This window comes from Mesoplodon mirus (genome assembly GCF_964341445.2).
Source record: "Mesoplodon mirus genome assembly, chromosome: 13".
NCBI lineage: Eukaryota > Metazoa > Chordata > Mammalia > Artiodactyla > Ziphiidae > Mesoplodon > Mesoplodon mirus.
This window is the reverse complement of record NC_138989.1, coordinates 8,284,708-8,792,939: the sequence shown is the minus strand read 5'-3', so window position 1 is coordinate 8,792,939 and position 508,232 is coordinate 8,284,708. Positions and strand designations below refer to the sequence as shown.

General features: G+C 42.4%; 8 protein-coding genes and 2 pseudogenes across 25 annotated transcripts; 6 read left to right on the top strand and 4 right to left on the bottom strand.

The window, feature by feature from the left end:
• The first annotated feature begins 12,621 nt into the window (after positions 1-12,621).
• On the top strand, positions 12,622-36,393 carry ANAPC7 (anaphase promoting complex subunit 7). 2 transcript variants are annotated; one of them, XM_082640074.1, is made up of 11 exons: positions 12,622-12,881; positions 17,024-17,210; positions 20,657-20,776; positions 25,895-26,006; positions 26,314-26,467; positions 27,197-27,339; positions 29,238-29,355; positions 30,207-30,403; positions 32,817-33,041; positions 33,702-33,852; positions 35,540-36,393. In XM_082640074.1, exons 1-11 carry the CDS (start codon positions 12,781-12,783, stop codon positions 35,727-35,729), a joined length of 1,698 nt encoding a protein of 565 aa, XP_082496200.1. In that variant the 5' UTR covers positions 12,622-12,780; the 3' UTR covers positions 35,730-36,393. The 2 variants fall into 2 exon arrangements, with proteins under 2 accessions (XP_082496200.1, XP_082496199.1); XM_082640073.1 differs by lacking the exons at positions 29,238-29,355; positions 30,207-30,403 and having other exon boundaries at positions 12,701-12,881.
• On the top strand, positions 22,887-24,082 carry LOC309815148 (cold-inducible RNA-binding protein-like; annotated as a pseudogene). Its single transcript has 2 exons — positions 22,887-22,896; positions 23,161-24,082. The product of its transcript is annotated as a cold-inducible RNA-binding protein-like (transcript).
• An 18,631-nt stretch (positions 36,394-55,024) lies between the features above and the next one.
• LOC309815006 (uncharacterized protein) lies at positions 55,025-73,566 on the top strand. The gene is made up of 4 exons (XM_082641386.1): positions 55,025-55,167; positions 56,297-56,362; positions 56,988-57,058; positions 71,469-73,566. The coding sequence occupies exons 1-4, from the start codon at positions 55,052-55,054 to the stop codon at positions 71,621-71,623; spliced, it is 408 nt and encodes a 135-aa protein (XP_082497512.1). The 5' UTR covers positions 55,025-55,051; the 3' UTR covers positions 71,624-73,566.
• ATP2A2 (ATPase sarcoplasmic/endoplasmic reticulum Ca2+ transporting 2) lies at positions 57,661-120,679 on the bottom strand. Of its 3 annotated transcripts, none has more exons than XM_082641353.1 (21): positions 119,971-120,679; positions 119,258-119,275; positions 119,090-119,172; positions 111,301-111,405; positions 106,961-107,099; positions 86,578-86,658; positions 84,116-84,201; positions 82,757-83,221; positions 76,382-76,470; positions 75,649-75,751; positions 74,674-74,805; positions 68,614-68,736; positions 68,296-68,514; positions 67,265-67,600; positions 65,961-66,181; positions 65,309-65,511; positions 63,794-63,879; positions 63,378-63,511; positions 62,641-62,758; positions 62,436-62,556; positions 57,661-59,601 (listed from the first exon to the last, which is right to left on the bottom strand). In XM_082641353.1, exons 1-21 carry the CDS (start codon positions 120,086-120,088, stop codon positions 59,555-59,557), a joined length of 3,027 nt encoding a protein of 1,008 aa, XP_082497479.1. In that variant the 5' UTR covers positions 120,089-120,679; the 3' UTR covers positions 57,661-59,554. The 3 variants fall into 3 exon arrangements, with proteins under 3 accessions (XP_082497479.1, XP_082497480.1, XP_082497478.1); XM_082641354.1 differs by having other exon boundaries at positions 57,661-58,461; positions 119,971-120,678; XM_082641352.1 differs by having other exon boundaries at positions 57,661-62,556; positions 119,971-120,678.
• A 46,532-nt stretch (positions 120,680-167,211) lies between these two features.
• On the bottom strand, positions 167,212-367,784 carry IFT81 (intraflagellar transport 81). 7 transcript variants are annotated; one of them, XM_082641357.1, is made up of 20 exons: positions 367,681-367,784; positions 366,902-366,990; positions 250,777-250,941; positions 250,148-250,251; positions 249,429-249,609; positions 246,194-246,283; positions 243,860-243,925; positions 243,436-243,546; positions 241,380-241,464; positions 235,498-235,661; positions 234,092-234,187; positions 224,607-224,753; positions 203,052-203,201; positions 192,484-192,612; positions 191,284-191,373; positions 176,252-176,338; positions 175,446-175,517; positions 175,276-175,361; positions 171,079-171,124; positions 167,212-167,962 (listed from the first exon to the last, which is right to left on the bottom strand). In XM_082641357.1, exons 3-20 carry the CDS (start codon positions 250,918-250,920, stop codon positions 167,780-167,782), a joined length of 2,031 nt encoding a protein of 676 aa, XP_082497483.1. In that variant the 5' UTR covers positions 250,921-250,941; positions 366,902-366,990; positions 367,681-367,784; the 3' UTR covers positions 167,212-167,779. The 7 variants fall into 7 exon arrangements, with proteins under 7 accessions (XP_082497483.1, XP_082497481.1, XP_082497485.1 ...); XM_082641355.1 differs by lacking the exons at positions 366,902-366,990; positions 367,681-367,784 and adding an exon at positions 253,474-253,552; XM_082641359.1 differs by lacking the exons at positions 366,902-366,990; positions 367,681-367,784 and adding an exon at positions 253,474-253,552 and having other exon boundaries at positions 203,052-203,102.
• Positions 287,217-342,608, top strand: P2RX7 (purinergic receptor P2X 7). 2 transcript variants are annotated; one of them, XM_082641369.1, is made up of 13 exons: positions 287,217-287,516; positions 308,464-308,584; positions 309,751-309,819; positions 314,815-314,887; positions 315,907-316,003; positions 320,393-320,473; positions 321,101-321,230; positions 324,985-325,121; positions 332,777-332,867; positions 334,147-334,212; positions 334,300-334,449; positions 336,205-336,306; positions 339,630-342,608. In XM_082641369.1, the coding sequence occupies exons 1-13, from the start codon at positions 287,392-287,394 to the stop codon at positions 340,125-340,127; spliced, it is 1,740 nt and encodes a 579-aa protein (XP_082497495.1). In that variant the 5' UTR covers positions 287,217-287,391; the 3' UTR covers positions 340,128-342,608. The 2 variants fall into 2 exon arrangements, with proteins under 2 accessions (XP_082497495.1, XP_082497494.1); XM_082641368.1 differs by having other exon boundaries at positions 308,464-308,632; positions 339,630-342,607.
• LOC309814564 (myelin-associated neurite-outgrowth inhibitor-like) lies at positions 359,840-360,795 on the top strand (annotated as a pseudogene). Its single transcript has one exon. The product of its transcript is annotated as a myelin-associated neurite-outgrowth inhibitor-like (transcript).
• An 82-nt stretch (positions 367,785-367,866) lies between the features above and the next one.
• P2RX4 (purinergic receptor P2X 4) lies at positions 367,867-384,516 on the top strand (the record flags this gene model as incomplete). The annotated part of the gene is made up of 12 exons (XM_082641375.1): positions 367,867-368,000; positions 372,164-372,311; positions 375,301-375,372; positions 375,468-375,540; positions 375,996-376,092; positions 379,747-379,827; positions 379,932-380,073; positions 380,172-380,308; positions 382,724-382,817; positions 382,939-383,004; positions 383,347-383,442; positions 383,943-384,516. 12 exons carry the CDS (start codon positions 367,867-367,869, stop codon positions 383,967-383,969), a joined length of 1,167 nt encoding a protein of 388 aa, XP_082497501.1. The 3' UTR covers positions 383,970-384,516.
• Positions 384,517-386,287: 1,771 nt separating this feature from the next.
• CAMKK2 (calcium/calmodulin dependent protein kinase kinase 2) lies at positions 386,288-442,842 on the bottom strand. 4 transcript variants are annotated; one of them, XM_082641362.1, is made up of 18 exons: positions 442,297-442,842; positions 439,042-439,195; positions 427,404-427,921; positions 422,245-422,292; positions 421,537-421,590; positions 420,775-420,826; positions 417,881-418,014; positions 416,179-416,215; positions 410,242-410,263; positions 410,025-410,113; positions 408,710-408,909; positions 407,906-407,959; positions 405,582-405,655; positions 405,408-405,495; positions 404,148-404,276; positions 399,580-399,680; positions 398,999-399,041; positions 386,288-389,516 (listed from the first exon to the last, which is right to left on the bottom strand). In XM_082641362.1, the coding sequence occupies exons 3-18, from the start codon at positions 427,854-427,856 to the stop codon at positions 389,352-389,354; spliced, it is 1,743 nt and encodes a 580-aa protein (XP_082497488.1). In that variant the 5' UTR covers positions 427,857-427,921; positions 439,042-439,195; positions 442,297-442,842; the 3' UTR covers positions 386,288-389,351. The 4 variants fall into 4 exon arrangements, with proteins under 4 accessions (XP_082497488.1, XP_082497489.1, XP_082497491.1 ...); XM_082641363.1 differs by lacking the exon at positions 398,999-399,041; XM_082641365.1 differs by lacking the exon at positions 439,042-439,195 and having other exon boundaries at positions 442,714-442,745.
• A 6,696-nt stretch (positions 442,843-449,538) lies between these two features.
• On the bottom strand, positions 449,539-490,506 carry ANAPC5 (anaphase promoting complex subunit 5). 3 transcript variants are annotated; one of them, XM_082640623.1, is made up of 17 exons: positions 490,175-490,506; positions 486,949-487,028; positions 486,369-486,478; positions 485,303-485,495; positions 478,183-478,249; positions 470,906-471,007; positions 469,834-470,024; positions 466,125-466,206; positions 465,386-465,475; positions 463,768-463,949; positions 462,575-462,710; positions 459,089-459,163; positions 456,549-456,670; positions 455,977-456,084; positions 455,746-455,893; positions 450,280-450,442; positions 449,539-449,870 (listed from the first exon to the last, which is right to left on the bottom strand). In XM_082640623.1, the coding sequence occupies exons 1-17, from the start codon at positions 490,379-490,381 to the stop codon at positions 449,659-449,661; spliced, it is 2,268 nt and encodes a 755-aa protein (XP_082496749.1). In that variant the 5' UTR covers positions 490,382-490,506; the 3' UTR covers positions 449,539-449,658. The 3 variants fall into 3 exon arrangements, with proteins under 3 accessions (XP_082496749.1, XP_082496750.1, XP_082496751.1); XM_082640624.1 differs by having other exon boundaries at positions 449,539-449,775; XM_082640625.1 differs by lacking the exon at positions 449,539-449,870 and adding an exon at positions 455,271-455,344 and having other exon boundaries at positions 450,286-450,442.
• Positions 490,507-508,232: the final 17,726 nt, after the last annotated feature.

Sequence of the window (508,232 nt, the reverse complement as noted above, 5' to 3'; positions counted from 1 at the left end):
CAGTGCTGCCAAGAACATTCATGTACAAGTTTTTGTGTGGACATAACGTTTCCATTTCTCTTGGTTATATACCTAGAAATGGAATTGCTGAGTCACATGATAGCTATATTTAACTTTCTAAAGAACCGCCAGACTCTTTTTTCCACAGAGGCTGTGCCAGCTGCACCATTTAACGTTCCCACCAGCAGTGTATGAAGCTTCTGATTTCCCCACGTCCTCACCAACACTTGTTATTGGTTTGTAGCCATCCTAGTGGGTGTGAAGTATCTCATTGTGGTTTTCATTTGTATTTCTCCAATGCTAATGATGTTCAACATCTTTTCATGTGGATGTTGACTGTTTGTATAACTTTTTTAAAGAAATGTTTATTCAAATCCTATGCTTATTTTTTATTTGATTTGTCTTTTTGTTGTTGTAGGTTTTTTATATATATTCTGAATACTAGACTCATAGCAGATATATGAGTTGCAGAAATTTTCTACCATTCCATAGGTTTTTTTTTTTTTGCCATGAATGAAATGTTTATTTCCCATGAAGATCTTTTTTTTTATATTGAAGTGTAGTTAATTTACGTTTTGTTAGTTTCACGTGTACAGGAAAGTACACTTTCTCAGATTCTTTTCCATTATAGGTTATTGCAAGACATTGAGTATAGTTCCCTGTGCTATACAGTAGGTCCCTGTTTTTTTTTTTTAACTTTCTTGATTGTGTCTTTTGAAGCACAGAGATATATTTAATTTTAGTTAAATGTCGTTTGTCTGTGTTTTCTTTGGTTGCTTATGCTTTTGGTGTCATATCTAAAAGACCATTACCTATACCAAAGTGTCAGTTTACACCTAAGTTTCCTAAGCATTTTATACTTTTAGCTCTTGCATTTAGGTTTTTTTTTTTTTTTCACGTAACAAGAAATTTAATGTAACAAGAAATTTTAGGTCTTTGATCCATTTTTTTTTTAACATCTTTATCGGAGTATAATTGCTTTACAATGGTGTGTTAGTTTCTGCTGTATAACAAAGTGAATCAGCTATACATATACATATATCCCCATATCCCCTCCCCCTTGCGTCTCCCTCCCACCCTCCCTATCCCACCCCTCTAGGTGGACACAAAGCACCGAGCTGATCTCCCTGTGCTATGTGGCTGCTTCCCACTAGCTATCTATTTTACATTTGGTAGTGTATATGTGTCCATGCCACTCTCTCACTTCATCCCAGCTTACCCTTCTCCCTCCCTGTGTCCTCAGGTCCATTCTATATGATCCCTGAAAGTATAATCTTCTTTGATCCATTTTGAATTAACTTTTGTATGTGAAGTGAGATAGGGGTCTAGCTTTTTTTCTTTTGCATGTGACTATCCATTGGCACCAATACCATCTGTTGAAAAGACTATTCTTTACTCTTTGAATTGTATTGGCTCCCTTGTCAAAACTCAGCTGACCATAAATGTATGGGTTTATTTTTATTTATTTACTTATTTTTTAAACTAAACTTTTCTTTATTTATTTTTAATTTATTTTTGGCTGCATTGGTCTTCATTGCTGCGCGTGGGCTTTCTCTAGTTGTGGTTGAGGGGGGGCTACTCTTCGTTGCGGTGCACGGGCTTCTCATTGTGGTGGCTTCTCTTATTGCGGAGCACGGGCTCTAGGCGCGCGGGCTCAGTAGTTGTAGCACGTGGGCTCAGTAGTTGTGGCTCGCGAGCTCTAGAGCGCAGGCTCAGTAGTTTTGGCGCATGGGCTTAGTTGCTCTGAGGCATGTGGGATCTTCCCGGACCAGGGCTCAAACCCGTGTCCCCTGCATTGGCAGGCGGATTCTTAACCACTGCGCCACCAGGGAAGCCCTGGGTTTATTTTTAGATGTTACTTTCTATCCTTATGTGGCATTCATTTTTATATTTGGCCAGTTTTTAGCATTTAAGAGGTTTTTATTGTTAGACTGACAGAAAGTGTGAGTTATTCCAAAAACTTATGGGACCATATATTTCCAGGTATGTTAAGGTTATAGATTAGATATTTCAGGAGGTGCCTCGAGTCCTTTGGACATAGTTATTGCACTGCCACCTTTATCATACCTTTACGTGGTTGACTTTTACTTTAAGCAGTTGTTTTGGGGCTTCCCTGGTGGCGCACTGGTTAAGAATCCGTCTGCCAATGCAGGGGACACGGATTCGAGCCCCTGTCGGGGAAGATCCCACATGCCGCGGAGCAACTAAACCCGTGCACCACAACTACTGAGCCTGTGCTCTAGAGCCCTCGAGCCTAGAGCCCGTGCTCTGCAACAAGAGAAGCCATCGCAATGAGAAGCCCGCGCACCGCAACAAAGTAGCCCCCACTCACCGCAACTAGAGAAAGCCCATGCACAGCAACGAAGATCCAACACAGCCAAAAAGAAAGAAAGAAAGATGCAGTTGTTTTGGTATCTATGCTGGGATTGTATTTGGCCACAAGTACAGAAAACCCAATTTACGGTGTCTTGGGGGTTTTGTTTGCTTGTTTTTAATTAATTAATTAATTAATGTCTTTATGCCTGTGTTGGGTCTTCGTTGCTGCGCACGGGCTTTCTCTAGTTGCGGTTGAGTGGGGGCTACTCTTCGTTGCTGTGCGCGGGCTTCTCATTGTGGTGGCTTCTCTTGTTGCGGAGCACAGGCTCTAGGTGCGTGGGCTTCAGTAGTTGTGACGTGGGCTGAGGAGTTGTGGCTCACAGGCTCTAGAGCGCAGGCTCAGTAGTTGTGGCACACAGGCTTAGTTGCTCCGCGGCATGTGGAATCTTCTCAGACCAGGGCTCGAACCCGTGTCCCCTGTGTTGGCAGGAGGATTCTTAACCACTGTGCCACCAGGGAAGTCCTTGTTTGTTTGTTTTTAATCTGGAAGTAGTCCCACATGGGGCAGCCATTTAAGGATGTCATGGGGGCCCAGTCTCCTCCTGTCTTCCTGCTCCACTCTCCTTTGCATGTGGCTCTCATCCTCATAGTCTCTAGATGCTCCTGCATCTCTGGGCTTGGCAGAAGGAAGAGGGGAGAGCATGAGGGCCAAAGGAGCATACCAACTGAGTGCCACCTTACCTACCCTTCCCAGAAATCCTGCCCAGACCTACACTTTTGTCTTCTAGGCCTCTAGCTACAAGGGAGCCTGGAAAGAGGAAAGTTTTGAGTGTGTTGTTAGTCAGATTGTTTGTAATGTGCTACTAAGGACAAAGGGAACGCTATATAGGAACAGAACTAAGTTTCAAATTGTATTAAAACTGGAGCTTTGCAGTGATAGCTGATTGACTAGAGAATTTCCATTTTGGCTTTATGGGTTAATATGTAATTTAAATGTATGAGTTAAATACTGTTGAGCATCTGTTCACTGAAGATCTGAATTATGGACTAAGTAAGTACCACATTTCACATACCCAAGAACATGGGTATGTTAAAACATACTCCGTAGATAGGTAAAAGGATAGTCTTGAAGCCAAAAGAGTGCTGTTGTTGGGTTGTTTGTGTTTTTGTTTTATAATTAAAATTCTTATCTAAAATCAGATTCTGGGTGTTTGGGTTGGAACTTCTGTTATAGACTCAGAGACATGTCAAAAAGAAGGAAAGCCACAGTGATTCATATCAAGATTAAAGGTTTGTTTCTAACAGGTGTGTTCTGTTTTTTTTCACTGTGGAACCTTTGTGATAAAAACCAACTCCTGTGGTGCCTGTTCCATTAGTACCAGCAGGGAGAGCACAGACAATAAGCACTAAAAACCTGGCTTCTAAATCATTTCCCATTAGTGCTATATGATGATAAGTGTTTTGTTTTTTAATGTACTAGAGAGAACAGTTTCCAAAGGATTTAGAATAAATTATACATGAAGTATAGTATAATGGGTTCAAAAATACATCTTTAAGCAAAATGTAATGTCAACATTAAAAGAACATTATTACAAGGTACAACTTTTTAGGGAAGGCAGTTTAGTAATAATTATCAGATTTTGTTCTTTTTAAAATTGTATCAGATTTTTGTTTGTTTGCGGTACGCGGGCCTCTCACTGTTGTGGCCTCTCCCGTAGCAGAGCACAGGCTCCAGACGCGCAGGCTCAGCGGCCATGGCTCACGGACCTAGCTGCTCCACGGCATGTAGGATCTTCCCAGACCGGGGCACGAACCCATGGCCCCAGCATCGGCAGGCAGAGACTCAACCACTGCGCCACCAGGGAAGCCCTGTATCCAATTTTTGAATGTTCATTCTTTTTGGTTCAGCAACTCATCCTATTTTTTTGTTTGTTTTTTGGTTTTTGGCTGTGTTGGGTCTTCGTTTCTGTGCGTGGGCTTTCTCTAGTTGCGGCGAGCGGGGGCCACTCTTCATCGCGGTGCGCGGCCCTCTCATTGTCGCGGCCTCTCTTGTTGCGGAGCACAAGCTCCAGACGCACAGGCTCAGTAGTTGTGGCTCACAGGCCTAGTTGCTCCGCGGCATGTGGGATCTTCCCAGACCAGTGCTCGAACCCATGTCCCCTGCATTGGCAGGCAGACTCTTAACCACTGCGCCACCAAGGAAGCCCCCAGCAACTCATCTTGAAGTATTGTTGAATGCTGAAACACACACACACACACACACACACACACACACACACACACACACACATACATACATACATACACGCACACCTGGAAATAATTCAGACATCTTTTAATAGAGAATTGGATAAGTAAATAATCATGGTGTATCCATAAAATGAAATATGCAGCCCTTAAAAATAATAAGGGGCTCTATCTCTTCTCTCATGGAAAGATGCCTTAGGGTATACATCACTGAGTTTAAAAAAAAAAGGTTGAGGGTAGTATTATAATATGAGTCCATCCTTGTTTATTTAATTGTATGTACTCCCCAAAAAAGTAGGGGAATACATACACCGAACTGTTAAGAGTGATTATTTTGCGCCAGGGGCAATTACAAAGACTTGTACATTCTAAGTCATATATACTACAATTCAGTAAGAGATGTGTTACCTTAATAATCAGAAGGGAAAATCTAGTTTTTAAAAAGAACATTGATAGAAAGTCAAATATTAGAAAAAATATATTAGCCAAAAACCAGGCTGAGGACAACAGTCACCTGGTTCTTTTCTTAAGCATCCTGTTTACATTTATTAATTTTTTAAATATGCCACCAATTATTGTCATATGCGTAGAAAAATGACAGTACATGGAAATGCTTGAACAAGATTAATGAGACTTGTTTTATTCTGCATTTTCTTTTCCTCCAAAATTATTAGTACTGAAGATCTTAATAAAAAGTTTGGAGTTGTGTCCAGAAAGGGATGTAATACTATTATACCAAAAGCCATTTGGTTTGTTTTTCCCTTCACTTTGTTTATAGAAGTTTGGAAGGCCATTCCATTAGGAGAGTGTAATTTTAGGGCCACATCTGTTCTGTGTTGATTTTGAGATAAATCACCAATCACAATTTTCCATTTTAACACTGCAGCTCCAGTTTACAGATGATCTAGCAGCTTGCTAAATGCTTTGCCTTTTTAAATCCTGTTTAACCCTTTCAAGAATCTTTATGGCAGATACAGGTACTATCCGCCTTTTCAGATGAAGACGCTGATGCCTACAGGAATTAAATAACTTGCCCAAACTCAAGCACCTGGTAGTTGGCAGAAATGGCAATGAAACCTAAGTCTTTCCAAACCCAGGGCTGGCCCTCTCAGCCATTATAAGATGGTCACTTGGCTACATCACAACTTTTAGTAGAACATTCAGGCAACAAAAGCAGGAGATTGAGGATATACAAGAAATGTAAAGGGCAACTATGCTCTCCAGGACCTTAGCCATCTGATGAGAACTGTGTATATCAAAATAGGAGAGACGAAACACTGAAAGATTGACATGACTGCTCAGTGCTGCCCAGGGAAAGAGCAGGCTGTTATTGCTGAGGTCGTTTGGGGAAGACTTAATGAAGATGGCACTCAAATTAACTGAGCTCAGAACAGGTGAACCAAATTGGGCAGGCTAAATGAGAAAGAAGTATATTGGGCAGCTTTGTGACATGATCAGGCCTGGCATGAAGGAAACGTTAGGGCAAAGAATGTGATGGGGATAAAGCTGCCCTAGCAGGTAATAATGAAGGACCCACGTTTTTGAGAGCCAGGGTCAGGATTAGACCTTTTTTTTTTTTTTTGGCTGCGTTAGGTCTTGGTTGCTGTGCACAGGCTTTCTCTAGTTGCAGAGAGCGGGGGCTACTCTTCATTGTGGCACGCAGGCATCTCATCATGGTGGCTTCTCTTACTGTGGAGCACAGGCTCTAGGCACGCGGGCTTCAGTAGTTGTGGCACGCGGGCTCTAGAGTGCAGGCTCAGTAGTTGTGGCGCATGAGCTTAGTTGTTCCCGTGGCATGTGGGATCTTCTCGGACCAGGGCTCGAACCCGTGTCCCCTGCATTGGCAGGTGGATCCTTAACCACTGTGCCACCAGGGAAGCCCCCAGGGTTGGAACTTTAAACTGTATTCTATTAGTGGGACAAAGGACATGACAGATTCTCCACACAAGGGCACCATTCTGCTTTTACCTACCATTATGAGAACCATTTGCTTGAACATCACTTTTCCTGCCCCATTTTTCCCCAAGCCATTCCAGAGTTTCTGTGCTTAACTCTCAAGAACTTTTTCTTTAAACAGTCTTCTTGAGATGTAATTCACATATCATATAATTCACCCATTTATAGTATACAATTCAATGGTTTGTAGCATATTACATTGTCATTTTTCCATTTTAACCATTTTAAGTGTACAATTCAGTGGCATTAAATTCATAATGTTATGCAACCACCACCCCTATTTCCAAACTTTTTTTATTATCCCAAATAGAAACTTTGTACCCATTAAACTAACTCCTCGTTCCTCTTCCCCCAGCCCCTGGTAACCTCTAATCTACTCTCTGTCTCTGGATTTGCTTATTTATGTGTCTCATATAAGGGGAAATCATACAATATTTGTCCTTTTGTGACTGGTATCTTTTACTTAGTATCATGTTTTGGGGGTTCATCCATGTTGTAACATTCCTTTTTGTGGCTGAATAATATTCCGTTGCATAGATATACTCTATTTTGTTTATCCGTTCATCTGCTGATGGGTTGTTTCTACTTTTTGGCCCTTGTGAATAATGCTTCAATGAACATCAGTGTACAAGTATCTGTTTGAGTTCTTGTTTCTTACAGTGCTTTAAGAAAAAAATCAGTCGTGTGCCATTTCATCACAAGCCCTCTGAAGACTTCCCCCTGAACGAGTCATTATCTTGTCTGTTCTCATATTACTATTTAACTTTTTCTTAACACGGTCATGGGCCATGCCTATCATTATTGTAGCCCCAATGCCTGAAACGAGGTGAGGAGGCATTCAAATATATACTGAATGAAGATTACATTTACATTTTCAAGTGGATGGTGAAAGGATAAAGTCAGGACTTTTATGAAATTTAGTTAATTACAGTGCACCAGATAGATTGGAGGGTAGAGAGATGGGAGGGAGAGACACCAGGGAGTAAGAAGCTCTATTAGTGGTTCCCATGTAAGGGCTTAGTGGGTGTTACTGGGAATGTAAAAATAAGGGGAGATTTGCGGGAGATTCTACTGCATTCGAATTAGCAGCTGAAGGTTAGGTTGAGGTTTTTTTGTTGTTGTTGTTTTGTTTTGTTTTTATTAAATTCACCTGTTTCTTCTACTGCCAGGGAATTCCCCTAGGTTGAGGGTTTTTGTTTTTTGTTGTTGTTGTTTGTTTGTTTTGGTTTTGAATCTGACTTGGACAATAGCAGTTCCTTTGATGAATATAGGTTGGGTGATGACATAATTTGTCATCCAAACTCTTGAGCATAAAAGAGCATGCTATAATTAATTCTGGAACAGCAGACATAAACTGGAATTGTCCCGAGCAAACTTCTAGAAACCAATAATTGGAAGTCCTTTGGAAGGGGCGTGGGTGATCAGTTTAATTCTGAGCACTTTGAGTGTGAGGGGGCAGCTGATGGCCTGGGTGATATCCAGCAGCAAACAAAAATATACGTGAAAGCAATAGAAATAAAGACTTGAGAGACAGGAGGTCTTTAGCGGAATTAGGAGATAGAATTTGACCCCTGAGACAAGTCAGCAGTTAGGAGTCAGGAAGAAGGAAGGACTCAGCAAAGAATCAGTCTAAGAGGTTAATCAGAATAAAGGGTGGATCAATAAAACATGCGAGTCCTAGAGAGGAATTTCTTGGAGGGGGTTGTTAATAGTATTAAAATCTCCAGAAAACTTTATTTTATGGCAGTTGAACTCTAACTCAGCAAGCCTTGTTGGTTTTGCATTTGTGTGTGAATGAGTTAGTTGCTCTATCCTTACTTGTCTGACCATCTCATAAACAAAGTGCCAATCTGGACACCTTAGAACCCTAGAATATATTGCTTTGCCAGCCACTTTTACTGAAAAGAGGGAAAATCATTTGGAAAGATGGCTATATTTATTCCCTCCAGTTGTCCAGGCAAATTCTTTGTCCTAAAGTTACTTTTCCACTGAAAGGAAGGCTATCACTGCCAGGAGACACTTAAGGGATATTAAGTAATGTTTCCCTTAGAGCAATTTACAAGTGTTATGTTTTTCCCCTTGTACAAAAGACAGATCTAAGAAAAATGTCTAATGGAGCTGGGAAAGATTTTCATTCTTAGGAGGCTGTTGGAGATTTAGAAATGAACTTAAGTGGAGCAAAACATTTACATTTATAAATTGTTCCTCTAAATGTATCTGATTCAACACTCCATGGAATTCACACCATTCTGCATCTAAGTGGCTTATCTAAATGTTCATGGCCAGCTGTGTGTCTGAAAAGACCCCTCCAGTTACAAAATTATCATTTTAGAAGATGATTCCATGAGAAAGAGGAGGCTTTGTCCCCTTGGATTTATCTCTTGTGTGTCCCATGTTAGTTTAATATTACATGTGTCCTTTGTATAATATGAAAATCAGTATGATCTGACTTACATGAGGTTAATGGAACTTAACCATGGAATCCATCCTATTTTTGAGTAATTTATTTTAAAGAGGATTACAAAAAAATTTCCAGAGGAGGTGGTCTCTCCTTTGCTTCTTTTTCTCTATAAATATTTTGCTTCATGCGTTCTTTGTGTGGTTTATCAACTCCACAGATGTCTTTTAGCACTATTTCTTTATAGAAATTATCAACGTTTCTCCTGCCATTTAGCTAGTGATATGTTCTCCTTCATTCCCATCAGGATATAAGCATGTTATTTCTTCCATCTTAAAAAAAAATCCTCTCTTTATTCTGTTTCCCCCACCTGCTGTCACTCATTTCCTCCTTCCCTTTATAACAGGCCTTCTCAACCTTGGCACTTGGACATTTTGGACTTGATTGCCTCCTCCAATCTACTCTTAACGCATCAGACAGAACAATCCTCTTAAAAAGCAAGTCAGATCATGTTACTTTTCTGCTCAGGACTCTCCATTGGCATCCATGAACTTGTTTCCTACTCCTCTCCCCTCTTGCTCAGCTCCAGCCCACTTACCTCCTTACTCTTCCTGTAACATGCCAAGCTCACTCCTGCTTCAGACCTGTAAGCTTGCTCTTTCCTTTGCTTGGGATCCTCTCCCTGTAGATTTCTACATGGCTCCCGCTTTCCCTCCCTCAGGTCTTTACTCATATGTTACCTAATCAGTGCAGCCTTCTCTGATTTTGATTAAAAATGGCAGCCCCTGCCCCAACACTCCCTTTCTTTCTTCTTTACCTTTTAAGCACCTTTAAAAAACACTTATGGAAAATTTAAATATACATACAAGTTGAAAGAATAGCATAATGAACTCCCATGTACCTGCCACTTAATTTCAGTTGATATCAACATTTTGCTAATTTTGTTTCATCTATCTCCCTCCACTCCCAGTAATATTTTAAAGTAAACCCTATACATTTTTCTTCCATAAATACTTTAGTATGTTTTATTACCTTCTCATAATACTATTTGTATTACTTAGTTATTGTTTATCTTCCCTCATTATAATGTCAGCTCCATAAAACATGGGCTTTTTTAAAAAAATTAATTTATTTACTTATTATTTGGCTGCGTTGGGTCTTCGTTGCTGCGCGAGAACCCCCTCCAGTTACGCGAGCGGGGGCCACTCCTCGTTGCGGTGTGCGGGCCTCTCCTTGGGGTGGCCCCTCTTGCTGCGGAGCACAGGCTCCAGGTGCGTGAGCTTCAGTAGTTGTGGCGCATGGGCTCCAGAGCGCAGGCCCAGCAGCTGTGGCGCACGGGCTTAGTTGCTCCGCAGCATGTGGGATCTTCCCAGACCAGGGCTCGAACCCGTGTCCCAGCGGACTCCCAACCACTGCGACACCAGGGAAGTCCCAGAACATGGGCTTTTGTTTTTGTTCCCACCCTCGCCACCAAGCAATCACAAATCTTTCTGTTGCTTTCAGTTTATCTTTTCTGGATATTTCATATAAATGGAGTCAGGGATTATGTGATTTTTTTTTCTTCTGGTCTGATTTCTTTCACCTAGCATGACTTTATATTTAGCATAATATTTTTGAGATTCATTCATGTTGTTCTCAGTAGTTTGTTCTTTTCGTTTTTAATTTTTTGCTGAATAGGATTACATTGTATGAATATACCATGTTTGGTTATATAGTCATCAGTTGGTGAACATTTCACTTGTTTCCACTTCTTGCCATTATTAGATGTGGTTTTAATTATGAAATATTTCAAATATAGAAAAAAGTATAATAGCAAGCATTTTTATGTTTACTGTGTGTCAGCCATTGTTGCAAGTGTGTTAGATACAGTGGTGTATCTAGTGTGTTGGACACCCAGAGAAGGTCAATTATGACACACACCCCTTTCTTTCTTCTTTTTTATTAAGTTTAATTTTTACAAGCAGTTTTAGGTTCAGAGCAAAACTGAGGGCAACTAACAGAGAGTTCCCATATACCCCTGCCCTCACACGTGCACAGCCTGCCCCACTATCAGCATCTCACATTCAGGGTGCATTTGTTACAACTGATGAACCTACCATTGTCACCCAAAGTCCATAGTTTACCTTAGATTTCTCTCGGTGATTTTATGAGTTTTGACAAGTGTATGACATGTATCTACCATCATAGTGTCATACAGAATAGTTTCGCTGCCCTAAAAATGCCCTTTGCTCCACCTCTTCTTCCCTCCCCTCTATCCCTGGCAACCACTGATGTTTCTGTCCCCAGTTTTATCTTTTCCAGAATGTCATATAGTTGGAATCATACAGAATGTAACCTTTTCAGATTGGCTTCTTTCACTTAGTAATATGCATTTAAGTTTCCTCCCTGTCTTTTCATGGCTATGCTCCAATAATTGACAAATCTGTTTACACTGTGTATGGAACATGAATACGCAAAGATGATCAGCTTGGCAGTCATTGACAAGTTTTCAGAATTTAAAGATCAAGAACAGAAACTGTATATTATTCATTTCTTTGCTAATCCAACATGTAGGGTAACAGTTTTTAAAAATACATTAATATAATTAAAAAGCATTAATCCATTAACTTTTTGTCTTGTAATATTGGTTTTATTTTTTCATTAAAAATTTTACTGACATCATTATTTAGATGAAGTTTGATAAAATAATATTTTCACTGTTTCTTTTCGGGCCACTATTATTAGTCATTCATTTCAGGACTCTTACTGAAAGTAAAAGCGAGGGATTGGTCAAGAGAATGAGACAAGCCACAGACTTGGAGCAAATATTTGCAAAATATTTTCTGATAAAATCTGATAAAAGGACTGCTATCCGAAATACACAAAGAACCCTTAAAATTGAACAATAAGAACACGAACACCCTGGGAATTCCCTGGCCATCCAACGGTTAGGACTCCGCGCTCTCATTGCGGAGTGCCCAGGTTCGATCCCTGGTCGGGGAACTAAAATACCACGAGCCGCGCCCTGCGGCCAAAAAGAAAGAAAGAAAAAAAAAAAGAACACGAACACCCGGACTAAAAAATGGACAAAAGAACTGCACAGATACCTCACCAAAGAAGATACCCAGATGGCAAATAGGCGTATGAGAAGATGCTCAATTTCATACGTCATTAGGGAATGGCAAATAAAAATCACAAGATAACACTACACTCATATTAGGACGGCTAAAACTCAACCTAGTCTTTATTCACTCTGAGCTAGTGAGTAATTTTTCATGGTAAAAATATGTCCTTTTGCACCCGATGAGTGAAGCCTGACTCCCAAAGGTACACGAAACACCTGAGGGGAGGGGGCGTGGCGCTTTCAGCCTTAGCGCTCGTGCGAGACTAAAAGCAGTTAGGGCTGCCCCTGGCGCCTGATTAAAATATCTAATTCCAGGTGTCGGGGATTCTTTTCCCCCGCATCCTACTAGTATATTAACTTTTATTTATGATAAATGTCAATACATTTTATTAATTTCTGAGAGTCCTCTCAGACTCATTTTAATTGGGCATGCATTCGTCCTGAGTTGCCTTTTGTCCCCAGCCCATTGTAAGCCCTCCATAAAGTTTGCAGCTTAGAATGATGATGTAACTTTTGCTAAAAATAACCCCCCCCCATCCCAAACCAAATCGTACCACCTCACAGGGGGCTTGGCGGAGAAGGAACTGAGGGTTTTGTTTTTGTTTTTGTTTTTCTCAGGCATTTCGGTAGCTGCCTATACCCTGGGGGCGGTGCCGCGTGTAGACCCGATGGACCCTGGCGAGGCGGCCATTTTGGAGTCTTCCCGAAGGAGCTTAAACCTGCGCTTCGAGCTGGTTCCCTGGCTGCCTTGCTTGGCAGGATGAATGTGATAGACCACTTGCGAGACATGGCGGCAGCGGGGCTGCACTCCAACGTGCGGCTCCTCAGCAGCTTGTTACTTACAATGAGTAATAACAACCCGTGAGTTGAGGCGGGGAGCGGCCTGGGGCTGACGAGAAAGCGGCGCCGGTTTGGGAACGGGGGCTGAGGGGACCTGGGGATTGGCGGGAAGGAGCGGCTGCGGGCCCCAGCTGAGGTTCCGAGGTCAGCGAGGGCCTCGTCGGGCGGAGCCGACTTAGGAACGAAGTTGAGTTCACTGGGTCCCCGCGTTGTGCCGGGCGCTGGGATGCGCTCCCTGCGCGGGATGCGGCGAGCGGCTGCTTCGAGAAACGGAAGGCGGGGGCTCTGAGGACCACCCTGGCGAGGGTTTCCCGAAAGTTGGGAGCAGAGGTTTTCCTGAGGAACTTGTCGCCGGGCATAGCGACTGTCACATCGCTGGGCTGACTCATCCCTTCCCAGCTCCTTCCCGAAGAACGTTTTCTCGCTCGCCGGGGCTCAAAGAAGCCCAGTCCCCTGGTTTTAGACCCTTGTCCTGCATTTGAGATTGATTTTTTTCCCTGGGTGTGTCAGTAGGGTTTACTTTGTCGTCCCTGCAAACACCTGAAAACGGGAGACTTCCTTGATGGGTGAGAGTGGCGCCTTTTTAAGGACTCGCAGTGCCCTTTTCACGTTTCCAAAGCTGCCGTTTATGGAGTCTTACTGCGGATGAAGCACAGGGCTATTTCCAGCCTTGAGTGAATGTCTGCCCTGTGCTTAAATTTCTCCCTTTTGGTTAAATTAAAATTCCTTCCCACGGCCTACAAGTCCAAACATCTCTCTCTCACTCTGTGCTCCAGCTTCCCTGGCTATTCTTTCTGTTACTTAAACACACCAAGCTCGTTCTCAACTCAGGGGTTTTGCATTTGCGGTTCTGCTTAGAGTCCTCGCCTCAGAGCTGCCTCCTCATTTAGGTTTCAGCTCAGATATCCCTCCTAGAGAACTTTTTAAAAAAAAAATTTTTATTTTTTTATACAGCAGATTCTTATTAGTTATCTATTTTATACTTATTAGTGTATATATGTCAATCCCAATCTCCCAATTCATCCTACACCCCGCCACTTTCCCCCCTTGGCGTCCATACGTTGGTTCTCTACTTCTGTGTCTCGCTTTCTGCCCTGCAAACCGGTTCATCTGTACCATTTTTCTAGGTTCCACATATATGCGTTAATATACGATATTTTTCTCTTTATGACTTATTTCACTCTGTATGACAGCCTCTCTCCTAGAGAACTCTTGTCTGGCCACCAGAATCGTCCCTTACCCTCACCATTCTATCCCTTTGCCCTGTTTTATATTCTACATCACTTTTTTTTTTTAACCAAGATATAATTGACATACTAGTCTCAGGTGTACAACATAATGATTCGATATTTGTCTGTATTGTGACGTGATCATCATTGTAAGTCTGGCTAACATCTGTCACCTCACATAGTTACAGAAAAATGTTTTTCCTGTGATGGGAACTTTTGAGATCTATGTTCTTCATCACGTAACACCTAATGAAATCAGCACAGTGCCTGTGTGCAGTAAGCACTCAAACGTTTATTGAAGGTGCTAAGGAAATACGTGCAACCTCGGGAAGGTGAAATACCGTGTTCAAGTTCACACATCTAGTAAGTGGAAGAGCCGTAATGTCTGGATTTTGGTCCTTCTGACTCTGAAGTCTCCATTCTGACCCACCACAGTCTACTGCGTCTAAATGGCATTGTAATCTTCTACTCAGGGTGGACCCATTTGCATTTGGCCTGCTCTGGAAGCTGTCTGGGCCACTTAAGGGCGTTGCAGCTGTTGCTACCTATTTCATTTCCATTAGTGCTTTTGGACCTCACTACGGGAGACCCGTCATTTTACCACCATCCACTTAGTGTTGACTGTGAGGAGCCCTGGTCTCTGTCGGCCTTCTTTGTTTATTCTGGAGCCTTTCACCTGGTTCTGAGTGATTTGTCAAAGCATACAGTGTCTACCATTGGGAATTTATGCACCAGTTAGTCATTATTCTTGGTTCTTGAAGATGTTACAGGGTAGTTAGAAGGAGTTTGGTCCTTTGATTAGATTTGGCCCGTTCTTCTTTATATTAGGCTAAACTGGCAGTTTCCTTCCTAGCTTCAGGAGGTGTTTAAATTCTGACCTTTATCATTTATATTTTAATATTTCTTAATTGCCAATGCACACCATAAAAAAAAATCAAACAGTACTGAAGGGTATGCAGATAAGTGTCTGCCCCTGAGTCTTGAACCTCACCCCACTATTTCCCTTCTCCAGAGGCAACAACTTAACAGTTTTTCATGTATCATTTCAGAGATAACTTACGCATGCATAAGTAGGCATGTATGTTACAACATATAAACATCTAAATCCTTTCTCTGAGTGTAGTATTTCTATCAAATCAACTATTTCACATCTTACTTCTCACTAAATATATAGAATCTCAGAGTTGGAAGAGATCTCAACTATCTGGACTGTACCTTTCAGTCCTTGACTTTCCTTTGTTACTTTATATCCAGTGTTTAGCCTCCCTGTCCTTTTTTTTTTTAATTATTTTTTTACTAAGATAAAATTTACATACCATCAGATTCACCCTTTTAAAGAACACATTTCTGTGTTTTTTGTTTTGTTTTGCGGTGCACGGGCTTCTTACTGTTGTGGCCTCTCCCGTTGCGGAGCACAGGCTCCAGACGCGCAGGCTCAGCGGCCATGGCTCACAGGCCCAGCCGCTCCGCGGCATTTGGGATCTTCCTGGACCGGGGCACGAACCTGTGTCCCCTGCATCGGCAGGCGGACTCTCAACCACTGCGCCACCAGGGAAGCCCCCATTTCTGTGGTTTTAAGTACATTCACAGAGTTGTACAACTGTCACCACTGTCTATTCCAAAGCATTTGCATTACCTCCAAAAGAAACCCCAAATGTATTAGTAGTCACTCATCAATTCCACTTGCCCCAGCCCCTGGCAATTACTAATCTATAGTACCTATTCTTGAGTATCCTTCATTTGCTGAGCAGTTGACCGTCTACAGTGTTCTTTGACTCTAACTGTTCTTTCATTTTACGTGGCTGTAGGTTTTCCCTGTCAATGAAAAAATGTAAACTCTAACTGGGGGAAGGATGGGATTGGAGATTAAAAATACGAGTTTCCCATTAAGATTGGTGGCCAGTCCTAGGCACTTATAACACTTGTGAGCAATATTCAAGGTTAAAGAAAAGGTTCTGAAATGCATTGGTTCCATTACGCTGTCCTTAAACCCCTGAGACTCAAGGAAGTAAAAATTCTTGTTAGTGAAGTTTACTTCTGTATGTAAAAAAAAAAAAAAAAAAACCTTTCATCAAATAAGGCTAATCCTCTCTCATTCTGTTCCACTCTGTCCCACTGGCTTATCCTAGTCTATTCCCATACTTAAGTATTTTAGTATTCCCATTTTCTTCAGTATTTGAAGAGTTTTAAGTACCCTCCAAACCTCTTTTTGTTCAGCACTTAGCTAAAAAGGATTCAGAGTGGTGAGTTTCTCTTTTCCAGGTTCTTTAACCCTTCTTTGGTAATATTTAGTAATATTAGTTAAGTCATGATTGCTCTCTTTTGTCTGTATTACCCTAAAAATTGATGTTAATATGAGAGTTATGGATATATATCAGACTCTTCAATTAAGAGGGCTTGGGTTACAGAAGGGGAGGAAAAGATACACAACTTTCAGGGGAGGGGAGGGGGTGCCAACCCTCCCCACAGTCAAACATCCATGTATACGTTATAGTTGGCCCTTGATACGTGTCTTTCCTCCATACCTGCGGTTCTGCTTACACGGATCCAACCAAGGGCGGTGGTGTACTGTAGTGTGTGCTATTAAAGGAAGTCTGTACATATAGGTGGGCTCTTGTGAGTCAAACCTGGTTTGTTCAAGTGTCAACTGTAGTACATTTCTCTTCCTGTATCTCTATTACTGAATTTGATTTGGATGTATCATTGGTTTTATAGTAAAGAGAACAATTTAAGGCAATTTCCTACATGTGTTGACCATATTGACATGACGTATGACTCTTGCCTCTTTTTTGGGGGACTAGCACTTAAGGTAAATTTACTTTTTTGTAAACTGTCAACACAAGGTGTATTAGGCTTATATAGACACTAAGGAGAGCGTTCTTTCTAACATTTCAAAACAATCCATGTAGGGGGTATACTTTCTTTGTTTTCTAGTGAGTTATTCTCCCCATCTCAGAAGTACCAGCTTTTGGTGTATCATGCAGATTCTCTCTTCCACGATAAGGAATATCGGAATGCTGTGAGTAAGTATACTATGGCTTTACAGCAGAAGAAAGCCTTAAGTAAAACTTCAAAAGTGAGGCCTTCAACTGGAAATTCTGCATCCACTCCACAAAGCCAGGTAATTGGAGATAGATGTGTGATGTGTTTTTGGTTGGTTGGGTTGTTTTGGGAGCAAGAGACACTGAAGGAATTTGAAAGACTGCTGATTAGATGTAGAAGAAGTAAAATAAGTAATTTTATTTTATTTTATTTTATTTATTTATTTATTTTTGAAGTACGCGGGCCTCTCACTGTTGCGGCTTCTCCCGTTGCGGAGCACAGGCTCCGGACGCGCAGGCTCAGCGGCCATGGCTCACGGGCCCAGCCGCTCCATGGCATGTGGGATCTTCCCGGACCGGGGCATGAACCCGTGTCCCCTGCATCGGCAGGCGGACTCCCAACCACTGTGCCGCCAGGGAAGCCCAAAATAAGTAATTTTAAAGGGGAGCTGACTGGAGAAAGAGATGAAAAACCACTTAGATGCAATAATGCATCCAACCAAGCACTAAGGGCTAGAAGCAAAGTTCACTCTATGGATGAATCTAAAAATAGAATCAAAATTTAATTAGTTTAAAAGTTAAATAGAATTATCTAGGCTCTAACCAAAGCCATTCATTGTTCCTTCCTTTTATTTTATTATTTATTTATTTATTGGCCGCACCACATGGCATGTGGGATCTTAGTTTCCCAACCAGGGATTGAACCTGCGCCCCTGTGTTAGAAGCGTGGAGTCTTAACCACTGGACCACCAGGAAAGTCCCTGTTCCTCCCTTTTATACAAACAACTCAAAATCTAAAGTGTTTTTAATAATTTTAATGAAAGTACACTCTTAAAATGTAACTCAGTTTTTAGGATAGTGAGCACTTGGGGAAATTTATATAAAATAATCTTACGAATTCCTACTAGTTTTGGTTGCTTGATAATTAGTTAAATAAATGAAGGGTAAAAAATTATAATTTCACCATTCGACAGTCATCCCATTGCTAGAAATTAATCCTAATAGTAGATTGACAAAAGGTTTACAAGGGTATATAACTAAGGCTGCTTATTGTAGTATTGTTTATAATGGTAAGAAACTGGAAGCAAAAGTGTTTATCAGTAGGGTCTAGTTAAATTATAATATAGCCCTAGGATGGAATATGATGGAAATATTGAAGAAATGAAATCTAGAGGTGTATGTGCTGATGTGGAAAACACTGTGTATATTAGTAAAGAAAATAAGGTTTGACACAGTGTGTTCACTACTCTTTTTGTTTAAAGGGGATAGTTTATTTATTTTATTTTTATTTTTTGGCTACACCACAAGGCTTGCGGGACCAGGGATTGGACCCGGGCCCTCCCTGGCCCTGGGCAGTGAAAACACGGAGTTCTAACCACTGAACTGCCAGGGAATTCCCTAAAGGGGATAGTTTATAGTTATATAAGTATATCCTGATGTATGCCTAAAATATATATGGTTAATATACATGAAAAATTTTCTGTGTGCGTGAAGGAAATACATTTAATGGGAAGCTCTAGGGAGAGGGGAACTTTGACTTTTCAGTTTGAATCTGTCTTTAACTTTAAATTATACGTGCAACTTATATTTAAAAGGAATGTCAGTAGAATGAACTGGAAGTGAAATTATGAGTTGTGTTCTGTATTTTTCCACATTAAAAAAAGATACAAAGTAATATTGTTGCTTTTTTTTAAAAAGCCTGTACACCTTCCTCTTGTTTTCTTTCTTTTTATGTAGAACCTTTGTTTTTGGGTTTTTTTTAAACGAAGCTTTTTAAAAAAAATTTATTTAATTTTTATTTATTTTTGGCAGCGTTGGGTCTTCGTTGCTGCGCGTGGGCTCTCTCTAGTTGCAGTGAGCAGGGGCTACTCTTCGTTGCGGTGCGCGGGCTTCTCCTCGGGCTCCAGGTGCACGGGCATCAGCAGTTGTGGCTCGCGGGCTCTAGAGCGAAGGCTCAGTAGTTGTGACGCATGGGCTTAGTTGCTCCACGGCATGTGGGATCTTGCCGGATCAGGGTTCAAATCTGTGTCCCCTGCATTGGCAGGCGGATTCTTAACCACCGGGGCACCAGGGAAGCCCAGAACCTTTGTTCTTGTTATTAAAGAGCTGATTGCCAGGACTTCTGTTTTCTGACACTGAATGGAAGTCATGTGTATTATCCACACAGGATCATTCATAGAAGTAGTTAACTCCTTTTTTTATATTTATTTATTTATTTATTTATGGCTTTGTTGGGTCTTAGTTGCTGTGCGCAGGCTTTCTCTACTTGCGGTGGGTGGGGGCTACTCTTTGTTACGGTGAGCAGGCTTCTCATTGTGGTGGCTTCTCTTGTTGCAGAGCATGGGCCCAAGGCACACGGGCTTCAGTAGTTGTGGCTCGCAGGCTCAGTAGTTGTGGCACACGGGCTTAGTTGCTCTGCGGCATGTGGGATCTTCCTGGACCAGGGCTCGAACCCGTGTCCCCTGCATTGGCAGGCAGATTCTTAACCACCGCGCCACCAGGGAAGGCCAGTAGTTAACTGTTTTTGAGCGCTCTGTATGCTTAGCACCATGCTGAACCTTCCATGTGAATTAAATACATTTAATCTTTAAAGAGTCTTTTAAAAAATTGACATACGATTCACAACATAAAATTCATAATTCAGTGGGTTTTAGTTTATTCACAGAATTGTACAGCCATCAGTACTGTCTAATTCCAGAACATCTTCATCACCCTAGAAAAACCTTGTGCCCTTTATCTCCCCAGCCCCTGGGAATCACTAACCTTTCTGCCTCTGTGGATTTACCTATTCTGGACATTTTATATGAATGGAATTGTGCAATATGTGGCCTTTTGTGGCTGGCTTCTTTTACTTAGCATAATGGTTTCAAGGGTGATCCATGTTACAGCATGGAATAAAGAATCAGTTCTTTATTCCTTTTTATTGCAGAATACTATTCCATTGTATGAATATACCATATTTTAACTATTCATTAGTTGATGGGCATTTGGGTTGCTTCCACTTTTTTAAAAAATTAATTAAATTTTATTTGGTTGCGTTGGGTCTTTGTTGCCACACGTGGGCTTTCTCTAGTTGCGGTGAGCGGGGGCGACTCTTCGTTGCGGTACGTGGGCTTCTTGTTGCGGTGGCTTCTCTTGTTGCAGAGCCTGGGCTCTAGGCACATGGGCTCAGTAGTTGTGGCTCGTGGACTCTAGAGTGCAGGCTCAGTAGTTGTGGCGCACGGGCTTAGTTGCTCTGCAGCATGTGGAATCTCCCTGGACCAGGGCTCAAACCCACATCCCCAGCATTGACAGGTGGATTCTTAACCACTGCGCCACCAGGGAAGCCCTGTTTCCACTTTTTATCTATTATTAATGCTGCTATGAACATTTGTATGCAGGTTTTGTGTGGACATGTTTTCAGTTCTCTTGGCCGTATACATAAAAGCAGAATTGCTGGGACATATGGTAATTATGTTTAACGATTGGAAGAACTGCTATACTGTTGAAGTAATATTTTGAAGAGATGTTTTCATTTCCTCTTAAGTGTCTTCCATCTGAAATTGAAGTGAAGTACAAAATGGCTGAATGTTATACAATGCTAAAACAAGATAAAGATGCCATTGCTATTCTCGATGGGATCCCTTCAAGACAAAGAACTCCCAAAGTAAGTTGAATTAACAACTTGTTACATATTTTTCTCTTCCCCAGTCCTTACAATCCTCTTCTGCCATGTTTTCAGGGACTCCATCTGAACATTTTATCCTTGTCTCTAATCACCACTTTGTTGCCCTGTTCTCCCTGTTTAGAGAGATGGAGGAGTGACTTTCTTATGAGACCCTGAAAATTCAGCTAATGAAAGTGGTAGCTGGAGAATAATATTACATGTGTTTATTTTTTGGTGTTTCTTATTGTAGGAAATATGCTTTGCATTATACTTCCAGGTAGCAATAATACTTTTTAGAACCTCATTTTTTGCATTCTATAGGTGTACCCATTTGATAATGTGTATTCCTTTCATTTTCAGTGTTAAGACTACAAGATCCTTTTGTGCTTATTTGTGTGTAGGATAGTATTTGTGTTTGATTTGTTAACATATTATAGTGTATAGAACACCTTCAACTGAAATAAAAAATTCTGGTGTCTTGTCTGAGTTTAGGGCATTCAAGCTGTGTGCAGTGTGAACTTGGCACAAGTTAAAAATCTGGCTTTACTTTTTTTTTTTTTCCCTTACTGAGGATAATGATACTTTCTCTGGTAATAAGTTCATGTATGTGAGAATACTTTTTAAAAGTACTATTCTGTAAGGAGTATTAGATTGGGCATCTCTGATTACAGGTTTTTTTGAAGTCCAGTTTAGAAAAACAGTGAAAATCTTAGCTCTTAGGAGTAAATTCACATCAGTATTTAATATTCTTCATACTCTCACGTCACCTACCGTCCTCATTTCACTGAAAAACTGTCTGTGCAGTGTGTGCTTAACAATAAGGAATTTTATAGGTATGAAGTCTGTGTACATCTTCCTGCCCTTAAAAGAAAAGGAATCATCACCAGTAGGGACCTGGTGTATTTAGTGTTTTTTCACCCAGGTTGTTACTGAGTTTTAAAAGTAAATAGTCAGACTTTATGAGAACATGTTGAAGCATCTCCTCATGTTGAGAATTTATTTAATATTTTCTGAATTTTCAAAAGTAAGCTATTTCCTCAGTATATTTTATGGTGATAGGCTGTTATTAAAAACATTTGTAAGTATATTATAGATTAACTTGTCTCATAATAAGCTGGACGCTATATACTAAATTATGTTCTGGGGCTTCCCTGGTGGTGCAGTGGTTGAGAATCTGCCTGCTAATGCAGGGGACACGGGTTCGAGCCCTGGTCTGGGAGGATCCCACATGCCGCGGAGCAACTAGGCCCGCATGCCACAACTACTGAGCCTGCACGTCTGGAGCCTGTGCTCCACAACAAGAGAGGCCGCGATAGTGAGAGGCCCGCGCACCGCGATGAAGAGTGGCCCCCGCTTGCCACAACTAGAGAAAGCCCTCGCACAGAAACGAAGACCCAACACAGCCAAAAATAAATAAATTAATAAATTAATAAATTAATAAACTCCTACCCCAACATAAAAAAAAAAAAAAATTATGTTCTGGTACGCTATGAAAGTCTTACTCCAAGAATAATTTTTTTGTATATATAAAGAGTGTCTTCTTTTGGAAAGTGCTGTTTTGATTATAAACTTTGCATGGTACCTATTCCTTATCTTATTGGAAATGTACCATAATTTCTTCCTTGATGACTTGAGGGAGTTCAGGGACATTTTTTTAAATGAATAATGGCAAAGAAGCTGAGCTTTGTATCCAGCACTTTGGTGTTTACATCCATCATTTCAGGAGAGACCAGAGGAGTCCACATATGTTAGGAGTACATATCTTTCATTCTTCATTCTGTAGAGCTGTTGTAGCCAGGAGTAAGCAAAGATGCATGCCTCACACATAAACCTAGAATATTTACAGTTTTTCTTTCTTGTCCGTTAGGGAGTTAACTGGCTTCTCAGTCTGTGTAAAGGACAAGGAAGTGAGTCAAAATGAACGTCTGTTAATGTATGGTAAACACCGCCACACATTCTTTCACAATTTTAAAGGAAAATTCCAGTGTGAAATTATTATATCTTGGAAAATCTTCAACTTTTAAGAGAAGCATAACAACAAACAATTTCTCACTGTTTTTAGAACACGATGACTGCTTGTGTTTATAACTGGTAGAATGTGGCTTTAATGATGCCCCCAAGTAAGGATCTGTTTTAAAAAGAATTGACTTTCCTACTAGGTAGTACTCAAAACTCACTCTTTCAAAGTGTCAGGTAGTTTAAAGGGAATTTTAATATTTGTTGAGACAGATGGTCCGTCCGTCATAGTTTGCTAATAACAAGCAGTCAAGAAAAGATATTAAATTTAATTCTTTTATTTTTTTCAAGTATTGACACCAGTACTGGAGTTTTCCTTTAAGTACCTTCTTCTGCATTTCAACATAGCCTAAAATGGAAAATCTGAGGCCAAATAAAAAATAGTTTTGAGTCACTTTGCGCGTTAGGAGCTCGGGCCGTTGTGCTGTGCCATCTTCCCACCTGCGCCAGGTACCTGCCTGACTCAGTGGCCGCCGTGGCATCACATGAAGGCAAGCTTTTCGTCGGAGGGCTGAGTTTTGACACCAACGAGCAGTCACTGGAGCAGGTCTTCTCAAAATATGGACAGATCTCAGAAGTGGTGGTCGTGAAAGACAGGGAGACCCAGCGATTGAGGGGCTTTGGGTTTGTCACCTTTGAGAACATCGACGATGCCAAGGACGCCATGAGGGCCATGAACGGGAAGTCTGGGTGGGCGGCAGATCTGGGTCGACCAGGCTGGCAAGTCGTCTGATAACCGATCCCGCGGGTACCAAGGTGGCTCTGCCGGGGGCCAGGGCTTCTTCCGCGGGGGCCGAGGCCGGGGCCGTGGGTTCTCCAGAGGAGGAGGGGACCGCAGCTACAGGGGGAGCCGGTTCGAGTCCAGGAGTGGGGGCTATAGAGGCTCCAGAGACTACTACAGCAGCTGGAGTCAGGGTGGCAGCTGCGGTGACCAGAGCTCGGGCGGGTCCTACAGAGACAGCTGCGACAGTTATGCTACGCACAACGAGTAAAAATCCTTCCTGCTCGAGATCGTCCTTCCAATGGCCATATATTTAAAGATTTGGGGAGCTCCGCTGAATTATTAATGTGTAGTGATCACACCTCCTTGTACCCACTTTTGCAGTCTTACTGGTTCTGATCTTGTCAAACACAGCCTGACTGCTTCTGGCCCCCAGATGGCCTTGTTACTGCACTTCGCTTTTTAAGGAAGTACTGTCTGTTTTTAAGAGTCTTAAAAACGTTTTGAAGAGCACTTCCAGTTTTACTTTTACCATTTTACCGTGAGCCAAGAGTTTTTATTTAGAAAATCACTAGGGGTTGTGAGAATTTTGTTTTTTGTTTTTGGTTGTGTTGCTTTTTTTCTTTTTCTTTTCATTGAGGTCGGCCCCGTGAAGTTGGGTGCCCCGAGTCACTTCTCTTTGAGATTGAACAGACTGAATCTGCTCTTTGTCCGACGCTGAGCAGCTTGTAGCTTTTTTCCAACTCGGTGTCACGTTTCTGAGCGTAGAGTGGTAGAACCGTGCGGGTGGCAGCAGAGCACGCGGGCTGCCCTGGCCCGGGCGTCCACCTGTCCTGTGGGACCCACAGTAGACTTGCAGACGTCCCCGAGAGGTTCTTGAAAATGTGTATTTATATTGTCCTTTTTTGCTGGAAGACGTACACATATCCCGTCAATGTTGTATCTGAAGGGGTGAAGGAATTCTTATACGCAGTTTTCTTTGGCTTCATGAAGCCGATTAAAAGACCATCTGAATGAAAAAAAAATAGTTTTATTTCTAGTATCCATTATTTCATTGTTTGATTCAGTATGGATTAATGGCATACTAGATTTTTATATACTGCGAGTTCATAATTGGAACAGATGTTGATGTTCTTCATCTTCAGAGTAATTTTTAGTAAGTGTCTGGCATACCAAGGTACAGATAATTGAGGAGATTGGGGATTGGCTTTTTTTTTTCTTTTGTGCCCTCATGTTGACTGCTTCCTTAGGTTAATGATCTGGCAAACAATGTGTTCTATTTAATATCTGTTAATTTTAAATTGGAAAATTGTGTTTTTGTCTTTATACTGTTAAGAGTATTTATCCCTTCCCTGTAACTTCTATATTCTTTGGAACTTTTAGGTATTCTCAAATTTTCCCTGTTACATTTTTAGGAAGGGTTTTTCTTTTTCTTTTTTTAACTAGAGCTTTTCTGAGTTACATATTTGACTTGTGCTAAAAATGCATTCACTAGATTTAAATAGTGTAGCTGATCTCAGGATCATCATCACCTCTAGAGGTCAGTTAGAGTTTGATTTTTGTAGCATTACTTTGATCAGTCAGACAGTACCTATGGGTCAAAGCTTTAAGCATTAGAAAGGCTAGAGTCTAGCTGCTAGACCAATTGTCAGAGAGAAGCCAAGTATTTTACTTCTGTATCTGTCATTTCCTTTTTGGGGAAAATTCATCTGATCTTTTTTTTTTTTTTTTGCGGTACACGGGCCTCTCACTGTTGTGGCCTCTCCCGTTGCAGAGCACAGGCTCCGGACATGCAGGCTCAGTGGCCATGGCTCTCGGGCCTGGCCGCTCCGATGTGGGATCTTCCTGGACTGGGGCACGAACCTGCGTCCCCTGCATTGGCAGGCGGACTCTCAACCACTGCGCCACCAGGGAAGCCCATCTGGTCTTTTTTAATTAGCTGTGTTAAGAATTCCTCACTTTCTCATGCTGTGATATTAATTGCATTTAGAATATGTAAACTTAAAAAATAAAATATGTAAACAAGCATTTTTAGGGTAGTTCATCTTCTATCTTAAAAATCAAGGTAATTAGAATTCTGTAACATTTCTCAAATGAATGTTACTTCCATTTCCAGAGGCAGCATCTTTGGTCCAGATATTTTTGGACCTTTTGGCTGGGTAAGTGAGAGGAATGTGGGGGGAAATGGGAAGACATAGGAAAAGCAAAGTAGTAATTTCCTCTTTGGTTTGAAGAATGGGGTTGGGCTTTATTTCCATACGGCTTTGGGTAGATTTTCCAGTAAAAAGTAGAAGAGCTGATAATAAAAATCAGGACTTATTGATGGTGAGATTTTGTTTTTAAATATATACTTACCTTATTGTCCTTTCTTTTCATTACAGATAAACATGATGCTGGCAAACCTGTACAAGAAGGCTGGTCAGGAGCGACCTTCAGTCACCAGCTATAAGGAAGTGCTGAGGCAGTGCCCATTAGCCCTTGATGCCATTCTAGGTACAGGTCATTCTCTCCCTATTTTCATGGAGTGTTTACTCTCTAAGATAATCTTGGCTGTACATTAGAATAACTTTATTTTTTTTAAAGTTGCCCATGCCTCACCTCCAGAGAGTGAGTCAATAGGTTACTATTGCCGTGTATTCTTTCACTGATCAAGAAATACTGTAGTTCTCTCATATCCATCTTGCTTGGAATAGGGAAAGGGTTGCCTTATACCCTAGGGAAAGGGTAGCCTATTGCTTTTTGCATTGTAGAAGAAGGATGCTATGCCTCACCTTCTTTCTCCTACTTTCTGTTGGATTAGGTTTGCTGTCCCTTTCTGTAAAAGGTGCAGAGGTGGCATCAATGACGATGAATGTGATCCAGACCTTGCCTAACTTAGATTGGCTTTCTGTGTGGATCAAAGCGTATGCTTTTGTGCACATTGGTGACAACTCGAGAGCAATCAATACCATCTGGTGAGAGCCACAAAGTTAATTCAGTATTCTTGGGGCCCTTATATGGGGGTTTTATGTATATAAATTAGAAAAACAGAAAAATGGATGCTTATCTGTTGGTATTACAGCCAATTGTCCCTAGGCTTTGCTAGTCTGTTAATGTACTGAATGGTCCCGGATGTAATAGTCTGTGTTAAATGTAAATGGACCAAGTTTAGCTCTGTACTTGCAAAAGTAGTAACGCTTGCAAAACAGACAGCCTTAGTGTGTCATACTTGAACCAGAAAGAACATCTTTTTTGATGCCCCAGAAGTATAGATTATTGCAGCATCTGACCTGGGTTGCCTCAGGACTGGGATTTTTCTTTCTAGTCAGGTAAAGTCCAAGGACAACAGAGTGGGGTTTGTGTAAGGCAAAGTCATTTGGTTGAATAATAAGTAGCTGTCACTTTGAATGACATTACATTTAACACCGTATAGTATATGTTATCCTCTGAAAAACTGCAACCAGAAAGTTTCTAGGTAATGAGAGAGATTTCTGCTTTATTCTGTATATTTACTGTCCAATCTTGTATAACTTTAAGTTCAAAGCTCAGAATAAGAAAATCTAGTTACGCTTTTTTTTAGTCTTTCCTTGTGAAAAATCTTGTACATACATAAAGGAAAATAGTGCCCATATACCCATCACCCACATTCAACAACTAAGAGGATTTACAATAGATTTTAAGGTTCAATGTTTAATATCTTAAAGTTCACTAGAGAAAAAGTCCTTATTGAGAGATAACGTGGACCTACTGGGAAGCTTAGCAGATCTGTACTTCAGAGCTGGAGACAATAAGAACTCTGTCCTCAAGTTTGAACAGGCACAGATGTTGGATCCTTATCTGATAAAAGGTAAGTAATTCTTGGGGGAGGATGGAGGTGGCTGTAGAGGGGCAAATCAGAAGATAGAGAGAAGATGTAACATGATCTTCTGATATAGTTTTTTGTAAAAAATATTTTATAAAATTGATTGGAGTAGGCTTTTACCTTTTTTTTTTTTTTTTTTTCCAGGCCTTGACAATGTCTCTGACACTTGGGTAATTCCATTTTGAGCAGTTGTTTTTGCTTGAATTCAAGTGTCATCTCCCCACAGATCATTATTTGGCTTTTTTTCTTTGGGGAGGGATCATAGCCCTTCCTTATGATTTACAGATTTATGATGTGCCTGACTGAGAATTTGGATGGCATCCCCTGAACCGTATATCCCTTTAGGGAATTTAGCTTTACTGTGTCCTTAAATATAGTTAAAAAGGAGTAAGTGAACAGATACTAAGAAAGTGATCAGGTGGTTAAAGGAAGTAATTAGAAGTGAACAACAAAAAAACATTGATTTAAAAGAAGATTGCTGCTGAAGGAGGTAAGCCACAGGGACTTCCAAAGGATGGCTGTTGGGTGAGTGGCAGTGAGTGAAGGGTAATGTGTGCAGGAATAGTAGGAAATAAGGTTGGGTAGATAGGCTGAAGTCTGCTTGTAAAGGCCCAAAAAAGGTCATCAGAAAAACATGGCCTTGTGACAATATAAACAGTTTTGTAGACTCTGTTTTTTTTTTCTTTTGATAAATTTATTTATTTATTTTTGGTCACGTTGGGTCTTTGTTGCTGTTCACAGGCTTTCTCTAGTCGTGGCGAGTGGGGGCTACTCTTCGTTGTAATGCACGGGCTTCTCATTGCAGTGGCTTCTCTTGTGGAGCACGGGCTCTAGGCACGCAGGCTTCAGTAGTTGTGGCACACAGGCTTCAGTAGTTGTGGCACGCAGGCTCAATAGTTGTGGCGCATGGGCTTAGTTGCTCCGCGGCATGTGGGATCTTCCCGGACCAGGGCTCGAACCTGTGTCCCCTGCATTGGCAGGCGGATTCTTAACCACTGTACCACCAGGGAAGTCCCAGTTTTGTAGAGTCGACAGAGCAGGGAGGGGAACTTCACAAGCATGTAGATGGGGAAACAGATCCAGAAAGATGAATTTGTTTGCCCAAGGTCCCCTCCTGCCCATTGTTATTCTTCTTCGAATTGCCTGTGCCCATGATGAAAATGATGTTTTAGAAGTACTAGCCTGGCAGTAGTCAGCATCTTGGAGTTAGAAGCTCAGACCCGAGTCCAGGGGCCAGCAGGGAGAGTTGCAGTAATCTTGGTTTGAGAGGCATTTTCTTCGGAATCTGAAGGAATATTAAGGAATGGAGGGGAATGGTGGTAAGAGATGGGTGACAGCGAGCTTGGGGCCTTTTTTTAATAGAACATGAGGGAAAATAAGGGGGGGTGGGGGGTAGGGCTGGGGGAGGATCTTAAATGAACTAGACTCCAGAAGGAACTAGATGCTTTTTCTAGAATAGGCTAACTTTTTCTGAGACCGTCATATTAAGTGTGTACTCCTGACTGTGTCTAGACCTGTTGGAAGAGAGAACTTAATTTGATGCCTTTTTTGGGCCTTTTCTGGTTATGTGTTAGGATAGCTCTATTTTCATGCCACAGAATATAGGGACAAATAGTTCCTGAAAATAACAGGCTTTCAAATTGTGAGGTAGGTCCTTCTACTCTTTGTCTTTTTTTTTTTTTTTTTTTTTTTTTTACTTTTGGATGTGTTTTGTCTTTTTAATAGTCATTCTGTAGGAAACTGGGAATGCTGGTGGGAGGAGCTCATGATGGTGGAGAGGGCTCAGACCCTGCTGGAGCTGGGGCCTCAGTGTGGACTCTGATGAAGGTTACAGCTCCTTCAGAAAAGACCCCTGCTGCTTTAATGAGCCTCTTCCTCTGTAGGAATGGATGTATATGGCTACCTCCTGGCACGAGAAGGGCGGCTGGAGGATGTGGAGAACCTTGGCTGCCGCCTTTTCAATATTTCTGATCAACATGCAGAACCCTGGGTGGTCTCTGGGTATGTTTATGCATTCCCTTTTCTCCCCAGTTTTAGTAGATTCTTTAGGAAATTGTGGTTCCTCCTCAATAGAATATAGATTTGAAAGTTCTGGTTTAAGGGATAATCAGACTTGGATTCAAATCATGGTCTGCCTGTGACTTTGGATACATCATTTACTTCTCTGAGTCTGTTTTCTCATTTGGAAAATGAGGATAATACCCCTGCTTTATGGGGTAGGTGTTTACTGAGATAGTGAGTGCATCACGCTCAGCACTGCACCTGCACACGGGCAGCCATCAGTGAGCAGGCCAGGAACTGTACTGCTGTTACTAACCTGGCTTTACAAATTCTCTGAATGTCTCTGACCTAATAACATACCCAGATCGTCAGGTTCTTTTTTTTTTTTTTTAATTTTAGTATTATTTGGCTGTGTCGGGTCTTAGTTGCAGCTCATGGGCTCTTCGTTGCAGCTTGTGAGCTTCTCTAGTTGTGGCCTGTGGGCTCAGTAGTTGCGGTGCACGGGCTCTAGAGCGTGCGGGCTTAGTTGTCCCGAGGCACGTGGGATCTTAGTTCCCCAACCAGGGATCGAACCCATGTCCCCTGCATTGGAAGGCTGATTCTTAACCACTGGACCACCAGGGAGGTCCCCATCAGGTTCTTTTTTGTAATTTTTCCCTTCCGTATCAAGATTTCTCCCTTAAAAATAAATATTCAGTAGATTCTTGTTGTTCTGTTTTTTCACTAATATCTTAGGCTAAAGTTGTAAGGGGTTTGTAGTAAGGATCACGTAGAGGGCCTTTTCTTTGATTTTCCTTTTCGAAGAAGTTTCTTTATGGTCTTAGATAACTTTTGGTTGTTTTTTCCTCCAGGTGTCATAGCTTCTATAGCAAACGCTACTCCCGAGCCCTCTATTTAGGAGCCAAGGCCATTCAGCTGAACAGTAATAGTGTTCAAGCTTTGCTACTTAAGGGAGCAGCACTTAGAAACATGGGCAGAGTCCAAGAAGCAATAATCCACTTTCGGGAGGCTATACGTCTTGCACCTTGTCGCTTAGATTGTTATGAAGGTAAGATAAAAAATATAGATGAATGGTGTGGATCTGTAGGTGTGGTGACAGCACTCAGATGGAAGGTTTTGTTGGGCCAGCAGTTTCCAAAGTTTGTTGTACATTGGAGTCCTCTGGGGGAACTTTGAAAAATCCTGATGCTAGGTCACTCCAGTACTGTTTAAGTCAGAATATTTGCTCTTGGGATATAGGCATCAGTACTTTTTTAAGATCACAGGTAATGCCATTGTGCAGACATATTTGGGAACCACTGCATTAGGCATCATAAATTCATTTAGGGCTGGACTTCTCACTCCATACTTGCAATCCATTTTTCTCATTTTTGTTTCTGATTTTTGGTTAGGGTATAGTTGGGTGGGTTTTTTTGTCCTGTTTTGTTTCTCAAACGTGGCCTACTCATTAATGTGAGTTTCTCTGTGCTGGCACTGTGCTGGATTGCTTGGTATGTCTTTAGTCTTTTTTTTTTTCTTTTTTTTAGTATTTATTTATGTATTTGGCTGTGCCAGGTCTTAGTTGCTGGGTGCGGGATCTTTAGGTGCAGCATATGCGGGATCTAGTTCCCTGACCAGGGATCGAACCTGGGCCCCCTGCATTGGGAGCGCACAGTCTTAACCACTGGACCACCAGGGAAGTCCCTGTCTATTCTTTTTTACAGTTGTCTTACCTTGGGCCAGAAATATTATTCATAGGGTAACTCAGTATCCATATGACAGTGTTGGCTGTGGGAACTGGTCAGTTCATTGTGACCTCTAGAGGAGGCATGATCAGGGTCAAACTTTGTTATGTACTATTTTAAGTTCGTGTGAACTACCCCTAGGAGTTCAAAGCTGTGCTAGCTTCAGCAGCATTTGGTGACTCAGTCAGAGACGTTAAAATAGATCTTACAAGATGCAGTTCCTCCAAAGCATATTTTTATAAGAATTTAAAAAGAAACCCAGGAGTCTAGGAGTGATTTGCTCTTAATAGGAAGATGAGTTCAAATTTGAGAAATAAAATTTGGAAGTTGGCGTGAAGAACAAATCTGCTTAGATGGCCAGAGAACTATGCCTGTTGTGGATTTGTTCTTAAGAAACTGTAGCAAACCAGGCTTTTGGTTTCACATTAAATTCTTGATCCTGAAACTATAGCTTCCCTAGCCTCCCAGCTGCTTTTATCACGCTAACTCCTGTCTGCTGTGTGCCTGTTTCACAAGAGCCTAGGAATGCAGCTAACTGCATTACCACAGTGAGTGGTTGGACACAGGATAGTTAGAGTTGTTCTCCAGTTGGCCAGTGAGGCTTTATGGGATGCCTTCACTCAAGCTACAATTTGGAAATTTGGATCAGGGTGACTTGGTTATGCCTTCTGGTGGTTTTTGCAGCCGCCAACCAAGCTTTCTTTACTGGTGGGGGCCCTGGATCAGTGAAGTGCATTCTTCACATTTCCCTCTGAATTTCCAGTGGGGCTTTAGCAGGAAAGTAAAACTATTCAGTAGGTAGTTACAACCAACCACCATATTCTGAATCCACCATGTTGCCCTTAAGAGTTAGGTAATTTCTGGTTAAGTAACCATAGTGTGTGGTAGAATGTGCACATATGTTATAAATGCCACTAGGGTGGAGGAGTATACAGAGAAAATCTGCCAGGGAGTGTGTGGGTTTGGGGTTTAAGCTGTTTTTCTGTTTTGATGAGTGCTTTGGACTAAAAAGTACCTCCTCTGTTCTCTTTGATTTCTTGGCATGAACAGTTGAGAGTTGACTGTACTTGAAATGTCCCTGTGGAGCATCTTGCTGTGGGTATGGAAAGAGGCAGGGGCTGCCGATCTCAGTGTATTTGATCCATCTGATTAAGCCCTTTCCATCCAGTTTAGGGAAACCCCCAGCAAATGCTTCCTGAGATAACGTTTATATTTCAAATGAAAAGGTCTTCCTTTCTCCTGAGGTTGCTCCCTAGGTCTCTTAGTTTTTAGAGCTGGACATTCTCTGTGGACTGTAGGAGCCCTCCCCCTTAAATGTGGGACTAAAGGTGACTGAGCACAGCTGGAAATTAACAGTTTGTTAAGAGGCAGCAAAACCTTTGCTTTTGTTGGAAACCTCATCTTTCACAGTGTCAGTTAATGAGTAGTGTCACATTTGTTCCTCTGACATGCAGCTGGGCTGCCTACATGCTTTGGTTTACTTGTGCATGTTTGTTTCCTTCACTAACTGAAGGTGCCTTTGCGCTACGGGCTTTTTCCACGTCCGTCAAGTGCTCTGGGGAAGAGCGCCTCTTAGCTGTTCCATCAACATACCCTTCAGTCTGATCTCACCATCAGACTTTTCCCTTGGCCTGCCCTTTGTTTGAAACTTTGAAGGTTTGTAATTTGGAAGGCTGTCAGAATGGAAGCATGGCTTGGAATGGTAATGTAGTTGAACTTTGTGTTATATTTTTTCAGGTCTCATCGAATGTTACTTAGCCTCCAACAGTATTCGTGAAGCAATGGTAATGGCTAACAATGTTTACAAAACTCTAGGAGCAAACGCACAGACCCTTACCCTTTTAGCCACCGTTTGTCTTGAAGACCCAGTGACACAGGAGAAAGCCAAAACTTTATTAGATAAAGCCCTGACTCAAAGGCCGGACTACATTAAGGCTGTGGTGAAAAAAGCGGAACTGCTTAGTAAGTGTATCTTGTTTACTTCCCTGTTCATAGTTAATTGTGTAAAACCTGATCTCAGTTGGATTCCCTAGTCCCATTTGGTTACAGATGACCAAACAGGTGTGTGCTTTTGCAGTAGGTCTGAGCCCATATGAATTGGTTTATATTTAGCACAACCAAACGTAATTGGCTTAGACCTGCTTGGATTGGCAGTGAATGACTTCTGTGGAGTGGCTCAAACCAGGTGTACTTGGTTAGTACCTATTCGGCTCACTTTGTCCTGAACTAATTTGGGCCGAATATAACTGGTTTTAACCAACTTGAACTGTTTTGACCCATCTTGATTCTCTTATGACTTCCCTTTTACCCTTGTTTTTTTAAGTCCTGATTTATGATGAACTGAGTTTAGGGTAGTTTGGCAAATAAAATCCATTTTGGCTTTTTATATGAACTTTGGTCGTGAATAAGTTTTTAAAAATCAGAACTCAAACTGCAGCGTTCCTAATGGAATAAGAATTCAAGCGAGCTTCTTCTCACTTCCTGCCACACCACTGTTCTCTTGACATCTATAAATAGATGTTGGATTGTGATCATTGTTGTCGTTTTGTGTATATGACTTGCGATGGGAATATATTTCGAAATGTTGTGTAAGTAGGAAAATGAGGGTCTTTTTCTTTTCAGGCAGAGAACAGAAATATGAAGATGGAATTGCTTTGCTGCGGAACGCACTAGCTAATCAGAGTGACTGTGTCCTGCATCGGATCCTAGGAGATTTCCTTGTAGCTGTCAATGAGTATCAGGAAGCAATGGACCAGTATAGTATAGCACTAAGGTAGGCACTTAGCCTCCCATGGGGGGGAAGGTCATTGAGGGGTAGAGGAAGCAGGGAACAATGTAACAGGAGTTCTGGAAACACACACACTTTGTGCCCACGGTTGAAAACAGTAATAATAGTAATGGTAGAGTTGTTTGTAAATTTATGACTTCTAAAGTCTTTTCCTTAAGTGATATTAACAACATTAAAGAACTGTTTCACTCATAACCAGCCACACCACTATAACATCTGTTTTCATTTGTGTAGATCATCTTCCTGGCCTTGCCAACACATATACGTATTTTTATAGGGTTATACGTAGTATATATTTTATATTCTGCTTTTTCAATCAACGTATTGTAAGTACTTTCCCATGTTTCTACCTACTGTAGTAGTTAAGAACTTAAGCTCTGAAGAATACTACCTTTACCACCTGTTATCTTGGGCAAGTTACTAACAGATTTCCTTGTCTATATCTACCTTATTAGGTATTAAATGATTAAATGAGGATTAAATGATTATTTCATGTAAAGCTCTTAGCACTGTGCCTGGTATATAGTAAATACTAAATAAATAGTGGTATTCTTACTGCTTAATACAGAAGTGATTTCTTTGAGGGTCGTCTGTGTTTCTATAAAGTTATGGTGGAGGCCTGTCTTTAATCGAGTCTGATCACATCCATTTACTTGTTCAGCAGTTAAGCACCACTCATGTGCCTGGCATCTCAGTAAACACTGGGGATGCTGTGATTCCAGGAGGTCTCAGTCTCAGACATGCAGACTGATAGATACCATGTGCTAAGCGCTTTCAAAGCAGTCTCTAGAAGGAAAGGTGGGAGTGCAGAGGGTGGGGAGTGCTGGGTGTGGGTGAGAGCTGTATGGAAGGTTTCAGAGAATAGGAGATGTTACAGTCAAATCTACAGTTATATAAGTAGGAACAGGATTCCAACATGGGTTTCACTTGCTTTTTGGAAACCCAGAAGCAAATGTGAAAATAAAATATAGAGGCGGGATTTGCTAGAGATTGGACACCGGCTGGCCTCAGTGATGGTCACAAAGGCAAGAGGAGAGATTGCTTAGGAACCAAGTAAATAAATGTTCTGGACCCTCTGAACTTTGAGGGTTTTGGCATGCACAATACTCTTAGCTGCTACAGTCAAATGCCCAGGTTGGGTAGCTTTGGGTCCTGGGGTCTAACCTAGGAGTTGACAAATCTGTTCCATGGTAAGCATGATGATTTTGGTTGACTACTGAAGTGCTGATATGTTTAATTATATCATAAGAACATGGAACAATTTTACTCACAGAAAAATAAGTATTTTTTGTAAACTTGTAACTTAAAAACCCAATACTGTTAAATTATATTTGAATTTTTCTGTTAATGGTTGCTACTTTTTCATTTGTGTTATCTAGTATCTTCCTCTGGCAGAATGCTAGGGGTATTAAGTGTGAAAAGGTTTAAGAAATAAATGGAGAAAACTCAAATTGAGAATTCTAAAACTTAGGACAAGATGCCTTTTTTCACTTCTAGTGGTGGACTCCCTCGATCCTCCCTATGGAACTGGAGTTGTTTGGAGAGGCCAGGCATTAGCAGTTTCTCTGTGACTGGGTGGTCATTTCACTGCTGTGCCAGGGAGAGATGACGCATCAGCCAGCAAGAAGCAAGGCAGAGATTCAGGCCTCTCCTTTGTTTTGTTGTCCCCTAGTTTGGACCCCAATGACCAGAAGTCTCTAGAGGGGATGCAGAAGATGGAGAAGGAGGAGAGTCCCACGGATGCCACTCAGGAGGAGGATGTGGACGACATGGAAGGGAGTGGGGAAGAAGGGGACCTGGAGGGCAGCGACAGTGAGGCGGCCCAGTGGGCTGACCAGGAGCAGTGGTTCGGCATGCAGTGAGGCAGGCACAGCTCCGTGGCCACACTGGCCTGCCCCGCTCTGAGCACTTCCATGGACTGAAGGAACCCGTAGGAGCCCGCTCTCTGGGAGGACAATGATTCAGCATGTGATTGCAGCAGGGTCTCTGCCCCTTGCTCCCTATTTCTAGTAGTGACTTCATTTTTAAAACCTGAGCCCGACCAACCTTCCATATATCTCCATCCTCCTCTGCTTCAGTCAGGGAGGACCGAGTGAGCGCTCAGAGGCCCGTGGACGTGTCGGGGCTTCTGGGACAGAGTGCTTTTTATAGAACCAACTTCTAAATCTGAAAGCTCGAGGAATAGACAGTGTTTTGTCTGTAATGTTGCGGATGGGTTTAAAGGAGCGACCTGTTCCCCAGAGCAAGAGTGTCATCTCCCAGCAGCAGCGTGGACTGGCCCTTTCAGAGAGGGTTTCCTGTCCCAGAAATCATTATCCTGGGTTGTCCAAACTTCCCTAGTAACCTTGCTTCCTTCTGCAATGTTAGTAATGCCTTAAGCTGACAGTTGCTGTTTTGCAGAACAGTTTTCCTATTTGCTAATCTGGTAACTTGCCTATGAGCCTGGGCCAAATCTGAGAAACAAGTGTGACCTAGAGCATGAACAGAGGCGCAGTTGAGGTAATTAATAAAACTGTTTTTTGTACAGTAATGGTGTTGGGTTGGTCAGAATGGAAGCCCTTTATAGATTCTTTTTTTGGTCTCTTATTTACAGTGCATTGATTCAGCTCTAGAATTATTTGCCATAAACAGACTCCCTTTTTCCCAAAGTGCTGGGAGCTGGGAGGATTGGGAACCTCAGGTAATAATACTGAGCTGGTTCATCCATTCGCATTTTTGATCGGTAAATTCCTGGGGAGAGTCTTTGGCCAGATTTTAGATTGATTCTGCCTGTCTCTGTCAGGGGCTCTGAGGTCGGTGTCTGGTTTCAGCATTCTATTGTGGGGTCAGCAGGGGGCTCATTCCCTGGGCTCGGGTGCTGGGAGACTACCCACCCTCTCCCCCTTGTTTAATATGTGATGCTTTTGGAGGTGAAGGTAGTGGGGGGCGTCACAGCTAACCCCAAATTCTCATTAAAATAAAATTAATCAAAGGTGGTACAAAATGGGAATTTGACATAAATGGAAAGTTCTGTCTTAATGTGTAAAAACATAGAAGTGTACAATAGTTTAGGAGCTTAGAACATCTGGTAACTGCAATTTAAAGTGGGCAAAAGGTTACTGTTAAAGTATCTTTCAGTATGAGAACCAAAGCTTGGGCAGCATCATTTGATGGAGCAGTTTTTAAAGAGCCCAGCAGGCAGTTGGAGTCACTTCAGGTGAATGTGTGGCCCAGAGAAGACGCTGCTCATTGGTGCTCGCTGCAGGGTGCAGGCTCGCTGCAGGATGCAGGCTCATGTCCTTCCTCAGTTCGCCTCTGAGCATCCATGATCAGTTAGTGCTTTGGGAGAAAAGGTGAAATCTCTCCTCTGGGGAGGAAGCCCAGCCCCACCCTCCTGACCTTGTTTCTGCATGTCAGGCTCATCACCGTGAGCCCTGAGATTCTCTCAGGATCAGTCTGTGCCTTGGAACCCATACCTGTGCACCGCCTTTCATCAGCAGCCTCACGTTCCTCCCCTCTCATCTCTGCTGGGAGCCCCTGGATCAGTCTGGCCTGTCCATCCCAGCAACACCCTGCACTGGATTCCTCAGGCCCCTCACACCTGCAGCTCCAGTATTTCCATCTCGGCAGTGCTGGGGTGACAACTGGGTTGAAGTGACAACTGAAACTATATTTTTAGAGCACCTGACATAGGATTGAAATCACTCTGTTTACTTCAGAGAACCAGAGGAGTTTGAGTTGGTGCTGAAGCTCTTCCCTGCCCGTCACTTGCTCTCATAAACAGAAAACCTCATGAGGGTGAGGAGCCCCAGGAAGCAGGGGCTCAATCAGGCTGACCAGCTCTGTCGCTGTCCCACTGATGCACTTGCAGGAGACCAAGCAACCTTCTAAGGGATGCCCTTCCACATGGCTGCAGTCACCACAGGTACCTTCTGCTGTCTGGATTTTCGCACAGCCAATATGGGGATGTTTTAACTGACGCTTGTCATTCCTCCTGGCTCCTTCCAGGTTGTTCGAAGCATAGGTTTGGAATCAGACTGGGTTGGGTTCTAAAAGTCTCAGCTCACCTGTTAGTGCTATGGGTCAGGGGCCACGTGGTTAGCCTCCACGCTCTGGGCTCCCTCATCCTCCTCTGGACTGAAGACTGAATAATCCTGTGAGGAGTTCAGCATGGTCCCCATTGGAAACATCATCGCCATCACGAGGGTAATGGAGATGCTAGAATGCCAATTCTTTCCTGGGGAACTGGGGACTGGTGGTATCACTCTGAAGCCTTCTTGCTCTTCTCTCCTGGAGGTCCCTCTGCTGAGCAGGGAGGCAGGGTCCTAAGGAAGGGTGTTCCAGGCCCTCCACCTTGGCCCTTCACTCTTCGCTTCTGAACCCATGCTGTGTGCCAGGGACCTGGCAGATGTGACCCCTACAGAGCTTATGTCAGGAGTGCTCCTTGCCAACCTTAGTTTGGAGGCCACACTCCTGCCTCTGAATTCTTTCCCAGAGAATGAGGCCAGCTTTTGCCTGAATCTGTAATTCTGAAACTTGCTTATGCTTCTCAGTGATACAGATCTCTAGGCTGGACACCAAACTTTAATCCAAGTCTGGGCCCTGGGCCCAAGAGTTTGCATCTTTAATCCCATCCCAATTTACTATTCTGATGCAGGTGTCCCCTGGTCCAAATATTGAGAAACCTGGGAGAAGGGTTTGAGGGCCCCAGAAGCTGCAGGCCTGACCTTAGAGGGCCCCTGGGGGCCTCACTCTGTAGTTGCCTGTGGGTGGGGCAACTCCCATGACCAGGCCTCTTGAGCCCATGCCCAGGCCTGCTTGCTGACCCCAAAGCCATGGGCACTGCCTGCTGCATTCTCTCTGCTGACAACAGGCAGTGAGGCCTGACTCAAGAACCTCACTTCAGCGTCCAGGGACAGCAGCCATAACTAGGCCTGCCAGGGATCCCTGGCCCTGGGAGGGCCTGTTGAGGTAAGTACCTTACTAAGGTTTTCCACTTCCCCCAGGAGCTTCCCTGCCCTGGGGCAGCGGAAGGGGGTACCAGTGTTGGGCCACAGAGGGCAGGCTTTTATTGTCTAGATGCTCTGACCTGCCCTGGCTACACCTGGGCCTCCACCATTTGGGGCCAGGGTGTGTGCAAGATGTCAGTTGTTGCCATCACAGAACATGTTACTTACTTCACAAACTACATGGTACCAGCAACACCAGGAAAAGCCAGAAGATCACGTAAGTCTCCTTAGCAGCCATTAGAAGAAAACAGTTTAAAAATAACCAAGTACCCTCATGCATTGCTGGTGGGAAGATAAAATAATATAGCTGCTGTGGAAAACAATCTGGCAGTTCTTCAAAAATTTAAACACCTTATGTACCAGCAATTCCACTTCTGGGTATATACCCAAAAGAATTGAAGCAGGGTCTCAGATGCTTGCACACCTGTGTTCATAGCAACACTATTCACAATGGAAATAACCCAAATGTCCATTGTTGGATGAATGGACAAACAAAATATAGTCTATCCATACCAAGGAATATTATTCAACCTTAAAAAGGAAGGAAATTCTGCCACATGTTAACAATATGGATAAACCTTAAGGACATTACACTAAGTGAAATAAGCTGGTCACTAAAGGACAGTAGAATGATTCTGCTTATATGATACCCCTAGAGGAGTCAGATTCATAGAGACAAAGTAGAATGGTGGTTACCAGGGCCTGGAGGGAGGGGGAATGGGGAGTTTAATGAGTACAAGTTTGGAATGTTGAAAATACTCTGGAGATGGATGGTGGTGATGGTTGTATAACAAACTACTTAAAAATGGTTAAGATGGTTAAAAATGGTTAAGATGGTCAAAAATACATATATCAAAAAAAATGAAAGAAATGGCCTGTAATTCTGCCATTCAGATAACCCTGACAACCCATGTGTTTGTAATATATAGGCGTTATATAAACGTACACATGGTTAAAATTAAGAGAGAAAGGTATAAAATTAAAAATACATCTACTTCCCAATCTCTACTGAATCCCAGTGTCTCCAGAAAATAAATTTGCTGGACTACATTTAGAAAAATAGTCTTGAGCTTTTACCTAATGATAATACATATGAAAGTTACACTAAATTGGTCATGCTGTACACACAGAAATTCCTGCCAGCGGTATCACTGTGCTCTTCCTTGCCTTAACAGTTCCACAGAATCCCATTCTGTGGATGGAACCATTTCTGTAACCCTTCTGCTGTTGGTAGACCCCCGTTTCCAGCTTTGTATATAATTATTACAGTCTGCGCTACCATGAACATGTTTTGGCATGGTATTCCAAAGACAGGTCAAGTTCCTTGTGAAATTTCTGATCTCAGAGTATGTGCATTTAAAGGCTTTGATGGATGTTGTCAGATTGCTCTCCAACAGATGGGAGTGCTTGTTTCCTGAACCTTCAGGAAACACTGGTGTCATCAAGCGTTTTTGTTTTTTGCTGGTCTTCGGTGTGATAAAAGCTCTATCATTTTGATTTGCTATTTCTTGAGCACTCATCTGGCCTGAGCTATAAGGTAAGCCCTGTGCCTGTGTTATCACATTTTAGCCTCACACTCCTGAGGCATCACTGAAATTAGCTGCATTTCATAGATGAGCAAACAGTCAGTCTTCATCTGTCCAAGATTTCTCATCCTAGAGTTTTTGTGTGTTCTTAACTGCGATCTCTGCACAATTTTATAGTCTGTTAAGGAAAAAATGGGCTCTAAGCACCCCTTGCTGTCCATCTTAATCCTCAGTCTTGCTGGATTTAAGGGCTGCCAAACCGTCTGGCAAGGGCAACACCATCACTATGCAGCTTTTTTTTTTTTTTCTTTTTTTTTTTTCGGTATGCGGGCCTCTCACTGTTGTGGCCTCTCCCGTTGCGGAGCACAGGCTCCGGATGCGCAGGCCCAGCGGCCATGGCTCACGGGCCCAGCCGCTCCGCGGCATATGGGATCCTCCCAGACCGGGGCACGAACCCATATCCCCTGCATCGGCAGGCGGACTCTCAACCACTGCGCCACCAGGGAGGCCCCACTATGCAGCTTTTGCTGGCCACTTAAATCTTCCAGTGTCTGTCTCTTTATAAACAACCCTGTGGTGACGTCCGTTGTGCTCACAGCTTTTTCCTTCTTTGGGTAAATTCCCAGGAGGGGGATTTCAGAGTGAAAGGATATAGTGATCTTTTTTGGAACTTTCAAGGGGGCTAACTAGCTGGTCCTGTTTCTGTGAAGCGAATCTGTAAGCTCAGGCCAGCCCTGTGGCCTCCCTGTTTCTGGTCAGTGTGCCCCAGCTGCCCCAGTCTACTTAGGGAGTCCATCCATTGGCTTCAGGTTAGGGATGAACCAGGAGATTCCCAGTCTCTGGAACTCCCATCTCACTTCCTCTTGCTGGAGTGGGAGCTTATGGTGGACTCTGGTGAGGTCTGCTGAGGCCTCTACCTTTGCTTTCTCAGGCCTTTGGGATTTGGTGACCTCCTCCCCCCATGGGACAGCCCTTGCTGGCTCTGGGTTAGAGAGTGTTTCCTGGACTGAAGTCACATCTCTATTTTAGGGCTGAGGGAGACCGTGCTTGACGAGGCTTATCGTGTGTGTGGGGGGGGTGGGCAGTGGTGATTGCGGGCTACTTGTGTCCTCTCTGAGCCTCCATCCTTTCAGTGCCTCCTTGGAGGAATTCCACCCTCCCCACTAGGAGGGCTGAGCCTCTCAAAGGGAGGGCCTGTCCCTATCACCAGGTAGAAGGCTCAGGTCAATGGCCTGTCACTGGCTATGTGGCCCTTAACCTCTCTGTGCCTCCATCTTCTTTTGGAAGAGAACTTAGGGAGTCAGGACCCCTCTCTGGGTCGTCCAGTGTGTGGGGCTTTGTGGCAGGACTGTCAGCATTGTAGCCTTTGGGTGGGTCGTGTGGGAGGGGAGTGGCCTCCCAAGGCTAAACCTTGGTCCTTTTGGGGTCAGCATCCTTGTGGACATGAGCCTTGCCCTCTGGCCCCCTTTGGTGCTGGATGAACAGATTTGCCCTGAGCCCCTCTCAGTGCCAGGTTTAGTCCTACATGGGTCTGTGGCCCAGAGAAATTATTTTTAATTCTTGGGTCATTTCCACTTACGACTTCAGTCCACTCTACCCACCGGCCCATCTCCCTTGTCAGGCCCCTGGGGCAGGGGGATTTTGTCCAGGAATTGAGAGGGAATGGTAGCAAGCAGGAATCATTTCTGAGAGAGGCCTCTGCCCTCCAGCCTGGGTGGTGCCCAGACTGAAGCCCCATCCTTGATGGGCTGAAACAAGCTGATCTCCAAAGCCCCCACAGACCCCTACTGCTCCCCAGTCCCATGCTGCTGCTTTGCTGAGCTTGATGGTGTTTGACGGGAAGGGACAGAGATGACCCCTGTGCACAGTCCCCATCTGGAGCTACTCTAACCAGCTGTGTTGACCAGAAAGACAGCTTCTGTCAGCTTAGGGGAGGCCAGAGGGAGCCACCTCAGAGGACAAGGCCATGTGAAGACCCCTAACCAAATCTAGGAGAACCGCCTCCCATGAAGAATAATTGTGCCAGGGCACTAGGGTCAGAGCCTGCCTAGGGGACAGGTAAGTTTTTCCTTGCTTTTTAAATAAAAATGTAAAATTTGTAAAATATAGCATACATATAGAAGTATATGAAAATATGTAGAAACACATATGTACACTTTATCCAGGATAAGAAATAGAACATTTTCACAATCCCAGAAGATCCCTTGTGCTCAAAACTGATAACACCCCATTCCCTCCCTCCTTCTGCCCGCCTTTCCCCACTACCCCTGCCAGAGGTAACCGCTATTTTGAATCTTGTTTTTATATACTTCCTTTGCTTTCTGACCCTGGAAGTTCAAGTGAACCTTGAACAGATAGCTCATTTTTCTCACCTGTAATATTGTTTTTCCATTTTATTTTCAGTTTTACCATGTTTTTATCCTAAATAACACATTTATTTGCTGTTCTTGAACAATGTAAATAGAGTCATGTTGTCTATATTTTTCCATGATACCCTTACTTAACATTATTTTAAATATTGATTCATATTAATACTCCTATAGCTTCATTTTTAATTGATAGACATTATTTTTAGAACAGTTTTAGATTTATAGAAAAATTGAGTAGATAGTACAGAGAATACCCATATACCTTGCACACAGTTTTCCCTGCTAACGTCTTACATTAGTATGGCATGTTTATTACAGTGAATGAAGACTGATACATTATTATTAACACAAGTCCATAGTTTATTCAAGTTTCCTTTAGTTTTTACCTTATGTCCTTTTTTGGTTCCAGGGTTCCATCCAGGGTAGCACATTACATTTAGACATCATCATGTCTCCTTAGGTTCCTCTTGGCTGTGAAAGTTTCTCAGACTAAACTTTTTTGGGTTTTTTTGATGACTTTCCTTGAAAATTTGGTGAGGAGTGGTCAGGCATTCGTAGGATACTATGTTCATTTTTCATCGCTATATAATATTCCACTGGGTGTATCCATCACCCCCATCTTATTAATTCTGCCAATGATGGACATTTTAGTTGTTTCTAGTTTTTTTTCAAACAGTGCTGCTATGTATGTTTTCATATGTGACTTCTGTGCATAAGCACAGACTTGTGTAGGGTTACACTCAGAGGTGGAACTGATGGGTGTAAGGTATGCGCATGTTCAGTTTTACCAGATATTGTCAAACTGTTTTCCAAAGAAGTTGTACAAATTTACATGCACACCTGCAGTCCTTTGTCCCAATTCCTCACTGGCATTTGGTATTGTCAAACCTTAATTTTCTCCTGGATGTGGGATGACATAGTGATTTTAATTTACAAGTTTCTCTTTTTGTAACAAGATTGAACATCATTTCATATATCTAGGAATTACTTGTGCTTCCTCTTCTGTGAAAAAATTTTTTGCCCATTTTTCTATTGCATTGTTTATTTTTCTTATTAATTCACAGAAATTCTTTATATATTCTGGATGTAATTCAGAATATGAGTTGCAGATACCTTCTTCCAGTTTGTGACTTGCCTTTTCATTCTCTTTTTTAACATTCACCTTTTTGTTTTTTCATCTTTGGAAGTCAGAGCTATGCTACCTCCAGCCTTCTTTATTCATTTTTTGGAAATATTTATTTATTTATTTTTGGCTGCGTTGGGTCTTAGTTGAGGCACACGGGACCTTTTGTTGCAGCGTGCGGGCTTCTATCTAGTTTCAGTGTGCATGCTCTCTAGTTGTGGTGCGTGGGCTCTGTAGTTGTGGTATGTGGGCTTAGTTGCCCCGCAGCACGTGGGATCTTAGTTCCCTGACCAGGGATCAAACCTGTGGCCCCTGCATTGGAAGGTGGATTCTTAACCACTGGACCACCAGGGAAGTCCCCTTCACTCTCTTTAATAGTATATGTCTATATATTTTTAGATTTATTTTATTTATTTTTGGGCTGCATTGGGTCTTCGTTGCTGTGCATGGGCTTTCTCTAGTTGTGGCAAGTGGGGGCTACTCTTCGTTGCAGTGTGAGGCCTTCTCATTGCGGTGGCTTCTCTTGTTGAAGATCACAGTCTAGGTGCGCAGGCTTCAGTAGTTGTGGCACACGGGCTTCTGTAGTTGTGGTTTGCAGGCTCTAGAGCACAGGCTCAGTAGTTGTGGCACACGGGCTTAGTTGCTCCGCGTCATGTGGGATCTTCCCAGACCAGGGCTCGAACCTGTGTCCCCTGCATTGGCAGGCAGATTCTTAACCACTGCGCCACCAGGGAAACCCCAATAGTATCTTTTGATTAACAGAGGGTCTTAATTTTAATGTACTTGAATTTACCAGTCTTTTTCTTTGTGGTTGTATTTCCTTCATTCCTTCCCTCCTCCCTCCCGCCTTCCTTCCTTTCTTCCTTTCCTGTTGTTGTTTTTTGGCCACACCGTGTAGCTTGTGGGATCTCAGTTCCCCAACCAGGGATTGAACCTGGGCCACGGCAGTAAAAGCCCAGAATCCTAACCACTGGGCCACCAGGGAATTCCCTATGGTTGTATTTTTTAATTCTTATGAAATCTTTCCTTATCTCAGAGTCAAGAATTTATTCTCCTATATGTACGGTGTGAGGTAGGGATCCAATTTTATTGATTTTTAAAAATTTAGGTTTAAACATGCATAACCACCAGGTATTAAAAAATTACCTGCTTTTTCCACTGATCTTTAATGCCAGCTGGGTTACAAAATCAGGTGTTCGAAATGAGCAACTCTGTTTCTAAGCTCTCTTTTCCATACCATTGGTCAATTTTTCTGTCCCAGCACCTATATCTCACTATCTTAATTTTACTGTAGCTTTATAAAATTTATTGATATTTGGAAGGGCAAGACCCCTTGATCTCATTCTTAGAAGTGTTCTGGCTATTCTTAGCTCTTTGCACTTCCATTAAATTGTTAGTATCAGATGGTCTAATATATTCTCTTAAGTTAGAGTCACAGTTTTCAAAAGGGCAGAATGTGAAACTTCCCCGTCTTCTTTCTTCTCCTAATTCCCTCCTCAGAAGCAATCATAGTTACTAGTTTTGTGTGTATTTTTTCAGAAATAATTTGAAATTGCATGTTTGTATATATACTGTACCACCCCCCTTTTTGTACCTGCACTGTTCATCGGCAGAGTTTATTTAAAAAGTAAACTTTTCATATTCAGTGAAATCTGTCTTAATAGGTCATGATGTATAAATATCAAAGACATAAAAATGTTAAACTTTGTACACTTTTAGTCCTGAATTAAAACCATTTTGATTTTAAGTAAGTTTAACTTACAAAATGTATTTTATAATTTCTACAAATTTTGATGAAAAAGCAGCCAATTTCAGCTCCTCCAGCACTTCCTAGCTGACTGCTGGACATGTTTGTATCTCTTCCTGCTGCTGGAATCATGTTAGAAGCACGGATTGCTTTTCAAAATAGAAATATCTGGGTCATGCGGAAATCACTCTCAGAGCAACACGAATAACATATTTAGTATGTTCTTATAATGTTACTATTGATTATATTTGGGGTTGGTTCTATCATCTATTATCCTTTCTATTTTTTATATCCTTTTCATTTTTTTAATCCTTTTAGATTTCTTTCATTTTTGTCCTTCTGTTGATTTGTTAGTCTTGCCTCTATTTCTGTCATTTAGTGTTTACCCTGGAAATAGCAACAGACTTACCAGTGTATCTACATCTGGAGCTAGCCAGTGACTTTACCATGCTCCTGGGTGACATCACTTTGATTGCTTACCCCTGCCCCCCATCTAGAGTTTCCCTTAGTGTGAGTCTGCTGGTGAAGAATTCTGTTTTTGTTTGTCTGAAAATATTTGACTTTGATTCTTTAATTACTGTATATTTTCTCCAGGTTTAGAATTCTAGGTTGCCAGTAATTTCGGCACATGAAGCTGTCATCTCACTGTTTTCTGGCCTCCACTAACTGTTGTGAAGTCAGCAGTAGGCTGTCACTCTTTAAAGGTAGTGCCTTTTTTTTTTTTTTTTTTTTGCCCTCTGTTGCTTTTAAGATTTTCTCTGTCTTTGCTTCTCTGCAGTTCACTATACTATTTCTAGGGCTGGATTTCTTGTTATTTACACTTTTTGTGATTTGTTGGGATTCTTACATCTGGATTATCACTTCTAGAAAATTCTCAGCCATTTCCTCTTCAAATAATACTTCTCTCATACTCTCGTCTTCTGAAACTATGATAAAATGTATATTTGACTTTGTCACCTTTCTCAGTCTATCTTCCAGGTATTTTTACCTTTCTTCTGTACTTTCTAGCTTTTTTTTCCTTTCTCTGCTGCATTCTGCTGTATTTTCTTTTCATCTGTCTTCCACTTCATTTGTTATTTTGCAGTGTCCACTTTGATACCACGTCCATCAATCCATTAAGTTTTTAGTTTTGGTTATTGTACTTTTCATTTCTAGGGTTCCATTTAACTTCCCTCTCTGCTATGTTCCGTTTTTTTTTTTTTTTTTGGCTGCGCTGCAGCGTGTGGGATCTTAGTTCCCAGACCAGGGATCGAACCTGTGCCCCCTGCAGTGGAAGCATGGAGTCTTAACCACTGGACCTCCAGGAAAGTCGCTATGTTAACTTCTTTTTTCTTTAAAGATTTCTTTTTATATGGACCATTTTTTAAAGTCTTTATTGAATTTGTTGCAATGTTGCTTCTGTTTTATGTTTTGGTTTTTTGGCCGTGAGTCATGTGGGATCTTAGCTCCCCAACCAGGGATCAAACCTGCACCCCCTGCATTGGAAGGTGGTCTCAACCACTGGACTGCCAGGGAAGTCCCCCTATGTTCACTTTTAATAATTCCTGTGTCCTGCAGATTTTCGTCTATTTTTCTTTAAGCAAAGCGCATGAATGTGTTCTTTTTATTTATTTATTTATTTATTTTTAAAGATTGTATTTATTTATTTATTTTTGGCTGCGTTGGGTCTTAGCTGCGGCACACGGGATCTTTTGTTGCAGTGCACGCTCCTCTCTAATTGTGGTGTACGGGTTTTCTCTTCTCTAGTTGTGGCGCACGGGCTCCAGAGCATGTGGGCTCTGTAGTTGTGGCACTCGGGTTCCAGAGCCCATGGGCTCTGTAGTTTGCACCATGCAGGCTCTCTAGTTGAGGCACAGAAGCTTAGTAGTTGTGGCGTGTAGGCTTAGTTGCCCCGCGGCATGTGGGACCTTAGTTCCCTGACCAGGGATCCAACCCGCGTCCACTGCATTGGAAGGCGGATTCATTAACACTGGACCACCAAGGAAGTCCCAGTATGAATGTTTTATATCTAATACTTCCCATATGTGAAGTCTGTATGGATCTGTAATGTGTGTTTCTGTAGGCTCTCACTCATGGTACCTTGTTTTCTTATGTACTTGTTTGTCTTCTACTGTGTGCTGCTTTGAAAAATAATTGTGTGGTTCTCCTATGACATAAAATGAAGGTGCCTTCCCCCCAGACAGGATTTACATTTATTTCTGCTTGGTGCTTAGGAGTACTGTCAGTGACTTTAAATTCATGCCTTGAGGTTTCATACGTCACCACTAGGATAGAGTTTGGGCTGCAGATATTTTCCTGGTTCTGCTCAGCACCAAGGCAATGCTGCCTACAGTTCTTTGAGTTTTGGGGAAGGTTTGCTTGTACCCTGAGGTGTTAGCCCTTCAGGGGTCACAGCTTAATGTCCTTTGAGACTTCCCACTTTTGGTGGGCCCTGGATTTGACTTTGCCTTTTTTACTCTGTGAGCCCTCAAAACCCCTGCTTGCTTTCACAGCTTAGTTTATTTGGATAGGTAGGTGCTACTAGGAGAGAAGTTGACCTCTCCTAGTGGGTATTCTGATGATCTTTCTTGCTTTCTCTTAGATTTTTGCCTGGAAATTCTGGACCACCTTATAGTTCTTTGATGCTTCTATGAGGATTTTTTAAAAATTTGGTGAGTGGCCGAGATGGTGGAATAAGAAGACCCTGAGCTCATCTCCTTCCATGGGCACACCAAAACTACAACTATTTATACACAGCAACTATTGATGAGAATGACATGAAGACTAGCAGAAGAGATCTTCTGCAACTAAAGATAAAATGAAGGAACCATGAGACAAGTAGGAAGGGTGGAGACGCAGTATAGTCAAGACCTATACCCCCAGGTAGGTGAACCACAAATGGGAGGATAATTACAATTAGAGAGGTTCTCCCCAAGGAGTAAAGGCGTCTGAGCCCCACATTGGGCTCCCTAGCCCAGGGACATCACACTAGGAAAATGAGTCACCAAAACATTTGGCTTCAAAGGTCAGTGGGTGCTTTTAAAGAGCACACACAAAATCATGAAACCAGCTTTACAGTAGAAGAATGAATAAAGGAGATGTGGTAGGTATCCATCCCTGTTGTTGCAAATGGCAAGATTTTATTCTTTTTATGGCTGAGTCATATATATATATAGAATGCTTTTAGACTTATGGAAAAATTAAGCAGATAGTACAGAGGGTTCTCATATACCCCAGACCCAGATTCCCCTGTTATTAACATTTTTTAACAATATGGTACATTTTTAATGATACTTATACGTTATTATTAACTAAAGTCCATAATTTATTCAGATTTCATTAGTTTTTTCCTATTCCAGGATCCCATTCAGGATACCGTATTGCATTTAGTCATTATGTGTTCTTAGGCTTCTCTTGGCTGTGAAAGTTTCTCAGGCTTTCCTTCTTTTTGATGACCTCAACAATTTTAAGGACCATTGGTCAGGGATTTTGCAGAATGTCTTTTGGGATTTGTCAGATGTTTTTCCTTTGATTAGACTGAGGTTATGTGTTTTGGGAGGAAGACCACAGGTAAAATGTCATCTTCTTCACTTCATATCAAGGGTACATGCTCTCAGGATGACATCACTTAGCTGAGGTAGGGTCTGTCAGGTTTCTCCACTCTGAGTCACTTTTCCCCCTGTCTACATTATATGTACTCTTTTTTTTGGGGGGGTGGGGGGCTGCATTGGGCCTTTGCTGCTGCACACGGGGCTTTCTCTAGTTGCAGTGAGTGGGGGGCTGCTCTCCATAGCGATGTGCGGGCTTCTCACTGTGGTGGCTTCTCTTGCGGAGCACGGGCTCTAGATGCTTGGGCTTCAGTAGTTGCAACATGTGGGCTCAGTAGTTGTGGCGCACGGGCTTAGTTGCTCCGCAGCACGTGGCATCTTCCTGGACCAGGGATCGAACGTGCATCCCCTGCATTGGCAGGCGGATTTTTAACCACTGCACCACCAGGGACGTCCCCATATGTACTCTTTGGAAGGAAGTCACTATGTGATTTAAGCTCAGGCTTAAAGAACTTCACCTCTGTAATGGCAGATTGCCTACAGAAATTACTTGGGTTTCTTCTACAAGGGAGATTTCTGTTTTCTCCCATTTATTTATGTCAATATGAACTCATGGATATTTATTTTATACTTTGGATTATAATTCAATACTACTTTATTATATTGCTCTAATTGTTCCAGCTTTGGCCATTCAAAGCTTCTTCACTTGGCTCTTGTGTCCCTTTGACATAACTTCATCTCCTTGATCATTGTTTTTGTGTTTGAGCACTTCCTTACTTTCTGGCACTAGTGTTCTCCAGGCATTTGTACATTTTCTGCCTCACTCCTAGAATCAGCCATTTCTCCAAGGAGACTTGATTCCTTTAATTGGAGAATGGCATCAGAAACCTAAACTGGGAGCTAAGTGTGCTCATCGCCACTGGAGTGTCTGTCTTTGCTTCTTGGCCCACTCAGTTGACAGTGCAGTACATGTGTATATACACATAACTAGAAATATTTCTATATGGAATTGTCTGTATCGATATTAAGTTAAACATAATTTATCCTGGTGTTTCCAACTGTAATTCACTACCACATGGATCATTCTAGCTGTCTTCCCTTGCTTATCTGTAACCTCCTACTCCAACAGTGAGAAAACTGGCTACCACCATCTGCCATCTATATCACAGCATTTTCAGTTATTCTCAGCAACCATCATTAAAAACTTCCTCTTGTTTTTTAAAAGAAATGGTAGAATATTATTTAGCCTCTACGTGTTGTGTGTTTGCAGGGGTTTTTTTTGTTTCTGTTTTTTTTCTTATACTTGATTTCTAGTATCATAGCGTTGTGGTCAGAAAAGATGCTTGCTATGATTTCACTTTTCTTAAATTTACCAACCCCAGTTTATGACTCTATCCTGGAGAATGTTCCATATGTACTTGAAAAGAATGTGTATTCTGCTCCTTTTGGATGGGATGTTTTATATATATATTCCGTTTGTTCTAATGTGTCATTCAAGGCCAGTGTTTTCTGTCTGGATGATATGTCCATCGATCTAAGTGGTGTGTTAAAGTCCCCCTGTCAGTTTCTCCCTTTATGTCTGTTAATATTTGCTTTATGTATTTAGGTGCTCCTGTGTTGGGTGAATATATATATACAGTTATGTCTTCTCTTTGGATTGATCCTTTGATCACTATGTAATGTCCTTTGCCTCCTGTTAAAGTCTTTGTTTCAAAATCTATTTTGTCTGACACAGATATTGCTACTCCAGGTTTCTTTTCATTTCCCTTTGCATAGAATGCCTTTTTCCATCCTCTCACTTTCAGTATGCCTTTTGATCTGAAATGAGTCTCTTGAAGGCAGCATATATATGGGTCTTCTTTTTGTATTCATTCAGTCACTCTATGCCTTGGAGCATTTAGTCCATTTACATTTAAAGTAATTATTGATAGGTATGTACTTATTGCCATTAAAAAAAAATTTATTTATTTATGCAGCCTAATGCAGACATCAGGTCTTTGTTGTTGTGCGGGCTTTCTCTAGTTGCGGTGAGCGGGGCCTACTCTTCATTGTGGCGCGCGGGCTTCTCATTGCGCTGGCTTCTCCTGTTGCGGAGCACAGGTTCTAGGTGCACGGGCTTCAGTAGTTGTGGCTCGTGGGCTCTAGAGCACAGGCTCAGTAGTTGTGGTGCACGGGCTTAGTTGCTCTGTGGCATGTGGGATTTTCCCGGATCAGGGCTCGAACCTGGGTCCCCTGCATTGGCAGGAGGATTCTTAACCACTGCGCCACCAGGGAAGTCCCACTTATTGCCATTTTGTTCATTGTTTTGGGGGTTGTTTTTGTAGTTATTTTTTCTCCCTTTCTTCTTTTGTTCTCTTCCCTTGTGGGGAATATGCTACTAAACAAGCAGTGGGTCACTGAAGAAATCAAAGAAGAAATTTAAAAAATACTTGAAGACAAATAAAAGCAAAAACAGAACGATTCAAAATCTGTGGGATGCAGCAAAAGCAGTTCTAAGAGGGAAATTTATAGTGATCCAAGCCTAGCTCAGGAAACATGAAAAATCTCAAACAACTTAACTTTACATCTAAAAGAACTAGAAAAAGAACAAACAAAACCCAAAGTTAGTAGAAAGAAAGAAATCATAAAGATTAGAGCAGAAATAAAGACTAAGAAAACAATAGGAAGGATCAAAAAAACTAAGAGCTGATTCTTTGAAAAAATAAACAAAATTGATAAACCTTTAGCCAGACTCATCAAGAAAAAGAGAGAGGGCCCAAATCAATAAAATCAGAAATAAAGGGCTTCCCTGGCGGCGCAAGGGTTAAGAATCTGCCTACTAATGCAGGGGACTCGGGTTTGAGCCCTGGTCTGGGAAGGAAGATCCCACATGCTGTGGAGCACCTAAGCCTGTGCGCCACAACTGCTGAACCTGTGATCTAAATCCCGCAAGCCACAACTACTGAGCCCTCGTGCCACAACTACTGAAGCCTGTGCACCTAGAGCCCATGCTCCGCAACAAGAGAAGCCACCACAATGAGAAGCACATGCACCGCAACAAAGAGTAGCCCCTGCTCGCCACAACTAGAGAAAGCCTGCCTGCAGCAACGAAGACCCAATGCTGCCAAAAATAAATTAAAAAAAAAAAAAAAAAAAAAGAGGGCCTCCCTGGTGGCGCAGTGATTGAGAGTCCGCCTGCCGATGCAGGGGATACGGGTTCGTGCCCCGGTCTGGGAGGATCCCATATGCCGCGGAGCGGCTGGGCCCGTGAGCCATGGCCGCTGAGCCTGTGCGTCCGGAGCCTGTGCTCCACAACGGGAGAGGCCACAACAGTGAGAGGCCCGCGTACAGCAAAAAAAAAAAAAAAAAAAAAAAAGAAATGAAAAAGGAGAAGTCACAACCAACACCCCAGAAATACAAAGGATCATAAGAGACTAATACAAATAACTACATGCCAATAAAATGGACAACCTAGAAGAAATGAACAAAGTCCTAGAAATGTAGACTCTCCCAAGACTGAACCAGGAGGAAATAGAACATACATAAACAGACCAGTTACCATTAATGAAGTTCAATCAGCAATAAAACAACTTCCCCAAAACAAAAGTGTAGGACCAGATGGCTTCACAGATGAATTCTGTATATTTAGAGAAGAATTAACACCATCTTTCTCAACTATTTCAAGAAATTACAGAGGAAGGAATGTTTTCAAACTCATTCTACAATGCCAGAATCACTCTGATACCAAAACCAGACAGAGATATCACAGAAAAAGAAAATTAGAGGCTAGTATCACTGCTGAACATAGATGCAAAATCCTCAAGAAAATATTAGCAAACCAAATTCAACAATACATAAAAAGGATCATATGCCATGATCAAGTGGGATTTATCTCAGGGATGCAAGGATAGTTCAATATCTACAAATGAGTATTATATACCACATTAACAAACTGAAGAATAAAAGCCAGATGATCATATAAATAGATGGAGAAAAAGCTTTGGACAAGATTCAATATCCATTTATGATAAAAACTCTCAACAAAGTACATATAGAGGAACATTCTTCAACATAGTACAGACCATATGCTCACCGCAACCAGAGAAAGCCTGCGCACAGCAACAAAGACCCAACACAGCCAAAAATAAAAATAAAAATAATAAATTTATTGTTTACAGGTGACATACTATACATAGAAAATCCACAAGATGCCACCAAAAAATTATTAGAGCTCATCAATGAATTTGGTAATGTTGCAGGATACAAAATTAATATACAGAAACCTGTTGAATTTCTATACACTAACAATGAAGTATCAGAAAAAGAAATTAAGAAAACAATCCCATTTATAATCACATCAAAAAGAGTAAAATACCTAGGAATAAATCTAAGGAGGTAAAAGACCTGTACTCTGAAAACTATAAGACACGCACAAAAGAAGCTGAAGACGACAGAAATGGAAGAAAGATATACTAATGGATTGTAAGAATATTGTTAAAATGACCACACTATCCCAGGCAATCTACAGATTCAGTGCAACCCCTATCAAAATACCAGTGGCATTTTTCACACATCTAGAGCAAATAACTCTAAAATTTGTATGGAAACACAAAAGACCCTAAATAGCCAAAACAATTTTGAGAAAGAAGAACAAAGCTGAAGTATGTTCCCTGATTTCAAACTATACTATAAAGCTACAGTCATCAAAATAGCATGGTACTAGCACAAAAAAAGAGACATATAGATCAATGGAAAAGAATAGAGAGCCCACGGGCCTCCCTGGTGGCGCAGTGGTTGAGAGTCCGCCTGCCGATGCAGGGGACGCGGGTTCGTGCCCCGGTCCGGGAGGATCCCATATGCCGTGGAGCGGCTGGGCCCGTGAGCCATGGCTGCTGAGCCTGCGCGTCCGGAGCCTGTGCTCCACAACGGGAGAGGCCACAGCAGTGAGAGGCCCGCGTACCGCAAAAAAAAAAAAAAAAAAAGAATAGAGAGCCCAAATGAGCCCACGATTATATGTGCAATTAATTATGACAAAGGAGGCAAGAATACACAACGGGGAAAAGACAGTCTCCAGTAAATAGTTTTGGGAAAACTGGACAGCTACATGCAAAAGAATCAAACTGGACTACTCTCACACCATGCACAAAAATAAAAGTCAAAATGGATTAAAGACTTAAATGTAAGACCTGAAACCATAAAACTTCTAGGAGAAAACATAGGCAGCAGCTCTTCGACACTGGTCTTAGTAATATGCTTTTGGATCTGTCTCCTCAAGCAAGGAAAACAAAGCAAAAACAAACAAATGTGACTACATCTAACTAAAAAGCTTTTGCACAGCAAAGGAAACTATCAACAAAATGAAAAGGCCACCTACTAATGGGAGAAGATATTTGCAAATGATACGTATGACAAGGGGTTAATATCCAAAATATACAACTCAGCATCAAAAAACCTGATTAAAAAATGGGCATACGATCTGAATAGTTTTCCAAAGACATACAGATGGCCAACAGGTACATAAAAAGATGCTCAACATCACAGTCGGGGAAATGCAAACCAGAACCACAGTTAGCTGTATTACCTCACACCTGTCAGAATGACTTATCAAAATGACAACATATCTATCACAAGTGTTGGGGAGGGTGTGGAGAAAAGGGAGCCCTCGTGCACTGCTGGTGGGAAAGTGGCATGGCCACTAAACAGTATGGAGGTTCCTCAAAAAAAAAGAGCTACCACGTGATCTAGTAATTCCACTCCTGCGTATTTTAGAAGATACATGCACCCCTATGTTCACTGCAGCATTATTTACAATAGCCAAGCCATGGAAGCAACCCAAGTGCCCATCAGTAGATGAATGGATAAAGATGTGGAACATAGCAATGGAACATTACTCAGCCATGATGAAATTTTGCCTTTTATGACAACATGGATGGACCTGCACTTGAATATTTCACTGGGCAGCAAATGTGTATTGGACGTCATTCCTTGCTGGCTCATAGATCTAACCTTGGGTTTTCTGAAGGCTGCATTAATACTCCATGGTAAGAATGTTCATAGTTTATTTAACAGCTAGCTTGTTTATTGATGGGCATACAGGTTATTTCCAATCTTTTGCTAACAATAGTGCAGCAGGATTGTTTGGCTTTGTAAACGTGGGGAGATTTCACCAAAGTGCTTGATCAAAGGGTATGGATGTTTAAAAATGTCATAGATATTGTCAGATTGCCCTCCAGAGATTGGGCCAATTTAAATTTTCACCATCAGCATGAGCTGTTTCCTAATGCCAGCTGCAAAGGAGAGATCATTAAACTTGTATCTTTGTTAGTGTGTTCAGAGAATATGCTCTTTGTTATATGCATAGCACATCTATTTTACTAACTCCAGAGAGGTGTATGCTATTCCAAAAATTTTACATTTTTATGTAGTCAGTTTATCTCTCCTGGGATTTTGTGTCATGCTTAGAAAGTATTCTCAGCTTCCATATTTTCTCCTAGTACTTTTATGATTTAAAAAAAAAATCTCAGATTTGCAAAAGGCATAATGAACCCCTACATACATGGCACCCAAGTATTACTTACAGAAGTGAAACTCTGCTCTCCCTCCCTCTTGGAACTAACCACTATCCACCTACTCACTTCCTATCCCTGTGGCTGGTGTCTGTGAACTTGTTACTTATCTGTTTGCTCCTAGTCCACAGAGGTGAGGAGGTTGCACTGTGAATCCACCACACGGCTGTTTAGTTTAGCTGACTTTCTGTGAGCTGGACTTTCTCATCAAGGAAGCTAGCGCACATCCCTTAGCACAGACAGGCACTGGCCCTAGGGCCAGGTTAAAGAGTATGATATGGTCATGGAGTTCCCTGGCCGTCCAGTGGTTAAGACTCTACACTTCCACTGCAGGGGGCACACCACAGGTTAGACCCCCTGGTCAGGGAACTAGATCCTGCATGCTGTGCAGTGCAGCCAAGAAAAGAAAAAAAAAAAAAAAAAAAACTATGATATGGTCTTATTTTGTGTATTTTAAACTTGATATACATTGCACTTGGTGGCACTGTGCAGGGAGGTTTATCTGATGATGCCTGGTTTGTTTATTCATTTTCACTGATGCAGAGTGATTTCAACATGCCTTAAATATATATACTTACCCGTTTTCCTGTTGTTGGTCATTTAGGTTGGTGCTTTTCTTTTGCAAACATCCTGGTATGGCTCTTCCAGCACTTGTGAGGGATTCCCTAAGGTAAGGATCTGCCAGGTTGTATGTTAAGAGCATCTGTAAATGTACCAGATGATGATACCCAATTGCTCTGCAATGTAAGGATGGCCCATTGTCCACACATCCTTTGGTATTAGAAGACCCGTTTTTTGGTCAATTGATGGGTATGAAATGGTATCTCATTGTGAATTTAATTTGCTAGTGAGATTGAACATCTTTGTTTACAAATTTTGTTTATATCATTTAGTCATTTTTCTTTTGGGGATATAACTTCATTTTTCAAATCTTCTGATCCATTTGCAGTTGATTGGGTGTGAGGGATACAGCCATATTTTTTTTCAGAATAACCAGTGACATAATGGATAACCAACTTTTACTTACTAAGCTAAAATGCCACCTTTCTCAGATAATACATTTAATGACTATAAGTTTTATCCCTGAGGTTTGTACCCTTCCTTGCTACTCTTGCATTTTCTTTTTATTAGAATCAGTCTGATTAAAACACTTGGTATTTTCATATATTATTAATAATGTATGACGTGTGTATCATTCATACTAAGTGTTAGTCCCCCCTGAATTATTAAACTTTCCTAAAAAGGTGTTCTCATTGATCCAGTAATGACCATTGCTCCTTTCTGTTCACTCCTAGGCATTTTCCCTTCTCTTGTCCGACTATAGTGACTCTCCAGAACAGTGCTAAGTTGTGGGCAATAGTGGACGGTGAGTGTAATTCCGGAATTCAATACTTCTGGCTTATTTTTCATTATGTCAAAAAATGGGAATTATAGGTACTCAAAAGTTTTTTTTTTTCCTTTACAGAATGGATGTTAAAGTTTATCAAATATTTTTCCCATGTATATAGATTTCAGTTCCTTTTGGGGGGGGGCCTCCTTTCTCTTTTTTTTAAATTGGAGTATAGTTGGTTTACTCAGCTCTTTTCTGTATCTATTAACAGTGGGAATGTAAAGTTTTACATTTTGCATCTGAGTAGTATTACAAGTATCTCTCCATCACTATAGTCTCCAAGCTGCTGACAACTTTTAAATCATGTTAATTATTTCTGAAAACCCCACTCATGACACACTCTTTTTCTCATACTTGAGGGAAGACAGTGGAACCAGGGCAGGAATATTTTACAGATCTCATGTCACACAACCAGACCTTCTACCACTCTGCTCTCCTATGCAGAAAGTCAACAGGAACTTTCTGTCCCTTTTATCTATCTACCTAAGGGCACAACTGCTCAGGGTGCAGGGCTGGAGGCCGTCAGTGCACATCACCCACCCCTCCTGCAGGAGAACAGTCAACACCACACTGTGAACTTATCGTAGAATAGATTTATTTACCTGAAACCATGTCTGTGCAATGCCTGTTACCAGCACAGAAACAAACTACTTTCTATTTACAGTCTAAGTCAAACATGCGTTGTGATAAATTGACGTTTAGCATTTTATTGATATAAATGCATCACAATATTCGTATTGCACCAACATCTGTCTACTGCTTCTGATTTCATTAAATAAGTTACATTTAATACAGTGCAAAATAGCTGCACACTCAAAAAATAACCGAAGTCATGAACTGGAAGCCTACATTTTTAACCATTCAACACCTGTAGTGTTTTCAATAAATTTATAAATAAGCAAACTGTACAGGGCCAATTAAAAAGTAGCATGTTTCAATGACACCATAGAGAAATCTGGCTACTTACAACTGAAGGCATGCATTACAACTGAATATTGTACATTTATTTAAGCTATGACATTTTGCACAGAGAAATATGGAGACTTGGCTGATGGCTTCTAAGTTCTTGGATAAGGTTTCAGAACCTCATTCTTCTTGCAGCAAAGAAACCAAATTTCTCTGGAGAGGCTTTCTGATTCATTAAGCTAAACTGTACATTTGTAATTATTTTGATTTAAAAGCTAAAAACCCCACTGGTAATACACGTTTCCTCCACATAACACACAATGAGTTGGGGAGTTTTTTCTAATTTTCTTTTTCCCCCCCAACATCAATCATGCAGAGGGCTGGTAGATGTGTTGCTAAAAAACGCACATGCACGCAACTGAACACCCTTAAATTTCTGCAAAATGGTTTAGGAAGCGGTTACTCCAGTATTGCTGAAAAGGAAAGAGAGAGGAAATCAGCTTTATGAAATATGGGGAGGAAATGTTAGAATAACTAATTTAAGATTAATAGTGACAGATGAAAAGGAATATTTGGTTTGATCTTTCTTTTAAGATTTTAAGACTAGCATTTCTGATCAACTGTCCCTGAGGGGTTGCCCACACAGGGTAGCATCCAGAAGCACTGGCTCAGCAACACAGGCCCCTCATGTCACCTGGCTACAAAGAATCCCACCAGGCAGACACTTAATCGCTTCAGGTATAACAAAAGTTGAGAAGAAGTCCTCGGTTAGCAGTGCAGAGGGTAAGGAAAGCGAAGCAGAGTGAGCAGCGTGGTAATCAGCACCAAGCCCCTCTCCTTCCTTCCCCGGGGGCTAGCCTCTGGGCTGCACCCAGTCCTAGAAGGGGAACTGCTTATCACTGTTCCTTTTCAAGAAAAAAGGCTGCAGATTACCCTCATATGCAGGGTGGTGGTTTTGACACAATTTGGTGCATCTGCACTGCAGACACAACAGGCTTGGCAGACACTGAGCTAATAACGCTTGTGGTCTCGGATATTCCCGAGGTCTGCCCACCACCCAGACATTCAGGGGCCCGAGGCCCCAGTTTGAAGGTAATGTGGCAGCCGCTGCTTGTGAGGGAAGGTGGCAGTTGCCCTGCTCGTCTCTGAGCTCCTACAGCTCTCCCTACCCAACGTGTCACCTGCACTGTGCAGATGCAGAATGAGCTGTTGGCACAGTACCCCACTTAGGAAACGTGTAAGACTGCCATCTCCTGGGCAAAGGGTAAAGCTCTACTCAAGAGGTCAGTCTGGGCATGGGGTGGCCAAAAAAACAGAACACTGATGGGATGGGCCTTCAGCCCACTTGCCCGTTGAGAAAGAACCTGGAGCAAGTTTCAGGCAAGAGCTGCCTGAGAGCACGTAACATGACGGGTCTGAGGATGGTGCCGTCCTATTCCAGCTACTGATGGCGGCAGAAGCAGAGAGGCCAACGGTGCCTTCCTGCGGGTGGGTACTTGGTGAGGATGGAGCTGGGTACCTGCTGCTCCCTATAGGACAGAGGCCAGGGATGTGCCCACAGCAGCACTAACTACTGAGGAGGTGCCAATGCAGACGTTTTTTGGCGGCGAAGCCTGAAACAGAGAAGACAAAAGGACTCTGCACCACTGGGTCTTTCCCACTCCCAGCTGTCTGAATTGAGGGAAATGGGTGCCTAAACCACCTCTGTGGGCTGGACAGGCCTGAAGCTGAGGAAGCACAAGGTAATAGCCTTCCATACCATTCAACTTACTTTGTAAGGGCCAATTAATCAAGGAACTGAGTCAGGAAAAGTTGACCACTGAATGGCACGCCTCCCGACAAGCTCAGACATCCTGGTTTGGTTTGCAGCCGAGACACACTCCTTGCATTTGATCTCAACCTGTTTCTACACCCCATAACACTAAACTGGCAAAATGTATCCCCCCCATTCTCTGCCAAGCAAACCAGCTTCCTCCTCCTCTGAGAGGCCTCCATGAGCCAGGCCAGGACTCTAAGAATCCGCCTCCACGTGCCCTTTCTACCCCCTTACATGGAGACCTCTCAACTTCGCAGCACCTTGTCCTGCTTGATACCTGTTAACCTTTCCCCAGACTCTCAGCATTTACATTATGTCTCCTGGCTGGCCCTGTATCCAGGGCCCAAGTACCTTCAAGTACCCACAAGAACTCCTGGAGCTTCACGTGGAGGGAGCTACCACCCTGAATACGAGCTGCTGCCTAAGCCCTCCTTCACCCTGGCTAATGATGGGGCTGGTTGTTTGCTAGCTGAGCAGAACTATGGCCAGTATTTTTTCTCTCCAGGGTACATTAAAGCACAGTTAAATCTCAGCCGCAGAGAGTATGACCCAGAAGGTGGAAAAAGGTGGCCTATTTAAAATGAACCAGGGAATTCCCTGGCAGCCCAGTGGCTAGGACTCAGTGCTGTCACTGCCGGGGCCCAAGTTCAGTCCCTGGTCAGGGAACTAAGATCCCACAAGCCACACAGCACAGCCATAAAAAGGAAAAAGTCATGCAACAAATGATGCATGAGTTTATTGGTTCAGTTACTTGCTTTCACTCGTTTTTTGCTTTTTAATGAACCAGGTAGCAAGATTCTGGGACAAGTCCTTGCAGCTAACAAAGATCAAAGGAACCATGACAAGTTTTTTGTGAATCCTCATCTTGGCATTTGTGAAGGCACCTGTCAGTGTGACCAAAGCAGAACTACCTTCTCTTCCTCCAGGCCCTCCCCCACTGACATGTGGCTGTGCTGTTGTTATCCTAGGCAGTGGGTGGCATCGAGAACAGCTACCCCAGCCCACAGGTGCATAGGTGCCACATAAAATCGTATGCCCACTGCTCTTAGGGTGCCTGACATAAGGGGCTTACTCATTTTAGTGTCATATAGCCAGCTCATTTAGTGGCAGTAACCTTTAGGCTAAAGCATCCAAATTTCAGGGAATACTCACGTTAGTTGATGGATGTTGGAAGGCATTGGAGGAAAACACCACAGTTAGGACTGTTAATGACTTACACACTGTTGGTTAAGACTGATCTCGAACATGCGCAAACATTTATCATAGTAACGATGGTGGTGGTTAGTGCCACATTCAAATAAAAATAGTTCTATACAATATGTTCATTTGGTCATATGCTATTTACAGATTTTACAAAACACATACACACACACACACACTTGCCCTTATGTCCTCTACACCAGGCTAAAACAGGCCAGCAGAAACTTGCATAAAAATGTATCACAGATAACAATTAGTGCCTATACACTAAAAATAAAATTCCTACAACCACCTATGCAGCAGAACAGGATCCTTCTTCCCCTCAAGCACAGTAAAACTAAAAGTAAAACTAAGAACTTAAGAGAAAGTTGGACATCTGTTAGTTCAAACTAAGCCACTTAAGAGTTAAAAACAAGACAGTTATTTTTCTCTGTCCATTTAAAATGTTTTATTTTTCTTTTTAAACTAGATTGTGAAGTGCCACTGAAATAGGCAATGTTGGCAAAACAATGTCTGTTACAATAAAATACATTAGACATTTAAATAAATAACCTTAAAAGCTATGTGAGGGGACATGAACCTGGTCGATTGAATCTGGAACAATGTTTTCTGCACAAGCGAGAACAAGCATACCTCTTGTTAAGACGGATGTAAACAGAACCATCACAACCCTACAGGAGAAGCAGCCGAGCGGGGTGGGGGTGGAGGTGGGGTGGAGGTGAACGAGGGCCAAGGGGTGAAGGGGTGTGTGTGGGGGGGTGGCAAACCAAAGAACAATACTGACTGAGGTAGCGGTACTCTCTGCTCAGTGCAGAAAACTTGGCTTATGAAGAAAACTGAACTGTGATCTCAGATGAAAGCCAGATGATCATGCCAAAGACACAACACATGCTATTTAGTTTTAGAAAAAAACCACACACACTCATGTCCTAAAATCTGCTGCCAATTAATTTGCTGACAATGTCTGCTGGCTCAACTTTTTTTTTTTATACAAGGATGAGTATTAAACAGAACACTGTACATGCTTTTTCATCTACAAAAAAATATTTGCATAAAATAGTGTTAGTTCTCTGTACATGTCAATGGACACTTTAATTATGTGTATAAAAAAGGAAAATCTTGCCCCACTGGAGTCAGAAAAAGCAAAACAAAATCTAGAGTATGAAACCTCCTTCACCAGCCAGTATGTTCATGTGAAAATTCAGCAGAAATAGACAGTTGCTTTAAACAATAAAAAAATTAATTGATTAAGTTAAACATCACCTTTATGCAAAACTGTCAGTCAAGACCAGAACATATCACTAAAGTTAGTGTCTGTGCTATAGACCCAGATCACCAGGGGCATTATGAGTAGCACAAAGGGCCAGGAGATCCCATCGGTGCATGCTGAGAACGAGCAGGATTTGGTGGCAGGCTGCACACACTCTTTACCAGGTTCTAGGTAGTTGCGGGCCACAAACTTGAGGGTCTCATCCATTAGAATCACAGGCAAGGAGATTTTCAGCACCATCAGCCACTGGGTCAAATTCAGTGGTGTGATCTGGAAGATAAGCTGAAACACAAAGAAACCTCATCAAGCTCCCTGACTTGCTGGACAGGCAGCCAGGCCCCAGCCCAGGCTCACCCCACCGCTTACTGGCAAGGGTTCCACGTAGAGGATTAAGAAATGGAGTGACATGGACAGGCAGATGGAGCCCACAAGCCAAATGTTCTCCCAAGGGGGCATCCTCAGCAGGGACTGGTTTTCGGACAAGCTGCAGAACAAGGAGAAGTAGGTGGGTGAAATGTGCCTGCTGAAAGGGCAAAGGCATGCCATCACCGACAGAGACTGTTCAGAACCACACTTCAATAAGGCGACAGGCTAACTTGGCGTTGCCTATTACCTACTGACCTAATTCTATTAAGTTTCTACAGTGGCAAAGTTAAGGAAGAATGTTCAGATGTAGGACAGACTTCCAATTTAAATCTAGGCTTCAGCACAGCAATCCCATTTCAGTGTGTTCAAACCTGCTCTCAATTGCCCTTGACACTTGGGCTATTTTGAAATTTCCATTTTTGTCACTGGCTTAATTAGGTGATACTGTTTGTCTCAATGCTAAAGGGCAAGAGCTCCTTCCCTGTGGGCACAGGCACACGGGTGCAGAAGTCCCTATTTTTGGCCTCTGCTGTCTCTTGAAGAACATGTGGCTAAGCACTCCCACTACTTCCTGGAGGTGATGATGACTTAAGCTCTTAAAACCCGGTGCTGCTTGTCCTTCCTTTTGGGGAGGGCGGAGCTTTCCTGTGATTCTCAATCAACCATGACACACACACAATCCCCCAGCGCCCTGGCTGTCAGGCCCTTGCCCCAGCATGCTGAGAAGACATACTGACCTGTTGAGGGCGTTGCACATCTCTATGGTTACTAGAACAGAGAGTGCCATTGTCATTGGGTATGGGGATTCAAAGATTGTACAGTCCACTCCTTCAAAGTCCGGGTTGTCCTCTTTACACTGTAGGAAATGGCTCTGCAACAAAAGCCCAATCAAGTTCCTGATCAGCCAAGGACATTTCCAAAGTCCACACACCAATTCCACACCAAGCCCAGAACACAGACCCACACAAAATCTCACCGCATTTCCCAGAGAAGCCCTGGTCCTTCAGAATAACCTTAGATGCAACTGCTTATTGTTAAGAGTATTAAGATTATTTGACTGACATCCAAACCACAGAAAGCTCAAGGACAACTCTGTTTGTGAAGACTTACAACACCTTGCATCTAAGGTACACAAAGAAAGGTGGCTACGTACCAGCTGGTAGAAGGTCACTCTCGGACCACCCTCGGCAGCAATGAACCACCACGCAGCAGCACCCACGGTAGCAGCGCCAACATAACCTGGGAACAAACATCATGACACTCACTCACACGGGGTTTACGGCCTGCAGCGTTAGGGCCAACCCCTAGGACAGAGATCAAAGACATGGTATGTCAATGAGCCTGTGCTACCACTGGCACCTGCTCACTTGCATCAGATAAAGCAGCTAGGCTGACGGTTTCCGTAATGAGAAGGGTGTCTGTGGTACAGAAGAACCCGGCAACTTTTCCTCCAGAATTCGTGAGGAAAAGCACCTACGAGAATTGGTAGGCCCTTTACACTAGCCATGCCCTCTCTAACCAGCGGCCAGTATGTTAAGGCTGCAGGCACGTGTTCTCCATGTAAGGAAGGCCATGCCGTGCTAGAGCACCAGATCACACTCGTCATGACTTTTTGGCAAACTCATGCTACCAGTTATACACTAATTTGCTCCATCAAAGGCCTGGCAGAACCTTTATATGGAAAGGCCATTAGAGCGGTTAGTGCAGAACGCTGAGCACATGGCAGTGCTTGAAGCCAATTCTGGGACCATCCCCTCCCCCACCCCAACAATTACTTTTGAATTCAGCAAGTTTATTATAAAGAAGCAACAAAGGGTAGTGGAGAACACAGGCACTTGAGAATAAGAGACTGTCCCAATGCAGTAGTATTCACTGAAAGGTCCAAGTGCACACCCTCTAACCCAGCAATTCCAACAGAACAGTAGGCAGGTGGTGCACAGCGATGAGGCAGCTATACTGGTACTGATGTAAAACTACCCCAAGAACGGGGAGAAATACAAAAAGACAAGGTTCAGCATACAGGTGTGTACAGCAGGCCATCGCTTGCGAAAACAAACACCTAAGATGGATCTATTTGCTAGAGTATCCCAAGAAGGCGTGCCGCAGGGGAACCAACTGGTTGAGGGCCTTCCTGCTTTATGCCACTGTGTGCTTTTTGAGTGTTAAGTCATGTGAACATATTAAAACAGTTTCCTATGGGACCCGAAGGAAGTCATTTAACCTCTCTGAGCCTCACTTTCCTAACCTATGAAATGAGGAAGAGAGAAGCAGCATCCTGGGTCAGGACGAGGTCTACAAAGAAGACACATGTGGAAGAACCAACCATTGCTGATGAATGCACAGATCCCTTCTCTCACTTAGGCAAAGGGGGACTTCGTTTTACATCTTGGTGATTTAAGGCCTCAGTTGTCCCTGTATTTCCTTTGTCCATAGATTAAATCTGAGAACCTCATTCACAAAGGCCCAAGGAAGAACGAGGATGCTAAAGTAAGGGAATAACTTTACTGTAAACTTGCTATACACAGCTCATTCAACTGCAAGAGGGCAGTCTCCATATTTTGCTACCCTAATATGGAAACAGAAAAAAATGTGCTTTTAAGGGATGCATTTACAAAATTTGGACTCAAACATTCGTTTAAAAATCAATAATATAAAAAACTGTACTCACAGCCAATAGCCAGATAACGGAAAAAGAGCCACCCGCTGATCAGTGGTTCCTTTGGGTTCCGGGGTGGTCTGTTCATAATGTCCAGATCAGGAGGATTAAACCCCAGTGCAGTGGCAGGCAGGCCATCTGTCACCAGATTGACCCAGAGCAGCTGGACAGGAATTAAAGCCTCAGGAAATCCAAGGGCTGCTGTTAGGAAAATACTGTTTCCATCCAAGGAAAGAAGAAAAAGACCCCAAATTATTTTTGGCTACTATTTAAAATAACATCACCACCCCCATCTTCCTCCATAAAAATCAGTGGACAGCAGTGATTGTTTTAACTTTTTCCCTGGGCAATCATAAAACATTTATTATATCCAATTTCAAATTAAGTTAACTTTTACAAGACCCAGAATTTTATGTTACCTTATATAGTTAATTTAAATTCGTTTCTATGTTAAAGTGCATCCTTTGCACACTGGAGCAGCCGTAGACAGCCCTCCTGAGGGCCAGATGAAGTACCTCTACCTTCACAAGGGCCGCCTTCGTCTTGCCCGGCCCTCCCTCTCTCCCGCTACACTAAGAGCAAAGCTGCTGCCACGTGAAGAGCAAATCTGGATAACTGGTCATCACCAGCCAAGGAATACACGTGACCCGTCATAGGGACCCACCAAACAACTTCCCCAACATTGGATGAGATGAGGTAGCGGATAAACTGCTTCATGTTGTTGTATATCGCCCGTCCCTCCTCCACGGCAGCCACGATGGTGGAGAAGTTGTCATCAGCCAGGACCATCTCAGAGGCGGTTTTAGCCACCGCGGTGCCAGAGCCCATGGCAATGCCGATTTCAGATTTCTTCAGAGCGGGAGCATCATTCACACCGTCTCCAGTCTGAAAGGGTTAGAAACCCACCACTGGTTTACACCTGCCACCTAACACGCTGCCAACAAATGCTCAGCCATCCTAAAGCCAGGGAATGAATGGAGCTGTTGGGCCTCTGGACAACAGAATTCTCTGGAAAAGTTTTCATTTTTGTAAGTTGGTGTCATAAAACACGTTTTACCTGGGAAATGTAAAATTGCCAAACGAGCTAATAGGTGACACTTCAGAGGGAAGTAGGACAAAGGGGACTTCAAATTATCTGTATTATTTTTTTTACCAAACAAAACATAATATGGCAGTCAAGACAAAATACTTGTTATCCACATGGATAAATCTCAAGTAGAATAAAGGCAGACTTCAAAAATATGTAAACTATAATATATAATAAAGACCAAAAGGGGCAAAAACACTTAAATATTGTCTACAGATACAAAACCATCATTCCCATGTATGTTTTCTATACTTTTACTAAACACCCAGTACTGAACTCAGAATGGTGCTTTCCTCTGGGAGAGAGAAGGGAAGGGGGAGGAAAGAGGAAGACAATTATAATAACTGGTTTCAATCAACGAAATTAAGTTGTTTTTAAGAATGTGAAGTTTCACAGACAAGCAGCAGAAAGCAAATATCACAATGTTAACATTGTGAAAATGTGAAAAAATCAGATGCGAGGAAGAATATGGGAAATGCTTCATCAACAGGTAGCTCTTAAGAGAACACATCACCAGTACATCTCATCTCAGGTAAGGCTATCCAAAACTGGGTGACAGAGTGTGGATTATGTCCTGAATCAGCTTTTAGAAACGTGAGATACAAACATGTATATTTTAACCACAACAAAGATAAAGATATCACCAAATATTTCCCCTGTGACTGATTTAGACTTCCAAGTCTTAAACTTCTCCAGCATCTTCCATGCATGCAACATACAGCATGCCAACTACTGGTCAATAGAATCCTTGAGAAACAGCCCCAGATCATGACAAAAATAAAGAAGTTCCAAATACGGGAGCTATTACTAAAACTTTAATGGTCAGAATTAGAACCTGCTGTGTGTGCAGTCTGTTACCTGTACATGTCTAAGGCACTCACCATGGCTGTAATCTCATCAAAAGACTGAAGAAACTCTACAATTTTAGACTTGTGGGAAGGTTCAACTCGAGCAAAACAGCGGGCATTCAAGCAGGCTTCTCTTTGGGCTGAAGGACTGAGCTCATCAAACTCCCGACCCGTGAAGGCCTTTGACGTCACATCCTCGTCCTGCCTGAAGATGCCAATGCGCCGGCAGATGGCCACAGCGGTACCCTTGTTGTCACCCGTGATCATGATGACCCGGATGCCTGCCTGCCGACACAGCTTCACAGAGGAGGCCACTTCAATTCTTGGAGGGTCCAGCATGCCCACACAGCCAACAAAAGTCAGATTGGTCTAGAGTTAAAGAATCACCTTATGTCAAAACAGGAAATTCTGGTTTTTCCCCTAGTGTGGACAGCAAAGGTTTCTGCATTTTCTTATGACAGAATTCACACCATTGATATAAATCCAATGAAGAACAGTATTAATTCCAATAAATCAGAAACAATTAAAAATCACTACATTCTTGTTACCAAACTCTTTAGCTTTCATAATAATATTCTGTAATTAGGAAAAAATTATACTGAGGAATAAAAACGTTTTGATAGTGGCCAATTAGTGGCCCATAGTACCCAAATTTGTTCCCTGTTCAAGGCTTCAGGAAGTCACATACCTGATATGAAAGTACGCCGTAAGCAGAAAAGTAGACGGACTCTCTCCACTTGGACAATTTGACCTTCAGTAACTTACGAGTGTTTTTAAAATAGCCTCAATTTTTAAAATATCTTAATTTACATGAGAGCTGCAAAATAGGTTTTTAGCCTTGATGATTCTACTTTGAAAGTAATAGGCCTGTATTAAGTTGTTAACTGTGTATGTTTGAAGCAGCAATCTAAATTATAAAGGTAATACATTTGGCCTGCAGAAAAACAAATAACCGCACCCTTTTCTTGGCAAAAGCAAGACTCATTTGACCTTTTATCGAAGGAGTGCTGTCTGAACACAATGAATGTGCAGGATGTGGGCAAAGAAGCTTTTCATTAGCTAACCTCGTATTTAATAAAGTTGGCAGAGTCCTCCAGGTTCATTTCTTCTCTTCTCAGTGGGTTGTCGTGAGTGGCCAGAGCCAGGCATCGCAGTGTGTCGCTGCCACTGCCCCATTCCCGAATGACAGACATGATCTTCTGTTTGACTCCAGGAGTTATGGGGACTTTAGTACTTCCAATTCGAATGTGGGTACACCTGTCAAGGACACCTTCGGGGGCACCCTGGAAATATTACAGATTTAGATCAACAATTTTATTTATTAGCTCACCCAGGATTCCAATCCTGGTAAGAACATCTCAACTGCAATCTGCTGTACTTGCCTTCACAAACATTTTGCTCATCGATGTCCGGCTTGGTTTGTTTGGTGTACAGTAAACCGACATCGATTTTCTATCGCGTGAAAACTCTAGAGTAAATTCTTTTTTCATCAACTGTTTAATGACCTATAAAGAGAACATATATGGAATATTATTGGATGGCAATTTCTGTACATTTTTGATTTGTTAAAACAAACATTCACTAAGTACCTATTATGTGAAAGGCAATGGGGATACAGCAACAGACAAACCAAGTTCTCACCCTCATAAAACTTACCCTCTAGTTTGGGAAAGACACACTAGAATGTGAAAGTAGATTATAAGTGCTATGGAGAAGAATATTTAAAAATAAGCAGGGAAGAGAGAAAATTATGTATGACTGCGCTTTTACATAAAGATTTGAGAAGGCAGTATTTGAGTAGAAACGTGAAAGATGTGTGAGTGTGGCAGAGAGAACAGATGTGCAGGCTGACGTGACCTGGCGCGTTCAAGGAGCCTCTAGGCCAACATGGCTGGAACAGAGTTTGCAGAAAAGAAGTGAGAGGTTAATGGCAGGAGTGGCAGAAGCAGGTTGTAGTATCTTAAAAGTCAATGTAAGGCATCTGGCTTTTTTAACAGGTGAAACAGGAAGACAATGGAGGGTTTCGAGCTCTAGCAGTTAAGTATTAGCTGAAGCAGGGGCAAGGAACACCACTTAAATATTCTAAATAGCTTTAGATAGCTAGTGGGTACTATATTAGATGTCGGCACATGGACAGTATTTAAAGTCATGAGGTGAGAAGAGTTCAAGGGAGTAACTGCAGACAGAAAAGGCCGAGTACTGGGCCCTGGAACCTCTTCACCTCTGGTGGGATGTGGAAGATGCAGCCATTCACCTCTGGTGGGATGTGGAAGATGCAGCCAAGGAGATGGCAGGGGACAGGGGGCGGGGGAGGGAGGAGAACAAGTGAAGTGAAGGACTTTCAAGGAGGGAGAGACTGACAGGATAAACTGACAGCTCAGGTAAAACGAAGACTGAGAATTAACCTTCAGATTCAGATTTGGACTGTCTATGTATACAATCATGTTACCTACAAAATAAACATACTTTATCCTTCCCTATTTTTATATCTTTGACTTTTCTTGCCTTACTGCATGAACTAGGACTGCCAGTACAACACTGAATAGAAATGTTGAAAGCAGAAATTCTTCTTTTGCCATTAGATATGATGTTAATTTTGTGTAAATACACCATCAACTTGAAGATAAGTTTGTTGAGTTTTTATCATGAACTGAGATTAAATTTCATCAGATGCCTTTTCTGCATCTATTTAAATGATCTTACAGTTTTTTGCCTTTACTCAATTATGTGGTGAATTACATTGATTTCTCCCTAATTCAGACAAGTATTTAGTAATAACTGTAGAAATCCCAAAGAACCTCAGCATCCAATGTAGGCAATTACAAGTGGACTGAAGCCATCCTCTTAGCAAGAGTTGCCCCAAGCAACAAAAAGACAATCACTATGAATTCTAGATTATTTGACTGATACATTACTTATGTATTTAGTTTCCATTAAGCATTTGTACCAATGAATCTAGGAAGACTGAAAGAATGGGTAGTGATTCTGAGTGAGGTGTGGACCTTGGTGCCAGATACATCCTAGGGGGAGAGAACAAAGCCACTGCTTCCAGTATCAGGGCTGTGAAGATCAACAGTCCTATCCAAATGGGCCACTAAGCCTTAAAAAGCTCGTCCTGCTCTATTCACCTCTGTACTATGAAAGGTTCTTGCTTTCGAGGGCGGGAGGAGTGGGCAAAAGTTCATTTCTGGGAATTTTCAGTGAGTGAGCACCATGACAGTCATTTCTGATCCCTTCCCTCAGCTGCTGTGGCAAAAAATGAGGCAAAGGAGGACACAGAGCAAGAAAATACTTAGACCGCAGACTCTTACAGAACGGACACTCCTGCCCTTGTTTGCAGTGGTCATTACAATTAACGTACCACTTTTTTAAGTTCCATGCTGCTACCTGTTTCCCTTTGTTGAGCAGTTACAGGTCTAGAATCATATAATTCTAAACCTCAGTCTCTGTGAAGCTGAATCTTCGGGTTGCTTCTGAAGGGTTCAGTCACACCAACTAATAGTAGAGCTGTCAGACAATGTGGCTTTGCAAGGATTGGCCCCCTACTTAATGACAATTGGGGTGAATTCCCTATAACAAAGGGCCTGGATGTCTGTTTCATGAAAACCACGTAAATCGGGGCAGGATGCCATAGGAGCTGCGTAAGACCCTCATGGCGGTGAGACTGTTAGTTGTGAAGCACAAACAGGGCAACTATACTTCAGCTGAGACATCCTCCATGCCGGTGTGAGTTCTGATTTCTCGGGATAGTATAAAGGAGGCAAAACAATGTAAAGGAAACAGTGCCAGAGCGCAAGTCCAGTTCTGCCTCACACTGTCGCCCACCTCAGGCTGCCTGTGCCGTGTGGTGCCACGCTACTCCCCCAAAACACACTGCCTCCTAATCTGCCCTGGATATCCAGGGAAGGATGAAAGAAAGGAAACGTAGTGACAGCTGACCATTTAGTAGAAATAAGTCTTGCTTTTTTTTTTTGCGGTACGCGGGCCTCTCACTGTTGTGGCCTCTCCCATTGCGGAGCCCAGGCTCCGGACACGCAGGCCCAGCGGCCATGGATCACGGGCCCAGCCGCTCCACGGCATGTGGGATCTTCCCAGACCGGGGCACGAACCCGTGTCCCCTGCATCGGCAGGCAGACTCTCAACCACTACGCCACCAGGGAAGCCCCGAGTCTTGCTTTTGTATAACTAGGAAAGGCTATATTTTTAACTTTCCATTTCTCCTTATTCTATCTACCAGGAAACCCTGACTACAAATCAAAGAAGTGCTACAAAGAGGAGCCTCAAGCACTAACTGGCAGCCATTTGGAGACGACAGGTACTAAGAGATTATGTGTAGCAGAACCCAACTCCAAAGAAATCGAAGCACCAAGGCTGGGAGGCAGCAGGCACTAGGAGTCGGTCTGGAGGACCCACCGTAGGGTCTCCTGGCTACACCACCCTGCACTGCACGAAGATGATGTTCTCCCTGGTGCAGAGGGGCAGGTGTGTTTCCAGGGTGGTGGCTTGTCGGGGTGGCCCAGACGGAGACTTTGGGGCCTGACCTGCTTCCTTCTTGGGTACCTTCTGCTCCTGCTCGGCATCACAGTCCCTCAACCCGTCTTCTCCGGCTTCTGCAGTTCCATTTCTGAGCTTCCTTAGCTCGCTTCTTGGCGCCATGCTTCTTCTCTTCCTCTCGTTCCACGTGTACGTGCCACTGCCTGTTACTCTGACCTTCGTGTGTTATAACATCTTGTTTGCAAACTGCTTGTGCTGCTTCTCATCTAAGCAACCACTCACCACTCTGTCTAGGACAAAGGCTGGGTCTGTCCTGCAGTAAACTGTCAGTGGATTGATTCTGTGTCCTCAAACACTTGGTACAGCTGGACCGGAGTAAAACCACCTGCAACAGAGGCTGGCAGACACTGGCCATCTGGTCAGCCTCCAGCACCTGGGTCTCCTCAACAGACTGGTCCATCCTGCCTGCCACTTTGTTCAGCCCAAGAAACCCAGGCTCTGGGGCTCCGACAGGCAGGGGGAAGGCAGCTGAGGAGCCACAGATTTGTCTAGTGTCTAGGGCAGACACGCCTGCACCCTGCACCACTGCCACCTCACTGAGCTTTGAATGTCAAGCTAGGCTTGTAGTTGTGGTTATTCTGCTCAAATATAACAAGTCAAAGTTTTGATATATTACTAGACTCAATCTGCTCATGTTGTGCTGAGAATCTCTACTTCTACTGACATTATGAAGAATACTAGCTTGTAACTTCCTTTTCTTGTCGCACCCACGTCAGGTTTTGGTATCAGGGTTATGCTGGTCTCATCCAGTGAGTTGATAAGGGTTTCATTTTCTGCCCTTTTCTGTTTTTTGTGGCCCTGCTGCACAGCTTGCAGTGGAAGCACCGAGTCCTAACCACTGGACTGCCAGGGAACTCCCCCAAACTGGCATTTCTTTAGCCTTATACAGAATTGGGCCTGAGGAAGCTTTGTGGGGTAGATTTTTAATTGCAGATTCAATTAATGTAACAGACACAGGGTTATTCCATTTTTCTGTGTCAGCTTAGAAAGCTGTGTTACTAAAAGGACTTGTTGATTTCTTCTACGCCGTCAAAATTGTTCAGAATAGCTTCTTGATCTTGTCTTTGCTATTTCCTTTCTACTTGTATTTAATTTGCTGGCTTTCTACTTTCTTCAGATGGAAGCTTATTTATCTTTTTGTTATCAATTTCTAGTTTAATTCTTTCACGGTCAGCAACCGGCTGTATTTCAATCCTTTGTAGAGTCTTGCTTCATGGACCAGTAATATGGTCTATTCTGGTGAATGTTCCTTATGCATTTGAAAAGCATATTAGAAGTAGCACGATAGGGACTTCCCTGGTGGCACAGTAAGAATCCACCTGCTGGGCTTCCCTGGTGGCGCAGTAGTTGAGAGTCCGCCTGCTGATGCAGGGGACACGGGTTCGTGCCCCGGTCCCGGAGTGGATGGGCCCGTGAGCCATGACCGCTGGGCCTGTGCGTCCAGAGCCTGTGCTCCGCAACGGGAGAGGCCACATCAGTGAGGGGCCCGCGTACCGCAAAAAAAGAAGAAGAAAAAAAAGAATCCACCTGCTAAAGCAGGGGACACGGGTTCGAGCCCTGGTCTGGGAAGATCCCACATGCCATGGAGCAACTAAGCCCGTGCGCCACAACTACTGAGCCCGCGTGCCTAGAGCCCATGCTCTGCAACAAGTGAAGCCACCTCAATGAGCAGCCCACGCACCACAACAAAGAAGAGCCCCCACTCGCTGCAACTAGAGAAAGACCACGCGCAGCAACGATGACCCAACACAGCCAAAATTAGATAGATAAATAAAAATAAATTTAAAAAAAAGAAGTAGCACAATAGAAATAAGGGTTGGATTGAGTATATTTACAGTGTTGTTCCATATCCTGATTTTTCAACTGCTTGTTCTGTCAATTTTTGAGATAGGTGTGTTAAAATCTCCAACTCACTGTGAATTCATCTACTTTCCCTTTTATTTCTGTCAACTTTTGCTTCGTGTACTTTTTAAAATTATTTATTTATCTTATCTTTGGCTGTGTTGGGTCTTTGTTGCTGTGCGCGGGCTTTCTCTAGTTGTGGCGAGCTCTTCATTGCGGTGCATGGGCTTCTCACTGCGGTGGCTTCTCTAGTTGCAGAGCAAGGGCTTTAGGCACACAGGCTTCAGTAGTTGTGGTGCACGGGCTTAGGTGCTCCGCGGCATGTGGGATCTTCCTGGGCCTGGCTCGAACCATGTCCCCTGCATTGGCAGGAGGATTCTTAACCACTGCGCCACCAGGGAAGTCCTTGCTTTGTGTACTTTAAATGTGTTAGTAGTACACATGCATAAACAATTGGACCATTTAGCACAAGGTCATAGGCAACTTGGACATGGGCAACTTGGACAAGAGGTTTTGATAGACTAGAAGGAGGCAAAAGCTTGACTGGAGTGGATTCAAGAAAATGGGAAGAATGAAACAATACAATACATAAAAACAGCTCTTTCGAGAAATTTTACTGTGAAGGAAAAGCAGGGTGCTTAAGGCAAAAGAAAGTTTTTAGATAAAAAACATACTATTATTTCTCTAATGAAGATCCAGTAGAGATAGGAGATTGATAAGCAGGAAAGATGTTAGGGCTCACTAGACAAGGAGCAGCTGGGTTTTGCTGGGAGCAAGAAGAGTCCATTTCACAGCACCAGGGGAGACGGCAGACCTTATGGGCACAGAGGCTGCATGTGGAAATTATCCATTGATTACTTTTATTTTTGTGGTCAAATGGCCAGACCATTTTACCTTATAGTGAGTATGGGGAAGGAGATATTGCAAGTTTGAGGAAATAAGGTATACACTAAGTTATTTAAGAGAGTAAGAGAGTGAGCAGACTAAGAATATATGGTCTGAGTGATGGGCAGCATGAATAAAACACTAAAAGCTCAAATACTGACCGAGTTGCAGGCATTTGCTCGTTCAATTTTAGAAAGACCCTTCAATTCAGTATCAAATACATTCATCTTCTCTACCAGGCAAGTGAGAGCAGTCTCTGTAGCTTCTCCAACTTTTTCATACACACCCTTCGCCTGTAGTAGTTAAAAGCATACAAATTACAAAAAGGGAAAAGTAGTCAATTTTCTTTACTAAAGACTTTTTCCAGGTGGACAATCTCTCGTCCATTGGACCATTATTCTTTGGGCCATTTTTATCCTATTCTGGAGCACATGATCCAGATAATTAAAAATAAACTCAAAGCATAGGTGTGCATTTTATCTTTTTCTAATAATTAGGTCTTTCATTTCCCTTAACCATAAGAAGCCAATAATCACAGTATTAATTCAAACATAGGGAGCTTTCAAACAGTATTTGTAATTCCTTGTCATTATTTATCATTCTACAGAGTTTACATTCTGTTTCTGTTGGGGACTGGCTTGCCTTTAGAAACCAAAGAATTTATCTCACTGTTTATAATTAAAAAGGGAGGAAAAAAGGTTTTCTGTTGGTTAAATTTTATATTATATCATCATCATCATCATCAAAACAACCTTCTAAGCCTCAGCCTGTCCTCTAGGACATAATGTTACCCATCTTAAAAAGCAAGATCAATACCCTATACTTTCAGGAAAAAGTATCCTGGGTTTTAATCATTTATAGTAACTAGGCTATACACAGAAGAGAACATCATGTATGCTACAACTCCTAGTTAAGTAACTGCAATGCTCAGTCACAGAGAATATATGAAAGGCTCCCAGCTTCCTTTGGGTAGGTCATGCTGGCTCTGATAGATAGGCCCTTAATGGAAAGGGAAAATAAAACCAGGAACCCATACTTTCAAAAAGGGAGGAAGGAAGGCTGGATTTTCATTCCACCCACCGCACCCTTGAACTAGGAACAGCCAGGTCTAGTTTCTCATTTGTGAGGAGGCTTACCTCATTGTAATCCAAAGCAGAGTCATTACAGAGAGCACAAATTGTTGCCAATTCCACAAGACCATCATATTGATGACAATTCACTGGTTTATCATCTTTATGTCTGTCAAAATAAAAAGTAACTCTTAGAACACACTGTGGTCATCTCTATTGATTTTTATTTAATTATTTACTAATAAATAGAATTTTGTGGACAACAGACCGGCAAGCTTTTCAAAAGAAATCTGATGCTGGAGACAGAATGTGTCTCTGGTATCAGTAGTCAATCAGTAAAGACCAAGAATTCTTAGTTAATGAAATTCCTCCACCACTGGTATCAATGAAAAGCAAACAGGAATTCCCTGGCGGTCCAGTGGTTAGGACTCGGTGCTCTCACTGCCAGGGCCCTGGGTCCAATTCCTGGTCAGGGAACTAAGATCCCGCAAGCCGTGCAGCGCGACCAAAAAAACCAAACCAAAACCAAACCCAAAACCAAACCAAAGCAAACCAGAAACCCCACTTGAAAATTTAGGCTTCAAAAGATGAAAAAGGGTCACTGGCGTATACAACCTGTAATATCAATTTCAATTTCCAAAGTAGGTATTATCAATTTTGTTTTTAAAGAAAATGAACTACTCTGATAAACATGAGCCACATTAGGAAAACTGTCTGAACATTTTAGAGACACTGCAAGTCTATACAAGCACAAAACTACCAGAGTGGAGCCTTTAAAAGACAAGGAGGGATTACTCACATTTCTCCGATAGGTGCATATGTTGATCCAGTTATGGTAAACTCATTAAGGGAACAAGTATCACTGTCAACTTTGTCCAGAATGAACATCTACAGAAAAAAAAAAAAAGTCTAAGTGTTGAAAAGGTATAAAAAATATGCTAGAAAAAACATATAACATTTGCTAAGACAAAAGGCCTTTCTCACTTAAGTATCAATGTTAACGAAAGTGATTAATTGAAGCTCAGCATGAGGAATATTGTCCCTTATTCCAACTGGACACTATTAAGACTGCCTCCCCGATCCACCTAACAGTCTGAGAAACAGCATCACCGAGGAGCTGAATAAATAATAAGCAGCAACAGCACCAGACACAGAAGAGAACCCACGTGAAATCTGAGTTATGAGGACTCTGGGTCAGTCAATTCCAAAGACTCAGCAGTACTCTTTAGAATGCTCAGAATTCCAAATTTCAAATGGCTGGGCTGAGGAAGTGACATCGGTATTCCTGCCTTAGAGCTAACAGTAAAAGCCTAGGAAGAATAAACTCACATTTCAGAGTTGCATAAACACTCCCCAAGTAAAATAAGACAAATTGCTTCTCTACTTTTTCCTACTTATTTTTATTGCGGCAATAGCTCATTTTCTATGAAGCTGCACAACTACGTGTATACAGTAAGGAGCCCGCAGAGCTGAATGAACTGATGCTACCAAGACAATACAGATGGGGCCTCCCTGGTGGCGCAGTGGTTGAGAGTCTGCCTGCCGATGCAGGGGATACGGGTTCGTGCCCCGGTCTGGGAGGATCCCATATGCCGCGGAGCGGCTGGGCCCGTGAGCCATGGCCGCTGGGCCTGCACATCCGGAGCCTGTGCTCCGCAACGGGGGAGGCCACAACAGTGAGAGGCCCGCATACCGCAAAAAAAAAAAAAAAAAAAAAAAAGACAATACAGATGGAAGCATGCTTAGGAAAGAATTCTTAATTTTACAGAATAATAAAGTGACATAAGCTAGTTTCTTAAAGATGGCTTTTTTTTTCTTGGTTTGTTTTCCAATTATAATTCAGAAGTCCAGTTTGGAATGATCAAACCATTCTACAATAAGGAATTTTTAAAATGTTAAACTAAAGTAAAATAGGGCCATGTAATGCTTTAAAAACATCTTTTCAGAGCATTCTGACTCATATTCAGTAAGAAAATCTGCTCATTTTTATTTTAAAATAACTTCTTTTGCCTCATAAGATTTGCTTATTATACAGCACATACATTTTTCCCCCACATCTTTATTGGAGTATAAATGCTTTACAATGTTGTGTTAGTTTCTGCTGTACAACAAAGTGAATCGGCTATATGCATACATATATCCCCATATCCCCTCCCTCTTGAGCCTCCCTCCCACCCTCCCTTATCCCATCCCTCTAGGTCGTCACAAGGCATGGAGTTGATCTCCTTGTGCTATGCAGCAGCTTCCCACTAGCCATCCATTTTACATTTGATAGTGTATATATGTCAATTATAGCACATATTTTTAAATTCCAAAAGCTTCATTTCAAAAGTACACTCAAAACTAAATCAACCTTGGAACTGAACTAAAGCTATGAATAAGACAAAACGATTTTTTTTAAATTAAAATATACTATGGGATTTAAAACTGTGATGACTCCTGATAAAAAGTGCTAGTTCAAACACATATAACTGGTGTGTCAAATGAGGAAAAGATTCATGTCCAAGGTCACATGCAGCAAGATCACCAATCTCTAAAACTACAACATCTAAAAAAGGAAGCTTGGCACAAAGCTCTTTCCAAAGATGTCTGACATTTACAGAAGAGGAAACAAAGGACTAGAGAGGTTAAAAGATGTGCTCACAGTTACACAATTATTAAGTGGAAGAAAGAGAACCAGGTTTACCAATGTTTCCCATCAGAAAATTCAACTTTACCTTTCTATTAAAAGTTGTGTGACCCTCGGACACGTCACAACTTCTCAGAGCCTAAGTTTTCTAACCTCTTGAGCAGGATTACCATATGATTCAAATAAAGTCACATGTGAAAAATTAACTGCACTAAGCCTTATCAAAGCAAGTTGGCATCATTATTACTATACACCATGCCATTTCTTTAATGACACTGTTTATAAAAGTGAAACTCTTTGGGTCTATACCAGAGTCCAAAATATTCTAAGACATTCAGAATTCTAACCCACACCAACTAAATCTGAATGCACATGGGCATTTTAGACTGCAAGCCAATAAACCATTTAGAAACTGCATGATGAAAGTATCTCGAAGTCAAGGGCAGTTATGCAATCCACTGCAAGAAACCTCCTGTAGCATACTGATTAGCATCAGCTTTCTGTTGCCAAATGTAGAACAGAACAAAGAGCCAAGCTATTTCTTTAATAGAACATTTTAAATCAAATCATTTAAGGGAAAATGTAAGAACAAAAACATTTTTATCACGGACTGTGTTTTAGTCTTAGTTTGAAGTCTGAAGCTGCCACAACCTTACCATTTTTTAAAGATTACAATTTCACACACTGCTCTCTACCTTCATGGATATAAGGACTATTCTGAGGAATTAAAGCTTACAGTCTAAGTTTAAACAATTTCCTGGGGGAAACCAAACAGGTAAAATGAAATTCCCTTTCTCTCCCCCAATCAATCAGCTTTTAGCAGACAACTAGCTTTTAGCAGATTCGTCCAACCGTTTTGGTTCCAAGGAAAGAGAACTTAGGTAGCTCAGTTACACCCCGCATCTACTCAAGAAACTCAAGACAAGCTAGAAGCTTACCACTTGAGAGAACACCCCAGTGTGTTTTAAACACCTGTCCATTCACTCTAAATCTGGGTTTTGGACAACACAAAAAGTTGAGGGTGTGTATATCAAAAAAATACCATGAATATAAATTTGGCAAGAAAAAGATTCAGAGGGTTCAACTGTATTAAAACAAGAACAATTTCCAGTGCTAAAAAAACATTAACTAAAACCTGGAGATAAGGCCAAGGGGAGGATGGCATGTCCTTTCAATGTCATTCAGAAGCATTACTTAACAAGCACACTCAAAGATTTAGTGTTCTGGAAAAATATAACATTCTTTCACTGTGCTATTAATAAGGGCTTATGTTTTATGAAGTTGTGGCTTTTTGTCCTGTATAAAAGATAACCTTAGTTTTACTGCCCTATAGGATATTAACCAGTTTTTGTAATCTAACACACATCAATTCTATTCTAATATTGAGCACTTCCTCACATGGTCCTGTAACCAGTTTTACCATCTTACTGGTTCTCCCTCATTGAATTAATGAGCCAAATAGAATCTTTGACGTGTGTCCACTCAATATTTGTATGAGTTGTGTACCTTTTAGAAAATTACTTTGAACTGTACATCGTAGTAGCAGTTTTTTTGTGTGCGTGTGTCAATTTTGTATTTATCCTTCCAGTTTTATTGAGGTATAAGTGACGTACAGCACTGAATAACCATGAAATGATTATCACAATAAGTTTAATGAACATCATCTAATATATACAAAATAAAAGTTTTCTCCTTGTGATGAGAACTCTTAAGATTTACTCTCTTGACAACTTTCATATATAACGCACAGCAGTGCTAATTATATTTATCATGTTGTACATTACATTCCCTAAGACTTATTTATCCTATAACTTTGTACCTTTTGATCACCTTCATCCAATTCCTCCCCCTCCCACACACACCCTGCCTCTGATAATCACAAATTTGATCTCTTTTTCTATGTTTGTTTTTGAAGTGTAATTGACCTAAAACTTCCTGGTGCATGGATAGTGATGAAATATTTCTATACATTTCAAAATGATCATCATGGTAAGTCTAGTTCTCATCTGTCACCATACAAAGATATTACATTATTATTGACTGTGTTCCCTGCACTCTACATTTCATACCCATGACACACTTATTCTGTAACTGGAAGTTTGTACCTCAATTTCCCTCATCTGTTTCTCTCATCACCCCCCACCTCAAAGTTGTTTAAACAAAACCTAGGGAAACTGAATTACATGAAAGAACTTCATTCAGCTGTACCATTACATTATTTCTTTAGTTCTTATTTTGCTAAGGGAAGGTTTAAAGTTTTTAATTTTATCCCCAAGTGATGGTCAAAACAACCTAAGGAAGGAAGGATGAACACAGAGAATGAAGCAAGTTAAAGGCAATTATTTACTTTTCAAGAAGAAAACATGTCTCATTAAATGTGTTAAGGAAGTACCAATTAGAATTTTATGTAGGCAGGTAACTAGCTGGTTTATAGAACTCTTCCTTTGAAGCTCGTGTTAACATACATACACTTAGAGAACAACAGGGATATAAAGTAAGCATAGTCACCTAACACATTTACAGACTGCTTACAGTTATTTCCCCAGTACAAATGTATCAGCCATGTAGATAACCTTTATTTCATGACACAATTTTGGGAATTAAATGATTAATTCCTCTGAAGTATACGAAATTACCCTTGGGCTCAGGCTACACATACAACCCAATTTGCTTAAAGCACATAAAAAGGTATCAAATTATAAATCAAAGGTTTTAAGATCCAGCAATCCCACTCCTGGGCATAGATCCAAAAATGATGAAAAGATATATGCACCCCCAGTGTTCATAGCAGCACTATTTACAATAGTCAAGACACAGAGGGGGACTTCCCTGGTGGCGCAGTGGTTAAGAATCTGCCTGTCAATGCAGGGGACACGGGTTCGAGCCCTGGTCTGGGAAGATCCCACATGCTGTGGAGCAACTTAACCCGTGTGCTGCAACTACTGAAGCCTGTGCACCTAGAGCCCATGCTCCACAAGAGAAGCCACCACAATAAGAAGCCTGCACACTGCAACAAAGAGTAAGTAGTCCCTGCTCACCGCAACTAGAGAAAGCCCGTGTGCAGCAATGAAGACCCAACGCAGCCAAAAAAAAAAAAAAAAAAGACATAGAGGGACTTCCCTGGTGGTCCAGTGGGTAGGACTCCACGCTCCCAATGCAGGGGGCCCAGGTTCAATCCCTGGTTGGGGAGCTGGATCCAGCATGCATGCCACAACTAAGAGTTCGCATGCTGCAACTAAGAGCCCACATACAAAGAAGTCTGCATGCTGCAACTAGAAAAAGATCCTGCATGCTGCAGCTGAGACCCAGGACAGCAAAGAAAGGGAGGAGGGTAGGGAGGCAGGGAGGGAGGGAGGAAGACATGGGAAGAAACCTAAGTTATCTGTCCATCGATAGATGAATGGATAAGGAGATGTGGTATATAGATATACAATGGAATATTACTCAGCCATAAAAAAGAATGAAAATATTGCCACTTGTTATAGGTGGAATCTAAAAAAAAAAAAGGGTACAAATGAACTTATTTACAAAACAGAAGTAGAGTTATGGATGTAGAAAACAAACTATGGTTACCAGGGGATAAGCAGTGGGAGGGATAACGTGGGAGACTGGGGTTGACATATACATACTTCTATATATAAAATAGATCACTAATAAGAACCTGCTGTATAACACAGGGAACTCTACTCAATACTCTGTAATGGCCTACATGGGAAAAGAATCTTTAAAAAAAAGCAGGTATATGTGTATGTGTAACTGATTCACTTTGCTATACACCTGAAACTAACACAACATTGTAAATCGACTATACTCCAATAAAAATTTAAAAAAAAAGGAAAGAAAATAATGCCACTTGCAGCAACATGGATGGACCTAGAGATTATCATACTAAGTGAAGTAAGTCAGAGAAAGACAAATATAATATTGCTTGTATGTGGAATCGTAAAAAAAAAAAAAGACACAAATGAACTTATTTACAAAACAGAAACAGACCCACAGACATAGAAAACAAACTTATGGTTACCAAAGGAGAAAGGGGGAGGGGGGAGTGGGAGGGGGGAAGGGGGAGGAGGGATAAATTAGGAGTTTGGGATTAACATATACATGCTACTATATATAAAACAGATAACCAACAAGGACTTACTGTATAGCACAGGGAACTATACTCAATATTTTCTAATAACCTCTAAGGGGAAAGAATCTAAAAATTATATATATATATATATATATATATATATATATATATATATATATATATATATATATGTAACTGAATCACTTTGCTGTATACCCGAAACTAACACAGCACTGTAAACCAACTATACTTCAATAAAAATAAAATAAAAAAACAAATCACACAGGGAGCTCTACTTCACTTCGCTGTACAGTAGAAACTAACATAATATCGTGAAACAACTATACACCAATTAAAAAAAATAGTAATTAAAAAAATAATAAATCAAAGGTTTTGATGGCACGAAGGCATATTCTTAGGATGAATCAACAACCATAACCTGCAAAGATTCTGTAACTACTCCCACTTACCCTGCAGACTGACATCTGGTTCGTTGTCAGTGTACCAGTCTTGTCTGAGCAGATAACAGAAGTGCAACCAAGGGTTTCCACGGAAGGGAGACTTCGAACAATGGCATTTTTCTTTGCCATTCTGCGAGTTCCAAGAGCCAGACAGGTGGTGATGACAGCGGGCAGACCTTCAGGAATGGCTGCTACAGCCAAGGCCACAGCAATTTTAAAGTAGTAAATAGCACCTCTGATCCAGGAGCCTCCATGAACTGGGTCATTGAAGTGTCCAATGTTTATGATCCAGACCGCAATGCATATGAGGGAGATGACTTTGGACAGCTGTTCCCCAAACTCATCTAGTTTCTGCTGGAGGGGTGTTCTCTCCTGTTCCGTGGCCACCATTTCATCCCGGATCTTGCCAATTTCAGTGTTAACTCCAGTTGCCACCACCACTCCCATGGCTTTGCCGGCAGCAATGTTTGTACCCTAGGACAGAAGTAGAGAAATGGTTACAAGATTAACACCACACCCAATTTAAATACTGACTAGTAAACTCAGACTTGTGTGGATTTTCAAGAGGGCACCAAGATTCTCTCACCACATTCTACTGGGCCTTCCAGTGGCAACCAGCCATCTAACTTTGATGATGATGCAGGCAGTGTGGTCCATCTCTCCCTGATTTGATTCTCCATCAAATTAGAATGGTACCTACCTGCCCCAGAGACCTCTACACTGGCCCACCTTGAATCTCTATTCACAATACTGAGCCTGGCTTGCAGACTAGCTTTGGGCTGGGACAGCGCTTAACCCCTCTGTGTTCCTGACTTTTCATACTTCATACAGCTCTCAACCCTAAGCATTCTTCACCTCTGGCTCCAACAACTCAACCCCTCCTACTTTTATCACCCATAATAAGGAGGGCAACCAGGACCACGGGCTGTCCTTGAGGACCTCCACTTAAGCACTAGTATTCAAAGATCAATACAATCAAGTGTAAGGTTCCCCCTACCCCATTTTAATTCCTAAATGTTGGAAGAACAGGGCTTCATTATTTTCATTGTAGCTCTACTTTTTTACTTACTATGGGGTGGTTAGATTCCCATGCCAACCCACAAAAGCCCAATACTTGAAATACCACTTTAAGTTCTAAACAAACAAAAACTATAAATTTCCCAACTTTCTATTTCAATAAAATTTAACAGAAAAATTGAAGTAGTACAATGAACATCCATCCATTTTCACCCAGACTCACCAATTATTAATGGTTTGCCACATTTGCTTTCTCTCTAAACACACATTGTGAACTACACACAGTTATCATCCACATCATTTTGAAAACATCCCTTTATAGGCTAAGTCTTTTCCAAACAAAGTACTCACAGAAAAGAGCATGTTCTTCTTATCTTGATTGACGGCCCGTGGGTCAGGGACGGGGTCAGTGTGCTTGATGACAGAGACAGATTCACCTAAGCAGGTTGTGATACAGAAGGTTTGTTTAGATCTGTGCAGTCTGCACCTAGAACCTTGGTACCCTCATCCGCTCATGCCACTACCACTCTCAGGAAAAAGAAAAAAAAGGCCCAATTCATTCAAAAGAACATAAACTAGTAAAATTCAGTAATAGAAACTAATTTCAAAGAAAAAAAATCAAAATAAAGTAATTTAATTTTGAAGTAAAATTCCAGTCAATTACCTTTATTTTCTTGAATAACTATACAAATTTAGTTCATTTTCAGGTATCATTTTATACTCTAATATTATGAATGTAGATTTTTTGTATACTTATATACACATACACTCTGATACTTAAGAAGGTGAAAGTATATTTACTTTTAACAAAATGAACAAACTGTAGGTACAGTATATGAATACTGAGGATCATCCACTGGAAAGCCTGTTTTTGTTTTTGTTCAATAATGCCAAAGATGAGAAATGAAAACATTGTTCTAGAAATATCTGCACGCAGTAATCAGACCATTCTATTTCAAATAAACCAAAATGAAAAACAGCAAGAGACTAAGAAATAAGTCTACTAAGTAAGAAGTCTCTAAGAAGAGACTACTTCTTAGAACTTTCATAATGTCTGAATCTAGTTTCAACTTAACATCACTTATGAAATGCAGTTGATCCTTGAAAACCGCAGGAGTTAGGGGCACCAACCCTCTGCACAGTCATAAATCTGCACAGAACTTATGGTTGGCCCTCCGTATACGCAATTCCTCTATAATTGCGGTTCTGCATCTGAGGATTCAACCAACTAGTATAGTGTAAGTACTGTAGTATTTACTATTGAAAAAAATCCGCAGATAAGTGAACCCACACAATTCAAACCCATGTTGTTCAAGGGTTAACTGTATATAATGAGGGTGAAATATGGCCCTAGTTGTTAGGTCAAATTCCAGGTAGCAAATTTCACTCTCAAAATTTAACAAAAGAATCTGGTTCTTCAATCTAGCCTAAAACTAGAGTATGACTTTAAAACAAAAAAACAACATTCAAGAAACTCTATGGAAAGTTTTAAAATGGAAATTATTTTTGTAGGCACAATATGAGAGTTTCATACATTCAACCCAATCAATTCCCTACCATTTTATGGCTTAATCAGCTTCCAGGTTGTTGCTGCTAATGGGAGTTTTAGTAGATAAGCTATTCATAAAGAAACAATAAAAAACACAGAGCCTAGGTTACTCACATCCCTACTTCTATGACATGAGTTGCTTTTCAAAACTAATAATCAGATAAATCTTTGGATTTTATATTTACTCTCTATTTAGTTCAGGTTAGCATTGTGCTTAATCTTCTGACCACCTTACTTCCAGTTAATATGAACCCTCCACCCTAGACTGTGCCTGTATCAAACAAAAACAGGAAAATGTTCCAAACAATCCCAAATCTAAGTGTGCAAACTTTAGGTAGTAAACATTCACCATTTTGGAGGGTGCTAACTTTTGTTAATTGTACATCTGATTATTGCAAAGTATGTCAGATATGAAATTAGCATTCCTGGAGTCTATATTTTTCCTGCTTGGAAAAAGAACAGTAAGTAATTAATTCACTTTCCACAAAACAGAGAGACAACACTACTGCAACCTTAAGAATATTACCTCTGCTACTGAAGGAATTTGTAACACTTAAAAAAAATTTTTAAAGGTAAGTTTAAATCAAAACTAATTTTTAATAAAATTTAAAGATAAATAGGACTTCTGAGGTGAAAGCCAATTGTTTTTAAATCATAGCTTTACCTCATGTATTGGCAAAAAGCCTAACTGATAAAGCATTAAGAAATAAATATCCTGGAGAGGATTAAGAGACAGTGGGGGGGGCTTCCCTGGTGGCGCAGTGGTTGAGAGTCCGCCTGCCGATGCAGGGGAAACGGGTTCGTGCCCCGGTCCGGGAAGATCCCACATGCCGCGGAGCGGCTGGGCCCGTGAGCCATGGCCGCTGAGCCTGCGCGTCCGGAGCCTGTGCTCTGCAATGGGAGAGGCCACAACAGTGAGAGGCCCGCGTACCGAAAAAAAAAAAAAAAAAAAGAGACAGTGGGGGGCTTCCCTGGTGGCACAGTGGTTGAGAGTCCGCCTGCCGATGCAGGGGACATGGGTTCGTGCCCCGGTCCGGGAAGATCCCACATGCCACGGAGAGGCTGGGCCCGTGAGCCATGGCCGCCGAGCCTGTGCGTCCGGAGCCTGTGCTCCGCAACGGGAGGGGCCACAGCAATGAGAGGCCCACGTACCGCAAAGAAAAAAAAAAAGAGAGACAGTGGGGCAAGCAGTCAACTCAGTTATTAGCATGGAGTCTGAGGGAGCCTTCGGAAATTAAACAACCTTCCAATATATAATACTTACCTGTGAGAATTGACTGGTCAACTCTTAGAGTAGTAGATCTGATGGAAGTTAATCTTATATCAGCAGGAACTTTGTCACCAACTAATTGGGGAGGAAAAAAAGTCAGCTAAAATAAGCAACTTTTGCAATCATGTTACATAAAGAAAAATCTGTCTCCAAATCAAACACAATTTTCAAAGGAAATAAATAGCCTGTATACAGCACAAATATATAAAAATCTGCTACAGGGAATTCCCTGGCAGTCCAGTGGTTAGGACTCCGAGCTCCCACTGCAGGGGGCACGGGTTTGATCCTGGGGAACTAAGATCCCGCAGGCCACATGGCATGGCAGGGAGGAAAAAAAAAAAAAAAACTGCTACAATAAGCAATATAATCAACTTATTCTCAGGGTCATAAAAACTCTTCCTGGATAGATACAAGATTTGAAGTACACAAGAAGAGAATAATGATGCTCGGGCAAACAGCTCTAAGTACACATTATTTGCACACCTACACACACACACAGCATGGTGAAGGGGACTGAATTGTACAAGCCACGATTTATTCCACTAGGAAAGCCAAATTACCATGAACAGGAAACATGCCCCTATAAAAAGATGTTCAATTAATATCACTCATAAAAGAAAGGCAAGATAAAACTACACAGAGAGACCACTTTTAAACTATCAAATTGACAAAGGAGTTGAGAAAAATGCACCAAGTTTGAAAGGATGTATAGAAACAGGGCTTCTTATACAGGGTGACTGTAAGATGTGGCAAGTTTAGTTTTAATAAGCAAAAAAACAAACCAAAACAAAACCAGAGGCACAAATCATTTAGAGGCAAGTGCATGAGCAGATATTAATGAAAACTCGGTGTTAGTGCACTAACAAGGACAAACTGAATATAATGTCACTAAACATACCATGTAATGTTAGTAACCCATTTAGTATTAATTCAACTACGCGTCAGTAACCCATTTAGTATTCTTAATTCAACTACGCGTCCAGACTTTGTGACGACCCTATATATACTGCTGAGTACGAAGAAAAAAACTTACAAAATCTCTGGAGGGCAAACTGGCAATACATATCAAAATTGCAAAGCACAGGAGTTCCCTGGTGGTCCAGTGGTTGGGACTCCACGCTTTGCTTTCACTGCTGAGGGCGTGGGTTCGATTCCTGGTCAGGGACCTGGGATCCCCGCAAGCCGCGTGGCGCGGCCAAAAAAAAAAAAAAAAAATGCAAAGCACAATCTTTTTATCCCATAAATTCCACTACAAAGAATTTATTCTACAGATATGCTTGCTGTATATGGTTAGTTTTTTTTTAATCAGCAGTAGAAAAAAGACAACTCTATTCATACTAAAGTAAAAACTTCCTCTAAGACATACTGTACATTAAGTGAGGGAAACACAAGTGTGAAGCATCATGTACATGGAGCTCCACTGGTATGAGAAAATACCTCTGGGAAGGTGTAACAGACTTGCACCACTAGGGAGCAGGACATGAGTGGCAGGAGACTTTTCACCTTGTACCTTTTGAAGTTTGAATTATCAGATAAATGAATAAACCTCTTGCATAACCTCTAGAAGATCTTTAAGTCAACTGAGTTTTCTTTTCTGGGCCAAAGAGTCCCTTTAACAGCTCTTAAACAGACCATGTCTTAGCCCCTTTCCTTGACATATTTGAAGTAAATGCCACAACACAGACCCAGGAACAGATAAAGCCAATATTTCACCTGCACCTTGAGAACAATGCCCAGGGTACTGTAGGTGTTCAAATATTACCAGATGAGTATGCATCGGTACCAAAGCAACTGGATAGTAAAAAAATAAGTATACAACAGCTTTCCCTGGCTTTCTGAAAGGTACTACGGTGGTTTTAGAAGTCTTACGCAAGGACAGCTAAAAGTCAGAACAAATAAGCACAGTCACCCCTACAACTGCATATGGTATTTTTAAGTTAAATCTTAATTTTCAAGACTTACCCTACTATACCGAACTGTAACTGTCACTGGTTATACATAAACTGGCAAAACAGCCATTCTGTCCAAGAAGTAGATTTATTTCATTTGTTAAACCTTTAATTTAGTTCTAATTTTTCTGTATCTCAGAGCTTTTAAATTCAGGGCGAGTATGGTGTGCTTTCTGAGCTCTAGTTCATGAAACAACCCTATAATCTAAGTAGGAAATGTAGTCACAAGGTGGCACAGAAAGACACTGCCTACATATAATCTCAAGAGGCAAAGATCATCCCAGCATTTGACTGCAGGGACACATTAAGTTAAGGTGAAATTCCTGCTGGAAATGCTTATGCAACAAACAGCAATATTCTGACTGAAGAAATTAGAACCTTTCATTTTAATATAATTCTGCTCATACTACAATAAAGTAACCATACCCTAAACTTTAGTGACCTTCAACACCTAAAATAACCCATGAAGATAAAACTTTAAAATCAATTTAGGGAATTCCCTGGGAGCCCAGTTGTTAGGACTACACACATTCACTGCCAAGGGCGTGGGTTCGATCCCTGGTTGGGGAACTAAGATCCTGCAAGCTGCACAGCATAGCCAAAAAATAAAATAAAATAAACTTTAAAAAAATAAACTTTTTCCGGGCTTCCCTGGTGGCGCAGTGGTTGAGAGAGAGTCCGCCTGCCGATACATGGGACATGGGTTCGTGCCCCGGTCTGGGAAGATTCTGCATGCCGTGGAGTGGCTGGGCCCGTGAGCCATGGCCGCTGAGCCTGCGTGTCTGGAGCCTGTGCTCCGCAACGGGAGAGGCCATAACAGTGAGAGGCCTGCGTACCGCAAAAACAAACAAACAAAAAAAAAAAAACACAAACTTTTTCTGTACTGGTTCTGTTTGTCATAATTAATTTTATCACACATGACCCTGAACATGAAAAGAATGCAAGTTCAATGATGAGCATATGACCCTAAATGGAAAAACTACCTGAAAATGTTCCTTTAACGTCTGAAGCAATTTATGTCATGATCCTACAGGAGCAGAAAACTTCTAACATGGTATAGAGGTCGCCACAATCTATAAGCATGTCTGCACTGTAACAACTGAACATAAACCAGCAATCTAAAAGCACAACGCAGGGAATTTCCTGGCGATCCAGTGGTTAGGACTCCTCACTTCCACTGCAGGGGGCACAGGGTTCGAACCCTGGTTGGGGAACTAAGATCGCACATGCCAAGTGGTGCAGCCAAAAAAGAAAAAAAAGGGGGGGGGGGAGCAGAAGGCATCATTTTATACTGAAAGTTGAATCTCTTACTTCTTTTTAAACAATTTCATATATTAGCACTAGCTCATACTCTCATATACCTGGCCACAATTTAATTAAGGCCAGCAAATCTAATATTCAAATTGAGGACCCAAAAGTTTTATCTTGCCATTTACTTTGCTGTGTTTCAGTGGAAGCTCAGAGGATTAAAAATGAATGAAAAATGTGTTTTTGAGGCAAGAAATACCAAGGATTAAATTTCTTTCCTGGGTAACACAGTCAACATAAACAGTACTAGTTTAAGGTGGGATTGATACTATATATGCAGCATTTAAAATTATATTTAAACTGGCACTACAAAGAAACCAGCTATATTTTCCCCTATATGTTTTTTTTTTTTTTGCGGTATGCGGGCCTCTCACTGTTGTGGCCTCCCCCGTTGCGGAGCACAGGCTCCGGATGCGCAGGCCCAGCGGCCATGGCTCACGGGCCCAGCCGCTCCGCGGCATATGGGATCCTCCCAGACCAGGGCACGAACCCGTATCCCCTGCATCGGCAGGCGGACTCTCAACCACTGCGCCACCAGGGAGGCCCCCCCTATATGTTTTAAATATATGAGGGCTGTCTCTTTGCTGCACAAAAATTATATTCATATACATTTAATTACTGGTTAAATATTCAAGAATGAGTCAAATGTAAAATGCTAATGGAGGGACTTCCCTGGTGGCGCAGTGGTTAAGAATCCGCCTGCCAATGCAGGGGACGTGGGTTAGAGCCCTGGTCCGGGAAGATCCCACATGCCGCGGAGCAACTAAGCCTGTGTGCCACAACTACTGAGCCTGTTCTCTAGAGCCTGTGAACCACAACTACTGAGCCTGCGTGCCACAACTACTAACGCCTGAGCGCCTAGAGCCCGTGCTCCACAACAAGAGAAGCCACCGCAATGAGAAGCCCACGCACCTCAGTGAAGAGTAGCCCCCGCTCACCACAACTAGAGAAAGCCCGCACACGGCAACGAAGACCAGCCAAAAATAAATAAATGAGTTTAAAATACTAGTGGAACAAGTGACTGGGAAGTCCTTAAAAACTGACCTCAAGCTCTTCTTCACTTTTCTTCCATCCTGTAACAGCCATTCTAAAATTAAGAGATGACCTGGGGGCCTTTTATAAACTACAGAATCTCAGGACCTGCTCTTTAAGAGTCTGGGGTCTAGGAATTCATATTTTAAAGAAATTCTCCAAGCACACTAAAAAATTAATATAAGAAAAAAGAAAAAGTTTAGTACCTGGTGTCACAGATCCTGTGAGGGCCCTGTTTAGAATAGCCTTTACTATGTGCTGTTTCTCATGTGCCACGTATGCCACAGCTCTAGACCAAGAAGACCCTAAATCCCCCAACACTTGGGCAATGTACTACCTTAAAGTTTCACATTTAATTTGTTTCCATTATAAACCGATCTCTTTGTGGAAAGGTACTAAATAGCATAAATCCAAACTGGTTTTAAAAATCTGCCAAATTCTAGTATTCTCTTAGCTAGACAGACCCCCCACCCCCACCCCGCCTCACATCATCTTGACCAACCCAACTCATGCCCTCATTTTAGACAGGAAACTAAAGGTAGTAAGTAAAAGGAGTCTTACCTAAAGAGCCTCAATTAATGAAAGACTTCCTTTATCTTACTGTGTGACTCTGTGCTTTTTGTTTGTAGGAGTCAATTTAGGATTAAATCTGTTAGGAAGCTGGTTGTCTAAGGAAGTAAAAAATCCATGAAAGCAAAGATTCAATGAATACTTTCCCACTAAAACATAATTCTCCTTTGTCTGCAGGCTTCTGTGAATTCCACACAGAGAGTTCTGTGCATGAGGAGTAGGCAGCCAACACTGATGATCACATCCAGTGATACTTCCCTGATGGGGAATGTCAGTGCCCTTAGGGCAAGTGGTAGTGGAAAATTCTTACTCTTGCCAAGGGGATGCTCTGCAATATTTTCCTCTGAAAATTTTTTTCTTTGTCTCTTGAGTTCAGGCAGTGTAATAAAAGAATAAACTCTGTTATAAACTACCTTCTATTTGTTTAACATCTGACACTTCAAATTCAGCTCTTGGCTCCTTAAGTCTGTAGCTCTTTAAAACCTGCTATCACAGATTTCTACTCTGAACAAATTCTTCAATGTATACTTTATGCTAGGTTACCAAGAATGCAAGTAAAAGTCATTTAAAGGAAATAATTACTTGGCCACATTTTAGAATCGAATGAACACAAGCTTTCTTTACCTTAAAACCTAGGAAGGAGTTTTATAAAGCCAGGATACTTTAACATTGTTTATATCATTACGTCAAAAAGACTGATGGTTAAAATCAGTACTACTCAGAAAAAGCCTTTTTTGAATTGATTATATATAAGGAAAAAAATCTAGTTTATTGTGGCAAATTCTACCAGTTATTCAAATCTTTTTTTAAGAGAAAACTATACATAAGATCAGAAATTATCTCCTAAATACCACTACTGTTTCTGAGTTTAGATGGCAGAGGAAAAATGACCCACAATAGAATGAATTAACCTAAATTACTTAAACATTTAACTATGACTCAAATACTTTCACTCTTTGCAATTTGAGTCATAAATTTTGTAGTCAGGAAGAACGAATGAAATTCTTCACTTGAGAAGCCCTACTTGCCTACTTAAAGCTACTTCTAGGCCTCAGGGTGAGCATGGAAGGAACATTACAAACTGCCATACTTTATACCATATTTGTTCCCAGTCTGGTTTTTTGGATGTATTATCTAAGATGAAATGAAACTCATCTTTTAAGAATGCAGATATATAATTCTTTTCTTTAAAACCTTTGAACAGCTTCTTCCTACTAGACTTTAAATAAAGCTTAGTATCTTAACCATGGTTTTTAACACCCTCCATGACCCAATTGCTCTTACTTTTTATGACTCTCCCCTTCCCTCTAAGCTTCAAACACAATGCTCTTCAGTTCCTCAAAGTTCTGAGTCTTCACAAAAAGCAAGGCTTTCCTTGAACTTCCAAGATTAAGAGATACCAACCTAACAGAGAGCTGTCCTTTCCTAACACTCACCACATTACATATTTGATGTGTCTTCCTCACTAGACCCAAAAGCTCCAAGAAGGCAGTCACTTAGTCACCACTGATTTCCCAGGTCCTGGTATTGTGCTGGCACATAGTGGCTACCAAGTAAAATATTTGTTAAGGAATGAAGTACCTGCACACACATTATTTTCTTTAAAAAACAAGCGCACACACACACACACACACACACACACACACAAAACAACAACAACCAAGCACCAGAAACATAATTATCAAGTTGAAGAATGTCACAAAGCTGGGAACAACGAAAAAATCAGGATCCAAACAGACCTAAGACTTGGCTGAGCTGAATGAGGTTTAACAGTGATTGCTGCTTAAAATTTAGACTAAAAACAAAATACATGTATGCTAGTAGAGGACTAGATGTAGTGGGGAAAGAGAAGCATGAAAAAGACTCACAGGTTTTAGCTGGTAGGGCAATTAAGATTTCTAAAGAAATGTCCTTATGTGTAAGAGTGGAGGATAAGGTCTAGAATATCAACCAGACTCCATTTACATTAACTGCATTCAAGTCTGGGCACCAAAAAAAGCCATCAAGATGGTAAAGGGTTTAAAAAATAATTACAGGAACAGAAAGAGCCAAGACTAACCTGAAAATAAAAATTTTAGGATACACCACACCATTAATACTCGAGACTCCCAGTTCTACCATGAACTGCCACACACTTCTGGACAAGTTGCACACTCTCAGTTTTAGTTGAGGTCTCCCCCCCAGCTCTAAAAGGGAGACGAATTTATCTTCAACTACGTAACAGGCCACCATAGGAAGAGGAATCAGACTTCTATGTGCTCCAAAGCAAAAAACTAACATATAAAACAGACAAGTATGTTTTAGCTCCTTATAAAGAAACATTTTATAATAAAACTGGCGTTAATATATAACTACCAATAAAAATGGCATGGCGGCTCCTAGGCAGGCAAGTTTCCAGCTACTAGAATGGAAGATAACCGGCTCATTAGATGCTGTGGAGGCAGCCCATCATTAGGCAAATTTAGAGTATACAATATCTGGGATAGCAACATAAATCCCTCTTTGTTACAAAAGTAAAGTCTGCTTCTTACGAGGTGACAACCCATCCCTCGCTCCCTTCATCCAAGTATCTAGCTGTTAACAGTATTTATCAGATACCTTTCTCTATGGATAACACTTATTAAAACTGCATTAAAATAAAAATCACAAACCTCCTTTTACATTAGTATATACTTATCTGTCTCATTCCTTTTTAATGGATACATAATAATAATACCTAAAGCTAAAGCAATAATCTCTAAAGCTAAACTTTGGAGGATGCTTATTCTATACCAAGCACTACTACAAGAGCTTTATGAGTTACTAACTCTTAATCTTCACAATTCTAGGGAAGGTCTGATTATCTTCATTCCCTGTTTACAGATGAGGAAAATGAGGCACAAAAGGCTAACTTGCTCAAGGTCACAGGTATTTCACAGCCATACTGTGCATGGACTAAATGAGTCACCATTTTCATAGCCATCTAGGTGTTTCCAATTTTCCTATTACAATGTTATATAGAGAACATCTTTGTGCACTTAGATTACTTCTGGAGAAAAGATTCACAGAAACAGAATTTTCCTACAAATGTATACTTACACCAAATTTATTTTCTTGCCATTTCCCCATACTCTCAATTTTGTATTTTTCTGACCACTGTTAACACCAAACACTTTATTTTTAAAAATTCTTTTATCACCTTCAAAACAAAAGTTGTTTTATATTTTTACACAGTCAAATCTGGTGATCTTGGTGGTTTTGTGTCACACTTAGGAAATGTGCTCCCTATACCATGTCTTTCTTCTAATTTTCCCCCAATCTTAGTCACACTGGTAAGGATTGGAAAGGTTGGCACTTATTGGTACTGTGACTATCACTGAGTCACACACAGGGAGAGGGGAGAAGGGGAGGAGATGATTACAGGAAATGAGGAAATGCCAGCCCCATGCAATTCAGGTCAGCCTTCAAGATCAACGGTCCATCATGATCTGATGATTGGGGAGATCTTTCCGAGTTCTTCATTTCTCATTGTTCTTAACGTCTTAGCTACTCTCACAGTCATGAATAAAGGGCTCTAGGTCTCAAAACCCTCTGCTTCTAATACATCCACGCTTATTTCTTTCTTTTTTCCCACACTGATTTCTGTTTTAGACTATTTGCTGTTCTGCTTATATACAAGTTCTTAAGATTAAGAACTTATATCTCTACACAAAGAGATATAACTTACGGGAACAACTAAAATAATGATTTCTACTGTTATTTGGTTACAGTTGGCTTAGATCTACATCTCTAACTAGCCTTGTTCTCCCATCCTTCTTGTTGTGAAACAACTGCATATGGGGGAAAAGGCAAAAGACAACAAACCTTATTTGGTCATGTATCTTTGCTTCTATTTCTCTGAGCTATGTTTAATCATTCTAGGAACAGGTGAAAACGGTTTATTCTAACAATATTCCAACACTATGTAAATTGCTTAATCAGACAATATTTTACTAACTACACTGTTTAACTGTAATCGACTTTTCCCATTTTACTGAGATATAAACCAGCTGTAACACTGTAAGTTTAGGGTGTAAAACATCTGATATATACATACAATGTGAAATTACTACAATCAGTTAATATCCATCACCTCACAGTTACAATTTTTTCCTTATGATGACAACTTAAGATCTATTCTTAGCAACTTTCAAATGTGCACTACAGTTTTGTTACCTATAGTCATCATGCTGTACATTACATTCCCAGAACACATTTGTCTTAAAACTGGAATTCGTACCTTCTGACCACCTTCACCCAATTCCCCCACTCCCTGCCCCTGGCAACCACCAATCTGATATACGTTTCTATGAGTTTGCTTTTTTAAAGATTTACATGTAAGTGAGATTACACAGTACTTGCCTTTCTCTGACTTAATTTCACTTAAGATCCATCCATGTTGTTGCAAACAGCAGGATTTCCTTCATTTTTATGGCTGAATAATATTCTAGAGAGTGTGTGTGTGTGTACACACCACATTTTCTTTATCCATTTATCCGTCGATGGATACTTAGGTTTTTACCATGTTTTGCCTATTATACACAAATGCTGCAATGAACATAAGGGTGCAGACCTCTTAAGGAGAGTGAGTTCATGTCTTCTGAATATATACCCCATAAGTGGAATTGCTGGATCATATAGTATATAGCCATACCTTGGGGACACTGTGGGTTCAATTCCAGACAACCACAAAAGCAAATACTGCAATAAAGTGAGCCACATGGAAGATTTTACACTATACTGTAGTCTATTAAGTGTGCAATAGCATTGTCTAAAAAAAAGTACATGTTAATTTAAAAAGACTTAATCACTTAAAAAAGCTAATCACCTGAGCCCTCGGTGCGTCAATCTTTTTGCAACAGTAGCATCAAAGGTCACAGATCATAGAAACATAATAATAAAGAGTTGAAATATTTGCAAAAAATGCAGTATCTGCAAAGCACAATAAAGAGAAGCACAGTAAAACTGGGTATGCTTGTAACTTCATTGTTTAAAGCTGAACATCTAGAATCTTAGGGTGGATTTCTAGGGAGAAGGGCAAAAGAATCCCCTGAAATTGCATACAAGATTTTGAATACGTGTATTTGGGGAAAGAGTCCATAGATTTCATTAATTTTTAGAGGACCTGTGATCTAGAAATGATTAAGAACTACTACTGTAGACTTCCCTGGTGGTGCAGTGGTTAAGAATCTGCCTGCCAATGCAGGCGACACAGGTTCGAGCCCTGGTCCAGGAAGATCCCACATGCCGCAGAGCAACTAAGCCCGTGAGCCGCAACTACTGAGCCTGTGCACCAAAACTACTGAAGCCTGTGCGCCCTAGAGCCCGTGCTCTGCAACAAGAGAAACCACCACAATGAGCAGCCCACACACCACAACAAAGGGTAGCCCCCGCTCACCACAACTAGAGGAAAGCCCGTGCCCAGCAACAAAGACCCAACACAGGCACACACACACACACACACACACAAAAATCATACTAAAAACAGCCCTTGAAGGACTTCCCTGGTGGCAGAGTGGTAAGACTCTGCGCTCCCAATGCAGGAGGCCTGGGTCTGATCAACAGTCAGGGAACTAGATCCCACATGCACGCCACAACTAAGAGTTTGCATACCACAACCAAGGAACCCACCTGTTGCAACTAAGACCTGGCACAACCTAAGTAAAGGACAACAAAAAAATAATAAAAATAAATATAAAAACAGCCCTTGAGCCAAGGATGATTTTCATTTTTAAAGTCTTGTTTAAAAAAATTTTTTTTTTCCCCTACAGAGACTGTTTGGGACCACAAAAGCCAAAACATTTACTAGGTAGCTCCGTCAAAAAGTCTGCCAACCCCTCTACTCTACAGCACAGAATTAACTTTTCTGATATTTGTGTTAGGGATCTCAACAGGTATGGATTAAGGGTTTGCTGACTGTTCAGTCAGGCTTCTCCAATCCTTTTTTCTAAAAGCAAAAGAAAAAAAGGCTCATGGCCCCAGCTAAATAAGAAGCTACATTATCTGAATCATACATCTTTTGAGCCAGAAATCTCCTTAAGAGGCTACTCCAATTTCCCAGTTTTGTAGAGATTAGGTTAATTTACTTTGTCCAGTGTCATATGGAATTAGGATAATAACACAGGTTCTTACATGAATCAGTCATCTTTCTTTTTTACAACTTTATCTTTTCTATTCCTCAAATGCTTGGAAATGCCACTTCATACATGTTACTAAATTTCATTACTGCAAGCTATCAAAAGTGAAACTTTTTTTCCCTTAAATAATTACCAAGTTTAAGAATTATTCTTTTCATTTAAAAAATCCTGAAATTGCTGGCACTACTGCTGAATATTTATTCTTCATTTTAGGAAATATAAAATCAACTTCTCCAGAACCTAAATAAAGCAAATGCAGTTTTTTGTTGAGACTCATTTCTATCACCTACATAATCTTAAAATATGACTTATTCCAGAGTATACTACAGGACAGAAGTCATCTGAGGATATTTATGTCCTTGCGCTATTCATCAATTCTGGGTTACCAAGATACAAGAAGTTTGTTTTAAACAACTCTGAAGGGACTTCCCTGGTGGCACAGTGGTTAAGCATCCACCTGCCAATGCAGGAAACATGGGTTCAAGCCCTTGTCTGGTAAGATCCCACATGCCGCGGAGCAACTAAGCCCGTGCGCCACAACTACTGAGCCTGCACTCTAGAGCCCACAAGCCACAATTACTGAAGCCCGTGCTCCCAGAGCCCATGCTCTGCCACAAGAGAAGCCACCGCAATGAGAAGCCCACACACCACAACGAATAGTAACCCCTGCTCACTGCAACTAGAGAAAGCCCGCGCACAGCAACGAAGACCCAACACACCCAAAAATAAATTAAAAAAAAAATAAATCTGAAAACAGTCGCCTTGAGAATACCCCTCCCGTGCAAATACTGAAACCTCCCCAAATTCTAAAGTTAAAGAGTTTCATGACTATCATAGCTTGATTCACCTTGATAATATTGGCAAATAATACAGAACGCTTAAACACTGATGTTCACATCTCATAAAATTATACCTGATTTTATTACTTTTTTTTTTTTTTTTTTTTTTGCAGTACGCGGGCCTCTCACTGTTGTGGCCTCTCCTATTGCGGAGCACAGGCTCCGGATGCGCAGGCTCAGCGGCCATGGCTCATGGGCCTAGCTGCTCCGTGGCATGTGGGATTTTCCCAGACCAGGGCACGAACCCGTGTCCCCTGCATCGGCAGGAGGACTCCCAACCACTGCACCACCAGGGAAGCCCCTGATTTTATTACTTTTGGTTTCCATCCATCAGAGAAATATTTTCCTCAGGAAAATATTTAGATAAGATAAAACAAAATTAAGATAAAACAAAATTAACCATTAAGATAAAACAAAATTATTGTGGCTTCAGAAGATGAACACATGGGTAACTGTGTCCATATTTTTACTTGCCAAATCAATTTTATTTGGTTCCTGTATTCTAGATAGTCAGAAGTGTATGTATGGTTTTGCTATGCACGCTTACACAACGTCTTCCTGGAAAGGTTATTAGTTGGTATAGCAACATCTAAAATATAACTTCCTTAAACCCCCTCCATCTCCCCCTCAAAAAGCCACCCAGTCTAGTCTTCAGAAAGTTCAGCAGAACCATCCTATCAGATGTCTTCCAGAAGCTAGCAGAAAGAAGTTTATCATCTGAAGTTAGGAGATGATTCTTACATCCAAACAATGACTACAAAAATGTCTCTTTCTTTCGGCAAATATCAAAAAAGCAACTCCATACTCACTTTCATCTTCAAAACAGTTCACAGTATTCTCCAGTTTTTCAATTCACCAGAAAGAACCCTCTCACACTCAATTTCATAATTTAAGTAACAGTATAAAAGTTACCATGTCTAAGAGCACAATTCATGCCATTTATCCCTTCAGGCCATGTAGAGAGTAAGACTTTGACAAGAAATAATTTAAATCAACATTTAGAATTGAAGTTCATTTCTACAGTTTTACAGAACTGAATTATTGGGCTAAATGCCAAACTGCAGGGTCAACTAGATTACTAATCCTAATAAAAGTAGAAGTTAAAAAGCCTCAACGTGTATAGTCTTAAAAGTCTGAATAGGGCTTCCCTGGTGGCGCAGTGGTTGAGAGTCCACCTGCCGATGCAGGGGACACAGGTTCGTGCCCCGGTCCGGGAAGATCCCACATGCTGTGGAGCGGCTGGGCCCGTGAACCATGGCCGCTGAGCCTGCGCGTCCGGAGCCTGTGCTCCGCAACGGGAGAGGCCACAACAGTGAGAGGCCCGCGTACCGCAAAAAAAAAAAAAAAAAGTCTGAATAAAATAAATACCTATTTATCTGGCCCAGGTCAAGCAGTCACAATATGTTTTCCCAAAATGTTCCATATAATTCACTTAAATGCCTTAGGATTACATCTTTCCCAGTTCAGTGACCCACTGGTCCTAGTAATCTAGCAAAACTAACCATTTCTAATTTGGATCTAAATACATAACCACCATGAAACGTCACCAGAACAGACCAAACAAGAGTATACTGACAACCTAAAAATTAAAATTGTGATCAGGCATCCTCGACATGATAAAGGGCATCTATAAAACGCATAGCTAACATCATACTTCATGGTAAAAGACTGAATGCTTTTCCCCTACGATCAGGAACAAGACAAGGATGTCTACTCTTGCCACTTCTTTTCAACATTCTACTGGAGAGTCTAGCCAGGGTAATTAGACAAGAAAAAGAAAAGGCACCCAGGCTGAAAAGACATAAAAATATTTGTTTTCAGATGACATGGTCTTATATAGAAAAAATCTTAAGGAAACCCTGAAAAACTATTAGAATAAAAGAGTCTACCAAGATTGCAAGGTACAATATCAGTACACAAAAATCAACTGTGTTTCTATACACTAGCAAAGAACAATCTCAAAATGAAATTAAGAAAACGATTCCAATTACAAACAGCTCCCCCGCAAATAACAAACAAAAAACGATAAAATACTTAGGAATAAACTTAACAAAAGTAGTACAAGATTTGAACACTGAAAACAGAGTGTTAAAAGAAACGAGACCTAAATAAACATAAAGACACCCCATGGTCATGGATCAGAAGATTTAATATTACTGTGATGTTTATATTCCCCAAACTGAGCTACAGAGTCAACATTATTCTTATCAAAATCTATGCAGGGTTTTGGGGCAGAAATTAACAAGCTAAACTTAAAATGTATATGGAAATGCAAGGGACTCAGAACACCCCAAATAATCTAGAAAAACAACAAAGCCAGGGGACTCAAATTTAGTGATTTCAAAACTTACTACAAAGCTACAGTAATCAAGACAGTGTGGTACTGGCATGAGGACAGACATACAGATCAATGGAATAATAGTCAATCTGCAGTGGAAAATGAAGTCAATTGATTTTTGACGAGGGTCAGGACAATTCAGTGAAGAAGTCTTTTCAACAAATGGTGCTGATACTACTGGATATCCAAATGCAAAAAAATCAAGTTGGACACCTACCTCACACCATATACAAAATCTTGGTGACATGAGATCACAGAATAGCTTCTTAGATATGACACCAAAAGCACAAGCAATGAAAGGAAAAAAAAAGACAAATAGGACTCTATCAAATTAAAAACTTTTATGCTACAAAGGACACCGTCAAGTAAAAAAGAAACCTACAGAACGGGGGAAAAAGAATTTCAAACCCTATCTGATAAACCAGGATATATAAAGAACTCTTACAACTCAACATTAAAAAGACAACCCAACTAAACCCAATGGATTTAGACAGTTCTCAAAGATGACATACTAATTGAAAATAAGCACATGAAAAGATGCTCAATACCATTAGGAAATTAGGGAAGCACAAATTAAAATCACAATGAGATAATACTTCAAGGCTAAAATTAAAAAAGACAAGTGTTGATGAGGATGTGGAGAAAATGGAACCTATATACATTGCTGGTGGAATGTAAAATGATGCAATCACTTTGGAAAACAGTTGGGAAGTTCCTCAAAATGTTAAACTTTGAGTCACCATAAGCTCCAGCAATTCCATGTCTAGGTATATATCTAAGAGAGTGAAAGCATACGTTCACACAAAAATTGTACTTGAATGTTCACAGTAGCATAATAGCCAGAAAGGGGAAAACCACTCAAATACCCATGAACTGATGAATGAATAAACAAAATGTGGCACACCTAAACCATGGAATATTATTGAGCCATAAAGAATACAGTATACACATGAATGAACTATATGATACATGCTACAACATACATGAATCCTGAGAACATACTAAGTGAAAGAAGCCAGTCTAAAAAGGGCATTTATTGTATGATTCCATTTATATGCAATATCCAGAATAAGCAAATCCCTAAAAAAAATTGTGGTTGCCAGGGACTGGGGAAAGACGGGCAGAGGAAGTGATTGCTAATGGGTATAGGGTTTTCTTTTTGGAGGAAGATGTTCTGAAATTAGACAGTGGTAATGACTGTAGAACTCTGAATATACTAAAAACCACTTAATTACACACTTTAAAGGAGTGTATATTATGGCATGTGACTTATATCTCAATAAAGCCATTTTAAAAAAATTGTAAACTAGGCCTCCAACAAAGTGATATATGAAATATGTACACATTCACTAAGGATACTGTATATACTCTAGCAAATTAAATACAGTTGAAGACAGAAGCAATAAACCACAAAGACTCAGTTTCAATTGTAAAATATGACTAACAGTATGCACCCCATAGAGTGGTTGATGGTTAAAAACCAAGCACTAGCAAGTTTATCACTGTAATTGGCACACACTTTAAGCTTCGTTATTATTGAACTTATGCATAGAGACTTCAAATTATCTATTCTGCACAGAAGCTGCACAATAAGCAGGTTTACATTAGCTAAACCTACTCCATACCTCTGATTTCAAGTTTCATTTATTACTCACTGAGAGCTTGTTACATGCTCAGCAAGAAGATTTCAATGATCAGTGTGACACACTCCTGCTCGCTGCCTAGTAGTATGACAATAGTGTTTAATAAAATGTTCATATCTATCTAAAACTAGATGCTCATATCTATCTAAAACTAGTTACCACCTCTGTTCAGCATCCCTCAGAATGGTCAAAATTCAAAAAAGAGTAGTATACAAGAGCCCAATGTCTAAGCATTGCATATGCTTTTAGCAATTAGTACACAGTGGGGGAAGAGTTGGAGGAAAAAAGTGTTAACTATCAGGACCTGTAGACTCCTCACAAAGGATTCAAAACCAGGTGAAATCGGAATAGGGTTGAGTATGTGTACTGCTTAGAACAATTACTATTGGTAATAAGTAGATTCACCTAAGATGAGGGATTTAAACTCATGTTTTAATATATATTTTTTGAATATTAAAAGAAAGGCAGTGGGGCTTCCCTGGTGGCGCAGTGGTTGGGAATCTGCCTGCCAATGCAGGTGACACGGGTTTGGTCCCTGGTCCGGGGGGATCCCACATGCCGCGGAGCAACTAGGCCCGTGCTCCACAACGACTGAGCCTGTGCTCTAGAGCCCGTGAGCCACAACTACTGAAGGCAGTGAGCCACGACTACTGAAGCCCGAGCTCCACGGCGGGAGAAGCCACCACAATGAGAAGGCCGTGTGCAGCAACGAAGACCCAATGCAGCAATCAATCAATCAATTAAAAAAAAAAGGCAGTAGCTGCCAGGATCTAGGGGAAGGGAGGTAAAGAGAAATTACTGTTCAATGGCAACAGAGTTTCAGTCTGGGAAGATGAAAAAGTTCTGGAGATGAATAGTGGTGACAGCTGCACAATGATGTGAATATACTTAACGCCACAGAACTGTATACTCAAGAATGGTTAAAAAGGTAAGCTTTGTATTATGTATATTCTACCACAATATAAAAAAATAAAAATAGGAAAGGGATACTACTCCTGTGTCACACATACTATGGATCAATCATCATCTGTCCTTCCTAAACTATCAAATGCAACATATAAAACACTACATAGGGCTTCCCTGGTGGTGCAGTGGTTAAGAATCCACCTGCCAATGCAGGGGACACAGGTTCGAGCCCTGGTCCAGGAAGACCCCACATGCCGCAGAGCAACTAAGCCCGTGTGCCACAACTACTGAGCCTGCGCTCTAGAGCTGGCGATCCACAACTCCTGAAGCCCGCGTGCCTAGAGCCTGTGCTCTGCAACAAGAGAAGCCACCGCAATGAGGCCCTGTGCACCACAACGAAGAGTAGCCCCCATTCACCACAGCTAGGAAAATCCTGTGCACAGCAATGAAGACCCAATGCAGCCAAACATAAATAAAACAAAAGAAATATTTTTTTTAAAAAATTAAGAAATGCTTAAAAAAACAAACCAAAAAAACACTATATAGGGACTGCCCTGGTGGCGCAGTAGTTAAGAATCCATCTGCCAATGCAGGAGACATGGGTTTGAGCCCTGGTCCGAGAAGATCCCACGAGCCAAAGAGCAACTAAGCCTGTGCGCCACAACTACTGAGCCTGCACTCTAGCACTCTAGAGCCCACGCACCACAACCACTGAAGCCCATGCACCTAGAGCCTGTGCTCCGCAACGAGAAGCCCACGCACTGCAATGAAGAGTAGCCCCCGCTAGCCACAACTAGAGAAAGCCCGGGCGCAGCAACAAAGACCCAACTCAGCAAAAAAAAAAAAAAAAAAAAAAAGAGTCCCGTATGGCTAGAGCATAGGGAGTTGCATAAGATGAAATCACAGAAGCAAGCAGAAGCTATACAATGCAAGGTCATTTAGGGTCAAAGGAAAAAATTTATATTTCTGGTGCAAGAAAGAAGCCACTGAAGTGTTTTAGCAAGTGAATAAACATGACCTTTAGGAAACTCTGGCTTCTGTGTGGAAAGAAAACAGTAAAGGAAGGCAGAGCCTCGTTAGGACACAATGACAATGTCAGTGTGAGGAGATGGTGGGACTGGTGTGGTGACTGAGGAAAAAGTAGTAAACAAATTTGGGTGTGTTTTGGAGACAGAATCAACTGGTCTTAGAGACAGAATAAAAGAGGAAAGAATCAAGATGATTCCCAAGTTTCTCTCAGTTAACTAGGTGGTTAAGAGTGACTTACTGAGATAGGAAAGATAGGAGAGAACCAGAATTCAGAGAAAAGAGAAACCAAAACCACCTCCATTGAAGAGAAGCTGGTTTTAGTTTATTCCTTCAAAAGGGAAGATGATGCTTTGAGGATCAAGGTTACAGCTTCCTCTGACGCTGTAAACCACTGCTATCTACTGATGCAAGCCAAGGATAAACACTTTGGGGGTGATTTCTCTACGTTTTCAGATAGATTGAATATACTGAAATAGCTTAACTAGCACAAAAAATTCTTACAATATCTTAATTTGACAGGCTGAAAGTATATTACCAGACTAAGCTGGAAAACTGGGAAACATACAAAGTCAAAAAGAATCTTGTGCAATATTTAGGTGATCTGCAAGTGCACTGACCACATATATATTTGTGGAAAGACAAACTATCTTCCTCTAATGTTTCCTTCCTCAGTTACTAGCACCATCACCACCTGGGCACCTGAACTAGATATCCTGCCAGTATCTTTGATGCCACACCCTACTTCATCACATCCACCCCAATATCTATTAAGTTATCAAAACCTGTTGCTTGGCACCTAAACCTGAGGCTCACTTTTCAAACTATACATGGCTGTAATTCCTTGCCCAAGGGAGATTCAGAGTTAATACTTTGGGTTGAGACCTGGTAAAAACTTTTAAGGAGGGTCCCCAGATAATTCTGATGTGCACCCTTGCTTTAAAACTCCTACTTATAAACTCAAAATCTTCCCCTCATTATTCTTAATGCTACAGCCTTCATTATTGTTTGCTCTCATTAGCTCTTACCTATCTCCAGCCTTCCCATTTTGACCTACTTCCTACATCACCACCAGAATTCCCTCTCTAAGTCATATTTTTGCTGTAAAATCTATGGTGACAAATGGTTAAATCTAAATAAGGTCTACAGATTTAAAAAATGATATAATACTGTTATCTACTTTCAGTAGTTAACTGGAATCATATTAAAAGAATGCTCTAAATTTTATAAAATAATCACTCAAGTATTTAGGAGTAAAGAGGCATCATTTCTGCAACTTACTCTCAAATAGTTCAGACAAAAATGTGTGACTGTATAGACACAGACTGAAAGAGGATAATGCACATGTGATAACAAACATTTGGAGAATCTGGGTAAAAGCTAAATGGGAACTCTTACTAGTCTTGCAATTTTTATGTCTGAAATTATGTCAAAATTAAGTTTAAAAAATCCACTGGCCAAAACACTTCATTCTGAGTTGTACTTTTGTTAACACTATTAAGCAAGCTGTTAGGTCATTTATACAAACTTTGCTGTCCTAAGTAATCAACGTGTGGGTACACAGGCAACACTATTCTTTTTCTGGAAGACCTATGACAAGGTAATTTACTTTTGTTTTTCTTCTGTTTGTTTTTTCGGCTGCGCCAGGCAGCATGCAAGATCTAGTTTCCCTGACCAGGGATCGAACCCGGGCCCCCTGCATTGGGAGGGCAGAGTCTTAACCACTGGACCACCAGGGAAGTCCTGGTAATTTAGTTTCAAAGGCCAAAACTGTAGAGCACAGGCCAGGAGACTCAGCACTGAATTCTCATTACAATGAGTAAGACAAAGCACACTTTCCCCACAAGTCAGTGTAAAGGTGTTACTATGAGACAATTCACAAAAAGAAAACAAGTATTCTGAGCTCAGAAGGGTGTGAAAAACCACAATGATTTGAATAACCCAACGTAATAATTCCCCAGCAAAAAGATTACACAGTTCTGATTGGCTCCAGGGGCATTCTGGGTTGCTTGAAAACATGGCATTGACCTATAGCAAGGAGGACCGTTTTGAGATCTGTGTAGAGCTCTGGCACTGCAGTGGATTCACTAACTTTTTAAAGCCCAAACCTGGATCCCTGGCTAAGATCCCTAGCTCAGTGTTATGTCAAAGTATTCTTAAGTAGAGCTTTTAAAGTCATGAGATTACCCTTAGCCATCAACTAGGTTTGACGGTTCCAAGTTTGACCTATTTGTGCCAAGAACCAAAAGAGGAAAAACTATGTAGCCATTAACTAGTATTCTACAAACTGCTCACTACAACTAACTGTCAAATCAAGATTAAGTTCATTATCTCACCAGCACTAGTGTTCCACAATGTACTAAAAGTAATAAGCACAATAATTCAAAACACCTTGTTTAAAAAAAAAAAAGAAAAACACTTATCAACATGAAGGGAGGTGCCAAAACACTGAAAATTTTACAGAAAACCTGATTCATTTGGATAGCACTAAAAATCTGTTAACGTAATTGATACACATGAGCCTAACTTTTAAAACTCTTAAGTATGAGCTTTCAGAAAAGGACTGTATTCAGATATACAACCTAAAATAAAAATGACAAACTCAACTCACCAGCAATTTCTACAATATCACCAGGAACTATGTCTTTAGCTTTAATCCGCTGTACACTCTTCCTGTCTTGTCGATACACTTTGCCCATTTCAGGCTCATACTCCTTAAGGGCTTCGATTGCATTTTCAGCATTTCTTTCCTGTAAAAAAGAAAACAAAAGATAACAGTAGTAAATACAGCCTGCCACTGCCAAGTGTTTATAGCCCTAGGAATCAAATTTTAGAGTTGTAAACTAAACTTAAAAAGAAAAAACACAGGAGATGCATATTAATGACATTTGTAATAAATGATTCACATCTGAAGGGAATAACACTAGGCCCTTATGATTTTGTATTAAAAATGAAAAAATAAGCCCCCGAAGAAGGGTAAGGAGATAAAAATCAATGGAAAGAAGCAGTTTTTAGAACCTGCTATCCCTATGCACACTGTGCAACATGGCCCTCACCTTCAGCTTCACACACTCACATCATTAAATCAATCTTGACCCCCATGAAAGGTGATGGTCTGGGGTTGGACTGCCCAGGCTCAACCCAGGCTTTTGCACTCAAAAGCTATGTGACTGTGGATAAGTTACATGACACACAGCTTTATGGCCTACAAAACCAGGACACTAACAGTACCCACCCTCAAGGGTTGTGAGGATTTACAAGCTATGTGTAGAATGCTTAGATTGTGTTTTGGCACACAGTAAATGTGTGTGATGAGTGATGAATTAAGAAAATCCAGTTACGTCTCACAAATTCTAAATCTCTCACCAGTACTAAAGACCAATAAGTGGCCGGAAGCACTGCCAGTCACATACCATATTTACCATAATATTATATATGAACATGTCAAGACTTAGTCACACACAATTTTTATTTCCTAATTTCAAGATGAAAGATGCAGAATTAAAATGAGCCATGCTGAAAAAAAAAGCTAAGGGAAAGTTCCTTTGGGGGGCGGTGGGGGAGTATGTGTGAAATTTGCCTTTTCTCCTTTTAGAAGATAAGCAATTAGGACTTCCCTGGTGGCGCAGTGGTTAAGAATCCGCTTGCCAACGCAGGGGACACAGATTTGAGCCCTGGTCCGGAAAGATCCCACGTGCCGCGGAGCAACTAAGCCCGTGCGCCACAACTAATGAGCCTGCACTCTAGAGCCTGCAAGCCACAACTACTGAGCCCGTGTGCCACAACTATTGAAGCCCTCGCGCCTAGAGCCTGTGCTCTGCAACAAGAGGAGCCACCGCAATGAGAACCCACACTCCACAACGAAGAGCAGCCCCTGCTCACTGCAACTAGAGAAAGTCCGCACAGAGCAACGAAGACCCAACTCAGCTAAAAATAAATATAAAATAAAATAAATAAATTAAAAAAAAAATAAGCAATTAGAAGCAGCAAATCTACAAAGCACACACCCAGTCGAGGTTACTCAGTGGACAAAGGAAATAATTCTTTCATTTCTCTCACATCTTTGCCCTCCAATCTAAAGCCCTTCAGTTTAACCTTTATTTGGATAAAATTTATGCTCGATACCATGCAACCTCATTTTCCACACTGTGGTAAAAATTAAGTCCCCAAACCTGCTCAAAGAGAATTTAGATGACACAAAACTGAAAGCTAATGGCATGTGTCTAACTTTTTATGTATGCATTCCTGAGAAAGTACAGGAAACCTTAAATTTGGAAAGTTCATGATAAAAATAATTTAAATCCCAATCAGATCTGCTTAAAGAATGAGTCTATCTGTATCACCTTATGATTAACAGAAATACCAGCATATCTAACTCTAATTAATGTCACTGCTAAAAGGTCCTTCAGATTAAGTTCAAATGTTACTGATACTGTAGAAAGAATAAATTCTGAGCATTGCTGCTATTCAATTATTCAAATTTGAAAAATTTGAAACTTCTTCCTCAGGATTTTCCCCCCTGAATGTATGAATTGTGGCAGTTTTATTTTTTTCTCTTTCCTTGAGGTCATGTCAGGTAGAGTTTAATTGGACTGACCAAAGTTAAGATGTCCAGGAGCACTGTATTTTGCTTCTATTAAAAATCAGGGAGGGACTTCCCTGGTGGTCCAATGGTTAAGACTTTGCCTTCCAATGCAGGGGGTGCAGGTTCGATCCCTGGTCAGGGAGCTAAGATCCCACATGCCTTGTGGCCAAAAAACCAAAACGCAGAACAGAAGCAATATTGTAACAAATTCAATTAAGACTTAAGATCCCACATACCACGGAGCAACTAAGCCCGTGCACCACAACTACTGGGCCTGTGCTCTAGAGGCTGCGAGCCACAACTACTGAGCCCACCCACCTAGAGCCCGTGCTCCGCAACAAGAGAAGCCACCGCACCTCAACGAAGAGTAGCCCCCACTCACCGCAACTAGAGAAAGCCCACGTGAAGCAACAAAGACCCAACACAGCCAAACATAAATAAATTTATTTAAAAAAACAAAAACAAACAAACAACAAAAAACAGGTCAGCTTGGGGAAAAACAAATATATCTTACTACGAACAAAAACTTAGAAGACCTTCTAAGGTTTCCTTTGTTCTAAAAGTTACAACTCCTACCTCCTCCACTCAAACCTAAATAGGTCTAAATGTCATTCCTCAAACACACTTTGTACCTCTCTGCTCATGCCACCCCCTCTCTGGAATATTCTCCCCAGCTTCAACCCACAAAAGTCCCATTTCTTTATAGTTCCCCCAATTGCTTGTCAGCCTTCCTTGATGACACTGATCAGAAATACATGCCCCACCCCTCCCAAATACTACCTTACACTATAATTATAACTTTCATTACTTCCAGAAAGCAAGAACCCTATAGTATTTATTGCTCATACCCTTCTGTATATTATGTAATAGGATATCCATCAAAAATATTACTCTTTTCTTTAAGCTAAGACATATCTAAAAGTCCTGTGAAAATTGCTGTAGAATTTTACTTTGGAGTTCAGATCAGCCAGGCCCTGGATATAAATCCCAGATGCTCTATGTATGTACTATCTGTATGGCCTTTGATAAGTCAATCACTCTGAACTTCTATGTCACATCTGTCCAATGGGAATATCATCTGCCTTACAAAATCACTCTAAGCACGAAATGGGAATATATATGAGGTATCTACTATGTAACTGATATAAATTAATTTAAAAATGCATATGACTAACTTGAGAAGGACAATCTAATGCTATATATTGTTTCTTTTGCCTAAATTATTCACAAAAAGATTTCTATTTAAATAAAAGCAATTTAAAAAAATCAAATGTGGCACAATTAAAAATTTCTTCTAAGTAGGCTTCCTTCTAAATGAGCTCACCACATAAAGGCCTTCATGTTTATTAATAAGATCAGAAGTTTACAATTCCAATAGGACTAAATATGTTTATAAGATGCTTCCACTTTAAGAATGACAGATGCACTCTATTTTAGTCCTGAGAGAGGTGACTGTATCTATCAAACATCTAAAAGATCAATACTTAAAAGATGAATGAGAGGGACTTCCCCGGTGGCACAGTGATTAAGAATCTGCCTGCCAATGCAGGGGACACGGGTTTGATCCCTGGTCCGGGAAGATCCCACATGCCGCGAAGTAACTAAGCCCATGCGCCACAACTACTGAGCCTGCACTCTAGAGCCCGCGAGCCACAACTACTGAAGCCTGCACTCCGCAACAAGAGAAGCCACCGCACTGCAACGAAGAGTAGCCCCCGCTCACCGCAACTAGAGGAAGCCTGCACACAGCAAAGAAGACCCAACGCAGCCAAAAGTAAAAAGATGAATGTGAAATATTAGTTTGGGTTTGTTAAAATATATCAAAAACAAAAACCTAACATCCACAGTCTTAAAAAAGTTAAATTCGCAAACTAGCTATCTGCAGAACACCAATCATGCAAATATGGGGCAGACGTGTGATCCCGTTACGTTTCTGTAGTAAAATTAGCTTCCATTCTGTGAATAAGAAAGGCCTGGGTACTGGGCAGTTAAGGGAAAATAGCCAGGAATATGCTCTGAAGGTAAAATTATTTAGGATTTAAACAATTTTTATAGCTAAATACACACACACACCCCAAGGAGAATGAAAGTTTTTCATAGGAAGCAGCTAGAAAATATAAAGAGAATACTGGTTGTCAAATTTTCTGGTTTTCCTTAAGTAGCTTCTTTATCCACTGTTCTTAATTCCACGCTACCATGAAGGATGAGCAATTTTAACAGCAAAGTATATATGCATGAGGTCTAAAATTTTGCCATTAAATAAATTAACAGATAAAAAACACATGTAGTCCCACAGATTATTTTAACACAGTTTAAATCACTTACGTAAATTACCAAAATTTTGCACTGCAGGAATTTTTGCTTACCTGCCATACACCCACAATTGCATTGGCTACTAATATAAGTAAAATCACAAAGGGTTCTACAAAAGCTGTAATTGTTTCTTCACCTTCTTCAAACCAAGCCAAAACCTAAAAGAGAAATGGCATGCGTTAGAATTGTAATGTGTTCTTACAACAAAAGTGGCTGGCATTAAAGGAATTATTATGATACATAAAATCTCTTTTCTTACTATCCTTAGAAACAAAAGGTAGCAAAATGTAATGACATAAACAACAAGCTTATATCTTGTTCCCAATAATTCTTAAGACTCAAAACTATAAACTTCTTAATAATACCCTTAAGAACTAATTTATTTTTTCATGTAATAATTGGTTTAAAATCCAAAACAAATACTTTTGGGAACTAAATCCCATTCATTTTCTGTGTATATTTTTCAAAAGAAATAAAACAAATTCCTGATTTTGTTAAAGCAAAAGGCAATCATGAAACTTTGTTAATTTGGTTAATATTCACATCAAACAATACCTATGTGGCACAAATTCATAGTAAAAACAACTTAATCATTGACTCAAAATTAGAGTATAGGGCTTCCCTGGTGGCGCAGTGGTTGAGAGTCCGCCTGCCGATGCAGGGGACACGGGTTCGTGCCCCGGTCTGGGAGGATCCCACATACCGCGGAGCGACTGGGCCCGTGAGCCATGGCCGCTGGGCCTGCGCGTCCGGAGCCTGTGCTCCGCAATGGGAGAGGCCACAGCGGTAAGAGGCCCGCGTACCGCAAAAAAAAAAAAAAAAACAAAATTAGAGTATATAAACTGCTAATGTCCCACATATTTTTAGTGGTGTTGCTGAAGGTCATTACTGCAAGGTTGTTCTGCGATCAGGATGTATTTTGAAGGTTATCCTCCATATGATATCTAGTATAGGAACACAGCACTTCAGAGATGACATAAATCCAAAAATGTTATACCTGGGCACAGAACACTGTCCCAAGAAAAATGAGCAGAGAATTAACTTCTAGCTCACACAAGCCACACTGTACTTTCTAACCGAGCAACCCTAAGAAGAGAGAATCCAACACAATGAATCTTAAAATAAACAACATAGTAAAAGAGGCATCTAAATGGTTAAAAATTTAACAACCAATTTTTGTGGAAAACTGCCAATCCAAAAAGGATGTTAAAGGTATCTTATGATACAGCCTGGGAGGTAAGATTTGCCTTTGCCTTTTAACACTGCTTAAAATGTTTGTATATTCCACAATGAAATCTTTTCTTTAAAAGATCTATTCAGTAAACAATGAAAGCACCATTTCTGATACTTTTTAATATTGTCAGATATGATGTATGGCAATAATGAAACCATCTGACGACTACATTTTTATCTAGTGGAATACTATAAAGTGAGCTTTGACACAAACAGCAAACAACCAGAAAGATTAAGGCAAGACCCAACATGAATTTTGCAAGTAAACGAGGGTAACGATGAATTAACAACAAATATCAATTTGTTAGGCAGCTATGCTCACCACTATACCACCAACAAAAGAAATATCAATTTGAGCAGGAAAAAAACCAGGAGACCCAAGGCCAGGTCCTGAAAGACGCCAATCACCACCGACAGCTAATGAACCAGGGCAAGCAGAACACCAGAATGAATATAAATTGTTCCTGCAAGCTTTCAGCTGGGCATTCCTGGTGTTAAGGCCAGGCCTAATGGAAGGATGAAAACTTCTCTAGGAAGTTATAAATTTTGATAGATGCAAGATCACAGCTGCTTTGATACTAGCCTTTCAAACATTTGCCAAGGAGAGCATATCAGAAATAAGAAACTTAATTAGCTCTTGGGGGAGAAAAATTGCTCAACTTGAAGAGTAACTAGGACCTTTAGAAAAGGTCAGTGAGGCATTAGCAACTCTAAGATAAGCTTCACACCTTGTTAAAGCGGGTATGAATTTCCCTCTTGGCAGCTAGGCCTGAGGAACAAACTTAAAGCAATATCCCACATAAGCTGGAACAAAGGAAAAGACTAAAGCAAGCAAGCAAGCAGTGACAGGACTATCAAAGCAAACCTCTACTTTTCAAGAGATGTGTGGTTCCTTTGCACAAATGGTATTTATCAATAATGCAATAACCCTCATCTGTATTATGTAGTAGCCTTTTCTTCCACTATGTGACTTTAAATGTTTATGTGTAAGAAACACAGGCATTCATAGTTATTTGAGGGTTCTGTACAATGTATAATTACTGCCTGATGAGAAACTAGTGGGCAAATCTCTTAGTGTGGAAGGACAGTGCTGAACCTACTTAACACCGACAACTACCAATTTTCTAATATTTAAAAAAATATTTTGAAACCCACAAATAACCCAAAGAATTAAGTGCTACAACTCAAAATAAAGATGAATCGCATTTCATTTACTGCTAAGAACCAATCCAGTCAATCATGTTCAAACCACATGGTGCAGTCCTTCATGATTTTGTTCTATTGAAAAGAAAACCTCTCTTGTGTAAATGGGAAAATGATGCTGACCGATGGAAGATCCCATGAGATGGGGAAGGGGGTAGTGAAGAGGGGAACTGGATGAGTGACAAATTATTATGTCTTATTAGCATTATAGTACAGTCAGTTCATAATTATGGTTACCAGAAGTTATACAAAATATACAGGAGGCAGAGAGAATGTTTCTAGAAAATCTTTGAGAAAAGGTTGAATATAAAGGATTATCTGTTTGTATTTCCTTTTGTTGACTATTCTATCCCCAGGGGTCTAGAAGACTCTGTTACATAGTTGACGCTCACTATATATTTATTGAATAAATGCATGAATAAACAAAATCTCATACAACGTCTAAGGTACAAGTCCCTACCTGGCAGTCTATGAACTTAAACATTAAGAGAGCAAAAAGGTAACCAACCTCATTAACAATATCAAAGGGAAGTGGAAGGAAAAGCTACTGCAGTATAATTTTAGGCATAGTGTTTCTTCTTTCTTTGCTTTGCACTATTAATACAGTAACAGTACTTCTGGGGCTTACAGTATCCAGCTACAGCAAGTTCAAAAGTTTCAAACCTGTCAATCCTATTCAAAGTAAACACTTGCTAGGTTACTTTATTTATTTAATTTAAAAAATTTTTTTATTTTACTTTATTTATTTAATTCCCTGACCAGGGATCGAACCTGGGTCCTGGCAGTGAAAGCAGAGTCCTAACCACTGGAAATTCCCTTGCTAGGTTACTTTAGACAGGGTAGAGTATCTTCTAATTGTTATATGGAAGACTGATCTGTGTATATCACCATAACTTCTGAGAGTACAGCCGAAAGGTGCCAGACAGCAGGGTTTAATGAATTAAGCAAATTTTAATCCAAGGTAAAAAGGGATGTTCTGGTATAAACCAGGAGACAGTCATGGTACCATGACTCAGTTATCTACACGTTAGGATAATGTGCAGAGCTCTTAACAAGAACATAAGAAGAAAATGAGAGATCATAAGCACATTCTTAAGACTGAGGGTCTTAAAACATGTATCAGGTCTGCATTCCTCCTTGTATCCTTAGAAATTTGCAATGCCTTAGGGCACTCAAACATTTGTTCAATGAAGGAAAAAATTTACATCAAGAAATTTAAAAAGAGGAAACAGAAATAAGAAAGTATCACCAACAAGTGTCACAGCAATTTTCTGAGGTGAGAAACAAAAATTCTTTCAGCCATTATAAAAAGAATAGTATGAATTAGACTATAGATTCTCTTGTGACCCAGACATAAAGCTTATGTGAAAACACTCTTCAATATTTTCAGATTTGAAAATAGTCTTCTTTAAAAGAAAACAAAAAAACCCATACACATTCACCTTTCAAACCATATTTTAAAGACAGGTTCTAAATAAATTACTTAAACCAATCAGTAAACTGCCCATTTTGTCCCTCAAAATAATTAAAAGAAAACACAGGAAAAATTTTAAATCACTATATTATCAAATACTTCTTGAATATATCTTACTGAGAAAACCAAAGTAAACGAATTTCATGTATTTTGAAAATGCTATCAACACAAACTCATCCAAATATTTGTTAAATCAAAAGCACTAACCTGGGACTTCCCTAGTGGTGCAGTGCTTAAGAATCCACCTACCAATGCAGGGGACACAGGTTTGAGCCCTGGTCCGGGAAGATCCCACATGCCGCGGAGCAACTAAGCCCGTGAGCCACAGCTAGTGAGCCACAGCTACTGAGCCTGCACTCTAGAGCCCGCGAGCCACAACTGCTGAGCCTGCGTGCTGCAACTATTGAAGCCCACGCACCTAGAGTCCGTGCCCCGCAACAAGAGAAGCCACCGCAATGGGAAGCCCGCACACCACAACGAAGAGTAGCCCCCGCTCGCTGCAACTAGAGAAAGCCCGCGCGCACAGCCAACGAAGACCCAACGCAGCCAAAAATAAATAAATAAAAAACAAATTAATTAATTAAAGAAGCACTAACCTAGGTTCTAAAAGGCATTAAGAATCCCTTCAAAGGTTCCAGTAGGAAGAAAAGACAAATTATTCAAATGTAAATCAAAGTTGAGAAGTGCCCTGGCCTAAGAAAGTTTTATTAGCATTTTAGGGTCAATCTAAGTAGCTGAGATAGGAAAATGGGGGTGAAGGGTAGAGAAGCTTATGCAAATTGTGTTACCAGAGAGAACTTTATGATTCTGACAGATGAGACAAATATGGCCCTCAAGCTCACTTCCTTCAGGTAACCGTCACCTTAGATGCCTCTCCTGACTGCCCTATTTGAAAACTGCACTCCTCCCACAGGCTCCCCTATTCCGCCACCACCAACCATGTTATTTTTTTCCACAGCACTATCTCCAATACAACAGTTTATTATATATTTTACTTTTATCTGTCTCCACTAGAACATCAGCTCCAGGTAAGAGACCGTGTATTTCGTTCCATGCTGTATCCCCAGTGTTTGTGCCATGTACCTAAGGTGCTCAATTCCTAACAAAGCAGGGAAGAGAGAAAAGAACAGGAATTTCAGTTAAGCAACCATATGATGTGTTATAGGAAGGGCAAAGTTGGTGAACAAGGGGGATGGAAAGAAAAAGTGAAAAGGATAGGAAGGTACTGAATGTCAAGTTAAGGAATTTCTAATGTTACTTCACATACAATGGGAGATATATAGCTCACTTCTTCCAATCCAAGTGACAAGTTAATTAAACTTTATCCCTACAGGTCACAAGTATAAAACATTAATGCTGTTTCCTACCTTCTGCCAACGCAAAATATTAACGATGGTTAACAGTTTACTACTTAGATATTTGAAATATATCACTAAAGCCTAGTATTTCTTAACTTGAGCAGAACCTGATGATGTATCATATACAGATTATAAAAAGTGCCTATCTGCTTCTCCAAAAGAGCATGTATATTTTACCATTCTTCCTTTTAAGCGAATAGGAATGAACCGACTACCACAAAAAACTCGGTGCTCTTTGCAAAGGGAAGGAAATGTGGAACGAAAAGGGTCCAGCACAATGTAGCAGTAGCGCTAACCCCACACGAGGCAAGTCAACAAGTTTGACATCTGCAATTTCCTGACCAAGCACATCAAAGCAAACCAAGTTACAGTGCTTCCTAAACAATGAATGTTCAAACTTTTGTTTAGCAACCCATAAGATAAAAATGTTCACATAGTTCATTTCCTAAGCAATAACTCCATGTAGTTACCAAAAAGGTGACCCAAATTTCAACTCCAAAATATAGCTCTAAAAAGCGATGAAAAGCCAGCATCCTACCGTACAACAAAACTAAAGCTTTTATTTAAAAACCCGTTTGAGGGGGCTCCCTAGCACTCCAGCGGTTAGGATTCGGGGCTTTCACTGCTGTAGCCGAGTTCATTCCCTGATCAGGGAACTACAGACACTGCAAGCTGTGCAGCACAGCCGAAACATAAAATAGAATAAGAATGATAATAATAATAATAAAACCATTTGAAAATGCCCAGAAGATTTAAACTCCTTACTTCAAAGTAAAACTCACGTCATTATTTCAAAATATTAATGTAAAGTCACTCAAACTGGCCACTCAAGAGATCCTATACAACCCAAACAGTCAATAGCTTGCCTACTGGAAATAATGCCACCGATGTTACAACACTGCCTTAAATTACACACACAAAATAACGCAATAAAAATTTATCTTTTCTTGTATATAGCAGCTGATTAACTTCTAAGAGATCCCCGATGACCTTACTGAAGCCCAGTATTAAAACTACTAAGCTTGAGACTATTTTAAAGCTATGTAGCCAGCTTAAACATAAACATTGTACTACCTCAAACACATTATTCGTTTTGTTCCACGACAATGTATTGAAACTAATTAATCAAACAGCTCTATTCCTTTATCTGAATTGGTAAAGCAGCAGCCACTTACTGAAGGGGAATTTTTTTTACCAACCAAGAAAAACAGACACGTATAAGGTATGGAGTGATTAATTCAGGATGCTTAATGATTTGCTATGATACTCTCTTAATTTTATTCAATGAAAACAGTAGAAAACATTCGTGAGGCATTACTTATTAACGGCTACACATCACTTGGCTAACATGGCATGACATATTAAAGTCTCATGGCAGAATCTGCATAGAGAAACTCCAAAAAAGTTCACCTCTTGCCAATTTTTTCCCTTCACCTAAAGTAAAGAAATGCCCACTGCTTCGTGTATTTAGTTCTCAAAATAGCCCTCTAGGGTAAGGTTGTCAATAAAGACAGAGGTAGATCCCTGAGGCGTGCATGCTTACAAACACACAAAAATGAAACCTTGAAGCTGTGTCAAGTTTGCAAAGCCTGAAACAAGTTACCGCACTGAGTGAATTTCACTTCCCATCTTGGTTTTTATAAGAATAAAATACTGTACTTTAAGAACAAAAGGCATCTCATGCTGTTAGGATTAGGAACATCTGTGTCCTATTCATGACCATTTTTAGGAAAACTTCGAAGTCCATTGCCCAAGAAAAAAAATGCAATAATCAATATTGAACACAAAAAAAATGTTAATAATAACCTAGAATTATCCTTTCCAACCCCCATCACCTTTCTTCTGCTGTTCTTTGCATTTCACCAGTTTCTTAGCAACCATACAGGACTCAAGCTGGTAAGCACATAGAAAACATGAAAAAAGTTTTTTGGTTTTTTTTCTTTTAAGATCTAGAACCAATTGTACTAAACCTTGTTCTCTCAACCTAGGAGCCACTCAAGACAGGGGTCCAATTTAGATAAATATACCACCCTAAAGGTCAGTGACCAAATTTGGTCAACAGTGGTGCCATCACTGTCGTCATCATTCTTGTCACTGTCAGAAACAACTGTCACCTTGCCATTACCAGGAAGGGAGAGCAACTGGAATATTCCTTTTGTAAGTTCTATTTACAGACTACAAAGAGCCCAACATCATCTTAGTATGATCTTACACAACGGAAGAACCCGAAACAGAAAAGGCCTTCCAATAAAGAACTTTTTGATATTAAAAGCTGATAAAACACGAGAATTTGTAAGACCCTGCCTGCCGCATTTGCGAACAATTTCTAACTGCACTGCCAATGTCAGACATCCATTTATTTTCTGTACGCGAACGGCTTCAAATGTTTTATTTATAAATTTAAAATACCTAGGGAATCAAAAAAAAAAACACCCCCCCAAAACCCCACACAAAACATAAAGAAACAGCTTAAATCTCCAAATATAATGTTCTCACTCAATAGACATTTGTTTCCTGGTTTTTCATCTATGGTATAGTCTCAACTTTTTGGAAAGTAAATTTCTTTATACTTACAAAAGATATACATGCTGCCAACAATAAAATTCTAACTAGTAAGTCTTCAAACTGCTCAATCACAAGTTCCAGCAAGGTTTTTCCTGTTAGAAACAAACATATCTGTTGTAAATGTCATCTTAAGATCAGCACACAAAGTGGGGGAGGAAACGTGTTAAGATTACTCACCTTCTTCAGCCGGTAACTCTGTAGAATGTAGAAATTCACCAGGCAACGTGTCAAGAGGGGGGAAAAAAAACATTTTAGCACTCTGTCTTTACGGAAAGAATTACTAAATTATCACTGTCTTTGAAAGACGCACCTATAGGAACATTCAACCATATTTAACAGAAATCATACCAAAATGGTACCCCAAGAAAATATGCAGTATTTGTTGATCTACTCCAAAATGTGAAATCTCATCACCACCTAAGCAAGGCTCCTGAAACAAGGAGTCATTTCAGCTCTGACACCACTTCTGCCAGATGTGTAACTCTGAGTAGTACAAGAACGGTCAGAGGCATTCTCAACTACAACGCCTCATAAACCGGGTAGGGACGAGAAAATGTCTCGCAGGGCTCAACCCAGATGCAGGAGGCTCATCCCTCCCTCCGCCGGGGCCAGCTGCTGCTGGTGAGAAGCCGCGGAGCTAGCTGCGTGCGGGGAAGGTCAAGGGCTGGAGCCACGAGGAAGTCGAGAGGAGGCGCAGACCCGACGCCGGCGCCCCCAGCCTGCAACCCCTCTCCCGCGGGGCCGGCGCGCGGGCTCAACCCGCCGCCTGCAGCCCTAGGCAGGCGCGGAGCCGAGACCCACGAGGTGGAGCTCGGTCAGCCATCTTTCCTGGCTCTCGGGCCCGCGCCTAGCCGCGCGGCGCCGCTGCAGCCCCGGCGCCGGGCACCTACCGTTGGAGCCCCATCTCTCCTTGAGCCTCTTGACCTGCTCCAGGCTCAGCCCTGTGCTCTCGTTGACGCCGAAGTAACCCAGCACTTCCTCTACCGTCTTTGTGTGCGCGTTCTCCATGGCTGCGGGGGCCCGGCCGGCCTCGCCTCCAGTCCCCGCGGCCTCCTCGCCTCCGCCTCGCACTCGGGCCGCGGGCTCGTGCCACCCCGGGCGCCCAGGCGCGGACTGGCCTCTTCCCCTCCTTCTCCTACTCCGGCCGCTTCCGCCTCGCCGGGCGCTGAATCACCCCGCGCCCCCTCCCCCAGCAACCGCCCCTCTCGCAGCCCGGCCCTCGCCGGCGACCGCCCCGGGCACAGCTGGACGGTGGGGGGGCTTCCCGACCCTCCCTCCCCTCGTCAGAAGGGAGGGCCTCCTTCACCCTCAACCGCCCGCCGGGAGTGCAGGCCGCGGCCCCTAGGCCCCCTCCCCGTTCTCCTGAGGTGATTCTCGGCCCCGCCCGGGCCGGAGGAAGGGGCGCTCGGCCGACCCCTGAGAGCGGAACGGAGCAACGGAGGAGAGCCGGCGGGGTGATGCGCGGCGCGCTCGCCCTGTCCTCTCAGCTCTGCACCCCCGACAGCAGTGAAGGAAACCGCAGCGGAGGGGAAGGAGGTGGCGTCGGGGACGGCTCCGCGGCGGCTGCTCTAATAGCATTTATCCGCCGCTGCCTCCCCTCTCGCCGCCGCCGCGGCATGTGGACGCCGCTCATTGGCCGAGAGGGCCCAGCGCGGCGCGGGAGGCGCGGCCCCGCCCCCTCCCTCAGGCTCCCTCCCTCCTGCGCGACTTGCGCCCACGCGGCCGCGCAAGCCCCGCCTCCTCCCGCGCACCGCCCCCAGGAACCCGGATCGAAGCCGGCGTGCCCGCGCCCTGCGCGCTCTGACCGGCTGTTCGGCGGAGAACCCTTGGCCTTTCTTTGGCTAATGTGGATCTCGCTTCCCGCCCGGCTCGACCACCTGTAGACGTAGAACCCAGGGAGGTGGAGGGCTCACGTGGGCTCCATGCATTCGCTGCCCCAAGGGAACTGCCTACCCTTCAGAGTCGGCCTCGGGTTGGGGTGGGTGATTGGGAAGGCGAGGCCGAGGAACCTTACGAACTCGGTCGGCGCAGAGCTTCAACGAAGCGCGCTGAGGTTGGTGTCCTTGGCTCGTCCCCTTGCCCTCCACCCCCCAGGGCCGCACTCTGCAACCCAATCTGTGTACTTCAGAGCCCCTCTTAGGAACCGAGGGGAGGAATTCCGCAGTTCACTTCCCACACGGCCAAAATCCCTCATCTGTCGCTTCAGGAACACCGCATTCCATACTGTTTTTAATATCCCACACAGCCTTTGATAACATGTCTGCATGGAAGTCACAGATTGCGCTACTGTAACTGCTAAATAAGCGAGAGTTGTGCTAGAAGGCGCCTCGCTTGGGCATTGATTAAGGCTATTTTCTAGACCGCCCCTTTCCCCAATAGGGGAAAAAAGGACTTGAATCCAAAAATCTATTCTTAAACCACAGATAATTTGCTCTTGAGGTCTGTAGAAAACCTATCTCAACAAGGACCTACAGTATAGCACAAGGAACTCTTCTCAATATTCTGTAATAACCTAAATGGGAAAAGAATCGGAGAAAAAAACACATATATATATATGTATATATATATATAACTAAATCACTTAACTGTACACCTGAAACTAACAACATTGTAAATCAACTATACGCTAATACAAAATAAAAAGTAAATTAAAAAAACAGAAAACCTATGTAACAGCAAGATAAAGGGAATTTTGCCAATATCAAAAAATTAAACAGAGAAAGGGACCTTCGCATTGAATTCTTGAGCAAAAGGTGAACACATTCGCACCACAAAGGGCAGTTTTCTTAAGGGACTATGTTGCAGGATGAAGCATTTAGTCCACTTTTGTGTTTGGCTATGGTGTACCATCCACAGGAGCCAAGGCAGAACAAAAATCACCTCAGTTGTCCCAGATGGCTCAGCTTCAGGACTTAAAGTCCTTTAACAGATGCAAATCACAGTGCATTACCTAGCTGAAAAAATCAGGCACGTCATTTTATTTGTCATTTCGTTTAATTATTTCCAAGGAGTGGAGGCTGGTATACAGTTTTGATTGATACTTGGAAAAGGACCAACAAAACCCTACATGAAATAAACAAAAATTCTAGTGTATGGCAATGCACTAAGAGAAGCAAAGTGGAAACTGGTTAGGTCACAGGACTGGAGCCTCTTCCAGCAGGGACACGTGGCTGCACGGTGGGGGTGGGGGTGGTAATGGAGGACTGGTGGTTCTTTTCCCCCTCAGACCAGGTCTGCACCAGTTCTTACCAACTCTTCTGCCTCACCCCAGCGAGTGTAAAAGCACTCCAGGCAGGAGGATTGTTACCTTTCTCAGCCTGAAAATTATCTTGAGCATTTGACTTTGGATCTCCGTTCTGTGGCTTGGTCTCTGCCTGGGGTTGTAAGTGCTTCTGCTTCTTGAGCTTCTTGAGAGGTTCCTGATCTGTGCTTTTGTACTGAATGCTCTTCCCCAGATCTTCGAGCTCCTTGTTATTGTTCAGATCTCAGCTTACATGTTACCTCCTCAGAGATGTCTTGACTAAAAGGGCTACCCTCCCCAGTCACCCTCGCTATCACATTATTGTTTTATTTTCTTCACAGCACTTATCTCTGATGTTGTATTATTTGCTTAGCTGTTTACTGCCTGTCTCCACCTACTAGGATGTAAGCTCCATGAGAACAGCATGTCTTGTCTAGCTTGTCCATCTCCAGGATATAGGAGTCCCCTGGTATACACTCATCATTTATTGAATGCCTACTATTTGAGTGAATGAAAGAGCCCCACCATCCCTGATCTATCAGTGACTTGCAAAGGGCCTGGCTTTGAGAGGACCTCAGCAAATTTTTGCTGAACTCAAGTTTATTGATTTCCAATGTGTGATGTAAACCAGAAGGCCTCTGAACTACTCACCTCATGTGAATGGCTGTGAAGGTTAGGTTTAAAACAAACAAACAAACAGGGACTTCCCTGGTGGTCCAGTGGCTAAGATTCAGCACTCCCAATGCAGGGGGCCTGGGTTCGATCCCTGGTCAGGGAACTAGATCCCACGTGCTGTAACTAAAGATCCCGCATGCGGCACCGAATTTCCTGCGTGCCGCAACTAAGACCCAGTGCAGACAAATAAGTAAATATTAAAAGCAGACAAACAAAAAACAAAGTGCGGCAGCATTTTAGGTTTCTCAGAGACGAGTAATGTCTAAGTTCACATTGGTTGTGTTACCAGACTGTTCTCTGCAAACCTTCTATTTCCTGGAGGTTGGAATACAGGTATTCCTCAACGTACCATGGGATTACGTCCTGAAAAACCCATCATAAGTTGAAAATATCATAATTCGAAAATGTATGTAAGACACCTAACCTACTGAGCTTCATAGCTTAGTCTAGCCTACCTTCAACGTGCTCAGCACACATTAGCCTACAGTTGGGCAAAATCATCTAACACAAGACCTATTTTATAATAAAGTACTGAATATCTCATGTAATTTATTTAAAGTGAAAAACAGAATGGTTTTAAGTGTATCAGTGTTTACCTTTGTGATCTGCGCAGCTGATTGGGAGCTGCAGCTCGCTGCCGCTGCCCAGTATCTTAAGAGAGGATGGTACTGTGTATTGATAGCCTGGGGAAAGATCAAAATTCAGTTTCTACTGAATGTGTATTGCTTTCGCACCATCTTGAAGTTGAAAAATTGTAGGTCAAACCATCATAAGTCAGGGATGGTCTGTATTCCCTTAAACTGAAACAGTGTGCTTTTCAGCCTGGGGTTGGCCCCTTCTGTATCACATACTAATTATGCCCTTGGTTCCTCAACCCATTGGTGTCTCTGAAACCTGTTGTTTATTTATTTATTTATTTATTTTTATAATGGTCACAGTGGTTTCTTTTTTCTTTTTTAATTGGGGTATAGTTGCTTTACAATGTTCTGTTAGTTTCTGCTGTACAGTGAAGTGAATCAGCTATATTTATACATATATCCCTTCTGTTTTGGATTTGCTTCCCATTTAGGTCACCACAGACCACTGAGTAGAGTTCCCTGTACTATACAGCAGGTTCTCATTAGTTATCTACTTTATACATATTAGTGTATATATGTCAATCCCAATCTCCCAGTTCATCCCACCTTCCTTCCCCCCTTGGTGTCCATATGTTTGTTTTCTACATCTGTGTCTCTATTTTTGCCTTTCAGTGGTTCATCTGTACCATTTTTCTATATTCCACATATATGCAATATACGACATTTGTTTTTCTGACTTACTTCCCTCTGTATGACAGTCTCTAGGTCCACCCACATCTTTACAAATGACCCAATTTCATTCCTTTTTACGGCTGAGTAATATTCCATTGTATATATGTACTACACCTTCTTTATCCATTCATCAGTCGATAGACATTTAGGTTGCTTCCATGACCTGACTATTGTAATAGTGCTGCAATGAACATTGGGGTGAAACCTGTTATTTAGAGGTTGCCATAATTTAGCAAAACATAGCCTCCCAAAGGCAGAAAGATTTACTCTTATGTAGAAATAGACTTATGCTCAATGTATTTTATACACATGCTTCTTGTTAATAAGGTTAAACAAAGTAATAATGGGTTTTAGAAATACAGCTGACCCTTGAACAACACAGGTTTGAACTGTGTGGGTCCACTCACATGCATATTTTTTTCTATAATGAATACTGAAGTACTGTATGATCTGCCTGTGGTTGGTTGAATCCTCAGATTTGGAACTATAGATGTGGAGGAACTGTGTATGTGGGCCAACTCGGACTTTCAACCTCATGGAGCGTGGGCGCCTCTAAGCCCCCTGTTGTTCAAGGGTCAACTGTACTCTATTTTTCACCAAGGACTGTAGCTATTTTCAGTCGGTTGGGGACAGGGAGAGGAAAAAAGAGAAACTGTGATTCAGAAAGATGGATGATTTGATCAAAGAACCTCAGAGGAATTAATAAAGGAGGATATTATCTGGTAATAGGCAGGCTGGTTTAAAAAGCTAGGTAGACAGAAAAGGCCCAGTAGAAAAGAATGACACGCTAACTTCCCAACACTCTACAACCCTCCTGTAAGGCAATGGAGATGGTAAAAGGCAGTCTGTTCCATATTTGGACAGCTCTAATCATTAAAGCCATCTCATTCTGGGCTGAATCCACCTCCCACTAACAACTTCTCCTATACATTGGTTCTTGTTTAGCCCTTTGGAATAACTCTGAATAAGTTTAATCCCTCCTCTGTGTGCACTCTCTTCCAGTACTTCAAGATATTTATTGTGCTTTTTAAGAGTCTCTTTTCTCAGCTAAAAAGAACAGCTCTGTCTCTGAGCTGTGCCTTGTATAGCGGGAGTCTGCAACCCCTCAGCATCCTTGTCGTCCAGCCACGGAGACACCCAACACTGAAGACAGAAGTCTGAGAAGGATCTTGCGGTGGAGTTATCACTGTCCACCTTTGTTTCAGTGCTTTCCCCTGCACATTGTTGATTTGTGTTTTCAATTCAAAAATGAGTCCTGTATATATACACTGCAGTCATTTAATCTTCCCATCATCTATTTGCACTGTTGATTCTTTTTTTTTTTTTTTTTTTTTTGCGGTACACGGGCCTCTCACTGCTGTGGCCTCTCCCGCTGCGGAGCACAGGTTCCGGACGCGCAGGCTCAGCGGCCATGGCTCACGGGCCCAGCCGCTCTGCGGCATGTGGGATCCTCCCAGACCGGGGCACGAACCCGTGTCCCCTGCATCGGCAGGCAGACTCTCAACCACTGCACCACCAGGGAAGCCCCCTGTTGATTCTTTTTAACCCAGGCACTGAACTTTGACTGTAATGGAATGTTCTCCTGTTCACTTTGGCCCATCTTTGCAGTCCGCTGTGGTCTTCTGGAGTCTTCAAGTGATGTTTTAGCCATATGCCCAAACTTGGGTTACACACAAATTTGATAAGCATGACTTCTGTCAACTGCTATGAATCAACCTGACTACAGGTCCCAAAGTCATGAAAGTAAAAATCTTGTAATGCACTCTCTTGCCTCCTTACCTCCCGTAACACATTATTATACAGGTCATTCTTTTGGTTGAGCGCCTGATGTAGTCAGCATGACTTAAGGATCATGATATATGAAAAATACATATTTACGAACTAGACTCAGAACTGGCACAGTAAGGTGTTTACACTGAAAGGTAAGTGGGAATTAAGGCCATCCAACTTAGTCACATCTGCTGTCTTTTACTGACTCCGGAACACATGCTTATTGAGTAGAATGCCGGGCAAAATCACCTGCACTATTTACATTCTTTGTTCTGTAAATTGTTGGGCTGCCCCCTTACAGGCCTACAAGGCCTGCACTTGTCCAGCTTTAAGACCAAAGAAAGAGCCGAGTTTGCAACAGAGACATCAACGGTTTAATGGATAGGGGAGCTTACACGTCTGAAGTGAGGTCCTGGAGCGAGAACCCCACTGCGGGCAGGACATGGTGGCAGTCTTCACTCCTGAGGGGAATGGGAGATTGACGTCAGGTTGGCTCATTAGTTACCAGGGAAACCAGCAGAGGGGCATGCCCCTCACCATCCCTTTGATAAGGTATCACTAGCTGGGGCAAGTACATAGGAAAGTCAGTCATGTGTGTAGGGTATAGGTGAAGCTGGCACTGGTCGGGCAGGAGATGTACAGAGAGCAAGAGAACAGCCATCTTGAGTGGCCTGACCATACATAAATTAAAGTGTCTTAAGGTAATTTTGAGATGTTGGTCCACTGTATTATTATCTAGCCTACTTTTCTCTACTGGTCCATAAGAACTTAACGAGAGGACTCTGTCGAATGTGTTGCTAAGATCTAAGTAAATTGTCTACAGCAGTCCATATTCTAGTGATCTTTTCACAGACATGGGTCCCGTTTGGCATGGCTTGTGTTACTGATCACATTTCAGTGCCTAGTGACCACCACTTTTTCTACATGCCCACAAACTATAACTTTAACATCTGAGAATTTGCCAAACTTAACAGAATGTCTTTTCCAGAATTTGGCCCTCTCCCATTAATAAGCATTCTTCTGATGGCTAAGTGTCAAAAAACCAACTTATTAGCTTATGCTTATAAAAAAAAGGATTTATTGGGGAATAGACTCCAAATTCAGAACAGCTTGATCCAGGTGCTCAAATAAAGTAACTGAGAATCTCAAAGCAAAACTCTGTTTTGCTTTGCTTTTTATGGTCTTATGAATTTTCTCCAGATGGTAACAGATATGACCCCCAGCATCTCCAGTTTACAGTCCACCAAGTTCAGCAATCTCAATGAAAGGAAAGGGCTAATATTTTCTCTGGGTCATGTGTCCACCCCTGGAAGCAGGGATTGTGGTCAGCTCCACCTGAACTTCATGGACAGAGAGTAGGGGGAGAAGTGGGTCCCCAAAGCAGTGGTTTTCAAACTTCGGCATGCATCAACATCACCTGGGTGGCATGTGAAAACAGACTGCGGGATCCCTACCTCCAGAATTCTCATTCAGTAGGTCTGGGATGGAGACCAAGAATTTGCATTTCTAACAAGTTGCCACGTGATGTCGATGCTGCAACTTCAGGACCCACACCCTGAAAAACAATACCCCAGAGGAAGGTCCTGGTGCTGTTACCAGAAGGGGGGGGGAACAGATGTTGGGCTAGCAAAACCAAAGATGTGTACTTCACTGAGAAAAGTCAAAGATCTAACAGACTTGGAGGAAGTGGAGGTAACTAGCATGGAGCACTGGAAACCTTGTTTGGAGATGCCCTAGATTCTTCCCTTGTAGCTTTCAGTTTCATCTGCCCTATATCCACCACAACCTCCCCTCCGATTCTAAGCTCCTGCCACAGTGGATCATTACCTCTTCCTCTGCACCTCTGCTCAGAGGTTCCTGCTTGCATATGCCTGGTGAACGCTTAATTAGCCTTCAAAATGAAGGCTCAAATCCTACCCCATTTGGGAAGCCTTCCCTGATAAGGCCCCGCTCCATCACTTCCTTCCTCACCACCCAGAAAGTTACTTGCTCCTTCTTCTGTGTCCCACGCAGCACTTTGTATATCACTCAGCTCTACTACGGTAACTCAGGTTTACTTCTTACTTCTCTGGCTGATCCTTTTCAGCCTTCTTTTCACACACTTCCCCCTCTCCTACTCAACCTGAAATGTGCAGTGTCCTACCACTGAGGACTTAGCCTTCTTCTCTATCAGGATTTTGCCTTAGGCCCATTGGTTTAAACCACACCAAAATATTGATGACACACCCATTTGTATGTCCCGACTCCTACACCCAGCTCTCTACCTGACTTTGCCATTTGACTGGGGCTTGCTTGGACTCCTGTGAGAATGACGGGGGCGGGGGGCTGGGGCGACCCACCCTCGGAGAAGTGAGCCATGAATAATATACATCCGTTTGCGTATTCAGAGCAGAGACAACAGCATTCGGGTCAGAAGGAAGAGCAAAGGAGACAGACCCAAAGAGTACTCTTTTACCGCACTCATCACTAGCACTTACTCATCTGATTATAAACTCCAGGAGAGCAGGGATCATATGCATTTAGGATATATGCACAGTGATGAATGAACGTGTGATAATTATTTGCTTTAAGGAATTTGAGTGTCCCTTGTGTCCCCAGTGCCTAGCACAGTGTGGCCCATGTGGCAGGTGCTCAGTACATGTCTGTCTACCGCATCAATTAATGAGGCCCTTCGCTTCCTTTGCTATTACTGTTCTGGGGGGAAAAAAGTTGCCATTTAAAAAAAAAATTAAAGAAGAGAAACCCATACAGCACAGTGCCAAACAAAGTACTGTGGAATGGTTTTCAAAACCATAGCTCCCTGATGGGATAATGTAGTTTAAATATAGCAGCTATTTTTTCCCTCCAGTCGGTTTGTTCTTTGATTTTTGTGGAAAGATTTCAAAAGTTCTCCTCCACTGCCCTCCTTCCTCACCCCGCCCCGCCACCAAGGTACTCAGACCTTAAACAGCAAAATGCTTAAAATGCAGAGATGACAGGGCCTCCTGAACCTGGTAGAAAAATGAACAGTGATTAAATGTGATTTTTCATTTTAAACGATGAGTTCCCCCTTCCCTGCCAGGTGCCAGGGCGTTGCTCTAGCAGTAGCGGTATCACAGTGAGCAGGTAATCCAAGGACTGTGAATGCAGTGGATAGAGTTGCAGTGGACAAGTTCCTAGAACAGGATCTTTGTTCCCAAGCTGACCAGCTCACTCCCTGGATGTCCCACAATAGAAAAAAAAAAGGGGGGTGGGGTGGAGGTGGCAGAGGCATGTTTAGGTCTCCGACTGTGATCCCGCTGTAGTTAACCTGATAGTTCACAAAAGATCCCAGGAGGTTGGCTGCCCTCCCAAGTCACCTTGTGATTCTCTCCTGATTTTGGAGAGGGGGAGGGTGGGGGACACTGTGTATCCTGAGGAAAGCATGTCTGACAAGGCTGATCCGTGCCATCTGGGAGGATGCATCATGAGCCCCATCTGGCTCCAGCAGGCTGCCGAGGCTGAGGCAGTGGTCCTCTCCCGGCACACCCCGACCGTTCCTGTCCCTCTCCAGCCCGCTCAGCCTGCATCTTTCCCCTCTTCCTAGCCTTTGCCTTCTTTTCCACAATCCCTTTTGCTCCCTTCTCCCACCCGTGGCTTCTCTCCATCTCCCACCCCTCTGCGAGGTGGGGCTGATTGGGAGCGCTCTCACGCAGGCCCCTTGGGGACGTGCGCTCACGCAGGCCCCTTGGCGACAGCCCTGCTGGCTCACTTAGTCCTCTTGCACCACCCAGATCGTGTCCTGGAGACCAATAAACTCATTGTAAGGTCCTGTCTTGTGTCTCACTTGCTGGAGTCCAGAGGTACAAGACAACTGCCTCTCCTTCTCTTAGCTGCTTTCCACCTCAAAGGGTGGTACAACATAGGGCCTCTGCTTTACTCTTCGAGCTTAACGTTAGAAACTTCTCAGGTGGGTCCAATCTGCATAGATGGGGGATGGGTGGAGTACAAGAAAGCAGAAGCTTGGCCAGAATTGTTTGCAAACATTAGGCGTTTCTCTTCCATGACTCATCAGAGGACAGCAGAGTCCTCCTTCTTCCCGGAATGCCAACCCATAGCCAACTCCTACCCCCATCTTACCCCCAAAATAAAACAACCCACACATAGAGCTTTGTCCTCAAAAATCAGATTTCCCCCGAAGATCTGACATGGCAGCTTGGAGAGGGGGGCATTTTGAGGCCTCAGAAGAACAGCCTCTACGAGGATTCTCCGACTGGGGAGAGAGGTAGCTGCAGAAACAGCCTGGTGACTCAAAAGCAAAGAAAGTGTGTGTGTTGCTAGGATGGGTCTTTTCAAGAAAAGTGCCTTCACCCTCTCCTCACTTCCCCCAACCGTTCTACTTAGTACCTTCCTAATATAAAACCTGGCATAGACAACCTTTGGGTCGGTTAGAAAAAAATAGGCTGGATTTCCCTGGTGCTCCCAATGCAGGGGGCGCTGGTTCTATCCCAGGTCAGGGAACTAAGATCCCACATGAAAAAAAAAAAAAAAAAGCTGATGCAGATAAAAAGTAAGGAAAGGAGACAAAAAGAAAGACATCATTTATTTGACACACATTTGCCAAGCATGTGTTGTCTCACTCCATCCTTAGGACAATCCCATCTGATAGGTTACCATTATCATCTCTATTTTTCCAGACACAGCTAATTCTCAGAGAGGTTAAGTCATCTGCTGAAGTCATACAATTAGAAATCACTATTCAATAAGCAGTGTTGGGAATAGAAGATTATTTGTTTGGAGAAGAATTAGATTGGAGCTATTCCTCACACCATGAAATGCAATCAATTTCTTATGGGAAAGAGAGTTAAACAGTAGAAAAAAATTTGTAAAACAATTAAAAGAAGCAACAAAAGCATACATGTGTGGAAGGGAGATAAATTTCTAAGTACTTCAGATAAAGGAACATTTTAAATTTGCATAACAAAGGGCCATAAAACAAATGGAGGGAATATATGCACACAGTTTTGGAAAGAAACTAGATGATTGCTGAAAAAACTTCATGTTAGGAGTCTGATTCAATGACTGCATAAGTGCACTCAGAGAAAGACACATGCACATAGATCTTGATTGTAGCAAATATCTCTGTGGCTGTTCCCAGATCAGTCCCTACTCCCACTATGGTAGGATCATTCTGAGGCTCACAGAACTACACCCTCCTCAGGGTGGGGAAGGGACAGCTGATTAATTCACTGCACAGGCAGCCGAGAAAGAGGCAAAGCAGAAAGCTACATCCACTGAAAACTGCACAAGGAGGCTGCCGCCAGCAGAATGCAGTGACCTGAGCTGGAATTCTGCCAAGACAGTGGGATTAGATTCCCAAGCGCTGGCCAAAATGGGCCCCGGGATTTTTATTTTTATTCGTTTTCCATTACAACTGCACAGCAACACAAACAAGCCCCAAAACAATGTGAGCCACCGAGAGTCATTTTCCCTTGCGGGTGCCATCCCAATACCACACATGCTACTGACCTTATCTTACCGAAGTTTAGAATTGAGAGTTTGATTACTCACTTCCGTACCAACCATAATGGTAGAAAGGCATTATGATTGCCCAACCAACGCCACGTGCACAGAAAAAGGGATATAAAGCAAGACGTGCACGTGGAGCCCATTGTAACCAAGAATAAAAACTTGTTGGGACTTCCCTGGCAGTCCAGTGGTTGAGACTCCAAGCTTCCACTGCAGGGGGCACGGGTTCCATCCCTGGTGGGGGAACTAAGATTCCACATGTCATGTGGTGCGGCCAAAAAATTAAAAACAAACAAACAAAAAAACTTGAGAAGTCAGTGGAAATCTAAGAAAAGTTAGGTCTGGCTCTCCCAGTCCCCCAAGATCAGGGGCCTGTAGGCACTGGGAGTGAAAGATACCTGACAGCAGGCAAATGAATGTCAATTACAAAAGAGCACTGGGGTGGGGAAGGAAGGGAAGGGGCTTAGTGCATTAGACCCAGATTTAGGCTAATGATACTCTCAGAGGTAACTTTGTAGACGTCAGACATTAGGGATTTTTTTTTTTTTTTTGGCCGAGCCGTGTGGCATGCAGGATCTTAGTTCCCTGACCAGGGATTGAACCCGTGCCGTCTGCAGTGGAAGCTCAGAGTCCCAACCACTGGACTGCCAGGGAAGTCCCCAGGGATGTTTTAACTTGTGATTCGCCCTGTTCTAGCTACATGATTCCATGTTATCACAGGTCTTCAAAATACCACCTTTCACAAGTTGTGGGGAAACAAATTCAGACAACTGCAGCCACCTGGTAAGGAAAGCATGCTCTTAGACAAACTACTTAACCAATGTCCCCAGTTCCTCCCCGGTCAAATGTGGATAACAGAATCTACCTCATGTAGATTTCCTAAGTATAGAGCACAACGCCTGGTACAGCTGGTAGAGAGACACACCTTTGTCTTAGGCTCACCTTAAGATCCAGCCCTTTTAAAACAAAACATTTGGTTTAATCTCATAACAACAAACACATCATTAACATAACTGAGGATACAGGGGCTCCATATCCCCCTCTCCCTTTTAAAGAAACATGCTCGACATATAGAAAAAAGTACAATAATAATATAATATATACCCACCATCCAGTGTAAGAAATACATGATATGTACCATGGGAGTTCTTTGTGAGCTCCTTGAACTCACTCTCCACCTTGCTTTCCCAGTGATAACTTCTACCCTGAACTTGAAGTTTGTCATTCTCATGCATATTTTTATATTTTGACTACAGATATATAGATCCAAAAACAATTTTGCAAACTGTACTGTTTTGCATTTTTCAGATTTTACATAAACCTCACCAATTCTGTGCATGTCCTGCATCTTGCTTTTTTTACTTACCACTAATGAGTTTTTTTTTTTTTTTTGGTTTATCCACAAAGATATATGTAGCTCTGGTTACTTCATTTTTCTTGCTATGTAGTTACTTATATTTTTCAAATAAACAAGTAAAACCACACAGAAAAAGCTGAAATCCTCATTGTTCCCTTTCCCCTACAGTCCATCTTATAAGTAGTTTACAATGTTAGGCTTCCAAGGTAAAATCAAAGATGAGGATTTCACTTTCTCTCTCTTCCCAAAACACTTAGCTCTGTTTGTTTTTTCCTCTGCTTCCAAAATTGATGAGACTTCATTTAAAGCTGCCAAATTTCACACTGCAGGTGCCGGTAAACAGACTGTCTGGCTTGCACTGTAGAGAATTCATCTTCATGTAAGTCAGGTCCCACCCCCAATTTCAGACTGAGAAGGCTGCTCCTACCTGGAAGAAAGCTAAGCCAGCATTGCCATGAGGTCTGGCACTGCAGGGGACTTGGCTGATGACATTTCTCGATTGTCAGGCTTTTGATAGAGCCTTAGTATTAAGAGAGAATCAAGTAAAACCTGCAGGTCAGCAGGAATTTTTCACTCACTCCCACCCCCATCCCCCACTGGGAATATTTCAGTTATCTTAAAGGCAGAATGGTGTGAATGCCCAGACATCTGCTTATACACTTTCCTTTTGGTCTTTCCTCTGAGCTACCCCAATAATTCTTATGCTTTAGTTTGCTTGAGAAATACTGTTTGGGAGAGTTGTTTACATTGTCATATATATTGCACTTTGTTGGCAATTGAAGAGACTTTCCGAGGTGGTTTTGACTATAGTTAATTTTCACCTTGCTCATCATACACAATGTAATTCCTTTGTGTAAGTTTTCAATAAATGCTAGTTATTACTATTGTTATTGAAGTATATAACAAAATTTGCAAAAATATTAGAAGAAAAAACTCAATTTGTGGTATCATGGAAAATGGCCAGTGCGTATGAAGATGTTTTGGGTCTTCCAGATACTGTGCTCTAGGGTGGACCAGGTGGCCTGATGAGATGTGACAGGGGAGCCTGCCATGCCAAATGTGTGGGGTCTGCTACACAGCAGACAGGCTTTCACCTCAATTTTCGTTACTGAGCTAACCTTTGGCACGTGTATAACTGGATTGTACAGTGCCCTCCCTCTTCTTTTTTTTTTTTTTTTTTTTTTTGCCGTACGCGGGCCTCTCACTGTTGTGGCCTCTCCCATTGCGGAGCACAGGCTCTGGACGCGCAGGCTCAGCGGCCATGGCTCACGGGCCCAGCCGCTCCGCGGCATGTGGGATCTTCCCGGACTGGGGCACGAACCCGTGTCCCCTGCATCGGCAGGCGGACTCTCAACTACTGCACCACCAGGGAAGCCCCATCGTAACTATTTTAAAGTGCACAGTCCAGTAGTATTAACTAGGTGCACACTGTCGTACAACAGATCTCTAAACCATTTTCATCCTGCAAGACTGAAATTCTACACCCATTGAACAACACTGTCCCTCTTTCCCTTCCCCCACAGCCCCTGGCCACCACCATTCTGCTTTCTGTTTCTAAGAGTTTGACTACTTTATGTACCTCATATAAGTGGAATCATGCAGTACTTGTCTTTTTATGACTCGCATATCTCACTTAGCATAATGTCCTCAAGGTTCACATACACTGTAGCAGGTATGAGAATTTCCTTATGTTTTTTAAAATACTTTATTTATTTATTTATTTTTGGCTGCGTTGGGTCTTTGTTGTTGCGCGCAGGCTTCTCATTGCAGTGGCTTCTCTTGCTGTGGAGCACGGGCTCTAGGTGCGTGGGCTCAGTAGTTGTGGTGCACAGCTTAGTTGCTCCGCGGCATGTGGGATCTACCTGGACCGGGGCTCGAACCCATGTCCCCTGCATTGGCAGGAAGATTCTTAACCCCTGGACCACCAGGGAAGTCCCCAAAATTTCCTTATGTTTTTTAAAGGCTGAAAAACATTCCACTGTATAGATAGACCACATTTTCTTCACCTGTTCATCTGTTGACAGACATTTAGGTTTCCTCCCCCTCATGGCTATTGTAAATAATGTTGCAATGAACATGGGTGTGCCAATCTCTTCGAGATCCCATTTTCAATTCTTTTGGACATATCCCCAGAAGTAGGATTGCTGGATCATATGGTAGTTCTATTTTTAATTTTTTTAGGAGACTCTATACTGTTTTCCATAGGGGCTGCCCCATTTTACATTCCTATCAACAGTAGAGGTCCACCTCCTTTTGATCCTTGCCATATTGCCCTGCTTTGCCCCACCAGTTTAGTGAGCCCACCTTCCACCTGTTCTATCCTGCTAATTCAACTTGCTACACTATGTGCTCGGGGTTCTGGCTGCTCCACCCTATTCAGCCCCCTTGGTTAAGCCTCCGAGAGTGATTCCAGATAGAGCAGGGCTCAGGCAGAGACCCCAAGTTCCTGGTCACCAAACGATCTCACGTTCCCTATTGGTTACTTTTTACATTCTAGATCTGGGAAGCATTGCCACTTGTTTCTTATTTTCCTCCTCTTTCTTCTAGGAAGGGAGAGGTAACTGTCAGAAGGAGTTTGCTGGCCTGATTCTGTCATTTTTCTGCTCTTAAGGCCACTGAAGTGGGTGAAACTGGCTCTCAGAAGCCCAGGTGCACAGAATCTAAACTTTTAGTAGAAACTTCCTTTCTGTTCTCTTGCTTCTCAGGGTCACCTGTAGCTCTAGGGGTTTGATAGCACTGAGCTCTTAAAGGGAAAAGCCCAGAGTCATGCACAATTCAATTCCCAAGTCACAGAAGGATGGAGTCCTTGCTCAGATCTTTCCCTTAAGCTCCATATCGGACCAAAAAGTTAGAGTTTCTTTTTTTTGTACAACCACCCCATCAATGGGCAAGCTGGCTCACTGCTAATCCTGAGTTTGGGAATCCTGAATCATCTTCTAACCAGGGTAGGTCTAGCACAAGTAACTTCCCACCTATGCTTGATTCATTTGGCTTCAGCTGTAGATTTGACCTGCTGGGGTTCAGAGGTCCACCTTAGACTTGTGAGGAAGGGTGGCAGGTATGGGAGGAGAAATGAAGACCTTCAAACATTATTCTTACCCTCTGGAACCATATCCTCCAGTTCCAGTGATGGATAGAGTTGGAAAGAGAGGAGAGTGAAAAGGTTCAAAACAGTCTTCTCTCTTAGCCTGGAATTCTTGGGCTGAGTACTTATTGATGCTGTCTGCTGGAAACATGGGTAAGCTGGAACCTGTACCAATTAACTAACCTATCTCGATTTAGCCTTAGAAAAATGAGGTTTCATCTCTAAAGGGGGTTCATGATAAACCTAATTTCCCTCTCTGAATCTTAAGTTTCCACTAAAGAGACACCAGTTAGAGAATATGGGAATAGGTAAAGATAATGGGAATCTGATTCCATGGGGAGGTAGTAATAAATTTACTCATGTATGTCAGTCCCATGCCTTGAAAAATCATGTTGACCCAATTCTCTCTTTCCATTTTCATTATGATTGGTAGCTGTGATGGTCAGTTTTATGTGTCACCTTGGCTAGATTACAGTCTCAAGTTATTCAATCAAACATCAATTGTTGCTGTGAAAGTATTTTGTAGATGTGATTAACATTCATAATCAGTTGACTTTACTGGAGACATCACATGTCCTAATTTCAAATTATATTACAAAGCTATAACAATCAAAACAGTATAGTATTGGCATAAAAACTGACACATAGATCAGTGGAACAGAACAGAGAGCCCAGACATAAACCCATGCATAAATGGTCAATTAATTTACAATAAAGTAGTAAAGAATATATGATAGGGAAAGGGTAGTTTGTTCAATAAATGGTATTGGGAAAACTGAACATCCATATGCAAAAAAATGAAACTGGACCCCTATCTTACACCATACACAAAAATCAACTCAAAATGGATTAAAGAATTAAATTTAAGAACTGAAACTGTAAAACTCCTAGAAGAAACCATAGGGGTTATCTCCTTGACATTTTGGTCTTGGCAATGATTTTTTGGACTTGACACCAAAAGCAAAAGCAAAAGCAATAAAAGCAAAAATAGACAAGTGGGACTACATCAAACTAAAAAGCTTCTGCACAGAAAAGCAAACCATCAACAAAATGAAAAGGCAAGCTACAGAATGGGAGAAAATATCTGTAAATCATATATCTGATGCGGTGTAATGTTCAAAATAAATAAAGAACTTACACAACTCGATAGCAAAAAACCAAACAACCCAATTTAAAAATGAACAGAGGAAGTGAATAAACATTTTCCAAAGAAGGGATACAAATGGCCAACACGATATATGAAAAGGCGCTCAAAATCACTCACATCAGGGAAATGTAAATCAAAACCACAATGAGATTTAACCTCACAACTGTCAGAATGGCTGTCATCAAAATGACAAGAGACAACAGGTGTTGGTGAGGGTGTGGAGAAAAGGGGACCCTGGTGCAGTGTTGGTGGGAGTGTAAGTTGGTGCAGCCACTGTGGAAAACAGTACGGAGGCTCCTCAAAAAATTAAAAATAGAATGACTGTATGATCCAGCAACTCCATTTCTGGGTATATATCCAAGGGAAATGAAAACAGGATTTAGACCCTTGCACTCCCATGTTCACTGCAGCATTATTCACAACAGCCAAGATAAAGAAACAACCTAAATGTCTGTCAATGGATAAATGAATAAAGAAGATGTGGTGTGCGCACGTGCGCACGCACACACACACACACACACACACACACACTGGAATGGTATCCAGCCACAAGAAAGAAGGAAATCCTGCAATTTTCAACAATATGGATGGAACTTCAGGGCATTATGCTAAATGAAATAAACCAGATAGGGAAAGACAAATACTGGGTGATATCACTTATATGTGGAATCTAAAAAAAAAGAAAGTCAAACTCAAAGAAACAGGGAGTAGAAAAGTGGTTGCCAGGGTCTGGGGATGCGGGGGTGTGAGATATAGGGAGAGGTTGGTAAAAGAGTATAAACTTTCAGTTATAATATGAGTAAAGTGTGAGGATCTAATGTATAACATGGTAACTATAGATGATAACTATTATATAACTGAAATTTGGAAAGGGAGTAAAACAAGTATTCTCTCACACACCATATATATATAGTGTGTGTGTGTGTGTGTGTGTGTGTGCGCGCGCGCGAGATGGATGTATTAATTAACTACACGGGAAGGAATCCTTTCACAATGCATATAGTAATCAAATCATGATGTACACTTTAAATATCTAATAATTTGTCAATTATACCTCAATAAAGCTGAAAAAAAATCAGCTGACTTTAAGTAAATGAATTTATTCTAGATAATCTGGGTAGGCTTGATCTAATCAGTTGAAAGACCTTAAGAGCAAAGCTGAGGCTTCCTTGAAGAAGAAATTCTGCCCATGGAGAGCAGCTCCACTTCCTGTGTGACAGTTTCCTTCCAATCTGCCCTCCTGATAGCCTGCCCTATGGATTTCAGATTTTCCTGGACAGCCCCCACCATCACAGAAGCCAACTGCTCACAATAAATCTCTTACTATATATCACCTACTGGTTGTTCCTCTGGTGGAACCCTGATGGATACAGTACTCTGCACATGTGTTCTGGAGCAGCTAGAATGATCTCGCAATTCCCAAATGTGCCAACTGCATTTCTACCTCTGTGTTTTAGCTTGTTCCTTATCCCCTGCTGGAATGTCCTCTTCCACGAGTCCACTTTTCAAGTCTTACATCTTGCCTTTAAGGTCCAGCTTGAAGAGCTGCCTCTTCGAAGCCTTCCTGGCTGCGTGGGATCTGGCGGTACTCCCTCCTCTGAATTCATACAGCATTGTAGGTGACCACTTGTTTGGCCTGCAGTCCAACTTTATATTGTTATGACCCCATAAGGGTCAGAAGCAGGACCTCTACACCTTGGTTTCCCAAATCCTAACTGCTACTCTACTCAAAGATGACGCTTCTGAAACCCTACCAGCACAGAGTGCCATTTTTGGCTTTCTGATGCCTTTCATAATTACTGTCCCTTCGTAAGTGCCAACATTTTCACGGTGTGGAACATCCCCACCCATGTACTGGGGCTCAGATAGGCTAGAATAACAGAAGGGAGCCTTCTGTAACTTGACTCCAAGTAGGGAATAGAGTCAAAGACAGGATTTTGATGTAAAAACACAAAGGAGTTACATCAAGAGGCTGAGGAAAGGTCTTATTGGTCTTACTGTCCAGTCCTCAGGCCAAATTTCTGCGTTTTTCCACTTCCCCTGCCTGGAGTGATTCAAAGTCCCCTCTGGCTCCATGCAGGGAACACCTGACAGAGCTGAATGTCCAACAACCTGAGTGGAAGACCTGAGTGGAATATCTAAGTGGAGTGAGGATGGGGGACGCGGGGGCTAAAAGCTGGAGCTTGGCAGAGGAGAGAGAGTCCATAGAAGAGAGATTCCTAAGTTCTCTGATGGCAGCAAGAGGACAACCCAACGTGGAGCCTGGCAGGAAGCGTTTGGTGGTCCAGGAACAGCAGGTAGGACGGGGTGAGTGCGGTGCGGGGTTGAACCCAAAGTGAACACACCTGTCGGACAGCATTTCAGGCTGGAGCCTGAATCGAGGAACTCTTGTGCAAACTCCTCCAGGACTCTGAGGGTGCACGTGACTAACCCGCTGGCACCTGCCTCTCTCAGTGCTGCTGCACCTTCTGTGCTTCTCATGCTCCAGGCAGAAGAGAGGGTTACACAACCCATAGGAAATGACAGTGCATTCCTCCCTAACTCAAGGGATCAAAGGGCTCCTCAAAGACTGGAGGAGGGAGGGGTCCCTGTCACAAAGCTCAGTAGGGGGAACTCAGGCAGCCTCAGCCAAGGGGCTGTGAACACCAGTTTCTTATTCCTGGTCTCATCCCTGTCTCACCTCCCCTGAGAACAAAAGGAACTGAAGTTTCTTGGGAAGAGAAAGCAGCGCTCTAGCTCAGTTACTTCCTGAATAAAACTATATTGTCTCTAGAATGGTCTGAGAAATCTTGAAATCTGACCTTTGTGCTGAGGTGGGGTAATTCTGAGGGAGCTACACAGTGTGGCTGAGGGTGAGAAGAGGGGGCAGGGGGCAAAATGGGGACCCAAATCTTCATTAAGACCCAAGTCCTCCTGGGTATGTTGAATATGAAAAAATTTCTCCTTGCTGATGCACTCCTAAATTATCTGGGTCCAGATTGAAACTCAAAATCAACAGAGACAGTGAGTGAAAGCAAGAGAGAAGTAAGTGCCAGCAGGAAGGACAAGCTGCTCTCTGTGACGCTTACTCACGGATCTACAACTGACTAATGAGTGCGTGAGAGAAGAGTTCAACCTCACTAGTAATCAAGGAAACGTACATCAAATCAAAGAGATACAATTTCCACCTACCAAACTGAATTGTTTTTAAAGAGGGTCTTCTCTTACGCATGCTGGCGGGAGTGCATACTGGCTTTCTGGAAAGTCACTTGGTAATAAGTAACAAGACTTGAAAATGATGACTGAGTAATTCTTCTAGGAAATGACTAAAGAAATAACAAGAGATGTGAACAAAGATGGTCTTATGCAGAGATGATCCCTGCTTCATGATAACAACAAAAAAATAACTGAAATGTCCAACAAAAGAGAATAGTTAATCATGATAAATCCACATTGGAGAATATGATGCAGTTATTAAATATGGTCATTGGTATAGGCAATTTGGTCCAAAAATGTGTGTGAAATCCCATGGGCATTTTAAGTCTTTGCTAGTGGGGCAAGTTCTTTACCTCTCCAAGGCTTCATTCTATTTACCTGTAAAACGAGTTTATCAGTATCTACCCAGGAGAGCTGCTGTGAGAATTAAATGTGATCATGTGATCAGGGTTTCCGGCTGATTACGAGACTCAATCAATGTGGGCAATGATTTTTTCATAATGGACATGCATAATGTTTTAATAAGGAAAAATCCTAATTCACACTATTTTAAAATAATATTTTAGAAGAGTTGATGAAATGGAACACAAAAATAACATATTAAATATAAAAGCAGAATACAAATAACGTGTGTGCATATAATCCCATTTTTCAAACGCACACACATATACACAAATATACGCGTGCATTTCAAAAACACGTAAAGGAGCTACCTCACAATATTACCAGCAGTTAAGTTGTGGATTATGGGTGATTTTTGTTTTCTCCTTTACAAGTTACTGTGTTTTCAAAAATCTCTACAATAAGCACGTTATCATTTTTAAAAAGTAAAAATTTTCCAGAGATTCCAAATCTGATGTGGGGAGAACACAGAAGGGAAAACTGTGACCTCCAGCTGTGAGCGGCCCCTCCGCGGGTGTCGTGCTCCACAGAAAGCCGAGCCACCCCTGTGAGGCCAGGGTGTCCTGTGAAATATGTAGACCAGGGTCAGACCAGCTTGTGAGGCATGATGGCCTCGGCAGACCTTTCCGGGGAGTGGGCACTCTGCCACCTGGGCCTGTATCGTAATGAGATAATGTTTGTGAAAGCACTTTGCCAAAGAGAAAACTCTATCCAGATAGGCGATTCTGGGGCTTATTCTAGAGAAAGGAGGCTCTCAGAGCCCATTCCATTAAGGAATTTCACACTCTGCCTCCTCCTCCAGACTCCCCTGTTCCTCCCTCCCCTGAACAGAAACATATTTAGTAACCCTATCTAAATCCTCTTCTTTCCCTTAATTTAAGAAGCTAGGGGAACAAGGGATGAAGTGGAGGGTGAGGAGAGGGGGAGACTGAGTTGTGGGGAAAGATTAGAGGAGCTCAATGGATATCTCGGCCAAGTGATGCCTGAGTGTGGACAGGACAAGGGCCTCCAGGTACTTAGTACAGAAGCACAGAGCACAGAGGGAGGGACACAGTTGATCACGGAGCAGCCTCTCTGGCAGAACGGGAACCAAATAGGGGAGGGTCATGCTTTAAGGATTAACCAGGGGAATGGGGGACATTTCCTAAAGGAGGCGCTAGCAACTTTCTGCGTCTCTTCTGGATCCTGGAGCTTTAGGGTCTTCAGATACTTAAGAAGTTCCAAGGGGCTAATGTGTTGAACTCCTGCTATGTGTGAGGTACTTTCACATATATCAATTAATTTACTCCAATTAAGTAAATTATCACCCATGAAACTGATGCTCAGAGAGAATAGTTTTTTGCCCGTAAGCATACAGTATCAGTGGGGTGGGGAAACTGGGGTTCAAACACAGCTCTCCCTGCTTTTACCACTCTTCCTGGCAAACATTATCCTCAGGAGGAAAATAGTAACAGCCAGCATTTATTTAGCCCTATGTGCCTTGCAAATAAGTGGTTTCATGTAATCCTCATAATACCTCTACAAGGTAGATATATACTATTAACAAGCCCATTTTACAGATGAGCAACCTGATGCTTAGAGCAAGCAACTGAGCTAAAGTTACAGAGCTGGTAAATGGTGAAAGAGCAGGGCCTTAGAGAACCTGGGAAAGTTAAAGGAACATTGGGTATGAGGCATTTCGAGTGAGAGGGGAGCTCCTGTTTCATGTGTCTCTTCTAATAGCTGGTTGCTCCTCAAGGACAGGGACCTTACCTTGTTTATCCTTTTCCCAGCCCTGAACACAATGCCTGGAACACGGGGAACGTTTGCTGCAAGAACTAGTGGTACTTGTTAAGTTTGGCCAAGTGAGAGTCTCCAGTGTGGTGAGGATTAAGTGAGACATATTTGTCTAGGGATTTCCAAGTCTAAAATGTCACAGTGCTGGGCTTCAGAAAAGGATCAGTTGGCAGTGGGAATCCCTGCAGGAGGCTTTAAAGGTGACCAGGACCTTGACAATGGGCAGGCCCAGGGAGAGGGTTCCAGCTCCCCTTGCAGAATTTGATTCAGACCAAAGTGACAATGGGGGGCGGGTCTGGCACATAGTCCCCACTGGTTCCTTCCACAGGGACGTCTCAAGGACATCTCTAAACCTTGGGAGATAAAACATAGTATGGGAGATGAAGGTGAAGGTGGGAAGAGTGCCATCTGGGCAGCTCAGAAAGACAGGAGAGAGAGGGAAGTGGGGAGCTTAGTGCTTTAATTAACAGGGACCTAAGACTCTTCTAGAAATAGGTTTGAAAGGATAAACTGCAGAAAGTTGGTCTCTTCTGGAGAGGACTAAGAGTCTCCACGAAGGGACCTCAGGCTTCAGCGAGAGTCTCTCATTGACAGATAAATACATCATTGCTTTATGGTCCACTACAGCTTTAGATGAAGCATTCCTGCTTCTCTTCTTTCTATAACCTGTGAGGAAGGCTACCAAAGGGCAGAGAACAGAAACAGCCACCGAGTTCCTGGGCCAAGTCCAGGGCTTCCTGGCCTGTATTCAGAGCCTCAGCTTTTCTCCCCCTCTTGCAATAGTTCTTGGTGTCTTTATGTGAGCTGCTTATTAACCAGCGGATATCAGGGCACTGGGAGGGGAGAGCTGGTGCTGGTTGCCAGTGAGTGTAATTGAGAAGCACAGAATGGGGCAAAGCTGATGTGTGCGGTCTGGGTGACAGAGGATGGAACCAGACTCTGGTCACCACACTGGAGCATCAACTTGGAGGGTCCTGTGACCTGTGGGGGCAGCCGGGAGAGCCAGGGGTTCACTACCAACAGTGCCTATCCATAGAAGAGTTCCATTTGCCAGGACGAAGGATAATGAATGGCTCTGAGGCAGCTGAATGTATGCCCCCCTCCCACAGCAACAAGCGGAGGGAGTTCTTTCAATGCTGTAGGAGCTCCTCTACCACCCCTTTTCCAAAGACACTACTTTTCAATTAAATATGAAAATCCTGGGCATCCTCTCCCCTCTCTTCTGGTAAGCTGCAGCTGACGGTCCTAGTCCACATAAGTATTTCTGATGGGCTTCATCAGCCAGCTGACCTCTTGGGGTCAAACCAAGGAAGCAGGGCCCGCCCTGGGCCCTGAGGTGGTTCTTGATACTAGAGCACAGAATGGCTTCCTGCTGTGTCTAAAGAAATACGGCTTAGCCAGGCTTCAGTTGGGCTGCAGTGTTAAACGTCTTAGGTTTCAAGTTGGTACCAGCTGCACTGAAGGGAAATGGTTGGGGAAATTCTCCCATTTGGCTTCTTTCCACATGGAGGATGGCTAAAGGAAGAGAGAGCTTAGAGCTGCTGTGCTGGTGCTGATGCCTTAAAAATAATGATATAAACACAGCCACAGAGGTTGGCCCGTGGAGTCCCTGATGGGGACCAGAGAAGAAATGTTGTCCTGACTTACCCTTCAACCCATGCTCTGCAAACAGAAGTGGCCCAGCCCTCATCTATCACCTCTGAAGCTAAACAACTTCCCCAGATGGCCCCATGGAGCATCAATCAAGAGGGCCCTAGCTTCCAAGAAACCTGTACACAATTGCAGCCCTCAGAAATACTTGTTCTCATATTCTTTCTTCCTCTCTGTTCAGAATACGGTGCTAGCAAGCCATAATCCCAGATGAATATGGCAGATCATCTTAAGCATGTTACTCAGTTTCTCTGAGCCTGGATCCTCACCTTTAAATGGGGATCATGTCATGTCTGCCTCATGGGTTTGAGGTGGAAATTAAATGAGATAATTCAAGGACAGTGCTTAGTTCAGTGCCTTGATGAATGTTAGCTTCTATACCACCATTATTTCATTAGCTGAAGCCCATTCCTAGGTACAAAGAAAGAAAACGAACAAACAAATAACAGCAATTCTAACTGTAATCCCAAACACGAAGGGCTGTGGGCTACAGCCTCAATGATTTCATAACACACAAAGCTTCTGTCTCCTGCTTACTCTCACGCCCTCTGTGCCAGACCTGGTTATACGTGGTAACCTCAGTGGCCTCTAAGTTGTTTAAATTCTCACAGAGAATCCCAATGGATACTCAGACCTGCTGAAGCCGAGACAAATTCAAACATGCTGGGCTGGCAGTGAAATGTAGGATAAGAAATCATCACAAAGAAAGTCTGTTCACATTCTAAGAGTGCCTGAAGAACCATGGTTTGCACAGAGAGCCCTCCTCTCAGATGGGCAGCTCACGGATTCTTTCCTCTCGTACTTATTCCACAATAGCACATCACACCCCTAACAAACATGTTTTGCTCCCAACTGAACAGGTAAAGACATGACGGCATTTCTGTTTTAAAGCTACTGAATGCCAAAGCCTTTGCTTCTGCTCACGTGTCCTAACCTTCCCTGCCTGGGAATTGGATCTGGGGTAATGGGTGACCCAGCAGGCACAAAGATGACAGATTCCTGCATCATGTAGCAACGCCGGGACAACCTGGGGCATCTGGCCTGGCTGGCAGGCGGGCAGGCTGGGAGCGGCAGCTGTAAGTACACCGACCTTTGTCCCCGTTTGCTCTGGGAGAGGGCGGGCCCTGCCAATGCTGCTCTCTTCTTTCTCTCCGTGTCTGCCTGGGACTCCTGCTAATCAAAATGTTCTCCGGGACCTGAGAAAGCCTGACCCTGGTGGGTGGCAAGCAGAGACCTCTTCTGGCAGCCAAAGGGCGCTCTGAACCTCTGTCCAGACATAGCAGGCACGGGGCTCCTAGGCACGTGTACGTTCCTGCTCCCGAAAGAAATCTCTTCCCTTCTGGCTTTTTTTCAACTAGAAGGCTTATCATTAACTAGCCATCTACTCTTTTAGAAAACTGTCTACTCTGGGCACTCCTTCTACAAACCACTAAGGGATCCAAGGGAATATATTAAAGGACAGTGCCCCTGAATTTGAGCTCAGCAGGGTTGCTCTTCTCTTTGCAGGGCTTGTCCTTTGGGGAGGGAAACACTCCTGTTTCTGCTTTGCTCACTACCAGTTAAGTGGTTGTTCTGAGGAAACTGTGTGTCCTTTCTTCCAGCAAGGTTCTCCAGTCCTCTGGCTCCCCAGCCTGGACACAATGAGGGTGATGGATGCACATGTCCAGTGGGGAGGTAGGGGTAGTCTCTGGCTCTTTCATGGTAAATCCTCCTGCTTTTTCCCCTTTCTTTCTTAGTTTCCCTGAAAGATGCTGCTGGGGCTTAAGGCAGGTTGAGCCAGAAAACCAATTTTTCTTGAGAAAAGGCTGAGAGTTTTCTCTTTTAAGTAAGAAGTTAGGCCCTGGTTGCCTATTCCCTTCACTTTATGGAGGGCACTATGCCTACCAGTTCCCTTCCATCTGGCAGGGGAGCCCACAGTCAGAGAGAAGCATCCTTCTCTTTCACAAATAAACAAATCCAATCCATGTGCTAGAGGACTTAGGGTATATTAATAGACAGATATTTTGTTTTCCTATTCTGGTGCTTATCCCCTTCCACTAGTATGAAAGATAAGAGAACACAAAATGTTCTCCACCAGCCACCCTTCTCCCCTCCCCCAGGGAGAAGCAAGCCAGGGGGCATAAGCTATTCTGTTTAAAGCCATCGCTGATGAACGAACTCTGAGAAAACAGACTTAAAGGTTTATATTCGGTCTCTCTTGGCTACTGTTGCTGTTCAGCAAAGAAACTATAATGTTTAAACCCTCCAGGCAAACTGGTTGCAAGGCAACCTTCAAACAATAGAAAATACCCCAAACTAAAAATACAGGCTTTAAAGGATAGGAAGCATGGTGGTGTCTTGGGGAAATAATTCCAAAATTGGGGTGAAGGAGAAAGGTGTCAGTTAGGTTGCTTTTATGTCACATCAGCCCATTTGCCTGCTTTCACCCTTAACTGAGTTTCTTATAATCCAGGCATATTGGATTTTTATTCCTGGACTCTTAGTTCTTTCCATGGTCATCAATACCTTTATGGGGGAAGGGGCTCAAAAAGGCTATAATATCAGGCTGCCTCCTGTCCTAAGAAAAGTTACAAAGATCCTTATCAATGTACTTCCCCACTAGCTCCCAGCCCTGACAATGACTGCAACTCCTATTCCTGAGAAGTCCTTAGAAGCCTAAGAAAGAAGAGGGCTGGGGCCCAGCTTAATCACAAGGGTCCTGTGCCAGGAAGGCAGAAGGTCAGAGTTAGAGAGGAATGTGACGATGGAAAGAAAGGTTAGAGTGATGCACCTGGAAGACAGTCGAAGGACCACAAGCCAAGGAACGCAGGTGGCCTCCAGAAGCCGGAAAAGACAAGTAGCTGCATTCTCCCCAAGAGTCTCCAGGAGGAATGTACCCTTGCTGACACCTTGATTTTAGCCTCATGAGACTTCTGACCTCTAGAAAGGTAAGAAAATACATTTGCATTGTTTTAAGTTTGTAGTAATTTGTTACAGCAACAATAGGAGACTAATACAGCAACTGAGAACCCAAGGATCTTTTACAAGGACAAGAAGCCTTCTGTTAGTTCTTGGGTCCTCCATACTCTAGTACTGAAGGCAGATGATTGGGAAACCATGGTGTTTCCTTCCTGATGTACTTTACCACAAATGACCAGACCATCAGAGGGCACTGAATCAGGTGGGCTGATTCACTATTATATCTCATGGCTTCCCTTAGACAATCAAATAAACACAAATGAATAAAAAGGCTGCTCTTTTATTTTTACCCACCAACAGGGCAGATCGATCAATCTATTATCCAATAGGCAGACTTGAGTGGCTGGGACATGGTTTTCTCCCATAACTTGTGGCCCCACCCCAACCAGTGTCACTCAGAGGGATCAGACCAGAAAGGGAAACTGGAAGAAAGAAAAATAAACCACTTCTATCTCCCTACTCCAGGTAGCCGGCCAGAAACTATAAGAGAATCTCTTGGACCCCTGTTTGGAAGGAAACACTTAAGAGATTTCAAGGCTCTCTCTTCTTTTGTGAGCAGGTTTGCTTTTTTCCAGACTATTCTCTGATTAAATGTCTTCTAAGGGCTTGCATAGAGAGCCTAGGAAACCCTATCTCAATAAAAAAAGAGAAAAGCACAGGATTCCCCTAGTTCCTTGCCTCCTAGAAGCATAAGCACTGGAAGACCGTAATTTACTCTGTTTCATGACATTTCTAGGAGACAAGAACCATAGGTCTGGTCCCCATTTTATAATTTGGGACCCTGAGTATTACAGAGAGAGCAGCAACATGGACACTCACCCAGCAAGTTAAAACGATTTGCCCAAACCAGAACATAGCTCCCCCGACTCCTAGAACTGGCACTGCCCTCGTGTTCTCATGCTTAGTCTCAGGCCCTGGTGAACCAGGTCAGTAGGGCATAGCCTCTGGGTAGGTGGTCTCAGTGGAATGCAGAGATATCAAACCATTAAGCCTGTCATCACAAGGCAAGCTACTGATGCCCCAGGGGAAAGATTTTTCCAGACCAGAATAGAGCTCTGAATTGCTCTGTATGTCTGGTGTGTGTGTGTGCGTGTGTGTGAGAATTTGGAAGGTAGTCAGGGGTGTGAAACAACTGCCAGGTCAAGGTATCTGTACTCTACCTTACCTTTTTTTTTAAGACATATTTTTTAAAAGATTTATTTATTATTTATTTTTGGTGGCATTAGGTCTTAGTTGCGGAATCTTTGTTGAGGCATGTGGGATCTTTCATTGCGGCACGCAGGCTTCTCTCTAGTTGTGGCGTGCGGGTTTTCTCTTCTCTATTTGTGGCGTGTGGGCTCCAGGGCACGTGGGCTCTGTAGTTGTGGTGCGTGGGTTCTAGAGCACGTGGGCTCTGTAGTTTGCGGTAGGCAGGCTCTCTAGTTGAGGCGTGCGAACTCAACAGTTGTGGCACGCGGGCTTAGTTGCCCCGCGTCATGTGGGATCCTAGTTCCCCAACCAGGGATGGAACCCAGTTTCCCTGCATTGTAAGGCGGATTCTTTACCACTGGACTGCCAGGGAAGTCCCTACCTTACCTCAGTAAACCCATGAAGAGCTTTCATTTTTCTTTCCCTACCATCAAAACAAATCTTTTTCTAGCTTCTCTCTCATTTATCCCTCCTCCTCTCTCTCCCTCTACCATTCTTCTGAGAGCCTGAAATCTGACTTTAGGAGCAAAACTAATAGATTCCCCAAACTCACTGCAAGGGGATCGTGCTGGCTTGTACTGAATAGCAGCTTTGGCTTCAGAGCCAGAACTACCAATGCCCACAGCTCGGCATGAAATGCTGACAAGTTCTGCACATGCTCCACCACTTATACTGCCCTTTCACGCACAGGGGGCTTTGCAGAGCCACCTTCATTTCCTGCCACCTACATTTTGTGACTCTCAAAGACTATGAAAGGGTGCCCCTCTCTTTTCTTTAAGGTATAAAGAAAAGAGAATGGAATGACTTGGTTTAACACTACACTATTTTCAAAGTGCAGCAGACTCCTAATGGGGTTCTCATGTAAAAGTGGACGTAAAAATTAAGCTGATGTTGCCAGCTGCCTTCCCTAAGGGCCCAGAGTGGGCCCACAACATGGATCCTGTGTCATGTGAGGCAGAGGGCAGAAAATGGCAGCTGACATAGGCAAAGTCAATGACCCTCAGTGTCTGAGTGGAGGAAGGTGACAAAACACCATGGGGGGGCCAAAGATGTCAAGACAAGATGAAAGGAAGGACTGGTGGGACATGGCACTTGGTAAGACTGGTAGTGCTTTTTATTTACTTATTTTATTTCATTTCATTTTTTTGGCCACACCACGTGGCTTGTGGGATCCTAGATCCCCAACCAGGGATCAAACCTGAGCCCTCGACAGTGAAAGTGTGTAGTCCTACGACTGGACCACCAGGGAATTCCCTGGTTAGTGATTTTTAAAATCTGAGCTTAGGGCTTCCCTGGTGGCGCAGTGGTTAAGAATCCGCCTGCCGGGCTTCCCTGGTGGTGCAGTGGTTGAGAGTCCACCTGCCGATGCAGGGAACACGGGTTCGTGCCCCGGTCCGGGAAGATCCCACATGCCGCAGAGTGGCTGGGCCCGTGAGCCATGGCCGCTGAGCCTGTGCGTCCGGAGCCTGTGCTCCGCAACGGGAGAGGCCACAACAGTGAGAGGCCCGCGTACCGAAAAAAAAAAAAAAAAAAGAATCCGCCTGCCAATGCAGGCGACACGGGTTCGAGCCCTGGTCCGGGAAGATCCCACATGCTGCGGAGCAACTAAGCCCGTGTGCCACAACTACTGAGTCTGCACTCTAGAGCCTGCGAGCCACAACTACTGAGCCAGCGTGGTGCAACTACTGAAGCCCCACGTCTAGAGCCCGTGCTCCGCAACAGGAGAAGCCACCGCAATGAGAAGCCCGTGCACTGCAATGAAGAGTAGCCCCCACTTGCCACAACTAGAGGAAGCCCATGTGCAGCAACGAAGACCCAATGCAGCCAAAAATAAATAAAATAAAATAAAATAAAAAAGAATCCGCCTGCCAAGGCAGGGGACACGGGTTCAAGCCCTGGTCTGGGAAGATCCCACATGCCTCAGAGCAACTAAGCCCACGAGCCACAACTACTGAGCCTGCGCTCTAGAGCCTGTGCTCTGCAACAAGAGAAGCCACCACAGTGAGAAGCCTGTGCACCACAAAGAAGAGTAGCTCCAGCTCGCTGCAACTAGAGAAAGCCCGTGCACAACAACAAAGACCCAACACAGCCAAAAAAAATAAGATAAATTAAAAAAAAAATCTGAGCTTAAATTAACAGACACAGTTTTGAGTTTGATTGACTAACCCTCAACCTTGTATTAGTCCTAAACTAAAAATAATCGATGCCCCCGAATCTCCTTGCCTTATGCTAGAAATATGCACACACAGGGATGATAGGTGAGGAGAAGTGGGACAGGATGACTGGGACCCAGGGCTAAGGATCAGATGGGAACCAGAACCTCTTTATAAGGTTAACCCTGAGAAGTCCAAAAGTAAACTGTCACAATTATGATCAACTGATTTGCAATAAGGGTGCTAAGACAATTCAATGGGGAAATAATAGTCTTTCAACAAATGGTGCTGGGACAAATGGATATCCACATGCAAAATAATGAAGTTGAATAGGAGAAAATATTTGTAAGTCATATGTCTGGGAAGGGACTTGTATTTAGAATAAAGAACTCCTATAACTCAACAATAAAAAGACAAATAACCCAATTAAAAAATGGATGAAGGATCTGAATAGACATTTTGTCAAAAAAGATACAAATGGCCAATAAATATATGAAAATTAGCTATCAGGGTAATGCTTACAAAACCACAATGAAATACTGTTTCATACTTACTAAGTTGGCTATAATAAAGAAGATGGATGATAACAATATTCTTTTTTCCAGCATCCTTGGTGAGGATGTGTAGAAATTAGTGGAATCTTCATACTTTGCTGGTAGGAATGTAAAATGGTGCAGTGAAAAAGTTTTTGAAAAACTTTTGCAGTTCCACAAAAAGTTAAACATAGACTTACCGTATAACTCAGCAATTCTACTCCAAGGTAAATGCCCAAGAGAGCTGAAAACATGTCTATACAAAAACTTGTATATGAATGTTCATAATACTGTTATTTGTAATAACCAAAAAGTGGAAATAACCTAAATGTTCATCAACTTATGACTGGATAAACAAAATGTGGTATAGCCATATGATGGAGTATTACTCAGTCATAAAAAGTTAATGAAGTAGAAAGGAAATTCTGACAAATGCTATGACATGAATGACAAGGTTATTGAGGATACTATGCTAAGTGGAACAAACCAGTCAAGAAAGGACACTGTATGATTCAACTTATACGAGGTTCCTGAGGAGTCAAATTCATAGAGACAAAATACAATGGTGGTTGCAGAGGCTGGGAGAAGGAAAATGGGGAATTCCTGTTTTATGGGAATAGAGTTCAGTTTTATAAGATGAAGAGAATTCTGGAGATTGGTTGTAGAACCAATATAGACGTATTTAAAATATTGAAATGTACATTTAAAGATGGTTAAGGGAATTCCCTGGTGGTCCAGTGGTTAGGACTTGGTGCTTTTGCTGCCATGGGTCCAGGTTCAATTCCTGGTCGGGGAACTAAGAGCCCGAAAGCTGTGTGGTGCGGCACACCCGCCCCCCCCCACCAGAAAAGGTTAAGATGGTAAATTTTATGTTATATGTATTTTCCCACAACAACAAAAAAAAGTAATGAAGTCTAATGATACATACTATGACATGGATGGCCTTGAAAACGTTATGCTAAAGGAAAGAAGCCAGACACAAAAGACCACATATTGTATGGTTCCATTTATATGAAGTTCCAGAATAGGCAAGCTAAAAGTAGATTAGTGGTTTTCTCAGGCTGGGGGGTCTGGGAGAAATGGGCAGTGACTGCTAATAGGTACATGGTTTCTTTTCAGGGTGGTGAGATGTTCCTAAAGTGAATGTAGAAATGGCTGCACAACTCTGGTAATGTACTGAAAATCACTGAATTTTTGAATGGGTGAATTGTATGGTATGTAAATTATATCTCAATAAAGCTGTTAAAAAATTAAGGTAAGAAGACTGAAAATGAATGAACTGCTTTTTTTTTTTTTTTTTTTGTGGTACGCGGGCCTCTCACCGCCGTGGCCTCTCCCGGGTCCGGACACGCAGGCCCGTGGCCATGGCTCACGGGCCCAGCCACTCCATGGCACGTGGGATCCTCCCGGGCCGGGGCACGAATCCGTGCCCCCTGCATCGGCAGACGGACTCTCAACCACTGCGCCACCAGGGAAGCCCTGAACTGCTTCTTTTTAAAAATTATTGTTAGGTTCTGTGATCTAACAATATCTAGTTGACGACTGCTTTCCCTTAATGAACTGTAGGAACATAAGGCTGTGCTATGACAGAACAGGGGAGGAGTGCTATTCACGAACAGGAATACAGCTAACTCAATTGAAGAAGTGAGAAAAAATGTCTGCAGGCTTGAAAGAAAAAAAATAACCTAGCAGCAGATATTTTTAGAAGATACTTCAAAAAAAGTTGTAATAGGTCAAATACATTTCTAGAAAAACAAAGCAACTAAAAACCTTCAATACAAGGGGCTTGCAAAAGGTCTTTAAGGTTTTTCTCAAACTAAGTCCTGCATTGTTTAATCACTTTATAACTGCTTTTGATTTCTTGACAAGATAATTTGGAAGTTCAAATGTGCATTTCAACTTGCTTCTCATCATTCTGTACTTGATCATGCTCTGGGACGTTAACACAGACAGTACCTGCAAAGATGTTTAAGAGTAGAATAGACTGTACCATAAAAATGACATTAAAAAGGACAGCAGTCTGCCTTAAACAGGAAGGAAACCCTGTCACATGGTACAGCATGGAAGAACCTTTGAGGATATTATGCTAAGTGAAGCAAGCCAGTCATAAAAAGATAAATACTATATGATTCCACTTATATGAGGACCCTAGAGCAGTCAAATTTAGAGACAGAAAGTAGAATGGTGGTTGCCAGGGGCTGGGGAAGGGGGATGGGGAGTTAGTGTTTAATGGGTATAGAGTTTCAGTTTGTTCTGGAGATCTATTGTGCAACAATGTAAATATTCTGAACCATACACTTAAAGATGGTTACAATGGTAAATTTTAGGTTATGTATTTTTCACCATAATTTAAAAAGTTTAAAAAGGACAGTGTTGAGTTACAAGCCTTAATAAAAATTTCATTTTTATTGTATTAAGGTATGACTGACATGGAAAGAATTTTCAAATTTGATAAAGAAACTTGCTGGCTTGTGTTTATCTTTACTTTTTACTCCTGCTGGAGTATAATGAAAACAGATCACTTGGTTTAATTTTGTGATTATTTTTACTTCCTGGTTCCTGCCTGATTATGCAATGCTTTTGGTTACAAATAGAAAAAAAGGAAAGTTTATGTGCTAGTCTATTATTTTTGCCTCTATTATGGCATTACATTAAAGAGGACTGGACTGAGAAATATTTCTACTTATATAAGTTTTTATACAGATTTCTTTCTAAATAAATTGAAATTCTGGGGGCCTTGGCCACTAAGTAAGGCATCTTCCCTAAGGTCTATGAGCTGATGCTACTTTACATTTCCAAGTGTATTCTTATTTTAACTGGTTTTACAATACACTAGCTTCCTTTTTCACCAAACTTAAAAGGTCACAGAATCTATCTTGAGTAATACACAAAATATTTCATAGGGCTTCCCTGGTGGCGCAGTGGTTGAGAGTGCGCCTGTCGGTGCAGGGGACATGGGTTCATGCCCCGGTCTGGGAGGATCCCACGTGCCGCGGAGCGGCTGGGCCCGTGAGCCATGGCCGCTGGGCCTGCGTGTCCGGAGCCTGTGCTCCGCAGTGGGAGAGGCCACAGCAGTGAGAGGCCCACACACCTCAAAAAAAAAAAAAAAAAATCATAGTTTTATTTTATCACATTAACTCTAAAATGTACCCACTGCTTGGAACTGTGACAATTTGATACAAGATAAGCCAAAAAGGACAGATGTTCATTACAATCATGTACAATGGGTCACTCTGAGAACAGCTACTAACTATTCCATACTTATACTATGTGCATTCCTGAGATACCGTCTCTGCTTTTAGACAATAATCATACATATGCATTTTTTTCATACATATGCATTTCTAAGTGCGTTAAAGGCATGACAACGTTCATTTTCTTTTTTTTTAAAATAAATTTATTTTATTTATTTTGACTGCCTTGGGTCTTCGTGGCTGCGCTTGGGCTTTCTCTAGTTCTGGTGAGCGGGGGCTACTCAACGCTGCAGTGCGTGTGCTTCTCATTGCAGTGGCTTCTCCCGTTGCAGAGCACGGGCTCTAGGCGTGCGGGCCTCAACAGTTGTGGCACACGGGCCTAGCCCCTCCGTGGCACGTGGGATCCTCCCGGACCAGGGATCGAACCCGGGTCCCCTGCATTGTCAGGCGGACTCCCAACCACTGTGCCACCAGGGAAATCCCAACATTCATTTTCTATAAACTTTATCCTAAGCCTGATGAGTGTTCTAGTATTAGATTTATATAACATACTTTTGAATAGTGAGAATGAAGAAGTGGTTAAGATGTCAAAGTCTCCAGGACATACTGGCGATTATTTCTAATTACAGAGCTATATTATATTTACTTTATTCTCTATCTGGTTAATCAAGATGATACCTGGGCAGTTGCGACAGTAAGCCCTACCTGAATGGTGACTGTAAGTAGCTCGGTAAAAATAATGAGAAGACAATCAGCTTGGAGAGGGCTCCCAGTCTTACCTACCACCTTCATACATAACCTTATTTGATCCTTTCAACAATTCTTTGAAGTTGTCAGAGAAAGAAACTCAAGTCCAAAGAAATTAAGTGATTTACTCAAGGTCACACTCTATTACTTTCATTCATTCATTATTCATTTAACTAGTATTAACTGATCAAAGTTGCTTATGTGCAATTAGGCACAGGAAATACAACTGTGAACAGAAACCAATTCCGCATTCCATGCTCTTACAGTCCAAAAGGAGAATCAGATAAGGATATGTATGATTACCATACAGGACTTGTGTCTTTAAATGTTAAGCATTATACTGTTCCCCAGGTGTCTACTACACTTTCTGAAGGTTCTTACCCTGGCTCACCAATCTCATCTCCTGTTTTACGGGTGTGTGAGAGAGAACAATGATTATATATACACACATAAACATATATAATACAATATTTATATATATAATATATTCCTTTATAGACATATATTTAAAGAAAATGTGTTTGTTCTTTAAGGTACAGGATTCCTCTAGCTCCTTCTCCTCCACTAAGAGACCTATTGGCTCCTAGGAAATCTCATCCAGTTTGAGCCCTGGTAGTGACAGGACAGTGTCAAGGAAAGAATGCTAATGATTTTTCCACTAGCTGATCCCAAAAGCTTGGCAGAGGGGAGCTCAGTCCACTGAATGTTTATATAGCACCTTGATTAAAAGAGCTCAAAGCAGTAGTCTAAGTAGCTGTATTATAACCTCATTTTGTAAACTGCATATTTTAAATACGAAAATAAGTCCCTTTACCAATAAGCTTTATTATTTATTAAAAATAACCATGAGATAAATTTCACAGAAAGAAGACTAGAAGTAAAATTGTAAATGGTGATAATCCCTGGGTGGTGGGATTACAGGTTATTTTAATTATCTTCTGTATTCAAAATTTCTACAATTAACATTATGGACTTCTCATTTAGAAAAAAAGTTACTTAAAAATTAAAAAAGAGGCCATAAAAACTCAACCTTACATAATTTTAAAAATACGAATTAAAATAATTCTTTAAATCTATCATATTGACAGAGATGTTATGAGGCTAATATACCTAGTGTAGGTAAGGGGACAGTAAACTAGGCACTGTCATTCATGACTGATGGGATTACAAATTGTCACCAGTTTTTTGCAGGGTCATTTGGCAATATCTATTGATCTAAAATATCTATCTAAAATTTTAAATGCACATACTTCTGAATCCAACATTTCTAAGATTTTTTTTCCTTGTAGATATACTCGCATAAGGGTGCAAAGATGTAAGCAAAAGGATGTTCAATACGGAATTTGTTTTTTTTGGTTTTTTTTTTTTGCGGTACGCGGGCCTCTCACTGTTGTGGCCTCTCCCATTGCGGAGCACAGGCTCCAGACATGGAGGCTCAGCGGCCATGGCTCACGGGCCCAGCCGCTCCACGGCATGTGGGATCTTCCCGGACTGGGGCACGAACCCGTGTCCCCTGCATCGGCAGGCGGACTCTCAACCACTGCGCCACCAGGGAAGCCCCAGGAATTTGTTAATTAAACTGTTCTACACCTATGTAGTGGAATATTCTGCAACTATTAAGAGTAGGATAGCTCTATATGTACATATGATTATAATTTACTGTTTAGTGCAAAAAGCAAGTTTCAGAATAGTGAATATAACCTTATCTGTATACAATTTTAAAAGGCTGCAAATACATATATGTGCCTGTGTATGCAATTAAAATGTCTGGAAGAATATTCTAAAACCTAACTGTGGACATACCTCTGAGAAGTGAGAAGACTGAGACAGGTGAGGGTTTATTTTTTTAAACTACTATTCTTTGATATTATCTGAATTTTGTTACACTGATCTTGTATTTTTATTTTTAACAGCTTTATTGGGACATAATTCACATAGCATACAATTCACCAATTTAAAGTGATTTAAATGTATGCACACATTCACTATTTTTTAGTATATTCACAGAGCTGTACAATCATCACCACGGTATTTTTTTAATGAAAAATATTTTGAAAAATGCTCTAAAAGTAAACTTACTAGTGGCAAGAGAATGTGTGTCTGAGATACGAAAAAAGAAAATTTTGAAGAGTAAGGGAATGATACACATTAACAAGGAGAAAAAAATGATGGAGAGGGTCAGAGACAAAAAAAAAATAAAGATGTTAAATTGAGTTTTAACTAGGAACATATTGGATCTGCCTTCATTAAATCAACACATCTGGATTCTGTACCAACAAGATCAAGGTAAGATATTTAGGCATGATAAGAAAAAGAAAACAAAGAAACCCTTGATTTGATTGTACTGCAAATATTTGGACCAGATTCTATATAAATCTGCAGATAGCTGGATATGAATTTAGTTTAGAAAAATATATTTACTTTGTAGTTGCTAGAAATCTCTCGTCTTAGGAAGTTGACAGAGCGATACTACTTCTTAAGCTACAAATACTTACTGAACATCAACAATGCTCTGATTTGCTTAAGGATACCTGAGATGTCTGTAGCCTTATTATGATTTCAGGCAGCCTCTCTGCTAATGGATGGGGCTGTGTTTCTGTCTTGCTAGTTGTTTGGCATAGAGTGTCCAGCACTGTAGCTTGCTGGTCGTTGAGTGAAGCTGGGTCTTGGTGTTGAGATGGAGATCTCTGGGAGATTTTCGCCATTCAATATTACATGGAGCTGGGAGGTCTCTTGTGGGAATAAAGACACAGACCTACTAGAGCATGGACTTGAGGATATGGGGAGGGGGAAGGGTAAGCTGTGACAAAGTGAGAGAGTGGCATGGACATATATACACTACCAAACGAAAAACAGATAGCTAGTGGGAAGCAGCCGCATAGCACAGGGAGATCAACCCAATGGTTTGTGACCACCTAGAGGGGTGGGATAGGGAGGGTGGGAGGGAGGGAGATGCAAGACGGAAGAGATATGGGAACATATGTATATGTATAACGGATTCACTTTGTTATAAAGCAGAAACTAACACGCCATTGTATAGCAATTATACTCCAATGAAGATGTTAAAAAAAAAAATACGTGAGAATAAGGAGAGCTGGGTAGAAAGAAAAGGGCTCCTGAAACATACTGACAAACTTAATAAGCACAAACCATGTAGGAATATTCTCTTTGGCTCAAAGTTTTGTATATGTTTTTAGAAGAAGGATGAGAAAACATACATTTGAAAGATAATATTTTATGAAAACATTCAGCAAAACTCACATTTAATCTCTGTATTACTTAAAATTACCTTTTCTCTGAGACTTTTCCCTCATTAAAATCTTGCTTGAGCACTACAGATCTTAGGAACACTTTGTAAAGTATCACCTTATTTCCTTTTTTTGTAACTTTACTATTTTTTTTAAAGAAGATGTTGGGGGGTAGGAGTTTATTAATTAATTTATTTATTTTTGCTGTGTTGGGTCTTCGTTTCTGTGCGAGGGCTTCCCCTAGTTGTGGCAGGCGGGGACCACTCTTCATCGCGGTGTGCGGGCCTCTCACTATCACAGCCTCTCTTGTTGCGGAGCACAAGCTCCAGACGCGCAGGCTCAGTAGTTGTGGTTCACGGGCCTAGTTGCTCCGCGGCATGTGGGATCTTCCTGGACTGGGGCACGAACCCGTGTCCCCTGCATTGGCAGGCAGATTCTCAACCACTGCGCCACCAGGGAAGCCCCTTTTTTTGTAACTTTAAAAAGCACAGTTCAAAAGTTGTGCAGTTAGAGGAATCTCTGGCACCAGGAAAAGCAAACTTCACCAATCATCCTATAAAATCAATTAGCTTGGGTACTATAAGCTCTTATATACTTAATTAGGGCCCTGTGGTGACTATAGCAATTGATCCGGTTCAACGTCAATAAAATAATGGAAATGTACACAGGATAGCCACACTCATGCAAAACCTGTTTTTATAAAGAAGTAAATATCAGATTAAAAATAAAAGTCACCAGTTTTGAATTAGGAAACTGCAAAGTAATGCTGGTGCAAAAAAAAAAATTTTTTTTTTTTTTTTTTAAGGCCATGCTGTGCAGTGGCTTGCAGGATCTTAGTTCCCCAACCCGTGCCCTCAGCAGTGAAAGCATGGAGTCCTAACCACTGGACCATCAGGGAATTCCCGCTGGTGCAATAATTTATAACAATTAAAAATTTAAGATCAATCTGTTATCTGATGGGATGAATCACCTTTAAAAGTAGCTTAAGTGGTAATAGTTGCAAAAATCACTCACCATGTGGCTAACAGTTGACATAATACTTGATTCAAAATCAAGCAACAAGGAGTCCTCGAGAGCAAGCTATCCTTTGAAGTATTATAATATGTTGTGTTTCCCTATTTCTACATGTGCATGTAAGCGTGTGCACGTGTGTTAACACAACATTTTATTGGGAATTAATGAATTGTGCATGCTGGAGACTATTGCTAACAACATAATCATCTCTATAAATGCTCTGATTGACTGTAACATCTTAGGAAACCATATGAAAATAGAAAACGTTACTATCCCCGGTAATATGCCATGTAGGACAATGATCAGTTGTTATTATTTGCTTAAAAGTAAAATTGCTTTATCAGAAAGGTTACCTAAGTCTTGTCCTGTGACTGTGACAACAAATTAAAAATGGAACTGCTTAAACCTCCAAAATATGCAAAACGGTAACTGAAAGAATATCGCTTTAATGACAGTTAAAACCATCCATCTCCATGGGCTAAATGTAGATACATTTGGAAGCTAACCTTGGCTTTCAGGCTTGAGGTTAGACTAGTAGGGCTTCTATTGTCATCTGGACAGGTGGCAATAACCTTAGACGGGGATGTCAGAGCCTCCAAAGTCTTCTTTTAGATCTTACATCAAGCTACAATGAACCCTGGCTTCCGAACAAATTCTGAATGCCAAAAAGCAAAGGTGAAGGGTTAACTGCTCGTTATTTTTTATTTCTTAAATGCTGAAATATTTTAAAAAGCAAGGACAGCTCAATTTAGATTATAAAAAGGCACTCTGATGAAAAGCAAATGTGTTCCTGTATTTTGAAGTAGATGGTTAGAAAGCTAATATGGAGCTTGTGGTCTAAATATATCATTCTTTTAGAGGCAGAACATATTGCTGGGGGAAAAAATCCTCTATCATACGACTTATGGCATATAGTAACTAAAATGTTTTTCCATTTGTTGAATTTTCAGTGTTGGAGAATATTATTCAGTAGACCCAGAGAGAAGTCCTAAATTGGAAAAGCAGCTGAGTCCAAGGTCATCTCTCTTGTTTCCAAATATATCTTGAAACAAATGCAAGAAGGGCACTTTGCTGAGTGTTATCTGGACATATATAGTTTCAATCAAATTCTTCAAGAAGTGTCAGAATAAAAGTTGAACATTTGTTTGACACTGCCAAGTCACTAGCAAGTGGGTCTCTTCAAGGGCTGAGGCTTTCCTCAGCGACTTGGCAATTATTACAACATAAAAGAGTTCTTTCTCCTACTCTCAAGAAAAAGAAATCAAGCACTGTTAAACACCAGCTCTGAATTTTTTCCTCACATTTTTGGACATATAGGAAATCATATAAACTTATAAAATGTCTCCCAACAAAAATATAACTTTAAAATATTTTTTTCTCACCTAAACTCCTTTGAATTAGCAAATCTTTTCCATATATCTGAAAATGTGACATGAAACAAAAACGTGATTGTATAGATGAGATGATAGAGAGTTGTACACTGAATCGAAGAATAAAATGTTGAATCTCTGAGTTAGTGTAAAAAATATTCCTCCAAAGACAATGAAACAAATAACTGGCTTATTGCCTATACTGCTCTCCTTTGTCATAAAAAACAAATCAAACGTAGTCCATGATAGCAGTCTCTCTTGTAGATGATTAATTTGTGATTCTCTACAATGTATGAATCTCTCATTTCATCAAAGGTCCAAAAGGAAGCAGGGATATTAAGCACAATGCCAACAACTGTACCAACTCAAAACCTTCAGCAATTTGGTTTCCAACTCCTTTTCCAGCTTCAACTCTCTTACTCTCTCCAGCCTTGTCTGGCTTGTACCTCAGGGCATCCCTTTCTTGGGGCTTCCTCTTCCCCATGGAACTCTTGTTCCCTTCCTAAGCCAAATTCTACCCATGTTTCCAGAATGGTTGAAACTTGTACTATCTCCTTCTCTAGTGTGCCTAGACTGTTCCAACCCACGGTGTTTTTTTTTCTTCTTTGAATTCCCATAGGACTATTAACTCTTGATCCCATTCCAAAAAGTTAAATTGAAACTTTTAGAGACCCTAAACTCTAAAAAGAGTGTAAGGAAGTCTGAGTTCTGATTTTTCTAATGAAAACTTCTTTTTTTAAAAAAAATTTATTTTATTTTTTATTTTTGGCTGTGTTGGGTCTTCGTTGCTGTATGTGGGCTTTTCTCTAGTTGTGGCGAGCGGGGGCTACTCTTCGTTGCGGTGCAAAGGCTTCTCATTGTGGTGGCTTCTCTTGTTGCGGAGCACAGGCTCTAGGCACGTGGGCTCAGTAGTTGTGGCTCGCGGGCTCTAGAGCGCAGGCTCAGTAGTTGTGGCGCACGGGCTTAGTTGCTCTGCGGCATGTGGGATCTTCCCGGACCAGGGCTCGAACCCGTGCCCCCTGCATTGGTGGGCGGATTCTTAACCGCTGCGCCACCAGGGAAGCCCTGAAAACTTCTCTGATTTCGGATATATCAAATATCAGGGTACCTCTGTTTGCCTACTGGATAATCCAGTGCTGTAAACCCCTTTGATTACTGGTTCCTATCCAAATTTTACTCATCTTTCCAAGCCCAGGTCGTTCCTCCCTCTTTGATGAAGCCTCCTGGACTCCCCTTTGATCTTTTAGTCTTCCCTAGATCTCTGTTTTGATTGAACTTTGATAGCACACAAAATTGAGCACTTGGTTATTAGGATTAGATATATTTGCTGTTGTTTAATGTATTGTTGTTACTCCTCTTAACGACAGGGGCCATGTCTTATACTTTACTATACCTTTTCATAGAGTCCAGCTGAATGCCCAGCATATCAAATTACAGAGCACAAGAGCTTAGCACATAATAGGAACTCCTTACCATGGCCGCATGCAACTGGGTAACTTACTGAGCCATTCTAGACTTGTCATTTCCTGAAAATGCCATGTCCTTAAATGCCTTTATGTCTTCCACTTTTCTTATACGTATCAAAATCTTAACTCATTCTTACAAATCTAGCTCAAGTCCCACCTCTTCCATTAATCCTTCCTCAAACCCCCCTGTTAGAATTAATTGCTTCTTCCTCTGAGCTCCTTGTTCTATAGATAAAAAAACTTTTCTTTTTGCTGCCTAATATTAGAGTTTTCTAGACTGTAAGCTCTTTGAGAGCAAAAACCAGGTCGTGTTCACTTTCTATTTTAGCACTTAGCACAGTGTCAGGCACACAGAAGATACGCAATAAATATTTGCATAGAAGTAAATGAATGAACTTACAAATTGATTCTCCAATTAATCAAGTAATATCTTGCTAATTTCTTTGGTTTAGCCTTGGCATTTTCATAGATGAAGGCAAGAAATGTCCATAAAACTATTCAGTGGATTCTGGATTTGACCAAATTAAATAAATTTTGTGCTTTTGCTTAATATTTTATTGTATTTCGATCTTTACGTTTCATTGCAGCATTGTTCATAAAGCAAAAAACTGGAATCAATCTAAATGTCCAGCAACAGGAGACACATGATTTTAAGACTTTCACAGAGAAAGTTTTAAATTATAACCTATAAAGCTTCTATTTGCTCTGTATCTAAAACTACTGCTTCTTTTATGTATTTACTTGACAATCATTTTTACTGTAATTCCCTCATCTGGTTGGTAGAACTTATTTTTAATCATTTAGTAAATTAGTAAAGTTTGTTCTTCAGGTACAGTAAGCAAATACATTTTAAAAAAAGCATTATAAGAAGCAATAAAGGGCTTCCCTGGTGGCGCAGTGGTTGAGAGTCTGCCTGCCGATGCAGGGGACACGGGTTCTTGCCCCAATCCGGGAAGATCCCACATGCCGCGGAGAGGCTGGGCCCGTGAGCCATGGCCGCTGAGCCTGCGCGTCCGGAGCCTGTGCTCCGCAACGGGAGAGGCCACAACAGTGGAGGCCCGCGTACCGCAAAAAAAAAAAACCAACAAAAAAAAGAAGCAATAAAAATAGGGACTTCCCTGGTGATTCAGTGGTTAAGAATCCACCTTCCAATGCAGGGAACGCAGGTTCGATCCCTGGTCGGGGACTAAGATCCCACATGCAGCGCGGCAACTAAGCCCTTGTGCCACAACTACAAAGAAGCCCGTGCGCCACAACAAACGATCCTGCATGCCACAACTAAGACCTGATGCAGCCAAAAAAAATAATAATAAAAAATAAATATTAAAAAAAGCAATAAAAATAATTTCACACATATTATAGTTTATAAATGGACATTAACCTATATGGGTATATACAACCAGTATATTCATGGGTCACACTGCAGGACAACACTGTAGTTAACAGCACAGGTCTTGGACTCTGGCTCTGCCACAGTTATTAGCTGTGTAATACTGTGAAAGCCTTTCTGTGCCTTAGTTTCGTCATCTATAAAATGAGAATAATAGTACCTCAGGATTATTTTGAGATTTACATTGATTCATACACATAAAGCACTTAGGACAGTGTCTGGTACACACCAAGTGCTTAATAATGGGTTAGCTGCTAGCATCGTCATCATCATGATTATGATTATTATGATTACAGAGCTTCAGATTACAGGGAATAAAATTTGTTCAATCTCGCTTTGCTGTTGAAAAAAATTTCTCTTCCTCTGTATGTCTGCTTCGCTTCTAGAACCAATAAACCAATCAGGCTGTGCTCTTTAACAATGGAGCAGGCTCCCTCGTGAGGAGTGAGCTGCATTGCGGTTACTCTACCCAGGCTGGAAAGTGATTTGCTGCAAGCGTTAACGTCCTGATTTCTGCACTGTAGAGAGGCTGAAAGAGGTCCCTCAAAGGTCCCAATCTAATAAATGACTACATGACTCATTCTGAGGTTCCTTTCAAGCTCCAAAACTCTACGCCTATTTACCAGCTTCTCACAGGCAGTGTTAAGCAGCAGTCTTGCCAGGAACCTGCCATTAACACTCTGAACTGAGGCGGAAACAAATACTTTCACTGAAAAGCAGAAATCTTTAATTTCCTTCTGTGTTCTGAACAGTGAATTTTGTGTTCTGAAACCAAATTTGGTGACTCAAGTCTCTTAGCAATTCTAGAAAGGAAATTGTGAAATTATCGGTGTTTGCTGAGAAAGTACTTACAGTTTGCCAAAAGAGGGAGCATGGGAGCAGAAAGCATGTTTGTCCAAGTCTTTAAAAAAATACTTGTTTGGATTCTGTGCTTTAGTTTTTGACTTCTTTTGCAAGGATGGGATGAGACTAAATGACAGTTACAGACAATATTCTCTTTTTAAGATTGTCTTCAGACAGAAGGGTCAAAGATTGAAAATATACACATAACTTTAAACGATCCCTCTCCATCCTCCCCAGACAAAAGTCACCTCATGCCTGGCTGCCACACATCAAATAGCTCTAATTAAACTGCTCTCGTTAAAAGGAAAGGGAGGAGGAGCTCAGGCTAGCAGCTTCTCCTGAGTAGGGAAACAATTACATATTTAATAAAAGTACAACTTTATTTCTCTCCTGGCTGCCATGGATTGTTTAAAAAAGAAGGATTCATTGTATATATAAGCTAGATCTCACCTTTACTACAACAATGGAGAAGTTATTGATATAACCAAGTTTAAGGAAAGTTAATCATCAGGGTGGTGCTAACTTACTCACTCCCTAGGGCTAAACACTCCTTCTTGCCAAGAGGAATGATATAAGCGCCTAGAACCCTTTGTAGAAACAAGTCTTTGATTCACACTTATTATTAGTCACTAATGTTGGGTGAATGCCTGTGTAAGACAAGGAGGTTTCTATAAGACTAAGACACACATCTCCATAAGAAGTCATTTTTCAATACAAATTTGATTTTTGCCTTTGTAAAGGCAGCTTTAGCGAGTTACCCATTTGTGCATATTTTCAAATTCAATTCAGAAGAATTCTGCAAATTTATATATTTTTAGTTTGAGCAACATATTCAGTCTCTTCCTTTACTCAAATTACCAAAAAGTTCTTTGTATTACGTTAGCCTAAAAACTTAAGAAACACACTTGGAAAATTCACAGAGCTTAAAATTTTCCCCCAAAATTATATATGTTATATAAACTAATTATTTGATAGTTTAATGAAATGGCTTCTTTTATTACTGCTGTCTGCTGCATTAAAGCAAAATGATAGAAAATATTAATCTAAAGAAGAAAGTTAAATGTTTTACAGTTTCCTGAGGTCTGGTTTAATTTCCATATGCCTTCGAACAATGTTCTAAGACAATTCTGCTACACCTTCTGGACCGGGAAAATACATGATCTTGGATTCAGTTATTAATAGATTTATAACAGAAAAGACATTATCCTATTATAAGATTCTTCTTAAAGGACAACCTTTAAAGTTGGATTACTTCTTTAACTAATACAGGAAGCAAGATAAGGAGTGGCCTTTTGAAATTTACAGTTTAAATAGTCAGCCCCATGCAACAGCTGACAATACTGGGTCCTAGGAGGAGAAGATCTGTGAATACAGAAGCAGATTTCACAGGCTACATTTTTTTCCTTTATTTGGGCCATCATGTGGAAGACAGATTATTTTCCAAAATGATTAAGTACTCTCATCAATTAGCCAGCTAGGGTATCAATCCTGAAGGAAAAATGTAATAAATTCTTCTTCTGTAAGTGCCAGCTGTCAAAAACTGTCAGTTAGTCAAAGCTTTTTAATGTTCCAATCAAACCATAAAATGAGTGGAAAGTCACTGTATAAAACCCATTAAGCTGTGTTACTAAATGTCCAATGTTACATAAAAACTATAAATAACTTTGTACTTTTAGGGCTTTTTTTTTTTTTTCAATTTGCTTTTCTTAAAATAATAATGATGTTCGGCTTCAGTTAATAAGGTAATTTTGGAGCTGCCTTAGCGAGTTTAATCCACATACTCTTTCTGTGTGGAATAAAGAAGGCAAGCAATAATCAAATCAGAATTATAAGCATTCCTTGGAGTATCTGTCGCTAACAATTTTAAAAATTAAGAGAAGAGCATCAAAGACAGTAAAGGCTGAAAAAACTAATCATTAGGCTTAATAATCTTACAAATTGACATAACTTTGGGGACTAAAATGCTGTTTCTGGGAAGGACATCTAGTCTTTTTCAAATATTTGCAAAGGAATTCATACTCTGGCTAAAGGAATATCACTTACTACTGGCTTAAAAATTAACAAGGCAGTAGCCAACACTGAACAAATACATTTACCTCAGTGTTCAAAAACTGATTATTGAGTTAATAAGGGTTTGCTTCCACACAGTGAACATAGCCTTTCCTCTTTTAGTACATCGTTGATCTAACAGTTGATCTACGGGCACAAATGAGAATGCTGGTAACGGATATTTGACCAAATAAGTAGCTAAATAGTAAGCTGAGGACCAGATTCAAACCACTTAATAACATTGAAATGCTTCTTTTTTTCTTAAGATATGTTAAAAGAACTTTGTTTCTATACTTTCCTGGTAAGTTCTTCCATACTCTAATGGATCCCATCTCTTCCAGTAATAGATCATAGAATTATGAATAATTTCCATGCTAATAAGATTCTCTGATTACCAAGAAAGACACTTTCTAACAAAAATCAAGAGTAGAACACATGTGGGAACAAAGACACCCAAAGCCATTAATCCAGTTTGTATACTTTGCACAGGGTAGAAACAACTTTCTTCATTAAAATGTTTTTGTTTTGTTTCCTCCAGGATAGCTAAAAAGAAAGAACCCAAGATGGACATGCCAACAATTTGAAATTTGGGTTTTCAAATCTAAAAGAAATTTTGAAAAGTAAATTGAAACTGAAATGAAGTAAAGGGTGGCATATGAATTTAGTATCTTTCTTTAAGGGAAAACCAAAAAAATCTTCAAATACCTTGTCCAGATGAAGCAGAGACTTGAGGCACTTCGACAATTTTTTATATTTAAAATAATAGTCCCCCAAACCTCAATACTATATTAGACTTTTGGTGAAAATAAGTAATAATCCTTAAATTTAACACAGTACTATAACATGAATACTTACTTAAAAAAGAATAAAAATTTACACTATATAAGTTTTAAATAAATAGCCATGATATGTGCACCAAGTTTTATTTGCCTTTAAACAATACAAATAGAACAAATATGTTATTCAAAATAATAAACCTTCTTGAATTTTACAGAAGAAAAAGAAACTGAAGTGAAACTGTAGGAATTGCTGAACTTCAGATAAATGTTTCTTCAAAACAAGAGATATTAATTCCTAAAAGATTCCTCTAAAGTTAAAAAAAGATTAAGAAAAACATTAAGCCACTGGGTTATTATGTTAAAAAAAACCCTACATGTTTCTTAATGGACATATGTTTACATTTACAGATAGTAAACTCAGTCTCCTGTCTCATAAAACACAGAAGATACCACTATGTCTAAACTAAGCAAAAAAATAAAAGCCTCTTTGTCGTATTAAAAAACTTTAAAACCTAAATCTACCTTAACATTATTTTCCAAGAAAACTTAATAGGGAATGGCCAATCTGAAAGCAAAATGTTATACAAATCATTTTCAAGAAAGGGAATACACCATGGGATTATGCTTATAGCTAGCAGTATCAGCTAAAACCCCAAACAATGACACATGAACTCAGAGTATCAGCCGGTCCTCTCCTCCCTCCTGAATTACCTGACCAATGGAAGTTTGGCTTTGTTGTTTCAGAAAGCACTGTTTCTTACATTCCATCAACTGTTCAAAATCACGCCACATTTTCACTTGTTTCATATTTGGACCATGACTTTCTCGTACAGCTTTTTGTTTTTCCCGGAGTTTCTATTGTTAAAAAAAAATCAAGAATAATTAAATCTCATATAGGGATTTACTTCTATTGTTCTAATCAGAAGAATATGGTATGCTTTGTACATCTGATGAATAATAGCTAAGCCAGGTTCTCCTATGATAGATGAAAACGAAGATGATAAAAGTTAACTAAATTTATGATAGACCTAGGACAACCTGAAATTAAAAAGAACAGAAAAATGTAAAAGAAAGGAAGGGGGAAAAAATAAAGGGAATCTGGAAAGTGGAGCAGTAACATAGTATATAAAAATATGCAGATTTTGGAAGTCAGAAGACTTGAGTTCCAACTCTGGCTCTGTCACTAGCTGCAAGGAAGACAATTTCTCTGGACTGCAGTTTTCTCAATTGTTAATTAAGGCTAATAATAGGGGTAACTATAAAAGTATCTGCTTTATAAGATTATTTTTTCCATATGACAATAGATATGGAAAAAATTATAAACTACCATGTGTTATACATGTTATTATTATTAAATACTGTATTCTTTCCTGAATCAGTATGCTCTAAGGGTATGCTCTATACCCAAATAAATCAAATTGTATGTAAATATTCCTCAGGGAGAAGGTCTAGTGATATTCTAAAAAGGCCCAAATCCTTATCAGAATTGTTTACTACCAGCCTATATAGTTCCACCTGCCAAAATTGTTCTACTTACTGTCTCTAAAATTATAAATACGAATAAGAAAAATTTTCAATACATTGCAAAACTATCCTTTGGTTCTGTATTATGGCAAATTGAGGAGAGTGAGGGAGGCACAAAGTCAGAGACAATGAGAGGAAAGAAAAGAAGGAAGGAAAGAAGAGAAAAACAGAGATGATAGTACACACATAAGGAAACAGTGCGACAGAAATACATACACTGACACAGAGTGTGAGAAATCACAAAGAAGGGCAGAAAAACAAGCAAAGACACAGAAACAGATTACACAGGAACATCTCCATCTTTTCCTCTTTTAGTATACACGGTTGATCTAACAGGTGACCTAAGCACACAAGTGAAAAGGCTGGTCATTGGTACTTGCCCAAGTAAGAGGCTAAACTAAACTGAAGCCAGGTTCAAAACGCTTACTAAAGACTGCCCTCTCCACCTATGGTTAATGAAAAGCAAAGTTAACAGCACATAGCAACAGGAAACAAAACAGAATTAAGAAAATATAATTTAAACATAACCAGCAAATTTTTGACACAATGCCTGGCATGTAAATACATCTATTTAAGTCTATGTTACAAATAAAGTATCTTACAACAAATATTTTTATCCTCATAAACTAAAACAAAAGTAGTAAGTCAGATCAAGAGTTTTAAGAGTACTAAGAGTACTTTAAGATTAAGGTACTACTTAACTGTAACTTTTCTTACATTATTGGAATAATTTCCTTGTCAAAATCCTAACAACCTATAAAAGTTATTTAAAGAGCCAAAGATAGGATGTGGGGACTGTCTGTATCAGAAATATTATGTTACTGTCACTTATTACAGATTTATTTTGTGGATAGTTGCAATGTACAAAAAATACTTGTCACACATTTCATTGTTCTTAAAAGGAAGAGGTGGTACAGGAGGAGGAAAGTTACAACTTTCAGTACAATATTCCATCTTGGTAAGGCAAATTCTAGTATATGATAATGTGAATTGTAGCACTATAGCCTGGTCTAATTTCAGAAGCTCAGTTGTCATGAGGAGGTCTGTGGATGTCCAGTCTTTGCTGGTTTGGAAGGCATACGCTATTGTCAGTTTCAAAGCCTGGGTATGTTCTGTGTTTGCCTTGAAAATTTAGATTCACTCTAGGAATGAGAGGATCAAGAAGCTTTGCTTCTTAAATGATACAGCCTGACAATCTGGGCATGAACTAATAATCAGTGGCTCATTTTGCTGGAACATGCTTGATGTCAGACTGCTGCTACTGCTTTCCCCCAAAATCCTGCAGTAAAACACGACACTGGAAGGGGAAAGAATAATCTTTAATCATATTTAGCAATTAAGTATGGGTCTTTGAAAGGATTCAAGGTTTGACAAATACTTCTCTACACAAAGCATCCATCCAGATACTTTTCAAAACAAATGAAATAGAGGAATATTTTCATATAAAAAATGTATATTACTTAACTTATGAAATACCTGGATGAAAGTTAATTACTGACAATCATACTAAATCCTAAAGCCCTCAAAATCTCTGGTTAAAATACTGTACAAATGAATGTATAACTTGATTTAAATACATATGTTTGAATATGAAAATTATTTTTTCCTTTTGAGTATGGCATGTCATTTCATAAATGGAATAAGGTGTACAGAACTCAATTTCTCTGATGAAATGGAAGAATCAGCTTTAATGTTTCTTTTTATTTTTTACTTAGATTAATATGATGGACATTTATTCACAATTCATACAAAAAGAACAGATGAACACTTTTTTTTTTTTTGTGTGGTACATGGGACTCTCACTGTTGTGGCCTCTCCCATTGCAGAGCACAGGCTCCGGACACACAGGCTCAGCAGCCATGGCTCACGGGCCTAGCCGCTCCACGGCATGTGGGATCTTCCCGGACCGGGGCACGAACCCGTGTCCCCTGCATTGGCAGGCAGACTCTCAACCACTGCGCCACCAGGGAAGCCCGTGCCTTCACTTTTATAAAACTAAATTCCTAAGGAAGAGTCTTCATCTTTGAAAGGGAATAAGAAAGTTCCAATTTCCTCTATAACCTTAAAAAAAATGACAATGGCATAACCATGTACTGAAAGCCTGAACAGACACATTAAAAAAAAAATACATTCTTGGGACTTCCCTGGTGGTGCAGTGGTTAAGAACCCCCCTGCCAATGCAGGGGACACAAGTTCGATCCCTGGTCCGGGAAGCTCCCACATGCCACGGAGCAACTAAGCCCGTGCGCCACAACTACTGAGCCCATGTGCCACAACTACTGAGCCCACGTGCTGCAACTACTGAAACCTGTGTGCCTAGAGCCCATGCTCTGCAACAAGAGAAGCCACAGCAATGAGAAGCCCATGCCCCTGCTCGCTACAACTAGAGAAAGCCTGCGTGCAGCAACGAAGACCCAACGCAGCCAAAAAAAAAAATGCATTCTTACCTTTCCAAGGTTTTCCTGTTCAGCAATACTTTTGGTATACTGTTCCCTGGGGAGTAAACATAATGATTTAGTTTACATTTACTTCAATCGATTTGATCATACAACTAAATTATAAATTAACATATCTATCTAAATATATTAGACAATACAGTTTATAGAGTACTAGAGTCAGAATGAAACCCATTATCAAACACTACCTTTTCCAATCTTTAGTCAGTTCATCTAATAAACAGTAATATAAGGAAAAAACCAAGGCAAAATATCATGTAAGAAGTTAAGTACTATTTCCAGTTAATCTACACTTAAATCAATGGCAATCCATTTGCTTAAATTACACTTTTTTTTTTTTTTTTTTTTTTTTTCTTTTTGCGGTATGCGGGCCTCTCACTGTTGTGGCCTCCTCCGTTGCGGAGCACAGGCTCCGGATGCGCAGGCCCAACGGCCATGGCTCACGGGCCCAGCCGCTCCGCGGCATATGGGATCCTCCCAGACCGGGGCACGAACCCGTATCCCCTGCATCGGCAGGCGGACTCTCAACCACTGCGCCACCAGGGAGGCCCAAATTACACTTTTTTTAAAAGAGGTTTGCAGAAGAGAGAAAGGATACACATTTTTAAAAAACATTAAATGGCATCTAACCCAGCAATCCAACTTCTAGGAAGTCATCCTACAGAAAAACTCTCATAAGTTAATAAAGATGAAAGCAAAGACTATTACTTCACCATTGCTTATAGTAGTGAAAATCTGCAACCAACTAAATGTTGATAGATGGGGAAATGTTTAAATAAATTATGGTACATCCGTTCAAAGGAATAATACAGAGTTGTAAAAAAAGAATGAGGTAGATCTATAAATACTAAAGTGGAAAAAATTCTAGATAAATTATTAAGAAAAAAACTGTATATGTAGTTTATTTATGTATACACACATATACAGACATATTAGCAAAAGCATGGGAAAAGAATATGGGATAATATACAACAAAATATTAACAGTAGACATTTATGAGGTATGGCAGCGTGGACAACATTCAATTTTTGTGTGCTATACTTGATAATGGTTACTTTTTGTTTTTATAAGTATTTTTTTTGTAAGCTAAAAAAGTTACAAATTTTTAATGTAAAAATAGAAACACAAATAACATCATATTATATTTTTAAACAAAGGTATAATTATATTTTAATATTATATAAGACAAAAAGTGAGATTTAAAGTGTTAAGGACAAAGACTGAAGGATGAGGACACGGGATCCAAGGACAAAGGAACCAATGACAAGAAGATAAGAGACTTCAGACCTCAAATTTGTATGGAAAAAGACTATATTTCTGTGTAAAGCTACACAGTAGTACTTAAGAAGAAATTAAACAACACAAAATTGGGAATCTAAGAAATCACAAACCACAAACTCTAGCAGCTTAAGTGAAGAAAGGTTTGCATTTATGTAAAAAGGGAGGTAAACATGATTAGAACAGAGAGAATGGCAATCAAAAGTACCTGAAGTCCTTACAGAGCTGAAGTGAAGGTAGAATTTGTGCACAGGAATAAGAGTGGAAGGGAACAGACACAATCTTTTTTTTTTTTTTTTTTTTTTTTTTGCGGTACGCGGGCCTCTCACTGTTGTGGCCTCTCCCGTTGTGGAGCACAGGCTCCGGACACGCAGACTCAGTGGCCATGGCTCACGGGCCTAGCCGCTCCGCGGCATGTGGGATCCTCCCAGACCGGGGCATGAACCCGTGTCCCCCACATCGGCAGGTGGACTCCCAACCATTGCGCCACCAGGGAAGCCCAATAGACACAATCTTGATGAACCTTCATTTTGCCCTTAAAATTTATGAGACACTAAGTCAAAATTGTTTACCTTTCTAGCTCTCCAATGAAAAAAAGCTGGGAGGAATTAAATGACATATCCCTCAAGAAGAATGTATGGTTATAATTAAGAGAGCTTTAAATAACTCATTTATTACCCTAGGCCTGAGGAATGTCCAAACTGTTTTAGAATTTCCATTTATATTTTATCAAGAAATCAACAGGCACATGCTCTTTCCCCATAACACTAATATGTAATTTTAATTTATTCAATGAACTTATTCAAGAAATAATGACAGAGCACCTGTTATGTACCAAGCATGCCCTGGGATTTCAAAAAGAAAACAGGACAGACAGGGTCCTTGCCTTCTAGGAATTCATACTATATCATTTCTAAAATACTGCTGCTTACATTATATTTAACTTGAGCCTCTGTGGTGTATATTATTCTCCTTATTTTATAGATGAGGAATGATTTGTCCAAGGTCACAAAACTAGGAACTGGAAAAATCAGGTTAGAAACAATTTTATGGTCTCTCTCTAGTACTTTGATATATAATATGCTGCCTCTTTAAATAATATTAAAATTTGCAGATGGTCTTTCAAAACCAAACTAATTTCTTATACCTTTGGCCTTACCAGGAAGTACCATAAAAGTAGAAAATGAAATAACATTAAAAATACTGTGTCTACAATAGTAATAATATTTTAAACATGTATCAGTGAGTTTAGAGTATAATTAACTCCATTTTATTCTTAACATTCTTATGTACTACTCTAGTCAGGGTGCAGTATTTTTCTTTTGGAAAACTGAGGAATGGTAAAGGTTTACAATGATTTTTAAAATGATGAAGAGGAATATCTAGCGAGAAAACTGATAAGAAAACCAATAGTTCAGGAGCTATATTTCCTTTTTTACTATTTATATTGATCACTCTGGAAGAAAAGAAACAATTTCTAAAACTTTTACTTTTCAAGAACAAAATTAACTTCTCACATTTGTGAAATATTAGCATTGACTATATAGATTTAATGTGCAAAGTTTACATTCAGTGAAAGAATTTGAATAAGTACATTCAGTATGTTTTTTTTAATGTAGACTTACTATTTTTTAAAAATATTTATTTATTTATTTAGCTGTGTTGGGTCTTAGTTGTGGCATTTGGGATCTTTCGTTGAGGTGTGCGGACTCTCTAGTTGTGGCGCGCGGGCTCCAGAGCTCACAGACTTCAGTACATGCAGCACGCGGGCTCTCTAGTTGTGGCACGTGGGCTCCGGAGTGCGCAGGCTCAGTAGTTGCAGCATGTGGGCTTAGTTGCTCCGCAGCATGTGGGATCTTAGTTCCCTGACCAGGGATCAAACCTGTGTCCCCCTGCATTGCAGGGGGATTCTTAACCACTGGACCACCAGGGAAGTCCCTGTATGTTTAGTATGTTAGACTATTACAAAATAATATCCTATATATAGGATATTTTTGGTCTGTCCTGCATTATATAAAAAAATTTAGACTTTGCAAAACATTCTATTTCTTAGATTCCTTTTTGTAATATTAATGTATATGCCACTAAAAATCTCAACTGCAGTCTAGAATAAATGTGAATCCTACACTTCATTTGAGTTCTTACCGAATGGTAAAAGCAAAACATTTGAATTATGATAAGGGGCAAAGAAAGCTTATCTTGTTCATTACTGCATTTTATCAAAGCTAGCAATTCAACTATAAACGTATTTTTTAAGACAGCATTTGATTTATTACAATATACTGCAAGCTAGGATTACAAAAAGAAAAAATCACCATATAAGGACTAGTAGTATTTATACACCCTTCTTTGTTTTAAAGGTTGACACACTGCAATCACACACTTTCTAGCTGAAATGCAGTCACTCACACTGCACAATGAGCAGGCCAACAACCAGAGTCCACGCCGTGTAGGACTTGAAAAAATAGACCAACCTTAGTGTTTTTAAAAAAGCAATTATGAAATTATACGTATTCCTGAAGAGGGGGTAATGGGGATTAAATGCTTAATGGTTGTGATGAAAAAGGTGATGAAAAAGTTTTGGTAATATATAGTGGTTATGGTTGCATAGTATTTTTAATGTAATCAATGCAAAACTTTTAATTATACACTTAAAAATGGCAAATTTTATGTTATTTATCTTTTGCCACAATAAAAAAGTAAGCAAGCAAGCAAGAAAAATTATATGTATTCTTACTTAGTCAGCAGGGCTGGACTATCCAGAAGATGTTTAACAAGATTTAATACTAAATAATATCTTACTATATGCTTATTTAAGTACTGTGACTTTGTATAATTCCACCTTATTTATAAAACTTCTATAGATTAAAACATTAAGTAACTCAATATAAAAACAACAAAATTACTTGCCTAATTGCCTTTCTTTTTTCTTGTTGATCAGAAGAGACATATGCCTTCATTTCATCAGTAGCACGACAAAGTTGTACTTCTAGGTTCTAAGTGGAAAGACTAAGCTTTAGGTTAAGTCCTCGATACAGAAAAATCTCAGAAAAGTTTTTGATCCACTTTCTTTGTCTTACCTTAATCATACAATTTGTATAATGGTATCTACTTTCGTCTTGAAGACATTCTTCACGGAGTCCTCTGACTTCCTAATGCATATAATTTTAAATGGGCAACATTATCAAAAGAATAATCAGATACAGAAAGGATGACTAAATTTACAACAAAAGAAATACCATCAGAGTATTTCCTCTTCTGCAACCAAAACTTTATTATAATAGACTAGGTTGTAATCTTTTCTAGAGACCACTCATATCACTCTACAACCTATAAGTTTAGTTATTTATTAAGTACCTACTGTGTGCTCAGCTCTGTGCTAGGTGCTGGGGACAGAGGAGTGAACAAGACAGGTCCCTGCTCTCATTCAAGTAGAGGAAACAGACATAAACAAGGAAACATGTAATGAAGGTAGTTTCAGATGGGAAAAAGTGCTATGAAGAAAATTCTGCAGTAGAATGTGATAGGGTGACTGAGTGGGCAATGTTAGGTGATCAGAGAAGACCTCTAGGAGGATGTGACATTTAGGGTGAGACCTATCTTTAGCTGCTCTATGGAGAATAAACCTTAGGAAGGCAAGCGTGGAAGGGGAGAGTAGGTAGGAGGTTACAGTGCGAGTCTAGGGGGCCTGGGCTCTGGCAGTAGGGGTGCAGATGGAGAATTTAGTATGTACACATCAAGTTTGAAGAAATAAAAATCTCTGCAGCTTAGGAGACAGACTCAGGGGATGAGGGTAAAGATTTGGGAATCTTTTGACATTGGTAGTGAAAATATGCATATACAGGCAGTTTCTGCTAAGTTGTTAAAATAAAAACTGTCTTCTTACCTGTTCTAATTTGGACCGATTGCTTTCAAGGCCTGCTGCACAGCTATCATACTGGGATTTCTTTTCATCACACTCCTGGGTTAATTCCTAGTATGAAAAGGGTAATTAATTGAATAAGTAAAAAACAAAGGCCTAAAATGTGGCTCTGAAACAATACATGCCCTTGTCAGTCTTGTAACTTAACTCTAAGCTTCTTGGCATACTTAGGAGTTATTTATACAACAATCAGACATTTGAGAATTATGACAGATGAAGGTGCTGATAAAAACAATAGCTGCCATGTATTGAGCTGTGTGCCAGGCTCTCTGTTAGAAGCTGGAGATAAAACAGTGAGCAAAACAGCCAACAATCCTTCCCCTCAAGTAATGCTCAGACAAGTAAACAGGCTGAGTGCTATGATGGATGAATGCAAGGTGTTAAAGGAGCACATGGGACGCTCACTGGACCTAACCCAGGCTTGGGGATCAGTGCAGACAGCCTCCTGGAGAAATTGATACCTACGCTGAGGTACGAAGGATTAGTAAGAATAGTTAGAAGGGACAAGAGGAGGAGAATGTTCATAAATAAAGGAACACTATGTATGAAGTCTTGGACTTGGAACTAGAGAGAAGAAGGACAATTTAGGACATATAAGTAGTTTATTATACTGGAGCATGTCTGGGAAGTGTGAGAAGAGGCTGAAGACTTTGGCAGAGGCCTGATCAGAACTTTGTAAACCATGTTAAGGGTGTTTGAGCTTTACCTTTAACAATAACTAAGTCTCAAAACAACCTCTTGAGGTAGGTATTAATATCTCCACATCGTGCAAGGACAAGTATCTTCCAAAAGATTGTGTTGCTGGAAAGACGTGTTAGAATTTGAATTCAGGCTGTTTGAGTAGTTTCACACTTTATTCTAACATAATAGTTTGAAACTGATAATCTGAAAATCTTCTTCTACTGACACCTGGAAATGCTAAAAGTATCAACAAATGCTTGATAAGGCAGGGCAAACATCCTTTCAGATCCAGAGCTAACTGAGCTCTCAAGGAAGTGAAAGGAATTACCAGGACTAGAAACAAAGGATGACAGCCTACAGCTACACTTGGTGAAGGAGCTGGGAGTCAGTCTCGATAACAGAATGGTTATAATGTCCAGGCAGGGCAAAAGGCCTGGAAACCTGAGAATAAAGGGTTAACACCAGGCCTGGACTGATTCAGGCCACCCTGGGAATGACCTTGGTTTCACACAGCACAGTTTCCTTGGGAACTGGAGAGTTAACATAAATGGGTAATATTGTGTGGTGCTTCTGCTGTGTGGGACTGCATCTGGTTTGGGGTGACTAGCACAGTATAAAAGATGGGTGGGAAAAAGGAGCCATGCCTTTTGTGAATCAAAGTGACCTACAGACATCTAAGGCTCTCATGGTTGACAGTCACGTACATCCCAAGTGGGAGAAGGGGCAACAGAGGCTGTGTACTTGGGTACCTGCTGGGTCTGTCAATGAGATGAAGATACTATAGTATATGAAAGCCTTTTTTTGTTTGTGAGTTTGATGGCCAAACTGATCAGTAAATGCAGCTATGCTACTTCAGAGGAGGATGGAAAAAAGGAGTCTGTCCTCAGGCAGGTTTGGGATTTGGATTTACCCTACCTACGTGGTCTAAGAACTCCCAAGCTGAGACATTAACTCAAAATTAGCTCCAAGCTTGTGATATTCCTAAAACACCTGGCAGAACAACAGCGAAACCACTCTGGAGGGACACACCCTCCATCTTAGCTGCCAGGACTCAAGAGACAAAACCCTACTAAAGATAAACTCACAATCCAAAAGTATAAATATATAAGGAACAATCAATCCATTATGAGTGAGAATCAGAAGATATAAAACACACAGCAGGACTATACCTCCAGGAACTTCGAATACGAGAAGAAAGTCTATTAAATAAATATGATTAAAATAATTAAAGTTATAAAGGAGGAACTGAAAATAAAAGACTAAAAAAGGCACAGTGAGTAAAAATAGACAAAAATGAAAAAAAAAGTCACTGAAATTAAAAACTAAGTAGGTGACATAAACATAAGATTGGCTCAGGAGAAAAAGAATGAACTAGAAAACAGAGCTGAAGAAATTACCCAAAATTCATCACAGAGAGAGACAAAGAGATGAAAATATGAAAATGAGGTTAAACAACAGGGAACAGAATAAATACATCTAACATATATCTAACAGGAGTTGCTGAAGAACAGACTAGAAAGACCAGGGGAGAGAATATTTGAAGATATCATGTAGAATTTTTCCAGAATTAATGGGAGACAAAAAAGCACAGATTCCAGCAGAGCAGATAAAACTAAATCTATACTTAGATCATGGCAGTGAAACTGGACAACACCAAAGACACAGATAAAAATATTAAAACCATCTACAGATTTAAGGCAATCCCTATCAAAATACCAATGTTACTTTTCACACAACTAGAACAAATAATTTAAAAACTTGTATGGAAACACAAAAGACCCTGAATAGCCAAAACAATCTTCAGAAAGTAGAATAGAGCTGGAGGTATCATACTCCCTGACTTCAGAATATACTACAAAACTATGGTAATCAAAGCAGTATGGTACTGGCAACAAAAACAGACACATAGATCAATGGAACAGAACAGAGAGCCCAGAAATAAACCCACACACTTATGGCCAACTAATCTATGACAAAGGAGACAAGAATATACAATTGAGAAAAGACAGTCTCTGCAATAAGTGGTGATGGGAAAACTGGACAGCTAAGTGTAAAGGAATGAAATTGGAACATTTCCTCACACCATGTACAAAAATAAACTCAAAATGGAAAAGGGAACCCTCTTGCACTGTTGGCGGGTATGTAAATTGATACAGCCACTATGGAGAACAGTATGGAGGTTCCTTAAAAAACTAAAAATAGAACTACCATATGACCCAGCAATCCCACTACTGGGCATATACCCTGAGAAAACAATAATTCAAAAACAGTCATGTACCACAATGTTCACTGCAGCACTATTTACAATAGCCAGGACGTGGAAGCAACTTAACTGTCCATCGACAGATGAATGGATAAAGAAGATGTGACACATATATATAATGGAATATTACTCAGCCATAAAAAGAAATGAAATTGAGTTATTTGTAATGGACCTAGATGTCTGTCATACAGAGTGAAGTAAGTCAGAAAGAGAAAAACAAATACCGTATGCTAACACATATATACGGAATCTGAAAAAAAAACCCAAAAAGGTTGTGAAGAACCTAGGGGCAGGACAGGAATAAAGACGCAGATGTAGGGAATGGACTTGAGGACATGGGGAGGGGGAAGGGTAAGCTGGGACGAAGTGAGAGAGTAGCATGGACATATATACACGACCAAATGTAAAATAGATAACTAGTGGGAAGCAGCCACATAGCACAGGGAGATCAGCTCGGTGCTTTGTGACCACCTAGAGGGGTGGGATAGGGAGGGTGGGAGGGAGGAGAAATGGGGATATACATATATGTATAGCTGATTTAATTTGTTATACGGCAGAAACTAACACACCGTTGTAAAGCAATTTTACTCCAATAAAGATGTTAAAACAAAAAAAAACTAATAAAAATAAACTCAAAATGGATTAAAAACCTAAATGTAAAAAACCATAAAACTCCCAGAAGAAAACATAGGCAGAACACTCTTTGACCTAAATCACAGCCATATTTTTTGGGTCTGTCTCCTAAAACAAAGGAAACAAAAGCAAAAATAAACCAATGGGACCTAATTAAACTTAAAAACTTTTGCATAGCAGAGGAAACCATGGACAAAACGGAAGATAACCTACTGAATGGCAGAAAACATTTACAAATGATATCATTAATAAGAGGTTAATATCCAAAATATATAAACAGCTCATATAACTCAAAAAAAAAACAGTTAAAAAACGGGCAGAAGACCTGAAAAGACATTTTTCCAAAGAAAATATACAGATGGCCAACAGGAACATGAAAACATGCTCAATATCATTAATCATCAGCAAAATACAAGTCAAACCCTCAGTGAGATATCACCTCACACCTGTCAGAATGGCTATTATCAAAAAAGACCACAAATAACAAATATTGGTAAGGATGTGGAGAAAAGGGAACCTTTGTACATTTTTGATGAGAATGTAAATTGGTGCAGCCACTGTGGAAAACAGTATGGAGGTTCCTCAAAAAAACTAAAAATAGAACTACCATATAATCCAGGAACTCCACTCCTGAGTATATATCCAAAGAAAATGAAAACATTAATTTGAAAAGATATATGCATCCCAATGTTCATAGCAGCATTATTTACAATAGCCAAGACACGGAAGCAACCTAAGTGTCGATCAAGAGATGAATGGAGGGCTTCCCTGGTGGCGCAGTGGTTGAGAGACCGCCTGCCAATGCAGGGGACACAGGTTCGTGCCCCGGTCCGGGAAGATCCCACATGCTGTGGAGCAGCTGGGCCCGTGAGCCATGGCCGCTGAGCCTGTGCGTCCGGAGCCTGTGCCCCGCAACGGGAGAGGCCACAACAGTGAGAGGCCCGCGTACCGCAAAAAAAAAAAAAAAAAAAAAAAAAAAGAGATGAATGGAAAAAGAAGATGTGGTGTGTGTGTGTGTGTGTGTATATATATATATATATATATATATATATATACACATATATATATAGGTGTGTATATATATATATATATATATATATATATATATATATACACAATGGAATACTACTCAGCCATTAAAAAGAATGAAATTTTGCCATTTACAACAACGTGGATGAACTTGGAGGGTACTATGCTGAGTGAAATAAGTCAGAAAGAGAAAGACAAATACTGTATGATATTACTTTTCTGTGGAATCTAAATAATAAAACAAACTAGTGACTATAAAAAAAATTAAAACTAAATATAGGGAAGACATTACCTAAAAAGAAATGAGAATTAAACCGATAGCAGATCCCTCAACACAACAAGAGAAAGCAGAAAGCAATGAAAATAATTTTTTTTTCTGACCAAGTCACTATTTAAGAAGAAAAACAAAGATGGTTTACTTTTGGCAATGATTCTTTACTGAGAGAACTACTAAAAGAAAAAATAATAAAACAAGGAAATTTCATTTCAGGAGGAAGGAAACTGAATCCAGAAGTAAGGAATAAAGTACATGAAGCAATGGTGAGAACTGCTAAATATGTGGGTAAATCTAAACAGGAAATGACTGTATGAAGTAGTAATTATAACAGTAATGACCAACATGACAACCACTTTTAGAAATGAAGAAATAAAATGGAAATAAAATACCACAGGATAACAACACATGTGTAAGGCAGGAGAGGGTGTTAAATTATTCTGAGGTTCCTGTATTGTTCAGGAGATTAATAATTGTTCAGCTGATTAACTTTAGGCAGGAAAAATATGTTAAAAATTTAAGAGTAAACAATATCAGAATAGACGAAGATAGAAAAGGAAATAAAGGGAAAAAAGAATATAAAGAAAACAGGATTGGTGCAACAGAGGGCAGAAAGAGGAAAAGAAACATAGAAAGCACAGTACATAGGATGTACAAAATAGAAATAAATTCCAATGTGTCAATAAGAGTAAATGTAAATGGGACTAAACTCACCAATTAAAAGACAGATTCTCACACTGTAAAGCAACTATACTCAAATAAAAATTTTCTTTAAAAAAGATTCTCAAACTGGATGTAAGAAACTATATCCACACAAAATCCAACTATATGCTATTTATGAGACTTACATAGGACAAAAATAAGGACATAGAAAGCTGAAAGTGAACAAATAAAAAGACATACCAAGCAACACTAATCGTAAGAAAGCTGCCACACTTACGTTAATAGCAGACAAAATAAGGCTCCTAGACAAAAAGCACTGCAAGGAATAAAGAGTCATAAAATAATGAGAAAATGAATAATTTTAAGTGTTTTTTTTAAAAACTAGGAATCTTTAAATTGTGGTAAAATACACACAAAATTTACCATTTTAACCATTTTTAAGGCTACAGTTCAGCTGTATTAAAAACATTCACATTATTGTGCAACCAATCTCCAGAACTCTTTTCACCTTGCAAAACTGAAACTCTATATTCATTACACCACAAGTCCCCATTCACCAGGAAGTTTTGAACAACACATTTAAGAAGCTTGATCTGACAAACACATGGAGAACCCAGCACTCAACAACTGGAAAATACATTCTTTTCCGGATCAAGTCACTAAAAAAATTATGTTGGCCTCAGCTCTCTCCATGGCCACACTTAACTCTCAAAGACTGTGGAGCTACACTTTAAAAATCCTCAAGGAAAGGAAGCATGATGTAAGGGTTTTTATGCTCTATCAGGCAGTTGTTGAAATATTTAAGGCAACAAACTCTAGATTTGCAAGAACTCATCAGGTAATATTGCTCTACTAAGCTTTGAGGACTCTACTAGAAAACAAATGAGAGACAATAAAAAGTAGGAAAATGGACAGTGAGAGCAGTGTTAATGAGCACTGAATCTGACAAGTACAGGTATAATACTAAAGACAAAAGTGGGAACTAGGATAATAGAACAGAACATAAATGTTATATGCCCTGACAATGTAGACACGATACCATAAAACCTGCAGGGAGGGGAACGGGAAAAGAAGGTGGAAGGTAGAATGAATAAACCAGCTCCCTCAATTTTTAATTGCTGGGGATGGATGGGGGAATGTCAAAAGATATCATTTAAACCTGATGAATCAAGTCATAGTATAAGCATATTACAAGTATAAAGGCAAACAGTAAGAAAGACAATACAAATGACCAAAATCAGGTGCTAAAGCAGAGGGAAGGAGAAGTTAGAGGAAAAATACCAATTTCATCACTAGTCATAGTGGGGATTAATACATATTATCAACAGAAATGGATGATTAATGGTGGCATTACAGATATAACCAGTAGAGCAAAACCAGAGCCAGAAAATATGAGAGAGAGAGACACAGACACAGAGATGAACAGAGGAATTTATTTATTTATTAAATTTTTTTTTTTTTTTTTGCTGTATGCGGGCCTCTCACTGTTGTGGCCTCTCCCGTTGTGGAGCACAGGCTCCGGATGCACAAGCTCAGTGGCCATGCCTCACGGGCCCAGCCGCTCTGCGGCATGTGGGATCTTCCCGGACCGGGGCATGAACCCATGTCCCCTGCATCGGCAGGTGGACTCTCAACCACTGCGCCACCAGGGAAGCCCGAGGAATTTATTTTTATAGGCTTTAAAGTCAGAAGCAAAACATAAAATGCACAAAGACCAAATATGTCTGCATACCAATAAATATGAATTGGCTAAACTTATTTATTAAAATAAACCTTTCAGATTATGTCACAACACAAAACACAGTTCAAGATCTATTTAGAGACACACCTAAAACAAGGTAAATTTTTAAAAGCTGAAAGCAAAAGATGGGCAAAAGTATAGCAGGCAAATGCAAACAAAAGGAAGCAAACATTAATATCAGTCAGAGTTGACTTCTGGCACCCCGCCAAAAAAAAAGCCTTTGTTTTTTTTTAGAGAGTAGAACAAAGGTGTGGAGATCAAACTTCAGGTAGCCAATAAATAATTATCCATTCATGAATTTTCAGAAAATTTCTGGAAAATATATAAGGAACTGTTATCAGTTATTATTTCCAGGGAGTATGCTAGGGGTGGGGTGTAGAGAGAGGAATAATTTCTATTCTTTCCCTTAACCAATTCCTTACAGTTTGAATTCTGGCCAAGAGCATGGTTTTACTTCTATAAGAAAAAGCAATCAACAAGAAATATTTCAGTGAAATCAATAATTACCACATTGTATATATACTCCAAAACAAGTATTTTAGCTTTTTCCCATATATTAGCAATTATATGTATTATGTCATTTAATTACATATAATTTATGGAATGGCATCTAAAAAAACAAACATGAAGATTTTCAAGACGCCATCTAATTCTAAATAATTATAAAAGATTTAGATAAATATAAGTTGTGATTTTCAAAGTCTTGAGATTTTTAAACAATTTTCAAAGTTATGAATATTCAAATGTATAACAAAATGCAAATAAAAAGAATGGAAATGTACTAACACTTCACTATAAAATTTCCTAAACATGATAATACATCTGTGTAGGTTTTTTTTTTTTTTTGCAGTACACGGGCCTCCCACTGTTGTGGCCTCTCCCGTAGCAGAGCACAGGCTCCGGACGCGCAGGCTCAGTGGCCATGGCTCACGGGCCTAGCCGCTCCGCGGCATGTGGGATCTTCCCGGACCAGGGCACAAACCCGTGTCCCCTGCATCAGCAGGCGGACTCTCAACCACTGCGCCACCAGGGAAGCCCCATCTGTGTAGTTTTGAGTGTTAAATATACTTACACAAGTTAAAAATAAACACCATTCAAAGCAGAGAACAATTACAAATTTCAGTTAATATTCGGCAACAGCTTAAAGTCAATGAAGCAGCTTGTTTTTTCAGTATACTTTTTATTAGAAAAGTTTCTGGGTAAAAATAGAACTATAGGGACTTCCCTGGTGGTGCAGTGGTTAGGAATCTGCCTGCCAACGCAGGGACATGGGTTCGATCCCTGGTCCGGGAAGATCCCACGTGCCGCGGAGCAACTAAGCCCATGCACCACAACTACCGAGCCTGCGCTCTAGAGCCCGCAAGCCACAACTACTGAGCCCGCGCTCCACAACTACTGAAGCCCGCACGCCTAGAGCCTGTGCTCCCCAACAAGAGAAGCCACTGCAATGAGAAGCCCGTGCACCGCAATGAAGAGTAGCCCCCGCTCGGCGCAACGGGAGAAAGCCCGCGCACAGCAACGAAGACACAAAGCAGCCAAAAAAAACAAAACAAAAGAACTATACATGGATCTGGGAGATTAACACATGGAGCTAAGCAAAATGAGCATCAAGGACTCACCAACTGCACTGAATTCAAACATTTAAAAAAACTGAAAAGTTAATGAAAATGTGGACAAGTTCTGTACTCTCAGATTTTTTAAATTATGGTAAAATATACATAAAATTAAAATTATCACTTAAACCATTTTTAAGTGTACAGTTCAGTGGCATTAAGTACCTTCACACTGCTGTGCAACCATCACCACCATCCATCTCCAGAACTCTCTTCATCTTCTAAAACTGAAACTCAGTACCCATTACTTTTCAACATGGCAGAAGACAGAGATGAAAATGCTTAGAGGACCTAGGTGCCCCTTGACTTGATGAATGTGTTAAGAACTGGAGAGTTGTATTATTTGAGAATAGTAGTGAGACAGCTATATTTCTTTGTAATGGAAGAGGCAAGAAGTACTTGACATACAGAGAAATCTAGTTAAATCGTATAAAAATGAACTTCAGGTTCTGGTTACATTATTACAAGAAATGACTTTTTTTCTAATTTATTTATTTATTTTTAATTTATTTTTGGCTGTGTTGGGTCTTCGTTGCTGCGCACGGGCTTTCTCTAGCTGCAGTGAGCAGGGACTACTCTGTTCTCTGTTGTGGTGCGCAGGCTTCTCATTGCTGTGGCTTCTCTTGTTATGGAGCACGGGCTCTAGGTGTGTGGGCTTCAGTAGTTGTAGCACATGGGCTCAGTAGTTGTGACTCATGGGCTCTAAAGCACTGGCTCAGTAGTTGTGGTGCACAGGCTTAGTTGCTCTGTGGCATGTGGGAATCTCCCCGGACCAGGGCTTGAACCCCTGTCCCCTGCATTGGCAGGCAGATTCCTAATCACTGCACTACCAGGGAAGTTCCTATAATAAATGACTTTACAGAATTAAAGATCTGGTATATGATTTTACTTAGAAAACAATTGAAAAGCAATATAGTATTCCTTCCTTTAAAACCATTTTTAATAGTTATAATGATAAATACCTTTTTAAAAAGTCCTTATGTATTAGTCATTGCTGTTGCAAAGTACCTTATATGTGTTATTTAATTTTACAACCACCCTATTAAGAAGGGACTAGTTTACAGGTGAGGAAACTGAAGTTTATAGAGATGAAGTCATCTACCCAAGGTTATCTAGGGTCTACCTGATTCTCTAGCCCATGTTCTTAAATCATTCTATCTATATTGTCTCCCTATATTTAGCACAATTGGTAGCCTTTGCTTTTCACATGCTGACATTTAGGATAAAGCTTATCCTAAATCTATGTGACATATGCCCTAAATGGCCCAACACTGACAGATGGCACAGTTTAGTTTCATACATTAAATGGTTCTTTTATTGAACTAATAAATTATCAATATATTTCAAAACAATTAACAAGTGTGGAGCAGAATGGCACAGTAGAGAGGAAGAGGGCTTTGAACTCACAGAGACTGCAGTTTGAGTCCTTGTGCCAACACTTAAGTCATCTTAAACAAGTGACTTCTCAGCCTCAATTTCCTTATCTAAGAACAATCTGAAAATATTTTATAGTTGTGAATATTAAATGCATGAATGAGAAAGCATTAAGAGAACACTGTGAGGGCTCAATAATAATTATTTATATAATTCTGTAGAGGTCTGCTTCTAGCTCTAGAAGATTCTTGCCACTTATATTTATACTTGATTTTTAAAATACTTTAAAAAATGTTCTGTTAATGAATTCAACAAATATTTATTGAACAACTACGTTGTTCTAAACGTGGTTCTATAAACCAGACACTCACAACTCTGGTAGATATTACTGTAAGGACCTCAATAGCAAATTTTTTTAACTCCCAAAATAGAGAATTCCCTGGTGGTCCAGTGGTTAGGACTCCGTGCTTTCACTGCTGAGGGTCCACCCAGGGTCGGGGAGCTAAGATTCCACAAGCTGCGTGTTGTGGCAAAAAAAAAAAACCCCAAACACAAAAAACAAAAATAAACTCTAAGTACAGGAAGTAATTTCATTTGTATCATATAGTATTAAACCAAAACCCAAGAGGGTCTTTCCTGAAGTCTTCTCAGACTTCATCTAGTCTTACTCCATGTTCTTTTTGGTAACTGCATCTTCTCCTGAGCTGTGATCAAACATCACATCTAGGCAGATGATTACACACTTCAACTTGAGCCCCGATATCTTCTCCTGAACTCTTGCTGGATACTAACTTTGAAGTGTCTATAAGAAATTCATCATTTCTCCTCTTCTTCGCCCACTGCTACCACCAAAACTAGCTCTTCCTCATCCCTAATGTGTACTGTTAGTGGTTTCAAACCTCAAACTTATTTTGCTATCTCTTGTTCCCTTGTCCGTAATTAGTGTTCTTCCATATACCATTCAGATCTATTCCTTCTTGTCCATTCCTTCCACCAACACTAGTTTGGGACTTCATTCCCTCTAACTTAGGCTATCAAAAGGCACTTGATGTCACTTTTTTTTTTTTTTTTTTTTTTGCGGTACGCGGGCCTCTCACTGTTGTGGCCTCTCCCGTTGCAGAGCACAGGCTCCGGACGCACAGGCTCAGTGGCCATGGCTCACGGGCCCAGCCGCTCCGCGGCATGTGGGATCTTCCCGGACCGGGGCATGAACCCGTGTCCCCTGCATCGGCAGGCGGACTCTCAACCACTGCACCACCAGGGAAGCCCTTGATGTCACTTTTATTTGTTGAAAAGAATAATTATAAAGACTATGGCAAACAAGGGAAATATATTAACTGAATAGAACCATAAAGTAACTAAATGCAATGTATACTGCCATTCCAACCATGTAGAAAAAGTATAAAGAGGACAAGGATAAGATATAAAGATGAACACTGTTCAGCTGTTAATAAAAGGATAATGGGTGGTGTAGTAAAGATGTTAAGCAGCAGTCCCCAACCTTTTTGGCACCAGGGACCAGTTTCAAGGAAGACAATTTTTCCATGGACCAGGGCAGGGTGGGGGATGGTTCAGGTGGTAATGCCAGCGATGGGGAGTGGCAGATGAAGCTTCATTCGCTTGCCTGCTGCTCACCTCCTTCTCTGGGCAGGCCACAGACCAGTAGCAGTCTGCAGCCCGGGGGTTGGGGACCCCTGAAGTAAAGTACCCAAAGTACCCATAGCCTCTCCAGAAGGAAAATTCTCTAGGCAGCCATATTTAGTACCATATCACCCTCCTTTCTTCTGATCCTTACCCACAAGCATAGCGGTTACACTAAGGATGGATCCTCGGTCTGACCTGAGGATAGCCAGTAATCTCTGAGGTAGTCTGGTGTGGAAAACTGCCCCCAAAAGAGAGGAGCTGCACCAGGAGTTTAAATTAGAAAAGGCAGAGAAAACAGGGCAGTTATAGTGAAAACTTCAACATGTATGTAGAGAGAAAGGCTACAGTGTGACATATGAACAATGAGGAGCCCTAAGCGAGCTAAGGTTACAAGCATGCCAATCCAAAGAATGGGGAGAAACTAAAAGATGGAGAAAAGAAACATAGGCAGACACACAGCTGGTGGCAGGCACAGTGAGAAGCCAATACAGAGTGATTCACTGAGTCATGTTATTGGTGTAGTATGAGTATGAAGAACTTGGCTCTGCCATTTACCAGCTGTGTAACCTTGGGCAAGTCCTTTACCCCTCTGTGCCTTTATTTGCTCATTCGTGTAAAGGGTGGTTTATCTAACTGGGTGCTTACGAGGCCTGAATGAGTAATGTAACAGTGCCTGGCACACAGAAAGCACTTGATAAATGCTATTACTATCACATTCATCATCATTATCCATAAGCTCCCACTAAGGTTCCTGAAGCTTCCCTGAGCCAAAATGCTCGGGTAGAGAAGTATAGTACCTCTGCCTGCTCCAGAGAGACTATAGTTCTGATCCTTGGATTTCCAAAACAGCATATTTCCTTTAATGTTCTAAATATCCTTTCAATAAAACTCCTCATTTAAAATGTAAATGGACTTAATAAAAGAACTACAGGCATACCTTAGAGATATTGTGGGTTCTGCCCCAGACCACTGCAAAAAAGTGAATATTGCAATAAAGCGAATCACATGAATTTTTTGGTTTCCCAGTACATATAAAACTTATGTTTACACTACACTGTAATCTATTAAGTGTGTAATAGCATTATGTCTAAAAATGTATATATTTTAAAATACTTTATTGCTAAAAAATGCTAACCACCATCTGAGTCTTCAGCAAGTCAATCTTTTTGCAATAGTAACATCAAAGATCACTGAGCACAGATTACCATAACAAATATATAATAATGAAAAAGTTTGAAATATTGCAAGAGTTACCAAAATGTGACACAGAGACATGAAGTAAGCAAATGTTGTTGGAAAAACGGCACTGATAGACTTACTTGACACAGGGTTGCTACAAACCTTTAATTTGTAAAAAATGTAATAAAGTGAAGTACGTCTGTATTTACAAACAGATTTATTTTACTATATTTTATTTTATTATATATTTTATTTTTACTATTAGGGAGAAATTTTACCATCACCAGAAATACATATAAGTGTTCCCTTTTGTCTGCAAGTTGCTGACTCAAGAAAAGCATTAAGAAAATCAATTCTTTAGAAAGTACCCATGAAAACAGTCCTTGATGTCCTCAATCTGAAAACCTTGCTCAAAAATCTCCTTTCTGAAATCTTCCTTTCCTGACAATCATTTCATTTCCTTACTTCCTTCATTTCCTTCCCTTTTCCTTATCAGTTAAGTATATGATTCTGATTATATTTTTTCTATATTGTTCTTAGGTTGGGTTATCTTTTGTTTTTCCTAATTTCCTCATGTGTTTGTTCCATCTCACCTATGACAGTATGAACCCCAGAGAACAGGGACTTGTCTCTTCCATTTCTTTCGTGGCAGCAGGAGTGTATAATGAAATAAGCAGGAGATTTAAAATAAGATGCTAGAGATGCTAGAGTCAAGCCCCAACTCTCTCACTTCCTACTTCTCTCTTTGGATAAGTCACTCAACCTGTCTCAGACTCCACGGCATTTTCTATAAAAAAGGAAACAATATCCATCTGATTTCAAAGTCCATGTGATTTCTCACTCTGCTTCCCTGACTCTGATGGATGGCATTCATGACGAGTTTTATAGTTCCATCCTTAGGCACATGCAGTACAGCTCATATTCAAACCTAAAATTACTACGTGGAGAATGATAAAATAACAATTGTTAATGACAAACGGCGAAGGCCACCTGATCTGGATTTGTGGGGGGCATTTACCTTCTCACAGTTTATCTTTAAAGCAGTGCCTGGAATTAGCTTCCAAGTAACTGTATTTCATCACTTAATCATAAGCCATCATGGTTTGCCCCCCACCCTGCTCCCCAGCAAAGCAAGTTCATTAATCTAACATTAACTTGTCACCACTCGTTGGCAGACTCTGAACTTTTACCTGGCCACAGAAGAATGTGACTTCATAACTATGACATGAGTATGATTTAAAGCAAAAATCTCATTTGGCTGTACTTGTGATTTTAGCTTAAACTCCTTCCTCTCCTTCTCTCCTCTGCCCCCGCCAAAAATTTATGACAAAACAAACAGCATAAAATAAACAAAAACTGTTGTAGTTCACATTATTATTCTCTTTTGTAGAATCATATAAAAAATAATAATTTATTTCCAGAAATTACCCAAGTAAAATATTTGGGATTCTAACTAATACATCTGAACAAGAGAGAGTATTAAAAGTATCACAAGGGCTTCCCTGGTGGCACAGTGGTTGAGAGTCTGCCTGCTGATGCAGGGGACACAGGTTCGTGCCCTGGTCTGGGAGGATCCCACATGCTGTGGAGCGGCTGGGCCCGTGAACCATGGCCGCTGAGCCTGCACGTCCGGAGCCTGTGCTCCACAACGGGAGAGGCCACAACAGTGAGAGGCCTGCGTACCGCCAAAAAAAAAAAAAAACAAGTGTCACAAAATTACCACCTAGTGGGGTGGGACGGGAGGGTGGGACGGAGATGCAAGAGGGAAGAGATATGGGGATATATGTATATGTATAGCTGATTCACTTTGTTATAAAGTAGAAATGAACACACCATTGTAAAGCAATTATACTCCAATAAAGATGTTAAAAAAAAAAGTATCACAAAATTAAATTCACTTACTTGACATTTCTGACGCAATTGTCGTAGTTCTTTTATAACTGGAGCTAGAGCTGATTTCTTTTCAGATACCAGAGAATTTAGTCTTTTTACCTGTCATTTAAACAAAATATATGACATCTAAGAAAAGAATTCAAAAGAACAAAAATACCATAAAGATATTTATTGAAGTGTTATATATGAGTGAAAAAAACTATAAATTACTTCAATGTCAAACAGTGGGAAAGTCATTTAGTAAGTATTGATTCCTCAATAAGAAGGAATATCACTTAACTGTTCAAAATGTCAATTATTAACACTGCAAACCATTATGGGAAAATATTTACAATCTAGCACTGAATAACTAAAATAAATTACAAAGTTGCCTTTATACAGCTTTGTATTATGTAAAAAGTATATAATTATGTAGGTTATATAAAATACACATAAACATAGACGAAGTGATATTCAAAATACTTAATAACCCAAAAGGCATAAGTAATGACCAATCAGAATGGACATCAGCCACAGAGATGAACAGGGTCTTGGAGGCCTCTGCTGTACTAAATGTTCATCTTTATAGGAGTTAGAATGTGGTGAAATCCAGAGGGTTCTGGGACGAATGTGGACAAGACAGGTGGAGGTGGGTACTCTGAGAGTTTGGGGCAGCAGCTATTTACCAATAAGTAGTGAAAGATTTCAACATTTTAATGCCTGATGAAGCTGTATCCGTGCATTCTGGCTGAACAGCAGTCCTGAATACAGAAAGATACTAAGGACATACACAAAAATGAAATAATTGTATTAATTTAAGTAGCATGATTTGGGAAAACTTGTTTTTTTATATTAAATATTTCTTTAATACCATGTAACTTTTTTTTTTTTTGGCTGAGCTGTGCAGCATGCGGGATCTTAGTTCCCTGACCAGGGACTGACCTCGTGCCTCCTGCAATGGAAGCACAGAGTCCTAATCACTAGACTGCCAGGTAATTCTCAATGCTATGTAACTTTTACACATTTCAAAAACCACAAAATTGAACAACCTCTTTACAACCTCATTAGAATGGAAAATTCAAAAGAGAGTGATAAAGACAGATGAAAGAATGTAAAGAAAACAATGCACAGAAATGAAAATTTGAATGTTTCACTGAAAACAGAACACAAAAATATCTGCCTCAGAGGTAGACAATAAAACAAATAAACAAACAAAGCCTGTGTAATCACCATTTCAGACATGTCATCCAGTGTTCGTCCTTTCACTTCATCAACTTCACTCTTCAGGGCGGATACTCTTTCTAGCTCTTCTTGGGTGTAACTATATCCAGATATACCCTTTTTCTCCTCAATAGTTTGCTAAAAGTAAAGAATAAAATAGGTGTAAAAAATGGGGTCCACAAAATGGGTGTCAAAACCTTGATGATTCCATAAGAAGTATATAGAAGCATAAGAAGTATATAGATTTAATAGGTAACAATAAAGTCGTAAATAAAATAAAGTAGTTTAAATCCTAAAGAACAATCTTTATTGACTTCAACAATAATTACGTTCCTTTATATGTTATAAACTTATACTAAGTTTTACTATGGTATCTTCAGGTGCATAGGAAGTAATTATAATTTTAGACTTTAGAATAATGCTATGCAGTTGGCACAGAATCTAAAACATAGGATGCACTCACTAAATATTTGGTGAATGAATGAATTCTCAAGTGATCAACTGTACATATTTGCTCACTCATCCAATATTTATTATATACCTTAATGTGCCAAGTACAGTTCTAGATATGCTGAACTAGACACCAGATATGCTGCAGTGAACAAAACAGAGCTAACTTCTAGTGAGAGTAAACGGGCAATAGGTAAACAAGTAAAATACATATAGTGTGAGGTAAGAGTGGGGTTGGAATCTTAAAAAACAGGGTGGTTAGAGAAGGTCTTCCTGAGAAGATGACACCTAGTAAAGTCCTAAAGGAAGAGAGGGAGCAAGCCAAAGAGATATGCAGGAGATCAGCAAGTGCAAAAGACATGAGGTAGGAGCATACCTGACTTTTTCAAGAAATAGCTAGATGGGAGGAGCTCAAAATGGAGTGAGAATGAGGTGGAGGTTGGGGAGGGATCATACAGGACTCAGCTGGTTTGCTGCAATAGTCTCAGCTTACATCTATTGTCTTTTTCATTCTCAAAAGTGTCCTAGTTTCGATGATAAATTATATCATTATCTTATGTTTTAGGCTAGTGAAAGAGCTTGGACTTATTTTAAATGAAATGGGAGGCTTGTTGGAAGATTCAGAGTAAAGGAATTTTTTTTTTTTGGCCGCACTGTACGGCATGTGGGATCTTAGTTCCCCAACCAGGGATCGAACCTGTGCTCTCTGCATTGGAAGCATGGAGTCTTAACTACTGGACCACAGGGAAGTCCTCAGAGTAAAGGAATTTTTAAACAAAGACTTTAACATCTGTGCTGAGATCAAACTATAGAGGGGCAAGGGTAGGGGCAGAGAAGCCAGTTAGAAGACGATTCCAATAATTCAAGTTAGAGATGATGGTAGCATGAATCAGGTGGGGGCAGCAGAGGTGATGAGAAGTGGTTCTGTATATATTTTGAAGATAGATCCAACAAGATATTATGACAGGTTAGATGTAGGGTATGAGGGAAAGTGGGTAAAGAATGACTCCAAGGTTTTCAGCCTGAAGAACTGAGAGGATGGAGTGCCCATTTGTTGAGATGAGGAGGACTTGGGAGGAACAGGTGAGGGAGTTGTAAAGATCAGAAGTTTAGTTTTGGACATGTTAAACATCTGAAATCTCTAGTAGAAATCCAAGAGAGTTCAAGATGTTGCACATACAAGACTGGAATTTGAGAAGCAATCTAGGCTGGAGATACAAATTTGTGAGTTGTCTGCATAGACAATATCTTTAAAGCCATAAGAGAATAAGATCACCAAGGGAGTGAGGGTAGAGAAGAGATCCAAGGCCTAAGCCTGGGGAACTCAAACATCTAGGCTTTGGAGAAATGAGAAGAAATCCGCCATGGAGTAGGAACAGGAGTGTTAGTAAGGGAAAAACAAGGAGAGTGCAGTGTGCTAGAAGACAAGTAAAGAAACATTTTACAGGAAGAGGGAGTTATGAACTATGTCTAACACTGCCAATAGGAAGATAACTAAAATGAATCTGTCTGGACTAATCTCAGGATATTTGCAGTGGATGCTGTGGGCGCTCTGCCCTGCTCTGCTTACTGTGTCAGTGTACCATCCCCCAGCTGTTGTGAGAATCGGTATTTTGATGGTTTACAGCTGTCCCTTCTTCAAAGTGTACCCCTGGTTTACCAGGAACTGTATCACACCACTTCTTGGGTGGTAGTAAGAGAGTCCATAGCAAATTACTGACTGACACAGGGGTCCAAAGGGGTAGCCCTCCTGCCTAAAGATGAGACCAACTTTGTGATGCAATTTATGCTCCAGAGCTCCTTATGCAATCAGAATGAAATTGGACTCCAGCTGATTCCACTTTTTCCTCTTGCTTCATCTTTTTTCCTAAGAGCACTCACTGAATTTATCATATGAGGAGGAATAAGAATTCTTGTTTCCGGTTCTGCTTCTAGAGAACCTGACCAAACTACAAGGATGGGCTTCTAAGGTAGGATCACTCACAGGGTGAATGGAACTGAGAGCCCTATCATTGGGGGCAAGCAGAGTATCGTTAGTCCTAGGCATGTTATAGCAGTACAATTGCTAAGGCTGGTGAACTAGGGCAGAATATAGGTGGAAGGGATTATGGTGGGCATGACAATGGAAGGCTTGACTCTCCTTCAAGAGAGTTTGCTGAGAGGAACAAAGCTGACTGACAGCCATAACTGCTGCCCCTCTGGATCCACCATCACGTTCACACCAAGGCCATGCTTCCCCCAGGCTGTTCCCAGCCAGAGGCTGACCCATTCCTGCCTGACTGGGAAATCCTCTAATTGGTGACTGGCTCAGGAACTCCCCATCATCCCAACCAAAACTTCCTTAAAACTGTGCTTACAGTCTAAGGCTCTTCCTCTCCAATCCTCCTTCCTTCTTCTTCCTTCACAGAAGAGCCTAAAGGCATTTAGAGCCTAAAGGCTTTCCCTGCCGCCTGCTGCTCAATTCCCTTTACCCTTCACAAAGGCTTCCTCCGATAAATCTCTTGTACATCTAATCCAATCTGGGCATATGCTTCTTGGAGGACCTCAACTATCACAGGAACATACTAGCTGGTACAGTGTTGCTGGTGTTCGAGAAGCATGAAGAAATAGTAACTATAAGGACTATGAAATTGGGGTGGCTGTTGCTAAGCTCAAATGACAGGCTCAAATCCATTAATCAGTAATTTAAAGCAAAGTGGTAAGTCAGAGAACCTCCTTAGGAGCTTTAAAGAAACCCTCATTTCCTGTGGCTATGGGGCAGAGAGAGCTGAAAACCACGGACAGGACTTAAATTGTGAGACTGGCCAAACTTCAGAGAAGGCTGAACGTATCCTATGTCAAAGTCAGGGCTCTGAGAGGGAAGGGAAAGAGTGCTGAGTCTGAAATGGGGATAACTGGATAGGCTCACTTGAGAACCTTAGCACCCCAGATTATCTTTTATCTTCTGGGCAGTGGCAAATGGCTTAGCTTGTTGGGTCAGGGGCCTGGAGGAAGCAAGATAGCAAGACTGAATGACTGGGGACAAGGAGGTCTCGGGGAGAGGCATTTGGATCGAGCTATAAGAGTTAACACTAAGTGTGAAGATCTCTTCATCACATGTATATGGCCACTGGACAATGTCCACAGCAGAAGAGGCACTCAGCAGCCGAGTGGAAAGGATGATTTGGTCTTTCCAAAAAGGCCAAAAAGGCTGACAGTAGATGTCAGCCAGCCTCTGTCATTGGCCACCCAGAGTGTGGACAATGGGCTCATGAACAGAATGGCTATGTTGGCAGAGGTGGAGGCTAAGTATGGACCAAATAACATGGGCTCTCTCACTAATGCTCATCTAGCTAATGCTACTGCCAAGTGTCTGAGCTAGCAGCAACAGAGACCAATCCTGAGTTCTGGGTATGGAATCATCCCTTGAGGAAACTGATCATCTACTTAGTGGCAATTTGATAACACCAGATTCTTTCTACCTTGAAAAGAACAACACTTCATCCTGAATGAGACTGACCCATATTCTGGGTAAGGGTTTGTTTTTCTTGCCCACAGTGCTTTAGGCAGCACCACTAACCAAAGGCTCAGAATGTCTGGTCTACTGATGTAGAATCCCACATAGTATCACCTGAGACCAAGGGACCTACTTTATGGCAAAGTAGGTATGGCGATGGGAACATGACCACAGGATTCAGTCACTGTACCACACACCATCCAGAAAGCTAATGGGCTGACTGAATAGTGGAAGGGCCCTATGAACGTACAGCTAAGGTGCCAGCTTGGAATTCATGGCCTGTGAAGATAAGTTCTGTTCTTCATGATGGAGTGTATATCTTAAACCAATGCCCATTACATGGTGTTGTGTTCCAAATAGATCCAAAGACCCAAAATTACATGGGTCTTGGAACCATGAGATGAAAGTATGAGTGTTATCACTCACCAGAATTCCCACTCATCCACAGGGAATTATGCTTCCCTTCTTGACAACTTCAGGCTCTGTGGGTATAAATGTTCTGGTTTCCATAAGGCACATGCTTCCACCAGAAGGCACATTGAGAAGCCCTTTAAACTTAATGCTCTGCTTACCATCTTGTCACTTGGGCTCCTCATGCCCACAGACCAGCAGGCAAAGAAAAGAGCGATTTATTGGCAGAACATGTTAAGGATATACAGATGCTGCTATATAATGAGGGACAGATAGGAATAAGTTTGGTATTCAGGTGATCCATTAGGGCATATCTTGGTACTCTCATGCCCAGTTTTAACAGTAAATGGGTAAGTTTAGCAACCACAGCCTGATAAGGGCATTGTACTAGAATCTCATACCTCTTAAGGATGAGGGACTGAGTCATCCCACCAATTGAGTCATCCAGCAGTCCCAACCTTTTTGGCACCAGGGACCAGGTTTGTGGAAGACAATTTTTCCACAGACGGCGGAGGGTGGGGGTCGGGGGGATGGTTCAGGTGATAATGCCAGCGACGGGGAGCGGCAGATGAAGCTTCGCTGGCTCGCCCACCGCTGACCTCCTGCTGTGCGGCCCAGTTCCTAACAGGCTGCAGACCAGTACCAGTCCATGGCCCAGGAGTTGGGGACCCCTGATAGACCACTGGAGGTGCTAGCCAAAGGTGTGGGGAATCTAGGATGGATGGCAGAGGAAGGAGATATTGAGTATCAATTATGTCCTTGGGCCCAAATGAAGCAAAGAGAGTTTTCATTTGTCCTCCTAACCCTCCCATTTTCCTAGAACTTTTGACCAACTGTAATCCTGTATACACTATACCAGGATGGATTGACTTCAATGTGAGAAACAAGTAGATCTCAGTAGGTCAAGGGGTGGCTTAGAGTGGATGTTGTTGGTGCTCTGCTCAAACCTCACCTGCACGCTGCAATGAGCGTTGACTGCTAATGGCTCACAGACGCCCCCTTCTCCAGAACATGCCCTTAACCCAATGGGGGCTGCCTCATCTAGAAGGTGATACCGTGCCATAGCCAATGACTGACTGATATGGGAGGATAAAAGGCCAGCCCCCTTGCCTCAAGGTGGAATCAACTCCATGGTGCAATGTGTGCTCCAAAGTTCCTCATGGGATCAAAATGAAGCTGTTTTCAGTTGGGGATACATCCTTGCTTGGCTTTTTTCTGCTGCTCCATCAGTTTGCCTCATTCCCTTTCTTCTGAAGGTACTCCCCACCTCAGTAAATCACTTGCACCAAGTAGTCCCCTCTCAGGCTCTGCTTCTAAGGAACCCAGCTTAAGAAAAGATGTAAAGCAAAAACTGATGGAACTAAAAGGATAAAGATTATAGCTTTTTTTTTTTTTTTTTTTTGCAGTACGTGGGTCTCTCACTGTTGTGGCCTCTCCCGTTGTGGAGCACAGGCTCCGGATGAGCAGCCTCAGTGGCCATGGCTCACGGGCCTAGCCGCTCCGTGGCATGTGGCATCTTCCCGGACTGGGGCACGAACCCATGTCCCCTGCATCAGCAGGCAGACTCTCAACCACTGCGCCACCAGGGAAGCCCGATCATAGATACTTTAAAACATCTTTTTCAATAACTGATGGAATAAGCAGATGAAAATATAAATAAAAACATGAATACATGGAGGCTAAACAATACACTGCTTAATAACCAAGAGATCACTGAAGAAATCAAAGAGGAAATCAAAAAATACCTAGAAATACATGACAATAAAAACACGACAACCCAAAACCTATGGGATGCAGCAAAAGCAGTTTGAAGAGGGAAGTTTATAGCAATACAATCCTACCTCAAGAAACAAGAAACATCTCAAATAAACAACCTAAACTTACACCTAAAGCAAACAGAGAAAGAAGAACAAAAAAACCCCCAAAGTTAGCAGAAGGAAAGAAATCATAAAGATCAGATCAGAAATAAATGGAAAAGAAATGAAGGAAACAATAGCAAAGATCAATAAAACTAAAAGCTGGTCCTTTGAGAAGATAAACAAAATTGATAAACCATTAACCAGACTCATCAAGAAAAAAAGGGAGAACACTCAAATCAATAGAATTAGAAATGAAAAAGGAGAAGTAACAATTGACACTGCAGAAATACAAAGGATCATGAGAGATTACTACAAGCAACTATATGCCAATAAAATGGACAACCTGGAGGAAATGGACAAATTCTTAGAAAAGCACAACCTTCCAAGACTGAACCAGGAAGAAATAGAAAAAATAAACAGACCAATCACAAGCACTAAAACTTAGACTGTGATTAAAAATCTTCCAACAAACAAAAGCCCAGGACCAGATGGCTTCACAGGAGAATTCTATCAGACATTTAGAGAAGAGCTAACACCTATCCTTCTCAAACTCTTCCAAAATATAGCAGAGAGAGGAACACTCCCAAACTCATTCTATGAGGCCACCATCGCTCTGATACCAAAACTAGACAAAGAAAGAAAACTACAGGCCAGTATCACTGATGAACATAGATGCAAAAATCCTCAGCAAAATACTAGCAAACAGAATCCAACAGCACATTAAAAGGATCATACACCATGATCAAGTGGGGTTTATCCCAGGAATGCAAGGACTCTTTAATATACTCAAATCAATCAATGTGATGCACCATATTAACAAATTGAAGGATAAAAACCATATGATAATCTCAAGAGATGCAGAAAAAGCTTTCAAAAAATTCAACACCCATTTATGATAAAAACCCTCCAGAAAGTAGGCATAGAAGGAAATAAACTCAACATAATAAAGGCCATATATGACAAACCCACAGCCAACATCGTTCTCAATGGTGAAAAACTGAAACCATTTCCACTAAGATCAGGAACAAGACAAGGTTGCCCACTCTCACCACTATTATTCAACATAGTTTTGCAAGTTTTAGCCACAGCAATCAGAGAAGAAAAAGAAATAAAAGGAATCCAAATCGGAAAAGAAGAAGTAAAGCTGTCACTGTTTGCAGATGACATGATACTATACAGAGAGAATCCTAAAGACGCTACCAGAAAACTACTAGAGCTAATCAATGAATTTGGTAAAGTAGTAGGATACAAAATTAATGCACAGGAATCTCTTGCATTCCTATACACTAATGATGAAAAATCTGAAAGAGAAATTAAGGAAACGATCCCATTTACCACTGCAGCAAAAAGAATAAAATATCTAGCAATAAACCTACCTAGGGAGACAAAAGACCTGTATGCAGAAAACTATAAGACACTGATGAAATAAATTAAAGATGATACAAACAGATGGAGAGATATACCATGTTCTTGGATTGGAATAATCAACATTGTGAAAATGACTCTACTACCCAAAGCAATCTACAGATTCAATGCAATCCCTATCAAACTACCAATGGCGTTTTTCACAGAACTAGAACAAAAAAATTTCACAATTTATATAGAAACACAAAAGACCCCGAGTAGCCAACATAATATTGAGAAAGAAAAACGGAGCTGGAGGAATCAGGCTCCCTGACTTCAGACTACACTACAAAGCTACAGTAATCAAGACAGTATGGTACTGGCACAAAAACAGAAATATAGATCAATAGAACAGGATAGAAAGCCCAGAGATAAACCCACACACATATGGTCACCTTATTTTTGATAAAGGAGGCAAGAATATACAATGGAGAAAAGACAGCCTCTTCAATAAGTGGTGCTGGGAGAACTGGACAGCTACATGTAAAAGAATGAAATTAGAACACTCCCTAACACCATACACAAAAATAAACTCAAAATGGATTAAAGACCAAAATATAAGGCCAGACACTATAAAACTCTTAGAGGAAAACACAGGCAGAACATTCTATGACATAAATCACAGCAAGATCCTTTTTGACCCACTTCCTAGAGAAATGAAAATCAAAATAAACAAATGGGACCTAATGAAACTTCAAAGCTTTTGCACAGCAAAGGAAACCATAAACAAGACGAAAAGACAACCCTCAGAAAGGGAGGAAATATTTGCAAATGAAGCAAGTGACAAAGGATTCATCTCCAAAATTTACAAGCAGCTCATGCAGCTCAATATCAAAAAGACAAACAACCCAATCCAAAAATGGGCAGAAGACCTAAATAGACATTTCTCCAAAGAAGATATACAGATAGCCAACAAACACGTGAAAGAATGCTCAACATCACTAATCATTAAAGAAATGCAAATCAAAACTACAATGAGGTATCACCTCACACCAGTCAGAATGGCCATCATCAAAAAATCTACAAACAATAAACGCTGGAGAGGGTGTGGAGAAAAGGGAGCCCTCTTGCACTGTTGGTGGGAATGTAAATTGATACAGCCACTATGGAGAACAGTATGGAGGTTCCTTAAAAAACTAAAAATAGAATTACCATATGACTCAGCAATCCCACTACTGGGCATATACCCTGAGAAAACTATAATTCAAAAAGAGTCATGTACCAGAATGTCCACTGCAGCTTTATTTACAATAGCCAGGACATGGAAGCAACCTAAGTATCCATTGACAGATTAATGGATAAAGATGTGGCACATATATATAATGGAATATTACTCAGCCATAAAGAGAAACGAAATTGAGTTATTTGTAGTGAGGTGGATGGACCTAGAGTCTGTCATACAGAGTGAAGTAAGTCAGAAAGAGACAAACATATATCGTATGCTAACACATATATATGGAATCATTAAAAAAAAAAAAAAGGTCCTGAAGAACCTAGCAGCAGGACAGGAATAAAGATGCAGATGTAGAGAATGGACTTGAGGACACGGGGAGAGGGAAGGGTAAGCTGGGACGAAGTGAGAGAGTGGCATGGACATATATACACTACCAAATGTAAAATCGATAGCTAGTGGGAAGCAGCCGCATAGCACAGGGAGATTAGCTCCGTGCTTTCTGAGCACCTAGAGGGGTGGGATAGGGAGGGTGGGAGGGAGACGCAAGAGGGAGGAGATATGGGGATATATGTATATGTATAGCTGATTCACTCTGTTATAAAGCAGAAACTAACATACCATTGTAAAGCAATTATACTCCAATAAAGATGTTAAAAAAAAAAAAAAGAAACATGGAAGATTTGAGTATCATGGTTAAAGTACTGGACTGAATTGACTTTTATGGAACACCATCCCCCACAACTGCAGAATATATATTCTTCTCAACTGCACATGGAACAATGATCAAAACAGACCACATGCTGGGCCATAATGCAACATTCAAAAATTTCAAAGGACTGAAATCACAGAGTAAGTTTCCTGGTTACAGCGGAAATAAGCTAGAAATCAATAACAGAAAGGTAACTAGAAAATCCCCAAATGTTTGGTTTTAAGCAATAACCATAGGTCAAAGAAATCACAATGAAAATGAGAAAATATTTTAAAGTGAGCAATAATGCAGTTACTACATATCAATTTTAAAAGTTCTGTTACCATCTATGTTTAGTGCTGTTAGAATCTATGTTTGATGCACTGTAAATTTTCAATCTTAAATTCCCTAGAAGCAAACAATATTCAACAGCATGAGACAGAAAAGTTCATATTGCCAGCTAATTACAACTGGTTGAAATTTCATTCACCTCTACCAGATTATTGCTAGCTGGTAAGCCAACATCCTGATGAAATCATTTCCCCACGGGTAAAAGAAAAAAAAAAGCCAAATCAAGAAAACTCAGAAGAACTGGTACCCACGATGAGAACGGCTTTGCTGCTAGAGGGATTTCTCTGGGTTTAACTTTTTTTCTGACAACCAAGGCACAAATATATAAGGAACAAGCCTGCAGGCAAACTTCCATATAGAACCCTCCCTGGATACTTCTTTCCAAAGCTCCTTGGAAGTGGCTGCTTAGATTTCTGCCCAGCAGGCCACGATAAATAAATTATTTTATAGTCAATCTCTTGGTATGATCATTTTGGTCATATTAACTAGCTAACCAAAAGAAAAACCTACTTAATAGAATTCAACTTCTATTAATTACCACAAAGTCAGAACATATAAAAAAGTTAGTGCCTACTGCGACAGTAAAATACAAAAAATCAGCTTTTATGTCATCTCTGTAATTAATCAGAGAAAATGAATAATTTTATGGTTTTTCTAATAAAAACAATGACCTCAGTAAAAAGCTATAACCTATAAACCTCCTGGCATTTGTACTTTTAGAACCCCAAGATAACACTGTATTACCAGTTGATGTTGAATATTTTCATGACGTTGCTTAAGAAGTTCTTCTGTCCTCTGCAAGAGACCAAATTCAGCTTTAAATTCAGCTATTATCTGATGCTTCTTTTTGAAAACTGTACTCTTGCTTCGAAGTTTACTGACATATCGTTTCAACTGTAAAAGAACATAACATGTAGTTTAATAAGTAGAAAAGTAGTTGCTAAATATATATAACCTCAGTGCATTAGAAAAATTTTCTTTTCTACCATCCTACATGTGGGTCACAAGTACATAATAATAACTTAGTTTTATTAGAAAAGTTGGAAAGACTAACTGTTCAGTTAAAATACTTTGTGTATGTTTTTATTTTTTGGACCCATTAAACACTATAAATCATTATACAAAAGCTATTTATTTGGGGCTTTACAAATAAGGATTAGGAAAACAGAAACTTCAACACTATAAAAGTAAAAAGGTTAAAAAGAAGGGACTTCCCTGGTGGTTCGGTGGGTAACACTCCATGCTCCCAATGCAGGGGGCCGGGGTTCAATCTCTGGTCAGGGAACTAGATCCCGCATGCATGCTGCAACTAAGAAGTCTGCATGCCGCAACTAAGATCTGGCGCAGCCAAAGTAAATAACTAAAGAAATATTAAAAATGAAGAAGAAGAAAGTAGAAGACCATTTCTGGCTGTGGTCTTATCACGATATCTCTCATGTACTGCACTATATTGGTGGCACTGGATCTACTGGGGTTAAAATAGCCAACCAGAATAGTCAACACTTGTAGCTACTATTTATCATTTAAGAAAGGTACTGTGACCATATACCCTAAGAAGCATCTGAAGCTCATCCCAAATGTTAAAAAGCTAAAAATATTCCAAATTAGTGGGAACTCATAGTTGCTTAATTCAGCTATTTACCTACTAATGATATTAAAGTTATAACTACTCTAATGGAAAGATCCCATTATTAAATAATACCAAGAAGAGTTTGGAAAAGCAAGTGAAGTGAATATTTAAAGGAATTCATTTGACAAGTACTATTTATTAACTATTATGTACTAGGCACTGTGCCAGATGCAGAGAATACAATGCTAAACAAGATGCTCACATGTCCTGCCCTCATCAGGCTTAAGGAATAGTGGGGGAAATAAACATTGAACTGATGTTCACAACCACGGTGAACATTATGAAGCAGTGAAGGGGCCCTGAGAATAACTAACAGGAGTTTAAACTGGGTTGTGATGAAGGTAGGAAATGTGGGGTCGGATTTTAGGGAGGTGGGTTTTGACAAGTTTCTCAAAAATAATTTAAGCCAAGACTGAAGTAGCAGGAATACATTAGAGGAAGGAGGAAGAAGCAAGGAAGAGCATTCCAAGTAGAGGAAACAGCAGGTGTAAAGGTCCCAAGGCACTGGCTCATTAAAAGTATTGCTTAATATGAGAAGCAAATGTGAAAATTTTCTGGTATTTCTGAAACAGAACATAACACATAAAAAAATCACTTTCTCTTATGTACCATTAGTACTAAGAATTTTTACTACATAAAATAATTTTTTCTGCTCCAACCTTTTATTAACTACATTATTTTAAAAATGTTCATAGTAAGGGGCCTCCCTGGTGGCGCAGTGGTTGAGAGTCTGCCTGCCAATGCAGGGGATACGGGTTCGTGCCCCGGTCTGGGAGGATCCCATATGCCGCGGAGCGGCTGGGCCCGTGAGCCATGGCCGCTGAGCCTGTGCGTCCGGAGCCTGTGCTCCGCAACGGGAGAGGCCACAACAGTGAGAGGCCCGTGTACAGCAAAAAAAAAAAAAAAAAAAAAAAAAAAAATGTTCATAGTAAGAATCTGGCTTATTATACTTAAACGCATCACTTCAAAACAAAAGTAAGCCTCCATATTACCTAATATGAGAAAATTCTTTGGAAATCTTAGCCTTTTAAATGCCCAATTCTTTACAAGGATAATTGGGGGGATTATAAATAATTTTATAAATAATAAAAGTAATGAATGTATTACTGAAATATTAGAAAACAGAAAAAAGGAAAAAATTCACTCAAAGCCACGATCCCAATGCAAGCTCTATTATCATATGGTATTTTACCTCCTAATTTTAAAGGCTAAATCTAAGGTCAGCAATTATAAATTGTAAGGTAGCAAAATAGGAAGGAGAACATTTCTAAAATTTAGGTTTTTTTTTTTCTTAAAGACTTGATTGATTCCTGAATATACAAAGTCCTTAAAAATAGTAAGATTAAGCATTCTTCACATAAAAATAACCCTCTAACTCCTAGTTTAGACATCTTTTTTAAACTTGACTTAAATTTTGAAAGAAATGAGGAATACATTGTGTTTTAGATGAAGGAAGTTCAAAATATTTTTCTATTCATGACTGAGTTAGTTTTAATATTAAAGAATCCAGCCCACAAAAAGCAAATTATCAATGGCTGTATTACAGAAACAGTTTAAAAAATTTAAGTCATACCAATGTACCTAGAATCTAATTACTTGCAATTTTTCCTTTTAAAGAATAAATGTGTAAGCCTGACATAACTACAGATTCAGAATCCCCAGACTAACTATATGTTCTATTAAAAGTGTCCTGGGCAAAGTGCCCAAAATGAAATCAATCCTGTTCATCTGCTATCCTCTGTATTATCTAGGCCAATCTTCCCCTTCTCTATCTTGCTGTGCTCTGCAACTATTTTTAAAAGCTAAAAGCTATAAATGTTTTTGGTGAAAGAACAAACCTACCGATTACTCAATGTGCTCTATGCTAATTGGTTATTATTTGGCATTCACTGGACAAACCACCTAGGGGAAAGGGAGTCAGGGTCAGATTAATGACAGTTCCATAAAATTAAGCAATAGGTGGCCATCAAAGCACTCTAAGGGTTCTATTACCTTAGACTGAATTAGAGGAATTAGAGGGAAAAAATGCATTATCCATGATTTTCTTCCATTGGAAGTTTTTTCTATCATTTGGATTTTAGGTTATTTTTGAACTTTCAGATTATTGAAAAAAAAACCATGATAAAAATATTGGGGCTCCCCTAGTGGCGCAGTGGTTGAGAGTCCACCTGCCGATGCAGGGGACACGGGTTCGTGCCCCGGTCTGGGAAGATCCCACACGCCGCAGAGCGGCTAGGCCCGTGAGCCATGGCCGCTGAGCCTGCACGTCCGGAGCCTGTGCTCCACAATGGGAGAGACCACAACACTGAGAGGCCCACGTACCACACACACACACACACAAAAATATTGAAGCTAAATCTTCAGACACATTCTTAATAATTTCTATAGGCCATACTCCCAAAAATGGTCAGAAGGAAATTTTTTTTTTAACCTTTAACTTAGTTTTATTTTTTTTTGGGTTTTGATACCTTCTGCCAAACTGCCCTTCAAAGGCTATTTATAGTACTGTTTATAATTGTCAATTTAATAAGCAGAATAGTATATTTTATTTGCATTTCTTTATTAGGGAACTTCACTTTTTGCCATGTTAATTGTGTATTTGTGTGGATTTTTTAAAATGATATGCCTGTCTTTGGCTCATTTTTAAATTGGAGCCTTTCTTGTGGATCTGTAACAGTGATTTTCAAACTTTTGGGTCTCAGGAACCTTTTACTGACGATCTCAAAGGGATTTTGTTTATGTACATTGCTGGCATGATAAATCTGAGGAAAAAGAAGAGAATACTCATTAGCAAACCAAATCCAACAAAACGTAAAAAGGATCATACACCATGATCAAGTTGGATTCATTCCAGGGATGCAAGGATGGTTCAACATATGCAAATCAATCAATGTGATAACACCACATCAACAAAAGAAAAGACAAAAACCACATGATCATCTAAATAGATGTAGAAAAAGCATCTGATAAAATTCAATATCCATTCATGATAAAAAATTCTCACCAAAGTGGGTATAGAAGGGGACATATCTCAACATAATAAACCCATTTATGACAAACCCACACCCAGAAGCTGAAAGCCTTCCCACTAAATTCTGGAACAAGTATGCTCACTCTCACCACTTTTATTCAACATAGTATTGGAAGTCTTAGCCACAGCAGTCAGACAAGAAAAAGAAATAAAAGGTATCCAAACTGGAAGGGAGGAGGTAAAATTGTCATTAGATGTAGGTGACATGATACTCTACATAGAAAACCCTAAAGACTTCACACAAAAATTATTAGAACTCATCAATGAATTCAGCAAGGTAGCAGAATACAAGATTAATATACAGAAATCTGTTGTATTTCTTTACACTAACAATGAAATATTAGAAAGAGAAAGTTAAAAAAAAATTCTGTTTAAAATCACGTCAAGGGAATTCCCTGGCAGTCCAGTGGTTAGGACTCCACGCTTTCACTGCCAAGGGGCCAGGTTCAATCCCAGGTCAGGGAACTAAGATCCTACAAGCCATGTGGTATGGCCAAAAAAATAAAATAAAATAAAATAAATAAGAAAATAAAATTAAATCACATCCAAAAACAAACAAACAAACAAACAAACAAAAACCTAGGAATAAACCTAACCAAGGAGGTGAAAGACCTATATGCTGAGAACTATAAAACATTGAAAAAGGAAACTGAAGATGATTCCAAAATATGGAAAGATATCCCATGCTCTTGGATTGGAAGAATCAATATTGTTAAAATGGCCATACTACCCAAAGCAATCTATAGATTCAATGAGATTCCTATTAAATTACCCATGACATTTTTCACAGAACTAGAACAAATAATCCTAAAATTTATAGGGAACTACAAAGGATCCAGAATTGCCAAAGCAATCCTAAGGAAAAAGAACTAAACTGGAGGCATAACCTTCCCAGACTACAGACAATACTACAAAGCTACAGTAATCAAAACAGCATGGTATTGGCACAAAAAAAGACATATGGATCAGCAGAACAGAACAGAGAGTCCAGAAATAAATTCACACACCTATGGTCAATTAATCTTTAACAAAGGAAGCAAGAATATACAACGGAGAAGGGACAATCTCTTCAGGAAGTGGTGCTGGGAAAGCTGGAGAGCTGTATTACCCCAGCCCTCACACAATACACAAAAATAAACTCAGAATGGCTTAAAGACTTAAATATAAGACATGACACCGTAAAACTTCTACAAGAGAACATAAGCAAAACATTCGCTGACGTAAACTGTAGCAATGTTTTCTTAGTTCAGTCTCCCAAGGCAAAAGAAGTAAAAGAAACAAATCAGACCTAACCAAACTTACAAGCTTTTGCACAGCAAAAGAAACCATAAACAAAATGAAAAGACAACCTATGGAATGGGAGAAAATATCTGCAAATGATGTGGCTGACAAGGGCTTAATTTCTAAAATATACAAATAGCTCATACAGCTCAATATTAAAAAAACCAAAAATCCAATCACAAAATGGGCAGAAGACCTAAATAGTCATTTCTCTAAGGAAGACATACAGATGGCCAACAGGCACATGAAAAGATGCTCAATATCGCTAATTATTAGAGAAATGCAAATCAAAACTACAATAAGGTATCACCTCACACCAGTTAGAATGGCCATCATCAAAAACTCTACAAATAATAAATGCTGGAGAGGGTGTGGAGAAAAGGGAACCCTCCTACACTGTTGGTGGGAATGTAAATTGATACAGCCACTATGGAGAACAGTATGGAGGTTCCATAAAAAACTAAAAATAGAGTTACCATATGATCCAGCAATCCCACTCCTGGGTATATATCCAGAGGGAACTCTGATTCAAAAAGACACATGGGGCTTCCCTGGTGGCGCAGTGGTTGAGGGTCCGCCTGCCAGTGCAGGGGACACAGGTTCAAGCCCTGGTCCGGGAGGATCCCGCATGCCACGGGGCAGCTAGGCCCGTGTGCCACAACTACTGAGCCTGTGCGCTAGAGCCCGCAAGCCACAACTGCTGAGCCCACGCGCCTAGAGCCCGTGCTCCACAACAGGAGAGGCCACCGCAGTAAGAGGCCCGTGCACCGCAACGAAGAGTAGCTCCCCCGTTCGCTGCAGCTAGAGGGGGCCCACACACAGCAACGAAGACCCAATGCAGCCAAAAATAAATTAAAATTTTAAAAAAGACACATGCACCCCAATGTTCATAGCACCAGTATTTACAATAGCCAAGACATGGATGCAACCTAAGCATCCATCAACAGATTAATGGATAAAGAAGATGTGGTATATATACATGATGGAATATTACTCAGCCATAGAATGAAATACTATGAATACCAAAGAATGAAATACTACCATTTGCAGCAACATGGATGGACCTAGAGATTATCATACTAAGTGAAGTAAGTCAGACAGAGAAAGACAAATATCATATGATATCACTTACATGTGGAATCTAAAATATGATACAAATGAACTCATTTACAAAATAGAAACAGACTCGTAGACACAGAAAACAAACTTATGGTTACTGAAGGGGGAGGGGGCACGGTAAATTAGGACTATGAAATTAACAGGTACACACCACTATATATAAAATAGATAACATGGATTTACTGTATAGCACAGGGAAATGTATTTAATATCTTGTAATAACCTATAATGGAAAAGAATCTGAAGAATATATATATAACTGAATCACTTTGCTGTACAACTGAAACTAACACTGAGACTAACAACTATACTTCAATTAAAAAAAAGAATAGAATATTCAATTATTGGACCCCTTACTTCATAACACATAAAAATCAATTCCAACTGTATTACAGACTTATATGTGAAAGACAGAACTAAAAATCTAGAATATAGGAAAATATTACTATGATTATTGAGATAGTAAAGGATTTATTAAATAAAACACACAAAAACGCACAAACTGGGCTTCCCTGGTGGCACAGCAGTTGAGAATCTGCCTGCCTATGCAGGGGACATGAGTTCGAGCCCTGGTCTGGGAAGATCCCACATGCCATGGAGCAACTAGGCCAGTGAGCCACAACTACTGAGCCTGCGCGTCTGGAGCCTGTGCTCCGCAACAAGAGAGGCCGCGCCAGTGAGAGGCCCGCGCACCGTGATGAAGAGTGGCCCCCACTCGCTGCAACTGGAGAAAGCCCTCGCACAGAAACGAAGACCGAACACACCCAAAAATAAATAAATAAACTTATAAAAAAAAAAAGCACAAACTGAAAATAGATGTCGATAAACTTGACTTTGCTAAAATTGAGAACTTTTGTTCATCAAAATATATATTAAGGTATTAAGAATTAAGAATATTAAGAATATTAAGTCACAAGTTGGGAGAATATATTTACAACACATTAATCCAATAAAGAATTTGTATCCAAAAATACATGAATTAAACCTACAAATCAATGAGAGAAAGGCAAATAATCCAATAGAAAAATGGATAAAATACTTGAATAGTCACTTCATAGAAAAGAAAATCCAAAATGGCCAATAAGCATACTAAAAGACGTTTGACCTCATCTGTAATCAAATTAGTAATGCAAATTAAAACCACAATAAGATACCATTGTAGGGCTTCCCTGGTGGCACAGTCGTTGAGAGTCCGCCTGCCGATGCAGGGGACACGGGTTCGTGCCCCAGTCTGGGAAGATCCCACATGCCGCGGAGCGGCTAGGCCTGTGAGCCATGGCCGTTGAGCCTGCGCGTCCAGAGCCTGTGCTCCACAACGGGAGAGGCCACAACAGTGAGAGGCCCGCATACCGCAAAAAAAAAAAAAAAAAAAGATACCATTGTAATACCCACCCAATTAGCAAAAATAAAAAGTCCTTCAATACTAAGTGTCGTTGAAGATGTGGAGGAAGTAGAACACCTATACACCACTGAGAGTGAGGGATACATAATTTAGAACAATAGATTGGAAGACAACTCGGCATACGTACTAAAGTTGACCTGTGTTCATCCCATGCCCCATCAACTCCACTCCCACGAACAGCAGGGTTTCTCACACTTAGCTATGGTGATGGACCAGTTTTTTAAAATTTCTAACCATTTGTGGACTGGATACTTTTATAAAATAACAAAAATGTTTATACAATATCAAATTACTATAAATGTTTCTAAATGCTTCCTCTTAATTTATATGGTTGTGGATTAGTAACTTAACAGCCGGTAGACTAGAACTGGTCTTCAGACCACACTCTGAGAAGCACTGTTCCAGAGCAGATCATCCTGAATGGGGTATGCTCCAGTATACTCATGTGGCACAAATATTATGGGTGTGCCAAGACGTGCAAGATATTATAAAGAACTCCAAAGCCAGTCATCCTCAGCTATAAGCAGCCTTATCCTTTTACCTCAGTATGCTAAACAATCATTTTCTTTAAGTGTCATATTGTGAAAAAAGGTAAGAAACGGAACACTACCCTGGAAAAACCCTTGCTCATAGTCACTGGGAGACATACATAAGAATATTGATACCGTTTTACTATTTTTTTCATAAATTTATTTATTTTATTTATTTATTTTTGGCTGCGTTGGGTCTTCGTTGCTATGCACGGGGTTTCTCTAGTTGCAGCAAGCGGGGGCTACTCTTTGTTGCGGTGCGCAGGCTTCTCATTGCAGTGGCTTCTCTTGTTGCGGAGCACGGGCTCTAGGCGCGCGGGCTTCAGTGGTTGTGGTGCGTGGGCTTAGTTGCCCCACGGCATGTGGGATCTTCCAGGACCAGGGCTCGAGCCCGTGTCCCCTGCATTGGCAGGCGGATTCTTAACCACTGCGCCATCAGGGAAGCCCCCCATTTTACTTTTTAAACTACATATTTGTATTAATCTAAACAATTATGATTAAAAGAACAATCCACCCCAAAAAAGCCCATCACCAACAAAAACCTAACAGCTGATAGATTTTATTTTGAATAGACTTAGGGTATTAAAAATTAAATTTACTCATAATTCTGTGTAATAATAACTTATCTGAGGAAAAATTCACAAATTTATAAATTAATCATTAAAGGTCCTAGGAGCAGTACAATGGGGTCACAGAAGCAGTTCAGAGAGTTGTTGAGACCAACTGGTTTTGGAGTCAGAGAAACATGATTTCAAATCCTGACCCCACCACTTAAAGTGACCTTGGGGAGGTTTTTAAATAAGATCTATAAAATGTACTAAAGTTCTATAAAAATTGAATAATGGATAATGATTAATAATGTCTGTCATTTTGTTTGAACACAGTTAAAAAGTACCTAGAAAATGAGACAATTTACTGTTCCTTCTAAATACTAAGAAACAAGGAAATGTCAAGTAATTAGAACAAACAGAAGAGTAAAGGTCTAGGTGTGACACAATGCTCTTTAGAACTAAAACAGAACAATCACTACTACAAGAAACTACAAATCTACATACTCTGAGTACAACTATGTAAAATGTTTGTATATGTGTCTATGAACCAAGATTGGGAGAGAATGAAGAAATAAAAATAGCTGTTGTGTTGCACAGGTAGGGTTATGAGTGAATACTTGGAGATTTATTTCTTAAATATTTAAGTTAAAAAATATTTTAAAGGAACTCTGGCATAGGAGATAAGCAATAAATCCTTGGAATATTAAGGAAAAAGCTTTCAGTAGTGCACTATAGCAGGCCAGTCAAGCAAATTTGTCATGAAAGTGAACTGTAAAGATTGCCATTGTGCAGGAAGGCCCATTATAGCAGTTATTACTAGTCATTTGGTCCAATACACATTTGTAATCTAAATTTGTCATTTATGAAAGAGCAGCCATCATTTTAGATGCTGAGATCAGTAAGATTAATGTTTTAATAGTGCTAGCTTCTGACTTCAGAACCAATTTTACAGACTCAGCTCCTTTGTGATCAAAATGGTATTTGACAGATCTTCTTTCTCCTTTACCCATTTAATATGTTTTAGAACCTTTAATAGTAATGATCTAGGCAAGCTTTTTAAAAGGACAAGGCAGCTTATTTCCCTAAGTATGTAAGCATTTACAAATGCTTTTCAAGCTTAATCTGGAACTCAAAAGTATTACTGGATTCCAAACATCATTCTGGATATGTATGTGGAAACAAGAATCTCTGCTCCTGTTGCAAATTTCCAACTCAATATCTGGTGTGAAACTATTTTCACAGTAATTAGCTGTGAAGATTTTATATAATAAGTACTTTATATTGTCCAGAACCACAAAGAACCATTTTTTTAAGTACTATTCCCCTTTACAGGGAAGAAACCTATAGAGAAATTAATACAACTTATCAAAGTTCAGAAAGTTAGAAAAGCTGGAATAGAATGAATACTTCTGTCCTCAAATCCTGTTAGTCCACTATTCATGCTATTTTCCACTTATTAACTGAATCACATCTTTGTCAGGTATTTCATCAAATGATTTTTAAGCACAGAAAACTACAGAAATAGGCCCAAGAGAGTTAGGTATGAAATGGATAACACCAACTGTTCAAGAGTAGAACGAATATGCCCAAATGGCCATATTTTTTTTTTGCCCATTTGTCAGTGTTTCTATTTTGTCTGAATTCAGACTTGCAGAAAACCTGAAAAGGCCATCTTTTAAGTCATGCTTCATGTCATAAATCATTTGGACTCCCTGAAGTCTCGTCTCAGAGTTGCTATTTGTTTAAAGGCAAGAAAAAATGTTTTAAAGCAACTTTTGGGGCTTTCCTGGTGGCGCAGTGGTTGAGAGTCTGCCTGCCGATGCAGGGGACACGGGTTCGTGCCCCAGTCTGGGAAGATCCCACATGCCGCGGAGCGGCTCGGCCCGTGAGCCATGGCCGCTGGGCCTGCGCGTCCGGAGCCTGTGCTCCGCAACGGGAGAGACTACAACAGTGAGAGGCCTGCGTACCGCAAAAAAAAAAAAAAAAAAAAAAAAAGAAACACAAAGCAACTTTTGTTTTCTGCTAAAATGTTAGTCTTTTCAAATCACCCATCATAACAAGTGCAATATATATAGACATACAAATACTACTCAAACCTTTTTCCAACCTGTTAGTATTATGTTTCCAACTTTAAATTAGAAAATCTCACCAAGCCAAGCATAAACAATGCAATTACCCACATATGGTAGTGGATAGTTAACTGCTGATTCTCTTGAGAGAGTGTATAATAAGCAATATGATATATGCTAGTAGAAATCTGTCTTCATAGAAACTTGTGGTACAGGAACATCCATCTGGGAAACACAGGTAATCATACCATCCAAGGTCTCCCTGCTTCTGTTATAAATCAAATCACCACCACACAGCTGTTACTATATCTCTAATGGGGTTTTCAAATGCTGTCCAAGCAGTTAACTCTCAAAAAAAATTTCTATGAAAAGTTTTCACGTTTTGGGTTAACATTGTGGGATTACCTAAACTGCATATATAATACCCTACTTCTATTACAGTGAATTGAGCCAAATTTATTTGATTCTGTTTTGTTCCATCTCCTGGGAAATTTTAGGGGCCTTAGGTCCTGCTATGAACTCTAAAGAGTGTAATGTGATTTGAAAGGCTCTAAAAATATCACAGGTTTGCCTGGGCTCACTTAGAAGGGTGGATGATTCAATTACAAGTGTCAAAATTTGATTCCTAATTTTTCAGAATCTGACAGCTGCAGCTAATCTTGCCAGGATCCCCTTATCTTCATTGTGCTTCTCTTTGAAGTATTTAAAGAAGATTTCATAATCTTTGCAATTTAGCTCTAGGATTTCTGTCAGTAGCTGTAGAATGAATTGGTTGGCTCTTTCTTAAGCTGCTTATTCATATTATTTGATCAAGCACATTTTAAAAGTAGCCATTAACTGCAAAACAGCTGAGCTTCTTGTAAGGTTTGGGAAGAAAACATAACGAACTCTAAACCCGTACACCATAAACCAGGAGTGACCTTTCAATGCATGAAATGACAATGGAACCTTAACCAAAGGTTCAATTGTTGCTATAAAAAATTTCAGACTCAGAAGCATGCATTCATTTCAATCACAGCTCTGAGAAGGGTACTAGCACTACATCATTGGGGCTAATTTTTTGTTTTGCTTCTCAAATAATTAATGCAGAGATTCAGAGGTACCAAGGTGATGAAGACGGTAAAGACCGGTAGCTATGCAGCACTACTATAAGGAGTAGAGCCTCTATTCTTTGTTCTTCCATAAGTGAGACAAAGTCATCAGGCTCAGATTGTTGCCTACGAATGGGTAAAAATCATATTTACCATGTGCTGTGTTTTGTCACACAGAGGGTTTTCTTCCCTTTTCCCCCCAGATTTATTGAGATATAATTAACATACAATAAACTGCATATATTTAAAGTACAAATTGTTGCTGTTGTTCCATGCTATGATAGCTTCATATTTTGGGACAGAATTTTAATATTAAGTGACCTTAGTTTTCCATAATTTGAAGTGTTATAAAAATGTTTACATAGAAATATCTTGCTTTATGCAGGATTCAGTGTGAGAGGAGATAGAAAAACAGTGTTATAGCATAGTATAATAGTGAATGTTCATAATTATGACTGAGTTGTCAATAAAAGGTTGCTGTGATCAGTATGATTTTAAGATAACAGAAAGAGGTGAAGTAGCATGTCTCCCAGGAATCATACCATGTTAGTATTTTCCCAGCTCACACCCCATAACCCTGAAATGTATTCCCATACCACTCCCTTAATGTGTGTTCTAACATACAGCTCACTTAAGATCACTTGTTAAATTTCTGACTCCCCTAAGAAACCATTAAGCTCTGTGATGGAAGGGCCGTATCTCTTTCTCACCACCACTTACTTAATAGTTGGCATGTAAAAGACACTTGGTAAATGTGTAGAAAACCTGAATAGAACTGTATAATCTAATCTAGATACATAATTTTTCATTAGAAAATTGATAATATTTAAAATGTCTTGGTACTTCAATTGATAAGAAAAATTATTTATATGTAAGTCTTCCTCCTAACCATAATTGTTTATTTTATTGTATAAAGTTATTTTTAAATACCTAACCGGAAACATAAATATGCCATTTAATACAGTAGCCCCCAGTTATCATAGCATGGAACAACAGAAACAACTTGTACTTTAAATATATGCAGTTTATTGTATGTTAATTATATCTCAATAAGGCTGTTTGGAAAAAACAGAGAAGAAAACCCTCTGTGTGACAAAACACAGCATATACAAAGCTAAGAGACAAATGACAGACTAGAAGAAAACAATTACCCAGATTAATCCAGAATATAGGTAAAAATATGAGAAACAGATAAGGAAAAACATTCAATTAGCACAAAAATGTGAGCGTACTTTGTGCCACTGAACTGTACAGTTAAATATGGTTAAAATAGTATGTTTTATATTATGTGACTTGTATCACAAAAAAAATTTTTTTTATAGAAAATACATTCAATCCATTAGAAAAAAATGAAGAAAGACAATAAAAGGGCAAATGACAGAAGAAATATGTGACCAAACATGTATGTGGACAGATATTCAATCTTAATCAAGAAAAATGAAAATTAAAATGAAATACTGTCAGAATGACAAAAAATTAAAGGACTGAGGATCAAGTGCTGTTTTAAATAACAGAGGAAACAGATCCTCTTGAACGCCCTTGGATGGAATAAAGAAATTGTACATACATTCTACAGAACACAATGTAGCAATTAAAATTTTAAAAGTACATGATAATAATAATTATTATAACTGTAGGTAGTATTTATGAAGTGCTTCCTATAAGCCAGCCACTGTTGTATACTGCTTAGTTGTATTAACTCATTTAGCCCTCACAACCACCATATGAGGTGAGTACTGTTACTATCTCCACTTTATAGACAAGGAAACTGAGGCACAGAGCAGTTAGGTAACTGCTGTAATTAACTGTTAGGTTGAACAGCTAATAGGTGGCAGAGATGAGATCTGCACATAGGTGTTCTGGCTTCAGAGCTGATCCTCTTAACCTCTAGAGAACAGCCTCTTCATTTACTGACATGGAAAAATCTCTAAGATGTGCTATTAAAAGCAAGTTGCACAATACACACAGTATAATACCTTTCATATTTTTTAAAACTCACAAAACGGTATTATCTATATCTGTATCTATCTCCAGAGAAAGGACTGAAAGGGTTTACAAAACTGGTGGCAGCGGTTTCTCTTTGGAAAAGGGTCTAAGGGACTGGGAATGGGGATAGGAGGTAATCAATAGGGACTTTTGTTTTATGTGTATTGTTTGCTTTTCAGACCATGAAAATGTATTCAGATATTACTTGTATAATCTGATTTTTAAAATATTATTCTATTTTATTATTATTATTATTTTTTATACCCTGGAATAAATCCTACTTGATCATGGTGTGTGATTCTTTTAATGTACTGTTGAATTCAGTTTGATTTGGGGATGGAAAAAGGTATTCCATGCAAATGGAAACAAGAAGAAAGCTGAGATAGTAATATTAGTATCAGACACAATAGATTTTAAAACAAAGACTACAGCAAGAGATGAAGAAGGACATTACATAATAGTAAAGGGATCAATCCAACAAGGAGATATAATAATCATAGATGCATTCAAGATAGGAGCACCTAAATACACAAAGCTAATATTAACAAACATAAAGGGAGAAACTGACAGTAACACGGTAACTGTAGGGGACTTTAATACCCACCTACATCAATAGACAGATCATGTAGACAGAAAATCAATAAGGAAACACTGGCCTTAATGACACATTAGACCAGATGAATTTAATAGATCCAGAAAGAACATTCCATCCAAAAACAAGAATAATACTAATCCATCTGTATCAGGGGTCCCCAAGACCATCCCCAGGTTCAATGATTTGCTAGGAGAACTCACAGGACTCAGCATAAAGTCATATTCTTGGCTATGCTTTATTACAGTGAAAAGGTACAAAGCAAAACCAGCAAAAGGAAAAGGCACATGGGGTGAAGTCAGGAGGAAACCAGGGGCAAGCTTCCAAGAGTCTTCTCCCTTAATTCCTCCAACAACGAGTTGTAACAATACGTGTGAAAGGCTGCCAACCAGGGAAGCTCATTAGAGACTCAGCGCCCAGGGTTTTTACTAGGGGCTGGTCACGTAGGCATACTCTGCCTAGCCCATACCAAAATTCCAGACTCCAAGAAGGAAAGCAGGTGTTCAACATAAACCACACTCTGTACATACAGTTTAGGCACGTGAGCCATTCTTATCAAGGAATGGTGGGAATTCTAAAATCCAAGTTCCCGGATGCCAGCCAAGGGCCAATCCTGCAAGCAAGTTTTTCTAAGAATAGCAGTTTCAGGCTTGCTATGTTAACTCTTTTCTGCACACCATCCTTTCCATAATCCTTGTGATATTAAAATGCAGTTCTATTATGTCTTTCTTTAGTTTTTTGTTCTCAGCTAATTCATAATTAATTCTTTCTGTGAATGTTTCCAGACTTTTCATTTGTTTTAGTCACCTTCATCTAGACTCTGGCTTGACTATGTCTTTCTTAAAACATGAAGTCAAAAATGTAAAATAATATTCCAGGCATAATTTCATGTAAATGGGATATTATATTTTTATTAATAGAGTATAATTTAAAAAATTTTTTTTTTGGCCAAGCCACGCAGCTTATTGGATTTTAGTTCCCCGACCAGGGATTGAACCCTGAGCCCCAGCAGTGAGAGCGTCGAGTCCTAACCACTGGAGTGCCATGGAATTCCCAACATTTTGTTTTTTATTGTTTTTGCGGTACGCGGGCCTCTCACTGTTGTGGCCTCTCCCGTTGCGGAGCACAGGCTCCGGACGCGCAGGCCCAGCGACCATGTTTCACGGGCCCAGCCGCTCCGCAGCATGTGGGATCTTCCCAGACCGGGGCACGAACCCGTGTCCCCCACACTGGCAGGTGGACTCCCAACCACTGCGCCACCAGGGAAGCCCCAACATTTTGTTTTTTAAAGCTGCGTTGTTATTGGATGATTTTTGAGCAGCAGATAAAACTCAGATTCTATGACATTATTATTTATATCCCATTAATGACATTTTGTTTGCTTAAGCACAATGTTTTTAACTACCAAGATGATTCTGAATCACAATTCTATCATCTCAGATTGACTATTCCTTCTAGCTTCCTGTCATGTCATGTGAAAATTATTAAGGGTTCTGGAGCCAGACTACTGCAATTCACATCATGGTACCACTAATTACTAGCAATGTGACCTTGGATAAGTTAGCATAAGTCCTCTGTGTGCCGTAGTTTCCTTATTTGTAAAAACTAGTAATAATAATCATATCTATCGCATATACCTCAATGAAATAAATGAGATAATGTATATAATAAACCTAGTATGGTATCTGGCACATTGTAATTACATAATAAACATTACTTATTATTATTAATCTAAGTTATTGATAAGAATAATAAATAGGTCAGGATCAAAGTTCCATAGCATTTTTGGGGTGATTTCTCTCAGAGAGGAAGGCAGTTAAAATTCTTTGAGAATACCAATTCCATGAGACTTATACTTTATTATGTATTTAAATCCAATATAGAAAACTTCATGATATAGAGTTAGATATTATTATAAATTTTCATTTATGTCAGAAACTGTAGTCTCTAAACTTAACTTTTTTATCACCTACCAAACACTTGTTTGAAGAGAAAGAAATCAAGATAGACTAGACTGGCAAGAAAATCTCCATCATTAAGAAGATAATTTCAACTGTTTGAGAAATTCCTACCTATGTCAGAAGTCTGGCAGAGTAAGATTTTGCAGTGCTTATTCCTGTATATTGCCTACAAGGCAATACAATGAAAATACAGTGTTAAAGTGATAACCAAAGTATAAGGAAAGCAAGAAGTATTTTTAGACTCTTCATCTTTTTTAATAAGAAAAATCAAGGGAACACAAATGAAAACGTCTAGTAAGAACAAATGCCCGCAGCACTTGTCATCTGCCATCAGAAGAGCTAAAATTCTTAGACAAAATGTAACATCTGGAATATTGACTTTAATGGCAGTAGGAAGCATCAAAATGTACTTCAAAATGCACACCTCTAAAGAGAAAGTGTCAAAGGAATATAAATTACTATATGTATAGTATTTGTTACATTTATCCTTACACAGTCACATTCCTAAATTTTTCTAAGAAAAGATTAATCAAACATCTACATATGGATAATCAAGGAATGAAGTTTCTAGCAAGTTTCTAGGAAGCTTCTGTTTCCAGTTAATGACTGTCTACAATGTGGTCCTATTTAGAGTCAAATATGAATCTTAAAATTAACTTATTCTAATAGTGTCTTGAAGAATAGCTCAGCATTCACTTAGGAGCACAACTGCTGAGGTATTCAGATTTGGATTCAAATCCTTACTCTGCAACTCACTGTGTGACTTTAGGCAAGTTACTTAAATTTCTCTAAGCCTATTTCCTCAATAATAAAATGGAGATAATATTTACCTCATAGGCTTTTTGAGAGTATGAATTAGCATATGTTGTGTGTTTTATTGTAGTTAAATATACTTAATGTAAAACTTACCATTTTAACTATTTTTAAGTGTACAGTTCTGTGGCATTAAATGCATTCACAGCACCAGCAACTTGTGCAACCAGCACCAAGGATATGTTTTTGGTTTTATTTTATTTTATTAATTAATTATTTTATTTATTTATTTATTTATTTGCAGCACGTGGGACTCGCACTGTTGTGGCTTCTCCTGTTGCGGAGCACAGGCTCCGAACGTGCAGGCTCCGGACGCGCAGGCTCAGCGGCCATGGCTCGTGGGCCTAGCCGCTCCGCGGCATGTGGGATCTTCCCGGACTGGAGCACAAACCCGTGTCCCCTGCATCGGCAGGCGGACTCTCAACCACTGCGCCACCAGGGAAGCCCTGTTTTTATTTTTATTTTTGGGGTAAGAAGCAGATTTACTTAGAAACACACTTCAGTGTGGGTCATCTCAGAAGGTGAGAAAGGCCAAGGATATGGGTTTTTCAAAAAATAAATTTATTTTATTTATTTATTTATTTTTGGCTGTGTTGGGTCTTCGTTGCTGTGTGCGGGCTTTCTCTAGTTGTGGTGAGCGGGGGCTACTCTTCGTTGCGGTGTGCGGGCTTCTCATTGCGGTGGCTTCTCTTGTCGCGGGGCACAGGCTCTAGGCGCGTGGGTTTCAGTAGTTGTGGCACGTGGGCTCAGTGGTTGTAGCTAAAGGGCTCTAGAGCGCAGGCTCAGTAGTTGTGGCACATGGGCTTAGGTGCTCCACAGCATGTGGGATCTTCCTGGACCAGGGCTCGAACCCGTGTGCCCTGCATTGGCAGGCAGATTCTTAACCACTGCGCCACCAGGGAAGCCCCAAGGATATGTTTTTAAAGTGCTCAAGATTGAGCACACAGGTACTGCTTGGTGAACGGCAGCTAAAATGACTCAGTGCTATCTCATCACATCTTGAATCTGTGGAAATTATTTTATCTCTATTTCATACTTATTTCTACTGAATTGCTCCCAATCTGGAAAATACTAATATCAATTTTTAAGCTGTAAACTGTATTACTTACTTTCAAATTCTTCATCCAGGTACATAAATACATAAAAATATTAAGAGCTAATACTTATTGAGCACTTAGTATGTGCCTGGTGCTATTCTAAGCACTTTGCAGGTATTAACTCATTTAATCTGCACAATAATAATTCTAGGCGGTATATACTAATAACTGTCACATTTTACAGGTGAATACAAAAAGGTTAAGGAACCTGGCCAAAGTCACCCAGCTAATAGGCTGACAAAGCCAGGATCTGCACTCAAACCAAGTTCTAGAGACCACGCTCTTAGCTATTCCACTATCCTGCTTCTCCCACATGCAGTAACATGGGGCCCACAGGAATGATTACTTTTGGATGCCAGATGTTATATGTTGACTTAACCTCTGAATTTCTCAGAAGCTTGGACATCCATTATTTCATGTGTCCTTCCTAACGACAATGAAGAGCAACTTCTCCCATTTTACGGATGCAGAAGTCATTTGCTTAAGGTCAACAGGAACATGTGAGAGAGACCTGGATCCTGCTCGGCCACTTATTAGTTGTGTAAATCTATACTTTTTTTTTGCTGAGTTTCAACTAATTGTAAAATGGAAATAACAATAATATCCCTTATAAGAAGAAGAGAAATATATGTTTGCCAATCATCTAGCACAGAGCCTTGTATAAAAATTGCTCAATAAAGGTTACCCCTCCCTTTCCTCATTCTCCTATCTGTGACTCCGGGCATAATATTCTTTTCAAACACCGTGCTACTATTTCTTGATACCCTCTCACCAACTGCATTAACAGATTGGTGGTAAAGAACATGATTTTTTGGTAATTACCCTGTGATACCAAATGAAACCTCAGTGAAGTCCAGCTATATTATATAATTTTAAGTATAACAAACTTTCTCCCTTTTGTCCATATGGTCTACCACTTTATCAGAGTAGAAAACAAAACTGGTCTACCAAGATTTGCTCTTTATAAAATTGTGCTTAATGTTCCCCAATACCTTCTGTTCTTTTAGGTGACTGCCAAATCATTTACTTGACTTGTTCTAGTTTCTGACCAAACATTGTTTAAAAATTAAGTTGACCTCATCATATCCAAAGTTATCTTTTTCCCCTTTAAAAAATGTGCCTTTTTCTGTCATCAGATACTTTTCCTATTCACCATAATTTGTCAAAGATAAAAGCTAATAGCTTGGCACTAGGTTCTTTTCCCACATTTGCAGAGAGGGAATATCTAATACTGAATTATAAGCACTATTCATACCAAATATGGCCATAGCAATTGGTATTTCTGGTCAAATGGGCAGCATTTTCCTAAGAAAAAATTAAAATGCTAGGAGATAGCGTGTTCTCTTATAAAGTGAAACTGATGCATAATTAATATTTTTTTCCTGGATAGCAAGGATATCACAAAGCACACTCTGTTGGCTTCCAAGTATCATTTAAAATACTCCCATGTCTTAAGGCAATCTGGAAGTGGATGTTAAAAGCCAAAGGAGGGCTTCCCTGGTGGCGCAGTGGTTGAGAGTCCGCCTGCCGATGCAGGGGACACAGGTTCGTGCCCCAGTCTGGGAAGATCCCACATGTCGCGGAGCAGCTGGGCCCGTGAGCCATGGCCGCTGAGCCTGCGCGTCCGGAGCCTGTGCTCCGCAACGGGAGAGGCCACAACAGTGAGAGGCCCGCGTACCACAAAAAAAAAAAAAAAAAAAGCCAAAGGAATTTTTTTTTATACTGCAGGTTCTTATTTGTTATCTATTTTATACATATTCGTGTATATATGTCAATCCCAATCTCCCAATTCATCCCACCACCATCACCCACCACGCCCTCCCCCGCCACTTTCCCCCCTTGGTGTCCATACATTTGTTCTCTACATCTGTGTCTCAATTTCTGCCCCGCAAACCAGTTCATCTGTACCATTTTTCTAGGTTCCACATATATGCGTTAATATACAATATTTGTTTTTCTCCTTCTGACTTACTTCACTCTGTATGACAGTCTCTAGATCCATCCAGGTCTCTACAAATGACCCAATTTCGTTCCTTTCTATGAAAGCCAAAGGAATTTTTCAATCAAGTGTTGACTTCTGAATTCTACTACCTTCCCAATAAGCTAGAAGGCATACTGGGAGGCTACAATCAGAAGCACCAGAGAAAAGTGGTGTTGTGGAAACAATTCATTTGTGTTTGGCATAGTTAAGGTTCATTGCCAATTTGTAACGGTATGAATTCAATAACTTTTCAAATCCAAAAATGAAGTTTGGGCCTGAGCAGCTTTTCAAAGTAGCTTTTGCTGAGGGCTAGTACCTAGTATAAAATAAAAAAGCTGTTTGAGGTGGTAAAGTGAGGCAATGTTTAGGAATTAAAATATGACCTATCACTTGATTTGCTAAAAAAAAAAAAAAAAAAGCACTGAGCTAAAGGCAAGATATTTTGCTTCAGTCATTCACTCTTTCTTGAGCTAACAAAGAGCTCAAGAGCTCCTTCACTCTTTCTTGAGCTAAGAAAGAGCGAAAGAGCTCCTTTATGAAAAGGAGATGGGGATTATATTTTTGGTGCTTAAGTTTAACTGTCTATAAATGACAATATTACTTGTCCTACTAATCTCATGAGTCTGACAGAAGGATAAGTGAAATAAGAGCTGTTAAAGCATTGTTCAAAATGTAAAGTAGATAGCAATGTAAGACATAATTATATTTTTAAAATTTGTAAGCATTTACAACGAAGTCATTTTAATGGTGCCAGTCCCACTGGCCAACTACACATTACTGACAAAGTAACTTAGTGATACTTTCTCAGCCCTTTATGGAATTATATTTATCAAAAAATATGAATATTTGTCTTATCTGTCAGTTTCTACTCATTTGGTTTCACCTTTATAACTTAATACTTATAATAAATAAATCCAATATAAATCCACCTAATTAAAAAGTGAAAATTTGGAACAGTATCTCATAAAAATCACTAAAATCTCCATCATTATATATCAAGAATATCTCAATATTACTGCAAAGAGTTTTCAGTTTTAAATAAATAGGCTTCATAAAATAAATTAACTTCCCATTATTGACAGTCAAAATAAAAAGTAAAAAAACATTAATGGTTTCAAACAAAAACAATACTCATATCCTTGTCCCATTAGACACCTCAACTTACTTCATCTCCCTTCAAAACTTCGGTGCCATCAAATTCACGGGTCTGATTTGTCTTCACTGACACTTCTCTCTCTAGGTTGGCTAACTTCTCCTTTGCCTCCTGAAGTTCCTCAGCTTTGGCTTCTTTTTTACGAGAAATGATGGATGCCTAATTGAGCATTAAATATGAATGTAAAATAAGATATACAATCAACTTTCTATTATCTTGTGAAATTAAGTATTTTTTAGATTTTACTGAGCTAAATTTTCAATATCAGGTTGACTTCTCCTGACAGTACCCTTTGCCCTACTACCTACTATCACCAGTTATATACTTAGTATGAGTATGCATTGTATATATATATATATATATATATATATATATATATATATATATATATATACATATATATATATATATGTGTATATATATATATATATATAAAATACATTTATATACATTTTTGGCTGCACTGTGCAGCTTGCAGGATCTTAGTGTCCCGAACAGGGATTGAACCTGGGCACCCGTGGTGAAAGCACCGAGTCCTACCACTGGACCACCAGGGAATTCCCTGCAACGTATATTAAATAACCTAAAAACATTATGGAAGACAAAAGCCCTGAAAATATAGGACATATCAACAGAGAAACAGAAATGCAATAGTAATAAAAATATTAAAATCTTGTTAAGTAACACTCAAATGCTAATGAAAATACCTTCTAGGTAAGTAAAGAAGCTAACACTAGGCCTACTGCTTTTCTGCATCGTCAGTTTCCTTTCATTGGAAGAAAACAAGAATGCTTTATTCTCAAAACTACAACACAGGTCTTCTTATCTAAATTCAATATCCAGGGCTTCCCTGGTGGCGCAGTGGTTGAGAGTCCGCCTGCCAATGCAGGGGACACAGGTTCGTGCCCTGGTCCGGGAAGATCCCACATGCCACGGAGCGGCTGGGCCCATGAGCCATGGCCGCTGAGCCTGCGGGCTGGGCCCGTGAGCCATGGCCGCTGTGCTCCACAACGGGAGAGGCCACAACAGCGAGAGGCCCACATACCGCAAAAAATAAATAAATAAATAAAATAAATAAATTCAATGTCCATACTTTTAAAATAAAATGTTAAAACATTTATTATATTTGGGGCAATCTAATAAATAAAATGCAGGTTCAAATTCAAACATCTGACTCACCAGAATTATGCAAACGTTTACACAATCCAGATGGCTGCTCTTAGCCATAATGGCAGCATTTTATATTAGTTAGCAACTCATGGGGGATTTCCTTAAATGAACCATGGCTGTACTGATTTAAGAAAAACATTAGGGGCTTCCCTGGTGGCGCAGTGGTTGAGAGTCCGCCTGCCGATGCAGGGGACACGGGTTTGTGTCCCGGTCCGGGAAGATCCCACATGCCGCGGAACGGCTGGGCCCGTGAGCCGTGGCCACTGAGCCTGCGCGTCTGGAGCCTGTGCTCCACAACGGGAGAGGCCACAACAGTGAGAGGCCCGCGTACCACAAAAAAAAAAAAGAAAAACATTAGCTAAATTGTCTTCTCAAGTGAAATAGTACAAATATTTTCTTCAAACAAATTTGACAAGAGGGGGAAATCTTTAGTGCAAACCCTTTAAAAAACTCTATTGTCCTCCCTGTTTAAAAAAATGAAAAAAGACAGATGATGAAGGAATGTTTCCCTCTATAAAATTGTTTCAGCCAAAAAAAAAGAGAAGTAATGATTAGAGTACCAGAACTGTATAGGAATTGATGGTCTGCTTCCTCAACATGATAAAATAAATAAATATAAACCTCAGCCCAAACCAGGATCTTATTTAATAGAGAAATATGAGTGTATATCCCGCCAAAGTCTGAAACAAGGTAAAAATGCCCAGCACCTTCACTACAATTTAATACTGTGCTGAAGGTATTTGCACACACCATTAGACAAGAGAAAGCAATGAGAAGCACAAGAATCTGAAAGGAAAAATTGGAATTTTCATAGTATATGATTATGTACCCAAAAAATCAAAAGAATCTACAGGAAATAAATCAATAGCTTTCATAGACAAATCAGTCAGAAAATATTTGGAAAGAAAAGCCCTCATTTATAAAAGTAAAAACAAAAATTAAATATGTAAGCATAAGTTTAACAAGAGAAGTTCCAAAATTTTATGAGGAAAACTATTAAACACTCCTGAAAGATACAAAAATAAACTTGAGGGCTTCCCTGGTGGCACAGTGGTTGAGAGTCCGCCTGCCGATGCAGGGGACACGGGTTTGTGCCCCGGTCCGGGAAGATCCCACATGCCACGGAGCGGCTGGGCCCGTGAGCCATGGCCGCTGAGCCTGCGCATCCGGAGCCTGTGCTCCGCAACGGGAGAGGCCATAACAGTGAGAGGCCTGCGTACTGCAAAAAAATAAAATAAAATAAAAATAAACTTGAACAAATGGAGAGACATACCATGTTCTTAGATAGGAAGACTCAATATTGTAAAGATGTAAGTTCTGAGGTAATTGATAAATACAAAGCAACCCTAATAATTTTAAAAGTATGATTTTTTTCTAGAGATAGACAAATTGATAATAAAGGTTATTTGGAAGAACATACAAATAAGAATTGTAAGGGATTTCCCTGGTGGCGCAGTGGTTAAGAATCCGCCCACCAATGCAGGGGACACAGGTGCGAGCCCTGGTCCGGGAAGATCCCACATTCTGCAGAGCAACTAAGTCTGTGCACCACAACTACTGACCCTGTGCTCTAGAGCCTGCAAGCCACAACTACTGAGCTCGCAAGCCACAACTACTGAGCTCACATGCCACAACTACTGAAGCCCACGCACCTAGAGCCCGTGCTCCGCAACAAGAGAAGCCACCGCAATGAGAAGCCCGCACACCGCAACAAAGAGTAGCCCCCACTCACTGCAACCAGAGAAAGCTTGTGCACAGCAACGAAGACCCAATGCAGCCAAAAATAAATAAATTTATATAAAAAAAAGAATTGTAAGGAAAACCCTAAAAAAGTAAAGCAACTGGGGATGAAAATGGCTACTTTTATTAGATATTAGAACTTGATGATAAAGTTTCTATAATTAAAACAGTTAATATGGGTACATAGGTCAACAGAACAACAGAAAATCTGGTAATAGATCCAATAGTATTTTAAAAATTTAAATAAAACAGAGGAGGACTCTCAAGTCCATAGGGGAAAACGGACTTTTTACCAACTGGTATTGGAACAGCTGGAGAATTGGACAGCCATATACAATAAATACCATATGCCAAAGAAAAATTCTAAACAGATCAAAGATTCAATTACAAAAATTAAATCACAGAATTCCAAAAAGGAAACTTGAGTAAATTTCTCTCTAACTTTCAAGAGGGAAAAACATTCCTAAATATGACTTGAAACCTGAAATGATAAGTGAAAAAATTAATAAATTTGATTTCCTAAAAATGAAGAACTTTCCCATGGTAAAATAATACCATAAACAAAGTAAAAAGGCAAATACCAAACTGGGGAAAATGTTACACTGATAAGCTAGATAAAGAATAAATATTCCTGATATATAAAGAGTTTCTAAAACTAGAAAAAAAAAGGCCTACAACCCTATAGAAAAATAGGTATAGATAGGAAGGGACAATTCACAGAAAAAGAATTAAAATGACTGTTACTCATGTGAAAAGATGCTCAACCTTATTTATGGTAAGATAAAAAAAATAAAAACTATCATAAGATACCATTTCTCATCTACAAGGATGGCAAAAAGTTTGGCAACATACTCTATCAGTGAGGCTGTAAGGAAACAGGTGCTCTCATACACTGCAGATAGGAATGTAAAATGCTAAAACCCCCATGAAGAGGAATTAGGCAATACTTAGCAAACTTACATCTACATTTATCCTTTGATGTAGCAATCTCACTTCTGAGACTATATCCCAAAGATACGCTGGCAAAAAATTGCAAAGACATAAACAAAAAGCTATTTATTTAAGTATGATTTGTAATAGCACAAAAGTGGCAACAACCCAAATGTCCATTAATGGGGCTTGGTTGAATAAACTGTGGTATACCCACTCAATGCAGTATGTCTGTGAACAGGAATAAGCATATCCACTAGGACAGCTATAATAAAAAAGACAGTTAATAACACGTGTTGCTAAGAATGTGGAGAAATCAGAACCTTCATACACTGTTGGTGGGAATGTAAAATGGTACAGCTGTTTTGGAAAGCAGTCTGGCATTTCCTTAAAATGTAAAACACAGAATTATCATAGGAACCAAGAACTGCACTCCTAGGAGTATACTCAAGAGAAATGAAAACTTATTTTGAAACAAAAACTTGTACAAGAATGCTCCTACCAGCATTATTCATAATAGCCAAAAAAAGTAGAGACAACCCAAATGCTCATCAACTGGTGAATAGAAAAACAAAACGTGATATATCCATACAATGGGATATTATTCAGTAACAAAAAGGAATAAAGTGTGTACAGGTACATGCTACATCATGGATGAACTTTAAAAACTTTACACTAAGTAAAAGAAGCCAGTCACAAAGGACCACATATTGTATGATTCCATTTATATGAAATGTCCATGATAGGCAAATTTATAGAGATAGTTTGGTCTTTGGTAGGATTTGGGGGAAATGAGAAGTGACTGCTAATGGCTTTGGGGTTTCTTTTTGAAGTGATAAAAATGTTCTAAAATCGATTGTGTAATGATCGCACAACTCTGTGATGCTAAAAACCATTGAACTGTAAATTTTAAATGGGTGAATTGTACAGTATGTAAACTGTATCTCAATAAAGTTATAAAGGAATAAAGATTATTTTACTATTCACATGCATATATGAAGAAAAAAAAAATGGAGAATAAAAGTGTATAATATGCTCTTCTTTCTCTGAGGATGGAAATATATGAATATATGTATATGTAATATTATTTTTAATGGAATAACAAACTACAAAATTAAAAAATACCTGTGGGAGAGGAAAGAATAGGGTGAATAGCACAGAGGTAGATGCTAGAAACTTCTTCAAATACTTCTAGTGTTGTAGGTTTGACTTGGAATCACGTAAATATTTTAAATAATTATAAAACAAATTAATCCCTAAAAATCAAAATGACCATATATATTTATCCAGTTTCCTTTGTGGCCTAACCATACAGAAGAATTATTCCCAGTAACTTTAAAACAGTAATTTGACTATATAATCCTAGGGGGATATATCCTAAAGACAAAACAAACTAAAAAACAATTTTTAGCAGTAATCGTATTTTTGATGGTAGTATTGGTACTTTTATTTTGAAACTGTTGCATGTAATGCATGGATTTAAGCAAATGATGAACTATGTTGGTGCCAGTGGAATGAAGCAAACAATGAATGCAATTATGTTGGTGTTTCTGAGAACCAGAATTTTCAATTTGGGATAAGGAGGAAAATGGGAGATTGATGAGGTGAAGTAAAAACTCAGTAGTCCTTGAGGGCATTTGGTTCGTGGAACAGACAACCCTACACTTTCAAAACACAGATTCCAATGTCTAGTCATGGGTCAATTTAAAAGGTTGAAGAATATCTACCACTGGTCACACTACAAGAGGCCAGGGACCATCATATTAAAATGGGTGGGTCTTTTCCATCCAGAGCAAAAAAGGGGGAGATGGGGCTTACTGTGGGAAGTCATAAACCACAGAGAGATTAACCTAATCATCCTGGCTCTTTTCCACACTCCACCGTGCCAAGCAAACATCCTCTGAGCAGTCAGCATGACAGTGCTTGGAAAAGAGTCATAATAATTACTCAGTATTTTCTGAATAGATCTTTGATATGCCTTCTATATGTTTCTTTCATTCTAAAGTTGTTCTCTGAGGAGCTGATGTCTTATTCCAATAATGACCCATGCTTCTCTGCTCTGATATGAGGCCATCTACTGAGTGGAAATGAATACTGTAGAATTTCCTCCTATTCAGAGAAGCCATATCAAAAGGACTGCTAGCCATCAATAACTGAGCAAGAATTGTTTTTCTATAAACAAATATTGGGCAGAATGGCCCTCTTTGACAGTAAAGTAGAGATAAAAAAGTAATTCGCATAACTTAATCTCCTCTATATTCCAGGGAATGGCAAGTTGGAGATTTACTTATCTAGAATTTTAATTCATTCTTCAGGACCAAGTTAATAAAAGACCAAGAAACTCCTGATTCAACTGGATATGGAGTATTTTGTAGACAGGGCTGCAGATTTTGGCTTTGTTATATTTCTGCTTTCTCAGTTAACATCTCAGAGCTGAAACATTCCACATTCCCCAGCAGTGTAGGGGCCAACTCAGGCTTACAATTCTGACTAAAAATCACCCTGTGCTTCTAGCTTATCCGAATTTTCTGCCCCTCACTAAGCATTACACTATCCAGGAGATACACTAGCAAGTTGTGCAACTGAGTAAAACCCACACTTTTCATTTAGATTCTTGCAACTGTATCATATGTAATATTATCACTTGTTCTACATTTTGGTCAAATAAATTTTTACATAAACTAAAAACAAACAAACAAACAAACAAACCCAGTAGTCTTGAATCTGAACTGAAAGGATCAGTATGAACTCATGGTGTACTTTATGAGAGAGAAAGAGAAAAAATACTTCCTAGCTCTGTCCACTAAAAAGACCTAAAAACAATGGTCACCCCAGCAGCAATAAGAAGTACTAATACCCAGATTGTGGTCTGTAAATATCATTTCCTACTAAAACATATCAGGCTCATAGAAGAAAGTCTAATTCCAAGACTGGGGTAGGAAATGTAAGAGATGAGCCTAGAAACTATCTTAATCATACCAGAAAGCAAGGATGTTATCAAAGACAAATAGTATTTTAAAAGGACTCAGAAGTTAACTTGAAAAGCCTCCTACCAGCCAAAAATGGGACAATTTGAGCATTGTTATGGGAAATGTTTGCAACCTAAATTTCATTACATCTATGGTTCATAATAACATTAAAAAGATAAGAAACCAAAAAAATTAAAAACTAACCCTAGTTAATCATTTTTAATGTTAGACGCAACCAATTCATTTTGAAAACTGAAAAATAAAAATAAGAATCAAGCATGTACCCTGACTTTCCTATATGAACTATACTCCAGGATAACCAAATAGCTGATGAGAGGAGGTTTCTCTTTTCAGAAGTAGTCCAGCTCCAACACCGCTAATTATTAGAGAAATGCAAGTCAAAACTACAATAAGGTACCACCTCACACCAGTCAGAATGGCCATCATTAAGATGTCTAAAATAACAAATGCTGGAGAGGGTGTGGAGAAAAGGCAACCCTCCTACATGGTTGGTCAGAATATAAATTGGTGCAGTCACTGTGGAAAACAGTATGGAGGCTCCTCAAAAAACTGAAAATAGAGTTGCCATATGATCCAGCAACACTACTCCTGGGCATATATATGGACAAAAACATAATTCAAAAAGACACATGCACCCCTATGTTCATAGCAGCACTATTCACAATAGCCAAGACATGGAAACAACCTAAATGTCCATTGACAGATGAGTGGATACGATGTGGTACATATATACAATGGAATACTACTCAGCCATAAAAAAGAATGAAATAATGCCATTTGCAGCTACATGGATGGACCTTTACTTTACTAAGTAAAGTAAGTCAGAAAGAGAGACAAAAACAAGGTCTTACTGTACAGCACAGGGAACTATATTCAATATTCTGTGATAAGCCATAATGGAAAAGAATATAAAAAAAGAATGTATATATGTATAACTGATTCACTTTGCTGTACAACAGAAATTAACACAACATTGTAAATCAACTGTATTTCAATAAAAAAGTAGTCCTGCTAATAAAGGAAGAAGGAATCATAGTATCAACATTTTATTATCCCTAATGAAATAAATGGGCAGGCACTGATAATCAATGGCACAAAAAAATCACAAAAAAAGAGACAATCAGACATTATTCCCTCCAAATGAAAGTATAAAATACCACTTAGAGAATATTCTTGATCTAAAAAAAAAAAATCAAAACAGAACCTGTTCAAGCTTCTAGATCTAATATGTAGGAAATACAGGAAACAGAGGAACATTTTAAAAGGACATCATCAGGCTGCAATCAGTAAAACACCAACTATGGGAAATGCTATAGGATAAATAAACAAGTTTCAATTTAAAAAACTGCAAGAAAATTATTAAATGAATGGATAAATAAGTAGGGAAGAGAGCCTATAGATTAAAAGAGACAAATATATCAACCAAATGCAGTGTATAAATCCTGTATGGATCCTAATTAAAACAAAGCCACTGGGGGAAAAAAAAAAACAGGAAAGGAAAAAAAGAAAGAAAAAGAGACAATCAAGGAAATCTGAACATTGATTGGATATTTGCCAATATTAAGGAAGTAATAAAATTTTCAAATGTGGTATGTTAAGTTTTTTAGAAGTTTTTATTTTTTATTTATTTTTTTGTGTGTGTGTGGTACGTGGGCCTCTCACTGTTGTGGCCTCTCCCATTGCGGAGCACAGGCTCCGGACGTGCAGGCCCAGCGGCCATGGCTCATGGGCCCAGCCGCTCCGCGGCATGTGGGATCTTCCTGGACCGGGGCACGAACCCGTGTCCCCTGCATCGGCAGGCGGACTCTCAACCACTGCGCCACCAGGGAAGCCCTAGAAGTTTTTATTTTTAAAGATACATTCTGAGATATTTGTAGATGAAATTATATGAAGTTTAAGATTTGCTTCAAATAATCCAGTTGGGGCGGGGGGTATAGATGAAATAAGAATGGCCATGATTGTTATAGCTGAGGGACACACGAGGGTTTACTGAACTATTTTCTCTACCTTTGTATATGGTTAAATTTTTCCATTATAAAAAGGTTTTTTAAAAATTCTAGCATCCTTGAATAATGCTTTGTTATGTAGCTCAGTATTTTCTGAGGTTACAGAATGCTCTTCACACTAAACTCTTCTTGCCAAGGTTCTTGTCAGGTAATCCATGGCTGTCATTTGAGCCTTCTGTCTAGAAATACATAACATATATACCCTCATGACTTCTGGATAAAATGATAAATGCCTTAGCACTAAAATTCAATTTATTCTGTATTTTTTCAAACTAACTTTAAACCTGAAAATGTATATTGCCTTTAGTTCATTAAAGATTATAAATAGTCTTATTTATATCACTTAAAGTAAGCATTCATATAAAAAATCAAATTTCACACTCACAGATATAACCACAAAGAGCTCTATCACCACAGTTGGCAGACACTAAGGAAACTAAGCATTATCAGATATATTGAATTTCAAACCTGAACATGTGTCTTTTGTGGCTTTTCCACAAATTCTTTGTTATAATCTGGAGATTAGAAATGACAGGAGAACATTTATTCTTTGCTTCCTTCTCACTTTAGGACTATCGATAACACAGACGATGGTATTAATGAAAATGTTCACCAACAAGATTACAGACCTAAATATGTGAGTCAAAAGGAGTGGTCTTACCTGTTGCCTATATAGTGACAGTTTGCCTTCAATTGGCTCATTTCTCATCATTTTCTTTTCAATCAGCTGACTGATCTGTGTGTTTATTTCATTTATCTAAAACAGTATGAAAATAAAAAGGTTAAAACTCTGCCTATGATTACCCAAACTAAGGGACATCTGACCAAACAAAGCTTTGAATTTACAGTTGTTATAATCAGGAATTTGATGGGAGGATCAGCTCCATTAACATTATGAGTGGGCTGTTACGATTACTTTTAGAGACAACTTGCATTTCACAGCTCATGATATATATTTACACAATTTGATTACTTACATGGATTTAACCATCCATATCTAAGTTATCCTAAAGTATTCTACATGAAATATTTATATATTACTATCAAAAAGATGATTTCTAAGAATCTGAAGTTATCCCTTCACCTAGGCTGTGACTTTCAAGTAACTGTAAGTGATAAAGCAAATCTGGACTAACATTCCCCAGGGATTTAGTACAAGGAATTCACGAACCCAGCTGAGAGTTGACATGAATGACATCTAAAAACCCTTCCTGTTCTAATGAATGATCTGTGATTCTATAATAGCTGTCATTTATCCTACTCATTAATCTAAACTTTTCTCAAATGTAGTAAAACTGAATAAAGCCAATAGAAGCATATAGTCCTATAATAAATTTTTTTTAATTACATGGCTTTCAGTATAACTATCCTTTGAAAAAACTAGAATTTTCCTGTTAATCCTATAACATTAAACTGAGCCAAATCTGACTTGGACAACTAATTTCTATACATAAATTAAAAGAATAAAATCATTAGAGTTATGTATTTAATTGTAGTGGCTATTAAGCATATTAAAGTCAAAATTTTTCAATCAATTTTCATGATACTTAATTATTATTTTAAAAAATATACATCTGATTAGTGTTTTTAGGGAAGAAAAATGTTATGATACCAGGCTTCAATGAGCATTACAAGAAAGTTTAGTAATTCCAAAGCAGGCATAAAAAGCTAATAAAAAACATTAGCTTTAAATACAAAATTGCTACAATATTATTCTTGGAAATAAAAAGTAATCACATTTATGATATTTAAAAAATTGTCAACTAAATTATTATATTATGAATATATAAACTTATGAGTCAATCATATACATTAATTTATATATCCAAGTTACCCACTTTCCTAATCAGTTGACTAGGTTTTTATAACACCATGTGGATTAAGTGACAGCATTATGTGCTATAATTTCTCATAAAGAACAACTCCTCATAACAGCTGTCAGCTCTTAGCACAGGTTAACTTAAGAGTCAAGAGTAGGACACTATAGAAAGCAGTTCACATAATTTTCACAGGAGTGGGGATGAGATAAAATTGGAAGCTTATAAAAAGAAGATGATTGTTACTTACTTTAGATTCAAGTTCAAGAAGATCAGAATGACCCATAGCAGGCTCTGAAACCACTTTCTGTAAAAAATGCAATTCTTTTTTCTTGTTCTCTAATTCTTTAGGAAATTTTTCAGTTACCATATATGAGTTAAACTTTATCTCCTCCTCTAGCCTCTTCATTAAACCTACAAAAATAAAATACATGAATATTCAGCCCAAGACAGTAGGTAAAGTGATGCTTTGTACATTTTAAAACATAAGACCTGGATAGTATGGCATATCCATTGAAAGCATTCTGTATAATACCTAGTATAGAACAATAAAAGATTGGCCACTGAAATTTTTTGCTGTTAATTAGAGTGATAATGAAGGACAATTTACATAGAAGAATATTTAAATTATAGAAAAAGTAATATTATGATATTTCCAAATTACCACCTAATTCTTTTACAGTCCACAATATGCAAAAATAACCTTTACAGTGCCAAATATTTTGTTGGGTCATATTTTGTCATCTAAGTATTTAAGGAATCTATGAACCAAATGACAACACAAATGAAATCTAATCCAGGTTATTTCTTCTATAACTGGTCATTTATTCTTCTTTTGCAGTACTTATGATGCAATTTATATTTCTATTCTAATACTTCATAAATGGTAATACATTATCATTTTTAGCTTTAAACCAATGAAGATATTACTAAAGGTACAAGTTAAAATCTGAAAAAGAGAAATTATCTACATTCATAAACACTTTCAGTTTTCCATGTTTGGTAGTTTTGATTTTGTAAATTATTAGTTTACAGTTAAGTGGCAACTTAAATTACATTTTTAAGATTTAAGTTTTCTTATTCTGGCAGAGTGAACAAACATACACATATACAGATTTTCAGTGAATAATGGTTTTGTTATAAATTCCCAGCCTTGAGAGCTTTAAAAAGTTTATTTCAGATCTTTCCATTACACATTTACAAATTCTGGCTTGACTTTTTAAAACACTGGATTTCCGGTTTAAGTAATCTGCGTACGTAGATTGCATAATAAATCTCAGCCAAAGCCTTAAAATTATTTTTAGTTCTGCTGTGCTAACCATATATTAATGTGTAAAAATTTATTAATGGCAAATTCACGAGTTTTCCATTCATCCCTACAATTTTCCACCTCTTTTTTTAGGGACTGGGGAAAGGAAGAGAAAAGAAAGTGTTTACTGAATCACACTATAATTAGGCAGACATTCCTATATGGTCTCCGATTAACTCTACAACCTGGCTTCTTTGGCTATTAGATGACTAGTTTTTCCACCTTCAAGTTCTTAAACATAGTGCATGTAATCAGAGATGCAAGAAATCAAAATCTGAAATGTTTTTAAAGATTTAAAATTCTTAAATGTTACTTTCCTTGTTTAAAAAAAGTTTCTAATTCTAGAAAATACAAACCAATCTATAGTAACAGAAAGCAGATCAATGGTTGCCTGGGGTGGGTTAGAGAGGCAGAGAGGGACAGGAGTGAGATATTACAAAGGGGCACTAGGAAATGTTTAGGGGTGATGGATATATTTGTTATTTTGATTAAGGTTGACAGTTTCACTAGTGTATATGTATGTCAAAACTTATCAAGTGTATACTCTAAACGTGCTGTTTACTGTATGTTCATTTTACCTCAGTAAAGCTATTAAAAAACAAAAACAGAGTTTCCACCACATTTTAAATTCTTCTCTTAAAAATTTTAACTTATGAAAAGTGGACACGTTTCTATGCAGTTTTTAAAAAATTATCTTTGAAAATCCTGGTGAAATTAAATATAAGGTCACTTAAGATCTCCGCAAACATTCTGATTAAAAACCCTCTGAAAACGTCTCACTGATCCTATTACAACTGAGTGTGTAGCTTCTTTTACATAATAAATCTCAGGACTATGTAGAGTGTAAAGATGAATTAACTTAAGTGAATATTTTACAACACAGCTGTTACTCCGAAAAAATACAAATTACACTGTTATACTAAAAATACTTTTATGTTATTTAAGCAAATAGAAATTTTTTGTAAGCCATTTGTTGTTACTAAAAAATTTCGATGGACCTTATTAAACTAAATGCCTGAAGCAACTGAACATCTGTTTAATTTACTCTTTTCCTAGGCTGCTGAATATAATCCTTAAGACTCTGCTTCCCAGAAAGATGTCAACAAAGCAGGAACTCCTTAACTTCCTGCTCCCCACTCCCTGTCCATCCACAAAAAACACATATTGCACACATAATACCTTATTTTTATATTTTCAGCCTTTTTTTTTTCTTCCTTGATTTCTCTCCTACCCGTGGAAAAGCAAATTTTCTTCCTATGCAGGGTTAAGGTCTCTACTCCCACCTCCCAACTATTTAACAGGCTGTTTACTGAATGCTGGCTGTGTGTAATCTGTGTGCTAAGGCCTGAAAATAGAAAGAACAACTATGACTTGGTGACTAGCCTGTTTAGCTGTGCCAGAGTCAGATATGCCAACAATTAACATATTATGGTAATTGCTGTAGAACATTCAGTGCAATACAGGGACACAAAGGGAGCACACAGGAAAGGTTGTTACCAATTCTCACCTTTTCCTCCTGAATCTTCCAATCTTCCTTTGTCTGACTGACTCTTCAGCAATGTGAACACCACTAGACCACTAAGCTGCCTCAATCTATGCACAGTACTGTATTTCTCAATCATTTGCACACTCTCTCCCTTGCCTTCTTTTCAAAGACAAGCAGTCAGAAGAAGCCTGCCCTTTTATCTCTACTTCTTCCTCCATCATTTGCTTAGCCTACTACATTTATGTTCTTTTAGGTCACTGTGCCTTGGCATGGAATGTCTTCCACTCCTCTACTTCTCCAGCTTTAATTTAACTCAATTGCCACACCTCCAGGAAACCATTTGACTCTGTGTTAGCGTTTAGTGCTCTTTGCCTCTTTGTTCTCATCCGAGCCTGTGCTGAGCTCCATCGGTGTATTTGTCACACTGCATTATAATTGTCCACTGCTTGTCATTTCTCCATTAGACTGTGAGCACTTTAATAGAAATAGCTTTTCTTTCTATTCCTAGCACTTAGCACAGTATCTGACAAGTAGCAGATGTCCAGTAAACACTGAATTAATGGACTATTGGTTTTGATCCAATTACTTCTATTACTGCATAACAACGCAATTGACTTTATTGTTTAGCATCATCTACTAACATATTGCTTACATTAATATTTTAAACCAATATCTCGAGAGATGGCCAAAACAGAACAACTTTATTTGTCCATTTTATTACTAAATAATTATGTATTTCCAGGCCCAAACAATTCTAGTTAGGCTAGAAAGCCAAAGCAAAACAAAGTCTATCAATTCAAACAAAAAATGAAATATTACTAATACTATAAATATCTTTGGATATTCTGTTTAGTTACCAGAATTAAAACATAATAGCAAGAAATATTTAACCTAATAAAATTGAGGACAACAGACAATGCAGAAACACATGTTCAGGCTAACATTTTAAGTTGTATTAAACTGTACTGATCAACCAATTTTTCTGCATACCAAATTTTTCAATTCTTGTACACATTACCTTCATTTTCAAAAATTCACTATTAATGTTAAGTTCTAGAAATTTCTTAGCAAGGATAGACATATGAAAACAAATTGCTTATTATTATTATTTTTTTTTTTTTCTTTTTGCGGTATGCGGGCCTCTCACTGTTGTGGCCTCTCCCGTTGCGGAGCACAGGCTCCGGATGCGCAGGCCCAGCGGCCATGGCTCACGGGCCCAGCCGCTCCGCGGCATATGGGATCCTCCCAGACCGGGGCACGAACCCGTATCCCCTGCATCGGCAGGCGGACTCTCAACCACTGCGCCACCAGGGAGGCCCACAAATTGCTTATTGATATTAATTTTAAATGGCTATAATTTAAGGAATTTCTTTTGAAGATTTATCTTAATTTTTTACAGTACAGATGTGAAGGAACCTACATCAAACCCAAAGAACATATACTAAAAAGATATACTATATATAATACTAAGGAGGAAAAAAGCACTAAAAAATTACTTTCTTTTGTCCTAAACATTCTCCTAAAAAGTGAAAACCTAGTGAATAAAGAATCAAATGACACCAACAACTAAATGCATGGCAACTTCCAGGTACTGCTTGAATCTGAATTTATGACTGAGAGGAGTCAGAGATTCTGTGGAAAGTCACTAAGTAATACGTATGAACCATACATTTTATAGGGAGTGCTATACTGGTTTCTTAAATATCAATTAAATATGCCATATTTCCTTGATTTTAAGATGCCATCAATTATAAGACACCATCAACTAAATTACAAACACCATATGAAATGCATACATAAAGTATAAGATGTATCCCAATTGCAAAAACAATTAAAATGGTAAAGAACATGTGTCTAGAATCAAGGAAATACTGTAGTATCTCTTTCAACAGCTTTATTGAGATATAATTTATCACACAGCCATAAAATTCATCTGTTTAAAGTGTACAATTCAATGGCTTTTAGTAAATTCACAGAATTGTGTAACGATTACCACAATCAATTTTAGACCATTTTAATCAGCTTCAAAAGAAGCCTCTATACCCACTAGCGGTCACCCCCCATCGTCCACCTACCAGCACAGCTGTCCTCCCCTACAGTCCCCCAACCCTAGGCAATCACTAGTTTGACTTCCATCTCTATGGATTCGCTTATTCTGGAAATTTCATACAAATGGGATCCTATAATATGTTTTTTGTGACTAGTTTCTTTCACTTAAGATGTTTTTGGGGTTCATCCATATTGTAGCATGTATCAACACTTCGTTCCTTTTATTCTTGGATAACATTCCACTGTATGGATATGCTACAGCTTGTTTATTCATTCATCAGTTTAGGGATACTGGGGTTGTTTTCACTTTTTGGCTATTATGAACAATGCTGCTATGAACATTTATGTACAAGTTTTTGGGTGGGCATATGTTTTAAACTCTCTTGGGTAGAATAAAATTGCTGGATCATATGGTAATTCTAGGTTTAACACTTTGAGGAACTGCCAAACTGTTTTCCAAAGTGGATGCATCATTTTACATTCCCACTAGCAAAGTATGCAGGTTCCAATTTCTCTACATCCTTGTCAACACCTGGTATTGACTGTCTTTTTTATTACAGTCGTTTTGTATATTATATCTTAGAGTATAAAATTTCACAGAATACTAGAAAAAGATAAATTAACCTTCCCATAGCTGGATATTTATATTGAAATATTTCTCCAATACCAATGAGAACTTTTTACTGCTCTTCCAATTTACATGGTCTCCCTTCTGATGAGCACACTTAAAAAATGCCTAGGATAGGTTTGGTGGTATAATCTGGGATATCAGAACAATGTATCCTCTATGTAAAGCTAATGTGCCAGCAGAGCCAGGGATACCCATGTCATTAGCACAAGCCAAAATATGAAACAACACTCAGTTTTAAGGGTCCAGCATTTTACTCTTTTTCTTTATAACCCTGGCACTAAAACAATATTCACATTTTTTCCATCCATCATTCTCATAAAATCCATTCTAAGTATTTTATACATTCACACACCAGAGAGCCTCTCTCCATGGTGGTTTTCATTAGTTCACCTTCTGACAAAACACTGAAAGGGAATTTAAAAACCACAGGTCTTTAAAGGGAATTTAAAAACCACAGGTGAACCCTTAAGGATGTCTTCATCAGGGCTGTCACTTACTAGCTAGGAAATGATGCCCTAAAAGGCTGAGCTATCACTTGACGATAAGTAGTTCCCATTAGTAAGGAAGACTACTGATTTAAACTAATATCCTCACTAATATGATGACTTATATCATATTATGTGATCATCTATATCATATAATATAATTTCCACTTACTTTCAGGCTTCGCATCTGCTGCTGCACGGCGCATACTTTTCAACTGGTTTTGTATTCTTTGCAGTCTCTGCACTGCATGAAATAGCTTTAAAATACAATTAGATCTATTACTTCCTTAGTCTAATGAAACCTACCATTCATATAGACATGCAATAAAAAATACAAGTTCCACATAATTATTATGCTGTAAAGGGAACAAATGATAAAAACTAAGAAATTACTAAGCTAAACCCAAAATGTAATTGGTTCGCTCAATACCTTCTCATGTAAAACTTAAAAGAAAAGCTTTCAGACATTTTTTCTTTAGTTATTTGTTGAATTAGGTGATCAAGGAAAAATGCTGGTTAGAAAAGTATATGCACCAGGCTTTTCTTGTTAAAACATGGTTTTCTTTATTCTAAGGAATGCTAGCATTCTCAGAAATGATGGCTCAGGAATCAGAAACTGATGCTAAGTAACCATTCAGGGCGTGGGCAATGCAGCTTACTGCTGCAGGGTAACTATTATGATGCCAAGCCAAGTTCCAAAAGAGCCAAACATCTAAACTGCTCACTTAGTAGGAAATGAAGCTGATTTGAAATATATTTTTAATGTACAAGTCTACTCAGTTTTAAGATAATTTTTTTTTTTTTTTTTGCGGTACGTGGGCCTCTCACTGTTGTGGCCTCTCCCGTTGCGGAGCACAGGCTCCGGACGCGCAGGCTCAGCAGCCATGGCTCACAGGCCCAGCCGCTCTGCGGCATGTAGGATCTTCCCGGACCGGGGCACGAACCCGTGTCCCCTGCATTGGCAGGCGGACTCTCAACCACTGCGCCACCAGGGAAGCCCTAAGATAGATTTCTAATAAAATACAAGAAATACTTTCTGGCTGGGAATTCCCTGGTGGTGCAGTGGTTAAGAATCTGCCTGCCAGTGCAGGGGACACAGGTTCGAGCCCCGGTCTGGGAAGATCCCACATGCCGTGGAGCAACTAAGCCCATGCGCCCCAACTACAGAGCCTGTGCTCTAGAGCCCATGGGCAACAACCACTGAGCCCATGCACCGCAACTACTGAAGCCCACGTGCCTAGAGCCCATGCTCCGCAACAACAGAAGCCTCTGCAATGAGAAGCCCGTGCACCGCAGCGAAGAGTAGCCCCGGCTCGCCTCAACTAAAGAAAACCTGCGCGCAGCAAAGAAGACCAAATGCAGCCAAAAATAAATAAATTAAATAAATAAATTAAAAAAAAAAAAAGAAATACTTTCTGGCCAAATTATTTTTTCTTTAAGGCAAAGTCTAAAAACGTGGAGTGTGGGTAATTTTGAGCCTTTCAAGATCTGCTTATTTGCCCATGGAGTAAAGTGTAAAGTGATGATCAGTGGAATAAAATGGATGTTTTTTCATAGCCCCAGAATCTCAGGACACCCTTTAGAGATTCTAGAAGTTTTATTAGCAGTTAATCTTACTGCTTAACGTTACAATGGATATTCTGTAATGCTGGAACAACATGAGTTAAGCATGGGCCAAAAGATCGTGCATAGATACCTACAGGGAATAGAACCCAAAAGATGGTATTGTTTTTGCTGTTGGTGCCACACAATACTTTTTGTTGTTGTCGTTGTTTGTTGTTTTTTTAAATAAATTTATTTATTTATTATTTTATATTTTATTTTTGGCTGTGTTGGGTCTTCGTTTCTGTGCAACGGCTTTTTCCAGTTGCGGCGAGTGGAGGCCACTCTTCATCGCGGTGCGCGGGCCTCTCACTATCGCGGCCTCTCCCGTTGCAGAGCACAGGCTCTAGATGCACAGGCTCAGTAGTTGTGGCTCACGGGCTTAGTTGCTCCGCGGCATGTGGGATCTTCCCAGACCAGGGCTCGAACCCATGTCCCCTGCATTGGCAGGCAGATTCTCAACCACTGTGCCACCAGGGAAGCCCGCCACACAATACTCTTAAAAAGAGTGTTTCATCATGTTAACAAAGGGAAACTTCTACAATTCTAAAAAATCTTCTTTACATTTGAATGATCAGCAGGGACTATTTCTTTCCCAATGAGAATATAAACTTTTATGTGGGTACCTGATTCTTTTGTTCCTGTTTCTGTTGTGCAAGAAATTCTTCTCTCTCTTTCTCAACTCGAAGTTGCCTTGCTATTTTAAGCATCCGTTGATGATTCTGAACTGTCTCCACCTACAGTGAGGGAATAAATAGTATATGTTACTATTAGGTTTAAGAAAGACATTAGCATGTCATGTGACTCAAACATCCATTTATCATTTCCTTTTGGTAAACAGTATTCCCTACAGATGACACTAAAGTTTCAGACTCCAGGTCCTTAACAAGTTTTGGGCTACTGCCTAGGGAGATTCCCTTTCCATCAATGTATTTGACTCCAGCCTCCGATGTACACTCATGCCTTGCTTAATCTTTATTTGCATTCCTAAATCTTTGCAAGTCCTTGGGACTTGGGGCCAAAGTCTTACAGTGCTAATTCTTGCCTTACCCTTTTCTTCAACCGTTCAACTCTCTTAATGAGCTGATCCTTTTCTTCCTCCATTGCACTGATATCCTAAAAAGTAGTCAAGAAGACGTTATAAGAAAAAGTATTCTTTGTCTGTAGAATTCAGGTAAGGTCTTTACATGATTATGCATCTACCATTTCCATCATTTATAACCAGAGCGTTAAGAAACAAAGATCCTCTTTTGGATGAAGGGCATTTCTATTCCCACCCCTCACCCCAGGGTTCTTTATGCAGGGTAATTTATTTGGTAGCTTGGTGTTCATCTAGAAAAGCAACTGAAACAGGTTACAAAGCAGCAAGGTAAAGTTGCCAACCAGACCATTTGTGCTCTGATTCCAAATATGGGCACATGATTTTTCAAAAATCTTCTATAATGGAAAGTGTACAGGTCTAAAAACATGAACAACAGCTGTTGACATCCCGTCTGCTCTGTTAAATACCAAACTATATATTCTGTCAATTTTCCATCAAAATTATGTTTAAGGCTATGGTGTTTTCAAGACATAAATTTGTATCTGGTTTTGTCAATTAACCAATTCCCTTTCTAAAAATAAAGATTTCAAAAATGTCTTTTAACCAGCTCCACAATAGTTTCTAGTGAAAACAAACAAACAAAAAAATCCTTCCTAACCCAAAAAACTAATAGGCTAACTCTCACAGTAATAATAAAAGGAAAAATATATACGGTAGTCAGTACTGACAGGATTTGAGGAAATAGGCACTGTTACTACTGGTGGCATTATATTGAAGAACAATATCAAAAGTCTTAAAATAAATGTGTATGCATTCTGGCTCAGTAATTTCACCTCTGGAAATCTATAAAGGTTCTCATAGATGTCAATTATATCTAAAATTTGGAAATGACCCAAATGTCTGAGGATTATTAAGTAAATTATGGCACAACACAATGAAAATCACTAAAAATTATGAAGAATGTTGAATGACATGAGAAAAAGTCATGATATGACATTACTTGAAAGAAGCAGATTATAACATTTATATATAATACAATACCAAGAAAAAGGTTTAAGTATATTCACTAATATATCAGTAGCAGTTATCACTAGAGCATGGCATTTTGAGTGAATTATTTTCTATTTTTTGCTTAATCATACTTCTTTACAAAGAATATGTTGAAAAATACTTTGGTAATAATTAATAAAATTAAAGTCACAGACTCTAGGTTATTTTATCATTTTAGTCTACTCACATGACATAATGGAGGAACCGTAGATGGACATCACTCTTATTCCATACTTTGTGATAACTATCTACTTATGGGTCTTTCTTTTCCATTAGATGTGAGTTCACCTTTCATTTCTTATACATTCATACATACATTCTCAAACTCTTATTGAGAACCTACCACATGCCGGGCACTGTGATAGGCACTGGGGATACTGTGGTGAACAAGATATGTAGACATGGTCCCTGCCCTCACTGGGTTTAAATACAGTTGGTAAGACAGACATTAAAATAATCATAAGTGTAATGAGTGTTATGAAACAGAAAGAACTGGGGGGAACTAATCTATCTAGGGAATCAGGGAAGGCCTCCCTGAGGAAGCAACTTCTAATGTTTCCTGTTTGAATGAGAAGATAAAGATGTGATTTCTAAAAATACAAAATCCATGAAAGTGAGAATTAGCAATTGTTTAGAGAAAGAACTTACACACCTAGCAAGAATATAAAGACATTTTTTGGAGAACACTAAGTAACATACATCAAAAGTCCTAAAAATTCTCATATGCTTTAATAAGCAATTCTACTTCTAGGAATTTACTCTAAGGAAACAATCGCAGGTACCCCCAAATAAATTTATGTAGAAGATAATCGCAGCATTATCTATGACAGCAAAAAACGAAAACAAAACATCAAAAATTGTTAGACTATCCATACCATAGAATATTAAATTAATATTAATAATTAATTAATATTAATTTAGTCACGAAAAATCATACTGCACAAAGATAACAATGGGAATATATTCACATGTAATGATTAAAAAAACAAATAATTATGTATAGCATGATCCCAAATACACACACACATATTTTTTTTTTCTATATCACATATATATATTAGATAAAGACCCAAATTTTAATTGCTTTTAATCCATGGTAATGGTTTATATAGTACATAAGAACTAATTATGAATTTACCCTGGCCTCATTAATTTCTTCAGTAAAGAATCAGCAAAGGTCCTACAAAAGAAAATTTGCCATTTGCTATCACTAGTTTCCACATAATCTTAAGACTCATACTGAATTTAAATCAAGTCCAAAAAAAAATGGTTATTATGTTTTTTTCCTTTACCCTTCTTATTTCTGCTGTAGAAAATCCAGATGTCTTGAGCTGCTCACATTCTTTATGCAAAGTTTTAAAGGCTTCCATCAAATCTTCATACTAAAAGAACAAGTTAAAAAATTATAAACTAGTGACTAGATCCAATAGGCTTTTCTTAATCAGGTTATCTATTAACTTAAAGTGATTGCTTAATCGGTATAGAACAGTATTTAAATATATCCTTTAACATTTATATAGGACACAAAAAAAGTTGGTGTATATAATCTGGCCTCTAAAGACTTCTCTGGTTACTTCCCTAACCAACACTCCATTCACTAGCTTTGTTGATCTTCTTTCAATCCCTGGAATATTCCACCTTCACTTTACACACCCTATTCCCTCTGAGAATACTCTATGACTCCCTCACCCTTTGCCAGTATAGCTCCTATTAATCCTTCAGGTCTCAGCACAGACACCACTATCCTCAAAGAAGCCTTCTCTAGCCCTGTACCTATTCCATATCAGAGTATCATGATATCAGAGTAAATATCATATAAAATTATAATTGCTAGTTACTTGTCTGTCTCCCTCATTTAGACAGTGAGAGTCAGGAGGATAAGAATCATATTACTTGTGGAGACTTCTACATTCCTAGGGCCTAGCATAGTGAATAACCAATACAGGTGTTCAATAAAAAGTAGTTAAAGGAATGAAAAAAATCACAACTCTTATCCAAAATTTTTTAAAAATAGGTTTTTTTGTGGATAATGACAGAAAATTAATAATATTTTTTCTTGACTGATCATATTCTGCAAGTCTGTAAATTAATCATTTAAAACTCTTCATTCAGAAAGACAATGTTCATTTTTTATTAGGCTCTCTATTAAATGGCTAAATGTGTAAGTCATTTTATACATATACTTCAAACATGCTTCGAGGACAAACATGTCTTTATTATTATTAATCCTTCCATTAATAATTAGCTGGGCGTGTTTAGTAAAAGCCTATTAATAACCTTCCTCCAGGGACGTCCCTGGTGGTGCAGTGGTTAAGAATCCGCCTGCCAGTGCAGGGGACACGGGTTTGAGCCCTGGTCCGGGAAGATCCCACGTGCCGCAGAGCAACTAAGCCCGTGCGCCACAACTACCGAGCCGGTGCTCTAGAGCCCGCATGCCACAACTACTGAAGCCCGCGTGCCTAGAGCCCGCGCTCCGCAACAAGAGAAGCCACCGCAACGAGAAGCCTGAGCCCCGCAACGAAGAGTTGCCCCCACTCGCCCCAACTAGAGAAAGCCTGCGCACAGCAACGAAGACCCAACACAGCCAAATAAATAAATAAATTTATTTTAAAAATAAAATAAAATAACCTTCCTCCAGAGGAATTGGTTTCTATCAAATTTACTGATGTGGGAGGGTAGGGAGGATAAAATATTTCATATTTACACCTCTCTATTTCTTACATTATGTAAAGCATTCAAAGGTAGGGGCTGCAGTGGTATCATTCTGCTGTACTTTTCTCAAGGCATCTACTGTAACATTTGACATAATTATTTGCATAAATCTTTCAACCCTAGAAATGTCTTAAGGGATCAATACTGACTCTATTTTGAGTGACTGCTATGGCTACCCAAAAATAACAAAATACATGGATGAAAAAACATTTAGTTGATTGTTTCAATTAATACAAATTTTGAGCACATACCATATAGAAGCAACCCTACCAAACTCTGGAGGAAAACAAAGATGGATAAGACATGATACCTGTTTTCATAGATCTCATAATCTATTGGGAGAGACAGATTGACAGACTACTCACAACAAACTGGCACAAAACGGTCTACATACCTACGATAGAACAAAAGCACAAATGCTAAACAGAGGCAAATTTTTTTCTTTTAAATCAAAGTTCTTTGAAATCTTAAGCCTAAATTCTTTCTTTCCATAGTCTTTGATCAGCAATGTGCTTTGAAATCACAGGACCAGGAGCCAGACCAGCCAGAATCCTGAGTAGTCAAGAGCTTTAAGACCTTAAGGCCAGAACCCAGTATCACCCCAAAACTCTGGAGAGGAAAGTACACTGAAATTGCAAATTCCTGGTCCTTTCTCTACCTTCTGCCTGATTGGAACATCCTTTGATATCATAAGCTTGGCTTCTTTGTCTACACACAATCTTTGAAGGTGCTCACATGTACCAATTCACCTGGCATACTGTCAATTTATACCTTTTGCTCCAGTGTAATTATTATAACCCCTTTCCTCTCTGATTTTGATGACAAATTATACAGTCACAGAACTGATCAACAAAGTGTTCTGCAGTCCCAAGCCCAGGATCCTATCTACCCACAATTCTTTTTTATTCAACCCACATTTATTTATTTATTTTTTAAACATCTTTATTGGAGTATAATTGCTTTACAATGGTGTGTTAGTTTCTGCTTTATAACAAAGTGAATCAGCTATACATATACATATATCCCCATATCTCCTCCCTCTTGTGTCTCCCTCCCACCCTTCCTATCCCACCCCTCTAGGTGGTCACAAAGTACCGAGCTGATCTCCCTATGCCATGCAGCTGCTTCCCACTAGCTATCTATTTTACATTTGGTAGTGTATATATGTCAATGCTACTCTCTCACTTTGTCCCAGCTTACCCTTCCCTCTCCCCGTGTCCTCAAGCCCATTCTCTACGTCTGCATCTTTATTCCTGTCCTACCCCTAGGTTCTTCATAACCCCCTTTTTTTTTTTTTTTTTAGATTCCATATATATGTGTTAGCATACGGTATTTGTTTTTCTCTTTCTGACTTACCTCACTCTGTATGACAGACTCTAGGTCCATCCACCTCACTACAAATAACTCAATTTCCTTTCTTTTTATAGCTGAGTAAAAAATATGGAACACTTCATGAATTTGCGTGTCATCCCTGCGCAGGGGCCATGATAATCTTCTCTGTGTCATTCCAATTTTTAGTATATGTGCTGCCAAAGCGAGCACCACAATTCTTAAGTAATAATTATTCTAAGATCCAAATTTCAGGGTTTTTTTTTCTATCCACATACTCTATCACCAAAAAGGTATTTGTGTGCAAAAGTCAATATTTTCATAAGTGATTACAGCTGAACATTAGTTGATAACTATATTACCTTTTGATGCCACTGGAAATACGGAGACAGCAAATAAACTAAAGTGAGATCAATATATATTTGAAAGTGTGCACCTTGAAATCCACTACGGATAGCTTAAAAATACCATTTATATATTGTATACCTGTTTATTGGTATCAGCCACGGTTTCATCCTGAAGAAACTCACTTGGTACCTCAAGTTTTATTAAAAAACGAGCTAAATATGCTCTTTTCTTCAGTTCATTAGTCCTCTGAAGAAGCCAGTGGAGCACTGGGTAAATTACAGGTTTACTTCCAATCACCAGACCCTGACGAAAGTTACTCCTATAAAAAGAAAATAAACACACACACAGAGGCTTATAAGTAAACCTTGAAAAGAGGTAACATTTGCTCAAAATCCAATTTACAATTTCCTGATTGCTTTCCATGACTATTTAAAAAAGATAAAACCAAGGTTAATCTAAAGTCAGTCTGCACATTAACAATAATCATAAAATTAGGCCTTTAATGTATCACTGGAATATACAGGGAGGTTGTTTTGGAACCAGTAACCAGTACAGTCAGCCTAAATACTTCACTTCATTGACTGGATAGGTTTAAGTCATTGTTTTTGTCTAGGATGGCAGATAAATGATAAAATGGAATCATGGAATTGCCTGACTTTTCTGATTAAGAGAAAGAACTGACTCATTTAAGACTCCTGCATGACAAAAGAACATTAAGAATTCAAGATTATTTTGAAATTCAGTGATTTTCTGAGGCCACTGACTTAGGGAAAACAGGCATTGCCAGGAAGACTGACTGTGAAGGTTTGGATATTAAAGCACAGCTCTAAGAAAGCAATACTTGATCAGATTCTTACATGTCCGTGGCATTTCCTGGAGGTTTGTATTTAAGGATACCAAGAAGGCTCAACATCCTTTTGGCTGTCTGCTCTGGCATCTCCTCTCTGATATCAACAACCTGCTAACAAAGAAATTGAAAAAATGTTATTATTGTATATATAACAAAGTACAATATTTAAACTCACTGACAAAATTGTTCTGCTAGAGCGTAACAGTCACAACGGTCTCTTCAAAAACGGATTAAGTATGGAGGCCCCCAGATTCCAAGTGAGGGTACATACAAGTATGATCAGGATTCATATTAAGAAAGTCAAGCTTTAAAAAGTCTCAGTGGAAAAGACCAGTGTATGAGAGACATGAGCCAACTTGCAACACAATAAAACCTTTCGTAAAAGCATCTTCATTCCAGGACCAAATCTATTTATGTTTGGAAGTAGACAAATAATTTCTAAATAAGGTACAAGTAGATAATTTAGTTTTTGAGCTATTAAGAAACCTTAAAGATCATCTACTATCTATAGCTTTACAGGCATGGAAAATTAGGCCCAGAGAGGTTAAATAATTTGCCCTAGATGCACAGATATTTAGTGGCAGAAGCTGGCCTTCTTGCCACCCTTTTCATCACAGAGAAGAAGAAAACTCTTACCTTTGGGTCAATCTCAGCCAGAACATCACTGAGAACTTGTAATAGTTGCATTGGCTCCAGGGAATCAAATGTGATCAAGTTATAGTTCTTCCTAAAAGGCTCCTTATTGAGATTGTCCACGATGAATTTGATTTGATCACTCATAATTAGGTCTTATAATTTAAACTAAAGAGTAAAAATACAGAAAAAAATTCCTCAATATTGGTAATAAAAGTTCTGTATTAACAAAATACAGTCAACCGAAACTCAGGAAGTAGGCATGGGAAGTATTCTACATGGCATATAAAATGCTGGGAAGAGGGTTATCTTGTTGAAAGAAAAAGAGTATGCAGACTTTATTAGGAATGCTACAGTACATACTGTTAATATTTAATGACCTGTTTTTGTATATGCATCTGATAGCAATCATCTGAATTAACATTGAATTAATGTGGACAAATGAATACAAAATCCACCGACATTAACATTTCTCCCACTCAGTTTCACATTTTCTACCTAGAGGTAAAAACTTGTTAGCCTATAAACATGCTTCTATTTTTTTTTTTTTAATTAGCAGCCCACATTAATCCAAATTACCAATTTCTCTGAAGAATCAGATCTGGCAACCCTGGACCCACTGGGTACATGGCCACAACCACCTGAAGCTGGGTAGAGGCTGCAAACTTCAGCCTTGGGGGTGCGCTCTTTGGTTTTGTTTTGGTTTCCTCCACCAGGTACTCTTCACACACTGATGCATCAACTCTGCCACCCTTGAGTCATTAAGGCTTTCATCTCCTTTGCCTTCAATAGTTCCACAGTCTCTGCCTCTCCCATTCCAAATCACTTTGTAGGCGTCTCATTGCCAACAAAATAAAGTCCAAACTTCTTGGATTTTGAGACCCTTTAAGATCTAGCTCAATTTACAGTTTCTCAGTATTATTTCCAATTGTTACCTTACACCCTTTCAAACTTCAGCTGACTGAAATAAGCACTGCTCCCTAAATAGCTTTTCCATCTCTGCCTTCAGTTAATGCTGTTTTTTCTGCCTAGGACTGTTCTCCCTTTCCCCCATCTCTAAAGGTGCAAATCCTAACCATGTCTCAAGCTCTGCCTTCCAAATCCAAGTTCCTCTAGGAAATCTTTCTCAAACTATCCCCCAGTTCTGCATCAGAAAGGCAGCATGTACCCTCCAAGCTGACCACTTTATCTGCACTGCTCTCCTGGAGTTACTTTTCTGTTTTGTACTAGTTACTTACGGACAGTTTCTCTTCTCTACTAAACTGTAAATTCCATGAGGACATATCTGTGCCTAATTCTATCTCTGAATATCCACTGCATCTAAAACAGTGACTTCTTCCACTAGACTGAATTTGTTCACAGGCCCAAGGCCAGAAAATAAGCATAAGCCTAAATAGAGTGGCAGTGAGGAAGATCATAACTTTTTAAAAAATTGATTACCTGATTATTTAACTGCTGAAACAGCTTAACCAAGGCTATTAGTGTTTCTTGCACACAGATATCACTTGTTTAGTATGGGAAAAAGTGGTAGAAATTTGCAGACAGGCAATTTTTTAGAGTAGCTATTTTTAAAAATGAATTTAAAAATGAACTACTAAAAAAAGAAATAAAGAAAAAAATAGTTCAGTGCTCCCTAATAGTTCCTAATCATGAAATGAAGAGATGCTATTTTATTTAAGACATTCATTGGAGCTGCATGCACCTTGCTCTGAAATAGGTTTTTTAAAGTGGGTGGGTGGAGCTAGATACCTAACATTGAAATGTAAAAATATTATCATTTCCTCATAAGTATGATAAAATTATGAGTAAATGATTATTATTTTTGAAAAATAAGCCAAAAGAAGGTAGAAAAGATAACCAATGTGGTTTAAAATTTTGAGGTCTCCTTTAAACTATAAAAGGAAAACCTTTACATAAATCAAATAAAAATCCACACTGGAGATGCAAATTTTCCACTGTTGAAAGTATTTTAAGTATAAGTCCACGTCACAATCTTCACACACGGATATATTAATTTTTAACTCTTTAGAAATCATATACATGTAGAAATTACACATACATAAAACGTAACACATACACACAGATATATATTCTTTTTTTCCCTTCCCCAAACCAGAATACTTGGATAAACAAGTAAAACGTTCCCAGGACACAAAGATGTACTGAACAGGTAGGTTGTCTGTGCCCAGTGGGCTCTGCGCTCTAAAATTAGCAAAAGCAATCACTCTCCCTCTTCCAGAGGAAAGTCGCCACACTAATTCACAAGCACTCACCCACATAAGAACCCGAGAGGGTGGGGGAGAAGAACTGAAACCAGGACATGCGTTTATCTGGCACAACTCGGCACAGAAGCGACGCTGCCCTGGTCCCAGGCTGGCACGCGCGCTGGACGAGCAGCCTCCCAAGATTCCTCAAAATAGTATCTCCCCCACCCCCTCCCGCCCCCGGGGCTCGCGAGAGCGGACAGAGGACCCCACGTCAGACCCAGGCACCTCGCGAGGGCTGCTCTGGGCTCCCCTGCGGTTCATCCCGCGGGGGAGCCGCCCGGATGACTGCGAGGCACCACAGGGGCCGACCCTCGATGTTGGGGTTGAACTGCTGCTACCCCTCCGTTCTCGAGGTGCTGCACTGGGAAGGGGAAGGAGTTCTCTCCTACTTAGGGGTTTGGGGGAGCGTCCGACCGCGGCTTGGCGAAGTTACCTCAAATTCTCCTCACGAAACCACTTCCCCGCCCGGGAAGCATCCGGGCTCTAGTGAGTTCCTAGAGACGAGCTCCTTGGCAACGGTTGCTAGGCCGTGGACACATCACTTCCGGGGTCGGGAGGGTCGGCGCGTTTCCGCGAGGCCCTGGGCGCGCGCTCTGTGGCCAAGGCCCTGGAGGCGAAAGGCGGAGGGAGGGGGGCGCACCTGCAAACTAGCTTCACAGGTTCTGAGCCACTGCGGACAGCTTAGAGAGTTGGGGGTTGTTACCGTGGCAATAAACTTTCCCAAACGTCCTGCAGTTTGCAGTTTACGAAACACTCTCTTCGTTATTCACCCATGTTAAATTCGTGTGCTCTTTCTTTCCTCCTTCCCTCCTTCCTGCTTTCCTTCCCTCCTTCCTTCACCAAACATCGGTGATGACATCTTTGAGGCAGGGCCAGTGGGATTTGGGTTGAGGAAGCATTTGGCCTGGGCTTCAAATTTAGATTTTTGACATAAGTATCTCCGAATTAGGTTACACGTAGGAACAATTGTAGTTTCTTCTGTGAATTGTAGATTAACAGAAGGCACGTTCATCATAGAGATGTCAGCTTCTTTGTCACATTATCGGGCCACATAGCCCGTACTGGGAATTAATTCTTTTCATCCAGAATTTCTTTAATATTCTGAGAGCCTAAAAATAAAAAATAAAAAAAATAGCAAATGGCCTAAGGCTCTCTCTGGCTTCTGAGAGTCTATTTTTAGGCACCTGCAGAAATGAATATAGTCCGCCTTACATTTTCACGCGGTTCACGTTCTATGAGGTAGGCGTGGGGGGCGGAGATCTTCATGTCTAGATCACAGAGGAGGCCAGGAAGACTGGAGCCGAGAGCATCCCGGGACTGCACTAACTGGCTACAGGGGAGAGTTTAATTGATGAATGGTATTTTGAACTGCCCCTATTAGGGTGGAAACCACTGTACTCCGTGATGTCAGCTGGCAATGGAGAAAGGAGAAGGAAAAGAAATGAAATTCCTCACACCCTGAAAACTTAGTTGCCTGCTCAAACGTCTTGGAAGAAACCAACTACAGATTTAGCATCAGACTTACAAAATAAAGCAGGACAAAACAAAAAAAAATTCCATATTAGGCATCTCCTGTAGGCCCTGCTCTTTGCTGGCTGCTGGGGATGCAGTGGAAGACAGGGAATTACCTGGCCCCTGTCCTCACGGAGCTGACAGTCTATGCAAGAAGAGAGACAATTGAACAGGCAACACCAATATAACTATGACAAATACTATAAAGAAGGACCCAATGATGGGAGAGTCCACATGAAGGGTCGCAAGTTTATTTGGAGCTGAAGGGATTGTACTGTTAGGAGAGGTTCCATCGGACAATGTGATGTTTAAGGGTCAGTAAAAATTAGCCAAACAAGAAAGGGGAGAGTTTTTTGGGCAGAGGGAACAGAACATTCCAAGATGGGTACATTGCTGGCTGCAGGGTGCTTGGAGAGAAACTAAGACAGGTCCCAGCTCACAGATGCTCAAGACTAGTTGGAGGAGGCAACACTTAAAACCTTGAAAAATTAAATAACTCTGGGAGAAACAATAAAAGATGCAAACAAGGGATTATATAATTACTTGATCTTATTGGGTGTGTTAGGAGATTCTCCTGGCTCCCTGGATTTGGATCTTGGATTGCCATTGTATGGCCTCACGTGAGATTTCTTTTCCTCATCTATAAAATGCGGCTATGATAATACGAGGATTACATGAGTTGATATGGGTTTAGCGATTAGAACAGCGCCCGATACTGGAAGAGCTAAGGACATTTTACCTTTTTTGTCCCCGTTTTTTAAAAAAAATGAGATGGTTAGATTTGCTCCTTCTGTAGTCTACAGATGTCAGCTATACAAAGATAAGAGTGGCTTTTCTAGTAGTTTTTAGTTCCTCCTCTGCCTGTTGCTGCTATTACAGTTATAAGAACATGTAAATTCAAGTAGGCAATGGAATCTACCCTTTGCACTCAAACTTGAATTGATTTTATGCTTAATGTGATTGCTCTGGAACACAGGAAAGAATTTGAAGCCAGTCTGCATGCTTCCTGGGATCCATATACTGAGAAGCTTATATTCCAACTTGAAGCAAAGAAGAGAGGCATTGAGCAGCCTTGCACATGTTGGGTCCCTGCCTATCTATCAGGCCCACGCACAGACCAAAGGAAGACTTGTAACCACCCCTTGATTCATTTAAGATAAAAAGATTCATTGAGGTATCCAAGAAGAACTTACCAAGCAACAATTTCACAACAGTGGAGGCATTGCTGAGTACATCCCAAGTTTAGCCACACACACGAAGGCTTTTTTTTCCGTAGATGCTTTACTGAGTCTTCCTTGTAAACCCCCAAAGCTGCCTCTTGGCTGAACTATAGTTGACACTTTTAACAGGTGAAGGGAAGTCTCAGTCATGTGAGACAGCCTCTCTGAAAGATTCCCACTCCTACCCTGACTCTTTTTTTTAATAGCTTATTAAGATATAATCCACATACATACAATCCACCCATTTAAAATATACAATTCAGTTGCTTTTAGCATCTTTACAGAGTTGTGCAACCATTACCACTAATCTAATCCAAGAACATCTTCATTACCCCAAAAAGAAACCCCATTCCCTTTAGCCATCATCTCCCAGTTTGCTTAAGGTGATTAAGCAAACCCACCACCACTTCTCAGCCGCTGGCAACCATTAATCTGCTTTCCTTCTTTATGGACTTGCCTTCTCTGGACAGTTCATATAAATGGAATCATAAAATATGCGGCTCTTTGTGTCTGGCTTCTTTCACTTAAGTTGTAACATTTTCAAGGTTCATCCAAGTTGTAGCACATATCAGTACTTCATTCCACTTTATGGTAGAATAATATTTCATTGTGTGAATTTTTGTTCATCCATTTATCTATTAATAGACATTTGGATTGTTTCCACTTTTGGGATATAATAAACAGTGCTGCTATGAACATTCATATACATACCTCCACTGTCTCATGGATAAAGCACTTCCATTAGCTAAGTCAGGTAAGCAGGGTATGCACATCAGGGACATGGGTAAATGGAGGGGTGGCCTTTCTTGGATTTGTCTTTTCCTTTCAATTCTTGTTAACTTTGGCTTCTTGGGTGCTCATGGTTGCAGACTATGGGACCTAAGATATGGATTCTTTTGCAGTTTTTGGTTGTAAAATCAGACTGTTGTTGAAACCTACTCTACCCTTGCTACCAAAGCACTAAAATTCCCAATCTGCTTCTCAGCCAAAACCCTCTGATAAGAAAATGCTGTTATTTGGTATTATCCTTTAAATGTTCACCAGCCTCCAGTGGAGGAAAAGGTGGGGAGGAGTGTGGAGGAGATGAGAGGCAAACTGGAAGCTGCCCCTTCTAGCTCCCTTATTTAACCTTGTAGATACTGCAAAGACCATCCACAGTTGTGAACCTCTGCTCTGGTTATTCAGAGGGGAAAAAAATCACTCCTGGCCAAGTGTTTTTTCAAGACTGAGTTTAGTACTACATAAAAAAATAAGGAGAATGGTCATTATTTCATGTAATTGTAAAGTCCAAGGAAATCACTACCTTCAGGTATGGCTTGATCCAGGAGCTCAGTGATGTCATCTTAACTTTCTTTCTCCCTCCATCTTTCTGTCTCTCATCCCCACTTTTCTCTGAATGGGCTGTTAGGAGCAAGAGGCTTACATTCTTCAAGCATAGCATCCTCAATAAAAGTAGAATCTTTGCTTCAATAGTTCCAGCAATTTCCCAGTGCAAATTCTCATTGGTCTGAAATGTGTCAGATCATTCTTGAATCAATTGTTATGACTCTGCTGGACACAGTAATTGATTGGGTAAGGGTGGTTTCCCAAAAGAAAGGGCTGGATTTTCTTACCAGAGGTAGAGACACTGTGCAAACAAGAACAACAGATGTCCCATTCAGGTGGTCAGGGAAGGTGGTTAAATCTCAAAAGTTGGATAAGCAAAACCAGAAATGAGGGCTTCCCTGGTGGCGCAGTGGTTGAGAGTCCTCCTGCCAATGCAGGGGACACAGGTTCGTGCCCCGGTCCAGGAAGATCCCACATGCCACGGAGCGGCTGGGCCCATGAGCCATGGCCGCTGACCCTGCGCGTCCGGAGCCTGTGCTCTGCAAAGGGAGAGGTCACAACAGTGAGAGGCCCATGTACTGCAAAAAAGAAAAAAAAAAAAAAAAACCAGAAATGAGTCTGCCTATTGTGGATAGTTTGTGTGTTAGTGTGAACCTTCTCCCTGATTTCCTTCCAACAAATTATCTTTCTTCAATGCAGACTTCCATCATGGGCCAAATGAGGTCTTGGGATAACAGCAGACCTTCCAAGTCCCTGTAAAAATCTGAGGATGCCATGAACTTAATGTCTCCAGCCCCTTCTCATTTCAGAACTTTCAAACAAGAACTTTCCTGTGCAGAGTACAGGGAAGCCAAGCCAATTTTCTGTTTTTGGTATTAAATTTAGACCTTTCATCCTGACCATGAGATATTTCTGGATTCTGCATGAGTATTCAGCGAATGCCAGTGTTCAAGATGCTATCCCATATGGGGCTACTCTGCACACTGCCCACTTTATCTCATTCTTTTAAAACTGGGAAAAATGACCCAGACATAGGAACAAATTCAGAAGTAGGTTATTCCGTTATCCATTAATTGTCATTTAATGCCTTTGCCATCTAGGTTATTTGGAGATGAAAGAAATTAAATTTAAACAGAAACCTGAATTGAGCTTTGCAGATATCCTAAATTGTCTCTGCTCTGGCAATTTAATCTTGTGGGTATGTTTAGCAGCAGAATATGCTTTCCTAAAAGGTTAAAAGGTAAATAATATGTGAAAAGTTAAACTGAACGGATGGGATTCCAGAGGTCTTATTAAATGCGTGCCTGGTACTATATTTTCGTCAAATGGTTTTTTAAAATGGATTTTGTGAGATTAATGGGTAATGTAGAGGAGCCAAAATAATATGCAATTCATATTAGTTCTTTGGTTATAATTATGGGTTGAAATATAGAATGCACCTAACATTCTTACTGGCCTCAAATAATAATTATAGCATCACTTATTGAATGCTTACTGTATGTCAGGAACTTTGTTAAATACTTCACGTATGTGTCAGAATTTATTAAAATGTTAATTTATGTGTGTACTCCTTCTGTTTCCCCTCCTCTTGAAGCAATTTGCATTGCCTTGAGTTTTACAGGCTGAAATTAGAAACAGTACTTATGTCTTTTGTAAAGATCTGAAGTCTTTAGAGGAGCTTATACTGGTTGTCCTCAAGGGGGGAGTGCAGAGGAAAGTTCCTATTAGAGTAAGAAGAGAGTAGAGAGATGCTAAGAAGATTGGGAAAGGATCACAGGTGGTAAGTTTGGGGCAGCTCTTGAGAAGGCGGAAATACCCCGAGGAGGCCACACCATCAGTCCGGTGGCTTCCAGTGTGGCCCAAGCTTTCCTTGTCCCAGGTCTGACATGGAAGCATCAATGCCATTGGACCTAAAAGGACCAGGCAGCCTGGGATGATGGGTGGGTGACCAAGCAATCACCACGATGGGCCATCAGCAGAAGACTGCAAGTGATTCTCTGACGCCTTGTTACTGCAAAAGAACCCAGAGACTTGCAACCCCCAGGAAGTGTGTGAGGGAGAGATTCTCAGTAATGACAAGATGGGGGCTCAGAGTTGGATTTCAGTTGATTATAAAATAATATACTTCCTCTAGCAAATCTGAGTTGTGAACTAAAATGGGTGACCTCTGCATCCGTCACCTTCCTGGCAGGATAAAGATGGCACATTCTGGGGCTTCCCTGGTGGCGCAGTGGTTGCGAGTCCGCCTGCCAATGCAGGGGACACGGGTTCGTGCCCCGGTCTGGGAAGATCCCACATGCCGCGGAGCGGCTGGGCCCGTGAGCCATGGCCGCTGAGCCTGCGCATCCGGAGCCTGTGCTCCGCAACGGGAGAGGCCACAACAGTGAGAGGCCCGTGTACCGCAAAAAGAAAAAAAAAAAAAAAAAAAAAAAAGATGGCACATTCTGGACAACTGATGAGAGCTTAATAAAGGACTATGTATAAAGGTGTGGGCAGGGTTTAGGAAAACCAACAAGGGTCCAGCAACAAAGGCAGCTATTGCATTCCCTAAACCTGAAGCAGCCAGAGAAGGGAACAGGCACCAGAAGCCCAACAGAACAGCTGTATGGAAAAGGTTACCCAACAGGAGCCTTTAGATACAGCCAGTCTTGAACTCACTCTCCTTCCACTCTCTGATCTCCTGCCTGGCCTCCCCTTGGCTAAACCCAATAGGGAACCAAAGGAGCAGGCAACCCCTTGAAGATCATCCATGCAGACTGGCCTCCCAAGGGAGAAAATGGCAGAGTGGGGATCTGGAGGGGCAGATGGACTGAATTATAAATTGAATTATACAGTCAAAATGATGGGCAGGAAGGCCCTGTGAGGCCACCCAAACCACCGCCGCATCTCTAAGCTTCCCTGGTTCTCCAGCTGAAGGTCTAGGCATCGCGTGGAGTTAGGTCTAATTCTATTTCTGCACACTGCCCACACCCATGTCATCTCAGTTAATCTTCACAATAGGTCTGCAAGGACAGTATTGCTTTTTCCATTTTGTAATTAAGGAAACTGAGTGCTGGAGAGTTAATAGAGGGCCCAAGGTCACATAGCCAGCAGCTGGCTGAGCCAAGATTCAAACACAGGTCTCCCTGATCCCAAAGCCATTTATACCAACCCACTAAACTGGCTCAAAACTGGCTCAGTGGAGTCTGGAGGAAGGACCATAAATCAGGCCGCTGAGGCAAAGTGATTTGCTGTGTGAGGCAGAGGGATTTTCTGTGCGGGAGGGCCAGGGTTAACATGCTACCTGGCTTTCTCTGTCTACAAGGGCTTTGCCAAGGAAACTCTTTTCTTTCCCAGGTAGGGCTAGTGGTTTGAAACCCAAGCGCTTACCCTGGAATCAAAGAGGGAGAAGATGGAGAGAAAACACTTGGCTGATGATGGGAAAAAAGTGTATTTTCATTTCAGATGCCTTTCAAGTTCTTTTTTTTCCAGCTGAGTGTTGGTGTATTTATAGAATTCAGGGGGAGTATTTAAGGGTAACCAGCAGTGGAGCTGCATTTTGGGACATCAGGAAGCTCAGAATCATGCAGGAAAATGTTGATGGGATGGGACAAGAAAAGGCCAGGAGCAGCAGGGCACAAATCTTCTTCATGTTGTCAAGACCTTTTCTCCCTTCTGGGATGATGACGTCAAATCAAGGTCTATAAGAGTGCTATAGATGGAATATAGAATCAAAATGACAGGCAAATGGATGGAAAGCTGAACAATTTGTGGTATAAACATACGGCAGAATATTATTCAGCCATAAAAAGAAATGAAGTACGAATACATGTTGCAACAGGGATGAACCTTGAAAACACTTTAAGTGAAAGAAGCCAGACACAAAAGGCCACATACTGTATGATTCCATTTATATGAAATATCTAGAAAAGCCAAATCCATAGGACAGAATGCAAGCTGGTGATTGCCAGGGGCTGGGGCGGGTGTGGGAGAATGTGGAGCAAAGGCTTCATGGGTATGGGATTTTCTTTGGGGATGATGGAAACCCGGAAATAGACAGAGGTAGTGGTTGCACAATACTGTGAATGTACCAAATGCCACTGAATTTTCCCTTCAAAAACGTTAATTTTATGTTATGTGAATCTCACCTCAATTTAAAAAAAGAATGATGGGCAGTCAGGCCCTTAGGAGGTCACCCCAAGTCTTCCAAGCTGTGTTTGCTCCCTATGGCTGAAGTCCCAGGAGCTGCATGGTCTGATTTCATTCTAGGTTTCCCTTCTCTCTCTACTCCTCCGACCACTGGTTTCCATTCAATTGCTCAGACACAACAAACCCATCCCAGCCTCAAGATCTTTGCACTGCTGTTCCTTCTGCCTGGCTGTTCTTTCCCCAGATCTTCACCAGCCTGGCTCCGTCTCCTCATCCACGTCACAGCTCAAATGTTAGTTTCTCATCTAACATCTGAGGAGGTCAGGAGGTCTTTCCTGACGCTGTTACTTAAAGTAATACACCTACCAGTCATTCTCCATCATTGTGCTTTGCAGACTGTCTGCAAAGGCCCATTAGTGGGTACTGAAATCAGTTTAATCATTAAATCAGTTTAATGTAAATCTTGATTAACATTTTTAAAAACTGAAATTAAGTGGAATAGAAAATATCACACAGAATAAGGGTAAATATTTCTTTGTCAGAAATATTTTTGCTGCATTCAAACCACTCCAAATTTATTGGCTTAAAAACAATACCTTTTGGGACTTCCCTTGTGGTACAGTGGTTAAGAATCTGTCTGCCAAAGCAGGGGACACAGGTTCGAGTCCTGGAACGGGAAGATCCCACATGCCGCGGAGCAGCTAAGCCCGTGCGCCACAACTACTGAGCCTGCTGCGCTCTAGAGTCCGCGAGCCACAACTACCAAGCCCACGCGCCACAGCTACTGAAGCCCATTCTCTGCAACAAGTGAAGCCACCTCCCACCTCAATGAGAAGCCTGCATACCACAACGAAGAGTAGCCCCCGCTGGCCACAACTAGAGAAAGCCCACACGCAGTAACGAAAACCCAATGCAGACTAAATAAATAAATTTTTTTTTTAAAAAAACCTTTCCCCCCACAAGTCTGTGGATGAGCTCAGCTGGGCAGTTCTTCTGCTCCATGTGGTATCTCCTGGGTCACCACGTGACTAAGTTAGCCTGGGAGCTTGTCTGGGGCTGGAACATCCAAGATGGTTTCCCTCCTTTCTGGGGCCTCAGTGCTGGCTGCCATTTCTCCCTCGTGTGGACTCTCTCTTTCTCCTTGTGGTCTCTCATCACTCAGTGGCCTAACTGAGCTTCTTTACATGGCAGCTGGGTACTAAGGGCATAAAAGTGAAAGCCATCAGGCCCCTTAGAGCTGAGGCCCAGAACAAGTACAGTGATCATTTCCATTGGTCAAAGCAAGTCAAAGACCCTCTCGGGTGCAGAGTCCTAACCACTGGACTGCCAGGGAATTCCCTAGACTCTACCTATTGACTGGGGAGTGGCATGTGCATACCAGGAATGACGCTTGCCAAACTGCTGGCAGATATCTTCACAGACAATCTACCACAACTGTTCTGTGAAAGTTTCATTTCAGCTTAATGAACATGCATGGGTGTTCACTGGGTCACACAATAAGCATATTTCTTACTGTGAATCACAGTCAAAAGGTTTAAAAAACACACTTCTTCCACATCCCTTTTTTAATATCTTCCATAGCACTTAGTACTCTTAGAACTTAATTTACTTTATTTTATCGCCCCCATGAGAACATAAGCTCTCTGAGGGCTTGTCTGTCTTGTTCACTGCTATATCCCCAGCACCTATCAGGGCCTGGCACCTAACTGGTGCTTAATAAGCATCTGTGGTTGTTGAATAGGTAGTAAGAGTTATTATTTATTAGGTCTGAGCGCTTAAAAGAATTATCTCATTTAATTTGTTTAACACATGTGAGCTCCTACTGTGTGCTGGTGAGACAAGAGTGAACAAAATAGACAATAATTGCTGCCACAGAGTTTACATCAGACTAAGATACTAGAAGAGTATTGAGTAGATTTGTTGATGTTATTTTGACAGATAAGGAAACTGAGAGTCAGAGGACTCAGTCAATTTACCCAAGGTCACATAGCTAATAATTTCACCCTGATACCTGGCTCTTCTCTACCCTGCCGCAGATGTTGGGTTTTGCCCAGAGATGGGCCTAAGTGGTTACAGATCTCAGTTCCTGCAACTGCTTCTCTGAAGGATCAGACATCTTTCTGGGAATCAGGCACAAGGTAGTGGGAAGAGGCGAGTCCCATGACCTCAGGGTCCCTGCCTTCCCCACTCCCTGCCCCCGCCCCACTCCGTGATGACGTCTCACACCTGGGGTGTTGCAGATTTGAGCCACAGGTCTCAGTCACCCCCGACTGTCTTATCAGCATGTGACATCCCCAAGTGGCTGGGGCCCGCAGGCCTGTCAAAGAATGCAGCCCGAACAAAAATAAACCTGCCACATTCTTTGGCAGCCCCCGGCCCCTTCCCGCTCTCCAGCCATCCATCCTCACAGCAGAGCCTGCCAGGGAAGGCCGAGAGAGGGAGAGCAGGGTGGAGGAAGTACTGCTGCAGTCCAACCCTGAGAAAGAGAGGGAGAGGGGAAGAGAGGAAGAGAAAGAGAGAGATCACCTTATATGGGAACGTGTGCAGACAATGTGTGGCAATGGCTTAGAGGGCAGCAGAGGTCAGATACCAGACAGATGGAAGAAATTAAACATGGGACAGAGAGTGTTCCTGGGCCCTGAAAACAGCTCTTGTTTCACAGCGAGTTCTCACAAAACCTGGCCCGTTTTCCTTTTTAGCCTAGGCCAAGCAAGATTTGCGTCCTAAGCACTACATGACTTTGAATCAGGCCCCCGACTCTGGCTGGCCGAGGTCTCAATCCTCTCAAGTCATTTCTCTGACGAACAAAATTCCTCTTTGCAAAAAAAAAAAAAAAGAGAGAGACAGGGCCTGGTTCCCAAGAGTTTCCAATATCTCTCCAAAGCACATAAATTTGTTGTTAGTGAGTAAATACCCCTTCATTTCACATTCGTTCATTCATTCAACAAATAGTGAGGGCCAATTATACCCCATGCACTGAGCCAGGGTCTGGAAAGACAGTGTTGATGATGATGATAATAGTCGTAATAATAATAATAATAGTCACCATGTGTTGATTTGCACTCATCTGGTAAGTGTTTCAGTTCATAATAATTTACTTAGTACCTTCCATGTTCTAGTCATTGGTGATACTGAATGTTGACCTAGAATCATCTGGTCCCTGCCCTTGTGGAGTTTACAAGGGAGTGGGGGAGTAGAAATGACAGACATTGAACAAGTGATCCCCCTGAATCCTCACAACAGCTTTTTGAGTTAGCTACCATTACCATCTCCATTTTATATGGGGTTTTTCAGCTTCAGCGTTACGGACGTTTTGGGTTGGATCATTCTGTGCTCTCTCTGTGTGTGTGTGTGTGTGTGTGTGTGTGTGTGTGTGTTGGGGGGCTGCTCTGTGCACTGTAGGATATTTTGCAATATCCCTGGCCTCCACCCACTAGGCATCAGTAGCAATAACCAACACCCCCAGTTCCTCCAGTTGTAACAACCAAAAAATGCCTCTAGACGTTGCCAAATGTCCCTGGGGGACAAAGTCGCTTCTGGTTGAGAATCACTTTTTTCAACAGATGAGGAAGTAGGATGGGTTATAAAACTTCCTTAAGGTCATACCACTGGCAAGTAGGGCTCACACCTCCATCATTTTGATTCCAAAGCCCATGGGCCTAACCATTACAGTGTGAAAACCTGTTTCCCTGACAACAGATGACTCTGGGTTTGGATGACTGTAGACCTCACTAGCTCATTTCACAAAATGGAAGTCATCTGTGTTAGTTCAGATCCTCTGAGAAGCAGACACCAAGTTGAGCACAGATTTGCAGATTTACTGAGGATTTATTTATTTATGCCTATGAGGGATAAAGGGCAAGGGAGTGAGAATAGGCAAGAGACTGTTCAGACTGTGATGCTGGTCTGATACCTTGGAAGGAGAGGGGGACAGAAGGATTGGGTAGGAAGAGCCTTGGACAGCAGCACAGTTCTAAGAAAGTTTTGGCCACGCTGAACGGGAGTTCCCCAGCCACAGTCAGCTGTGAGAGGGATTCCGAGTCGGGCAGCAGTGGGGCTTCACTAGCACTCCCAGTGTGCTCTGTCATTGGCTGGGAGCAGCCCGGGGAGGTATGGCCTTGGCATGAACTTGGTGGATCCAGAGGGGTGGGAACTAGTGCTGTCAGTCAACCATGCTCTTCGAAGCAGACACTCAGGAAGGAGTTCTGAGTGGTGCACTCCATCCACGGCTGCCACATCATCAGAGAAGTGCTGCCCAGTAGTCACATTCACCTTAAGACAAGGAGACAAAGGCACTGGAGATGCAGTGGGCAAAAAAGCCAGGTTGGCATCCTTTAAGCAAAAGGGTTCATTTTCCTTGCAATGTCTTGAACTTCTTAGTGAACTTTGAAGTCAGCTCTAACTTGGGTTCCATCAGCAAGGAGGTAAAGAGTGCAGTCTTGAGGGTCTAGTTTGTAGTTTGTGAATGTGGGCACTCTCTGAGCCTCAGTTTCCCCATGCATGTAATGGAATTAACCTGCTTTATCTCATAGGCTTGATGTGAGGATTGAATGAATGTTCATGGAATTGCTTTTCCGAAGAAGATGGAGGTCCTCCTGCACAAACTTTCTGCCCATCCTTTGGTTTTGTAAGGACATCTCCCTGCTAGCCACCCTCTCATCCTGCCAACTAAGATTCATCTTGGCATATACCCAAGGGACAACAAACTAGCATCCCCAGGGCTAATTTTGACAGATAGGCAAGTTGTGTTTGGCTCACAGAGCGCTAAACAAACCAACCAGCAGAATGAACCAACATCTGAAAATTGAGATATTTCAGGATGAGGCCAATCAAAACCAGTGAGACTCAATTGCATTTGTTGGGACTGTCTGGATTTCTGGAAATCTGGATATACTGTGTGGCAGATTGGCTTAAGCTGAGAAGAGGCTTCCTGCTTCAGATGGGACATGCACTGACCTGTTTGCCACAGTTCCCACTGCTCCCTAACATGTGTGATCCGGAAGCCATTGTCACTTGCTGATTATCATCACGTTTGTGCTGCCGTTCTTCGTAGAATAACATTCCATTGTCTCATGTACCTATTGAAGGGGAATGTGTAGACCAGGAAGCCTATGTTCTTTCTTGTATCTGCTCCTGCTTCACTCACTTAGATCATCTCCTGGTGCCTGTAGCATCCAAGTTTACCTTTAAGCTTGCCATCCTTTTAAGCCCTTCTGGAATCTTCTTCCTAAAATTATCCCTGCAGTTTCACAAGAAATCTCTACATTACACCTAGAATCTTCCCCCACCACTGACTCCTTCCTCTAGCCTTCCCAATATGCACCAGTCTTCTTCTCCACACCCACCTCCCCTGCCTTGTTCCTGGGACATTCCCTTCCTCTCATGGGAAGGCCACCCTCATACCCTCTTTCTTCATTCAAATTGACTTCAAGACCCAGGTCAACCCCCCCCACCCCATTCAACCATTCCGGGCTACAATGAAATTGTTCTTCTGGGAACTCCTAGTACAGTGAGAATCTGAACCACACATACCAGCACTCAGCTCCATAGCTGTTGAATGAATGAATGAGGGGATAATTGACATGAGTGGCAATACTTAGAAAGCAGGGTCAAGATTAGAACAAAATACACAAAAATGTTAGTGGTAGCTATTTTGATAGGTTATGGGTGATTCTGGTTTTTCTTTATTCCTTTTAGTATTTTCTACAATTGAGAAAAAAAGAAAATAGTGAAAAGGAAGTAATGTGAGTCTGGTTGAAACATCTAGACTATATGCAAGGTGAGGGCAAGGACCAAGTGTTAATTCTGATATATCCTCCTAACTCCCAGCAGCAGGGCACACACAGTGAGCTAGGGAGAGCTCACTGGGAGCTAAATTAACAGCATCAGGGCTTATAACAGAGACTGTCAATTCCCTTCTCAAAAGCTTCTTAGTGAAGATGTCCCCCTTTCCTCTTTCAGACTCTCCAAACCCCAATTTTGTGTGGTGTCCTCTGCCTCTTTTTCACTGCCATGTGCTTCATGGAAGAAGACTCCAGTCCCAACCCCTGCACTGATCAGCCTAACCCAGGGTTTCTCAACCTCAGTACTATTGACATTTTGGGCAGGATAATTCTGCTAATCTTGTTGAGTTGTTGTACGTGCCACCTTGGAGTTTACTTGTTATATGAAGTAAAATTTTCCTTAATGTTGAAGTGTTTAAGCTAATTTGAGTTGTGCCTTTCTGTTACAGCATCTTAACCAACCCGGGGATGTCTTAAAGACATTGCACTCACATACAAATAAAACAACCATCAAAAACAGTGATAATCAGGGTGGTTGAGGGCAGATATCAGCATCTGCAGTTGGGGACAGGTGTGTCACTTAATAGTCCCTTTTGAGTACCAGTGCTGATCTAAAGCTATTCCAGCTCTACGTGAAATTGCTGATAACCTGTGCAGATGCTGAGACAGAGGGAGGAGTTTAATTTCTTTTGCAAAACAAGGAGCAATATCTGGACCCGAACCCACTAAGTCCCATGGTATGAAATCTGCTGCAAAACACCAAGTTCTGTAGTTGTTAAGCTAATATTTCTGGGAGTCTACCAAACAGCCTCTAAGATGGAGCTGATTAAGAAAACGCTAAGCCAAATGGCATAACCTCTAGAAGCCTCAGTTTTCTCATCTGTAAGCTGGGGAGAACAAGAGGAGAATCCCCTGATATTGAGGATCAGAAAATACTTCATGAACTACAAAGTAGATAATGGGTTATCAATACTAAGCAGACAAGACATACAGCAATGCTGTTCCTAACATTGGAATGTTCTAAGTTTAGGATGAGGTATGAACAAAATGATCTGTTGATTGTTTACATGCAGTCTTGTTAAGTTTCTTATGCTGCTGAGGTTCTGCTTTCTCATTTGTGTACCGGGGCAAGACCTCATTCTGACTGTGAACTGAGGATAAAATAAGGCTCTTTGAAAAAGAGAAACATACTTACTATCATTATTTCACCACAGTTTTCTTGCCCCGAGTCAGATGATAGCAACAGGGCAAACAAGACTTGCAGGCACGGACTCCACAGTGAATGTCGGCTCACCGCTACCCTCTACTGGTCATTAGCGGTGCACAGGTAGATACAGAGAAGAGAGGGTCCTTTGAGAGGGAACCCAGGAACCTGAGGCTCAGAGAGGGAAAGGGACTTGCCCGAGAAAATGGAACTACCCTTGGACAGAACATTTGGGACTCCTGATTCTTAGCTTTTTCCAAAGGGAGAAAAATGAGAGCTGGAAACTCATTATGGCTTCACTCTTGCTAAGTTCTCATGAGCTTTTCTAGATAGTTTGATTGGGACTTTTCTCTCCTGTTCTTCTCTCACCACCCAAACTGCTTGGACTTCCCATCCTTTTCTTCATACCAAGGTGGCCACCATCGGCCCTGAGGCTAAGAGTCCTGTTGGGTGCTGGGTGCTTCACAAAAATGATCTCAGATCCTTACAACTGCTTTGTAAGGTAGGCCGGGAAACTAAAGCTCAGAGACATTAAGACTCTTGCCCAAGGTCCAACAGCAAGTAAGCACAGGAACCAGGATCTCAACTCTCACCTGAGACCCCAAAGTCCACATTCTACCTGCCACCAAAAAACAAAACAAAGCAAAACATCATGGCCACTTGTGTTGAAGACATGATTAAAGGTAATCTTGTGGTTTTTTTAATGCCCCAAATGGCATTTGCTGGGCAGACATATGATGAAGCAACAAAAGAGGGAAATTTTTTGAGCACTACCACATACCAGTGACACTCATATATATTATCTATCAATTCTCCTATGACACATATATGATCTTGAATCCTGTCAACAATATTGAGTCACAAATGAGGAAATTGAGTTAAAAGAGATTAAGAAGTTCGCCTAAAGTCACTTGGTGAAAACTGGCATTCAGACTCTAATCCCCCTGCTTGGTGTTAGTATATAAGCAAATTATGCTCTTAGAAACATAAATAGAGGATAGTATATGGTAGCCTGTGTCAGGCTAGACTGCAGGCCTCCCCGCCACAAAACCCCTCAGACTCTCCTCAGGATTTGAAGTCCTCCTGATCTGAGTTCAAACCCCTTTCCTTTTTTTTTTTTTTTTTTTTTTGAATTTTATTTTATTTATTTTTTTATACAGCAGGTTCTTACTAGTCATCCATTTTATACACATCAGTGTATACATGTCAATCCCAATCTCCCAATTCATCCCACCACCACCACCGCCCGCCACTTTCCCCCCTTGGTGTCCATACATTTCTTCTCTACATCTGTGTCTCAACTTCTGCCCTGCAAACCAATTCATCTGTACCATTTTTCTAGGTTCCACATATATGCCTTAACATACGATATTTGTTTTTCTCTTTCTGACTTACTTCACTCTGTATGACAGTCTCTAGATCCATCCACGTCTCTACAAATGACCCAATTTCGTTCCTTTTTATGGCTGAGTAATATTCCATTGTATATATGTACCACATCTTCTTTATCCATTCGTCTGTCAATGGGCATTCAAGTTGCTTCCATGACCTGGCTATTGTAAATAGTGCTGCAATGAACATTGTGGTGCATGTGTCTTTTTGAATTATGGTCAAACCCATTTCTGAGCCCTACTATGTGCCAGGCCCTGGCTGGGTATATATTTAATTTAATTCTTGAGAGAACACTGTGAGGTAGATAGCAATTATTATCCCTATTTTACAGGTGAGCAGGTTGAAGCTCTGAGAAGTACAGTTGACCGTTGAAAAACATGGGTTTGAACTGCCTTGATGCACTTCCACAAAGATTTTTTTCAATAGTAAATACTACAGTACTTCATGATGCATAGTTGATTGAATCTGCAGATGTGGACAAACCACAGATATGGAGGGTTGACTCCGTATATACTTGGATTTTCAACTATGAGGACAGTCGATGCCCCTAACCCCTGTGTTGTTGAAGGGTCAACTGTATCTTGCTCAAGTATGTGGGCGAGCCCAGGTGTTGATAATTTGCCAATATTCTATGTGATATTCTCTTCATGGTCTTATTCTTCCCCATTAGCAGACAGGAAAATAGAGTGAAAGACAAGTGAAAATGACTTGCCTCAGGGCCTTTGCACCCGCTGTTCCCTCTGCGTGCAGTGATCTTCCCAGACGTCCTGGTGGCTTGCTCCCTCACCCTCCTAAGGTCTTCACTTAAAAATCATCTTCTGGGACTTCCCTGGTGGCACAGTGGTTAAGAATCTGCCTGCCAATGCAGGGGACACAGGTTCGAGCCCTGGTCTGGGAAGATCCCACATGCCGCGGAGCAACTAAACCCGTGGACCACAACTACTGAGCCTGAGCTCTAGAGCCCACGAGCCACAACTACTGAAGCCCGTGCACTCTAGTACCCATGCTCCGCAACAAGAGAAGCCACCACAATGAGAAGCCCACGCACCACAACGAAGAGTAGCCCCTGCTCGCCGCAACTAGAGAAAGCCCACACATAGCAACGCAGACTCAACACAGCCAAAAATAAAAACAAATAAATTAATTAATTTAAAAAGAATGTGATATAGCCACACAATGGAATATTACTCGGCCACAAAATGGAATGAGCTACTGATACACTCTAAAACATGGATGAACCTTGAAAACATTACACTAAATGAAAGAAGCCAGTCACTAAAGACCACGTAGTGTATGATTCCATTTATGTGAAATGTCCATAATAGGTAAATCCATGAAGACAGAAAAAAAATTGGTGGTTACCAGGGGCTGGTAAATCCATAGAGACAGAAGGTAGATTGACAGTTGCCAGGGGCAGCAGGGGAGGAGGGAATGGAGAGTGACTGCTTAGTGGGTAAGGGTTTTCCTTTTGGGGTGATGAAAATGTTTTGGAACTAGATAGAGATGGTGGTTGCACCACACTGAGAATGTACTAAATGCCACTGAATTCTATACTTTAAAATGGTTAATTTTATGTTATGTGAAGCTCACCTCAATTTTGCCAAAATGTTCAACCCTAAGCACATCTTATCTTCCTTCCCTGTTTGATTTTTCTCGATAGAGCACATGGCCCTCTCACATACTATATATTAGTATCTATTGTTCATCCTGTTTCTTTAGAATATAAACACCAAGAGGGTAGGGATTTTGATCTCTTTAGTTATCTCACCCCAAAGAGTCCCTGGCACTCTGTAAGTATTTGTTGCATAAATGAATTAGAAAAAGTGTGGTGAGGAACCAGAGTCCCGCCCCACCAACCCACCCCCCTCTCTAATTCTAACGGGCTCTTGATCCTCAAGCAAATTAACAGTAATCTTCAGTCTGGATTCATTTTTTCCTCCTTTTCCTAATGAGCTAAATCCATAGGCTCTCAGCTCAGCTCTTTAAACCCTTCTCTGCAGAGAGTCTGAGAGAAGAGGGGCAGGAGAGGAGACAATAAATCCATCACTATGTGGAGAAACACTGTCCGCTCTGCCGCCCTGTGGCTGCCCACAGCAATTGACTGTAACCCCAAACTGATGCTGTGAGGCCATCTTGTCCCCCAGCCAGGAGGACATCATTCCCAGCTGCTGCACAGGTGGCTCTTCAGGAGGGACATTTACAGGAACGAGTCAATAACCATTTATGAACAGCCATTCTGACACAGCCGTATACCAGGCACTTGGCCAAATTACAAATGTAAGATATAATCATTCATTTGATCATTCATTCACTTATGTGGTTATCAAACATTCATTGAGCACCTACCATGGGTCTTACGTTATGGCCCTTGATTTCAGTTTACAATTGAATTTACAGCCAAGGCACCAACACAGTATAGACCAGAGTTTCTCAGCCTTGGCACTATTGACATTTTAGACCAGACAGTTCTTTGCTGTGGGTGTTGATCTGTGTGTTGTCGGATGTTTAGCAGCATCCTGGGCCATTAGATGCCAGTAGCACTCCCTCAATCGTGACAACGAAAAATGTCTCCAGACATTGCCAAATGTCCCCTGGGGATGAACAATCACCCCTGTAATGAACCACTGGTTTAGATGAGTATTTTTTCCCCAAACCCAGATAAACCACAATTATCAGAGAGAAGAAAAACACATTTAAAATTATTTTTGCTGTTCGATCTTTCCTCTCTGTCTCTTTCTGTCTCTCTCTGTCTATTTCTTTCTGTGTCTCTGTCTCTTTCTCTATCTCTCTGTCTCTGTCTCTCTGTCATTCTCTGTCTCTGTCTCTTTGTCTCTCTGTTTCTCTCTCTATATATATACATATATGTATATATTCTTTCTTTTGCTAGATAAATTGGAAAGGGGGAGCATAACAGCTAACATTTGTAAAGGGCATATAGTGTTAACTTTATAATAATAATAATTATTATGAACCTGCACCATTCAACACTTTAAGTCCCTCATCTCAATTACTCTCACAACCACCCTACGAAGAAGATGCCATCAATGCCCATTTTACAGATGAAGAAATTGAGGTTCAGAGGTGTTAATCAACTTGACTAAGGCCACACTGAGAGTAATGGGCACAGCTGGTGTTCAAATCCAGTTCTGTATGATTCCAAAGCACGAGCTTTTCACCACCACACTACATATTCCCAATTCCTGGCACAGAGCCTTGCACATTGTAGGTGTTCAGTAAACATTTGAATTAATAAACAAAAGGATGGGGAAAGGATTGTAAGAAAGGTCTGGAGAAGCATAGGCTCCTATTTTGGGGCCTGATGCTCAGGAGGGACATGTACTATTTTACTTCTTTCCATTATTCATCCATCCACCAGTCCATTGGTCTATCCATCAATCCATTCATTCATTCACCAAGCATTCCCTGAAAACGTGGCTTGTGCCTGGTACCTAGGTGGGATTCTGGTTTCAAGATACTTGAGGAGACATGACATGTGTTCAGAAATAATTGCAACCTCAGGTTCAAAGTGATAAGCCATATTATGAAGGTACACATAAAGGCTCTACTAGTCAAGACTCTTTGGGTTCAAAGTGATAGGAGGGTCTGCTTCAACTGGCTTAAGCAGAAAAGGGAAGTTACTGGCTCCTGAAACTAGTCAGGCCTTCTGGCATGGCTTGATCCAGATGTTCAAATAATGTCACCAGGAATCCCTCCATCATTTCCCTCTGGATTTCTCTGAGTTGACTTCATTCCCTGCTGGCAAATGGCCGCCACTAATTTTAGGCCCATATCCTACCAGCTTAGCAACTCCAGCATAAAGAGAGCACCACTGTTTCAGTAATTTTAACCAAGGTTCCAAGACATATCAGCCTGACCTGACTCACATGTCCACTCTTGAACAGAGCACAGTAGCAATGACGAAGTGTCTCAGACTGGTCCTGGGTCCACCCCTGGGGCCTGTGGGTGGGGACAGCTTGACCTGAACCAAATCAACTGAGAATGTAGAAGGCACGGTTCTGTCAAAGGAAAACCAGAAGAGAAAATAAGGCCAGACAACAAAACCAACAGATGTCTACTCCAGGTATGATGGGGGTTCAAAGGAGAGAGCAACCTCTTTTAGCTGGCAGATCAGGGAAGACTTTTTTGGATCTTGTGGAGTCTGTGAGCTTTGATATCACCTAAGGAACCAGAACATTCCTACAGGACACAGCCTAGCAACTGATCGGAGACTCCAATACTCCACATCCAAGACTTTGACTTTCAGACACCCCCGTCAGTGCCAAGATAGGGCCCATTCCCTTGGGAAAAACACAAATAGGTCATTATTTACCTGGGCAAATAAATTCTCTATAGAGCTCTTCCCAGGCTGGGCCATATTACATGCCTTATAGCTGTCCAGGTCCCCTATGAACACGAAGATTTCCTTCTGCATGCGGGAGAGGCTACTCATTCAGCTCCAGGTCAAAGGACCATTCCATTGGTACCAGTGGCAGGAACTCTTGGTTGTCTTTCAATATCCATTCTCCTTTCTCAATAAAAGTAAGAAAACTCCTGATCCGATTTTAAGCAAGCAACATGGTCAAACAGAATAAGGACTACATTTCCCACCTCCTGTTGTAGGTAGGTGTGGCCACGTGACTAAGTTCTGACCAATGAGCTGCAAGTGGCAGTGACGGGCCACGCCCTTGAAGGGAGAAACATGCCCTTTCTTTCTCCTTTCCTCCTTCTTCCATCCTTCTATTTGGAATTTGATCCTGATGGAGAGCCATTTTTGACCATGCTGATGAGGGCAACACCCTAGAGATGGGTCCCTGATGAATTCATTGCTCAGAGCCGCCATACCAGCCCTGGACCATTTTCATCCAGACTGCATGTGAGAAAGAAATCAATTTCTACCTTATTTAGGCTACTGTTATTTGGGGTCTCTACTGCATGCAGTTGAGCTCTGTATCCTAACTGATATAGTGCCTGTATCTGGACATTTCCAATGACCTTTGGGCAGAGAAGGGAAAAAAACAAGGATGTACATCCTTGATAAACGCTAGTATGAGAGTGCACTACCTCATTTAATCACCAGGACACCATAAGGCAGGTATTACCATCCCCTTTTACAGATGGGGAAAATGAGGCTCAGGGAGGTTAAATAACTTTCTTCAGATCACATAGAAGTGGCAGAGTTGTGATATATGCTCAGAACCACCTATTCAAATTAGCTCCAGAAAATGATTTTCATATTAAAGACATAGTTCTCGTGGAATCTCCTAGAAAATCTATAGCCTTAGGAAGGGCAAGAATCAGGGTGATTCCAGGGACCACATTAGTTAGAGCTGGAGGACTTTCACCCTAGAGCTCTTCCTTTTACTTGATCCCTTAATGCCTTTGTCTCTTAATTTATATTCCTTTTTTAAAAAATATTTATTTATTTATTTGGCTGCGCCAGGTCTTAGCTGCAGCATGTGGGATCTTTTAGTTGTGGCATGTGGGACCTTTAATTGTGGCACACGGGATCTTTAGTTGTGGTGTGTGAACACTTAGTTGTGGCCTGTGAGATCTAGTTCCCTGACCAGGGATTGAACCAGGGCCCCCTGCATTGGGAGTGTGGAGTCTTAGCCACTGGACCACCAGGGAAGTCCCTTAATTTATATTCTTTTTTTTTTAAGTTAATTTATTTATTTATTGTGGCTGCGTTGGGTCTTCGTTGCTGCGAGCAAGCTTTCTATAGTTGTGGCGAGTGGGGGCTACTCTTTGTTGCAGTGCGCGGGCTTCTCATTGAGGTGGCTTCTCTTATTGCAGAGCACAGGCTCTAGGTGTGTGGGCTTCAGTAGCTGTGGCACATGGGCTCAGTAGTTGTGGCTCACGGGCTTAGTTGCTCCACGGCATGTGGGATCTTCCTGGACCAGGGCTCCAACCCATGTCCCCTGCATTGGCAGGTGGATTCTTAACCACTGCACCACCAGGGAAGCCCCTTAATTTGTATTCTTGATAGAGAGATCCCAATTGGTCACTGGCCAGCCACTGTGCTGACTCTGCTTGGCAGTTGCCCATCCTGGTCCAATCAGCCCTGGTTAGGGACATGAAGGCCTTCTGATTTCAGGTTGAGCTAGAAGAAGTTAGGCATGGCAGAAAAATTGATAATTTCTGCTAAAATTCAATCTTTGAATATTGGGTTATTGAACCTGGGCATAGAGCAACCACTCTCCTTGTCTTCTAGGAGCTTATATCCTCTTATTATTATTGTTACTATAATTAATAACGTATCACTGTTAATGAAAAGCTGCAATTCACTGAATACTATTATGTACCAGCCATGGTGCTTTTAATGAGTAATCTCATGTAATTCCTTTAAAGAAAGTCAGTCAGTCAGAGACCTTTCATCATGTATGGCAACACAGGGACATTTGGGATTTAAGAGGTGTGCTTTGGGAAAAGAAGTATAATTATTCCACTTTCACTTAATTGGAGAAACTAAGTGGTAGGTGCAGTTGTAAAGGAAGGCAAGCTCCTGGGCAGGCAGATGGTAAGTAGGAGGCTGTTCAGGCATAAGGGAAATGGGGGTGGGAATGAAAAAGAGACAGACAAGGGAAATTAAGTTTGACTGGATAAAATCGACAGTGAGAGTTTTGATAAGAGCAATGAAGCGGGCAGGGAGAAGTACAGAGGTCTTCAAATCATGGACTCTCTCACCACGCCCTCCCTCTTCCATCAGAAGAGAACTAGGGTGCCCTCCCCACCTCTTCTTCCTGGGGCCTCCAGAGACCCTGAGCTCAGCCTGCTGGCCTGCCCCTCAGCTAGGGGCCTCACTTCCTGTTTGCTGTACCTGCTCTATTCCTTGTCACCATCTCCACGTGTCCAGATCCAGCCTGGTGGCCTGATCCCAGTTCCTATCCATTCCATTGGCTTCTCCATTTGGCTTGGAACTCTTGAGCTAGACTGAGACTATGCTGATGAATGCCACGTCACTGGCTCCACAAAAAGGGTGGAAGTAAAGCAACATCTTTGACATGAAGATGCTGTCGTTTTGACAGGAGGCCAAGAGAATGAGACTATTTTAGTTAAACTTGTTTGATGGTGAGGCATACTCAGTCACACTATGTCACTGTGATATAATAAGAATATATATTAGGTCTCAGCCCCTGGTTCCTGACACAGAGCTCCTAAAACCTTGTAATTTCCTGAGTTATAGGGGTGCTAGGAGCATCTTTTGTTTGAATGTTTGGTCTTTGTCCCTGATTCCTGACACAGAGCTCCTGAATTTCTCGGAATTTCCTGGGTTATAGGAGCATCTTTTGTCCTAAAGAGGCCACTCTTGGTGGGCTCCTGGACAGGTTCAGGATAGGCCTGGTCACCAAGAAGACCAAGCCATGATTAGAGGCTTGGAACTTTCAGTCCCACCCCCATCCCCCAGGGAGGGAAGAGGGGCTGGATATTGAGTTAATAACCAATGCCTATGTGATGAAGCCTCCATAAAAATCCCTGAACTATGGAGCTTGGAGAGCTTCTGGGTTGGTGAACACGTCCACATGCTGGGAGGGTGGCAAACCCCAACTCCATGGGGACAGAAGCTCCTGTACTTGGGCCCCTTCCAGACCTCATCCCATCTATGTACCTCTTCACCTGGCTGTTCTTTTGTCTCCTTTTTTTTTTTTTTTTTTTTTGCGGTACGCGGGCCTCTCACTGTTGTGGCCTCTCCCGTTGCGGAGCACAGGCTCCGGACGTGCAGGCTCAGCGGCCATGGCTCACGGGCCCAGCCGCTCCGCGGCATATGGGATCTTCCCGGCCTGGGGCACGAACCCGTGTCCCCTGCATCGGCAGGTGGACTCTCAACCACTGCGCCACCAGGGAAGCCCTTGTCTCCTTTTTTATGTCCTTTACAGTAAACCAATAAACATGTTTCCCTGAGTTCTGTGAGCCATTACAGTAAATTACTAGACCCGAGGAAGGGGTCATGAGAACCCCCAACTTGCAGCCAAGTCAAACACCTGGGACGCACTACGTGTGACTCGCATCTGAAGTGGGGGCAGTCTTGTGGGACTGAGCCCTTAACCTGCGGGGTCTGTGCTAACTCTAAGTAGTTAGTGTCATGATTGAATTGTAGGACGCCCTTTTGGTGTCCAGAGAGCTTGGAAATTGGTTGGTGTGGAAAACCCACATATTTGGTGTCAAGAGTGTTGTGAGTGTAGAGACTGACAGCGGCTTTTCCTTTTAGTCACAATTATTATGCATATGATCAGAGAGAAATATATAACATGGGATTTCATGAAAAAAAACCCACCAAACTAAGTTGTAAATGGGTCAGGGTTCTTGGACTCCAGAATTAATGAGGAATTCTCTGTTCGGGGTCACTCTAGGGACCTTCGGAGCTGGTGGGTCTTCATGCCACAGCCCCACCCTCAGCTCCTCTGTGCTTTCTCTCTATCTCCCTGCTTCTGCTTTTCATTTCATGTCCTAAATTTCCATCTATTCAGCATAACTTTATTCTGCTTTCCCCTCTCTTCTCTGTAACAGAATGCCCTGTTGGAATTAAACTAATGGTTTTTATCTCTGCTTTAATGAGAGAGATAGTGACTCACTGATGCAAGGAAAGTATTTCCCCTCCTGAGGGTGATGTATTCAGCTTTGGGGTTAAAAAGGGGAAGCTTTCAAGCACATGTGGATATCCTGGTAAGTTAAAAAAACCCAAAAAACAAAAAACTTGGTTTCTAAAAAAAATTAAACATACAATTGCCATGATCTAGCAATTCCACTTCTGGCTATATACCCCAAAGAACTGAAAACAGGGACATGAACAGAAATTTGTACAACCATGTTCAGAGAAGGACTATTCACAATAGCCAAAAAGGTGGAAACAAACTAAATGGAGAGAGAGAGAGAGAGAATTATTCAGATTTTAAAAGGAGGGCTTCCCTGGTGGCGCAGTGGTTGAGAGTCCGCCTGCCGACGCAGGGGACACGGGTTCGTGCCCCGGTCCGGGAAGATGCCACATGCCGTGGAGCGGCTGGGCCCGTGAGCCATGGCCACTGAGCCTGCGCGTCCGGAGCCTGTGCTCCGCAACAGGAGAGGCCACAACAGTGAGAGGCCCTCATACCGCAAAAATAAAATAAAATAAAAAATAAAAGGAATGAAATTCTTTTTTTAAATTAAAGTATGGTTGATTTACAATATGTGTTAGTTTCTGGTGTACAGCAAAGTGATTCAGATTATACATATATATATGTGTGTATGTGTGTGTGTATATTCTTTACCATTATAGTTTGTTAAAGATATTGAATATAGTCCCCTGTGCTATACAGTAGGACCTTGTTGTTTATCTATTTTATATATAGTAAGTTATACCTGCTAATCCCAAACTCCTAATTTATACCCGCCCCCTTTCCACTTTGGTAAGCACAAATTTGTTTCCTATGTCTGCAAACCTGTTTCTATTTTTTAAATAAGTTCATCTGTATCATATTTTAGCTTCCACATATAAGTGATATTGTATGATATTTGTCTTTCTCTGTCTGACTTGCTTCACTTAATATGATAATCTCTAGGTCCATCCATGTTGCTGCAAATGGCATTATTTCATTCTTTTTTTATGGCTAAGTAGTATTCCATTGTATATATACATGACATCTTCTTTAACCATTCATCTGTCAATGGACATTTAGGTTGCTTCCAAGTCTTGGCTATTGTAAATAGTGCTGCTATGAACATTGGGGTGTATGTATCTTTTTGAATTAGAGTTTTCTCTGGATATATGCCAGGAGTGGGATTGCTGGATCATATGGTAACTCTATTTTCAGTTTTCTTAAGGAATCTCCATCATTTGCAAATATTTTCTCCCATTCTGTAGGTTGTTTTTTCATTTTGTTTATGATTTCCTTCACTGTGCAAAAACGTGCAAGTTTGATTAGGTCCCATTTATTTATTTTTGCTTTTATTTCTATTGCCTTAGGAGATTGACCTAAGAAACATTGTTACATTTTATGTCTGAGAATCTTTTGCCTATGTTCTCTTTAGGAATTTTAGGGTGTCATATCTTATATTTAAGTCTTTAAGCCATTTTGAGTTTATTTTTATGTATGGTGTGAGGGAGTGCTCTAAATTAATTGATTTACATGCAGCTGTCCAGTTTTCCCAATACTGCTTGCTGAAGAGACTGACTTTTCTCCATTGTATATTCTTGCCTTCTTTGTCAAAGATTAATTAATAGACTGTGGGTTTATTTCTGGGCTCTCTTTTCTGTTCCATTGATCCATATGTCCGTTTTTGTGCCAATGTCACACAGTTTTGATTACTGTGAATATTTTGTTGAATATTACTTTGAATAGTTTTGTAGTATTGCCTGAAGTCTGGGAGGGTTATGCCTCCACCTTTGTTCTTCTTCCTTAGGAGTGCTTTGGCAATTCTGGGTCTTTTATGGTTCCATATAAATTTTAGGATTATTTGTCCTAGTTCTGTGAATAATGTCATGGGTAATTTGATAGGGATCACATTAAATCTGTAGATTGCTTTGGGCAGTATGGCTATTTTAACCACATTGATTCTTCCAATCCAAGAAGAGATGAAATTCTGACATGTTACAACATGGACGAACCTAGAAGACGTCATGCTAAGTGAAATAAGCCAGACACAAGAGGACAAATATGGTATGATTCCACTTATGTGAGGTACCCAGAGTAGTCAAACTCATAGAGACAGAAAGTAGAATGGTGGTTGCCAGGGGCTGGGGGGGAAGGAACGAAGGGTTATTGTTTAATGGTTACAGAGTTTCAGTTTGAGATAATAAAAAAGTTCTGGAGATAAATGGTAGTGATGGTTGTACAACAAGGTGAATGTACTTAATGCCACTGAACTGTATACTTAAAATTGGTTAAAATGTTGGGGAGGGAAGGACTGGGCATTTGGGATTAGCAGATGCGAACTGGTATATATAGGATGGATAAACAACAAGGTCCTACTCTATAGCCCAGGGAACTATATTCGATATCCTGTGATAAGCCATAATGGAAAAGAATATGAAAAAGAATACATATATGTATAACTGAATCACTTTGCTGTACAGCAGAAAGTAACACAGCATTGTAAATCAACTATACTTCAATAAAATGTTTTTTAAAAACTGGTTAAAATGGTAAAATTTGTTATGTATATTTTACAACAATTTTTAGAAAAGTTTTTGGTTTTTGGAAAGTTAGAGGTAGTCAACCCATCTGTCATTTGAGTGAGAGCATCTCTTGTGTTAATTGGTCTAAAGGAGAAGCTGGCAGAACTCTCACAGAGAATTAAAAAAGGGAAGAGAATTGAGGCTTTGAGTATACAAGGTAGCAGGTACCTGAGCCATATTCTGATAACATATTCCAGAGTTCAAATATGACCAGGAGATTCCAGGGCAAGGACATCAAGGAAAAGATGACAGGGGCGGGGGGTCTGTCAGGGTGCTGGACTTAAGATGCATCCCAGATACTGAGCAGGCTGCCTCTTGGCAGTTGAGTCCCTGCTGTCTCTGAACCTCAAGGATGCAGCCCACCATCCTTAATTACCGCATAAATTGTACATCTGCCTGTTCTGTGCTTCAGAGGTATTGTCTGCCAGCCTCCTGATGAACTTTATAGCAGTTCCCTAGCAATGCTTCTTAAATCAGAATGCTTTAGCTATGAGTAAAAGAAAGCCCAGTTAAAATGGTTTAAACAATATATATATATATATTTTAATACATTTATTTATTTTATTTATTTATTTTTGGCTGTGTTGGGTCTTCGCTGCTGCGCGCGGGCTTTCTCTAGGTGCAGCAAGTGGAGGCTACTCTTTGTTGCAGTGCACGGGCTTCTCATTGTGGAGCACGGGCTCTAGGCGCGCGGGCGTCAGTAGTTGCGGCACACGGGCTCAGTAGTTGTGGCTCGCAGGCTCTAGAGCACAGGCTCAGTAGTTGTGACGCATGGGCTTAGTTGCTCTGCGGCATGTGGGATCTTCCCGGACCAGGGCTCGAACCCATGTCCCCTGCATTGGCAGGCAAATTTTAACCACTGCGCCACCAGGAAAGCCCACATATCCTTCTATACTGTCTTCATACCTGTCCTGTTAAGACTGATGGAGAAAACAATAGGTCCCTGGTCCTCTAGAAACCCCAAACACCTCTTTCCCATCCATTAGAAGAAGAATGACAGTTTTCCCCACCCTTCCCCATCCTCTGTGTTTAGGATTGCAGAACACTTCGGTTATCACCTGAAGTGGCCAGCTCTTGACTAGGAAATGGATTTTAAAAGTTTCCAAGAAGAGCATGTGTATTTGGCTTGGATGGAGTGGAGTGGAGAGATGATCTTGGGATTAAAAGAATCCAGCACCCATGAGAAGGATACAGGAATTACACCCAGAATAAACTGAGTGAAACAAGACATTCCTAGTGCTTGGGTTGAGTTAGGGGGAAAAGAGGAGCTTCTTGCCTTGCATTGTGGGGCTGGCAAGGGACACAAGCCCCAGGAAAAGGGTGACTTAGGTGGAAGGAGAGGCAGAGATGTAGCTTTGCTCACAGTGTTTCTGGAACAAATGTAGAAGACCAGAATAAAGGTAGTAGATATCAGTGATTACAAACTCTAAAACTATCTGAACCACTTGGCAAGAGCTGTTTGGTCTCTGGGTGTGGAGGTGGGAGGTGGATCCTGTAGGTGGGAAGGCCCTTATCATAAGCTCAGTCATGCATACTGTTGCAATAACAAATTCATAGTCTTTAATTCTCAACACCACCCTGGAATTCCTGTTTTCTTTGTTGGCTCTCTTCTCCTGGTTACCATAGCAACTGTTTTGAATCTTCTTCACTCTCATGGACCCTCCTACCCCTCTGCCTTCTCTTTCTCTCTCATCAGGCAACTCTGTCTCCTATTTCACACACAAAAATAGATGCCATCTGACTGGGACCACCCTCACCTTCCTCACTTACTTGCAACTGTATATCACCTTTTCCTCTATCCCACAGATTTAGTCAGTAGTGCTATCCGATAGAACTTTCTCCGGTGGTGGACATGTTCTACATCTTCACTGTGGTAGCCACTGGCCACATGTAGCTGTTGAGCACTGGAATAATGGCAAGTGTGACTGAGGGACTGAATTCTAAATTTCACTTGATTTTAATTAATTTAAATTTAAATAGCCACATATGGCTAGCGGCCACTCCCTTAGACAGCACCAATTTAGTGTAACTCAAAGAAAAACATTTTTGAATACCAGGGCACTGGGTATTTCTCCTAACTCTGTGACATCCCTAAGCAATAGACTCTTGACCAACTTATTATAAGAATTATGAATGAGGTGATGAGAAGGAAGGAAGAGAGGGTTAGAGAGGCAGGTTCACAAGAAATTGCCATGGAGAAATATAGGTGAAATTAACATCATTTTGACATGCTTTTATTAGTAGCTCCAGTTACCAAGAAAGAAACCACAGTGAATCCTGGCTGAAACATATTCCTGAAGGAGAGTAAGAGGCTCTCATCATCATCTTATCATCACTGCAAATCCATCCTAGTCTTTTCTTTTTCTTTTAATTTATTTTTGGCTGCGTTGGGTCTTCGTTGCTGCACGTGGGCTTTTCTCTAGTTGCAGCAAGCGGGGCTACTCTTCATTGCGGTGCGCAGGCTTCTCATTGCGGGCTTCTCATGCTTCTCTTGTTGCAGAGCACGGGCTCTAGGTGTGTGGGCTTCAGTAGTTGTGGCTCACGGGCTCGAGAGCGACTCAGTAGTTGTGGCGCATGGGCTTAGTTGCTCTGTGGCATGTGGGATCTTCCTGGACCAGGGCTCGAACCCATGTCCCCTGCATTGGCAGGCGGATTCTTAACCACTGCACCACAAGGGAAGTCCCTCCATCCTAGTCTTGACACCAAGGAGGAGTCTGAGTGGGAGAAAGAACCAAGCATCAGCCCGGTGCTGGTGTGGTGTAGTTATCAGTTGAGTTATTTCAAGGGGCATCCAGTTATCTTTGCATTTCTACCATAACGCAAAATGTGTGCAACACAAACAGAACGGTGACTTGAATATCTCTTTTGTGTAGCTGATTTTCTTCACTTTTGATGATTCTATTACATTTCAAACAGCTACACATCTTTTTTTTTTTTTTTTTTTTTTTGCTGTACGCGGGCCTCTCACTGTTGTGGCCTCTGCGGTTGCGGAGCACAGGCTCCGGACGCACAGTCTCAGCGGCCATGGTTCACGGGCCCAGCCGCTCCACAGCATGTGGGATCTTCCTGGACCAGGGCACGAACCCGTATCCCCTGCATCGGCAGGCGGACTCTCAACCACTGAGCTACCAGAGAAGTCCTACACATCTTTTTAAATATGAAAAGTTAGAATACCACATCCCCTCCCCTCCACCGACCTCCTGTAAATGGCTGGCCAATTGTTGTGAGATCACATTTTGAGTAATTTCTTTCTCCCCTGATTTTAAAATGCTTTTATCATATGCTAAGTTCCCACCTATCTTTGGGTTTAATACTTGACTCGATCCTGTTCCATTAAGTTACCTGTCAGCTTCCTCACTAGTGCCCTTTAATTCTGCAGCATTATAATCGCTCTTAATATCTCCTGTGGCCCCTTGGCTTATTTGTGAACTGCTCTCCGGTTGGCTTCTGAGTGCACACCCCTCCTTGGTTTTCCTCGCCTTCCCTGATGCCTCTGCTTAGTCTCCTTGGTGTTGGATTCTTTGGGGATCTGCCCTCAGCCCCCCTCCATGTCACTATGTCCCCTCCCTGGGCAGAACCCCTGCCTCACTCTTGCCCCTTCTATCCACTTCCACAGGGCAGCCAGAGTGATTTTACTAAAGTGCAAATAAGATCATCCCACAACGCTGCTTAGAAGTCCACCTATTGCTCTCAGAATAAATTCCCAACTCCTTAACGACAGCACAAGAGACTGAAATAGACTGGGTTTCCCCAAAGCAGACCCTGGGTGCAAATAGCTTATATGGGATGAGGCCAGGAAGGGGAGTGGGGAAGTGGCACAGGGAAAGAAGGGAAGGCAGCCAATACAGGAAGCATTCAAGAGCAGGTCACTGCTGTGGGCATCTGGGGCCCAAACGCACTAGGGACCTCTGGGAGATTGCCTAGGCTACCTTTGAATTGTCCAACCTGAGAGAGAGGGGCTGGGGTATTTAACCAGAGTCCCCCAGCCTAGGAGCCTCTGTTCTCTGAGAACCACACCTCTCTCTCTCCCTCCTTCCATTCTTTCTTCCTCCCAGTCCTCTCTCCCCTCCCTCTCCTCACCAAGGCAGGGCCCCTGATGCTGTATTTGTTCTGTGACCCCATCCACAGCCATAGCTGATTGGACCAGAGGTAAATAGCCAGAACAATCAGATCCACTCCCCTGGGATTCTGGAATTGGGCGTTGATCTGGGTTTTCACTTGAACTTTCACGTGGACATCTAACCATGCCAGCCTTGTTTGGCCACATGTCCTCAGAGAAGAAGAGATGGCTAGTGTTTAGAGAGACACATGGTGGGTGGACAGAGAGATAGGCAGAGGTGGGACCTCATAGCTTCAGGCAAATTGAAAGAGCAGCCTCAGCGTGGGACATTTTAGTTTCCTATCCTACTCATGGGGTTCTCATGATTTGGAGCCACATTTCATGCATTTGAGTTCTGGGAGATAACAGTGTTTCCTCAAAAAAACTTGCTTTTTTTCTGAAGAAAGTCACTTGATTTTCTGACCTGTAACCAGAAACACACACACACACACACACACACACTTGACTAAGAGAAATTCACCCAAGCCCTCCAACCTCTGTTCCATTCATGACCTGAGTTCCTACTTCACAAAGAAACAGGCCACTGTTCTTGACATTCCACTTTGAACATCTTTGAACAGCTCAAATGTTTCCACCTTAACCACACGCACCAATCTTCCCTTGACTCTATGACCCCCATTAAAAATCACCATTACCCCTCTTCTCACATAGCCAAGCTAACAGGAAAAGTGGACCACATTTACTGTCTCCACTCTCTTGCACTCATTAGTCCTTGCTCACACTATTACTTTATGGGAAAGTGTTCCATTTTTAAGTTGTGATTTGAAGTGTCTGCGGGATATTTAGGTCTGGAGGCTCATAGACTACAGGTATGGCGCTCAAAAGGCAGGTTTGGTCTGGAGATAAAGCTTTTAAAAGTCTATCAGTGTGTGTGTGTGTGTTTTTAAGTAATGCATACATATGGTGGAGAAAACTTCATAGAAGGGTGACAAGTAAGTCTCTTGACACTGACTAATCCCCCTGTTCCCTCCCCAGAGACCATCTTTTTTTTTTTTTTTTTAGTATTTATTTATTTATTTGGCTGTGCTGGGTCTTAGTTGTGGCATGCAGGATTTTCGTTGCCACGTGTGGGATCTTAGTTGTGGCACGCAGGATCTTTTAGTTGTGGCACGCAGGATCTTTTATTTGTGGCACACAGGATCTTTTAGTTGTGGCATGCAGGATCTTTTAGTTGTGGCATGCTGGCTGACCAGGGATGGAACCCGGGCACCCTGCATTGGGAGCGCAGAGTCTTAACCACATTCCACAGGCAGGAAGAGCAGAAATGGATAAAGTCCACGGCAGAGGGAACACGAAACAGTATTTCTGTGTAGCTGTAAGGTGATAATAGCCCCCATCTTTGAGTGAGTGACTGCTACTTTGTTACTTACTGAGAAACATCATCCTCTAAAATCATAGACTATGACAAACTTTGCTATTTGAAATTGCATCTGTAAGAATGAAATGTTCCTGTTTTGCCTGGAGGATCTAAGTCACCTTGAAACAGAGAGGCAGCCTCGATTTGCAGCTCAGGTGCAGAGCTTCAGATAATGGGTTTCTGGAAACAACAATCAACATCTATCTTAGCCTTACTGCTTCCAAGGAAATAGGGCCCTGGGTCCACTTTGCAATCCAGATCTAAAGTTGACCGTTTTATATAAAACTGCTTTGCTTTGAACCTGTGAAAACTTGACTTCATTTAAATTTGATCTAAACTCCACCTTCCCCAGAATCTGATGATAACTCTATCCCTTTGTTTGACGATGTATACTCCCTCATTGAATGGGTCAATAAACCTAATTTTATTGGATGGCAGGTTTGTTTCTTAGGTTGATTGGGCTAGGTCATGGGTTGACCTCCCGGGGGAATAGAGCAGAGTGGACAGTGGATCTTGAGGGTCAGGCAGGAAATATCCAGCATAGAAATAAAGTCCTCCCCCAAACCCAGCCCCCAGCAAACCTAATTCCTCCTCTACAGACCAGAGTGTTGTGAGGACGTGAGGGAGGGAGGAGCGGGGAGACCTTCATTCATCCAGTGTTCACATACATCTGGGGCTGAATAAAGGGTTGTAGAAATGAACTAATCAGTCTCTGAGTGGGGCTTGAGGCAACGGAAAGATCTAGGCTCTTTCCTAAGGCACAGTGGAAGCACGGGGTCTCCTGACATTTGAAGGGCTGCCCCTTTACCCCAACTGAAATGAGCCCCAAAAAAGTGAAAGGAAAAAGGGGATAAGGCAGAATTCTTAAAATGCCTTTCCTTTGAACACCATCTTTGTGCAGGCATCCGGGGGAGGCCGGCTGGGGCGGGGACATCTGCCAGCTGGGCCTGTAGGACTTGGCTTTTCTTGTTTATTCTCAGCCACATCTTGGGCAGCTGCCAGTGCCCGCCCCGACTCTGACATCATTGGAGGAACTCAAACTTAAAGGTTTCTGCTAAGAATAAGGACATTTCATTTTCCTCTTACTGGTGGGTCCGCTGTGGCCGGACTGGGAGGGTTGAGCCCTGGTCCAACCCCGAGTGGACAGTGAGCCTCTCACCATGACAGCCTGTTGCAGCTGGAACGATGTTTTCCAGTATGAGACAAACAAAGTCATCCGGATCCAGAGCACGAATTATGGCACCATTAAATGGTTCTTCCATGTGTTGTTCTTTTTCTACATTAGGTAAGTGGGCTCTGGGGATGACCCTAAATCACTGCAGTGGCTGGCAGCACAGAAAACCTCAAGGTCCAGCTTCTTGTGCACATCCTGAATTCCCTGTGGTTTTAAAATCTGAGACATGAGGCTCACAGCAAGCTAGGGAGAAGTGGGAGTCGGGGGAGGAAGCAGCAGGCGGGAGGAAGTGTGCCAGTCTCCTGCAGGGAGAAGCCACGAGAAAGGAAGGTGACACTTTGGGTTCTAACCCAGGACTGCTGGGGCGAGCTGGACAGGGCATGCCTGGGGCAGGTGGGAAAATGCAGGGCAACACCCTGGATTCCCAGGGAGGAGTCAAGGATTCAGGGCACGCCTGGTGATAATGCTGGCATCTACATGAGTCATCACCACTTAGGGGGAGGAATAGGACCAGACCGGTAAATGTAACTTTAGGTCCTCGCCAGGGTCAGGAAGACCCTCCTTGCTCTTTTTTTTTTTTTTTAACAGCTTATTGAGATATAATTCACATACCATTCAACTCACTCATTTAAAGTGTATAATTCAGTAGTTTTTAGTATATTCAAAGAGCTGTGCAACCATCACCACAATTTTAGAATATTTTCATCACCTCAAAAAGAAAAACCCCACTCCCTCATCCCTTAACCATCACTCTCAATCCTCCTATTCCCCTGCAGCTCCAGGCACCCACTGATCTACTTTCTGTCTCTATGGATTTGCATATTCTGGATATTTCATTATAAATGGAATCATGCGATATGTGATCATTTGTGTCTGGCTTCTTCCACTTAGCATTATGCTTTGAAGGTTCATCCATATTGGAATATGTATCTCTACTGCATTCCTTTTTTTTTTTTTTTGGCTGAGTAATGCTCCATTATATGGATATACCACTTTTGGGTGGAAATTTGGGTTGTTTCCAATTTTTGGCTATGATGAACGATGCTGCTGTGAACGTTTGTGTACACATTTTTGTATGAACATGTCTTCAGTTTTCTTGAGTATGTACCTAAAAATGGAATTGGTGGATCGCTTGGTAAACTCTAATTTTATTTTATTATTTTATTTATTTATTTATTTATTTTTGCTGTGTTGGGTCTTCGTTTCTGTGCGAGGGCTTTCTCTAGTTGTGGCAAGCAGGGGCCACTCTTCATCGCGGTGCGCAGGCCTCTCACTATCGCGGCCTCTCTTGTTGCGGAGCACAGGCTCCAGACGCGCAGGCTCAGTAATTGTAGCTCACGGGCCTAGTTGCTCCGCGGCATGTGGGATCCTCCCAGACCAGGGCTCGAACCCGTGTCCCCTGCATTGGCAGGCAGATTCTCAACCACTGCGCCACCAGGGAAGCCCCTAAACTCTAATTTTAATCTTTTGAGAAACTACCCAGTTGTTTTTCACAGTGGCTGCACCATTTCATATTCCCACCAACAATGTATGTTCCAGTTCCTTCACATCCTCATCATCACTTGTTATTGTCTCTCTTTTAGATTATAGGCATCCTAGTGAGTATCTCATTGTGATTTTGATTCATATTTCCCTAACGGCTAATGCCCCCTTGTTCTTTGTGATGGTGGTGATGATGATGATGATAACTTGCATTTGTTAGGGAGACAATGCAGTTTACTAGCTAAAAGTTAAAGCAACTTATTTTATAAACCTGGCTAAGTTTCCTTGACCAAGTCACTTAACCTCTCTGAGACTCAGTTTCGCATCTGTTTATAGAGTTGTTGTGATAATTATACAAGAAAAGGCACAACAAGCTCTTATCAATGCCTAGCATAGGGTAAGAGCTTCACAAATGGTAGCTATTTTTTAAAAATAATCTTTTTGAATATAATAGGTACGTTCATATACACTCTCTCCTTTGACCCTCAAGGTAATCATGCCCAAGCTTGGGATTTCAGATCTGGAAATGTGGATTCAAAACTCCTTCACCTTTATGAGCCTTGGTTCCTCATCTGATAATTATTAGGATTATCATTATTTGAGTCATATGTTTTCTATGCAACAAATATTAAATAATAAGCATGTATATTAAAATTCTAAAGACATATTACTTAGACCAGATATCACAGAATGGATAATAAAGAATATAGTTAGTAAATTCTCCCTTATGAATCAATACATAGATCATATGTCACAATTCCACATTGTGATGTGGCTTCCTGGTACTCTTGGGTCTAGCACACAATGTCTTAAAAGAAGATTGCTGTATATATACGAACAGATTATTATGAGAACACCTTATAATGATATTTTTCTTTCATATGGTGGAGTCTTTTCTTACGAGCATTTAATTCCCTCAAATTCAGTTGTACGTGCTTCACAGGAGCATGGAGAGCACCATTTAAACAGTGCAGTGATTCAGCAATCGGGTGCCCCAGAGTAAACGTGAGAGTGGGGTTCCCTCAGTCAGTTTCTGTTCCCACACGCTTCTCATAGCGTGAGTATCTTGCCTCCCTACCTGTGAACATTTTCCACTCAACATGTCCCCTAAAATAAGCCAACTCCTTCACCTCCACCTTTGAGACCCAAGCTTTTCAAACATATGCACCATGCGACAACACTTTGGTACACAGGAAATAGCATAGGGTGCTGGGCATGAGCAGAATTCATCTTAAGGAATGTATGGGGACAGTACCAGCCTTGACCTACACGATAGGGACCGCTTCCTGGACCCCACACTTTAGAGATCCCACCCTGGCCTTCTGCTAGCTGCGAGCTTCCCCATGGAGTAAGGAACCTGTGGGGCTGTATTAGTTTTCTGTTGCTGCGTAACAAATTACCACAAACTCAGTGGCCTAAAACACCATCACTTATTAGCTCACAGGTCTGTAGATCAGTAGTTTGGGCCTGGTGTGACTGGGTACTCTGCTCAGGATCTCACAAGGTTGAAATCAAAGTGTCAGCTGTGCTGAGTTCTCACTTTGGGACTCTGGGAGAAAATTCACTTCTAGGCTCATTCGTCCTGTTGGTAGAATTCAATCCCGTGCCATCATGGGATTCAGAGCTCTGTCAGCCAGGGGCCACTCTCAGATCCTAGAGATCACTTGCACTATTTACCATGTGGCCCCTTCCATCTTCAAGCCAGTGATGATACAATGTTTTCATGCCTCAAATTTTTGACCTCTCTTCTGGGACCAGCCAAAGGAAATTCTCTGCTTTTAAAGGACTCATGTGTTTGGGTCAGGCCCACCCAGATGATCTTGCTAGCTTCAGGTCAACTGTAGAGTATAATCTAATTGTGGAAGCATTTCCATCATACTCAAAGTTTGGGGGATTAGGCAGGGTGTGTATGCCAGGATACAGGAAATATTGGTGTCCCCTTAGAAGTCTGCCCTCAGGGGCAGAATGTGCCAATCCAGAGCACTGGATGCACTTCTCCCATCCCACCATGCTCGGTATGTAGGACCCCAGAATTCTCTTCCCAAATGGCTCTTAACCTTTTCCCAGATTTATCCTCTTGAGAGAAGACCATAGCACCCAGGGGCATGCTCCTGAGATCAAGGGCTGGCCAAGGGGCAGCTGAATGCAGGTGGAGGGTGTGGAGGGGGCTTAGGCATACAGTGCAGGGCATCCATACGCAGGTGCACGAGGCCCTCACAGAGCTGGGAGGAGCCAGAGTGAGAATGAGAAGGGGGGTGGGCTAAGGGTCAGAGGCCTCTTCAACCAATGTTTCCAAGTTCTGGCACAGAATTCTGAGGAGTCCAAGAATTCTAAACTTGAATCTGGCCTTCCAGGTTGTAATGAAGGTATGTCTGGGTAGATGAAAAAACACGTTTCATTTTAAAGTCTGTTATGACTTTTAGGGACTTCCCTGGTGGCGCAGTGGTTAAGAATCCACCTGCCAATGCAGGGGACATGGGTTTGAGCCCTTGTCCAGGAAGATGCACATGCCACAGAGCAACTAAGCCCGTGCACCACAACTACTGAGCCTGTGCTCTAGAGCCCGCGAGCCACAACTACTGAGCCCATGCGCCACAACTACTGAAGCCTGCATGCCTAGGGCCCATGCTCCACAAGAGAAACCACCATGATGAAAAGCCCACGCACTGCAACAAAGAGCAGCCCCTGCTCACCGCAACTAGAGAAAGCCCGCGTGCAGCAACGAAGACCCAACACAGCCAAAAATAAAAATAAATAAATTTATACAAAAAAAAGTCTGTTATGACTTTTAAATGTCTGAATAAGCAGTATGTGGACCTCCACTTGTTCTCTTGCCCAGTTGTCAGTTGCCTGTCACTGCTGTAACAATGAACCACAAACTTGGTAACTTAAAGCAACGATTTATTCTCTCACAGTTCTAGAGACATCTAAAATCAGTATCACTGGGCCAAAATCAAGGTGTCAGCAGGGCCACGCTCCCTCCAAGGCTCCAGGGGAGAATCCTTCCTTGCCTCTTCCAGCTTCTGGGGGGGGCCTGTGTTCCTTGGCTTGTGGTCACATCACTCCAATCTCCAAGGCCAGCATCCTTGACTCTCCTCCACCTTCACAAAACTTTCTCCTGTGTGTGTGTGTGTGTGTGTGTGTGTGTGTGTGCACGTACATGAAATCTCCCTCTGTCTCTCTCTTATAAGAACACATATGATGGCATGTAGGGCCTACCTTGATAATCCAGGATAATCTCACCATCTAAAAATCCTTAACTTAATCACATCTGTAAAGACCCTTTTCCTAAATAGGATAACAGTTATAAATTCTGGGGATTAGGACCTGATAGCTTTGGGGCCATTATTCAGCCTACTATAGGAGGTATAGCCCCAGGCATTCAGCTCATTGGGGATGGCAGTGACTAAGATTCTGGCACTCATTCCCAAACATTATTGGCATGAGTTCCCACCTTAGGGCTTAGCAGTGGCTGGCCAAGTCTTTTCTCTGGAACAGTCCTTGTTCTCTGGGTGTTGTTCCTGGCTGTGTAGTATCCCAGCAATCCTGGTTTTTGGTCCTCCAAGAGATTGTAAGAACTGCCTAATGCCCTTTAAAATCTCTTTCTTCCTTTACTTTTTAACAACTTTGTTGGTGTATAAATTTATATATCATAAAATCACCCATTTTAAGCATACACTTCAATGATTTTTAGTAAATTTGCCAAGTTGTACAACCGTCATCATAACCCAGTTTTAGAACATTTCATCACCCCAATAAGATCCCTCATTCCCATTTGCAGTCACTCCCCGTTCCCACCCCTGGACCCAGGCAACCACTAATCTATTCCCTGCCTCTATAGATTTGCCTTTTCTAGACAATCTTTCTTCTTAAACTAGGCAGAGTGAACTCTGTTGTTTAGAAATAGAAACCCTGGCCAATATAATAGTAATATCCCCTAATTATAGAAGAAGAAATGATGACTCAGAAAGGCTAAGTTACTTACATAAAGTCATGTAGGTCATAAGTGGTAGAGCCAATGTTGAACCCAAGTATCTCACCCCAGAGTCCAAGCTCCCACTAAAGTGCTGCAGAGAATGGAGGAGGTAAGAGTACAAACAGAGGGAGGGAGACAAGTTAGGAGGCTACTGGGTCATCCAGGTGAGAGTTAATGGTGATCTGGTCTGAGGAGTTGACAGTGGTAGAGGAGAGAAGTAGACTGTTTTGAATAACATTAGGAAGATAAAACAAAAAAATCTGACAATTGAACGGATGGGGGGAATGAGGGAAAGGATGAATCAGGGAGTGTGCCATGTTCTGGCTTGGGCAATTGATGAGTGGTGGAAGAACTTATGGGGATAGGAAGTGTGAGGGAAAAAAGCCCATTTAGGGTGGAAGATGAATTCAGAACTGAAGGCACTGAGCTTGACAAATCTATGGGACGTACAAACACAGATGCTTAGTTGGATATACGAATCTGGAGCTGGAGATGTAGATTTATATAGCACCAGCATACAAATGGTAACTAGAACTATGGAAGTAGCTGCAACTGACCAGCAAGAGAGGATGTAGGTGAGAAGGCAAGAGGGCTTAGAACAGACCCCTAAGGAATGCTAACCTTTAAATGATGGGAAGCACAGAGGTCTCCAAAGGATTCTCAGAAAGGGCGAACGTGGAGAACCAAAGAAAGTCAGGAGAATGTGGATGCTGGGAAGCTGAGGGAAGAAGAGGAGGCAGGAGATGGTGCATGGTCACTGGTGTCAAATGCTGCTGAGAATTTGCCAGGTCTGTGGCGTGTCTATTGGATTTAGCAATGGTGGTGTTGTTTACTTGGCACGAGAGGCTTTATAGAAGTTCTGGGGCGGGGGTGGGGAGCCAGAATGGAGTGAGCAGAGGAGTGAATGGAGATGCGGAAATGGATGTGGTGACTCACTTTTTCAAGGGACTTCGCTACAAAGGAGAAGAGAGGCATCAAATGGTAGAAGGAGAAGAATGTGGGGTCGAGGGAGGGTTTATTTTTAAAATGGGAAATGATGTTGAAATGCAGATGGAGAGGAGACTCGAGAGAAAAGGAGATGATGAGATAAATGAAAATTATCATCACGTTGTCATCGTCATCGACACCATCGTCATCATCATCATCGTTGCTGTCGTCACCAACTAGCAACCACAAGGAAAGTTTGTTCTGTTCTGGGACTGTTCCAATTGTTAGACATTTCTTCCTTACACTGAACCAAAATCTATCTCCCTGTAATTTTTCCCTTTGGTTAGAGTTCTGCCCTGTGGTCCCTTTTCTACTGGACACTTTCCAAATGGCTGCAGTCTGCTACTATATTTCTCCACTTCTTCAAACTAATAGCCCCAGTCCCTCTGGCTATGTCCCCCTAACACAGTATCCAGACCCTTTACTATCTCAGCCAACCCCACACAACCACACTCTTGTTTGTCAAGGCTCTCTCTCTTTTTTTTTTTTTTTTTTTTTTTTTTTTGCGGTATGCAGGCCTCTCACTATTGTGGCCTCTCCCGTTGCGGAGCACAGGCTCCGGACATGCAGGCTCAGCGGCCATGGCTCATGGGCCCAGCCGCTCCGCAGCATGTGGGATCTTCCTGGACTGGGGCACAAACCCGTGTCCCCTGCATCGGCAGGCGGAGTCTCAACCACTGCGCCACCAGGGAAGCCCTGTCAAGGCTCTCTTAAAAGGTGGTGCGTGCACACTTTTTTTTATACATCTTTATTGGAGTATAATTACTTTACATTGTTGTGTTAGTTTCTGCTCTACAACAAAGTAAATCAGCTATATGCATACATATATCCCCATATCCCCTCCCTCTTAAGCCTCCCTCCCACCCTCCCTATTCCATCCCTCTAGGTCTGTCACAAAGCACCAAGCTGATCTCCCTGTGCTATGCGGCCGCTTCCCACTAACTATTTTACATTTGGTAGTGTATATATGTCAATGCCACTCTCTCACTACGTCCCAGCCTCCCCTTCCCCCGTGTCCTCAAGTTCGTTCTCAACATCTGCATCTTTATTCCTGCCCTACCACTAGGTTCATCAGCACCATTTTTCTAGATTCCATATATATGCATTAGCATATAGTATTCGTTTTTCTCTTTCTGACCTACTTCACTCTGTATGACAGACTCTAGGTCCATCTACCTCACTACAAATAACTCAATTTCGTTTCTTTTTATGGCTGAGTAATATTCCATTGTATATATGTGCCACATCTTCTTTATCCATTCATCTGTTGATGGACACTTAGGTTGCTTCCATGTCCTGGCTATTGTAAATAGAGCTGCAATGAACATTGTGGTACATGTCTCTTTTTGAATTTTCTCAGAGTATATGCCCAATAGTGGGATTGCTGGGTCATATGGTAGTTCTATTTTTCATTTTTTAAGGAACCTCCATACTGTTCTCCATAGTGGCTGTATCAATTTACATTCCCACCAACAGTGCAAGAGGGTTCCCTTTTCTCCACACCCTCTCCAGCATTTATTGTTTCTAGATTTTAATGATGGCCATTCTGACCGGTGTGAGGTGATATCTCATTGTGGTTTTGATTTGCATTTCTCTAATGATTAGTGATGTTGAGCATCTTTTCATGTGTTTATTGGCCATCTGTATGTCTTCTTTGGAGAAATGTCTATTTAGGTCTTCCGTCCATTTTTGGATTGGGTTGTGTTTTTTTTTTTATATTGAGCTGCATGAGCTACTTGTATATTTTGGAGATTAAACCTTTGTCAGCTGCTACGTTTGCAAATATTTTCTCTCATTCTGAGGGTTGTGGTACATGTACCCTTGCTTTGTTGGCGAAAACAGGAAGTGCTTCAAGCTTTTGTGGTTTGGCAAAATGAGTCAAGATAAAAAATGTGCACATCCTTTGACCCAGAAATTTATTTTAAGGTGTAAATTTACCTCAGGTGTGAAAAGATTCTTTTTTTTTTAAACTTATTTATTCATTTATTTATTTATTTTTGGCTGCGTTGGGTCTTCGTTGCTGAGTGCAGGCTTTCTCTAGTTGCGGCGAGTAGGGGCTACTCTTTTTTTTTTTTTTTTTTTGCTGTGCGTGGGCCTCTCACTGCTGTGGCCTCTCCCGTTGCGGAGCACAGGCTCCAGACGCACAGTCTCAGCGGCCACGGCTCATGGGCCTAGCCGCTCCGCGGCATGTGGGATCCTCCCAGACCGGGGCATGAACCTGTGTCCCCTGCATCGGCAGGCAGACTCTCAACCACTGCGCCACCAGGGAAGCCCTGTGGGGGCTACTCTTCATTGCAGTGCGCAGGCTTCTCATTGCGGTGGCTTCTCTTGTTGCAGAGCACGGGCTCTAGGTGCACGGGCTTCAGCAGTTGTAGCTCGCAGGCTCTAGAGCTCAGGCTCAGTAGTTGCGGCACACAGGCTTAGTTGCTCCGCGGCACGTGGGATCTTCCCGGACCAGGGCTCGAACTCATGTCCCTTGCATTGGCAGGCGGATTCTTAACCACTGCGCCACCAGGCAAGCCCCCATGAAAAGATTCTTGTGTAAATATGTGCCTGGCAACATGAAAGAGGAGAGTGGAGAGGCAATGAAGCATAGTGTTTAAGAGAACAGACTGAGGGACTTCCCTGGTGGTCCAGTGGTTAAGATCTGCGCTCCCAATGCAGGGGGCCCAGGTTCGATCCTTGGTCAGGGAACTAGATCCCACATGCCGCAACTAAGAGCCCGCATGCTACAGCTAAAGATCCTGCATGCCGCAATGAAGATCCCGCGTACCACAACTAACACCTGGCACAGCCAAATAAATAAATGAATATTTTTTTAAAAAGAGAGAGAACAGACCAAGCCTCAGTGGTAAAAGACTGAGGGCTTCCCCCGTCCCCAAAGATTAAGAACAAGACAAAGATGCCTGTTTTCACCACTGAAATGCCTGTTATTCGACACTGTACTGGACATTCTAGCCAGAAAAATTAAGCAAGAAAAAGAAATAAAAGGCATCCAAATTGGAAAGGAAGACATAAACTGTACTTAGATGATAAGATCCTATACATGGAGAATCACAAAGAATTCACACAAAAAATGTTAAAGTTAATAAACCAATCAATAAAGTTTCAAGGTACAAGATCAACACACAAAAATCAGTTGTGGGGCTTCCCTGGTGGTGCAGTGGTTGAGAGTCCGCCTGCCAATGCAGGGGACACGGGTTCGTGTCCCAGTCCGGGAAGATCCCACATGCCGCGGAGCGGATGGGCCCGTGAGCCATGGCCACTGAGCCTGCGCGTCCGGAGCCTGTGCTCCGCAACGGGAGAGGCCACAACAGTGAGAGGCCCACGTACCACAAAAAAAAAAAAAAAAATCAGTTGTGTTTCTATACACCCACAATGAGCAATCTAGAAAAGAAATTAAGAAAACAATTCCATTTACAATAGCACACAAAAGAGCATGAGCTGTGGAGCCAGTGTTGCTACTTACTATGTGTCTTAGTTCACTGGGGCCACTATAACAAAATGTCATAGACTGAGTAGCTTATAAACAACAGAAATTTATTTCTCATGGTTCTAGAAGCTGGAAATTCCAAGATCAATGCACCAGCAGATATGGTATCTGGTGAGAACCCACTTCCTGGTTCACAGATGGTCATCTTTTTGCTGTATCCTCACATGGCAGAAGAGGTGAAGTTTTTCTGGGGCCTCTTTTATAAGGGCACTAATCCCATTCGTAAGGGCTCCACCTTCATGACCTATTCACTTCCCAAAGGCCCCAGCTCCTCATACAAACGCATAGGGGTTAGGTTTCAACTTATGAATTTGGGGGGTCTCAAACATTCAGTCTATAGCACGATGTGAACTTGGGCACACTTTCTCTGTGCCACAGTTTGTTCAGCTATAAGGTGGGGGTAACACTGTAGCTTCTTTACAGGATTATTTTTGGGGAGGTTAGGATTGAAAGAGTTAATATTTATTATTTATATACATTTAGAAGAGTGCTTGGCATGTAGTAAAAGCTATATCAAGATTATCAAAAATGTTTATAAGTGGGAAAAATGAACAAAAGTTCCATTTAAATATCCATCAGTAAGAGACCAGCTGGCAAATTCTCACAATTCACTTCTTAGGCTGAACCATATGAAATTGCCAATATTCTACTGTTTTGGTCTACAAAATGGGCAATTTCATATGTTCCAACCTGAATACTAGAATACTCCATAACTATTCAAAGTGGTTACATATCACAGATCTATCTTTATCATATATTTATCAATACTGTTGTGGAAAGAGTTAATAACATATTATTGAGTAAAAACAGCAGGTTACATAATAGCATGTAGAGCGTGGCCATGTTTGTGTGTCTAGGTGGGGGCATAAAGAGACATCTGGAAGATACTCTCAAAGTTTCAACAGTGAAAACCTCTGGGAGGGAGAACGTTGGAACCTTTTCATGTTCTTTGTGCTTTTCTGTGAAACTTCCACTTTTACAACAGCAAAAAGGATTCTCTTAAAAAATGTGGCTTATAAGACCTGAACTCGGGGCTCCTACTGCTTGCTACCTAATTAGGGCATAGGGCATTGGCTTATCACCACCCTCAAGTGGAATATTCTACTTCTCTCACCAAAGTTTTAGACAACACTAGTTTTTTGGGTTTTGTTTCCTAGATGATATAACATAACATTGGTTAATATGGGTTTAGAGTTATTTAAAATTTTGGGCCTCTAAGATAAACCTCTGCCAATCTGGGTGGTCCACGGCCTGTATTTGCATAACTGAGTTTTGGAGCTCAATGCCTTTACATGTATCCATTATTTTTCCTCTATCTGGTAAACGTTAACTAATAGGCTAGGACTCACTCTCTGCTCTCCATACAGTAGGATGCGTAGAAAGTATTGTGTTCTGTAGTAGGCGTTTTTTGAATGAGGGGGACATAGTTTGGGAAGTATGAAAAGGAAGGGTTTTCCAGGTATACTAGATGGTGGAGAAGAAGTGCCATAGTCAAAGGGTATTAGAAGGGCAGGTGATGTCTTAGCCAAGCTGTGGCTAACAAGAAACTGAACCCTCTCACTAGCTAGCTCAAGGAAAGGCGGGGCAGAGTAGAACAGGCTGAATAATGCCTCCCCACCCCACACCAAAATCTCCATGTCCTAATCTCTGGAACTTGTGAATATGTCACCTTCTGTGGCAAAAGGAACTTTGCAGATGTGATTAAGTTCAAGGTCTCGAGATGGACAGATTATTCTTGATTATCTGAGTGGCCCCAGTGTGATCACAAGAGTCCCTATAAAGGGGAGGCAAGAGGGTCAAAATCAAAAAAAGGAGATGTGACAAGAGGAGCTGAGGTTGGAGCGATACAGCTGCGAGCCCAAGGCAGTCTCCAGAAGCTGGAAGAGATGAGAACAGACTCTCTAGTGGAGCTCCAGAAGGGACCAGGCCTGCCATCACCCTGATTTTAGTCCTGTAAGAATGATTTTAGGCATCTGACCCCCAAAACTAAGAGAAAATTTTTCTGTTATTTTAAGTCACTAAGTTCATGGTGGTTTGTTACAGCAGCAATGGGAAACTAACACAACCGGCATTTAATTTGCCTTGGGGATGCAGGCTCTCCTCCACTTTCTTCTCAGTGCATCTCTGGCTGCCCCTGGCCCTTTGCTGACCTCTGCCTACAGCTGAATGGATCAGGGTTGGACATAATCAGATTCTTCTCTTGGGATTTTAAATACAAGACACAGAGGATGCAGGCTCAACTTCTCCATGAGGCGCAGAGGGTCCAGGACCAATGGTTCTCTTGGGGGCCCACGAAAATATCTATTGGTCCCTGGGGTAAGCGTCAGTTAACCGGATGGAAGGGTAGCTCACTTTCAGGTCACATCCTTTCACTCTAGTGTTACCTTTGTTCAGTGAGCTCTGTGAGGGCAAGTCAGGCTTTGCTGAGAGGCACTTCCTCCTCGTGGTGCTTTGAGGACTCTCTTACCATGGCATATAGTCAATTCCCCCTGAGGTGCCAGCATACGTCTGTGAAAGTTGTTCTCATTGAAAACGTGTGGACTGGGACTCTGAAGAAGCTCTTCACAGTGGGCACCTTGCTCTACATCTGGTGAGTCAGGTTCAGGGGGCCACTGAGGACTCTCCGGGCTGACCTCACTCTCCATCCTTCCCTCCCCTGCCCCTCTACAGCTCTCCTCTTCAGCCAGCCTGGCCTGTGAGGACCCAGGCTTCTATCACATTCATTCTCTTCCACCTTCCCAGACTCTTCAGCTTTCCTCTCCCCCATCTCTACTCATCCTACAAGGCCCGGCTGAATCCCCAGCTGCCCTGTTTGCTCCAGGGACCAGTGGTTTTGCCCTCTTCAGAATGCAGAGAATAGTAGCTTCTTAGAGCCAAAAGGTCATAGGGATTAGGGAGCCAGGCAGTTATCCCCTCATTCAGGGACTCAATCCACAGCCCAGAGAGGGGGCATGGCTTGTCTGAGTCACCAAGCAGGTCAGGAGAGAGCTGCTGGGACAGTCATTAGAATGTTCTTTCCATAGGGCAGGATACTGCAAACTCTTTCTTTTCCTTTGACGCATCTCTGAAGCATTTTAATTCTTTTTTTTTTTTTTTTTTTTTTTGCGGTACGCGGGCCTCTCACTGTTGTGGCCTCTCCCGTTGCGGAGCACAGGCTATATGTCTATATCTATAAAAAATATTTTTTCCTTTTTTAATTTAATTTTTTTATATACAGCAGGTTCTTATTAGTCATCCATTTTATACACATCAGTGTATACATGTCAATCCCAATCTCCCAATTCATCACACCACCCCCCCACCCCCCGCTGCTTTCCCCCCTCGGTGTCCATATGTCTTTTTCTCTACCTCTGTGTCTCAATTTCTGCTCTGCAAAATGGTTCATCTGTACCATTTTCTAGGTTCCACATATATGCGTTAATACATGTTATTTGTTTTTCTCTTTCTGACTTACTTCACTCTGTATGACAGTCTTTAGATACATCCACGTCTCTACAAATGACTCAATTTCGTTCCTTTTTATGGCTGAGTAATATTCCATTGTATACAGGTACCACAACTTCTTTATCCAGTCGTCTGTTGATGGGCATTTAGGTTGCTTCCATGACCTGGCTATTGTAAATACTGCTGCAATGAACATTGGGGTACATGTGTCTTTTTGAATTATGGCTTTCTCTGGGTATATGCCCTGTAGTGGAATTGCTCGGTCATATGGTAATTCTATTTTTAGTTTTTTAAGGAACCTCCATACTGTTCCCCATAGTGGCTGTATCAATTTACATTCCCACCAACAGTGCAAGAGGGTTCCCTTTTCTCCACACCCTCTCCAGCATTTGTCGTTTGTAGATTTTCTGATGCTGCCCATTCTAACTGGTGTAAGGTGATACCTCATTGTAGTTTTTTTTTTTTAAACCCACGTTTGTTTATTTATTTATTTTTTGGGGCTGTGTTGGGTCTTCATTTCTCTGCACGGGCTTTCTCTAGTTGTGGCAAGTGGGGGTCACTCTTCATCATGGTGCACGGGCCTCTCACTATTGCTGCCTCTCTTGTTGTGGAGCACAGGCTCCAGATGCGCAGGCTCAGTAGTTGTGGCTCACGGGCCTACTTGCTCCGCGGCATGTGGGATCTTCCCAGACCAGGGCTCAAACGTGTGTCCCCTGCATTAGCAGGCAGATTCTCAAGCACTGCACCACCAGGGAAGTCCCTCATTGTAGTTTTGATTTGCATTTCTCTAATAATTAGTGATGTTGAGCAGCTTTTCATGTGCTTCTTGACCATCTGTATGTCTTCTTTGGGAAAATGTCTATTTAGGTCTTCTGCCCATTTTTGGATTGGGTTGTTTGTTTTTTTAATATTGAGCTGCATGAGCTGTTTATATATTTTGGAGATTAATCCTTTCTCCGATGATTCATTTGCAAATATTTTCTCCCATTCTGAGAGTTGTCTTTTCGTCTTATTTATGGTTTCCTTTGCTGTGCAAAAGCTTTGAAGTTTCATTTGGTCCCATTTGTTTATTTTTGTTTTTATTTCCATTACTCTAGGATGTGGATCAAAAAAGATCTTGCTGTGATTTATGTCAAAGAGTGTTCTTCCTATGTTTTCCTCTAAGAGTTTTATAGTGTCCAGTCTTACATTTAGGTCTATAATCCACTTTGAGTTTATTTTTGTGTATGGTGTTAGGGAGTGTTCTAAGTTCACTCTTTTACATATAGCTGTCCAGTTTTCCCAGCACCACTTATTGAAGAGACTGTCTTTTCTCCATTGTATATCCTTGCCTCCTTTGTCATAGATTAGTTGACCATAGGTGCGTGGGTTTATCTATGGGCTTTCTATCTCGTTCCATCGATCTATATTTCTGTTTTTGTGCTAGTACCATATTGTCTTGATTACTGTAGCTTTGTAGTATAGTCTGAAGTCAGGAAGTCTGATTCCTCCAGGACTGCTTTTTTCCCTCAAGACTGCTTTGGCTATTCGGGGTCTTTTGTGTCTCCATACGGATTTTAAGATTTTTTGTTCTAGTTCTGTAAAAAATGCCATTGGTAATTTGATAGGGATTGCATTGAATCTGTAGATTGCTTTGGGTAGTATAGTCATTTTCACAATATTGATTCTTTCAATCCAAGAACATTGTATATCTCTCCATCTATTGGTATCATCTTTCACTTCTTTCATCAATATCTTATAGTTTTGTGCATACAGGTCTTTTGTCTCCCTAGGTAGGTTTATTCCTAGGTATTTTATTCTTTTTGTTGCAATGGTAAATGGGAGTGTTTCCTTAATTTCTCTTTCAGATTTTTCATCATTAATGTATAGGAATGCAAGAGATTTCTGTGCGTTAGTTTTGTATCCTGCAACTTTACCAAATTCATTGATTAGCTCTAGTAGTTTTCTGGTGGCATCTTTAGGATTCTCTATGTATAGTATCATGTCATCTTCAAACAGTGACAGTTTTACTTCTTCTTTTCCGATTTGTATTCCTTTTATTTCTTTTTCTTCTCTGATTGCCGTGGCTATGACTTCCAAAACTATGTTGAATAATAGTGGTGAGAGTGGACATCCTTGTCTTGTTCCTGATCTTAGAGGAAATGCTTTCAGTTTTTCACCATTGAGAATGATGTTTGCTGTGGGTTTGTCGTATATGGCCTTTATTATGTTGAAGTAGGTTCCCTCTATGCCCACTTTCTGGAGAGTTTTTATCATAAATGGGTGTTGAATTTTGTCAAAAGCTTTTTCTGCATCTATTGAGATGATCATATGGTTTTTATTCTTCAATTTGTTAATATGGTTTATCACATTGATTGATTTGCGTATATTGAAGAATCCTTGCATCCCTGGGATAAATCCCACTTGATCATGGTGTATGATCCTTGTAATGTGTTGTTGGATTCTGTTTGCTAGTATTTTGTTGAGGCTTTTTTCATCTATATTCATCAGTGATATTGGCCTGTAATTTTCTTTTTTTGTAGTATCTTTGTCTGGTTTTGGTATCAGGGTGATGGTGGCCTCCTAGAATGAGTTTGGGAGTGTTCCTTCCTCTGCAATTTTTTGGAAGAGTTTGAGAAGGATGGGTGTTAGCTCTTCTCTAAATATTTGATAGAATTCACCTGTGAAGCCATCTGGTCTTGGACATTTGTTTGTTGGAAGATTTTTAATCACAGTTTCAATTTCATTACTTGTGATTGGTCTGTTCATGTTTTCTGTTTCTTCCTGGTTCAGTCTTGGAAGGTAATATCTTTCTAAGAATTTGTCTGTTTCTTCCAGGTTGTCCATTTTATTGGCATAGAGTTGCTTGTAGTAGTCTCTTAGGATGCTTTGTATTCCTGCAGTGTCTGTTGTAACTTCTCTTTCATTTCTAATTTTATTGATTTGAGCCCTCTCCCTCTTTTTCTTGATGAGTCTGGCTAATGGTTTCTCAATTTTGTTTATCTTCTCAAAGAACCAGTTTTTAGTTTTATTGATCTTTGCTACTGTTTTCTTTGTTTCTATTTCATTTATTTCTGCTCTGATCTTTATGATTTCTTTTCTTCTGCTAACTTTGGCTTTTGTTTGTTCTTCTTTCTCTAGTTCCTTTAGGTGTAACTTTAGATTGTTTATTTGAGATTTTCTTGTTTCTTGAGGTAGGCTTGTATAGCTATAAACTTCCCTCTTCAAACTCCTTTTGCTGCATCCCATAGGTTTTGGATCATTGTGTTTTCATTGTCATTTGTCTCTAGGTTTTTTTTTTTTTTTTTTTTTTTTTGCGGTACGAGGGCCTCTCACTGTTGTGGCCTCTCCCGTTGCGGAGCACAGGCTCCGGACGTGCAGGCTCAGCGGCCATGGCTCACGGGCCCAGCCGCTGTGCGGCATGTGGGATCTTCCCGGACCGGGGCACGAACCCGCGTCCCCCGCATCGGCAGGCGAACTCTCAACCACTGCGCCACCAGGGAAGCCCTCTAGGTATTTTTTTAATTTCCTCTTTGATTTCTTCAGTGATCTCTTGGTTATTTAGTAATGTATGTCTAGCCTCCATGTGTTTGTGTTTTTTACGTTTTTTTCCCTGTAATTGATTTCTAATCTCATAGCATTGTGGTCAGAAAAGATGCTTGATATGATTTCAATTTTCTTAAATTTACTGAGGCTTGATTTGTGACCCAGGATGTGACCTATCCTGGAGAATGTTCCATGCGCACTTGAGAAGAAAGTGTAATCTGCTGTTTTTGGATGGAATGTCCTATAAATATCAAATAAACCTATCTGGCCTATTGGGTCATTTAAAGCTTGTGTTTCCTTATTAATTTTCTGTTTGGATGATCTGTTCATTGGTGTAAGTAAGGTGTTAAAGTCCCCCACTATTACTGTGTTACTGTTGATTTCTTCTTTTATAGCTGTTAGCATTTGCCTTATGTATTGAGGTGCTCCTATGTTGGGTGCATATATATTTATAATTGTTATATCTTCTCTTGGATTGATCCCTTGATCATTATGTAGTGTCCTTCCTTGTCTCTTGTACTATTCTTTATTTGAAAGTCTATTTCATCTGATAGGAGTATTGCTACTACAGCTTTCTTTTGATTTCCATTTGCATGGAATATCTTTTTCCATCCCCTCACTTTCAGTCTGTATGTGTCCCTAGGTCGAAGTGGGTCTCTTGTAGACAGCATATATATGGGTCTTGTTTTTGTATCCATTCAGCAAGCCTGTGTCTTTTGGTTGGAGCATTTAATCCATTCACATTTAAGGTAGTTATTGATATGTATGTTCTTATTACCATTTTCTTAATTATTTTGGGTTTGTTTTTGTAGGTCCTTTTCTTGTCTTGTGTTTCCCACTTAGAGAAGTTCCTTTAGCATTTGTTGTAGAGCTGGTTTGGTGGTGCTGAATTCTTTTAGCTTTTGCTTGTCTGTAAAGCTTTTGATTTCTCCATCGAATCTGAATGAGATCCTTGCTGGGTAGAGTAATCTTGGTTGTAGGTTCTTCCCTTTCATCACTTTAAGTATATCATGCCACTCCCTTCTGGCTTGTAGAGTTTCTGCTGAGAAATCAGCTGTTAACCTTATGGGAGTTCCCTTGTATGTTATTTGTCATTTTTCCTTTGCTGCTTTCAATAACTTTTCTTTGTGATTAATTTTTGCCAATTTGATTACTATGTTTCTCAGTGTGTTTCTCCTTGGGTTTATCCTGTATGGGACTCTCTGTGCTTCCTGGACTTGGGTGGCTATTTCCTTTCCCATGTTAGGGAAGTTTTCGACTCTAATCTCTTCAAATATTTTCTCTGGTCCTTTCTCTCTTTCTTCTCCTTCTGGGACCCCTATAATGCGAATGTTGTTGCATTTAATGTTGTCCCAGAGGTCTCTTAGGCTGTCTTTATTTCTTTTCATTCTTTTTTCTTTATTCTGTTCCGCAGCAGTGAATTCCACCATTCTGTCTTCCAGGTCACTTATCTGTTCCTCTGCCTCCGTTATTCTTCTATTGATTCCTTCTAGTGTAGTTTTCATTTCAGTTATTGTATTGTTCCTCTCTGTTTGTTTGTTCTTTAATTCTTCTAGGTCTTTGTTAAACATTTCTTGCATCTTCTCGATCTTTGCCTCCTTCTTTTTCTGAGGTCCCGGATCATCTTCACTATCATTGTTCTGAATTCTTTTTCTGGATGATTGCCTATCTCCATTTCATTTAGTTGTTTTTCTGGGGTTTTATCTTGTTCCTTCATCTGGTACATAGCTCTCTGCCTTTTCATCTTGTCTATCTTTCTGTGAATGTGGTTTTTGTTCCACAGGCTGCAGGATTGTAGTTCTTGCTTCTGCTCTCTGCTCTCTGATGGATGAGGGTATCTAAGAGGCTTGTGGAAGTTTCCTGTTTTCCTTTTTTAATTTAGATGAAATTCATAGAACATAAAAATTAACAATTTTAAAGTGAACAAGTCAGTGGCATTTAGTGCCTTCACAATGCTGTGCAACCACCACCTCTATCTAGTTCCAAAACATTTTTATCACCCAAAACGCAAACTTCAGTATGCAGTTACTTCCAATTTACCCCTTCCCCCAGCCCCTGGCAGCCATAAATCCACTCTCTGTCTCAATGTATTTACCTATTCTGGACATTTCATATAAGTGGAATCATACACTAAGTGGCTTTTTGTGTCTGTCTTCTTTCACTTGGCACAATGTTTTTTGAGGTTCATCCACAGTATAGCATGTGCATCTTTTCCTTCCTTTCTGTGGGTAGATAATATTCCATTGTTTGGATAGACCACTTTTGTTTACCCATTCATCTTTTAATGAACATTTTGATTGTTTCCACCTTTTGACTATGGTGAATAGTGTTGCTATGAATATGCGTGGACAGGTATTTGTTTATGTATATAATGTTTTTTGAATTTCTTTAAACTTTATCTCATTGTATGGCATGCTTTGTTTACTCAATATTATGTTATTTCCATATGGATACAAGCAGCTCTCCATTCATTTTCACTGTTGCAGAACATCCCATTGGATGAATCCAACAATTTACTCACCCATTCAATGTTCAAGGACATTTAGGTTATTTCCAGTTTTCCCTATTACAAATAGTACAGCTTTATACTTTCTTGTATATGACTCCCTGGGCACATGTTTGAGGGTTTCTCTGGGGCATATACCTATGAGTGGAATTGTTGGGGTGTGGGGAATGCATTTCAAACGTACAGTACTTCATATCGCCAAGTGTGACCTGTCTTTCCGTGAGTGTCCCAGGGGTCCTCAACCCTGGCAGTGCATTAGAATCAACTTTAGAAAAATATATAGGTACCTGGATAACTCTCCAGACTTTCTGAATCAGAGTTTCCAGGGATAAGGCTGGGGAGCTGCAAGTTTGAAAGCTCCCTAAGTAATTATACTGTACAGCCAAGGTTGAGAACAGCTGGCACCAAGCCTTGGCCCACTGTGTCTTGGTTTCCCAATGTCAGCTCATAGAGGGCAGCCATTGGCTTAGACTTCCGAATATCATTCAGATATCAGAGGCTGAGCAGAGGCAAGAGACCAAAATAGGTACCTGCCAAATGAATAAACAAAGCATTTAAAATAAACTCTTAAGGGACTTTCCTGGCAGTCCAGTGGTTAAGACTCCATGCTTCCACTGCATGGGGGTGTGGGTTCGATCCCTGGTCAGGGAACTAGGATCCCATGTGCCACGCAGCATGGCCAAAAAAACCCCAAAAATACAAAATAAAATAAACTCAATTATTCAGGGCAATGGGAGACAGGGAAAACAGATAAATGGGGATGGAATCTACCATTTTTAGTTATCAATTCCACTTTCTCTCTCTCTTCCCCCACCATATAATTTAGATTCATATTCTAAAGAAGATATTAATAGCTAATGAATGGATCAAAAGGCAGGAAACCAGAGGCAGAGCCACATGATGCATGAACAAGTACAGTACATGGTTAAGAGGTCTGGCTCTGGGCTATAAGGTAGACCAATCAAGGACCTCAGTCCTGCCACGGACTACCTGTGTAACCTTGGGCAAGTTCCTTCACCTCTCTGAGCCCATTCCCTCATCTACAAAAGGGTGATGATTACAGTAACTATCTCCTATTGCTGCTGTGAGCATTAAAGGAGATGATGCATACAGAGCACGTGGCATGTACTAAGTGCTCAATAAAGGGTAGCTGCTATTATCAATATTATTTGTAAATCAGGTGGGTGTTTCTGGAAAACAGGAGGCTGACCTGCTGGACACACCCTTAAAAAGACGCTAATGTGTTACTGAGCCCCAAAACAAAGCTGGTGGACCAACCTAGGGTGGAATTTGGTATTTGAGAAGGCAACCTATAAATTAGGGTGTATATTAGGCAATATTAGAGGTTGGTATTGGGGCCAATAGTTTCTATGTAGTGAAAGCTTACTATGTACCAGATAGAGTGCTATGGAGTTTGCATGCATATCTCGTTCCATCCTCACAACAACCCTATGAGGTAGGTATGACTATTCTTCCCATTTTACAGGTAAGGAAAATGAGTCACAGAGAAGGCAAGTCACTTGCCCGAAGTCACCCAACAAAGCTAGGATTTTAATGGAGGCGACTTTTGGAACCTGCATCCAAAACCAATGCACTGTGCCTCCCTTGAGAAAACCATTGATGCTTTTCTGTGTCTGCCATTTAGCTTTGCTTTGGTGAATGACAAGCGGTACCAATGGAAAGAACCTGTTGTCAGTTCTGTGCATGCCAAGGTGAAAGGGATGGCAGAGGTGAAAAAGGAGATTATGGAGAATGGACTAAAGAAGGTAGTGTGGAATGTCTTCGACACGGCAGATTACACTGTCCCCTTGCAGGTGAGCACTTATCAGCATCCTCCCAGGACTCGTCCCTGGTCACTGTCCCCAGGACCTCACACCCCTCCCTGGGACCTAGAGCCTCACTCCAGAAAAACATTGGCCCCATTTAAAAAGCTCTGTAAAAATCCCAACTGAGAAAACCTAAAAATTGCAAAATTGGGTCAGATCCAGCAACTCGAAGGAGACGATTCTTTGCTTTATCAAGTCCTACAGGGTTTCTCAAAATAGCAGTGTGTCCTGGTGCATTGAAAACATGATTTGATTCACTCACACTTGATTTATATACAGATTTTCAAAAGCAGGGCCATCAAGTCAGCAAACTTTGCCTAGATCCAGAAAGGTAAAGAACTTTCTGCCTAGAGGGGACCAGCCCTTCTATATTGTTTGTGTGACATTTTATCAACAAAAATGTCTCCAGAAAAACACTCTTGGGTACAGTTTTTCACAAGGGAAAGGAAGGGTGTGGCTCACAGAGAAAGGGCATGAGATTGTCTCAATTTGCAAGAGGAGAAAATGAAAGTAGAATTCTCAGAAGGGAGAAACTGAAGTGAGGTTGAGAACAAAAAAGAACAGATGGGGGGCTGGAGGGACAAAAGGGCACGTTCGCAGCCCTTGGGAGCTGGAAAGCTTTTCGAAACCGTAAAAGCCAAGCTGCTATCCGTTTTTGTCTCTAACAGTGGGTCATTAAAACCTCCAGCTATGTCCCAGGTGGTGGGATGCCCTACTGCCCTTTCATTAAAGTCCTGGATAATCTGAACGGCGTTCTGATGGAGGTGACACCTCCACCTCCGCCTCCCCAGGTCTCTTGAATTTCAACTCAATGGCATTTTACTGTGTCCAAAAAATGAAAAGGCTGCTTTTGAGGCTGGAATGGAAAACCAGTGCTCAATCAATTTGAACTGTTCCTCTGCTCGCCCTAGGCTCAGCAGGGCGGCTCATCCAGCTTTTATATTAGGACTCAGGGCTGTCAAGCTGCTTCCAGACCCTGATTTCTACACTGAAACTTAGAAGAGTGGAAAGGTTCGCTCCCAGGCACTTAGCCAGCTGTATTACTATGATTAAGTAGTTCTGTTCTCAACGGCTTTACATTTGCCTTCTCTCCTTTTCCTCTGCAGGGGAACTCCTTTTTTGTGATGACCAACTTTCTCAAGAAAGAAGGCCAAGAGCAAGGGTTGTGTCCCGAGGTAAGATGTGATGGGCGATAAGAGGTCCTGGAGGAGACACAGGTCAGAGGAAATGGAAACTGACACCAGGCGTGTTTGGGAGCCTGCAAATATGTACTGAGCCTCTGCTTGCTACAAAGCAGGGGTGTAGATCTGGGCTGGGTGGAAAGGGTGAGAAGATGTTGTCGTTCTCCCTTTGTAACCACCAGATCTTGGTCTGTCCCCCTGGGTCTCCAGCTCCGGCACTAGGAGCCTGTGCAGCTCAAGGCCCGCTTTCTCCATCGCTCACTCCCTGTGCAGCTCATGACAACAGGGATCCTTGGCCTTTGCACAGCACCTCATGTTTCAGTGGCGCCTCACTTCAACTTTAGGGGGGTAACAGCATTCCCAGTCCCATTTTACAGGTCAGCACAAAGATCAGAGAGGTTCAGTGACCTCCCCAATGTCACACAGCTTTCTGGAGGCAGAGCCAAGCTTAGAATCCAGTTGTCCTCATTCACAGCTTCTGCCACGGTCCACTGTGAACTGCCTGCAGGGCCAGCCTGGGAATCACGTTTGATTTTTCAGCCCACTTCTTAGAGTTTTAGGCTCTATATCAGGTAGGAATGCTCCCATGTCTCTCGCCGTCACCACTACTAGTCTTTCCCAGACTGCATGGGTGGTAGTGTTGACGGCGGGACACATGGCTAGTGGGTGGTGGTGAAGGCGGGAGTGGGTGGTGGTGACGGTGGGAGACATGGGAGCATTGCCCTCTCCGTACTCTCCACCTTCCCCTACTTTTTCTGGAAAACTTTCTTCCCTATCAAAACATACTGGTCCTATTCTGTCCCATCCCAGTCCTGCTCTCTGCTCTGTAAAATGATAACTAGCTATTCTGATAAGTTTGTCTATAGCAAAATTTGTCTAGGCAACACACTCCTGCTGTTCCCCTCTCGAGTAACACATCTGTGCTTTACCAGGGACCGTCCCAACTGAGGGGCGCAACGCTGTGGCAACACTGAGCGGGTCCCCAGCCTGTGGGGAAGACCAGCCTTGCCTGTGGGTCTTGCTCGTCAGCCTACTCTGGTGACAAGGCCTAGATTTCTGAGTGTCTGAGAGATCAGGGTGGATAAGCTCTATCTCATTACAGTCTTTGGCGTCATTTCTACCTAAACTTGGAAACAAGCTAACATTCCCTTGGTGTCTATTTCAGTAACGTTCCCCTAAAAGGAGACCTCTCTATGTTTATCTTGCCCCCATCTCCCCTTAAATGTTCCTGCTACTCTAATGAAGTAGCAGGCGCCAGTCCAACTAAACACTCCCTCCCACCTCTCTTCCCAGCAGCATCCAAAATGGTATCCAGTTTGGGGCCAGTTTGCTTCCCTTTTGTCCCACACTCTGGAATTGCTACTCACACTCCACCCCTGTGGTACTTTGCACAGATGCTTTTCTTTTTTCTTTTTTTGGCTTGCTGCAGCTTGTGGGATTTTCATTCCCCAACCAGGGGTTGAACCCCTGCCCTCAGCAGTGAGAGCTCGGAGGGAAGTCCCTCACAGCACTTTTCAAGTTACTGAGACTGGTAAGGAAGATAGTTAGGGTAGCCCAGAGCCTGGATTTAGGAGCTAGACTGTAAATGGTTTAATACTTGACGTATTAGCTTTGTGACTTTGGGCAGGTAACTTCACCACTCTGTGCCTTGATATGTTCATTTGCAAAATGGGGCTAATTACAAACCTAGCTCTTAGGATTTTTGAAACAAATGAGCAAATCTCTGTGACAGGCTGGAAACAAGGCATGATACATTGTAAGCACTCGATAAATGCGAGCTGTGATGGTTCAAATGACAAGTTACTCTTTCTCAGACAGGATGTCACTCAGACTGACTGGAACTCAAAGAGCAGCCCAGAGAACACGATGTAACTCTTGGGATTTTAACCTGTGACCCAAGCTGGTTTGGTTGCTCTAATGGGATATTCGCCTCCTCTTTTTGCAAACTGACACCCACCCTAACTCTGATCAGGAGGTGGAAGTCAAGGACAGGGCTTGACTCAGTAAATATGGTCAAACCCCAGCTATACACCAAAATGAAGAGACATTGGTTAGAATTATCTATTGCTGCATAACAAACTACCCTGAACCTGGTGGACTTAAAGCAACAAGCATTTTACGAGCTCTCATAGTTCAGTGGTTGACTGAGCTTAGCTGAGCAGTTCTGCTGATCTGGGGATCTGCATGGGATCTCTCACGACGCTGCACTCAGATAGCGGCTGGGGCTAGCACCATTCGGAGGCTCAGCTGGGGTACCGGGATGGCTGGCCTTCTCTTCCTCTCTGGGGACTCTCAAGGCTTCTCCTCCTTTCAGAGTCTCTCCGCATAGTCCTTCTAAGCTTCCTCATAGAAGCTCAGGTTCCCCCAAACCAAAAGAAGCTTCCAGGCCTCCCAGGCTCAGTACTAGGGCTGACACAGCATTACTTTCACTGCCTTCTGTTGGTTATTTGGTCAGAGCCAGCCCAGCTTCAAAGGGAAGGGGAAACCCTCTACCTCCCAATGGCAAGAGTGACAAAGAATTTGTGGCCATCGTCAACGCATGTGACAACCACAGAAAGAGATGATTAAAATGTCTTTTTAAAAAATATTTATTTATTTATTATTTATTTATTTGGTTGCACTGGGTCTTAGTTGCGGCTCGCCAGCTCCTTAGTTGCAGCATGCAAACTCTTAGTTGCAGCATGAGTGTGGGATCTAGTTCCCTGACCAGGGATCAAACCCAGGCCCCCTGCACTGGGAGCACAGAGTCTTATCCACTGCGCCACCAGGGAAGTCCCACGTCTTTATTTTCTTTTAATTTTGGAATTTCTTTTGGAGAGTAAAATAGAGTCAGTTTATCTTCTTTCCTGAGATTTCTTTCCAGTCAATAATCAAAACAACATAGCTTCCCATGAGCCACAGTAAATGATCATTTGTTCATTCATTCATTCATTCCACATTCATCAAGACCCACTATGTGTCAGGCACTCAGACTACAAAGATATGACCCAGGTCTTGTATTCAAACGGTTCATAGTGTAGTTGGGGGTCACAAGGGCAGCAAACCAAGGACAGGCTGGGTAACAGGAAGAAAGCAACTTGGGAAGAAAAGAGAACATGAAAGAGATTGAAAACTATAGGAAACATTCACTGAGCAAGAGCCATGTGCTAAACCCTTTCTCATCATAATTCATTTAATTTTCACAACAACCATATAAGACAAATCTGTTCATTCCCCTTTTACAGGTAAGGAAACTGAGGCTCAGAGAGGCAAAGTTACTTGGCTGAGGCCACTCAGCTAGAAAATGGTGCAGCTATTGCCGAACCTGGTTGTACCTGGGTCCAAGCCTGGGGCCTCCCCTGAAGCTCTGTAAAATTGCACAGAAGAGGCTATTTTCACAGAGGTTCTGGTTTCCCCAAGACGGGCCGGTAAACCTGGTCCCTGAAAAATGGGAAGCTGAGTATGCATAAACCAAGTCATCTCATTTTTCTTTTTTTTTTTTTGAAGGAAAAGTGCTTTTTTATTTTAATTTTATTTATTTTTTTAATTTTTATTAGTTTCTGCTTTATAACAAAGTGAATCAGTCATACATATACATCTGTTCCCAAATCCCTTCCCTCTTGCGTCTCCCTCCCTCCCACCCTCCCTATCCCACCCCTCCAGGCGGTCACCAAGCACCGAGCTGATCTCCCTGTGCTATGCGGCCGCTTCCCACTATCTATCTACCTTACGTTTGGTACTGTATATAGGTCCATGCCTCTCTCTCGCTTTGTCACAGCTTACCCTTCCCCCTCCCCATATCCACAAGTCCATTCTCAAGTAGATCTGTGTCTTTATTCCTGTTTTACCCCTAGGTTCTTCATGACATTTTTTTTTCTTAAATTCCATATATATGTGTTAGCATACAGTATTTGTCTTTCTCTTTCTGACTTACTTCACTCTGTCTGACAGACTCCAGGTCCATCCACCTCACTACAAATAACTCAGTTTCGTTTCTTTTTATGGCTGAGTAATATTCCATTGTATATATGTGCCACATCTTCTTTCTCCATTCATCTGATGATGGACACTTAGGTTGCTTCCATGTCCTGGCTATTGTAAATAGAGCTGCAATGAACATTTTGGTACATGTCTCTTTTTGAATTATGGTTTTCTCAGGGTATATGCCCAGGAGTGGGATTGCTGGGTCACATGGTAGTTCTACATCTCATTTTTCTTTTCCTCATTCTGTCCTCAGCTCTTATTGAAAGCTGACTGACCTCATTTCCTTAGGCCAGGAGAGAGTGCTGGCTGGAGTCCTTTATTTCCACATTTCCTGCTGAGACTTTGTGCCTGTCTGCTTCACTTGGTTCTGCAGCCACAGGGCTGCTTGAACCAGGCGCCCTGCCCTCCAACACAAGGGCTGTCCCCGAAAGTGGCCCCTGTCATACGCTTCTTAGAAGTTCATTAATTTTTATTTTTTATTGAGATATAATTCACATACCATAAAATTCACCATTTTAAAGTGTACAAGTTAGTGGTTTTTGGTATATTCACCGAGCTGTGCAGCCATCATCACTATCAGTTTCCAGAACATTTTCATTATTCCAAAATGAAACCTCATACCCATTAGCAGTCACTCCCATTCCCGCTTCCCTCAGCCCCTGCGACCACTGAGCACCCTTTTGTCCATGGATCTGCCTGTTCTGAACATTTCATATACACAGAATCATACAATATGTGGTCTTTCGTATCTGGCTTCTTTCACTTAGCATCCATCATGTTTCAAGTTTCATCCACATTGTAGCATGTACCAGTACTTCATTCATTCCTATTTGTGGCCAGCCAAATAACATTCCATTGGATGAATGTACTAGATTTTAGTTGTCCATTCATCTACTGGTGGATATTTGGGCAGTTCCGTTTTTTTGGCATTATGTGCAAGTTTTTGTGTGGACATAGACATCTGCCCTTCTGTAGCGTAGGGACACACGATGCTTATTACCCACTACCTTGTCCTTCTCTCTGCAGTATCCCACCCGCGGGACGCTCTGTTCCTCTGACCAGGGTTGTAAAAAGGGATGGATGGGCCCAAAGAGCAAAGGTATGTTCTGTTTCTTTTCCTGAGACCCCGTGGGTGGATGGTCTGGAATCTTGGTGACATTCGAGATGCCCAGATTTTTAGCCTCTGGCTCTCAGCTGCCTTCGTCCACCCTCCCCAGGCCATGGATGAGCCTGTACCTGCCCCATGCCTCGACTTGGAACCCAGAGGACCAGCTGCTGACTATGAATGTGACTCTAACTCCCAGTGGGAGCAGCTCCTGAAAACCTCGCAGAATTCGCCCCTTCAGGGTTCTCATTGATAGAAAAACTGAATGGCCCATAGCATCATCTGAGTGTTCTAAGTGTTTCCTCTTGAATTTCCCCAAAGGTTGAAAAGGATGAATGTGTACCCCCAGGGCACCTGGGGACAGTATTAACCTGCAGAATTTCCAAAGCTCTTGTTTTAACTTAAGGTACACAATAAAAAAATTACCACAAAAAAGAAAAAGTAAAAACCATCATTGTTTATAACACACATGTACACAAAAAAGCATATGAATATTCAATTCCATCCCATAATACATATGCATTTGAGTTGGTGGAGAGGTCATTAATATTATTTACTATTTAACTTTCCCCTCAAAAAATTGTTAATGACACTGATACTCCAGGAAGATGTGCCATGCTTACTCCATGGCTCTGTACATCCTGGTACATGCTGTATACACCTAGAGGGACTCAGATGCCTGTTTAGAAGCCAAGCTCTAGTCCACTTATATGAGGCAAAAGAATATACCCTGTTCAGCTACCCCCTCAGCCATCTTTTCTTGCAAAGAAACCAAAAAAATCGAACGGCCTCCATGGTCTTTCTGTGTTCTCTTTGATCCTTTTTTGAAAAGCTTACTGTTCTATGTGTTGCTTGCTTGATTTTTCTTATGTAAGTTTGTGGTTTGGATGGGTTTCATGGAAACTGAAACTGCTTGGGTTGAAAAACAGAAATAGTCTCTTGCTTGAGTTGAGTGGAGTTTCCTCTCCCCGTTCTTTCATACCTGTGCTTCTACGACCCCTTGACCCCCACAGGAATCCAGACCGGCAGGTGTATAGAGTATAAAGGGAAGCAGAAGACCTGTGAAGTCTCCGCCTGGTGTCCCGTGGAGGCAGTGGAAAAGGCCCCAGAGTGAGTTGTAGGGAGGGGACAGACACGGTGGCCCTCAGCTCTGAGCAGATGAGGTTCCGCCAGGCACTGTTCCGACTTCCCTTCTCGGCACCGTCCCCCCAAGTCCCAGGTCTTACTGGCTTGGTGGCTCCTGTGCCAGGCACACTAGTGGTCTCTGGGAGGTCCCTGATAGTTGTTAAAATACTGAAATCATTCCATACCAACTGGTAAATAGCTAATACCTTCAGCACCCCTGGGTGCCCCTGTCCCTTGGCTGTCCCAGTACCTTCCAGGGCACCCCCAGATACCTCCTCCAGTGCTACAGCAGGATCCTTTCGGATTGCCAGTGTCTGTACTGAGTGATTAAGGAAGAGAAGGTGGGAGGGAGGGAGGGGAAAAAGGAAAAAAGAAGGAAGAGGAAGGGAAGGGAGAAGAAAAGGAAGGAAAAGGAATGGAAGGGGAGGGAAGTTTTCTTAAGTTAAATGTTCACAGTGACATACAGATTTGGTGGTCCCCTGTATTGACTCTTCTCTTTAACACAAAAGGTCAGGCCTAGAAGGCAGAACTTGATGTTAAATCTCAGAAACCACTGGGAGGGCTGCATTTCAGCAGAGAATAAGGAGAGCTGGATTCACATCCTGGCTTTAACACATCCTTGCTGTGTGACCTTGAACAAGCGGCTAACCTCTTTGAGCTTCAGTTTCCTTGTCTTTAAAATGAGGGTAATAGGACTTCCCTGGTGGTCCAGTGGTTAAGACTCCGAGCTTCCAATGCAGGGGGGCACGGGTTCAATCCCCGGTTGGGGAACTAAGATCCCACGTGCCGCTCGGCGTGGCCAAAAAATTAAAAAATAAAATGAGGATAATAATTGCACCTACTTCACTGGGCTGTTGTGAGAATTAAGTGAGATAATACTTGTACAGTGATTGCAAAGTGAGCCCTGTGCTTGGCACACAGTAAATGCCCAATAACACACACACAAATGATCTGCCCCTAGACATGTGGTGGTTCTAGACCAGCACTGTCCAATGGAACTTTCCGCAATGACGGAAAGGTTCTGTACCTGCACCATCCAATATGGTAGCCACTAGCTACGTGTGGCTATTAAGCACCTGAAATGTGGTTACCACAACTGAACTCAATTTTTACTTTAATTTAAATAGTCACACATGCCACAAATGCCTAGGAGAAGCTGGACTATATTGGACAGTGCAGCTCAAGACAAATGTGACTCAGCGCCACACTATCAGCATCTATGGGGCAAAGAGAAGACTTCCCCACACTGACTTTTTAGAAGGTTCAGGCAAAAGTTTCCTACGTCAGGATGGGAAGCACTAGGCAGTATCAGCCCGTCTGGCCCTCAATCGTTCATGGCACCACCCTGGTTCATTTGTAGGTCAGGGAAGTTTCTTTGTCACAGAATGAATGTTCAGGACCTGGGTGGGACATCAGCCTACATTCAAGGAGTCCCTCGTTCAAGGCAAGAGGCTTCTGGATTGCCTGTGGTTTTCAGTCCTGGCTCTGCCACCATTCATTCATCAGATAAATACTGTGTATCTCTAATGTTCTGGGCCCTGGGCTGCAATGTTACATGACCCTGGGCAAGTAACTCCCTGAACTTCAGTTTCTTAGATGTTATACGAATGGATTACTAAGATGATTCATTTAATTGTTCGTCCAACACATCCATTACCAGGTAGTAGGTGTTAGATATTTAGTTTACATGTAACCATACACAAGGGAGACAGTGCTAAATTTTTTGTAAAATACAAGAAGACCCAGATATGGAGCAGGTCCCAAGGCTCTTGCAATCTAACATTGGGTTGGCCAAAAAGTTCGTTTGGGTATTTTGTAACATCTTACAGAAAAACCCGAACGAACTTTTTGGCCAACCCAATAGAAGAGATAAGACACATGTACAGAGGGCTGTAATTCAGAATAGAAAATTATAAGTGTCATGAAAGAGGGATAAAGGGGATCCTGTAGTCCTTTGATTCTTAGAGTATTGCCCAGGAAGTGTGGGGTTTAGAATGTTCTAAAGGCAAAGGGTCTGGCATATAGCAGGCATCTGTCGTAAATAAGATTTCTTGTGTGTGCAAGTGACAAATATAACTTTAACTGGGGGGCTTCCCTGGTGGCACAGTGGTTAAGAATCCATCTGCCAATGCAGGGGACATGGGTTCGAGCCCTGGTCCGGGAAGAACCCGCATGCCATGGAGTCAAAAACACAAGCCAAAAATAAATAAATTAAAAAAAAAAACTTTAACGGGCTTCAGAAAAAAAGGACTGTTAATTTTTGGCTTGTGTTTTTGACTCATGTAAATGAGAAGTCCAGAAATACTAGCTTCAGGCATGGCTTGATCGAGGCTTTCAAATGATGTCTTAAGATTTTCTCTCTCTCTTCCTACACCTTCCTCCTCTCCCCAGCCCCTAACTATTCTTTCTTCCATTCTGGCTCTCCTTACACTGTGGTCTGGGGTGCTCCAGGTTTACACTGTCTTTGCTACTAATAATCCTAGAGAAAATGAGTTTTTCTTTTCCAACAGTTCCCACAAAAATCCTGTAATGTTTTCAGTGGCCTAAGGCATGTGACAATCTATGAACCGATCACTGCAGCCAAGGGGATTGGATTACACTGTTTAACCAGCTCTGGATCCCTTGCCCACCCTGGGAGCTGTAGGGATGGGCAGGAGATGAGAGTGGGCTGAGAGTGGAAGAGACCTGGCTTCCCCAAAGGGAGAAAATTAAGGTGCTACTGCCAAAGGGGGAATTGTTGCTGGACAGGCAAAAATTACAGTGTTCTCTATAGTTATATCTCCAATAGAGCCAAAGTTGGGCTCTGGAAGTCCTGGAATAAAAAGCAGATCATTCTTTTTTTTTTGGCTGCGTTGGGTATTCGTTGCTGCACGTGGGCTTTCTCTGGTTGCGGTGAGCGGGGGCCACTCTTCATTGCAGTGCGCGGGCTTCTCATTGCGGTGGCTTCTCTTGTTGCGGAGCATGGGCTCTAGGCGCACGGGCTTCGGCAGTTGTGGCTCGCGGGCTCTAGAGCGCAGGCTCAGTAGTTGTGGCGCACGGGCTTAGTTGCTCCGCAGCATGTGGGATCTTCCCGGACCAGGGATCAAACTCATGTCCCCTGCATTGGCAGGCAGATTCTTAACCACTGTGCCACCAGGGAAGTCCTTTTTCTTTTTAATATTTATTTATTTATTCAGATTGCGCTGGGTCTTAGTTATGGCAAGCGGGGTCCTTAGTTGTGGCATGCATGTGGGATCTAGTTCCCTGACCAGGGATCGAACCAGGGCTCCCTGCATTGGGAGCGCAGAGTCTTAACCACTATGCCACTAAGGAAGTCCCCCAAAGCAGATCATTCTTGATGTCCCCTTCCAAATACACTCCACATTTAGCCTGTGCTTCTCCCAATATACATCTGCCACCTACTCAGCCATGTCAGGCAACAGTGGTATCTTTTTATGGAGTCAGTTCTCTCCATCTTTAACAGATTGTCAACCCCACAAGGACAAAAACCTCGACTGTCTTGTTCATCACTACATCCCTAGTACTCAGCCCCATGCCCAGTACAATAAATATTTGTTGAATGAATGAATGCATGGATGGTGGGTGGACCTTCCAGCAGTCGAGAATTTGGGCTCCTCTCACTCATGGAGAATTTTACACTACTCAGAGCCTCTAGAGTGTGAATGATAGAGTCAATTATATATGTGTGGCCCTGTGCTAAAGGCTGAGGATGCCAAGATGAGAAAGTTGTCTCAGCCCTGCAGGATCACAAAGCCTATTGTGAAAGATACAAACAGGAGTGTGCTGGAGCTAGCTTGTACCAGCTCTGAGCCGTTTCTGCTCATCCCTTCCCAACTCCAAGTTCACTGATGTTCCATTGGTAGCTTGAAATCAGCTAGGGTGGGAGTATTTATACCACAATAATCAGTAACCCCTACAATATCAGGGCTTTTTGTTTTCCTGGAGAGGTGGTTATTAAATGTTTACCAACATACCACTGTGTATAACTAAACATATAATTATATCAGAATGAGAAGTATTACAGTAAATGCCACGGGGTCTCTTTTGTTTTTTGTGGGGTTTTTTTGGCCATGCCACGTGGCTTGCGGGATCTTATTAGTTCCCTGACCAGGGATCGAACCCGTGCCCCCTGCAATGGAAGTGCAGAGTCCTAACCACTGGACCACTAGGGAATTCCTTCCACAGGGGTCTTAAGAAGGGAGAAATTCTTCCTGGAGAAGCTGGAGAATTTTGGAAGGTTTTCCCCACTGGATTGCATTTCTCTTCATCCATCATATTGACCCAAGCAAGAAACCAGAGTCTCTGTTTCATTGGCCCACTGACTCCTTTGGTCCCTGTAGTCACTGATCCCCATTTTTCATTTCTCTCTTTCAGGCCTGCGCTCTTGGGCAGTGCTGAAAACTTCACTGTGCTCATCAAGAATAATATCGACTTCCCCAGCCACAACTACACCACGTAAGCACCCAGAATGTCTGGCTATATTAGTTATCTACTGCTGTGTAACAAATCACCCCAACACTTAGAAACTAAAAGCAACAAACTTTAATTTTCTCACGTAGTTTCTGTGCATCCCAGAATGACATCTGTGTATGACTTCACTGCGCGGTTCTGGCTCAGGGTCTCTCAGGTTGCAGTCAAGCTCTCATCTCCAGATTGGACAGGGGCTGGAGAATACTCTTCCAAGCTCACTCACACAACAGTCAGCAGGAGGGCTCAGTACTTCATCGTGTGGACCTCTCCTTCAGACTGCTTGGGTGTCCTTAGGACATCGTGACCGGCTTTCCCAGAGCAAGAGATCCAAGCCAAAGAGCAAGCAAGCAAGACAGTAACCAAGATGAAAGCCACTGTATTTTATAATCTAATCTCAGAAGAGACACACTATCACTTCTGTCGTATACTATTGGTCACAGAGACCAACGCTGTACGATATGAGAGGGGAATACACAAGGGTGTAAATCCCAGGAGGCAGAATCATTGGAGGCCCTCATGGTGCCCAGGTACCACATTGGTTCACTCCTATGAAAGAGATGGATTTCAGTTTTCAATAGAGATGTTTGTTTGTTTGCTTTCTATTATGTGCAGGAGAAACATCTTGCCAGATTTAAACGCCACTTGCACCTTTCACAAGACTCAGAATCCACAGTGTCCCATTTTCCGAATAGGAGATATCTTCCAAGAAACAGGAGATAATTTTTCAGATGTGGCAATTCAGGTTGGTGACGTCTTTGTACAGTGGGATGTGGTGGGGGGGGTCAAGTGATGGAGGATGACAAATGGCCAAGAGGCTGGACCACTGGGTCTTAATAATATGCTCCTATTTATTGAGCATTTTGTAAATTCATGCACGGTGACAAGGACTTTTCCTGCATCACCTCATCTAATCCCACAACAACTCTATGAGAGACACTCAGTGTATTCGTTTCCTGTGCCTGCTATACACAAACTTTGTGGCTTTAAACAACACATTTTTTTTTTACACTACTGGAGGTCAGAAGTCCAAAATGAGTTTCACTGGGCCAAAATCAAGATATCAGCAGAGACGTGCTCCCTCCGGAGGCTCTAGGGGAGAATCCATTTCCTCGCCTTTTCCACCTTTTAGAACCGCGTTCCTTCCATTTCTTGGCTCACAGCCCCTTCTTCCCGCTTCAAAGCCAGCAGCACAGCATCTTGCTTCAGTGGTCACATTGATTTCTTATTCTGTGTCAAATCTTGATCTGCCTCCCTCTTGTAAAGACCAGTGTGTCTTCACAGGGCCCACCCAGATAATCCAGGATAATTTCCTCATCTCAAGATCCTCACTTAATCACATCTGCAGTCTCTTTTGCCATTTAAGGTAACATATTCAGAGGTCCAGGGATCAGGACCTAGGATTAGGAATATTTGGGGGACCATTACTCAGACTACCACACTTGGATTAGTTAGGATTCTTCTAGTTGCAAGTTATAGAAATCCAACTCAAATGATGTAAGCAAAAAATAAATTAAAAAGTAATTTGGGGGCAACTAATAGAAACCAAACTCAAGTGGCTTAAGCAAAAAAGGAACCATATTAACTTGTGTAAAAAGACCAGGGGAAATGAACATTCTAGTATACCCAAGGCATCTTCCTACCTTGGGAGTTTTCTCTTGCTGTTCCCCTCTGCTTGGAACAGTCTGTCCCAGACATAGCATTAGCTGCCTCCTACACCTACTTCCAATATTTACTTAAATATAAGCTCAGTGAAGCTTTCCCTTACCGCTACTTTTTTTTTTTTTTTTTTTTTTTTTTGCGATACGCAGGCCCTCTCACTCTTGTGGCCTCTCCCGTTGCGGAGCACAGGCTCCGGACACGCAGGCTCAGCGGCCATGGCTCACGGGCCCAGCCACTCCGCGGCATGTGGGATCTTCCTGGACCGGGGCACGAACCTGTGTCCCCTGCATCGGCAGGCGGACGCTCAACCACTGCGCCACCAGGGAAGCCCCACTGCTACATTTAAAGCGACAATTTCCACCTCTATCCCAGCATGCCCTATGACCCTTTCCATCTTTATTTTTATCCTTGGCACCTAGCATTATCTGACATACTATATATTTTACATACCCATTTGTCTGTTGTCTATTTTCCCTGACTAGAATGTAAGTTCCATGATGGTAGGGACATTTAGCTTTTTTTTGGCGGGGGGGTGTTCATTTTTGTGTAATGTTCAGCCCATAATGGACACTCAATAAATATTTGTTGATTGAATGAAGAGTATGATAGATTTAGGCATAGCTGCCTCAAGGAACTCAAATGATGTCTTCAGGAATCTGACTCCTTTCATCTCTTGATTGTTTCCTTAATGATGATGTCATTCTCAGGCATATTCTCCACATGTCAAAGCAAAGCCACCAAAGCTCTAGCACTGTGCTATCCAATATGGTAGCCACAAGTCACATGAAGTGACTTAAACTTAATTAAAATTAAATAAAATTAAAATTTTATTTCCTTGGTCATACCAGCCTCATTTCAAGCGTTCAATAACCACTGGCTATTGTACTATACAGCATGAATATAGAATATATCCAACATCGCAAGAAATCCTATTACACAATGCTGCTTTAGACTTTCACACTCTATAGCTAGTGGTCCCAGCCAGTAGAGGACTTCTTTTCCTATGGTTCTGGCAAAATGTCTCAGGAAGAGCTCTGATTGGTCTACCTTGGGCCACATATCTATCCTGAATCAATCACCAGGTCCAGAAGGGAGCACTGTCCTGATTGGCCAGGCTTGAGTCATGTGCCCACTCCTGGGGCTTGGAGAGGACATAGCCCCATTCAAACCACTGAGAGTTGGGAAAGGTGTTTCCCAAAGGAAATTCCAGGTAGTTTTCCCAGAAGAAGGCAAATTGGATGCCAAGTGACAAAGGCATTAGATATTCACTGTAATATGTAGAGTGCTTGGCTTAGTGCCTGACAAAAAAATGGCAGTTGTGATTACTCTGTGTTATTTCCCCTTTCTCCAAGTCAGAGCCTCCTTGCTACTCATTTCTATATCCTCAGTATCTAGCATACTGTCTTGAAATGCCTAATTTCATTGATTCAAAGACATACATTTTTTTCACTTTTAATAGTGTCAAAATCAGGAAGTGCTTCCAGTTGATGGAGTCTCACGGTTTAATCGACAGCATTTTTTTCTTAGAGGAACATTAAAAAAAAAAAACCCTATGTGTCTTACAAGCGATGGTGTCTAAGATTCAGTGAAATATGATAGTCAGTACTCAAAAAAAGTTTGTAGAAAAAAAGAAGTACCAAGTATAGGTAAGAGATTAACAGATTCTTTAGAAGTTTAGAGAAGAGAAAGGTCACCATGAATTGGGCACAGGGGTGGCTGAGTGGGTGGGGAAGGATGTTTGCTGGGTCTTGAAGGATGAGGAGGATTTAGCTAGAGAGGTGAGTGGGAGAAACATTTCATTGGGAGAAAAGGTCAAGGGCCAAGATTTAAAAATTCAAAGCATACCGAGCAACTCCACTCCTAAGTATGTACCCACGAAAAATGACAACATATGTTCACACAAAAACTTGCACATAAATGTTCACAGCAGCATTATTCAAAATAGCCATAATAACCCAAGCGTCCATCAAAGGATGAATGAATAAACAAAATGTAGTATGCTCAATGAACGGAATATTCTTCCACCACAGTAAGGAATGAAGTACTGACACAGGCTACAACATGGATGAACTTTAAAAGCATCATGCTAAGTGAAAGAAGCCAGACATAAAAGATCACATAGTATATGATTTCATTCATATGAAAGTTCAGAATAAGGCACTCTGTAGAGACAAAAAGTAGATTAGTGGTTGCTTAGTGCTTGAGAGAGGGGTGGTAACTAAAGTTTACATGGTTTCTTTTGGAGGTAATGAAAATGTTGTAAAATTGATGATGGTGGCAGTTACACATATATGTGAATATACTAAAAACTGTTAAATGCACATGTTATATGGGTGAACTGTATGTGAACTGTATCTCAATAAAGCTGTTTTTTAAAAAAAGAAATGAAAATACAAAGTGTGTTTAGGGAAAAGCATAGAGATTTCGGACTAAGAGCTTTCTCCAGGGATGTATTGGGAGATAAGCAGAGAAGATGTGATGGAGCACGATGAATTCCAGTCTAACAAGTTTCAACTTAAACTTTAATGGGGGGTGGACATTACAGGTGTCTGATTACAGGAGTGGTTTGTTGAAAGTTATATTTTAGGAAAATAGATTTAACGGTGGCGTGTTCCAGGCGGGAGGAGGAGCAGGGAGATGCGTTTGTAGCTGCCACGGCAGTAGCTGTACGAGTTAGATAGGGCTGCACTTATGGCTCTGAAATTTTTAATCAGCATTTTTTTTCCCTCAAAAGCCAACTTTTCCTTCAGTGGTCATCACAGTGCAGGGAGATGTCTGATGGCTGCATAACCCATGTCCAGCGGGACTTAGAGATTGTCTCTCGTTGTCTTCCCCAGGGAGGAATCATGGGCATTGAGATCTACTGGGACTGCGACCTGGACAAGTGGTTCCATCACTGCCGTCCAAAATACAGTTTCCGTCGCCTTGACGACAAGAATGCCAAGGAGTCCTTGTACCCTGGCTACAACTTCAGGTAACAGTGCTCCAGGTCAGACTTGCCCAGTGACTGGCCACCCTTGGATCCCCAGGGACCTTCCAGGCCTGGCTGAATTGTATCCCCAGCAGCCAGCAAGACTAGTTTTGGTTCCCAGGGCAACAAGAGGAATGTAAAAGACTTCCTCTAAGAGCTAGGCAGTGACTGAATGTTTGTATGAATTATTAAAGAATTGCACACTCTTTGTAAGATAAAAACAAAACTTGGGAAACAGAGAAAAGCAGAGAGAAGAGGATAAAAATCACCCATAATTCCTCTATCCTGAGATAATTCAAGATCACCCTCTGGTGAATGTTCCTTCGTCTAACCAATTGTTCTGTGAGGCTTATATGAGATCATATCACATTTATAGTTTGGTATTCGGGGGGAGGTTTTCATATGCCATGTCACTCAAAATTCTTTGTGACCATTGCATTAATTATCATCGTATTCCATTGTGAGTGTAATGATAACATTAGCTACAACTTAGGGAGGGTATTCTATACTCCAGGCATTTATATCACCATCACTAGACCTCACAACCACCCTGGAAGGTAGATATTAGTGTCCTGGGGAAAGCTGAGAAAGGTGAAATGATCTCCCCTAGACCCACAGCTAATAGTAGAAGCTCCATAATCCTAACCTAGATCACTAAGACCTTAAAACACACCCTTTCCCTTCCATCTCATAATTTTCTCACCATTCCGCCATTATTGGATATTTGGGGTATTTCTGATTTTTCTTTATAAGTAACTCTGTAGTGTATTTCTCTGTACATATATCTTTGTTTGAATCCCAGATTATTTCCTTAGGATAAATTTCTAGAAGCAGAATTATTGGATCAAAGGTTATGAGCATTTTACCATATGCTTTCAGGTTTTAAAAAAACTATATGGCTATATTTTTCATTTCTCAGATTTATATTCAGTTCTTTTTCAAAGCCACCTATGATGGTTTCAGTGAGATCCATTCTTAGCTTATGGATCCTACTCCTTTTGTCCAATCTACTGTATAACCCCTTTCACACTGAACTGTAGCAACTTGGATGGGATTTCTCTTTGTGGGGCTTTGGAATATTTGTTGGCGGACTTCGGCAGAAATGATCTTGTGCAAAGTTTTGTGTGTGCCATGGGATATGGAGACATTCCTCTGGGGTGATGATTTAATTTTGTAGTTGTTCCTGCCAGGACTGTATGGCATCTATCAATTACAAACCAGTTTTTAGTTTAACTTCTTGGTGCTGGATGTCTTCACTCCACTAGAAGTATCCCATCCCTGCTTCCTTGCTAAGTAGGGCATCTGCAGCCTCAGCTCCTTTCCCAAGAAGTATGTTAAGACTCTAGCTGCTCAGATACAAATCTGACCTGGTACTCCTAGGGTTCACGTGGCTTTAGTCCCCACTTACCACTCATCTCTAGCACCTGCCCTTCCTTGTTTTGAGCTCGATAATATATTGATATGACTTTAAAAAATACTTTATCTTGCACTCCTTTGTGTAAGTGCAGTGGGTTGGGAGGTGGTGGTGGAGGTGGTGAGGCAGCCTGCCATCTTGATTGGAAATCCTTTTGGTGAGAACTTTTTTTTTTTAAAATAAATTTATTTATTTATGGCTGCGTTGGGTCTTCGTTGCGGTGCGCGGACTTTTCATTGTTGTGGCTTCTCTTGTTGCGGAGCACGGGCTCTAGGCACGCGGGCTTCAGGAATTGTGGCTCGTGGGCTCTAGAGCACAGGCTCAGTAGCTGTGGCGCACGGGCTTAGTTGCTCCGCGGCATATGAGATCTTCCCGGACCAGGGCTCGAACCGTGTCCCCTGCATTGGCAGGCGGATTCTTAACCACTGTACCACCAGGGAAGCCCGGTCTCCTGATACCTTGGGTAACATTGCTTCCTCACTGCAGTTTTGTCTAATTTTTAAGGTTCTTTGTAGTACATCGCCTATGCTTCTAGCTTCTGGACTTCAACCCTATGAATTCACTAGAATTCTGGTTCATTTTCACTCTTAAGCTAGCTAGTGCTGGTTTTGTGCTGATCTATTCTTGTTTTGATGCTCTGCACAGTTCAATCCTCCGCTCCTGACTTTTTCCCGTTGGTGATCTTGTGCCCCTAACTTAGTTTCCATGTTACCTCCTACATCTGGATAATTTTTTCAGCCTGTCCCTACAACACTGGGCCAGCAGTAATTTGACCTCTCAGTTTGAGGCTTATAACACAGTCTCCATGACCTTTCATTTCCTGTGGGAGCCAGGCAGGGTTCTGTGACTGTGGTTATTATGGCTGGTCATTTTGTGCTCTGGTTCCAGACACAAAGCAGGCTTTTGCTGTTTCCTTTAGAGAGAGTTGCTGAGTATATCCCTTGGTTATACAATTTGCTTAAGAAGCTGGTAAGATGTTGATACTGGCATTCTTCATTCATTAAATATATATTGAAGACAAAAATATTTGTTGCCCCAATGGGTATACATTGGTAAACAAAATAGACAAGTTGCTGCTTAGCATATATCCTAATAGGACATGACTATACATATAAGACAAAAATATAATAAAAAAACTCCAATAAAAATATAATAAAAAACATCATTAGTCACCAGGGAAATGCAAATTTAAACCACAATGAAATATAATGACATGCCCACCAGAATGACTAAAATTAAAAACACTGGAAATTCCAAAGGCTGGCAAGGAGGAGGAACAACTGGAATTCTCCTACTTTCCTGGTGGGGGTGTAAAATGGTACAACCACATTAGAGACTTGTTGGGAAGTTTCTTATAAAGGTAAACATACATCTATCCTCTAAACCAGGAATCCCACTCTTAGGTATTTACCCAAGAGAAAGGAAACATATCTCCACAAAAAGATTTGCACATGAATGTTCACAGCATCCTTACTCATAATAGGCAAACCCCAGAAAGAACCCAAATGTGCAATAACAGGTGAATGGAGAGATAAATTGTGATATATTTATATAATAAAACACTACTTAACATAAATAAAAATGGAAGAAATTACTGATACACACATCAGTAGATGAATCCCACAGACGTTACGTTGAGTGAAAGAAGCCAGACCTGAACGAGTACATTCTATGATGCCATTTATATGAAGTACAAGAACAGGCAAACTTATCTGTGATGATAAAAGAGAGAACAATGGGGCTTCCCTGGTGGCACAGTGGTTGAGAGTCCGCCTGCCGATGCAGGGGACAGGGGTTCGTGCCCTGGGCCGGGAAGATCTCACATGCTGCGGAGTGTCTGGGCCCGTGAGCCATGGCCACTGAGCCTGCACGTCCGGAGCCTGTGCTCCGCAATGGGAGAGGCCACAACAGTGAGAGGCCCGCATACCGCAAAAAAAAAAAAGATAGAGCAATGGCTGCTGGGCTGGGGTTTGGGGGTAGGAAGGAGAAGTAGGAACCGATTGGAAGGGAGCACAAGAGTTTTCTGGGGTAATGGAATGTTCTAGATGTTGGGAGGGATGTAGGTTACAAAGAGTATTCATTTGTCAAAACTCATTGAATTGAACCCTTAGGACTTGTGCATTTTATTATTATATGTTAGTTATACCTCAATAGAACAAACAAATCCAACAAAACCATTTCAGATGATGATAAATGCTTCAAAGAAAATCAAACAAGATAGTGTGATGGGGGTGTGGGGAAATGCAACCAGAAAAGGCCTCTCCAAGCACAGGATAGGACCCCCATAGGCATCATGCACTTTCCTGAGGACTGAGCTTTCCTAGTTAAGAAGAGAAACTGTACACATAGGAGTCCATGTTAGGGAATCAACTTGCAAACATATTAGCTTCTCTGAATACCTTTAGTACTAATGGTCTGGACCAGTGGCTCTCAAAGTGTGGGTCCCCATATCAGCGTCATGTGGTATTTTGTTAGAAATGTAAATTCTCAGGCTCTACCCCAGACCTACTGAATCAGACACTCTGGGGATTGTCTTCATAAGCCTTCCAGGTTATTCTAATGCAAACTTGAGAATCACTAATCTAGACCCTCGATACTCAAATGTGATCCTGGAACCAGCAACATGGGCCTCACCTGGGAGCCTGTTATGATGTACAATCTCGGCCCCCACTCTCAATTTACTGAGTCAAAATCTGCATCTTAAGATTCCCAGGAGATTCATGTGCACATTAAATTTTGAGAAGCACTGGTCTAGACTATATTTTCTAGCATCCCAAACATACTTTCTTCTTAGATGATTCATCTGACTATATTTTCTGTCTACAACCAGGTTGCTAGCTGCCTGGGAGAATGAATAAAATAAAGTGTCTACTTACTCTGAGCATGCAAGTACAGGCCAAAGTACACGTGCACGTGCAAACACACACACACACACATTCACTGCTTCCTAACCCTTCTGCTAGCACTCTTATTGAGTTCTGGAGGGGTCCACTTAAGCAAATGGCTCTATTTATATTTTACTTAAAGCAGCATCATTAACTGGGAAGCAGGCTTCAAATTTTGTTTTTGTTTTTGGGCTGCACAATGTTCTGAAAGTTGAGACATTCTACATAAAAATGTGGACTTCCTACTTTTTTTGAAAATTAAACTATTTGAAAACAATCAAACCATTTGACAACACTGGCTTCATATTCCACAGGGAGCACTCAGCTAGAGCTGAGTATCAGTGGTTCCCTTTAGAAAGGGCATGTGGCTCTTGGTTTGCCACGGTCCTCACCACTCCTTATTGCCTCTTACATGTCTGCATCACTCATTTCTGTTATCTGGCCCCTATAGGCATTTGAGTTTGAGACCCTTGGCTAAAGGCTGGCTGAGATCAAGATGTAAGAGGATTTTGCCTTCTCCGGGTCAGTGGAATTTCATCCAGGGCCCTGAAACCAGCTCCTAGTTTAGGTAATGTTTTGATCATTCCCAGCTGCTCTACTGAATAGGCTTGTGGCCATTAGCAAAAAGAGAGGCCTGGATCAGTGGTCCCCGACTGCCCTCACAGGCTGTTTTTTCAGCAATCAGCAGACGCATGCAGGGCAATGTACCAATCAGATGTTAACAAATGTTCTTCAAGTCGCTGAGCTAAGCCTAAGAACATTAGCTCCTGGAGAGATCTGAGCTTTCTGAAGAACTGGTTGTCATGTTAATATTCTTTTAGAACAAAGTTTTAGATCATTGGTTCTCTGGAATAAGCACCAGAAGAAATCTTTAGCCAAAAATAAAATGTCAAGATCTGACGGGTAACTGGACAAGTTATTTTCAAATAGCCACACAAAAGGGAAAGAATTTAGAGGTTATATGAGGTTTATGAGAAAATATAACTTTCTAAAACATAGGAAGTTGAAGGAATTGATCACGTTGCAGAATTTTGTCCTTTACCAAAAGATCCATGGCAAAAGATCCTTCTTCAATTATTCAGTTTATTTACAAGATGTGTAAAGCAGGGAAGACCCACACAGAATAAAATGCCTGATGTGCTTCTCTGCTTCTCAGAATGGGTGTGTGTGTATTCATTTCCTATGGCCGCTATAACAAATTACCACAAACTTGATGGCTTTAAACAACAGAAATTTAACTCTCACAGTTCTGGAGGCCAGAAGTCCAAAACCAAGGTGTCAGCAGGGACATACTCCCTCTAAAGTCTCTAAGGGAGGATCTTTCCTTGCCTCTTCTAGCTTCTGATGGCTCTAGGTGGTCCTTAACTTGTGGCTGCATCCCTCCAGTATCTGCCTCCGTCTTTACATGACCTTCTCCTCTGTGTTTCTGTTTCAACTCTCCCTTTCCTTTTTCTTATAAGGATACAGCCGTTGGATTTAAGACCCACCCTAAATCCAGGATGATCTCATCTTGAGATCCTTAATCCATTTACATCTGCAAAGATCCTATTTCCATATAAGGTCACATTCACAGGTGCAGGGGTTAGGCACTTGGACTTATCTTTTTGAGGGGCCATTATTCAACCCACTACAGAGTGTAAAAACATCCTTGCCCAGGGCCTGGTGTTCTGAGTGTGGCCCACTGATCACCTGCATCAGAACCACCTGGTACCTTTCCTGGAAATAGATTCCTAGAAACACCTCACACGTTTTGAAACCACCCTTTGGGGGTGAGGCCCAGGAATCTGCCTTTTGAACACAATTCCCAAGTGATTCTTGCCCTCGGTTTGAGAACCACTGTACCAAGACCCTGAAAGCAGAAATTCAAGTATTTACTATACAATGTTAACCTTCCAGCAAAACAGCTTGCATAGAGAGATAATGCAACCCTGGGGCATGGAGTGGTGATGCATGCTTGCTTTGTATTTCAAAAAACAAATCAATTAATAGAGCAGAAGAAAGTACTGTCATGGAATGAGAACAATCAGATGCAAAGAAACTGAAACGCTGTTGGCCAGAAACAGGCACTGAAGCGCCTGAGAATATCTAACTGATCTCAATGTCAGATCGTGAGTTTAAAAAGAATAAGAATTTCAGATGTTCCATACTATATTCTGGCAGAGCATCTGTTTTCTGTTTTCTTCTCTCCCCACACCTGTAAATAGATTATGAATTAATAACTCAAAGAAAATATATGTCCTTACCTAAAAACAACCACCAAAAGTGGTAAGAGGGAGGGTCAGATTTAAAAGTTTTGTGAGGCATGTGGCTTAAGCCTTCCTAATTATTCATGGAAAACAAAACATGCCACTTTCCCTGACTGTAGCACTGATTTGGGTTGCATATTTTGGATGACTGTGATTTGTGCCCAGGTCTTAATTTGTAAAGGTGACTGAGTGATAACACAGAGAAGTCAATGCCCTTGAAAGAAGAATTTCCCGAGAGGTGGGGCACACAGGGCCACAGGGGGAAGCACCAGGTTTGGTCAGCGGTTAGCAGGAGAAAGGGGAAAGCACAGCCCAGAGCCTTTACTGTGTTTTCTGTGGGAAAGGCAAGGCAGGGCAGGGGAAACAGTTTAGGATTGGCTAGTTTGAGTAATGTTGGTGGGCTCTGGGCTACAGGGGTGGTCTCTGGTTGTCTGGTACCTGGCCCTGGGCAAGTTAGGGCAGGGGAAATGTTGGCTGGGTGTGTGAAAGTTAGATACAGGAGGTGGCTGGAGATATGGACTCAGGATTGGTCAGAGGGTTTGTAACATGATTTTCACATACTCGCAAAAGCTGGATTGCAGGGGGCATGTAAACAACATTGTCGGCTAGTTTGGCCCTGGTGATAATGGATGCCAAACAGACAAATACAGAATCTTAAGAAAACACAGTTAGAGCAGATTGCTGAGGGGCACCTGTTCCCAATCCATTCATTAGTATCTAAGATTCACCCTCCCCCTCTTTGTTCTAGAAGCTAAACTTTTCCCTCTTAGAGAATGATCAGAGTGCCTGAAGTTACTTTTTTTAAATTTCTCTTGTTGTTAACCCTGTATTGGTTAAAAATTGTTCATTTTAATCTTAAACTAAAACACAGACTTTCCATCATCCTGTGATGCTGGAAGTAGAGAAGGTGACGTGGGGAAGTGGTGCCTTGGTTCCAGGTGAAGAGAGAGAGAATTTCATGGGTTTGGATTGTGTTCTTCCCTTTGCCAACCACAGCAGAGCTAGAAGATGGACAAAGAAGACTAGATAGGCTACTGTTTCGGTTTTTCTTTTCATAAAATACCAGCACTTCCAGATAGATCTTTATAAATATGTTTCCTTTTCCTCCTACAGATATGCCAAGTACTATAAGGAAAATAATACCGAAAAGCGGACCCTGATAAAAGCCTTTGGGATCCGTTTTGACATCCTGGTTTTTGGCACCGTAAGTCTCTTCTCGCTTTCAGCTACTGGCATCTCCGTTCCTATGACTGTGTCTTAATTATTGCTGTAGTGTCTCAAAGGGTGAATGTTTTGGTCATAGTCGTTAGCTGGCACTGTGCATCTTGCATGTGGGATCAGAGAGGGGGAAGAAATGTCATTGTTCATGGACAAGTCATCTAATGAGTACAAGAGTGGGCTTGGGGAAAAAACCTAATACTCAATTTCCCATATACTCTGATGCTTAAAAGAGAGAGGGAAAGAAATCCCTCTGCAAAATACTTTGTAAGGAATCCAATTCAAATGGGCTTAGGAAAAAAGAAGTCTTTTTTTTTTTTTTAGTTCACATAACTGAAAAATCCAGAGGCAATTTTCAGGCTTCAGGCATCATGAATCCAGATGTCTTAACAACATCATCAGGAAGCTGCCTCCCTCCATCTCTTACATTTGTTCTCCTCTGTTGTGGTGTCATTCACAGCGGGTCATCTCTATGCAGTGGTGTCAGCAGCTACTTATACCTTAGCAATTTAGCAACCTCAGTGAAAAGAGAACATCTCAGCAAAAGCCTCAGCAGATGCCACTGGCTTTGACTGGCCCTACATGGGCCAGATGCTCACTGCTGAACTGTGACCAGGGTCACTTGCAATGGCTGGTCTTACACCAGCCCTGAACCAGCCCCTTCCCCGCAAACGACATGGACTGAGTATGGACACAGACGGTTCTCCAAAGAAAAACGGGCATGCTGTCTCCAGAAGGAGGGGATGCTGGGTATACAAAAATCAACAGATGCCCACATACCTTGTCTGACAGCGTATTATTTATGTAACATGGTGATAAGCACCACAAGAATCGATGAGATATAGTGAGAGGACGCAAAGACACTGAGAATAAAAACCACAGGGACATCTATGGGAAGAGTTTGTGCAGACATTCCTTCCCTGTTTCCAAAGTAATGTCAAATCACTTTTAGGGAAAGTTCTTTTGATACCCTCACCTTGAATGGAAAAAAAAAACTTTCAATGGTTCTCCTCTCAATGTGTGAGTTCCAGTGCTTATTTGTTTAAAACATCCATATTTTCAAGCACATCCTGAAAGGCAGAAGCAGGAGGAATGGGATTCATATTTTCAGTCTCCTTAATCTTTGTTGCCGTGAACACTTTGGATGCATCTGTCAAATTCACGGCACTAGACTCCCTCCTCTGCTGGAACTTACAATTACATGTTAGAGCAAAAGAGCATTGCTCTGAATTTCAACCGGGTAACCTTTTGTACTCTGTTTCCAGGGAGGAAAATTTGACATTATCCAGCTGATCGTGTACATCGGTTCAAACCTCTCTTACTTTGGTTTGGTAAGGGATTCTCTTTCTCACATTTTATGAAAATGATTTGGCAAAAGGAAGTTTCACTGACATGGTGCTTGTCTGGGTTTTTCCCAGGCCACTGTGTTCGTTGACTTTCTCATCAACACTTACTCAAATAAATGCTGTCGAACCCGTATTTATCCCTGTTGCAAGTGCTGTGAACCCTGTGCAGTCAATGAATACTACTACAGGAAGAAGTGTGAATCCATTGTGGAGCCAACGCAGGTAAGGCTTGCTGCGTCTGTGGGATGTTAAAACACCTGTATGGCCCATTGGACCACGGAGAAGTATGCAAAAATAAGGCCAAAATCATAGGTGTAATCAATCCCATGGTGGATAATTCTCTGGACTCTACCCCAATCCACCATCTCTCAGATGAATCCTTTAGTTTTAGTGAAGAATAGACACAGAAGTGGGGAAGCAAGATATAGGGAAAACAAATTTTTATGCTCCGGGATTTGTCAGTTTTGTCAGATTTATTAAATTGGTTGCGCAAAAAAAGTATAATGACTTTGGAGAACAATTTGTAAATCCAGTAACATTTAAATGGGACATACTTTACAGCCTGGCATTTCCACTTCTCTATACCTGCCTTAGAGAAACACTCACCTGGGTACCCACGTAGTACACATGTACAATATGACCATCACAGTGCTGTTTGTGACAGTGAAGAGGAGGATCTGCCCAAATGTCCAATAGGTGAATGGTGAAATAAACTATGATAAATCCATAGTAAGGAATGCCCGGTACCAGTTTTTTAAAATGAGGTAGATTATAATAAAAGCAAACGTTTACATGGCATTTCCAGTGCTACGTATACATTAACTCACTGAATCTTCACACAACCCTACAGGTAGGTTTGTGGGATTATGATTATTAGCAGAACTCTAGACAGGTGCTACTATTATCTCTTTCTATAGATGAGGCAACTGAGGCACAGGAAGGTTAAATAATTTGCCCAAAGTCATACAGTTAGTAAGTGGCAGAGCTGAAATTCCAACTCAGGCAGGCTGGTTTCAGGATCCATGTTTATAACCACTCTGTTATAGGTCCTGGCATGAGTAAATATCCAAGACATTTGTTGACAGGAAAAAAGCAAACTATGGAACAATATATATGGTAGGTTAAAAAGCAACAATACATATAAACTAATTCTATGTTTTTTCTACAGGTATATTATATATGTCCATTTATATACACACATAGATAGATTCTGTATATTTTCTACATGTATTATACACACACACATATAAATGTGTGTGGGGAGGTAATATACATATAAAAAAAGGTACTGGACACTCATAAAAGTGATAACAGTGATTGCTTCTGGAAAAGAGCCTAGGATGGGGGAGTGGTCAAATTTTAGTTCCTCTGTATGGTTTTGATTTGATTAATTTGGAATTTACTACATTGACTCCATGATTTCCTCCAATCAAAGGGAAATCTCTGGTATTTAAAAACAACAGAGGGTTTCTTTCTTTTATCCAAGCACACTGCTGTCCTTTTCTAGCAGCTGAATGCACAATTCATTGTTCATTGTACAAGTATTTGCAATTAAAGTAAAAGTTCATCTTTGCAACTAAAATTAATCACCATTTCATGGCCCAAGATGGGATGAAAGTTAATGAAAATATAAATAATTAAAGATTCAATAGTATAACGTTCTGGAGATATTCAACCTAGAGTAACTGAAATTGAGGGAACACAACAAAGGAATTTTACATAGCACTTGGGGGACCTAGAGATATGAGGCAGTGAGCTGTGGATACTCTAAATCTACAAACTAAGGTGCTTGGGGATCAATTTCTGATTTACCTTTAGACTCGGAATCATTCTTTCTTCGTTAGCAAGAGTTTTTGGTTAGCTTGTGTAACAGGTTGTCATTTGGAAATAGGAATAACAGTTGCCTTTAGATATGTTCAGATATGCAATTCGTGATTCTGAACTAAAATTGGTAACCTTTTAATCTTTATTTCCTAGACATTAAAATATGTGTCCTTTGTGGATGAACCCCACATTAGGATGGTAAACCAAAGGCTACTTGGGAGAAGTCTGCAACACGTTGAAGGTGAAGAAGTGCCAGTAAGTTATTTCGTCTTTTTTTTTATCTCGGTCATGCCGCGCAGCATGCAGGATCTTAGTTCCCCAATCAGGGATCGAACCTGTGTCCCCTGCAGTGGAAGCACAGAGTCCTAACCACTGGACCGCCAGCAAATTCCTGTAGTCTTTTTTTCTTTTTTAAGAGAAAAATTACTATTTTATTTATTTATTTGTTTTTGGCTGCATTGGGTCTTCGTTGCTGCGTGCTGGCTTTCTCTAGTTGCGGTGCGTGGGCTTCTCATTGTGGTGGCTTCTTCTGCTGTGGAGCATGAGCTCTAGGCGCATGGGCCTCAGTAGTTGTGGCACACGGGCTTAGTTGCTCCGCGGCATGTGGGATCCTCCCGGACCAGGGCTCGAACCCGTGTCCCCTTCACTGGCAGGCGGATTCCTAACCACTGTGCCACCAGGGAAGCCCAAAACCTACTATTAAATATAAATATATCTAAAAATGTGTATAAATCACAATTGATGACAAAGTAAACCACATGTAACACATGTAACCAGCACCCAGATTTAAAAAGTGACTATTACTAGCAGAAGTCCCTTTTATGCCTCCAAATTACTACCTTCCCTTAAAAGTAGTCATTATCCTGTATTCAAGGTTAGCTTTACCTCTTCTAGTATTTTTTTATTTAAAAATTATTTTATTTTATTTTTTTATTTTTTAAAAAAATTTAATCCTATAGTATGTATTCATTACATACTCTGTTGAGTATCTGGCTTCCTTCCCTCAATATTATTTTTGTGAGAGTCATCCATGATGTTGTGTATAGCAATGGTTCATTCTCGTTGTATAGTTTCCGTTTTATAAACATTCAATTTATTTATCCATTCTATTGTTGAATGAACTACCTATTTGGGTAGTTTCCACTTTGGGGTTCATGCCAACGATGCTGCTGCAGTAAACGTATGGCACCTAAGAGTAGAACTGCTAAGTCATAAGGCAGGTGTATGTTCAGCTTTAGTAGATACTACCTGACAGTTTTCTGAAGTGGGTGTTCTAATTCACACTCCCCCCAGCAGTTTTGGCTGCTGGACATCTTCACCAACTGCATTAGTTTTCTACAGCTGCCATAATAAATGACCACAAACTAGGTAGCTTGGAACAACAGAAATTTATTCTCTCACAGTTCTGGAGGCCAGAATTCTGAAATCAAAGTCTGAAATCAAGGTGTCAGCAGGGCTGTGCTCCCTTTGAAGGCTCTAGGGGAGGTTCCTTTCTTGCTTCTTCCAGCTCCAGGAGTTTATTACACCTGTTAGGATGTCCAGTACAATACTGAATAGAAGTGGTAAGACCAAGCATCTTTGTCTCATTCCCTGTCTCAGGAAGAAAGTTTTTTATTTCACTATAGTACTTGCTGTAGGTCTTTTTTTTCTTTCCGGCCTCGCCCCACGTCTTGCGGGATCCTAGTTCCCAGACCAGGGATTGAACCCGGCCCACCACGTTCTAACCACGGGACCGCCAGGGAAGTCCCTGCTGTAGGTTTTTAAAGAATGCTCTATCAGATTAAGAAAATTCCCCTCTGCTCCTAGTTTACTAAGAATTTTTATCATGAATGGATACTGAATTTTAAAATAACGTGTTTTTTCTGCTTCTTTCCAAATAATCAATGAGTTTTCTTCTGTCATGTGGTGCATTACACTGATTGGTTTTCAAATATTAAGCCAACCTTGCAGGAACCTGCAATAACATCAGTTTGAGTACGATGTATGATTCTTTGTATTTACTGCTGGATTCAATTCACTAATATTTAAGAATTTTACATCTCTTCTTGAGAGAGTCTGGCCAAAATTTTTCCACTCTTGTAATGTTTTTATCAGATCTGGGTATAAAGTGAACTCCTGTGTGTTGGGGTGGGTATGGTAATATACACATAACCTAAAATTTACCATTTTAATCATTTTAAAGTGTGAAGTTCAGGGACTTCCCTGGTGGTCCAGTGGTTGGGACTCCGTGCTCCCAATGCGGGGGGCCCGGGTTTGATCCCTGGTCGGGGAGATGTATCCCACATGCTGCAACTGGAAGAGCCCACGTGCCGCAACTAAAGATCCTGCATGCTGCAGCGAGGATCCTGTGCACAGCGGCGAGGATCCCGCGTGCTGCGGCTGGGAGCCGGCGTAGCCAAATAAACACACAATTTTTTTAAAGAGGAAAAAAAAATAAAGTGTACAGTTTAGTGACATTTAGTATATCCACAATGCTGTGCAACCATCACCACTATCTAGTTCCAGAGCCTTTTCACACCCCAAAAGGAAACCTTGTATCCATTCAGCAGCCACTACTCACACACTTCTCCCCAGCCCTTGGCAACCACTAATCTGCTTTCTGTAGATTTCTGTATACATGGATTTACCTATTCTGGACATTTCATGTAAACTGAATAATACAATATTTGTCCTCTTATGTCTGGCTTCTTTCATTTAGCATAATGTCAAGGTTCCATCCATGTTTAGCTAAACATCCATGTTTAGCATTTGTCAGCATTTCATTCCTTTTTATAGCTGAATAATAGTCCATTGTATGAACATAACATTTTTTTAATCCATTCATCCATTGATGGACACTTAGGTTATTTTCACCCTTTGGCTATTATAATAGTGCTGCTGTGAACATTCATGTACAAGAACCATTCAATTTTAATGTACTTAACTCAGACTTTCTTTGTCTGGTGAATGAAGGTATATGTCACAAAGAATAGACATAAATGATGGCAATTACGGCAACTTCCACTGGAGGATAACAAATGGATTTTTTCAGAAAAGAGAGCACGGTGAGAAAGGAGAAAGCAGAGCTAAGTCAACAAATATTTACTGTCTACTCTGTGTGGGCACTGTCCTAGGCATTGGGAATACAGGCAGTAAACAAAGCAGACAGGGCCCCTGCTTTCATATGGAAGAAGAATCATTAAGTAAACATATCAATTCATAAGATCATTTCCTCATAACAAACATAGAACATCATTATGTGATAAGAGAATGACCTGGGAGGAGGGGAACTACCTAGATCAGGTGGTCAAGGCAAGAAGGTCTCCCCAAAGAGATATATGTATTGAGGCCTGGCTTTTCTGAATTTCACTTTCCAAATCTGTAAAATGGAGATCAGAACACATATCTCACGAGGTTCTCCAAAACCTTAGATGAGGCAATGCTTGCAAAACACAGTCCTGATATATACCTTTAATAAATGATAGCTCCTAGTATTAATGTAATATTAAATGTAACTTTATAAGTTAATAATAAAATTAAAGAACCTAGAACCCTAGGGGTTGTCAGTGCTGATGGGTTTGGAAACTTGTCTTTTTCAGAGACCCCCGATGGACTTCACAGACCTGTCCAGGCTGCCTCTGTCTCTTCACGAGCCACCCCCCATTCCTGGACAACCAGAGGCTATCCAGCTGCTCAGTGAAAGGGCAACCCCTAGACCCAGTGACTGCCCGAACTGGTGCCAGTGTGGAAAGTGCCTCCCATCCCAACTCCCTGAGAGACAAAGATGCTTGGAGGAGCTGTGCTGTCGGAAAAAGCTGGGTGCCTGTATCACCACCTCGGAGCCGTTCAAGAAGCTTATCCTGTCCAGACATGTCCTGCAGTTCCTCCTGCACTACCAGGAGCCCTTGCTGGTGCTGGATGCAGATTCTACCGACAGCCAGCTGCGGCACTGCGCCTACAGGTGCTATACTACGTGGCGCTTTGGCTCCCAGGACCTGGCTGACTTTGCCATCCTGCCCAGCTGCTGCCGCTGGAGGATCCGGAGAGAGTTTCCCAAGACGGAAGGCCAGTACAGTGGCTTCAAGAGTCCTCACTGATGTGCTGAGCAGTCATGTAACATTGCCTTTGCTTGCACCTTGAGCTTCCCCTGCAAAGATGTGTGTCCAGATTTTCAGCCAAAGGGAAATGTGCTTTCCTCCTCCCCCAGCTCTGTATGTGTCAGAGAGCAAAGTGACCAGGGTAAACAAACAGCAAATAAACTAGAATCCCTCAGCATGGACTGAGAGTCAAGAGATTCAGATTTATATCTCCATTCTATCCCTAGGAAGTTGTGTGATCCTAGGCCTTTAACCTCTGTACCTCAGCTGCCTTATTATCCAATCTATTGTTTCACAGGGATATTAGGAGAGCAAATTGAGACCGTGTACACAAACTCTCTTATTAACGCATAAAGAGCTACATGAATATGAAGCAGCTCATTTTGAGGTGAGACTAGGATAACGTCCAACTATCAACAAACCCTTGGGTCCTGGTTAAAGAATGGGGAGGATTAAAAGTTTTGGCACAAATTTTTTGGCATTGGTCCTATAGGACCTGAGGGGTTATATCTCCTCCCCTTGTGTCTTGGCAGCTCTGATCACTTTATCCAATGATAAAGTGATGCTGTGTCAGGTTCAGGGTCTTGGTCTTAAGATGCTGTCAGCTTCCACTTCCGGTCCCTTGAAACTCTTGCTGTGAAGGAAGCAAGCTCCCACGTAAAAATCTGTCTATCCTGAGTCCACCCTGCTGTGAAGAAGCCCAAGCAGCCATGTGAAGAGGAGAGATGCCCCCAGCATTCAAGCCGTCCAAGCCCATGGGAGAGAAGTAGCCTTCAGATGATTCCAGATCCTGCTAACATATGACTGCAACTGCATCAGACAACCCAAGTGAGAGCTACCCAGTGAACCCACAGAACAAAAATTGTTATTTTAAACCACTATGTTTTGTGTTGTCTGTTACATAGCGACAGATAACTGGGACAGGGAGCAAGCCTGATTCATGGGACGTAGACTCAGCCCACATCTTCTCTGGGTCTAAGACGTGTGTCCAGATTTTCAGCCAAAAACTCCCTGGAGCCCCTCGGGGGCTTGGGTTTCTATTTGGCAGTTCTAGAAGAGCTGCAGACCAATCAGGTAACTCACCAGACCAGCCCTGGAATCCATCAAATCTAACTGCTGAGCTACCCAATACATTTCAATCCACATCACATTTCTATGACTGGAAGTAAGTATTGCTGTTAAAAACTGGAATAAGCCACCTTTATGCCTTTAACATCCTGTACTTTGCAGCCAATTACAATGGATGCAGTCTGGATGCTACTTAAAAAGCAACTCACACTCAACGCTTTTACCATTTCTATACGTCAACTGCTAAGAGTATAAAAATGAATAGCAGGGGCTTCCCTGGTGGCGCAGTGGTTGAGAGTCCGCCTGCTGATGCAGGGGACACGGGTTCATGCCCCGGTCTGGGAAGATCCCACATGCCGCGGAGCAGCTGGGCCCGTGAGCCATGGCCGCTGAGCTTGCGCGTCCGGAGTCTGTGCTCCGCAACGGGAGAGCACAACACTGAGAGGCCCGCGTACCGAAAAAAAAAAAAATGAATAGCAGGTTTTAGGATCCTCCAGCAGGATTTCAGTTTCAAGGTTTTGGCACTAGAACAGACTATTTCTAAATGACAACTATTTTAAAGAATAAATAGAGAACACTATTCAAAACTGTGACTAATGAAGGATCTGTGAGTTTTTAATACATATTCTAAGATTTACCATTTTGACACTTTTTAAAAGTCATCAGCTTTCTACTGTTTTAATGTAAGATAATATGAACAAAAACCTTCTTTTTTGGTCCCAGGATTTCACCTGGCTTTAAACTCAGGAATCAAGTTAACTGGGCCAGATTTAACTCTCATTTTTACTACCTTTCAGAGATATTTTTGAAAACTGAATTATATATGACTTCTTCAGAAATGAAATTTTTTACTCTGAGAATTCTATGTAACTGCTACAGATTTCCATTCTGATAGCCTCTGAGCCTTCATATGTTATTTTTTGATGCCTGCCTCCTAGTGTGTTTCTATCACCTTGTGGAGACCCCAGACGGAGTCAGCATTTGGAATGACAAATAATCACTGGATCCACCTGTTGTTTTCACCTTTCCCAGATGCTCTGGGTGAGAAGGTGAGAGGATGATGTGTTACATCAACTATGTGCAAAATGTCTGACACTTCCTACAACAGCATGCGTCATATTTATATTCTTATTTTTGGTCTACGGTAGAAAATAGTGTCATCGCCAAAGGCATCCCAAGGAAAGTCACATTTTGTAGGATCTGTTTTTTGTACTTAAATCCATTCTCCTGTTATAGTAGTTGCACAGTATTCACTGCTTCATCTCTGTATTGGAGATCTGCTTTCTTGTAAAACTGCCTGATTTCATGTAGCATTGGCTATGGACTTGCATTCCTCTCTTTAGAGGGAACCATTTTTAAAACACTTCCTAATTCTAGCTTGGCAATGTAGATGTCTTAACAGTTTTGATAATAAAAAAAAATAACGTGTAATTCGCATTTACTGAAGTATTCCTTTTACTTTCTTTTCTCAGAAGATCCCCAAATCAGTTAGCTCATTCATTGACACAAACATTCAACATATATGCAGAGGCACTTTGACATACAAAGATATGTTTTTAGTCTTTGCCCCCAGTTCCTAACACAGAGCTCCTAAGTCCCCTGGAATTTAGAACTGTCTTGTGTTCTAATGAGGCCACTCTTGGTGGGCTCCTGGATAACTTCAGGAAGGGGGCTGGTCACCAGAAAGACCAAGCCATGATTAGAAGCTTAGAACTTTCAGTCCTACCACCTTATCCTCTAGAGTGGGGAGGGGTTGGAAATTGAGTTAATAATCGATTTTGACTATGTGATAAAGCCTCCATAAAAATTCCTACACTGTGGGGTTAAGAAAGCTTCCATATTGATGAATACATCCACATATGGGGAGGGTGGTACACCCCCAACTCCACAAGGACAAAAGCTTCTGCACTCAGGACACTTCTGGCCCTCATTCTATGTAACTCTTCATCTGGCTGTTCATCTGTATCTTTTAACATATCCTTTATAATAAATGGGTAAATGTAAGTGTTTCCCTGAGTTCTATGAGCCACTACAGCAAATTACTGAACCTGAAGAGGGGGTTATAGGAACCCCCAATTTATAACCAGTTGGTCAGAAGTACAGGTGACAACCCTGGACATGACTGGTGTCTGAAGTGGAGGACAATCTTGCAGGACTGAACCCTTAACCTGTGGAGTCTATGCTAACTCCAGGTAATTAATGTCATAATTGAACTGCAAGACACCCAGTTGGTGTCTGGAGAGTTGGAGAATTGGTTGGTGTGGGAAAACCCCACGCACATTTGGTGTCAGAGTGTTACGAGTAGAGTATAGGTAAACAGGAGTTTTCTTTTAGGCACTTACTAGAGATCAATGATAAATAAGGTTGCCACTCTCATGGAGATGTGAGGAGATGGACATTAATCAAATAATTAAAACAAATATAAACTTGTAACTTATGATGAGTATCATGATGAAGAAGGTAAAAGATGCTCTGAGAGCCTATATAGGGGAACTTGACCTATTTGGGGAAATCAGAGAAATCTTACCTGAGGAAGGAGCTCTTCAGCTGAAATTTGAAGGATAAGTTCTAGATAATTATGTGAGTTGGGGAGGAAAGCGCATTCTAGGCCAAGACAATAGCATGTGCAAAGGTCGTGGGGCTGACAAAAAGCATAGAAGGTTTTCAGAATTTAAAGGAGACCTGTATGCCTGCTCCATAAATAGTATGGGGAAGTAAGGAATGAGGTAAGACTGGACAGGCAGGGGTTGGAACGCATAGAGCCTTGAAGGTCATGGCAAGGAGTTTTGTCATTATCTTAAGAAAGACCAATGGAGACCCATTGAAGGGTTTTAAGTAGGAGCCTGGTAAGATTATATTTCATTTTTAAAAGACCATTCTGATCGCCAAGAGTGGTGGTAGATAGATATAGTTTTAATTTTCATTTCAGTCTTTCCCTACTCTGTGAAACACATGTCCCAAATAGGCAGCAAAATGGACTGATTCTCTTTTCTCTCCTGCTCTTCCTCTCCCGGCAGTGAGAGCACTGAGTCCTAACCACTGGAACACCAGGGAATTCCCATTATGCCTTGATTTTTAGAATATCTCCTGTCCCAAGTTGGTGGGGATGAGAACACTCGTTGAGCTTTGGGTCAGGGTCAAGAATGTGCCAAATCTAGAGACAAGGGGCAGTCAACAGAGCCTACAGATGCATCCACCCTGTGGTGTAAGGCCTAAAATCAAGGTCTAAAATTACGTGCTGCCTTAACATCTGGTGAAATCAGGAAGGCCTAGCTTGGCTTAACTGCAAGTTTTTCTTCTTGGTCTGATCGAAAATGTCACCTAGTTAAACAACCTTCCTCATCAGATGGACCAGATGCAGTTGCTGCTGATGCCTGCATAGTGGATTTGCGTTCCCAACCAGGCCACGGAATTATCCAAGAACCAACAACACTCTCCTGTGGGACCCACAGGACACCTCACCCTCCGGGTGCTACAAAGTAAGCTTGCCTCCCACTGCCTCTGGTTGTTCACTCTGTTCCTAAATGCGACCCCCATGTGACCCTGCAGGGCGTGTGGTGTCCTTCTTCCCTGTGCTGTGAGTATATGTGACCAATGAACTGCTGCCAATTTCAGCTGTCCAGTGCTGGGTGTCATATGTTCGGCCATCCCCATACCCCTAGGGTGGGAATCCCTCCCTTACCAATGCGGTGAACAGGAGGTGATTAAGATACCCTTAAAGCCAGTTGCCCTAAAAAATTAGAGGCTTGGCTTCTGTGCACTCACTGTCTGCACAAAGCCCTGTTTCTTAGAGCCCATGGGGAACTGAGACCACTACCCCCATTTATTCAAAGTAACCATTTGAGTGCACTGGGTGTGGTTACACTTTCTGCTGCTTGTATGTTTCTCAACCCATACTCTAATCCAATGCAGTCATCATTCCAGGAATCCCTGAGGGTCCGCTGATTGAAATCCTTCTGTTCTCTCTCTTTTTTAAAAAATATTTATTTATTTATTTATTTATTTGGCTGCATCGGGTCTTAGTTGCGGCACATGGGATCTTCGTTGTGGCACGTGGGATCTTTAGTTGCGGCATGCGGGATCTTTAGTTGTGGCATGTGGGATCTTTAGTTGTGGCATGTGGGATCTAGTTCTCTGACCAGGGATCAAACCCGGGCCCCCTGCTTTGGGAGTGTGGTTTAGCCGCTGGGCCACCAGGGAAGTCCCCTTCTGCTCTCTTTTGAATAGATGTAGACATCACTATCTTCTTTCAGTTTTACTGTGATCTTTCAGTTTCCTCTTTCCCAGTCCCAAGAGGGTTATGAATCATGTTTCCAAAACAGATGATGATCTATGGAAAGGATTTTGCATTTCCAACTTCCTTAGTTCTTCTGAATGAATTATGAAGGTCATATGTATGTGAGTCTTCAGGAATCAGAGGTGGAGGTCAACACTAGTCATTTTAATCAAATAATTACCATACTTGACAGGCTTGGATAAGAGCCTTAGGCAAGCCTTAGGCAAGGCTGTTGAGTACAGTAGGTTATGAGTTATTTTATTTCCCCAAGGAAACAAGAAGCTCCTCAAAGGCAATGAGAGCTTGGTTCTGTGTGCCTGCATGTCTATTCCAGCACACTAGTGCAGTGGGGAAGAGCTGGGACACTGGAAACTGACCACCTGGCTTCAAATCCTAGCCCGCCCACTAATTAGCGGAGTGGCCTCAGTTTACCCAATTCTTAGAAACCTTAGTTGTATCATTGTATCCAAGGGTTGTATTAAATATTAAATGTTCTAAGAGTAAATGTATGTGAAGCACTTAGCACACTGCCTGGCACAGAGTAAGTGGTCAATAAATGTTAGGTATTATTGGACTTCCTTGGTGGCACAGTGGTTAAGGACCTGCCTGCCAATGCAGGGGACATGAGTTTGAGCCCTGGTCTGGGAAGATCCCACATGCCTTGGAGCAACTAAGTCTGTGTGCCGCAACTACTGAGCCCGTGTGCTGCAACTACTGAAGCCCATGCACCTAGAGCCCATGCTCCGCGACAAGAGAAGACACTGCAGTGAGAAGTCCGCACACTGCAACAAAACGTAGCCCCTGCTCGCCACAACTAGAGAAAGCCTGTGCGCAGCAACAAAGCCCAACGCAGCCAAAAATAAATTTACAAAAAAAAGAAAAAAAAAGTTAGGTATTATTGTTATTTAAAGTGTTAACCATGTCTAACGATGCTGGCTATTATTGTTATTTGGACAGTGCCCAAGCATCACTCCTAAGCTCTAGGCCCATATATTTAACCATGTGTGGATGAATATTCTACTTAAATAGTTTAGAGGCAACTCAAATAAGTACAGAGGAGAAATAATCATCTCTGTTTCCTCCACCCCCACCCACATGGGCTCTTCTGGAACTCCCAAGCTCGGTTAGTAGCACCACCTGCCATCAGCTCAGTTTCCCAAGTCAGAAATCCAAGGGACAGCCTCACTATCTCTCTTCTCTTTCTCCATTCCATCCAATCTCACCAATTCATTCAGCAAACATTTACTGAGCACCCTGGCACTGGGTAGGTGCCAGGATAAACAAATGAACCAGACAGGCTGTCCTGGAGGCTAGGTGAAGTGCAGAAGTTGGGCAAGCAATGTGTAAAGGGATGAGTGGAGCACAGCCTGGGATAAAGGGTCTGAAAGAAATAAGCAATGCGCTGCGCTAAAAACAATGGAGTTATTTCTGACAGGGGTCAGGGGTGGCCTCTCCAAGGAAGTGACATTTAAACTAGATCTGAATGTCAAGAAGGAACTGACCATGACGAGTTGGAGGCAGGACATTTCAGGCAGAGGGACAGCAAGCACAAAGCGCCGAAGTGGGAAAGAAATGAGTGTGTTCCAAGAACTGTCAGATGGCCAGTGTGACTGGGACATTTACAACAAGGTCTCTGGACCTTCTAGTTAGCCAGGAGGGACACAAGCTTACTTCTTAACTGCTTCATAAACTATGTGGTCCCATCTCAGTGAGACAGAAGCTCAAAGAAAGGCAAAATAAAATCCATACAGACAAGAGTAGTCACAGGGGGCTTTATGAAGCTTGTGACACATGAGCTGGCCCTCCTAGATGAAGAGACTGGAAACATTCAGTGGGATGAGAAAAGGTATTTCCAACAGGACTAGTGGCACCAGCCAGGTCCAGAGAAATGAGTATGGTATGTGCTAAGACTACAGGTAGACTTGACTGGCTCCCCAGATTGGGAAGAAAGTGGATGAAAGTTAAATAGAGGCTGATTTGGGGAAATCTTTTTTTCTTTTTTTAAGGGCTGAGATGTTTGGACCAATTGCAAAGTTAAGGTGGAGCCATTCTTGGGTTGACAGGAGATATGAGGAAAGCAGTGACTTAAGAACATCCTTCAGACATCCATGAGGATGTTGGGTGAAGGGGGAAACCCTGGGAAGGGAGATTACTTTTAGAAGTCTGCTGGAATCATATAAGAGTGACTCAAAAAGCAACCTAGGCTACTAATTGGGTGGTGGTAACAGAAAGAACAGAATCTGAGTAAGAATTTTAAAAATTCCTTTAAATCCAACACTAGAGGGTTGGTTAAATAAATTATGGTACACTCATATAATAGAACTATATGCAGCTATTTAAAATGATGCCATAGAAGGATAGCAAATGACACTGAAAGATGTTCAAGGCAGAACACAATCTGCAGGACATTTCTTACTTAAGGGAGATGTGAGTCTTCAATTAGGGTTCACTTTTTTCTTGCAAAGATATTTATTAAAAGCCTTTAACCCTGAATGCAAATTTAAGGAGACAAAGAAGACTCACCTCAATCCTCACTGAAATATGTCACAGATAATAACAAATTCAGAGATATCAGAAAAGGTCAAATGGCGTTTTCCTGAAATCCAGAAATGAAGCTTAAAAACCATCTTTTGTGTTTCCCTCTACCATGATTTGTTTTGGGTAAGTCAGTCAAGAGTTGGCATATATGGACTTCCCTGGTGGTGCAGTGGTTAGGAATCCACCTGCCAATGCAGGGGACATGGGTTTAAGCCCTGGTCTGGGAAGATCCCACATGTCGTGGAGCAACTAAGCCCGTGTGCCACAACTACTGAGCCTGCGCTCTAGAGCCCGTGAGCCACAACTACTGAAGCCCGTGCGCCTAGAGCCTGTGCTCTGCAACAAGAGAAGCAACCGCAATGAGAAGCCCGCGCACCACAACGAAGAGTAGCCCCTGCTCACTGCAACTAGAGAAAGCCCGCGTACAGCAACGAAGACCCAACACAGCCAAAAATAAATAAATAAATAAATAAATTTTTTTAAAAAAGAGTCGGCATATGGCTGGCTCTACCCCTCCTGTAGGCTCAATCTTGCTCCCGCCACCACCAAATGCATATGTTGAAGTTCTAACCCCCATTATCCCAGAAAATGACTGTATTTGGAGATGTAGCCTTTAATGAGGTAATTAAGGTAAAATGGGATCACATGGGTAGCTCCTAATCCAATCTGATTGGTGTCCTTATAAGAAGAGGTGATTAGGACACAGGCACAGAGGGAAGGTCATGTGAAGATACAGGGAGAAGATGGCTGTCTATAAGACAAAGAGAGAAGCCTTAGAAGAAACCAACTCTGCTGACACCTTGATCTTGTACGTCAAATTTCTGCTATTTAAGCCACCCAGTCTCTGGTGCTTTATTATGGCAGCCATAACAAATACTTCGATTCTCTCTTTTTAATTGTGACAAAAATATTTTAAATACAAAATCTAATGCTTGGGTTCCTCATGTATTTAAGTTCCTCAAATACTTAAATGCAAAATTACTATATGATCCAGCTATTCCACTCCTAGGTATATACCCAAAAGAACTGAAGGCAAGGACTCAAATACATACTGGTACACAAATGATCATAGCAGTATTATTGACATTAGCCAAAAGGTGGAAACAACCCAAGTGCCCATGAAGAGATGAATGGATAAACAAAATGGGTTATATACATACAATGGAATATTATTTGGCCATAAAAAGGAATGTAGTACTGACACAAGCTACAACATGGATGAACCTTGAAAACATTATGCTAAGTGAAGTAAGCCAGACACAAAAGGCCACATACTCCATTAATATGAAATACCCAGAACAGGCAAATCCATAGAGATAGAAAGTAGAATAAAGGTTACCAGGGGCTGGGGGGGGAGAAGGAAATGAAGAGTTAGTGTTTAACGGGCACAAAGCTGCTGATGATGAAAAAATTCTGGAAATGGATAACGGTCATGGTTGTACAACCCTGTGAATGTGCTTAATGCCACTAAATTGTACACTTAAAAATAGTTAAATTTGGGCTTCCCTGGTGGCGCAGTGGTTGAGAGTCCGCCTGCCGATGCAGGGGACACGGGTTCGTGCCCCGATCCCGGAAGATCCCACATGCCGCGGAGCGGCTGGGCCCGCGAGCCATGGCCGCGGAGCCTGTGTGTCCGGAGCCTGTGCTCCGCAACGGGAGAGGCCACAGCAGTGAGAGGCCCGCGTACAGCAAAAAAAAAAAAAAAAAAAAAAAAAAGTTAAATTTATGTTATGTATATTTACCACAATTTTTTAAATCAACAAAAGCAAAAACTAATGCTTAGGCAACTGTGGGATTTTTATATTTTGTGGAAATTTCCTTATATCATTAAAATATATATACTTTTTTTGCAGTCTAGATTCTCTTAGTCTGAGTCTCAACTGGAGGCTTGGTGATTGCTTGCTGTTCATACTTTTTTGTTTCCTCCAACCACATATAAATGTGTCTTGTAAGAAAATATTCCAGTGGAGATCCCCAGCTTGGCCAGCAAGCCAGGAGAACAATATTTGTGAGGATACGCAAAGAAGAAGGGATAAACCAGTGGTTGGTGGATATAAATCTTACCTTTGGCTTTCTTCGGATGGAATTGGAGGCACTGATCTTGCCTGAGGTATTGACTTTGCCATCCACCATCAGGGAAGAAATTTCTACCTCTCTGATGGGAATAAATCTGCCTTCAGCAGATAAAGCACTAAAGGACTACGTTCCCAGAGGCACTTGCTGATGCCTGTGTGGAGCCAGGCTCACAGGCAGGGAGGCATCACATGTACACTGTGCCCATTCATGATTTGAGGACTGCCTGGCGCAGTAGCTGGATTCAGCTTTGCTTGCTCAGGGTACATCCACATTAGCTCCCGTACCACTGGGAGGGCAGAGTGGCTTCGCCTCCCAGGTAGGTAAGGTGAGAAAACCCACATGCAGCCAGGCAGTACCGATAGGTAATTACTGTGTGTATCTTTGTGATGCGGAGGTTTTCTGAATGTGCCACAGAGGCCTTATCAAAAAAGTGCTGGGACAGGTCATCCTGGAAATGGGACAGTCGTGCCCAGGAGAATATAAGGCAGGCTGAAGTGGCTGCCTCATAGAAACAGGTCCAAATGTTGAAGTGAAGCAGAGAGGGGTAAAATGAGAGCAGAATATTGGAGGAAAGGAAGAAGTCCCTGTGGGAAACTCATTTTGAATAAACTCTATCTGCAAAACTCTAGATTTACAAAATAAGTAAATAGGATGGGTGAGCATGATTTTTGCTTATAAGATTCCTTTCAATAACATTTCAATGAAATTAAATGAAAGTGGAGTCCTCCCTTTTAAGAGCTTATCTATCAGAGAGACAGGGGGATGTCCAAAGCCTGGGCTCTGACTAACTGTGAGACCCTTTTAAACCTCACCTTAGTTTTCTTATTTGCAAAAGGAAAGGACTGGACTAAATATGATCTCTAATATGATCTCTAAGGTACTTTTGATCTCAAAGTGCTTCCCCCATCGTATAAAATGCGATCAGTTTGTACTTGACAACGGGCTTACATAAAGGTCATAGCACATCACCTGGTAAGTGTGGTCAATGAATTTACTGTGTTGGTTAAAATCAAAAGTCCATACCATTGCCTCTGAGGCCCTACTTGATCTGGCCCCTGACTACCTCTCAGGATCTTACCTCACCTCACTCTCCTCCTTGCCCACTATGTTCCAGGTCTTCTTTCTATTCCTGGAACACACCAAGCTCATTCCTACATCAGGGCCTTTGCACTTGCTGTCCACTCTGCCTGGGATCCTTTTCCCCCAGATTTTTAGAGAGTTGGCTCTTTCCTGACATTCAGATCTCAGTTCAAAAGTACTTCCTTCGAGAGGGCCACCCTCAAGCTGATAGATATACAGAGAATTCAACACCCACTAAGAATGCATGTTCTTTTAGGGTGCACATGGAACATTTGCAAAACAGACATGCATGTATCTCCTTCAATATTCCCAATGAACAATATGATATAGATCAGGTTCTCCAACTGCATTTTAATGAAATTTGAAATTAATTTTGAAAAGATAAATTTTTAGGGAATTCCCTGGCAGTCCAGTGGTTAGGACTCGGCCCTTTCACTGCTGAGGGCCCCGGTTCAATCCCTGGTGGAGGAACTAAGATCCCACAAGCTGCACGGCATGGCCAAAATAAAAATAAATAAATAAATAAAACCCTTCTAAAAAATAAGGTTTATTTTTAAAAAAAGATAAAATTTTAAAATATTTGGAAACCAAATAAAATATTGCTAAATGACTCTTGGAAATGTTTAAAACTGGATGATAGTGAAAACACCACACGTCAAAATTGGTGGGACACAGACAGTGAAAGCACTATTTTAAAGGGAAATTTATAGCTTTATATACATTTATCAGGAAACAAGAAAGGTTAAGAAAGACATGAGGCTAAGCGTTCAACTCAAATACTGGAAAAGAAGCAGCAGAACCAAATGAAAGAAAAAAGAAGGAAATAACTATTAGGACAGAAATCAACAAAATATAGAACAACTGAGACGACTAACAAAACTAAAAGCTTATTCTATGAAAAGATTAATAAGATAAAAGTCTTGGACTTCCCTGGCGGTCCAGTGGTTAAGACTCTGCGCTTCCACTGCAGGGGGCACAGGTTCAATCCCTGGTGGGGGAACTAAGAAACTAAGATCTCTGCATGCTGCTCGGCACCTCCAAAAAAGAAAAAAAATTTCCCTCCACGTTTGGACTTCCCTGCTGGTGCAGTGGTTAAGAATCCGCCTGCCAATGCAGGGGACACAGGTTCAAGCCCTGGTCCAGGAAGATCCCACATGCTGTGGAGCAACTAAGCCCGTGCACCACAACTACAGAGCCTGTGATCTAGAGCCCGCGAGCCACAACTACTGAGCCCACATGCCACAACTACCGAAGCCCGCGCACCTAGAGCCCGTGCTCCACAATAAGAGAAGCCACCGCAATGAGAAGCCCATGCACCACAAGGAAGAGTAGCCCCCGCTCACCACAACTAGAGACAGCCCACACGCAGCGACGAAGACCCAACACAACCAAAAATAAATAAATTTTTTAAAAAAATCTCTGTACTTCGCAGCCTTTGTCTCTGTGCATTACCAATCACAGCATCAGCCTTTTTCTACCATTGAATAGGAGACCTATCTAGTTACCACAAAAAAAGTCATAAAGAACACTAAATGGGGGAAACACTTCTACTCTGTTAAACATCTTTATTTTTCCACTTATTTTTTAAGAAAAAAATCTAAATTCACACAAATAGTCTTGAAGCTTTTACCTTGTTTGGGTGAGAGATTTATTTTCTGTGCTTATAAAAAATATGTTGTGGGGAGGAATAATGATTTACCTAATTAAGTTAGCTTTGTACATCTCCCTCAAGCTCTAGTCCCTTGCCAGGTATTCAAGTATACATAGAAAAACATACACCAAAATCCTCCCCAAAGAAAATAAATCAAATGGTTCAAAGATTAAAGACTAAGGATAGTAAATTAAATTCTCTGTAGCTTAATCTGAATTAAGAATCTTATGCTTCTCTATGTATCTTCGAGACCTGTCAGCTGTGGCAGTCTCCCTTCCTAGCCATGGAAGAGCATATTCTTGTTTATTGGCAAAGCTGTCACCATTTATTTGGTATCACATTCTGACTTGTACAAGTAACATTCTTCACTTTAAAAACCTGGAGGGTGGGCTTCTCTGGTGGTGCAGTGGTTAAGAATCTGCCTGCCAATGCAGGGGACATGGGTTTGAGCCCTGGTCTGGAAAGATTTCACATGCTTCTGAGCAACTAAGCCCGTGTTCCGCAACTACTGAGCCTGCGTTCTAGTGCCTGCGAGCCACAACTACTGAAGCCCGGGTGCTTAGAGTCCGTGCTCCGCAGCAAGAGAAGCCACTGCAATGAGAAGCCCGCACACCGCAATGAAGAGTAGCCCCTGCTCGCCGCAACTAGAGAAAGCCCACCCGCAGCAATGAAGACCAAACACAGCCAGGAAAAAAAAAAAAAAAAAAAGCCTGGAGGGTACTGGGTTATTGGGCAAACTTCTAACTACTGTTCAAATGTTTCTAGGAAACTGAACTAATTGTTCCAATGGATGATGGAAAACATAGCAAGATATCAAGAAATCCAAAGCAATATGGGTGAAGTCTTATTTAGCATCCTGCAGTACACTGCCAAACATGATTTTAAATCTCAAACATGGTATTCAAGTGGAGAATGAGTGTTTCCTTGCTGTAAAAAAAAAAAAAAAAAAAAAAAAAAAGAATCTTATGCTTATAGTGTTTCTATGGAGTTAGTAACTATATTCATTTCCTATTGATGCTGTAACAAACAATGACAAATTCAGTGGCTTAAGAAAACACAAATCTATTATTTTACAGTTCTGGAGATCAGAAATCCAAAATGGGTCTAATGGGCCAAAATCAAGGTGTTGGCAGGCTGTGTTCCTTCAGGAGGCGCTGGGGGGAATCCATTTCTTGCCTTTTCCAGAAAGCTTCATTGTTTGGCTCATGGCCTCCAATTAGCAATCTCATCACTCTCACCTGTGCTTCTGTTGTCACAGGCCTTTTCTGACTCTGATCTTCAGCCTCTCTTCCATTTTTTAAGAACCCTTGCGATTAAACTCACCTGGATAATTCAGGATACTCTTCCCGTCTTAAAATCCTTAACTTAATCACATCTGCAAAGTCCCTTTTGCCATATAACGTAACACAGTCACAGGTTGCAGGGATTAGAACACTGATATCCTCAGGGGGATCATTATTCTGTCCCCCACAGTAATGAAGACACCATCTTAAAACTAAAAACTAAAAAAAAAAAAAGACACCATCTGGGAAAGTTATCAGATTTGACACTAATGGGACTGTATCTTCAGGTCCTATTTTCCTGAGTCTGTTGGGTAATCCTTCCAAATAATTACGTATCTAATAGTTTCCAAGTAAATTTGAGAAGATATTACATCGTATGCTAATGTCGGGGAACATGATGAAATGTATGGGGGTTCCAATAACTAGCATCTCCACAAGCATGACTTCGCCCATTTCAAGGTGACCCCCACAATCCTCATTATCCCTTAAACTTACATAACGTACCAAGCAATGGAACCATAAAAACAGTCCCACATAATATTATACAATGATTTAGTGGACAAAACGATTTCACAGCATTTTAAAGCTACATAATGAAATATTTAAGAGCAAAGATTCTGGAATCAGACAGACATGGACTCAAATCCTGACTGAACCCCTTGCATGATCTAAGTCTCAGTTTTACCCCTCAGTGCCCACCTAGGTTCACATGAGACCAAGTGAAAGGAAGCCTATAAAGCTTTTAGCAGCATATTAGCTGTTGTTATTAATATCATAAAGGTGATATCATATTTGACACAATAACATCGATCCCCGTTTTACATATAAAGAGACATACTCCCGGGCTTCCCTGGTGGCACAGTGGTTAAGAATTCGCCTGCCAATGCAGGGGACACGGGTTCGAGCCCTGGTCCGGGAAGATCCCACATGCTGCGGAGCAACTAAGCCCATGCACCACAACTACTGAAGCCCTCATGCCTAGAGCCTGTGCTCCGCATCAAGAGAAGCCATCGCAATGAGAAGCCCGTGCACCACAACGAAGAGTAGGCCCCACTCACCACAACTAGAGAAAGCCTGTGCGCAGCAACAAAAGACCCAACGCAGCCTAAATAAATAACTAAATAATAAAATAAATTTATAAAAAAAAAGAAACATACTCTCCAAAAGTAAATAGCTCATCTAAGGATGCATAACTAGTAAATAATCATATATATCCCAGTGTCTGGCACACACTGTATCCACTCCTGAATACCTTTGTTTTCAGTAATATCAGATACAACCCCCGCAAGTCGACCTCACAACTGCTCCATCACCTCTTGTATTCACAGCTTTTTTCCTATCCATCCTCTATTCTCTGTTGCCTACCAAAGGATGTGGTCTCTGAGGACTTTATACTACCCTGAAACCAAATGTCAGATGTGCTGAGATTTTAAGACACAGTTTCAGAAACAGGTCCAGCTCATCTGCAAGAATATCATACTTCCCATTTTCTCCATTTTGATAAGCTATAATTCCCCCCACCCACTGAATGGGAGGAAACATTTGCAGATCATATATCTGATAAGGAATTGCAGCTGCAATATATAAAGAACACTTACAACTTAAAATAGACAAATAACCCAATTAAGAAACGGGCAAAGGATCTGAACAGACATTTCTCCAAAGATGTACAAATGGCCTATAAGCACCTGAAAAGCTCAAGATTAATCATTATGAAAATGCAAACTAAACATTTATATATATATACACATTTACATATACATATTTGAGTGTAGGCCAATTATATTTCATATTAATTTCTTTCAGGGCTCCTAACAGGATATTAGAAAATATTTCTTTTTAAAGGAACTTTGAGTCTGATAGGTTGAGACCCACTGATCTAGCAGATATGGTCAACATACGGCCTACTAGATATGGAACATATGGCTATGTTCCACACTGGCTTTAGCCTCAAGAACTCCATGGGGAAAGCAACAGGAAAATTATAAAGTGATTTATTCCTCACTTCTGCTACCAACTTGTTCTTTATTTAGGGAATGTGCTGTTTCTGGAGATATATAATTACACATTTGGAGCACATGCATCTGTCATTATGTTATACAATGACAGATTTTACAATGTCTACGTGCCAGATAAGTGAATCTTACATCTATAAATACCTGAACATTAATTTAAACGTCTTTTTCATTGAAGCATACAGCTTCATCTGACTGGCCTTTTGCATCTCGAGGCCATTGTAATGACTGTGCTATAACCAAACGATGCCCTAATATGCACTGAGTTCAGCCACTGCTGGCCTCACAACTAAATGGTAACAGACTGATGAGCTTTTTGCAGTTCTTTTGGAGCTTTTTATAGGAACTTATTTCTTTTTATGAACTATTAATCTATTTATTGCTGCTCTTAGCATTGGTGGCCTCAAGCAGTGCCTCCCATCTCTAATTTGCTGCATTCATACAAACATTTGTTTTAACGCCCACATTACCAGTGACAGTACATTTTTCATCTCTTGGAACCTAGCGCTATAGCCAAAGCCTTTTCAATCCCAACTTTCAAAAGCCTTCTAGCTTAAGAAAAAAAAATGAACATTTAGTATAAGCTTATGGGGGTACCTTAAGGGCGAAAGTGAACCAAGGAGGCAGAACCAGGAAGTAGAAACTCAGCAGAAACCAAAGAGGCCATTTTCTTAGTATTGCTCACCTCTGCTTCCTTTGCCTGTCCGGTTTCTTTCTTTTGCTTCTGTAAACTCCCCTTCTTGGCTTCTCCATAGACATGACTCTGCCACAAACCCTGAGGTTACATCAACTCAGTTCTGGTCACTTGCAGAGAACAAAGAGCTGCCTCTCTCCCAGTGCCAGTGCCAGAGGAGAGAATCAGATTGGCCCTTTTGGGTTAGGTTTCCCTGTGGTCCGATTGATAAGGTCATGTAGTATAAAAATGGCTACTGGGGCTTCCCAGGTGGCGCAGTGGTTGAGAGTCCGCCTGCCGATGCAGGGGACACGGGTTCGTGCCCCGGTCTGGGAAGATCCCACATGCCGCGGAGCGGCTGGGCCCGTGAGCCATGGCTGCTGAGCCTGCACGTCCGGAGCCTGTGCTCCGCAACGGGAGAGACCCGCGTACCGCAAAAAAAAAAAAAAAAAAAAAAAAAAATGCCTGCTGGGGCCACCTCTGTGAGGAAGGGCAGTTTTTAGAAGAAGAATGTTGTGATGAACTGGCTTACCATGCATCAAAGGAAACGGACAATCCAGACTGTTGGAACTTTGTCTAAAATAAAAATAATTTCTGGGTGAGGGTCTGAGGTGCTCCCCTATGAAGAAAGAACATGAGGTTTGGCCTCATTATTATGTGGTAGGTACTTTTTTTCTGAGGCCCTTGATTGTCTACTCCCTGCTTCTTTCTTTCTTTCTTCCTTTCTTTCTTTTTCTTCCTTCTTTTCTTCCTTTCTTTTTTTTTTTTTTTTTTTTTGCGGTACGCGGGCCACTCACTGTTGTGGCCTCTCCCGTTGTGGAGCACAGGCTCCGGACACGCAGGCTCAGCAGCCATGACTCACAGGCGCAGCCGCTCCGTGGCATGTGGGATCTTCCCAGACCGGGGCACAAACCCGTGTCCCCTGCATCGGCAGGCAGACTCTCAACCACTGTGCCACAAGGGAAGCCCTCTTTTTTTAATTTGATATAATTCACATACCATAAAAGCCACCTTTTTATTTATTTAATTTTGTGTTATTAAAATAATTTTATTTATTTATTTATTTTGGCTCGCCGGGTCTTAGTTGTGGCACACGGGATCTTCGTTGCAGCATGCAGCCTTCTTAGTTGGGCATGCGAACTTTTAGTTGCTGCACGCATACAGGATCTAGTTCCCCAACCAGGGACTCAAACCTAGGCCCCCTGAATTGGGAGCACAGAGTCTTACCCACTGGACCACCAGGGAAGTCCTACAACCTTTTTAAAATGTACAAATCAGTGACTTTTAGTAGATTCACAAGCGTTCTGCAACTATCACCATTATCTGTTTTCCAGACCATTTTCATGATCCCAGATGGGAACCTCATACTCGGTAGCGATCACTCCCCATTATTTCTTTCCCCCAGTCCTAAGCAACCACAGATCAACTCCATGTCTCTGTGGATTTGCCTATTCTGGGCATTTCATAAAAATAGAATCATACAATATGTAGCCTTTTGTACTTGGCTTCTTTCACTTAACATAGTTTTCAAGGTTCATACACATTGTAGCATGTGTCAGTGTTTCATTCCTTTTTATGGCTAAATATTCCATTGTATGGATAGACCACATTTTATTTATCCATTCATCAGTAGATGGACATGTACGTTACTTCCACTTTTGGGGGCTTGTGAATAATGTTACTATGAACATTCATGTACAAGTTTTTACATGAACGTATCTTTTTAAAATTATTTATTTATTTATTTATTTATTTATGGCTGTGTTGGGTCTTTGTTGCTGCGGGTGGACTTCCTCTAATTGCGTTGAGCAGGGGCTACCCTTTGCTGTGGTGCACAGCCTTCTTATTGCAGTGGCTTCTCTTGTTGTGGAGCACAGGCTCTAGGAGCGAGGGCTTCAGTAGTTGTGGCACGTGGGCTCAGTAGTTGTGGCTTGCGGGCTCTACAGCACAGGCTCAGTAGTTGTGGCACACGGGCTTAGTTGCTCCACGGCATGCATGTGGGATCTTCCTGGACCAGGGCTCGAACCTGTGTCCCCTGCATTGGCAGGCGAATTCTTAACCACTGTGCCACCAGGGAAGCCCCAAAATGTTTTCTTAAAGCAGCTGCACCATTTTACTTTCCCACCAGCAGTATATGAATACTCCTATTTCTCCAGCCTTGCCATCTTTTTGATGGTCGATTGTTTTGATTATACCCATGCTAGTGGGATGCAGTGGTATCTCACTGTGATTTTGATTTGCATTTCCCTAGTAACCAATGATATTGAACATCTTTTCATATCCTTATTGACCTTTTGTGTATCTGCTTTGTAGAAAAGTCTGTTCAAACTTTTTGCCCATTTTTAGTTGGGTTGTCATTTTACTGATGAGTTATAAGAGTTAAAGAACGCTTTAAGATCCTAGACCCTTCTCAGATATATGATTTTTCCCATTCTGTGGGTTGTCTTCTTTTTCTCAATAGTGGCTTTTGATGCACAAAAGTTTTAAATTTTGATGAAGTCCAATTTATCTACTTTTTTTCTTTTGTCACCTGAACTTCAGGTGTCATATCTAAAAAACCACTGCCTAATTCAAGGTCACAAAGATTTACACCTATGTCTTCATATGACTCATGGTTTTAACTCTTGCATTTAGGTCTTTGATCCATTTTGGGTGAATTCTCATATATGGTAAGAGGTAGGGGTCCAACTTCATCATTTGCACGTGGATATCCAGTTGTTCCAGCACCATTTGTTGAAAAGACTATTCTTTCCTTGTTGAGTTGTCTTAACATCTTTACTAAAAACCTTGGTGGTTTTTTTCTTAAGCTAAGTTCCCAGAGTTGCTCAATAACTGACTACACTCAGCCAAGCATACAATATGCAACTGAATGTGATTAAGATTATGTGAGGGGCGGCTGCGCAGCGTCGGCAGGGAGCGCGGGCCGCGAAGAGGCAGGCCGGGCCGAGCTGGGCGAGGGGGAACGCGGACCGGGGAGGCGGCGGCGGCAACCTGGGCCTCGCGGCTCAGCCGCGCATCGGAGCAGCCCTCCGCGGCGCGCGCCCCTCGCCGAGCCCGCCCCGGGCCGGCGAGCGCTGGTCACCGAGGCCCAGGCCGCCGCCGCGGTGCGTTCTTGAAATCATGAATCCTGTTTACAGCCCGGGTTCTTCTGCGGTTCCCTATGCAAACGCCAAAGAAATTGGATTTCCAGCTGGTTTCCCCATGCGTTACGCAGCATCTCCTGCCTATTCCCCCAACACGTACCCTGGAGCGAATCCTACCTTCCAAACAGGTTACACTCCTGGCACACCTTACAAAGTGTCCTGTTCCTCCACCAGCGGGTCGGTGCCACCGTACTCCTCCTCCCCCAACCCCTACCAGACCGCTGGACACCCCTTGCCAAGTGCCTACCCCCAGCAGAGCGCGCACGCACAGCAAGGCACGTACTACCCCCAGCCCCTGTATGCAGTACCCCCTCACGTCATGCACCACACCACAGTGGTGCAGCCCAACGGCATGCTAGCGACGGTGTCCCCTGCTCCCATCCCTCTGCCTAGAGGCAACGGGGTCACCATGGGCACGGTGGCGGGGACCACTATAGCCATGTCAGCAGGTACCCTGCTGACTGCCCGCCCACTCCCCAACTCCTGTCGCCCCCCACCCCGTCACTGTGCCCACTTATCGGGCCCCAGGAACACCCACCTACAGCTATGTGCCCCCTCAGTGGTGATCACCCTGCAAACGTTTGAGGATGGAGCTGTGCAGTCACGTCGTGGAGGTTCCACAGCTGGCGCTGCAGGCCTTGGGCCTCCAACCAGGACTTTGTTCTTAATGCTCTCAACACTTAGCTAAACACTACTACGGCCGGCCCAGCAGGTCCCAGCGCCCTCAGTCTCCCACTGACTCTGTGGGTTGGTCTTAAAACAAATCCTATTTGGTGGGCTGCCAGGCAATTTTTTAGCTAACTGTAATGATAAAAAGGGAGCATTAATCTATTCTGAATCATATCTAGCTGAATGCATGTTTAAGAAAAAAAACAACAACACAAAAACAAAGCTTGCTCCATCTACCTGCAGTGACTGATGCAGAACCATCATATGCAAAATCCAAAGGAATGGAAAAGTATTTTACAACTTGTATCATTAATGCACTCTTGTAATGTATGCAGTCTTAAAGTTATAAGTGTTAAAGTGAATTTCTTCACAGAGCATCTGAAATCTCTTCGATGATTCTTCAGCCTTTTGGGGTTGACGTGGGTTGCCAATTGGAAACATGGACTTCTACTTTCCACCCATCTGTTCCTTTTGCACGGACTGCACTGGGAGAGAGTTGCAGGGACAGGGAGAGTGTGGGGAGGCCACCGCTGCTTGGGGTGCAGCCAGGTTAATGGCTTTCTCTCCATTTAGGCTCGTGGGGTCAGTGTGATGTGGACGTCCTTAGGGATTACCTTGAATCCAGTTAGGGACAAAAGGTGGTTTACCTATCAGCAAAGCAATTTTCTCTGCTATCTAAATTTTCATTACAAATCTCTTACAGATAGAGATGATGCTTTCTATATGTTTAATGGCAAAGTCCTATGTAGAGCGGAATTATTTTCCTGGGATGGAAGATATGTGAAAGAGAACCAGCCACACTTGGAGGAGGTATTGGCCTCTCCTTTATTTAGCTTAGAAAAATCATTCCTTTCCCCCAGCCCCTCGGGGGAAATGTTTGAGTCACCTGAAAACATACGTAGGCATTGTTGTTCTCCCTCTCACAAAGAAGGGCAAAGGCTTCACTCAGCTGTGTGTTATGAAGAAAGTTGTATATTTAAGAACTTTTAAAAGGGAACAAAACTTTATTGGATATTGATTGTTCCTTGTAGAGAAGCAGGGCTGTGGCTGTGTTTCGGCCCATGCACTTGATGGGGACTTGTCCTCTGAGACCATCTGGAGGGCGCTCGTGGACATGGCTGTGGGGAGGTGTGAGGGAAGGGCTGGCGCCTGTTGTCGGTGAGCCCCTTTGGCCATATCTTCTTGCGGCTGAGGACACTCAGCACAAAGCACGTGTGGACAGCAAAGGGCCAGGCAGCATCAGAACGTGTTTGCCTGCCAGAACTTATTACAGAAAGGATTTTGTGTTTAAAATCTGAATATTGTACATAAGAAACCGAGAGGATTTTTTGCCTAAATGTGCCCAACTTGTATCGATGGGTGTGTGTGGGGGTCTGTCCTCAGATGAAGTCAGAGGGGGTGGGGGGTGAGGGCTGTTCCCTTTCAGCGGTCTGTCAGGGGCAGGGGTGCCCCTGCTCCACCCCATCATCGTTTCAAGCGCTGTGGGCCTCAGGTGGGGAGGGCACCTTACTCTCCTTACGGCTCCAGCAGCTGGTCAGGGCTCTGGCACTGGGGTGGCATTCAGCCCCGGATGGTGAGTGGGATACCTGACCCCTGAGACTTTGGTAACCTTATTTTTTATAGTGAGTACTCTTCATAATTTTCTTTTTCACCTTTTATTTGATAAGAAATTTGGGAATATTTTTGCATGGATCATTGTAAATAGAAGATTTATTTCTAATGTCTATAACATAGTGTGTTTACTAATAAGTATTTTAAATTGCTTCAAGAGCACTTAACCTACCTTTGTATGTGTGTATTCGTGTGTGTGTGTGTGTGTGTGTGTGTGTGTGTGTGTGTGGCAGTCATTTACCCCAGGCACAGTGTCCACTTCTTCAACTCTTTGTTGGTAATTCCATCTGTGTAGTGGGCGGTTTGTAATATTGATATGTTCTCCAGGGCCTGAACTGATCCAGTAACAGAGAAGCTGGTTTCCCCAATTTAGTGTAATAAGTTAGGAAAAAATATGATTTTAGTATATGTTTTTTAAAAGTCCCAAACAGAGTGCACATACACAGATACACACATGCGACTACCTGTAAGGGTTGGAGTCATTTGAATTCAGGAGGAAGTTATGAGAAATTATATAGGCTGTTTCTTCCAGCTTGCCTGAGACTTGGCACACACAGGGTGAATGTTTTCACGAGCACTGAATTAAACGGTGTTTTCAAGAGAAAGAAAAGAGTGGGTTGCGTTTTCTCCCCATTTATATCAGCTTTATAAACACTTTCCCCCCTGTAATTTCTAAAAAAATCTTGTTTCCCTTTTGTGAAGTTGAGTTGGGAGACTTCATCAAATATTTTTCCATTATGGAATACATCTATGTGAAAATCTTTTCAATTGTGAAACTATCAGGGCATCAGCTATCAAATGTGAAAGGTAGATCTTGTCTAGCAGGTAAGAATCTGGATATAATGAATAGTAACAAAACTATCATATGTTGTAATTTTAGCAGCATTTAGTTCCAGTAAAAGTAAGGAATATAGCTTCTGTTACAAAGTTGCATAATTTGATATCCTAAGCACAACAGTACAACATTCAGAGAAATTTTGCATTTTTTATATGTAACATTCCTAATTTGAGAGTCTTTCAGCTAAATTACAGTTATTTTAGAAGCTGAGACAGGCAAATAAAGGAACTAATTCCTATAAACATAGATATCATCATGGACATTTAAAAAATTTTTTTTTCTACAGCCTTCCCCTAAGGTTTAGAAGGTATCTTTCTCTTCTTAGGGAAACCCTGTTTGGATCTGGGCCAGGTAACTGAACGTTTCACGATGAGTGACGGTCCCATCAGCTTGCTGCCTCTGAGAACTGAGGCCAGCATTAGGGCCAGGGCCATTGGTGGTGACAAGCACAGAAGCGCTTCCAGAATCTTTTGTCTCTCGTGTTTGATCTTCTCTCAACATTCTTGTTGGTTTAGTTATTAGGCCTACCAGTTGTATTATATGACTCTGTTTCTTGAGTGCTATGCAAATGTAGTATTTACAGGAGCTGAGAGTGGTCCTGGGCCATGGGCTGGACACCTGGTTGGTACTCGGTACTCGCCCTGCCCTTCCCAAGCTGGGCATGCAGTGCCTCACTCCATCTGCTGGCATCGGCACTTCAAACAAGAGGAAGTAGATTCTTGGGGCTTGGGATATACTAATCTCTGGTAGTGCTGTCCTGCCAGCAGGTGGTGAAAGGATGGCAGGAACCAGATGCATCAGTATTGGGGCCTTCTTTTTTTTTTTTTTTTTAATTAATTAATTAATTTATTTATGGCTGTGTTGGGTCTTCGTTTCTGTGCGAGGGCTTTCTCCAGTTGTGGCAAGTGGGGGCCACTCCTCATCGCGGTGCGCGGGCCTCTCACTATCGCAGCCTCTCCTGTTGTGGAGCACAGGCTCCAGACGCGCAGACTCAGCAATTGTGGCTCACGGGGCCAGCCGCTCTGCGGCATGTGGGATCTTCCCAGACCAGGGCTCAAACCCTTGTGTCCTGCATTGGCAGGCGGACTCTCAACCACTGCGCCACCAGGGAAGCCCTGGGGCCTTCTTTTTAAGAAGGAAACTCAGACTTCTTCACCTGTCCTTTGTAAACATTTGGAAAGAGTATTACTCCGACCAGTTGGGCCACCTTCTCCCTATCTGGCAGCTAACAGCTGGACACCCCAGTTCTTGCCAGCCTGGGCATTGCCCAGATGGGACAGGACGCCTGTCTGACATCCTCTGGCCGTGCAAGGGCAGGCTTAAGGGTGTGGGGCTTGAGGTGGGGTACAGCTTCTGGTTCTTCTCTTGGTGCTTTCTAAGGACGGGGTGTGTCTCTAGAGAGGAGTGGCTGGCATAGGGGAAGGGTGGACTGTGTGACTCTCCTCTCTAGTACGTTTCAAATGTTGGTGTGTTTTTTTTCTCCTGAGCTGCTTATTGCTCAACCTGAGCTTTCTGAAAGGAGCCTGCAGAGGACACAGTGCAGAGGAGGGTCTGATCTTTTCAGATAGAAAGTTGCAGAGTTGATCTTACATGTTGCAGAGGATTTGCCTCTTTCCCCACCCTATTCACTTGAAGAACAGAAAACCTCTGGAGTAATCTTATTTGGATCCCCAGGACCAATGTCAAGTCACTTGGGACAGGGAGACCAAGGAGAGGCTGGCACCTCTGGGCAGGGAGCCTGCAGCGAGCTTCAGGGGATGCTGTGCTCCCAGGATTGGTGTGTTGGAGATGACAAGTGTCTTATCTTGGTCTCCTGAGCCCTATTGGAGTCTCCTGTAGGTCCTCGTGGAGACCAGTGGTCAGTAGAATAATTGGGCTGGACCTGAGGCCAGCTCTCATGTGTTCCTGGTGGGGTTACTGTGATGGCCACTCAAGAGAGACCCCAGGGAGCCACTGTTACTGACTAGGAAATCGTTCCTTTTTTTTTTTTTTTAATGATTTTTGAATACTGCTTTTTTTTTTTTAGACCATTCTCATAGTACTTTTAAAAAACTTAAGCCAGCATTGTCTTCCAGTGTTAAAGGCACCCGTCACCTCTGCACTGAACTTCAGGTGTCAATCAATACAAAGGAACATCCATCCTGAGCCAATTACATTTTGTGTAAATGCATACTATTTTAATTTTTTATGCAATCTGATGAGTAGATAAGCTCAGACTTAAAATTCTTAAAAGCACGTTTATTGTAACAAGAATTGTTATGTATTAACACTGCAATTTTCAATAAAGATTGACTTGCGTTGCAAAAAAAAAAAATTATGTTAAAAATCCCAACTGTAATCAGCAGTCACTTTTACTTTATAAACTAAGATTACTCTAGCTAGTGCACTGGATATATTCACTATCTTAATTGTGCTGATGGTTTCATGGGTGTGTACATATGTCAAACTTATAAAACTGTATAATTTAAATATGTGCAGTTTACTGTATGTCAATTATGCCTCAAGAGAGCTGTTTTTAAAAAGAGATAAACTCAGGGCAAGAGTGTAAATGAAATAATTTTTTTTTCCTAATCATTTTTCAGGATCAGCTTCTCTGGTTGGGCCTAAGGTTACACTACCACTAGGCACTTACAAAAACTTTTATTTGTACATTTCTCTTAACTGACTTTGTTCAAAAACACAAACAAACCATTTAAATTCAAGATCTGTAAGGCTAGGACCATCTCATTACTATGGGGTAAGTATTCACGAGAGCTGTAAATGTGTTTTGACTCTTAAGGAAAAGTATTTTTAAGTTTCTTTCCAATGAGAATTTAATGACTGGGTTTTTCTTTTCTACATAGAATTTAAGTCCCCTCAATTACACAAAGCTCCATTTTGGCAGAGACTTTATCTGTCCACCCTCATATGCCTAGCATCTAGAACATTGTTAAGCACACAACAGGCACTCAGTAAATACCTGTCAAAGAATGAATAAAATCCCACTTAAACTGTCACCACCTTTTCCTGGGACCATTTTGAACTGAGGCAGGTGGAAGTTCTATTCCTCCTGTTAACATGACAAGTCCATCTCCAGAGGCAGATACTGTCTTCCTCAAATTTTATTATTATTCACCTTCTTATATTTGTAAAAACAAGGTGGTGTGGCTTAGGAATCTCACTTCCAGGAAAAGACCTAAAATGGTGTGTTAAAGATTATGCATAGGGAGCTTCCCTTCCCTGGTGGTGCAGTGGGTTGAGAATCCGCCTGGCAATGCAGGGGACATGGGTTCGAGCCCTGGTCTGGGAAGATCCCACATACAGTGGAGCAACTGGGCCTGTGAGCCGCAACTACTGAGCCTGTGCGTCTGGAGCCTGTGCTCCGCAACGAGAGGCCGTGACAGTGAGAGGCCTGCGTACCGCGATGAAGAGTGGCCCCCGCTTGCCACAACTAGAGAAAGCCCTCGCACAGAAACGAAAGACGCAACACAGCAAAAATAATTAATTAATAAACTCCTACCCCCAACATCTTCTTAAAAAAAAAAAAGATTATGCATAGGATCCACAAACTAGAAACAATCAGATGACAGCGCTTAAGGAAATCATCCCTAACTGAAGAAACAATCCATAGATTAAAAATTATCGTTATGACAAGTCTGCAGTAACATGGAAAACATGTAGTGTGAATCAGGAATTGAAAAGTACCATCACTGACTGCTTACAAATTAAAAACGTATACACAGTTATCTGCTAGAATTTATACTCCATGAAGGCAGAACTTTTGGGTTTGTTCTGTTCACTAGACAGTGCCTGGTACGGAAGGTGTTTATTAACACTTGTTGAATGAATGAATGAAACTAAATATATAACATACCTGAAGGGAATGAACACACGTGGAAAATTATGTTCAGGTGGTGCAACTGTGGGTGTTTCCTCCACTTTCCCTCTATTTTCCAATTCTCCCTAAAGTTGTGATAAAACTTTCTCAGTTCAAAGGATGGTCACAGAAACCCCTCACCAGGCTCAGGCTGCTTCCTCCCGTCCTACAACTAAGGAAGCATCGGAATGGGAGTAGGTATGTGACCTGGCTTCAGTTCTAAGAGGGCTATTTTGCAGCGTGTGTGGCTCCAGCCAAGGGTCCCTAGGGTACCGGATATTTAGGCTTTCCCTCCTGCAGCCAGAAGGCAGCGCTGCCCCCTACTGGAGCCCGCAGGAAAGAGAATGCTCTTTCCCCTAAGCTGCCCCCAGCGCCTCGCCTCGCCCCACCCCGCCCCCAGCTCACTCCTAGACACCCACGGGGGTCGCTCATTACCCCTCCCGCCCCTGGGGGGCTATCTCCTTCCCAAGGGGGAGGTCACTCTCTCCTTGAGGGCTCTATCTCCCCTGAGCGTCACCGCTCCTCCCTGGTCCTCCTCATGGGGTCATTCGTTCCTGAAGGAGAGGTCATCCCATCCCCGTAGAGCCCACCCCCCTTGAGGAGGAGGGGGTCGCTCGTTCCACCAGGCCCTCGGGGGGGGAGGGTCATTATTCCCCCGTTCTTCTCCAGAAGGGGTCACTCGTTCCCAACGAGGAGGTCACCCCTTCCCCCAGGCCCCATTCCCCCCGAGAGGGTCGCTCTCCCCCGGCCCTCCTGAGGCGGCGCGGCACTCGTACCCGAGGGGGAGGTCACGCCTTTCGCCCGGCCCCGTCCCCCGAGGGTCAGCGCCGCCTCCTTCCGGGCCCTCCCCCACGAACGGCCACGCCGGGCGGGGCTCCTGTGCGGGGAAGCGGCGGCGGGTCCGGCTACTGGGTGCAGAGCGCGGAGCCGGGCGGCGCGGCGGCGGCGGCGGGGCGCCAGCCATGGCGAGCTGCTGCGCGGTGCTGGCGGCCTTCCTGTTCGAGTACGACACGCCGCGCATCGTGCTCATCCGCAGCCGTAAAGTGGGGCTCATGAACCGGGCGGTGCAGCTGCTCATCCTGGCCTACGTCATCGGGTGAGCGCGGCCGCGGGCGACGACCCCGAGGGGTCCCGGGGACAGGGTGTGACCCGACGGCCGGGAACTCCCCCTTCTGAGTCCCGGCCACGCACCTGCTCATCCTGGCCTAGGTCCTCGGCCGAGCCCCGCGACCGCTCTCCAGATGGGGTCCAGGGAACAGCGACCCGAAGCCAGGGATACATCCCTACTCCCCCAGCCCTCCACCCCCGACCCTAGCCACCAGGGGGACGGGCTCTGTGCCGGCCCTGGGTCCAGAGGCTGCTTTGATGTTGTGTCTTGAAGGCAAAGCCTAGCTAGACCTTCATCCTCGCCATTCATGCTTCCTGTCCCTTCTGACTTGCTCCATGAGGTCCTTTGGCTGGGGGTCGGAGGGCTTTGCCCTAAATGACTCACTCTTTGCTCTTCACTTCCCATTCTGATGATCTGCTGACAGAAACCAAGGTTTGGGATTTCCACTTGGTTCCTTCTGGGTCTGTGGCTTCCTTTCCCTTTCCTTTGAGCATCATATGGTAACTCATGATAATAGAGAGGTCACACTTTTAAAAATCACTTAAAGTTCAGTTCCTTCCTTTTATGGGGTTGTTGGAGTTTTTGGTATAGGCACCTGCCTTAGACTCATCGTTCCCCATGCTGCCCTCTTTGCTTATATGTCCCTCCACCATCAGTCCTCACCTAGTGCTTAATTTTAATTGACGCACACTTACAATGTAATAAAACTCGAGAGGAGGTGGAAATTAATTTACCAACTGGGCCTGCTTTCAGTGTCCACCTGGGGTGTTACGGTGTCTACAGCTGCTGAGCTGACAGATGTTACCTGCTGCCTTGTGGGGGGGTTTTGTTTGTTTGTTTTTGTTTTTGTTTTTGTTTTTCTTAAAAGGCCTAATACAGTGTTCCCCAAACTGCACATAGAGCTATTTGCTAATCTTTAAAAAATACTGACTGCTGGCTCTCAGACCCAGACTTTTTTTTTTTTTTTTTTTGCGGTACGCGGGCCTCTCACTGTTGTGGCCTCTCCCGTTGCGGAGTACAGGCTCCGGACGCACAGGCTCAGCGGCCATGGCTCACGGGCCCAGCCACTCCGCGGCATGTGGGATCTTCCCGGACCGGGGCACGAACCCGTGTCCCCTGCATCGGCAGGCGGACTCTCAACCACTGCGCCACCAGGGAAGCCCCAACCCAGACTTTTTGATTCAAGTGCTGTAGAGTACGACCACCTCCCCAGGTGATTCTGATGTGCAGCAAATTTTGGGAACCAGTGTCCTAGTGTTTCCCAAACCTACCTGAACATGAAGGACTCATCTGAGGAATTGTTTAAAGGTAACAGGACACCATCCTCCCCCTCTCCCCTGACCCTGGGGTGGGGCTTGGAATCTGTTAACACTGCCCAAGGGAATCCCCATGATCCGGCAGGTTTGGCTTCTACCATCTATCAGCGCAGCAGCAGTAGGTAATGACAGTAGTCAGTAAAAGGGCTTTCCAGGTATGAACTCTGCATCAGAACCACTTGGCCTACCCCCAGGTTTGGACTCTAAGTCACATTAAGTATGATCACAACCAACCCCTTGCCCCCCAGTGATTGTGATGCACCCTTAAACTTTGAGACCCGCTACGAGCTGGTTAACTAAACTCATATTGCTGGGTTGGACCTGAAGCATTTGGAATCAGGGGCTGTCATGCAGCTTTTTCCTTTTGGCTTTTGCTGCTGCTCGTAGGAGAATCAGTTTACATCTACTTTAGGGTATCTGTAAAGTTCTAGACTGCATACAGTATACCTGCACTTGTACAATATGGTAGCCAGGAGTCACATGAAACTGTTGAGCATTTGAAACATCCCTACTCCAAATTGAGATGTGCTATCACTGTAAAAGGCACGCCAGATTTCGAGGACATAGTACAAAAAACAGTTAAATATCATATTAATACATCTTATATTGATAGCATTAACATATATTGGATATGTTGAGTTACATAAAACATATCATTAAAATTAATTTTACCTGTTACTTTTTAATTTTTAACATGGCTACTAGAAATGTTGAAGTTACACGATTTGCGTTGTATTTCTGTTGGGCAGTGCAGCTTTATAGGATCCCTATGGAGTGTTGTCTGCCTCGATCATGAGGATTTTTTAAGCAGTAAATGCTTTGCTTTTATACATCTTGCTGTGATCAGATCTGACTCAGGATCTGAATTTAGGGCTTTTAAGAAAAATTTTTAAAAACCTCATCTCTTAACTTTCTGATTCAATTCATCTTGGTGAAATTGTGGTCTCTTTTCCAGTAGTGACCAAAGGTAATCCTTCCTCAAAAAGAGACTGAACAGGACTTCCCTGGTGGTCCAGTCGTTAAGACTCTGCACTTCCAATGCAGGGGGCACGGGTTCAATCCCTGGTCGGGGAACTAAGATCCTGTGTGCTGCATGGCCAAAAAAAAAAAAGAGAGAGAGAGACTGAACACTTCTCAGTTATCTAATTGTATTATCAGTCACTGGATGAGGGAATAGTTATTTACATAGTGATTGGGGTGAAACCATGTGTCTCTGACTTAGCAACTCACTGTCCAGTCAGCCCTCCGTATCCTCAGGTTCTGCAGCCACAGATTCAACCAACCGTAGATAAAAGCTATTAAAAAAAATTCCAGAAAATTCCAGAAAGCAAAACTTGAATTTGCCAGCAACTATTTTTACATAGCATTTACATCGTATTTACAACTATTTACATGGCATTTACTTTGTATTAGGTATTATAGGTAACCTAGAGATGATTTAAAGTATAGGGGAGGATGTGCATAGGTTACATGCAAATACTATGCCATCTTATATTAGGGTCTTGAGCATCCATGGATTTTGGTATCCTCAGGGGTCCTGGAACCAATCCCCTATGGATACCAAGGGATGACTATACTTGGTGGTAAAATAATAGTGACCCTGCTCTAAGCTTCTCCGTGTCTGACTAGAATTAAATGGAAGCTTATACCGCAGCTGAATTCCTAGAAACCCTGAAGAAGAGGACTTCTTAGGGAAAAAGCCCATCTCTAAGATGGGTAGTGAACTTGGAGACTACTCAGACAATAAGTAACCGAATAAGCAAATTTCTGAAGTCTCAACACCTAGTGCTTATAAGGAGGGGAGAGGGATGCTAGCAGCATTTCTTGATTCTAGAAATTAAAACAATGGTGGTCACTGTTGATGCTTCACAACAGCTCTGATGGGGAGGAGTTCTGATTCGTAGTACTGGCCAAGTTCCACGGTGTAAATGCTCCCATCGTGGCCAATTTCAGTCTGCCGATAATGGCTCACAAACATTGTTCCAAGCATTTGACATGCATTAACTCCTGTAACCTCACGACAATCCTGTGAAGTCTTGTTATCATTCCCATCTTATAGATGGGAAAAACAGGCACAGAGAGGTTAAGCAGCTTGGCCAAATTTATGCCTAGTGAGTGATGGACTGAGATAGGCTGGCTTCAGTCTGTTCCAGTGTCCTAACCACTGTGCACCAATGCCTTCAGATTTTTAATTATTCAGGCTAGTAGTGAAGTCCCCACTTCAGAGGAGAGGAACATACATGTGACCTGAATTCTTAGAGAAAAAGTAAGAAACTATTATACATTTACTTAAAAGATACGATTCTCCTTTCTAGAGGGCATATATAGCATAGAGGGCAAGAAAGGAGACTTCGAAAGCCAAAAGCTTGAGTTCAAATGCTGACTCTGCCATTCACTCGCTGTGTGACCTTGGGCAAGTGACTTAACCTCTCTGAATTACAGTTTTCTCCTCTGTAACATGGAGAAGAATAATGACACCTGCCTTATAAAGTGGTCAGTATTAAATTAGTTAATACACATAAAGAGCTTAGATCAGTACCTGGCACCTAAACACATTCAAATGGTAACTATCATTATCATAATTTCTATTATCTTATGGTAATTCTGTGGGTCATAGTGCATTGAAAGTGTTCAAATACCTAGTAATAAAGACAGCATTCACTGAGCATTTTCTTTTTGCTGGTCACTGCGCTAAGTTACAAAGTTAAGCAGCTTTTGCAAAGTCACAACTAGTAAACATCATACTTTCAGCCTCTGGCTACCAGAGGCTCCCTAGCATTAATTCAAATTCATGCAATCCTAGTGGCAACTTAAGAGACCTGTTTTATTTTGTAGCTGGGTGTTTGTGTGGGAAAAGGGCTACCAGGAAATGGACTCTGTGGTCAGCTCCGTTACTGCCAAAGCCAAGGGTGTGACCACGACCAACACTTCTAAACTTGGATTCCGGATCTGGGATGTGGCCGATTATGTGATTCCAGCTCAGGTAAGCCTCCCACTGTGTCTCTGTCTAAAGCTCAAGCCTCTAGTTAGCTGCTTTCCCTTCACCTTTGCACTCTTGATTAGTGATTGGCACGCCCAGAGTTCTAACATCACCAATGCCCAGACTGATTGTTTTAGTCCAAGAAAGCAGTGCAGACAGACCTCTTTTTGGCTTAGGGTCTAACAGGTAGTATTCAATCAGCTACGTTTCTTCAGCCCTCAAACATGGCTGGCTTAAACAGGGGAAGCTTTCCATATGGACACCTGAGCCTGTCGCTGGACTTGAAAAGTGGAAAAGCATATGTTTTAAATCCTGGGGAAAATGCAGGTGGAACTATCACCTTTCCACATTTTGTGGCTTGCTTTATCGTTGTAAACCCACAAGGTAAATCTTTTCAGACAGCGTAAAAACTTTAACAGCCATTAGAGACCCAAAGCCAAAGAAGAAGGAAACAGCCATACCCATATAGGATTCCATCAGGAACATAGGGAAGGGAAGAAACTGTTTGATGCAGCATCCTAGTCTCCCGTCTGTTAATCCACAAAGCTCCAAGTTAAATATTGACTCTCTTTAACCATGATAATGGCTCTGATCCACAGTCAAACCCCACATATCCCTCCAGATGGCCCACGTGCTAGGGTGACTGGGGTGGCCACATGCAGATAAGCTGCCAACTCTTGGCTCAGAGCAAGGACTTCAGAAACTCTCTCTTCAAGTGTGTTCATTTTCCCTCTGCCTTCTCAAGAGAAGGGTTCTTGTGGGGTGCCCAGAGAGAAATCAGAGCTAATAAGCCATAAAGGTCAAATGGAACAGGGGATTCATAGTTTGCTGGAGGAAGCTGGTGCTGTTGGCATGCACCTGTCTCTACAGAGAGACCTCTGCTTCCTACGAAGCCACGACCTCGTCCTGGCAGGCTCGGAATATCACACTCCGTCTGTTTGCTGGACCCACAGGAGGGTATGGCCCCCTGCTTCTGCCGCTCAGTGGGAAGGAACACACAGCAACTCTGCCTTCCATCTCGGATCGGAGCTGGGGGCCGTGTGAGTTCCCCAGGGCTCCCTTCATGAGCCTTCACGATATCCTTCTGCTCCTCCAAAGATAAAACACAAATATCTATTTGCACCGCATCTACTTGGCTCATCTCCAGACTGAAATTTCCCTAAACTTAAAATAGATAAGAAATGGGAAACAAAAAGTAAACCACACTGACTTGTTCAGGTCTAACTCAGGAAAGACGCAGGAGCAGCCTTCTGTAAACACCAAGCAAGCAGTGTGTCTACATATGGAACACGGGAGCCTGCTAGGGCGCCTGACCCGGGCCTCCTGCCACATTCTCACGTCCCCTCCTGCAGCCATTTCCTCATTTCCCAACATGCTTTGTTCCAGGCCTGTCTTTGAAAGATGCCAACTATTCCCAGAGCGTCTACCACATTGTCAGACCTGGGAGTGGAGATGTCTACAGACCCTTTGGTCCCTGAGTTTCCCTGATGGCTCCCAGCACTGACTTCTCTTCTCAGGAGTATGAAATGCTCAGAGCATTTCATTTTAGAGCACCAGCACCCAATGAAGAGGTCCAACTAGAATTTGCAGGGTCTTTGTCTTTTTTTTCCTTATACTGGGAGGCCACTGTTAGCAATTCTTCAGTCTCATCCCCAAGTGAATTGCTCTCCAGAAACTTTAAATCAACCATTTGGCACCTTCATACTTAGGAGGAGAAAACAGAACCTTCTCAAAAGGAGAAGTGTCAGGCTTCCCTGGTAGCGCAGTGGTTAAGAATCCGTCTGCCAATGCAGGGGACAATGCACCAGGGTTCGAGCCCTGGTCCGGGAAGATCCCACATGCCGCAGAGCAACTAAGTCCGTGCGCCACAACTACTGAGTCTGCGCTCTAGAGCTTGCGAGCCACAACTACTGAAGCCCACGCACCTAGAGCCCGTGCTTCGCAACAAGAGAAGCCACCGCAATGAGAAGCCCCTGCACCGCAACCAAGAGTAGCCCCCGCTCTCTCCGCAACTAGAGAAAGCCCACGCGCAGCAACGAAGACCCAACACAGCCAAAAATAAAATAAATAAAGAAAAAAAAAAGAGAAGTGTCAGTGGCAAGCCCTGATTGGGTCTTCTGTATAGAATGTTTTATGTATTTATTTTAGTTCCTGTTAGGAAAGAACCAGCCAAACTTGAGACCTTTGAGGTCTCGTGTTTTTGCGCCTGTGAGGTAATCCGGTTGGCAGAGGATATACTGAGCACTTACTGACTCTTTTCCCTCAACAAGTCCAGCTTTATGAAGGAACCATTTCAGGGTATAGACATGTTTTTTTTAATTGAGGTGAAGTTCATGTGTCACAATATCAACCAGTTCAGAATGAAAAATTCAGTGGCATTTAGCACATTCACGATGTTGTGTACCATCACGTCAGTCTAGTTCCAGAACATTTTCATCAAAAAGGAAACCCCACACTCCTTAAGCTATCATCCCCTTTTCCACCTTCTCCCTCACCCCCTCACAACCACTAATCTACTTTGTGTTCCTGGATTTGCCTATTCTGTACATTTCATATCAATGGGATCATACACTACGTGGCCTTTTGTGTCTGGCTTCTTGGACTCAGCATCATGTTTTTGAGGTTCATCCACATTGTAGCCAGGTCTGTGCTTCATTCCTTTTTAGGGCTGAGTCATATTCCCTTACAGGTATGGACCACAATTTGTTTATCCATTCATCCGTTGATAGACACTAAGTTGTTTCCAGCTTTAGGCTATTGTGAATGATGCTGCTGTGAACGTGTGTGCAAGCATTGGAGTCCCTGTTTTCAGTTAGGTTATAACTCTCATCGGTGAGAATGGGAGACCCTAAGACCAGTGTTTTTAACTGTTTTTTGCATGGCACAGGGGGGGAAGTGAAGGCACTACCCTAGTAAAAGGCCTTCCCTGTGGCTCTGCCTGGCTCCTCTGAAGGTAATATGCAGCACTCACTCCCCTCTGCCTGCTTTACAGGAGGAAAACTCCCTCTTCATCATGACCAACATGATTGTCACCATGAACCAGACGCAGGGCCTCTGTCCTGAGGTAGGCAGCTTCTTGGGGAAGAGCCTCAGGTCTCTTCCACTGTGGGCGGGACCAGGCCATGTGAAACCTGTTTTCACTGGTTCCTCTTTTTCCAGATTCCAGATAAGACCACCGTGTGTGCATCCGATGCTAACTGTACTGCTGGCTCTGCAGGCCCCCACAGCAACGGTACAGACCTGTGGCTGTGACTCTACGGTAGACGCTTAGCCTGGGGAGGGTAGCCCCGCCCCAGAGCAAACTGCCTCCCCCATGGGCCCCCTCTCAGAGGGAAATCTCCAGGATGGAGGAATCCCCCACACGAGCCTGGGAGAGGCTGGTGTCCAGACTGGGGCCCTGGGACCCTCTCGACATTCATCTCTGTCATCCTCACCCCAGAAGCCATCCCAGATCTTGCCCTGTCCTGTGGCTCGGTATCACCCCAGCCCTGCAGTTGGCAAAGCAGTGATGTGGCTAGGACTCAGACAACTCTTTTCCTCCAGTTTGGATTTCTGGATGCTGTCTAAATCCCGGAATTAGACCAGCTCAAGATTGATTGCATAGGATGCATGGTGGAGCTCCTACCCTGCCTCCCAAAGTAGAAAGTAGGAGACCCCCATAGACCTGGGTGCCCCTCACCCCTGCAGGAGTCGCAACAGGAAGGTGCGTGCCATTCAATGAGACCATGAACACATGCGAGGTGGCAGCCTGGTGCCCGGTGGAGGATGACGCACGAGTGCCAACGTGAGTCCTGCCAAAGGGACAGAAGTGTCCTAAATGCTGGGTCTCGGGCCTGAGAGAGGTGGCAGGGGAGTTGTGGCTTTGTGCTCTTGGTGTCAGCCTGTGGAGTCAGGCTTCCCTGCGCTGGCGGTTCTCAACCACAAGGCAGCAACCCTCAGTAGCTAGTGGGCCATGGTGTTTGTCACTCATGATAAGAGTGCAGATGACTTATTGCTACATTAGGCCTCTGTCAGTTGCAAGTAACTGACAGGAAACAGTTCTCAGGGCCTTAAACGGGTGTGTACACACACACGCACGCACGCACACATGCACAGTGGGGGCGGTTGTTCAACTAAGCACAGAGATCCCAGCATGGCTAGACCTGGGGCTCGAAGGACAGCATCCGAGGCGCCACCTCTTGACTCTGCTTCCCTCCGTGGTGGCTTCGTTTGCAGGACCCGTGGCATAATCCCTAGTCTCCCTGCCCAGCTGTCCGTAAAGATTCTAGACCTGTCCATCTTCACAGCTTCAGCCACATCTGTCAACCCATCCAACCCATCACTGTGGCTAGGGGATGGATTTTGCTTATGGCTGAGGCCTGGGTCATGTGCCTTCCTAGCTAGGTGGGGCGTCAGACCCACCCAAATGACACAGGTTGAGAGTGGGGGAGGTGTGGCTTTTAAAGGAAGTGTGGGGTTCTGTTACCAGAAAAAAGGTACAGATGCTGGGCAGGAAAATTATTAATGTCCATTAAAGTGTGTTTTATAAACTAGAGCAGGTTCAAGGTTGCCTGGAATAACATTCTTCCAAACTGCGATCAGCTGTGCTGTGAGTGGGTGGAGTCAGAAGTAACGCTCTGGGAACTGCGGGCAACCTGGGGCCTTTCTCACCCAGCGTCAGACTGAGGCCTAGAGAAGCCCGGGGATCAGGTAGCCATGTGAACCTCATCCTGGGTGTGTCGCAGCACAAGAGAACGGTGAGGACTGCGGATTGCTGAGAGCAGTAGCTCCCGCAAGGGAGGGAACACTAGAAGACGAGGAATCCTGGCATTCTGGAGCTGGAAAGGATTTTATGGAGCCAGTGGCCACGTGTGGCTACTGAGCACTTGAAATGCAGCTGGGCCCAAAATGAGCTCTCAGGGTAAAATACACTCCAGGTTCTGAAGGCTTATTATTTAAAAAAAAAAAAAAAAAAAAGAATATGTAGTATCTCATTAATAACATTCTATGTTGTTTACATGTTGTAGTAACATTATAGATATATTGGCTTATTACAGAAAAGTTCATTTCACTTGTTTCTTTTTACTTTATTTTTGGCCGCGAAGCATGTGGGATCTTAGTTCCCCGACCAGGGATGGAACCAGCGCCCCCTGCAGTGGAAGTGCAGAGTCCTAACCACAGGACCGCCAGGGAATTCCCTCTTTTTACTTTTTAATGTGGCTACTAGGAAATTTTAAATTACAGTGTGGTTTGTGCCTCACAGTATATTTTCACCAGACAGTGCTGTTATGGATCTTTTTATTTTTACTGGAGTATAATTGCTTTACAATGTTGTGTTAGTTTCTCCTGTACAATGAAGTGAATCAGCTATATGTATGCCTACCTACATCAGCACTGTTATAGATCTAATCCAGTGTAGGATGATTTTTAAGTGTACACTGATACACGAAATTTCAGCTCTGAGTCACATGGAGAGAAAGGTCTTCCCATCTCTGCTCTTATTCAGCCCCTAGCTGATATCAAGGAGGAGATCCTGGTCTGGAGTGTCTTCAAAACCTCTCTGTCCCTCGCTGATTTCCATTTCTCACCGAGAACAAGCCCCAGCCTCAGCACGTTGGGCTGACAAAAATATGTCAGCTCGTAGTGACATTGTTCTTAGTTATATTTATTTGAACGATGACCTCTAACTTGTGGCAAATGATATTTTTTATGGTCATGATGGAAAGTTTTATTTCAAAATGAATGTCATTAAAAAAAAAAAAAAAAGTGAGTTGATCCTAAAGGTGGAAACAACCCAAAAGTCCATCAACAGATTGTGGTGAACATGTACAATGGAATGTTATTGAGCCATAAAAAGGAATGAATAAAAAGCTCTGACACAGGCTACCACAGGGATGAACCTCAAAAACATGCTAAGTACAAGAAGCCAGACACAAAAAAGTCACATACTGTCTGATCCCATTCATATGAAATGTCCAGAATAGACAAATCCATAGAGAAAGAAGGAAAGTAGATTGGTGGTTCCCGAAGGCTGAGGGGAGGGGAGAATGGATAGTAGCTGCTTGGTGGGCAAGCAGTTTCCTTTCGGGGTGGTGATAAAGATGTTCTTGAACTAGGTAGAGGTGATGGTTGTCTAACACTGTGAATGTGCTTCATGCCACTGAATTGTATACTTTAAAATGGTTAATTTTATGTTCTCTGAATTTCACCTCAATTTTTTTTTAAAGGAGGGTTAATCTTAAAGACAGGTATTGCACATGAGGCACACAGTGGTATAGGGAGTGACAGAGGTTTGAGAAACCTTGATATAGTCCATCCCCTTGATACAGGGACGAGGGAATTCAAAGCCCCAAAAGAAGTGCCTTGGTCAAGGTCTTTGTCGACAGGCTCAGCTCCCCGCATTGTGTGGCCTCATCACTGGCCTTGCTCCTTTCTCAGGGTGGGGAAGACTGCTGAGGTTTTTTTATAGCTTCAAAGATTCCACCTGGGGGGCTTCCCTGGTGGTCCAGTGGTTAAGACTCCACGCTTCCACTGCAGGGGGCACGGGGTTTGATCCCTGGTCTGGGAACTAAGATCCTGCATGCCATGTGGTGCAGCCAAACAAACAAACAAAAAGATTCCACCTGGGTCAGGGCCCCCCCCCACTGAGGAGTCAGTCTACAGTGCCAGATCCTCCTGTAGAAACCCTCCAAAGCAGTGGGGTCCCCTTGGGTAATTCAACTCCTACTGTCAGCAGGAGCTGACATGGCGCTTCCAAGAGGCGGTGCAGCAGCAGACATGCACTTTTTGTGTCCAGCCTGTAGGTGAATTCACCTTTGATTTTGCTTTTGCTTCTTAAACCAGATCTGTTGAGCATTCCCGAGAATACCTGAGGGAGGTAAGCCCTGAAACCCAGCACCTGCCGGATGAGTGATTTCTAGTGAGGCCACGAGGCACCACCCCTCCCGCCCTTCATTAGCTATTCCTCAGGTTCTTAAATTCCCGCTGCCTTGAGGAAGAGGCCCTGCCCTTCCATGACTGGAAGAAATCAGAAGCCTTGGTTTGCAGTCTCCTCTCTTGACCTAGTGTTTATGCAGAGGAAAGTAGAAAAGACGAGATATGTTTTACTTTTTTCTTGGCAAAGTGACATTGTAAGACACATGGGTATGCGACTTAAAAATATTACCTAGGGGGCTTCCCTGGTGGCACAGTGGTTGAGAGTCCGCCTGCCGATGCAGGGGACACGGGTTCATGCCCCAGGCCGGGAAGATCTCACATGCTGCGGAGTGTCTGGGCCCGTGAGCCATGGCCGCTGGGCCTGCGCGTCCGGAGCCTGTGCTCCGCAACGGGAGAGGCCACAACAGTGAGAGGTCCGCGTACCGCAAAAAAAAAAAAAAAAAAAAAAAAAAAATTACCTAGGTATATTAGGAGTGTACATATGTTTGTGCTTTTATTAACAATACGCTGTAATTTTTTTCAGGCCTGCTTTTTTAAAGGCTGCAGAAAACTTCACTCTTTTGATTAAGAACAACATCTGGTATCCCAAATTTAATTTCAGCAAGTAAGTGGTGGCCAGCTGTGTGAATTCACCAGTGTCTTGGAGAAACTTCTGGCTCTTCTTTGAGGTTTTCCTTCCTTCTATTTTCTTCTTTCTCCCAACTTTAGGAGGAATATCCTTCCCAACATCACCACTACCTACCTCAAAACGTGCATTTATGACGCTAAAACAGATCCCTTCTGCCCCATATTCCGACTTGGCAAAATAGTGGAGAATGCAGGGCACAGCTTCCAGGACATGGCTGTTGAGGTAGGTGTAGGTCCTGGCTTTTCTAACACAGTCTTTGACACATCTCCTTCTAGAATGGGCTCTGAGGAAAGCTTGCTCTGTCTGTCCGCAACCCACAGGGAGGCATCATGGGCATCCAGATCAAATGGGACTGCAACCTGGACAGAGCCGCCTCCCTCTGCTTGCCCAGGTATTCCTTCCGCCGCCTGGACACCCGGGACGTGGACCACAACGTGTCCCCAGGCTACAATTTCAGGTGGGTGTGAGCTTGGGCCCTCATGTGCTGGGGGTGATGGTAGTTGCATCACTCCCCAGTGGGGGCCTCCACGCCCACCCAAGACCAGCACTCAGGCGGCACCCCAAGGGCAGGTGGGAAGGCGTGTGCCAGGGAGAGTGGTCCAAGCAGGGCCTTTCCCCTGTGGCATCCCGACCTGTGAGTGCCCTCCTCGCCTTTTCTTGCCTCCAGAACAACTGTGTGCTTTAGCTTTCCTGGGCCGGCCAGCCTCAGCCAGGACCCTGCTGGGGTTTTTTTCTTTTTTTTTTTTTTTTTTGGCTGTGCACTTGTGGGATCTTAGTTCCCTGACCAGGGATTGAACCCCGGCCTCCTGCAGCGGAAGCATGGAGCCCTAACCACTGGACCACCAGGGAAGTCCCTCTGCTCACTAATTTTGAGGAGTGGATGAGCCTGTGGTCCTCCAGTCCAAAGGCCTCTGGGGCCTGATCCATGAATTGGTTTCTCGGTTGATCTGGCCCCCAGAATCTCCCAAGGTGCAGGGGATACGAGTTTTGGCCTCAGGAAAGGCCTTTGCTGGTAGTTCCCCGCTAGAAGTGCTGCGTATTTGTTTCCTGGGGCTGCCATAACAAATGACCACAAACTGGGTGGCCTGAAACAGCAGGAATCTGTTCTCTCACGGTCCTGGAGGCTGGAAGCCCAGAATCAGTGTGTCAGCAGGCCAGGCTCCTTCCTTGCCTCTTCCAGCTTCTGGTGGCTCCTGACAATCCCTGGTGGTCCTTGGTTCATAGGTACATTACTCAGTCTCTGCCTCTGTCGTCACGTGGCCTTCTCCCGTCTGTGCCTGTGTTTCTGTGTCCTTTGTCCGTCTTCTTTTACAGACACCAGTCATATTGGATTTGAGGTCCACGCTAATCCAGTATGACTGCATCTTGACTAGTTACATCTGCAAAGACCCTGTTTCCAAGTAGGGTCAGTGGTCCTGTTTCGCTGCTCTTGTCTCCCTCTAGTGGTGATGTGTGGAATCAAATGCACAGAGCATCTGCTGTCCTCTTGAACCGTCTGGCTCACTGAAAGAAGGGCCGATCCTTGCATTTTTCCCTTGTAAGGGAGTCAGATTTGCATTGCTCTATCTCTACAGTTACACTGTTTCTTGTAGAAACCACTGTGGAAAACCTCAAGCTTGGGTTGGAACCCCAGAACAGAGAAGCCAATGGGACCCTCACAAGGACACCCATGCCCCTGACCTCCACCAGCATCAGGCCCCACCCGAGTTCCCCAGGCCTGGACCATGGCATGGAAGTTGTGGGCCAGACAGATCTCAGGCCACAGCTTAGGCTCCTCGTGGATCCCCTGTATAACACGGGCAGCAAATGGTATCGGTCTCGGTGGTTCTCCCCCCAGCATGCCCCGTCGTGTTCTATTTTTGCATGTGGGATCTTAGTTCCCTGACCAGGCGTTGAACCTGTGCCCCCTGCAGTGGAAGCACAGAGTCCTAACCACTGGACTGCCAGGGAATTCCCCCTCCTGGTGGTCCTTTTTAAATGGTTTTCTTGAGATATAGTTCACATACTACACAGTTCACCCTTTTAAAGTGTAGAATTCAGTTGTTTTTAGTATATTCACAGAGTTGTGCAGCTGTTACCGCAGTCAATTTCAGAACATGTTCATCACCTCAGAAAGAAACCCCCAGACCCTTTAGCTGTACCCCTCTATCACTTCAGCTACGTCAACCCCTGGCAACCACTAATCTACCTAATTTGCCGATTCTTGACTTTCATAGGAATGGACTCATACAATATGTGGCCTTCTGTGACTGGCTTCCTTCACCTAGCATCATGGCTTTTTTCCGGGTTCATCCATGTTGTGGCATTTATCAGTACTTCTCTTTATGGCTAAATAATATTCCATGGTGTGGATATAACACATTTTGTTTATCCACTCATCCAATTGATGGATCATTGGTTCTTTAATACAAAAAATGTCCAGTGCTGAGGTGCTCAGTCCCCCCCCCCAACAAAGCAGACTTGGCCATCACCGCTGGCTGGCCACCTTCTGTTAGTGGCCAGGGTCTCCTTGAGAGACGGGGCTCAGCTGTATCAGGAAGGACTTTCAGAGGAGGAAGTTCCGTTTTAAGTCATAGGAAGTGAGGGTGATGACAGAGGAGGGATCTCTTCGTGCGCCCTTGTGCCAGCAGTCCAGACCCTCTGCCCTGCGGGCCCCAGCGCCCTCCTCCTCAACAGGCCAGCCCTGCTTCACACGAGCCCGGAGAAGCCCCGGGATGCTCGAGTGTGGTTCGTTCGGCAGGCAGAGCGAGCCCTAAGCCAGTGCCAACTCCGCCAGGGCCCTGGGAGTTCGCTCTGACGTCCCTCAGCGGGACCCAGAGGCTGTCTCAGGCCTCCATATGCCTTTTCCCTCTAACCCGGCCTCCTTTCCCAGGTTTGCCAAGTACTACAACGACCTGACCGGCACCGAGCACCGCACGCTCATCAAAGCCTACGGCATCCGATTCGACATCATCGTGTTTGGAAAGGTAGCCTGGCCGCCGGCTCTCCTCGTTCAGAGCCCACTGGTCCTCTTCTGGGCTGGCCAGGGGCAAGAGGCCCTCTCCCCACCCCTATCACAAATTCTTCTTTTTCTCCCATCATTTGCAGGCTGGGAAATTTGACATCATCCCCACCATGATCAACATTGGCTCCGGCTTGGCGCTCTTAGGGGTGGTGAGTGGCTCACTTAGACCTCTCTGGCCACCCGCCTAGGACTGTGACCCCCCCCCCAGCACAGCAAGTTGAGACCCTCTGCTGGCATTCTGGTTCTTCCCTTTGACCCCAGGCTTGTTTCTAGGCTCGACCCTCCAGGCTTACTTCCCTTCCCCATCCCCGCCTGCTTCCTCCTGCCCCTCTCCAAGACCGCGCCCCTCGGGCCCTAACCTTTTCCCCTGGAGAGATGAAGGAGCCTTTCATTTCCTTGGAAGATCCCAGGCTTTGTGGGAAGGGGCGCACACAGAATAATAGGGGCCACAGCATCCTGCCTCATTCTTTCTTGCCCTGTGCTGCATTCAGGCGACAGTGCTGTGTGATGTCATAGTCCTCTACTGCATGAAGAAAAGACGCTACTATTGGGAGAAGAAATATAAATATGTGGAAGACTACGAGCAGGTAGGTCGCCTCCTGAGCTCCCAGCCGGCGGGAAGGTCCCAGCGCCCTACCTCACCTGCCTCTTGTCCCAGCGGTGAGAACCCCTAGGTCATCCAGGTGTGTCGTCCACTCAGGCGGTCACATGCGACTCTTGTCATCTGCTCCATGTCTAGACCACCGATACTAGCCTTTACTTCATACTTTTCTTCAAATGGACTCACTCTTTAAAATCTAGCCTTCATTTTAATCAGTGATGTCTCAGGTTAGTTATGATAATGGATATCATGACAAAACCTCTGTCCACACTCTACTTAAATTCGCCTTGAAGAGCAAGAGGGGTTGGGTACCCCTAGGACCTACCTGAATACGCTCAGTTGTGAAGGGCTGTCCAGACGTCCTCAGGGAAAGTGCCCGATTCCCACCTGCCCCAAATGGTCCAGGCTTGCCTGCGGGCAGCACAGGGCGGGTGCACATGTATCCATAAGCATATCAGCTGACAAAAAGCATATTGTTCTTTGCAGGGTCTTGGCAGTGAGACGGACCAGTGATGCCCACCCCACACTTGGGCTTTCCTTGGCCCTCATCAGAGCACAGCAAGGAGGGAGAAAAGGCTGCCTGCCGTGTCACCCCAGAGGAAGTTCCAGATTCTGAGTCAGTCTCCACAAGTACTGCAGGGTTGCCCAGCTGCTCCCATGTCTTGTGTGTAGGGTTTGCGTAGTAAACCACTATGCACATTGGCCACCTTCTGTCTGTGGCTGGGTCACCTCTGCCGTTCCTTCTCTTTGGGGTCACTGGGGCAAGCTCTGGCCCGAGGGCAGTGAAGTGGCTGTGGCTACAGGGCCGGGGCCTTCTCCAGGGCCGGGTCTCCTCAGAAGCTCCCGTCTCCAGCCCCCTTCGAGACAGGCCCAGTCCTCCGAGGCCCGGCAGCTCCACTCAAGCACTGTATAAGGAAGGCGGCACACCTGGGCTGCTGTTCCTCTCCCCCCACCAGAGGCTTCAACCACAAGGTCATGAGGTGGAGCTAGTGTTTTTCCTTTGAGAAGAGCTACATTGAGATGATTGAGGACCAAACATTAAAACAGATGATTTTCTTAATCTCTGTGTGGTTTCACAGCGTGAGCTAGAACTTTCCTCCCTTCCCCTTTACTTGGACCAGTAAATCCATTTGTTATCCCAGCTCACTGTGCTCCTGAAACAGTCTATTGCTGGAGCTTAGGTAATTTTTTTTTCTACTTTAACCTTCTCTTAAAGCCTAAGAAGTGTGATCTTCGTTAGCTTGTGTTTCTATAGAGTTTACGAGATTTTTTTTCTGTGGTGTACTGTTTGTCTTACCGGTGCTTATTTTACATAAAAGTGTGGGTCTACACTACAGGGAACAGTTTTAGGTGACATGAAGGTGGCTTATCCTCCCTCCTCATTTGCCTTCCAGAAACCTCCAACCAAAAGCAGCACCCCCTACACCTACCTTGCCACCGATTTGAAATGTTAATGAAGCTATTTCTAGCTTGCCTTCACACCGACTTTATTCTGCATCAGGTGTTCAGGATCTCCCTAAAGAAAGCAGCCCGCCCCTCCTCCTTGTTATGAATTCATTTCCAACTGCTGAAGGGAACGTTTAGTTTAGAAGTGCTGTGCTTCTGCAGGATAAATGGCCAACCTGGGCTTTTCTTGCTCTGGGGAAAAAAGAAAAAAGTTTACAGACCCCTTTGAAGAAATTCTGGTTCAAGCTACCTTTCTGAAAAATGCCTGCTTGAACACACCAGTCACATGGAGCTGGAATTTTTAGGAAAGGCTTATTATCTTGCAGGCTAAGGAGTGAGGAAGACTTCAGCCTCCCTTTTCTAAAATGGAATGCTACAGCCAGGTGGGATGAGGGGTGGGGGTGGCATTGTCCTTTAACTCACCAGAACCATCTTGCGTTCTGCTACAGCCCCACTTGTTGGCACTCCTTGGCACCGCCTCTTAAGTAGGGTTCCTTCAGCCTTACATCCATGGATGACCTTCTGGGAGATTCTGAAACTCCTAAAACTGTGCAAAGTGATGCACCTGTGTGCATTTCTGCTCGCTTTCATCAGACTCTCAGTGGGGCCTTTGAATAGGAACACCTGCTCTTGTCTCTGGACGGCCTGTATTTCAATGTTGTATTTCTGCAGTAATGGAACAGGAATCTTTCAGATTTCATCTACCGTCGCTTGATAACAGAAAACTGAAGTTCAACACTAGTAAAGCAATCCTGTGGGCTAGGTTTACATTTAGAATACAGGGAACCCTCAGCCCGCAGTCTGGAGAAAGCAACCGTTCTAAAATAGTCTCCAGAAGCCGTGAAAACCGGCACCCATCCAGGCTCTGCAGAACACTGAATCTGCTGGCAAATGCAGCCTACTTTCTGAGCCTCGGTTTACAGATGATCCATAAAATGGGGTTAATACGTACCTCACGGGTGAAGTGTCACGTTGCCTGCCTACCCGCAGGACGTATTCAATGTGTGATTAAAACTGCTCCCGTAGCTGCTCGCCTGTTTGGTCTCCATCAGAAGAACCTATATCAGTGACCTGCCTGGCAGAGCAGTGCTTTGCAAGCTTCAGCATACAGGTGAGTCACCTGGGGATCTTGTTTAAATGGGGCCTGGGGATATGAATTTCTAACCCAGTCCCAGGTGATGCTGACACTGCTGATCCGGGGACCACACCCTGAGTAGCGAGGTATTAGGACATGCTTAAACTAGGGATTTGCTGAGTACATCAGCCCTGATGGGCATCTGATCTTGCTGTCAGCTTAAGGAAGGAAAACAGACATAAGGACAGATGACCTCGAGAGCACTGACTTAATTAAACGACCAACAAAAACATCCCAAAGAGGCCCAGGCTTTGCACCATTTTGCTGTCTGTTTATTACAAGTTTACAGAGAAGCTTAAACATTTGTGGAAAAACACTGAAGGCTTATTTTTCTCTTAAGTTCATGTACTTTTTAGTGATAAATACACAGTATTTAACTTTGTACACCTGATAAAAGGAAAATGCATAGTAGAAAGGATCAGGAATAAAACAGAAGCATCGGGCATGAAATCAATCACAGGATAGAAAAGTCAGCAGTCCCACGAAACTCGGCCCATAAAGCTGGAGAGAAGATGGGAATCAACGACCTTGAAACCTTCCCTAGCACCTTGGAAGTGAGTGGAGGTCTTGGTTCTTTCCCCTGGCAACGTGAAGCTCCCCTTTGGAAGATGGGTGAGAGCGACAGGTGGAGCCTGTGTCTAAATGCACAGCTTTCCCCTCCTTGTCCTGAAAGGCTTTGAGGAGAGGAGCCCTAACTCACGGAAAAGCCCAGACCAGAGGGGAGATGGCCTCTCGGGCCCCAAGTGCCAACAAGGGGCTAGATAAGGCTTTATGGGAGCCACTGGCCAGGCTGCGGAATAGATGGGGAAGTGGAACAGGACAGAAGAAAGATGGGTAGAGAACATGTGCTGCTTCAAAGCCACAGGTGCAGGCCACCACCTGCTTACACCAAACTGGTCCCACAGATGAGCCAGTAATGGAAGAGATGGATAGGCATCCTTTTTGCTCACCTAGAAAAGCTTCTGCCCTTTCCTGACAGAGCCGGCTTTTGAAAAAAATCAACGTTTGTGCTTTAGGAATGGAGACAAACCCCAAGAGTTTGAGCTCCAAGTAGCTCTAATGCTTTATGTTACAGCCCTCTCTGCTTATACTTTTCTCAGTGGGGCGGTTCCTTTCCACAGCATTCTTTGGTGTTTCTTAAGTGTAAAAAAAAAAAAAAAGTAATGAATGTGGGCCTCCCCCAACCCACCCGCCTATATAGCTCAGTGCTGCCTGATCGCTGGCATTCCACACGTGAACCCTTAGACGGAGAGTTTCGTGGTGGGAGAAATGGCGTCGCCCGATGCAGTTGTGTAAACACAGGAGGAGTTCTGCAGAGGCTCTGCATGCTGCCCGCCCTCCCTGGGCGAGCCACTCGGCCAGGCCAGAGTCCAAACAGACAGGCTAGGACTAAGACTAAGGACCGGTTGACCTGAACCACTGCAAGGTGCTTACTGCAACCTAACCAGACCCTGTTTGCTCCCAGGAAGGCTGGAGCCTGTAAATTTAAACAAGCACAGGAGGTGAGAGGAAGTACCAGATTACAGAAAGAAAGCAAGCAGGCCAGAGGGCCCTCCAGCAGATGGGTGTCCTTTGCTCTTGGAAACCAGCATTCTCGAACTCAGTACTGCTTTTAAGGTAGCAAGAAAAGTCTGGCTAAACGACCATCAAGAGCTTGTGAAGGCCGATGGAAGCCAAGAACACCCGGGCTCTGTGAACGCACTGGATGGGGGGAACAAGGCCTGCTTCTCTGTCTCTCTGCAAAAAGTCCTCGTACCAGCACTGATCAGCCAGAAACTACAGGAAGGCACGTCCTTCTGAGCCCAATTACTGACACTGTTTCCCCCAAGCCAGATTCCACAGAGCACTGGGAATTCCAAAGAAGGAAGGAAGACAAAGTCCTTCCAATTTTCCTCGCTCTTGAACTTCACACTCACCTATGTGTGGCTCTGGAAGAAGTCTGCTTGAACTGCAACCGAACTTCCCAAGGTTGGTTGGAAGTCAAAAAGGTAAACTTTTTCTTTCTGGACTTCTGGCTACAAAAAGGAACTCCCTGTACCAAGCCCTGGTTCCCTTGGACCTGAGGACTGCTCTAGGTTTCAATAATCTTCTCTTAAAGGGTGCCCTAAAGTTATTGTATAGATCCAAACAGAGCTTTGCCGGTAAGGATGATCGTTTGTGTCTCAGCTGAATGAAAGTATTTCTTAACTGGCCCTCCAGAAACTGGGTAAGTGTTTCACTGACTACAACAATCAGCTTGTATTTAAGAAGAAAACAGAACCTTAGCAGCCTCTAGAATACACAGGTTATAAACAAGGTGAGCTGCTAATATACAGGCATAGATTTCATTGGCTCTAACTCCGATCACATCCCTGAAGCCATGGGAGAGATCCTGGAAGCTCGAAATGATTTCTGAACTGCTCTGGAGTTCAGACTGGTTAGAAAAATGAAAGTATTTTTTGTTGTTGTTTACTCTTAAGCCATGTAATGTACATGGAAGTGTAGGATTTCACCCTGAAGTTTTTGTAATTTAACAAGAGATTTACCAGAGCTCCCTCAACTACTGAAGAAAAGTTTCAGCTTTGAGCGGCTGTCATAAAGAAACACACTTGTTCAGTCCTTTAGGGGAGATGTCCCACCACAACCACTGAATGCCCCTCTGAGGCTGGAAAATACCCGCTGTGAAGCTGTTAAGTGTCAAGCCCTTTCCGTTTTCCTGACTACAGCTCTACTCATAAAAAAAAATTTTAAGTCCTTCTCAGGAATAAGTTGCATCGAAGCTCCCTGCAGCTACTGAGGGCTAGCCCTGTCCTGACTCCTTGAGTCCACAGTTCTAGAAGGTGCCACGGTTCGGGGCTTGGGGTTTTGCGCGAAGTCACACCCACTCTTCCCCTCGCTTTCAAATGCAGCGAGTGTGGTCTCAGACCACACCACCAGAGTTTCCTGCCAGTTTTCCCCGATTTTCAAACTCCACACACGTTCACTTGGTATATCTGACATGATTCTGAGTTCACAAGGAAGGATTTTTGGCATAAAAACATTTTAAAAAGCAATTGTCCCCAAATGTATGTGGCTTTGGGTCTGCAACTCCTCACACCCTCCCATTCAGCCAGCCAGCGGCCAAGGTCGATGTCATGGAGTCGTCTTTTTTTTTTTTTTGTCTCCTTTAAAACAATAAAGAAATCAAACAAACAAATGGGAAAAACAACAACAATAACCAGAGATGATGGTCATGGCTCTACACACGTGCTCGGTTTCCGTAAGACATGCTGCTATGGAAACGCAGGGCGCGGCCCGCGGAGGTGAGACGTGCATGCGAGGTCGAGGTCCGGCAGCTACTCCATCACCTCGTGCGGCCGCGAAGGATGCGTCCGCTTGCCGGAGCCGGGGGCCAGGGCCCCCCGACTCTCCACCCCTGGGCCGCCTTTCACAAGAGCGCTTCCTCCTCCCCTACGGGAGGCGGGTCGGGGCCCCGGAGGCTGTCTTCGCTGCCTTGCTTCCTGCTCACCAAACAGAAAACCCGTGTTAAGACCCAGCGCAATGCTGGCACGGCCCTGAACCAAGGTTTCCCGCGGCCCTGCACCACCTGGGACGGACATTATTTACTTAACTTCTTTTAGATTCTCTCCCCCGTTTTTCTTGCTCACATGAAAGTTTCAAAGGAGACTTTGTATCCCCTCTGTAAATGGAAAACCAGCATCATGTGCAAAAATAGCAAGGAACTATAAAAATAGCTGTTAATCTAGGGGCCTAACGCCTAAAATCATGGCACATGTCACAAGTCATGTGTGGGCTCCACACTGGGGCCTGTTCACCGAGGGCTTTAGGCTCTAAGCCCTTGCAGGGTAGGAACCGTGACACTTGTCTTCAGCCCCCAGGTGCGTTTCCTGGGGGGCAACGAGCAGCACGCCTGACTTGGCCTGGCACATAGCCAGCCTTCAGGAAATGGTCGTCAACAGAACTGCCCTCACACACAGGCCCAGGGGACACCTCCGACGAAGAGAAGGGCCCTCAACTCGGCAATGTGTGATCAGAGCAGGAGACCAAGTTGGTGGGAAGAAGTGTCCTGGTGTCCCCAGTGAGAGCTGCCTGGGGTGACAGACATGGGCAGTGCGATGGGAAATGTGAGGGAAAGTCCCTAAGGAGAGGCCCAAACCCTTTGCCATCATCAAGCAAACAATGCCCCTCCTAAGGGGAGCTGTTGGGCTTGCTATGCAGGACTAATGTCTATTGTGTGCCCTAGGCCCGAGGGGCAACTGCCCTTGCACGAGGGAAGGGCAAGCGTGATGTCTGTACACTCCTAGGAAGAAACTCCTCTTTGTTTAAAACTCACACTCACTGGCTTTTACGTTTCTGCCAAAGAATTGGGGGTCAAGTCTCCTGGGAGGAGAGTTGTAACTGGATAACCAATGAGGCCCTACAGCTGCCTGCTCACACCAGCTGGTCTCCCTGCAGACAGCTAGTGGGCCATGGGCCCAAGGCCTCTAATGACTGACTGAGCCCTAAGAGCTCCAGAGTGCTGGGCCACTGGGACAACCAAAGCATCCCACCTGTGGGCTGAGGGCAAGGGCAGGTAATCCCCAGGTGCTGCTGGGACTGAGGTGAGGGAATAAAGAGGCAGTAAAGTCCTCTGGGCCAATATCGGTCTTTGGTGTCTTGCAACTTTGATCTCATTAAAAATAAAAGGTGAAATAAACAACAGACGTGCATGAAAAGGGAGGCAAACTCCAAAACTGAGGTTGAGAAGAGAAGGGCCCAGCAAAGGCCAGCCCATTAGGCTTCACCCTGTCACCCTGTGAGGCTCAAAGCATAGGCGGGGTCACCCCATCATCTGCTGCAGAGATGGCTGGGAACAATTTGGCAGGGACAAAGGCAGCCTTCGCAGGCTGTTGATGACTGGCTCTGATGGCTAACTGCCGCTTTCCCTGCTCCTTTTTTAAGCATAAATGATCCCCAAATGGTCTTCCTATATTATCATATAAGCACCTGACTCATGGTGGCCAATAAATTCCATCTCAGAAGCCAACTCCTAACAAACAGAAACAGCTGCTGCTTCTACAAGAATGTTCACAGCAGCATTATTCATGCGTGATAGCCTCCAAAATGGAAACAATGTCCATCACCAGATGAATGGAGAAATAAAATGTGGGTATATCCATAAAATGGAATATGATCCAGCCATAAAAAGGAATGAAGTTGGGAGAGGAACCAAGATGGCAGAGTAGAAGGACGTGCTCTCACTCCCTCTTGCGAGAACACCAGAATCACAAATAGCTGCTGGACAATCATCGACAGGAAGACATTGGAACTCACCAAAAAAGATACCCCACATCCAAAGACAAAGGAGAAGCCACAATGAGACGGTAGGAGGGGCGCAATCACAGTAAAATTAAATCCCTTAACTGGTGGGTGGGTGACTCACAGACTGGAGAACACATATACCACAGAAGTCCACCCACTGGAGTGAAGGTTCTGAGCCCCACGTCAGGCTTCCCAACCTGGGGGTCCAGCAATGGGAGGAGGAATTCCTAGAGAATCAGACTTTGAAGCCTAGTGGGAATTGATTGCAGGACTTCAACAGGACTGGGGAAAACAGACTCCCTCCACTCTTGGAGGGCACACACAAAGTAGTGTGCGCATTGGGACCCAGGGGAAGGAGCAGTGACCCCAGGGGAGACTGAACCAGACCTACCTGCTAGTGTTGGAGGGTCTCCTGCGGAGGCAGAGGGTGGCTGTGGCTCACCGTGGGGTCAAGAACACTGGGAGCAGAAGTTCTGGGAAGTACTCCTTGGCCTGAGCCCTCCCAGAGTCTGTCATTAGCCCCACCAAAGAGCCCGGGTAGGCTCCAGTGTTGGGTTGCCTCAAGCAAAACAACCAACAGGGAGGGAACCCAGCCCCACCCATCAATAGTCAAGCAGATTAAAGTTTTACTGAGCTCTACCCACCAGAGCAACAGTCAGCTCTACCCACCACCAGTCCCTCCCACTAGGAAACTTACACAAGCCTCTTAGATACCCTCATCCACCAGAGGGCAGACAGCAGAAGCAAGAAGAACTACAGTCCTGCAGCCTGTGGAACAAAAACCACATTCACAGAAAGAGAGACAAGATGAAAAGGAAGAGGGCTATGTACCAGATGAAGGAACAAGATAAAACCCCAGAAAAACAACTAAATGAAGTGGAGATAGGAAAACTTCCAGAAAAAGAATTCAGAATAATGATAGTGAAGATGATCCAGGACCTCGGAAAAAGAATGGAGGCAAAGATCGAGAAGATGCAAGAAATGCTTTAAAAAGACCTAGAAGAATTAAAGAACAAACAAACAGAGATGAACAATACAATAACCAAAATGAAAACTACACTAGAAGGAATCAATAGCAGAATAACTGAGGCAGAAGAACAGATAAGTGACCTGGAAGACAGAATGGTGGAAATCACTGCTGTGGAACAGAATAAAGAGAAAAGAATGAAAAGAAATGAAGACAGCCTAAGAGACTTCTGGGACAACATTAAATGCAACAACATTCGCATTATAGGGGTCCCAGAAGGAGAAGAAAGAGAGAAAGGACCAGAGAAAATATTTGAAGAGATCAGAGTCGAAAACTTCCCTAACATGGGAAAGGAAATAGCCACCCAAGTCCGGGAAGCACAGAGTCCCATACAGGATAAACCCAAGGAGAAACACACTGAGACACATAGTAATCAAATTGGCAAAAATTAATGACAAAGAATAATTATTGAAAGCAGCAAGGGAAAAATGACAAATAACATACAAGGGAACTCCCATAAGGTTAACAGCTGATTTCTCAGCAGAAACTCTACAAGCCAGAAGGGAGTGGCATGATATACTTAAAGTGATGAAAGGGAAGGACCTACAACCAAGATTACTCTACCCGGCAAGGATCTCATTCAGATTCGATGGAGACATCAAAAACTTTACAGACAAGCAAAAGCTAAGAGAATTCAGCACCACCAAACCAGCTCTACAACAAATGCTAAAGGAACTTCTCTAAGTGGGAAACACAAGACAAGAAAAGGACCTACAAAAAAACCCCAAAACAATTAAGAAAATGGTAATAAGAACATACATATTAGGGTTTCCCTGGTGGTGCAGTGGTTAAGAGTGTGCCTGCCAATGCAGGGAACACGGGTTCAATCCCTGACCCGGAGGATCCCATATGCCACGGAGCAACTGAGCCCATGCGCCACAATGCTGAGCCTGAGCTCTGGAGCCCGCAAGCCACAACTGCTGAGCCCACATGCCACAACTACAGAAGTCTGCGCGCCTAGAGCCTGTGCTCCACAAGAGACTCCACGACAATGAGAAGCCTTCACTCGCCACAACTAGAGAAGGCCCGCGCTCAGCAATGAAGACCCAACACAGCCATAAATAAATAAATAAATTTATTTTAAAAAATGAACATACATATCGATAACTACCTTAAACGTGACTGGATTAAATGCTCCAACCAAAAGACACAGGCTTGCTGAATGGATACAAAAACAAGACCCATATATATGCTGTCTACAAGAGATCCACTTCAGACCTAGGGACACATACAGACTGAAAGTGAGGGAATGGAAAAACATATTCCATGCAAATGGAAATCAAAAGAAAGCTGGAGTAGCAATCCTCATATCAGATAAAATAGACTTTATTTTATTTTTTTATTTTATTTTATTTTATTTTGCGGTACGCAGGCCTCTCACTGTTGTGGCCTCTCCCGTTGCGGAGCACAGGCTCCGGATGCGCAGGCTCAGCGGCCATGGCTCACGGGCCCAGCCGCTCTGCGGCATGTGGGATCTTCCCGGACCCGTGTCCCCTGCATCGGCAGGTGGACTCTCAACCACTGCGCCACCAGGGAAGCCCTAAAATAGACTTTAAAATAAAGGCTGTTACAAGAGACAAGGAAGGACACTACATAATGACCAAGGGATCAATCCAAGAGAAGATATAACAATTATAAATATAATATGCGCCCAACATAGGAGTACCTCAATACATAAGGCAACTGCTAAAAGCTATAAAAGAGGAAATCGACAGTAACACAATAATAGTGGGGGACTTTAACACCTCACTTACACCAATGGAGAGATCATCCAAGCAGAAAATGAATAAGGAAGGACAAGTTTTAAATGACACAACAGACCAGATAGACTTAATTGATATTTATAGGACATTCCATCCAAAAACAGCAGATTACACTTTCTTCTCAAGTGCGCACGGAACATTCTCCAGGATAGATCACATCTTGGGTCACAAATCAAGCCTCAGTAAATTTAAGAAAACTGAAATCATATCAAGCATCTTTTCTGATCACAACGGTATGAGATTAGAAATGAATTACAGGGGAAAAAACGTAAAAAACACAAACACATGGAGGCTAAACAATACGTTACTAAATAACCAAGAGATCACTGAAGAAATCAAAGAGAAAATTAAAAAATACCTAGAGACAAATGACAATGAAAACACGACCATCCAAAACCTATGAGATACAGCAAAAGCAGTTCTAAGAGAGAAGTTTATAGCTATACAAGCCTACCTCAAGAAACAAGAAAAATCTCAAACAATCTAACCTTACACCTAAAGGAACTAGAGAAAGAAGAACAAACAAAACCCAAAGTTAGCAGAAGGAAAGAAATCATAAAGATCAGAGCAGATATAAATGATATAGAAACAAAGAAAACAATAGCAAAGATCAATAAAATTAAAAGCTGGTTCTTTGAGAAGATAAACAAAATTGAGAAACCATTAGCCAGACTCATCAAGAAAAAGAGGGAGAGGACTCAAATCAATAAAATTAGAAATGAAAAAGGAGAAGTTACAACAGACACCACAGAAATACAAAACATCCTAAGAGACTACTACAAGCAACTCTATGCCAATAAAATGGGCAACCTGGAAGAAATGAGCAAATTCTTAGAAAGGGATAACCTTCCAAGACTGAACCAGGAAGAAATAGAAAATATGAACAGACCAGTCACAGGTAATGAAATTGAAACTGTGATTAAAAATCTTCCAACAAACAAAAGTCCAAGACCAGATGGCTTCACAGGTGAATTCTATCAAACATTTAGAGAAGAGCTAACATCCACCCTTCTCAAACTCTTCCAAAAAATTGCGGAGGAAGGAACACTCCCAAACTCATTCTATGAGGCCACCATCACCCTGATACCAAAACCAGACAAAGATACTACAAAAAAAGAAAATTACACACCAATATCACTGATGAATATAGATGCAAAAATCCTCAACAAAATACTAGCAAACAGAATCCAACAACACATTAAAAGGATCATACACCATGATCAAGTGGGATTTATCCCAGGGATGCAAGGATTCTTCAATATACGCAAATCAATCAATGTGGTACACCATATTAACAAATTGAAGAATAAAAACCATATGATCACCTCAATAGATGCAGAAAAAGCTTTTGACAAAATTCAACACCCATTTATGATAAAAACTCTCCAGAAAGTGGGCATAGAGGGAACCTACCTCAACATAATAAAGGCCATATATGACAAACCCACAGCAAACATCATTCTCAATGGTGAAAAACTGAAAGCATTTCCTCTAAGATCAGGAACAAGACAAGGATGTCCACTCTCACCACTATTATTCAACATAGTCTTGGAAGTCCTAGCCATGGCAATCAGAGAAGAAAAAGAAATAAAAGGAATACAAATTGGAAAAGAAGAAGTAAAGCTGTCACTGTTTGCAGATGACATGATACTATACATAGAGAATCCTAAAGATGCCACTGGAAAACTACTAGAGCTAATCAATGAATTTGGTAAAGTTGCAGGATACAAAACTAACGCACAGAAATCTCTTGCATTCCTATACACTAATGATGAAAAATCTGAAAGAGAAATTAAGGAAACACTCCCATTTACCATTGCAACAAAAAGAATAAAATACCTAGGAATAAACCTACCTAAGGAGACAAAAGATCTCTATGCACAAAACTATAAGATATTGATGAAAGAAGTGAAAGATGATACCAATAGATGGAGAGATATACAATGTTCTTGGATTGAAAGAATCAATATTGTGAAAATGACTATACTACCCAAAGCAATCTACAGATTCAATGCAATCCCTATCAAATTACCAATGGCATTTTTTACAGAACTAGAACAAAAAATCTTAAAATTTGTATGGAGACACAAAAGACCCCGAATAGCCAAAGCAGTCTTGAAGGAAAAAAGCAGTCCTGGAGGAATCAGACTCCCTGACTTCAGACTATACTACAAAGCTACAGTAATCAAGACAATATGGTACTGGCACAAAAACAGAAATATAGATCAATGGAACAGGATAGAAAGCTCAGAGATAAACCCATGCACCTATGGTCAACTAAACTATGACAAAGGAGGCAAGGACATACAATGGAGAAAAGACAGTCTCTTCAATAAGTGGTGCTGGGAAAACTGGACAGCTACATGTACAAGAATGAAATTAGAACACCCCCTAACACCATACACAAAAATAAACTCAAAATGGATTCAAGACCTAAATGTTAAGACCGGACACTATAAAACTCTTAGAGGAAAACATAGGAAGAACACTCTTTGACATAAATCACAGCAAGATCTTTTTTGATCCACCTCCTAGAGTAATGGAAATAAAAACAAAAATAAACAAATGGGACCTAATGAAACTTCAAAGCTTTTGCACAGCAAAGGAAACCATAAACAAGACAAAAAGACAACCCTCAGAATGGGAGAAAATATTTGCAAACGAATCAACCAACAAAGGATTAATCTCCAAAATATATAAACAGCTCATGCAGCTCAATATTAAAGAAACAAACAACCCAATCCAAAAATGGGCAGAAGACCTAAATAGACATTTCTCCAAAGAAGACATACAGATGGCCAAGAAGCACATGAAAAGCTGCTCAACATCACTCATTATTAGAGAAATGCAAATCAAAACTACAATGAGGTGTCACCACACACCAGTTAGAATGGGCATCATCAGAAAATCTACAAACGACAAATGCTGGAGAGGGTGTGGAGAAAAGGGAACCCTCTTGCACTGTTGGTGGGAATGTAAATTGATACAGCCACTATGGAGAACAGTATGGAGGTTCTTTAAAAAACTAAAAATAGAATTACCACATGATCCAGCAATTCCACTACTGGGCATATACCCAGAGAAAACCATAATTCAAAAAGACACATGCATCCTAATGTTTATTGCAGCACTATTTACAATAGCCAGGTCATGGAAGCAACCTAAATGCCCATCGACAGATGAATGGATAAAGAAGTTGTGGTACATATATACAATGGAATATTACTCAGCCATAAACAGGAACGAAATTGAGTCATTTGTTGAGATGTGGATGGATCTAGAGACTGTCATAAAGAGTGAAGTCAGAAAGAGAAAAATAAATATCGTATATTAACGTATGTATGTGGAACCCAGAAAAATGGTACAGATGAACCGGTTTGCAGGGCAGAAGTTGAGACACAGATGTAGAGAACAAACGTATGCACACCAAGGGGGGAAAACCCCGGGGTGGGTGGGGATGGTGGTGTGCTGAATTGGGTGATTGGGATTGACATGTATACACTGATGTGTATAAAACTGATGACTAATAAGAACCTGCTGTATAAAAAATAATAATTTAAAAAAAAAGGAATGAAGTTCTGACACATGCTACATCATAGATGAACCTTGAAAACATTACGCTTTGTGAAAGAAGCCAGACACAAAGACCACATACTATATGATTCCATTTATATGAAATGTCCAGAATATGCAAATCTATAGAAACTGACAGTAGATTCGTGCTGGCTGGGGAATGGGGGAGCTGGGTGGTGAGAGCTAAGGGTACAGGGTTTCTTCTTGGGCTAATGGAAATGTTCTAAAACTGATTGTGGGGGACTTCCCTGGTGGTGCAGTGGTTGAGAGTCCGCCTGCCGATGCAGGGGACACAGGTTCATGCCCCGGTCCGGGAGGATCCCACATGCTGCAGAGCGGCTGGGCCCGTGAGCCATGGCCGCTGAGCCTGCACGTCTGGAGCCTGTGCTCCTCAATGGGAGAGGCCACAACAGTGACAGGCCCGCGTACAGAATAAATAAATAAATAAATAAATAAATAAATAAAACTGATTGTGGTGATGGTCGCACAACTTTGTGAATATATTAAAAACTATTGAATTATACACTCTAAATGGGTATGTGATTTATAGCTCAATAAAGCTGCTTTGAAAACTTAAAAATGGCTGCCTGGAGCTCCCAGCTGATAACGAGGTGGTGAGCTGGGCTCCGTGCACGGAGTACTGGGCCTGCTGTCCTGCCACAGGCACGGGGTGGGGGGCAAGTGGCAGCAGGGGTGCAAGTATTTGTCACCTCAGTCTTGCAGGGACAAAAATTCTCATCTGTCCTGGGAGGTGCTGGGAGTACTGAGGTGGGTATGTGTTTGGAAGAGGCTGGCTGACTGGTGAAAAGGTCCGGATACTCCCCAGAGGCAGGGGACTCTCACACTCATTTGCAACAGGTTGGAAGGGGACTGATTTTCTAGGTCTTAACCCATCAGAGAAGAAAAGGTGGATGCTGGAGAGCCCCAGGGGGGAGCCCCCGAGCACAGCATGCCCGATCTAGGCTCTGACCGCTGACCCAGAGCAGGGGCTGCCTCAGCCGTGACACAGCTTCAATGCCATTGACGTGCACTGAGCACATGTGGGTGCCCGACTAGGTCTAAGACCTGGGTGAGTTCACAGGCATTCCAGGTGGAGCGCCATGCACCCGCAGCCCCAGCCCACATGCACAACCCACCGTCGGGTCCAAGCCCCTGGATGCCCCTCGTTTTCTTCCTGGGTCCGGAGGCCCAAGGTGAGCCTGGGCACAGCAGCCTGGGCTGGAAGGAACGTCCGCCTGGGTGGGGATGCCCCGTGCTCTGCAGCTGCCCCCACCCCCAGGCCCTGGCAGAGGCTAAGGCGCAGGCAGGCAGGCGTTACCTTGGGCTCAGACAGGGGCTCACACTCCCTGGTTGGTTTTTTGCTGGAATTGCCAGAGGGGAGGGAAAAGGGAAGTGAGAAGGGACACTTGGGATCCATGGGATTCCTGTCCCCCACCCCAGAGACACTCAGACCCCGAACACCAGCTTCACGGAGCTGTTGCCAGGGCAGTTAGGAGCAGGACACCTCTCCGCCGTGAGACGTGGGGTCCCATGGGCGAGACTGGCCTTGGTCACCCATCGCAGGGACAAAATCCCACCGTCACACATGCATGCTTTGGGGTCAAACAGCCTTTCTGATTGTCAACCACTCCCCCACGCTCGTTAAAGTGCAAGTCCCCCTGAGAAAGGTCAAACTTCCCTGTGGATTAGCTGTCAGCAAAGGAGGCGGGCTGAGTCCAGGGTGGGGCAAAACCAAAGCCAGCGGCTGCTCGGGTCTCCCCAGTGTGCCCAGTGGGGCTGGTCTGAGTCTTTCTGGACACGGCCGCTGCAGGGCTGGGCCCACACAGAGTCGGCTGGGCAGGGCTGCCCTGCGTTCAGCCTCCAGCTCCCCACCCCAGAGGAAGGCAGGTGGACACTCACAAGAGCAGGTTTCCAGGCGCTGACAGCGAGCGCTCCTCCCGCCGGCTGCCCTCAAATGGGTTCCCGAAGGAGCGTTTTCGTATCATGGTCTTCACCAGGATCTGGAGGATAGAAGAGGAGGCTCAGCCACCTGGGGGAGATTCCAGGCAGCATCCTCCCTCGTGCCACTCCACCAGTCCCGTCTACCTCTTCCTTTCTCCCCACAGCCCACCCCCGCCGCCTGCCAGCTCCCAGGGCTTGTGGCTGATGGCAGGCCTTTGAGAGACACCCACCAGGGATCCAGCAGCCAAAGCCATCACCAAGTCTCACTGGCCTGCTCCTCAAATCTCCACGGCTCCCTGGCTGCCAACAAGATAAGGTCTAAACTCCTCAGTCTGACATTCAAGGCCTGGCATAAGCTAGTCTTGGCCTACGTAACTGCCAGGGGACCCTGTACTCCAGGAGAGCTGGCCTGTACTGTCCATCCAGTACCCCTGGTACCATCTGTCTCACCTGAGCCATCACTGGACATGCCCTCCTGGCCCATCAACCTGTCTCATCTTCAAGGCCAGGCCTTTATTTTTGGTGGAAGCCATCTACAACCAACCCAACAAGTAACCAACTATTGCTTCCCAGGTATAATCCTGGGAGGCGGATGGGAGTCACTGCACTTTTAACTGAAATGTAATTCACATAGCAAAAAATTCTCCATTTTAAAGTGTACAATTCAACGGTTTTTAGCATATTCACATCACCACTGTCTAATTCCAGAACATTTACATCACCCCGAAAAGAAACCCAGTACCCATTAGCAGTCAGTCCCCATCTCTCCTCCCCTCCAGCCCCTGGCAACCACCAATCCACTTTCTGTCTCTATGGGTTTGTCTGTTCTCATTTCGTATAAATGGAATCATTCAGTACATGACCTTTGGGGTCTGGCTTCTTTCACTCGGAGTAATGTTTTCAAGGTCCATCCATGCTGCAGCGCGAATCATTGCTTTATTCCTTTTTATGGCCTGGTAATAATCCTTTGTGTGTATATGCCACGTTTTGTTTATTCATTCATCCTTTGGGCTGTTTCCACTTCGGGGCTATTGTGACTAATGCTGCTATGAACAATTTGTGTACAAGTTTTTGTGTGGACACTTTCCACACAAAATGTTTTCGTTTCTCTTGGGTGTACACCTAGGAGTGGAATTCTTGGATCACTTGGTAACTCTATGCTTAACATTTTTAGGGGCTGCCAGACTGTTTTCTACGGTGGCTACACAGTTTTTTACGGTCCCACTAGCAATACAAAATGGTACCAGTTTCTCAGGGGGCTGCATTTTAGCTGCTGATGAGAAATATCTGTCCCAGTCTAAGGAACTGAGGAAACATCCCAGGACACTGAGGGTGGCCAGTCCACGGGCTGGTGTGGTGTGAGGGCAAGAGAGGTCAGAGGTCCCGAAAGTCCTTTTAAGTCTGAGAGGCACTGGGAGCTGGCATGTCCACTGTCGTGGGGGGGAACACTTTGGTGTCCCCCACCCCATCCACCCTAAGACAGACTGGGTCTGCAGCTTGGCTGGGAAACACCTGCCAGAGGAGGGGATCTTTGGGGAAAAGGTAATATCCCTCCATCACGTCCCTCAGCCACTGCTCAGCTTCCCTCCTTTGCCTTCCAGTCTTCCCTTCAGCCCATCCTTTCTGAAACCCAGATCTGATTCCCTTACTCCCTGACTTGGTATCTCTCACCCATAGGAGTTTGGAACTTATCCTGTTACCAGCCAGGGAGTCATGGAAGGTTCATAGTGTTGCTTTTGGCTGCTGTATTTCATGAAGGAATTTTCAAGGAAGTGGCCTCAACACCCTGTAAGGGTCTGGCCTCCTTCCAAGCAGAGCATGATGCCTCAAGCTGTTTCATATATTGACTGAGCCTGTGGATTTTATTTTTAAAGGGTTTGCTGCTAAAAGGGGAAAAAAAAGTGTTTAAAAAAACACTAAAAGGTGGAAACACCCAAATGTCCATCAGCTGATGAAGGGATAAACAAAATGTGCTCTAGCCATACAATGGAATACTTTTCAGCCCTAAAAGGGAATGACTGGCTACAATGTGGATGAACCTTGAAAACATTATGCTGAGTGAAAGAAACCAAACACAAAAAATCACATACTGTATGACTCCATTTATATGAAATGTCCAGAATAGGCAAATCTATAGAGACAGAAAACAGACTAATGGATGCCAGGGGTTGGGGGGAGGGGAGAACAGAGAGTGAGTGCTAACAGGTACGGGGTTTCTTTCGGGATGATGAAAATGTTTCAGAACTACAGAGGTGATGGTTGCACAATATTGTAAATGTACTACATGCCACTGTATTGTTCACTTTAAGTGGTTAATTTTATGTTACATGAATTCTACCTCAATTTAAAAAAAAAGAAAGAAAGAAAAGAGAAACGCTGAGCTAGAGAATGAAGGCTGTGCCCCTTGGCAAGCACTCAAGGTCCCTCCCTTGCCAAGGCCCGAGCTCTGTGGTTCCTGGAACACACAGGCCTGTTTCCTCTGAGCCTTTGCAGGCACCATCCCCCCGGTGAGACTGGCCTTCCCAGTCCTCAGGACCCAGCAAAATGGGCTCCTGCCCTGTGGCGCCTCCCACTCCTGCTCCTCTCCCCGCTGGCCTGTCACCGTGTGATGGCACAGGAGGGTGATTCTTTCTTTCCAGACCCATCTTCCTTATGAGGCCAGGAGCCCCATGAGAACTGGCACTGTCCCTTGTTCACCTCTGTAACCCCGTGCCCAGCACACCCTGGGTGCCAGGAGGGGGCCTGGGCCTCCCCGCTCCAGCCCCTCCTTCTCAGACAGCTGCTGAAGCCCTCACTTCCTCCCTGCCCCCCACAGTCCATTCTCCACGTGGGACCTTCCCAAGGCTAAAACTGATCGTGCCGCTCCCCTGAATCAAACCTCTTGGGACCAAGACTTAAACCTCTGCTGTGGCCTCAGGACTTGTGTGGTCTGGCCCCACCTCCCGTCCAGCTTCACGCCACCCTCCCTTCTTTGCCCCGCTTCAGCCACCCTGGCTTTCTTGAGGTTTCTCATGGACATGATCCCACCAGAGGATCACTGCATTTGCTGTTCCCTTTTCCAGGAATGCCCTTGCCCTTTACCCTCTCTCGGCCTGATTAACACCCCGCCATCCTCTCAGCGTGCATCTTCCAAGAGGCCTCCTCCAACCCATCACCTGGGCTGCATTCCCCTCTTAGGCGTACCCCTCGCAGCCCCTCTGTTACTTGCATAATTTATTTGTTGGTTCTTTGCCCAGCGTCTGCAGGCGCCACGTTTGTTGTATTCATCTCTGTATCCCCTGCTCCCAACACAGGCCTGGGGAAACCACTCAGTGTTCAAGAAGTGTTTCCTGAATAATCAATGCCTATTTCAGACCTCTAGGGTCAGACGCCTTCTCCCAAGAATACCCACAACCAGGAACAGAATAACCCAGGGCGGACGCTGGGAGCCCGACGTCCGCTGCCTTCCCCACAGCAGGCTTGAGGCGTGGGTGCAGCGAGCGGGTGGATGAGAAGGAGGGGGTGTGTATGGGTGAGTGTTCAACAGCAAAGACCACGCAGAGGCCCCTGGCTGGGGAGGAGGAGGAAGATGTGAATGGATGCCCCACCCGGGGGCTCAGGTTTTGGAGGCAGAGAGAAAGTATGTGGGGAAGCAGAGGGTGAGGTGCAAAGCTGGGAGCGAAGGAGCCGGCACTGGGGGCTCCTAAAGGGGTGGTCACTCGAGGCTGGACACGGCAGAGCCCCCGCTCCCAGAGCCCAGGGCCCTGCCTGCCTGCTGGGGCTGGCGCTGGCCAAACACACCCGGGACTCCCGAGGTGGCCACGGTGGGGCAGCCCACCGGACTCTGCCCCTAGGACTGCGGCCTGGGCCCCAGGGCCCTGAGGGTTCTGGTCTCCCTCCTGGAGCCACACACCCTCTGGGCAGAGGCTTAGCAAGTGGGTGATTCCCTGAGTCTTTGAGGTTAGGCCTGAGAACTCCAATTCTAGCTCCTTCTTCCTGGGTCAGGACCCAAACGTAAGGCCATAAACGGGGTCCCAGGAGTCGGGAAGAGCTTTCTGAGGCACGGGAAGTGGGGGCCCTGCCTCTAGCCCTGGCAGCTGCCCACAGGGCAGAGATGAGACGAGCTCAGTCGTCTGCTCTGGGGACTGAAGACCCAGCCAGTGGGGAGCCCGTCTTGGAGACCTCAGCTCCAGCTGCCACCCTGGGCACCTGCCCTGGTGTTTCCCCTCCTGCTCCCCTGACACGCTCTGAAAGCAGGAGTTCCAGAGGGTGCAGTACAATCCTTAGAGAGGGGCTATGCCTGTCTACAGTAACCTCGGCCCCGGCCGTAGACAGAGCTCACACTAGAAGACGCAGGGGCCACCTGGCCTGACGTGTGACCAAGGCCCAGAGGCTGGTCGCTGTAGGTGAGGGGCAGACCCGGCCGTCCCCTGACGTTCAGGCCCAACGTCTCCTTCTCAGTCGCCCGCCCACGTCCCAGCTCATCCTCGCCGGCCTGCCGCGGGCTCTCTGTCCCTGCTCTCAGGCAGTGGTTCGCCCCACCTTACCACGGTTGCCAGGCTGGGTATGTGTTTGACCGAATTCTCCACCTCCTCTTCTGTCACCTCGACCAGCGTGCAGTTCTCATCCTCCGATGGCAGCGGCTCCGCCCCGTGCCTCGTGACCCAGGGGTGCAGCTTCAACGAATGACAGGAGGGGTGAGAGGCGGGCACAACTGGCTCCCAGGAACCCTGCCTATGAGCGGAGCTGGGGAGGGGACGCGGGAGGGGAGAGGCAGTGGCCTGAGGTCAGGCATGCAAGAGAGCAGGCAAGCCAGGCAGAGGCTGGGCGGTGAGCAAGGTGGGAGGAAATGTGAAGCAGACAAAGGACAGAGAATGGGAGGAAGCTACGAGGCCAGAACGCGAGCAGGGCTGGATTCTCCATCTGGCCCCAGGCCTCGGCAGAAGTGCCTGCAATTCGCCGTCTGCGTTGCACGGCTGTCTGAGGAGCAGCCATCACTCCTCAGCAACTCTCCCTGATGCCTGGAAGGCTCAGCTCAGAGCAGGCAGCATCCTCCCCATTTCACAGAAAGGGAAACAGAGGCATGGGGTGGCACAGGGAGGAGGATACAATCAGGAGAGGACACAGGCAGAGGTCTGCCCCCAACCACCTGCCCCTGGGGTCCAAGCCCTTATCTGTAACCTTCTGGGCTGCCCCCTCTTCAACTGCTAGTTAGCTGAGGTGCCTAGGAGCTCCTGAAGCAAATCTCTAGATTTCTTAAAGATCCATGTGTGTGCACGTGGCATTGGCAGGGTTGTAGGGGGTGGATAGGGATCTCTTCTAACAGTGCTTTCTGCAACAGAGTGGAATTCAGCAGGCTGGGGTCAGAGGTGGGGGGTCAAATTGCTCACTAACTTCCTCCCACCCCAACTGTACTTTCTCAAAGGGACAGGCAGGGTCTAAGAAAAGACCCCAGGATTTCAGCAGCAGCCACACACTGGAGCACACAGAAACCTGCTCTGGTCCGGTCTAGGGAGGGTGGATGCCATCAGCCCAAGCCAGTTGGAGCCAGCGTCAGCTCCTCAGCTGGCAGCGGATCCCACTTCCACAAACACAGTGAACACGAGTCCCATATCCTCCCCCACAAGCCCCCAGCACCCCAGAGGCCCCAGGACATGGGAGGGCAGTGGTGCCAAGAAGGACGCAGTGCTGTAAACAGAGGCGCGTGGGGCCTGACCGAGGCAGGGTTGAGCCAGACAATTCCAAGCAGAGGACACAGGCTGAGCCTCCAGCAGACGCCCCAAGGGGCAGCAGCGGCCCCCAGGTACCTTGATCTCAGGTACCACGATCCTCGACTCGGGGTTCTTGTCCAACATGCGGGTGATCAGGTCCTTCAAGTCCTCGGCTATGTCAGGCCTGGGGATGGGAGATACATCAGGGGTGGAGGACGTCACCAAAGGCTCGAAGAGAAAGGCAACTTGGGGTAGACGGACAATACTCACTGATCTGGAAATTCCAGGGCCTGACTCTTGATCTTACTGTGTAAACACATGATCCGCTCATCCATGAATGGGCACTGCGAAGAAAGGTCAGGGACAGGGTGGCCATCAGTGGCTGGCACATCTGTCCTGCAAGGGCAGGCAGCATTCCACATGGGTTGCAGCAGAGAAAGAAACAGCCCAGTGGCCCAATCCAGGGACAAATCAGATCCCATTCCCCAAAGATCTAAAGGACCGGGACTGTCTTTCCAGAAGGGCTGGAGCCTTCCTAACCACACTGGCTTTCCTCTGTAGCTGTGCTTTAACTTACCAACTTATACAAAAGCAAACACTCTTTTCACCCACCTGCCAGTTGAACAATAATAATAATACAAAGAACAATACAAAAGACAAAGCAGCAGCAGCTGTGATTTGTGAGGGCTTAGCCTGGACCAGGCCCTGTACTGAGGTTTCTCAGCACCAACATTTCATTTGGCTGTTACCTCTGCCCGGAATGTTCTTCCCACCAACATCTGCGTGGCTTGTTTTCTCCCATCCTTCAGGTGTCTGATCAAAGCTCACCCGCTCAGGGGGGGCCTTCCGGAGCTCCTGTCTAAAACAGACACCCCCTCCACCTCCATGTGATTTCTCATCATAGCACCTCCCCCTGACATTATATTACATATGTATTTGGGGACTTCCCTGGCGGTCCAGTGGTTAGAATTCTGCGCTTCCACTGCAGGGGACACAGGTTCAATCCCTGGTTGGGGAACTAAGATCCGCATATCACATGGTGCGGCCAAAAAAAAAAAAGAAAGAGAGGGTGGGAGGGAGGGAGACGCAAGAAGAAAGAGATATGGGGATATATGTATATGTATAGCTGACTCACTTTGTTATAAAGCAGAAACTAACACACCATTGTAAAGCAATTATACTCCAACAAAGATGTTAAAAAAAAAAAAGAAAAAGTATCTGTTCACTGTTTAACTCCTGCACTGGAACATCAGCTCCAGGAGAACAGAGATTTTTGTCTGTCTTGCTCACTGCAGACACCCAGTGCCCAGGAACATCCCTGGCACGAACTAGGGGCTTGATAAATACCTGCTGAATTAATGAATGCTTGTATTATTTCTGTTGATCCTCTCAGAAGCCATAAAAAATAGTAAATATTATTCTCATTTTACAGAAGAGAAAAAAACAGAAGCTCAGAGAGGTGCCGTGTCCTGGGAAGCACAAAGCCTAGACCGGGCTGACTTTGAAGCCCATTCATGCACCACCCCGGGGTGACAAGTTGATGCTTTCACCTGGTGGAGGGCCTGACCCAGGAGGAGCTCAGGGATTGTGCTGGAAAAAGAAACCTTTATGTCGGGTGCTCAGAAGGTTGGAAGAGGTCACAGAAAGTGACCTGGTCCACTCCTGTCCGAGGAAAATGATTTCATTAAGAGCAGTAACGAGATAAGGGTTTGGATTGCACAGGTGTATCAATTTGACAGAACATTAAATAGTACACTTAAGATCTGTATGTTCCATGATATGTAAATTTTACCCCCAAAGAAAAAAATGAAAACCACCAATAGTGAGCTCTAGCTAATGACTGCACTCTGAAGCATATGTAAGGAGGTACAATTCTTAACAACTTGGCTATATGATTGAAAATTTTCTCATCAAATGTTGGGTGGGGGGAGGAGATTATAAACTCCTTTACTTCCTCATGGGACTAGTGTCTTAAGCTTTCCTCAATAGGAGTACAAGCTCATGAAAAGGAATAATCCTCACTTTTATTGCTCACATAATCAATCTGAACTTCAGAGTTTAAAATAGAAGCCCCTAAATGTCAGTTATATAAAAACAACAAAAGAAAAACAACAGAAAGAAGACAAAACAGCATTCCCTAAATCAATAATGCCAAACGGGTTTTAACTTCCATTCCAATTCTATTCCTCCAACAACAGCTTCTAGGAACACTGTTGAGAAGAACATCAAAGCAGTACCAGGCTCAGGAAGAAAGAGTGCAGTTATTGATTAGTGATGCCTATCTGCAGTTTAGGATAGGGTAGAGGTGGCACATTTGCTGTCCTTGCCCTAAATTCATCAACTACTGTATTTACAACCTCTAGAGCCTCTGCCGATCCTTCTGTTTTAACAGCTCGTTTTTTCACACATATGACTATCATATACAGCTATGTATATTTGGGAAGGCATCTTTTTTCATATTCAGATCTAATTGTGCAAATAAAATGAAATAACTTTTTAAGTGAATAAGTTCTATCTCCCTGCAAGGAGAGATAACTATTAATCCAAGGGGGCAACCCACAACACCCAGGATACAGGACACCCCACCCTGTTACCTGGCCAAACACAAAGCAGTACAGCGTCACACCCATGGCCCAAACATCCAGTGCCTGCAAGACAAAGAGCTCCGTGTGAGGGGCCAAGGGGCAGTAAAGGGTGCCTAATGCTTTCACCTGTCCAGCAACCAATCCTTCAGCTTTTCTTTGGGGAACCACCTGTTCTTGACTGCTCAGTCCATGGGAGTTTGGATGGGGCTATTCCTGCTCCCCAAACCCCATGCCTCTGGGTGGGCACATGACTCAGGCCTGGCCAATGAAAGCAACACTTCCCCCAGGCACAGTGATTGGTTCAAGGATGGGCACATGACCCAAACTGAGCCAATCAGAGCCAACCCCAGGATTTTCACTGGAGCTCTTCATAAAAAAAAAATGCTCTTTCTATTGAGGCTGGTAAACTGGTAGAAAGTAGTCTGGAGCTGCTGATGACCATCCACCTGGGGAGGAAACCAATTCAGGAAAACAGAGCTGAGGGGACTTCCCTGGTGGTCCAGTGGTTAAGACTCCACACTTCCACTGCAGGGGGCACAGGTTCATCCCTGGCCGGGGAAGTAAGATCCCGTGTGCCACGTGGTGCAGACAAAATTTTTTTTAAAAAAAGGAAAACAGAGCTAGGAGATGGAGAGATGGATTCCTCTTTGAATCCCTGTATCTAGCCAAGCCTGAAAACAAACGCACCTCGCTCCTCATTCACATGGTCCAATGGATTCACTGTTTAAGCCAGTGAGTTGGGTTTTTGTCACTTACAGCTGAAAGGACCATAACACAGGCAGAACTCCTCACTGCAGGCAGGGCCAAACCTACCTTCCCAGAGAAGATCTTCCGGGTCTCCGAGAGCGACTCGGGCGCCATGAAGGCGGGAGTGCCCACGGTGTTAGAGAGGAGGGCGTCGCTGCCCTTGAACTCGTTGCTCACGCCAAAGTCCGCAATCTTGACATGCCCATCTTCTCCAACCAGCAGGTTGGAAGGTTTGATGTCCCGGTGGATGATCTTCTGGTAGTGTACTGGGGGCGGGATGGGAGAGAGGGGGGCAGGAAAACCACGTGAGGAGCTCCATGTGGCCCACACAGCCCAGAGACACAGGCAGGAACCTCTCTGTTCTCCCAGGGTCCCAGGCCCTTCCCAGCCTTCCCCTCTCAAACCTAATGAATACCCACAGCTCTGAAAGATAAGGGGAGCGTCTCTAAGGAAGTTGTCCCATCCTCCAAAGTGAGGAGTGAAACACTGACTGCCGACAGCAGTTGGTAACTGCCTGCTGCAGTCTAAGTCATGGGCGCATGGAGAGTTTTTGTTGAGCTTGAAGCCTCAAGACTGTGGCAAACATCTTTTCATTTACTAATGCCACCACTGAACCTGAACACCAAACCAACAGTGACTGGAGCGGGTCAATTTGAAGTGTGAAGCACAACAGGACTGAGGACTTGGCTAACTGTTCCTGCCTGGATGTCAGCTCATGGGAGAGGACAGTCCTATGGTTTGGAAGACCCAACTGCATTTCTGGGGTGATGATGATGAAGATGATGATGATGATGGTGATGATGAAATGATGATACTGGTAATAGGAGCAGCAGCTGACTTTGCTGAATGCCCAGTCTGAGGCCTTGCCCTGTGTTAAGTGCTTCCCATTCACCCCATTTCAATCTCACAACAATCCTATGTGATAGGCAAAGGGTATGAGTCAACATGTTTAACAACCAGAAGCAGAAAGGACACCCTGCCAGTCAGAACTACTGATGTCCTGGCTGATTGCAGACCTGGCGAGAGATATTTTATTCCCATTTTACAGATGAGGAACTAAGGTTCCAGGAGATTAACAGGATCCCAGGGTTGTTGGGAATAAGGGAAGACGCAAGGCACTTAACAGTGCCTGGGATGCATAGAAAGTGCTGGATAAACAGCCACTGACACTATTGCTCTTAATTTTTCTGTGTGGCAGGAAGAAGGGTTTCTGCTCGCAGGGTGCATGGCTCCAGCAGGTCTCTCTGCAGCTCAGACAGTTCTTTTTCCCACACACCTCCCTGTGCTCCGGGAGGGAAATAAGAAACCCTCCACCTTCCATCCACTACCTGGGAATGCTAAGCACCCCCTGGGTGAGAGTCCTCCCACAGGCCCCACTTACAGTACTCGATGCCTTTGATCAGATCCTGGAAATAGAAACGGGCCTGGTCTTCAGAGAGTGGTTTGAGGGTGGGCACTTCCATCACAGGCCTGAAAAGTCGATACATGCATGAAAAGCAAACCAGACATGCTGGCCTTTGCCCTCTCTCACCACCTCACTCAGCTCCGCAGCTCAAGAAGCTTCAAACATCACACCTGCTGGGAATGGGGACACTCACCCTTGGTTGACCAGTTCAAACACTGTAGGATAGAGAAGGGGGTGAATGGTTACACTGGGAATTTAGAAATCCATCTTCCTCCCCCTCCTCCCCAACTCCCAACCACCCCTAGAAACACCAAGAAGCACTGAAACTAACATTGGGGCTGGGGCGAGGAACAGTCCACTGAACCAAAACCATGGAAGGTTCTGCTTTTCTAAGTTCCCATGAGGAGACTAGGGGTCAGAGATTTCTGGTATCCCTGGGACCCCAGCCTGGCTGTACTTCTAGTCCTCAAACAGCTGAGGACCCTCTACCAGAGAAAACAAAGCAGGAAGACCCGAGACAGGTGGGGGTGGCTCCTGGACTCCTTTCATTTTCCTCTCATACCTGGGGGGTGGGGGCGACTCCCAGGGATCTAACTGATGCTAAACTATGTCCTCTCACTCACACCCAGGTCCTGGGCTACCTTATGTCACAGAAGAGGTCTAAGGGGACACAACCCAAACATCCATTTACTTAGGCACAAAGAAGTAGCCCTAGGGGACTTCTCAACCCTAGCAAAGTTTCAATTCAAGAAACAGCAAGAACAGGTTTCGATGACCCCTCTCACATTTTCCAAGCTGCCAGGCTACATCAAGAATTGTTGGGTAGGACTTCCCTGGTGGCACAGCGGTTAAGAATCCGCCTGCCAATGCAGGGGACACGGGTTCGATCACTGGTCCGGGAAGATCTCATGTGCCACGGAGCAACTAAGCCCGTGTGCCACAACTACTGAGCCCACGTGCTGCAACTACTGATGTCCGCGTGCCTAGAGCTCGTGCTCTGCAACAAGAGAAGCCACCACGATGAGAAGCCCACGCACGACAACAAAGACCCAATGTAGCCAAAAATAAATAAATAAATAAATAAATAAAAAGGAGAACATTGTTCCAACTCTTCAGCACTCTGTGGTCAGCTGGCCCTCAAACCCTTTCCTGTGACTCTCAATCTAAACCAAGACTGGGAGCTAGAGGCGGGGGATGGAGATCTCCCCACCACCTCAAAGGCCAACTCATCCTATTCCTCCTAAATGGGCCCTTCTTGACTCACAGTCATGTGCGACATACAAATGCCTCATTCCCTGCCAGCTTCCTCCCGGCCCTGTGTATGTGGGGACCGCCCCCCCAACCATCAAGTATTACATAAATCATATTCAGGGAATGCACAGTTTTTTCGTTGTTGGGGGTGGGTGGGTTATTTTTTGCATTTCTAAAAGTGGAGGTGAAATTTTCAGAACATTAAACTATTTTAAAATGCATGATTCAGGGCTTTCCTGGTGGCGCAGTGGTTGAGAGTCCTCCTGCCGATGCAGGGGACACGGGTTCGTGCCCCAGTCCGGGAAGATCCCACATGCCACAGAGCAGCTGGGCCCGTGAGCCATGGCCGCTGAGCCTGCGTGTCTAGAGCCTGTGCTCCGCAACGGGAGAGGCCACAACAGTGAGAGGCCCGCGTACCGCAAAAAAAAAAAAAAAAAAAAGCATGATTCAGTGGCATTTAGTATTCCACTGCCTCCAATGAAAGCATCACCTCTATCTACTTCCAGAACATTTTCAGCCCCTAAAAAGAAACTCTGTGCCTCCCCCTAGCCCCCTGGCAACCACTAATCCGCTTTCTGTTTCCATAGATTTGCCTATTCTGTACATTTCATATACGTGGACTCATACAATATGCAACCTTTGGTAACTGGCTTTTTCACTTAGCTTGTTTTCAAGGTTCATCCATGTTGTAGCATGTATCAGTACTTTGTTCCTTTTATGGCTGTATAATATTCCATGGTATGGATATGCCACATTTTGTTTATCCATTCATCAACTGATGGACATTTAGGTTATTTCCACATTTTGGCTATTATGAATAATGCTGCTATGAACTTTCATGTTAAGTATTTGTGTGGCTATCTGTTTTCAATTCTTTGGGGTATATATTTAGGAGTGGAATTGCTGGGTCACGTGGTGTAGTTATTTTAATTTTGTTCTGCTTGTACAAATGTAACTGGGAATATGAAGCTGTACCTTAGGAAATGAAAAAAACAGCACAGTGGATTTCAAAATCCAGTGGAGAATGACTTTGGAATTGTCTGTTTTCTGGAAGCATCTACCCACACTGGAGCTTCTTATGGAAGAAGGGTTGTTTCAAAGGTTGTCCAAGGGCTGAGGTGGCCAAGGGGAAAGAGCCGGCTCCTCAGACAAAAAGAGGGCTTAAAGATTCTGACCTGAAAAGGAACTTAACTCCCCGAGGGCCCCACCCTGTTTTCACATTCATCAACCAGTGTTGGCCAAACCCGTAGTTAGGGGAAATCTGTTGTGGCTTCAGGCTGTGGTTAGAAGCAAAAGTAATGGCGCTGAAGGTAAGGCTTCCACCGACAGGAGCACTGGTCCCCTCAGCTCTCTTTCCCACCTTGGTTATGCAAACTTAACTTTCAAGAGCTGCTTCATGAATTTCTGTGCTTCCTCCCAAGCACTATAGCTCAGTTGGCATGAGGGAAGCTGGCCTGTTGAAACAGGTCTATTTTCAGGCACTTACAGTTTCACCGCTCCTGGAGCCGAGCAGTGGTGGCAAGTTTTTAACCCCAAGAAATACCAGTCGTATTCTCTACCCTTTGAGGGTCAGGCCTGCAGGTGCAGAACCCTTGCTGATACCTGCAGCCTGGCTTCACAGACTGCCCTGTCTGTCCTCACCACACACAGCTGTGGCTGGAAACTAAAAAATAACAGTGTTGGGATTTTTTTCAAAACCGCTGGAATCACATACCAAAATCGCATGGCTCCTTCCCACACTGCCACCTCAAGAAGTGAGAAACTCTGTCCATGAAGCTGCCTGGTCCAAATGGCTTAGGAGACTCTTCTTTGAGGCTTGGGTCACGTTCTTTACACGCTCATTCAACTCCTCGGCTCAAAACCCTCAAGGGGCTCCCTTCTCGCTCAGAGTAAAAGGCAAAGTTTTACAATGGTGTGAAATGTCCTCTGCCGTCTGGTTTCCACTGTCCTGCACAAATGTCACCTCAGTGAGGCATCTCGAGGAGCCATTCTGTTTCTCAATTCCCCAACCTGGAACTCCTGACTCCCGTGTCCCTGCTCAGGTTAGCTTTTTCCCATGATATTGTCACCTTGGAAGCCTATGCCTAATACTTAGGTCTGAGTGTGTCTGTCCATCCTCACCAGAGCAATGAAGTGCCCTGAGGGAGTGGGGGGGGGCAGTTAAGTTTCGTTCCTTGAAGAGCCTAGAACAGGGCCTGACAAACTGTAATGTTCGTTGAAAGAACAACCCATCTCCTCAGAAACAGCCCAAAGCCATTCGGTGTCAGGTCTGGGGCCCCAAGCGAGCAAATTATGCTGGCAATGCCATTCTGGGCCAAAAATTATCTTTTACATTTTATGATTTCTTCTATATTTCCCCAACTTACTCGTTTGCCTACCATTTTTATAATCTGGCCCTATCTATATACCACGTAAACTATTGTTTATTTCATACTTTTCTTTAAGTTGACTTAGTGTTAAAACTTTTAGCCTTAAAAACTTATCCTGGGTAATAATATCCAGGAAATCATGAGTTTAGTGTGCTGGTTATAGCTTTTCCTATGCAATGATAAATTAAATCAAAAAAATTTTTTTAATGTTGGTCCATATACCACCTAAAATCGTCTCATATATTTAAAGTGGTGTTGGTACCACATTTTGAGAAATTATGATTCTGTGATGTTCATATTTTTATTATATGAATGTTTCACAATTTTTTAAAGTTATCAGATCTGATGTTCTTTATGTGTACCTTCTAAAATGTTTCTAAAGGAAGGTTTTTAAAGTTCTAAAATTGGAATCTGGCTGCACACTAGATGCTCTTAAGGAACTGGCATTAACTTTTCCAGGTGCAATAACGGTAGGATTATTGTGATCATGTAGGAGATGCAGGCCAAAATGTTTAGGGGCTGAAGGGTCAAGATGTCTGCTACTTTTACTCTTGGGTGGTTCAGCAAAAAAAATACAGAGAGGGCTTCCCTGATGGCGTGGTTGAGAATCCGCCTGCCAATGCAGGGGACATGGGTTCGAGCCCTGGTCTGGGAAGATCCCACATGCCGCAGAGCAACTAGGCCCGTGAGCCACAACTACTGAACCTGCGCGTCTGGAGCTTGTGCTCCGCAACAAGGGAGGCCGCGACAGTGAGAGGCCCGTGCACCGCAATGAAGAGTGGCCACTGCTCGCCGCAACTAGAGAAAGCCCACGCACAGAAACGAAGACCCAACACAGCCAAAACTAAATAAACAAATAAAATTAAAAGAAAAAAACAGAGAAATGGATGGGTGGGTGGCTAGACTGATAAAGCAAATATGACAAAAATTACTAACTGTTGAATCTGGGCGGTAGGCATACAGGTACTCATTGTACTCTTCTTTCAACTTTAGCATTTTTCATAATAAAAACCTGGGTTGAAGGGGGTGATGAAAAATAAAATGTCCTAAGCAACAAGAGCATCCTTGGAATTGAACCATGGCAACTACTGTAGGGGAAATTGAGCTCTGAGCTCTAGTTCCAGACCAGACCCATTATTTATGATTAACCACTCCCTGTGCAACAAAGGATCACCCTGTGCTCATCCAGGATACAGACTGGGCTTGGCCCTGCCCATACCACTCATCTCCTTAACACCCCTCCCGGCTGTCATCTGTACCCACGCGAAATGCATACGCTAGTCTGAACGCCTACCCAAGCCAGACAACAGCGGGACACGTGACCTGCTGATCACGCCTTCCTGGGCCTGAGAGTCTGCTGTCCAGCTTTGAATTAGTCCTGCAGTTCCTTCCCTCATCAGCACTTATGCTGGGAACTGACTGAGAATTGCCCCATGTCCTCATCATTTTTTAAAACCGAGGTCTCTGAGGACATACCTGAGTCCTTCCTTTCAGTGTGCAGGGCCCAGACCCTTCAATGGCCCCTCAAGCCTCCAAATGCCCCATCATGGCCTCCCAGGCCCTCCACCTTCATCCCCACCCCCTCTCCCTGGTTTCCTCTGCTGCAGCCACATGTTTCTCAAACACGCTAAGCTCTCACCAGCCTCGGGGCCTTTGTACCTGCTGTTTCCTCTGCCTGGAATGCTCTTCCTCAGATGCAACAGGGCTGTGTCCTTGATACTCAGGTGCTAAATGGTCACCTCTTTTCTGCCGTGGCCCCTCCATCTCTCTCTCACATCACCCTGTTTAATCTTCTTCAGAGTATCTATCTGAAGTTGATTATCTGCTTTATTTACAGTCATCCCTCGGGATCCATGGGGAATTGGTTCCAGGGACCCCCGTGGATACCAAAATCCATGGATGCTCAAGTTCCTTATTTAAAATGGCACAGTATTTGCATATAACTTATGCACATCCTCCCCTATACTTTAAATCATCTCTAGATTACTTATAGTATCTAATACAATATCAATGCTATGTAAATAGGTGCCAGTGCATTTTTACTCTTTGCAAATTCAAGTTTTACTTTTTGGAACATTCTGAAATTTTTTCTTTTTAATATTTTCGATCCACATTTGGTTGAACCTGCAGATGCAGAACCTGTGGACACGGAGGGCCGACTGTAGTTGTTGACTATCTGTCTTCCCTGACTAGAATACCAGCTTCATGAGAGCAAGGGCCTCATCTTTCATACTCATCACTGCATTCTTCGTGCCTAGAATGGTGTCCAACACACAGTAGGAACTCAATAAATATCTGCAAATGGATGAACAGGACACCCAGATAAAGTCCCAGCAAGAACTCCTATCCACCTCCTGCTTTGAACCAGGGGTGTAGTCTTCTGTGTGGGGACCAGTTGGAGCAGGAAAGGGTGGCAGATGCCAGGGGCAGGGGATGCCTGGAGAGCACCCCTGGGCTTTGGCAGGAGCAGCTGCCTGAGCAAGGGTGGCAGGAAGCAAGGGCTCTCTTACCCATGTACAGATGGTCCTCATTGGGGTCGTCCAGGACCTGTTGGCATAGCCACATGGAACAGGCCGGAGATGAGGAGCAGGAGAGAGGAAGAGGGAGAAAAGGTATGAGCAGGGAGGAAGCATCGTCCACATGACTGCATTTGCCAGTGGGAGGGCTGCGCTTTCCACTGTTTTTCCTAGTTAAGATGAAGGGCACAGGAAAAAACCCAGAGTGTGTGATCCAAATGGCCATCTGGAAAATAAGCGCGTTCTAGCCCAATCCTCAAGGGTCCTAAATACCCAGAAAGGAGGTTACAAAAAGGAGGGGGCAGATTCCTTCCCTGGAAAATGTCTCAGGTTGAGTAAGAATCCCACCTGTCTCCTAGGAGACGACGGACTGGTCATCAGGGTGAAAATTCAAATCCTGTCCCCATTCCCCCTGCCCTGGCAGGAAATGATGTCTCCCTGCCTGGAACTGCCACAGCACTTTCTTTCTCTCTTTTACGGCCTTCCTGCTTTCATTTTATCACTATTTCTATCTTCCTCTCTCCAAAGGGCAGGCACCATGTTGCATCCACCTTGGTTGCCTCCTTGGTGCCCTCTAACAGGACTAGGCACCTAGTAGGTGCTCAGGAAATGTCTGATGAATGAATGAACAGGCAAGCTGGCAAAGAGTCTTGTTGGATGGGGAGCCCACACACCACAGGGCACAAGGGAGAAGGGAGATCCTGCCAGGACCCAGACACATGCGCTAACCAAGTGCCCTTGGGCTTCCTCTAAGATGGCCGACTCAAGCATCAGTGAGTTGAAATTGTGAAACTCGGTGTGACAGGTGGAGATAGCCTGCAGCCACCATCTCTCTTCTTTTGGGAAGAAACAAAGAGACTCCTTGGCTAGACTGGTCCTCCCACCTCTTCCCATACCACACTCGCCTTCCCTAGTCATCTAAGAGTCACAGGACAAGAGCCCTGAGAAAGGGATGCATCCTAGGCAGAGGCCTGGGACAGCCAACCTGGAACTCTAAGCCCTGCCCTTCGAGGAAAAGTCAGACCCAGGCACTTGCCTACCTAGAGTTCTGTTATTTTTCTTTGAAAAAATCACTTACGTTAATGTGTAGGATTATTGTTGTTTTTAAATGAATTAAAAATTTGTTTAGTTTCTCAGTTTTAAATTCTAATGTGATAAATATTAATAAACATAATCCCCATAAGCAAAAGTTTTCTGCATTCTTCAATTATTTTTAAGAGCATAAAAGGGTCTTGAGACCACAAAGTGTGAGATCTAGAGCAGGGGTCGGCAAATTACAGCATACAGGCCAAATCTGGCCCTCCCCTGTTTCTGAAAGTAAAGTTTTATCGAAACACAGCCAGGCCCATTTGTTTACATGCAAATGGCTGCTTTTGTGCTACACCTACACATATGTATAGTAGAAGGAGAACCAGCTCCAAAAAGAGAAACAGGTGAAGGGCAAGCCTCAGTATCCCTCTGAGCCTCAATTCCTTCATCTATAAAATGGAAGTAGTAGTCCGAGCGAAGGATGAGGATTACACAAAATAACAGGGTGAAGGAGCCTGGAGAAATAACTACCACTCAGCCCTGCAACAAGCTGTTTGATGTGATGTGGCTCTCCCTGGAAACCAGTGGTATGGCATTTTGATAATAACAGAGACAGGGCTGGACCATCACCATTCCTCCCTCTCTCCTCCATGTCTCCCCACCTCACCTCCACCAGCTTCACCACGTTGGGGTGGTCCAGCTTCTTGAGGATGGCAATTTCCTGGTACACCTGCTCAATGGGGCCCCTGGGCTGGATGCAGCCCCTGGGGGCTGGCCGGGTCCCTCGGGGAGGGGGGCGACCTGGAGGAGACATGAACCATCCAGAGTCAGGGCAAAGAGACTTTCCTCTGCAGAGGGGGACTGTAGGCAGGACAAATGAAGTGGGGGGGCTCTCAGAAGGGCTGGAATGGCTGATGCCATACAGGGGGCTTTATTTACTTATTTATTTATTTTGGCTGTGTTGGGTCTTCGATGCTGCATGTGGGCTTTCTCTAGTTGCAGCGAGCGGGAGCTACTCTTCTTTGCGGTGTACAGGCTTCTCGCTGCAGTGACTTCTCTTGTTGCAGAGCATGGGCTCTAGGCGCACAGGCTTCAGCAGTTGCAGCACGTGGGCTCAGTAGTTGCGGCACGCAGGTCCTAGAGCACATGGGCTTCAGTAGATGTGGCGCACTGGCTCAGTAGTTGTGGCTCACAGGCTCTAGAGCGCAGGCTCAGTAGTTGTAGGATCTTCCCGGAGCAGAGATCGAACCGGTGTCCCCTGCACTGGCAGGCAGATTCTTAATCACTGCACCACCAGGGAATCCCCCACCAGGGGGCTTTAAACAGCCTTCTCTTCATCTGACTCCTCTGCTTCTGGAAACACTGGAGACCCAGTCCCCTTGCCCAGCCTTCTGTTCATTCTCTCCTTCCTGTCCCATTCCCCAGGCCACAGTGAGAATCAAGAGTCCACTGAGGTACAAGGAAAAGAAGTCTGAGGTCTAGTTCAGCGATCTCAATATTCCCCTCCCTGGGGCTCGGTTTTCCCACTCCATAAGATGGACAAAAACATTATCCTTCACCTACATAACTCATGGAAGTAGCAGAGATATAAAATAAAGTCCAGGATAGGAAAAGAAGGAAGAGCTGATGAGAGAAAAAACAAAGGACTTGCTTGGCCCTGCAGTGACTGATAGTCAAAAGGTCACAGTGATGGAAAGGTCCACAGTCAAAACACTTACACTGCATGTTATATGTAAGTAAGGATCTAAGTGTGACTAACAGAACAGAATGTGGATGTGTCAGCCTTGGAAAAGTAAAAGCAGAGGTGCAGGTGTCAGAGTGGGATGTGAACAGAAGCAAGGCAAGTTCCAAGGAAAGATACTTGCTGCATCTGCTGTAACAAGGAAGAAAGTGACAAGGGCAGTAACAACAAAGGAGCTGAACATCGTGGTATCACCTCATTGCCTGGTTAGGGAAAGGGAGGAAAGGAGTGGTTTAAGTCATCCTCAGAGGAAGTCAGAAGTAAATGTCAAAAATTAATAAATCAAGAAATAATGGCACAAGGATATTATCGGGCTCAGAGTTCAGATAAGCAGGATAAACCAGGGTCCTGGTGATAGGACAGGGTTTTGCGATTTATGTTTCCTCTTATCTACTTTCTCTTTTCAGCTCAAGCCAACATTTTGCTCAGCACTGCTGGCAGGGAGCTTATGCTAGAGCAGCATATGCTCACCTACACCTGATCACATGCAGTAACTACCAGCTCCTAAAAGAGCTAAAAGTGGGGGCTGCCTATAGGGAGAGGGAGGAGTACAGCAAGAAACTGTTGATCTCCATTATACACTCTTCTGTTCTTTTGCATTTTTGTAGATATAATTGAAATACCTTATGGTATTTCAATTTTTTTCATTCATCATTTTAAAATATATAATTTAATGGTTTTTAGAACATTCACAAGGTTGTGAAACCATCACCACTAGGTCTTTTTTTTTTTTTTTTGGCTGCATTGGGTCTTGCTGCACACAGGCTTTCTCTCTAGTTGTGGCGAGCAGGGGCTACCCTTCATTGCAGTGCACGGGCTTCTCACTGCAGTGGCTTCTCTTGTGGAGCACGGACTCTAGGTGCACGGGCTTCAGTAGTTGCAGCACGTAGGCTCAGCAGTTGTGGCACACGGACTCTAGGGTGCACGGGCTTCAGTATTTGTGGCGAGTGGGCTCCATACTTGTGGCAAGCGGGCTCTAGAGCACAGGCTCCGTAGTTGTGGTGCACGGGCTTAGCTGCTCTGTGGTATGTGGGATCTTCCCGGGCGAGGGATCGAACCCATGTCCCCTGCATTGGCAGGCAGATTCTTAACCACTGCAGCACCAGGGAAGTCCCTCACCACTAAGTCTTGAACATTTTCAACTCCCCCACAAAAAAACTCATACCTATTAGCAGTCAGTCCCCACTGCCTTTTAACCCCAGCCCCTGGAAATCACTAATCTGCTGTCTCTGTGGATTTACCTATTCCGGACATTTCATATAAGTGGAATCATACAATATGTGGCCTTTTTTGTCTGGCTTTTCACTTAGCATCATGTTTTCAAGGTCATCTGCGTTGCAGCACGTATCAGAATTTCATTTCTTTTTATGGCTGAATAATATTCCATTGACTAGACAGACCACCTTTTGTTTATTCATTCATCCGTTGACAGACATTTAGGGTTGTTTCTACATTTTGGCTATTATGAATAGTGCTACTATGAGCCTTCATGTATGAGCTTGTGTGAACATGTGTTTTCAATTCTCTTGGGTATATATGCCTAGGAGTAGAATTGCTGGGTCATATGGTCACAGCATGTTTAACTTTTTGAGGAACAGTCAAACTGTTTTCCTCTGAGGGATTCTTTTTACTTGATACCTATATTACTTCAATAAATATTTTTAAAAGAAAATGAATTTTAAAACGTCAGCAGGAGGCCCAATGCTGTCTTAGGGGAATCCACCCAGGACACCTCTGCAGGGGACACCATTCAGTGGGTCTTCTCTGTATTGCCCCAGCCCCTGCACCTAAGAACAAAGGCCCTGGCCCAACAAACTCACGTGGAAAGCCCGCCTGTCGGATCAGTTTCTTTTTGGACAGCACCTTCATTGCCTGTGGGAGGAAAGACCCCACATCCTGGTTAAAATGGGGAGGAGGGTGGAGGGAGAGTTCCTTCCACTCCTACGCCTGCCCAAGCTGTCAGTGTCCCAGCAGCCACAGGACAATGTAGTGAGCACCTTGTCACTGGAATGGATCAACTCCACAGGTTGTGTGGAAGCTGGAGTCCTGGGGTCCCTCCAGGCTGGAGGGTACTTCCAAGGTTCCAGGTCAGCTCTCCCAGCTGGGAGGCCACAAACCTTGGGATTCGCTACCACTGAATCAAGACACAAGTGAGCTGGAGTGATGGGCAAGGGACATTTTACACGTGGGGAAACTGAGTTTCAGCATTTATGTCACTTGTCCAAGGACACATAATTGGCACACAGGAGAGCAAGGATTTGAACCCACATTGGACTGATTTCAAAGTCTCAGCCACAGGGCAGTTTGTCTCACTACCACCCAGTTCTTACTGCTACGGAGGATGTAGAAAGGGTAGCCCAGAGTAAGGATATGAGACGTTTGCTGAATTTATTCACTCAATCTTCCTGAGCCAATCACTTCACCTCCCCATTTCCCCACTTCCTTCCTAATGCACAGAATAAACATGACCTAAGAATAAAATGAGTCAACAGCTAAGAAAACCTTCCAGGAAGGCAAGTGCTAGAAAGGAGTCTTTTTCTTTGGACAAGGATGGGGGCAGGGAGGGGGATGTGGATACTTACGTAGTAGGTATTGTCATTTTCATTGTAGGCCAGCTTGACCACGCCATAGGAGCCCTGGATAAAGGGAGATGCCTGTGACATACTATCCAGAAGTTATGATCTGCAAAATGAGGACCCTAATACAGAGCTTGCAAACTGGCAGCCCATTGGCAAAATCCACCCTGTATGCTGTTGGATCTGCAGTTTTTAGAAAGTTTGAATTGGTGGCCAACATTTTAAAACAGGTCAGATATAAAAATCCAGATTCTGATATGGATATGGAGCCATAATCATTTCCATATGTTAACAGTTTGCCACAGTCCTCACCACTCCCTACTGTCTTATACCTAGCATGTTTTCCTCATTTATATTATTCACTTGCTCTCTGTTGGCATTTGAGTTTTTGACCCTTGCAATGATACTGCCCATTGGCTGATATAAAAGCAAAAACAGGTGTGAGAGTACCTTAAGGAGAAAAAAAGCCAACACCAATGTTGGTGATATGGAATTTCCCTGGAAGCTTTGTGAGCTTTTGTAGAAACACAGTACGTTGTAAAAACAAAACAAAATAAAACAAAACAGATGGACCATAAGTGACAAAACCCTCCCCTTCCCAGCCTCATCTCCAAGGACTCCTCTCCCACTCCCAAATCTAGTGGAGTTCCCTCCACAGTATCTGAGACATCCTTGGTAGGTATGGAAAACCAGCCTGGCTCCTGGGATATTTACCTTTCCAATTTCGTCCTTCAGTGTGTACTGATTCAGCTGTACACAATCCTGGAAAATAAGTAGAAACACATAGAATATGAATTGTAAGTTTGCAGCTAGATACATTTTTCACAAACTTAACAAACACCTTAACCAGGACCCAAATCAAGAAAGGGAACATTCCCAGCTCCCCAGAAGCATCTCCCGTATACTGGCCCCTGTCCAGGGTGACCACTATCCTGACTTCTACCAGCACAGTTGTTGTTGGGTGTTTTTTTTTTTTTGGCTGTGCCACGCAGCATGTAGGAGCTTAGTTCCCAGACCAGGGATTGAACCCATGCCCCCTGCAGTGGAAGCCTGGAGTCTTAACCACTGGATCACCAGGGAAGCCCCGAGCAGCACAGCTTTTGTACATTGTAAGAGCGTAATTATATAGTATGTACTCTTTTTTTTTTTTTTTTTTTTTTTTGTGGTATGCGGGCCTCTCACTGTTGTGGCCTCCCCCGTTGCGGAGCACAGGCTCCGGACGCGCAGGCCCAGCGGCCATGGCTCACGGGCCCAGCCGCTCCGCGGCATATGGGATCCTCCCAGACCGGGGCACGAACCCGTATCCCCTGCATCGGCAGGCGGACTCTCAACCACTGCGCCACCAGGGAGGCCCTAGTATGTACTCTTTTAATACCCATTTTAAAGGTTCTTCCCACTTTTAAAAAGTTCATTTATTTACTTTTTAAAAGTTAATTTAAAATTAAACAATAATCCATGACTGTGTTATCCTGTAAAAAATGTAAAGTGATACAAGAGGAGAAAATCTGAGTGTCCTTAGCACAAACAAAAGTTTCTTAACAGTTTCTCAAAAGTTCTTTTTTGTATAAAAAAAAGTGCAAAATATAAAAGGAAACAAATGATAAATTGGATTTCAATCAAAATTAAAATTTTTGCTCTTTGAAACACTACTGAGGGCCTCCCTGGTGGCGCAGTCGTTGAGAGTCCGCCTGCCGATGCAGGGGATGCGGGTTCGTGCCCCGGTCTGGGAGGATCCCATATGCCGCGGAGCGGCTGGGCCCGTGAGCCATGGCCGCTGGGCCTGCGCATCCGGAGCCTGTGCTCCGCAACGGGAGAGGCCACAACAGTGAGAGGCCCGCATACCGCAAAAAAAAAAAGAAACACTACTGAGAAAAAAAGGTAAGACACAGACTGAGAGAAACTATTTGTAACACAGTGGACAAAAGACTGGTATCGAGAACATATAAAGAACTCTGGGCTTCGCTGGTGGCGTGGTGGTTAAGAATCCGCCTGCCACGGGCTTCCCTGGTGGCGCAGTGGTTGAGAGTCCGCCTGCCGATGCAGGGGACGCGGGTTCGTGCCCAGGTCCGGGAGGATCTCACGTGCCGCGGAGCGGCTGGGCCCGTGAGCCATGGCCGCTGGACCTGCGCGTCCGGAGCCTGTGCTCCGCGACGGGAGAGGCCACAGCAGTGAGAGGCCCGCGTACCGCAAAAAAAAAAAAAAAAAAAAAAAGAATCCACCTGCCAGTGCAGGGGACACGGGTTCGAGCCCTGGTCGGGGAAGATCCCACATGCCGCGGAGCAACTAAGCCCATGTGCCACAACTACTGAGCCTGCGCTCTAGAGCCCACAAGACACAACTACTGAGCCTGCGCACCTAGAGCCCGTGCTTCACAACAAGAGAAGCCACCGCAATGAGAAGCCTGCACACCGCAACAAAGAGTAGCCCCACTTCGCGACAACTAGAGAAAAGCCCAAGCATAGCAATGAAGACCCAATGCAACCAAAAAAAAGAAAAAAACTTTAATAAATAAATAAATAAATAAATAAGAACCCCTACAACTCATTAATAAAAAGAAAACACAATTAAAAATGGGCTAAAGATTTGATAAGCTATTTCTCCAAAGAAGGTACACAAATGATCAATAAGCACATGAAAAGATGCTCAACATCATTACTCATCAGGGAAATGCAAATTAAAGCCACACCCACTAAATTGGCTAAAATCAAAAAGACAGACCAAACCAAGTATTGTCAGAATGTAGGGCAAATGAAACTTTCATATGCTATGGGTAGGAATGTAAAATGGTGCAGCCTCTTTGGAAAACAGTTTGGCAGTTTCTTAACAAGCACTTCCCATATGACCCAGCCATTCTACACCTAGGTGTTCACTCAAAAGAAGTGAAAACTTGTGTCCATGCAAAGACTTGTATACAAATGTTCACAACAGCTTTATTAGTAATAGTCAAAAACTGGAAACAATCCAAATGTCCATCAATAGGTAAATGGATCAACAAACTATGGTATATATCTGTACAATGGAATACTATTTAGCAATTAAAAGGAATGAACTACTGGTATGTGAAAAAATACGGATCAATCACAAAATCCTTATGCTATGAAAGAAGCTAAGCTCAAAAAGAGCACACACTAAATGATTGCACTTATATAAAACTCCAGAACTTGTCAGCTAATCTATAATGAAAAAAGGCAGGTCAGCCACTACCTGGGAAAGGGGAGGTGGGGGAGGGATGCGTTGCTGGGCGTGCTGGAAATGTCTGCGATCCTGATGGGGGTGATGGCTTTAGGGACATACATCACAACTGATCATACTGCACATCTGAAATATGTGCAGTTTATTTCACTTCAATTATACCTCAGTATAGTTAGGCTGAACATGTTAAGTGATACAAGAAGTAAAACTGGGAAAAGAAACACGATAGAAAGCAAAACTTCACGTGTTACAGAGAAGCCCAACATTTCCCTTGAAACCCCTCCCAGGCCCCAATTCTATCCCTCTCCCCGAACCTTGATATCAGTTTGGTGTATAAAGTTCTAGGCCTTTTTCTATGTAAATGCACACATACATGCATCTGTAGAAAATAGAGTACTGTTTTGGGATGGGGTTGGGGAGGCATAGACGGTGTCACACTAAATCAGTTCTCAACCTCCTTTGACTGGAGTTAGTTCCACGTCAGATCTGCATCTTCGACTTGCTGTGTAACGGGCCCACAGGGCTCTCACCTCACTGGTGGACTTTTTAGTTTGTTTTGTGTTTCTCTCCAGTATTGTTTTCATTCCCCTGAGTCCTGAAGGGATGTGACAGGCAGAGGTGGGGCCCTGCAGAGCTGTCCTAAGGGGTCTCATTGCCTCATAATCTAGCCCCCACGGGCTGCTGAGTTCATCTTCCAAGAATCCACTCTGACCACATCAGCCCCATCTCGCTGCTGCTTTGAGTCAAGTCCTGACTTCACAGCCTGACCTTCAAACCCTCTAAAGCTCTGACCTTGGCAGAGTTGTCTAGTTGCCCACCAAACATCAGTCTCTCCTTTCTTCCTTATAAGTGGAACTCTGCGTGGCAACATTCCAGGCTAGAAAACTTCATTTCCCAGCTTCTCTTACAGCTAAGGTGGCCATGTGCTCTGGCTAGTGGGAGATAAGCAGAAGTTGCTGGGTAGAGCTTGCAGGAAAGAGGACTGACTTAGGAGGCAGACATCTTTTGCCTTTCTTCCCTGCTCCTTCTTCCTGCCTGGAATGGAGCTGTGAAGGCTAGAGCCACAGCAGCCATCTTGAGATCATGAGGTTTTAAGGGCAAAAGCAACAACACGACTACCACACCGATCCCCAGTGCCTAGCTCTAGATTTATTTCACATGGTTAAGAAAACCCTATTGTGTTAAAGCCACTGTTGTTGGGAGATGTCTGTTTCTCTAAGCTGACTCATTGCTAACTGATACAAACTTGAACTTGCTCTCCAGCCCTGTTTCCACGGTGCCCCCCATTTGGGGCCCCACACTCCAGTTAACTGAATCCCTGACCTACCCTGAATTCTATGGAAAGGAATATGTTGGTATACATAGCTGGTAATTAGTCGGGTTATGGTAATCATACTTTTAAAACTAGAATATTAGAGGAATGAGACTACCTCTGTCACCTAGGTGGCCTGTGGCTAGTTAATAAAGTAGGAGATGAAACAACAATAACAAATTTTTTTTTAATGGGCTCATGCCTTCTACCTCGGGGCCCTTGCTCATGCCATGCTCACCCCCTGCAGTGAACTCTCAGTGTGTAGTTAAATATCAGCCCCTTTAGAAAGCCATTCCTGATTTCCAGGCGTCCCCCAATAAAATGTATTCCTTCCTTCAACAAATATTTTTGAGCAACTATGCGCCAGGCAGCGTGCTCAGTGCTGGGGACCCTGTGGTGGACAGGACTGTTCCTAACATCCTAGCTGAGGCGGGGGCAGTGGCGGGGAACAGGCAATAAACAACTTAACAAACACACAGATAATCAGATGGTGACAACTGCTGTGAAGGAGAGTCAACAGGGCAACAGGACAGACAGGGACGGAAGGCTGCTTAGAGGGGGTGGAATGAGAGGCCTTTCAGAGGAGGTGATATTTGAGTTGAGACTTGGAAGCCAGATGGAGATGTCCTTGCAAAGATGGTGGGGGGATGGTGTGGTTCCAAGCAGAGGGAACGGCAAGGGTAAAGGCCTAACGGAGGGAATGAGGAAGACAAAGAAGTGGGTAAGGTCGGAGCTCTGTGAGTTGGCCGCACAAAGGTAGGAGATGGGGCAGGAGGTGGGGCGGGGGCGGACCAGGCCCTGTGAACCCTGCTGGGGATCTGAGTTCCAACCCACCTTCCAGAAGCTTATGGTAAAGATCAAGTGAGAAGTGCAGGTACAGTGCTGAGGGCAGTGCCTGGGAAGGCAAACAGTCAGGAACTGGGGCCGTGCTGTTTGTCAGGGTGTGAGGCCTCTCACTGACCCACCATCCCCATTTCAGAGTCCCCAGCACAACTTCCAACTGCCAGCACGTGCATCTCTTTGTGAGAGGCTCTGTCTGTCCCAGAGATGCTCTGCCCACACTCAGGGACTGCCAGCAGTTGTTGTAACAGGCCCAGCCCTGTTACACCAGGTGGAATAACTGGCCCTCAGGTGGAATAACTCTGGGGCTCATGTCCTACACTGTCTCCCAGGGCTGCCCAGAGATGGAGGCCCGGTTGCCCACAGGGGTAACTGGCTCCAACATGCACCCTTTATTGACGTCTCCCTGGGTTTCCTGGGGTCACCTCCCCAATCAACTGGCTGCGCTGGAATCCTTCTGGGGGAGCCCAACCTAACGCGGAGACATTCCGGGCGCGGGGCAGGGCACCAGGGGCCGCTGCTCACATACCTGCATCCCGGTGATGGAGACGTGGTGCGACTCCACCGTGGGCCTCCGGGGCAGCCGCGGCGAGGACTGCGGAGAGCCCAGGGGCGAGAGGGTCAGGGCCGGGTAGACGCAGCGCCCATTCGCATCCAGCAGGGACCGCTCCTGCAGAGAGAGCTTGCGACTGGAGAGGTGGGGCCGGGCCTGGGACCCGGAGACGTTGAGGGGGACCTCTCCGCCAGGGGCCTCCAGGGGCCGGTCCCGGGCCAGGCCGACGTCCACAGCGCAGGCCGGCTCGCACTCAGTGACCACGATGAAGGACTCCATGCCCAGATGGATGCTCAGGGACGAGAGGCCCCGCAGGGCTTCACAGGGCTTCTGGCCTTCGCTGCTGCTGCTGCTGCCGCTCCCGCCCCCCAGCTCATCCTGGGGGGCGGCCCGGTCGCTACTGGGCTGGCTAGAGACGCATGATGACATGGTGCATGTGCCGACCTCATGCGACACACACGTGCCCGGGCACTCCCATCCGGCAGCGGCGCCACCTGCAGAGAGAGGAAGGGTCACCTGCCCCCATCCTGTGCGGCAGGGAAGGGGGTCTCTCCTGCTGGGCCAGACTGGTGCCTCGTTCCTGCTTTGAGTCGCCGTCCTTGAAAAAAATATCTCGCAAAACACAGTGTGATCTGAAATCTTTTGCGTCTATATAGAAGAGCTTACTCCACATTTCCTCACTGTATCCTATTTTTTTAATTGATGTATAGTTGATTTACAACGCTGCGTTAGTTTCTGCTGTATAGCAAAGTGATTCAGTTATACATATGCATACATTCTGTTTTATATTCTTTTCCATTATGATTTATCACAGGATATTGAATATAGTTCCCTGTGCTATACAGTAGGACCCTGTTGTTTCACATTTCCTCATCTTAAAAGCCCCTCCTCACATAAACAAGAATCCCAAATTCAATTCCTGTAGAAACCAAGTATGAGAAAACCCCAAAATAGAGCACCCATGCCTCCTACAAAGGTGGCAGCTACTTCCAGCTCAAGCCAATTGTTGTTAAACAGGGATTGGGGCATAGAATTGTCTGGTTATCTCCCCAACCCCCCCCACTTTTTTTTTTTTTTCAAGAGAAGCCCTAAAGCCAGGATGTTAAGTGAGATCTCTTGATTTTTTTTTTAATTAGCAATTATTTTAAATATTTTAAAAAGCTGGGCAGGCCAAATGAAACACTTCCACATGGTGACCTCTAGGCTGCATCCCTTCACAATAGCAATGATTCAGACAGCTCTTTACAGTTTATAAAATATCTTCCACACCTCAGGATAATTTCACAAGCACCCTAGCTTGTTGGTTTGCCATTATACCCTCATTTTTAAATAGTTAATTTTATGTTATGTGAATTAAAACAAAAAAAGATTGACACACTCCCTTAGACTGTCAATTCCTTCTGTCTCTGGGACAGAATATTAACCTTCGGTTTGTATGTTTGACAAATTCTGCTGGACAAATGTCACAGGTACCACTGGAATTCAGGGAGTATATCCACAGATGCAGACAGTGGCAGCTCTGTGCTGATCACTCACGTCACAAAGGTGCCAGGAAAACAGTGAGGGCTGGGTAGAGAGATTTTATGAATGAATAAAATGATATCTCTTTAAGACACTGGGTGGCAGTGGGGGGATACAGAGGAAGTAAAGATGGGAACAGAAAGCCAGTGCTTCCTGGAGGGCTTGGTTGAGGGGCAGAGAAATGCTACCCGCCTGCTTGGGACAGTCCTGCAATAAGTATTTATGGAATAGCTTCTATGTATGCAATCTGGACCATGACGTGGGCAGATGGGGTCCCTTGTGGAGCAGGGAAAGATCAATGGGAAAGGCACTAAGGAACTAACAACAGCATGCCAGCCCAGACATGGCACAATTTTTGAACACAGAGTACAGTGTAAAGGAATAACAAAGTACTCAGTCATGTGACAAGATGCTCAGTCTCAGTTATAGTAAGAGAAGTGCAACTTCAAACTACAACGAAATGGTTTGGTGGATCCTCAAAAAGTTAAATGTAGAATTATCATTTGACTCAGCAATTTCTCTTCTAGGTATATATATCCCCAAAAGAATTGAAAGCAGGGATTCAAACAGATACTTATACACCCATGTTCACAGCAGCATTATTCACAATAGCCAAAAGGTAGAAATGTCCCAAGTTTCCATCAATGGAAGAATAGATAAACAGAATGTGGTCTATTTATACAACAGAACACTATTCAGCTATAAAAAGGAATAAAGTTCTGACACATGCTACAACATGGATGAGCCTTGAAAACATGCTAAGTGAAACACGCCAAATATTAAAGGACAAATACCGTATGACTTCACTTATAGAATAGGCAAATTCATAGAGACAGAAATTTTGGAATAGAGGTTACCAGAGACCGGGGGAGAGGGGAGCAGGGAGTCATTGCTTAAGAGTTTCTATTTGGGGTGACGAAAAAGTTCTGGAAATGGATAGTGGTGATGGCTGCACAACATTCTGAATGTAAACAGTGCCATTGAATTGTACATCTAAAAGCGGTTAAAATGGTAAATTTTATGTTATATATATTTTACCAAAATTAAAATAATAATCATAATAATAAAGCTACAATGAAATATCTTTTTTCCAACTATTGGATTGGCAAAGACAAAAAATATAATAACGGCACTATTTTGATGAGGCTATGGGCAGTATGAATTAGTATCACCTTTATGAAGGGAAATTCACCAATATCTAACAAAATTCCAAATGCACATACCTTTGACTTAACAATTCTGCACCTGGGAGTAATTTACCTTAAAGACAATCTCACAGATAAAAAAAAAATGATATACGTACAAAATTATTTTGGTAGTGTGGTTTGAAATGACTATCCACAGGGGACTGAGTAAATAAAATGAGGTACATGTAGCCCAGGAGAAAATCATGCATTTATTTTAAAAGAGGTGACTCTGTACATCCTAATGTGAATTAGCTCCAAGACACACTGTTACATGGAAAAAACCAAGGCATTCGGATGCTGATGTTGGCATAGGGGGGAAAGGGCCATACGCGCATACATAATCGTATGCAGAGCATATTTCTGGAAAGATACACAAGAAAATGATAAGAGTGGCCTCAAGAGAAGATAACCGGTTTGCAGAAGTGGGGGGGGGGGCAGGGTGGGAGGGACCTAACTTTCACTGATTTACTTTTACTTTTGTAAAAGTAAGTGTGCAAAGAGTAACTATTCAGAAATGAATTTTTAAAAGAAAGTAACTGTAACCACAATAGGAGTTAGGATGATCAGGCCCGAGTGCTACCTCTGGGGCACCAGGCAGAGGGAGGGAGCAGTTGGCTCTATCTCCTAACCCTTTATCCCACTCTGACTGTATCTGAGAAAGAAATCATTAAATGTGTCCCTGTCTTGGCTTCCTCATCCGTGAAAGAATACAACCCAAGTTCAATGTTCTCCATGGTCTCAGCTGCTGTTCCTTTACATATCCTTTTTATAATCCTTATTTCCCAGGAGAGGAAAAGCAGGGTCCCTGAAGTTCGACTGCCTGGGGCCACAGCCTCAGTTTTCTCTTCTATAAAATGGGCACTCACCCGAGAGTCATGAGGACTAACTGAACTAAGAACTCAGTATTCATGTCTGGTGCATGGTTAAGTGCTCAAAAAGCTCTTCTTTCAACAAATACTTCCTGAATGCCTACTACCTGCCAGGCTATGCTCCAGAATGATCCTCCTCCTGTGTGTGCTCTGTAGCCCTGGCAGCGTGGGCCTGCCTCCCCTCCACTGGCCCGTCCTCCCTCCCAGAGCCACCTCTGACATGGCTGCAGAGTTCCTGAAAAGAAAACTAGTCTGGCAGCACCTGAGACAGTTAATGGAGAATTTTTCTTCTTGCCAGCAGAAAAACAATTGCTTATCGATTGCCACTCCAGGCCAAGGACACCAAGCCATCCACCCCCGGCAAAGCTGCATTTAATCAGTCTCCTTGACGAGTTGACATCTGGCTCCGTGCCTTGGCCCTTGAGGCCTGGAGGAGAAAGGAGAGAAAAAATGCACTGGCTGGCTCTGAGGCGGAGGTGCGGGCCCCTGTGCTGGAGGGATAGGTGTGTTCAGGTCTCAGGAAAGAGCCTCAAGGGACACAGACCTCAGTGCCTCGAGGCCACCTGGAGGCCCCTCACTGGTCTGCAGCAGGCTTGGCAGACTTGGCCATTCAGCACCACTGACCCCACAGACTCCAAGCCAGAATCTGACCGTTTTTGAGGGCACAGATCCTATGAGGTCACACACCTTTTAAGGATCTGTTGAAAGCTACCAACACTCCCAGGAGAAGAAAAATCATACAAAAAGACAATGGTCTGCATTATAACAGCTACCACCCAACTGAGCATTTCTTCACCAAACATTGAAACAGCTCTGCCTGGGTCATTTAATCCTCACAGGCCCTCTGCGAGGGAGGGACAGCTAAGCATTCAGTTTTGGGGGGACCGAGGTTTGACGAAATTCCAAAAGCTCCCTCCCGAGCCTCCTGCCCCAATCCATGGGTCCTTCCCCAGGCCCTGAAGCCTCCCCACCGCCCTTGGCTGGCAGCCCCGAGCTCCCCTCCCTCCCCTCTCACAGGCAGCTCCGTGGAGGACCAGACCCTTCCTGGAGCAGAAAAACCCGGCTCCAGGCCAGAATGAAGGGAGCGCTCATTCCTCTGCCAGGAAGCCAAGTGCCAGAGCGGGCTCCAGGAAACACATTCCCGTATCCTGGGGGCATTTTCCAACCTGTGCCTGCTTACCAAATGCCGAGCCACCACCACGGGAGCTGCAGCACAGCAAGTAGCCAGTGAGTGGGCCCGTGACATGCCCTGACCCATGATACACCCTTTGCATGGTCCCCTGAGGTACCGGGCAACACGGGACAACAAAGAGGCCCAAAATAGCTGTGAGGATCCTGCCAGGGCCAGGGACAATGTCCTCCCTGGGATAACAGGCTTGGCCAGCCACATCTTCTCTCACCTGGGGAAACTGAGGCCCGGGGAGGTCCTAAAGGAAACTCACTCACCCATTTGTTCCTTCCACGAGTAATTACTGGGGACCTACTATGTGCCAGATAAACAAAACTGATGTGATTTCTGAAAAGGAGGGGCACAAGTGACTCTATAAGCACAAACGGGAGGAGAAAACCAGGATGAGATAAAAAAGAACAACGCAGGGACCCAGGGGAGATCTGAATGGGAGGGGGTGAGTCAAGGAAGGCCTCACTTGGGGAAATTATATTTAGGCTGAGACCTACAGGGTGAGTAGGTGCTAAGGGGGCGGGAACTTGCTCCAGAAGGAGGAAACACATTCTGAGAAGGCCTCGCAGCAGGAAAGAGGTAGGAGAGCGGAGAGAACAGAAAGAAGACTCCTGGGATTGAACGAGGCTGGGAAGCGGGTGAGGGTGGGTGGGCATGCTGGAGGGGCCAGAGCACAGGAGCTTTGCAGGAAGCTGATGAGAGCAGGAGGGGGGTCCCAGGCAAAGCCATAGGGACCCCACTCGGCACCTGTTATGGGTTGTGGAATTGTGACCCCCAAAAAAGATATGCTGGAGTCCTAATGCAATATGACTGGTGTCCTTATAAAAAGGCGGAAATCTGGACAGACCCGCACACAGGGAGAACACCATGAGAACGTGAAGGCAGAGGTTGGGGTCCAAGCCAAGGAACGCCAGATTGCCAGCAGCCATCAGACGCCAGGAGACAGACATGGACCAGATTCTCCTTCATGACCCTTGGAAGGAACCAACCCTACCAACACCTTGGTCTCGGACTTCTGGCCTCCAGAACTGTGAGATAATACATTTCTGTGGTTTAAGCTGCCCAGTTAGCGGTACTTTGTCAAGGCAATCCCAGCAAACAACCACAGAAGCCTGCCGCCCCAGGGGCCACGGATTCAGAGGGTGTTTCCCAATACTTAAGTGGGAGACCTGGGAGGCTCAGTTGTACAGCCGATGCAGCACTGAGGCTTGACACCAGCTGGAATATTCCAGATTTGGGGCCTTGGCCCAAACAAGCAGTCGTATCAGATTCAGTGACACAGACTCTTACAACTGTCTTGCCTTGCATATTCTTTAGTTTAGAGGCACTGAAACTGATTGTCTCCCCAGAGACAAGGGCCCTTCCTTGGCAGAGGGCACGAGGGATAGTGCTTGCTTTATTTTATCTATCTGTCTATCTATCTGTCTATGCCACACCACAAGGCTTGCAGGATCTTAGTTCCCTAACCAGGGAACTAACTCAGGCCCTCGGCAGTGAAAGCACCAAGTCCTAACCACTGGACAACCAGGGAACTCTGATAGTTCTGGCTTTAGTGGGCCCAGACCCCATCCCATCACAGTCCCTGGAGCAAACAGTCCCTATCGTGTGACATCTGGCCACCGATGTATTTTGCTTGGCCTACACTGTATTTAAAACTATTTGAATGAGATGCCAACATTTTAGAGCCCGGAAGAGTTCAGATAAAAATCAAAATTTCTAGAGTCTCTTGAAGAACTGGACACTGATAGCACTGGACCTGTATTCACTCCTGGCAACAACTCCCTGAAGCTTTGGACAGGAGATATGCTCGCCGGCATGCCACAGTCCTCACTGCTTCCCCTCATCTCCCCAGCTCCAAGGACAGGCTGAGTGCCCTATTACGTGTCCTTCCCTTTTCTACCTCTCATGACCTATCTCACCCCTACAGGCCCTACTTTGAGATGCACTGGATATTAGTGCTATAATATGTGGTCACCTGTCCCAACAATTTCATTGCACCAATAAGAAAATGAAGGCTCAGAAAGGTTTACTAATTTGTCCAAAGTTATGCAGTGGTTCCAGGTAGAGCTAAAATTGGTCTGAGTTTTTCAGAAAGGGGCTAAAAATTACAGGTACAGCCTTGCAATGTCCACATGTTGTATCCGGAATGAAGTCCAGGCTGAGCCAAAATCTCTAACAAAGGGAAATATCTAGCCCATTCCTCTGGCTCCAACCTGTGTGAGAGGGGAGAGTGTGAAGGCTCAGTGTCTTACAGCATTCGGGAAAGACGTGCATGGGCACAGAGACATCGATTTGACTTAACTTGTGAGAGCCATGCCTTTGCCTTTTTGTTTGCTGCTGGACTCCAGGACCTAGAACTTTCTAGAACACTGCCGGCACTCAATAGATATTGGCTAGAGGTCATTGTTTATTTCATTCATCCCAAGGCCACTCACAAGGTCAGACGCTTTCTTTAGCTGGCCTAGAGTCTATGTTCCTTTCGTCTGATAACAGCAGCCTGATTTATGTCCGGAACCCATCCTTCTGTGTGAAAGGTGACTCCACGGAGCTGTCCGTGCCATCAGCTTCAGGGGTTCCACTACGACTCAAGTCTGGTTAACTGAGCATTGATTGCTCTGGTCAAGTGATTGTTTCAAGAGTAGATGTGTGGGGCTTCCCTGGTGGCGCAGTGGTTAAGAATCTGCCTGCCAGTGCAGGGGACACGGGTTCGAGCCCTGGCCTGGGAAGATCCTACATGCCGCGGAGCAACTAAGCCTGTGCACCACAACTACTGAGTCTACACTCTAGAGCCCGCGAGCCACAACTACTGAGCCCGTGTGCCACAATTACTGAAGCCCACACGCCGAGGGCCGGTGCTCTGCAACAAGAGAAGCCACCGCAACGAGAAGCTTGCGCATGGCAACAAAGAGTAACCCTCCCTCGCCACAACCACAGAAAAGCCCGCATGCAGCAACAAAGACCCAACGCAGCCAAAAATAAAATAAATACATTTATTTAAAAAAAAAAGAGTAAATGTGTGACCCAAGTCAGTCTACTAAGTTTTATTCTAGGATTCTGCAGAAGTATTAAGAATGTCTCTTTCTGTGGAACATAGAGCAATGAAGATGTACTTCTGGAGTTACCAGGGGCTTGGGAGAACCCTGCCTTAGAATGAAGTTGACAGAGAGAGAAGAGAGTCAACAGATAGAAAAGAACTAAAACTGGAGACATTGCATTGGCACCTGGATCCAGCCATGCCTGAAGCCCACCTACCCCAGGAGTTTTTACCAATAAACTCCCATTTTTGCTTAAGTTAGTTTGCAGTTGGTTTTCTGTCATTTACAATCAAAGGTCCTAACGGACAGATGACACAGAGCTGATGGACAGAAAAGCTTTTCCACTAAGCTCCCTGCCAGATGATAAGTTCCCTACACCTTAAGGCTCCCAACCAGGCCAAACTGGCAGGCAGCTGCAACTCCCCTGACAGCCTTCGCCTTGATGGTCTGGCAGAAACAAGAACTTCCAAACTCCTTTTTAATTTCTTTCTTTTTTTTTAATTTTAAAGGAAAACAAATCAAAAACAGGGAAGGAAAGGGCTGAAGAATAGGATGAAATGAAGGGAAGAAGCTGACTGGTACTTTTCACACAAGAATCACATCACTACGGTGGCAGCCACAGTAGTTGTAGATACAGTAACAGCGATGACTACGCTTCTTTATTGCTGGCCAAGTGCCAGGCGCTGTTCTAAGCATCTTGCACATATCACCTCATGTAACCATCACAATAAACTTATGAGTTAGTTACTATTATCGTGATCTCACCAATGAGGAAACTGAGGCACAGAGAGTCTGAGTGACTTGCCCCAAATCACATAGCAGTTTGGGAGGGCACAGGTGTGAAATCAAAGGCTCCTAGAAAGGGGGGCACATCGTGATCAGGGGTACAGCCCTTCTCCTTAGCTGGTGACCTTGAGGATAACAATACCTACCTCACCTACCACACAGGCCCCTGCACACAGCAAATGCTCCCTAAACAGAAGCTGTTGCCAAGAAAGCACTTCAACGGCTATCAAGGTCAAGCCCCTCAATTGGCTTTAATTTATATTAAAATAAAATTTTTGTTTCTAATCACAACCTGCCAACTTAACTCTTTTCATCTTCCCTTCTAATTTGTATCCATAGGCATCACTTTCTACAAAATTAAAAGCAAAGTGTGCATATAATTTCGCATCCTTGCTTATTTGTGTCACAAGAATTTTGCACGCACTCTCACAGCTTTCATAATCAATGCACTAGGGCTCCAGAAGGAGTGGCTGAGACCCAGGGAGGTGAGATGACCTCTCCCAGGCAGCCCACCAGGTTCTAGGCTAGGCCAGGGCATGACCTCTGACCCCTGCAGTGTCCCCGTCAGCCCTGGATGCTGGCGGAGCAAGAAGCTCTACTGCCTTAAGAGTTCCTAGGCAGCTACTGTTGGGTCAATAATGAAGTATCACGAAGAAGCGGCCCCCATCACACACCCGGTACCTAAAGCCAGGTGTGCACAGGAGGCCCCTGACTTGAAGAGCCAGTAAGTGTGAATGGGTGAGTGTGGGTGTGGATGTTGGGGGTATTTAGAAAAGGGAGGTGGGGACCATGATACTTCCTTCCTCTTCTCCTACTGAATCCTTCCCAGTCTTTCACTGAACCTAAGGAAGAGGCTGGGAAACAACTGAAATTTCAATTTTTAATGAAAAGAAAAAGACTTTGACTCCAACATTCTGTAGCTTGACAAATCAGAGCGGGAGGGGGCTGGTTGGGAATCCACAGGCATCCGGGCCTCGCCCACTCACAGCCCTTCTCCTCCGTCTTCCCTGCTGTTTGGAGGTGATGCTAAATCTAGCTGCTCCCTCCCCGGCCTCCAGCACAAAGCAACCCCAGGCAGGGCCAAAGAGGGGCTGGGAGCTGGCTCTCAGGGTCCAACCCTGTCCCCGACACCTGTACCCAGAGGGCAGGAGAACTGTCTGGGAAGAATCTAAATAAAATCTCTTTCTGCCAGAGGCCTTAACGGCAAAATCCCAAAGTAGCTTTAGAAACCTATAAGGGAGGTGTCCTTTCCTCCACACCCTGCCCACCACCCAAACCACTGGTTCCCCATTTAAACTTCTCCAGCAGAGGCTTATCTCAGCCACCTCCCACAATGTCCCTTCCCCACCCACTCCCACGCACTTCCTACCTCATGCCCAAGCAGAGGGGCAAGACCTTGGCCTCTCCCCCCATTTCCTTGGGGGACCATCAGTCGCTCCTCTCCAGGTTGGAATTAGCATTTTTATCTCTGCAACCGCCATCTCTCAACTATTTACAGAAGCCAACGGGATAAAAAGGGACAACATAAAAATAGTTGCTCAGCAGCTTTCTGGATGGGGTGAGGGTAAGGGCACAACAGACTCTTCCAATTTTCTTTCTCTCCTTTTCAAAAGGGAAAAATGCTAGAATTGTTCATCTTTTCCAAAGTGATCCCCAACAGTTCCAGACCCCTCACCCGGGAGCTCCTAAGGGAAAAGGACCAAGTCCCAGTGTTCCTCGGTTCCCAGGGCAGGGCTTGTCACCAGCCCCTCCCAAAAGTGTGGGTTCAGTGAAAGATCATCAGGGTTCCAGAGCCAGCGGCCTGCTCTTTCCCGTTTCCATCACCTCCTGGTTCTCCTTCCAGCTGTCCAAAACCACAAGCCAGTCAAAAACAAAACAAGGGGCTTCCCTGGTGGCGCAATGGTTTGGAGTCCGCCTGCCGATGCAGGGGACACGGGTTCGTGCCCCGGCCCAGGAGGATCCCACATGCCGCAGAGCGGCTGGGCCCGTGAGCCATGGCCTCTGAGCCTGCGCGTCTGGAGCCTGTGCTCCGCAACGGGAGAGGCCACAACAGTGAGAGGCCCGCGTACCACAAAACAAAACAAAACAAAACTTTGGTTTTTTTCTCTATCCTTAAAATGGTTCATAACTGAGGGGGAAAATTCAGCAGCAACACTACGCACATGACTAAAACTGAAAACACTGGCAGCTAAAATAATTCCTTCACCATTTTGGTCACTAGCATGCCCCAGCAGGGAATGCCAGAGCCAGAAGTCTTCCCTATGAAGTCTAACAGCGCTCACCTCCTTTTAAATATGCCCCTCTTTTTGGTTTTATCAGGGAAGGGGTCCAATCAGGGAAGAAAGAAAAAATAATCATTCAAAATCTTATCTTCCTGAGAGCACGAGCATTTGGAAATTATTTCCACACCATAACCTCCTGGAGAATGCAGATTCCACCCCATGAGAAAATGGGCTTCATTTGGCATCATAAGGAGGCCGAGGGAGACATGAGAGCTCAGGATTAGAAGGTAAGTCAGGAAACTATACAGATCTCAGCGGACTTGGGCCTTGATTTTCTCAGCTGTAAAATGAAGCTGCAGCAACCTACCTAAAGGGCAGCTGTAGAGTCAATCTTCTATAACAGTGCCCAGCACACAACATGGCTCATAGGCGACGCTCTCTCTAAAAAGACCATGTTCTCCCTTCCTCTCTGCCCTCCACTTTTCCCAGCCGTCAAATGGGAGGGGTTGAAGGGCTGGAATTTTCTAGACTTCCTCCTACTTCAGTTTTCATGCTGCTCCATTTCCACGTCCTTGGTGGGCATTACTGGCAAAGCTATCAGGAGACTGAGTTTTGACTCCATGCCTGGCCACAGGGTTCAAGCACCAACTGTCTGGTGAGGCCTTCTCTACTTTATGCATTTACTTACCTGGAAAAAGGTCTCACAAAACATATACCAATAAAATCACATGGGACCTACATTTAACAAATCATGACCAAAAAGAATGAAACTGAATGAAATCCAGGCTCTCCCTGAAAATCACACTTGTAATACCTGTGAGGTGATCTGGGAGGCGATGGGCTAAGACGGAAGCTAGGATTCTCGTGGAGGAGCAGGTGGGAGCGGCGCTAAGGGAGTCTCGAAAACCTTGTTCCAGGAAGCTCGTCTCCAACTGATGTTGGAGAACCTTCCTTCCATCACCCTCTCCCTGCAAATTCAGTGACAACACAGTGTTTTGTGCCAGGAGGTTTATTAGTTGGGGGCTGTGGAGACAAAGGAATGGTCAAAGTGGCCTTAAGAAGCTCTTATGGCAGAAACAACCCAAATGTCCATCAAAAGATGAATGGATAAGCAAAGTGTGGTATACCCATACATGGGAATATTATTCGGTCATAGAAAGGAAGCACTGATATATTCTACAACATGGGTGAACCTTGAAATTACGCTCAATGAAAGCCAGACACAAAGGTCACATATTGCTAACAGGTCAGTAAAGTTGTAACAAGCACAGCCTGAAAGAAGAAAAGTCAATTCCAAAAGGAAAATGCAATGTCCTCAATCTTCCAGGAAAGAAGGCACAGAAGTGAGGCTGAAGGCCACTGCAGCACCATGGAGCCAGTGAACCCCACATCTGGGCTCTCTAACCCAGTCCAAAGAGGAGGAGCTACTGGGAAAGCAAAACACCTGCGAAAAATAGCAAAACAAGGCCCTCTGGCCAGAAGGAAAATCTGAAATAGCATTTGCCCAAAATCCCCGGGATCAGGAAAGGAAATGGGAACCATATGCTTCCCACAACCACCAGAAGAAGGCACGTTGTGGAGGTCACAAGTGATCCTGAACGAGCTATTTAGCTTCTCCAAGCCCTTCCATAAAATGGGTTCATGATGGGGTAAGGGTGATTCTGAGGCCCACGTTAAAATCTGAGCCCAAAAGCCTTGAAAACAGGCTTGGCCTGGCCCTCCCGCCCATCCCTTCCTCCTGAGAGAGGTGCTTTCCCACCCACCAGCCCATCTTGGATGCAGTTCTCAAGGAGGGCATTCCGGGTCACTCCAGAAAGTTCCCTCTGCTAGGTCATCCCGTCCTAGTCCCTTCCCCTCCTACTCCCATCCAATCTCCACTTTTCAGCCCACCCTTCAAAATTCAGTACAAACGATACCTCCTTCAGGAAGCCTCCTGGATTCACACCTGCCAGAAGGGATTTCTCCAGAACTCTCACTGCCCTTTGCTTCCTCACTCCCACAGCACTTATTCCTCCTGGTATTTCTCAACAGGAGCACTGCTGGCATTTAGGGCAGGGCAATTCTTCACACCTGCTGTGAATCTGGCCTGCTTGCAGGATATGTGGCATCCCCGGCTCCTGCCTACCAAAAGTCAGGCGTGCTCAGCATCATTCTGACAACCGAAATTCACCCCACACTTCTCCAAACGCTCACCAGGAAGGTGGAACCACCCCTGATGAGAACTACTACATAGTTATTAGTGAATATACTTGTCTACCAGCCCACTAACAACCTGGAAACAAACACAAGCCCAAGTCCATCAGCCGCACCACCATGGCTCCTTAGGTTGTCTTAGCAAACATTTGTGGGCTCCCCAAGAACCTGAGGGCAGCCTTGCAAAGGCCTCTGCTCTAAAACAGGTGGTAAAGTGCAAAGGCTTTAAGACCTGACATGCCTGGGTTGGCTGTGTGACCCTGGACAAGTAACTTAACCTCTCTGAGTCTTTCTATAAAATGGGCTAACTCCTAGCAATACGGCAGGATTGTTTTTAGCCTCCATTTCCTCATTTCTCCGATGGAGATAAAAATCTCTGTGTCACAGGACTTTGGTAGGCAGTAAATGCGATAATGCCTGCAACACATAGCACAATATCTAACACACAGTTAGAACTCAATAAATGTTAGTTATGAACATTGTTATTATTATCCAAGTTAGGGGCCCATCAAATGATGGCTATTACTTTTTAGTACAAAAACACATTGTGTGCTTTCCCTACAAATGGCTGCTTTCTATACAGGAAGAGTTTCGGATCAGCAATCTGGAAAGAAGTTACAGGACCCACCGTGAAGCTGCATTTTGCATAGCATGCACACTATTTATTCTTAAAGTGTATGTTTTTGTGAGGTGGTTTGTGGGGCGGGGGCTATCTCCCCCAAAGGCCTACCCTTGTTGCTGCCCCTGCCTCCCCCTAGGAACAAGGGAGTCTTTCCGGACGGAGCTCTCTTACTCTCTCTCCTGGGGGCAGAGCCAGGGGAGGGGGAGTGGTAAATGACAGCAAGCTCTAAGGCACAAGAAGTTTCTATCTCTAGGACTGTGGGACTTCCAGACTGAGGAAGGTAAAAGTTGCCCCACCCCAGGCCAGCGCGCCCCTCTTACTGGTGGCACTGAGATCCCCGCCCCCAAGTACCATCCCTCTGCTCCAACCTTCGCGGGGAGATAGGAGGGGCTTCGGTGCAACCTCTTCAGCGCCAAGTGAGAGCGGCAGGGCCGCTGGCAGAGCTGTGAAAACACCCCGCTTCCCAAACTGGTCAGTGCAGGGGGTGGGGAAGCCAGGAAAAGCTCAAGGCTGGAACGGGTGGCACCCCAGGCACCAAGACCCAACGCTGAGCGGGGCCGGGCCCAGCATCCCCGCGAGCCCAAGAGTCAGGCGGAGGGTGCCGGTGAAGGCAGCTCTCCGCGTTCACAGTAGGCAGCGGCCCCGAGGTGGATTTAGGTCAAAAGGACCAAGCCTGTGAGGTTCCGGCTGAGAGAAGGGGGCGGGGGCAGAGGGCCGACCGAGGCGAGGCTAAGGGACCCCGGTCCCACAGCTGCTGGTCTAGGGTCCTGCCGCCAGGTGTCCAACCCCCCACGGCCCAGGTGTGCCCCCATGACAAGAGGGGAGCGGGGGCGGGGGTGCGCAAAGTCCGTTGGCCCTCTCCTCGCCTGCGCGCCCTAGCTTTCCCCACCTGTCAAACGCGAGGGGGTGGGCCTAGGCCGCCTCCAAGATCCTTGACTGCCCCGGCCCCCGGTGACAATGGTTCCAAACTCCGGGACCGCCCCTGCCACCCCGGGCCGGGCGCGGCCCAGCCGAGGGGGCCACCCCCAGGTCCCCGGTGCCCCGAGGACGCGGGGGAAGGGGCGCCGGGGGCCGCGTCCCCACGTGGCAGGGCGTGGGGCGGCGCACGTGGGGTCCCCTAGGTGTTGGGAACCTGGAGCCGGCCTCAGGGCTTTGTCTGAAATCCTGGCCGTGGTTCCGCACCCTGAGAGGGCGAGGGCGCCGGGGCTGCAGCGGCTGCGTCCCCCGCCCGCGGCCCAGCTCCCGCCAGCTCACCTGGGCTCCACGCCGCCGCCGCCGCCTCCCGCGTTCTGCGCCCCCGGCTCGGCTCCGCTGGGCTCGGCGCGGCCGCGCGCTCCTCTCCGCGCGCTCCTCCCCGGCGGGCGCGCGGGGGGCGGGGGCGGGGGCGGGAGGAGCCGCGGGGTCCGGACTCGGGCGCGACGCTGCCGCGGGCTGCGCAAAGATTGGCTGCTGCCGCTGGGAACCCCGGCACTGAGCCGCCCGCGCCCGCCGCGCGCCCCCGAGGGCTCGGCCCCGCGCCGGGGAGGGGAGGGAGGCGGGAGCGGCGGAGACGAAAGTAGCGGCTCGGCGGAGGGAAGGGAGAAGAAAGGGGAGGAGGCGGAGGGGAGGGAAGTGAGGCCGGAACGGGAGCGGGGTCGGAAGAGGTCGCCGACCCGCGAGGAGGACAGAGACCTTGCCGGGGCGCAGGAGCGCGGGAGGCTGCGCTGTAACTTTGCCCCCGCCCGCGGCGTCACCTGCCCCGTTTCTCCCCGCAGCGGCCGGGGCACCCTCGGGCAGGCCGGACGCACCGGCTGCGCTCGCTTTGTTTAGTCAAATGCAGGGACTGCAGGGCGGCGTCTGAGCTGCGGGAAGTTCCCCAAGCCTGCGAGTCACCCGTAGCCCCGCCTCGAGGCCCGGCTCCCGGCTCCCGGCTGCTGCCCCTCCCAAGCCTGCGAGTCACCCGGGGCCCCACCTCGAGGCTCAGCTCCCGTCTCGCGGCTGCTGCCCCTGCACCAGGCGCCCGGCGGTGGATGCGGCCTGGATTTTGGGTCACCACCCATTCGCGGAAACCCCCTTCCGCACCTGCCTCCCCATAGACCGCTGTTCGGGGCTCGCCCTAAAGGCTGGGAACTGTGTTCCTTTCCCACCCCCCCCTCCACCCGGATGTACCAAACTACAGGAAACCCAGTGAAGTTCTGGCTTTCCTGAAGACTACTTAGATGCTTTTTGTGACATACATCATATTCTTCCCAAACATTCTACCCCTTTGCCGCCCTACTTTGCTGGGGCCCTTAGAGTGTGTTTAGTGTCCCAGCTAGGTAACAGCACTCGGAGGAGGGGCGAAAGAAGACCTCACAAGGGCTGCCCGACGCCGCAGTCCTTGGGTGGTTGCAAAGCTCAGTCCCGAGTCAAGGGCCAAATTAATTAAAGGTTCAAAGTCCCTTTCATGCTGCAGGGGCGCTCACAAGCAATTCAGAGTGTTGCGCTAAGATGACCGCCCCTTCTGATGTTTTTCAACATGCAAGCATGTGTTGGTAATAGTAAAAACCTGGGAACAACTGTCTTCAACGTTCATCAGGGGAATGGATCAATGAAACGTGTTATAGCCATTTGATGGGATATGATGCAATAGTTTAAGTGAATGCATCATATCTGTTTGTACAGACATGGGGAGAGCCCAAAACAAAATACTGAGTAAAAGAGTAAGTTGCAGAATACAGTCTATACTGTTCACAGACCAAAGCTAACATACAAGCGTTTTAAAAGTCAAAGGGGATGAGTGCAAATGACAGTCTGCCACAAAGAGAAGGAAGAATAGAGATGGGGAGCATGAGGAATGTTGTAAAGTTTTATGCCTTTTACTGGTAAATGGATTTGAAGCAAATGGCACAAGGTTAATTAACAACAGTCAATTCTGACTAGCAGATGCATAGTTCTGTATTTTTCTATATTTTTCTATTTTCTCCAAAAAATATATTTATTGGGGCTGATGGGGAGCATTTTGAACAGGTCTGACTCTGTGACAGGGGTCAGCTAGCTTTTTCTGTAAAGGGCCACATAGTAAAAATTTTAGGCTTTGCAAGCCATACTGTCTCTGTTGCAACTACTCAACTCTGCCATTCTAGCAGCCACGGACAAAAATAAGTGAATGGGCATGGCTGTGTTCCGATAAATATTTACAGACACTGAAAGTTGAATTTCATGTAATTCTCACATGTCACAAAATATTATTATTTTGATTTTTCTTCAACCATTTAAAAATGTATAAACCATTGTTAGCTAGTGGGCCATATAAAAATAGGTGGCATGCCAGACTCAGCCCCTGGGCAAATGTCTGGCAACCCCTGCTTTAAAGAAACCAAAATAGATACTGATCTTTTCCTGTTGCTTATTAAAATGTGCAATTCTATATGTTTACATTGTTACTAAATTGCCTGTTTTATTAGAACACTGTAGCTAACACAGGCAAACACTTAGATATATTGATACATACAGCTATGTAAAGAAGCCAGTTATGTGAGAAAGGTAAAAAAGTGTCCATTCAAATCCAAACTCAAGCCCAAGACCCACTTCTGTCTGGAAGAATTTCCTAGAATGCTGTGACTAGGCCCTCCTTGACCTCTCCCCTCTCTGAGCTCCTACAGCAAGGACTCTTCCACTTATCTGATGCTCAGCCACAGTGTCTTCTTTAGTCTTTACTTTTCACTCCTGCATTGACTTGCCAATAGAGTTATTCATTCCTGGAATACAGATAGATACCACACTGAAACATTTGTTTACCTTCAACACTGCGGTAGAAAGCAGTGACTTTGGAGTCAGACCTAACTGAAATCCCAGCTTCGCTAGTTACCAGGTCTGTAAGCCTTGGATGAGTGACTTTGGGTTTATCAGCTGTCAAATGGGGATAAAAACCTAGCTCACAGGCTCGGCTTGAGGTTAAATACAATATTGTGTGTAGGGTCCATTGATGGATAAATGGATAAAGAAGATGTACTTATACACAATGGAATACTAGTTGGCCATAAAAAGAATGAAATCTTGCATTTGCAACAATGTGGTTGGAAGGTATTATGAAGCTATTATGTTAAGTGAAATAAATCAGAGGGTGAAAGACAGAAACTATATGATTTCACTCGTATATAACTAAAAAACAGAAAAGCAAAACAAAACTCATAGACACAGAGAACACACTGGTGGTTACTAGAGGGGAAGGGGACTGGCAGTGGAGGAAATGAGTAAAGGGGACCAAGTATATGGTGACGTACGGTGACTAGACTTTTGGTGACGATTACCGTGGGATGCACACAGACATCAAATCATAATGCTGTACACCCGAAACATATAATGTTACATAACAATTTTACCTCAAAAAAAAAAAAAGATAATACTTCAGGGCTGGCACTTAAACACTCAAAGGTGCTAACTATTAATATACTTAGCACAGAGCTAAAAGCCCCATCAATTATGTGCCTTTCTTATTAAAGTGAATTGGAACAAAGCAGAGAAACCACAATTGCCTTTCACTGACATTCAGCCCCTCTTAAGATAGGAGTCGTCCCACTCAAGGGAACCGTTTTCTTCTTAGAGACATGAAAATAAAAATTGGCTTTGCTTTTTCTCCTCCAAGAACACCAGAAAAACCTATTCTAGGCTAACAGCTCTTGTTCTCTTGACAACACAGATTGCCAAGAAAATAAGTAAACAAAGCATCTGAATCTTCTTTTTAAGAAAAGTTGGATAGCACGGGGGTGGGGGGGGCGTGAAAAGCAAGACTTTCAAATTATCTCGCCCACTAGCACGGCATCATAAACTCCTGCCAAGACTTTGTCTTTTCCTTTCTGAACTGTTCTGTGTTCTACTCACGTTGTCCACTGGAATGTTCCACCTCCCAAATCTTGAACACCCGGATAGAGACAGCAGGATTAGTCACACCAATGTAACTTATTCGTTGAATGCTTTCCCACTCAACAGGACAGTAGAAAAATGCTGGGATAAAAAAAGAGAAAGAGAGAAAAGAAGAAAGAAAGAAGAAAGAAAGAGAGAAAGAAAGAAAGAGAAAGGAAGAAAGAAAGAAAAGAAAGAGAGAGGGAGGGAGGGAGGAAGGAAGGAAAGAAAGAAAGGGGGGAGGGAGGGAAGGAAAGGAAGGAAGGAAGGAAGGAAGGAAGAAAGAAGACCCTGAGAATTTTCTTGTTTCTCCTCAACAGGCAGTGAGATTAATGTTTGTTAGTCCCTAACATAAACAGCAGCATAAAAGAAGTCAGCAGGAGCACAGATGAAGTTCTTCATTTGCCTTCGCTGTATTATGAGGAAGAAAAAAATCAGTGTGGCCACCCCAAAACAACAAAATTTAAAACACTCTAAACAAGTAGAAGTGTTCAAGATACATAGGTGAACACAAAGGCAGCCTGGTGATGAGATAAAGAATGTAGGTTGAGGAAGCTGTCACACCTGCACTGAATCCTGACTGGTCCTCCCTGCTGAGGGGGCTGGGTCAGGCCACGTCTCTGGGCCTAAGTTTCCTCAACTGTAAAATGGTATTTGGCTTACAAGCATTAGAAATGGTATTGATATGTGTGAAAGTACCTGGCACAGTGTTTGGCCTATCCTGGGCACTAGATAAATGACAACTGATTTCATCAATTATATATTCAACAAACGAAAAGAATGTTCCCCCAAACAGTAAAGTACTTTTGAAAACTCTGGGAGCAGACAGCTCTAGGGTAATGCACCAGCAAGGTTGGATTTCCAGCCCTGCAACCTACTAACAGCGTGAGCTTGGGTTGTGAGTGACTTAACCTCCTTATGCCTCAGTTTCTCTCTGTTAAATGGGATTATTGCTATTGCCTACCTCTTAGGACTGTTATGAAGATTAAATGTGTTAATATTTAATGAAAATTGGGCTTCCCTGGTGGCGCAGTGGTTGAGAATCTGCCTGCTAATGCAGGGGACACGGGTTCGAGCCCTGGTCTGGGAGGATCCCACATTCCGCGGAGCAACTAGGCCCGTGAGCCACAACTACTGAGCCTGCGCGTCTGGAGCCTGTGCTCCCGCAACAAGAGAGGCCACAATAGTGAGAGGCCTGCGCACCGCGATGAAGAGTGGCCCCCACTTGCCACAACTAGAGAAAGCCCTCGCACAGAAACGAAGACCCAACACAGCAAAAATAAATAAATTAATTAATAAACTCCTACCAACAACATCTTCTTAAAAAAAAAAATATTTAATGAAAAGAATTTAACACTCTGTAAGTGTTAAGCTGTTTGTTCCCACCTGCCCCAGGACTGGAAACACTCAACACCAAACCTGCTGGGGAGAGTTTCCATCATGCCAAGCCACTGGCGTGGGTCATGACCCCACTCCTCTCTTCCCCTTTGAGGATCTATCCTCAGGTCTCTGGTATAGACCCAAATGCCCATTGGTTATTTACTTTTACTTCCCTCCTCACCAAACCCCTTCTCCATTTAACCAAATCATTGATTCTTATACCCCTACATTAAACCACCCATAATTACACTGTTCTGATTCTTCCTTCTCCCACCAAATGCTCCATCAGGAAAAAAGCTAATTAGCTGTAATCCAGACAGTTATGAGTTTCTGGGTCACTCTGATGTTTCCAACTTTCCATTTAACCCACTATTCCTTCCTGAAGAAGCCAGGCTCCAGCCAAGGAATCTAAGTCACAGATGGCAGGGAGCCTCAGACTCTTTATATTAGCTTTGGATGCAGGCCTGGCAGGGTGCATGTGCAGCAAGCTGAGAGCAGGGTCGGGCAGGAGACTTCACGGGCATGCCAACTGTGCAGTCAAACAGGGCTGTGTGTTTAGAAGGGCCCCGTACCTGGTTTAACGCTCCACTTAATATAGGCCTCGGGACTTCCCTGGTGGAGCAGCGGTTAAGAATCTGCCTGCCAATGCAGGGGACACAGGTTCGATCCCTGGTCCGGGAAGATCCCACATGCCGGGGAGCACCTAAGCCCGTGTGCCACAACTATTGAGCCTGCACTTTACAGTCCATGAGCCACAACTACTGAGCCCACATGCCACAACTACTGAAGCCCGCGTGCCTAGAGCCTGTGCTCTGCCACAAAAGAAACCACGGTAATGAGAAGCCCGTGCACCGCAACGAAGAGTAGCCCCCGCTACTCCACTCACCCGCAGCTAGAGGAAGCCCGCATGCAGCAACAAAGACCTGACACAGCCAAAAATAAATAAATTAAATTTAAAGAATTTATATATATATATATGGGCCTTGTAATTTTACTTTGCACTGGGCCCCACAAATTATGTAGCTGGTCCTGGTCAGGTGTGACGATGTCTAGTTTTTATGTCACCCCATCTCTTGAACTGTCTTACACTGCGGCAGAGTAAGATCACTTCTTAGATTGGAAGGAGCTTAAGTACATTGACCAAAAATGACATCAGATTAGAGAATATATGGGAAGAATCAAAAGAAACTGATTCATAATGGTTACTTCCCGGGAGGAAGAATTACATCTTACTATACAGCCTTTAACAATATTCAATTTTTACCATCTACATATATAACCTTTCAAATAAATTTAAGGAAAGATTTTCAAACATCAACATACTAATTAGTGTCTCTATCTCCACACTGAGTCTCTTATTTTCAGAGCAGCTGTCTTTGGCCAGCAAACGCACCCTAATGAGTGGGAGTTGTTTTACACTGTTTCGAAGAGCTCTGGGGATAAATTATTTCCCATCCGAAGGCTTAAATTTAACAGAGAAAGAGCCACTGATAGAAGCTGCAAAATTTGGTTGGTTCCTGGTTGCTGTTTTGGATTTGAAACACGGGGATTTTTCTGTGAACACTGAAGGGTAAGATAAATACACAAACAGAGCAATAACTGTCTTCTGCTTAATTGCAGGGTTGAGATATGTAAATTAAGTGTATATTTGAGTGATAGCATCCACACACCTCTGAGCTTCAGACCCTTTCTCAACTTACAATCACCTTATTCATGATGAATTCCTTATCATCATCCCTGATTTATTAAGTATAGAAAAAATATACCCATGCAGAAGATATGAGAAAGCCAACACCCAGAAAGTGACTGAAACATGCTTCTTGTCATTGGTCCAAAAAGCATAAAAAGATCTTTCCCATCTTAATCTCCAGTCAGGGACTGACATGTGCTTGCAAGTACACACAGACCCAACCCAAGCACCAGTCCAGCAGAACAAAACAAGGGAGCTTCCGAAGGAAAATCCAAGCCTCCGAAAAACCTGCACCAACCCCCTCAAGAGATCTACCAATACCTGAAAGAGCTCTTGTCTGAGCATAGGTGCAAAATGAATTTATACACTGGTGGAGAGTGTGCACAATTGCTAATAAGATATTGGCAACTTTGCCCAGAGAGAACATAATCTTTAACACTTGCACTAAGTTATTAATAAACCAGCCACTTATTAACAAAATGTTGGTATCCTTTGCTATCAAAAGAAAGAAAAGGGAAAACAAAAAACAAATATGTATATTTTAGCAACAAAATAAGACAAGCTAATCAGAATGCAGTTTATTGATAAGACAGATATCAAATACATCATTTATATGGAGGGAGGGAGTATGAACAAGTCCAAGACCATCTACTCTGCACAGTGGTCCAGTGGGGACGTTCTCACTACAGAAGATTTATCAAGGGCACCCCATGAAAGGGCAGGTCCTGATGCAGCTGCCGGAAGAGCATCGCACACCGGTTCCTCTCCTGGGTCTTCCCCAGGGTGTGGTAGAGTCTGGCCTGGAAGTAAACGACGTCTCTGATCTGCTCTTTGCAGTCGACCTTTGCAAAATAGTTCTTGGCTTCATTGAGGTTCTCAATGGCGGCCTCAAGAACTGATGGAAAATGGGGAAAATACCACACATATTTAACTCAATGCTTCACATATAGTTTTCAAAGCTTAATATGTATTTTTATTGATTTAACATGTACCAGAAACTTTTACATTCTACTCTTTGAGAAGAAACAAACAAACAAACAAAAAAACACCACCAAGTCTTTAGTACTGATTTCCAGCCTCACACCTAGTTCTGTAGGGTTGAAATAACAATTCACTTGCCCTCAACCTTCATGCAAGTATGCAAGTGAAAGCACTTTAAATGCTGCATGAAATTATAACATATATTTGTGAACACTCAAAACTTAAATACTGTCCCAAATTTAATGTCTTTTCTTCTTCTGGGTCCTAAATTTTACAAGTTTTCTGTAACAGTATTACCTAACAATCTTTGTATGGTTTCCTACCTGCTGCTTTCTTCAGTGGCTCATAGGAAGCTGCTGAAGCCACCTGGCACTTGGCCACCAAGAACATGGCACGGCCTTTGTCCAGGACAGCCCCGTCAGCCAAGATGGGCTCAATGGCCATGTGGAGAAGACTCAAGGCCTGTTCTGGGATTCCAAGGATGAGCTGAAAAAGAAACATCATGGCGCTATACACACCCACATCCACTACCCACTACAGGAAGGGCTTCATTTCTGGCTTTTCTCTTCTGAATGGCAATGTCTGGCTTACTTTCTCCTTGACGTGTACTATCTTTAATGTGCACCACACTCTTAGAAAACATAATGTGTGACAATCGATTTCAGGCTACAATAAAGGAGGGAGTAGTTATTTACATTATAGAAAGGTTTCTGTCTTTACAAAAATCTTTTACATTGATGATTCAAAAAGGTTGAACTAGCTGTATAGGAATCACTAGGAGAAAAGGAACCACTTTTTAAAAATTCAAAAATATATAGTAAAATAAACAAGGGTACACTAGAAACATCCATTTAACAGAAAATAAACAGTAATGGAGGAACAAGAAAAGATGTAAGACATATAGAAAAATATAGCAAAATAGAAGTAAATCCTTTCAAATCCATAATTAAATTAAATATAAATGGCTTAAACTCTTCAATTAAAAGGAAGAGATTGGCAGAACAGATTTTTGCAAACATGATACAACTATATGTTATCTATAAGAGACTCACTTTAGATTAAAAGACACAAATAGGCTGAAAGTAAAAGGATAGTAAAAAAAGATATTCCATGCAAACAGTAACCAAAAGAGAGCTGGACTGATTATACTAATATCAGACAAAATAGACTTTAAGTCAAAAACTGTAACAAGAGACAAAGAAGGACATATATACTGATAAAGGGCCAATTCATCAAGAAGATACAACAATTATAAACGTATATACACCAAACAACAGAACCCCAAAATATATGAAGCAAAAACTGATAGAACTGAAGGGAGAAATAGTTCAACAATAATAGTTTCAGAGTTCAGTACTCTACTTTCAATAATCGATAGAAAACTAAACAGAAGTTCAGCAAGGAAATAGAAGACTTGAGCAAGACTATAAACCAACTAGCCCAACAACAGAAGAATACATATTCTTCTCAACTGTACATGGAACACCTCCCAGGAGAGACCACGTTATGCCACAAAATAACACTCATATTTTAAAAGGTTGAAATCATACAAAATATCTTCTCTGACCATGTGAAGTTAAATTAGAAATCAGTAATAGAAGGGAATCTGAAAAATTCACAAATATGTGGAAATTAAACAACACACTCGTAAATAATCAAAGCATCAAAGAAGAAATCGCAAGGGAAATTAGAAAATACTTTGAGATGAACAAAAACACAACATACCAAAACTTATGGGATGCAGTGAAAACCTATAGGATACGGTGCTCAGAAGAAAATTTATAGCTCTAAAAGCAAACATTAAAAAATAAAAGAATCGGGCTTCCCTGGTGGCGCAGTGGTTGAGAGTCCACCTGCCGATGCAGGGGACACGGGTTCGTGCCCCGGTCTGGGAAGATCCCATATGCCACGGAGCGGCTAGGCCCGTGAGCCATGGCCGCTGAGCCCGCGCGTCCGGAGCCTGTGCTCCGCAATGGGAGAGGCCACAACAGTGAGAGGCCCACGTACCGCAAAAAAATAAATAAATAAATAAATAAATAAAATAATAAAAGAATCTCAAATCAATAAACTAAACTTCCACTTTAAGAAACTAGAAAAAGAAGAGCAAACTAAACCCAAAGCTAACAGAGGTAAGGAAATAATAAAGGTTAGAGTAAAGATAAGCAAAATAGAGAACAGACAAACAAGTCATTGAAACTAAAAGGTAGTTCTTTGAAAAGATCAAGAAAATTAACAAACTGTTAGACTGACCAAGAGAAAAAAAAGAAAAAGACTCAAAAGACAAAAGTCAGAAGTCAAGGTGGGGACTTAACTATCAACCTTACAGAAATAAAGAGGATTACATGAGAATACTGTAAACAACTGTATGCCAACAAATCAGATAAATTAGATGAATGAACAAATTTCTAGGAAGACCCAAACTATCAAGACTGATTCAAGAAGAAACAGGAAATTTGAATAGACCAAATAAAGAGAATGAATCAGTAACCAAAAACACTTCCAACACAGAAAAGCCCAGGACCAAATGGCTTCACTGGTGAATCCTACCAAACATTTAAACAAGAATTAGCACCAATCCCTCTCAAATTCTTCCAAAAATAGAAGAGAATAGTTAATAAAATTTCCTAACTTACTCTGTGAGACCACATTATTATCCTAATACCAAAGCAAAGAATATCACAAGAAAACTATAGACCAATATCCCTTATGAATATAGATGCAAAAATTCCCAACAAATACTGGCAAACCAAACCCAGCAGCATATTAAAAGGATCATAGGCTATAACCAAGTAGGATTTATCCCAGGAATGCAACAGTACTTCAACATACAAAAATCAATCAATGTAATATACCATATTAACAGAAAGAAGGAAAAAACCCATATGATCATCTCAACTGATACAGAAAAAGCCTTTGACAAAAATTCAACATCCTGTCATAATAAAAACACTCAACAGACTATGAGTAGAAGGGAACTTCCTTGAAGTAATAATGATACATCTATGAAAAACCCACAGCTAAGACCATATTTAACAATGAAAGACTAAAAAACTTCCCCCTAAGAAAAGGAGCAAAAAGAAAGACGTTAACTCTTGTCACTTCTATTCAACACTGTACTGGAAATTCTGCACAGGGTAGTTAGGCAAGAAACAGAAATAAAGTGCATTCAAATTGGAATGGAAGTAGTAAATAAAACTCTATTTGCAGATGACATGAACTTATATATAGAAAACTCTAAAGAATCCTCAAAAACCTCTAACAGGTAATAAGTTCAGCAAAGTTGCAGGACATAGATCAATATGCACTAGCGATGAACAATCCAAAAAATGAAATCAATTTTTAAGATTCCATTTACAATAGCATCAAAAATACTAAACTACTTAGGAATAAATTTAACTAAAAAACTGCAGGAACTGTACACTGAAATCTAGAACACATGGTTGAAAGAAATTAAGGAAGACCTAAATAAAAGACATCCTGTGTTAATGGATTGGAATAATGTTAATAATAATGTTAAGATGGTAATATTCTCCAAATTGGTCTACAGATTCAAAGTAATCCCTATCAAAATTCCAAATACCATGTCTGCTGAAAAGGACAAGCTGATTCTAAAATTCATATGGAATTGCAAGAGAACACTGATAGGTAAAACAAGCTTGAAAAAGAAGAACATAGTTGGAGGACTCTTACTTCCTGATTTCAAACTTACTACAAAGCTACAATAATCAAAATAGTGTGGTACTAGCATAAGGACAGATATATAGATCAATGGAATAGAACTGAGAGTCCAGAAATAAACCTATACATCCATGATAAACTGATTTTCAACAAGGAAGCCAAGACCATTCAATGGGAAAAGAATAGTCTTTTCAATAAATGATGCTAGGACAACTGAATATCCATATGGGAAAGAGTAAAGTTGGACTCCTACCTCACACCATATACAAAAATTAACTCAAAATGGATCAAAGACCTAAATGTAAGGGCTAAAACTGAGAAGGAAACATAAGTGTAAATCTTCATGATCTTGGATTAGGCAATGGTTTCTTAAGTAGGATACCAAAAGCACAAACAATAAGATTTTAAAAAGGTAAACTTGACTTCATCAAAATAAAAAACTTTCATGCATCAAAGGACACTATCAAGAAAGTGAAAAGACAACCCAGAGAATGGGACGAAATATTTGCAAATCATATATCTGATAAGTGTCTAGCAACCAGAATATATAAAAACTCTTACAACTGAACACTAAAAAGACAACCCAATTTAAAAATGGGTAAAGGACTTGGACATTTCTCCAGGAACATTCACAAATGGCCGGTACTCACATGAAAAGATGCTCCATATTATTACTTATTAGGGAAATGCAAATCAAAACCACAATGAGATATAACTTCACACCAATAAAATGGAAAATAACAAGTGCTGACAAAGATAGAGAGAAAGTGGAACATTCATACATTGCTGGTGAGAATATGAGATGGTATAGCCACAGTGGAAAACAGTTTGGTGGTTCCACAAAAAGTTAAACAAAGAACTATATGACCCAGCAATCCCACTGTTAAGTATACCCAAGAGAAATGAAAACATATATCCAGAAAAAAAACTTGTACATCAATATTAAGAGCTATTTGTAATAGTCAAAAGGTGGAAACAACCCAAATGTCCATCAACTTATGAATGGATAAACAAAATGTAGTGTATCCATCCGATGGAACAGTATTCCATTAAACAGAATCTAGAACTGACTGACACATGCCACAACATGAATGAATCCTGAAAACATTATGCTAAGCGAAGAAGCCAGACACAAAGGTCACATACTGTATGATCCCATTTATATGAAATATCCAGAATAGGCAAACCCATAGAGACAGAAAATAGATTAGAGGTTGCCAGGGGCTGGAGGGAAGAGGAAATGGGAAGTGACTGCTTTAAAAAAAATGGGTCTGGGGTTTCTATTTGGTGTGATGAAAATATTCTGGAATTAGACAGTGGTGATGTCTGCAAAATAATGTAAATATTCTAAAAACCACTGAACTGTATACTTTTAAATGGTAAATTTTATGTTATGTGAATTTTATCTTAATTAAGAAAAAAAATCACTGGGGAAGCTGGTAAGGAAAAGAGACTCCTAGGCTCCTCCTCTAGAGATTCTGACTCTGTAGGTTTGAGGTAAGGCCAGATACGCAGATATTTTTTAAATCTCCCCAATAATGCTGATGCATGGTTTGGGGAACCTCTGCTTTAGTTAGTAAATTCCTCCAGTAAGGTCAAAATTCATTCATTCAATAAATATTTATTAAAAACCTACTATGTGTGGATCCTATTAGGTACCACAGGATATAGCAGGGAAAAAACAGTCCCTTCTCTCATGGTCTTTACATTCTACAGGGGGAGACAGAAAACAAACATAAAATACAATTTAACTTCCAAAACCTTTCAATGAACACATGACTTCCTCATTTCCTTTTTCATTCTCTTGTTAAATCAAGCACAGCTCTGGGCCAGCTAAGTCATTAATATGATGCAAGTGTCCTCAATGAAGAGGCACATCCTCCTTAGTAAATACACAGCTCGGTAAAGCCAGCGCCACTGGGAGGTGTCAGCTTGTCACCAAGTTCACAACTCCAGACTTCCATGGAAGGCTTGCACAATAAGACTACCTTCCCAGATTTCAATAGTAAGAAGCAAAAGCTCATTATTACCCTTTTCAAAACCAAAGAGTAGTAACGGACTCACCAGTTCTTGAGCACAAATATGTGCTATAAAAACAGAGATCAGCTTACCTGGGCAAAAGCCAAGTTCAGCACTGTTTCAGAGGCCAAATGCTGCAACCGGTACTCCTTGGAGAGAGCCAGAGCCTGCAGGAGCACAGGCAGCGCGATGGTAGGGGAGGAAGACCGCCAGTACAGCTCTGCCACAGACAGCAGGACACTGCCCACAAAGAGGAAGACATGGGATGAGAATAACCAGCACAACGTACCCCCTCGGTGAGATGCACAAAAGCCCTCCCTTACCTGATCACCATTTCTGTATTCCTGATTTTCTGACAGTGAGTCAACAATTTTTGTAAAAGCTTGTGCGCCCCTGACATTTGGTTCTGAGCTTGTAGTACAATTGCTTTTCTGACACAGAAACAAAATAAACACAAATGGTTACGTTGCTGTTTTGCAAGGGTTGTAAGTAGAGTCACTTTCAGGTTTAGAATCTCTATTTCCTCAATTAGACTGTAATTGTAACCTCCCAAGGGGAATAACTGTGTCTGATATAAGTTTTCTTAAAAGAGAAAGAAAAATTGTGTGTGTGTGCGTGTGTGAGCGCATGTGTGTACACACACACACACACATACATGCACACAAGAAAAAAGTCTGGAATTATAGGTAGCATGTTAGTGATTATCTCTGGGTGCTACTTAACTTTCTCCATTTTGTTTATTTGTATTTTCTAACGGTCTGTAATAAATAGGTAATAAATAGAAAAAAAAGGTTTTTTTCCTAAGCTAATCAATTAAGTCACACACAAAACAAATAAGAATAAAGCCATCTGAGAACTACTTCATTCTGGGGTTGGAGTTTCCAAAATTTCTTACCTGTATACACCCTCTATGCTATTCAGAGCTGTGATTCCTGTAACAACTGAATCAGCCAAATGATATTTGCCATCATTCATTGCTCTGTCAAACTGTATTTTTTGATCACACAACATCCATAACTAGTAAGAAAAAAAACACAATTAAGAACAGAATGGCAGGGGCTTCCCTGGTGGCGCAGTGGTTAAGAATCTGCCTGCCAATGCAGGGGACACGGGGTTGAGCCCTGGTCCGGGAAGATCCCACATGCCACAGAGCAACTAAGCCCATGTGCCACAACTACTGAGCCTGTGCTCTAGAGCCCGCGAGCCACAACTACTGAAGCCCACGCACCTAGAGCCCGTGCTCCACAACAAGAGAAGCCACCCACCGCAAGGAGAAGCCCGCGCACCGCAACGAAGAGTAGTCCCCACTCCCCTCAACTAGAGAAAGTCCGCAGGCAGCTAAAAAATAAAAAAATAAAAATAAATAAAAAGAACAGAATGGCAGATGTTCACCTCATTATTCAACAGAAATATAAAAGTATTTTCGCTTGCTTAACAAATATCCTTACAATTCACACACTTTTTTTTTAGATTAAAAAAATTTTTTTTAATATTTCAAGTCTGTGAAAAAGCACTAAGAATAAAATAACAAAACATGTATAGCAACCATCAGCTTTGTCAAATCACAACATTTTGCTTTACTTGCTTTGGATACTATTGTACATTATTGAGGTACTTTGCAAATTCCATTCTCCACTTTCTGTTTTCAAAGGAAGCATTTGATTTGTTGTTTATCATTCCCATTTTTTTAAAGGATTTTTTTAATGAGTGATCTATGATGATTGATTATTCATTCATTCATTCATTTATTTACCACACAGCATGTGGGATCTTAGTTCCCCGACCAGGGATTGAACCCACACCCCTTGCATTGGAAGCAAGGAGTCTTAACCACTGGACCGCCAGGGAAGTCCCCCCAATCATGTTTTTATACTTTTACAAAATATTTACTTATCCTTAAACAATATATAGTATGAAAAAAAAACAATATATAGTATGATCTTACATGTTTTTAAACTTTGTATAAATAAATAGTATCATACTGTATGTATCCTTTGACAGCTTGCTTTTAAGCTCAACATTATTTTGGGGAGGCTTACACATGTTAATACAAGTAGTTCTAGTTCACTCCTTTTCACTGATGAATAGTTTTCCATTGTATGAATATGCAACAATTTATCTATTCTCGTGTTGATGGGTATTTAGGTACTTCCAATTTCTCACTCTTCTGAACAATGCTGCAGCAAACACTCCCCTACATCACCCCCGTGCAACAGTTACCTTGGGTATACAGCAAGCCGTGGGAAAGCTGGGCTAGGACATATGCACCTTCTCCTTAACACAGTGCCCATTTGTTCTCCAGATGGGTCACACCAGTTTACACTCCCCCCCGGCAGTGTATGACATGACTCATTGCTCCACACCTTCACCAACAATTGGTGGTGTCAGATATTTTACTTTTGGCCAGTCTGATGGGTATGAAATACCTCATTATTTTTTCATTTGTATTTCCCTTGATCAACAGTCAGGCTGAGCATCTTTTCATCTCTTTATCAGCCATACGTGTTTTTTCTAGAATGTGAGTTAAATTGTGTCTTTTTTTTAACTGTGCACCTTCTTAAAAAATGCCTAGAACCATAACCGAACCCACTCTATCACATTAGCACTACCACAGAACCACGCTTAATTCTTTTGCCCCACAGCACCCTTGGGTGCTAGCTTCTATTTTGTTTGCTTACCACCTTTCCGTCTGGGTGCTCTGAATTCAGATCACAGCCAGCAGCAGTGAGATCTCAGCACAGCTCATAAGCAGACGGGCGTTCACACCGTATCTCATGAGGTGGGGCCAGCAACCCATGTGAACGGAAGCCCCCCGACCCCCGGCTCAGGGACCAACAGGAGGAGATTCCCAGGCCATGGTCTCTCATGATTTCAAATTCCCTAATTTAGTTAATACTAAACTTGGTGAGGGGAGGAAGAGAAAGAGGCCCCTCGTAATAGTTTTCTTGGCCCCATCAGAGATGGAAATTGGTGCAACAAGGAACAGAGTGCCTAGGACTGCTTTATAAAGTTCATTCCCTCTGCATACAACATCTTCCCAAAATGTTATTCAATTCTGGGAGGAAAAGGTTAGAGCTGCCAAGTAGGAGAAAACAGAGTAACAAAACGGAGACCTAATTCTTGACCTATCGAAGGACACTGACGATTTCTTTGCTTATTCCCATACAGTTAGAGATATAAGGAATACTAATTTAAAACCACAAGGACAGGAATGAAAAAAGTTCCCTACTTTAATCTTTTCTCAGAGTTTATTCCTCAGCCTTCTGGAACGCATTTTACAGAGTCTCCTATGTTGACCTCAAAGCACAGATGTCACAGAAAGGAACCAAGACACAAGAGGCTGAGGGGAGACTCTAAAATACCCTATTTTGACAATAATACAGTAAAAATGGTTATTTTCAAAAATAAATCGATGACACACAGAAGGCAGGTTACCTGGGCATGCTGACTGTTAGGTGGGAATCGCTCCTTCAAGTGCTTTAACACTTCCGAAGCTGCAGCGAAACAGCCCTAAAATAGAAAAGCCACAAGTTGTTTAGCACACCTGTGCTGACACCACACCTGCTAGCCCACTCACAGGACACTGGTATGACTCACCTGTTCCTGGTGCAGCAGCCTGACGACCCTAGGCAGAGACTGTCAAATATCAAGGAGCCATTGATTTTAGGCTCTAATGTATTTCACTTGTACATTAAAAAAAATTTTTTTTAATTACACCTGTAATACATGTTCACTCTAGGAAAAAAACTTACGAAATACATGTGAACAACGAGAAAAAGGCAAATTACTTTTAATCCCACCAAAGATAATCACAGTAATTTCTCGGCACGTATCCTTCTGAACTTCTCATATTCACATGAATATAAAACATATAAGTATTCCAAAAATAGGTATACATACCATTTTTGTAAATTGCCTATTTACCACGTGGTAGGTACTCAATAAACATCTTTTGAATGAATGAATCTTTCCAGTGTCAACAAATACAAATCTATACATCACAGTATTTTATTAGGTAAATAAATTATAGTCCAATCAAAATAATCTCCTAGTTTGGGATATTCTGATTGTTTCCAATTTTTTCCATTTTAAAAATGCTAGAATGATTATCTTGGTGGATACATCTTTGCATACTTGTCCAATTATTTCCTAAGGATAATAACTTAGAAGTAAAATTGCTGGGCTAAATGGTAGGCACTTTTAAGCTTTTTGATAGGTATATTACTAAATTACCATACAGAAATGTACCAAGTACTCTTATACCAGCATTCTACACCTTTCTCCTCACCTGATATTTAAGCTTCCTTGTCTATTTGTTTGATGAAACTGGTTATTTCACTGTGTTAATTTGAATTTCTTTAATGACTAGATTGAAATTTTTTCATGTTCTATAATCATTTATGTTTTTTCTGTGAATACATGTTCATGTCTTTTTTACACTCTTATATTGCTAGAATGTCTATCTTATTAAGCCCCCAAAAGCTTTGCAATTTGTCCCTATCCTTTGATCAGGTAGTATATCTTCAGTCTATATAGAAGCTCAGTTAGACCACAGGTGAACTTCTATTTGAAGTGAATAAAGTAGAAAGTATACTGAATTATAATAAAAGATCATTAATCTTTTTTATTCTTGTGATTTTAACTGGCCAGTCTTGCCAATTATTTTCATGACTACCATACGGAGTTGGGCATGTGGATTTAGATGGCTGTCAAACCTTCAGGCCAAGTAGAGAGAACAGTGCACACGGCAGTACTCCCCCAAAACATTCCTATTGTGACCTGCCATTTCCTGAGGCTGGGAGAGGAATGTGACGCGATGAACCAGAGTTACACAGAAAGAGTAAAGGGGGCCGGACCTCTTAGCACTTCCTCTGAGCTGCAGGAGGAAGCTCACAAAGAGCAGTTCAGACCCCATAACTTCTCTATAGTTTCACCCAAGCCCCAGTCACTACCATAGCAAAGTGCAGCATCCAGTTTATCTAGAGATCAGTTTCAGGACACAACTGGAAGCACAACACAAAGGGAATAAAAGAGTAAATAGAAATTCATGATAAAACTGCCTTCTCCGCAGTTGGCCAAGCTTAATTTCATAGGTGTAAGTCTAACCTGTGTAATTGAAAACATGACGTCATCAGCTCAGTGGGTTTATCTACATGGTCAATGTTCTGACACGAGAAAAGTCTTTCTAAGGCAGGTTGAGAAGAGGTGGGGAAAGAGACTGAATTGAAATAAAGTGGCCACTGTCTTCCAGCTGTACAATTAGAGGTCTCCTAGCACATCCACTGGAGCCAGGCAACAATGGAGTCAGCAGGTCTTTCACATAAGCCCAGAGATGGAAAGATTAATACTGATCCGAAGAGCGCGGTTTTACCCCCAGAAAAAATCACAGAGCTATTAACAACTGACCTCGGAGAAAGCTAAGGCTAAAGAATTGAGCCAAGACCAGATCTCGGTAAAGCGGTTCTCCATTCCAGGAGGTGAAGAAATAATTTCTACCCTACATCACTCAAAGACAACCAAAGGGAAGTTATTCCACTGTTTAAGCTTGGGGTCAGTGGGGAGAATCCTACTTGAAAAAGTCACAAGGGGATACTTTAAATGGGTGGATTGTATGGCATGTGAATTATATCTCGATAAAGTTGTTGGGGAAAAAAAGTCAACGTGAGGCTCATACCAAATACCTAACTGAATGTTCACTGACTCATTTATTACAAATGCTCCACTTAACCAAGGCACCAGCAGAGGAAAAGAATCCACGTTAAAGAGGTTCCAGAACCATTATGGGGTGGGGGGCAGGGGGAAGACCAAGAAAGTGATTAATGTGCAACATTCCTGGAGGAAAGCAAACAGCAAGAGCAGCTGGTCTGCTGTTTTAATGTCAGAGAGCTCTGGGCGCTGCTTCCCAGATCCAGGAAGATAGCAGCTGATGGAGGTGCAGGCAGCCGCCATCAGTCAGAGCCCATCCATGCCCTTTGTTTACACAACCACTTAGAGGATTGTAAAATGCTAAAGTATGTCTAGTAGAGAGAAGTATTTATAGACTTCTGAAAGGGGTGGAAACTACTCAAAGATCTTTAGGATGCAGATTAAGGAATATGGAGTGTTATGATGCAACCTAAGGATCATTATTATACCACAAAGAGGTGGAGAAAATAATATGATCAAGGAAATGTGCTTATAGCAAGGCAGCAGTTAGTTAGTTAGAGGGCTTTAGATAAGAGCTTTCCCTGACCTTTTCCCATGGAAGATACTTTTGAGCAAAGGGGAAAGGAAGCCTAAAGCATCATGAGAGACCCTTTAATCAATCCCCTATAAAGAGAATCGTGTGAAATTACTTGGGCTGTAAGTAAAGGTTATGCCCTATTCCAACTGTCTTTCTTTGGAGTCCATCAGACTTGGGTTGAAGATCTGACACTGACATTTACTGGCTGTGGGTATGGGACTTAGCTCCCTGGAGCTCAGTTTCTTTCCTGTGAAATAGGGATGATGATAAAGCTGACCTTATGAGGCTACTGTAAGGAATCAGGAAGACGATACATGTAAATCGCTAAGCACAGGGCCCGGCACAGGATAAATGTACAACAAACCTTAGCTATTGTCATTTTGGCTGTACTCTTGTTATGTTCTTCCCTTGCCCACAAACACACACAGCTCTAGTACCCTAAATTTCACAGACTCCCGTTTATCCCAGTTGGTACACGGAAACAGCTGACCTCTTCTTCTCTTCCCTGATGCCGAAAGAGATGCCAAGTTCAACAAACCTTGCAGACTCCACACCCAGGCCATTTCTACTGGTGGGGTTTCACCCTTCCAACCACTTGCATCCAACCAGACCTGTCCAGTGCTTTTCTCAAGTACTAGAGGACAGAAATGGCGGGGCCTACATGGCTCCAGAAGCGCAGGGCCCGGCCACCTGCCCACCTGCTCCGCGTGCAGCTCGGCGAGGTGGCCCAGCGCCACGGCAAACGACTCTGTGTTGTTCTGCTGCACGCCTGCGTTCACCGACTCCAGGCTGTTCATGCTCAGCAACAGCTGGGCTTGCTGCAGGGCCATGGTGCTGGGGAGGAGACACAGGAAGCCCCGTCAGTCACGAGACACAGGCTGCCCTCAGCCACACTCTACAGTTACCTTGGGTGGAAACAGGAGGAGGTTAAGCTCCTCCGCAGGCTCTGGCTTCCGGGGAGCAGCTGCCTCCCAAAGCCAGTTCTCCTGTCCTCGGGACGAGGAGAGCAGAAAAGCATCCTGGACGTGCAGCCCCAAAGAAAACGTGTAGGGGTTACGGCACCACTGGGAGCTCCAGACCGCCCCACTGCCTCTAATTTTCCCTGTGGTCACAGTATGTTAATTAGTTTTCACGGGTAAATTCAGACCTGATGCCATCCTGGCACCGGCTGCTCTGACAGTGGAAGCAGCGGCTAGTGTCTGCAGCTGTTTCAGACCGCATGGTGCCGAAAATTATTTCAAGTACAAAAACAAGACTGATACAATAGGCACGTCCTTTCATGACTGAATTCCTAGAAACAGCATATTGTCTAGGTGAGGTAGCTCCAGGATTAAAAATCTGGTTCAGAAGCTTACTTCCAAGCTACAGGAGGCTAAACGGGAATTACACACGAAGCTGCAGACAGTCCAGAGAATACATCCTGGGTAACAGGGAAGCAACTGTCTTTACATAACAGCTTTGGGGTTAAGGGGGTGCTCGGCTTGAGCGACCGTGGCCCGTGCCTCCTGCGAACAGGAAGAGAGGTTCCCATCTCAGAGTGCAGGGGCATGGTGCTTGGAGTCAGAGGACCTGGGCTTGAGTCTGGGCTCTGTCACTTGTTAATTCATTTGTGATCTGGGGCAGATCAGATTTGTGAACCTTGTCCTATGCATCCTGGAATGGAGATCACCCCCCAGTTACCTCCCAGAGCACTTGGGAGGAGTAAATAAAAATGCGCATAGGAAAAATCTTTGCAAAGTCTGTGCAAAGTAGAAAATGTTTTAAAATTCTAAAGCATTTTCTTTAATCCCCTGTACAAACAACCTCCATCCATTTGGCCTTCACAGAACCAGTCTGCTGGCTTCTGCTCATCTATAAAAGGATTCGTGCCCTCATAGCCTTGAAGACCCACCTGCGGCCGTAGAGTCTCCAGATGGCTGTTTTCTGTGCGATGCTGATGTCAATGAGCTCTGACAGGCTGTGTTTCCAGTGCAGGAGGTCAGAGTCCTTTAGGGCATCCATAAGTTTGTTTGCAGTCTTCCCAGCAAAAGCTCTCTGCTGAACTAGGGACTGTATTCCCAGAGAGGCGAGGTACTAAGGGGACAGACATACGCACGACTCATGATAGAGATTACGTGACAAAATTTTGTTTTGCTCTTCAGAAATTTGGCATATTTCATTTCAGCACATGCACAATGACAGTACTATTTAAAAAGAAAGTACCTGTAAGCCTGACCCTGACCCATATGAGATATGTTCCTGAAAAACTGGGGATGCAAGAGAGGGTAACAGTACAATGTGAAGAGCCAGGGCTTTGAAATTAAATGGACCTGGACTTAAGCACTGCCTCTGCCATTTACTGTGTGACCTGGGGCCAGTCACTTAGCTCCTTAGACAAGCCCATCTGTAAAATGGGCATCACACCCACCATAAAGAATTATTTTAAGGATTAAAATTAAATAGTATATATCAAACAGTGCTGGGCACATTATGTGGTAGGAGATTAAGAAAGGCTGCCTATTATGAGCATAATTATCTTTTCATTAACTTCTGGTATAATTTTCAAGGATGAAAGCTCAACTAAAAAAAGTCCACTTAAATCCGTAACAAAAATTGTGTTTAAGAAGTCTATCATTGGGACTTCCCTGGTGGCACAGTGGTTGGGAGTCCGCCTGCCGATGCAGGGGATGCGGGTTTGTGCCCCGGTCCGGGAGGATCCCACATGCCGCTGAGTGGCTAGGCCCGTGAGCCATGGCCGCTGAGCCTGCGCGTCCAGAGCCTGTGCTCCACAGTGGGAGAGGCCACAACAGTGAGAGGCCCGCGTACCACAAAAAAAAAAAAAAAAAAAAAAAAAAAGTCTATCATTTATTTTTTAATTTTTTTTAGACAGAATAAGGTTCTTTGAGCAATAGTAATCTAGATTCTAACAGTCATTACTATTTAATGTGTAGAGACTATGCCCTTTCAATGCCCCTCAGTATTTGTCATTGAGGAATATAATTCAGGTCCTTCCCTGTTACTCAAAATGAGAAAGGACAAATCTGCTGGTCAGGTTTACTGGTTCCTGGCTTTGTTTATTATTTCAAATAAGGATCAGCAAACTTGTTCTGTAAGGGGCCAGATAGTAAATAATTCAGGTTTTGCAGGCCACAGTTGGTCTATGTCGCATATTCTTCTTTGTCTTTTTTCCCCCAACTATTTAAAAATGTAAAACCCATTCTTAGCTTGATGGCCGTACATAAGCAGGCAGTGAGCCAGCTCTGGCCCATGGGCTGTAGTGTGCCAATCCCTGGTTTAAAAATAAGCCTTCCCTAAGAATTTTCTAAATAAATGTGTTAGTGTTGATAATAAACTAAACAAAGATCTCATCAAGTTGATAAATGGAACTTTCACAGATGTTATTAGGATAAAGGGAGCACAGAGAAACCTATCAAGAGAATTTAGTGGTTTAATAACTAAGGTCACATGAAACTACCAAGAATAAAACCATACCATTTGTTTAAACAATCTCACAGAAAGATGAGCCTTACCGGTAACCCAAAATGTACAGCTTTCTTCACAGAATGTTCTAGAAGAACATAGCTATCAGATCTCTTCTGTCCCAGCACATAAAGCCAGCTCTGGCAAGAGAAGTCATCAAAATGTATCATAACAATAATAAATGGCTAATGTTCTGTTGAAAGCATCAGCATGGTTGTAAGAACAAATTAACAACAGACAAGATAAATCCTCTAAAATACACTTTCACAAATTATAAACCTAAGTGAAACCCATCAAACACATTAAAACCATCAGACTGAAGTAATCAAGCCATTTATCTTCTTCACCTCTGAGAGCAGTGAGTGGCAAGTGTTCCAGAAAAAAAGCATGAAGCCCCCACATGGCCTGTAACTGAGAAAGTGGAATTCTCAGGTGGTTGAAGTCTGTGTTCTACTTGTGCTTGGTGATGATGCTTTGACAGGACAAGGTCTTATCCAGTTACCAGTATTGCAAACACCTTTGTTAATGCCAATGCTTGATGTGGCAGTTTTGCATGGCAAGCTGCATTAAAACTTGTAGACAAGAAATGCCTCCAAAGTAAAATGGACATCAAGAATTAAGAAAGATACATAAACACGGGTTGCCTTTCCTGAATTTCCCTGACCATCTAACTAGTTTCCCATCACTGCTGAGGACCTCCCAACTGCAAAACAACCCAATTCAAATGGGGCCTTTCGAAGGCCAACTCAACCCAGGGGCAGAACTTCCAAGACAGGAAGGTGGCCTCACCAAGCAATGCTGGAGACACACGTGATCGTTGGACTCCTGGGCAATCCTAATCGCCTCCTGCAGGGCAAGCTCTGCCTGTTGACTAATGACAGACTGAACATTAATAACTCATTAACAACCACAAACATGTACAGGCAACAGTAACAGGAAGTCATCTGTACGGTAATTCACCAGCGTGCAGGCCTCTGGGTTGGAAGTTGAAACCATGGGCTTATTCCCTCAGAGGCACTCCCCTCCCCCAGCGGCAAGAAACAGTAACGGTGGAGATACAGAACATGTCCCTTCTAAGGTGGACTTCTACTAAAAGGGACATGAAGGAATGGCTTTTCTTCATCCCAGCTCCTAAGTTTTTTTTTTAGTTGTCTGCTGCTGAGGGGAGGGACAAGGAGAGGATGTAAGATTTTACTTTTCATTGCCTTCGCTTCTGCATCATTTGAAAAATTTGTTTAACTATGGGATTTGATACTTTTATAATTTTTTCAATACTAGTTTTTTAAAGTATTTTGAGGATTTTCCCTTCTGAGATGTCTTCTTTCTGCTCATGTGGTTCCCCTCCCTCTGGGATGTGTCCCCCAACCTCGCAACTTCTGTAAAAACTCAGCCAACTGTTCTTGGCCCCACTGGGCCTTCGCTTCTGAAAAAGCCCACAGAAACGCTACCTGCTTGCGGTGCTTAATTAAATACTACTGTGCACCACCCTCTATTTATTTAATCTGTGTTAGTTTTATTTCTTCAACCTGCAGAGGGCACAGAAGTTCTATAAATACTGGATCACTGAGGATCTCAAAAAAGAATCAGAAATTCTATGTGTAGCACTTACATAGGGAAAAATTTTTGTCAAATTTTCTATCACGAGCAATAGCCTCACACAATCAGTTAAGAGCTTAATTCTTCCTCAATAACTAACTGTTTGAATAAAGAAACCAGATACATTTTTACCTATTTTACATTTCTTTTAAATCCCTTTTAATGCTGAGAGGCACCAGAATATAAGCTATTTGAAGGCAGGAAGCATATCTTTACACACAGGCCCTCAATAAATACCAGTTGATTTAATTTTGTTGAACATCTGATGACCAAATAAATAATGTTACATTTAGAAAAAAGGCTTTTGCGAGAACTGTATAGATAGTATGCTAAAACAGGACTAAAGAAAGACTATTTTTCTCAGGTAGGAAGAAAAGGTAGATCACCAACACAGAAACTTCAAAGTTTCTGGCAAATCCTTAAAGAACCTATGGTTTTCCATTGCTGCTAATCAGAAAAGCCTCTGATAAAAATTTTCAGTAAAAGAGCAAGAGGCAAACTGGTTGTAATGTCTGAAATGCATTGGCTGTCTACAGTTTGCAAAATGCCAGAGCAGAAAGATCTGTAGCCTCTAAACAACAGCTCCCTATGTCATTCAGTGTAAAAGCCAAAGTCCTTACTTGGGCCTACAGGACCCTAAACTCTCGGACCCCTGCCACCTCTACAACCTCGTCCTCCTCTATTCCCCCCTTACTACAGCACTCTAACCACACTACTTGCTCCTCTTCAAACATGCCAAGTAAATCCTGCCTCAGGGCCTTTGCACTTGCTGTTCTAGCTAATAAGGACACTCTTTCTTCAGATAATGCACAGATTACTCACTCCCTCAATTCCTTTAAATCTCTGTTCAAATATTAAGTTAACAGAGGTAAGGGAGGGCCGAGTTGCTACCTTACTATTTATTTATTTATTTATTTATTTATTTTTTGCAGTACCTTACTATTTAAACAGAAATTTACAAATTGACGAATAAGTGATTTGTGTGTATATCTGGAAGAAGAGTGCTACTTATGAAACCAATTGTACTCCCCATCATCACTCTCTAATCCCTTATCCTGACCTGTCACTACCTGATACATTATAATTATGTTTAGTGCGGTTTATTATTTATTTCCCCCACTGTAAGCTCCATGAGAACAGGGGTATTTTTTTCCCTCTCTTTTCACTCCTGATCTCCAGCACCTAGAACAGTGCCTAGTACACAGTAGATGCTCAATAAGCAACTATAAAGATTTTCAAGGAATCTCCACAATACTATTAGCTAAGTGAGAAAGATTTATACAAGCCCATAGCTCCAGGACTAAAAATAAAGAAGCCTGGAGTTGAGTAAATCAGATATTAATTAGTAATTAATTCCATATAGTTAGCTGCCTATCCACTGATAATATTGTAAATATAGAGAAATTCATCAACAGATTAATTACTTGTATCTAGCAGACTGCATACAAATTTCCAAACCCTAGGGCAAGCTGTGTGTAACACAGAGATAGGTTACTGGCAAATATTACAAATGGCGCTGCTATTTATTATGAGTACATAAAACATGAAAGGTCCTGATCAAAGAGGTTATTAAAGCTGGGCAGAAAAAAAGAAGTTGACTCTTAAAAGATAAAATGGAATCTCACAAAATCATGAAGTTCAGAGTAGCCTTAAACATTTTTTGGTTCAAGTATCAATCTGCCACTTGGATTCCCTTAATGTCACCCCTGCTGCACAAATGAGCACTCTGCTGACACCTTTCTCAGAGGGTTCCATACAAGGAAACCTCCTCCTTATAAGGAGCAAAAATGTTTTGCCCTTTAACTTGCACTTACCAGCTCCCAATCTTCTCTAGTAGTCACACCCTCAATCAATCTAAGCCCTTTTCATATGACCTTCACTACAGGAAGATGTCAAACACATGCTTGGCTAAATCATTTCTTTTCCAGGCTAAACATTCTCACATCCTTCCCACACTATTTATATGACATGGCTTTGAATGCCTCCAGTGAGATTGTCACCCCCACAAGCTCCAGCTTGTCTATGTCCCTTTTAAAATGTGACAACCAGAAGTTAACAGAATTTCCTGGTTGTTGCCTGGGCCATACAGCAAGGGGTGGAAGTCTCAATTCTTGAACTTGGGACACTATACTTCCATTAACACACTCTAGTCTCTATTCAAAGATGCCTCTGGCAGAAACCATATTTTTCTTAAATGGGAAAAAGCCACAGGGGAGGCAGAGAGGCTCTTTCAATTAGTAATTTCCTACCTTTTCACCATTATTCACATTATTTCATTATTTCCAAAATAGCCTCCATATTTTGAAAGTTTTCATCCTCTTAACTCTTTACTAAATAATAACTGATCAATTTCCTATTTTTATTTATTAAAATCACAGGCATATCTTAGCAATGGCATAAGTCAGTGTCACGCACTGAGCTGCCTGAATTCCAACCAAAAGCACAAATGTGACGTTCGGTAAGCCACACGGTCTTTTATGCAGTAAAGACACAACTTCCTTTTGGCTTTTTGAAATACTGAAAATAACTTTTACATCCCCATTATTACCTCTGAAAGATCCTGTTGGGAATCTCTGGCCTAATGACCTAATTTCCTTTTAATTCTGTGGCCGTTATTCTTAGAAGTAAAGAAAGAAAGAGGCCGTGTACTTGGGTGGTAATGCTAAATAGTGACACCAGGGGGCAGACTCTTTAGGCAGAAGGTTTTCATTAACTTCTGTTCACTGCAAAAAGCTTCCTTCTTTAGAAGTTATTGACAATTCCAGGTTGAACAGACTCTTTCTTTTCTCCTTTTCCTTCTTCTTTTTTTTTAATACAGAATATTAAAAAGAAAATACATCTCAATTAGCATTTGAGAGATAATTTCTTCAATTTCCGCATGAACAAAAGTCTATAAACTTACTAGTGACCAAAGCGGCAGTGCAGGGCAGCCAGGTTCAGAGCAGCGTATCTCAAGCTCCGGCCATAGCCCTCTTCCCCATTGCTTTTGCTTTCGGCTCCAGTAAGAATCAGGCGATCAAAATAATGAAGGAGGCTGTGTGTTGAACTGAAAACATCTTGGACCCGGAGGTTGTTTAAGTAGCTGAGGTAGTGCTAAAACAAGAAACAGTCCACATATTGTAAATACTCTGCTTCCTCTTGTGTAATATTAATTCAGAGAGGTTCACTGGCTGCAAACACCTGTGTGTCCCCTACCATTTTAACAAGACGGTCATAGTTTAGTTTAATCTTTTCCCCACAGGCAGATTAAATAGGCTTAAGGTACATTAGCTGGTTTGGGTACACTTTCCCCCCAGAAGGTGTACCCAAACGAAAAAAGGGAATTCCATTAGAATTTGTGTCAGAGTTTTATCCTAAATATTCATCCACTATGCCACTGGTTATATTAGGATCCATGGGTGATACGTGAGGATGGAGGGGGAATCACCTAGCTCAGGCATTAAGGAATAGTGCGAGTACAAAACTAAAGATCTTAAAACTTGAATTCAGGGCTTCCCTGGTGGCACAGTGGTTAAGAATCCACCTCCCAATGCAGGGGACACGGGTTCGAGCCCCGGTCCGGGAAGATCCCACATGCCGCAGAGCAACTAAGCCCGTGTGCCACAACTACTGAGCCTGCGCTCTAGAGCCCACAAGCCACAACTACTGAGCCTGCATGCCGCAACTAATGAAGCCCGCGCATCTAGAGCCCATGCTCTGCAACAAGAGAAGCCACCGCAATGAGAAGCCCACACACCACAACAAAGAGTAGCCCCCGCTCACCGCAACTAGAGAAAGAAATCCCCCTGGCCCAGTAGGGGTGGAGGTGGGAGGGAAAGCATTGCAATCTAGGTTGAGTCCTTTAAGTGCCAACAGCATGATTTCTTTCCAAGAACCTGGGTCATTCGGCCAATCCTCGTTTGCACGACTATTCAGTAGGAAGAACAGTCTTGTCCCTGCTTTCCAACTTAGCAACAAATTCTGAAAAGACTCACCGCTTCAGCAAAATCAGGATTAAATTTCAACAAGTTGTTCAACTCTTTCTGCAAAGAAGCTGGAGTGAGGGCTTTAGTCTCATCATTCTTTAACAAAGAAGCCTGAAATTTAAAAATGACAACTCAGTAGAAAAAAATGGCCAATAAACATATGGACATGTATACTGAATAGCATCATCTGATTACTTTTTTTTCTGCACTTACACTCTCCTCTTGACCATACAGAACACTGTTTCCTCTTCCTGGAATTCTAAGCTTCCCAACGACCCATCCACATAGTCTTCCATGAAAACTCCTGCTCAGTCTTCAGGGCCCAGTTTAGATTTCAGCCACCTGCTTCTATCACCTTCTAAACTAGATAAGGTCCTGTAAGTACCTACATGTTCCCACAAGCTCCCTGCACTAACCCTTCCTGCAGTACTTATCAAATTATATTAAAAGTACCAGCTGACCCCACCCCCAGACTGTAAGTGCCTTCAAGGCAGGAAGTATGTATCTCCAGCCTGGCAAAGGGAGATACACACTTGCCCTACTCCTGGTTATTTGTTTCATATGGATGGTACCAGCAATTATTATATAAAATATGTAGAAAATGACTTCTAAATTAATGATTAGTACTTAACTGGGTTGTGGACTCTTCAATTTTACCTAGACAAATTTTTCTTTATGAATAATAATAATTTCTAATTATATTTGAATTCATTATATCATTATAGAAGATTCCAAGAATATGGAAAAGCATACAGAAGAAAACAAAAATCATCTGTAACCCTTCCACCCAGAAATAACACTATTTTTATATCAGTGTATCTCATTCCACTCTTTTTTCTGTGTGTGTGTGTGTGTGTGTGTGTGTGTACGTATGTGTTTATACATATATATATGCATACTTTTTAAACAAACTTAGAATATATCATTTTATTACCTGCTTTTTTCATGTAATAATATATTATAAATTTGTCTCATCATCAAATGGTCTTTGAAACTACAATTTTTTAAGCAAAAGTATTAACCCTTTGTCATACATATTGCAACTCTTTTTCCCATTTTGTTGTTTGAGTTTTAATTCTGTTAGAACATGTACTGACATGTAGATGTTTTTCATTTTTATGCTGAAAAGTCAAATGATCTCCTATGTATTTTCTTCCACAGCTTTTCTGTTTAGAAAGTCTTTCCCCACCCAGAGATCAGTTAAAAGTTAATATGTAACATTCACAGAGGGATGGACAGGATGAAAAAGCTGAGAGCTATGTATCAGATGAAGGAACAAGGTAAAACCCCAGAAAAACAACTAAATGAAGTGGAGATAGGCAACCTTCCAGAAAAAGAATTCAGAATAATGATACTGAAGATGATCCAGGATCTCGGAAAAGGAATGGAGGCAAAGATCGAGAAGATGCAAGAAATGTTTAACAAAGATCTACAAGAATTAAAGAACAAACAAACAGAGATGAACAATACAATAACCAAAATGAAAACTACACTAGAAGGAATCAATAGCAGAATAACTGAGGCAGAAGAACAGATAAGTGACCTGGAAGACAGAATGGTGGAATTCACTGCTGTGGAACAGAATAAAGAGAAAAGAATGAAAAGAAATGAAGACAGCCTAAGAGACCTCTGGGACAACATCAAATGCAACAACATTCGCATTATAGGGGTCCCAGAAGGAGAAGAAAGAGAGAAAGGACCAGAGAAAATATTTGAAGAGATTAGAGTCGAAAACTTCCCTAACATGGGAAAGGAAATAGCCACCCAAGTCCAGGAAGCACAGAGAGTCCCATACAGGATAAACCCAAGGAGAAACACACTGAGAAACATAGTAATCAAATTGGCAAATATTAAAGACAAAGAAAAATTATTGAAAGCAGCAAGGGAAAAATGACAAATAACATACAAGGGAACTCCCATAAGGTTAACAGCTGATTTCTCAGCAGAAACTCTACAAGCCAGAAGGGAGTGGCATGATATACTTAAAGTGATGAAAGGGAAGAACCTACAACCAAGATTACTCTACCCAGCAAGGATCTCATTCAGATTCCATGGAGAAATCAAAAGCTTTACAGATAAGGAAAAGCTAAGAGAATTCAGCACCACCAAACCAGCTCTACAGCAAATGCTAAAGGAACTTCTCTAAGTGGGAAACACAAGACAAGAAAAGGACCTACAAAAACAAACCCAAAACAATTAAGAAAATAGTAATAGGAACATACATATCAATAACTACCTTAAATGTGAATGGATTAAATGCTCCAACCAAAAGACACAGGCTTGCTGAATAGATACAGAAATAAGACCCATATATATGCTGTCTACAAGAGACCCATTTCAGACCTAGGGACACATACAGACTGAAAGTGAGGGAATGGAAAAAGATATTCCATGCAAATGGAAATCAAAAGAAAGATGGAGTAGCAATCCTCATATCAGATAAAATAGACTTTCAAATAATGTTACAAGAGAAAAGGAAGGAGACACTACATAATGATCAAGGGATCAATCCAAGAAGAAGATATAACAATTATAAATATATATGCACCTAATGTAGGAGCACCTCAATACATAAGGCAACTGCTAACAGCTATAAAAGAGAAAATCAACAGTAACTCAATAATAGTGGAGGACTTTAACACCTCACTTACACCAATGGACAGATCATCCAAAATGAAAATAAATAAGGAAACACAAGCTTTAAATGATACAATAGACCAGATAGATTTAATTGATATTTATAGGACATTCCATCCAAAAAACAGCAGATTACACTTTCTTCTCAAGTGCACATGGAACATTCTCCAGGATAGATCACATCTTGGGTCACAAATCAAGCCTCAGTAAACTTAAGAAAATTGAAATAATATCAAGCATCTTTTCTGATCACAACGCTATGAGATTAGAAATCAGTTACAGGGAAAAAATGTAAAAAACACAAACACATGGAGGCTAAACAATATATTACTAAATAACCAAGAGATCACTGAAGAAATCAAAAAACACCTAGAGACAAATGATAATGAACACACGACAATCCAAAACCTATGGGATGCAGCAAAAGCAGTTCTAAGAGGGAAGTTTATATTAACACAAGCCTACCTCAAGAAACAAGAAAAATCTCAAATAAGCAACATAACCTTACACCTACATGAACTAGAGAAAGAAGAAACAAAACCCAAAATTAGCAGAAGGAAAGAAATCATAAAGATCAGAGCAGAAATAAATGAAATAGAAACAAAGAAAACAATAGCAAAGATCAATAAAACTAAAAGCTGGTTCTTTGAGAAGATAAACAAAATTGATAAACCATTAGCCAGACTCATCAAGAAAAAGAGGGAGAGGACTCAAATCAATAAAATTAGAAATGAAAAAGGAGAAGTTACAACAGACACCACAGAAATACAAAGCATCCTAAGAGACTACTACAAGCAACTCTATGCCAATAAAATGGACAACCTGGAAGAAATGGACAAATCCTTAGAAAGGGATAACCTTCCAAGACTGAACCAGGAAGAAACAGAAAATATGAACAGACCAATCACAAGTAATGAAATTGAAACTGTGATTAAAAATCTTCCAACAAACAAAAGTCCAGGACCAGATGGCTTCACAGGTGAATTCTATCAAACATTTAGAGAAGAGCTAACACCCATCCTCTCAAACTCTTCCAAAAAATTGCGGAGGAAGGAACAATCACAAACTCATTCTATGAGGCCACCATCACCCTGATACCAAAACCAGACAAAGATACTACAAAAAAAGAAAATTACACACCAATATCACTGATGAATATAGATGCAAAAATCCTCAACAAAATACTAGCAAACAGAATCCAACAACACATTAAAAGGATCATACACCATGATCAAGTGGGTTTTATCCCAGAGATGCAAGGATTCTTCAATATACACAAATCAATCAATGTGATACACCATATTAACAAATTGAAGAATAAAAACCATATGATCATCTCAATAGATGCAGAAAAAGCTTTTGACAAAATTCAACACCCATTTATGATAAAAACTCTCCAGAAAGTGGGCATAGAGGGAACCTACCTCAACATAATAAAGGCCATATATGACAAACCCACAGCAAACATCATTCTCAATGGTGAAAAACTGAAAGCATTTCCTCTAAGATCAGGAACAAGACAAGGATGTCCACTCTCACCACTGTTATTCAACATAGTCTTGGAAGTCCTAGCCATGGCAATCAGAGAAGAAAAAGAAATAGAAGGAATACAAATTGGAAAAGAAGAAGTAAAACTGTCACTGTTTGCAGATGACATGATACTATACACAGAGACTCCTGAAGATGCCACTGGAAAACTACTAGAGCTAATCAATGAATTTGGTAAAGTTGCAGGATACAAAATTAATGCACAGAAATCTCTTGCATTCCTATACACTAATGCTGAAAAATCTGAAAGAGAAATTAAGTAAACACTCCCATTTACCACTGCAACAAAAAGAATAAAATACCTAGGAATAAACCCACCTAGGGAGACAAAAGGCATGTATGCAGAAAACTATAAGACAGTGATGAAAGAAATGAAAGATGATACCAACAGATGGAGAGCTATACCATGTTCTTGGATTAGAAGAATCGATATTGTGAAAATGACTATACTACCCAAAGCAATCTACAGATTCAATGCAATCCCTATCAAATTACCAACGGCATTTTTTACAGAACTAGAACAAAAAATCTTAAAATTTGTATGGAGACACAAAAGACCCCAAATAGCCAAAGCAGTCTTGAGGGAAAAAAACGGAGCTGGAGGAATCAGACTCCCTGACTTCAGACTATAGTACAAAGCTACAGTAATCAAGACAATATGGTACTAGCACAAAAACAGAAATATAGATCAATGGAACAGGATAGAAAGCCCAGAGATAAACCCACACACCTGTGGTCAACTAATCTAAGACAAAGGAGGCAAGGATATACAATGCAGAAAAGACAGTCTCTTCAATAAGTGGTGCTGGGAAAACTGGACAGCTACTTGTACAAGAATGAAATTAGAACAGTTCCTAACACCATACACAAAAATAAACTCAAAATGGATTCGAGACCTAAATGTAAGACTGGACACTATAAAACTCTTAGAGGAAAACATAGGAAGAACACTCTTTGACATAAATCACAGCAAGATCTTTTTTGATCCACCTCCTAGAGTAATGGAAATAAAAACAAAAATAAACAAATGGGACCTAATGAAACTTAAAGCTTTTGCAAAGCAAAGGAAACTACAAACAAGACGAAAAGACAACCCTCAGAATGGGAGAAAATATTTGCAAATGCATCAACTGACAAAGGATTAATCTCCAAGATATATAAGTAGCTCATGCAGCTCAACATTAAAAAAACAAACAACCCAATCAAAAAATGGGCAGAAGACCTAAATGGACATTTCTCCAAAGAGGACATACAGATGGCCAAGAAGCACATCAAAAGCTGCTCAACATCATTAATTATGAGAGAAATGCAAATCAAAACTACAATGAGGTATCACCTCACACCAGTGAGAATGGGCATCATCAGAAAATCTACAAACAATAAATGCTGGAGAGGGTGTGGAGAAAAGGGAACCCTCTTGCACTGCTGGTGGGAATGTAAATTGATAACAGCCACTATGGAGAACAGTATGGAGGTTCCTTAAAAAACTAAAAACAGAATTACCATATGACCCAGCAATCCCACTACTGGGCATATACCCAGAGAAAACCATAATTCAAAAAGACACATGCACCCCAATGTTCATTGCAGCACTATTTACAATAGCCAGGTCATGGAAGCAACCTAAATGGCCATTGACAGACGAATGGATAAAGAAGATGTGGCACATATATACGGTGGAATATTACTCAGCCATAAAAAGGAACGAAATTGGGTCATTTGTAGAGACATGGATGAATCTAGAGACTGTCATACAGAGTGAAATAAGTCAGAAAGAGAAAACAAATATCGCATATTAATGCATATATGTGGAAGCTAGAAAAATGGTACAGATGAACTGGTTTGCAGGGCAGAAATTGAGACACAGATGTAGAGAACAAACGTATGGACACCAAGGGGGGAAAGCGGTGGGGTTGCGGTGGGGTGTGATGAATTGGGAGATTGGGATTGACATGTATACATTGATGTGTATAAAATGGATGACTTGGGCTTCCCTGGTGGCGCAGCGGTTGAGAGTCCGCCTGCTGATGCAGGGGACACGGGTTCATGCCCCAGTCCGGGAAGATCCCACATGCCGCAGAGCGGCTGGGCCCGTGAGCCATGGCCGCTGAGCCTGCGCGTCCAGATCCTGTGCTCCGCAACGGGAGAGGCCACAGCAGTGAGAGGCCCGCGTACCGCAAAAAAAAAAAAAAAAAAAAAAAAAAAAAAAAAAGGATGACTAATAAGAACCTGCTATATAAAAAAATAAATAAAATTCAAAAAAAAAGTTAATATGTAGTTCCTCCTGGTCTAATTATAACCTTAAATGTTTATAGTTAAGCCTTTAATCCACCTGTAAAGTACTGAGGTGCAAAGATGAGGTAAAGATCCAGGTCTATTTTCTCCTCTACAGTTAACCAATTGTCTAGATGAGTTTTTCTAATCTGTTTAAAATTCATCTGTAGGGGTGATTCTATCACCTGCATCTAGATCTAAACATTACATCTTTCTGCAGAAAGAAAATTAATAACAAAAATAGGGAAAACTAGAAAAGTAGAGCAAAAATCAAAATTCTATGCTGAAAATAACATGGGAGAAAAGCATCCAGCTTATATTACCAAAAAAAAGGAAAAAGTATGGCTCAAAAACACCAGTAAGAAATGTCTGGGGTAAAAGTGTACCGATGCTTGCAACTTGAAATGTATCAAAAAATAAGATGAAATGGTGGCTATATGGGTAGATATATGATAAACAGAGCAAATACTAATTGTAGGATCTAGATGATGGGTATATGGGTATTCACTATATAATGCTTTTCAATTTGTATTTCTGTTTGAAAATGTCCATGATAAAGTGTTGGGGAAAAGGGAACTAGGTCTTCTAAATCACATTTTTGGGCTGTGTTAGTCACACACCATTACTAAATGAACATGCATTATGACCCTAACAGAGTCAAAAAAATAAAATCACATAGCTACAACTGCATTGTTCGTAAAGAAAAAATGACTAAGAATAAGAATAATGCTGCTTCACTAATAAACCTACTCACATAACAAACATATGTCATGACATATAATGTCACAGGATTAAAAAAAAAATTCACGACCAATTACAGAACATACCTGTTGAGAAAGAAAAAATTCTGCTTGTTTTTGGGACAGCGGCCCACTGCAAGATACCTCCTCTTCTCTGGAAAAAAAACAAAACAAAAATAATAAAGAATTACACAATAGTGAAAATGATAATGCTTTACAAAGTCAAATAGATTCTTCATCAGAAAAGTTTAAAATTTTTTTAAATTAATTCTCTCTTCTCAGGAATAGAAAAGACATGCTTGAAAAGTGATGTTGAATGACCTGCCGAAGTTCACATGCTATAATTATGGACAGATGTAGATCTCAACTGTACATAGCCTCCAGCATGATTTTTCTAAAATGCAAGTCTATCGTCCCTGATTAAAGCGCTCCTGTGGTATCTCATCACCTTCCAGAATAAAGTCTGCACTGCTTAGCAGGGCAGGTGCAATGCTTCCTGAGTGCTCCTACCTCTCTCCTCTGCCTTCTCTTTCTCACCCACACCCCAGCCCTGATGAACTCCTTACAGTCTCCTATCATGCCAAGATGCCCCCCTGCTTCCTCAACCTGCAGGGCCCATTTTCCATCCACTGTTGCACCATCCGTCATTCAAGGATACCTCAAGTGTCATATCCTCCAAGAATCTCTCCTGACATCTCTCATTTGAGCTCCCACTGTCTCCCAGAGATTGGGATCACTGCATCTAGCACTGCCACACTGGCTGTTCTTACTTATATTTGTATATGAACACCCAGTCCGTGCCCAGGCACACAATGGGCACTCAGAGTTTGAGAAATGAATGAATAAAAAGTCTCTAACTCCTCGCTACACATATAAGATGGTGCTGTATTCAAGAACAAGAAAAAGAGGTGTTAGCTAAGAAATAACCTTTTGCCTGGAAGTTTAGATCACACAGCACCAACCAACAAGAAATATACTGATATAAATCTAGACTTGAGAAATCTATACATGCACAGTCTTATTTTTGAGAGCAAAGTATGAATAATACCCTTTTGCCACATGACTGAATAAATCTCTATACAGGATTACAATAAGTAGAAAAATCAGTATTTACTCATCAATAATATTTTTATAAGCATTCTGCATCTAATACAGCAGTTCTCAAACTGTTTCATGCAAACAATATGTAAACAGGTATTCCAAAAGAAAAGAAAATGCTGCTGAGGTTAAATCACTTGGGGAAAGCTGTACACCCTCTCTTCCTTGGGAGATTCATGATACACATTAGAGAAATCCAACAGAGAGACACTTTATTCACTTTTGTTTAATGTACCATTTACCAAACTCATTTGAATGAAGAATCCCTTCCTCACATCTCTCAAGAAGCACTAGTGTTCCACAGAAAACACTTTGGGAAGAGCTGCTCTGAGAAGTCTCTTGGTTACGTTTCTGATACAAAGCAGCAAGCATATCAGATTCTACAGGTATCGGAGCTGCCAAGGACCAGCCCTGACCAGCATAACAAAGATCAGTGAAACGACAGTGACCTAGAGGGAAATGGAAAGAAAATTCACAGGCCAAGTTCTCAAATGGAAAACAGCTAAGTGTCTGGGCAATAAGAAGCCCTTTTCTCTTAACATACGCTTCAAAGAAAGTAAGCCCAAGGCTTGAAATAAATATGACTGTACACAAAAAGGCTAGAGACAGACAAGGATCTGAATGAAATGGGACACACCACTCGCGGTCCCACCCTCCTCTAAGGTCCATGATGCTCACTGTTACCAAATGCTTTATTTACTTAAACCCTTCCCCCCAAAAAGATTTGAGGTAGCTTATAACACAGGACACGAGAACAATAAGGTTAATAAAACAGAAAGAGAAAACCAGAATCACATAAAACGAAATTGCTACAAATGAAGGCAAACACATTTGCTATAAATGAAGATCAAGTTTGGCTCTGGCTTCCATGGTGCCAACAGTGGCCGACGTGAACAAGCTTGGAAAGAGCAAGTAAAAACACCACGGCCCAAACCATCCTTTTACTGACTCCTTCTTTGCCTCCTCAGGGCCTCAAACACATGCCAGAGAAAGTAACTCTTAAAAAGCCACAAAGGGGGGGGGGGGCTTCCCTGGTGGCGCAGTGGTTGAGAGTCTGCCTGCCAATGCAGGGGACAGGGGTTCGAGCCCTGGTCTGGGAGGATCCCACATGCTGCGGAAGCAGCTGGCCCCGTGAGCCACAATTGCTGAGCCTGCGCGTCTGGAGCCTGTGCTCCGCGGCGAGAGGCCGCGATAGTGAGAGGCCCGTGCACCGCGATGAGGAGTGGCCCCCACTTGCCGCAACTGGAGAAAGCCCTCGCACAGAAACGAAGAGCCAACACAGCCATAAATAAATAAATAAATAAAAATTAAAAAAAAAAAAAAAAAGCAAAATTCCTTAAAAAAAAAAAAAAAAAGCCACAAAGGGGGACTTCCCTTGGTGGTGCAGTGGCTAAGATTCCATGCTCCCAACGCAGGGGGCCCAGGTTCGATCCCTGGTCAGGGAACTAAACCCCGCATGCAGCAACTAAAAACCTCACATGCTGCAACTAAAGGTCCTGCACGTGACAACAAAGATCCCAAGGGCCACAACTAAGACCCAGTGCAGCCAAATAAATAAATTTTTTTTAAAAAGCCACAAATGTATTCAATTTAGGAAGGGGGTTACTCCTTTAGGAAAAGGACTCAAGTATACCTTGTTTATGAATCCCATTACCAGTTGAGACAGAATTTTAGACTTACAAGTGCTATAAATCAAAGGCATTTAACCTGGGTCCACGGATGGGCTTTAGGAGCCCATGAACCTTGTAAAACTGCATGCAAAATATGCATTTTTAATGTGGGGATAGTACATGGCATTCATCAGATTCTCAAAAGGACTCTGGAAACTCCTCTAAAGGGCTCAAATCACCCACTATAACTGAAATTTTTAAAATATAACATAGGATTAAACAATCAACAAACTGGGGTGTTTATGTACTTGCAATGCATAAAACACAAGTCTAGGTCCCCCAAGAAAATGTCTTAATGGGCTTACAGTCTTGGTGAAGGTTAAGACCAGCCCATGTGAAAAGATGGCAATAAACAATAAATACCAAGAATTAATATGATCTCGCACTTCGAAAAGGGAGAAATCACTCCAGCTGAAGTGGTGAGGACCCTGAAAGTTGGCAAGGCGTGAAGAAATGACAAGGAAGGAAGAAGGCATTCCAGGAAAGGAAACCAAAAGATGCAGAATGGGAAAATGCCTGGCCTGTTAGAGGGATACAAGCACACCTGGCTGGCTGGGGTAAAGGATCCAAGTTGAGGAACAGAAATTAAGGTCAGAAAGGTCAACTGTGGAAGGCCTCAAATACCAGGCTGGGAGACTTTGTGAATCTCTGGAAACTTCTGAGCAGGGTGATGACAAGACAAAAGCAGGGGAGGGGAAGGACTGAGATTGGGAACAGTTACTAAACAGCCAGGAGGCCATGAGGACCTGAACCCTTCTGAGGTGTGTGACCGGAGCGGTGATCCAACCCCTCCTCCCGACTTGTGTGCTCAGGCCACACTGTCCTCTGTCTGTCCCTCCAGTATGTCAGCTTGTCCTGTCTTGGGAGCTGTGAGTCTGCATGTGCTCTGGCAACTCTTCTCGGGGCTGGCTCCTTCGTCACCTAGCTCCCAGTCTTAAAGGGCCCTTCCCTGACAGCACCCCCCAGTTATTCTGTATCCCTGTGTCCCAGTCATTCCTTTCCTGCACTGACACTCTCTGAAATTACATTACTTATTAATTTAGTTACCTCTCGATTACCTGACCCTCCCCACATAACTCCATGAGGACAGGGACTCTCTCCTCTGCGCTGACGGCATAGCAGCTAGCATGGTGCTTGGCACACCAGAAGCGCTGAGTAAGTGTCTGCTGAATCAATTCATCAATTAATGAATTGGGGAGATTTATATTAAATCACTGGCAAGTGAAGGAATGCCAGAGAACTTCTACTTCTGTTAGGTCTTTTTAGAAGCACAGAGAAGATGTGCTGTTCCAGCAGCTTGCAGACTAGTAGCCTCCGCTGCAAACTCACAAGGTGTAACCCTGTAAGCCCCCCTCTCTTACTGCAGGAAACAAATGCTGCCCTGTAGCAACAACGAGCAAATGAAAAGCTGAAGCGAAATGTCAGTCTGTACTTTCTTCTGTAATTGGATTTCTAAAAAAACACCTGATAAACTTTTGTTCACTAAATATTTATTCCCTCCCTTCTAAATTAACAGGTGGGCCCCCCTTTTTCAAACAGTAGTAATTTCATTGTGGGATGGGAGATTTGCGAGCTAGTCAATGTTATTCTGGCCTTTCTAATTTTAATACAAATTTCTAGGGCAAGAAAAATAATTTCCCTGAAGAAAGCAAGACCTAAAAACATTCCAATAACTAAGAAAGGAAGGGAGGGAGGGAGGGAGGGAAGAAAGAAAGGAAGAAAATGAAAGGGCTAAAGTGAGAAGCCTCTCATAATGCAATAAAACACTAGAAAAGAGCACAAAAAGAAAAAAAAATGAAATTTTCCTTTTTAAAAGAATCAAGAAATGTATGTAAATATACATTATGAAATTTTAAAAATCCTATAACAAGTCAAAATCATTTCTTTTTGGACAAAGAATTATAATACTTAAGTAGAATAATATTTAAATAATACATTTCTTCTATTTCAGTGATGAAATTCAGTTTACTAAATGCACACTATTTTCTGAACCCATACACCTTAACAGTATACACACTATTATTACACACAAATGAATTCTTAGATTAGAATAAAAACAAAATGATGCAGTTAGACCTAATTAAATCAGATTAATTTAGGAGAAAGTCAAACCTAAATAAGAAAAGCTTGAATTTTAACATTTCTGAAGAACTGACATTCTGCTACTTTAAGCATATAAAGTAGCTAGGACAAAGATTACATTGTCTCCTGGAACCCTTCCTCAGGGGAATTAAACAAAAGAGAAATTAGAGAAGAAGAATAGTGAATATTTGTCGAATGTTTAAAGGCACAGTTCTAAACACTTCATATAGATTTATCATTTAATTCTCAAAATAACCTTCTGAGGAGGTGACATGAGCCCCATTTTGCAGATGAGAAAACTGAGGTACAGAGAGGGTGACTTGCCCAAGGTCTTAAGGGAATAAGTGGAGGAGCCAGAATTCAAATCCAGGGGTCTGACTCCAGGGCCAGACTCAATCCTACAAGGTACTGCTTTTCCACTAGATGAGAAGCCTCTTTGAGCAACTCTTGAGTTTTTGGAAGTACTTACTGGTACTACAATCTTCTTGCTCCCAGAGTGTGCTGAACAAATCACATAACTGTACAAAGGCCACTCATAGGAACTGCAGGGAAATATTCTCTGGCTACACACACAGACCTCCCCCAGCCCCCAAGGGGGTTAGCCAGTCTACATAGGGCAGGTGGGGCTTACTTCTCTCAGAGCTCTGAACACATTGTTACTTGTAGTGATCTCTTTGGGTGCCAGTCTTCCTCACCAGACTGTGGGCTCCCTGAGATCAGGAAATACAAAACACACACACACACACACACACACACACTCCCTCTCTCTTTATATGCTTTTCCCTCCAAATATAAGTAGTCTATTTGGGAGGTGATCCCAGGTAACAGCTGGGGAGAGGGGACGTGAGACAGTGAAGGGAAGTCAATACAAAGTGCTTTATGGGGCCAGTTACCAGTGTGGGCGATGAATGATGTGTTCTGATTCTCTGCATTCATTCATCCAACACATATTCACAGACATTACAAGCCAAGCACTGAGGAAAATGAGGTGAAATACGACAGAGAAGGGTCTTAGCTCTTGAAGGGGTGCAAAGACAAATACAAATGAGTCTAAGTAAATAAATGCAAAAAGTTACTTAGTGAGGAGAGCTATGGAAGAAATAAAGAAGTTGGAAGTATTTAGGATGAAGGTTACTTCAGACATGTGGTCAGAGAAGGCCTGTGTGAGGACACGGGAGCTGAGATCTGAACGGTGAAAGGGAGTGAACGGTGAAAGGGAGCGAGCGAGGTGAGAAGCCAGGGAGAGCCTGCCAGGCACCCTGAGGCAGACCTCGGCTTGGTATTGAAGAAACTGAAAGCAAGCCAGAGCAGTCAGAGTCTGACAGTGAAGGGAAAGTAAGGAGAAAGAGGTAGGGAAGATGACAGGAGCCAGATCATGCAAGTAATGAGGCCACAGTAGCTCAGATTTCTGTCTAAATTCCATGTATATAGTCAAGGAGCGCTTGGGGCATAAGAACACATGGTGTGATTTACATCATAATGGTTCCCTTGGATGCTGCAGGAAAAACTGATAGTAAGAAGACAAGAGTGGAGGCAAGGAAAGCAGTGGGGAGGCTAGAGCAGTCATCCAGGAAAGAGATTCGGTGCTTAGACCACAGGGGAAGCAGCAGCGATGGACAGAAGTGAACTAATTCCAAACACATTGAGAAGGACTGGCTGCAGGGGTGAAGGAGGGGGAGGACGCAGGGACATGCCTAGGCTTTGAGCTTAAACAACTAGGTGAGCAGTGGCACCACATCCCCAGGCTTAAACTTCAGGAGGCATTCAATAAATTTTCACTGCATTAATCAATTGTTAATTCACTGTGATATAATGAACAGTACCGCTCAGGGTCCCAGCAGAAAACAAATGGCATATTCAAATGGGATAATTTGAGAAGAGTTTAATAAAGGGCCAGTTACAAAAATAGGGGCAGGGGATGGATAAGCCATAGCGGGTAATATAGTCCCCAGGGCTGGTAATAGTGGGGCACCTTCTGCACCGGGCCTGGGAAACCTTCCCAGTTACTAGACCCCTGAGGTATGCAGAGCAGGCCACCTGACAGAGGCTGTGACCCTACATCCAGCCCACCGTGACCCCGAAGGAAGGGAGCCAGTGAATCAAAACCTTGACCTCACTCTCCTTGACCCTCTGGATTTCCCACCAGTGCCTCTCAATCAGAAGTTAGAGGGTAAGGAGCTTACTGATGCAGCCTGTAAGGGTGAACTTCCTGGATCTGGAGGGACAAAAAGATGACAGCCAGCACATGAACTCTGGATGAATGAGTTCATCCAGAACGAGGATGAATGAGGATTTACTGCTCCCGTAATGACGCTATTTCACAGGAAAGGGATTCCCGCCAAAAAAACCCAACTTACCTTATAGATACATCAAGTTCTTCTTTTTCCATTTTTCTTTCACTCTCCTCTCTGCTGGCCAGTTCCATATCAGCATCCTCCACCGTCTTTTTCTCACCATTCTGGAAGTACTGCTGAAGGGCAGTGTACAGTTTAAACACTTGACTGAAAGAAAGCTTACTGTAGGCCAAGATCATGTGACGCAGAAACAAACCTATGAAACAAGACAGAGAGGAGGTGAAGGCATTAACTTGAAATCCAGGCTACAAAAAGTTGATGACTATTTGTTGCAGTTCTTCCTCTAAAATAATCAAAAAAAAAAAAAAAAAGACACTTGCAGTTGCTGTTCCCCTCCGCATAGAATCTTCTTTCACCACCTTTTACGAAGCTGATTTTCTCTTTATGTTAAAGGCTCAGTCCTCCCACCCGCACTCCACTCTTTATGCAGCCAATGTATCCTTCCGTGACTGTTACAACATCTGAGGTGATCCTATTTGTTTACTTTCTACTGTCTGTCTGCTCCTCTGCCCACAACCACAAGAAAGCAATCTCCATAAGAGGAAGTTCCCAGTCTCTCTTAAAGTCCAGAGCCTGGCACATGGAAGATCAATAAATAACTGATGGTAAATAACATAAAAACTACCAGGAAAAAAAACGCCAGATGGATGGAGTATGACTATACCGCTAACAGAAAAGTGTCAAGAAACTTCATATATACCCTTGCCTTATAAACTATATGAGTAATCTACTCTTACTTACCTCTCTTCATAAAAGTTTAGTTGGTGACCCTGACTCAGTCGTACAATGTGGACAAGTGAGCAGGGGACTGTGAGAAAGAGGTGACGAGCCCTAAAAGGCTCCGCGACCAGGCTAATACTCTGACGACAGTAGACAAAACAGAAGATGCTTTTCCACAAGACAGTTATTTAAACACAGGTCAAAATGGCAAGGCGATGAATACAAACTATAACATGTCCGACATCCCCACTGTGTGTGCTCAGATACAGCAGAGTAACGACAGATGTGATTTACAGAGCAGTTCACTTCAGTGAAAATATTCTCTGCTCTCCTTAGAAGAACTACATACCTACTACACTCGTTTTGTGAACCTCTGGTTCAGTTCCAGAAAAAGAATCTGAAAGGTCATCAAAAAATTGTTCCATATCCTTCAATTCGCCTTCAGCCATCAGTTTGATTCTGAACAAGAAAAATGAGGTGTGTATTTTAGGAAGGCCCTTTGAACATCTTCCCACATTTCATATTACACAATCATCTAAAATAAATCTATTTTAAAAACAATTCAGAGATTCATATAAAATGGTGGCACACAAAACAAATCTGATAATCCAAAATGTCACTCCCATATTCTGAAAAGTATCATTGCTGATGTTTTCTTGATTATAAAATTTCTCAAAGTTACATATCAGCCAGTAAAAATAAAATTCTCTGCAACAGCTAAAAGGAGCAATGTAGAGCTGTACAGAATAATAAATTTTTAAGCAGTATGTTTAATGCTGTCCATTTTTCAAAAAAAATTAAATACATGTACTTAAGAAACAACCTAGAATAATAAAGTTTTTTTTTAAGGAATTAATCACCATGTGCCCTCTTCTAATTTTTATCTACTTTGACATCTTTTCATATATACAGAAGAAAATGAAGCTTACCTGATCTGTACTGAATTTGCCAGCTGAGGACAAGATTCTTCAATTAACTTGTAAAGTTTAGACAGCGTAATATCTGGGCCCTGGGTAAAGGAGAGAAAGGTTACAGAAAATTTTTAAAGAGCTGGAGATTGATAAACATCTGCAAACATGAATTCATTTATCAACCTCTCTGCTTTACTATCATTCCAAATATGAAATCTCAAATCAGGAAGAGAAAAAAAGCTAGCTGCATAAAATGCTAAAGTAATACCTCATATTTGCATAGCATTCTCTTTTAGTTGGAGGAATGACTTAAATGCAAAAAAAGCGCAGAATCTGTAGTCTGAGGTTCCTTCCTTCTCAGTGTTGCAATCATGGCAAAGTTGTAGCCTCCCTGAGCCCAAGTTTCCTTCATCAGTGAGATGAAGATAATAATAACCTCCCTTGTTTGTGGCAAAGATTAAGTAAAATAATTCAAATTGTTTCGTAACCTGGAGAACATTATACAAACACAGGGGTCCTATTTTCCATAAACATAATCTCATTTGATCCTCCAAAACACTGTAAGGTAGGCAGTCATACTACGTACCCAAGTCCATAAAAGGTACGATTAGAGGCAGAGAGTATGCAACCTCAGCTATCAAGAAGGTTACAACCTAGCTGAGGTTTAAAACTAAACACTGAATATTTGGGGAACAGTAAGTTCAGTAGGTCAATTTTAGATGTGGATAACCCAGCAATCCCACTTCTGGGGCAAGTATGTTCCATGTGCATTGTTTGAAATGAAGAAAAACTAAAAAGAACCTATAAATCCATGAATAAAGAGTTCATTTTTAATTTACAAATTGTAATATTAATTAAAAGCATGAGTTAAATTATGTTTCTTTTCTTACTGTGGAAAACAATGCAGTCGTTAAAAAGAATGAAGTAGATCTACTCAAATAGGCTGACAAGAAAAGACCTCCAAGACTTAAGTGAAAGGAATAAGCTGTAGAATAGAAGTAGCATTCATGTAAAAAAAAAAGGGGAATTAAATTAAAAGGATATATGTATATATATTTATAATCATATCCATTTACCTATCTATACACAGATACACACAGCAAAGGGCCTAGAAAGATCCATTCGGAACTGTTACTCAATAAATAGTTGAATGGGGCTTCCCTGGTGGAGCAGTGGTTAAGAATCCGCCTGCCAATGCAGGAGACACGGGTTCGAGCCCTGGTCCGGGAAGATACAACATGCCACAGAGCAACTAAGCCCGCGTGCCACAACTACCGAGCCCGCACGCCACAACTACTGAAGCCTGTGCTCCTAGAGCCCGTGCTCGGCAACAAGAGAAGCCACCGCAATGAGAAGCCCGCGCACTGCAACAAAGAGTAGCCCCCGCTCGCCGCAACCAGCGAAAGCCCGCGTGCAGCAATGAAGACCCAATGCAGCCAAAAATAAATAAATTAATAAATAAATTAATTTTATAAATAAATAAATAGTTGAATGAAGGCACATTAACCATGATAATCTCTGAGAGGGAACAGGATTAGAGGGCCTGCAGAAGAACCATAACCTTTCACTCCATCAATTTTAGCATCATTTAAAGTTTTTACAATGAATCTTCATGTATTAGTTGAGTAGTTAAAAATTAGCTAAGTTTTAAAGCCAAACAATAAGCAAAGAAGTAAAGGCTGGAATTTTGCTAGACGAATTCTATATACACATTGATTAAAACTGCACAGTAGTGGGAGTTCCCTGGTGGCCTAGTGGTTAGGATTCCGGTGTTCACTGCTGTGGCCGGCTTCAATCCCTGGTCAGGGAGCTGAGATCCTGCAAGCCCTGCAGCGCAGCTCCGCCTCCCGCCCCCCACTGCCAAACAAAACAAAACAAAACAAAACACAACAAAATAAACTACACGATAGTTAGCCAGGCAAAAAAACAGGAGAATCCAAGACACAAAAGACAGCAAGAACAAAGGCAGAAAAACACATGAGCTGAGACACCAGAATTATTTTGTTTCTTTTCTCTAGCAAATTTTTTAGTATTATGACTTTTATTTGAATAATGGGGAAATGCACTTATAATAGTAATGTAGATAGGACTGGGAGCTGCAAGTTATGGGGACCCCACTACTTTTTTTTTTTTTCTTTTTTTTTTGCGGTACGCGGGCCTCTCACTGTTGTGGTCTCTCCCATTATGGAGCACAGGCTCCGGACGCGCAGGCTCAGCGGCCACGGCTCACGGGCCCAGCCCCTCCGCGGCATGTGGGATCTTCCCGGACCGGGGCACGAACCCGTGTCCCCTGCGTTGGCAGGCGGACCCTCAACCACTGTGCCACCAGGGAAGCCCCGACCCCACTACTTTTATTTAACGAACTGGGCAAGCCACTTACCCTGTGTCCTCAGTACCCCTTCTCCCCCTGCCCCCAAAAGGTGATGGATTAAAAAAAGCCCTTTATAAACTATACAGTACTAGGCTTTGGGGATACAAAGTAATGCCCTCACGTAGGTTACAGTCTAGTAGGGGAGAGAGACATCACTCATATAATCACACAAATAAATGGAAAAACCACAACTGATATAAGGGAAAGTGCATGCCCTATTCCTATGAGATTAAAATGAAAATAGCTAAAATTGACTGAGCGTTTACTATGTGCCATACACTGTAAAGTGTTCCCATGGATCTTCTAACTTAATACGGCCATCACATGACAGTTTCTATTATTGCTTTCATTTTACAGAGAGAAAGCAAAGACCCAAATAAGTTATGGAACTTGCCCAAGTCGCACAGCGGGTAAGTGGTGGAGCTACCACCTCAGTCTGCAAAATGAAATAAAACATGTAACGTGCTTAGTACACAGTAAGTGTTCAATCAATGTTGGCTGTTACTTTTATGTCATTGTTACCACTTATTACGGTCTTCTGGGGTACAGAGCCTGTCACTGTGTCTCCAACGATCAGGCCTACATGTAGCCTCATTCTACAGAAGACGGAGGATCTGAGAAAATAACTCTTCTCCCAGTCACTCAGCTAATAAATGCTGGAGCCAGATAAAAACCTGCTCCCCAAAAATGAATGTAAAGTGCCTGGTCCATCGTTAAGTACTCATTAAGTGTTAGTTGGTGGTATTAACTATATTTTTCGCGATCCTTCACGGCAGAGAGTGTCTGATGAACCCCCGTGCCCCCAGCCAAGGAGCTGTCCGGCACAGAGCAGGTGCTTAGTAAGGGTTTTCTGAATGAGCAGGAGCCCCTCACCTGCAGCAGCGGCAGGAGCAGCTGGTTGAGCCTCCGCCGCTCCATGAGGCTAACGGCGCCCTCGCCAGTGCGGCCCATCTCGTTCAGCAGCACCAACACCGCGATTTTATACGGCGTCACCCAGTCCTTGATACCGAACACGTTGGCGTGCACCACCCCATTGGTCATCATGGGGTTGAAGTACAGGCTCTCGTGGACGCTGGCCATGGCGCCCCAGGACTAAGTCCAGGAGCCTTGGTGCGCACCGCGGCCAGGTTCCCGCTCCGCGCACGCCACCACCCGCCCTAGGCCTGCGCCCGCCGGCGCCGTATCCCGGGAAAACTGGCATCCTCCCGACGGCACGCCGTCGGCCAATCAGAGCAACCAGACCAGAGCACGAGGGAGCGCTACAGCCAATCAAAATGCCTAGAAGTACTGTGAAGGGTGGGGCAAAGGCGGTGCACCTAAAGACTGAGTCCCTACAGAAACTCTTGCGGAAGGAGAGCAGGTTCCCCGTCCACGTAGACTGGCACCGAGTGAAAGTGAGTCGAAGCTTGCGGGCAAGGTCTGAACGGCCAGCAGGGCTGCCCAGTTTGTTCATTTAATTTGAAAATAATTAAAATTAAATTCAAAAATGATTGCGTTTAAAAGCAAAGAAGTTAGGGAATTCTTTGGTGGTTCAGTGGTTAGTACTCTGCGCTTCCACTGCAGAGGCTCGGGTTCCATTCCTGGTCGGGGAACTAAGATCCCGCATGCCGCGTGGCACGGCCGTAAGTAAATAAATAAATGTAATAGCAAGTCTGCCACTGAGAACAACAACAAAAAAAGCAACGAAGTTAAACTTGCACCTTTAAATTTTGTATTTTATTCATTATGCTAATTTTTTAATTCAAAGTTTGGAAGTTTCATTTCGCTCTTTTTTTAATGCGTGAATAAACATTTTTTTCCTCGGTATTTCACAAACGCCATGTGCAGACAGCCAGGTCAGGTTGCAAGTGGCCATGTATCCTTACGTGTAATAGGAGATAATTGTCACCTCCGTGTGGGGAATCTCAGTTTCCTACCTAATATTATATTCTGGCATTCATGGCCCTCAAAATCAATCCCTAGGGCTTCCCTGGTGGCGCAGTGGTTGAGAATCTGCCTGCTAATGCAGGGAACACGGGTTCGAGCTCTGGTCTGGGAGGATCCCACATGCCGCGGAGCAACTAGGCCCGTGAGCCACAACTACTGAGCCTACGCGTCTGGAGCCTGTGCTCCGCAACAAGAGAGGCCGCGACAGTGAGAGGCTCGCATACCGCGATGAAGAGTGGCCCCCGCTTGCCGCAACTAGAGAAAGCCCTCTCACAGAAACGAAGACCCAACACAGACAAAAATAAATAAAACCCCAAGATCACTAAAAAAAAAAAAAAAAAATCGATCCCTAGACAATAGTTTTAATCCAAGTTTTCACAACTTCCCTTCCATTCTTCTGTACCTTTCCCAGGACACTTACTTCTGTACAGTCTAAATTACTACTAATAATGATTTGCCTTCTGTACTAGTCTACATGTCCCTTAAAAGAAAAACCACCTACTCAGGGGAGTTCCCTGGCTGTCCAGTGGGTAGGACTCTGCGCTTTCACTGCCGTTGTCCCTGGTACAATCCCTGGTGGGGGAACTAAGATACTGCAAGCTGCCTGGGGCGACCAAAAACTAAAACAAACAAACAAAACACCTGCTCTTCAACTCTGGTTACACACACTATGCCTAGGGCCTAGTTTTTGTTGTCTCAATTGCTCTTTGTTTAATGAATCATGAATAAATATGTGGTTTTAGTTCACACAAAAAAACACAGAAGGAGGCAGACACATATAGGCTAAATAACTGGGCCACAAGTCATTGATAGCTTGAATAAGACCTAACTTCCATACCTTGAGAACGAGAACTCTGAACATTTTAGACATACGATTACATGTATTTTAGACCTACAACTCTGTACATTTCACCACATTCAATTCTTATGTAACTGTCTTTTTTTAATTTTATTTAGTTTTGTCTGTGTTGGGTCTTCGTTGCTGCACGCAGGCTTTCTCTAGTTGCGGAAGCGGGGGCTGCCCTTCGTTGCGGTGCGCGGTCTTCTCATTGCGGTGGCTTCTCTTGTTGCGGAGCACGGGCTCTAGGCGCGCGGGCTTCAGTAGTTGTAGCTCGCAGGCTCAGTAGTTGTGGTGCACGGGCTTAGTTGCCCCGCGGCATGTGGGATCTTCCCAGAGCAGGGCTCGAACCCGTGTCCCCTGTATTGGCAGGCAGATTTTTTTTAAACATCTTTATTGGTGTATAATTGCTTTACAATGGTGTGTTAGTTTCTGCTTTATAACAAAGTGAATCAGTTATACATATACGTATGTTCCCATATCTCTTCCCTCTTGCGTCTCCCTCCCTCCCACCCTCCCTATCCCACTGCTCTAGGTGGTCACAAAGCACCGAGCTGATCTCCCTGTGCTATGCGGCTGCTTCCCACTACCTATCTATTTTATGTTTGGTAGTGTATGTCCATGCCACTCTCTCACTTTGTCCCAGCTTACCCTTCCCCCTCCCCATATCCTCAAGTGCCAGTAAGCAAAAGATAATATACATTACGTAATTTTCACAAGTATATGAGTACATTTTACACTCACCATTTTCATTTCTTTGCAGATACCCTGACTCACTCCCAATACTCGAGTTAACGGTAGTTTCTGGTAGAAGTGGCTGCTTTCAGTAACAGAAGCAGAAACTACATTGACTCATTGATTTTCTTTCTTTACAAGATGATTAACTCCTTAGTTTGTAAAAACATTTTTATATATTTCAGTTTACAGGAATTTCTGGATCCGTAATGTCTGATGATCATCTAATGCCAAATAGTGGCAATGTGTAGCTGTCTACTGTAGCAATAATGCTGTGTAACAACTACAAAACCTTGAAGGTATAACAAGAAGCATGTTTGCTTGCACATCTGGATGGTAGGCTAGGGAGCTCTGCTGATCTTGCTGGCGCTTGATCTCAGATGGCTGATTGGGTGATCTAGAATGGATATGACTGGGGACAACTGGAGTGGCTCTCTCTATGGGTCCCTCCTCTTCTCGCAGGCTACCCCAGAGAAATGTTCTCATGGTGGAGGCAGAGGTGCAAGAGAGAAAGTGGAAAGAAGTATGCCCTAGAGTCCTAAGCTAAGTGATGGCTCACATCAGTTCTTCTGCTGCATTCTATTAGCTAAAGCAGAAGGCCAGCCCGGATCCAAGTGTCAGGAAATAGTGTCTCTTTGGCAAGAGGAGCTACATAGCATCAAGTGGGAATAGAAGGAAAGGTAAAGAATTGGAGCCAAAAGTGCAATTCAGTAGAGGCTGTCCGTTCTCATCCCCTTAAACCTCAGCTGATTTAGGTAGAGTTGGGTCCAAGAGGAATAGATGTGACTGATTTTTGTGTGTTTAATCTCACCAAACATTTATATAAATAGATGCATGGGCTGTCTTAGTTTGCTCAAGCTGCCATAACAAAATACCATAGATTGACTGGCTTCCACAGCAGGAATTTATTTTCCCACAGTTCTGGAGTCTGGGAAGTCCAAGATCAAGGTGCAGGCCAATTCAATTTCTGGTGCTAACTCTCTTCTTGGCTTACAGATGGCCGCCTTCTCACCATGTCCTCATAATGGCAGAAAAAGAGAGCTCTCTGGTGTCTCTTCTTATAAGGACACTTATACCATCATGAGGGCTCCCCCTCATGACCTCATCTAAACCTAATTACCTCCCAAAGGCCCATCTCCAAATACCATCACATTGGGGTTTCAACATGTGAATTTGAAGGGGGCCAAAATTTAGTTCATAACATGAGCTAAACTTTATTTAAATTTGGTATCTTCATTCCTTTTTAATTCTTTCCCCCAAATGTATCTCTCACTTCAGCTGTGAATGAAACTTCCTAATATTAGAAATCAAAGTCAGAACTTAACTCTGGAGTCTCAGAGATTGATCAGAATATCATGGAATTTCTTAGTTAGTCTTTAAAAACATGTCTATCTCTACTGGAGTTAAGGATAAAATATGCACTTGATCTAAAGTTTCACTTGATCTGAAACTTGAGGGAATGATTAATCAGTCCTTGCCACGCCAGATTTATTGGAAAATTCAAAGTGATTTCATGCTTCCCAGCCAAAGCATTGGAGGTCATCCTTCCCATAAGCTTCTGGAACTTCTGAGCATTATTCATTCAATCTTAAAAACTGCATGAATCTTTCATTCTTTATTTTCAGGCTCTTAAAGGCCTTGAGCAATTAAGTTGCCAGAGAACTTCTCTGATAGCCTGTTCATTTTAAGTTCTTTGGACAGGTATTTTATTCATTGTGTGTGCAGGAGAGAAAGGAAGGAAGCTCTTCTTCAGGATCTCAGTTTGTGCCTATCGATGAATTAAAGAATGGACATCTTGCTTTATTTATTTATTTATTTATTTATTTATTTGGCTGCATCAGGTCTTAGTTGCAGCGCACGGGCTCTTCGTTTCAGCGCATGGGCTCAACGCAGGCACACAGGCTGTAGAGCGCACGGTCAGAGGTCCCCCACGGCATGTGGGATCTTAGTTTCTCCCACCAGGGATTGAACCCGTGTCCCCTGCATTGGAAGGCGGATTCCTAACCACTGGACCACCAGGGAAGTCCCAAGAATGAACATCTTTAAGAAGAGATAAAGGTTCAGAGAAGAAACCCATTATCCCAGAGAAAAGATGAGATTAATTTGTTCACAGAATGTCTTAAAGATAGATATATTTGTGATGTGTTTCTGGCCTGGCTACCCACCCTCCACACCTGGACAGGTATAGCCCTTAGAACAGGAATTCAAGAAAGCTTTTGTTCAACCTAATGCATATCTCATGACAAGAGCATTATTGATAAATCATCAGTCAGCAAAAGAAATTTTAGAATTCTTCTAAAACCAGTATTAATATCCCTGTATGAGGAATGTATGAAATAAAAACTAGATTTGGGGAGTTTAACACCAAAATTCATTCCTTTTATCAACTGCTTTATGTTTAAAGGTGTTTCTGACCAGCCCTGACAAAACTTATCTATGCCAGAGGAAATAGGTAGGAGGATAACACAAAAATAACAGTGGTTATCAATTCTTTTGTTCACCAGATATTTTGTTATCATCTAGTACATTCTAGGTACTTAAGTAGACACTGGTAAAATAGTGATGAATGAGACATTAGTTCAGACATAGACAAGCCATAAACAGGGACAACCACAATGAGACTCCACACCCACTAGGACATCTGTAATAAAACAGATGGACAATAACAAATGTTGGAAAGGATGTGGAGAAATTGAAACACCCATGCATTACTGATGGGAATGGGAAAGTTTGACGGTGCCTCAAAAAACTAAACTTAGATTTGCCATACGACACAGCAGTTCCACTCCTATGTACATACCCCAGAGAATACAAACATATATCCATGCAAAATCTGTACACAGATGTTCACAGTAGCAGCATTCACAATAGTCAAAAGATGGATGCAGCCCAAATGTACATCAACTGATGAATGGATGAACAAAATGTGGTATATCCATATAATAGAATATTTTTCATCCATAAAAAGGAATAAAGCACCGATACATGTTATAACATGTAAGAACCTGGAAAACATTTTGCTAAGTGAAAGAAGGCAATGCAGAAGACCACACATTGTATGATTCCATTTATATGAAATGTCCAGAATAGGCAAATCCACAGAGATGAAAGCAGAGTAGTGGTTTCAGGGGTTAGGGGGTGGGGGAGAAAAGGCAGTACTGCTTAATGGGTATGGGGCCTCTTTTTAGGGTGATGAAATTGTTTTGGAAGTTAGATAGAGGTGATAGTTGCACAACATTGTGACTGTGCTAAATGCCACTGAATTGTACATTTTATTTTATTTATTTATTTGTTTGTTTCTGGCTGTGCCGTGTGGCTTGTGAGATCTTAGTTCCCCGACCAGGGATTGAACCCAGGTCCCGGCAGTGAAAACGCTGAGTCCTGACCACTGGACTGCAGGGAATTCCTGAATTGCACATTTTAAAATGATGAATTTTGTTATTTGTATTTCACCTCAATTTAAAAAATTAATTGAGTTGAGTTTTCTCATTTTGCAATCATTATGACTGCATATCTATGTATTTATACGTGTAGAGTGTTATTGCAAATGAACCCGGCTGGGTTAAGGCACACATGGAAAAATCTGTCTCTTTAGTTCCTTCTTGCATGTACAAGATAGAGCCATACAGTCAATTTCCACTTTTTAATTGGTTTATCAGGTACATATTAATACTTACCCTTGTTATCCTGATCAGGATATGTAGAACGTAAGTAGTTTTTCCATAGAATAACTGTAATAAAAGCATAATAGTTTAACAGCTTTAAAAATCACTATACCAGGGCTTCCCTGGTGGCGCAGTGGTTGAGAGTCCACCTGCCGATGCAGGGGACACGGGTTCATGCCCCGGTCCGGGAAGATCCCACATGACGCGGAGCAGATAGACCCGTGAGCTATGGCCGCTGAGCCTGCGCGTCCGGAGGCTGTGCTCCGCAACGGGAGAGGCCACAACAAGTGAGAGGCCCGCGTACCGCAAAAAAAAAAAAAAAAAAAAAAGAATGTTAAATTACTCCCCAAACTTAAACCTTGGGGTTAGAGAGCACTTTCATCAGCTGTGATATACAAGTTAGGAACGGTGCCAGTTTGAAGGATAAGGTGGTGAATTTCTTTGGTTTTACCTAAAGTGTCATTTGGTCTCAGTGTCTGCAGGAGAAGCCACGAGGACAACTGTATAAACAAGCCTGGAGACACCAGATGGGTCAGGTTGTATTAGGATGTCCCCCAGAAACCTAGACATACTGTAATAGAAAACTTGCCTGGGGACTTCCCTGGTGGTCCAGTGGTTAAGGGTCTGTGCTCCCAACACAGGGGGCCGAGGTTCGATCCCTGGTCAGGGAACTAGATCCCACACGCTGAAACTAAAGATCCCAAGTGCCACAACTAAGACCCAGTGCAGCCAAATAAATAAATAAATATTTTTTTTAAAAAAGAAAACTTGCCTGACCACCCCAGCTGAAATGATTTCTTGGAGCAAGTCTTCCACACTCATTTGACACATGTGTGTTCATTTATTTATTCATTCCAAAATATTTTATGAACACCCTTTGTTCAGTCTCACTCAGAGTGAGGTGGGAGTGAACCATATCTGAGGAATGGGCAGGGAGTAGAGAGGATGTGCAGATGAGGAGGGAGTGGAGACTCACACGAAACCAAGGGACTTATCCCCAAAGATTTTGGGATACCTTCAAAACTATACACCTGATTCCTGATATCTCTTGCACAAATGATAAGTATTCCTGCTTCACGCTACACACACACACACACACACACACAATCTCAGTATAATATTAAAACAGAAAAAATACATTTGGCAAACAGGTGCCAAGCGCAAGTCTTGGAGAGATGATTGAATATTTCGTTTTTTCCCTTGTTGATAATGAACCCATTTTGGAATGTAAATTTCAACTAATCTCTTAACTCCTCTACAGCCACTCTAGAGTAATAGGGAGGAAAATGGTAAGTTTCAGATTTGATTCTTCCTTTCCAGGTACAAATTATCCTGAGGACATAAATTACATGATTTACTATTTTTTTTCCAGAGAAAGCCTTTAAGGAGGAAATTAAGAGGGAAAACATCATGATAGTAATTTTCTACACATAAATATTAGTTATTAAATTAGCATTGAGATTAGAAATATGTTAGGGGAAAGAAATAGTTTGAAAATTATTTATGCCCCCAGTATATTAAAGTGCTTATAAAACCTGTGACAAGGCCAAAATGAAAGGAGAAACTAATTATTTATTTATTTATTTATTTATTTATTTGTGGTTGTGTTGGGTCTTCGTTTCTGTGCAAGGGCTTTCTCTAGTTGCGGCAAGTGGGGGCCACTCTTCATCGTGGTGCGCGGGCCTCTCACTATCGTGGCCTCTCTTGTTGCGGAGCACAGGTTCCAGACGCGCAGGCTCAGTAGTTGTGGCTCACGGGCCTAGTTGCTCCCCGGCATGTGGGATCTTCCCAGACCAGGGCTCGAACCCGTGTCCCCTGCATTGGCAGACAGATTCTCAACCACTGCACCACCAGGGAAGCCCTCAATGATTTTTGATTGTCACAGCCTGGGGGAGGTGTTGCCACTGGCATTAGACGTTAAAGGCCAGGGATGCTGCTAAATATACTACAATGAGCAGGAAATTACCCCCAACAAAGAGCTTTCAAGTCCAAAATGTCACTGGTGCTGAAGTTGAAAAACCCTTGTTAAGACATTCACATTATTCTCTATTTATTACAATGCTATCCATAGCATTAACTCAGAACCGTATTTCCATTGTAGCTACCAATGTGTATTGTGCTAGGTACTGTTTAAAGCATTTTAAAAAACAAACACACATATAATTTAGTATTTACGGTCCTGTGAAGCACTGTTCTAAGCATGTTAATTAACCTTCACAACCTTATGAGATGAGTACTATTATTATGGCTATTTTTCAGATGAGAAAACAGAGTTTGAGTGATTTACCAAAGGTCACACACCTCAGAAGTGGGAAATCTATAATTCAAATCTGAGCTTTCTGTTTTTAGATTCTGGACTCTTAACCATGACACTGTATTTTCTCTCATTTATGCAGTCTGTATTTCCTTCTGTATTAGCTATCAGTTCATCTCTTTTAATCAATTATTGAGTGATATATGAGTATCCACCTTATATATTTATACTTGGGGATTTTCCAATTATCTTTCTCTTACTGATTTCTAGTTTAATTGCACTGTTTTCTGAGAATGGACATTGTATGATTTCTATTGTTCACATTTGTTAAGGTGTGTTTTATGGCCCAGAATGTGGTCTGTCTCGGTGAATATTCTATGTGAACTTGAGAAAAATGTGTATTCTGCTGTTGTTGGCTGAAGTAGTATATAGATGTCAATCATATCCAGTTGATTTATGGTGTCATTGAGCTCAACTATGTCCTTACTGATTTTCTGCCTGCTGGATATGTCCATTTCTTTCTTTTTAAAAAAAAAATAAATTTATTTATTTATTTTTGGCTGCGTCCGGTCTTCGTTGCTGCTCGCAGGCTTTCTCTAGTTGCTGCGAGCGGGAGCTACTCTTCGTTGCGGTGCATGGGCTCTAGGCGCATGGGCTTCATTAGTTGTGGCATGCAGGCTCAGTAGTTGTGGCTCGCAGGCTCTAGAGCGCAGGCTCAGTAGTTGTGGCACAGGGGCTTCAGTAGTTGTGGCACACGGACTCAGTAGTTGTGGCTCGCAGGCTCAGTAGTTGTGGTGCACGGTCTTAACTGCTCCGTGGCATGTGGGATCTTCCCAGACCAGGGCTCAAACCCATGTCCCCTGCATTGGCAGGCGGATTCTCAACCACTACACCACCAGGGAAGCCCTGGAAATGTCCATTTCTTAAAGAGGAATGTTGAAAGCTCCAACCATGATAGTGGATTAGTCTCTTTCTCCTTGCAGTTCTATCAGTTTTTGCTTCATGTAGTTTGTCAATGTTTTGTTAGGCACATGCATGTTAATAATTGTTATGTCTTCTAGGAGAATTGGCCCTCTTATCATTATGTAATGCCCTTCTTTATCCCAGATAACTTTCCTTACTTTGAAGTCTGCTCTGTCTGAAATTAATAGAGCTTCTCCTGCTTTCTTCTAATTAGTATTAGCATGGTATATTTTCTCCATCCATTTACTTTTTCTTTTTTTCAAAATTTATTTATTTATTTTTGGCTGTGTTGGGTCTTCGTTGCTGTGCGCAGGCTTTCTCTAGTTGCAGCAAGCGAGGGCTACTCTTCATTGTGGTGCACGTGCTTCTCACTGTAGTGGCTTCTCTTGTTGCGGAGCAGGGGCTCTAGGTGCGCGGGCTTCAGTAGTTGTGGCTCGCAGGCTCTAGAGCACAGTCTCACTAGTTGTGGTGCACGGGCTTAGTTGCTCCACGGCATGTAGGATCTTCCCAGACCAGGGCTTGAACCCGTGTCCCCTGCATTGGCAGGTGGATTCTTAACCACTGCGTCACCAGGGAAGTCCCAAGATTTTTTTTTTTGTGGACCACCTTTAAAGTTGTTATTGAATTTGCCACAGTATTGCTTCTGCTCCATGCCTTGGCCTTTTGGCCGCGAGACATATGGGATCCTAGCTCCCTGACCAGGGATTGAACCCGCACCCTCTGTAGAAGGCAAAGTCTCAACCACTGGACCGCCAGGGAAGTCCCTGTTATAGTGTTCTTTATCTCTAGCATTTTGGGAGTTTTTTCTTAGGATTTCTGTCTCTCTGCTTACACTGCCCATCTGTTCCTGCATGCTGTCTACTTTATTCATTAGAGCCCTTACCATGTTAATCATAGTTGTTTTAAACTCCCAACATCCCTGTCGTGCCTGGTTCTGATGCTTGTTTTGTGTCTTCAAATTGTGTTTTTTGCCTTTTGGTATGCCTTGCAATTTTTTCTTGATAGCCAGTCAGGATGTAGCTGGTAAAAGGAGCTACTGTAAATAGGCCTTTAGTGAAGTGATGGTGAAGTGTGGGGAGAGGTGAAGCCGTCTATAGCCCTGTGATCGGGTCTCAGTCTTTTAAGGAGCCTGTGCCTCTGGGCTGTGAACTTCACAAGTGTTTCTCAGTTTTTTTCTCCCACCTCCCGCAGGACGTCTAGAGTGGGTTGGAGTTGTGTGTTTCCCTGCCCCAAGTCAGTTAGGCTCTGATGATACACCAGTGGGTTAGGCTCTGGTTAACTAGTTTGTCCTGAGGACAGGCCTTGTTAAAAACAGAGTGCTCCGGCTATTTCGAAGTGGTTCCTTTTCCTTGCCAGAAGCCTGAGGAGATTTTTCTTTGATACTTACTGTGGGAACCTTGTCTAACTCCTGGAGGTGAATCTCACGATATTACAGGGCCCCCCCATGACTGGGTTTCCCTGGAGTCTTAAACTCTCAGAATCAATTATAGTTCAGGTTTCCCTGCTCAGGCAGTGTTGCCCACTGGCCCCCTCATCTCCTGAGTCTCTGCTCTGGGAAGCCTCCTTGTATTCCCTTGTCTGTCAAACTTGGGGGCAGTGGTTTGCTTTGTGCCCTCTCCTCTCTTGTGGATTCAGAAAGAGTTGTTGATCTGTCAGTCTGTTCTGCTTTTTACTTGTTAGGTAGGACAGAGTGGCAACTTCTAAACTCCTTACGTGCAGAACTGGAAACCGGAAGCTCTGTTTATAATATTTTGATAGCTGTCGTAGTGCTCATCTATATATTTCTCTATGCTCTCACTTCATCTTTTGATTATTTTATTAACATATTTTGGTTTAAAAGTCTTAAGTGTTTATATTTTCATAGATCCATAGATATATAAATATCCATAGATCTTGCCTCTGATAGCTTCCACATTGCTTATAATCCTAAACCTATTTCATGTTACATCTGGGGTAAATAAAATAATGCTTTCTCTTAGTTTAAAAAATATATATGTTTAGTTCTTTGTCTGATGTAGACGTTATTGTAGATTGGAGTATAAGATTTGTTCAGGCACAATTCCCAAAATCCATATCAAGCAAAGTCATCAGACAGCTCCAGATTCTGAGGCCTGGATTGTCTGCAAACTTAGAGCATAGATTGATCAGGTTTTTCCTAAGTTGCCAGTAAAAAGCATGAACTTGGAAACTAGAGACTTGGCTTCTGGTCCCAGCTTTGCCTGCAGGTAGATGAGCACATTTGACTCTCTGAGATACAGCTTCTTCAACTATAAAAAGAGAAGGGGGTATAAGGTCACCTTGAAGGGTCCTTGTGGCTCAAAAATTCTGTAGCAAACCTTGAAGTTCTCATTATTAAGTCCTGAATCTCTAGGCCATAGTAAGACTCTGTTCAAGCTATACCATTCCATGAGATAACTGTTAAATAAATGGGATGGCTAAGGGTGGTGATAAAGTTAATTCATATATTGAGACCCACAAAATGGAGGCCACCCCAGGGGCCCAGCCCAAGTCACAAATCTAAACCTAAGTCAGCCAGCATTTATGAGAAATACCTGTCAAAAAAACCTACAATACACCAATCACAATCCTCTAACTCAGCTTTAGCTACTTTACCTCACCCTAGAAAATAGGACCTGCTAGCCTTATAAGGAAATTCCCACCTCCTAGCCAGTCATGCCCTGTTTCCATGTTGCTGCTTGTAACAGCTCTATAAAATTCACTCTCACTCAAAATCCTTTGGGAAGGGTGCTCCACTGCTTGTGAGGTCCTGTACTCCCCCAATCCATAGATTGTTTTCTCTTGAATTAGGGACATTGAACTTGTTACTAAATTGTTTCAGTTTTGTCATTTGACAGTAGTCAAAAGGTACACACTTCCAGTTATAAGTTCTGGTGGGGACTTCCATGGCAGTCCAGTGGTTAAGAATCAACCTTCCAATGCAGGAGACACAGGTTCAATCCCTGACTGAGGAAATAAGATTCCCACATGCCTCGGAGCAACTACTGAGCCCGAGCACCACAACTAGAGAGAAGCTTGCGCGCTATAACGAAAAATTCTGCTTGACGCAGCTAAGACACGATGCAGCCAAAAGTAAAATAAATAAATAAATATTTTTAAAAAAAGATAAGTTCTAGGGATGTAATGTACAGCGTGGTGACTATAGTTAACAATACTGTATTGTATATTTGAAAGTTGCTAAGAGAGTAGATCTTAAAAGTTATCACAAGAAAAAAATGTAACTGTGAGTGATAACTAAACTTATTGTGATAATCATTTCACAATATATATATGTATCAAATCATTATGTTGTACACCTTAAACTAATACAATATTACATGCCAATATCTCAAAACTGGAAAGCATAAAATTAGAAATGGGAGGGAATTCTCTGGCAGTCCAGTGGTTAGGACTCCGAGCTTCTACTGCAGGGGGCGCAGGTGCGATCCGTGGTTGGGGAACTAAGATCCTGCAAGCCCCCAGGCACGGCCAAAAAAAAAAAAAAGAAAGAAAGAAAGAAAGAAAAAGAAATGGGAAAATGGCTAACTTAAAAATATTTTTTTTAAACTCTGCTTAGCATGTTACTTTCTCTTGGTGGGTGTTCCTATTTCGGGCACTTAGTACAGAGCTTGCTACAAGTAAGCAAACCCAAAGAGTTCTCTTAAAACTTAGAAAGGCCAAGAAGTAGACAACCAGAAAGAGCACACGGAATGAGACAAGTTTCACAGTGTGTGGGAAAGTCGTGCCCTTGCCCTCTGATCTGGATATGGCTCATCTTCATCTGGTGAGTGACTGTACTTGTTTTCATGCTCAGTGCTACCATTTCACATACCTTCATTGCTGAAGGCCTTAAAAGTAACTGTCATCACCTGATGACATGACCATATTTAGCTGAATCACCACCAAGCATTGTTTCTATCCAAATCCAATCTGTTTACCCCTCTCTGTTCCCCTTCTGCAAGTGTTCTTGGGCCCTTTGTCCACTGAGTCTCAGCTGAAAGCATTGGTTCTGATTTCCAAAGAACAAAAACAGAGAGATCTTTTCTGTTCTAAAGAGTAACTTTTGTACTCTATCAGTCACACCTGGTGGGGGAGGAAATTGCTTTGAAATTGCTTTCAAAGAAACCTTGTTCTCTAGGGCACCATGATGGTAAGGAGAATTACAGGATGTTTGAGGAGGCTAATTTCAAAGTACAGAGATGGAGAGACTTCTGGGTTTTTTTAACTAGGAAAGATATTTGCAACAACATGGCTGGACCTTGAGGATACTATGCTAAGTGAGATAAATCAGACAGAGAAAGACAAATACTGTACGATATCGCTTATATGTGGAATCTAAACAAACAAAAATCATGGGAACTTCCCTGGTGCTCCAGTGGTTAAGACTCAGTACTTCCAATGAGGGGGGCACAGGTTTGGTCCCTGGTTGGGGAACTAAGATCCCACATGCTACGTGGCATGGCCAAAAAATGAAAAAAAAAAAAAAAAAAAAACCAGAACCATGAAAGCAGAAAGTAAAATGGTGGTTACCAGGGATTGGGGGTGGGGATATGGGAGAGATGTTTAAGGGTACATACCCGCAAAGAGTAGATTAGTAAACCCTGGAGACCTAATACACAACTCAGTGACTGTAGACAACGATTGTATTATAGACATTAAACTTGCTGAGAGACTGTAGTCTTTTAATTGTTCCCAACACTAGCGAAAAGAGAATTATTTGACAGAAGTGTTAGCAAAGGCTACAATGGCAACCAGATTGCAATATAAATGCATCTAACCAATATGTTGTACACCATAAACTTATACAACGTTGTATGTCAAATATATCTCAATAAAAAGACAAATACACTAGAGTATTTTAACACAGACATGATGAATAAAATTACTTCAGTTGTGTAGAATTTTGTCTTAAAACTGGAGAATGAATATTCAGTAGAATACTGAATATATATTTTTCTTTCTTTAGCAGGCTTGCCTTTCATAGTGGGTTGAACGGTGGCCCTCCAAAAGGTATGTCCACCCAGAACCTGTGCATGTGACCTTACTTGGAAAAGGATCTTCAGTTGGGCCCTAAATCCAATGACCAGTGTCCATCTTTATTTATTTGTTTGTTTGTTTGTTTAGGCTGTGTTGGGTCTTTGCTGCTGCGCGTGGGCTTTCTCTAGTTGCAGCGAGTGGGGGCTACTCTTCGTGGCGGTGCACAGGCTTCTCATTGCGGGGCTTCTCTTATTGTGTGGGCTTCAGTAGTTGTGGCTCACGGACTCTAGAGCGCAGGCTCAGTAGTTGTGGCGCACGGGCTTAGTTGCTTCATGGCATGTGGGATCTTCCTGGACCAGGGCTCGAACCTGTGCCCCTGCATTGGCAGACAGATTCTTAGCCACTGTGCCACCAGGGAAGTCCTGACCTATTTATTTTATAACTGGAAGTTGGTACCTTTTGACTCCTTTCACCCATTTCACCCACCCCCCACCCCAATGACCAGTGTCCTTATAAGAGGAGAAGATGTTGTACACCTGAAACCAATACAATGTTATATGTCAACTACATCTCAAACTGAGAAAAAAGTAAAGAAAAAGAAGAGAAAATACAGAGAAGGCCATGTGAAGACAGAGGCAGAGACTGGCGATGCATCCACCACCAAGGAATGCCTGGGGCCACCAGAAGCTGGAAGAGGCAAGGAAGGGTCCAACCCAGAACCTTTGGAGGAAGCATGGCCCTGCCATCACCTTAATTTAGGACTTCAGGCCTCCAAACTGTGAGAGAATACATTTCTGTTGTTTTAAGCTACCAAGCTTGTGGGGTTTGTTATGGCAACCCCGGGAAACATAGATGCCACTTCAGACATTTTTCTCTCATCATGGCCATTTAAACTCTATGAGGAGAGGGGCTGAGTCCCTCTTTTCAATGCTTGGCACATAGGGGGTGCTTAATATATATCAAATGATATGAGATATCAATACCAGTGGGAAATTGTATCGACTCCACACTTCAGTGGTAGGTGAATTGTTTCCCCAATACTGTATGATGTTTATAAAGAGGTTCTATGTGAACGCAAATCTAATGTACAAGAATTAATAAAGAATTAACTTGCTTTGCCAGGTCTGTCTCTTTACTAGAAGAACAGCAATAAAGGTGAGCGTAGTTCTGGGCTGGGAATAGGAGACTTGGCAACTATTCTAACTTTCATCACTGCCTCATGAGCCTCAGGCAAGAGGGTTCACTTCGGTGACTCAGTTTCCCAAGCCATGAAAAGAAAATCCTGTCTCCTTTCTGCCTACTAAGGAGGATCATGGGGGGCCAGGCTGAGCGGGGGTGGGGAGCCTGTAACGTGCTCTAGCTTAGTTAAGAGAAATATGAAATGGCCCTGCGTTAATTTACTCTCTGGAAACCAGTTTAAAGTTCTGTTCCTGTCTCACTTTCTATATCAGGATTCTTCAACCGTTCAGCAGAGTGGGAGACAAAAGCTGCCCAGTTAGTAATCATTAGCTCCTTTTTTACAGGTGGAGAAATTTAAGGCAGAAGAGGGTTACATGTTGAAGTCAGCAAAGTAATTCACCAACAGAATTCCAAAAAGATTCTGAGTCCACAACAAAATGATTTTGTGGAACCATCCGTTATCCAGCTGCAGAGGTGGTTTGCTAAAGTGCAGTATTGTTGAACCATTGTTACTGTAGCAGAAGTTGATCAGGCAATCAGGATTCAGATAAGACCCGGATTAAGCATTCCAGTGAAGAGATGCTTTTTCATTCTAAAGGTGAGCAGATTTTATGACCTATCTACAACTTTGGCATTTGCAAACTCAGATTAAAAGAGGATGGAGAGTCCCTTTGGTCTTTTAAGTCGTGAAATTTAAGCAGTGGCCACAAAGAAGGTGGATTATCTTGACTGGGTGAAATAGTTATACTGTATTTGTGAAGGTGACCAAGAATAAACAACATAGCAAACCAGATACAAGGCTCAGTTACTTTTGTTTGGCTCATATCTAGGCAACCAGAGGCAGGCACTCATCTAATTATGCAGCTAACTTAGATGAGGGGTGGGGGTGGGGAGGTGGTAGAGAGATGCAAGTGCTGGAAGTGAGACAAGAATGGCAGAATGCAGAAAATTGTTAAAACTGGGTGATGGATATATGGGAGTTCATTACACTATTCTGTTTACTTCATATATGTTTGAAATTTTCCAAAATAAGAAATGGCTTAGTACAGCAAGTTGCTAACCAGCTCTGCAAAAGGCTCATATGGTCCTTCATGATTTACTATCTTTGAGACAATCCTTTGCTAGAATAAAAATTGCTATTCTTCTACCCTATTGTCTAAAGAGTACACGTGATGGGGGCTTCCCTGGTGGCGCAGTGGTTGCGAGTCCGCCTGCCGATGCAGAGGACGCGGGTTCGTGCCCCGGTCTGGGAAGATCCCACATGCCGCGGAGCGGCTGGGCTCGTGAGCCATGGCCGCTGAGCCTGCGCATCCGGAGCCTGTGCTCCGCAACGGGAGAGGCCACAGCAGTGAGAAGCCCGCGTACCGCAAAAAAAAAAAAAAAAAAAAAAAGAGTACACGTGATGTTGAAAGAAATCATTTATTCAGTAACTTTAAAATTTTTTAATAAACCTTTTGCTGCTTCTTGAATTTGAGAAAGGTTTTTGAAATTATTTGACTTAAGAGTGCATTATGGGACTTCCATGGTGGACCAGTGGTTAAGAATCTGCCTGCCAATGCAGGGGACACGGGTTCAAGCCCTGGTCCGGGAAGATCCCACATGCCGTGGAGCAACTAAGCCCATTCACCACAACTACTGAGCCTGCGCTCTAGAGCCCGTAAACCACAACTACTAAGCCTGTACTCCTAGAGCCCGTGCTCCGCAACAAGAGAAGCCACTACAGTGAGAAGCACGTGCACCACAACAGAGTAGCTCCCGCTCGCCGCAACTAGGGAAAGCCTGCACGCAGCAACGAAGACCCAATGCAGCCAAAAAAAAAAAAAAAAAATCCTTTCAGCCTCTTATTCCAACCACTACTGCAGTGACCTTAAAAAAAATAAATAAAAGAGTGCATTGTGGGGCCTCCCTGGTGGTGCAGTGGTTGAGAGTCCGCCTGCCGATGCAGGGGATACGGGTTCGTGCCCCGGTCTGGGAGGATCCCATGTGCCGCGGAGCGGCTGGGCCCGTGAGCCATGGCCGCTGAGCCTGCGCGTCCGGAGCCTGTGCTCCGCAACGGGAGAGGCCACAACAGTGAGAGGCCCGCATACCGCAAAAAGAAAAAAAAAAAAAAGAGTGCATTGTGAATTCAATAAAAGAATTTTTTTGAGGGATTAAAAAAACACAAACTCAGAGATCAGCCCCATTACATATTAAGCAAGTAGTTTAGCTGCAATAAATTATCCCACATGTCTTGGGAATACTTTTACTCTGAAATACAAAGTATTAGGCTGTTGATGATTATGTTAGCAACAGACCCCATTTTCTTGAACCCCAGTTGGTACAGTTAGTACACAGTTGAAAGAAAGGTGTCATTATATAAAGTTTGAAACAAAGAAAAATTTTGATCACATAATGTGT

Bases quoted from the DNA above. Each gene is read 5' to 3' on its own strand.
- ATP2A2 (XM_082641352.1), bottom strand. From the start codon at position 120,088: ATGGAGAACGCGCACACAAAGACGGTAGAGGAAGTGCTGGGTTACTTC. The intron at 84,202-86,577 runs GTAAGTATTATA...CAACCTGCTTAG, and splicing joins TGACCAGTCAATTCTCACAG to GTGAATCTGTCTCTGTCATC. The intron at 62,759-63,377 runs GTCAGTATGTCT...CTTGTTCTGCAG, and splicing joins ATGTGCAACGCCCTCAACAG to CTTGTCCGAAAACCAGTCCC.
- IFT81 (XM_082641357.1), bottom strand. From the start codon at position 250,920: ATGAGTGATCAAATCAAATTCATCGTGGACAATCTCAATAAGGAGCCT. The intron at 235,662-241,379 runs GTAAGTGGAAAT...TTATTTTTGTAG, and splicing joins AGCAGATGCGAAGCCTGAAA to GTTTAATGAAGAGGCTAGAG. The intron at 171,125-175,275 runs GCAAGTAATTTT...TTTACTCCCCAG, and splicing joins GAAAAAAGAAAGGCAATTAG to GGAACAGTATACCAAAAGTA.
- P2RX7 (XM_082641368.1), top strand. From the start codon at position 287,392: ATGACAGCCTGTTGCAGCTGGAACGATGTTTTCCAGTATGAGACAAAC. The intron at 314,888-315,906 runs GTATGTTCTGTT...TGACCCCCACAG, and splicing joins GATGGGCCCAAAGAGCAAAG to GAATCCAGACCGGCAGGTGT. The intron at 334,213-334,299 runs GTAAGGGATTCT...GGTTTTTCCCAG, and splicing joins ACCTCTCTTACTTTGGTTTG to GCCACTGTGTTCGTTGACTT.
- ANAPC7 (XM_082640074.1), top strand. From the start codon at position 12,781: ATGAATGTGATAGACCACTTGCGAGACATGGCGGCAGCGGGGCTGCAC. The intron at 20,777-25,894 runs GTAAGTTGAATT...TTTTCATTACAG, and splicing joins CAAGACAAAGAACTCCCAAA to ATAAACATGATGCTGGCAAA. The intron at 33,042-33,701 runs GTAAGTGTATCT...TTTTCTTTTCAG, and splicing joins GAAAAAAGCGGAACTGCTTA to GCAGAGAACAGAAATATGAA.
- LOC309815006 (XM_082641386.1), top strand. From the start codon at position 55,052: ATGGATGGACCTGCACTTGAATATTTCACTGGGCAGCAAATGTGTATT. The intron at 55,168-56,296 runs GTAAGAATGTTC...TTGGTCATTTAG, and splicing joins GGCTGCATTAATACTCCATG to GTTGGTGCTTTTCTTTTGCA. The intron at 56,363-56,987 runs GTAAGGATCTGC...GTTCACTCCTAG, and splicing joins CTTGTGAGGGATTCCCTAAG to GCATTTTCCCTTCTCTTGTC.
- CAMKK2 (XM_082641362.1), bottom strand. From the start codon at position 427,856: ATGTCATCATGCGTCTCTAGCCAGCCCAGTAGCGACCGGGCCGCCCCC. The intron at 422,293-427,403 runs GTATGTGAGCAG...CTTATTTTCCAG, and splicing joins TCTCCATCACCGGGATGCAG to GATTGTGTACAGCTGAATCA. The intron at 420,827-421,536 runs GTAAGTATCCAC...TTCCTCCCACAG, and splicing joins AAAATGACAATACCTACTAC to GCAATGAAGGTGCTGTCCAA.
- ANAPC5 (XM_082640623.1), bottom strand. From the start codon at position 490,381: ATGGCCAGCGTCCACGAGAGCCTGTACTTCAACCCCATGATGACCAAT. The intron at 478,250-485,302 runs GTAAGTTGGGTT...TTTTTTTTCCAG, and splicing joins GAACTTGATGTATCTATAAG to AGAAGAGGAGGTATCTTGCA. The intron at 450,443-455,745 runs GTAAGCTGATCT...TTTCTTTTTCAG, and splicing joins TGAACTTGGCTTTTGCCCAG to CTCATCCTTGGAATCCCAGA.